We start from the raw sequence: 576,716 nt of genomic DNA on the forward strand, positions 1-576,716 counted from the left end.
AAGGGTTGAGAATCAGGGGCGGGATTCTCCGACCCCCCGCCGGGTCGGAGAATCGCCTGGGGCCGGCGTGAATCCCGCCCCCGCCGTGTCCTGAATTCTCCGCCACACGAGATTCGACGGGGGCGGGAATTGCGCCGCTCCGGTCGGCGGGCCCCCCGCGGCGATTCTCCGGCCCGCGATGGGCCGAAGTCCCGCCGCTAACAAGCCTCTCCCGCCGGCGGGAATCAAAACACCTACCTGACCAGCGGGATTGGTGGCGCAGGCGGGCGCCGGGGTCCTGGGGGGGCGCGGGGAGATCTGACCCCGGGGGGTGCCCCCACGGTGGCCTGGCCCGTGATTGGGGCCCACCGGTTGGCGGGCAGGTCTGTGCCGTGGGGGCACTCTTTTTCTTCCGCCTTTGCCATGGTGAAGAGACCCCCTCCCCTGCGCATGCGGCGGGATGACGTCAGCAGCCGCTGACGCTCCAGCGCATGCGCGGACTTACGCCAGCCGGCGAAGTCCTTTCGGCCCCAGCTGGCGTGGCGCCAAAGGGCGTTCACGCCAGCCGGTGGAGCCCAACCACTCCAGCGTGGGCCTAGCCCCTCAATGTGAGGGCTTGGCCCCTAAAGGTGCGGAGACTTCCGCACCTTTGGAGCGGCCCGAAGCCCGAGTGGTTCACGCCACTCCAACACGCCAGGACCCCCCGCTCCGCCAGATAGGGGAGAATCCCGGCTGAGGTATGCAATCCCCATGCTCAAGTATAAAATATGTCCTTCCATTGACCAGATTTCCACTGCCGGAGTGCTAACTACTAAAATGTACCCTGTCAGACATCCATTAATTCATCCATCTATTATGTATATCTATACATAAATTTGTCTAACTACCCATTCATCAATTTGTCTGTACTGTTATGAAGATGTGTTATTATAGACTATAAATTTAGAACAAAGAACAAAGACAAATTACAGCACAGGAACAGGCCCTTTGGCCCTCCAAGCCTGCGCCGATCCAGATCCTCTATCTAAAACTATAAAGAACAAGTATACTGTCATTGGCTAGACATATATATATATATATTGAACCTTCTGAAAAGAACACATTATAGAACATATAACATTACACCGCAGTACAGGCCCTTCAGCCTTCGATGTTGCGCCGACCTGTGAAACCACTCTAAAGCCCATCTACACTATTCCCTTATCATCCATATGTTTATCCAATGACCATTTAAAAGCCCTTAATGTTGGCAAGTCCACTACTGTTGCAGGCAGGGCATTCCACGCCCTTACTACTCTGAGTAAAGAACCTACCTCTGACATCTGTCCTATATCTCTCTCCCCTCAATTTAAAGCTATGTCCCCTCGTGCTGGACATCACCATCCGAGGAAAAAGGCTCACTGTCCACCCTATCTAATCCTCTGATCATCTTGTATGCCTCAATTAAGTCACCTCTTAACCTTCTTCTCTCCAACGAAAACAGCCTCAAGTCCTTCAGCCTTTCCTCATAAGATCATTCCTCCATACCAGGCAACATCCTGGTAAATCTCCTCTGCACCCTTTCCAATGCTTCCAAATCCTTCCTATAATGCGGCGACCAGAACTGCACGCAATATTCCAAATGCAGCTGCACCAGAGTTTTGTACAGCTGCAACATGACCGCATGGGCGCGATTCTCCGACCCCCACGCCGGATCAGAGAATCGCGGGAGTGCCGGGCGATTACCACCACTTAGCCCTGGCACCCGCACGTGATTCTCCCGCCCCCCCCCCCCCCCCCGCCCCCCAAAACGGCGTGTCGCGTTTTACGACAGGCCGCTCGGGGAATCGCTGTTTCTAATGGTCGAGCGGCGATTCCCCGGCCTGTATGGGCCGAGCGGCCTGCCCAATCCGACCGGTTCACGCCGGCGCCAACCACACCTGGTCGCTGCCGGCATGAACAGCGCGGGAACGCTGCGTGTGCAGCCTGTGGGAGGGAGGATCGAGCACCAGGGGGGTGCTCAGTGTGGGTCTGGCCCGCGATCGGTGCCCATCGATCGGCGGGCATGCATCTCTAAACGACGCACTCTTTTCTCTCCACCGCCCCGCATGATCAATGCTCCATGTCTTGCGGGACGCCCGCGGGGAGGACGACAACCGCGCATGCATGGGTTGGCGCCGGCCAATCTGCGCATGCGCGGGTGACGTCATTTAGGAGCCGCCGGCCACGTCATATAGGCGCCGCCGCTTTGACGCGGGCGCCGAGGCCCGGTGCACAAAATTGACGCGGCGACGCTCCTAGCCCCCTGTGGATGGGAGAATAGGGGGCGAGGAGCGGCCTCCAATGCCGGAGTGAAAGACTCCGGTTTTCACTCCAGAATTGGCACTTATTCTCCCGTTGGGAGAATCGCGCCCCATGGCTCTGAAACTCAATACCTCTACCAATAAAAATTAATACACCGTAGGCCTTCTTCACAACCCTATCAATCTGGGTGGCAACATTCAGGGATCTATGTACATGGACACTGAGATCTCTCTGCTCATCCACACTGCCAAGAATCTTACAATTAGCCCAGTACTCTGTCTTCCTGTTACTCATTCCAAAATGAACCACTTCACACTTTTCTGCATTAAACTCCATTTGCCACCTCTCAGCCCAGCTCTGCAGCTTATCTATGCCCCTCTGTAACTTGTAACATCCTTCCGCACTGTCCACAACTCCACCGACTTTAGTGTCATCTGCAAATTTACTCACCCATCCTTCTACACCCTCCTCCAGGTCATTTATAAAAATGACAATCAGCAGTAGCCCCAAAACAGATCCTTACGGTACACCACTAGTAACTGAACTCTAGGCTGAACATTTCCCATCAACCACCGCCCTCTATCTTCTTACAGCTAGCCAATCACTGATCCAAACTGCTAAATCACCCTGAATCCCATGCCTTCGTATTTTCTGCAATAGCCTACCGTGGGGAACCTTATCAAATGCATTACTGATATCCATATACACCGCATCAACTGCTTTACCCTCGTCCACCTGTTTGGTCACCTTCTCAATGAGTTTTGTACAGCTGCAGCATGACCTCGTGGCTCCGAAACTGTTAAGAAGTCATATGGTGTGCTAGCCTTTCTTAGTAGGGGGATTGAGTTTCGGAGCCACGAGGTCATGCTGCAGCTGTACAAAACTCATTGTGGGTAAAATCAACATTTTACCCACAACCGAAGTAAGGCTCACAGGTGTATAATTGCCAGGGTTGTCTCTACTCCCCTTCTTGAACAAGTGGACAACATTTGCTATAGAACATAGAACATAGAACAGTACAGCACAGAACAGGCCCTTCGGCCCTCGATGTTGTGCCGAGCAATGATCACCCTACTCAAACCCACGTATCCACCCTATACCCGTAACCCAAACAACCCCCCCTTAACCTTTAGGAGACTACGGGCAATTTAGCATGGCCAATCCACCTAACCCGCACATCTTTGGACTGTGGGAGGAAACCGGAGCACCCGGAGGAAACCCGCACACACGGGGAGGACGTGCAGACTCCGCACAGACAGTGACCCAGCTGGGAACCGAACCTGGGACCCTGGAGCTGTGAAGCATTTACGCTAACCACCATGCTACCGTGCTGCTATCCTCCAGTCTTCCGGCACTATTCCTGTCGACAAAGACGACATAAAGATCAAGGACAAAGGCTCTGCAATCTCCTCCCTAGCTTCCCAGAGAATACACTGGTGATTTACTAGTACGATACATTCATCACATTCACCCCCTATTAAAAAATGACGTCCAGCGGGGTTGACGGGCTCATAAGTTCAGCCGGTCCGGCGCACGGATTGTGCGCTGCGATCACCAAAGCTCTGGCGTTGTTGCTGGCCCGGGTGTCGGGCCCATCCCTGCTGGCATCGGAAGTGGGGCCGGTGCAGGCACAGGCATGGCCTCCGGGAGCTTCTCTTCTGGAGCTTCATTCCTGTGGACCGCTGTGGTGGGCGGAAAGGAGCGCAGGAGCCATATAGGGGCGGGGGCGCTGGACATGGTAGGTTGGGCGGGACTGAGGTGGTGGTGGTGGAGCCTGCGGATGCCAGGTCCCGGAGGAAGACGGTATCTTGTCGGCCATCGGGGTGTTCGACATAAGCATACTGGGGGTTGGAGGGCTGGAGCTGGACCCTCTCTACCAGAGGGTCGGTCTTATGGCTCCTGATGTGTTTTCTGAGGAGGACTGGTCCCGGTGTCTTCAGCCAGGACGGAAGCGAGGCCCCTGAGGTAGCTCCCCTAAGGAAAGCAAACAAACGGTCATGAGGAGTCTCGTTCGTGGCCATGCAAAGGAGGGACCTGATAAGAGTAGAGCGCATCGGGGAGGACCTCCTGCCAGTGAGAAACTGGGAGATTCCTGGACCGCAGGGTCAGTAGGATGGTCTTCCAGACCGTTGCGTTCTCCCTCTCCACCTGCCCTTTTCCCCTGGAGTTGAAACTGGTAGTCCTGCTCGAGGCAATGCCCTTACTGAGCAGGTGCTGACGCAGTTCGTCGCTCATGAACGACGAGCCCCGGTCGCTGTGGACATAACTGGGGAAACCAAACAGGGTGAAGATACTATGCAGGGCTCTAATGACAGTGGACGTGGTCATATCGGGGCAGGGGATTGCAAAAGGGAAGCGGGAGAACTCATCTATGATGTTGAGGAAATATGTATTGCTGTTATTGGAGGGGAGGGGCCCTTTGAAATTGATACTGAGGCGTTCAAAGGGCCAGGATGCCTTTACCAGGTGGGCCTTATCCGGTCGATAGAAGTGCGGGTGGTAGAGGTCATCGTGGATAGCCCGTAGTCGGTCATCTTGCGCGCTGATGCATGTGCCGCGGGACAGGGCATCTGGTGGCTCGTTGATCTTCCCAGGACGATATACTATATCGTAGTTCTAGGTATAGAGTTCGATCCTCCACCTCAAGATCTTATCGTTCTTGATTTTTCCCCGCTGCTGATTGTCGAACATGAAGGCTGCCGATCGTTGGTCGGTGACGAGGGTAAACCTCCTACCCGCGAGGTAGTGCCTCCAGTGCCGCACGTCTTCCACGATGGCTTGGGCTTCTTTTTCGACCGAGGAGTGTCGAATTTCAGAGGTGGTGAGGATGCGCGGAAAGAACGCTACCGGTCTGCCTGCTTGGTTGAGGGTGGCGGCAAGAGTGACCTCTGATGCGTCGCTCTCCACCTGGAAGGGGACGGACTCATTTACTGCGCGCATCGCGGCTTTGGCGATGTTCGCCTTGATGCAGCTGAAGGCCTGGCGGGCCTCAGTTGCCAGTGGAAAGATGGTGGCCTTGATTAGTGGGCGGGCTTTGTCCGCATAATTGGGGACCCACTGGGCGTAATATGAAAAGAACCCAAGGCACCTCTTCAGGGCCTTGGGACAGTGAGGGAGAGGGAGTTGCAGGAGGAGGTGCATACGGTCAGGGTCGGGCCCTAGGACCCCGTTCTCCACAACGTAGCCGAGGATGGCTAGTCTGGTTGTGTGGAAAATGCATTTCTCCTTGTTGTAGGTGAGATTGAGGGCTTGGGCGGTTTGGAGAAATCGGTGGAGGTTGGCGTCGCGATCCTGCTGATCATGGCCGCAGATGGTGACATTGTCCAAGTACGGAAATGTTGCCCGCAGCCCGTACTGGTCCACCATTCGGTCCATTGCTCTTTGGAACACCGAAACACCATTGTGGCGCCAAAGGGGACCCGGAGGAAATGGAAAAGGCAGCCATCTGCCTCAAAGCCTCAAAAGCCGTGTAGTGGCGGTCCTCCGGGCGGATTGGGAGCTGGTGATTGGGAGACTTCAGATCCACCCGGGAGAACACCCAGTAGTGTGCGATCTGATTAACTATGTCTGCAAACCGGGGAAGGGGGTACGCATCGAGTTGCGTATACTGGTTAATGGTTTGGCTGTAATCAACCGCCATCCGGAACTTTTCTCCTGTCTTGACGACCACCACCTGAGCTCTCCAGGGGCTATTGCTGGCCTCGATGACTCCCTCCCACAAGAGACGCTGGACCTCGGACCTAATGAACGTCCTGTCCTGCAGACTATACCGCCTGCTTCTGGTGGCGACTGGCTTGCAGTCGGCGGTGAGGTTTGCGAAGAGAGTCGACTTTTAGGGTCGCGAGGCTGCACATGGTGAGTGGGGGCAGGGGCCCACTGAACTTCAGGTTAGGCTCCTGAGCTTACATTGGAAGTCGAGTCACAATAGGAGAGGAGCGCAGAGGTGTGGGAGCACATATAATTTAAAGTTAGCGTACTCAGCGCCCTGTATTGCTCAGGTTGCAGTAGTGCACCCTTGGATTTGCACCGAGTGACCGAGAGGCGAGGGATATGGTTTGTTGCGCCGGGAAAATTGGGAGCGAGCAGCGTCTTACATGTCGGGGTGAATGAAGCTCTCTGTGCTCCCGGAGTCGAAGAAGCAAGGCGTCTCGTGCCCGTTGACCCGGATGGCCATCATGGAGCTCCGGAGATGCTTGGGTCGCGACTGGCCCAGGGTGACCGTGCTGAGCTGTCCATATTGATCATACACGACGAGTGGCGTAGCAGATGTCGGCCAAGATGGCGGCCCCCATTGGTCGAGCATGGCGGGTGGTGAGGGAAATGGCGTCCAAGATGGTGGCCCCCATGGATCGCACGTGACCGGCCGCGTGTGGGAGGATGGCCAAGATGGCGTGGCCGGCCGCGTGGGGGGGAGATGGCCAAGATGGCGGCCCCCATGCGTCGCATCTGCTGCGAGGGCTGGAAGATGGTCGCCCCGACCGATAGCACGAGGCTGATCACGCGTCTGCAGTGGGTGGAGTCGGCGGTCATGCTGCCACACTGCGGGGTCTGTGGGCCTGTGAGTCTGAGGAACGGGCCTATGAGTTTGAGTTCTTAGACCTGGTCAGGCAAACTTTGGTGAAATGTCCTTTTTTTCCGCAGCTGCTGCAGTTGCGGGCCGGGCAGTGCTGTTGGGTGTGTTGAGACTGGCCACAAAAATAGCAGGGTAGCCCCCCCATGATGGGCGGGCGGCCGCGCGGTACTGGCTTGGGGTAGTCTTTGGTCGGGGGCCCACGAGGGGGTCGCGTGGTCAGACGGGAACGCAGTAAGGCTCTGAAATGCAACCTCCAGAGAGGTGGCTAACTTTACCGTGTTGTCCAGGTCCTGGGCCCCCTTTTCGAGCAGGCGCTGTCTCACATAATTCGACCGGACTCCCACCACGTAGATGTCTCGGACGGCGAGTTCCATGTGTTGACTGGCCGTAACGGCCTGGAGGGCTTTGAAGTCATCTAGCGACTCCCCGGGACGCTGGCGGCGAGTGGTGAAGATGTGTCGCGCATAGACCTCATTCACGGGCCGTACGTGGAGGCGTTCGAGCATCGCGAGGGCGTCTGCGTATGAGAAGGCTTCGTCAAGCTGAACAGAAATGCGATGGCTCACCCGTGCGTGGAGGAGGCTCAGCTTCTGTTCATCGGTGACGGAAAGCGTGGAAGCAGCAGCGAGATAGGCCTTGAAGCATCGAAGCCCGTGCAAAAACATTTCTTTTGCCTCTGCAGCCTGCGGATCGAGTTCCAGTCGGTCAGGTTTGAGGGCTGATTCCATAGTTGTGTTTAAGCAGATTAAATTGATGCGACCATCAATTCACTCAAAGACACGAGTAGAAGAAAACCGAGGTTTTAATCAGCTTAGAACAGAGCCTGCCTGCGACTAGTACAGTACTGTGGACCGCCTACAGGTCAACTGCTCTTTATACTCCCTTTCAAGGGGAGGAGCCATGGGCGGAGCACGTACATGCCCCAATATATCCTCCTGTGGGTGAAGCCACACAATGGCCCAAAGGTGGAGCCCACAAGGTCAACAAGGTAACATAGCAGTAACACAATGGCAGAACATGATACTAATACACTGGTGAATTACTAGTACTATACATTCACCACATGAGTATAATATGCAAAGCCTACCTGCCATCGTGCTGTGCTGCCCCGTTACACTCATCACTACCCTGCCAGGGCAGACTGGTTTCTGCTCTCCATCTCCATGCCGAGCTGTGGATCCTTGGACCCTCCTGTGTGACCGTCTCAGTTCAGTACAGAGATTGGGGTTGAGGAGTACAGAGGACTCCTTTCCCCCTAGTGCCACACACAAGTGTCCATCTGGACAGCACTGTGCTGCGGGACTCATGCAGCCACAGCAATAAAGGTTCAAAATTCGACTGGGGGTGGATTGTTAGACGAGGCCAGGATGGAGTGGGCAGACAAAGACTTGGAGGGTTGGGGGGGAGAAGTATAGAACAAGGGCTGTGCAAGGAGTGGGATGGGGGTAGGGCAGGTGCTCATGAAGGCAAGCAGAGGGGCAAGGAGGCGGATGAAGGGGACAAACAATAGAGGTAGAGGGAAGACCGAAGGGAGGAATGCTGGACCCCAACAAGGCTGCAAGACATGCATGAAGAAAGTGGGTCTAAGGGATAACCCATGAATTACTGGGAGGGGATGCAAGCAAATGGCAAATTATGGGGTGCGTATGATAAATAGGGATGATTTGGATGAATATTAAACAGATCCGATTTGCAGTGGTTTGTGAAGGTCACTGTTGTCTGTAGTCCTCTTTGGAAACAGGAACTATGTCAAGGCTCCTATTTAAGTTCAGGAGCTGGCAGACAGAAGTCACAGAGTGCAGACATCGCTGCTGCGAAATGGAAAGGAGTCACAGATGAAAGGCAGACTAGGGGCTATGTGGACCTCACAGTCGAAGTGCAGAGGTGCAGCGGACATGCAGCAGGAGCAATCATTGGAAGCATGGTGTACTTAGCTGCAGGGAGGATTGTGTGCTCCACAAGAACAAAACGCAGCTTGCTGTACAGGGCTGTCTTACAGCCGATGTTCCCGGGCTTGGCGGGCTCTTTATTCGGCTGCAGAGGGAATGGTGAGGGTCACAGGGAGCACCTCAGCCTGTAAAAAGGAACACATAATATATGGGTGGGGGGTTGCATGGGGGGGTGGTCTGTGAATATCTCATGGGGTCGGGGGTGAGCAAACCCTGAAAGTGACAGTTCACACAGCCTCCAAATGGGGTGGGTAACGGTCTACATGAGGCATGGGCTCATGGTGCTGAGCTCGGGGGGAGAGTAGTGTGTCAATGTCCACCATCCCAACGACAGGATCCCGTATTACAGTAGTGGGGAGGCTGGAGAATAACAGGTGGCGTATTTGCCAGCACATCGTGATGCTTTTGTTAATTTGGGGGGATTGTGGGAAGATCAAAATCCATCCTGCAGTAAACGTGCAGGATCACCTTCTTGACGCTCAGGTAAAATGGCTCCTTCCAAAATCAAAAGTAGGATTGGCTTTCTCTGGGAGGGGTATTTTGAAGTATGGGAGGACTGCTGAGCATATCTCTGGTCTCTTTCTTGGTATACAAACTCACTTGTTGGTGCAGCTACACTGGACAGAGTCCAGGTCAATCACACAGAGCAGAGACCCCCATTACCCAGGAAGCAAGAGCAAACTAAATTTCTAATTTTTCACTTTGAAAGGGATTGGCACAACTCAAAAGCCTCACGTCAAAGTTTGAAAAACAACATACAGGAAGACAGTAATGCAGCCTTAGAGAATGAAAGCTATAGTCAAGGGGCCATTCCATCAGTGAACGGGAGTAACAGGTTAACAATTAATGCCATTCACCAGTGGCTCAGCGGATTCCATTCATTCACCATGAGCAACTGAAAGCTCATCGTCATGCCAAATCAAAGAGTGGAGTTCAGATTCACATTGGTTCAATGACGAAATTCACAAGTTCTCAGCCCCCACAGGGCTCCAGGTGTCACATCTGTGGAATGGAAAGCTGTTCACCTCTCTGTGTGTGCTAGTGCCTGGGGTAAGGAAGCATGCAAAACAATGCGACTGCCAAAGCTTAGCTGCCAAACTTCTCCCATAGCTCACTCATTCACACCTTTCTTTCCAGCACACTTTACCCACTCTGGTCTTCAATATATCTTTTCAGAGTGGAGCCAAACGTGAGAATGGATCTCGTGGTCCAGAGAACTTTTCGCCAAATCCCCATTTGATGCAGGAGGCGAATAAGGGAAAGGCATTGGTGTGTGCAGCTCTAGCCAGAGATACTGCATGTGGGACACACAGGGTAAGCACTGGCGCAACCAGTGAGCAGAGTCACTAGGAGCAGAGTCCCAGACAGTGGAGACAACTCACAACACCAAGGGTCTATCCTCCATGAGCCTCCTTTCTACACATGAGTGAGAGGCAGCGAGAACCAAGGCTGTGATTGTCCAAAGATCTAGCCCGTCACAAATGCCACATACTTCAAAAATATCTGATGCCATGTGGGTTTGGAAGCTTCCCCCTGCCTGTGGCCCTCAAGGTGAATCATAGAATCACTATAGTGCAGAAGAAGGCCATTCGGCCCATCAAGTCCGCACTGACCCTCTGAAACAGAATTCCATCAAGCCCACTCCCCCACTCTATCCACGTAACCCCAGCTAACCTGCACATCTTTGGACCCAAAGGTATAATTTTAGCATGGCCAATCCACCTAACCTGCACATCTTTGGATTGTGGGAGAAAACCAGAACACCCGGAGGAAACTCACGCAGACACAGTGAAAAGGGCAAACTCTGCACAATCACCCAAGGCTGGAATTGAACCCGGATCCCTGACGCAGTGAGGCAGAAGTGTTAACCACTGTGCTACCATGCCACCCCTGATGGCATCAACCGATGGCAGCACTCAATTTCTCTGCCTCTGGGTCTTTCCAGGGAGCAGCTGGAGACCTGTGAGGCCTTTCTCAGTTGGCAACAGCACTCTGCATTGAGTAGGTGACCAATGTCCTCTGAAGGAGAGCGCATCATTATGTGAACTTTACTCTGGACGAAGATAGCCAGGCTTAGAGATTCACGGGCTTTGCCACTCTTTCTGGCTTCCCTCAAGTGCAGTGAGCAATAAGAGGATGATGCCCTGATGCCTATGGTGGGGACCTCTGTGTCCATGAGTTTCTTTTCAGCCCAGATCAGGCTGTCCTTTAAAGATGACTCAAGATCTCTGTGGAGCTGGCCTTGTCGACTCTATCAGGCCACGCTCCACCAGGGTGGTGGCACAAACTACAACCCCCGATTCTCTGTGCACAGAGTGCCAGAAAACCTGGAGAAAAAATTTGGCTGTGCATCTGGAGAGATGCACGCTATTTTCAATCTGAAGCTGACCCTCCTGGCAAATTTAGGGACAATTCAACCAGTCATCTGGAAACATCTCTTCTAGCCCTCAAAGCCATTTTGTAGTTAGCTGAACCATCGCTGAGAGGACGGGTCCTGAATTCACACTTGGGCCTTAAGGGCTCAGGGCTCACTAGGGTCAGACCTTAGCTGTGGTCACCGGTATCATAATAATGTGCTCACTCTGTCAAATTAAAGTCAAGCAAGATAGAACAGCAATGTGAGCAAAGGCTGGACATTTCCCATGCCCTGAAAGGATGCAAACATTGTCGCGAAGGGAATGCGGACCAGCGTGGGGCTCTCATCGTAAAGTGCATGTCATGGTTTGGGACACCATCAATTTGGAAACCCAGAGCGTCACATCGCTGATGAGCCTTCCTCTGCCATTGCTATTGCCACTGCCATTGCCCTTGAGGGCTAATGGTTGAGAACTCACCCATCATACACTCCAAATAAAGAATTACACACATCTCTCGGGCAACACAAAGGGTCTAATACCAAGTGGCACTGAGGCTGGCATCACATGAATGTTAATCTTAAATTGGGACGCTCTGAGTGTGAAAAAGATTGAACATCAGATTAAGAGGATGCCAAAGATCCAAACCAAAATTCTTTCTTCTGACCACTACATTCACGTACCCATGGAATAGTTTTGAGAAATAGCAATTTATTCACAGTGGTAAGCACCCGTGACACTGAGGTGACATCAAAACTTTTTAACTCTCTTAACCATACCACTAGGCCTTGGTGCAGACCCGACATCCACAGCAGGAGAGAAGGCAGCTGGCCGACTGGTATGTCCCGATGCCTATTATGGGGAATGTCTTCTGGTGGCCCAAGCCTGGAAGGGCCCAGCATCATAAGGATATCCTGTTTGCACCTCGGCAGCTTGCTCTGCTAGAGTTGGTGTGGGCACAGGCATAGGGAACTGTGAGTGGCTGCACATCCTTGAAGTGTCTGACTGACGCTCATCCCCCTTATGGGTCCAAAGGGCCCTGGCATGACTCATGGGGGGTTGAGTCACCTGGAGGGAAGTCAAGGAGCCTGGACCAATGTGGCCAACATCCTATGGTGCCCATCAGAATGTATGGCCATTGAGTGCAGGACGTGCTGGACCCAGGTCTCTAACATGATCCTCAACCTTCCCAGGGTGGTCCCGCGGTGCTTGCACGTCGGAACCATGACATCAGACAGGACGCGGAAGGACTCCTCCATCACATGCTCTGCTCTGAGAGACTCTCGAAGCTCAGTCCAATGTTCCGCTGCCTGCCTTTGCATCTCCACCAGTGAGCTCACATCCACTTGGATCGGGGCACACCCTCACAGGCATCAGTACCATTCCCCTTCCCCCCACACATACACCCCACAGGCATCGGGGTACCACGCCCTTGCAGGCTCGTCATGTGATTGGGACAGGGCAGGTCCCTAGTCTCCAGCAATACCCTATCATGGACGCTTGGTCAGACCCCAACAGTGGCTAAGATACTGGACCAGAATCGCAATGTTTTTTAAATTTTTTAAGACTGTGCGGAAAGATTGTTCACTCCAGGAGTGATTGCATGAGAAATAGGGCTTGGTTATTTCAGAAACAAAACTCTATTAAAACAAAAGAAAAACAATATTTAAACTTTTAAACTTCAAACCTAACAAGAACACTTACATGCATCTTTTAACCCTAACACAGGATTTCCCATTAAACAGCACGTAAAATGCACATACAGCTCTCAGCTCTACTTGGGAAGGTAGGCAACCATGATACTTGCATTTAAAGAATATATTCTTGTTGCTGGAGTAGCTCCTTTAAACCCCTTTTCGAAAGCTAGTCTCTGTGCCAGCTTTTCCTAACCTCTCCCAATGGCTTTCCAAATCCTACTGCCTCCACCTGTTCAAACAGGATTCTTTTTTCTCTCTGAGGTACGCCCAGCCCTTCAAAAAATGGTTTTATCCTGCGATGTCCAGACTTGAACTCATCATTGCTATCTGAGTTTTTGATTACCCGCTCCGGTTTACACAAAAGAACAGGGCCATGCTATCAATATGCAATTGACCTCCAATTTACGCACAAAAAAGCCCATCAGATTCTGTAATACACTAATAGCTGATCAGAGTGTCCAGGAGGACAGTGGATCTTGAGTGAATCATTCCGGCTGAACAGGGGTATCCTGTTTATTCCCGTTAGCGAGTTTAAGTCTGAATGGGCCAATGTAACTCAGGCCAGGTGTGGGCGTATACCGCTGACTCAATGGGTGCAGTTTTACCCTCAGTCTGTTAACCCCTAAATTCCCCACTACATCTTCGATCACATTTCCAGATCCAATTTCCTCACATCTCCCTATCGTTAACAACCTCGAGTGCTGGAGACCTGGGTTGCCGCTGCCTCTGACTGCTGCGGGGCCAAGTCTGTGAGGTGTTCTCCAGAAAGTGACCCCAAGTCTAACCTTGAAGTATAGCACACTGAGGTGTGTGTCTCTGTGCTGGTGGAGGGTGCGGGTGAGTGCTGTGACGGTTCCCCCTGAGCCCTTTCATCCTCAGAAGTGCTTCGGGTGCTCAGAGGGCTGCTGGGATGGCTAGTTGTCCACCTTCTGCTGGTGCCTGTGAAATATAAAAGGAACGTTTTAGTGGATGAGCTGAAGCTAATTCAGAGTGCATAGCACCCACTTTGAATTGCAGCATTGAGTGAAGAGATGAAGCTGAGATCTACACTAGATTGTTACGGGGAGGTCGGGGCGGGGGGGGGGGGACTCTGTGCTGCCAAGGGTGTGATCTTGGGCTTCAGCAGAGAGCTCTAGAATTCGGTGAGAGTGATGATCTCTGCCGTCCCTCCACTGGGCTGAGATCGCTCACATTTGGTGTGCGCAGGTTTTGCCTGTATTGGGACAAAAGAAAGATACATGATCAGAGGGGATAGAGGGGTTTGGCTGAAATGCATGTCCCCTGTGTGTGGTGTGCCTTCGCCAGAAGAGATAGAGATTGGAATGTGAGCAGCAAAACTGATGGGTGGTAGTGTTCTGAAAGTCTATGTCGAGAGAGTGTTGATATGTGACCTCCACGAACGGATGTGTGAGATTCGTGAAGAGAGTAGGCGTTTGAGTAAATTATGCTCTGCTGAGTGTTTGACTGTGGAGGGAGTTGAGAGAGGACTTTGCCTGGCGGAGCGGATAAGGTCATTCATTTGCTTCCTGCACTGTATGATGCTTTGTGGGTGGGTGACAGCCATACCGACCTCCTGGGCAATGGCCTCCCAGACAGGCCAGAGAGGTGAGGTTGATGTGCCCATCCACGGGGTAGAGAACCTGCCTGTGGGCCCACACTCCCTGAATAATAAATCTGGATCTGAAAGCTGGTTCTGCCTTCTTCTTCAGGCTCTGGCCTTTTGTCTCTGGGTTCCGGACCTGTTGGAGGCCTGGAGAAGATAGGTGGGCTGGAGAGATTGATATGAGTGTGCTCGACTGCCGTTTAAATATGGCGTTGGGACTTTTGAACCAATCAACTGAGGGTGAGTGGATGAATCAATTGCTGAATCTGGCATGGGATCCCGCTATTCTGGTTAGCTGGACAGTCACTGCCCACCACTGTACATAAACTCAGAATGGGAGAATTCTACCCACAGAGCTCTTAGAGACAGTAGTTAAGATAAGCCCATATTGGGACCAGAAAGTTCTTGTGACCCAACATGCAGGTGAAATATACTGGGCGCGATTCTCCACACCCGCGGAAAATCGCGAAGTTGGCCGTCAAAACGGCCGAGTTTTGCGACGGCCCGACACGGCCCATTTCCCGAGGTATTCACATCCGGGAAATGGGCTAGGAACGGGGCCGCATCAATCACGTGCGCGATGACGCCAGAACACGGCGGCGCTACGAGCAAGCCCACGTGACGCCGCCCGACGCCGTAAAAAGGCGCGGGCGAGCACAGAAACTGTAGGCCAAGATGTCGGAGCTGAGGAGAGCAGCCCGCGATTTGTGGAGGCGGATGTGGAGATGCTGCTCGATTCCATCGAGCAGAGGAGGGGCATCATCTGCCCGCGTAGAGGGTATCGCCACCCTGCCAGCGTGGTGCGCCAGGCCTGGCGTGAGGTTGCTGCTGCTGTCAGTGCTGTGGGGCAGACCCCTCGTTCAGCTGACCAGTGTCGGAAGAAGATGCACGACCTCACCAGGGCTGCCAGGGTAAATGCCAAGAGGGTGCCCCCGGGTCACAACCATCCCTCCCCCCTTTACTTAATCACCCACCTCCCCCCTGGCACGGGGGGTGGAGGGGGATTGTGGCAGAGTGAGTTGAGGGTGGTTCACAAAACTGTTACAGACCCAGCGCTCTGGCCCCCGTGGAGAGATGCAATCGTCTTATTACAACTTGACCCCCAAACTGTACCAGTATCTGAACGGACTGCTGATACCTGCCGTATTGTAATAATCTACCTATGCCCCCTCCCCCAACAGGACAAGATCGCTCACAACACCCGTGAGCAGAACAAGACGGGAGGGGGTTCGCCCATCCTGCGGCCCCTCACCACTTTTGAGCAGAGGGCCCTGGACCTTGTTGGGGGATCTGCTACTCGGGAGATCGCGCAATGCGAGGTTGGCGGAGCTGCAACAAGTGAGACAGCACGGTAGCATGGTGGTTAGCATAAATGCTTCACAGCTCCAGGGTCCCAGGTTCGATTCCCGGCTGGGTCACTGTCTGTGTGGAGTCTGCACGTCCTCCCCGTGTGTGCGTGGGTTTCCTCCGGGTGGTCCGGTTTCCTCCCACAGTCTAAAGATTGCCGGTTAGGTGGATTGGCCATGCTAAATTGCCCGTAGTGTCCTAAAAAGTAAGGTTGGGGGGGGGGAGGAGGTTGTTGGGTTACGGGTATAGGGTGGATACGTGGGTTTGAGTAGGGTGATCATTGCTCGGCACAACATCGAGGGCCGAAAGGCCTGTTCTGTGCTGTACTGTTCTATGTTCTATAACACTGCATGACAAACACCCCCCCTCCCCCATCCTCTGTCCCTTCACACACCCTGCCCACTGGGATATCTCCCCCATCCTGTCCCTTCACACACCCTGCCCACTTGGACACCTCCCCCATCCTCTGTCCCTTCACACACCCTGCCCACTTGGACACCTCCCCCATCCTCTGTCCCATCACACACCCTGCCCACTGGGATACCTCCCCCATCCTCTGTCCCTTCACAAACCCTGCCCACTGGAACACCTCCCCCATCCTCTGTCCCATCACACACCCTGCCCACTGGGACACCTCCCCCATCCTCTGTCCCATCACACACCCTGCCCACTGGGATACCTCCCCCATCCTCTGTCCCATCACACACCCTGCCCACTGGGACACCTCCCCCATCCTCTGTCCCTTCACACACCCTGCCCACTGGAACACCTCCCCCATCCTCTGTCCCTTCACACTCTGCCCACTGGGACCGTCCAGCGCCCGGCCGAGCGTCTCTAAATAACCCGTTTCATTCTCTTCCCTAGGACGTGATGCTGAACGACCAGGGCCGTCTGCCTCCAGGCGGACACAGGCATCTGCCCCCACCTCACCCAGGGCCGCACGACAGAGGGTGCCTGATCAGTGGGGAGTCCCACCCTCCCCAACAGAATCTGTGGAGCAGGACGCCCAGAGGGCGGCGACACCGCTAGATAAAGAAATGGCCTGCGAACGCCCTGCGGCCTCTCAGCGGGCCGATGACATCGAGGAGGCGTCCACCCAAGACGACCTCGAGTTTGCGGCACAGCTTTCTCCCACACCATCCACCATCCCAGAGACACTCACCCCGGCTGGCCTATTTAGTGATGAGGCTCCTGGGTCACAGTCTGGGTCGCACATCACAGCTGAGCAGGTACAGCAGGTGGCGGTCGGAGCAGCCGAGGGCCCGGACTGGCGGAGGCCAGGCCAGGCCCAGCATGCAGCTGGCTCCCAGACGTTTTCAGAGTTCCTGGACTTTCTCAACCCACCCGCACAGCCGATGCATCAAGAAACCCAGGGACACAATGACGGGATGAGGGCTGTCTTCCAGTCTCTGCAGACGCTGTTAGAGGAGTCGAACCGCGTCCATGAGCAGGGAGTGGTGCCGCTCATGGCAGAAACACAGGCCGACACCGCACGGGTGGCATCCGCGGTGGAGGCAATGGGTGAAACGGTTTCGTCCATGGGTCAGGTTATGCAAGACATTGGGCTTCATGTGCAGGCATCATCCTCGGCCCTGGACAGGGTTGCCCTCTCACAGGCAGCAATGCGCCAGAGCCAAAACGACATTGCTGGCGCGCTGCAGGCCTTGGCCGAGTCTCAGCAGGTCATGGCCCAGTCGCAGCAGTCAGTCGCGGAGAGCATCAACCGCCTGACACACGTGCTGGATGGCGTCGTGCACTCACAGGTTGAGGTCGCACAGTCCCTGGCGGGAATGTCTAACTCCCTGGACTCCGTCTCTGCAAACCTTCGGATCCTGGTGGATACCATTGCAGGCCTCCAGGACTGGCAGCGCCAGGTGTCGGTGGCACGTCGGGGCACCTCCCCGCTCGCACCTCTGTCCCAAAGTGAGGCACGGGGGCCACTGGGCTCCCCGAGGGAGGAGGAGGTTTCGGGGCCCGTCCCATTAACTCCATCACGGGACGTCCCGGAATTCTCGGCCTCCCCCCGTCCCATCCCTGATGCATCGGGTGGGCAGCAGGCAGAGCAGGGTGGCACAACGTCACCCGAGATGCCCGCAGAGCAGCCTGGCCCATCAAGGCCGGGTCGCCCCAGGAAACGCTTGCCGAAGGAGAAACTAGTCGAAGGGGGCGATTCGCAGCAGTCCTCCTCCACTCCTGCTGTATCACCTGGGGAGTCACTTAGACGTAGTGGTAGGGCCCGTAAGGCAACAAAGATAGACACTAAATAAGTTGGCACGGGTGAAGGGCACAGTTTAGTTGTAGGGGCTAGGGCACCTGTAAAGACACCTGGGGCAGCAGGGTAGCATTGTGGACAGCACAATGTCTTCACAGCTCCAGGGTCCCAGGTTCGATTCTGGCTTGGGTCACTGTCTGTGCGGAGTCTGCACATCCTCCCCGTGTGTGCGTGGGTTTCCTCCGGGTGCTCCGGTTTCTTCCCACAGTCCAAAGATGTGCAGGTTAGGTGGATTGGCCATGATAAATTGCCCTTAGTGTCCAAAATTGCCCTTAGTGTTGAGTGGGGTTACTGGGTTATGGGGATAGGGTGGAGGTGTTGACCTTGAGTAGGGTGCTCTTTCCAAGAGCCAGTACAGATGGGCAGAGAATCCTGCAGCCCAGGTGCCTTGGTGGGCCTGGTCAAGCTCAAAGGTGATATAGTTCGATGCCTGGGCATACATGGCATCTGTGGGCTGTAGCTTGTCAAATGCTGCACAGGTCCCCGCTCGAGACCTGGAATGAGCCAGTTGCACAAAGGTTCAGGGCTGCGGGGACCTTCACGGCCACCTTCCACGGGGTGCCAAGTCCGTGAGGACGCGGCATAGGTGTCGCACTATCTCTTTGTTGAGACAGTCTCCTGCAGCACATGCTGTCCGTCATCTCATCGAAAGACTATTGAAGCCTGTACACCTATGGTCGCGATGGCCTCCCCCTCTGGGTTCCTTTTCAACCTGATGGGTGGCCGGGTCTTCAGGGTGTGCACTGCCCCCTGCACATGGAATGCCGTCTCCAGTGTGGGTCGTCGCTGCTGCCTTCGCCACCGTCCGGCCACCTGTGCTTCCACCACCAGCAACGCAACTCCAGCTACTGTGGGACCAACATCCATTTTGGTATCTGTAAGGAATTGGAGAAGGAGATAGACTGACAATCAGCTAGGGTTTTCCTCCCGGGACCCTCAAATCCTCCAAGCCTCCCCCATCATTACTTGTTCCTCCTTCTCCCAGAGTGCCATCCAGCGAGCCAGTTGCGCTGGCAAACCTTGCTCTGCACACTCACACCCAGCCACATCAGGAGCCCCTTGACCCCAGACTCCTGCCCTGAACATTAGGGAGACCATGCTCAGGTGCCCTTTCCAGATCCTGATAGGCCATCAGAAGATCCCCAGTGCTGAAGCCATGCTCTTTAGTGTTTGATTGTTGACAGCTGCCTCTTTGGTGTTGACACTCCTCGAGTTCAGGCACACTGTTCAAAGTTTGACTAAATGCTATGGACTAATCTTCCTCTGAGACATGGCTCGTGTGCTCTCAAGAAACCACTTGAGAGTTGAGGAGTATGAAGTGCTCTGACAACTAACAAGACCAATTCCTCATTTGCAATAGCCTTCAGCTGTGAAGCTAGAGGCTGCTCACAGTCAAAGGGAGTTACCGAGAAAATAAAACAGTGCAGCACAGTACAGGCCCTTCAGCCCACGATATTGTGCCGACCATTTTTCCTAATCTAAGGTCAACTTAAACTACACCACTTCAATTTACTGCTGTCCATGTGCCTATCAAAGAATCGCTTAAATGTCCCTAATGACCCTGACTCCACCGCCTCTGCTGGAAGTGCATTCCACACACCCACCACTCTCTTGTGTAAAGAACCTACCTCTGACATCTCCCCTATACCTTCCTCCGATCACCTTAAAATTATGTCCCCTTGTGACAGCCGTTTCCACCCTGGGGAAAAGTCTCTGGCTATCCACTCTATCCATGCCTCTCATCACCTTGTACATCTCTATCAAGTTACCTCGTTACCTTCTTCACTCCAGTGAGAAAAGCCCTCGCTCCCTCAACCTTTCTTCATAAGCCATGCCCTCAAGTCCAGACAGCATCCTGGTAAATCTCCTCTGTACCCTCTCCAAAGCATCCACATCCTTCCTATAATGAGGCAACCAGAACTGGACACAATATTCCAAGTGTGGTCTAACTAGAGTTTTATAAAGCTGCAGCAAAACCTCGCAGCTCTTAAACTCAATCGCCCTGTTAATGAAAGCCAACACACCATACACCTTCTGAACAACCCTCTCAACCTTGGTGGCAACTTTAAGGGATCTATGTACATGGACCCCCAGATCCCTCTGTTCCTCCACACTTCCAAGAATCCTGCCTTTAACCCTAGATTCAGCATTCATATTCGACCTTCCAAAATGAATCACTTCACATTTATCAAGGTTGAACTCCATCTGCCACTTCTCAGCCCAGCTCTCCATCCTGTCAATGTCCTGTTGTAACATACAACAACCCTCAATACTATCTATAACTCCCCTGACCTTTGTGTCATCGGCAAACTTACTAACACACCCTTCCACTTTCTCATCCAAGTCATTTCTAAAAACCACAAAGAGCAGAGGTCCCAGAACAGATCCCTACTGGACACCACTGGTCACCGACCTGCAGGCGGAATACTTTCATTCCACTACCACTCGCTGTCTTTTTTCGGCCAGCCAATTCTGTATCCAAACAGCCAGATTTCCCTGTATCCCATGCCCCCTAACTTTCTGAATGAGCCTACCATGGGGAACCTTGTCAAATGCCTTACTGAAATCCATATTCACCACATCCATTGCCCGACCTTCATCAATGAGTCTCGTCACATCCTCAAAGAATTCAATGAGGCTTGTGAGCATGACCTGCCCCTCACAAAGCCATGCTGACTATCTTTAATCAAACTATGTTTTTCTAAATAATCATAAATCCTATCTCTCAAAATTCTTTCCAATATTTTGCTCGCCACAGACGTAAGACTGATGGGTCCGTAATTCCCAGGGATTTTCCCTATTGCCTTTCTTGAACAGGGGAACAACATTCGCCTCCCTCCAATCATCCGGTACTACTCCAGTGGAGAGTGAGGACACAAAGATCATCGCCAACGGCGCAGCAATTTCCTCCCTCGCTTCCTGTAGTAACCTTGGGTATATCCCGTCTGGCCCAGGGGCCTTATCTATCCTGATGCTTTTCAAAATTTCCAGCACATCCTCCTTCTTACTATCAACCTGTTCGAGTCTATTCTCCTGGTTCACACTGTTCTCATGGTCAACAAGGACCCTCTCTCTGGTGAATACTGAAGCAAAGTATTCATTTAGGGCCTCCCCCATCTCCTCAGACTCCAGGCACAAGTCCCCTACACTGTCCCTGATTGGCCTTAGTCTCACTCTGATCATCCTCTTATATCTCACGTAAGTGTAGAACGCCTTGGGGTTTTCCCTAATCCTTCCCGCCAGGGCTTTTTCATGCCCCCTTCTAGCTCCCCTCAGTCCATTTTTGACTACCTTGTCTTACAAGGTAGTGGTAGTTTGTAGTGAAGGATGTGGCCCCGGGGTGGGGGTGGGGCTCCCACAGTGGCCTGGCCCGCGATCAAGGCCCAGCGATCCGCGGGCGGGCCTGTGCTGTGGGGGCGCTCTTTCCTTCTCTTTCCCTCCGCGCCGGCCGGTGTAACAATCCGCCATGGTCGGCGCGGAGAAGAACCCCCCTGTACAGGCGCTGGGAGGATGCCAGCACATGCTGCCGCTGCCGTGCATGTGGCAACTTTCGCCGGCCGGCGGAGGCCCTTCAGCGCCGGTTGGCGTGGCGCCAACTCCACCGTTGCCAGCCTAGCCCCTGAAGGTGCGGAGGATCCCATACCTTCCGGGCGGCCTGATGCCGGAGTGGCTCAGGCCACTCCTCGGCACCGGTACGGCCCGTCCCGCAGGTTAGGGGAGAATCCCGCCCTAACTGTTTGAAAAAAGAAACGAATGGCTGCTGTCTTGAGCAGAACCCTTCTCCCGTCCCTCTAATGATGCACTTGACCTTCTCCAGTTATAAGAACCCCATGAGTTCATTCAATCAGGCCGAGGCACTAGGCGGAGTAGGAGACCTCCACCAAGCAGAACTCGTCTCCGGGCTCTCAATGAGGCAAAGGGGAGGACATCTGCCTTCACCCCCGTCTGCAGCATGGGCAAGCCCAAAATGGCCACCAGTGGACAAGGCTCCAGCATAATATCAAAATCTCTGACATGCTATTAAAGGAGACCCAGAAGCTATCAAGTTTAAAATGTATTGGGTGGAATAAAAGGGACAGTAGCAACATGGATACAAAATTGGTTGAATAATAGGAATAGAGAGTTGGATATTTTTTGGGTGGGAGGAAGGTATGTAGTGGAGTTCCCCAGCGGTTGATAATGGGAGCCTTCCTTTTCCTGATATTTATTAATGATCTAGATCTTGGTGCACAGGGGACAATTTTACAGTTTGCAAATGACACCAAACTTAGAAGTATTCTATACTACGATGAGGACAGAGCAGAATTTCAAAGGGACATGGACAAGTTGGTGGGCTGGGCAACTAGGTGGCAGGTAAAGTTTAATGTGGAGAAGTGTGAGGTGATGCTTGAACAGAAAATACAAAATAAATGGTACAATTCTTCAGGGGTCGCAGGAGCAGAGAGACCTGGGTTTATATGCGCAAAGATCATTGAAGGTAGTAGGACAGGTGGAGTGAGCAGTTAACAAAGCATTAGTATTCTGGGATTTATTAATGGAGGTATGTAGCACATGAGCAAAGACGTTATGCTGAACCTGTACAAGACACTAGTTAGACTTCAGTTGGAACGTTATGTACAGTTCTAGGAATCACACCATAGGAATGATGTGAACATGTTGGAGAGAGTGCAGAGGAGGTTTACAAGAAATGGTTTCAGGGATGAGAAACTTAAGTTATTTAAAATAAAATAAAAATTAGACCACCCAATTCTATTTTTCCCAGTTAAGGGGCAAATAGCAAGCAAATTCACCTACCCTACACATCGTTTTGGGTTGTGGGGGTGAGACCCAGGTAGGCACGGGGAGAACATACAAACTCCACATGGACAGTGACCCGGGATCGGGATTGAACCCTAGTCCTCGGTGCTGTGAAACAGCTGTGCTAACCAATGCGCCACCGTGCTGCCCCAAGAAACTTCAGTTATGAGGAGAGATTGGAGAGGTTGGGACTGTTCTCCTTGGAGAAAAGAAGGCTGAGAGGAGATTTGATAGAGGTGTTCAAAACCATGATGGTGCTGGACAGAGTAGATTTGGAGAAACTGTTATCGTTCGTAAAAGGACCGCGAAGAAGAGGGCACAGATTTAAAAGGATTTGCAAGAGAAGAAAATGTGATATGAAGATTTTTTTTACCATAGGGAGTGATCGGGGTCTGGAATGCACTGTCTGGCAGTGCGGTGGAGGAGGTTCAATTGAGGCATCATAAGAACATAAGAACTAGGAGCAGGAGTAGGCCATCTGGCCCTTGAGCCTGTTCCGCCATTCAATAAGATTATGGCTGATCTTTTTGTGGACTCAGCTCCACTTACTCGAAAACTCATCATAATCCTTAATTCCTTTATTGTTCAAAATTCTTATCTATCTTTGTCTTAAAAACATTCAATGAGGTAGCCTCAACTGCTTCACTGGGCAAGGAATTCCACAGATTCACAACCCTTTGGGTGAAGAAGTTCCTCCTCAACTCAGTTATAAATCTGCTCCCCCGAGTTCTAGTTTCACCCGCCAGTGGAAACAACCTCCCTGCTTCAATCCTATCTATTCCCTTCATAATTCTATCTGTTTCTATGAGATCCCTCCTCATTCTCCAAAATTCCAATGAGTATAGTCCCAGTCTACTCAGTCTGTCCTCAAAAACCAATCCTCTCAACTCCGGAATAATTGAGTGAATCTACTCAGCACCCCTTCCAGCGCCAGTACATCCTTTTTCAAGTAAGGAGGGCATTAGGCGATTATTTGAACAGAAATAATGTGCAAGATTATAGGAAAGGGCAGAAGAATGACAGTTGCCAGGGTATGAGGTTGGCAGTGACAAAGTGGAATTTTGCCCGTACGGTGGATCAGGCTTGGGGGTGCCCTGCCCTTATGAGGTAGGGTGCAGGGACTCAAGGACATCCCAGCAGGTAAGTTGGGGCATTGGGGGGGGTCCAGGGGTAACCTGGCGGATCGAGACATCGAGGCACCAATTGGTAAGTGAAGCCTGAAAAATGAGTCATGTTCAATAGCAGGGTTGTTCCCGGTGCTACAAGAGCAGGGAAACGCACCGTTAAACCCTCTAAAACCAGGGCTCTTTCGTTTTGGTTAAATCGTGCCCTATATGTATTAAATGTTTCAAGTGTTATAGTGTATGTATAAAAGGGGTCAGGTGGAGTTTGTTTGGTTAGTGACTTTCATGAGACAGAATAACCCTGGGGGGAAAGAGGTAGAGGTGAAAATTTCTCAAAACTTTTTTGGGTGTATGACAGAAACTAGAGTTTGAGGATTTAGTTAAATGAGTTGGCAGCTTGATACTGGTTCTGTATTCCTGCGGGCATGATATTTATATTGGGAATATTAAGTAGAAAATTGGGTAGGAAACTATTCAAAATCATATGGTGAACATAAAAGCAATGAATATAAAAGAACATTGGAGGCAGGTCATGCCAAGATGCTTCACCGAATTTATAATCATGTGGGATGGAAAGCGGTCATTCTGGGCGCGATTCTCCCGAGTCACGAAGACTCGGGAAGCTGGCGTCAAAAACGGGCGGGTTTAACGCCAGCCTCCGCCCCCCCCCGCCCGACCGGGAACCGATTCAGCTCCCCGGTCGGGGCTAGCATCACGCCGCCGTGAACCCCGGCATTGCGGGCTTAACGAATTTCGTTAAGCCCGCTAGCCAGAGTTAGCGACGGCTGACGCGTCAGATGACGTCAGCCGCGCATGCGCGGATTGGATGACTCCAACCCGCGTATGCGCGGATGACGTCATCACGCATATGCGTGAAACTCGCGCATGCGCGGGCCAGTATGCCCCTCAGCCGCCCCGCGAATGGATACAGCGGGGCGGCGGAGGGAGAAAGAGTGCGCAGGGTAAGTACCCGCTGCCCGCGATCGGTGCCCACCGATCGCGGGCCCATGGCACCATTGGCACGGCCGTGGTACTGCCATCGCTGTAAAAAACGGCGGGCAGCGATTCGTGTCGGGAGGCGGGCGTGGGGGGGGGGGGAGAATAGCGGGAGGGCGTCGGACCAGCGTGGCCGTAAAAATTTACGCCGCCCGCTATTCTCCACCCCGTCGTGAGTGCGGAGAATTGCGCCCTCTATGTTTCAGGTGTCAGTAACATGACTGCTCCTTTAACAACTACCACAATATTGGAATACAGACAGAATTTTGGGTTCTGCAAAAAAAGAAATGAAAATTGTCTTCCTTGCATTGTCTAAATCCTCCAGTTTAACCAATTGTTAAGGAATAGACCCAATTTTGTCACGGGTTGTCTGAATCACGCACCATGGCCGGGATTCTCGGCGAGCACCCAGTGATGTGGAGGGGGCCTACCTCCTTCTGCACGGGCCAACCGTAGGGCTTCGCCATGTTGCGCAGCACCAGCGCGGAAACGGCCACCATGCGCATGCGCCGGCGTGGAGACAGCCATCACGCGCATGCGTGGACCCGCGGCGGCATTGCAGGGCTGCTTATCAGCGCCGGAGCTGCGTGGAGCACTCGGACGTCGTGTTGGCCCCCTCAGGGTCACAGTCCATATGGAGTTTGCACATTCTCCCATGTCTGCATGGGTCTCACCCCCACAACCCAAAGATGTGCAGGGTCAGTGAATTGGCCCGTTGAAGCCGGCGTGCACCACTCCGGTGTTTACGCTTGGCCGGGATTTCAGAGAATCCCAGCCCATCGGTAAAACCTTATGTCATATGTTAAATTGAAGTGATGAAATGTAAAATCAGCAAGGGTACCGATGTTTAATTTCACATATGTGGACGCAAGCAGGAGAGGCTTACAAGAGAGAAGCTCCACAAATTTCCATTCATTCAACACCTCTACCGTTACAGTACTCCAGGTGTGAAGTCCATACCCACATACAACAAGATGTTAACAACATTCAGGTTTGAACTGGTAAGTATTAAGTACCATTTGTGTCATATAAGTGTCAGGCAATGACCATCTCCAACAAGAGAGTTTAACCACTTCCTGATCAGAAATGTAACAGGACCACCCACATAATACTGTAGCTGCAAGAACATGTCAAACAAAGAACAAAGACAATTACAGCACAGGAACAGGCCCTTCGGCCCTCCCAGCCTGCGCTGATCCAGATCCTTTATCTAAACCTGTCGCCTATTTTCCAAGGATCTACTTCCCTCTGTTCCCCGCCTGCTCATAAATCCGTCTAGATGCATCTTAAATGATGCTATCGTGCCCGCCTCTACCACCTCCGCTGGCAAAGCGTTCCAGGCACCCACTACCCTCTGCGTAAAAAACTTCCCACGCACATTTCCCTTAAACCTTTCCTCTCTCACCTTGAAATCATGACCCCTTGTAATTGTCACCCCCACTCTTGGAAAAATCTTGTTGCTATCCACCCTGTCCATATTTCTCATAATTTTGTAGACCTCAATCAGGTCCCCCTCAACCTCCGTCTTTCCAATAAAAACAATCCTAATCTATTCAACCTTTCTTCATAGCTAGCACCCTTCATACCAGGCAACATCCTCTGCACCCTCTCTAAAGCATCCACATCCTTCTAGTAATGTGGTGACCAGAACTGCACGCAGTATTCCAAATGTGGCCGAACCAAAGTCATATACAACTGTAACATGACCTGCCGACTCTTGTACTCAATACCCCGTCCAATAAAGGCAAGCATGCTGTGTGCCTTCTTGACCATTCTATCGACCTGCGTTGCCACCTTCAGGGTACAATGGACCTGAACTCTCAGATCTCTCAGTACATCAATTTTCCCCAGGACTCTTCCATTGACCGTATAGTCCGCTCTTGAATTAGATCTTCCAAAATGCATCACCTCGCATTTGCCTGGATTGAACTCCGTCTGCCATTTCTCTGCCCAACTCTCCAATCTATCTATATTTTGCTGTATTCTCTGACAGTCCTCCTTGCTATCTGCAACCCCACTAATCTTAGTATCATCTGCAAACTTGCTAATCAGACCACTTATACCTTCGTCCAGATCACTTATGTATATCACAAACAACAGTGGTCCGAGCATGGATCCCTTTGGAACACCACTAGTCACCTTTCTCCATTTTGAGACACTCCCTTCCACCAATACTCTCTGTCTCCTGTTGCCCAGCCAGTTCTTTATCCATCTAGCTAGTACATCCTGAATCCCATACGACTTCACTTTTTCCATCAACCTGTCATGGGAAACTTTATCAAACGCCTCACTGAAGTCCATGTACATGACATCTACGGCCCTTCCTTCATCAATTAACTTTGTCACTTCCTCAAATAATTCTATTAGGTTTGTAAGACATAACCTTCCCAGCACAAAACCATGCTGCCTATCACTGATAAGTCTATTTTCTTCCAAATGTGAATATATCCTATTCCCTAGCTCCTCCGAATTTTGTTATACTTGGCCTTTCTCCAATTCAGCACTCTTTCTGTAGGACCACTTTCGTCTTTGTCCATGAGTATTCTAAAACTTACGAAACTGTGATCGCTATTCCCAAAGTAATCACCGACTGAAACTTCAACCACCTGGCCGGGATCATTCCCCAATGCCAGGTCCAGTATGGCCCCTTCCCGAGTTGGACTATTTACGTACTGCTCTAAAAAACTCTCCTGGATGCTCCTCACAAATTCTGCTCCATCTACACCTCCAACACTACAAGAGTCCCATTCAATGTTGGGGAAGTTAAAATCGCCCATCACGACCACCCTATTGCTCCTACATTTTTCTACAATCTGTCTATATATTTGTACCTCTACTTCACGCTTGCTTTTGGGAAGCCTGTAGTAAAGTCCCAACAATGTTACTGCACCCTTCCTATTTCTTAGCTCTACCCATATTGCCTCAGTGCTCGAATCCTCCATCATGCCCTCCTTAATCACAGCTGTGATATCATCTCTAACCAGTAATGCAACTCCTCCACCCCTTTTACCTCCCTCTCTATCCCTCCTGAAGTATCTATACCCTGGGATATTTAGTTGCCAGTCTTGCCCTTCCCTCAACCAAGTCTCAGTAATACCAATAACATCATATTCCCAGGTACTAATCCAAGCCCTAAATTCATCTGACTTACCTGCTACACTTCTCGCATTAAAACAAATGCACTCAGACCATCTGCCCATTTGCATTCATCATCTTTTCCCTGTCTACTCTTCCCCTTAGTCACATTGAGTTTATTGTCTAGTACCTTACTGGCTTTAGTTGCTGCCTCTTTACTGTCCTCTAACTTTCTAATCTGGTTCCCATCCCCCTGCCACATTAGTTACTGCCACAGTGTTAGCAAAAGCACCCCCTAGGACATTGGTTCCAGTCCTGCCCAGGTGTAGACCATCCGGTTTGTAATGGTCCCACCGCTCCCAGAACTGGTTCCAATGTCCCAAAAATCTGAACCCCTCCTTCCTGCACCATCTCTCAAGCCACGTATTAATTCTGACTATTCTTGAATTTCTACTCTGACTGTCCCGTGGCACTGGTAGCAATCCTGAGATTACTACCTTTGAGGTCCTACTTTTTAACTTAACTCCTAACTCCCTAAATTCTGATTGTAGGACCTCATCCTGTTTTTTACCTATATCGTTGGTGCCTATATGCACCACAACAACTGGCTGTTCACCCTCTCCCTTCAGTATGTCCTGCAGCCGATCTGAGACATCCCTGACCCGGGAGGCAACATACCATTCGGGTGTCTCGTTTTCGACCACAGAAACGCCTGTCTACTCCCCTTACGATTGAATCCCCTATGACTATAGCCCTGCCAGTCTTTTCCCACCCTTCTGTGCAGCAGAGCCAGCCACGGTGCCATGAGCCTGGCTGCTACTGCCTTCCCCTGGTGAGCCATCTCCCCCAACAGTATCCAAAACGATATACCTGTTTTGGAGGGAGATGACCGCAGGGGACACCTGCACTGCCTTCCTGCTCTTTCTCTGCCTTTTGGTCACCCATTCCCTGTCTCCCTCACCAATCCTAATCTGCGGTGTGACCAACACGCTAAACGTGCTATCCACGACATCCTCAGCATCGCGGATGCTCCAAAGTGAGTCCATCCGCAGCTGGGTATTCTGCGGCAAATAACTCACTTCAAGACTCTCCAAAATCGTTCTGCCATCTATAAAACACAAGTCATGATTATGATGGAATATTCACCATTTGAATCATAAAATCCCTACAATGCAGAAGGAGGCCATTCAGCACATCAATCTTCACCAGCCCTTGGAAAGAGCACACCTCCACCCCATCACTGTAACCCAGTAACCCCGCTGTGGTGATATGCATCGCTGTAGACACACAAGGGGTTAATGTAAGTACAGGTAAACTAGCTGGTCTCGAAACAGCTGAAATCTTCCAGACCTTCAAATATTCAAAGGGGCAAAACAAGAGCAATTTCCAGGCAGTCCTGGACAAATTCCAAGAATTCTGCGAGGAGAATACAAGAAAAAAACGGTAAAAGAAGCACCAAAATGCACCACGAGGTAGGCTTGCAGCAGAAATCTGCAGTTTTGAATTGCAGACATCTTGGTAAAGGTGCTGCACATGCGCAGTTGAGATAAAGGCCCCAAGTAAAGGAACAGTGATCTGAGCATGCCCAATCACTTCCTACGACCTATGTCAGGCGCGTCAGGACGTCAGAGGTTTCCAGACCACACCCACTTAAAGGGGAAATGTCCGAAAACACAAAAAAAAAATTTTAAGCCGTAAAACAAGATTCTTTCACTTGGAACGACAGCACAATGCCTGAAATTCAACCAGTAGCTGAAAGTAACCTCCGCAGAAACCTGCAACAAGCAGTTAGCACCGCCCAAAGAGATGATACAGTCCTTGAATACTACGACTCCGACCTTTATTTCTTCTTTGGACATCACAAGCCCAATGCCAGCTCCGACACAAAAAGTGATGATATGGTCCGAGAACACTACGACTCAGACAAAAGTTTCATCATTCGGGATGGGGAGCCCAGTACCAAATTCGAACCTCAACGAGATGTGTTCTACAGTGAAGAATCCGACACAGACGCGGATGTGTTCTTCGGATTGGGGAATCTTCAGCCCAGCATATATGACATCCCGTCTCCTGAGTGCAGGATTATGCTGCGGCCTGACACCGAGAGACAGAGAGTGGTACAAGCCCACAGAGAGCGGCCTGTTGTCACACAGAGAGCGGCCTGCTGCCACACAGAGAGCGGCCTGCTGCCACACAGAGTGGTCCACGCATCGCTAAGGGTTCCCAACCCCACACAGAGAGTGGTCCACGCACCACAAAGGGTCCCAGCCTCTACACAGGAAGCGATGAAAGAATCAACAGCGAGACAACTGCACGTCTCCACACAAGAAGTGACTCGAGTGACACAAGTCTCCACAGCGAGCTCGTGGACAGCCTCCACGGTAGAAGCAACGCAAGACTCCAAAGCGCAGTCCTTGCATGGGCAGCACGGTAGCATTGTGGATAGCATAATTGCGTCACAGCTCCAGGGTCCCAGGTTCAATTCCGGCTTGGGTCACTGTCTGCGCAGAGTCTGCACATCCTCCCCATGTCTGCGTGGGTTTCCTCCGGGTGCTCCGGTTTCCTCCCACAGTCCAAAGATGTGCAGGTTAGGTGGATTGGCCATGATAAATTGCCCTTAGTGTCCAAAATTGCCCTTAGTGTTGGGTGGGGTTACTGGGTTATGGGGATAGGGTGAAGGTATTGACCTCGGGTAGGGTGCTCTTTCCAAGAGCCGGTGCAGATTCAATGGGCCGAGTGGCCTCCTTCTGCACTGTAAATTCAATGATAATCTATGAACAAGACCATGGGGGTCTAGCAACCTCCTCTGAGCAACCAGAAGCAGACAATGCAAGTCCGCCACGCTCAAGTGAACAACAAAGCGACTATGACAGTCCACCCACATTGTTTGAGCCACCAGAAGAAGACTCTGATAGTCTACCCAGCTACAAGAAGCTACTGAGGCTCTATCCACTGAGTGTGAGACAAGTGACGACAGAATCCCACTTCCCATACAAGATGTGGCATGTGACAGACCTCAGCTAGTGTTTACAGAGGCACTCGATGATCACAGTGAGACCACTGGTGACTCCGGTGACACCACGTTACTTCAAACCTCATTCGCTCGAGGCTCTCCTCAAGCAAATGCATTCCTGAATGTTTTGACTCCTGACATGGAGCATCAAGAAACCTCAGCTGACTCAGGTGACACAGACCAGACTCCAGACGGGGAGCAACTACAAGCCAAAGCTGATTCAGGTAAGCCGGACATGACTCCAGACGGGGAGCACTGCCAACTCAGTGACGGCACGCTCAAGAAAACAGCAGATGTTGTAGTGATCCTCGCTTGAGTATGTACAAAAGGGGCTGATGGTAAATGGAAGCACCACCAGGGGAAGCTCCACCAGGGGGCAGCACGGGGACATATAAGAGTGACACCGAAGGCCCTCCCCCTCACTTGGTGGAGAGACAGCGAGGAGGACAGGGACGGAAGTAAAGCTCAGGGCAGTTAGTGTGGTCAGGCCTGGTTGCAGAGCATTGAGAAGCATTATCTTTACAAGTACAGTTCTGTAAGTAAAAAGCTAACGCAGTCATTTATTGTGTAGCACAATAAACCTTCCTTCAACTGCTGAACGACTTCTAGCATTCTTTCAAGAAACATAACAGATGCCACAAAGCACGCTGACACGAGTAACTGTGTGAAGGACTCGTATTATCCACAGAGTGTGGTCCTTGAGAGCAGCAAACACAACAACAGAACCATCCGACACAACAACACAACCTATGAAAACCACATCAACGACAATAATGAGAAGCGTACAAAAGGCAACAACGTCGACAGCAAGTACGACAAAGACTACACCAATGGAACTACGACTGGTACGACATGGTACAACTCTGCCCATGAGGGACACTGTTACTGCTCAGCTCAGTACAATAACATACCATGGCAGGACGATGCATCTTCCCAATTCACGTTTGCTGCTCTGCCAACAGGCAACCCAGCTTTCAGGACAGATACCATCCAACATTGCAATCACAAGCATCGGAAGAAAAAAAGACTCCAAATCAGACAATGCACAGGGACACTGATGGCATTCACAAGGACATGCCACCATCAAAATCACCAACTCACCAACCCAACAGGAAAGACATTCGACAATGATAATTGATGGGTTTTGGACTCACACATATGATTTGGACTTATTGTTTAGTGATCACTGTTCTCATAACTTGAACAGAGCATCACTTATCTACCTTTTTTTTTGTTCAATTTTCTTTAAGTGTACAGAAAATATGTAACACGAAAAAGGGGGGATGTGGTGATATGCATCACTGTAGACACACAAGGGTTAATGTAAGTACACCTAGACTAGTTAGACACTAGAGGGAGCACCAGAGACATGACACACACTCAACCAATAGGTCAGTCAGATAGGACATGACCAATGGGCATTCACGATACACACAGAGATGACAATACCACAGGGAGGCATTACACCAACCCATATATAAAGGACACAGCTCACATGATCTTCCTTTTCCAGTGGAGACACTCAGTGAGTACAGACACAGGGTTGATTCAACATCACACCCACCACCTGGATTGTAGCAGACTGGTTCGTCAGTCTGAGTAGCTATAGAAGAATTAACAGTAGAGGCGAATCCGAGTAGGAGAATTGTAAATAGTTTAATAAACGTGTTGAAGTTATCTCCACGTCTGAACCTTCCTTTGTCAGAGTGAACATCAAGGAAGCAGCTTATGCTACGCCAAGAGCATAACAAGACCTTTGCCTAGATGAGTGCAAGAACACTCCAACAACACTCAGAAGCTAAAAACCATCCACTGCAAAAAAACAGCTTGATTTGCATCCCAATCATCGAGACATTTATTCTATCCACCATCGGTGTGGATGCAGTGTGGACCATCTAGAAGATGCACTGCAGCAACTCTTTCTAAAAATAAATTTGGAGTATTCAATTCATTTTTTTTCCAAATAAGGGGCAATTGAGCATAGCCAATTCACTTGCCCTGCACATCTTTGGGCTGTGGGGGTGAGACCCATGCAGACATGGGAGAATGTGCAAACTCCATATGGACAGTGACCCGAGGCCCGGATTAAACACGGATCCTTAGCGCCATGAGGCAGCAGTGTTAACCACTGCGCCACCGTGCCACCCCCGCGCTGCAGCAACTCACCAAAATTTCTTCATCTTCACTTCCAAACATGTGATCAGAGAAACAAGCTGGGCAACAGGAGCATAGAAACACAAACTGCAAGGGTGCTTCAAGTGACACACCATCCTGATTAGGAAATATATTGCCATTGGTGCCTGGTCAACATCCTGGAACTCACTCTCGAACACCACTGTGTGTATACCTTCACTGCATATCTCAGCAGTTCAAGAAGGTGGCTGACAACCACCTTCTCAAAGGCAAATAGTGTTATGACAATCTATGCTAACCTTGTTAGCAACACCCAAGTTCCATGAGTGAATAAAATAGCATAAAAATTCACCCTTTAACTTGTTTAGTGATGAATGCTGAGATTCATTGGGTGATATCATGTGTGTAATGGGAGCATAGAAGTACAAACATACAAATGAGGAGCAGGAGTAGGCCACTCGGCCCCTCAAACCTGTTCTGCCATTCAATAAGATCATGGTTGATATGATTGTAACCTCAACCCCAGCTACGTACCTCAATAACCTATCACCCCCTTGATTTTCAATAATCTATCTCCCTCTGCCTTAAAAATATTAAGACTTTGCTTTCACTGCCTTTTGATGAAGAGACTTCCAGGGACTCGCAACCCTCTGAAAGAAAAATATTCTCCTCATCTCTGTCTTAAATGAGCGACTCCTTTTTAAACAGTGACTGACCAAAGGAAATATCCTCTCCACGTTCACCCAAGGTGGGGTTTCATAGATTATCATAGAACTTACAGTGCAGAAGGAGGCCATTTGGCCCATCGAGTCTACACCGGCTCTTGGAAAGAGCACCCTACCCAAGGTCAACACCTCCACCCTATCCCCATAACCCAGTAACCCCACCCAACACTACGGGCAATTTTGGACACTAAGGGCAATTTACCATGGCCAATCCACCTAACCTGCACATCTTTGGACTGTGGGAGGAAACCGGAGCACCCGGAGGAAACCCACACACACACGGGAGGAGATACTGAGGGATAGGATCTATTCACATCTGGAAGAAAATAGACTTATCAGTGATAGGCAGCATGGTTTTGTGCAGGGAAGGTCATGTCTTACAAACCTAATAGAATTCTCTGAGGAAGTGACAAAGTTAATTGATGAGGGAAGGGCTGTAGATGTACATAGAACATAGAACAGTACAGCACAGAACAGGCCCTTCGGCCCTCGATGTTGTGCCGAGCAATAATCACCCTACTTAAACCCACGTAACCCGTATACCCATAACCCAACAATCCCCCCATTAACCTTACACTACGGGCAATTTAGCATGGCCAGTCCACCTAACCCGCACATCTTTGGACTGTGGGAGGAAACCGGAGCACCCGGAGGAAACCCACGCACACACGGGGAGGACGTGCAGACTCCACACAGACAGTGACCCAGCCGGAAATCGAACCTGGGACCCTGGAGCTGTGAAGCATTGATGTCATATGCATGGACTTTAGTGAGGCGTTTGATAAGGTTTCCCATGGCAGGTTGATGGAAAAAGTGAAGTCGTATGGGGTTCAGGGTGTACTAGCTAGATGGATAAAGAACTGGCTGGGCAACAGGAGACAGAGAGTAGTGGTGGAAGGGAGTGTCTCAAAATGGAGAAGGGTTACTAGTGGTGTTGCACAGGGATCCGTGATCGGACCACTGATGTTTGTGATCTACATAAACGACCTGGAGGAAGGTATAGGTGGTCTGATTAGCAAGTTTGCAGATGATACTAAGATTGGTGGAGTTGCAGATAGCGAGGAGGACTGTCAGAGAATACAACAAAATATAGATAGATTGTAGAGTTGGGCAGAGAAATGGCAGATGGAGTTCAATCCAAAGATGTGCAGGGCAAGTGAATTGGCTATGCTCAAAAAAATGAATTGAATACTCCACATTTATTTTTAGAAAGAGTTGCTGCAGTGCATCTTCTAGATGGTCCACACTGCATCCACACCGATGGTGGATAGAATAAATGTCTATATAAAGTTGGCCAGGCATGGAACCAACAGAGCAGATCCGGCTGGGATCTGATGTATATTGTAAATATAATTGCTTTGCAATAAAACCTAGTTTTCTTTTTACCAACTCGATTCAGACTCATTTTTGGCCAACAAAACTGACGACAAGGATAAAAATGGATTACTGTCGACGTTGCTACTCAATGAGACAAACAACCGCTCCTTTCCAATGCTGGGCTAAGGTTGGAGTCAATTTTCTTTATTGCAAAAATGCCTTTGTTCCAAAGATTGGACGTATTCGACACGAGCATAGAGGATTGAACACAGTATGCAGAACACACACGTTCCTTTTTCGGGGCAGACGCTATCACAGGTGATGATAGACAGACAGTGATATTGCTGACTGACTGTTGAGCTCATGGCCGGGATTCTCCGAGCCTGCGCCGGGTCGGAGAATCGCAGGGGGGGGGGGGAGAATCAGAACCAATCGTGCCCGCGGAGTTGCCATGGCAACGGTCGGCGGCCACTGAAATAGGCCCCCACAGCGATTCTCCGTGTGCGACGGGCCGAACTCCTGTCGAGTTCCGCTGAGTCCCGCCGGCGTGGTTCAAACCTCTACCCCCCGCGGGAGCTCAGACCCGCGGCCGCTGTGGATGCCCTGGTTTGGGGGGGGGATCTATCTGACTCCAGGGTGGCCTACACGGGATACAGGCCCGCGATCGGGGACTTCCGATCAGCAGGCGACCGCAATTTGATGGGGGCCTACCTCCTGTGCGGGCCCGCTGTTCAGTCCCCCCGAACCAGCAATAGAATCAGCAAGCGGACGCCCCACATAGGAACAATGCCAGGCCTATACACAGTGTTAGCGCCCGCCTGGACAATTCTGCCATAAATAGCACAGATTGACGGTGTTCGGACTCCCCAACCTGTGTCTGCGACACACTCTGGGACAAGTCAGGTAGACCAGTAGTCACAGGCACAGTCCGGGGACACCCCATAGAGTTCCTTTGGGACACAGGAGGGTCCCGCACCACTTTAAACTCCTCCACAATATTTCAGTGAGATAAATGGCCCACTACAGACACTATCACTCTTAGCGGATTTACAGGACATATCCAGCAGGGATATATTACGGCCCCCGTAGATATTCAAATTCGAAACGTTAATACCAAGCACCCCGTTGTTTTAGTAGATTTGCCCCAAACAGCAGAACTCATTTTAGAGATCGACTTCATGAGTTCACACAACCTTTCCTTTGACCTCATGAGTAAGTGTGTTTGGAAAATGGCTAGAACAGTGAGAGCCCTGCCACGCTCACACGAGGAGACTACGCACATAGAATCTGTTCAGTAGGCAACTATTGGTTTGATCCGCAAGCCGTTAGTACAGACAGGACAATTAGGGAGGTCCTAAGAAAACACAAAGTATCCTTCGCCCAGCACAAACACGATTGCGGAAAAATTCCGGGAACAGTCACAATTACAGGTCCCGAACCCAAGCCCCAGAAACAATATGGCTTCCCACAGCAAGCCAAGGGAGAAATTGCAAAAGTAATTCAAAGTTTGCTTGACCAAGGTGTAATTCGGCCTGTAGCCTCAACAATCAATGCCCCAATTTGGCCCGTAAGGAAACCAGACGGTTTATGGAGACTGACCATCGATTACAGACAACTCAATAAAGTAACTCCATTAGCAGCCACCACTGTTGCCACGAGTCCCGAGACAATGCTAAAGCAGGGACTACAGTCAAGTTATTTTACGGTACTGAACATTAGCAATAGCTTCTGGTCCATTCCATTCGATAAGAATTGCCAATATAAATTTGTCTTCACGTTCCAAGGACAGCAATATATGTGGACATGCCTTCTGCAAGGTTTCCACAACTCCCCCTCCATTTTCCACCAACAATTGGCAAATGGATTATCCAAATTTTCCTGACCCGAATGCCTCATTCAGTATGTGGATGACTTGCTCCTACAAACTGATACCAAGGAAGAGCACATTTTGCTTCTTTCCAAATTCTTAGGTCTCCAACACTCAATTAACCCGAAAAAGGCCCAAATCCTAAAGGAAAAGGGGCGGGATTCTCCCAACAGGAGTCTAAGTGCCGACGCCGGAGTAAAAACCGGAGTGTTTTACTCCAGCATCGGCGCCCGTTCCCAGACCCCTATTCTCCGCCCTCCATGGGGCTAGCAGGGGCGTCACGCGATTTACGGGGGTGGGGCCTCGGCTGGGCATCACAGACCCGGTGCAGCATAAAAGACGCGGTGCCTTGGGTCCTGCGCATGCACAGTTGGGCCGACACCAACTAGCGCATGCGCGGTGGTCGTGCTTCCCCAGGCCGACCCGCACAAACATGGCTGATGGATCCAGGCTTGCCAGCGGAAGAAAGGAGGCCCGCCGACAGAGAGGCCGGCCCGCCGATCGGTGGGTCCTGATCGCATACCAGGCCACTCCAAAGGGCCTCCCTAGGGTTGGAACCCGCCCCCCCCCCCCTCTCCCCCCCCCACAGGCCGCTCCCGGCCCTTGAAGCCCCAGGTCCCGCTGGCCTGAGAACAGGTTAGAACGGCGCCGGCGGGACTGTCATTTTTTTCACCGGCTGCTCGGCCCATCCAGGCCGGAGAATCGCCGCTCGCTGTTTGCCACGATTCTCCTCGTGTGTGCGTGGGTTTCCTCCAGGTGCTCCAGTTTCCTCCCACAGTCCAAAGATGTGCAGGTTAGGTGGATTGGCCATGATAAATTGCCCTTATTGTCCAAAATATCCCTTAGTGTTGGGTGGGGTTACTGGGTTATGGGGATAGGGTGGAGGTGTTGACCTCGGGTAGACCTCTTTCCAAGAGCCGGTGCAGCCTCGATGGGCCGAGTGGCCTCCTTCTGCATTATAAATTCTATTTAAAAATTCTATGTATAAAAGTGTGTGCTCTCCTGAGCTGCTCCCATTCTGGTTCCAGCTGCAGGAGGCACAACATCTTGTATAATAATGCCTCGATTGTTTCACCATTCTTTTCTTGTGGTAATTGACGGTACATCACAGTCATCACACACGGAAAAGAGAGATAGAGCAAAAACAGATTGATTCGATTGTTAAATTGTCCTTGCCCCATAATGTCACTGCACTCTGATCATTTTTAGGACTGGTTGGTTACGGTAGCCACCAAGGCAGCCCCACTTTCCGAGCTCCTAAAAAAGGACGCCCCTTGGGAATGGCTTCCACATCATATGGATGCCATTGATGCATGAAAACACGCCCTAGGTACAGCCCCTGCTTTGCAGATACCAGACCCACACTCCCCATATGCCATAGAAGTAGCGAACACCGACTGAACCCTATCGGCCGTATTAGAATAGATGGCATTGAGGTGCGTAGGGAAGAAGTGTTGGCAATTCTGGACAAGGTGAAAATAGATAAGTCCCCGGGGCCTGATGGGATTTATCCTAGGATTCTTTGGGAAGCCAGGGAAGAGATTGCTGAGCCTTTGGCTTTGATTTTTAGGTCATCATTGGCTACAGGAATAGTGCCAGAGGACTGGAGGATAGCAAATGTGGTCCCTTTGTTTAAGAAGCGGAGTGGAGATAACCCCGGTAACTATAGGCCGGTGAGCCTAACGTCTGTGGTGGGTAAAGTCTTGGAGAGGATTATAAAAGATACGATTTATAATCATCTAGATAGGAATAATATGATTAGGGATAGTCAGCATGGTTTTGTGAAGGGTAGGCCATGCCTCACAAACCTTATCGAGTTCAACTTTTGTATAAGGCCACTGTGGCTAGTGCCCACACTAAAGCCGTGAGCTCGGGTATTTTTTGTTGGACAGAGGTGCAAGACAGGGTGTCCACTATCTCCACTTTTGTTTGCCTTAGTGATTGAACCATTGGCCAAAGCATTGAGATCTTCTAATAAGTGGAAGGAAATAAGACAGGAAGGGAGGAAACATAGGGTGTCTTTGTATGCAGACGACCGGCTCTTTATATTTCGGATCTAGTCTCCACTATGGATGAGATGATGAAGCAACAAATAGACAGTTGGGGATTTAGTGTTACCCACTTTGTTATTTTATTATTGGGCGGCCAACACTGAGAGGGTGGTTTAGCAATCTGAGTTCGATATGGACACATATGGAGGCAAGTTCTTGTTGGAATTCTAGTTAAGGGTGCCTTGATAACTGCCTCACTTCTGTTCTCCCCTGCAAAGCTTTCTTTGAACCTGGTGGTGGTGTTCACCCTGAGGATATGGATGTAATTCAGAATTTTTTTTAAGCTTAGCTCCTTGTCGTTGTTGGCCCCTATCTGTGGTGACCACCTTTTTGTAATATCAAATTTAGACTCAATTTAGCATGGCCAATCCACCTAACCCGCACATCTTTGGACTGTGGGAGGAAACCGGAGCACCCGGAGGAAATCCACGCACACACGGGGAGGACGTGCAGACTCCGCACAGACAGTGACCCAGCCGGGAACCGAACCTGGGACCCTGGCGCTGTGAAGCATTTATGCTAACCACCATGCTACCGTGCTGCATCCTTGAAGAATTGTGTATAACGTGATTGAGCAGTCACGTTGGACTGTATAAAATGAGCTTATTAAAACTAAGGAACCAATTCTGTAGTTGTCACAACTGATGTCTTTGTTTAAGTAACAAAAGAAAATAGAACAAGAAAACAACATATTGCAAACTGAGACGTGTTGCTTATATCTCAACAACAGCAAACGTTACGAGCCATGGCCATCTTGACAGCTACAAGCAGTGCCACCTTTATAATAAAAGCACATTACTGCAGATGCTGGAAGCTGGTACAAAAACAGTCAATACTGGAAAATCCCAGCAAGTCTGAAAACATAAATAGAGTTAACGTTTGAGTCTCAAAGCTTTGTCAAAGTGATACTTTATGCTGCTTTGAGGTTGTGGTTCTGGCTGAAGCAGTTGACAGATATTACTTGCAACCTTTTTTGATAAATCAAAAGATTTCAATCCTTGGTCCTAAAGTTGAGGTAAGAGAATGACTCCCTGAAAACCCTTGGTGGGTATGACTTCCTCCTAAAAGGCCTTCTCCCCACATCCTCTTCCAGTTGTTTGTCCTGCTCTCTGCGGCCTCCCTTCATTTTCCCAGTCATGCTCAGTTCCAATGAGAAGGCTCACAAGGCCATGTATGCCTAGAAGCAACTTGTTTTAGCACAAACTTTTAAGTGATAGAAAAATTATTTCAGCACCAGCCAGACTATTCCCTGTATTTAAACTTCAGTCATGTATAATTCCAAAAAAATGTACAATTACACCAGAAGCCAAAAGGTGTAATTCAGCAACTAACCTGTAAGAAGTTCATGACCATTTTAAATAGTGCTGGTAAGGAGGGGGAGAGGCAGAGGGGAGGTCCTTCATTACATTTAAAGGAGGATATGGACTGGAACATTGCATTCAAAAATGGTAACGTTAGCTACCAATTCGTATTGCATATGATTAACATCTTAACCTGCCCATTGAGGGCAGCGCGGTAGCACAGTGGTTAGCACAGTGGCTTCACAGCTCTAGGGTCCCAGGTTCGATTCCCGGCTTGGGTCATTGTCTGTGCGGAGTGTGCACGTTCTCCCCGTGTCTGTGTGGGTTTCCTCTGGGTGCTCCGGTTTCCTCCCACAGTCCAAAGATGTGGTGGGTTAGGTTGATTGGCCATGATAAATTGTCCTTAGTATCCAAAAAATGTTAACTGGGGTTGCTGGGTTACGGGGATAGAGTGGAGGCATGGGCTGAAGTAGTGTGCTCTTTCCAAGAGCTATGATTCTGCATGCTGCCAGTCGCTGTAAGCTTCATGCACACAAACCCCTTTATCAAAATGCCATCTGGAGCATTTCCCAATTTCCACTAATATGAGGCTGCATAGTGTTGAGAAAATGAGCACTACAGATCTCAGACCTTTACAGTTTTGAAAGAATGCGATTAAGAGAGAAGACTCAGAATATATGAAGTACTAAAGTATATTGATAAAATGTGGGAGTTGCACATCAGTACGAAAATAAATGTACTGGAAATTTGAGCTTCAATGGCATTCATGTATTGGAGAGATAGGTTCCAACAGATTGAAAGCTTCATCTCTCATCCAGGAATTGTGCAAGTGTACAACTAAATTGACTTCTACTGCTTCTGTTATTTGAATCTTAATCTAATTTGCCCTGTTTTATAGGTACACTGCCTGAAGCATTGACATATTGCACATTTGGGAATATTTGATGCTAATGTTGCTGCAGAAAGGTTCTATTTTACAGCAATGCAAAATTAAAATTGGTTTGGGGGGTTGGGAGAGGTTGTTGTGTGGGGGAAATGCTTACAATATAATTTTCTGCTGTGAACTGGGTTTGAACCCAGTCCAGATTCATGAGTTCCCATTTGTCTCTTATACATAAAAATTCTTTAAGTATTATGTTTGGCTAGTCTTAAACTGTATTTGGTAACCTTCAGTCCAAAAGTAAAATTCAGTAAATTGAAGATGTACAATTGAAAATTAAATACATTGTACCTGTGAAAGCTTTTACACAGTGGGTGCAGCAACGGTGTGATGCCACTGAGGTCTCCATTGGATGTCTGAAATGAGTCTGTTGCGAAGAGGTTCAGTGCCACAAGGATCAAGTGGCCCCCAACACTGTTGAATGAGATCTCCCCTGTGAGAATGTCAAAGATTGATGTTACTGTGGCTCTTAAAAGCCTGAATCTTTTGCATTGAGTCAATTGCAGGTCGATGAATCTCTGCTTGTAGGGTCTAGGGGCTGCATAAGACCCTCTGCACCTGTGCTGAGGGTCTATGAGTTCCTTCTCGCCCTCGGGGTCTGGTGCGGCTAGGTCTCCTTGATACAACCTCACTGCATCCTGAGCCTCCATGTGTTCTCTTCTTCCTCTCACCCTTCTCCTCTTCTTCCTCATCTTTCTCCCTTCCTCTGTGAGGATTTTGGTCGGGATTTTCCCTTCTGGGGACTAAGTCCCCACGGCAGCGGGAAAACGGCGCCAATGACTCCGGCATCAACGGCCCCACAAGGTGAGGAATTCTCACCTTTCTAGAGGGCTAGGTGGACAGCAGAGTGGTTGGCGCCACTCCAGCGAGTTAACCCATGCGCGGACCAGCCGGCGTTTTTCCACGCCTGCACAGGCGTTCTCTTCTCCGCGCCAGCCTCCAGGCAATATGGCGGAGCACTACAGGGGCCCGGCGCGGAGGAAAGAAGGCCCCCCACGGAACAAGCCCGCCCACAGATTGGTCGGCCCCTATTGCGGGCCAGGCCGCCATGGGGGCCCCCCTGGGGTCAGATCCCCCAGTGCACACCCGAGGACCGCCCTCGCATACTCACCTGCCAGGTCCCGCCGTGCGCGAGGTGAGTAATTCACGCCGGTGGGACTAGCCAAAAATGGACGGCCACTCGGTCCATCGGGGCTCGGAGAATCGCCGGGAGGGCCGCTGTCAACGGTCCCCGACCTGTAGCCACCTGGGGTGGCCACGTCCCGATTACAAAATGGCCACTTTGCAAAGAATGAAGGGAAAAATGGACAATGCTGAGAAAGCAAGCAGGTGCAAGGTTTGTCTGCTGATTGGAGCTATAGCTCCCAGACAAGACCGATACTGCAGGAAATCGATACCAATGATCAGGATACGGTCCAATTAATTGGGACCAAGTTCAAGGACCGCCCAAAAGCGCGCGAAGCCCCCTTTGGGTATAAGAAGAAGCCCCCAAGAGAGAATCGTTCTTCTTGGCCTTGGCTCTCAGCGACGAGAGGCCTGCCTAGCAGCTGCACAAGAACAAATAAGTCCAAAGTCAACGCACACTACGAGATAGATGCTCCTAGCTACTATTCCGTACCAGCTCGACCCCAGCAGCCTCAGAACCGGACAACGGCCATTGTTCCTCTGACTGAGTGGGCGCCCAAAGCTAAGTATAGGCTTTAGTAGTAGTCATAGTTTAGTTGGTAGAGTTTGTGCATGAGTATAATTAACTGTGTGTGTAAATAAATGAGCATTGATTTTGAACTTACTAACTGGTGTATCAAGTCTTTGATCAGTATTCGGTTTTGAACCTTGTGGTGGTATCGAAAGATATCTGGCGACTCTTGAGCAAACGTAATTAGAATTAAGGAAGGAGACCATATTAACCGCCATAAACAGAGCCAATTAAAGAGAGAACACAACGAGCAACAGACCGGTATTACATACAATATTCTGCACTGTAAATTCTATGAAATTCTATGAAATAAATAACTGTACATATTTATACAGTTCCTGATTTTTCCATTTCTAATTAACTATGGTAAGCTTCTTCAATTCCTCAATTCATCTTTCCTCCTGAAACCTTCCTCCTGAAAAGGCTTTCAAATCCCAAGCTTGCTGTCAATTAACCATTCCCTCTGAGTTTATCTGTTTTGTCCTTTCCTAAATTGGTGCCATCCTTTGATTGGTCTTGTCCTTTTGATGTGACTATCAATTCACTCGAGACACGATAGGAAGTAAACTGTGGTTTTAATAGACTTACAACTGAGCCTGCCTGCGACCAGAAGAACTGAGGGCAGGCTCACAAGGCTACAGCACTTTATACTTCCGGTAGTGGGAGGGGCCATGGGCAGAGCCAAGGGTGGAGCCCTGTACAAGCTCCTCATATCCCCCTGTGGGCAGAGCTGCGCAATAGCTCACAGACAGAGCCCACAAGGACACAATACTATACAGTGTGAATTACATGAAGTACATTCACCACATTCACCCCCTGTAAAAAAAATCAAGTCCGGTGGGGGTGACGGGTCTACAGGTTGAGCCGGTCCGATAGCCGAGTCGCCCTTTCGGATTGGCGGAGCACCGGGTTTGCAGCCTCTTCGGGTGGCTGGGTGGTGACGGTCGGTGTGGGTATGAGGGTGGACTCCGGGGGTGTTTCTGTCCGAGCTCCGTTCCCGACCGGTGCAATGGGCGAAGGGGGGCGCAGGAAACCTATAGGCGTGGGGGCGCAGGGCGTGGGGGGTTGGGTGGGGTGTAGTGTGAGTGGTACCTCAGCGGTGGTGGTGGTGGTGGTGGTAGTGGATCCTGCAAGGGCTAGGTCCCGGAGGGAAACGGTGTCCTGACGGCCGTCAGGGTATTCAATAAAGGCGAAGTGTGGGTTCGAGTGTAGCAGTACGGTAGCATTGTGGATAGCACAATCGCTTCACAGCTCCAGGGTCCCAGGTTCAATTCCGGCTTGGGTCACTGTCTGTGCAGAGTCTGAACATCCTCCCCGTGTGTGCGTGGGTTTCCTCCGTGTGCTCCGGTTTCCTCCCATGGTCCAAAGGTGTGCAGGTTAGGTGGATTGGCCATGATAAATTGCCCTTAGCGTCCAAAATTGCCCTTAGTGTTTAGGTGGGGTTACTGGGTTATGGGGGATAGGGTGGAGGTGTTAACCTTGGGTAGGGTGCTCTTTCCAGGAGCCGGTGCAGACACGATGGGCCGAATGGCCTCCTTCTGCACTTTACATTCTATGTTAGTAGTACCCTCTCTACTAGTGGGTCCGTTTTGTGTGTCCGGACGTGCTTCTGGAGGAGAACTGGGCCCGGTGTCCTCATCCAAGATGGGAGCAAAGCCCCTGTGGTAGTGCCCCTAGGGAAAACAAATAATCGTTTGTGTGGGGTCTGGTTGGTGGCAGTGCACAGGAGGGACCTAATTGCATGGAGTGCATCGGGCAGGACCTCCTGCCAGTGGGAGGTCGGGAGATTCCTGGACCGGAGGGTCAGTAGGACGGTCTTCCAGACCGTCGCGTTCTCCCTCTCCACCTGCCCGCTCCCCTGGGGCTATAGCTGATAGTCCTGCTCGAGGCGATGCCCTTGTCGAGCAGGTACTGACGCAGCTCATCGCTCATGAAGGACGAACCCCTGTCACTGTGTACGTAGCTGGGGAAACTGAACAGGGTGAAGATGCTGTGCAGGGCTCTGATGACTGTATGGGAGGTCATATCGGGGCACGGGATGGCAAAGGGGAAGCGGGAGAATTCGTCTATGACATTGAGGAAGTACACATTTTGATTGGTCGAGGGGAGGGGCCCTTTGAAATCGATGCTCAGGCGTTCAAATGGTCGGGATGCCTTTACCAGGTGGGCCTTGTCTGGTCTATAGAAGTGCGGTTTGCACTCCGCGCAGATCGGGCAATCCCTGGTGATGGCCTTTACCTCCTCGGTGGAGAAAGGCAGATTTCGGGCTTTGATGTAGTGGGCGAGCCGGGTGACCCCCGGGTGGCAGAGGTCATTGTGGATAGCCTCTGGTGGTCGTTTTGCGCGCTTGCGCATGTGCCGCGGGACAGGGCATCTGGGGGCTCGTTGAGCTTCCCCGGCCGATATATGATGTCATAATTATAGGTGGAGAGTTCGATCCTCCACCTCAAGATTTTATCGTTTTTTATTTTGCCCCTTTGCGAGTTGTCGAACATGAAGGCAACCGATCTTTGGTCGGTGATGAGGGTAAACCTCCTACCTGCGAGGTATTGCCTCCAGTGCCGTACGGCTTCCACAGTGGCTTGAGCTTCTTTTTCGATTGAGGAGTGTCGAAGTTCCGAAGCGGAGAGAGTTCAGAAGAAGAAGGCCACTGGTCTCCCTGCCTGATTCAGAGAGGCAGCGAGAGCGACATCTGAGGTGTCGCTTTCCACCTGAAAGGGGATGGATTCATCCACCGCCCGCTTGGCGGCTTTGGCGATGTCCTCCTTGATGCAGTTGAAGGCCTGTCGGGCTTCTGCTGACAGTGGGAAGAGTGTGGTCTTAAATAGTGGGCGGGCTTTGTCCGCATACTGGGGGACTCACTGGCCGTAATAAGAGAAGAATCCCAGGCATCTCTTGAGGGCCCTTGGACAATGAGGGAGAGGGGGCGCATGAGATTGAGTTTCTGGGCGGTTTGGAGAAATCGGTGGAGGTTGGCATCGTGGTCCTGCTGATCATGGCCGCAGATGGTAACATTGTCCAAGTACGGAAACATGGCCCGCAGCCCATACTGGTCCACCATTCGGTCCATTGCTCATTGGAACACTGAGACCCCATTCGTGACGCCAAAGGGGACCCGGAGGAAATGGAAGAGGCAGCCATCTGCCTCGAACGCCATGTAGTGGCGGTCCTCCGGGCGGAATTGGGAGCTGGTGGTATGCAGACTTCAGATCCACTGTGGAGAATATGCGGTACTGGACGATCTGGTTGACCATGTCTGCAATTCTGGGGAGGGGGTACGCATCGAGGTGCGTGAACCGGTTAATGGTTTGGCTGTAATCAACCACCATCCGGAACTTTTCGCCGGTCTTGACGACCATCACCTGAACTCTCCAGAGGCTGTTACTGACCTCTATGACTCCCTCATGTAGGAGCCGCTGGACTTCGACTCTGATGAATACTCTGTCCTGCACGCTGTACCGCCTGCTGTGGGTGGCTACTGGTTTACAGTTAGCCGTTAGATTAGCGAATAGCGGAGGGGGGGTCGATTTTTAGAGTCGCTAAGCTGCATATAGTGAGAGGAGGTAGGGGTCCGCCGAAGCTGAGTGTGAGGCTCTTGAGGTTGCACTGAAAGTCAAGCCCGAGTAAGAGTGGGGCTCAGAGGTCGGGGAGTACGTACAGTTGGAAATTAGAGTAGCTGGCGCCCTGAATCGTTCGGGTCGCGACGGTGCCCCCTTGTATTTCGACCGAGTGCGAGCCCGAGGCGAGGGAGATAGTTTGCCGTGCAGGGAAGATAGGGAGCGAACAGTGTCTTACCAGGCCAGGATGTACGAAGCTCTCGGTGTTCCCGGAGTCGAAGAGGCACGGTGTCTTGTATCCGTTGATTTGAACGGACATCATCGAGCTCCTGAGGTGCTTGGACGCGACTGGTCCAACATGACTGCATTGAGTTGCGGGTAGTCGGCGGCTCGATCAGCAATGCTGGAGTGGCCCCATGATGACTGTCCGCGGAGGTCGTAGTCGTCGAGGTGAACATCGGGTGATGGCCTAGATGGCGGCCCCCGTTGATCGCACGTGGCGGGTGGTGAAGAAGATGGCCGCCCCTGTGGATCGCACGTGGCAGGCGACTAGGAAGATGGCGCCCGAGATGGCGGCCCCCATGACTCGCATATGGCCGGCCGCGTGGGGGAGGATTGTCAAGATGGCGGCCCCCATGACGGAGTCGGCAGACACGCTGCAACATTACGGGGTCTGCAGACCTGCGAGTTGGGGGGGGCGATTGTTCTGGACTGCGGGGGAGTTAGAGGGTTTCAATTTCGCTAGGCATACTTTGGCATAATGTCCTTTTCGACCGCAGCTGCTGCAGGTCGCGTTGCGGGCTGGGCAGTGCTGCCGTAGGTGTTGCGGCTGGCCACAAAAATGGCACGCTGGCGCTTCATAGTGGGTGGGTGGCCGCGTGGTGCAGATCTGGGGCAGTCGCTGGTTGGGGGTCCACGATAGCGTCGCTTGGTCTGCGGGGAATGAGTTGAGACTTTGAAATGCGACTTCTATTGTGGTGGCTAGCGCTACCATGTCCTCAAAGTTATGGGCCCTTTTTCGAGTAGTCGCTGGCGCACATATTTATACCGGACCCCCGCAACGTACACATCACGGACAGCGAGTTCCATATGCTGGGAGGCAGTTACAGCCTGAAAGTTGCATTCCCGAGCAAGGGCTTTAAAGTCGCGCAGGAAGTCCTCTAGCGACTCTGCGGGGCACTTGCAGGGGGTAGCGAAAATGTGCCGCGTGTAGACCTCGTTTACCCCAAGGGGCAGCAGGGTAGCATGGTGGTTAGCATAAATGCTTCACAGCTCCAGGGTCCCAGGTTCGATTCCCGGCTGGGTCACTGTCTGTGTGGAGTCTGCACGTCCTCCCCCTGTGTGCGTGGGTTTCCTCCGGGTGCTCCGGTTTCCTCCCACAGTCCAAAGATGTGCGGGTTAGGTGGATTGGCCATGCTAAATTGCCCGTAGTGTCCTAATTAGTAAGGTTAAGGGGGGGGGGGTTGTTGGGTTACGGGTATAGGGCGGATATGTGGGTTTGAGTGGGGTGATCATGGCTCGGCACAACATTGAGGGCCGAAGAGCCTGTTCTGTGCTGTACTGTTCTATGTTCTATGTTACCGGCCGCACGTATAATCAGTCGAGCATAGTGAGGGCCTTGGTATACGAGTCGGTACACTTGAGTTGTGTAGAGATGCGATGGCTCACCCATGCGTGCAGTAGGCTGAGTTTCTGCTCCTCTGTAGTCTCGGAGGTGGTCGATGCAGCCAGGTAGGCCTTGAAACACCGAAGCCAGTGTAGAAAGGTTTCCTTCGCCTCTGCAGCCTGCGGGTCGAGTTCTAGTCGATCAGGTTTGAGGGCTGATTCCATAGTAGTTTTCTTAAGTCTATTAAATTGATGTGAACATCAATTCACTCAAGACACGATAGGAAGTAAACTGTGGTTTTAATATGAATGAAATGAAAATCGCTTATTGTCACGAGTAGGCTTCAATGAAGTTACTGTGAAAAGCCCCTAGTCGCCACATTCCGGCGCCTGTCCGGGGAGGCTGGTACGGGAATCGAACCGTGCTGCTGGCCTGCTTGGTCCGCTTTAAAAGCCAGTGATTTAGCCTGGTGAGCTAAACCAGCCCCTAGGCTGGTCTATTAGTTGTAATAGACTTACAACTGAGCCTGCCTGCGACCAGAAGAACTGAGGGCAGACTCACAAGGCTGCAGCAATATATACTTCTGGTAGTGGGCGGGGCCATGGGCGGAGCCATGGGCAGAGCCGCAGGTGGAGCCCTGTACAAGCTCCTCATCTCCCCCTGTGGGCAGAGCCGCGCAACGGCTCACAGACCGAGCCCACAAGGACACAATACTATACAGTGTGAATTACATGAAGTACATTCACCACACCTTTTATTTTATGTTTCTCTGCTGTCAATAACAATAATTCAAACCAAAGCATAAGTGCAAAATAAATTGTCATTTTTTTTTGGATATTCGAAACTTAATATGAGAAGATTCAGGAAAATCATGTGGCATTTCATGTTTAATATTTGAACATTTTTTAATACTTACATTTACACAGCTCCTTAACGTATTTCTCAGAGAGGGAATTAACATAAAATAAATCAATGAAAGACAATTGCAATTAATGTCTGTGTTAGGAGGCAACAAAAAAGGAGTAATTTGATGCGTAGCAGTTGGAGCAGCTTTAGTATAATGAAAGACGAGAACATCTTTTTTGTGCTGACGTTGATTGAGGTAAGAAAGTTGGTCAGGGCACCATCCTCACAAAGTATCAAATCAGTAGCATCCACTGAAGTCGGCAGATGGGGCTTTGATTACTCCACTCCCACCAGTGGTAGGGACTGTGGCGGGCAGGGGCACTAAATTTGGAATGATGGAAAAAGTCCGTTTTCTGCAAACAGGAAATTAGTTTGGAATTTTGGTCCCCAATTTTGACAGTGGGATAAAGAGTTCCCCACTGATCTATACCTGGAGCCACATTTGTATTCATATGCATCTCGTGATTGGGAGTTTCGTTGCCCCTCCAAGTTAAGAACCCCACCAATGGATAATTAGAACAGTTTGTTTCACAACTATGTATAAGTGGCGTGCACCTGGTGAGATTTAGTTCATATACGACTTGGAGGTCAGTAGACATTGCTCTTGTTTTCCTTTAAGATATTTCTATGAAATATTGAGTGCCTGTAGCACAAGCTACAACTAGGCTGGTCATGGAAGACACGAGCATCGAGAACGGTGACAGGAGAAGTGAGAGTTGGGGGATGTGGTTGTTGTGGAACATGAGCGAGGAGGGGCAATACAGAGGGAGAATTGGCAGGGTGGTGGAACATGAGAGGGGAGAGGGAAAGATGTAGCTAGGTAAGGGGCAAACACAAGAGATAAGAAGGGTGACAGGCAGGACATGGTGGGAGGGACATGAGAGCAATGGCTGAGATGGAAACTAGTGGGTGGTCAAGGAACAGAGTTAAGTAGTGAAAGACTGTCTTGGGGCAAGAGTTATAAAATTATACAATGACGAGTCAGAGACCATTCTGGGGCAGAGGCCTTGCCATTGGGGACATAATGAACAAACTTTCCTGGGACTGAGGCCATGTTGCTGGGGGGATATTGAAGGGATTGTCCTGAGGTTGTGGCCACACTATCGGAGACATATTGAAGCGACTGACCTAGGGCCGAACAGGCCATATTAGAGGGCTCTACATGACCTTGGTCTTGATTGGAGAAAGGCCTCTCTGGGCGGTGACAGTCATGTACAGTCTGGAATGCAAGGTGTGGGCAATCACCTAAGGAATTTGGTCCTTGGCGTTTGAGTCATGGTTTTGTGAGGCAGCGGGCACAGTCGTGTTCAGGGGAGACATCTGGATCCTGTAAGATGGAAGCTGTAAAGTCATAGGGTTATTCAATGGTTTCATGGGAGGGTAGGGGTGGGGATGGGGTCCCGAAAAGTAAGGGTAGATGTGGCCTAGAGAAGGGAGCGTCAGGTCAACAAACCGTATTGGGACATGAACATTAAAGGGTTCGTGGGAAGAACAGAAATATCAACCAGAACAATGATGGGGTGAAGGATAATAGGGGCAGGCTGGATAGTTACAGGAGGAATGGGAATTAGGAAGTGATGAGTATGGAGAAAGATGGATGATTGGGGCAGGTTGGAATTCTCGTCTCATTCATGAATGTCACTCAGCTGCACCATTTTCACATTCACCGTGGTACCATTTGAAAACCGAGCTGGGGTGGGCGGGGGGGGGGGGGAACAATTGCTCAGGGAGGGTTCTCCGGGCATGTGAGAAGAGACCAGCACAGTAATTATATGGCAAGGATAGCACAGTGGCGTAGTGGTTTGCACTGTTGCCTCACGGTGCCACGGACCTGGGTTTGATCCCGGCCCTGCGTCACTGACTGTGTGAGGTTTGCACATTCTCCCCATGTGTGCATGGGTCTCACCCCCACAACCCAAAGATCAGGTTAGGTGGATTGGCCATGCTCAAATCCCCCGTTATTGGAAAACAAATAATTAGCCACTTTAAATTTTTTTTTTTTTAAAGGAATATATGGCAGATTGAAGGGGCACCCGACAGATTTCCTGCTGAAACCATGGAGAGCATGGCTGAACTGAGTACTGGACTCTAGGGCCTATTGCACAATGGACAAGCTTGCCTCCTTTACTAATGTTACACATTTAGGAAAGATTCCATTAAGTTTAGGCGCTGAGATGCATATGGTCTTAGTCTGGATCTGATCCTTACAGTGGTATGTCAGAATGGATGCAGAGTTCAACAATCAAAGGTCACGGCTGCTGTGCAGAGGCAGCATGCACCACACAAGTCTCACGTTCCCAGTGTACTGGTCATTCCAGACACCATGCTTGCAGTCATGACATTAAGTGCAAGAATTGGGTATCCAGATTTATTGTCAAGGCCACTGGAGGACAACCACCAGAAGCCTGATTATGGGTTATAGAAGTAAGGTCTTTTGACTCTAATTAAGACCCTTGCTGTAATCTGCATTCATGTCTGAGACTGGTATACAGTTTACAGCAAGTAATTAGGAAAGCTATTAGAATGTTATCGTTTATTGTGAGGTGAATTGATCAGGGCACCGGTGAGACCATCTCTGAAGTACTGCGTACAGTATTGGTCACTTTATTTAAGGAAAGAAGTAAATGCATTAGAAGCAGTTCAGAGAAAGCTGACTAGATTAATTCCAGGAAAGGGCAGGTTACCTTACGCGGGTAGGCGGAGAGGTTAGTATCCACTAGAGTTTAGAAGAGAAAGAGGTGACTTGAGCAAAACCTTTAAGATCTTTAGGGATACTGACAGGATGGATGTGGAAAGAATGTTTCCTCGTGTGGGAGAACCTAGAACTCATGGTCACTGTTTAAAAATAGGAGGTCACTCAATTAAGACAGATATGAGATTTTTTTTCTCTCAGTGTCATGAGTCTCTGGAACTCTTCCTCAAAAGGCAGTGGAAGCAGAGTCTTTGAATGTATTTAAGGTTGAGCTGGATAGATTCTTGATTAACAACGGGGTGAAAGGTTATCGGGGGTACGCGGGTAGACAGAAATGTGGAGTCAAAGTTACAGTAAGATCAGCCACGATCTTATTGAAGGTTCGAGGGGCCGCATGGCCTACTCTTGCTCCTAATTCATATGTAATGCTCAGACATCTGTTGTCATTCAGGATAATCTCATCCTGCAAGGGATGGCCTTGGGATGCAATTTAGAGGCTGAGAGAAAGTCATGGGGCGGTATTCTCCGCTCCCGATAAAAATCGGGATGGCCGTCGTGAAATGGGCCGAGGTTCACGACGGCCTCGCGGCTCGCTCCCCGCACATAATTCACCCCCACCCGGGGGGCAAGGAGCGGGCCTCTGTCTTTCCTGGCCGCGACCTCGTCGCGCCGGAGATGACGCGCAAAACGGCGCATTTGTGAGGTCATCCACGCATGCGCGGGTTGCCGGTTCCAACCCGCGCATGCGCAGATGACTTCATCGCGCAGACGGCGTGAACCGCGCATGTGCGGTGGCCGTCTTTCTCCTCAGCCGCCCAGCAAGACGTGGCGGCTTAATCTTGCCGGGCGGCGGAGGGGAAAGAGTGCGTCCGTTTTGGACGCTGGCCCGACGATCGGTGGGCACCGAGCACAGTCGTGGTGCTCCCGTGCCAATCGGGCCCCTGGATGCCATTCACCGTGAAAAGCGGCGAGCGGCTATTTTTCCGAGCGGTGGGGGGGGACGTGAAAAATGTCGGGAGGCCCTCCCACGATTCTCCCACTCCACGTGGGGAGCAGAGAATTCCGCCCATGGGCTAGAAAGGGGTTTTTCAAAGTGCGGGTCATGACCGGCTGGTACCAGGGGGTCGTGGAGTTCCCACTGTGGTCCCAATCGTGGGAGAAGTGCCCAACGGGTACTACCGACATTCTTATTGAGAATGGTGGCCATTGCCACCTTTAAATTAGAAGGAAATGAGGCTGTGTCCAATCTTCCAACCATAAGCGACAGTGGTGAGCAGGTCACGTGCCCTGAAGGGCAGCACGGTAGCATTGTTGATAGCACAATTGCTTCACACCTGCAGGGTCCCAGGTTCGATTCTGGCTTGGGTCACTGTCTGTGTGGAGTCTGCACATCCTCCCCGTGTGTGTGTGGGTTTCCTCCAGGTGCTCCGGTTTCCTCCCACAGTCCAAAGATGTGCAGGTTAGGTTGATTGGAAACGATAAATTTCCCTTAATGTCCAAAATTGCCCTTAGTGTTGGGTGGGGTTACTGGGTTATGGGGATAAGCTGGAGGTGTTGACCTTGGGTAGGGTGCTCTTTCCAAGAGCCGGTGCAGACTCGATGGGCCGAATGGCCTCCTTCTGCACTGTAAATTCTAATTCTATAAGTACACTTGTCATCAAGCATCCTGTATGTATGTGCTTTTAGTGCCAAATCACAGAGGAGAGCTTCTTCCATTTTCTAACTGCTGGCACGCAAGTCAAGAGGACTGTGAAAATAAATTGTTTTCTTCCAAGAAAGCGATGGCTAAAGACTCAAATAGGAGAGAGCTGCTCAGGAGGATGCAGGGTGGGATGGAGCAGTGCTAGTGTCCGTGTAGTACAGCATTCTAATTTTGAAAGAGAATTAGTGGGTGAAAAATTCCATTTGTGGTTGAGGCCCCAAAGTCAGTTATTAACTTATAGCTCATTCCAAATGAAAAGACGACGTTGCTGTAGCTGACCTGTGATAGAATACTTTAAAATTGCCAAAAGCCCATGAGGCTGTCACCATTCTAGAATAGCATCTCCCTGGGTGCTGAGTAAAACAAGAATTTTGTTGCTATTGTCCTTCACGACGACCTTCATGTGCAAGGTTGGATTTTCTGTTCTCACAAAGATGAAGACGGCACAAAGGAACTGGCTGAATTCTGCTCCTGATATGAGCATGTCCTCTTTTCCTGTGAACCTGATTGGAGCGAGATCATGAAGACCAAGCAGGCTCCCCTCTCGCATTAAAGATAAGGTAGGTCATGAAGGATGGCTGGTTGGCAAAAGTGGTTCCTGGGAAAAAGAAGTTCAAAAATCGCTGGGCTAGAAGGTTAGATTTCTTCCTGGGAGCTGGAGGAAGACCATTCAAGACTTGCTTTCTAGTTTTTATTATATAGTTACCATTGGAGCTAAACAATAGTTTTCCTTTGAATCCAAACTTATTGGGCGCGATTCTCCCACACAGGGAGAAATCGTAAGGCTGGCGTCAAATCCGGGCGGGTTTAACGCCAGCCCCCCCTCCCCGACTGGGAACCGAGTCTGGTCCCCGGTCGGGGCTAGCATGCCGCCGCCGTAAACTCCGGCATCGCGGGCTTAACGAATTTCGTTAAGCCCGCTTGCCAGAGTTTGCGCCGGCTGATGCGTCATATGACGTCAGCCGTGCATGCGCGGATTGGAAGACTCCAACCCGCGCATGCGCGGATGACATCATCGTGCATTTGCGCGAAACCCGCGCATGCGCGGGCCGGGATGCCCCTCAGCCGCCCCGCGAAGTGATACAGCGGGGCGGCGGAAGGACAAAGAGTGCGCGGGTATCGGACCCGCTGCCCGCGATCGGTGGGCACCGATCGCGGGCCCATGGCACCCTTGGCACGGCCGTGGTACTGCCGTGCCAATCGGTGCCATGGTTTTAAAAATCGGCACTTTACGGCCGTTTTTACGAACGGCCAGACCAGGTGTGTTTGCCGTTCGTAAAAACAGCCATAAAGAGCTTGGAACTCGGCCCATCGGCCAGCTGAGAATCGCTGCTGGCCGTAAAAAAACGGCGGCAGCGATTCGTATCGGGAGTCGGGCGTGGGGGGGGGGGGGGGGGGGGGGGCGGGGGGAGAATAGCGGGAGGGCGTCGGACTAGCGTGGCCGTAAAATTTTACGACCCCCGCTATTCTCCGCACCGTCGTGAGTGCGGAGAATTGTGCCCATTGTGTCAGTGATCACTTCTCCAACATAGAAACAGAGCCACCTGTATCATCATTATATATTGGTGTTGTCTATGGAACAATAAGTGCAATCTATTAAATAATTAAAACCCCAGTTCTAAGTTAAGTACTAGGGTATATTAATTGTTTCCTAACTGATTCCTAACTGATTACCCCTCTTAAAAGAGAAAAAAATCATCTTAAATTTTGATGTAAATTACAATATACCATTGCACAAATGTATATATATATTTATCTTCTGCAAAAAGTGCATCCTATTCCCCCTTTATTATCATTCATACATTGCTTCCTTTTATGAAAAGATGCCCCTCTTTAATAATTTCCAATAACATTAAAACTGGCATCCAGTCTAGGTTGTCTAGCTGACTAACTCAGTTGCTCAATTAAACTTTGAAGTTCCTCTTTTTTATTTTAGAAACCGCTGTAGCCTTCTGAGAGGCCCTGCCATGAGTCATTTCTATGGGCTTAATATTTTCCAAATAAGGTTGTTGATGTGGAGTGACATGTGAAACACTCTGCCTTATTTCTACCCATGTATTCGAATGCATCAGAGGCCTGACTTCCAATCTTGAGTTCAATCCTAAACCTGCTAATCACTGTATTTTCAAATACGCAACTACGACCCCACAAAAAATAATCTACATGCATCATGAAGATGCCTGAACGTTTCCTCCATGGCGCCAATAAAGCATTGTACAGTCTGCCTTTACTGAAGACAGCCCAACTTTAACAAACCCAACCTCTCTGAGAAATACCAAACTCTGGAGGCAGGCTCTATACATATTTAGTTAACTTCCAGAACACCCTTTCTGTGTTTCTCTGTCTTGGACATTGAAGAAAAAATTATCAATTCAAGCTGATGTCCCTGTACGAAAACAGCTTTAATATCTGTCGACTGGCAGTCCCAAGCATTTGTGGTAAACAGAGACAATATGATCTTCAAAATCGCCTTTCCTGCGTCAATGAATCTACCCAATACATCTTGATCACTCAAGTTTTCTTCAAAACCTCGTGTCACTAGCATGGCTTTGTTCCATCAGAAAGGACCTTTTCCGGGCATATCCGTCTATTAGAACTCATTGTCCCCTCTCTGGGACATCCGTGTACACTCCAAACTTCTTCCAACTTTGCAGTTCTTGCTATTTTGCATCATTTCTTAATTTAGCATTTCATTTGTAGGAAGCCACACGACTTCTTTATCATAGGGCTTCTGCTCCTTGTAGCATTCCCAGTCTGTACCATATTTTGTGACCTTGTTAAGCTGCACCCTCTATCCTGCATTATGTCTTGTTCCAGACAGCTACTGCATCGTCTCCCCTTTCCTATTATGAGATGTTCTTTGAACAGTTCTTCCTCTTTTCCTATGGACATGTTCATTGCCAGACCTACTGTCCAAACTGACACTAAATTTCTGTGCTCTCCATTTTTGTACTTCATGTTCCCAATCCATGGGCCTAACCTCTTCCCTTTACATGTGCATTCCTTGCACATTCAACCAGTTTTTATATTTTCTGGGAACCTTTCCTGCTCTACCAACAACAGTTGTGCCCTTCCACTAACCCCTTCTGGCAAGTATGTCACTTTAGTGCCAACGCTTGGACAAATAGCCTCATCCATTTTTTCAGAAATACTATGTCCCTCTTCAGATACCCTGTCAATTTCCACGATCTAGTCCTCTTAATTCTGTAACAAATGTGGATGAGAAGTAATTGGTTCCTCACATGTTCAATAACCCCTTTTGAATCTGCAATCTTGTAATCTGTGCCCACTAATCCTGACGAGTGTACCCGAACAGTCTGGCTTCTATGCTGCAAAATGTTTGTTTTACCATCTGTACTTATAACCTTTCCTGGACCTTTCCACACGTTAAATCCATAGGGGCAGCAGGGTAGCATGGTGGTTAGCATCAATGCTTCACAGCTCCAGGGTCCCAGGTTCGGTTCCCGGCTGGGTCACTGTCTGTGTGGAGTCTGCACGTCCTCCCCGTGTGTGCGTGGGTTTCCTCCGGGTGCTCCGGTTTCCTCCCACAGTCCAAAGATGTGCGGGTTAGGTGGATTGGCCATGCTAAATTGCCCGTAGTGTCCTAAAAAGTAAGATTAAGGGGGAGTTGTTGGGTTACGGGTATAGGGTGGATACGTGAGTTTGAGTAGGGTGATCATTGCTCGGCACAACATCGAGGGCCGAAGGGCCTGTTCTGTGCTGTACTGTTCTAATCTCTTAAGTAGTACACCATGTCTCCCTGTTTGAAGATAGTTTCCAATGGCCATACATTGTGCCTCAAAGCTCTCTGATTTCTTTCTGAGATTTCTGCTTTAAGGAATGCCCTTCTGCCCGCATACAGTGCATTCACATGTTCAGAGAAGGTGGAGCTAATCGTAATTCCTTCCCAAACTAGAAAATGATCAATCATGACTGACGGAATTTTGAAATTTCTCCCAAAAAACAACTCTTATGGATTGTAGCCCCCAACCATCTGTAGTGAATTATTTGCATGGACGGCCCATGCTAAAGCCAAAGTTAATTTACAATTTGGCCTTTCATCTATCACAGCATGATTTCTCTTGCACACCACGTTAGTAAATGAGCTTTCTTCATCGATGGTCGACTAAATAATGAAGGTATTTCACAGGATACGATATATTTGCTAATAAAATAATTCCTTCTGGTTATTTTACAAGGAATCATTCCACTTTTAAGTGATTTAAGGTATTAACTTTGCAAAATTGGAAACTTGTGGAACTTCCAAATTCCTTAACCTTGTTCTGATCTTTGTCACTTAATGAGTCCAGGTAATATTTCAACCAGTCCATTCCACATGCTGTAGATGTACATCCGTTGTCTAATATGCCACAATTGAAGGATACTGTGACCAGCACTTACATCACTGGATGGGGCGGCATGGTGAGACAGTGGTTAGCAGGGACACAGGTTCCATTCCAGCCTTGGGTAACTGTCTGCGTGGAGTTTGTATGTTCCTCCCGTGTCTGCATGAGTTTCTTCTGGGTGCTCTAGTTTCCTTCCACAGTCCAAAGATGTAAAGGTTAGATTATCATAGAATTTACAGTGCAGAAGGAGGCCATTCGGCCCATCGAGTCTGCACCGGCTCTTGGAAAGAGCACCCTACCCACAGTCAACACCTCCAACCTATCCCATAACCCAGTAACCCCACCCAACACTAAGGGCAATTTTGGACACAAAGGGCAATTTACATGACCAATCCACCTAACCTGCACATCTTTGGACTGTGGAAGGAAACCGGAGCACCCGGAAGAAACCCACGCAGACACGGGGAGGATGTGCAGACTCCACACAGACAGTGACCCAAGCCGAAATCGAACCTGGGACCCTGGAGCTGTGAAGCAATTGCACTATCCACAATGCTACCGTGCTTCCCCAGATGGATTGGTCATGCTAAATTGTCCCTTAGTGCCAAAACATTAGGTGGGGTTACTGGGTTACAGGGATGGGGTGGGGTCGTAGGCAAAGATGGCATGCACTTTCAGACGGTTGGTGCAGACTCGATGGGCTGAATGGCCTCCTTCTACACTGTAGTGTTTTATGACTGCTTTCTCTTTGGTTATTATCTTCAGTGTCTTCCATCTTGTGATGGTTTAAACACCCTATGATATCACTTAGGACAGTTTATTGCATAATGGGACTTTGAATCACACCTGAAACACACTCTGGATTTCTGGGGTTAATTTTTCTGTTGAAATTTCCCGATTCTTGCATCCTTCCAAAATTGTTAAATTGTTATCGTTATTTTAAATTATAAATCTTCTTTCGTATTGACTCTGGCAGCATGTTTCGAGACAACGTCAACATTATGTTAACATTGGCCGGTTATCATCGTGACGAGTAGATCCTGCTGCGAGCGAGGAAGGAGAATTTGGCGCTCAGCCAAATCTCCCATTCCTTGGATTTGGATTTGATTTAGTGTCACTTGTACCGAGGTACAGTGAAAAGATTTCTTCTGAGTACAGTCCAGACAGATATATAGAATATACAATATAGAACAAACAGTGCAGAAGGAGGCCATTCGGCCCATTGAGTCTGCACCGACCCACTTAAGCCCTCACTTCCACCCTATCCCTGTAACCCATTAACCCCTCCTAACCTTTTTAGTCACTAAGAGCAATTTATCATGGCCCATCCACCTAACCTGCACGTCTTTGGACTGTGGGAGGAAGCTGGACAACCGGAGGAAACCCACGCAGACACGGGGAGAATGTGCAGACTCCACACAGATAGTGACCCAGCTGGGAATCGAACCTGGGACCCAGGCGCTGTGAAGCCACTGTGCTATCCACTTGAGTTACCATGCTGCCCGAATCGTTCCATACATGAAAAAAAACATAGGTCATATATAAATACACAATGTAAATACATAGATAGACATTGGGTGAAGCATACGGAGTGTAGTGCGACAAAGTAGAGAAGATGTGTGAAGAGATCAGTTCAGTCCATAAGAGGGTCATTCAGGCGTCTGGTACAAGCTGTTTTTGAACCTGTTAGTGGGTATACTCAGACTTTTGTATCTCCTGCCTGATGGAAGAGGTTGGAAGAGAGAATAACCCAGGCGGGTGGAGTCTTTGATTATGCTGCCCGCTTTCCCAAGGCAGCGGGAGTTGTAGACAGAGTATTGGATGGAAGGCGGTTTTGTGTGTTCATGACGCTCTCTAGTTTTTCTAGTCTTAGGATGAGCATTTGCCATACCAGGCTGTGATGCAGCCAGATAAGGTGCTTTCTATGGTGCATCTGTAAAAATTGGTAAGAGTCAGCGGACATGCCGAATTTTCTCCGCTCCCTGACGAAGTATACGCTTTGTGCTTTCTTGGTCGTAGGATCGATGTGGTCCAGTCCACTACGATCGTGTCATCAGCAAACCTGTCGATGGTGTTGGAGCCACATTTTGCCAGTCATGTGTGTCTCGGGAGTATAGTAGGTGGCTAAGTATGCAGTCTTGTGGGGTCCCGTATTGAGGACAATTGTGGAGGAGGTGTTGTTGTTCTTCTCACTGATTGTGGTCTATGGGTCAGGAAGTGGCGGAAGGAGCCAAGTCTTAGGTTTTGGAGTTGATATGAGCTTTGCTGGGATTATAGTGTTGAAGGCAAAGCTGTAGTCAATGGATAGGAGTCTGATGTCGGAGTCTGACGTAGGAGTGTAACCAATCACTGTTTGTCGATGTACTATTTGTCAATGTTCTCTGTTGATTATTCTTTTGTCTACTATGTACGTACTGCAGCTCAGCTGCAGAAACTTTTTTCACTGTACTTCGGTACATGTGACAATAAATCAAATCAAATCGCTGTTGTTGAGATGCTCCAGGGGTGAGTGTAGGGCCAGGAAAATGTTGTCTGCTGTGGACCAGTTACGCTGGTATGCAAATTACAGTGGATCAAGGCATTCTGAGAGAATGGAGTTAATGGGTCCCATGACCAACCTCTCTAATCACTTCATAATGATAGATATCAGGACCACCCGAATGGTATTCATTGAGCCATGGTGGCTGGTTCTTCTTTGGCACCGGTAAGATTGCGCTCTTCTTGAAGCAGGAATTCCGCTGCCATGAACAGAAGGAGAATCCCATCCATCATGTCTTCCGCTGCCTGTCTTATTGCTGGTTGGCCCATTTGCTTCATGAAGGCTGCTGGGAAGGAATATTTGCCCAGGAATGTTTTTAGAGCTCTGACATTTGTTTTTTTTAATGTATTTTTATTACAAACGTATATGTGGTGATCCACCACTGTGTAAATATGTGTGTGCCTGTATTAGGGGTTGTACAGCAGTACCTGCATTACAGGTTCGTCGGTAGCCCCTGCCGGCTAGCTCCACCCACAGGGGGCAGTATAAATATGCATGAGTTCTCCTGAGCTGCCATTGTACCAGCTGCAGTCGAAGGATAAACATCTCACAGAAATAAAGCCTCTCTTGTACCGATTCGAGTCTTTATGTGCAATTGATAGCGCATCAATTTATTACCGTGAGATTTTCCACATCATGGACATCAGAATAAAACTCAATCGCTTGCAGCTGGATCCACAATCGCCAAACACCAGAAAAGGCTTTGATCACTGGCTGGCTTGCTTCGAGACCTATATCACCTCAGCAGACCCCGCAACGTTGGAAGCTCAGAAAATTCAACTCCTCTACTCAAGGTTGAGCTCCAGCATGTTCCCACTGATACAGGATACGCTGAACTACGTACGCACCATGGAATTCCTCAAAGAAAATTACATCCAGTCGACGAACACTCTGTTTGCGAGGCATGTACTCGCCACTCGCGTACAACTACTGGGTGAGTCGATTGAGGACTTCTGGCGGGCCCTTATCCCTCTAGTACGGGACTGCGAGTGCCAGGACGTCACGGCCACGGAACATTCCAATCTCCTCATGCGTGATGCATTTGTGACGGGGATTGAATCGGACTCCATCCGGCAACGACTGCTGGGAGGGGCCGCGCACGATCAAGCGGCGAAAAATACTTTAGCGCTCTCCATGACAGTCACTTCGCGTAAAGTACAGTCCTACCCTGCCCGCCGCGCGGTCCACCCATCCTACCCCTCGTGGACCCCGCAACCGACCCCCCCCCCCGTCTGGGGCCACTTCCGCGCAATATGCCTGCGCTTCTCCCCACACTGCGCGCTCTGGGGGTCCCCGCTGCTACTTCTGCGGCCAACAGAAGCACCCCCGCCAGTGCTGCCCGGCCCGCGCCGCGACCTGTAAATCCTGTGGCAAGATAGGCCACTTTGCAGCGGTGTGTCAGGCCCACGCAGTTGCCGCTATCGCGCCCGACCTCTCCCCCTTTCCTCAGCCGATCGCGCAATGGGCGCCGCCGTCCTCTGCTCCCGGGGCCACGTGCGACCTGTGGGCGCCGCCATCTTCTCCCCCCAGGTCCACGTGCGGCCGGTGGGCGCCGTCATCTTGTGCCACCCCCACCATGTGCGCACCATGGGCGCCGCCATCTTCCCCCCCCAGGTCCACGTGCCACAAGTGGGTGCCGCCATCTTGCCCCGCCCCCTCGGACGATCGCCCGCTACTCGCCTCCATGACGCTCGACCAATCCCGTCCTCACAACCTGGCTACCGCTTCAACGACAGTGCTCATCAATGGCCACGCGACCTACTGCCTACTTGACTCCGGGAGCACCGATAGCTTCATCCATCCGCACACGGTAAGGCGCTGCTCCCTCGGCAGTCCATCCCGCCAACCAACGGATCTCCCTGGCCTCCGGATCCCACTCTGTCCCGATCCGGGGTTTCTGTCTGGTCAACCTCACCGCACAAAGCGTTGAATTCAGCGGTTTCCGCCTTTACGTTCTCCCCAACCTCTGTGCGACACTTTTACTGGGCCTGGATTTCCAATGTAACCGCGAGAGCCTCACCCTCAAATTTGGCGGACCACTACCATGGTCTGGCTGTAGTCCACGACCATCCTGTGTTTCTCCCCAGTTTTAACCACTACCACTTGGGCTCTCCAGGGGCTATTGCTGGCCTCGATAATACCTTCCCGAAACAGCCGCTGGACCTCGGACCTGATGAAGGCTTTGTCCTGAGCGCTGTACCGCCTGCTCCTGGTGGCGACGGGTTTGCAATCCACAGTCAGATTGGCAAAGAGGGAGGGAGGGTCAACCTTGAGGGTCGTGAGGCCGCAAACGGTGAGGGGGGTAGGGTCCCGCCGAATTTGAGGGTGAGAGTCTGGAGGTTACATTGAAAATCCAGGCCCAGTAATAGTGTAGCACAGAGGTTGGGGAGGACGTACAGGCGGAAACCGCTGAATTCAACGCCTTGCACAGTGAGGTTGACCACACAGAAACCTCGGATCGGGACAGAGTGGGATCCGGAGGCCAGGGAGATCCGCTGGTTGGTGGGATGGACCGCGAGGGAGCAGCGCCTTACCCTGTCCGGGTGGATGAAGCTATCGGTGCTCCCGGAGTCTAGTAGGCAGGAGGTCGCGTGGCCATTGATTAGCACTGTCGCCGAAGCGGTAGCCAGGTTGTGAGGACGGGACTGGTCCAGCGTCATGGAGGCAAGCAGCGGGTGGTCGTCCGAGGAGTCCGATGAGGAGCGGCAGCGGCCCGGGTCCACAGTACAGTCCCGAGGGGGAAGCAAAATGGCGGCGATGGCGACATCCGAAGGACCTGTGGGGGAGAAGATGGCGGCGCCCATGCAGCGCACGCTGCGGGTGCGGGGCAAGATGGCAGCACCCATGGTGCACGCGTGGACCTGGGGGGAGAAGATGGCGGCGCCCATGGTGCGCACATTGTGGGGGCGGCGCAAGATGGCGGCAACCATGGGCCGCACATGGACCTGGGGGGAGAATATGGCGGCGCCCACTGGTCACACGTGGCCCTGGGAGCAGAGGATGGCGGCGCCCATTGTGCGATCAGCTGGGGGGAGGGAACGAAATCAGGCGCGATAGCGGCAACGGCGCGAGCCTGGCACACCGCTGCAAAGTGGCCCTTCTTGCCGCAGGATTTGCAGGTGGCGGCGCGGGCTGGGCAGCGCTGGTGGGGGTGCTTCTGTTGGCCACAGAAGTAGCAGCGGGGACCCCCAGAGTGCGCGGTGTGGCGGGCAGCGCAGGCATATTGCGCAGGAGTGGCCCCAGTCGGCGGGGTCGGTTGCGGGGTCCATGAGGGGTAGGATGGGTGGGCCGCGCGGCGAGCGGGGTAGGACTGGACATTACAAGAAGAGACCGTCATGGAGAGCACTAAAGCTTTCGTCTCCGTTAGGTCGAGTGCAGCCCTTTCCAGCAGTCATTGCCGGGTGGGGTTCGATGCAATCCCCGTCACGAATGCATCACGCATGAGGAGATTGGAATGTTCCGTGGACGTGATGGTTTGGCAGCCGCAGTCCCGTACGAGAGGGATAAGGGCCCGCCAGAAGTCTTCAAATGACTCACCAGGTAGTTGTACGCGAGTGGCGAGTACATGCCTTGCAAATAGAGCGTTCGTCTTCTGGACGTAGTTTTCTTTAAGGAGTTCCATGGCGCCTGCGTAATTCGGCGTATCCAGTATCAGTGGGAACACGCTGGAGCTCAACCTTGAGTAGAGAACCTGGATTTTCTGAGCTTCCGTCGGCTCGGGGGCCGCTGAGTTGATATAGGCCTCAAAGAAAGCCAGCCAGTGATTAAAGTCCTTTCTGGCGTTTGGCGAGTGTGGATCCAGCTGCAAGCGATCTGGTTTGATCCTGATGTCCATGATGCGGAAAATCTAACTGTAATAAATTGATGCGCCATCAATCGTACTAAAGACTCAAATGGGTACAATAGAGGCTTTATTACAGTTAGATGTTTATCCTCCGACTGCAGCTGGTAGAATGGCTGCTCAGGAGAACTCATGCATATTTATACGGCTCCTTGTTGGCGGAGCTAGCCGGCAGGGACTACCGGAGGACCTGTAGTATAGGTACTACTGTACATCCTCTAATACAGGCACATCTGACTCGCCTTCTCCCCGTATTCGTACTGCACCCTCTTACGCTACGTAGCAGTCCTACCGCCCTCCTCGTTATCAACCTATCAAATTTCCCCTGTAAATTTTTCCTCCTCGCCAATCCCTCTGTGGTTGGCTCCCTCGAGTACTCCCTATCTACCTCCACCGTACCATCTTTTCCATAAACCCACCCAGCTCCTTTGCCATTCGGATCCTACCCATTGACCTGGGGCTTTTCACCCTGCTACTCTTTGTCAACCCAACAGTAAATAAAAATCAAGAAAAAAACCCCTCCATTTTGGAGGAAAAGAAAAGCCCCCACTCCCTAACCCCACTCTACCCGTATTCCCAATTATCTCAAAGTGCCAGCACCTCCCAGAAATGTTCAATTCAGTTCTCCCCCTGTTTATGCACCTGGATAAAGTCCTCGACCGCTTCTGGGGTCTCAAAATAGTATGCCCTGCTTTCATACGCCACCCATAGTTTCGCCGGGTAGAGCACCCCAGATCTGATCCACTTCCGTTATAGCCGTTTTGTTGAACCCTGCACGCCGTTTCGCCAGCTCGGCTCCAATATCCTGATATATTTGGACCTTGTTCGCTCCCATTCACAGTTGTGCTTCTCCCTGGCCCACTGCAAAATCTTCTCTTTCATGAACTTGTGGAATCTCACGATCACCGCCCGCGGCAGCTCCCCCGCTCTAGGCTTCTGCCTCAGAGACCTGTGTGCTCTGTCTACTTCAGGGGCCTTATCCGGCATGGCACCCCCTCTGCCACCAGCCCCGCCAGCATCCTCGAAACGAGCCTTGTGGCGCTTACACCTTCCACTTTAGGCAGGCCCACTATCCACAGATTCTGCCTTCTCAAACTGTTTCCTGCTCCTCCACCTTTGCTCTCAGCGACTTACAAAGGTCTCCTAAGAGCCCCACCTCCGCCTCCAATGCCACCACCCGATCACTGTGGTCTGACATCACCCTCTCGACATCACCCTCTCTATCTCTCGGATCTGTGACCCCTGCGCCTCCAAGTATTTCTCCACCCTCTCTTTCGAGCCATTCAGGAGTGCCACAGCCCCTCCGATGGCCTTTTGAGTAATCCTCCTGCATCTCCTTCCTCTGCTCAGGAACTCTTCCTTGATGAAGGCCATCTGGGGCTTTCCACCTTGGACAAGCCCGCCCTCCTCCGCCATCCTTCCACAGGCTGTTGCACCACGGGTCCCTTACATCTCCTTGGCTAGGTCTTTCACCTATTTCTGCCGGGATTGGTAAACAGCAGACATACCACTCCTGGGGGAAACTACTCTTCCAAACTCCTTTCTGTCAAAGTTGCACCCAATTTCAGGTAAAAAGAGCTCATTTTTATGCCTTCAAGCTGGAGCTGCTCTGTGTGCATCCACTTACATCATAGAATCTATAAAATCTACAGTGCGGAAGGAGACCATTTAGTCCATTGAATCTGCACCAGCCTTGGAAAGAGTATCCTACTTAAGCCCCACGCCTCCACCCTATCTCCTTTATCCACGTAACCCAGTAATCCTACCTATCCTTTTTGGACACTAAGGGCAATTTAGAATGGCCAATCCACCTAACCTACACAACTTTGGACTGTGGGAGGAAACCGGAGCACCCGGAGGAAACCGACGCAGACGCGGGGAGAACGTGCAGACTCCGCACAGACAGTGACCCAGCAGGGAATTGAATCTGGGACCCTGGCACTGTGAAGCTACAGAGCTATCCACTTGTGCTACTGTGCTGCCCTCAAAGTTCTCTCTATCTTTGCCAGAGAGTCTTCCGGACTCAAAATGGTAGCTGCGGTCTCTCTCCATAGATACTGCCAGACCTGCTGAGAATGTCCAGCATTTTCTGTTACTTTTCCAAATTCCAGCATCCGCAGTAATTTGCGGATAGGGGTGGTGAGGGGGGGGTTGTTGGGGTAGGGGGCAGCGGCGTGCCGAGGGGGGGCGACGGTGCGTTGGCCCCGGCCATCCGTCGCCACCCCCCTCTCTGCACGCCGCTGCCCCCAAACCCCCCCCACCACCCCTACCCCCCACCACCCCTACCCCCCCCACCACCCCTACCCCCCTCTCAACGCCGCAACCCCCCCACCACCCCTACCCCCCCACCACCCCTACCCCCCCCACCACCCCTACCCCCCTCTCAACGCCGCAACCCCCCCGCACTCGCCCTCCCGCACTCGCCCCCCCGCACTCGCCCCCCCCGCACTCGCCCCCCCCCGTACTCGCCCCCCCCGCACTCGCCCCCCCCGCACTCGCCCCCCCGCACTCGCCCCCCCCTGCACTCGCCCCCCCCCCGCACTCGCCCCCCCCCGCACTCGCCCCCCCCCCCCGCACTCGCCCGCCCCGCACTCGCCCCCCCCCCCCCCCACCCCCCCGCACTCGCCCTCGGACACTGAACGGCGTCAACCATCATCAATGGTTGACGCCGTTTTAAAGCTACTCTGTTTTTCGCCGCTGTGACCCATGGCCACGTCGGCGGGACTTCGGCCCATCCGGGCTGGAGATTTGTTGAAAGAAAAATATAATGAAATCCCGCCGGCGCCAGCTGTTTTCAGAGGCTGCCGGCAGGATTTGCACAACGCCGGTTTTTGGCCAGTCGGAGAATAAAAAACCCTGTGGGAGCGGGATTAACACCGCTGCCGGCCGATTCTCCGACCCTGCGTGGGGTCGGAGCATTTCGCCCATGATCTCCTTCCATGTATTGTCCTGGAAACCTGGTGGGCTCTGCCTCTGGCTCCGCCCCCCCCTCCCCCCCCCCCCCGACGGTATATAGACCGGCTGCCTGGGGGCGGTGCTCATTTGTTACAGTAGTCACAGGCAGGCAAGTTCTTGGATAATAAAGCCTATGTTCATTCCCTCTCATCGTCTTGTAGTGAATTGATGGTACATCATTTAGATTTCCAGAAGGCCTTTGACAAGGTGCCACATAGGAGACTGTTAAATAAGTTAAAAGCCCATGGTGTTGGGGGTAGGATCCTGGCATGGATAGAGGATTGGTTGACTGGCAGAAGGCAAAGAGTGGGGATGGGGTGTCTTTTTCAGGGTGGCGGCCGGTGACTGGTGGTGTGCCTCAGGGGTCTGTGCTGGGACCACAACTTTTTACAATATACATTGATGACCTGGAGGAGGGTGCTGAAGGCACTGTTGCTGGGTTTGCGGTTGATACGGGGATCTGTGGAGGGATGGGTGGTATTGGGGAAGTGGGGGTGGGGGGGGGGGGGCTGTGGAGGAACTTGGACAGGCTGGGGGAGTGGGCAATGAAGCAGCAAATGAAATGCAATGTGGAAGGGTGTGGGATTATGCACTTTGGAAGGAGGAGTCTAGGCATGGACTATTTTCTAAATGGGGAAATGCTTGGGAAAGCAGAGGCACGGAGGGACTTGGGAGTCCTTGTTCACAATTCTCTTTAGGTTAATGTGCAGGTTCAATCGGCAGTTAAGAAGGCAAATGCAATGTTAGCATTCATGTCGGGAGGGCTAGAGTGCAGGGCCAGGCTGTATAAGGCTCTGGTCAGACCCCATTTGGAGTTTTGTGAGTAATTCTGGGCCCCGTATCTAAGGAAGGAAGTGCTGGCCTTGGAGGGGGTCCAGAGGAGGTTCACAAGAATGATCCCTGGAATGAAGAACTTGTCGTATGAGGAACGTTTGAGGTTTTTCAGTTACTAGTGGTGTACCGCAAGGATCTGTTTTGGGGCCACTGCTGTTTGTCATTTTTATAAATGACCTGGAAGAGGGTGTAGAAGGATGGGTTAGTAAATTTGCAGATGACACGAAGGTCGGTGGAGTTGTGGATAGTGCTGAAGGATGTTATAGGATACAGAGGGACATAGATAAGCTGCAGAGCTGGGCTGAGAGGTGGCAGATGGAGTTTAATGCGGAAAAGTGTGAGGTGGTTCACTTTGGAAGGAGTAACAGGAATGCAGAGTACTGGGCTAATGGCAAGATTATTGGTAGTGTAGATGAACAGAGAGATCTCGGCATCCAGGTACATAAATCCCTGAAAGTTGCCACCCAGGTTAATAGGGCTGTTAAAAAGGCATATGGTGTGCTAGCCTTTATCAGTAGGGGGATTGAGTTTCGGAGCCACAAAGTCATGCTGCAGCTGCACATAACTCTGGTGCGGCCGCTCCTGGAGTACTGCGTGCAGTTCTGGTCACCACATTATAGGAAGGATGTGGAAGCTTTGGAAAGGGTTCAGAGGAGATTTACTAGGATGTTGCCTGGTATGGAGGGAAGATCTTACGAGGAAAGGCTCAGGGACTTGAGGTTGTTTTTGTTAGAGAGGAGAAGGCTGAGAGGTGACTTAATAGAGACATATAAGATAGTCAGAGGGTTAGAAAGGGTGGACAGTGAGAGTCTTTTTTCTCGGATGGTGATGACCAACACGAGGGGACATAGCTTTAAATTGAGGAGTGGTAGATATAGGACAGATGTCAGAGGCAGTTTCTTTACTCAGAGAGTAGTAGGGGTGTGGAACGCCCTGCCTGCAACAGTAGTAGACTCGCCAACTTTAAGGGCATTTAAGTGGTCACTGGATAGACATATGGATGAAAATGGAATAGTGTAGGTCAGATAGGCTTCAGATGGTTTCACAGGTCGGCGCGACATCGAGGGCCGAAGGGCCCGTACTGCGCTGTAGTGTTCTATGACTCTGGGTCTGTACTCGGAGTTTGGAAGGATGAGAGGGGATCTTATTGAAATGTACAAGATACTGTGAGGCCTGGATAGAGTGGACGTGGAGAGGATGTTTCCACTTGTAGGAAAAACTAGAACCAGAGGACATCATCTCAGATTAAAGGGATGATCCTTTAAAACAGAGATGAGCAGGAATTTCTTCAGCCAGAGGGTGGTGAATCTGTGGAACTCTTTGCCGCAGGAGGCTGTGGAGGCCAATTCACTGAGTGTCTTTAAGACAAAGATAGATAGGTTCTTGATTAATAAGGGGATCAGGGGTTCTGGGGAGAAGGCAGGAGAATGGGTATGAGAAACTATCAGCCATGATTGAATGGTGGAGCAGACTCGATGGGCCAAGTGGCCTAATTTTGCTCCTATGTTTTATGAAATTGGGGAATATTTGTGCTGTAGTGCCCACACCCATTTGAAGGGTTGGCCCCAAATCATGAAATCCATGCTTCTTACAAATGTGAAAATTCCATCCCCATTCGGTTTGGTTCTTATTTTAGACAGTAAATGTAAAATGGCCGAAAATCTCTGGCACTGCTTCTCAAAACAGGAACTGGGGAATTCCCCTTTGAAAGTCGTTGGGTGACATCTTTATCAGTCTGTTGTCATGTTGCTATTATGAAGCTTCCCCAGTAACTGAGTCGGTGAGCATGCAGCCCGGTGGTGTGTGTGGTTCTAATAGGTTTATAATTGTCCCTGACAGTCTGTGTTGTGGTGATGGGGTTAGGATTCCGCTTTTCCCAGGCAGGGAACCGGAGTCAAGGATTTATTTTGCAGTAGTTCCAGAAGCAGCAAATTGCCCGTGCGTGGATTTCGGAGCGCTGCGGAGGTATTGTTATAACTGGAACTGCCCACCTTTTTTAATGTTCAAGACTTCAGGGCATTTATGAACTTTTTTTGACTCAAATTGGAAGATGACGGGTTAATCTGGAAACTTCTGAGATATTTGCAGTGGATGTGCATGGAGAGCTATCTCCCCGACACATCTAGCTGCGCACACTCTAGCCGCCTGTGCCAAACCTTTCACCCCTCCACTTCCCCCTCTTCCCCCTCCCCCTTCCTCTTCCCCCCCTCTTCCCCTCCCCCCTTCCCCCTCCCCCTCTTCCCCCTCCCCCTTCCCTCTCCCCCCTCCCTCCCTCCCACCCAAGTAATTAACATTTATGCCACAAGTGCCAGGCAATGACCATCTCCATCAAGAGAGGATCTAACCATCACCGCTTCATATTCAATGGCATTCCCATCGCTGCATCCCCACTATCCTCATCCTGGGAGTTACCATTGACCAGAACCTAGCTATAAATACTGCGGCTGTCAGGGCAAGTCAGAGGCTGGGAATCCTGTGGTGCGACACTCATCCTCTGACTCTCCAAGGCACAAGTAATAATAATATAATAATCTTTATTGTCACAAGTAGGCTTACATTAACACTGCAATGAAGTTACTGTGAAAAACCCCTAGTCGCCACATTCCGGCGCCTGTTCGGGCACACAGAGGGAGAATTCAGAATGTCCAAATTACCCAACAGCATGTCTTTCGGGACTTGTGGGAAGAAACCGGAGCACCCGGAGAAAAGGCACACAGACACGGGGAGAACGTGCAGACTCCGTACAGTCAGAGACCCAAGCCGGGAATCGAACCTGGGACCCTGGCGCTGTGAAGCGAGTGTTAACCACTGTGCTACCATACCACCCAAGTCAGGAGTGTGATGAAATACTCTCCCTTTGCCTGGATTGACCCTGGTAGTCATAGGCCGTCTAGTCTTACTTCGGTGGTCGGTAAATTAATGGAAAAGGTCCTGAAGGATAGGATTTATAACCACTTGGAAAGTTGCAGCTTAATCCGGGATAGTCAACACGGAATCTTGCCTCACAAATTTTATTGAATTCTTTGAGGAGGTAACTAAGTGTGTAGATGAAGGTAAAGCAGTTGATGTCGTTTACATGGATTTTAGTAAGGCATTTGATAAGGTTCCTCTTGGTCGGCATATGAAGAAAGTAGGTGTGGGATAGAGGGAAATTTGACCAATTGGATAAGTAACTGGCTATCACAGAGAGGACAGAGGGTGGTGGTGGATGGAAAATATTCAGACTGGAACCCAGTTACCAGCGGTGTACCACAGGGATCAGTGCTGGGTCCTCTGCTATTTGTGATTTTTATCAATGACTTGGAGGAGGGGGCTGAAGGGTGGGTCAGGAAATTTGCTGATGACACCAAGATTGGTGGAGTAGTGGATGAGGTGGAGGGCTGTTGTAGGCTGCAAAGAGACATTGATAGGATGCAGAGCTGGGCCGAAAAATGGCAGATGGAGTTTAATCCTGATAAGTGCGAGGTGATTCATTTTGGTAGGAAACATTTGAATGCGGATTACAGGGTCAACGGCAGGGTTCTGAGGAACGTGGAGGAACAGAGAGATCTTGGGGTTCATGTCCACAGATCTCTGAAGGTTGCCACTCAAGTGGATAGAGCTGTGAAGGCCAATAGTGTGTTAGCGTTTATTAACAGGGGCATGAGTTTAAGAGCCGCGGGGTTAAGCTGCAACTGAACATGACCCTGGTGAGACCACATTTGGAGTATTGTGTGCAGTTCTGGTCACCTCACTATAGGAAGGATGTGGAAGCATTGGAAAGGGGGCAAAGGAGATTTACCAGGATGCTGCCTGGTTTGCAGGCTAGGTCTGATGAGGAAAGGTTGAAGGAGCTAGGGCTTTTCTCTCTGGAGCGGAGGAGGATGAGAGGCGACTTAATAGAGGTTTATAAGATGATAAGGGGGATAGGTAGAGTGGACGTTCAGAGACTATTTCCTCAGGTGGATGTAGCTGTTACAACGGGGCATAACTATAAGATTCAGGGTGGGAGATATAGGAGGGATGTCCGCGGTAGGTTCTTTAGAGTGGTGTGGAATGGACTGCCTGCTGTGATAGTGGAGTCGGACACTTGAGGAACTTTCAAGCGGTTATTGGATAGGCACATGGAGCACACCAGAATGACAGGGAGTGGGATAGCTTGATCTTGGTTGCAGACAATGCTTGGCACAATGTTCTGTGCTGTTCTATGTTCTCCCATCTCTCCTCCCCCGCCCGCCCCTCTCCTGGCGGCAAGCGAACGTTTTAAAAAATATAATCCAACGTTGCATTAAATTATATCCTAATAAATGATTCCAGGAATCTGTTTGGAACGTAAGTTTTTTTTTTGATCCAAGTGTTTGGAAAGGGGCAGAGATTTTGTTTGTGTTGAGGGGGTGCGGGGGGGGGGGGGGTTAAGTGTTTGCAGCAGAGTGGACGGGTAGCCGCAGTGTTTCCAGCCAGCAGGATAATTCCAGAGTGACATTCACTCCAGTCTCTCTCTCTCTCCCTCCTCCTCCCGCTGATTGTGTTGAGGAGCTGCGGAAGGTTTCTGCCATCGCCCAGCTTATTGCTTCCGGATCGAAAGACTATTCGGGGTGGGGGAGGGGAGGGGAGTCTCCGAGTTCACAAGGCAGCGGCTTATTCGTCTCGACTATTGGCTGCTGCCCTTGAGAGGATTCCGTTCCGCCTTCCTCTCTGTAATATTTATAGATACATATATAAAATAGCCACCCGTCTGGGGTTTGCAAAGTCACTGAGCTGGAGCCCAGGCTGCGCTGGGAGCGGCGCGCGGTATGAGGAGCCTTTTCACGGTGTATTTTCCGCTGGTGAGTCTGTCTGTGTGATGTCGGTGGGGGAGGGAGGTGCTGGGCGAGGTGGGGAAGCCCAGTGAAGGACACAGCGTGAGCTGACAGCGAGGAACCTCCGGGATATCCGTCACTTCGTCTCCGGGGGGGGGGGGGGGAGGGGCACAGCCGCCGCCTCGGCCAATCAGCCGCCGCCCTTCCGCTGTCGGCGGAACCCCCACGTGACCCCCTCCCCAGCCCCTCCCCCCGGCCCGGCGCGCTCGGGGAGGCGGGGCGGGAGCTCCGCTGACGTCATGGGGCAGCCTGGCAGCCGCTTGCGCCCCGGCTCCGCCAGCGGAGGAGGTGAGGCAGCGGCCGTAGGGCCGACCGGGCCCAGCCAGGGCTGGGCCGGGGGAGGCGCTCAGGGGGGTGGGAGTGGAAGTCTGACTGCTGGGCCATCCGGCAGCTCAGCCGCCCTTTCTGCCCGCTTTCCCCGCGCTCCCCCCCCCCCCCCAATCTGACCCTCTCCACCGCCTTCATGCCCCCCCCTCCCCCCACAACAGTTTGAGCCCTCACCCGGTGTCACCTCCCCACTCCTCCTCCGTCCCTCAATGTGTGATCACTCCTGACCCCCATCTCATCCTTTCACCCACATTTCATTAGCTCTGCCTTCCCCCCCCGTCTGATTTTCCCCAACTGTGATGTGTCCCTCCTCCTCTTACCGTGTTCCACCCCTCCTGTAAAATATACTGTTCCCTCCTTCCTACCTGTGCTCTCATCCTCTGCCCTATGATATCTTTTGTCTTTATTCCTCTTATTTCCATGACTCCTATTCCCATTCTGCTTTGTAGTTTGTTCCCTGTACTCTGTGTTCAGTGTAATCTTCTTATCACCTCTTTAACCCCAGCACCTGACTTTTGCTGCCTCTTTCTGTCTTCTCCTTTACCGTTCCTCATCTCTAAAGACACAACCAGTTCTTACTTCCAGAGAGTTCTTCATTTTTTTAAAGATTTGGAATAATTGGTTCTGCAGTAAGTTTCCTTACCAAAGAGGCAACAGTAATGATGTGGAATTTTTGGTAAAATCTTTCTCCATCCCTTTTATTTGGTATTCATAGGACCTTTGTGCTCTGGAGTCACCGATGTTAACTAACGGTATTCCTTATTTGACATGCAAAGAGGTTAATCTTTGTTCGGGGCAGATATTGAACTTGTGAGATTGAGGACGGATTGACGAAAAATGATATGAGAATATGCGGTAGGCATTTTGACAGTGTGTGCCCTGTTGAGTCCATTTCATTTTTAAAATGAACTCATTCATCAGTGATCCATGGGAGTTTGTTTTTACATCTCTCGGCAAAAGATGTTCTAACTAAAGTTACTTCATCTTGTGGTTAATGTTGATACTCCTCTATATTTGAGCTATAGTCCAATTTGAAATTTGGAAGACAAGTTTTTCTTATTGGTCTGACTTTGAGTTTTTTGCTGAGAGCACTATTCTCTCTGGTAGACGGATTTAATGACTCTTCCAATTTTGTTCTTGATTTCTCGGTTTAGACATCCCTCTGCTTTCAGTAAACTGCCTATTGATTTTTAGTGAAACAAAATGTGTTTTCATTTTCCAAAATGCTTTTTTAAAATTCATTTATGGAATGTGGATGTTGCTGGCTCGACCAGCATTTATTGCCCCATGCCTTGAGAAGGTGATGGTAAGCTGCCTTCTTGAACTGCTGCATTCCCTGCGGTGTAGATACACCCATAGTGCTGTTAGGGAGGAAGTAACAGGATTTTGACCCATTGACCGTGAAGGAATGGCGATAAATTTCCAAGTCAGAATGGTGAGTGACTTGCAGGGGAACCTTCAGATGGTGGTGTTCCCAGGTATCTGCTGCTCTGATGCTTCTGGATGGTAATGGGCGTGAGTTTGGAAGGTGCTGCCTAAGGAACCTTGGTGAGTTCCTGCAGTGCATCTTGTAGGTGGTGCACATGGCTACCACTGTCGTCGGTGATGGAGGGGTTGGATGTTTCTCGAATTTGTAGCAATCAAGCAGGCTGCTTTGTCCTGGGTGGTGCCAAGCTTTTCGAGTGTTGTTGGAGCTGCACTTATCTAGGCAAGTGGAGAGTCTTCCATTACACTCCTGACTTGTGCCTTGTAGATGGTGGACAGGCTTTGTGGAATCAGAAGGTGAGTTATTTGGTCTAGGATTCTTCCCCTTTGACTTGCTTTGGTAACTACAGTATTAATATGGCTAGTCTAGTTCAGTTACTGGTCAATGGTAACCCCCAGGATGTTGATAGTGGGGGATTCAGCAATGGTAATGCCAGTGAATGTCATGGGGTGATGGTTAGATTCTTTCTTGTTGGATGTGGTCATTGCCTGGCACTTGTTTGGGGCATGCTACTTGCCACTTGTCAGCCCAAGTCTGGATATTGTTCAGGTCTTGTTGCATTTCAACATGAATTGCTTCAGTATCTGAGGAATCGCGACTGATACTGAACATTGTGCAGTCATCAGCGAACGTCCCCACTTCTGCCCTTATGATGGAAGGAAAGTAATTGAGGAAGCAGCTGGTTGGGCCTAGGACACTATCCTGAAGAACTACTGCAGTGATGTCCTGGAGCTGAGATGATGGACCTCAAATCACCACAGCCATCTTCCTTTGTGCTAGGTATGACTCCGACCAGCGGAGGGTTTTTCCTGGTTCTCATTGACTCCAGATTTACTGGAGCTCCTTGATGCCAGAGTCAATCGTGCAGTCAATCATGTGCTGCCTTGATGTCAAGGACAGTCACTCTCACCTCACTCCTGGTATTCAGCTCCTTTGTCCATGTTTGAACCAAGGCTATAATGAGGTCAGGAGCTGAGTGAGCCTGGCAGAACCCAAATTGAGCATCTGTGAGCAGATTATTACTGAGTAGTTGCTGCTTGATGGCATGTTTGTTGACTCCATCCCATCTCTTTGCTGATGGTGGAGAGTAGACTGACAGGGTGGTAATTGGCCAGGTTAGATTGCTCCTGTTTCTTGTGTGCATGACATAGCCGGGCAATTTTCCACATTGCCGAGTAGATGCCAGTTTTGTAGTTGTACTGGAACAGTTTGGCTAGGGGCGCAGGAAATTCTGGAGCAGCAGTCTTCAGTAGTATTGCTGGAATATTTTCAGTGTCCATAGCCTTTGCAGTATCCAGTGCCTTCACCCGTTTCTTTATTACATGGAGTTAATCGAATTGGCTGAAGACTTACACCTGTGATGCTGAGGACCTCCGGAGGTGGCCAAGATGGATTATCCACTTGGCACTTCTGGCTGAAGATTATTGTGAATGCTTAAGCCTTATCTTTTGCACTGATGTCTGGGTTACTCCTGATGGGGATATTTGTGGAGCTTCCTCCTCCATTGAGTTGTTCAATTGTCCACCTCCATTCACAGCTGGATATGGCAGGACTGCAAAGCTTAGATCTGATCTGTTGGTTGTGGGATTGTTTAGCTCATTCTATTACTTGCTGCTTATGATGTATGGCATGCAAATAGTTCTATTTTGTAGCTTCACCTAGATTTTTTTCTAAATTTAGAGTGCCCAATTCAGTTCTTCCAATTAAGGGGCAATTTAGTGTGGCCAATACACCTACTCTGCACATCTTTGGCTTGTGGGGGCGAAACCCACACAAACGTGGGGAGAATGTGTGCAAACTCCACACGGACAGTGACCCAGAGCCGGGGTCGAACCTGGGACCTCGGCGCAGTGAGACAGCAGTGCTAACCGCTGCGCCACCGTGGTGCCCAGCTTCACCTAGTTGATGACACATTTTTAGATATGCCTGGAGTTGCTCCTGGCATTCCCTCCTGCACTCTTCATTGAACTAGTGTTGAGCTTCTGGCTTGGTAGTAGTAGAGTGGGGGATATACTGGTCCTTGAGGTTACAGATTATGGTTGAGTATGATTATGCTGATGGTCCACAGAACCTGATGGATGCCCAGTTTTGAGTTGCTAGATCTGTTCAAAGTCTATCCCATTTAACACATTGGTAGTGCCACACAACACAAAGGAGTGTATTCTCAATGTGAAGACGGGACTTTATCTCCACGAGGTCTGTGAGGTGGTTACTCGTATAGATACTCCTACCGATACTAGCATGGGTGGATGCATCTGTGGTAGGCAGATTGGTAAGGATGAGATCAAGTATGTTTTTTCCTTTTGTTGGTGCCCTTACCACCTATCTCAGTCTAGCAACTATGTCCTTTAGGACCCGGCCAGCTTGGCCTGTGGTGGAACTACCGAGCTACTCTTGGTGATGGACATTAAAGAACCCTACCCAGAATGTATTCTGCGTTCTTGCCACCCTCAGTACTTCCTCCAAGTGGTGTTCAACATGGAGGAGTGGTCATCAGCTGAGGAGAGACGGTACGTGGCAATTACTTGCCCATGTTTGACCTTGTGCCATGAGACTTCATTGGGTCCAGAGTCAATGTTCAGGACTCAGGGCAACTGTCTCGTGAGTGTATACTCCTGTTTCGCTACCTCTCCTGGGTCTGTCCTGCTGTTTGGAGAGGACACACCCAGCAATCGTGATAGTAGTATCTGGGACATTGCATACAAGTGCTTTTGAAATGTAACCATTATTATCTGTAGTCTCTGAAGAAAATTTGTCCTTGATAGCACGATACAGCAAATCTGGAAAATGGTTTGGAGCATTGCAAAAACCATAAGCACATTAAATTCTATTCCTTGACATACCTTTATTTTGTAGAAAAGTTCGATTTTCGGTCATCAGATGAGATGTACAATAAAGGAACTGGCAGTGTTGGATATTTATGAATGGGTATGGAGTGGGAGGAAGAAGGAAAACATAACTTTTTATGTGCATTTATTATGTACTATAGTATGTGGAAAGGCTCTGAGATGCCAAAATGTTTCGTATTCTAACACACTACAGAATTTTAGCAGTCTTCTAAGTTGTATGTTAGTCCAAGCTGTACTCTCATAATTATTTTCGCAGTGGTTAGCACATCCGCCTCACGGCGCTGAGGTCCCAGGTTCGATCCCGGCTCTGGGTCACTGTCCGTGTGGAGTTTGCACATTTTCCCCGTGTCTGCGTGGGTTTCGCCCCCACAACCCAAAAATGTGCAGAGTAGGTGGATTGGCCACGCTAAATTGCCCCTTAATTGGAAAAAATAATTGGGTAATCTAAATTTATAAAAAAAAATAATTATTTTCGCGAGTGATCTCTTTTTAAAAAAAAAAAGAATAGCAGTTTCGCACTTTGTGTTCCTGATAAATAGCCGCTTGCGGTTTATATTTTCTTTTAAAATATTGGGAGGTGGTGTGAATGTTCATTTTATGTAATTTTCTTAATTGTTTTTATCTTTCAGTTTTGATGGTGTTTGGTCAGTGCCTGGCGGTCTTTCCGCCATCTCTCTTCCGCTTTTCACTTTGGTGAGGCTAGCTAGAACATGCCACGTCGGAAACAGGTGAATCCTAAACCTCTGAGAGGTGAGAATTGTCAAGAATTTATGAAATCGTAAATGTGTAATTATTGGTCTAATTTCTTATTTTCAACATACTTCGGCATCACTGAATGTTCAACTTGTTCATGGTGGCTTGAATATATTGTATTTTTAGTCCTTCAGCTATAATTAGGGGGCTCATTTAGCATAGTGGGCTAAACATCTGTCTTGTAATACAGAACAAGGCCAGTAGCGCGGGTTCAATTCCCGTACTGGTCTTCCCGAGCAGGCGCCGGAATGTGGCGACTAGGGGCTTTTCTGTTGTCTGTTTTCTCTACCACTGTGTGTCCTGGTAGGCCTTATCATATTGGATTTGGAAGCTGCTATGGTGGGCGAGACAGCATTGATGTGCCCTCTTGACATCCTCCATTACCTTGTCCTTCGCTGCTAACTGCTCCCGGAGCTGTACATTTAATTTTTCGCACTCATTTAAATCTCCCTCTCTACTTTTCTCCTTCTCCTCTAGCTGCTTGCGGAGCGTCTTCACGACCTCCTCTGTGCCTTGCAATTGTGCCGGACAGGACACGATTGCCATTGGCTTACGAACCTCAGTCAAACTCTTTTTATGGATCTCGGTCAGGCTGTCCCACCAAGTCTGTCCTCTGCTGCCAGGACCTGTCTCTTCATTCGCGCAAAAGTCAGACCATAGGGACCATCCTTTCCCCTTTAGATACTTCCTGATCTCTTCTTCCCATACGGGACACTGTTCTGATCTATTGGTCGCTGCGACCTCGGGCTCTTGTGGATGCATAAGGCGTTCCATTGCCTTCATGGCCATCCCTACAATTACTTCTCTCTCTTACCGGAAATTTGGAACAAGGGGGAATAAAGCGGTAGTGCAAACATGGATATGGCTTACGCTATTTTCCGGTTTACGCAACACCTGAAAGTTTCACGCAACAAAATCTATCGAGTTACCTTCTATCCCGTTGTTAGTACGCATGCAACTTACACACCTGAATTCTGGGGTTTTGATCGATACTGGTTTCGCTTGTGGTTTCTTTACTTTGCTAATTTGGATTCTAATTCAAATGCTTTGGTGGGTTCTCTCGGAGTGACACGGTCACTTCTGGGTCGAGTCCCGTCAGATGTCGCCAATAACTGTTGTGCGTTTTTCTCTACTACTAGGTCTTCTATGTGGCTCTGTTCCAATTAGGGCAATCAGTGAATTTGCCTTTTTTCTATATTGTCTATGTCCGAATGCTTAGTGTTGTCAGGTATCGAATGATACCACCACAAGTTTCAACTGGTTATCGATCAAAGAGCCAAACACCAGTTAGTTAGTTCAAGGTCAAGGGTACATTATTTACATACAATCAGTCATGCAACATTACTAAGACAACCTGTACTTAACTTTGGGCACCCGGCTTAGGTCAGGAAACAGTGGCCGCTGTTCAATTCTGGATCCCTTGGGTTTGAAGTGGTAACTGCTGCTCACCTGGGCTTATCCGTCTGGTAGTGGGCATTGAACTCGAACTTGCTGCAGTTGGCGGTGGCCGTGACTGGGGTACCAAAGCCAAAAGAGAGCGAACATATGGCGGACTCTTCCTTTATACTCTGGGGGGGGGGGGGGGGGAGGGGAGGGGAGGGGAGGGGGGTGGTTTCGCGCTATTTTGGGCGGTCCTTCGATTTGGGCCTTACTAATTTGGTGATCCCTGATCACTCTGTTCGATTCTTTAGCCAATAAGTGGGCAGGGATCTGGATGGCTGGGCGTATCCCAGGCGGTCATTGACCCCGTTGTTTGCGTTTCCTTTGGACAGGAGTGGCGGTGAAATGTCTGGGACTGTCCCGATTCCTGGAGTACCAGTCCTTTGTTTTGGAGGAGATGGACCATCACCTGCTAATCAGCTTGATTAACATGCTAATGGAACGGAGTTTCGATGCTGTCTGGACTTTGCTGACAAATATGCATTTCAGGCTCTGAGCCTGTCTGAATCTTGGCTTGTCCATTTTACCCATCAGTCTTTGCGAGTTGCACTGTACCTTGTTGGGAGTGGCCATCCCAGATGGCTACATTTCACAGTAAATTAATTGAAGCCTACTTGTGACAATAAGCTTTTATTATTATTTATTATTACTACAAAAGAAGTCCGGATGATTTGTTGCAGACCATTGCTTTGATTTGATTTATTGTCACATGTTCTGAAGTACAGTGAAAAGTATTTTTCTGTGGCTGAGGGAACGTACATAGTACGTACATAGTAGTCAAAAGAATAATCAACAAAGAACATTGACAAATGGTACATCAACAAACAGTGATTCGTTACAGTGCAGAACAAGGGTCCAAACAAAGCAAATACAAGAGCAGCATAGGGCATCGTGAATAGTGTTCTTACAGGGAACAGATCAGTCCGAGGGGGAGTTGTTGAGGAGTCTTGTAGCTGTGGGGAAGAAGCTGTTCCTATGTCTGGATGTGCGGGTCTTCAGACTTCTGTACCTTCTGCCTGATGAAAGGGTTTGGAAGAAGGCAATGCCTGGGTGGGAGGGGTCTCTGATAATGCTGTCTGCCTTCCTGAGGCAGCGGGAGGTGATACAGAATCAATGGGAGGATGGCAAACTTGTTTCATGCGTTGGGCTGAGTTCACCACACTCTGCAGTTTCTTGCGATCTGAGGTTCTGATGTTGTGCAGTGTTATTTGATTAACAATGATCTTTAATGGTCAATGATCTTTAATGGGCAAACAATGATCTTTAATGGTATGTTGGATTACATCTCTATTTGTAAGAAGGGAATTTAATGAAGGCAATTGTTTCAGTAAGAATCACAGGTTAGCCATAAGACAATGTGCATAAGCATAACAAATTATTTCGTTTTGATATCTTTTTTTAAAATGTTTTTTATTGGATTTTGCACAGAGTATATTTTGCCGTTATTTACACAGAATATGATATATCTATATATACGTAAGTAGGCCTCCGTTCGTGCCGGCGAGGCACCTCCGGAGGACAATCCTCGAGTGTGTCTGGTGCCAGTGTTGGCCCTCGCTTCTACCTCGCTGCCATTGATTTCTCATGCATGCTGCCGCTTCATCCAGCCCTTCCGTCCTCCGCCTGTGTTCTCCTTTTTCTTTGTTCCTGTGGATGTCAGGTTGGTTTTTTGGATCCCCAGGTAGCGGAATTTGAGTTGGGCTTGTTTAAATGGCAGGCCCGTTAGTGCTGCCCCACCGGGAACATCTCGCTTTTGCTCATGTTGAGTTTCTAGCCCGAGAAGGCGCCAAACTCTTTCAGGAGCGCAAGGATTCCATCCATGCTGCTTTGTGGGTCCGAGATGTAGAGGCGCAGGTCATCTGCATAGAGTGAGACTGCTGTCTGCTGCCCCTTCGGATCCCCCTCCAGCTTTTTGCCGCTCTGAGCGCAATTGCTAGAGCAAACAGCAGCGGGGACAGTGGGCATCCTTGTCTCGTGCCCCTGTGCAGCTGGAGGTATCAGGAGTTGGTGCCGTTTGTCCGTACGCTCGCCATGGGAGCGTTGTATAGGAGTTTTACCCAAGAGATGAATCCTGTTCCAACCCTGAACCACTCCAGTACCTCTGAGGTATTTCCATTCAACTCTGTCGAAGGCCTTCTCTGCGTCGAGGGAGACAATCACCTCTGGTGTTCTGTCCCCGGAGGGAGTCATTATCATGTTCAGCAGGTGCCTGACGTTGGAGGTAAGCTGTCTACCTTTGACAAAGCCCGCCTGGTCTTCTGCGACCACCTCTGGCACGCAGTCGTCTAGCCTTTTGGCTAGGATTGTGGCCAGTATTTTGGCATCTGCGTTCAGCAGTGAGATGGGTTGGGTATCTTTCTTAAGTATCAGCGAGATTGAGGCCTGTGCTAGCGTGGGTGGCAGTGTGCCCTTGGCCAGCGAGTCTGTGAACATCTACCGCAGATGCGGGGCCAGTGCTGTCGCAAAATGTTTGCAGATGTCCGCCCGGAATCCGTCTGGTCCCGGCGCCTTCCCCGTCTGCATGGAGCTAATGCTGTCCATGATCTCTCCCAGTGCTAGTGGTGCTTCCACGGCCTGTTTTCTGCCCTCCCCCATGACTGGTATGCAACAGCTCCCCTCCGCCGTCGGAAGTCCTCCTTCATTTTGATATCTTGAGGGACCTGCAATTTGTTGATCATCATTTAGAGATGACTTACTGTATCCTCACTTATAACTGGAAATAAGATTGGGCCATTGCCTTTTAAAAATGTACTTGACATTGGAAATGTCACCGTCATGCTGATACTGCAGTTTTAGTGAAAATAATGCCTGAATTTCCAATCAGACCTGATACCAAAGTGAAGCCTAATGGCATCTAGCACGTTTTGAATGGGGATTATTCAAATTTTTTGCTTCCATTAAAATTTATGTCTCATTAAATCCTGTTTATTTTAAACTGCTTTCTGCAGATCAGCTTCTTGTTTTATTTTAAAAGTAGACAACAAAATGGCTTCCTCCCTATGTGACATTTTGTCAAGCTCTGAGCCCTTTTCCAAATAAGGTTGGTGATTAGGTCAATTACACCTCCTGAATATTGGCTTTCACACCTTGCAACTTTGAGTCAGCTAGTGTCTTTGTGTCTGAATGACCAATTCAATTTGAAATTACCATTTTGAATTAGTGTCAGGAAACAGCATTGAACCAACATAATTTTAGACAGCTCTTATTGTCTCTGGAGACAGGGAAGTGTTTCAAAGAACAATACAGCACAGGAACAGGCCCTTTGGCCCTCCAAGCCCATTCTGGTCATGATACTGTACCACCCTTGGCCAAAACCCTCAGCACTTGCTTGTGCCGTATCCTTCTATACCCATCCTATCCATGTATTTGTTGAGATGCATTTTGAACGCTGTTAATGTATCTGTTTCAATCCACAAATGGCAGTTGATCCTATTTGTGGTTGATTTTCAAATATAAAAGTTAGTCTGAAGTTCAGAATGTACAGCAACATGATACCCATCTGGATCCCTGAGTTTTTTAGTGAGGGAAATCTGCTGAGCTAACCTTGTCTGGCCTACATGTGCCTCCACCAACAACAATGCTCTCTGAAATGACTGAGCAAAAAAATTAAACTGGACGGACTGACTGGAATCAGTCGAGGTACCAGAAATGGCACTGGAACATGCAGCCCTGTTGACCCTTCAAAGTCTTCTGGGGCTTAGTCCCACGGATGAGTCAAGCAACAGTCTGACGTAGTTATACTCACAGAATCATAGATGACAAACAATGTCCCTGACTCCACCACCGCCATTCCTTGGTATATGTTGTCCCACCGACCCACCCAAGGTGGCGGCACAGTGGTAATATTTGGTTAGGAGGTCCCCGGGAGTCCTAAAGATCAACTCTGGACCCGTGACGTCCCGTAGCATTTGGTCAACATTGTTAAGGAAACCTCTACTGATTACCACGTACCACCCTCCCTCAGCTGATGATCAGTGCTCACCCATGTTCAACATCAGTTTGAAGAAGCACTAAAGGTGTCAAGGGCACAGAAAGTACCCTGGGTGGGAGACTTCATTGCCCATCACCAAAAGTGGCTTGGTAGCACCACCACTGACCAAGCTAGCCATGGTCTTAAGAGAATAGTTGCCAGACTGGGTCTGCGACAGGTGGTGAGGCAGCCAATTAGAACGAAAAGCCTACTTGACCTTATCCTCACATATCCCTATCACAGTTGCATCTGTTCATGACAGTGTTTGTAGGAATGCTCACTGCAAAATCCTTCTGGAGATGATGTAACATCTTCACATTGAGGATACCCTTCACTAGCATCATGATAAATGGCAACTAAAAACTGGGCATCAATGGAGACATTGGACCAGCAGCAGAATTGTTTTCAATCACGATCTATAACCTCATGGCCCAGCAGATTCCCACCTCTACCATGACCATGAAGCCAGGGAACCAATTCTTGTACAATTAAGAGTGTGGGAGGCATGACAGGTGCTGCACCAGACACACCTAAAAATGAAGTGTTAATCCGGTGAAACTATATTACAGGACTGATTGTATGCCAAACAGTATCAGTAACAGCGATAGAGCTGAGCAATCCCACAGCGAGTAGATCACATCTAAGCTCTGCAGTTCTGTCACATGGTGGTGGACAGTGAAACAACTGACTGCAAGAGGTGGAGGCTCCACAAATATCCCATTCCTTCATGATAAGGGAGCCTAGCACGTCCATGCAAAAGACGAAGCTGAATCAATTTCAACCATATTTAGGCAGGTGCCGATTGAATTATCCATCTCGGCCTCCTCTGGAGTTGCCCAGTATCACAGATGTCAGTCGATTCACTCCACATATCAAGAAACGGCTGAAGGCATTGGATACTGCAAGACTATGTGTCCTGACAATATTCCAGCAAAGTACTGCGAAGACGTGCTCCAGAGCTTGCCACAGTCCTAGCCAAGCTTTTCCAGTACAGCTACAACACTGGCATCTGCCCTGCAATGTGGAAAATTGCCCAAGGTATAACCTGTGTTCAGGAAACAGGACAAATCCAACCCAGCAAATTAATGTCCCATCAGTCCACTCTCGGCCATCAGCAGTGTTTGAAAGTAGACAGTGCTACCAAATGGCTCTTTGTCAGCAATAACTTGTCCTCTGATGCTCAATTTGGGTTTTGCTAGGGCCACTCTGCTATTGATCTCATTACAGCCTTGGTCCAAGCATGGACAAAAGTGTTGAATTCCAGTGGTGTGGTAGGTGTGACATCAAGGCAACATTTGACTTGTGTGGCGTCAAGGACCCGTAGCAAAACTGGAGTCGATGGGAATCGCGGGAAAACTGTTGGTTGGAGTCATACCTCGCACAAAGGAAGATGGCTGTGGTTGTTGGAGATAGGTCATCTCAGTTCCAGGACATCACTCGCTCCTTCATAAGATCGGATGTTCATTAATGTTTGTGCAATCTTGAATATTATTTATGACTCCTCCCTTACTCCAGCAGTCTGTGCCCATGTGTAACAACATCTGAACCACCTTCAGGCTTGGGCTAAGAAGTGGCCTCAACATTCAATGGCATTTCCATTGCTGAAACCCCACTCAATATTGGCCTGAAGCTGAACTGGATCACCCATTCATGGTGTGCATCTTGTCTCCTGACTCCTCAAAGTCTGTCCACCTTCCACAAGGTACAAGTCGGCACTGTCCACTTGCTTGGATGAGCGCAGCTCCAACAACACAAGAAGCTCAACGCAATCCAGGACAAATCACCCTATTTGATTGGCACTCTATCCGCAACCTTCAACATTCAGCCCTTCCACCCCTGATGCAAAGTGACCACAGTGTGTGTTTCGACTACAAGATAGAACATAGAACATAGAACGATACTGGAAAAGATATAGTTCGAGTACATTAGATGGGTCGTTCTTTGTACAATGTGTGCAGGAGGGTTTCCTGACACAATATGTTGACAGGCCAACAAGAGGCGAGGCCACATTGGATTTGGTTTTGGGTAATGAACCAGGCCAGGTGTTAGATCTGGAGGTAGGTGAGCACTTTGGAAACAGTGACCACAATTCGGTGACCTTTACGTTAGTGATGGAAAGGGATAAGTATACCCCGCAGGGCAAGAGTTATAGCTGGGGGAAGGGCAATTATGATGCCATTAGACATGACTTAGGATGTGTTGGTTGGAGAAGTAGGCTGCAAGGGTTGGGCACACTGGATATGTGGAGCTTGTTCAAGGAACAGCTATTGCATGTTCTTGATAAGTACGTACCAGTCAGGCAGGGAGGAAGGGGTCGAGCGAGGGAACCGTGGTTTACCAAAGAAGTGGAATCTCTTGTTAAGAGGAAGAAGGAGGCCTATGTGAAGATGAGGCGTGAAGTTTCAGTTGGGGCGCTTGATATTTACAAGGAAGCGAGGAAGGATCTAAAGAGAGAACTGAGACGAGCAAGGAGGGGACATGAGAAGTCTTTGGCAGGTAGGATCAAGGAAAACCCAAAAGCTTTCTATAGGTATGTCAGGAATAAAAGAATGACTAGGGTAAGAGTAGGGCCAGTCAAGGACAGTGGTGGGAAGTTGTGTGTGGAGGCTGAGGAGATAAGCGAGATACTAAATGAATACTTTTCGTCAGTATTCACTCAAGAAAAAGATAATATTGTGGAGGAGAATGCTGAGACCCAGGCTATTAGAATAGATGGCATTGAGGTGCGTAGGGAAGAAGTGTTGGCAATTCTGGACAAGGTGAAAATAGATAAGTCCCCGGGGCCGGATGGGATTTATCCTAGGATTCTCTGGGAAGCCAGGGAAGAGATTGCTGAGCCTTTGGCTTTGATTTTTAGGTCATCATTGGCTACAGGAATAGTGCCAGAGGATTGGAGGATAGCAAATGTGGTCCCTTTGTTCAAGAAGGGGAGTAGAGATAACCCCGGTAACTATAGGCCGGTGAGCCTAACGTCTGTGGTGGGTAAAGTCTTGGAGAGGATTATAAAAGATACGATTTATAATCATCTAGATAGGAATAATATGATTAGGGACAGTCAGCATGGTTTTGTGAAGGGTAGGTCATGCCTCACAAACCTTATCGAGTTCTTTGAGAAGGTGACTGAACAGGTAGACGAGGGTAGAGCAGTTGATGTGGTGTATATGGATTTCAGTAAAGCGTTTGATAAGGTTCCCCACGGTCGTCTATTGCAGAAAATACGGAGGCTGGGGATTGAGGGTGATTTAGAGATGTGGATCAGAAATTGGCTAGTTGAAAGAAGACAGAGTGGTAGTTGATGGGAAATGTTCAGAATGGAGTTCAGTTACGAGTGGCGTACCACAAGGATCTGTTCTGGGGCCGTTGCTGTTTGTCATTTTTATAAATGACCTAGAGGAGGGCGCAGAAGGATGGGTGAGTAAATTTGCAGACGACACTAAAGTCGGTGGAGTTGTAGACAGTGCGGAAGGATGTTGCAGGTTACAGAGGGACACAGATAAGCTGCAGAGCTGGGCTGAGAGGTGGCAAATGGAGTTTAATGTGGAGAAGTGTGAGGTGATTCACTTTGGAAAGAATAACAGAAATGCGGAATATTTGGCTAATGGTAAAATTCTTGGTAGTGTGGATGAGCAGAGGGATCTCGGTGTCCATGTACATAGATCCCTGAAAGTTGCCACCCAGGTTGATAGGGTTGTGAAGAAGGCCTATGGTGTATTGGCCTTTATTGGTAGAGGGATTGAGTTCCGGAGCCATGAGGTCATGTTGCAGTTGTACAAAACTCTAGTACGGCCGCATTTGGAGTATTGCGTACAGTTCTGGTCGCCTCATTATAGGAAGGACGTGGAAGCTTTGGAACGGGTGCAGAGGAGATTTACCAGGATGTTGCCTGGTATGGAGGGAAAATCTTATGAGGAAAGGCTGATGGACTTGAGGTTGTTTTCGTTAGAGAGAAGAAGGTTAAGAGGTGACTTAATAGAGGCATACAAAATGATCAGAGGGTTAGATAGGGTGGACAGCGAGAGCCTTCTCCTGCGGATGGAGGTGGCTAGCACGAGGGGACATAGCCTTAAATTGAGGGGTAATAGATATAGGACAGAGGTCAGAGGTGGGTTTTTTACGCAAAGAGTGGTGAGGCCGTGGAATGCCCTACCTGCAACAGTAGTGAACATGCCAACATTGAGGGCATTTAAAAATTTATTGGATAAGCATATGGATGATAAGGGCATAGTGTAGGTTAGATGGCCTTTAGATGTTTTCCATGTCGGTGCAACATCGAGGGCCGAAGGGCCTGTACTGCGCTGTATCGTTCTATGTTCTATGTTCTATGATACAGCGCAGTACAGGCCCTTCGGCCCTCGATGTTGCACCGACATGGAAAAAATCTAAAGGCCATCTAACCTACACTATGCCCTTATCATCCATATGCTTATCCAATAAACTTTTAAATGCCCTCAATGTTGGCGTGTTCACTACTGTTGCAGGTAGGGCATTCCACGGCCTCACCACTCTTTGCGTAAAAAACCCACCTCTGACCTCTGTCCTATATCTATTACCCCTCAATTTAAGGCTATGTCCCCTCGTGCTAGCCACCTCCATCCGCGGGAGAAGGCTCTCGCTGTCCATCCTATCTAACCCTCTGATCATTTTGTATGCCTCTATTAAGTCACCTCTTAACCTTCTTCTCTCTAACGAAAACAACCTCAAGTCCATCAGCCTTTCCTCATAAGATTTTCCCTCCATACCAGGCAACATCCTGGTAAATCTCCTCTGCACCCGTTCCAAAGCTTCCACGTCCTTCCTATAATGAGGCGACCAGAACTGAACGCAATACTCCAAATGCGGCCGTACTAGAGTTTTGTACAACTGCAACATGACCTCATGGCTCCGGAACTCAATCCCTCTACCAATAAAGGCCAACACACCATAGGCCTTCTTCACAACCCTATCAACCTGGGTGGCAACTTTCAGGGATCTATGTACATGGACACCGAGATCCCTCTGCTCATCCACACTACCAAGAATTTTACCATTAGCCAAATATTCCGCATTTCTGTTATTCTTTCCAAAGTGAATCACCTCACAGTTCTCCACATTAAACTCCATTTGCCACCTCTCAGCCCAGCTCTGCAGCTTATCTATGTCCCTCTGTAACCTGCAACATCCTTCCGCACTGTCTACAACTCCACCGACTTTAGTGTCGTCTGCAAATTTACTCACCCATCCTTCTGCGCCCTCCTCTAGGTCATTTATAAAAATGACAAACAGCAACGGCCCCAGAACAGATCCTTGTGGTACGCCACTCGTAACTGAACTCCATTCTGAACATTTCCCATCAACTACCACTCTCTGTCTTCTTTCAACTAGCCAATTTCTGATCCACATCTCTAAATCACCCTCAATCCCCAGCCTCCGTATTTTCTGCAATAGCCGACCGTGGGGAACCTTATCAAACGCTTTACTGAAATCCATATACACCACATCAACTGCTCTACCCTTGTCTACCTGTTCAGTCACCTTCTCAAAGAACTCGATAAGGTTTGTGAGGCATGACCTACCCTTCACAAAACCATGCTGACTGTCCCTAATCTTATTATTCCTATCTAGATGATTATAAATCGTATCTTTTATAATCCTCTCCAAGACTTTACCCACCACAGACGTTAGGCTCACCGGCCTATAGTTACCGGGGTTATCTCTACTCCCCTTCTTGAACAAAGGGACCACATTTGCTATCCTCCAGTCCTCTGGCACTATTCCTGTAGCCAATGATGACCTAAAAATCAAAGCCAAAGGCTCAGCAATCTCTTCCCTGGCTTCCCAGAGAATCCTAGGATAAATCCCATCCGGCCCCGGGGACTTATCTATTTTCACCTTGTCCAGAATTGCCAACACTTCTTCCCTACGCACCTCAATGCCTTCTATTCTAATAGCCTGGATCTCAGCATTCTCCTCCACAATATTATCTTTTTCTTGAGTGAATACTGACGAAAGGTATTCATTTAGTATCTCGCTTATCTCCTCAGCCTCCACACACAACTTCCCACCACTGTCCTTGACTGGCCCTACTCTTACCCTAGTCATTCTTTTATTCCTGACATACCTATAGAAAGCTTTTGGGTTTTCCTTGATCCTACCTGCCAAAGACTTCTCATGTCCCCTCCTTGCTCGTCACAGCTCTCTCTTTAGATCCTTCCTCGCTTCCTTGTAACTATCAAGCGCCCCAACTGAAACTTCACGCCTCATCTTCACATAGGCCTCCTTCTTCCTCTTAACAAGAGATTCCACTTCTTTGGTAAACCACGGTTCCCTCGCTCGACCCCTTCCTCCCTGCCTGACTGGTACGTACGTATCAAGAACATGCAATAGCTGTTCCTTGAACAAGCTCCACATATCCAGTGTGCCCAACCCTTGCAGCCTACTTCTCCAACCAACACATCCTAAGTCATGTCTAATGGCATCATAATTGCCCTTCCCCCAGCTATAACTCTTGCCCTGCGGGGTATACTTATCCCTTTCCATCACTAACTATAAAGGTCACCGAATTGTGGTCACTGTTTCCAAAGTGCTCACCTACCTCCAGATCTAACACCTGGCCTGGTTCATTACCCAAAACCAAATCCAATGTGGCCTCGCCTCTTGTTGGCCTGTCAACATATTGTGTCAGGAAACCCTCCTGCACACATTGTACAAAGAATGACCCATCTAATGTACTCGAACTATATCTTTTCCAGTCAATATTTGGAAAGTTAAAGTCTCCCATAACAACTACCCTGTTACTTTCGCTCTTTTCCAGAATCATCTTCGCCATCCTTTCCTCTACATCCCTAGAACTATTAGGTGGCCTATAGAAAACTCCCAACAGGGTGACCTCTCCTTTCCTGTTTCTAACCTCAGCCCATACTACCTAAGAAGAAGAGTCCCCATCTAGCATCCTTTCCGCCACCGTAATACTGTCCTTGACTAGCAGCGCCACACCTCCCCCTCTTTTGCCCCCTTCTCTGAGCTTACTAAAACACCTAAACCCCGGAACCTGCAACAACCATTCCTGTCCCTGCTCTATCCATGTCTCTGAAATGGCCACAACATCGAAGTCCCAGGTACCAACCCATGCTGCCAGTTCCCCTACCTTATTTCGTATACTCCTGGCATTGAAGTAGACACACTTCAAACCACCTACCTGAACACTGGCACCCTCCTGCGAAGTCAAATCTGTGCTCCTGACCTCTATACTCTCAATCTCCCGTACCCCAAAACTACAATCCAGGTTCCCATGCCCCTGCTGAATTAGTTTAAACCCCCCCAAAGAGCACTAACAAATCTCCCCCCCCCAGGATATTGGTGCCCCTCAGGTTCAGATGTAGACCATCCTGTCTATAGAGGTCCCACCTTCCCCAAAAAGAGCCCCAGTTATCCAGAAATCTGAATCCCTCCCGCCTGCACCATCCCTGTAGCCACGTGTTTAATTGCTCTCTCTCCCTATTCCTCATCTCACTATCACGTGGCACTAAACGATGCACTGCAACAGCTCACCAAACCTCCTTCGACAGCACCTTTCAAACCTGTGCCCTTCATAACCTAGGACAATGGCAGCAGGTGCATGGGTACACTTACACTTGCAAGCCCCATACCATGCTGATTTGGAGCCGAATGTTGTTGGTTCACTATTGCTGGGTCAAATTCTTGATTCTCCCTTCCGAACAGCACTGTGGGTGCATCTACACCACATTGATTGCAGGGGTTCAAGAAGGTAGCTCAAAAGAAAGTAAGAATGGCACTAAATACTTTCTAGCTAATGACACCCACATTTGTGAGCAAATTAAAAAAAAAAAAAATGAGCCTGCATTGAGCTTCTAACAGCAAATTCGCGCCATCACTAAGACTATCTATTTCCACCTGAGTATCCTCACCCGATTCAGCAACTGCCTGAACTTATCTGTTGTTGAAAATCTCATCCATGCATTTGTTATTTCTAGACTTAACTATTCCAACTCCATCCTGACTGGCCTTCCATGCTCTACACTTCGCAAACTTGTTCAAAGATCTGCTGTGTGTGTCTTAACTCGCACCAAGTACTTATCATCTATCACCCCGTGCTCATTGACCTTCTTTGACTCCCGGTTAAGCAATTACTCAATTTTAAAATTCCCACATTTTCAAATCCCTCCATGGGTTTTATCATAGATTATATCGTAGAATTTACAGTGCAGACGGAGGCCATTCGGCCCATCGAGTCTGCACCGGCTCTTGGAAAGAGCACCCGACCCAAGGTCAACACCTCCACCCTATCCCCATAACCCAGTAACCCACCCAACACTAAGGGCAATTTAGCATGGCCAATCCACCTAACCTGCACATCTTTGGACTGTGGGAGGAAACCGGAGCACCCGGAGGAAACCCACGCATACACGGGGAGGATGTGCAGACTACACACAGACAGTGACCCAAGCCGGAATCGAACCTGGGACCCTGGAGCTGTGAAGCAATTGTGCTATCCACAATGCTACCGTCATGCCCGTTTTGTATCTCTACTTCTGACAAGTGGCAAGTAACATTCGTGCCAGGTAATGACAATCTCCAACAAGAGGGGATCAAGCCATCCAGATTCAATAGCAATGCCATTGCACAATTCCCCACGGTCATTATCCTGGGGGCTACCGTTGACTAGAAACTGAATTGGACTAGCCATATGAATATTGCGGCTACACGAGTAGGTTAGAGGCTATTAATCCTGCAGTGAGTAACTCCTCCTGACTCCCGAAAGCCAGCTACAAGGCATAAACCAGGATTTTGATGGAATACTCTCCACTTGCCTGGATAAGTGCAAGCTCCAACAACACTGAAGAAGCTTAACGCAATCCAGGATAAAGCAGCCCTTCTAATTGGTACCTCCTCATCAAAAAATTAAATCCCTCCATCATTGCCAAACGGTGGCAGCATTTAAAGGATGCACTGCAGGAATTGATCCAAGGGTCCTTCAGCAACCTCCAAACCCATATAACCTCTACCATCGAGAAAGTCAAGGGCAGCTGATATCTGGAAACATCACCGCCTGGATGGTCCCCTCCAAATCACTCAACATCCTGACTTGGAAATATATCACCATTCCTTCCCAGTCACTGGGACAATATCCTGCAACTCCCTCCCTAACAGCACTGTGGGTGTGCCTACACCACATGGACTGCAGCGGTTCAAGAAGGTAGGCTCACCACTATATCGAGGGCAATTAGGGATGGGCAATAAATGCTGGCCTAGCCAGTGATGCTCACATTCCCGTGAATGGATTTAAAAAAACAAATCTCCGCTGCAACTCTTTGAAATATCTGTGTCCTCCCATCTTTGGCCTCGACAACATCCCCAATTTTAATCACTCCATCATCGGCGAGCAGTGCCTGCCTTTAGCTCTGAAATTACACCTGATAGACTTTTTCTTCTCAACCGTCCATTCCTCCTTTAAGATTAACTTTAAAACTTCCCTCCTTGAACAAACCTATGATCACTTGCTTTACCATCTTCTCATGTGACTTGGTGTTAAGTTTTCTTTGTTAGTGCTGCTGTGAAGCACCTTAATTTACCACACTTGGAGGTGCTTTATTAGTGTACATTGTTGGTGTTTGTGGCAGTTGTGCAACATGTCGATGCAGTGCTGTGTGCTGAACCTGCCTTCAGTATTTGGTCTTGTGAATATGTGACCAAGTTCTGTGATTCAGAGAACCTGTTTGATTATTAATAAGTACACCGTATAATGACATAAATTGCACTAAGACTGTCATTGTGTCTATTGCACCTTAAATTTTATAATTTTTTTTCCTGTTTTTAAAAAATATTTTTATTCTCCTTTTTCACATTTTCATCATATTTACAACAACAAATAATGACATACAATGGCAATCCCCGAGCCAACAGTCCCCTCATCCCATCCACCCTCAAACAGCTCCCAACATTTTGAATACAAAGCACCAATAAAAAAGAATCATCATTAACTTATACATTCCAACCACCCCCCCCCCCCCCCCCCCCCCATGTTCGAAGTCATCCAATTCATGAAAATGCATGATGAACAAGGCCCATCCATCAGTTGTGAACCCTTCCATCCTCCCCCTCAACTTTACTTTCTCAAGCGTTAAGAACTCCTGCAGGTCCCCCCGCCATGCCGAGGCACAGGTCGGAGAAGCCTTCGGGCAATCAGCGAGGCGAAGGCTAAGACATCTGCTTCCAAACCCGCTTCCAACCCCGGACGATCCAAAACCCCGAATATGGCTTCTAGGGGACCTGATTTGAGGTCTCGCATGCACCAACTTTGAGATTACCCGAAAGATCTCCCTCCAATACCCCTCCAGTTTTGGGCAGGTTTGTTTTATTTCCCTTCCCAAACAAGGGCTTTGACAAATAAATCACAAAAATTGGCTGTGTAGTTGATGTTGAAGAGGATAGTTGTCGACTCCAGAATTGTATTAATGGTTTGGTTAAGTGGGCAGGGAATTGGCAAATGGATTTCAATCAGGAAAAGTGTGAGGTAATGTATTTGAGGAGGGCAAACCAAGCTGTAAATGAAAAGATATTGAGTGTGGTTGAGGAAGTGAAAGACCTTGGGCTGCATGTCCACATGCTCTTGAAGGTGGCAGGAAAGGTGGACAAGGTTGTCAAGGAAGCATATGTAATGCTTTCCTTTATTGGGTGAGATTGAATACAAAAATAGGGATGTTATAATGAAGCTGTATACAATGTTGGTTAGACCACATCTGGACTCTTAGTTCTGGTCAGTTACAGGAAGGATGTTTTCCTTAGAACAGAGGAAGCGAAGGCGTGATCTAATTGAGGGCTACAGAATTCTGAAGGGCCTAGACAGGGTAGACCGCAAAGACTTATTTCCGCTATCTGAAGGGTCAATTACCAGGGGTCACAGATTTCAGGTGATTGGTAGAAGAATTAAAGTGGACTTGAAAAACCTTTTCACCCAGAAGTTGGTGAGCGCCTGGAATTCACTGCTTAACTTAGTGCTTGAGGTTGAAATGCTCAACTAATTTAAAAGGTACCTGCTGGATCTGCATCTGAAGTGCTGTAACCTGCAAGGCTATGGACCAGGTGCATGAATAGCGGATTAAAATGAGCAGCTACTTTTGTTTTTTTTCTCTTTTGGCTAGAGTAGACACAATGGACTGAATAGCCTCTACCATAACCTTTTATGGTTTCCAAATACTGTATTCCTTTATAGTGGTCATACCTTCTATTTGACTCTTTTGCCCATGCATAAAAGAAAACAATTTTAAAATAAATATCTTATCAAGGTAAACTTTTAAGTTAAAGTTACCTCATTTGCGGTTGCTTCAAAACGCCATTTATGGTCACCATGTTTATTATATATTAACAGAATTCTGTGCAATCTCTTTTGAAAAAGGTTTTAAGTATGGCTTTTATGTGGGGCATGTGGCTTGGTTTAAAACTGAAGGATGGAGAATGTTAGGAATGTTCCATTACTCACTTCTGGGGAGTCTCCTGATAAATTGTGGATGAAGTTTGTTTTATACCCTGCAGGAGTCAATACATTTTATGTTTCCCAAAGGAGTTTGGCTATACTTCAGCCTTATGCAATGAGTTGGGTGAGGTGTTCTGAAAGCTTGATCTAAAATACTAAGATACAGTTGAAATGTTTGGAATTTTGAAATGTTTCAAATGATATGACGTTTAGAATTTCTTCTGAAATGACTTTACATGGTTTTGTAATTAACTTCCAACGAGAACCGCCATTGTGTTGTAAAATGAAGAGTATAAACTTTATAGCTTGGCAACCTAGTTAATCTTGCTTTGCTACAGTCATTTTTCCAGTAGTTTGAGGGGATGAGGAAGAAAGTTTAGCTTGTGATCACCACACAAAGTTACTCAGCTTAAATGAAACTTGAAGGCTTAAGCTATGACATGTGTGTTAAATATAATATTGATATGTTTTATGGATTTAAAAATAAACCAGTAAGAAGAATAGAACTCTGACTAAATAAACTTGAATAAACTTGGTTTGTTCTCACTGGAACGACGGAGGTTGAGGGGCGATAGAGGTCTACAAAATTATGAGGGGCATAGACAGAGTGGATAGTCAGAGGCTTTTTCCCAGGGTAGAGGGGTCAATTACTAGTGGGCATAGGTTTAAGGTAAGCAGGGACAGTAGTGACATTTAAGGGGCATCTTGACAAATACATGAATAGGATGGGAATAGACGGATACAGACCCCAGTAGTGCAGAAGATTTTAGTTTAGATTGGCACAGGCTTGAAGGGCCGAAGGGCCTGTTCCTGTGCTGAACTTTTTTTTGTTCTTTGTAAAACTTACTCCCTGGTAAATTGCTCAACCTAATAATCCAAAGTAAATTCCTCATTTTAATGAGTGAAACTCAAGTATTGACTGCAGTTATTTTAATAGACATTTGTGAACGTTTTAAATGTTTTTTTTAGGTTCCCTTCCTTATTGTCACATTGCATCACTAATGTGACAGGCATGCACCTGTAACATTTTGATTGTTTAAAAATGATTTTATTTGCATTTTGATGTTGCCTTGATATACAAAGTTTTAAGAACTCTCGAACTGTCACTTGTATATTGTACATGCAAAATACATTTTGTGTAATTTTTTCCCTGCAGAAAGCCTCCATTCAGCCTTTTCAGCATGGAAAACAGTCTCACTTCTCAATCTATCCTCAGGAGCTACACCTCCATATTTCTGGAATCATTCTCGCGAATCTCCCCTGTATTTTCTCCAATGTCTTCAAACCCTTCCTCTGTATAGCGCACAGAACTGGACGCAGTACTACAGATAAGGCTGAACTGATGTCTTACACAAGTTAAATATGACCTCCTTACTCTTGTATGCCTCTGTTACTAAAACATAGGATACTTTACTGCTCTCTTAACATGCCCTGCCATCTTCAATGGATTACCTACATTTACACTGAGGTCCCTCCAGAGAATTTCTCCCTTTATTTTATGCTATCTCCATATTCTTCTTGCCAAAATGAATCACTTCAAACATCTCTGCATTGAAATTCATCTGCCACTTCTCTGCCCAATCCACCAAAATGTCTGTGTCCTTTTGAAGTTTAAGACTATCCTCATGGCGATGACAACACTTTCGATTTTTGTAACACCTGCAAATTTTGAAATCATGCCCTGAATACCAGAGTCAAGATCATTAATACATATCAAGAAAGCAAGGGTCTCAACACTGACTCCTGGGGAGCTCCACTACTGCATCCTTGGATGCAGCGCATCTAATCCTGGTGCTTTATCTATTTAAGTAAATAAAGTCTTTCTAACACCATCTCCTTCTCAATTGTAAATTCTTCAAGTATACCAGTTACCCTTTCTCTCACCTTGGCCTGTGTGGCATCCTCTTCCTTTGTAAAGACAGATGCAGTATCAGTTTCATACCTCGTTTATTTCTCTTGCCCCCTGTGCAAGTCCCCTTTTTATCTCTAATCAGCCCTACTCTTTTACCATATTGATGCTGATGGAAAGTCATGGGATTCCCTTTTATGTTAGCTACAAGTCTCTTCATGGTCACATCTTGCTTTTCTTATTAGAATTTTCACTTCTATGGTCCTGTGTTCAGCCTAATTCTCTATTGTGTTTTCTACTTGACATCTGTCATATATGCACTTCTTCCTTTCGCCTTCACCTCTATCTCTCTTGTCACCCAGGGCACTCTGGATTTATTTGTCCTATGTTTCTCCTTCAAGAGAATATACCTTGAATACTTTTCTACGCATTTCCCGGATATCAAGGGTGGCACAGTAGCACAGTGGTAAGCCTACTTGTGACTCTAATAAAGATTATTATTATCATCAACGTAACCACACACAACCTTAGCACAAATTGCAATCTGAGTTTCTGTGCTGTTTTAATCTCCAAAAACATTGTGCTGGAATTCAAGCCCCGTCCCAACCACACAACTGGCGAACTGCTCAATTTGGGATTTTTGGCTGATTATATTCTTTTGCAGACCTTCAAGGCTGCTCCAAAAATTAAGCCAGAATTTTTGGGTGCAATATTAGATATGTTAGTAACATTAATAGGTATGCTTTGAAAAGTTCAGAATGGAATTTAAAACAAACTATGAAATTGACTACTGTGCCCCAGTCTAACTAGAAAACAGTTTTGTGTATATGTTTAGAAGTCATATTTGTAATTTAAAATTGGGTTACTCAAAAGTAATGGATTAACACTGACTTTAAAATAGTAATTTTTTTGTAATTTATTTTCAGCTGTATTAATCAAACTTTACTAAGTTGACATTTTTAACTATAGCAAGGATTTTTAAAAAAACATTAAAAAAATAAATTTTAAAATGCTGCCTGTTTGTTCTGCTTCGTGGTACATTTTGCATTTGGCGATAAGAAAACAAGTTTGAGCTGAAACCTGGAATGTTGGGGGCAGTTCAGGGTTGGGTATATTGGGTGTGTTGGCGGTGGGGTGGGGCTGACGGTGGAAGGTGGGGGGAGTGGAGGTTTGGGAGCAAACCACTTTTCAAAATGGGTGCAGTTTGTGCTGGAATCACTGTTTATGCTGAAGTGGAACTATTTTTAGCCTGTTTCCTTTTTGCTTTTCTATTTTATGGCTCCAGCATTGATGCAAAGGTTTTTTTTATTTGTTCATGGTTTTGGGTTTGCATTGGCAGTGAACTTGTTGACTAAGTCAAGTGCCAATTCCCGGGATTACTCGGACAGGGTGAGCCTGTCTTTTCTAGGTATCTTTACTCCATTTTAGTCTGTTGTCAGTTTGGGAGCTGTTACTGGACTTGGACAGTAGTTATATTATTATTGCATTGTTTCTTTGAAACTAAACTATTCTGGAGAAACAATGCACTTATAAATGCATCATTAACATCATTTCTTATATTCTGTTTCTCAGTACTATTTTCAAAAATCTTTTTTCCATACTGTAGGCTGATACTTCCATTTAGTGCTGAGGGAATGCTGCGTTATAGTAGGTATTCTCTTTAACTTGTCTGCCTGTTTAAATATATTTAAAAGATGCCACTATACTATGTTTGTAGGGTATCTAAGGTGGCCTGGTCAATATTTGTTGCAATACTCTTAACTGAGCGTTCGTCTGATTTGTTCTTCATGATTATCAGTTCCTGTATTTTAAATTCGGGGCAAGCCTGAAGTTGGCGTTGGTGGGAGTGGATGTGAAACCCACTCCTACACGGGATTGCGTTGTCAATGTGATGTTGTGCTGGCTGGCCAATTAGCATGAAATACACAGGCTGAGTGGTGCTGGGGAGGGCGGGAAAAGGGTGGGCGCCTAGAAAAGGGGGCCTGCAGGCTGGCACTTCCAATGTGCCTCCCTCAGGGGGACAGCTGCTGTGGACCTGTCTGAAGGAGCTGGTGACCTGTAGAATAAGTAAATATCAGTAGAAAAACTGTGTCACGAGTATCTAGGTAGCACAGTCATACACCAACTTCAGTCCCCAGACACATTTGTTAATTCTATTAACCTGACTTTCATCCTGCCGGATCACGCCGGAGGAATGAGATTATAGCTTAAATTGTAAAGACAGATGAGCAACGTAAAATTCCAGTCAATTTCTGCTTAATTAACTAATTTGAATTGGCTTTTTGATTGTCAGCAGGAGTGCCTGCAACTCTCATGTGCCAGCTCACTGAAAAATGGTGCCAGCACGATGATATCAGGATGCCTGACACCTTCTCGCGCAATTTTATGTGCTTCCGGGTTGGGCACCTGCCCTTGTCTAAAATCCTGGCTCATGTAATTGTGTACCATGCCTGTGTAGCAATTGTTTCTGCACAACAAAAGAAAATTACTGGATATGAAGTACTTTGGAATACCTTGAGGATCTGATAATGAACTGTACGCATGAAGGGCCTTCTATTTTTAACTGACCTTGGCAATTCTTCTGACTGGTTTTCTGTTGCAGAAAGCTATAAAGCTGCAGTTGCCGCCATCTTAATTTCAATGGTAGGTAAAGCCATTATTAGGGTTAGTATTTTTGCTTCAAGCACATGAAAGTTTTATTTATAAACTTTATAAACTCATTATAAACTTGAGAAATAAGTGAATTAAGGTGCCAGCAAGAACTAAATGGAAGACTTTGCCATTGAGCTGTATTACATAAGGAGTTGGGTAGTATAACAACAATTCTGGAACCAATGCTAATGATGGAGAGATGGAGTTAGATATCAGATGGAGTTGGTATTACCAGCATATAGGTACCGAGAGGAGATGTGTTTTGCAATAAGAGAGTCCAAGGACAGACTTGTGAATATTCCACTGGTGACTGTGGGCATTGGAAGAATTTGAGGAAATTTCAAGAGTAATTCAACTAGCCAGTGTGTGGAACTCTGCCATACATAGAATAGTTGAGACAAATAGACTAGGTGCATTAAAGAAGCTAGAAAAGTACGTAAGGGAGAAAATAAGAGAAATACATGTTGACAGAGTGAGATGAGGTAAAGTGAGAGGTTCATGTGGAACAAGAGCACTGGAATAGAGACCTATTGGATAAATGTCCTGTTTCTCTGTTGTAAACTCATGTAATAAGGATGCAGTTCCTTGGTCAGTTTTGGAATCAAATTACATAAAACTTGATGTAATAGGTGAATTTAAATTAATAAGTCTCAAAAAATAGGTTGTACATCCACATCCATGCGTCATCTGCATCCTGAAGCGTAATAACTGATGTTGGAGTGATTTTGGTTTTGGATTGAAGGTGGCTTACGTTGACAGTTTCCCTTGTGGTAAAATATCTCTATTCCCGTGGGTAATTCGCTGGTGGTGAGGTGCAATATTGCAGTGAGGAATCTGGAGAAGAGGGTTTGTCTGATGATACAGCCTTGTTTCAGTCCAGTTTTCACTGAAATGGGCTCTATGGTGGTTCTGTAGGTGAGGATCACTGCTTGCATGCCATCGTGGAGTAGGCGGAGGACTCACTCATAAACTAAATTCCAGGTTGTTGTTGACGCTTTCTCTGAGGCATTCTGTCCATACATAAAGAGCAACAGGGCAGGTGGTAGCCAGGGAAAGTGTTGGCCCACTCAAGGACAAAGGTGGGAATCTAGGCATTGAACCAGAGGAAACGGGTGAGGTACTAAATGAGTACTTTACATCAGTATTCACCAAAGAGATGGACTTAGACTAGCTCGGCATGGTAGCACAGTGGTTCGTACTGGTTAGTACTGTTGCTTCACAACTCCAGGGTCCCAGTTTCGATTCCCGGCTTGGGTTACTGTTTGAGCGGAGTCTGCATGTTCCCAGGGGGCGCATGCTAGTACAGTGGTTAGCACAGTTGCTTCACAGCTCCAGGGTCCCATGTTTGATTTCCGGCTTGGGCCACTGTCTGTGTGGAGTTTGCTGTTTCTCCCGTGTCTGCGTGGGTTTCCTCCGGGATCTCTGGTTTCCTCCCAAGGTCCAAAGATGTGCAGGTTAGGTGGATAGGCCATGCTAAATTGCCCTTAGTGTCCAAAAAGGTTGGATGGGATTACTGGGTTACGGGGATAGGGTGGAGGTAGGGTGGGTGGGGTGTTCTTTCTTGGGTAGGGTGTTCTTTCCAAGGGCCAGTGAAGACTCGATAGGCCAAATGGCCTCCCTCTGCACTGTAAATTCTATGATAAGACCGCAAGATGTGGGAGCAGAATCTGCTCCGCCATTCAGTCATAGCTGATATGTTTCTCATCCTCCTTCTCCCCATAACCCCATGAAATCCTTATTAATCAAGAACCTATCTCTCTCTGGCACTCAGTGACTTGGCCTCCACCGCCTTCTGCAGCAATGAGTTCCACAGATTCACCGCCCTCTGGCTGACAAAATTCTGTTTTAAAGGATCATCCCTTCAGTCTGAGGCTTTCCGCTTGGGTTCTAGCTTCTCCTACTATCCTCTCCACATTCACTCTATTTAGACCTCTCAGTATTCTGTATGTTTCAATAAAATCCCCCTCACCTCATCCTTCTGAACTCCGTTGAGTTCAGATGCAGAATCCTCAACTGCTCCTCATATGACAAATCCTTCATTCCAGGGATCATTCTTGTGAACCTCTTTTGGACCTTAAATAATCCAGGAAATTATAGGCCAATGAGTCTTGCGTCAGTGGTAGGGAAATTATTGGAAAAGTTCTTAGGGACAGGATTTGCTCCTATTTGGAAACAAATGGTCTCATTGGCGAAAGGCATCGTGGTTTTATGACGGGGAGGTCGTGTCCACTAACTTGATTGAGTTTTTTGAGGAAGTGACGAAGATGATTGATGAAGGTCGGGCAGTGGAATTTGTCTTCATGGACTTCAGTAAAGCCTTTGACAAGGTTCCTCATGGCAGACTGGTACAAAATGTGTAGTCACACGAGATCAGAGGTGAGCTGACAAGATGAACATAGAACTGGTTCGGTAATAGAAGGCAGAGAGTAGCGGTGGAAGGGTGCTTTTCTGAATGGAAGGCTGAGACTAGTGGTGTTCTGCAGGAATCGGTGATGGAACCTTTTGCTGTTTTTAATGTAAATATAAATGATTTGGAGGAAAATGTAAATGATTTGGAGGAAAATGTAACTGGTCTGATTAGTAGGTTTGTGGACGACACAAAGGTTGTTGGAATTGCAGATAGTGATGAGGACTGTCCGAGGATACAGCAGGACATAGATCGGTTGGACACTTGGGCGGAGAAAAGGCATGTGGAGGTTAATCCAGACAAATATGAGATAATGCATTTTGGAAGGTCTACTACAGGCGGGAATTTTACAGTAAATGGCAGAATCTTTAGGAGTATTGACAGTCAAAGATAATTGGACCTACCGGTTCACAGAGCACTGAAAGTGGCAACAAAGGTGGAGAAGGTAGTCAAGAAGGCATACGGCAACTTCCGGTGACGGCTATGAAGGAGTAAGTCGCACATTTGGTGGCTCCCGCTCTGGTCGGACTTTTGGACCTTTTCCCCCGATTTTCTACTGGACTTGAATTGTAAAACTGAGGCAATTGTGTACTGAATTCCCAAATTGGTGCATGGAGAGAAGGACTAGAAGTGCTCGTCAAGGTAGAAACAGAAAGACAGAGAAGGCTTGGGCTGAAGCTGCAGCAGGAGACAGCGTGGCAGAGGACTGGACCTCTGGTTTGTCGACCCAGCGGTCAACGGAGCAGCTGATGCAAGTTATTCAGGAAGGCTTTGCTAAGCTGAAATGGGACTGCTTGGACCTGATTAAAAGAGTCAATTGAGCAACTGGAGTTTAGATTGGACGCTCAAGATTGGGCGATCCAGAAAGTAGAGAAGGCGCTGGCTGAGCAGGAGGAACATCAAACTGCGGTGAAGTTGGAAGTGGGGATGCTGAGAGACCAGCAGAAAAGGCTCCTGGAGAAGGTGGAGGACCTAGAGAATAGGTCCCGCCGGCAAAACTTGAGAATTGTTGGGCTCCCGGAGGGGTCGGAAGGAGTGGTTGCTGGGGCATACATAGCAGGTATGTTTGAGAAGCTGCTGAGGGACGGGACATTCTCCTGACACTTGGAGGTGGACAGAGCTCACAGAGCGCTCGCGAGGAAGCCACGAATGAGAGACCCTCCGAGGGCAATGGTGGTGAGATTCCACAGGTACTTGGATAAGGAGCGCATTCTTCAGTGGGCCAAGCAGACACGGAGCTGTCAGTGGGACAACAGTAACCTGTGAGTTTACCAAGACCTGAGTGTGGAGGTGGCCAGGAGAAGAGCAGGCTTCAACCAGATTAGGTCGATCCTTTGTTAAGAAAAAGGTGAAATTCGGGCTGTTGTATTCGGCCCGTCTCTGGGTCACGCACGAGGAACAGCACTTTTATTTCGAGTCGCCTGAGGACGCATTGGACTTTGCGAAAAGGCAAGGACTGGGGGTGGACTGAGAACTTTTGAACTTTGCTGCAACGTTCTTGTTTTGTTTTTTTTTTGTTTTTCTGTTCTTTTAAGAAAAAAGTTTCTCGTTTTTCGTTTTGTGGAAGCTGTTTGTAATGCCTTTTGCATTGATTTGGGACCAGCGGTCGAGCTGCGTGAGTTAAGGTTTTCATTTGCACTGTTGGAGGTGTGCTTGTTTGGATCTTGGTGTTTTTCTGTCGGGCAATTGTGTGGGGATTGTTTGATGCTGGAGTATGTTTGTCTGAGTGAGTGGGGAGGCTGGGGAGGGAACAATAGGTAGGAGACTATCCGGCGCCAGGGATGGGGGCCACCAAGCTAGCTGGGCGGGTTAGCTCACGGAAGCGCAGTGGGGGTATGTGCATATGTTTATGAAAGGGATTGGGTTACAGAGTGTTGTTACGAGGGGGGGTATAAATGTTCTGCTGACGAGGGAGGGACTTCGGCTAAGGGACAAAGAGGAGGCGGACGGGCTGCTTGGGGGCGGACCGGTGGAGGTGTGGAGCATGGGCTGGAGACGGGTCCAAAAAAGGGAATGGCTGATCGGCAAGGGGGGAGGGGGGGGGGGGGGGCAGCAGCAATGAGCTCCCCAAACTAGGCTGATCGCCTGGAATGTTCGAGGGTTAAACGCTCCGGTCAAGAGGGCATGTGTGTTCGCGCATCTTAGCGGACTGAAGGCGTACGTGGTAATGTTGCAGGAGACGCACCTTAGAGTAACTGACCAGATTAGATTGAGGAAAGGCTGGGTTAGTCAGGTCTTTCACTAGGGACTAGACTCAAAGACCAGAGGGGTCGCGATCCTGATCAATAAGCGTGTGGTGTTTGAAGCGAGTAGAATAATCTCGAATGTGGGAGGTCGGTACATTATGGTCAGTGGGAAACTAGAGGGGGTGCAGGTGGTATTAGTAAATGTGTATGCGCCAAATTGGGATGATGTGGAGTTTATAAAGAGGATGCTGGGGAAGACACCGGACCTGGACTCGCCGGTCCAACCTTGGGGTTGGTCATGGGAGGGGACTTCAACACAGTTATTGACCCTGGCTTGGACCGGTCAAGCTCGAAAACGGGCAGAGTGCCAGCAATGGCAAAGGAACTAAAAGGGTTCACGGAGCAGATGGGGGGGATGGATCCATGGAGGAGATTTGGGCAGCCGAGGGTGAAGGAGTTCTCCTTCTACTCACGCGTGCATAAAGTGTACTCCTGGATTAATTTCTTTATTTTGAGCAGGGCCTTACTGGCAGGGATGGTGGACACGGGATACTCGTCGATCACAATCTCAGACTATGCTCCGCACTGGGTTGACCTGCAGATTAGTAAAGACAGTAACCAGTGCCTGCGATGGAGGTTAGATGTGGGACTTTTGGCTGACGAAGGGGTGTGTGGGCGGCTGAGGAAATGTATTCAGTACTACCTGCAGGTCAATGACACGGGGGAAATTTCAGCAGCGGTGGTCTGGGAAGCACTGAAAGCGGTGGTCAGAGGGGAGCTGATCTCGATATGGGCCCATAGGGAGAAGGTGGACAGGGCAGAGACGGACCAACAGGTAAAGGAGATACTCCAGATCAATAGGAGGTATGCGGAGACCCCAGAGGCAGGGCTTTTAAGGGAACGGCGGAAGCTACAGGTGGTGTTTGGCTTGTTAAGGGAGGGCGGTGGAGCAGCTGAGAAAGGCGAGTGGGGTGATCTATTAGCATGGAGAGAAGGCCAGCAGAATGCTTGAACATCAGCTTAGAAAGAGAGAGGCAGCCAGGGAGATAGGGAAAGTAAATTACGGAAATAGGAACCTGGTTGAAGATTCAGCAGGGGTGAATAAGGCGTTTTGGGATTTCTACAGTAGGCTGTACAGGGCGGAACCCCCTACGGGGCTGGAGGGGATGAGGCACTTCTTGGAGGGGCTGAATTTCCCAAAGGTGGACGGGGAGCTGGTAGAAGGGCTGGGGGCCCCGATCGGGTTGGAAGGGATAGCGGAGGTTCTGAAGGCAATGGAGTCAGGTAAAGCCCCGGGACCGGTTGTGTACCCAGTGGAGTTTTATAAAAGGTTCTCTGGGATATTGGGGCCAGTGTTGATGAGGATGTTCAATGAGGCAAGGGAAAGAGCGGTGCTGCCCCTGACTATATCACAGGCCACAATTTCACTGATTCTGAAGTGGGAAAAGAACCTGAAGCTGTGTGGGTCCTACAGGCTAATATCCCTGTTGAATGTGGATGCCAAATTGTTGGCCAAAATCTTGTCCTCCAGCTGTCAGGGCATTATTGGGGAGGACCAGGCGGGGTTTGTTCAGGGTACGTAGTTGGTGGCCACTGTAAGAAGGTTGTTAAACGTGATCATGATGCCCCGGAAGGTAGGGAGGTGGAAGTAGCGATTGCCATGGATGCAGAAAAGGCTTTTGATGGGGTAGAATGGGATTATCTGTGGGAGGTACTGGGATGGTTCGGATTTGGGCAGGGCTTTATTGACTAGGTCAGGTTGCTGTACCATGCTCCTGTGGCAAGCATACGGACGAATTGGACAACACCTTTTATTTTAGACTGCACCGGTGGACGAGACAGGGATGCCTCCTCTCCCCACTGTTGTTCGTGCTAACTATAGAGCCATTGGCAATTGCTCTGAGAGCCTCTAGGGGCTGGAAGGGGCTCTTCTGGAGGGGTGGTGGAGCACAGAGTCTCGCTCTATGCAGACGACCTGCTTCTGTATGTATCTGGCCCGACTAGTAGACCAAATGAAGGACGATTTTCGGATTGGGCTGGGAGGGTGCACACGGTGAAGGTGACGGTCCTCCCAAGATTCTTGTTTGTATTTCAGTGTCCCCCCATCTTTATTCCGCGGTCCTTTTTTAAATGGGTCAACAAAATGATCACTGGCTTCGTTTGGGCGGGCAAGACCCCGCGAGTAAGGAAGGTATTGCTTGAGTGGAGTCGGGGAGAGGGCGGGCTGGCGCTGCCAAATTTTAGTAACTATTACTGGGCGGCGAATATAGCCATGATCAGGAAGTGGGTGGTGGGAGGGAGGGGGAGAGGTCGGCATGGGAGCGTATGGAGGCGGCTTCATACAAGGGCACCAGTCTGGGGGCATTGGTAACTGCATCTTTGCCGTACTCCACCAGTCCAGTGGTGGTGGCGGCCCTGAGAGTCTGGGGGCAATGGAGGAGACATGTAGGAGCAGAGGGAGCATCGGTCTGATCCCCAATCTGTAATATCACCGGTTTGCCCTGGGAAGTATGAATGGGGGGTTCCGGATATGGCGGAGAGCAGGGATTGAGAGGATGGGGATATGTTTATAGAGGGGAGCTTTCCGAGTATGAGAGAGCTGGAGGAGAAGTTTGGGTTGACGAGGGGAAACAAATTCAGGTATCTGCAGGTGCGGGACTTCCTATGTAAACAGGTGTCAACCTTCCCGCTCCTACCGCTAAGGGGGATTCAGGACAGGGTAGTTTCTAGAGGGTAGGTAGGAGACGGGAGCGTCTCAGACATTTACAAGGAACTTATGGGGTCAGAGGAGACTCAGACCGAGGAGCTGAAGCGCAAGTGGGAGGAGGAGCTGGGAGGAGAGATCGAGGATGGTCTATGGGTGGATGCGTTGAGTAGAGTCAACACATCTGCAACATGTGCCAGGCTCAGCCAGATACAATTCAAGGTTGTTCATCGGGCTCACATGAGAGTGGCCCGGATGAGCAGATTCTTTGGGGTGGGTGACAGGTGCGCAAAATGCAGGAGGACCAGCGAACCATGTCCACATGTTCTGGACATGCCCGAAGCTTAGGGGATTTTGGCAGGGGTTTGCAGATGTCATGTCCATGGTGTTTAAAAACAAGGGTGGCACTGAGTCCAAAGGTGGCGGTTTTCGGGGTGTCGGAAGACCCGGGAATCAAAGAGGAGAAAGAGGCAGATGTTCTAGTCTTTGCTTCCCTGGTAGCCCGGAGACGGATATTATTAGCTTGGAGGTACTCAAAGCCCCCAAAGTCAGAGACCTGGCTATTGGACATGGCTAGCTTTTTCTGTTTGGAGAAAATCAAGTTCGCCTTGAGAGGCTCACTGTTAGGGTTCGCCCGGAGGTGGCAACCATTCGTCAACTTCTTCGCGGAAAACTAATCGTCAGCAGAAGGTGGGGGGGAGGTTAGTTTAGCTGACAGTAGGGGGTTAATAAAGGTAGGACCTGTGCGGAAGGGAGACTGCTTTTGCACTATGTTTATAGTTTCATGTACATTGTTTATTTTGTTGTTGTTACAATACCAAAAATACCTCAATAAAATGTTTATTTTAAAAAAAAAAGGCGGCATAAGGCATGCCTACCTTCATCGGTCGGGGCATTGAGTATAAAAATTGTTAAGTCATACTGCAGTTGTACCGAACCTTAGTTAGGCCACATTTGGAATGTTGCGTACAATTCTGGTCGGCACACTACCTAAAGGGGCAGCACGGTAGCACAGTGGTTAGTACTGTTGCTTCACAGCACCAGGGACCTGGGTTCGATTCCCAGCTTGGGTCACTGTCAGTCTGGAGTCTGCACATTATCCCCATGTCTGTGTGGGTTCCCTCTGGGTGCTCCGGTTTCCTCCCACGAGTCCCGAAAGACAGGTGAATTGGACATTCTGAATTCTCCCTCTGTGTACCCGAACCTGCGCCCGAGTGTGGCGACTAGGGGCTTTTCACAGTAACTTCATTGCAGTGTTAATGTAAGCCTACTTATATACACACTTGAAGCCTCCGTAATTTATAACATCTGAAAATTCATGAATAAATTGGCCAAATGGCACTGTCCAGTGGCACTCATCCTCTAGGGCCCACATGACAGACTGGTCAGAAAAGTGAAAGCCCATGGAATTCAAGGAGACATAGCAAGTTGGAGACAAAATTGGATCAGTGGCAGGAAGCTAAGTGTTTTTGTGACCTGTAAACATTTAGTGCTGGGGTTCTGCAGGGCGCCATACAAGGTCTTTTGCTTCTGTGTTATAAGAACATAAGAACATAAGAACTAGGAGCAGGAGTAGGCCATCTGGCCCCTCGAGCCTGCTCCGCCATTCAATTAGATCATGGCTGATCTTTTGTGGACTCAGCTCCACTTTCCGGCCCGAACACCATAACCCTTAATCCCTTTATTCTTCAAAAAACTATCTATCTTTACCTTAAAAACATGTAATGAAGGAGCCTCAACTGCTTCACTGGGCAAGGAATTCCATAGATTCACAACCCTTTGGGTGAAGAAGTTCCTCCTAAACTCAGTTCTAAATCTACTTCCCCTTATTTTGAGGCTATGCCCCCTAGTTCTGCTGTCACCCGCCAGTGGAAACAACCTGCCCGCATCTATCCTATCTATTCCCTTCATAATTTTAAATGTTTCTATAAGATCCCCCCTCATCCTTCTAAATTCCAACGAGTACAGTCCCAGTCTACTCAACCTCTCCTCATAATCCAACCCCTTCAGCTCTGGGATTAACCTAGTGAATCTCCTCTGCACACCCTCCAGCGCCAGTACGTCCTTTCTCAAGTAAGGAGACCAAAACTGAACACAATATTCCAGGTGTGGCCGCACTAACACCTTATACAATTGCAACATAACCTCCCTAGTCTTAAACTCCATCCCTCTAGCAATGAAGGACAAAATTCCATTTGCCTTCTTAATCACCTGTTGCACTTGTAAACCAACCTTCTGTGACTCATGCACTAGCACACCCAAGTCTCTCTGAACAGCGGCATGCTTTAATATTTTATCGTTTAAATAATAATCCCGTTTGCTGTTATGTATTAATACGTTAGACTATGAGCAAGTTTAAGGAGTTTAATGATGCTAAATGTGATAGATTTAAAATGGATCAAGCAGTTCAACACTGGGTATCCATAAGGTGCTATAGGCCAACAGCAGCAGCAGAATTGTACTCCACCACAATCTCGAACTTCATAGCCCGGCATATCCTCCACTCCACTATTACCGGCAAGCCAGGGGATCAACACTGGTTCAATCAAGAGTGCAGGACGGCAAGCCAGGACAGGACCAAGCTTACCTCAAAATGGTGAAACTACAGCGCCGAATCACTTATATGCCAAACAGCATAAGCAGCAAGTGATGGACAGAGCTAAGTGATTCCACAGCCAACGGATCACACCTAAACTCTGCAGTACTGACCCATCCAGTTGTGAATGGTGGTGGAAAATTAAACAATTCACTGGAGGAGGAAGCTTCTTAAATATCCCTATCCTCAATGATGGAGGAGCCCAGCACATCAGCGCAAAAGACGAGGCTGAAGCATTGGCAATAATCTTCAGCCAGAAGTGCCGAGTGGATGATCCATCTCGGCCTTCTCAAGAGGTACCCAGCATCACAGATCTAGTCTTCAGCCAATTCCATTCATTCCATGTGATAGCAAGGAATGGCTGAAAGCACTACAAAGGCTATGGGCCATGCCAATATTTCAACAGTAGTACTGAAGACTTGTACTCCAGAATGTGATGTGCCCCTAGCCAAGCTGTTCCAGTACAGCTACTGCACTGGCATCAACCGGCAATGGGGAAAATTGGCCAGGTATGTTCTTTACCACAAAGCAGGACAAATCCAACCCAGTCAATTAGCTCCCCATCAGTCTGCTCTCGGATATTAGTCAAGCGATGGAAGGAGTCATGAACAGTGTTATCGGCACTTTCATAGCAATAACTTGCTCACTGACGCTCAGTTTGGGTTTCATCAGGGTCACTCAGCTTGTGACCTCATTGCAGCCTTGTTTCAAACATGGGTATAAGAGCTGAATTTCAGGGGAGAGGTGAGAGTGATTGCCCTTGGTATCAAGGAGTCCGAGCAAAACTGGGGTCAATTGGAAACGGGTGAAATCTTTCCATAAGACGAACAGACATAGGAGCAGAAGCAAGCTATTCGGCCCATCGAGTCTTATAATCCTCAACCCCATTTTCCTGCCTTATAAAAGGCGTAAAAGGGTGACTAGCGAGAGGGTAGGACCTCTTAAGGATAAACAAGGACATCTATTTGCAGATCCACAAGGGATGGGAGAGGTTCTAAATGAATATTTCTCGTCAGTATTTACTGTTGAGAAAGGCATGAATTTTAGGGAAATAGTGGTAATAAAAATCGATGTCTTGACGAGTGTACATATTCCAGAGAAGGAGATGCTGGAGGTATTAAAGCGTATCAAGGTAGATAAATCCCCCCCTCCCCACACACACAGCTGAGATATTTGAATGATCGACAGCCACCGGAGAGGTACCTGAAGAGGGTAGCAAATGTTGTGCCCTTGTTTAAGAAAGGATGTAGGGATAAGCCTGGGAACTACAGACTGGTTATTCTTACTTCTGTAGTGGGTAAATGGTTAGAAGGTATTCTGAGGGACAGGATCTACAGGCATTTAGACAGGCAAGGGCTAATTCGAGAAAGTCAGCATGGCTTTGTAAGGGGAAAGTCATGTCTCACGAATTTGATTTGAGTTTTGTTTGAAGGGGTAGCCAAGAACGTAGATTAGGGCAGTGCAGTCGACGTTGCCTACATGGATTTTATCAATGCCTTTGACAAGGTACAGCATTGTAGGTTGTTGCAAAAGGTTAAATTTCACGGAATCCAGGGTGAGGTAGCCAATTGGATACAAAATTGGCTTGGCAATCAAAGCCTGTGACCAGCCGTGTGCCTCAGGGATCGGTGCTAGGTCCAATGTTATTTGTGATGTATATTAATGATTTAGATGAGAATGTAGGAGGCATGGTTAGTAAGTTTGCAGATGACACCAAGATAGTGAAGAAGGTTGTATAAGATTGCAACAGGATCTTGACCAATTGGGCCAGTGGGTCGATGAATGACAGATGGAGTTTAATTTGGATAAATGTGAGGTGATGCATTTTGGTAGATCAAATCAGGGCAGGATCTACTCAGTTAATGGTAGGGAGTTGGGGAGAGTTACAGAACAAAGTGATCTAGGGGTACAGGTTCATAGCTCCTTGAAGGTGGAGTTGCAGGTGGAGAGGGTCTGAAGAAGGTATTCAGCATGCTAGGTTTCATTGGTCAGAATATTGAATACAGGAGTTGGGATGTATTGTTGAAGTTGTACAAGACAGTAAGACCACACATGGAATACTGTGTTCAGTTCTGGTCACCCTATTATAGGATGGATATTTTTAAACTAGAAAGAGTGCAGAAGAGATTTACGAGGTTGCTACCAGGGCTTGATGGTCTGATTTATAAGGAGAGGCTGGGACTTTTTTCCCTGGATGGTAGGAGGCTTAGGGATGATCTTATTGAGATCTATAAAATAATGAGGAGCATAGATAAGGTAGATAGTTAACATATTTTCCCAAAGGTAGAGGAGTCTCGAACTAGAGGGCTTGGATTTAAGGTGAGAGATACAAAAGAGACCAGAGGGGAAATTTCTTCACACCGAGGATGGTGAACATCTGGAATGTGCTGCCAGAGGCAGTGGTAGTGGTGGGTCCAAGTTTTTAGTTTAAAAAACAGTTAGACAGTTACGTGGGCAGGGTGGGTATAGAAGGATACGAGCCAAATGCAGGCAAGTGGGACTAGCATAGTGATAGAACTGGGTGGCATGGACAAGCTGGGCCGAAGGGCCTGTTTCCATGCTGTAAACATCTATGACTCTGTGATCCCCATAACTCTTGATTCACTTCCTGAATAAAAGTCTGTCTATCTCAGCCTTGAGCATAATGACCCTTTCTGCAGCCCTCAGCAGATTCCACAGATCCAGTACCCTCTGATAGAAGAAACTCCTCACCTCTGTCTAAAATGGGCGGCTGCTTACTCTTGAGATTATGCCGTCTGGTCCGAGACACTCTCACAAGGGAAACTACTCTCAGCATCTACTCTATCAAGTCTCCTGAGAGCCTCCTATAGGTCTCAATAAGGTAACCTCTCATTCTTCTGAACTCCAATGAGTAGATGCCAAACCTACTTTACCTCTCCTCATAAGAAAATCCCCTCGTACCTGGGATCAACCTATTGAACCTTCTGTGTACTGCCTCCAACGCCAGTACATCTCTCCTTCGATCTGGGGACCAAAACTATTCAGTATTTCAAGTGTGATTTAACTAATGCCTTGTACAGTTTTAGCAAGTCTTCCCTTTTTTTATACACCATTCTCCTTGAAATAAAGGCCAGGCCAACATATTATTATATGTATGAGGACCCCCAACCTTTCTCCATTTAGATAATAATCAACTCCTTTATTATTCATACCAAAGTGCATAACTACACATTTCCTGCATTATATTCCATCTCCAAGTTTTTGCCCACTCATTTAACCTGTCTGTATCCCGCTGGAGACACTTTGGGCTGGATTCTTCCACCCTGCCCGCCGCAAGATCACTACGGGCAGAACACGGACCATGTAAAGGTCCATTGACATCGGGCGTGAATTTCCAGTCTCCGGGCAGGCGCGGCCGGAGAATCCCGCCCTTTGTGCCATCCTCTCCTTCCCACTTATTTTTGTGTCATCCACAAACACTCACTTCCTTTGTCTAAGCCATTAACTAGTGGATATATCCACTAGTTACAAATTCTATTAGTTAGCTAATCCTCTATCCATGCCAATATACTTCCTCCACCATTGATGAACAGTGGCAGCAGTGTGTAACATCTACAAGATTCACTGCAGGAACTCACAAATGCTCCTTAGACAGCACCTTCAAAATCCATGACTGCTGTCATCTAGAAGGGCAAGTGGTAACAGATAAACAGGAACACCACCACCTGGACGTCGCTCACCATCCTGACTTGGAAATACATCGGCATTCCTTCCCTGTAGATGGGCCAAAATCCGAGAACTGCCTCCCTAAAAGCACTGTGGGTGTACCTATACCATAAGGACTGCAGCTGTCAAGCAGGCAGCTCACCACCACTAGCATCTCACTATCAATTAGGGAAGGGCAATAAATGCTGGCTTATCCAGCGACACCAGTGTCCCCTCGATGAATTTTTAAAAAACCAAGAAATGTGTAGACTGCAAGAAGGTATTAATATAATAGTCAGGTGAGAAGAAAAGTTGCAAATGAAATTCAATCTCTAGAATTGAGGAAATGCATTTGGGGAAGGCAAACAACGCAAGGGATTATTGAATGTATGTCCAAGCTCATGGTCTACAGAGCAGTAGTAATACCAACCCTCTTATGTGACTTAGACATGGATTATGTACAGCAGGCACCTCAAAACCCTGGAGAAGTACCACCAACGCTGCCTCCACAAGATCCTGCAAGTCCATTGGCAGCATAGATGCACCAGAAATAGCATTCTTGCTGAAGCCAACATCCCCAGCATCGAAGCATTGATCACATCTGCATGCCTTACGTGAAGCTCTGAAAACAAACACAAACACACTAGTCAGAGCTTCAACATGGCAAAAGAGCCCCAGGAGGCCAGAGGGCAAGCTTCAAGGACACCCTCAAAACATCCATGAAAAAGTGCAACATCCCCACTGACACCTGCGAGTCCGTGGCTCATGACCGTCCAAAGTAGAGCAAAAGCGTTCTGTAAGGAGCTGAACACCTAGTTTCATCGGCGAGAGGAAGTTGAAGTCCAGCATAGACGACAAAAGGAGCGCGTGGGCACTCCACCCACCCGCCCACTCTGCCATCTACTGTCTGCCCCACCTGTAACAGAGACTGTAGGTCGCCTGAGAACTCAATGTAGCATGGAAGCACGTCATCCTAAACTCCGAGGGGCTGCCCAAGAAGGATATTGAGAATTTTACAGAAGCTAAGGGTTGGGGTGCATGTGCACAGATCCCTGAAGGTGGCTGAACAGATAGCTGCGGCAGTCAAAAAGGCGCATTGGGTACTTGCCTTTATTACTTTAAGCATAGAATATAATAGAGGAGAGGTTGTGCTGGAACTATACAAAATACTATTTATGTCATCTCTAGAATATGACATTTCTGGTCAGAGCATTACAGAAAGGATGTGATCACACTCGAAGTGGGTACAGGGGAGTTTTACACAGCCAAAATTCTCCACTCCTGGTATCTATGAAGAAGGACTGAATAGGTGTGATTGTTTACTTTGGAACAGAAGAGGCTGAGGTATAAAATTATGTTGTGGGACCTAGATAGATGGAATAGGAAGGGCTCAGCAGGTCTGGGAGCATTTGTGGAGAAAGAAGCAGAGTTAACAGATGCTCCCAGACCTGTTAGGTTTTACCAGCATTTTTTGTTTTTGTTTCAAATCTCCAGCATCCACACTATTTTGCTTTTATTGTATTGGATTGGAAGGGGCCGTTTCCCTTAGCAAAGTGGTCAATAACCAAGGAACATTGATTTAAAATAATTGGCAGAAGCTTTAAAAGTGAGTTAAGAATATTTTTTGCTCAAGAGGGTGGTGAGACCTGGAACTCGCTACCTGAAAGCATGGTAGACACAGAAATCCAAACCACATTCAAAGAAATGTGCCGTTGGAGAGCAGACTTACAAGGCCACTTACTAAGAGCTGGAAAGCGGGATCTGGTTTTTCTGCTGGCACAGACAGAATTAACCAAATGGCGGCCTCCTGTGCCATCCATATCTTTTCTATCCAGTTGTTTAAAAGAGAATGTTGAACTTTTTAACTCACTATAAAACATCGCTATTATTCTGACCAACATCGAGCTTGCCTGTGCCATTTTGGTCTGTAACTTTGTCAACTCTGAGACCACTGATCCTTCTGATATTTCTCCCACAATCTTCTGCATCTAACTAGGTGTGGTGTCCTGTCCTTTCAACCTGTCTTACTTTATAATTTATTTGTATACAACAAAACCTTAGCAAAGATGATACTCCATGTCCCACTAGTGATCACTTTATATTGGCCTTACATGAATACTTTCTAAGATTATAAAAGCTACTGCACAGTCTCTGATTATGCATCGCCCTGAAACCTCTGGCCTAGTCCATAATTACTAGTTTAGATTTTGAAATGGCCATTGTACTGGAACACTGGTCTTTAACACTGAGGAATCACCCGTCATTGTCTTGTAAGAAGTCTTACAACACCAGGTTAAAGTCCAACAGGTTTGTTTCAAACATGAGCTTTCGGAGCACTGCTCCTTCCTCAGGTGAATGGAGAGGTATGTTCCAGAAACATTTATAAAGACAAAGTCAGAGATGCCAGACAATGCTTGGAATGCGAGCATTTGCGGGTAATCAAATCATTACAGATCCAGAGATAGGGGGTAATCCCAGGTTAAAGAGGTGTGAATTGTCTCAAGGGAGGACACTTGCTGGGATTTTGCAAGTCCAGGCCAGATGGTGGGGGTAGATGTAATGCGACATGAATCCAAGCTCCCGGTTGAGGCCACCCTCATGCGTGCGGAACTTAGCTATAAGTTTTTGCTCGGCAATTCTGCGTTGTCGCGTGTCCTGAAGACCGTCTTGGAGAACGCTTACCCTGGAGATCAGAGGCTTAATGCCCCTGTCTGCTGAAGTGTTCCCCGACTGGAAGGGAACATTCCTGCCTGGTGATTGTCGCACGATGCCCCTTCATACGTTGTCGCAGTGTCTGCATGGTCTCGCCAATGTACCACGCTTCAGGACATCCTTTCCTGCAGCGTATGAGGTAGACTACATTGGTCGAGTCGCACAAGTATGTGCCGCGTACCTGGTGAGTGGTGTTTCCACGTGTAATAGTGGTATCCATGTCGATGATCTGGCATGTCTTGCAGAGATTGCCCTGGCAGGGTTGTGTGGTGTCGTGGTCACTGTTCTGAAGGCTGGGTAATTTGCTGCAAACAATGGTTTGTTTGATGTTGCGCGGTGTTTGAAGACAAGTAGTGGGGGTGTGGGGATGACCTTGGTAAGATGTTCATCTTCATTGATGATGTGTTGAAGGCTGCGAAGAAGATGTCGTAGTTTCTCCGCCCCAGGAAAGTACTGGACGACGAAGGGTACTCTGTCAGTTGTGTCCCGTGTTTGTCTTCTGAGGAGGTCAGTGCGGTTTTTTGCTGTGGCGTGTTGGAACTGTCGATCGATGAGTCGAGTGCCATATCCCGTTCGTATGAGGGCATTTTCCAGTATCTGTAGGTGTCTGTTACGCTCCTCCTCGTCTGAGCAGATCTTGTGTATACGGAGGGCTTGTCCATAGGGGATGGCTTCTTTAATGTGTTTAGGGTGGAAGCTGGAGAAGTGGAGCATTGTGAGGTTATCTGTGGGCTTGCGGTAAAGCGAAGTGCTGAGGTGACCGTCCTTGATGGAGATGAGTGTGTCCAAGAATGCAACTGATTTTGGAGAGCAGTCCATGGTGAGTCTGATGGTGGGATGGAACTTATTGATGTCATCGTTTCAGTGATTCTTCGCTGTTGGTCCAAAGGAAAAAAATGTAATCGATGTATCTGATGTATAACGTCGGATGAAGGTCCTGTGCGGTCAGGAAGTCTTGTTCAAACTTGTGCAAGAAGATGTTGGCATATTGAGGTGCAAATTTGGTCCCCATGGCTGTTCCGTGCGTCTGGATGAAGAATTTGTTGTCAAAGGTGAAGACGTTGTGATCTAGAATGAAGCAATGAGTTGCAGAATTGCGTCTGGAGATTGGCAGTTGTCGGTGTAGAGGACTGAGGCTGTTGCAGCAATGCCGTTGTCATGGGGGATGCTGGTGTAGAGTGCCGAGACATCCATTGTGACGAGGAATGTTCCTGGTTCAACTGGTCCATGGGTGCTGAGTTTCTGTAGGAAGTCCGTCGTGTCAAGACAGAGGCTGGGTGTACCTTGTACGATGGGTTTCAAGATGCCCACGATGTGGCCAGAGGTTCTCACACAGGGCCTCATTGCCTGAAACGATAGGACAGCCTGGTGTGTTGGCCTTGTGTATTTTCGGTAGGCAGTAGAGATCTCCAATGCAGGGATTATGTGGGATGAGAACACGTAGGGTGCTCTGAAGGTCTGGATCCAAGGTCGTGATCAGTCTGTTGAGTTGGCGGATGTGTTTCTTGGTTGGATCTGCGGGTAACTGTCTGTAATGTTCCTGGTTGTTGAGTTGTCGGTATACTTCTTTGTAGTAGCCTTCCTTTGTCTGCTGGTTTTCAGCAGTCAAGGGCATTCAGCCTCTGATCTCCGGGTAAGCGTTCTCCAAGGCGGTCTTCAGGACACGCGACAACGCAGAATTGCCGAGCAAAAACTTATAGCTAAGTTCCGCACGCATGAGGGCGGCCTCAACGGGAACTTGGATTCATGTCGCATGACATTCACCCCCCACCATCTGGCCTGGACTTGCAAAATCCTACCAACTGTACTGGCTTGAGACAATTCACACCTCTTTAACCTGGGATTTCCCCCTATCTCTGGATCTGTAATGATTTAATTACCTGCAAATGCTCGCATTCCAAGCATTGTCTGGCATCTCTGACTTTGTCTATATAAATGTTTCTGGAACATACCTCTCCATTCACCTGAGGAAGGAGCAGTGCTCCAAAAGCTTGTGTTTGAAACAAACCTGTCGGACTTTAACCTGGACTTCTTACTGTGCTCACCCCAGTCCAACGCCGGCATCTCCACGTCATTGTCTTGGGCATCTCTGTAATTATTTCCAAACAAGTTATCCTCCTATGATTTACAAGATGGAAAGTGTATTGAGGTTACCCTGTACCCTACAACACTCCGTAGTTTACTGGTAGAAACCTGCCTTGAGCTAAAACAATAGGGCAGTATTCAGACAATGTATACTCTCCATACAAAACAGAAGATCGTTTTGACAACTGTAACCACAACAGATCACAAAGGTTAATTTATGCAAATGCTATACTTTGTGCAAAACAGAAAGCTATGACCAATTTGAATGTCGAGTTTCTCTTGCCTGCATGCTCGTGAGTTACCACTGATGATGCTGTAATCATTTTGGTTATTTTCAACATCAGGTGGTAATTGCAAATTGAGAAATGAAACATGATATTTTGAAGGTTAGGGAAGCCTTTTGGCAGCAACTAACACCAACTGAGGTTTAACTGTCTCGTAACTATAATGAAGCAGTTTGGGCAGAAGGAAACCCGTCAATCCAGAAGCGGAGACCACAGACTGAATCTTCCAAGGAGTGGCAGTCACTGCCATTCTGCTCTTATTTTTTACACCGGGCAGGAGCTTTGCCGGATATCTGAACTGAACTCTTCAGAAATGTGGAGCATACCTGCTCTTGGACTTCTCCTTCATTGGGCAGGATCATCGGGGGAAGCTAAGCCAAACCCTTTTTATCATGAGGTGCAGTTCTTTATTAAGACTTCATTCATTAACACAATTGAAGCTTTTTGATACTTAAATAGCTTTTTACTGTGTTAGTGAATGAGAGTGGTTATAATAATCTTTATTATTGTCACAAGTAGGCTTACATTAACACTGCAATTAAGTTACTGTGAAAATTACCTAGTCGCCACATTCTGGCACCTGTTTGGGTACACAGAGGGAGAATTCAGAATGTCCAAATTACCTATCAGCACGTCTTTCAGGACTTGTTGGAGGAAACTGGAGCATCCGGAGGAAAACCATGCAGACGGGGGCGGGGAGAACGTGCAGACAGCACACAGACAGTGACCCACGCCGGGAATCAAACCTAGGACCCTGGCGCTGTGAAACAACAGTGCGATCCACTGTATGGCCCGTAGATTGGAGGGGAGTGGGGGGGGGGGGGGGGGGGGGGGGGCTGATGTTAATGGGGAGTGGCAGGGTCGGTTGTATCATTACCCAGGAAGTTACAGTTTGTTCTTTCAGTTTTATATTTCCTGGGTAGCGATCCAGGTAAATGGATAGTTTACCTATCCAAAGTCTCTGACGAGTTCCGTGTTAGGAGACTCTTTTCAGAGGTTTCTGGATGCAGGGGAAATTGCTCATGGGAAATTGAAACTTCTTGGATAATTCCCACCGAGTCCTAGTGTTGCTACTTCCAAGGGGGTCTCCCCCACCACATCTTTGGGGTATCTATGGGTTTCAACCATCCCAGAGACTGGAATATCTGGACCCATCTTTATTGTAAAGAGATGTGCAGTATTATGTTGTCACTGACCCATACCAGTTTGAGTATGGGTGTTTTTTGGGTATGTTTTCATTTTTGAAAACTCTTTTTTCAACTATCTTCCCGTATGCTCTTCAGAGAATGGGTGCCATACTTTGCTCACATGCTGTCACATGTACCTGTTGGTAGTCACTAGGATCTCTTGGGTGCCCAACCAAGTGAGATAACCCCTTCCACTTTCATTAAAAACTGAAAATGATAATTACTCATCTATGGAGAGAGAAGCAGTTAATACTTTAGGTCAGAAAGATGTAAGAGTTGGGGCAGCACGGTGGCACAGTGGTTAGCATTGCTGCCTACGGCGCTGAGGACCCGGGTTCGAATCCCGGCCCTGGGTCACTGTCCGTGAGGAGTTTGCACATTCTCCCCGTGTCTGCGTGGGTTTCACCCCCACAACCCAAAGATGTGTAGGATAGGTGGATTGGCTACGCTAAATTGCCCCTTAATTGGAAAAAATAATTGGGTACTCTAAATTTAAAAAAAAAAGAAAGATGTAAGAGTTTAAGCAAGAAATGTGAAAACAATGGAAGGGAAGTCTGTGATAAGGTTAGGACAGGAGAAATTAAATTGCAAAACAGATGATGGTGCAAGGCAAAAAGACATAGTAATGGGACAAGCAAGGAACAAAAATGGAATTAGACGAGCTGCAAATCGAAAAAGCAGAATCATCACTTAACTGGTATCCAAAAGGTTGGGGGCATAGGTTATGATGTGGAATTGTTGAACTTGGTGTTAGATTCAAAAAGCTTGATCGAAAGATGAGTTGCTGCTCTTTGAGCTTGTGTTGAGCTTCATTGGGAAAGAATAGTAGAATGAGGGCAGAGAGGTCAATGTGGGAGTGGGTGAAGAATAAAACAATATATTTTGTTTGCTTTTAATCACATGATGTGTTGCTTCAGTAAGCTAGCTCTGTTTCAGAAATTCAGAAAACAAGTGCATTTGCTGTAACAGGATAATAATGAACATCAAACATTTTATTTAGTGTCTCCAGTTACCTTTTTAAAAATTCATCTTGGGCATTGAGAGATGGTAGCAAGGTCAGCATTAATTGCCCCATTCCTAATTGTCCTCGAAGGTGGCAGTGCATTGTCGTCACATAGAATTCCATGACTTTGATCCAGTAACAGCGCAGGAACAATGAAGGGTAATGGGGTATATTTCCTAATTGAGATGGTGTGTGAATTGGAGATGGAAATGTTCTCGTGCACCAAGCTGCAAACAATATATATAAAAATATATATAAATATTTTATATTCCCTGCTGGGTCACTGTCTGTGGGTTTTGTCCGGATTTCCTTCCACAGTCCACAGATGTGCAGGTTAGGTGGATTGGCCATGATAAATGGCCCTTAGTGTCCAAAAAGGTTAGGAGGGGTTATTGAGTTACGGGGATAGGGTGGAAGTGAGGGCTTAAATGGGTCGGTGCAGAATCGATGGGCCAAATGGCCTCCTTCTGCACTGTATGTTCTATATAGTCTACATATAAATATAATGTCAATGGTTCTGAAACTCATGAAAATCGATGTATCTTCAATTTCCCAAAGGAAAAATGTCTGCTCTTTGTTAAAGTCACTGCCACAGGCGGCGCAGTGGTTAGCACTGCTGTCTCATGGTGTAGATGTCCTGGGGTTCGATCCTGGCCCCGGGTTACTGTCCATGTGGAGTTTGCGCAATCTCCCCGAGTCTGCGTGGTGTCACCTCCAAAACCCAACGATGTATAGGGTAGGTGAATTTGCCACACTAAATTGCCCCTTAATTGGAAAATTTCAAAAGAATTTTAAAAAATCACTGCCACAGGTTAATCAAAATTTAATTCAAAAAGGTTAAAGCAATATAAATTTAATTATTTAATTTAATTGATGCTCATGGTGCATCAGCATAAATAATGATATTTATTGTCACAAGTAGGTTTACATTAACACTGCAATGACGTTACTGTGGAAAGCCCCTAGTCGGAACAGTCCAGCACCTGCACCATTTTATAACTATAATCAACAAACTGATAGTGCTGCAGATAGTGTGACATTCATTCTGCATGCTAGATGCACAACTTCGAAAATATTGGAATTGGATGTGATTCTGAAATCATGGCTCATAGATTGATGTCTTCCCTTTTTCTCTTCCTCTCTGCATGACTTAACAGATGCTTAGCAGTATTCTGTAAATCCTTCCAATAAATGTTCATGCGTGAACCTGTATGATGACATTTGACAGGTGATGTGGCCTTGGATACCATTACAACAGAATCTTATTGTTAGCCTCACTTAGTCTCAACTTGGCACATTTCAAGTAAAATAATTAACTATATCATGATTAGCAAAGGAACATATGTGTGTCTTTCATTCTAGTATAGTATTATTGAGACCAGGTGTAATGCCCATTGAAACCTAGATATGATTAACTAACTACAGGTACAGCACAGACTAGTAGCTCCCTAGTCATTGGTCTGGAGTTGGGTGCTTGTGGTTTGCTTATATCATGTTAATTATTCTTCTAACAATTTTTAAAATGCATATACCCTGGCAGTTTTGTACAGAAGCTTTTTATATCCGGAAACGGAAAGTTTAAAACACAAGTTTTAAAATATACTCTTAATTTAAATATTCCACAGAAAGGTTGATTCTGTTCTGTGTTTTGGCAGAAATCTTGATGTAGGTTGGGCTAGTTCTCTGAGGCTGCACCCTTCTAAGCAACGCAGTTGGCTAAATCCTGTAGCATAAGCGGGAAGTGGTCTCCCTGGTTTCAAAACTAGTCACAGGATTACATTTAGGTACTTTCCAGAGTGTATTGCGTAATGTTGTTTGTGGCAGCCAATGTGAGATCTGCAACTTCAGTGACAGCTGTTCTTGCTGTGAAACTGCTGGGTGTAGTAGGAAGAGTATTAGCCTGTTGAATTCTTATGTGCTTACTGGCAACTACTGGCAAACCTTAATTCAGTTCACTTAAAAAAAAACCAATCCATTTTGCTTTCAGTTTTTGGATGAGGACTATTATGTGGTCACAATTAAACTCCGTGCGTTGTTGTAAGTATATAAGATTGTTTAATGTCCTATTTACGCTGTGTTATTCAGAACCGAGAAATGGAATTTGGAAAGTCTAATGGAGATTACTTGCATGTGTTTTTTAAAATAACTTTGCTTGTTACATTGACGTCTAACAGTGGCTGTGTGGAAACTTTCAAGAAAACATGTTGAATTTTGCAGAGTAGTTGAAATGTGACTTTATTATATCGTGTTTAATTTTGACAGTGGGCTTGCTGTTACTGAGGTAGCAGTGATGCTCCATTAGCTGCCTAGAAAATAATATTCTGTTCAGTAGAGTTAGGGGACAATCTGCCAAATAACGTTACTCTGTGCAGGTTGATAGTAAGATGGTAGAAATCCAGTGTGCGTAACACTAGAACAAAAAACCTATTCCAATTTATTGAAATAAAATGCAGATACATGATTTTATAGACCAATTCTGTCTGTCTGTTAGGGATGCCATCAATAAAGTATGACACCGGAAGTGCATGCTACACAAAATGATAACTAGTTGATTTTGAGTGGTGTTGCTTACAGTAACTAGGAGAAACTGATTATTCATCTGTCTACTTTTGAAAATATCTCTGTCTACCCTGTCTTTCGCTCTGTTTCCCCCTCCCCCACACCCCTCACTCTTCCGTTTTTCTTTGCCTCTCTCCCCTCAGCTATTGAACATAAACAAAAGCTGTAGCAGGTAATTTATCGAACAGTTAATCCATGATATCCAGTAGCACAGTGGTTAGCATTGTTGCTTCACAGCGGCAGGGTCCCAGGTTCGATTCCCGGCTTGGGTCACTGTCTGTGCAGAGATTGCATGTTCTCTCAGTGTCTGCGTGGGTTTCCTCCGGATGCTCCGGTTTCCTCTCTGTCCTGAAAAACGTGCTGTTAGGTGAATTGGACATTCTGAACTCTCCCTCTGTGCACCTGAACAGGCGCTGGAGTGTGGCAACTGGGGGATTTTCACAGTAACTTGATTGCAGTGTTAATGTAAGCCTACTTGTGACGATAATAAAGATTATTACATTATTATGGTATGGGATCATGAAAAGCCTCCATTTTGTTTGCAATGCCTGACAGTTGTTTTTGGCCTGTAAGCTTGTGTTGTTCTGGGCTCAGTCTTCATTGTAGGTTAGTTGGCATTTTTAGTTACTAATTCAGTCCTTTTCCTGTCGATGTTTTTTTCCTCCAAAAGAGTTTGCTCATTCCTGAGGCAGCCTACCTTAACTCTGCGATAGACTGACTTCCAAATTACACCATTGACCCATTTTACAGAAGTAACTTCATTGCTCCATAGCTGTGACTTTGTTGTACTTATTGAGTAAGGGAAATTAATAATGGGAAGTGGACAACTTTCCATTTTGAACACAGGCCCAAATATTTTCTACGTTTGGTGGAAGTTACACTGAAGTTACAACAGGAAAAAGATGGAATGCTACTGTCAGCATCAAACAGTCACAGCTCTATAATAAGAATAAAAGGTGGAACAGGTGAAGAACAGAATCTCTGGTAAAGGCCGACTGTCCACATCGAATGTCCATCTATAGCTTTCCACTTGGGCTACTGTGACTACTTGTATCATTGCCATTCTGACTTGACATAGGCTGGGGGATGAACTTGGGGCTTTTAAGGTCCAACTACCCACTGATGGAACTAACTGTGCCAATGCAGAATGCTCAGATATAAGGGATTCCACTCCCTCAACATGCAGTTGGTGTGATCAATGTCTCATGCAAGTCAGTGTCCGGTATTCTGGCATCATCCATGGTGACTTTGTTCTGCTGTAGTTTGTGGTGCCATATGTATTTGGGTCACCATGACAAACCAGAGGGTGACTATTGAGTGAGAGGACTATTTGCTGACCCCATGGCTCATTGAGTCCATGCACACATGAGCAGCATGGATATAATGAAAGATAACTGCCACAGAAAATGTGTAAGAGCAGACATTTGGCGTGCTTAATCAATGCTGTTGCTGCCTGTGCTGCTCTAGCGGGGTCCTGCAGTACTCAGCAGAAAGTGTTTCGAGATTTGTCATGGTTACATAACTTCACCATTATGGGGGCACAATTCTTACTATATAACAGCAAGGAAGGGGAAGGGAGGGTGCAGCGAACACTTTCTGGCGAGGCTGTTTGTGATTGCCTTGTCTGACTGATAGCAGTGAATGTAACTTCTATTTTCATAGGCCAAAATTGCTCTCTCTGGTATTAACTATCACAACATCTTGTCAGCAGAATGTTGAATAAAACCAGTACGAAAAGACTTTCTGAATTAAATGTATGAATCGAACCATTCCGAATTACATTAAAAGTCAATTGTTCATGCTTGTGCAATCCCTTGGTATTTATTTTCCGTGTGCTCTTAGCTCAGTCGCTTAATTAGCGAAAAAGCCTTCAAAAATTCCTGAATTAAAATCTCAGTGCAGTCTTTCTTTAGTTAACAAAATTGAGGCAAATGGAATAGGAAGGTCAGTGACAGTTTAAATAAAAAAAATGTACATAAACTTGGATATTGGAATACAGAGTAAAACTTCAAAATTTGTCGATGATTCCAAACTTGGAGGAGTGGCAAACAGTGAGAATTATTGCAATTGTCTGCAACAGAACAAACAGTCTAATAATAATAATCACTTACTGTCACAAGTAGGCTTCAATGAAGTTACTTTGAAAAGCCCCCCGTCGTCACATTCTGGCGCCTGTTCAGGGAGGCCGGTATGGGAATTGAACCGGCGCTGCTAGCCTTGCTGTGCATCACAAGCCAGCTGTTTAGCCCACTGTGCTAAACCAGCCCCTGTCTTGCTGAATCAGCAAAAAAGCGGCAGATGGAATTTAATGCAGAGAATTGTGAGGTGTTGCATTTAGACAAGGGACAGGAAGTGTCATTATAGACTCAAAGGGCACAAATTCAAAGAGTTTACAGGGACAGAGGGACCTGGGAGTTTGTGCCTGTATCTTTGAGGATCAAAGGACGTATTGAGAGCGCAGTTAGCAAAGCATTTTGGGACCTTGGGCTTCACAAATAGAGGCATTGAGTACAAAAGCAGGGAAGCTATGCTGACTCTGTATAAAGCTCTACGTAGGCCACCACTAGAACATGGTGTCCAATTCTGGTCACTTTATTTTAGGAAGGATGTGAAGGTCCTTGACGTAGTAGAAGAGATTTACCAGAATGGCTTCGGGGATGGGAGATTTTGGCTAAAAGGTTAGGTTGTCGAAACAGAGGTTGTTCTCCTTGTAGCAAAGCAATTTATGGGAGATATGATAGAGGTGTATAAGACAACGACTCGTTTGGATAAGGTCAACAAAGAAAAACTAGCTGATGGTGCAAGAACTAACATCACATATTTAAAGCTTTGGACAAGAGATGCAGTGGTGTGTGGGAAAGAACTTTCTCATGTAGCAATTGGCCAAAACTGAAAGTTGTTGCCTCTGTGAATGGTGGAAGGGACATTTGTGGGAAATAAACTTGGCCACAGGGGTGGACCCGGTGAATGGAACTAAATGGGTTGCTCTACAGGGGTGGACCCGGTGAATGGAACTAAATGGGTTGCTCTACAGAGAGCCGGCATAGAGTTGATGGGCCGAATAGTATTCTTTATGACGTTAAGATTGTATTATGCTTCCTTGCCCTGATGCTCCTGCACAGTGCTATCCCAGTGGTTGTCGTATGGATAGTGAAAAGCTGCTGATTTTCAGTGGGGGGAAACTGAAAATAGCCTTGCAGAAATATTTATGCAGCTTGGCTTTAGATTGCACTGTCTCGGCATGGGCGACAGCAGTTTGGGTTGGCTGGCTGATGGGCAACAGTGGTGTTAAGAATTGGGGAAAATTTAAGATTGAAAGGTAAAACAGGGAGTCGATTAGAGGCGGATGTCGAGAGAAACGATGAGATGTGAATTTGCCCATTAGTGGAAGGTATTTTACATATATGATTAGAGAAAACAATGTGGCTATTGAGGTGGTAACTTCAAAGTGGAGAGATAAGGAAATAGACAGGTACCTACTATAAGCCAATTCCACAGGGTGTATAACTAGAACCGTAACTAAGGAAAGAGGGAGAGAGGCTGCTGATCTCAGAACTGCCTCAAGTTGCAGATATAACCTCCCGAAAGAAGCGGCCATTTTCTGCCTTTGTTGAACCTGAAGCCCATTTCCCAGATGTGGCCACCATAACCTGATTGTGATAATTATTTTCGGTATTTAGCTCATAAATTTACTTAAAATTGTATGTTTTGGGAAAAAGGGGTGTGCTAGAGTTCCGGTAATATAGGTACAAAGAAAGTTACAGCACAGGAACAGGCCCTTCGGCCCTCCCAGCCTGCGCCGATCCAGATTCTTTATCTAAACCTGTCTCCTATTTTCCAAGGTCTAATTCCCTCTGCTCCCCGCTCGTTCATATATCTGTCTAGATGCATCTTAAATGATGCTATCGTGCCCGCCTCGACCACCTCCGCTGGCAAAGCGTTCCAGGCACCAACCACCCTCTGCATAAAAAAACTTTCCACGTACATCTCCCTTAAACTTTCCCCCTCTCACCTTGAAATCGTGACCCCTTGTAATTGACTCCCCCAATCTTGGAAAAAGCTTGTTGCTACCACCTTGTCCATACCTCTCATAATTTTGTAGACCTCAATCAGGTCCCCCCTCAATCTCCGTCTTTCCAACGAAAGCAATCCTAATCTACTCGACCTTTCTTCATAGCTAGCACCCTCCATACCAGGCAACATCCTGCTGAACCTCCTCTGCACCCTCTCTAAAACATCCACATCCTTCTGGTAATGTGGCGACCAGAACTGCACGCAGTATTCCAAATGTGGCCTAACCAAAGTCCTAGTAGTTGGAGACCAAGGGGTGGTTATCATGTAAAACTTATTTGTGTATAGTCCCCAGTATACTTAATTGGCATTGTGTATTTCAGTCCTTTGTGTCGTGTACATTTTGCCTACCCTTTAAGTTAAATATTCTTTATTAATTATCACACAACAGCTGAACTGTTCGTCACTGAGTTATACACCATTCCTCACATTGTACCAAAATAAACACATACACCACTAAGAATTGGTGTTCCAAGTTACCCTTCTGGGTTTTGGGATACCCTCGCATTTAACACCAGCGTGGTTTGTTACAGTGGGAGGAAGGAAATTGTCATCTTGAAAGTGATACATACTCCAATATGACACTGCCACTCCCATAGATTCTGCTGCAGCTACTGTAGTCATGTGTTCGAGGGCAGATTGCTGTGATACACAGCAAGCCCCTTTGAATACTGGCATCCACAACTCTGGTAGCAATCTGAACCTTTGTGGCAACTATTTAAGATTCCTCAGAGCAGACTGGACTGGCATGCCAACAAGTTGGCCTTGCACAACTTCTGAACTTCTACTGCAGTGAAACAGACTGATAAGCTCGAGGAGATGCTTGTCAGGAAGGAAGATGTGTTGCGCGTTTTGAAAAACTTGAGGATAGACAAGTCCCCCGGGCCTGACGGGATATATCCAAGGATTCTATGGGAAGCAAGAAATGAAATTGCAGAGCCGTTGGCAATGATCTTTTCGTCCTCGCTGTCAACAGGGGTGGTACCAGAGGATTGGAGAGTGGCGAATGTCGTGCCCCTGTTCAAAAAAGGGAATAGGGATAACCCTGGGAATTACAGGCCAGTTAGTCTTACTTCGGTGGTAGGCAAAGTAATAGAAAGGGTACTGAGGGATAGGATTCCTGAGCATCTGGAAAGACACTGCTTGATTAGGGATAGTCAGCACGGATTTGTGAGGGGTAGGTCTTGCCTTACAAGTCTTATTGACTTCTTTGAGGAGGTGACCAAGCATGTGGATGAAGGTAAAGCAGTGGATGTAGTGTACATGGATTTTAGTCAGGCATTTGATAAGGTTCCCCATTGTAGGCTTGTGCAGAAAGTAAGGAGGCATGGGATGGTGGGAAATTTGGCCAGTTGGATAACAAACTGGCTAACCGATAGATGACAGAGAGTTGTGGTGGATGGTAAATATTCAGCCTGGAGCCCAGTTATCAGTGGCGTACCGCAGGGATCAGTTCTGGGTCCTCTGCTGTTTGTGATTTTCATTAACGACTTGGATGAGGGAGTTGAAGGGTGGGTCAGTAAATTTGCAGATGATACGAAGATTGGTGGAGTTGTGGATAGTGAGGAGGGCTGTTGTCGGCTTCAAAGAGAGATAGATAGATTAGGGGCAGCAGGGTAGCATAGTGGTTAGCAGAAATGCTTCACAGCTCCAGGGTCCCAGGTTCGATTCCCGGCTGGGTCACTGTCTGTGTGGAGTCTGCACGTCCTCCCCCTGTGTGCGTGGGTTTCCTCCGGGTGCTCCGGTTTCCTCCCACAGTCCAAAGATGTGCGGGTTAGGTGGATTGGCCATGCTAAATTTCCCGTAGTGTCCTAATAAAAGTAAGGTTAAGGGGGGGGTTGTTGGGTTACGGGTATAGGGTGGATACGTGGGTTTGAGTAGGGTGATCATGGCTCGGCACAACATTGAGGGCCGAAGGGCCTGTTCTGTGCTGTACTGTTCTATGTTCTGGATAGGATGCAGAGCTGGGCTGAGAAGTGGCAGATGGAGTTTAACCCTGACAAGTGTGAGGTTGTCCATTTTGGAAGGACAAATATGAATGCGGAATACAGGGTTAACGGTAGGGTTCTTGGCAATGTGGAGGAGCAGAGAGATCTTGGTGTCTATGTTCATAGATCTTTGAAAGTTGCCACTCAAGTGGATAGAGCTGTGAAGAAGGCCTATGGTGTGCTAGCGTTCATTAGCAGAGGGATTGAATTTAAGAGCCGTGAGGTGATGATGCAGCTGTACAAAACCTTGGTCAGGCCACATTTGGAGTACTGTGTGCAGTTCTGGTCACCTCATTTTAGGAAGGATGTGGAAGCTTTGGAAAAAGTGCAAAGGAGATTTACCAGGATGTTGCCTGGAATGGAGAGTAGGTCATACGAGGAAAGGTTGAGGGTGCTGGGCCTTTTCTCATTAGAACGGAGAAGGATGAGGGGCGACTTGATAGAAGTTTATAAGATGACCAGGGGGATAGATAGAGTAGACAGTCAGAGACTTTTTCCCCGGGTGGAAGACACCATTACAAGGGGACATAAATTTAAGATAAATGGTGGAAGATATAGAGGGGATGTCAGAGGTAGGTTCTTTACCCAGAGAGTAGTGGGGGCATACTCAAGTAGTTGAGTCGGAAACGTTGGGGACCTTCAAGCGGCTATTCGATAGGTACATGGATTAGGGTAGAATAAAGGAGTGTAGATTAACTTCTTCTTAAGGGCAGCACGGTAGCATTGTGGATAGCACAATTGCTTCACAGCTCCAGGACCCCAAGTTCGATTTCGACTTGGGTCACTGTCTGTGTGGAGTCTGCACATCATCCCCGTGTGTGCGTGGGTTTTCTCCGGGTACTCCGGTTTCCTCCCACAGTCCAAAGATGTGCAGGTTGGGTGGATTGGCCATGAAAAATTGCCCTTAGTGTCCAAAATTCTATGATTAACCTCGGACAAAAGTTCAGCACAACATCGTGAGCACCTTGGAGCTGCGCTCCGAAAGCTCGTGTTTGAAACAAACCTGTTGGATTTTAACCTGGTGTTGTAAGACTTCTTACTGTGCTCACCCCAGTCCAACACCGGCATCTCCACATCATGGCTTCCATCATTCAAGTCATTGATAAAAGTCACAAATAGCAGAGGACCCAGCATTGTTCCCTGTGGTGCACCGCTGGTGACGGCTCCAGGATGAAAATTTATCATCTACCACCACCCTCTGTCTTCTATGTGATAGCCAGTTACTGATCCAATCAGCCAAATTTCCCTCTCGGCCATACCTCCTTACTTTCTGCATGAGCCGACCATGCGGCACCTTGTCAAAAGCCTTACTAAAATCCATGTATACGATATCAACTGCTCAACCTTCACCTATGTGCTTAGTTACATTATTGTACATATCTCGCAGTCAACATGGCTGCCCCATCAGTGTTTTCATGTTACTCCTCTATAGAAATTAAATGTCCCACCTCACTTTGCAGTGGGCTGACACCTGTGTTACCCTACTGCCTGCCCTAGCCACGCTGCGCTGCTTGACACCATGTGCAAATCAGATCTTTTAAGATGCCCTCTTGGGTATGCAACATATCTGAGCTGCTGACTGCAGCTGTAAGTAATGTTGTTTCTTCTTTATGACAGTCTTCCTACTCCCACCTTTCTTTTCACCATTGCCTTGCCTGGCCGCTATTCTTGTGTATCAGAAACGTGAAAGGTACAAGGGTAGAATTGCAATGAGGGGATGGGAGAGAAAGTAAGAAGTACTTGCTCAGACCATCTACAGCTTATGAATCAGAAGAGATTGTGGGATGTGGGGGAAGTTGGACGCAAGAGGGGATTGGAGTATAAATCAGCTTCAGAAGTCCAGTTCTGCCATTGGCTGAATAGGGGCATAGGGGCCTCACGGTAGCATGGTGGTTAGCATCAATGCTTCACAGCTCCAGGGTCCCAGGTTCGATTCCCGGCTGGGTCACTGTCTGTGTGGAGTCTGCACGTCCTCCCCGTGTGTGCGTGGGTTTCCTCCGGGTGCTCCGGTTTCCTCCCACAGTCCAAAGATGTGCGGGTTAGGTGGATTGGCCATGCTAAAATTGCCCGTAGTGTAAGGTTAATGGGGGGATTGTTGGTATACGGGTTACGTGGGTTTAAGTAGGGTGATCATTGCTCGGCACAACATCGAGGGCCGAAGGGCCTGTTCTGTGCTGTACTGTTCTATTCTATTCTGTCGTCAGTCTTGGCCACTTCAATGTTAACAAGTACCACCTCTTCCATAATAGTAAAGGCAAGGAGCCATATCTGTTCCCTGCTGGCCTGGTGCTGCTGCCTCTGGCTTTGTGTTAACTTGTCCTACATGGGAAAGGAAAGTCTGTCGGTAAGTGTGGTATTCTGTTTTTGGATGACGTGACTCATAGTTAAATAGCTGACAATGTGTGCAAGTTGTGAGTTGTAGGTGTGAGAGGCTTGTCGCAATGCTCAGTGTGTGTGAGTGAGATGAAACTGAACATTAGCAATGACGTTAAAAACAAAATGCTCAGCAGGTCTGATAGAACCTGTGGAGGGAGAAACTGAATTAACGTTCAGGGTCTCTGGGGCTGCACGGTGGGATAGTGGTTAGCACTGCTGTCTCATGGCGGCCAGGACTCTGGTTCGATCCTGGTCCAATGTCGCTGTCAGTGTGGAGTTTGCGCATTCTCCCCAAATCTGCGTGGGTCTCGCCCCACAACCAAAAATTGTAGGTGAATTGGCCATGCCAAACTGCACCTTAATCGGGGGACAAAAACAAATTGAGTACTCTAAATTTTAACAAATTGAGTCAAATATGATCTCTTCAGATCTCATATTGGACTTGAAACTTTAACCCTGTTTGTGCCTCCCTCCACAGATACAATGTCAGTAGGAAACATGTTAGAGTCTATAATGAAATACATGGAGGATCCATTGGCGGGATCCTCCGCTTTGCCGGCAGCGCACTCACGCCCGCGGATTTCGCGACAGCGCGGGTCTGCCCACAAAGGAAACCCCATTTGCCTGCTGCTGAGACAGAAAATCGCAGCTGGCGGGGGTGCGCTGCACCAGTAAAGGGGTCCGCGGGACGGATAATCCTGCCCGTGATAACAGGACCCTTAAAAGTAACATCAACGAGATTCGACAAAGTGAAAGAGAAATCGTGTTTGATGACCTAACTGAAGTTTTTAAGGGTGTAACTCGTAAAATAGATGAGGGAGAACCTGTGATTATGGTGTATTTGGATTTTCAGAAAGCCTATCTGCCATACAATACGAACAAGGCTGATCTGTGACTGAACTCCATATACCCGTCTTCGTCTTATACCCTTTAATATCTTTGGATAGCAAAAATCTCTCTCTTTCAGATTTTAAAATCAACAAGTGATCTGGCATCAATTGTCATTTGCAGAAGAGTTTCAGACCTCTCCCATCCTTTCTATGTGGAAGTATTTTCTAATTTCACTCCTGAAAGGCTTGGCACTAATTTTTAATCTGTCCCTCCCGGTCCTAGGCTCCCCAACAATGACATCATTTATTTCTATTTTCTTTATCTGTTAATTTTTCTTAATAACTTGAAACATTTGATCAAATCACCTATTAACTCTACTAAATTCCTGGGAACACGACCCCTATTAGGGCAACAGGGTAGCATTGTGGATAGCGCAATTGCTTCACAGCTCCAGGGTCCCAAGTTCGATTCCGGCTTGGGTCACTGTCTGTGTGGAGTCTGCACATCCTCCCCGTGTGTGCGTGGGTTTCCTCCGGGTGCGCCGGTTTCCTCCCACAGTCCAAAGAAGTGCAGGTTAGGTGGATTGGCCATGATAAATTGCCCTTAGTGTCCAAAATTGGCCTTAGTGTTGGGTGGGGTTACTGGGTTATGGGGATAGGGTGGAGGTGTTGACCTTGGGTAGGGTGCTCTTTCCAAGAGCCGGTGCAGACTTGATGGGCCAAATGGCCTCCTCCTGCACTGTACACTTGTATGATGATCTATGATCTATTGTGCTTGTAATTTAATTCTCGGCGATTTAATTTTAATTATCGGAGTCCAAGTATCATTTGGTATACCTCTGCTGAATTCCCTCCGAGGCCCATATATCCTTCCTCTGGTGCAGTGCCTACTTCTGCTCTCAGTACTCCAGGTACAATATAGTCAGCCTTTTGCAGAGCTGAAGCCTGACTTCTACCCCTTGTATCCTAATACTTTAGAAATAAAGGCCAGCATTCCACTAGATTTTTCAACCATTTTCCATAAATCAGAAATTATATCCAATGTGACTGTGGCAAGGTAAATCACCCCCCCTCCTCTTTGATCTGTCTGCTGCCTTTGACATGGTTGACCACACCATCCTGCTTCAACGCCTTTCCAACATCATCCACTTGACTGGGTCTGCATTTACTTGATTCCATTCTCATCCATATAAGCCTAGTCAGAGTATCACTTGCAATCTCTTCCAGCTCCTGCACTGCTACCTCTGGTGTCCCCCAAGGATCTGTTGGTGACACTGTCCTATTTTTCATCTACATATTGTTCCTCAGCAATGTTACCTGAAAACACAGCCTCAGTTTTCAGGTGTACGCTGATGGCACCAAGCTCTCTGGCACCATTGCCGCTCTTGACTCCTCAACTGTTGCTAATTTATTAGGTTGCTTGTCAGCATCCATTTCTGTTCTGAATTGGAGAAATTTTCTCCAATTAAATATTGGGAAAACAAAAGCCATTGGCTTTGGCCTTGACTATAAACTTCATTCTCTAGCTACGAATCCAGCCCTCTCCCTGGCAATTGTCTGAGGTTGAACCAAACTGATTGTAAACTTGCTGTCATATTTGACCCTGACAACAAACTTTTAACCACACGTCCATGCCATCATCGAGAACGCCTACTTCCTCCTCTGTCACATTGCCCAACCCTGTTTCTGCTTAATCTCATCTGCTTTGAAACCCTCATTCATGCCTTTGTCACCTCTTGACTTGATTATTTCAACACTCTGATGGCTGGTCCCTCCCATTCTACCATCCATAATCTTGAGGTAATCCAAAACCTGGCTGCATGATCCTTAGGCTCACTTCTGCGATTTACCATTCCACCCGCGTGTTCACTGACCTACATTGGCTCTCTCCTAGTAAATCAGCACCGCAATTTTAAAATCTGTATCATCTTTTCAAAACCTTACATACCCTTCTTATCACTAAAACTCCTCCAGCCCACCAATTCTGAGACATCTGCACTCATCTAATTCTGCCCTCCTGCTCCACTGTTGGTGGCCATGTACTCGGTTGCCTAGGCCCCAAGTTCTGTTATTCCCTCCCTAAACCTGACTGAAGTTTTACCTCTTTCCTCTTTTAAGATTCTCCACAAAACCCACCCATTGACCATGCTTTTGACCATCTGCTCTTATATTGGCTTATGTGGCTCGATGCCAGACTAGCTTTGTAATGCTCCTATGAACATCATTACACCTAAAGACACTTTGTACCTGTTATGACATTTTAATGATGTATGTATGTCAACCTTTTTTGGTCACTTTGTACTTCCAATACTAGATTTTCACCATTTAAAAAGTAGCCTGTTGCACTAGTCCAAAGTCACATTCACTTAAGTGAAACCCACTTGTTATAGTTTTGCCACAATATTTTATCAATATTGTTTTCTAATCGCTGCAAGCTTACAATACTGCCTATTTTTCTGTCACCAGCAAATTTGACTATGCTGCTTACTATCTCATCATCAAGTTGTCAAGAAATATGGTGAATTGTTGAGGCCCAACATAAATGCAGAATGGAGGACATGATTAGTCACGTTCTTCTTATCCTTTTCGCTGTCCCCTGCCACTTAATAAATTTTGTAACTGGGTCAACGATCTGCCTTCAATTCCATGAGCTTCAACTTTCGTTAAGTCTCTTATGAGGGATTTTATTAAATGCCTCCTGGAAATCCATATAAATGACATCCATAGACATTCCCCGACCCACTACTTCAGTCACCTCCTCAAAACATTTGATTAGACCCATAAGGCCTGATCTACAAACCATTTTCCCTGTCTCTGATCAGCTATAAACATCCTAAGTGTCCAGTTTCACACTCTATTTGATTATAGACAATTTCCCAACATTATACGTTAATCTAAAATCTAACTGCTCTTTTATTCCCGAATTAAAAGGTAAAATACCTTTTAGTATTGCTGAAAAAAGACATGTCAAAGCTTTTCATCTTGCACTTGTCAGGACACTTTACAAGAATGCCAGTATAAGCGGAAAGCAACAATTTATACTAAATGAGAAGAGAATGCTGATTGGTGGATTCTGGTTGCCATGGAGAATGCACCAGTTGATGTTGACTGACAGATAACTGCTAAGCATGGTTTCAAATTTAAATCAAGCAGCTTGACTCTGATTGGTCAAGGAAGAATGAATCATCGAATGGCTGCTTATTTTGTTGAGCTGAAACAGGTGCACTGTGTGACTGCCTATCACCGTTCATAAATAGTGTGCATAACTTCCACATTTAAAGGAACTTTTCCAATAGGAAGATTATTGTTGGTGCATCTGCAATACTTCCTTTAAAATCCTAGAAAATGTGGGTATTTTGTTCATTTCTTGATTGGTACCAACTGGTTTTTATGGACTTTTATATCTTCACTTGAATGTTGTGAAAATGGGGCTCCAGCAAATATCTACAGGCTGTGAAAATGTTTTGTATAGTGTCTATCTGCTGTCAATCTTGAGGTCTATTGGAAAGGTGCTTGTTGTACACAACTTTGCTATTTACTCTTGATTTCTGTGAAAAATGGGCATTGTGCCTTTCTACAATTGTTTTTGTACTGAGACACCTATGCTGGCACCGCCCTTTCCTCATACCCTGAGTCCTTGCAGCCAGCTTCAGCCTTAAGAAGGGATTCTCAATGCTCTTGTTAAAAAGAGATCTTCTTAGCTGTTGGCCTTGTAGTGTACAAGAACAACCTATTTGACAACAATTATATTCATATAGTGCCCACAACATAATAAAGCATCCTCGGCAAGTCACCGGAACATTATATTAAAAAACTGAGATTGATCTACATATGGCCAGGTGACTAAAAGTTTGGTCAACGAGATAGGCTTTAAGGAGGAAAGAAGAGTAGTGATGCAGAGGGAAGGATTTCAGAACATTTGGCTTAGACCAGAATCATTGGCAATCTAGATGTGCGAGACCCCTTGAGGATGAGTGACCATAATATAATAGAATTTTTCATCAAGTTGGAGAGTTAAGTATTTGATTCTGAGACGTGTGTCCTGAATCTTAATAAATAAAGGAAACTACGATGATATGAGGCATGAATTGGCCATGATCATTGGGAAACGCTACTTCAAAGGATGACTATGGATAAGCAATCGCAAACATTCAAGGAGTGCATGGGGAAACTGCAACAATGGTTTATTCCTGTCTGGCACAACAGTAAAACTGGAAAGGTGGCCAATCCATGGCTTTCAAGGAAAATTTGAGATGTTATTTGATCAAAGGAAGAATCATATAAATTGGCCAGGGAAAAACAACAGGTCTGAGCAATTTTGAATTCAGCAAAAAAGGACCAAGGGAATGATATAAGAAGGGGAAAATAAAGTACAGGAATAAGGTTGCAGAGCACGCACAAAAACTGACTGTAAAAATTTGTACAGGCACGTGAAGGGAAAAGAATTGCGAAGACAAATGTAGGTCCCTTACAGTCAGAAATGTGGGAATTTATGATGGGGTGGGGAGAGAAAAGAAATGGCTGAGCAACTAAATGCATACTTCGGTTCTGTCTTCACAAACAACACAAATAATATACCAGAAATGTTGGGGAACGCAGGGTAAAGTGAGAGGGAGGAACTGAAAGAGATCAGTATTAGTAGCGAAATGGTGTTGGAGAAATTAATGGGATCGAAGGCCAATAAATCTGCAGGGCCTGAGAATCTCCATCCAAGAGTACTTAAGGAAGTGGTCTAGAAATATTGGACGCATTGGTATTCATCTTCCAGCATTCTATAGACTCAGTCAGAAGTCCACTATTTAAAAAAGAAGGTAGAGAGATAACGGGGAATTATAGACCAGTAAGCCTGACGTTGGTAGTGGGGAAAATTCTAGATTCCATTATCAAAGATTTTATAGTAGAACGCTTCAAAGACAGTAGGAGTTGATGAGAAGAGCCAGTGCCTATAGTTTATTTGGACTTTCTTGAAGTCTTTGGACAAAATTCCGCATAAAACATTAGCATGTAAAATTCAAGTACATGGGATTGGGGTGGTGTATTGAGATAGATAGAAAACTGTTGGCAGACAGGAAACAGTAGGATGGACTGATTCCTAGGGTGGTGGGATCAACTTATGTGGAGAGATTGAGTCGGTTAGGATTGTATTTGCTGGAGTTCAGAAGAATGGCGGGGGTGATCTTATAGAAACATATAAAATGTTATCAGGACTACACAGAGTAGATGTAAGAAGGATGTTCTCCATGGTGGGGGAGTTCAGAACCAGGGGTCACAATCTGAGGATACGGGGTAGACTATTTAGGACAGAGATGAGGAGAAATTTCTTAATCTAGAGAGTGATGAACCTGTGAAATTTGTTGCCACTGGAAGTAGTTGAGGTTGAAACATTGTATGTTTTCAAAAAGCAGTTAAATATAGCACTTAATAATAGTAATAATAATAATCATCATCTTTTATTGTCATACGTAGGCTTACATTAACACTGCCATGAAGTTACTGTGAAAAGCCCCTAGTCGCCACATTCCAATGCCTGTTCAGGTAATGAGCCGGTACGGCCGGTAATGGCCTCGCTCTCCATTACAAACCAGCTATCCAGCCCACTGAGCTAAACCAGCTGAATTTGGGATGAAGGGGATCAAAGGATATGGGGGGAGGCCGGTTAGGTTATTGAATTAGATGATCTGAATGAGTGGCAGAGCAGGCCCATAGGGCCAAATGGCCTCCTGTTGCACCTATTTTCTATGTCTACGGCAGCTGAAGGTATGATTAATAGTGATAGAGTGACTAAAACAGGGAATGTTTAAGAACCCAGAATTAGAGGAGTACTGAAACTAATATCTCTAAAGATTGTAGGGTTGGAGGAGATGACAGAGATATGGAGGGATCTTGAAAACAGGATTTAAAAAATTAAAATTAAGCTGTTGCTTGACCAGGAGCCAGTGTAGGTAAGCAAACACGGGACATGTTGCAAGGTAGGGCACAGGCAACAGATCTTAAGGTGATCTTAAATATATGGCAGGTAGAATGTGGGAGACTAGCCAGGCACGAGTTTAGATAGCCACATCTGGAGGTAACGAGGAATGAGGTTCCAGCAATAGGGACAATGTTGTGGACGTCGAAATAGGTGGTCTTTCCCCTCCTATCGGCAGCAGCACACTATCGGTGCAAGCATGCCTTTTGTAGGTCAGGAAACTCCAGTCATTTTAACTATTTCAAAATAAAGTTGCCCAGATAGTCATGAGTAAACGCACACTTTTGCGTAGAGAAGGTGTGATTTCTCTTTGGCTTGACCTTTTTTAGAATCATAGAATCATACAATGGAGTTGGAGTTATAAATTGAAAATATATCTCATTCCAGTATTTGACAACACAATTAAATTTTACAATATTTTTTTTTCTATTTCTAAATTAGCATTTTGGAGGGCTACCTTGATTTCAGCAAATCCATGGATGATTGATTTTGAAATGAGGTAGACAAAGTAATCGGGGTGGGATTCCGCAGTTTGGAAAGGTCTTTACAGCAAGGGAGAACGAGGAATCTGTTTGGCTACTGACGTTTGTAACCTGCTGCTGATGGGCTATGTTCTGCGTATTTACTGTAGCTGTGTTGCCATGGAAAAGTGTTGGGGGTGGATTCCTAGGATCCCTAAACCTTTGAGAGATTCCGCCTGAGAATCACAGAATGAATATAATCTGATATGGCAGGGTAATTCAGGTGTGAAGTGGCATAGAGGCGATGGGTTCACCTGACAGCTGACTGGTAATGTGGCCAATAGAAAGATTGAAGAAAACATATGTAACTGAAATAAGCATGCTTTATAGTTGTGTGGAATTTATCTTGGAGCCAATCTGCCTATTTTTGGAGAGTCCGTTTACGTTAGTGAAAAACATTTGGATGTTTGGTCTTCACAGTATCACTGAAATTTACAGGCGATGCTGATGGCTGGGCCACAGCTATTTAATTTTGAACAGCCCGATCAAATACGTTTGGGGACATAAATGTGTTGGGTTCTCTGTTTACAGCTGTGTCCACATATTGTTTGACGTGAGCTATTTGCATGCCAATTAGAAACAGCGGTGTGTATGTTTTTTGTACTTCCTTGTTTGTGTGTGTCTCTTGTCTCTTTCTGCATCTGACTGTTTTTGTGTGTGTCAGATTAATCCTCTGTCTCTCTTTGTGTCCATCTGTTTTGCTGTGTGCGAGTGGGTGTCTGCCTGTGCCTGTTTTACTGTGCGTCTGTCTATTTCTGTGCCTTCCTTTGTGTGTGTGTGTGTGTGTGTGTGTGCGCGTGTGTGTGTGCGCGTGCCTGCATTTGAAATTTTTCTAGCCCTATTTTTCTCAATTTGTATGTCAGTGTTTTTATCTTCCTGTCCTGTGTTTTTGTATACATCTATTTCTCAGCATTTGTGTATACCTGTTGGGTATTCTGCAACAACTGATGGACCATTACTGAGTTTATTCAGATGGACACCAATCCTTTTAACATTATAATAGTTTGTCTTCCAAATGGCTGTGAACACAGGTAAATCTTAAAAGCATTTTAATTGAACATCAGGAATGCAGATCGCTAATTCTGCTATTGCAGTACTAGCAGAAGTCTTCATAGCACCTAGTGTTTGAATGAGGTAAGCATAAATTTTTTATTACTGCATTTCTCCCAAGATGTTGTGCAAGATGAGAAAAACCCCATCATCTTAACCCTAAGTTGTTCTAGAAGTTCGCCTTGTGTTTCACAAATAATCTTGATATGTATAAAATCTTTTTCCAAGTGAAATTCCATAGATATTTGTTTTTTGTCTGCCACTAAACAAATTTGGCATTTCGGTCATTGTTTTTCCCTTTATTCATCTTTTTAACGACCATTATAAATCAGAATGATGTCTGCAACTTCTGTGAGTATAATTGTGAATTGCATATCTGTACGTATGTTATTTCCGAAAATTTCACCTGGACTCAACTCCCAAAACCCATGAGGATCAGATAATGTATAAAACAAATGTGTATAATTAACAATTCCACCAACATTTAGAAGGGAATTCCAGTACTTAATACATGTTCTGCAGGACATGAAGAAAAACGGTGTGATCTTGATGTGTTATTTACCTCATCGGGAAGATGCAATCGATCCACCTCGATGAACAATTTGTTTTCAAATGAATGTCGCCAAACCCATTGTTTTTAGTGCTCTTGCTGCCTGTGTTCTATTCATTCCTGACCTGTATCAGACATGATCTCTAGCAATGTAAAGGATAGACAAAATACTTCCATGATTTTTATAAGAATGATTTTTTTTACCAGCGTCCCCTGTATTAATGCCACCCGAGCAGTTGAGAATTGCAGAGGCAGGTCTTTTGCACAGTAGAAATACTTGCAGGTTGTCTTGTCATGAAACTGGTTCACAGAAAGGTGTAATTGGGATTCTTGTTGGCATTATATAACAGATGATGGTTGTATATTTCGAAAACTAAGGCAATCGTCCATATTGGAGGTATCAATTGCACGATCATTACCTTTTTTAGAATCATAGAATAGAGTTGGAGTTACAATAAATTAAAAATTGCACAAATTGAATTTCTAAGTAGGAAACCAGGGCCTGAAAAAATGAAGGTCTGGGAAATAAGTGTCAAAGCAGTTAAAACATTTGACTTAAATTCTGTTCCTTTGTGATTTTAGCAGAGTTAACAATCCCCCATTTATTTTAAATTGGTCACTGTCTCCACTAAAATAACAAGTTTCAGATGAAGGCATAAAGTATACAAAGATGGCGTAGTTTTGGAGATTCTCTTTTAAAGGCTTCTCTTTAGAATTGCTAGTTTCTATTAAAGACAGGAGGCGGGGGGTGGTGTGAGCAGAGAAGGGACATTTTGGAACTAGTTATACTCTTTTAAATTATCTTTGGTAGCATCCTCCCAAACTAGGAGTGCCACAGTTTTAATATAAATCCTGCCAGCTTTTACAGAAATGTACAGTCTTGAGTTTCCAGATGCTCACACAGACTAGTGTTGCAATTTTCTCGATCATTGACCTTTCATGCCCTATAGGGGTATGAGTTTCACATTATGACTTCTGAATAAATGAAATTGGGCAGATTTTACAGTATAGCTTCAAAGTCATTTCTTAAAGTATTTTTTAATAAAGTTTTTGTTAAATTTCTCTATCAACACAAATTCAGGATGCAAGACCAGGAACACTAAATTATTTCTGCACTTACATTTAAATGTGAAAATGTGCGCCATGTTTCTGGAAGAGTTTTATTTTGAATACATTCATATCCTGTAAGGCCATAGTCAATGGATAAGTGGAGCGTTGGATAGATGCAAAAAGGGGAATAAGTGCTGCTCCTGTGGAGTCAAAAGGTGCTTACAGTTGTGTCTCAATTCTGAAAATGGGCAATTTTTAAGCTGCAATGCTTGAATTTTAATTATTAATAAATGCAGTAAATAACTTTGGATTGTTGGGTAAGCACTGTATTCGCGTGGTAGTGCATGATTCGGTCTTTGCTTCATATACCTATCTTTTCCTATGCTCCAAGAGACCCTGAGCCCTTCAGAAGCCCCAATCCCAAAACTGGCAAGATCCAAAATCTGACACTGACCCGTTGCTGATGTTTCAGGTTTTGAGATACTGTGCATGTCCTGCAGATAGGCAGAGCTATAGTCAGACTTCATTGGAATATTTGGGAGTATACCCCTCCACCATTTGAACTAATCTAACTAGTCTGAAGTTAGTCAGGGAAGGCTGCCAAATTCATTGAAGCAGAAACCTAATTTTGATGTGTTTCGATCCCTGTGGTAACGATGCCTTTTAAAAAGAAATTTGAACTTCTAGTGCATGACTGAAATTATTACTCCATTTAACTAACAAAAACTAAATGAAACATTGACTAAACCTTATTTCAGTCGTCAACTTGTATGCTAAATGACAGAAAAAAATTCCCCATTTAAATTTTACACTGACCGAAAATCTCTCTGCTGTGGTTATACTTGATTCTTCATTTTCCAGGAACTAGTCGAGAGCATATTCATACAAATATAAAAATTAGGAGCAGGAGTAGTCTATATGTCCCCTCGAGCTTGCTCCGCTTTTTGATAAGGTCAGAGCTGATTTATTGCGGCCAGAATTCCTGTCTATCCCCCTTTGACTCCCTTGTTAAGGAAGAATCCATCTAACCTTGCCTTAAAAGTGGCTCGGCCTCCAATGTCCTGAGGAATGGAATTCCACACACTAACGACTCTTGGAGGAAAAAATGTCCTTCCCTCTGTCTTAAATGGAAGACTTATTATTCTTAGACTGTGCCCCCCCAGTTCTAGTCTCTCCCGTAGGGAGAAACATTCTACCAAAAATAATTTAAAAGAGTATAACTAGTTCCAAAATGTCCCTTCTCTGCTCACACCACCCAGGCTTCCACCCTGCCAAATTCCCTCATGATCTTGTGTTTCAATAAAATCATCTCCTATTCTTCCAAACTCCAATGGATACGGGCCCAACCAGTCTAACCTTTTCTAATAAGTGTATACGGAGTATATATGGGAAGGTTTTCTAGACTGTTGCCGTTTTTGATGAGTGGAATACTATCCCACTAGCGTCACTAATAACTGTTGCCAATTCTGCGCTGGAGACGGCAATAATGTTTCCTTTTTTAATACTGAGTGATATTGCTTTTCAGAGTAGCCAGGTATCCGATGATACCACCACAAGGTTCAACCGGATATTGATCAAAGACCCAACAACCAGTCAGTTAGTTCAAATTCAGTAATGGTTTATTTACACACAAGATTAACTCACATGTGCAACATAAAAACACGACAAGCTAAACTACACCTAACACTACAACGATCTGTACTTAAATTTCAGGCACCCGGCTTTGGCAAAGGAACAAGGCCTTTCTCCGGATCTGGAGTGGCTAGGTCTCGAGAAGTAACTTGGGTTCTGCTGGGCTCATCCGTCTGGTAGCAATCGTTGATCTTGAACTTGCTTCTGGTCGTGGTGCTGCAGTTGGCTTCAGGTATAGGCCGGGTCGAAGAATGCCGGTGTGCCAGGGCCAAAAGAGACCGAACACATGGTAGTGTCTCTCTTTATCCTTTGGGGGTTTCGCCCTCTTTTGGGCGGTGCTTCGGTTTGGACCCAATAATTCGTCAGGCTTCAATCACTGCCTTCGATTTGAGCCAATAAAGGGGCGGGTGCCTTGATGGCTGGCATGTCCTGAGTGGTCATTGACCTTGGCTGTTTTGGCTTCCTGGGTGAAGGGAGTGGCGCCGATGTGTCTGGATCTGTATCTGATACCTGAGTACAAGTCCTTTGTCCTGGGGAAATGAGTCATTAGAATGCAAAAAGGCTATGGGTTTCGATACTGTCTGGTCCTCTGTTAGCAAATATACATTTAGGCTCTGAGTTTGCCTGAATCCTGTATTCCTTGAATCATATTTTCCTTGAGTCTTTGCAAGCATCCATGTTTACTTTGTAAGTGGCCATCCCAGATGGCTACAAGACCAGTATGTTGAGGAATCAACCAGGGAACAGGCCATCTTGGACTAGGTGTTGTGCAGTGAGAAAGGATTAGTTGGCAAACTAGTTGAGAGAACTCATCCTTGGGGATGATTCATTCAGGAATAACTGGAGGCAGGAAGTGTCTCAGGGGACTGGAAAGTGGCTGATGTAACACCACTGTTTCAGAAGTGAGGGAGGTAGAAGACGAGAAATTATAGGTATGATTTTAGAGTCCATTATTAGAGATGAGATCACGGAGTACTTGGAAGTGCATGATAAAATAGGACTGAGTCAGCACGATTTCGTCAAGGGGAGGTCACGTCTGACAAATCTGTTCGAGTTCTTTGAGGAAGTAACAAGGAAGTTAGACAAAGGAGAACTAGTGGATGTGATTTATTTAGATTTCCAGAAGGCCTTTGACAAGGTGCCGCATAGAGACTGTTAAATAAATTAAGAAACCATGGTGTTCAGGGTAAGATCCAGGCATAGAAAGAGGATTGGCTGACTGGCAGAAGGCAGAGAGTGGGGATAAAGGGGTCTTTTTCAGGATGGCAGCTGGTGACTAGCGGTGTACCTCAGAGGTAGGTGCTGGGACCACAACTTTTCATAATATACATTAATAATCTGGAGGAAGGAATTGAAGACACTTTTGCGAAGTTTGCAGATGATACGAAGATCTGTAGGGGGATAGCTAGCATGGAGGAAGCAGGGGGGCTTCAGATGGACTTGGACAGGCTAGGAGAGTGGGGAAAGAAGTGGCAAATGTAATACAATGTGAAAAGTGTAAGGTTATGCACTTTGGAAGGAGAAATGGAGGCATAGATTATTTTCTAAATGGGAAGATGCTTAGGAAATTAGCACAAAGGGACTTGGGAGTCCTTGTTCACGATTCTCTTAAGGTTAATGTGCAGGTTCAGTCGGCAGTTAGGAAGGCAAATGTAATGTTAGCATTCATGTCCAGCGGGCTAGAATACAAGACCAGGGATGTAATTCTGAGGCTACATAATGCTCTGGTCAGACACCATTTAGCATTTTGAGTATTGTGGAATGATGTGCTGGCCTTGGAAAGGGTCCAGAGGAGATTCACAAGAATAATCCCTGGAATGAAGAGCTTCTCTTCATTCAAACTCGTCGGGAGTTCAGAACTATGAGGGGGGGGATCTTACTGAAACTTAAAGGTACTGCGTGGCCTGGATAGAGTGGACGTGGAGAGAATGTTTCCACTTGTTGGAAAAACTAGAAGCTGAAGACACAATCTCAGACTAAAGGGATGATCCTTTAAAACAGAGATGAGGAGGAATTTCTTCAGCCAGAGGGTGGTGAATCTGTGGAACTCTTTGCCGCCGAAGGTTGTGGAGGCCAATTCACTGAGTGTCTTTAAAACAGAGATAGATAGGTTCTTGATTAATAAGGGGATCAGGAGTTATGGGGAGAAGGCAGGAGAATGGGGATGAGAAAAATAGCAGCCATGATTGAATGGCGGAGCAGACTTCATGGGCCGAGTGGCCTAATTCTGCTCCTATGTCTTATTGTCTTATGGTGACTATAATATTGTAGAATTCTTTATAAAGGTGAATAGTGAGGTCGTTGATTCTGAGACCAAGATTCTGAATCTCAATAAAGGTAACTATGATGGTAGGAGGCATGAGCTGGTTATGACGGAGATGGAAACACTATTGAAAGGAAGGACAGTGGACAGGCAATGGCAGGCAACCAAGGAACGAATAGGTGAACTCCGAAAGTTGTTTATTCCTGTTTGGCGCAAGAGTCGAAAGACAACTTTGGCCAAACGATGGCTTACAGGGGAAATTAGAGCTAGTATTCGATTCAAAGAAGAGGTATACAAATGAGCAAGAAAAAGCAATAGATCTGAGGATTAGGAACAATTTAAAATTCAAAGTGATTGATTGAGGAAAGAAAAATGTAATTTGAAAGTAAAATAGCGGGGAACATAAACACTGACAGTAAAAGTTTCTATAGGTATGTAAAGAGAAAAAGATTAATAAAAACTAATGTAGGCCCCTTACAGTCAGAAACGAGGGAATTCATAATCGGGAACAAAGAAATTGCCGAGGAGCTAAATTAGTACTTTGCTTCTGTCTTCACAAAGGAAGACATGAATAATGTACTGGAAATTCTGAGAAGCAGAAGTTTCAGTGAGGAGCTGAAGGAAATAAGTATGAGTGAAGAAATGGTTTTGGGGAAATGAATGGGATTGAAGTCTGACAAATCTCCAGGGCCTGATGACCTTAATCTCGAGTATTTAAGGAAGTGGCTCGAGAAATAGTAGATCGATTGATGGTCATTTTCCAAAATCCTTTGGAGCTTTCGACTCTGGAATGGTTCCTACGATTGGAGGGTAGCGAATGTAACCCGGCTATTCAAAAACGGAGGTAGAGAGAAAGCAGGGAACTACAGAGAAGTGAGCCTAACGCCGATAATAGGGAAGTTATTATAGAACAGTACAGCACAGAACAGGCCCTTCGGCCCTCGATGTTGTGCCGAGCAATGATCACCCTACTTAAACCCACATAACCCGTATACCCGTAACCCAACAATCCCCGCATTAACCTTACACTACGGGCAATTTAGCATGGCCAATCCACCTAACCCGCACATCTTTGGACTGTGGGAGGAAACCGGAGCACCCGGAGGAAACCCACGCACACACGGGGAGGATGTGCAGACTCCACACAGACAGTGACCCAGCCGGGAATCGAACCTAGGACCCTGGAGCTGTGAAGCATTGATGCTAACCACCATGCTACCGTGAGGCCCCTTAAAGGATTGCCGTTTTCTTCTAGGAGAGGTACAAACTCCCCGTCGGGGAATTGAACCCCGGTCTCCCGCGTGACAGGCGAGGATACTAACCACTACACTAACGAGGAGTTAATTATCAAGGGTTTTATAGCACAGCATTTGGAAGGCAGTGGTGCAATCAGACAAAGTCAGCATGGATTTATGAAACTAAAATCATGCTTAACAAACCACTAGAGTTCTTTGAAGATGTAACTAGTAGAGTTAATGAGGGAGAACCGGTGGATGTGGTTTGTTTAGACTTTCAGAATGCTTTCGACAAGGTCTCACATAGCAGATTAATATGTAAAGCGCAAGGGATTACGGGTAATTTCTTGAGATGGATAGAAAGCTGGTTAGCAGGAAGCAAAATGTTGGAATAAATCGGTCTTTTCTGATGGGCAAGCAGTGATTAATGAGGTCCCGCAGGGATCTGTGATAGGATCCCCAACTGTTCACATTATATTAATGATTTGGACAAGGGAACTAAATGTATTATCTCCAAATTTGCAGATGATACAAAGTTGGGTGGAAGAGTGAGCTGTGAGGAGGATGCAGAGATGCTTCAGCAGGGTGTGGACAGGCTGAGTGAGTGGATATATAAGAACATAAGAACTAGAAGCAGGAGTAGGCCATCTAGCCCCTCGAGCCTGCTCCACCATTCAATGAGATCATGGCTGATCTTTTGTGGACTCAGGTCCACTTTCGGGCCCGAACACCATAACCCTTAATCCCTTTATTCTTCAAAAAACTATCTATCTCTATCTTAAAAACATTTAATGAAGGAGTCTCTACTGCTTCACTAGGCAAGGAATTCTATAGATTCACAACCCTTTGGGCGAAGAAGTTCCCCCTAAACTCAGTCCAAAATCTACTTCCCCTTATTTTGAGGCTATGCCCCCTAGTTCTGCTTTCACCCGCCAGTGGAAACAACCTGCCCGCATCTATCCTATCTATTCCCTTCGTAATTTTATATGTTTCTATAAGATTCCCCCACATCCTTCTAAATTCCAACGAGTACAGTCCCAGTCTACTCAACGTCTCCTCGTAATCCAACCCCTTCAGCTCTGGGATTAACCTAGTGAATCTCCTGTGCACACCCTCCAGTGCCAGTACGTCCTTTCTCAAGTAAGGAGACCAAAACTGAACACAATACTCCAGGTGTGGCCTCACTAACACCTTATACAATTGCAGCATAACCTCCCTAGTCTTAAACTCCATCCCTCTAGCAATGAAGGACAAAATTCCATTCGCCTTCTTAATCACCTGTTGGAGGTGAAGATCAATCATAGAATCCCTACAGTGCAGAAGAACGGCATTTGGTCCATTGTGTCTGCACTGACCCTCCGAAAGAGCACTCTACCTAAGTCTATTCCCACACCCACCCTGCCCTATCCCCATAACCTAACCTGTTGTGGACATCCCTTTACCCATCAGTTTAAAAGATCGTTTTGTTGGAAATAACCAGTGAACAGCAACTCTGTTCTGCTTCTGTACTTCACTTTGTTCTGCTGAATTTCAGTGTGTTCTATTCTTTCTGGGGTAATCTTGCATTTACTCTAACTGAAGCAAACTTCACCTGTATGAACTAGATATTTTAGGTGAGGCACCAATATTTTAAAAAGGTAGTTATAATTGTTAAATTGTTTTATCATTTTGATTCTCTTTTTAAGAAAGAAATACAAATATATCTCTGTCTAAATCTTGGGTTCTCATTTCCTGAGATTCTCATTTTCTGATTTGCGTAAGGCTGTGGAGGTAACTGAAAAATCTGCTTTGAGAAATGCAAGTGATTCTGAAGGGAGCAGTGTCATTGGGGAATCCAGCGCTCCTGAAGTATGAACAATGATGCATGCTAACTGTATCAATTGCATACATTAGTGAGTCAGCCAATTTTTCCCCAGGAATGTCGTTTTTGAAGAGGCTTTCTTTTTGGGTAAGGGATAGTGAGCAGATTAGTGTAATAGCAGATTTGTGATCTTTCATTTGAATATTTTTGTAGTTGCAATACAGGAAGAAATCACTTGGGTTCATCATACTTGTGTCAACTCTTGAATAGCGACCAATTTTACCCTTCCTTTCCCCAATGTCCTTCTCCACTTCTCTTTTTAAAAAGCTTTGACTATGGATTCTGATTCCACTTGGGTTTCTGGTTGGGGTGTTTCATATTATTACAGCCTTTTGTATAAAATATTTCTCCTAATCTTCTCCCACTGTGTTTGTGGTGACAAAGTTTGTGGCGGCAGCTCGGTAGCACAAGTGATTAGCACTGTGGCTTCACAGCGCCAGAGTCCCAGGTTCGATTCCCTGCTGGGTCACTGTCTGTGCGGAGTCTGCACGTTCTCCCGTGTCTGGGTGGGTTCACTCCTGGTGCTCCGGTTTCCTCCCACAGTCCAAAGACGTGCAGGTTAGGTGGATTGGCCATGATAAATTGCCCTTAGTGACCAAAAAAAGTTAGATGGGGTTATTGGGATAGGGTGGAAGTGAGGGCTTAAGTGGGTCGGTGCAGACTCGATGGGCCGAATGGCCTCATTCTGCACTGTATGTTCTATGTTCTAAAGTTACGTCACCATACATGCTGATCAGTGGAAATATATTTCCTGATTGACTTTGTCACATCTCCTCCTCAAAATCATTCAGTTTTGCCTTTTCTCAGTTGGCTGACATTTTTGGATGACACCCAGATAAACCAGTTAGCGCTTGATATTTAACACATTTCTTCTTACTTTCCGATAACCATTTAATTAACTTAAGTTACTAAGGTTAAATGTGTGGTCTAATTAATAGTTTTCAATGTGACAAATATTTTTAAAGGGGAGAAAAATACAAGATGTTGAGATATTTGTGTGCAGTGCAAATTGGAAATTTTCTCAGACTGGAAACAATTAAAGTGTTGTGATTTTCCAGACAATGCATGCATAAAACTGAATTTCTAAAAAACTGAATGTTCAGACACTATATATAAAAAAAAGCTATAGAACAGTTGTTGCAATTTATTAAGGCAAATACTTGAACTGCTCAATATAACAAAATATAGACTTGGGGTGGACACTTCCATTTCATACTGGTGGGATTATAAATGTCCTCTACGTGCTGTGAGGACTCCACTGCAACATGAAATTAATTTGTACAGTGCCAACCCAATCCTTGGGGTCACTTGCACATTACTGGCTGTAATCTAACATTAAATTTGCAGTCTCATTGAGAGACGACAGAATAGCTAGTAGGTATTATGCCTCAATGAAAATCTTTTAAAAAAAAAATATTGCAAAATTTGGCCCTTTTTCCTGAGTATGTTAATTGAAAGCCAGATTAAATCCTTGAGAATGTATGTGGCCCATTTTAAATGCCCATTATCCATCTCTTTCACACCGTTTAAAAGTTTTTGCATTTGTGGCCGGATTGATTCATGGTTGCGAGTTGTGTAGAACTACTCCCAAAGAATTGTAATCCGATAATTGATTGGTGCTACTATTTAACCATCCTTGTGCTCCAATTTTGCACACACTGAGAGTTTGTTCATTGTGTCAACTAGCAAAACTTATTGGACTTACCTCTTATTGGCATAAATGCGATGTACTGATTGTTTGAAGGTTTTGCACTAGAGTCTGGAATTAAACTCTTAGTTGATTAAATCAGCAAAGAACCAGGAAGATTGGAAGATGTGCGGAATAACATTATAAGAGACATAGAAACATCATGCAGAAAGAATGGTAAAAATGTCAGAATGAGTGAAGGAGGCCAGAGGTTCAAAAACAAATGAGGAAAAACAGGAGCAAAATATACTTAAATATATGAGCAATTTCACAGATGGTCAACTGATTCTCAAAGTAATTATTTACAAAACGGATGATTGTGCTGCTTGTGTGATTTCCAGTGGTGGAATTGATTAACTTTGCACATTTTCAGCGTGGGACTATACATAAAAAAAATACGAAAACCTGTATAAACTGTGAAAGAACAAAATGTGGGACATTTTGATGGTGGGAATAGCTTCAAAACCAGAGAAGCTTGGCAAACAGTAGCAAGTGTCTGATTTAAAAAAAAAGAAAATTGTTACAGTTGGGGGTGATGGTGAGATAACTTTCTCTTTTCCCTCTCCTTTCAGTGAGGAAACGGCAACATGATAGATACTTTGAGGAGTATTTTAAACCTTTTGTAGTGTTGTGACGTTTAGACACACAATTGGCTTTCTGGCAGGTAGAAGAAAAGTTAAATGTTTGTTTGCACAACACCCAAAATATAAACTTGACAAAACACCTGTAGACATACAGGCACACAAGTGAAGATGAGTTGAGAGTTCAATCATGCAATTATCACTAACAGAACAACAAAAACTGAGTATTGTGTTCTTAGCCAGTTCTTCAAGATGAAGCAGCTTTGCAGCCGCATTGTAGATTCTCTCTCTCACCTCCTTGAAAACATTGGAAGTTGGACATATGAAATTGTGACTGAGCCTCTAGAGAAAAAACTATAAACTTGCAGGTGAAAACCTATTAGTCCCTCTTTTCACTGATAGAGATGACTTTTGTTTTAGGCAGGGTTCCTTTCTTGCTGATGATCCCTCTGTCCTGTTGCTCACAGACTGACTTGCTGGGTTGTCTTGTGGAGTAATAAGGTCCTTCCAGTTAGTGTCAATAACATGATGGAAAGTTTTGGTGCTTCTCATTATCCACATGATGGGCTGGAGCCGAGGTGACTGATACACAATGGGGGGAGAAAATCGTACCACTTTAATTCACTTTATTTAATATGCCATCCTCATGGCCCCAACAGCTCTGGCAGCCATTGTCTTTAATTGAGGTGTTGAGGGTGGTCAATTTGCACCTTATCAATCCATTTTCATTTTTAAATGACTTGCCAAACATTTTAGATTCTCTGGTTCCCCGGCCGCTGTCTGCTGGTGGCGGAATCCTATACTCCCGTCACTTGACAATAGGATTTCCCGTTGGAGCCACCCCACACCGCACATGGGGGTACGCTGATGGCAGGAATAATGAATCGCAACGTCCGGAACATTCCTGCTGCTGTCTCAGTCTTCCAGAAACCACAAACATAAGTCACCTGTCTTTCTGGAAGCCATTTTGAGAGGGCACAGTATTCATTAGCCCATATTTCTTTAATCTTCAAAAGAAAGAGTCCACTGTCCAATTATCTTTGAACATGACATGACCATTACAGATGTTCTTTCCATTTACTGCTTAATCAGTTGTTATAAACAAAGACTTTCATTTGTATAGAGCCTTCCTTGAACTCAGAATATTTTGAAATATTTACAGTCAATGAAGTACTTTTGAAGTGTAATTACTGTTGCAATGTAGGAAGTACATACATCAAGACCCCACAAAATAGCAATATGTTAATTACCACAGAGCTTCTATTTTTGGTCCTAATTGAGGGATAAATTTGTCCAGAACACCAGAGACACCAGAATCCTATATCCATAAGACCATAAGATATGGAGCAGAGTTAGGCCACTCGGCCCATCGAGTCTGCTCCGCTGTTCAATCATGGCTGATATTGTTCTCACCCCCATTTTCCTGCCTTCTCCCCATAACTCCTGATTCCCATATTAATCAAGAACCCATCTATCTCTGTCTTAAAGACACTCAGTGATTTGGCCTCCACCGCCTTCTGCGGCAAAGAGTTCCACAGATTCATCACCCTTTGGCTGAAGAAATTCCTCCTCATCACTGTTTTGAAGAATCGTCCCTTTAGGCTGAGATTGTGTCCTCTGGTTCTAGTTTTTCCTGCTAGTGGACTCTAATACAATGTGGAAAAGTGTGAGGTCATTAACTTTGGAAGGAGGAATGGAGAAATAGCCTATTTTCTAAATAGGGAAACGTCCACTCTATCTAGACCTCGCAGTATCCTGTAAGTTTCAATAAGATCCCCCTTTGTTCTTCCACCCAGAGTTCTCAACTGTTCCTCATGCGACAAGCTCTTCATTCCAGGGATCATTCTTGTGAACCTCCTTTGGACCCTTTCCAATCCCAGCACATCCTTCCTTAGATACGGGGCCCAAAACTGCCCACAATACGCCAAATGGGGTCTGACCAGCGCCTTATACAGCCTCAGAAGTACATGGTCTTGTATTCTAGCCCTCTCAACATGAATACTAACATTGCATTTGCCTTCCTAACTGCTGACTGAACTTGCACATTAACCGTAAGAGAATCTTGAACAAGGACTCCCCAGTCCCTTTGTGCTTCTGATTTCCTAAGCGTTTCCCTATTTAGAAAATAGGCTATTCCTCCATTCCTCCTTCCAAAGTTAATGACCTCACACTTTTCCACATTGTATTACATCTGCCACTTCTTTGCCCACTCTACTAGTCTGTCCAAATCCTTCTGCAGCCCCCCTGCTTCCTCCATACTAGCTATCCCCCTACAGATCTTTGTATCATCTGCAAGCTTAGCAACAGTGTCTTCAGTTCCTTCTTCCAGATCACTAATGTATATTGTGGAAAGTTATGGTCCCAGCACAGATCCTTGAGACACATCACTGATCACCGGCTGCCATCCTGAAAAAGACCCCTTTATCCCCATTCTCTGCTTTCTGCCAGTCAGCCAGATCTCTATCTATGCCTGGATCTTACCCTGAACGCCATAGTTTTTTAAACTTATTTAACAGTCTCCTATGCGGCACCTTGTCAAAGGCCTTCTGGAAATCTAAATAAATCACGTCCACTGGTTCTCCTTTGTCTAACTTCTTTGTTACTTCCTCAAAGAACTCTAACAGATTTGTTAGACATGACGTCTCTTTGACGAAGCCGTGCTGACTCAGTCCTATTTGATCAAGTCTATACTTGCTGCTCTCAGGATAGATGGTGTCATCCATGAAATTAAAACTTGTGACTTCCAAGAAATCTGTCACTGAGGGTGTGTCCAATGATTACTTCTTTAAATAATTTCCATTTGATTGAGCACAATTAGATAGATGGCTCTTGTAAAGTGTGACAGTAATTTCTGCCACTTACTTCAAATTGTGTTTCTAATATAAAGGGACTATAATTTTAACTGTTTTAAAATAATTCTCCACTGGTGCAGAATTTTGGATTTCAACTTTGTAAGTATTCATACCAATATTGTTAGAAAACTATTTTAATTTTAGTTCACAACTTTGATGGAAAAAACTCCTATCATGCAGACCAATGCAGTGTAAATTTTATCTCATTTGTAATTGGATACTGTTTGCCAGATGTCTTGCTTTTCAAGCTGAGATAAACAGCAGGTGTATATTACATTCAATTCCTGAGCCTAATATTGTTAGTTGCAGCTCGTCCCTGGTGAATCAACTATGTTCATAGGACATCCCTCCTTGGTACAGTGCAAGTCATTTTAATTGCTCAAGAAATGTTTTACTCGAGGGCCAATGTTACTGATCATTGCTGTGGGCATATTGCGTTTTCATCAAGACCAATGTAAATTGTCGCTGATGGCCCTATAGAAAATGACTGGCAAGTTGCTGTGCTATAGTGTCCTCTAAGGGATAAAAAGCAGGTACTGCAGCAATTCAGTACCTTGTGGACCCCTATGTTCTGCTTCAACAATTACAGCAAAACATGCACATTGAATAGCTATTCAGTATTTCTTCATTTCCACTTAGGCAGTTCCTCGGAGTCGAGGATGACTTGTATCTACACTAAAAGGGAGTTCTCAGGTGACTGGGGAATCCAATATACGATCTACAGACTCTTGTCACTGGTGGGGTAGACATTGATTGAGGAGTGGGTTGCCATTTGCTTTTTTTGCTGTCGGCGCTTGGCTTCAGCTTGTTCTTGGCGATGAAACTGTGTTCTGCTCGTTGCCAGATGTTTTTCCTCCACTTTGGACAGTTTTGGCCCAGGGATTCCTGGGTGTCGGTGGGAATATTTCACTTTTTGAAGATGGCTTTGAGGGTGTGCTTGAAGCTTCGTCAGGTGACCAGCAGGTGGCTGGACCAGCAGTTTTCAGGCGACGGTGGATTTCTTTGTCAATGTCAGCCGACTGTGAAAGGTACTGGAAGTGTACCACATTTTCCAGGCACTCATCATGAATCCTCATCAATCAGGTCAGGGGCCAATTTGGGGGTACTACTGTTTGAGGCGGGAAGAGAGTGGTTTAGGTATTTGGGGCATTCAGGTGACGCATGAATGGACCGTGATGCATAAGTGGAATTCGACAGTGACAGTGAAGGACGTTAAGGGCATCTCAAGAGGTGGGATGCTTTGCACTTGATGATGTCAGGGAGGGTGCAGGGGTAAATGTGCTGCCACGGTTCTTGTTTGCCTTTCAGACCGTCCCGATCTTTCTCCCTGAGGCCGCCTTCTGGAGGTTGGAGGCACTGATCTTGGCATTTATATGGGTGGGTAAGGTACCAAGGGTAAGGGTGAAGAGACAGAAAGGAGGGTTGGTGGTCCTGAACCTGGTGTATTATTACTGGGCTGAAGGTGAGGCATTTGTTTTTTTTGGGGGGGGGGGGGGCGGAGAGGAGAAGAGAAGGAGAAGGGCAGGGGCCCCCAGGAAGCATAAAGGGAGTCCAGTGGTGCGATCAAATGTCAGGATATGGAACCAGTTGAGGCGTATTAAGTTGGATAAAACGTTAGTGCTGACACCACTGTGTGGGACCCAAAGGTTTTGGCTCGTGCGGGGGGGGGGGGGGGGGGAAGAGAAAGGGGGTTTATATATGGGAGGTGGAGAGAGGTGGGGCTTGAGTGGGTTAGGGACATGTTCTTGGGAGGAAAGTTTGTGGGGCTGGACGAGCTGCGGGAAAGATTTGAGCTGCCAAAGTGCAGCAAGAGAGTCTAGGAGTGGCAGGCGTTCCTCCAGTTACTGAACTACCACGCCGTTGGAGCAACTGTTGCTTCCTGACTATTTGCGAGAAGGTAGGATTGGGGATATATACGGGTAGTTGGGGGTGCTGGGCAAGGCACAGGTGAATAAACGGTAAGTGGGAGGGAAAGGAAGATGGCGACTCTGGTGTGAGGTGATGCGGCGAGTGAACTCATCCTCCTGCGTGAGAATAAGGGTGATGCATTTCGACGTGGTGCACAGGGCACACGATTCAGGTGAGGATGTGTGGGTTCTCCCGGGGTGTGACTGGTGGGTGGGGGTTGGCAAATCATGCTCACTGTTTTGTGGTTGCGAGAAGCTGGAGAGCTTTTGGGAGGCGGTGTTTGGGATGTTATAGTACAGTGGGAGTTTAGATCAGGCCCTATGATGCTGATCTTTTAGGTTTGGGAGGAGCAAATCTGCTGGAGGCGAGGGGGCCTGATGTAGTGGCCTTCGCCTCTCTGATTGCCCAGAGAAGGATCCTGTTGACTTTGAGGTCAGATAAGGCATGGGGTGGGGTGGGGGGGGGGGGGGGGGGGTGGGTAATCCTAATCAATGAGGCAGGGACCTGTGCATTTGGAGTTTACTTCTGAATGCCCCATCTTGTTTGCCTCAGTCAATACGTTGACGATTCTCTAATGATCCGTTTCCATCATAGCGCTTAATGCAGCATCATCAGCGTATTGGAATTCAATGTCTTAGGTTTTGATTGGAGTTGTCTTAGATTATTTGGTTTACTGTCTATTCAATAGACGGTCGCTTCTTTGGGTTGGTCATATAATTCTGATGTTCGATACCAGGCTCCCAAAGCAGGTCATTGTCACCTAGCTCAGTCAGGGAAGATGCGCCAGAGGAGGACAGAAGAAGCACTTCAACGACGTGTTGAAAGCCAACATGAAGAAATGCAACATGGACATAACTTTGGATCAAATCGACATCCTTCTGTGAATGGAGACTCAATGACAATTAAATGAAGAGGAAAAGCAAGAGCGGTGAAAAGAGCATGCCATGACCCAAACTCATAAGACATGGCCAGACGTCCAATGTGACAGCAGATGTCCTACTTACTAAAAAAAATCAACCGATCTTGAATCTGTCGCATCAGCCAACTCTGGACTCCTGGAATACAATGCACCCTAATGCGGGTTAGCCAATAATAAACTAGTAGTTTACTTAGAACCTAGGCTTTTTGGTGAGGAGTTCAGTACCGTGTTAGTGAAGCATCTTGTTTCTGTTGAGAACTGGTTCAGTATTTCTAACTCCCGCCTTCTCACCCCTGCGCTTCAGCAAATGTAGTGGGAATTAACAGCAGATATTTGCAAAGAACAATTGTGGATACAATATTGCCATACAAGTGATTTGGCTGCCAGTCATGGAGTTGGGGTTAATTGATTCTCCATGTGAAACTCTGAGACTGAAATTGGCTGGTCAGAGACAAATGAGACATTATTAATTTTAATGCTGCATTGTGTACCCATCTGTTAACTTGGCAACTTAGGGGCGGCACGTGGCACTGCTGCCTAAGCATTGCTGCCTAAGGAGCTGAGGACCCAGGTTCGAATCCCAGCCCTGGGTCACTATCCATGTGGAGTTTGCACATTCTGCCTGTGTCTGTGTGGGTTTCACCCCTCCAACCCAAAGATATGCAGGTTAGGTGGATTGGCCATGCTAAATTGCCCCTTAATTGGAAAATATAAATAAATAAATAATTGGATACTCTAAATTTTTTAAAAACTGGCTTTCAGAGCGCAGCTCCTTCCTCAGGTAAATTTCGGAGCAGTGCTCTGAAAGTTTGTGTTTGAAACAAACCTGTTGGACTTTAACCTGGTGTTGTAAGACTTCTTACTGTGCTCACCCTAGTACAACGCAGGCATCTCCACATCTTTGAAAGTGAGCATCAACTTTTCTTAATTGTACTGTTAAATGGGCACTGCTGGGAGCTATTAGGACACTGCTTGGCGGCAGTGGGGGGGGGGGGGGGGGGGGGGGGGGTGGGGGGCGGGGCCTTCATGAGGAAAAAATTGTCTCCTGCTGAAAGAAATTTTGTTGAAAAATGTATTTCAATCAAAATCTGTGCATTGTAAGACTGGAGAAACTCCATGAGATTAACGCAAGCAACAGTACTCTGAAGTTTAAATTTGTGACAAATACATGTTTGCTTGTAGCAAAACTCCCAGTGACATCAGCTTTTTTATGTTGAACAGGAATTACCCTGATGACATCGCAAACAACGATTGCCTTTTAAGATCAGTTCCTCAATCAAAATGATGTGGGACAATGTGAGCGAGGGAGTTACTTGGGGCCTTGCATCATAATTGCACCAACAATTTGAGATGAGCTGGTCCTTGTTTTGCAAGAACATAGAACATAGAACACTACAGCGCAGTACGGGCCCTTCGGCCCTCGATGTTGCGCCGACCTGTGAAACCATCTGAAGCCTATCTGACCTACACTATTCCATTTTCATCCATATGTCTATCCAGTGACCACTTAAATGCCCTTAAAGTTGGCGAGTCTACTACTGTTGCAGGCAGGGCGTTCCACAGCCCTACTACTTTCTGAGTAAAGAAACTGCCTCTGACATCTGTCCTATATCTACCACCCCTCAATTTAAAGCTATGTCCCCTCGTGTTGGTCATCACCATCCGAGGAAAAAGACTCTCACTGTCCACCCTATCTAACCCTCTGACTATCTTATATGTCTCTATTAAGTCACCTCTCAGCCTTCTCCTCTCTAATGAAAACAACCTCAAGTCCCTGAGCCTTTCCTCGTAAGACCTTCCCTCCATACCAGGCAACATCCTAGTAAATCTCCTCTGAACCCTTTCCAAAGCTTCCACATCCTTCCTATAATGTGGTGACCAGAACTGCACGCAGTACTCCAGGTGCGGCCGCACCAGACTTATGTACAGCTGCAGCATGACCTTGTGGCTCCGAAACTCAATCCCCCTACTGATAAAGGCTAGCACACCACATGCCTTCTTAACAGCCTATTAACCTGGGTGGCAACTTTCAGGGATTTATGTACCTGGATGCCGAGATCTCTCTGTTCATCTACACTACCAAGAATTTTGCCATTAGCCCAGTACTCTGCATTCCTGTTACTCCTTCCAAAGTGAACCACCTCACACTTTTCCGCATTAAACTCCATCTGCCACCTCTCAGCCCAGCTCTGCAGCTTATCTATGTCCCTCTGTATCCTATAACATCCTTCAGCACTATCCACAACTCCACCGACCTTCGTGTCATCTGCAAATTTACTAACCCATCCTTCTACACCCTCTTCCAGGTCATTTATAAAAATGACAAACAGCAGTGGCCCCAAAACAGATCCTTGCGGTACACCACTAGTAACTGAACTCCAGGATGAACATTTGCCATCAACCACCACCCTCTGTCTTCTTTCAGCTAGCCAATTACTGATCCAAACCGCTAAATCACCTTCAATCCCATACTACTTTATTTTCTGCAATAGCCTACCATGGGGAGCCTTATCAAACGCCTTACTGAAATCCATATACACCACATCAACAGCTTTACCCTGATCCACCTGTTTGGTCAACTTCTCAAAAAGCTCAATAAGGTTTGTGAGGCATGACCTACCCTTCACAAAACCGTGTTGACTATCGCTAATCAACTTGTTCTTTTCAAGATGATTATAAACCCTATCTCTTATAACCTTTTCCAACATTTTACCCACAACTGAAGTAAGGCTCACAGGTCTATAATTACCAGGGTTGTCTCTACTCCCCTTCTTGAACAAGGGGACAACATTTGCTATCCTCCAGTCTTCCGGCACTATTCCTGTCGACAAAGACGACATAAAGATCAAGGCCAAAGGCTCTGCAATCTCCTCCCTGGCTTCCCAGAGAATCCTAGGATAAATCCCATCTGGCCCAGGGGACTTATCTATTTTGACATTTTCCAAAATTGCTAACACCTCCTCCTTTTGAACCTCAATTCCATCTAGCCTGGTCAACTGAACCTGAGTGTTCTCCTCGACAACATTGTCTTTCTCCAGTGTAAACACTGATGAAAAATATCCATATATTTGCAGAATATTTGCAGAAATTGGAATAATAATAAAAATCGCTTATTGTCACAAGTAGTCTTCAAATGAAGTTACTGTGAAAAGCCCCAAGTCGCCATTTGGCTAAAATTGGGTTCCAGCATATTTGACATTTTAATGTACTTCTCATCCGTGAGCCAAGAATTCCACCTTTGGAGGACTTGATTCAACTGGGGTTTCTGATTAGACTTCACTGTTGTTGGTCATAAATTTAAAGGTGTTATACTCAATCTGGTTTCTTTATCAGCACATAGTAAAAGATTTCTAGCAGTGGTTGTAATTTTGCTTGAGCTTCTATCATTACTCAGGGTGACTCATGATTGCTGAGCCTGGTTTTGTCTTTTTCTAATGCACATTGGCAACAAAAGTGCCGGATGGTGATCAGGAGCAGGAATCTTGCTTTTCCCCTCATTTCTTTGGCTCAATTCTCAACTGAAGCACTAGCTGTGATCTGCAATATTAACAATATACTCATCAAGTTTTCTATTCGTCCTGTCTTGGGAACTCAAATGCTACATATAAAAAAAGATGGAAGGGTTCAACAATTTATATTAAGGCACAGGATGAATGTGTTTTTATTCAATAAGATTTGGGCAGCAGGGTAGCATGGTGGTTAGCATAAATGCTTCACAGCTCCAGGGTCCCAGGTTCGATTCCCGGCTGGGTCACTGTCTGTGTGGAGTCTGCACGTCCTCCCCCTGTGTGCTTGGGTTTCCTCCGGGTGCTCCGGTTTCCTCCCACAGTCCAAAGATGTGCGGGTTAGGTGGATTGGCCATGATAAATTGCCCGTAGTGTCCTAATAAAAGTAAGGTTAAGGGGGGGGGGGTTGTTGGGTTACGGGTATAGGGTGGATACGTGGGTTTGAGTAGGGTGATCATGGCTCGGCACAACATTGAGGGCCGAAGGGCCTGTTCTGTGCTGTACTGTTCTATGTTCTATGTAAGATAATCTATTCAATTCTTTCAGTTAAATTCAAATGTTTTTGACATATGGCTCTTTGTCCAGCACTGCACCATTGTGATGTAGTAGCTTTCCATACTGTTCTTGCATTGGAAGTAGCAATATAATTTGTTGAAGTGTTCACAAAAATATTTTTCATTCATTGACATTCGGAGAGGAGTGTCGGAGTAGGATGGAGATTATTAGTTACTCCTGCTGCAAAGGTTACTGAGTTTTAAGTAAAGTATTGAGCGTTCAGAATGGAGGTGATTAGGTAATGCTCTGTCAATCACTCCTGGTTTACTGCACTGTTAAATATGACTGGAATTATTTGTATCGTGCAACTATACGCCACTCACTACATTTTGTTGGAGAGTTAATCAACTGTTGTTTAGGTCAAAGCCCGTCTTTGGTGTAGTTAGTGGAATCTGTTTGCTTAATAACAGGACTGTTGTAAGTCCCACCCCACCTTGAACGCATTGGCTGGCACAGTTGTGACAAAACTCAGAATTTAGCTCTGGTTGATCTTGTGTCCAGCAGACCACTTTAAATCCAGTAGGGTAGTAACTATGCACTGGACTAAGAGGTTTAGAGTCAATCCCACTATGGAAAGTGATGCAACTGCGTTTAGTAAATTGATACGTCAGAAATAGAAGCACGTGGAGGCCATTCGGTCCCTTAGACTTTCTTTGCCATTCATTAAGATCAGGTGTCCTTAACTCCACTTTCCTGCCTGACTCCCTGGTCAGTCAAAGTTAATCTGGCCATTTGGGGTTTGACAGCAGAAAGAATTATAATAGAATCCCTACAATGCAAAAGGAGGCCATTTGGCTCATCGAGTCTGCCAACCCTCTGAAAGAGTACTTCACCCAAACTCACTCCCCCCCGCCCTATCCCATTCACCCCTTTAATCAAACCCGCACATCTTTTTGTACACTAAGGGGCAATTTAGCACAGCCAATCACCATAACTTGCACAGGAAACCGGAGCACTTGGAGGAAACCCACGCAGATACGGGGAGAAAATGCAAACTGCACAGGGACAGTGACCAAGGGCCAGAATTGAACCCGCGTCCCTGGTGCTGAGGCAACAGTGCTAATCACTGTGCCACCCCACGAGTAGAAAGAAAGACTAAATGTTGCTGAATTGTCATTAAAAAGCCAATTGGTATACTGTAATATCCTGGATGGACTGGAACTTGCACACTGGTCCACACCGTGTGATTGATTCCCAATTGCTACTCCGAGATCACTGTCTTGGCGCAGCCAGAGTTGGCAAATAAGGTGTACTCATGGGTGTTGCCCACAACTTGAAAACTTTTTTTTAACAGTAACTTGAAATAAACCTGGTTCAAAGTGAACTGAAGTGTCCAGAAAAAAATCTATGCAGAATAATTCACGTGTAGTGTGAGAGTAAACTGCAAGGATTTATTTTCATACGAGGTGCTACAAATAAAATGTGACTTCGTATTTTCACAGACAGAAGTAGCTACATATTTAAACTTAGTTATTATTTTTGAAAAACCATTTAACCTTTTATTTGCTTACGGACCTAATACATTCTGAAAAATCAATGTGTTATCTATTTATGCATTTGGCAAACCTATACTAATCATTAACGCCATTTCAGATTTAACAGGCATGTTACAACAAGTAGCAAACCCTTCTAGCACTGCAGGCTGAGAGCATGATCTAAGTCTGATGACTATGTAAAATAAGGATTGACTGCACTGAGTTGTAATGTATTATGGGAGCTAAGCACAGAGCATACACATCTGGAGTATTCATGTTTCAGTTCTCCATCGCTTTTGAACGTTTGGGCAAGTAATGTGGTGCAAAGTAAAGTAGATACTAGAAGTGTGTTCACTTTGTGCTGCAGTCTTTTAACCACCATTTTGATTTAGTTCCGAAATAAAAAATGGCTATGGAGGAAGCTAAATTATTAACTTCTAACATGATCTATGGTTGTAATTGTGTTTCGAAAGAATGGCAGAAAATTGTTCTTAAACATTGAGTCAATTTAAAAATAGAGTATTACTGAGGGGTGGCTTAATGAAGGTGTACAAAATGAGGGGAAGAGATAGAGTGGACAGGTTAAAATAGTTTCCCTTGGTGGAGAATTCTAGAACATGGGGACATAGATTCAAGATAAATGGCAGAAGGTGTAGAGGGGACATGAGGAAAAACTTTTTCATGTAGAAGGTAGTGGGGGTCTGGAATTCGCTGCCCGAGTTGGTGGCAGAGGCCAATCGTGGACAAGATTGGCCGAATGGCCTCCTTCTGTGCTGTAACTTTTGAATGGTTCTATTACATCATTTAAAAAAGATGGATGCTGTGAATAAGTTGGAATATCCTTTGTTTTTCAGTTACATTGTTTAGTATTTTTGAGAAACTGCTTGACCTGCCTTCCTCGTGTAGGCAGTTACTGGTTACCTTGGCAGGATGGTCACCTGAGATAGAGGTTGATCTCAAATCCAAATGACTGATAAATTCTGTTTTGTGAATTATCGGGTTAAGGCAAGAGGAAATTTGATGACCTTGGAATCTAGAACTGTGCTGTACTGTATGATAGCCAATATAGCTATCAAAAATACCTAATTTTAGCTATCATATTTTAACTACTTGCTTTGTTCAGTAGTGTTCCTGCTTAATGGATGAATGAGTTGTTTCAGATGCAGTGTTCGAAGATGACCAATCAGTCCAATTTGAGATGAAAAAAATTTGTTGCATGTTGGGCACACACATATTGTTGGTGTGGAAGAGCTGCAGGTGGCTTTGAACTTTGGAGGCTCACGGTTCCTGTGGCCAGTGTGGCACTGTTCTGCTCATAAGCCTTTGCTGATGAGACAATGCCATGTAGAATGACCCTGTCCGCCATACTCCATTGTCTCGAGGGTGACATTTGAACTTTACACCGAGACTTCCTTGAAGGGCTCTTGAAGTGCTTTTCCTGGCCTCAATGTGAACATTTCCCTTCAATTATTTCGCTATAGAAGAGCTTTTTTGCGAGCACTTATCAGACATTCTGGTAACATTTTCTGCCCACCTTATCTGAATTCCTCTTCAACAGAGTGTGGTTGCAAGGCATGTTGGTCAGAGATACAGAATTATTGACCACCTAATCTGCCGCTGTGAGAGTTATATTGACTTCAATCAAGAATTAAATATATTAGAGGGATGTGTTTTCACGAGATGATGGCGTTTATTCATTATTGACCTTTTTATATTCTTAATAGCCAGATCAGGATGATTGTTCTGCTTCCAAGATTTCTTTGTCCATGTTTTTATAAGCTGGTGTGAGTTGGCACACTGAGCTCAAGAAAATGTTAATGATTTATTTAAAACATAAGGGTTTCAAATTATGTACAAGGACTGTTGTTGGTATTGTATGGGAAATTCTGTACCGCCTCACATTTTAAGTAAGTGATATAAATGAAGTGACCAAATAACACAGTTCACAGCCTGTAATTTCACTTGTATTGTGATGTGTGTCTGTGTTTGTTCCTTATGTTCACACTATCACGATTTAGTTTTTCAACTGTTCACATCTCATAGTTATTTAAACGGTTATTGTAATTTTAGTAACTCAACAAGAGAGAACCCAGCCTTCTCCCCATGTCGTTCAATAGCTATCTCCATTGCTGAATCCCCCAATATCAACATTCTGGGGGTTACTGTTGACCAGAAACTTAACTGAACCAGCTATACATATACTGTAGCAACAAAACAGGTCAGAGGCTGGGAATTCTGCATCTAATAACTTGCCTCCTGACTTTTCAAATCCTGTCCACCATCTACAAGGCACAAGTCAGGATTGTGATGGAATATTCTCCATTTTCCTGGATGAGTGCAGATCCATCAACACGAGCTTTAGACCATCCAGGAAGAAGCAACCCATTTGATTGGCACCCCATCCATTACCTTCAACGTTCACTCCCTCTGTTACCGATGCACAATAGCAACAGTGTGTACCATTTACAAGATGCATTACAGCAATTCACAAATGCCTCTTTGACAACACCTTCCAAACACAAGGCCACTAGCACCTAGAAGGGCAAGGGTAGTAAATGCATGGGAATACCAGCACTTGAAAGTTCCCCTCCAAGCGACACGTATATTGTTGTTGCTTTACTGTCGTTGGGTTAAAATACTAGAACTCCCTCCTTAACTGCACTGTGGATGTACCTACACCACGTGGAATGTAGTGGTTCGAGAAGGTGGCTCACACCACCTTATCGGGGGCAGTTAAGGACAGACAAAAATGCTGGTCAAGCCAGTGACACCTATTCCTGTGAAAGAAAAAGTATTTTAGAAGTAATCCTGTTGTAACTTTAATAAACCCACTTAGGTTTTGTCAATAATTCCTGCATTAGAACCTGAACACAATTCTGCATTTAGATAATGTTTGTCACTTCATCAAAGTCATAGAAAACATTTGTTGTCACTAAAGTACTACCTACTGTTTCTCACCAGATTCTAATTTGTGTCACAGTCTGGCTAGACTATAATAGACCATGATTACTATTTGAGAGCTGTATGGGGAAGGTTGAGTGACCAGTTTTCTGCATTTTAATAGAAATTAGCTTTAGCTGAACAAAGCATTCAGTGTATAGCTGAGATGTTGTTTGATTCTGTTTGAAATCAGTTGGTGCCTATTGAATTTGTGAGCAGCCAGATTCACTTGAATGTAAATTGACTCCCATCATGTCTCCCAACATTTATTTGTGCTCACAGAAGTGTTTACGGATTAACTTCGTTGTTCCAATAGCGGCCCGTGTGCTGTTAGGTTGTATGATTGATTATGCAGCGAGTGACCTTTTCTGCTTTCTAGTCATCAAAATTATACAACATAGACTAAGGATTATGTTGATGCAATCATATGAATATTTAACCCATCTTGTGGAAAATTTCATGATTTGTATCTGACTCAGTGTTAATTTAGCAGGGCAGGTGTTAGTGGCCAGTTGGTGGCATCTTTTCATTCTTTTCCCTTTTCAAATTTCATAAATTGTGTTAAACCCTGTTTGGTGCGCAGCAGCGTTGCACATCTACGTAACATAAAAGACATTGAAACACAGTGATTTCCATAAAGAAGGATGCCATTCGGTTAATTGTGCCTGTGATAGCCGAAGTAGAGCAATACAGTCAAATCCCACGCTTTAGCTCATGGTCTGTGGCCTTTAGGTAATGGTAATTCAAGTATGTTTTAACGTTTTAGCTCTTCCACCCCTTTAGGTAGTGAGTTCCAGATTCTTACCGCCCTCTAATCTTCCTCTTATCTATTACTTTAAAATCTATGCTTCCTGGTTATTCACCTCTCTGTTAAATGCACTTTATATATAGGCCCCTTGTAATTTTGTACATCTCAATTAAACCTTTGTTCCAAAAAAAAACAACTTATCCAATCTATCTTCTTCTTACCTTGGATGCCTTGGAGAGGGTGCAGAGGAGGTTCACCAGGATGTTGCCTGGTATGGAATGTGCTAGCTATGAAGAAAGGTTGAGTAGATTAGGATTGTTTTCGTTGGAAAGACGGAGGTTGAGGGGGGACCTGATTGAGGTCTACAAAATTATGAGAGGTATGGACAGGGTGGATAGCAACAAGCTTTTCCCAAGAGTGGGGGTGTCAGTTACAAGGGGTCACGATTTCAAAGTGAGAGGGGGAAAGTTTAAGGGAGATGTGCGTGGAAAGTTTTTTATGCTGAGGGTGGTGGGTGCCTAGAACGGTTTACCAGCGGACGTGGTAGAGGCGGGCACGATAGCATCATTTAAGAAACATCTAGACAGGTATATGAATGGGCGGGAACAGAGGGAAGTAGACCTTGGAAAATAGGAGACGGGTTTAGGTAAAGGATCTGGATCGGCGCAGGCTGGGAGGGCCGAAGGGCCTGTTTCTGTGCTGTAATTTTCTTTGTTCTTTGTTCTACCTAAATTTCTCCTTTCTTGGTAATGTCCTCCTAAATCTATTGCTAAGGTCGGGGGAGAGAGGCAAACTGCATGGCAGATGCAGTATAATGTGGATCATTGTGTGATTTCCACTTTGGTAGCAAAACAGAAAGGCAGATTATTATCTGGCTATAGATTGAGAAGGGAATGTGCACCAGTCGCTGAAAGTAAGCATACAGGTGCAGCAAGCGGTAAAGCAAATGGTTAGCAGTTTCAAATTCCTAGGGGTGCACATCACCAAAAATCTGTCCTGGTCCACTCACGTCGATGCTGTCACCAAGGAAGCACAACAGCGCCTATACTTCCTCAGGAAACTAAGAAAGTTCGGCATGTCCACATTAACCCTTACCAACTTGTACAGATGCACTATAGAAAGCATCCTATCAGGCTGCATCACAGCCTGGTATGGCAACTGCTCGGCCCAGGACTGCAAGGAACTTCAGAGAGTCGTGAACACCGCCCAGTCCATCACACGAACCTGCCTCCCATCCATGGACTCAATCTACACCTCCCGCTGCCGGGGGAAAGTGGGCAGCATAATCAAGGATCCCTCCCACCTGGCTTACTCACTTTGCCAACTTCTTCCATCGGGCAGGAGATACAACTTCTTCCATCGGGCAGGAGATTCAGAAGTCTGAGAACACGCACGACAGACTCAAAAACAGCTTCTTCCCCACTGTCACCAGACTCCTAAATGACCCTCTTATTGACTGACCTCATTAACACTACACCCTGTATGCTTCATCCGATGCCAATGCTTATGTAGTTACATTGTATATCTTGTGTTGGCCTATTATGTATTCTCATGTATTTTCTTGTATTTCCTTGAATTTTGTTTAATTTCCTTTTCTTCCATGTACTGAATGATCTGTTGAGCTGCTTGCAGAAAAATACTTTTCACTGTACCTCGGTACACGTGACAATAAACAAATCCGATCCAATCCAAAGAAAGCAAATGAGGAGGATGTTCTTGCTATGGAGGGAGGGAGTGCAGCGAAGGTTCAACTGGTTGATTTGTGGGAAGGCAGGACTGACTTACGAGGAGAGATTCTGTTCAGATTATGTTCGCTGGAGTTGAGAAGAATATAGGGGGATCTTGTAGAAACCCATAAAATTCTAAAGGCTAGACAGGATAGATGCAGGAAGGATGTACCCAATGGTGGAGGAGTCTAGAGCCAGGAATCTCAGTCTGAGGATACAGGGTAAGCCTTTTAGGACAGAGATGAGGAGAAATTTCTTCACCCAGAGAGTGAGTCTGTGGCATTCTCTACCACAGAAAGTAATTGAGGTCAAAACAATATTGTTTTCAATAAGCAGTTAGATATAGCACTTGGCGAAATGATCAAAGGACGGCAGAACAGGCAATTGGGTTGGATTATCAGTCATAGAACATAGAACAGTACAGCACAGAACAGGCCCTTCGGCCCTCAATGTTGTGCCGAGCCATGATCACCCTACTCAAACCCACGTATCCACCCTATACCCGTAACCCAACAACCCCCCCTTAACCTTACGTCATTCGTCATGATGAATGACGAATCAGGCTCTAAGGGCTGAAAGGCCTACTCCTCCTATTTTCTATGTTTCCTTTATTTTTCTCCCCATCTATCCATGAGCAGCAGTGTTTTAATTTTGAAATAGCCTGTCGTGTGTTTCCCCAAACTCTCTGAAGTCAAATTTAAAGTGATTCGCATACTCCTGTTCAGGTTAAGTCACTCGTATTGTTTATTCAAACCTGGGGGATGGCCGTCACAACTACATTTTCACACAAGAAGGAAATAAAAGTGTTTTACAATTATGAATCGCTTTGGCAAAAAAAAAGAAATAGGAGCATGAGCAGGCCATTCAGCCCTTCGAGCCTGATCCACTGTTCATTGAAATCATGGCTGATCTTCTACTTCAACTGCATTTTCCTGTGCTAATCCTGTCCACCTTGTTGCTCGTTTTGTTAAGTGTGCTTTACACTTAATTGCTCTGTTTTATAACCTTGCTCTAGAGTCGCCATCCATCTTTATGATACCACCACGAGGTTCAAATTCAAGTGCTGATCAGTAAATCAATACACCAGTTAGTAAGGTTCAAATCAAAACACATTTATTATATACACAGTCAATCGCTACTCGTGCATAAAATACTACAGAACTAGACTATTTCTACCACTAACAGGCCAATACTTAGCTTTGGAAAAGGAACCCACTGGGTCAGGGAACGATGGCCTCTCGTTTGATCCTGAGACTGCAGGCTGGTATGGACTAAGGGTTAGGAGCACCTATCTTGTAGCGTGCGTTGACTGGACACTTACTTGTTGGTGCAGCTGCTAGGCAGGTCTCTGTCAAGGCTTGTTTCAAGCTGCTGGGAGCCCCTGCCAAGAAGACCGAATTGAACTTGGGGACTCTAATTTGTAGTCCCCAGGGGCTTCGCGCCCTTTTGGACGGACCCTGTACCCGGTTCCAATTGATTGGACCATGTTCCAATCGATTAGTTTGATTTCCCCAATACTGGGGCTGTTCCCTGATCGCTGTGTCCGTTGGCTTCTTTTGTGTTGGCTCCTGCTGGCGCCGAGGAGTCTGGCTTTGCCTCGACTATCTTAACTGTTGCTATTGTTCCCAGGGATCGCTCATCAATATGCAGATGGTCGTCAGTTTCAGTGCTGTCTTCTTTTCTGCGAGTCTAACAGGAAGCATGGCATTCTGCTTGCTTCCCTGTACCTGTCCATTTTTTCCTGCGTTCTTAGCGAATCTCCATTTTAAAGTCGAGAAGTGGCCAACCCAGGTGGCTACAACCTTGATGTTTTTAAATATGTATAAACCTGTTGATTTTGAAAATACTTAACAACTAAACCTCCACATCCATCTGGGCAGAGAATTCGGAAGATTCACCACCCGATGAGCGAAGAAATTCCTCATCATAGTCCTCAATGACCTGTCCCTTATTCTGAGGCTGGTTCTCGATACCACAGCCAGGGGAAACATCCTTCCTGCATCCACCCTTTAAAGACCTGTAAGAATTTTGTATGTTTAAATGAGATCACCTTTCATTCTTCTAAACTCCTGAGAACCCCAGTCCATTTCATCTTTTTTCCTCCATGTCAGGAATTAATTTAGTGAACCTTCATGGCACTCACTGACAAAGGAGTACTTGCAGGCAAGGAGAGGGGTTGAAGTGTGTATACTTTAATGCAAGAAGCATCAGGAATAAGGTGGGTGAACTTAAGGCTGTACTTGGGACTACGATGTGGTGGCCATCACAGAAACTTGGATAGAAGAGGGGCAGAAATGGTTGTTGGAGGTCCCTGGTTATAGATGTTTCAACAAGATTAGGGAGGATGGTAAAAGAGGTGGGGGGGTGGCATTGTTAATTAGAGATAGTATAACAGCTGCAGAAAGGCAGTTCGAGGGGGATCTGCCTACTGAGGTAATATGGGTTGAAGTTAGAAATAGGAAAGGAGCAGTCACCTTGTTGGGAGTTTTCTATAGGCCCCCCAATAGCAGCAGAGATGTGGAGGAACAGATTGGGAAACAGATTTTGGAAAGGTGCAGAAGTCACAGGGTAGTAGCCATGGGCGACTTCAACTTCCCAAACATTGAGTGGAAACTCTTTAGATCAAATAGTTTGGATGGGGTAGTGTTTGTGCAGTGTGTCCAGGAAGTGCAGAAGTTGGGAACATAGGCTGTCAGGGAAGGACACAAGTGAAATGTGGAACTTGTTCAAGGAACAGGTACTGCGTGTCTTTGATATGTATGTCCCTGTCAGGCAGGGAAGAGATGGTCGAGTGAGGGAACCATGGTTGACAAGAGAGGTTGAATGTCTTGTTAAGAGGAAGAAGGAGACTTATGTAAGGCTGAAGAAACAAGGTTCAGACAGGGCGCTGGAGGGATACAAGATAGCCAGGAGGGAACTGAAGAAAGGGATTAGGAGAGCTAAGAGAGGGCATGAAAAATCTTTGGCGGGTAGGATCAAGGAAAACCCCAAGGCCTTTTACACATATGTGAGAAATATGAGAATGACTAGAGCGAGGATAGGTCCGATTAAGGACAGTAGCGGGAGATTGTGTATTGAGTCTGAAGAGATAGGAGAGGTCTTGAACAAGTATTTTTCTTCAGTATTTACAAATGAGAGGGGCCATATTGTTGGAGAGGACAGCGTGAAGCAGACTGATAAGCTTGAGGAGATACTTGTCAGGAAGGAAGATGTGTTGCGCGTTTTGAAAAACTTGAGGGTAGACAAGTCCCCCGGGCCTGACGGGATATATCCAAGGATTCTATGGGAAGCAAGAAATGAAATTGCAGAGCCGTTGGCAATGATCTTTTCGTCCTCGCTGTCAACAGGGGTGGTACCAGAGGATTGGAGAGTGTCGAATGTCGTGCCCCTGTTCAAAAAAGGGAATAGGGATAACCCTGGGAATTATAGGCCAGTTAGTCTTACTTCGGTGGTAGGCAAAGTAATGGAAAGGGTACTGAGGGATAGGATTTCTGAGCATCTGGAAAGGCATTGCTTGATTAGGGATAGTCAGCACGGATTTGTGAGGGGTAGGTCTTGCCTTACAAATCTTATTGAATTCTTTGAGGAGGTGACCAAGCATGTGGATGAAGGTAAAGCAGTGGATGTAGTGTACATGGATTTTAGTAAGGCATTTGATAAGGTTCCCCATGGTAGGCTTATGCAGAAAGTAAGGAGGCATGGGATAGTGGGAAATTTGGCCAGTTGGATAACAAACTGGCTAACCGATAGATGACAGAGAGTTGTGGTGGATGGCAAATATTCAGCCTGGAGCCCAGTTATCAGTGGCGTACCGCAGGGATCAGTTCTGGGTCCTCTGCTGTTTGTGATTTTCATTAACGACTTGGATGAGGGAGTTGAAGGGTGGGTCAGTAAATTTGCAGATGATACGAAGATTGGTGGAGTTGTGGATAGTGAGGAGGGCTGTTGTCGGCTTCAAAGAGACATAGATAGAATGCAGAGCTGGGCTGAGAAGTGGCAGATGGAGTTTAACCCTGACAAGTGTGAGGTTGTCCATTTTGGAAGGACAAATATGAATGCGGAATACAGGGTTAATGGTAGGGTTCTTGGCAATGTGGAGGAGCAGAGAGATCTTGGGGTCTATGTTCATAGTTCTTTGAAAGTTGCCACTCAAGTGGATAGAGCTGTGAAGAAGGCCTATGGTGTGCTAGCGTTCATTAGCAGAGGGATTGAATTTAAGAGCCGTGAGGTGATGATGCAGCTGTACAAAACCTTGGTCAGGCCACATTTGGAGTACTGTGTGCAGTTCTGGTCACCTCATTTTAGGAAGGATGTGGAAGCTTTGGAAAAGGTGCAAAGGAGATTTACCAGGATGTTGCCTGGAATGGAGAGTAGGTCATACGAGGAAAGGTTGAGGGTGCTAGGCCTTTTCTCATTAGAACGGAGAAGGATGAGGGGCGACTTGATAGAGGTTTATAAGATGATCAGGGGAATAGATAGAGTAGACAGTCAGAGACTTTTTCCCCGGGTGGAACACACCATTACAAGGGGACATAAATTTAAGATAAATGGTGGAAGATATAGAGGGGATGTCAGAGGTAGGTTCTTTACCCAGAGAGTAGTGGGGGCATGGAATGCACTGCCTGTGGTAGTAGTTGAGTCGGAAAATTTATGGACCTTCAAGCGGCTATTGGATAGGTACTTGGATTAGGGTAGAATAAGGGAGTGTAGGTTAACTTCTTAAGGGCAGCACGGTAGCATTGTGGATAGCACAATTGCTTCACATCTCCAGGTTCCCAAGTTCGATTTCGACTTGGGTCACTGTCTGTGTGGAGTCTGCACATCCTCCCCGTGACTGCGTGGGTTTCCTCCGGGTACTCCGGTTTCCTCCCACAGTCCAAAGATGTGCAGGTTGGGTGGATTGGCCATGAAAAATTGTCCAAAATTCTATGATTAACCTAGGACAAAAGTTCGGCGCAACATCGTGGGCCGAAGGGCCTGTTCTGTGCTGTATTTCTCTATATCTCTATATCCCTATTTGGCAAGTATATCTTTCCTTGGGTAAGGCGACCAAAACGGTACACATTACTCCAGGGCGGTCTCAATGAGTCTTCATATAATTGCAGTAAGGCATCTTTACTCCTATACTCAAATTCTCTTGCTGTAAAGGCAAATACACCATTTGCTGTTTTAATTGCTTTCAGTATCTGCCTTCACTGACTTGTGGATAAGGCTACCCTTGAAGTTCAATACTTCCCAGCCTCTCCCCATTTAGGAAATACTCTGCCATTCTGTTCTTTTCACCAAAGTTGATAACATTGCATTTTCCACATTCTACTCCATCTCCCAAATCTTTGCTCACTCACTTTGCCTTTCCAAATTCCATTGAGGGATCTTTGTTTCCTCCTCGCAATTCGCGTAACCTCCAGGTCAGTTGCAAAGTTGGAAATATTATCTTTTAATCCTCGCATCCGAATCACTGATAGAGATTGTGAATAGATTGGGGCCTAGCACTGATCCTTGCGATACCCCACTGCTCACAGCCTGCCAACCTGAAAATGACCCATTTATTCCTATTGTCTGTTTTCTGTCCGTTAACCAGTTCTCAATCCATACCAGTACATTTTCCCAATTCCGAGTGCTCTGATTTAATTTACCAATCTCTTGTATGGGACCTTATCAAAAGCTTTCTTAATATCTAAAATGTACCCTATCCACTAGTTTCCCTTTATGTATTCTGCTAGTTACTTTCTCAAAGACCTCCAATAGGTTTGTTAAATGTAATTCCCCTTTTTTAAATCCATGATGACTCAGTGCAATCCTACCATTATTTTCTAAGTGTCCTATAAATCAGGAGATGGAAGGTAGGGAAGAACTCTTAAGAAAATTCCAATCGTCAGGGAAGTGGTACTGAGCAAGTTGTTGGAACTATGGGCGACATGTCTGCACATCCTGATAGACCGCATCTTGGGGTCTTAAAATTGGTAGCTAGGGAGATAGTTGATGCGTTTTTTTATAATTTCCTAGATTTGGGGAAGGTTCCATAAAACTGGAAATTAGTGAATGTAACTCCTTTATTCAGAAAGGGAGGGAGACAGAAAGGAGGGAACTGCGGGTCAATTAGCTGAACATCATCTGTCATAGGGAAAATGTTAGAAGCTATTATTAAAGATATTGTGAAAGGAAAATCGTGTTCAATCAATTTATTGATGTTGGGGTGGCACTGTAGGACCGTGGTTACTTCACAGCTCCATGATCCAAGGTTTGATTTCCAGCTTGGGTCATTGTCTGTGCGGAGTTTGCACGTTCTCCCCGTGTCTGCGTAGGTTTCTTTCGGGTGCTCCAAGTTTCCTCCCACAGTCCAAAGATGTGCAGGTTAGGTGGAATGGCCATATTAAATTGCCCTTAGTGTTCAAAAAGGTTGGGTGGGGTTAATGGGTTACGGGGATAGGGTGAAGGTGTCGGCTTCGTTGGGGTACTCTTTCCAGGGGCTGGTACAGACTCGATGGGCTGAATGGCCTCCTGCACTGTAAATTTTATGATTCTATGATTCTTTGAAGAAGTAGCATATGCTGTGGATAAAGGGGAACCAATGAATGTACTGAACTTGGATTTACAGAAGTCATTTCAGAAGGTGCCACATCAAAGGTTATTGCAGAATAAATAAAAGCTCATTGTGTCGGGGATAACATACATGGGTAGAAAATTGGCCAGCTAATGGGAAACAGTAGGCATAAATGGTCTTTTTCTTTTGCAAGATGTAACGAGTGGTGTGCCACAGGTTTCAATTCTAGGGTCTCAACATTTTAGTTATATATAGGGAATTGGTGAGATCACATCTGGAGTACCGTGTTCAGCATTGGTTTTCCTTTTTTATGGAAGGATGTAAATGTATTGGAAACAGTTCAGAGAAGGTTTACGAGACTAGTAGCTGAAATGGGCTGGTTGGCTTGTGAGGAAAGGTTAGAAAGGGTTGTACCGGCTGAAGTTCAGAAAAGTAAAACTTAACTTTATTGAAACATCTAAGATACTGAGGGGCTACTGAAGACACTGGATGTGAATGGAATGTTTCCTCTAGTGGGATAATCTAGAACTAAGGATCACTGTTTAAAAATAATAGTCGTCAATTTAAGACAGGTGCGGAGAAATCATTTCTCTGATGATGAGTCTTTGAAACTCTCTTCCTCAAAAGGTGGTGAAAACAGAGTCTTTGATGGTTTTCAAGGCAGAGATAAGCAAGGGGAATAAAGATTATGGGGGTTAGATGGGAATGTGAGGTTGTGGTTACAATCAGATCGGCCAGAGTAGGCTTGAGGGCTGAGTGGCCTTCTACTTCTAATTCATATGTTCACTCACTATATCCTTTATAGATTCTGGCATTTTCCCTACTAATGATGCCAGGCTAACAGACCTCAATTTCGCTGTTTTCTCTCCCTTCCTAAAGTTGGCTTACAACTGCCACTTGGCAATCTACAGGAACCATTTCAAATAGAATTTGAATTTGGAAAGATGACCACCAATGCATCCACAATCTCAACAAGCCACCTCTTTTAACATTGGGATGTAGATCATCAGGTCCAGAGAATCTATCTACTTTTAAGTCCCATTGATTTCTCCAGTGCTATTTTTATTAATGTTAATATATTTTTGTTGTAAATTATGTATTAGTTCTATAACTAGTTCTATTAGCCATTGCCAGTCTACCATTATACCTTTTTAATGTAGTTTCCAAATCAACCATAGGAAGTTTGCCTCTCACCCTCATTTTTATTTGTTTAGATTTAAGATCCTAATCTTGGATTGAACTACATCGTTTTTACCCTTATTACACGCACCTCTGATTTCCTGATTTATACTGTGATTTACATCATCACTCCTGTTTGTGGATTACAAGTAACCCCCACCAATATTTTTTGGCCTTTGCTGCTTCTTAGTTACACGCAAACAAATTCAATGTCTTGATCTTTCGAACGAAGGTAATTTCTCACAACTGTACTAATACCCTCTTTAATTAACAGAGCCACCCCACCACCTTGTTCCAGCTTCCTGTCCTAACTGGAATGCCTCATACCCTTGGATTTTCAGGTCCCAGCTTTAGAACATAGAACAGTACAGCACAGAACAGGCCCTTCGGCCCTCAATGTTGTGCCGAGCCATGATCACCCTACTCAAACCCACGTATCCACCCTATAACAGTAACCCAACAACCCCCCTTAACCTTACTTTTATTAGGACACTACGGGCAATTTAGCATGGCCAATCCACCTAACCCGCACATCTTTGGACTGTGGGAGGAAACCGGAGCACCCGGAGGAAACCCACGCACACAGGGGGAGGACGTGCAGACTCCACACAGACAGTGACCCAGCCGGGAATCGAACCTCGGACCCTGGAGCTATGAAGCATTTATGCTAACCACCGTGCTACCCTGCTGCCCCAAATCTTTAGTTCCCTTGTAGCCACATCTCTGTAATGCCTATCAGCTCGTGCATTTGGATTTTTAAATCTGTTTTATTGTGAATGTTGTGAGCATTCAGATAGTCCTTAATCAACCCTTTTCTGTTTTTGTAAACTCTGGCCCATCTGCTGGCATACTCTTAAATTTGCAATCACTTCTTTCTTGCCATACTTTGATTATCATTGTTCATCTACATCTATTGCCTTGTCATTTCCCTTTCATTTACTCAATCTTCCCCCAGATAATCATCTCCCTTTATTTAGTTTAAGGCCCTCTACCTCACTAGTTAATATGACTTGCTAGAACACCGGTACCAGCAAGGTTCAGGTGGAGCCCGACCCAGCAGTACAGCCCCACTTTCCCCAGAAATGGTGCCAGTGCCCCACAACCCAGAACCCACTTCACCACACTAGTCTGAACCATGCATGAATTTCTCTAATTTTATTCATCATTTTTTATTAGCATTTGGATCAGATAATAATCCAGAGATTATTATCTTTTGAAGTTATCTTCCTTCGGGTGCTGTGGTTTCCACCCACAGTCCAAAGATGTGCAGGTTAAGTGGATTGGCCATGCTAAATTACCCCTTAGTGTCCAATATGCAGGTCTGGTGAGTTGTTGAGGGTGAGCCTAGGTGGGCTGCTCTTTCAGAGGGTTGGTGCAGACTCGATGGGCTGCACTGTAGGGATTCTAAGTTCTGTCCTGTACTCCCACTGCCTTCATTTTTAACTTCCCTCATTTGACTGGCTGCTCCGTGTGCCATGGTGTTATGGTCCACACTGCAGTCTTTATTCTTGTGCACACAAGCTGCAAGAACTTCAAACTTGTTGGTCAGCTTACTAGGGCTGAGGCTTTTCTAGTTGATTAGAGTGCAGGACAGACATGTTCCTGTGAAAATGAGAGATAGAAATGGCAAGATTAGTGAACCATAGATGACGGGTGGAATTGTGAGACTAGCTAGAGGCATTCCAGTTAGGACAGGAAGCTGGAACAAGGTGGTGTGGTGGCTCTGTTAATTAAAGAGGGTATAGAAAAAGGAAGCATACATAAGATCGAGGTGACTCAAAACTGATGAAGCTTTGGAGGAATATCGGGAAAGTAGGACAAATCTCAAACGCGCAATAAAGAGGGCTAAAAGGGGTCATGAAATATCTTTGGCTAACAGGGTTAAGGAAAATCCCAAAGCCTTTTATTTGTATATAAGGAGCAAGAGGGTAACTAGAGAAAGGATTGGCCCACTCAAAGACAAAAGAGGGAATTTATGCGTGGAGTCAGAGGAAATGAGTTTGCTTCTTAATGAGTACTTTGCATTGGTATTCACCAAGGAGCGGGACATGATGGATGTTGAGGCTAGGGATGGATGTTTAAATACTCTAGGTCATGTTGGCATAAGGAAGGGGGAGGTTTTGGGTATTCTAAAAGGCATTAAGGTGGACAAGTCCCCAGGACCAGATGGGATCTATCCCAGGTTACTGAGGGAAGCGAGGGACGAAATAGCTGGGGCCTTAACAGATATCTTTGCAGCATCCTTGAGCACGGGTGAGGTCCCAGAGGACTAGAGAATTGCTAATGTTGTCCCTTTGTTTAAGAAGGGTAGCAGGGATAATCCAGGGAATTATAGACCTGTGAGCTTGACGTCAGTGGTAGGCAAACTGTTGGAGAAGATACTGAGGGATAGGATCTATTCACATTTGGAAGAAAATAGACTTATCAGTGATAGGCAGCATGGTTTTGTGCAGGGAGGTCATGTCTTACAAACCTAATAGAATTCTTTGAGGAAGTGACAAAGTTAATTGATGAGGGAAGGGCTGTAGATGTCATATACATGGACTTCAGTAAAGCATTTGATAAAGTTTCCCATGGCAGATTGATGGAAAAAGTGAAGTCATATGGGGTTCAGGGTGTACTAGTTAGATGGATAAAGAACTGGCTGGGCAACAGGAGATAGAGAGTAGTGGTGGAAGGGAGTGTCTCAAAATGGAGAAAGGTGACTAGTGGTGTTCCACATGGATCCGTGCTCGGACCACTGTTGTTTGTGATATACATAAATGATCTGGACGAAGGTATAAGTGGTCTGATGAGCAAGTTTGCAGATGATACTAAGATTGGTGGAGTTGCAGATAGCGAGGAGGACTGTCAGAGAATACAGCAAAATATAGATAGATTGGAGAGTTGGGCAGAGAAATGGCAGATGGAGTTCAACCCAGGCAAATGTGAGGTGATGCATTTTGGAAGATCCAATTCAAGAGCGGACTATATGGTCAATGGAAGGGTCTTGGGGAAAATTGATGTGCAGAGAGACCTGGGAGTTCAGGTCCATTGTACCCTGAAGGTGGCAACGCAGATTGATAGAGTGGTCAAGAAGGAATACAGCATGCTTGCCTTCATTGGGCGGGGTATTGAGTACAAGGGTCGGCAGGTCATATTACAGTTGTATCGGACTTCGGTTAGGCCACATTTGGAATACTGCGTACAGTTCTGGTCACCACATTACCAGAAGGATGTGGATGCTTTGGAGAGGGTGCAGAGGAGGTTCACCAGGATGTTGCCTGGTATGGAGGGGTGCTAGCTATGAAGAAAGGTTGAGGAGATTAGGATTGTTTTCATTGGAAAGACCTGAGGTTGAGGGGAGACCTGATTGAGGTCTACAAAATTGAGAGGTATGGACAGGGTGGATAGCAACAAGCTTTTTCCAAGAGTGGGGGTGTGAATTACAAGGGGCCACGATTTCAAGGTGAGAGGGGAAAAGTTTATGGGAGATGTGCGTGGAAAGTTTTTTCGCAGAGGGTGGTGAGTGCCTGGAATGCTTTGCCAGCGGAGGTGGTAGAGGCAGGCACGATAGCATCATTTAAGATGCATCTGGACAGATATATGAACGGGCGGGGAACAGAGAGAAGTAGATCCTTTGAAAATAGGAGACAGGTTTAGATAAAGGATCTGGATCGGCGCAGGCTGGGAGGGCCGAAGGGCCTGTTCCTGTGCTGTAATTTTCTTTGTTCTTTGTTCTACTCCTACCTCTTGATCAGCCTGCCTCACAGTCACACTTTCCTGTCTCTGACCACTGACCAAATCAGATGACACAAGCCTAAGGGGCGTGACTAAGGGCCTTTAGGAACTAAGTGTCTCGGCAACTTTGCCCCTCCCTGATGCATCACGATGTCTGCAGCTCAGATTCCAGTTCAGCAATTCTGAGCTGAAATGCCATGGATCGCAGTGGTATCCAGGAGCTCCCATACTGCAGCTGTGACACATCATGGTAGCATGGTGGTTAGCATAAATGCTTCACAGCTCCAGGGTCCCAGGTTCGATTCCCAGCTGGGTCACTGTCTGTGTGGAGTCTGCACGTCCTCCCCCTGTGTGCGTGGGTTTCCTCCGGGTGCTCCGGTTTCCTCCCACAGTCCAAAGATGTGCGGGTTAGGTGGATTGGCCATGCTAAATTGCCCGTAGTGTCCTAATAAAAGTAAGGTTGAGGGGGGTGGGGGTTGTTGGGTTATGGGTATAGGGTGGATACGTGGGTTTGAGTAGGGTGATCATGGCTCGGCACAACATTGAGGGCCGAAGGGCCTGTTCTGTGCTGTACTGTTCTATGTTCTATCATCGATCCTGCCATCTTTATTGTGATGATTACATTTATTTTTCCTTAATTCCTTGTTCCCCTCTTCACCAAATTACATGATGACTCACCAAATTCCCAGCTTGTACTCAAAACAGCACATAATGATGTCTGCAGCAGCACTCGGTGCAGACTCAATCAAAATAAACCTTTGAGTAAAAACTTTTTTAGCATGGCCATCAACCAACTACCTAGTGATAGGAGCTATACTATAATCAAGGATATAGATATAAAGTCACATAAATGTTGAAGCTAATGAGGGTTCCTTCAAGTAGGAGTTAAAGTTCTGGTTCAGCTAGCTGAAAGCGGGAGTTGGAGAATTCCTTCAAAGTTGATGTTACAGCAAGATGTTGGTAAACAGACACCTGGTCTGCTCTACAGACAGTGCAAAAATCTTCCAGAGAACCAGGATTTAGACATGAGGCAGGCTTGCTGCCAGCCCGGAGTCGTGCTTTGCTGTTGACCAGCTGGATTGTAACAGCAGACTGCCCTGGGAGTCTATGACTGCAACATTAAAACTTTTCAAATGTTTTCAGGTTAGCAATCAATTTCTATGTCTCTGGTCAAAATCCATTGTTCACTTCAGGAGATAATGGTGGCTAATAGCGCCACCGCTGGTATAATGAGTTTTGATGGCTTTTTGATGCAAGTCCAGGCTATGGAAACAGGCATCTGCTGCTCCGTTGTTTCATTATTATATTGGGTCCACACAACGGTAGTTATGAGATTCCATAAGGATGAGGGTTGGGCTTTGTCCTGTAATTATTGTTGGAAGTTTCCAGGACTGTAGCCAACTTGCAAATCATGGCACCTGCAGCAGCCATGTTTTTGGTCCAACAAAGCCCATTTATAAATAAGCAGAAAGCAAGGTTTGGCTTAAGCAGTTTATTATATCTTGCATGTCTTCCGAACATGACACCCTTCTGTATGCTGTGTAATGTGATCATGTCCCTCCTGTTGAGGGGGGACCAGAACTATAGACAGTACTCTAGCTCCTATCTATCTAGTATTTTATACAGTTCTAGTGTAACCCCCTACTCTTATTCCTCCTTTGACCAATAAAGAAAAGTATCCAGAAAACACTGGACAATCTCAGCAGGTCTTACAGCATCTGTGGAGTGAATAGGGAGCTAACGTTTCGATGAGGGCAAGAGAAAATTGCAGCATAGAAGGATTTAGGGTCATCGTGCATAAATCACAAAAAGCTAGCATGTATATTCAGCAGGTAATAGGGAAGGCAAATTGAATGTTGGCCTTTATTTCAAAGGGAACGTGGTATAAAAATAGGAAAATCTTGCTAAAACTGTACAAGGCACTACTTTGACCACACCTGATACACTGTGAACAGTTTGGTCCCCTTATCTCAGGAAAGATATACTGACATTGAAGGCAGTCCAGAGAAGGTTCACTAGGTGGAACCTGTGTATGAAGAGATTTTCTTAGGGGGGGGGGGGGGACTGCACTGATTGGAATTTAGAAAAATCAGAGGTCACCTTATTGAGAGACACAGGATTCTCAGGGGGTGAGAGGCTCTTTCCCCTTGTAGGAGGGTCGAAATCTAGAGAGCAAGAGGAAGGGGTTGTCCATTTAAGACACCAGTGAGGAAGAATTTCTTCCCTCAGGATAGACTCTTAAGCTGTCCAGTAAGCCAGTTGGAGGTGAAGTACTATGAAAGCAACCCACCATTTCCCCCTCAACAATTAGGGCTCATGCCCCAAGATCACTTATTTTAAATGTTTTGTGTGTAATTTAATCATTGTTTGTTCAGTGGCACTCTGTACGATGAAATAAACTGGATGTCACTGGCTTAAGATCTGAGTGGGGATGCCTGTTGGCATAAACAATAGGACAGTATTCAAATTCAGCCTGTTGATTATTTTGTGAAATACAAGACAAATTGCTCATTTTAAAAAAATGAATTAAAGTGGCTAATGCTGTAAATTCATAATTAATCATGTAACCATGAACTTGCTGGGAGATGGTTACCCTTAAAGCCCGAGTGTTTGCATTCTTGGCCTTCCATGTTACTAATCTCCATCTTTTATGCAGTAAAATAGATGATTTCAGCTCTTCAGTTAGTCAATGCTTGCATCATGCATTTTTAACTCATTAAATGTCATACTTTTAAAAGTACTTACTTTAAAAGTCCGTTACTTGGCTACTGAAGATATGTCCACTGATGCCAGACACTTTCCAGTATAGTGTCTGAATGAACAATTTTCTTGGGGGGTAGGGGGGAGGAGGGGAGAATGAGTATCAAAACTGGCAGGTTCTACCTTCGTAGAGCGAAGAATTTTGGACAATTATGAGGAGTGGAACACCTTGGTTAGATATTGTTTTATGCTTCCCTTCCTATCTCCTGCCCCAAGTATCTGTAAGAAACTATTGCATAGTGTCTTTACTGAACGAATACTGAAGGCAACCTTTTATTTCCTCCCACCTTCATCAAACTATCGTTGTGCTTCAGTAAATTGTGCAGTGACTATGGAATTTCCGGTCCCTATTTAAGTGAATAAGTACTGATGTGATTCAAATGGTAGTTCATACAAAACATGAGATTGTCAGAAGATGCAGATTTTATATCTTCCCATACCTACTATTGAAAAGCTTTGCTGAATTCATGGCATTTGGATGTGGGACAAATCCCATCTGACGCATTATACAAAATGTAGTGCTACTGTAAAGGAATGAATGGGCTTTTTAAAAAATGAGTGGTGTTTGGGGGCTTTTTTCGATCTCAATGTCACAGTAATATAACTATTGTATAGCTTTCTGCATACTGATGTTGATTTTCAGGACAGATCTGAAAGGTTTCTGTTTATGCATTAAATACTATATTCTCGAAGATTATGTTTTCTTTTTCCTAAATCGTAACAGTAAAGGAAAGACTCCCTTTGGTGTTAATGATTCTATATTCCCTTAAATCTCATGATGCACTTCGGCATATCATTGACAGCAAATTCCCTGCAGGTTTAGTGTTAATTTCCAAACATATTAAAGAGAAGGCGTGAGACAGCTTGCAGCATTTTCTCCCACGCAGTGCTCGCCCTTCATCTATATTCAGCTAGAGGAGAATTTCAAATAGGGAATGAAGAAGCATATGCTCAGTATGTTTGTCATGCAGTGCATATAATGTTTTTTTTCTTTGTCCTTCCTATCTGAATTAGTATTAAAAAAGGACATTTAATTTAAGTCAGTGTTTTTCAATTTTCTTTCCTGGGGCCCACTTTTACCAACCGACTGACCTTCGGGATCCATGCCGGCTGACTTTCGTGACCCCCTGGCCATCCTAATAGCATAAGAGCAGAATTAGGCCATTTGGCTCATTGACTCTGCTTTGCCATTCAATCATTGCTCTGCCATTCAATCATGGCACTATGTTTCTTATCCTCATTCTCCTGCCTTCTCCTCATAACCCCTGATCCCTCTATTAATCAAGAACCTATCTATTTCTGTTGTAAAGACACTCTGTGATTTGGCCTTCACTGCCTTCTGCATGACGCATCATTTTTGCTTACCTTTAATGTGACAGGTGAGCCTGCTTGGTCCTCACGATCTCACTTATTTTCTCATTTCAATGTTACTATTCTGCTAAGGACTTCAGCTGATGATTTGAGTCTTCGCTGCATTCTTTGAAAATAAAATCAAGATGTTTGTCCTCGAACTCGCCATGCATAATCTTCAAAGTTTTGAGGGTTTCAAATTTAATTTGCCAGTACTTTTCTACACATAACACATATGGGTTTTGCATCCTGATTTGCATTGACACCATGAATAAAACCGTACCTCAAGAAATTGTCTTTCTCCTGCTTTGTTCTCGATTTCAACTTCTTTTTTGTTAATAAATCTTTTTATTGGCATTACCCATATTTATAAGCGGTTGTATATATGCACATTTTTCTCACCTGCGCTAATTTCCTTTATAATACAGAGAGAGTTTGTCCTTCGTTTAACTGCCCCTTTGTGCATTTCATTGCCCTTTGGATCGGTCTATGCCCCCCCCCGGCTTCGGCTGTGCTTTTCTTTTATTTTCCAGAAAGAATGTAAAGAAAAAAGGGGGGGGAGTAGCTCCCCTCCCATCTCTCGTGGTTTCCCCACCTTCCTTCTGCCCCCCCCCACCTTCCTTCTGCTCCCCCCCGAGTTGCGCAGTCTTTTGGTACCTCATCTATCTTGGTGTTTGAAAAAAAAAATCCTATTAGATTACTCCTCGTTGCTGGCCTCGAACAGGTTTTGGAGTAGACCGACAAACTGCCCCCAAGTATCCAGGAAGCCTTCCTCTGACCCTCGGGTGGCGTACTTAATCTTCTCTAGGTGGAGAAATTCCGAAAGGTCAGCGAGCCAGTCTGCAGCTGTGGGTGGTGCTGTCGATCAGCAGCCGAGCAGGATTTTCCGGCGTGCGATTAGGGAAGCGAAAGTGAGGGCGTTGGCGCCCTTTCCCATGTGTAACGCTGGCTGCTCCGATACCCTGAAGATTGCCACTATTGGGCATGGCTTCACCCTCACCCCCACAACCTTGGACATTGCCTCGGAGAAGGCTGCCCAGAACACAGCAACCTTGGGACAAGCCCAAAACATGTGGGTGTGGTTGGCCGGGCGCCTCTGGCACCGCTCACATTTGTCCTCCACCTCCGGGAAGCACCTGCTCATTCAGGTTCTGGTCAGGTGCGCTCTGTGCACCACTTCGAGCTGCATTAGGCTTAGCCTTGCGCAGGAGGAGGTGGAGTTCACCCTGCTCAGTGCTTCGCTCCAGAGTCCCATCCTACCTCTGGCCCCAGTTCGTCCTCCCATTGTTTGTCCGGTCTCGTTCAGTCCAGTAAGCTCTGTCCAGTAGCTTACTGTATATTTTCCCACGTAGGCCCCTCCTTCTCGTTGCTTGTGCCTACCAGGGCCTCTAGTAGTGTGGTTTCTGGGGCCCCAGGGTACCCGACCGTCTCTTTGCGGAGGAAGTGCTTTATTTGGATGTGTCTTATTTTCTGCCCTTTGCTAGCCTCCACTTCCTCGTCAGTTTGTCTAGTGTCCCAGTCTGTGCCCTACGTAGAAGTCACCGACCGTCAATATGCCCCCGTCCCGCCTCCATCTTTTGAAGGTGGTATCCAGCATGGCTGGGGGGGGAATCTGTGTTTACCGCATATGGGAACTATGGGGGACATTTTGGCTATACTGAAGTGTTGTCTCAGCTGGGTCCACATTCTCAGCGTGGCCGCTACCACTGGGCTCGTTGTGTATCTTGTCGTGAAGAATGAGAGTGCTGCTGTGGCCAGGGCCTGGAGGGTCGTTCCTTTACAGGATGCCTCCTCCATTTGTACCCAATCTGTGTCGGGTTCTTATACCCATCTCCTCACTATTTCTGCTGTTGCTGCCCAGTGGTAGTATTGTAGGTTTGGTGAGGCCAGGCCTCCTTTGATTTTCCTTCTTTGCAGTGTCTGTTTGGGAATTCTCGGGTTCTTACCCTCCACACAAACGCCATGATTAGACTGTCTATGTTTTGGAAAAAGACCTTGGGGATGAAGATCGGAATGGATCTAAACAGGAAGAGGAACCTTGGCAGTACGTTCATCTTGATCGTCTGCACTCCCCCCACCAGGGAGAGTGGGAGTGAGCCCCACCTTTGAAGGTCTCTTCTTACTCCCTCCACCAGGTTGGTCAGGTTCCATTTGTGGATATGTGTCCAGTCTCTGGCTGTCTGGATCCCCAGCTAACTGAATCTGTTCTGGGCTGTTTTGAATGGGAGCCCCTCCAGCTCTCTCCCTCCCCATTTGGGCTCACTGAGAATGCCTCGCTTTTGCCCAGGTTAAGTTTGTAGCCCGAGAAGTTTCCAAACTCTTTCAGTATTTGTAGTATTGCCTTCAGTCCCTCTTTTGGCTCCCGTCCCTCTTTTGGCTTCCAGACATAGAGGAGCAGGTGATCTACATAGAGTGAGACTCTGTGCTCTCTCTCCTCTCCGGATTCCCTTCCAGCTTTTTGCGTCCTGCAGGGCTATCGCCAGGGGTTGATCGCTTGCGCGAACAAGAGTGGGGACAGGGGGCAGCCCTGTCTTGTTCCTCTCTGCAGCTGGAAGTATTCAGAGCTGGTGGTGTTAGTTTGGACGCTCGCTTTGGGAGCGTTGTACAGGAGCCTCACCCAGGCGGTGAATCCCAAACCATTCAAGTACCTCGAGGAGGTATTTCCATTCGATTCTGTCGAAGGCCTTTTCTGTGTCCAGGGAGACGATCACCTCTGGTGTTCCCTCCCTGGAGGGAGTGATTATTACATTCAGCAGCCGCCAGATGTTCGCTGTGAGCTGTCTACCTTTGACAAAGCCTGTTTGGTCCTCTGCGACCACCTCTGGTACACAGCCCACCAGCCTTTCGGCCAGGACCTTTGCGAGTATTTTCGCATCCACGTTCAGCAGTGAAATGGGTCTGTATGATCCACATCCTGTCAGGTCTTTATCTTTTTTGGGTATCAGTGAAATTGTAGCCTGCGCTGGCGTGGGGGGCAGGGTGCCCCTTGCCAGTGAGTCCACGAACATGTCCCTTAAGTGTGGGGCCAGGGCTGGTGCAAATCCTTTTGTAGAAGTCCGCCGGGAACCCATCTGGTCCTGGTGCCTTCCCTGCCTACATGGAGCTGATGCTCTTCATGATTTCTCCCAGGTCTATTGGTGCTTCCAGCTCCCCCCGTCTGTCTTCCCCCACAACTGGTAGTTACAGACCGTCCAGGAACTGTTTCATCCCCACGTCCCTGTTGGGGGACTCGGGGGCGTGCAGTCCCTGGTCGAAGGTCTCAAATGCCCGATTGACCTCCATTAGTTCTGTTACCAGTCTGCCTCTGCTGTCCTTTACCTGCGCTATTTACCTTGTGGCTGCCTGCTTTCTCTGCTGGTGAGCCAATAGGCGGCCAGCCTTGTCTCCGTGTTCGTAGACAGTCCCCCGTGTCTGGCGGAGTTGGTACACTGCTTTCCTATTGGATAGCAGATTAAAGTCCATTTGCAGCTTTTTTTCTCTTCGCCACCAGCTCTACAGTCAGGGCCTTGGAGTATTTTCTGTCTACTTCCGCCCTCTCTTCCCTATCACTGCTTGCCTTGTAGGCCATGATCTCTCTTCTAATCACAGCCGTCAGTGCCTCCCAGAGTGTGGAGGGTGAGACCTCCCCGTTTTAGTTGTTACGATCTGAATAGGAAGAGGTACCTGGGCAGGACAAAGAACAAAGTAAATTACAGCACAGGAACAGGCCCTTCGGCCCTCCCAGCCTGCGCCGATCCAGATCCTTTATCTAAACCTGTCTCCTATTTTCAAAGGATCTACTTCTCTCTGTTCCCCGCCCGTTCATATATCTGTCCAGATGCATCTTAAATGATGCTATCGTGCCTGCCTCTACCACCTCCGCTGGCAAAGCATTCCAGGCACTCACCACCCTCTGCGAAAAAACTTTCCACGCACATCTCCCATAAACTTTTCCCCTCTCACCTTGAAATCGTGGCCCCTTGTAATTCACACCCCCACTCTTGGAAAAAGCTTGTTGCTATCCACCCTGTCCATACCTCTCAATTTTGTAGACCTCAATCAGGTCTCCCCTCAACCTCAGGTCTTTCCAATGAAAACAATCCTAATCTCCTCAACCTTTCTTCATAGCTAGCACCCCTCCATACCAGGCAACATCCTGGTGAACCTCCTCTGCACCCTCTCCAAAGCATCCACATCCTTCTGGTAATGTGGTGACCAGAACTGTACGCAGTATTCCAAATGTGGCCTAACCGAAGTCCGATACAACTGTAATATGACCTGCCGACCCTTGTACTCAATACCCCGCCCAATGAAGGCAAGCATGCTGTATTCCTTCTTGACCACTCTATCAATCTGCGTTGCCACCTTCAGGGTACAATGGACCTGAACTCCCAGGTCTCTCTGCACATCAATTTTCCCCAAGACCCTTCCATTGACCATATAGTCCGCTCTTGAATTGGATCTTCCAAAATGCATCACCTCACATTTGCCTGGGTTGAACTCCATCTGCCATTTCTCTGCCCAACTCTCCAATCTATCTATATTTTGCTGTATTCTCTGACAGTCCTCCTCGCTATCTGCAACTCCACCAATCTTAGTATCATCTGCAAACTTGCTCATCAGACCACTTATACCTTCGTCCAGATCATTTATGTATATCACAAACAACAGTGGTCCGAGCACGGATCCATGTGGAACACCACTAGTCACCTTTCTCCATTTTGAGACACTCCCTTCCACCACTACTCTCTATCTCCTGTTGCCCAGCCAGTTCTTTATCCATCTAACTAGTACACCCTGAACCCCATATGACTTCACTTTTTCCATCAATCTGCCATGGGAAACTTTATCAAATGCTTTACTGAAGTCCATGTATATGACATCTACAGCCCTTCCCTCATCAATTAACTTTGTCACTTCCTCAAAGAATTCTATTAGGTTTGTAAGACATGACCTCCCTGCACAAAACCATGCTGCCTATCACTGATAAGTCTATTTTCTTCCAAATGTGAATAGATCCTATCCCTCAGTATCTTCTCCAACAGTTTGCCTACCACTGACGTCAAGCTCACAGGTCTATAATTCCCTGGATTATCCCTGCTACCCTTCTTAAACAAAGGGACAACATTAGCAATTCTCTAGTCCTCTGGGACCTCACCCGTGCTCAAGGATGCTGCAAAGATATCTGTTAAGGCCCCAGCTATTTCGTCCCTCGCTTCCCTCAGTAACCTGGGATAGATCCCATCTGGTCCTGGGGACTTGTCCACCTTAATGCCTTTTAGAATACCCAAAACCTCCCCCTTCCTTATGCCAACATGACCTAGAGTATTTAAACATCCATCCCTAGCCTCAACATCCATCATGTCCCGCTCCTTGGTGAATACCAATGCAAAGTACTCATTAAGAAGCAAACTCATTTCCTCTGACTCCACGCATAAATTCCCTCTTTTGTCTTTGAGTGGGCCAATCCTTTCTCTAGTTACCCTCTTGCTCCTTATATACAAATAAAAGGCTTTGGGATTTTCCTTAACCCTGTTAGCCAAAGATATTTCATGACCCCTTTTAGCCCTCTTTATTGCGCGTTTGAGATTTGTCCTACTTTCCCGATATTCCTCCAAAGCTTCATCAGTTTTGAGTCACCTCGATCTTATGTATGCTTCCTTTTTCTATACCCTCTTTAATTAACAGAGCCACCACACCACCTTGTTCCAGCTTCCTGTCCTAACTGGAATGCCTCTAGCTAGTCTCACAATTCCACCCGTCATCTATGGTTCACTAATCTTGCCATTTCTATCTCTCATTTTCACAGGAACATGTCTGTCCTGCACTCTAATCAACTAGAAAAGCCTCAGCCCTAGTAAGCTGACCAACAAGTTTGAAGTTCTTGCAGCTTGTGTGCACAAGAATAAAGACTGCAGTGTGGACCATAACACCATGGCACACGGAGCAGCCAGTCAAATGAGGGAAGTTAAAAATGAAGGCAGTGGGAGTACAGGACAGAACTTAGAATCCCTACAGTGCAGCCCATCGAGTCTGCACCAACCCTCTGAAAGAGCAGCCCACCTAGGCTCACCCTCAACAACTCACCAGACCTGCATATTGGACACTAAGGGGTAATTTAGCATGGCCAATCCACTTAACCTGCACATCTTTGGACTGTGGGTGGAAACCACAGCACCCGAAGGAAGATAACTTCAAAAGATAATAATCTCTGGATTATTATCTGATCCAAATGCTAATAAAAAATGATGAATAAAATTAGAGAAATTCATGCATGGTTCAGACTAGTGTGGTGAAGTGGGTTCTGGGTTGTGGGGCACTGGCACCATTTCTGGGGAAAGTGGGGCTGTACTGCTGGGTCGGGCTCCACCTGAACCTTGCTGGTACCGGTGTTCTAGCAAGTCATATTAACTAGTGAGGTAGAGGGCCTTAAACTAAATAAAGGGAGATGATTATCTGGGGGAAGATTGAGTAAATGAAAGGGAAATGACAAGGCAATAGATGTAGATGAACAATGATAATCAAAGTATGGCAAGAAAGAAGTGATTGCAAATTTAAGAGTATGCCAGCAGATGGGCCAGAGTTTACAAAAACAGAAAAGGGTTGATTAAGGACTATCTGAATGCTCACAACATTCACAATAAAACAGATTTAAAAATCCAAATGCACGAGCTGATAGGCATTACAGAGATGTGGCTACAAGGGAACTAAAGATTTGGGGCAGCAGGGTAGCACGGTGGTTAGCATAAATGCTTCATAGCTCCAGGGTCCGAGGTTCGATTCCCGGCTGGGTCACTGTCTGTGTGGAGTCTGCACGTCCTCCCCCTGTGTGCGTGGGTTTCCTCCGGGTGCTCCGGTTTCCTCCCACAGTCCAAAGATGTGCGGGTTAGGTGGATTGGCCATGCTAAATTGCCCGTAGTGTCCTAATAAAAGTAAGGTTAAGGGGGGTTGTTGGGTTACTGTTATAGGGTGGATACGTGGGTTTGAGTAGGGTGATCATGGCTCGGCACAACATTGAGGGCCGAAGGGCCTGTTCTGTGCTGTACTGTTCTATGTTCTAAAGCTGGGACCTGAAAATCCAAGGGTATGAGGCATTCCAGTTAGGACAGGAAGCTGGAACAAGGTGGTGGGGTGGCTCTGTTAATTAAAGAGGGTATTAGTACAGTTGTGAGAAATTACCTTCGTTCGAAAGATCAAGACATTGAATTTGTTTGCGTGTAACTAAGAAGCAGCAAAGGCCAAAAAATATTGGTGGGGGTTACTTGTAATCCACAAACAGGAGTGATGATGTAAATCACAGTATAAATCAGGAAATCAGAGGTGCGTGTAATAAGGGTAAAAACGATGTAGTTCAATCCAAGATTAGGATCTTAAATCTAAACAAATAAAAATGAGGGTGAGAGGCAAACTTCCTATGGTTGATTTGGAAACTACATTAAAAAGGTATAATGGTAGACTGGCAATGGCTAATAGAACTAGTTATAGAACTAATACATAATTTACAACAAAAATATATTAACATTAATAAAAATAGCACTGGAGAAATCAATGGGACTTAAAAGTAGATAGATTCTCTGGACCTGATGATCTACATCCCAATGTTAAAAGAGGTGGCTTGTTGAGATTGTGGATGCATTGGTGGTCATCTTTCCAAATTCAAATTCTATTTGAAATGGATTCTATTAAGAATCTCACCCATTTCCTTTGAGTCCACGCATAAATTCCCTCTTTTGTCTTTAAGTGGGCCAATCCTTTCTCTAGTTACCCTCTTGCTCCTTAAATACCAATAAAATGCTTTGGGATTTTCCTTAACCCTGTTAGCCAAAGATATTTCATGACCCCTTTTAGCCCTCTTTATTGCGCGTTTGAGATTTGTCCTACTTTCCCGATATTCCTCCAAAGCTTCATCAGTTTTGAGTCACCTCGATCCTATGTATGCTTCCTTTTTCATCTTAGCTAGTCTCACAATTTCACCCGTCATCCATGGTTCCCTAATCTTGCCATTTCTATCTTTCATTTTCACAGGAACATGTCTGTCCTGCACTCTAATCAACCTTTCCTTAAAAGACTTCCACATTTCAAATGTGGATTTACCCTTAAACAGCTGCTTCCAATCCACATTCCCTAGCTCCTGCCGAATTTTGTTATACTCTGCCTTTCCCCAATTTAGTACTCTTCCTTTCGGACCCCTCTTGTCCTTGTCCATGAGTATTCTAAAACTTACTGAATTATGATCGCTATTCCCAAAGTAATCACCGACTGAAACATCAACCACCTGGCCGGGATCATTCCCCAATACCAGGTCCAGTATGGCCCCTTCCTGAGTTGGACTATTTACATACTGCTCTAAAAATACTCTCCTGGATGCTCCTTACAAACTCTGCTCCATCTAAGCCTCCAACACTACATGAATCCCATTCAATGTTGGGGAAGTTAAAATCTCCCATCACAACCACCCTATTGCTCCTACATTTTTCTATAATCTGTCTGCATATTTGTACCTCTACTTCATGCTCGCTTTTGGGAGGCCTGTAGTAAAGTACCAACGTTCACTTTGATCGTCTGGACTCCCCGCGAGGGTGAGTGGTAGTGTGTTCCATCTTTGCAGGTCCTTTTTTACTTCCTCTGTCAGACTGGTGAGGTTCCATTTGTGGATTCCTTTCCAGTCATGGGCTATTTGGATTCCCAAGTAGCGGAATTTGTGTCGGGCTTCTTTAAACGGCAGTCCCGTTAATGCTGCCTCCTCTACTTGTGGGTGGACAGAAGGCCTTGTTGGCCAGAATGTCCGTGCCCAGCCTCCATGTGAGGCGCTGGGCCCAGCCTGTCTCCAACCTCACATCCGTATAGTGTGGAGCGTGGTCAGAGATAACGATCCTGGAGTACTCAGTTCCCGTGATCCCTGGAAGCACAGATTTCCCCACTGCAAAGAAGTCGATACGGGTGTATACCTTGTGTACTTTTGAGAAGCATGAAAATTCCTTCTCTCCCGGGTGCAGGAACCTCCATGGGTCCATTGCCCTCATCTGCTCCATAAATGCTCCTAGTTCCCTAGCCATGCCAGTCTTTTTCCCTGCTCTGGGGTTTGATCAGTCGGTCAGTGGGTCCTGCACACAGTTGAAGTCGCCCCCCATGATCAGTCGGTGTGTGTCAAGGTCGGGGATTTCTGTCATGGTCTTCTTTATGAATTCTGTGTCGTCCTAGTTGGGAGCGTCCACATTTACCAGTACCACCGGTTCCCCTTCCAGGACACCGCTGACCATGATGTGTCGTCCCCCTGGGTCCGTGACTGTCCTGGTTTCCGTATACCTCGTCCTCTTGCTAATTAATATTGCCACCCCCTAGCCCTCGTCCCGTAGCATGAGTGGTATGTATGTCCCACTCAGCCCTTTCTTACCAGCAGTCGGTCCTTCTCCTTCAGATGCGTCTCTTGCAGGTAGATTATGTCTGCTTTTAGGCTTCTTAGGTGGGTGAAGAATCTAGATCTTTTCATTGGACCATTGAGTCCCCTAACATTCCAGGTAACAATCCTGGTGGGGTTTTTTAGACCCCCCCCCCCCCCCCACCCCCGGTCCTGCGGGATCACCCATACTTACCTGGTGGATGCACCCCTGCACTCAGGGGTTTCCCTTCGTTAGGGGACCGTCCCAAATGGCCACGGGCCCCGATCTCGCCATGAGGTCAGGCCCCAGGGCTCTGGGGTTTCCTTTTGTCCAGGGGGCACCCAACATTGCCACCAGCTGTGTGTATGCCACGTGGCTGCGCCCCTGCACTGCAGCCCTCCCGAGTGGCTTTTTGCGGCGCCATCTTGGTACCTCGCCCTGCTCCTTGCCCACCGAGGCCTGTGTTCGTGCCGCTTATCTACCTCACCCTTTTCTTTGCTTCTCTTCTGTTCTGCGCTCTCCTCCCCCCCCCCCCCCCCCCATAGTCCCTGTCCTTCTGTTTCCCCCCCCATGTGTTCTTCCCCCACCCCTTCTGCCCTGTCTCTCTTCTCCACCCCCCCTTGTGCCAGGTGCTCCCTCTCCCCTGAGAGGTGTGCCGTGGCCCTCCTTTCTTCCTGCCCTCTCATGTTGGCTGTCCTCACTAGCATGGTGGCCCCCCTCCCAGTACTTGCCCTGCTCTGGTCCTGTTTTACCTTCCTTTTGCTAAGGCCTTTGCTAGCCCTTGTCTCTCCCTCCTGCCTTTCTCGCCCTCGTTCACCTTGCTTCGTTCCCCACCCCCCATTGCATTGAGAGATGGAACGAGCCTGGGAACGAGTCAGCACAGTCTCGCGCAGTACATCAATCACGCGTGTACAATTCATGATCTTATTGTCTCTGTTTGCGGTCTGCCCTCCGCTCTTTGTTCTGATTCTTCCTTTTTTCGCTCTAACGGTTTGTTCGCTCTAACGAACTCCTCCGCTGCCGCTGGGGTGTTTTTAAAAAAAAAAAAACTGCTCCATCCCCTCGAATGTTACCCAGAGTTTGGCCGGGAATAACATCCCAAATTTCACATTACTTTTGTAGAGTGCTGATTTGGCCGTGTTGAATTCAGCCCTTCTTTTGGCCAGGTCCGCCCCAATGTCCTGGTATACCCTTATGATCATCCCCTCCCACATGCTTGATTTCACCTGCTGGGCCCACTTTAGGATTTTATCCCTGTCTTGGAACCTGTGCAGCTTCACGATAATTGCTCTGGGCTGCTCCCCGGCTTTGGGCCTGGGTCAGAGTCACCTGTGAGCCCTGTCGATTTCTGGGGGGTTTGGAAATTTCTCCCTTCCCATGAGCTTGCCCAACATTTGGGTGACGTAGCCTATTGGGTCTCTGCCCTCCATCCCCTCTGGCAGACTCACCATTTTAACATTCTGCCGTCTGGACCTATTTTCCTGGTCCTCCACTTTCCCTCTTCGGCTCCCCTGGGTCGTTGCCAGCCTTTTCACCTCAGTTTCCTGAGTTACCATCCTGTCGCTTTGGTCTGAGGCAGCCCTCTCCAACTCCTGAATTGTTTTCTCCTGCGCCTCCACCTTCCTTTCCAGGCCATCGATGGTTTGCTGCATTTTGTCCGTTGTCTCCGCCAGCATCTGGTAATCAGCAGGAGGTCTCCTTGCCCATGTTGACCTGATGCCCTGAGTCTTTATGGAATCTGGCTCAATGTTGAGGACGCCCAAGGCAGCTTCCTCCCAACTGTCTAGAATTGTGCTGCTACCTCCAGTGAGTGTGTCCTGTTGACTGGCGGGACAGACCCAGCGCCAGTAATTGTACTTTTTCTGTATAGTATGACATGAATACAGGGTATGTTGACTGTAGATCACGGCATGTACAACAACCCTATTTTTGGGGAGGCGGTGACATAGTGGTATTGTCACTAGCTAGTAATCCAAAAACCCAGGATAATGACCTGGGGATCCGGGTTCGAATCTCACCATGGCAGGTGATGGAATTTAAACTCAATAAAATATCTGGAATTCAAAATCTAATGATGATCATGAAACCATTGTCAATTGTTGTAGAAACCCATCTGGTTCACTTATGTCCTTTTAGGGAAGGAAATCTGCCACTCCTACTTGATCTGGCCTACATGTGACTCCAGACCCCCACAATGTGGTTAACTTTTAAATGCCCTCTGAAATGGCCAAGCAAGCCACTCGGTTGTTCAACCGCTACAAAAACACAAAAAAGGAATTAAACTGGACGGACCACACCTCAAGGACTGCAGAAGGCAACTCACCACCGCCTTCTGAAGCGCAAGTAGGGATGGGTAATAAATACTGGCCTAACCAGTGATGCCCACATCCCGTAAATAAAAAATAAAAAATTATTGGCCCCAAAAATCAAGTATTTGCATATACTCTGGATGTAAGTCAATCCCCTTTTTTAATCACAGCATGCTATACCTGCTAGCATACTTGCTTGTAGTGAACTTCAATTATCCTGCAATACACTGCAATTCGCATACTGCAACAACCGGTCCACAGCGGACGCCATTTCCCTGGCCCTACACTCATCCCTAGAGCATCTCAACATCAAGGACTCCTGCATCGGACTCCTGCATCAGACTCCTATTTATTCACTACAGCTCCATCTTCAATACCATAATCTCAGCCAAGCTCATATCAAAGCTCCAAAACCTAGGACTTGGCTCCTCACTCTGCAACTGGATCCTCGACTTTCTGACCCACAGACTGCAATTAGTAAGAATAAACAGCAACACCTCCTCCACAATAGTCCTCAATACCGGGGCCCCGCAAGGCTGCGTACTTAGCACCTTACTTTACTCCCTATACACACACTACTGCGTGGCAAAATTTGGTTCCAAGTCCATCTACAAGTTTGCTGACGATACGACCATAGTGGGCTGGATCTCGAATAACGACAAGTCAGAATACAGGGGGGAGATAGAGAACCTAGTGGACTGTTGCAGTGACAACAATCTCTCCCTCAATGCCAGCAAAATTAAAGAGCTGGTCATTGACTTCAGGAAGCAAAGTACTGTACACACCACTGTCAGCATCTATGGGGCCGAAGTGGAGATGGTTAGAAGTTTCAAATCCCTTGGGGTGCACATCTGCAAATATGTGTCCTGGTCCACCCACGTCGACGCTACCACTAAGGAAGTACAACAGCGCCTATACTTCCTCAGGAAGCTAAGGAAATTCAGCATATCCACATTAACTCTTACCAACTTTTCCATGGAAAGCATCTTATCTGGCTGCACAACAGCCTGGTATGGCAACTGCTTGGCCCAGGACCTCAAGAAACTTCAGAGAGTCGTGAGCACAGCCCAGTCCATCACACAAACCTTCCTCCCATCCATTGACTCCATCTACATCTCCCGCTGCCTGGAGAAAGTGCCACAAGAACGGGGACAGTGACTGTCACTGGCCTGATCTTGAGAAGCATGTATCGGAATGGATCGTCATCACCGGAAGTGCAATGTGTGAACAGGCATCTCAATGGGTGAAATCAAACCCGAGTCCAGCAAAGACTTCAGAGCAACAGCAAGTTGATGTAACCACTTTATGGAATGGAGCAGTAGTTACAGCAGAAGGCTAAGATTGCTCAGAGACAACGAAACGACCTTGATACCGAAACTACCAGTTTCCAGTGATTCATCTTCAGATATCGTCAAATACATGAGTGCCAATTATGTCACATCGACAGTCTGGATGAAATGTCATGAATTTCAATATGCCCATCAACCAGACTGCGGAATACTTCGATACATAGATACATAGAAGGTAGGAGCAGAAGGAGGCCTTTTGGCCCTTTGAGCCTGCTCCGCTATTCATCACGATCATGGCTGATCATCCAACTCAATAGCCTAATCTTACTTTCTCCCCAGAGCCTTTAATCCCATTCTCCCCAAGTGCTATATCCAGCCGTCTCTTGAATATATTCAAAGTTTTAGCATCAATTTTGGGAAAGTTGCTCCACATCCCCCCCCCCCCCCCCCTCTATTACAGTATAAATCTGATCCCATTTCCAGTTCTCTCTAGCTTTGACAAAGAGTCATCGAGACTCGCAACTTTAGCTCCCTTCTCTCTCCACAAATGCTGTCAGACCTGCTGAAATTGTCCAGTATTTCCATTTTTGTGTCTCAACAGAATCTTCTGTGGAGAATCCAGGACAGGACAGAGCAGTGCTAATACTAGCTCTGTACAGGGCTCCAGGGCCTTTGGTTAGCATCCGACAAAGAAGAAACTTAACTCAGGAACAAAGCAGTATTAAGATGATTTCTTGAGGTATTGTTTTGTCATTTATGACAATGCAAATAAGGATGCAAAATCCATGTGTGTTATATGCAGGGAAATACTGGTGTGTAAGAGGAAGTTTCAGATTTTGAAGAGAAGTGATTTAAATGTCCAATTCTTAATTTAAAGTGTCTGAATTTATCGGGCCTAAAATACAAGACGCTGTCCATTTTATCACACCACATTATAAACACGCCTAAAGCCCATGAGGATGGCAGCATTCTGGAGCAGCATCTCACAGGATGTATCCAGTGTTAAGAAAAACTAGCATTTTGTTGCTATTACCCTTCATGATGACCTCCATGTATGAGGTTAGATTTTCCATTTTCATCATGGTGAAGGCGGCATAAAGGCTGACGTCTGCACCTGATATGCCCATTGCCCTCACCTCCATTCAAACTGATTCAAATGAGATTGAGGACCAAGCAGGGTCTGCATCTGCATTAAAGTGACGTCGTCGGCCTGAAGGTCAGTTGGTTGGAAAAAGTGGGTTCCGGGAAAAAAGTATGAAAAGCAGTTGTTTGCAAATCTTGTGTGTATTATGTGATCTTTTCAGCTCCTGCTTTTGAAGTGAAGGGCTCATGCTCAGATACTCCTTCTTTGTCCTTTTTATTTCCCTTGTCACTTTCCCTCTGAACATTCTATTTTCAATCTGGTCTTTTATCGTCAACCTGACATCTTTCATATGCCTTCGTTTTCTGTTTCCTCTTACTATATCTGTTTGGTCAGCCAGAAAGCTCTGGATTTGGTTGTCTCTCATCCTCTGAAAGAATTTATAGATAGAAAATGTGTGCCCCTCCGGTTGATCTGTTTGTCTCGGATGTAAAAAGCATCTTGGTGTTTCCACATGGCACAGGATATGCATTTGACAGGATTGAGATGTCTTGTCATGCCTCAATTTGTTAGGCACTAATTAAACTTATCAGAAATTAAGCTTAAAAAAAAAGCAACTTAAAATCTCATCCATAATAAATCCGGTTTATTTATTCTGGTTCCTTATCTTAGTTGTGTTAGGGTCCTTCCTGTTGATTCCCTTATTTCTCCTTCATTTTTTGCAGTTATCATTTTTGATCCATGGATGTTTAATGGACATGTATCTTTAAGTTAAGCAGCAGAGGTAATGAGGAATTCAAGAAGTTGCAACACAGTATTTGGTGCTAGTGTTCAACAGGAGAACTCAGATTTTGTGGCACCCAAGAGATGGGGTGGGACACTATTCAATTGGTTGGCTTGTGGCCAATGAATTGGCTAAAAGGTTGTGTTCTGCCTGGTAACAGGTGGTGATAAGGTCCTGCCTGAGTGGGATGATTTTCAGAGGGTAGTTCAGTTTTGAATCCTGGATAGAGGGGAAAGGACCTCCTCTCCCTGTCTTGCTCCCTCTTCGTGTATGTGTGTGTGTGTGTGTGTGTGTGTAATTCCTAGTGCTGGAGGTCATTTTCATAATACACTGACCTCTCTCAAATACTGAGTGCTCCACGAATTATTGTCCCCGTTGTTTTAAACCATCCTGAATGTAGAAAGTGCTGCTATTCCCCATAGAAAAATTGTAAGGAGATGTTCACCCTCTTTTAGGAAGGGTTACCCGCATATAGGAGGGGTTATTTTGTTACAGGGATAGGGTGGAAGTGAGGGCTTAAGTTGGTCGGTGCCGACTCGATGGGCCGAATGGCCTCCTTCTGCACTGTATCTTCTATGTTCTATATTACATTATAGTTCTTGTTATAAATAGTAACTGTGTTTAAATTTACAAACCTGGTTACTATAATTACTGGGCTGCCAAGGGTCAAAGATTTTGGGTATTTTTCTAAGAATTATTGGTTAATTCAATTGTGTTGCAACTTCCGAGTCAAGGGGGCTAGAATTAACCCACCCTAGCCCAGGGTGTAGTAACAGTTGCTTAACACAATACTTCTCCTCAATCATAATCTTGGCTCCCTGGGACTGAGCTTCCCCCATCTTAGTTGTGATGTCACTTTTTCAGTCTGTGTTGTTTCACGATGCTTTGTACTGCCTCCCTCCGCCCCTGCATTGTATATATGCTTCTCAGTCCTCCCATGGTGTTCTGTCTAATTCAAAACTTTAAAAAAAGTTGTCCAGTGTCGCATGTCACACTAAAATTCAAAAATAATTAAGAAAAATAGTTTTGAGCAGATTGCAGGAAGAGGGTTGGTGTTTGTTCATGCAATATATATACATACAAACCAGAAAATATACTGTGCTTATGTCATATCCATAGATTATGGAAAACCCCTGAGTCAAACTAAATTAATTGCCATAGAATGTAGAAATGTTGTGAATTTCAAATGTTGGCATTTAAACACATATTAGACATTTAATTTTCCTTAATCACTAGAACACATCCTCAGATTGCAGTGTAATCATTAATATAATTAAGTCATTTATTGTCAGCCATTGATTTGTAAACTGAAAATCACTGAATGTGCATGACCAGATGTTACACTTGCTGCAACAAAGACTTCCTAATCTGGTGGTGGCATTGTAACTAAAAGCTTCAAAATAAACTATTCCAGGAATTTGAACATTTCAACAATCCCAAGATATTTGGGAATTCCTGTATTTCAAAAACCTGCTTTTCAAGAGGAAATTATGATGTATGCGGTTTTGCAAGGCTAGTTCCTGACCAGAGTTTTATGCATTCTAAACGGTTACAAAGAGTTTCTGTAATACAGAAATAAATCAGACATTATTAATGGAGTTCCCCTTTCAAGTCACCTTGTCTTCACACCCCCACATTTCCAATAGATTATATTGAAAAGAATTAGAAGAAACTATGAAAAAGTCAAAATTAGTTAAAATAATGTTGAAATAAAATGGCAAATAACATTGAGAACACAAGTTAAGGTAATGCAAAGAACATTTTTGTGTAATTTAGTTTTTTCACCATTCTCCACACACACAAACAAATGGGTTTACCTGTATATATCCTTGATCAAAATGTCTAAAGAGTCTCTCCTGTAAAATTGCTCTTTGCTGTAGATTTTCTTCCATACAAATATGACATGATTTGGATGTGACTAGATTGACATGTAAGCAGAGTTTGTCCCATTACTGAACTGTCACAATGCCATGTGTATTGATCCAGAACTCCTTTGCAGGGAAATACTATTTTCATTTGATTTGATAACTAATTATACTGCTGGAATACTGAATTCCAACTTTATTTGTAGAATTATACATTTACAGTAAGATTAAGAGTCAGACTGCTGACTCCAGACATTGTAGCTTAAATGTTCTGCCTAGCAGGTGCTCACTCAATTGCCATTCATTTATTTTGCTACTGATTTGCAGCACGAAGGCAATAATTCCACACAATGACTCCGATCTTCTGAGGAGCGGCAATCATCGTCGAATTGCTGTTCCGCTCAAACTTTTCCCGACATGACGCTGCACTCATTTCTTGCCAGATCTTCCAAGCTCACTATTATCAGAAATGCAGAGGGAAAGTCCATTAAAATGCCTTTTGAAGTGCAGCAAAATTAGGGGAGGTTAAGTTTAAACATTCAGTGTGAATGTTAGTGAATGGGTGAGTAGATGAATGAGTGAATGGGTAGGGTGGGAAGGGTGGCTGGGTGGGGTGATAGTGGGGGCTACTGGAGGGGGGAGACTAGTTAGGGTAAGGAGGTTAGTCGGGGGTGGGGGGGGGGGCAGGAATTTAGTTGGTGGGTCAGTTCTGGAATTATTTGGGAATTACACTAGCTTTTTGTTTTCTAACATTTCCTGGGTAACATTTTTCAAACATTTATTCATGGGATGTGGGCATCATTGGCTGAGCCAGTGTTTGTTGGCCATCCCGAATTGTCCTTGAACTGAGTAAGTCAATCATGTTGCTGTGGGTCTGGAGTCACATGTAGGGCAGAACAGGTAAGTATGGCAGATTTCCTTCCCTAAAGGATGTTAGTGAACCAGATGTTTTATTTACTTCAATCAACAATGGCTTCATGGTCATCATTGGGCTTTTCATTCTTGATTTTTATTTTAAATTGAATTCAAATTCACCGTCCACCATGGTGGGATTCAAACCCTGGTGCCCAGAGCTTTGACCTGGGTCTCTGTATTACTAGTCAAGTTTAAAGACCACTGTGCCACTACCTTCCCCTAACTCAGAATTAGAGACTTTTATGGAGGGTTCCGAGGATCAGGGGAATTGCAGTTCGGAAGTTGGAACTTTCCGGGCAATTCTCACGATGGTCAGCGCATCAGGCAACAGCATGGCCCCGATGGGCAGCACGGTAGCACAGTGGTTAGCATAGTTGCTTCACCACTCCAGGGTCCCAGGTTCGATTCCCGGCTTGGGTCACTGTCCGTGCGGAGTCTGCATGTTCTCCCCGTGTCTCCGTGGATTTCTTCCGGGCGCTCCGGTTTCCTCCCACAGTCCAAAGACCTGCAGGTTAGGTGGATTGGCCATGCTAAATTGCCCTTTGTGTCCAAAAAGGATAGGTAGGATTACTGAGTTATGTGGATAAAGGGGATAAGGTGGAGGCTTGGGGCTTAAGTAGGGTGCTCTTTCCAAGGGCCAGTGCAGACTCGATGGACTGAATGGTCTCCTGCACTGTAGATTTTGTAGATTCTATGATGTGCACCTCTGGTCATATGTCAGGTCTGCAATGAAGATTTGGGACAATCTTTTAGCACCAACATGGCAGTCCCAAAATGAAACCTTTTAAGTTTTTGAATGCATCCCTGGAAGAAAGAAATGTTGGAGATGTCGAGCTAAAGAATGGATTTCTATATAGATAAAATATTAACATATTTCTATTCCAGAAGCGGAATTGAGCACATTTCTGTCCTTCATGGACCTTTAATTCATAGTTTCTCCTCCTGATACTCTTTGCTCAGTTTATTTTTTTTAAATAGTTTTATGTTAAGGCTGGGAGAGAGGTGATGCATTAGAAATAGGACTTTGGACAACTGCTCCAATAAAGGATGGAAAAATCTGAAATAATGGAAAAGAGCTGAATGGGCAAAAAATATTGCATGATGTGATGCTGAGATGCACAGATCAGAAAGATTCTGATTTGAAATTCTAGTCTGTAGTGGATGTTGATCAGATTCTGCTCTGCTTGTCATGTCCCGATGGAATTTCAGTAAGTGAAGCAGATCATTTTAACAATTGATGATGAGCCGGAAGGAGTAGAGTTCTCTCCCACATTCCAGAGTAATGGTGTTCCCCAACTAGCACCTACTTGCTTCTCCACCATCAATCCTGGAACTAACCTAGTGACAAAGGCAAGTTGGCCCATTTACCACCCTAAACATTCACTCATTCTATCACGGGGTGCTCTTTGCAGCAGTTGTGTATGTTAGGCAAGAAGCACTGCACCAATTTCCCAAGGCTTCTGTGACCGGACCTTCGAAATCAATGACATCTATATTCCAGAAGAACAAGGGCAGCAAACTCATGGAAACACTGCCACCTACAAGTACCCCTCCAAGTCACACACCATCCTGACTTGGAAATATATCGCCATTCCTTGCGAGCAACACTGTTGGATGTACTTCCACCATGTGGATTATAGCAATTCAAGAATGGAGATCACCACTACCTTGGGGCACTTGGGGATGGGCAACAATGAATCTCGTATCCCATGAATGAAAATTAAAGTCACCCCCTAAAATGGGTGAGCTACGTGTGAAGGCTAGTTGGGCTGGCTTTGAGCCTTCCACTTCAATCACGTATTGAGGATGACCCACACAGCAGACCCTCCTTTCAGACCAAAGGAGGTTGTAACCAATTTCTACCCCATGTCCTCTCGTGGTCCCAGAGTAAGTGCTATAATGCCATTTTGAGTATCCTCCATGAAACCAGCACACTGATTTCAATACAGTGTGTTTGACCTGTCAGCATTTTTAAAATACCAGAATGTACTGTGAGCTCTGTATAAATCATACACTCCCACCTAATACTATGAACATCAAATGAATGGAAATATTCATTTGTAATTCATATTGAGGCTGAAAGTCATTGAAATTCACAATGGTTTAACATTGAAGCTGCTATGTAATTACTTTTTTTCCCTCAAAAATGAATTTAAAACTACTCCCATGAGCTTGTTTTGCGAAACTGGGAGGATAATAAACTTTATTGTCACAAGTAGGCTAACATTGCAATGAAGTTACTGTGAAAAGCCCCTAGTTGCCACATTCTGGCGCCTGTTCGGGTACACAAAGAGAGAATTCAGATTGTCCAAATTACCTAACAGCGCGTCTTTCGGGACTAGTGGGAGGAAACCGGAGCACCTGGAGGAAACCCACGCAGACACGGGGAGAACATGCTAACTCCGCACAGACAGTGACCCAGCCGGGATTTGAACCTGGGACCCTGGCGCTGTGAAGCCACAGTGATAACCACGGTGCTACCGTGCTGGTCTCCTGTATACTGGAAACTTGTAGACTTCCTTCACGAAGTGTTAAATGAAAATTGAAGATTCAAAAATAATGCCTTGAATGTAATTCTTTGAATTTGAAATTTTTCATCTGGTTTTTTTATACTTCATTTACGGGATGTGGGTGTTGCTGGTTACCCCAGCAGTTATTGCCCTTCAGCATGGCAACTTGAACTGCTGTAGTTCCCTGAAGTGTAAGTGCACCCACATGCTGTTAGGGAGTGATTTCCAGCATTTTGACCCAGCGACAGTGAAGGAACGGTGATAGATTTCCAATCGGGGTGGTGAGTGACTTGGAGGGGAACCGCCAGGTGGTGGGGTTCCCAGATATCTGCTGCTCTTGTCCTTCTGGAGATAGTGGAAGTGGGTTTGGAAGGTGCTGCCTAAGGAACCTTGGTGAGTTCCTGCAGTGCATCTTGTAGATGGTACACAAAGTTGCTACTGTTCGTATGTGGCGGAGGATTGAATGTTTATGGAAGGGGGAGTGATCAAGCGGTCTGTTTTGTCCTGGACGGTGTCATGCTTCTTTGAGTTGTTGGAGCTGCACTCATCTAAACAAGTGGAGAGTATTCCATTACACTCCTGACTTGTGCCTTGCAGATGGTGGACAGGCTTTGGCGGGGATGGGTCAGAAAGTGAATTACTCACGAAAGGTTCCTCGTCTTTGACCTGCTCTGATAGACTCAGTTTTAATATGGCTAGTCCAATTCAATTTCTGCTCATGGTAACCCCTAGGATATTGATTGTGGGGGATTCAGCGATGATAAAACCATTGAATGTCATGGGGCAATGGTTAGATGCTCTCCTGCAGGAGATGGTCATTGCCTGGCACTTGTAATTTGCCACTTGTCAGCCAAAGCCTGGATATTGTTCCGGTCTTGCTGCATTTGGACATGGACTGTTTCATTATCTCAGGAGTTGTGAATGGTGCTGAACATTCTTCAGTCATCTGCAATAATCCCCACTTCTTAACTTACGATGGAAGGGAGGTCATTGATGAAGCAGCTGAAGATGGTTTAGCCTAGGATATTACCCTAAGGAACTCCTGCAGTGATGTCCTTGAGCTGAGATGATGGACCTCCAATCTCAACAACATCTTCATTTGTGTCAGGTATGACTCCAACCGGCAGACAGTTTTCCCCCTGATTCCCATTTATTCCATTTTAGCCAGGGTTCTTTGATGCCATACTCAGTCAAATGCTGCCTTGATGTCAAGGCCAGTCACTCTTACCTTACCTCCAGCATTCATCTCTTTTGTCCATGTTTGAGCCAAGGCTGTAATGAGGTCAGGAGCTGAGTGACCCTGGCAGAACCCACACTGCGCATCCTTGAGCAGATTATTGCTGAGTAAGTGTCTCTTGATAGTACTGTTGATGACTCCTTCCATCACTTTGCTGATGATGGAGAATAACCTGATAGGGCGGTAATTGGCGGGTTGGTTTTGTCCTGTCACTTGTGTAAAGGACACACTTGGGCAATTTTCTATATTGCCATATAGATGCAAGTGTTGTAGCTGTACTGGAACAGCTTGACTAGGGTGCGGCAAGTTCTGGAGTGCAAGTCTTCAGTACTATTGCCGGAATATTTTCAGGGCCCATACCCTTTGCAGTATGCGGTGTCTTCAGCTATTTCTTGATATCATGCTTGAGTGAATCGAATTGGTTGAAGACTGACATCCGTGATGCCGGGGATCTCTGGAGGAGGACGAAATGGATCATTAGTTCTGACTGAAGATTGGTGTGAATTCTTCAGCCTTTTCATTTGCACAGATGTCTTGGGCTCCTCCATCATTGTGGATGGGAATATTTGTGGAGTCGCCACCTCCAGTGTATTTAATTGTCTACTACCATTCATGGCTGGATGTGGCAGGCCTGCAGAGTGTAGATCTGATGTGTTTGTTGATGAATCGCTTAGGAATCTCCATTATTTGCCACTTGTGCTGTTTGGCACACAAGTAGTCCTGTGTTGTAGCTTCACCAGGTTGACACCTCAATTTTCAGTATGCCTGGTGCTGCTCCTGGCATTATTGAACCAGAGTTGATCCCCTGGCTTGGTGGTAATGGTAGACTGTGGGATATACTGGGCCATGAGGGTGTTGATTAAGGTTGAGGACAATTCTGCTGCTGCGATGGCCCCATGAATGTGCAGTCTTGAATTGCTATATCTGTTCGAAATTCATCCCATTTAGCACTGTGGTAGTGCCAGACAACATGATGGAAGGTATCCTCAAATGTGAAGACAAGACTTTGTCTCCACAAGGACTGTGCAGTGGTCACTTCTACCAATACTGTCATGGACAGATGCATTTGCAACAGGCAGGTTGGTGAGGATGAGGTCAAGTATATTTTTCCCTCTTGGTTCCCTCGCCACCTGCTGCAGTTCCAGTCCAGTAGCTATGTACTTTAAGACCCAGCGAGCTTGGCCTGTGATGGTACTAGCGAGCCACTCTTGGTGATGGACATAGAACATAGTGTAGAAGGAGGCCGTTCGGCCCATCGAGTCTGCACCGACCCACTTAAGCCCTCACTTCCACCCTATCCCTGCCACCCAATAATCCCTTTTTGGTCACGAAGGGCAATTTATCATGCCCAATCCACCTAACCTTCGCGTCTTTGTACTGTGGGAGGAAACCAAAGCACCCGGAGGAAACCCACACACACAGGGAGAACGTGCAGACTCCACACAGACAGTGACCCAGTGGGGAATCGAACCTGGGACCCTGGTGTTGTGAAGCCATTGAAGTCCCCCACCCAGAGTCTCTTTTGCACCCTTTCCACCTTCAGTGCTTCCTCCAAGTGGTGTTCAACGTGGAGAAGTACTGATTCATCAGCTGATGGTGGATGGTAAGTGATAATCAGCAAGAGGTTTCCATGCCCACGTTTAACCTGAAGCCATGAGACTTCATGGGGTCCAGACTTGATGTTGAGGGCTCTCGGGGCTTTTCTGTGTTTGTCTTTCACTCGATAATTCAGAGAGGTTAATTTTACATGACAAAAGCAATAAATCAATGGGCTAGCATTTGCTGAAGAAAATAATGGCTGAAGAATGTATGACTTTATTAATGTTCAAATTGGCCAGGAATTTGTGGTGATAGATACCCCATGATTGGTTCACAAATTGCTGGATTATTTGTGCCACTGTTGTTAACTTCATAAAAACAGCACCTGGCCTTTTACACCATTGTGTTTCATGAAATTGTTGCATTTGTAGATTACACTTTCATTAAACTCGCCACGGAGCGTTAAGTCTAATAATTAATAGTGTATATGCTTAACAACATGGTCAATGTTAATGTCTGTCATTCAATCTCCCTTTGCCAGAAAATGAAGAGCTAATCTTGTAGAGTTTAATTTCTTCAGGTAGTGAATTGTTATTAGAAATGTTACATTTTTTTCCAGTTACTTTATTTTCTTTCTCTCTCCTTCTCTTCCTGTACCTGATCTGAAGGGATTAGAATTGTAGAACTATTTGGAAAAGAAAGGGGATTTTGGATGAGCTAAGGCACTGGAGTTGGCACAGATACATAGATAAATAGAAGATTGGAGCAGGAGGCAGTCTTTTGGCCCCTCGAGCCAGCTCCGCCATTCATCACGATCATGGCTGATCATCCAACCCAATAGCCGAATCCAGCTTTCTCACCATAGCCTTTGATCCCATTCTCCCCAAGTGCTATATCCAGCCACCTCTTGAATATATTCAAGTTTTAGCATCAACTACTTCCTGTCGTAATGAATTCCACAGGCTCACCACTCTTTGTGTGAAGAAATGTCTCCTTATCTCTGTCCGAAATGGTTTACCCTGAATCCTCAGGCTGAGGCACGACTTCCGGTTGGCGAGCGGAGCAGTTGCACAGAAAGGGGCTCCCGCAGGGCAACGAGGTTGGGGCCTTTTTCTCCGCAGCGGGAAGAGCAGGGAAGGGGAAGATTACACCCCCCCCCCCCCCCCCCCCCCCCCCCCCCCCCAACGGGAGCGACCAGCGACCTAACCACCCACACCGGGAGAGCGCGGGGTGTGACGAGCGGTGGCCCGGACAGAGCAGCGGGGACCGACCCAACCCCCCCCCCGCCCCCAACCGGCAGTGACCACCACAAGGCAGGAACAAAGAGACTCCAGACCAGAAGCCTCTCTCTCTCTCTCTCTCTCTCTCTCTACCCTGGGTGAGTGAGGGGAAAGGAAGAAAAAATAACTTTTACAAAAACAAAACTCAAAAGAAAACTGTTAAAAAGAGCCATGATGTGGAGATGCCGGCGTTGGACTGGGGTGAGCACAGTAAGAAGTCTTACTGTGCTCTCTCTCTGCATCTTTGATGATTTGATTGCCTGCAGGTGCTCGCATTCCGGGCATCTCTGACTGTGTCTATATAAACATTTCTGGAACAAGCCTTTCCATTCACCTGAAGAAGGAGCCGTGCTCCGAAAGCTCGTGTTTGAAACAAACCTGTTGGACTTTAACCTGGTGTTGTAAGACTTCTTACTGTGTTAAAAAGAGGGGAGGGGGGGAATATATTATTTTCTCTCTTTTTGCACCCTTTTCTCACCCAAAACAAGCCCACCTGAGAGGAGTTTTATAAAAGAGAAAAAATAAAGTGGTAAAGGAAAGAAGGGAGGAGAGAAGAAAAAGGGAAGAAACAAAAAAAAAAATAGGGTGTGGAAAATGGGGGGAAAGAAAAAAAAGGGAGAAGAAAAGAAGAAAGAGAAGGGGGAGAAAAAATGCCAGAAGGGAGCCAAAGCAGAGGGAGAAGGGGCACCAGAGGCTGACTGGTCAATGGGCGAGCCAGCTCAGGCGAGCGAATCAGCACATGAGGCGACAGAATGGAAGTATCGCCGCATCAAAAAGAGCTGGACAGACAGGTGCCCTCTCCCCGGGGCCAGGGGGGAAGCTGGAACTGGAAGACAGCCTTTGCCGAGGCGCTGAGGGAGCATCAGCAGGTAAACAAGGCAGAGGCAAAGGCAGACATAGAGGCCGCAGTGCAGGCAGCAGTAGCCAGGGCCATGTCAGGTCCTGACCAGATTAGAGGAGAAATTGGAGACCCCAGAGTGCAGGGGGCTACCCACGTGGCGGACACACAGTGGACGTCCATGGCGGGTGCCCCTGGGACAGGGGAAACCCCGGAGCGCAGAGACCTGACCGCATGGAGAGAGCAGCGACGACGGCCCCCTAACAAAGGGAAACCCCGGAGGGCAGGGGCCGTCCATCAGATAAGTATGGTTAATCCCACAGGAGCGAGGGGGGCAGAAGCCCCCCACCAGGATAGTCACCTGGAACGTAAGAGGACTCAACGGCCCAGTGAAGAGATCCAGAGTCCTCGCCCACCTAAGAAATATGAGGGCCGACAGAGTCTTCCTCCATGAGACACACCTGAGAGAGCAGGACCAACTGCGGGAAAGAAAGAGCTGGGTGGGACAGACCTACCATTCCTGCTGTGGGACAAGGGCCAGTGGGGTGGCGATATTGATCGGCAAGAGGACGATGTTTAGGGCGACAAAGACGGTTGCGGACCCGGGGGGACGGTACGTCATGGTCAGCGGGGCCCTGGATGGGGCACCGGTGGTACTAGTCAACGTGTACGCGCCCAACTGGGACGACAAGAGCTTCATCAAAAAGACCATGGTAGAAATCCCAGACATAGCGACGCATTGACTAATCACGGGGGGGGGGGGGACTTCAACTGTGTAGAGGATCCAAAGATGGACAGATCAAACCCCAAAAAGGGGAAAACCTCAAGCATGGCAAGGGAATCTTCTCCCCAGTGCAAAACGTATACACCAGAATTGACCACTTTGTGGTGGGGAAAGCGGTGCTTCCAGGGATAGACAAAGTGGAATACTCCGCAATTGTGATATCAGACCACGCTCCACATTACATGGACGTGCGGCTAGAGACGGGCAAGGCCCAGCGCCGCACATGGAGGTTGGACGGTGCCTTACTAGCTGGCGAGGCCTTCAGCGAAAGGATAGCGCGGGCCATAGCAGAGTACACGGAGAACAACCAGAACGGGGAGTTCTCGCCCTCCGCGTTCTGGGAAGCGCTAAAGGCTGTAGTAAGAGGGGAAATCATCGCTTTCAAAGCGCAAAGAAATAGGGAGGAACGGGTGGCTAGGTAGCAGCTGGTCGACTCCATACTGGAGGTAGACCGTAAATATTCCGACACCCCGACCATGGAGCTCCTGGCGGAGAGGAAAGAGCTACAAAGGAACTTTGACCTGCTCTCCACCAGGAAATCAGTGCACCAACTCCGCCAGGCATGCATCCCCTCTACGAACACGGAGACAAAGCCAGCCGCCTGTTGGCACACCAGCTGAGAAAGCAGGCAGCCACCAGAGAAATTGTACAAATCAGGGGTATCGGAGGCACGTTGGAAACAGAACCGGAAAAGGTTAACAAAACCTTCAAGGCCCTCTACCAAGAGCTATACACCTCAGCCCCCAAGGTGGGGGGGGGGGGGGGGGGGGTGGGGGGGGGGGGGGGGGAGGAGGGGGGGGGGGGGGGGAGGAGGGGGGGGGGAGGGGGGGGGGAGGAGGGGGGGGGGAAAGAGAGAGAGAAAGAGAGAGAGGAGTCTGGGATGAAACGGTTCCTTGATGGACTGGACACCCCAGTCGTGGTGGAGGGCAGAAAACGGGGCCTGGAAGCACCACTAGCACTGGGAGAGATCATGGACAGCATTAGCTCCATGCAGACGGGGAAGGCGCCGGGACCGGACGGATTCCCGGCGGACTTCTACAAAAAATTTGCGACAGCGCTGGCCCCGCACCTGCGGCAGATGTTCACAGACTCGCTAGCTAGGGGCACACTGCCACCCACGCTAGCACAGGCCTCAATCTCGCTGATACCTAAGAAAGACAAAGACCCAACGGAATGCGGGTCATACAGACCTATCTCACTGCTGAACGCAGACGCCAAAATACTGGCCATAATCCTAGCCAAAAGGCTAGAAGACTTAGTACCTGAGGTGGTTACAGAGGACCAGAACGGGCTCTGTCAAAGGTAGACAGCTTACCTCAAACATCAGGTGCCTGCTGAACGTGATAATGACCCCCTCCGGGGAAAGAACACAAGAGGTGATCGTCTCCCTGGACGCAGAAAAGGCCTTCAACAGAGTCGAATGGAAATACCTCAGAGGTACTGGAGCGGTTCGGGCTTGGAACAGGGTTCACCTCCTGTGCAAAGCTCCTATACAACGCTCCCATGGCGAGCGTACGGACCAACAATACCAACTCCCAATACTTCCAACTGCACAGGGGCACCAGACAAGGATGCCCACTGTCCCCACTGCTGTTCACCCTAGCGATCGAACCACTAGCAATCGCGCTCAGGGCAGCAAAAAGCTGGTGGGTGATCCGAAGGGGAGGCAGAGAGCACAGAGTCTCACTCTATGTAGATGACCTGCTTCTCTACATTTCGGACCCACAGAGCAGCACGGGCAAAATCATTGCGCTCCTGAAAGAGTTTGGAGCCTTCTCGGGCTAGAAACTCAACATGAGCAAAAGCGAGATCTTCCCAGTACACCCGCAAAGAGGGAGGGGGGGGGGGTGCGCAGCACTAAAGGGGCTGCCGTTTAAACAAGCCCGACACAAATTCCGCTACCTGGGGATCCAAATAGCCCATGACTGGAAAGGGATCCACAAATGGAACCTCACCAGTGTGACGGAGGAAGTAAAAAAGGACTTGCAAAGATGGAACACACACCCACTCTCCCTCGCGGGGAGAGTCCAGTTGATCAAAATGAACGTACTGCCCAGGTTCCTCTTCCTGTTTAGATCCATACCGATCTTTAGATCCATCCCGATCTACATCCCCAAGGCCTTTTTCAAAGCGCTGGACAAACTAATCATGGCATTTGTATGGGGGGGGGGTAATCCCAAAGAAGGTCCTACAAAAAACAAAATCCAGGGGGGGGCTTGCCCTCCCAAACCTACAATTCTACCACTGGGCGGCAACAGCCGAGCGAATAAGGGGATGGATCAAGGAGGCCGAGTGGGTGCGTGCGGAGGAGGCCTCATGCGTGGGGACCTCCCTCCGGGCCCTCGCCACGGCAGCACTCCCATCCCCACCCAAAAAACACTCCAACAGCCCGGTGGTGATAGCCACCCTCCAATCCTGGAACCAACTGCGGCAGCAATTTGGCCTGATCAAAATGTCGGACAAAGCTCCCATCTGCAACAACCATAGGTTCACACCAGCACTGACTGACGCCACCTTCAAAAGGTAGAGGCAGGACGAAGGGACACTGTCAGTCACGACCTATACACGGACGGCAGGGTCGCAACACTGGACGAGCTGACAGAGACATTCCAGCTAGCCAGGGGGAACGAGCTAAGGTACCTGCAATTTAAAAACTTCCTGCAAAAGGAGACAAGGACGTACCCACAACCGCCACGACAGAGACTACTGGAAGAACTACTGGACGCAGGCATACTAGACAAGGGAAACTGTAGCAACATGTATGACCGACTGACCGAAAGGGCCGACACTGTACTGGACGCAACAAGAAAGAAATGGGAGGAGGACCTGGGGATTGAGATAGGGTGGGGACTCTGGAGCGAAGCACGGCATAGGGTCAACTCCACCGCCACGTGCGCAAGGCTCAGCCTGACGCAGCTAGAAGTGTACATAGAGCCCACTCAACAAGAACCTGCATGAGTAGGTTCTTCCCGGAGGTGGAGGACAGATGTGAACGGTGCCAAGGAGGCCCGGCCAACCACGCCCACACGTTCTGGTCTTGCCCCAGACTTGTGGAGTACTGGACAGCCTTCTTTGAGGCAATGTCCAAAGTGGTGGGGATGAGGGTGGAGCCATGCCCGAAAGTGGCGGTCTTCGGGGTCTCGGACCAGCCAGATCTATTCCTGGGGAGGAGGGTGGACGCCCTTGCCTTTGCCTCCCTGATCACCCAGAGCTGCAGACTGGCTATCCGACCTCTCAGAATCTCTCCAAATGGAGAAAATCAAATTCGTCATCCGAGGGTCAGATGACGGCTTCCACAGAACATGGGAGCCATTCCCGCGAATGTTCCGGGACCTGTTTGTGGCCAACGAACAAGAGGAAGAATAGACAGGTAGCCAGGAATCCGGGGAAAGTAGTTAAGGCATGAAAGGGAGAGATAGACTGGGAGGGAGGGAGGGAGTGGGTCGACGGCTAAACCTAAGGAAAGAAAGGCGAACCGTGGTGGGGGGGGACGACAAGAGAGGAGAACCAGTGGGGTGGGGTGGGGAAATGGGAGCCGGAAGGAAGGCACGGGATGCCAAAACGTGCATGACATTTCCAGGAGCGGGGAATGAGGAAAATAAAGGTGGAGGACTGGAGGAGCAGCAGAAGCGGAGGCGAGCGCAGGACGGCACGAGACCCGTCCGGGAGAAGCAGGCGACAACAACACAAATCGCAGCCAAGTATCGCACACTGTAATTATCTCCCCGGCACCCAAATGTATATTTGCCTCCCCAATCCCCGCGCCCCTTCCCCCCGCAAACTGTTGCCTACTTACGTGGTGTAAATAATTTTGCCAGGTGTACAGAGCTGCCGCTGTCGAGCTGGTGCACAATACCCTACCAGTTATTCTATTTCATTTTTTATTGTATTCTAGGTTGGGGTGTGCCCTTCTCTTCTAAATATGTGTATATATATACATATATATATGTTTCTTATTCTGTGTACATAATGGTAGTTATACCTTGTTCAAAAACTTTATAAAAAAAGAAATACTCAGGCTGTGACCCCTGGTTCTGGACACACCCACCATTGGTAACATCTTCCCTGCATCTACCCTGTCGAGTCCTGTTAGAATTTTATAAGTCTCTGAGATCCCCCCTCATTTTTCTGAACTCCAGCGAGAACAATCCCAACCTAGTCAATCTCTCCACTTATGACAATCCCGCCATCCCTGAAATCAGTCTGGTAAACCTTCGCTGCACTCCCTGAAGAGCAAGAACATCCTTCCTCAGAGAAAGAGACCAAAACTGCACACAATACTCCAGGTGTGGCCTCACCAAGGCCCTGTACAATTTCAGCAACATATCCCTGCTTCTATACTTGAAACCTCTCGCAATGAAGGCCAACATACCATTAGCCGCCTTCACCGCCTGCTGCACCTGCATGCTTACTTTCAGCAAATGGTGCACTCAGGTCCCGCTGCACACTCCCCTCCCAATTTACAACCATTCAGATAGTAATCTGCCTTCCTGTTTTTGGTCTCTTGTTGTAACCATTCTATAATTCTTTCTTTGATTACTGTTGAATTCACCGTCCTTCTTGGATCTCTGTTTATTTTTTAATCCTTGGTCAAGGAAATGCGTTATTCAATTTGCCGTACTGTTGTCAGCAAATTATGTGGCAAACAATTCTCATACTGAATGGTGTATAAAAGAAGTCTCCAGCTTTGTTCCAGCAAACTCTGGACCAACTTGGGCAAGGTGAAATATGTTAACCCTTTTCCTGCCAAAAAGTGTCCATGTATTTAAAGTACCAAGAAAGGCATGAATAATGGGTAATTGCACTGCTAATATTAACATAGCTTGCCTGTAAAATTCAGCACCATTTTCTATGTTTAATCACTCTTGAATTCCTTTCTTTCGGGGCAATAGTTGCAGATTGTTGGACAAAAACTGATTTAAAAATGTCTGCATCAATAAAATCATGAGAATTAGGAATAGGTTGTTGGGCTCATCAAGCTTGCACTGTCAGTCAATAAGATCATAGCTGATCTGATTGTGGTTTTAACTCCACTTTTCTGCTTGCCCGTCATAACTCTCCACCCACGAATAGATTAAAAATCTATTTAACTCAGCAATGAATATACATTCAATGACCCAATTGCTCTCTGTGACAGTGATTCCAGAGACTACAGCGGCTCTGAGAGAAGAAATTCCAACTCCTCTCCATCTTAAATGGGAGACTCCTTATTTTTAAGGAGTGCACCCTCGCTCAACGTTCCCCAAAAGGATAAACATCCTCTCATCTACACTGCCATGCCCCCTCAGAACCTTGTTTTAATAAGGTCATTTCTCATTCTTCGTAATCTTTATTATTGTCACAAGTAGGCTTACATTAACACTTCAATGAAGTTACTGTGAAAATCCCCTAGTCGCCACACTCCAGCGCCTGTTCGGTACACAGGGAGAATTTAGAATGTCCAATTCACCTAGCAGCACGTCTTTCGGGACGTGTGGGAGGGAACTGGAGCACTCGGAGGAAACTCATTCTGACATGCGGAGAACATGCAGACTCCGCGCAGACATTGACCCAAGTCGGAATTGAACCCAGGACCCTGGCGCTGTGAACCAACAGTGCTAACCACTGTGCTATCATGCCGCTGGCATTCTGAATCCCATTGAGTAAAGGCCCCACCTTTCCTCATAAGAGAATGCCTTCATCCCAAGAATTGCCTTAGGAACCTTCTCTGAACTGCTTCCTATGCCTCCATCAATTTTAATAAAGTTGGTGAGAAACTAAACCTTGAACGAGAAAGATTTGAGCAGAACCCTTTTAATTCTTTCGTGGGATGTGGATATCACTGGCAAGACTAACATTTGTTGCCCATCTTTAATGGCCGTTGAACTGAGTGGCTTGCTCGGCCATCCGAGAGGGTAGTTAAGAGTCTGCCATATTGCTGTGTGTCTGCAGTCACATGAAGGCCTGCACAGGACAGCAGATATCCTTCCGTGAAGGACATTAATGAATCAGATTGGTTTTTACAATTCTTTTGTGTCCTGGTGCATAACAAGTGGTTGAGACCTTTGGACTCCAGCATCACTGAATACCCGTTATACTTGTACATGGAGAACTTTATTGGTTGAATGTAAACATTACACAGGGAACTCCAATAGTGCTCACATCTTGTTTAGAAAATGTGCGCATAAAGGGGAAGCATTTTTAAAAGCCGTTTCTGTTATGTAGCTCGGGCAGAGGTACACAATGTGCTAAATTGATTTGTTTAGCAGGATGGTAAAGCCGTTGCCTGGTTGGAAACCAAAGGATTTTTGCTAAGATGTATGATTGTTCTTCGGTTCCTATTATCTATACTTGGATGTTGTTAGCTTGGTTGTTGTTCAACTGAACAGTAGAATAGCTGCTGCTGTATTTTCTTTTGACAGCAGAGCTCCTTCAGCTGTAGTAAACATCTGGGAATAAATCGCGAAGCTTGTATGGGTATATTTTGAAGGAACTTCTCCATTCATAACTGTGGAATCATAGGGAATGCAGTTGCTCTTGACAACAATACCAAATTTTGTCAGGTCCCCTTCTTTGTAGTGTAACATAATATATAATAATGCTGTATATGTTTCTATTGAGGGAAGAGAATGTCTTTCATCGTACTTTTCCATCTTACTGGCAATTAATTGTTCAAACTCCTAGCATTTTGTCTTGGCGTTGTTTTGGTGTTTCAAGGTCTGGTATCTCATATTCTAGTTTGTTGCACAGAGAGTTTTGTATGGGTGGAATATTATGCTCAAATTATGCAATTAAATGTATTGTACATTAGTAAATATGATTGCATATAATATAAACATTTAATGGACTTGGTGCTTAATTACATATAAGACCATAATAGCTCAGTGGGCAAGGTAGCTGGTTTGTGATGCAGAACAAGACCAGCAGCGCGGTGTCAATTCCCGTACCAGCCGGAATGTGGCGACTAGAAGCTTTTCACAGTAACTTAATTGCAGTGTTAATGTAAGCCTACTTGTGACAATAAAGATTATTTATTTAAGAAATGGGAACAGGAGCAGGTCGTTTGACCCCTCGAGCCTGCTCCACCATTCAACAGGATCATGGCTAATCCGACATTCTTCCTGATCAAGAATCATTCTCGGCCTTAAGGACGCTGCCCCCACACTCTCTGTGGCAGTGAGTTCCAAAGATACTCAACCCTCTGAGAGAAAAGATTTCTCCCCCTCTCCATCTTAAATTGGCACCCCTTTATTCTGAGACTTTGCCCTCTGGTCCTAGACTTTCCCATGAGGGAAAATCCTCTCCTTATTTACCTTGTCAGGCCCCTTAAAACTTCTATGTTTCAATGAGATCACCTCTCATTCTTCTAAATTCCAATGAGTAAAGTCCCAATCTGTTTAACTCTTGCTCATATGACAATCCCTCCATACTGGAGATCATCCTAGTGAACATTCTCTGAACTATCTCCAATGAAATAATATCTTTCCTTAAATAAGGGGTCTAAAACTGTGTACAGATCTCCAAACATGATCTCACCAATACCTTGTACAGTTGCAGCAAGACTTCCCTACTCTAATCGTCCAAACCCCTTGAAATAAGGGCCAACATTCCATTTATTTTCCTGATAACTTGCTGCACCTTTGTGTTAGCCTTCTGTGTTGTGTGCACAAGCACCCCCAAGTCATCTATGTGTTGCAGCTTTCTGCAGCTTTCCACCATTTAAATAATACTGTTCTTTTGTTCCCCCTTCCAAAATGGACGACTTCACATTTTCCCACATTTTACTCCATGTGCCAACTTTTTGCCCACTTACTGAACCTATCAATATCTCTGGAAGCTGTATCCCTCTTGCAACTTGCCTTTCTACCTATTTTCGTGTCGTCTGCAATTTCACTGCAGCGCACCCGCTTCCTTCCTCCAGGTCAATAATATATATATTGCAGACAGTTGTGATTCCAGCACTGATCTCTGTGGAACCCCATTGGTTACAGGTCACACGCCCGGTTTCCTGTCCATTAGCCAATTCTCAATCCATGCGAATATACTACCTCCAACACCATAGCTCTTATACGTAGAAACATACGTAGAAAAATAGAAGAAGGAGGAGGTCCTTTGGCCATTCGAGCCTGCATTCATTATGGACATGGCTGATCACCAAGTCCAATATCCTGATCCTGCCTTCTCTCACCCCCCACCCCCTCCCCCATATATCCCTTGGTTCCGTTAGCCCCAAGAGCTATATCTAATTCCTTCTTGAAATTACACACACTTTCAGCCTCGACTACTTCCTGTGGTAGTGAATTCCACAGATACACCACTCTCCGGATGAAGAAATTCCTTCTCACCTCAGTCCTAAAAGGTTTACCCTTTATTCAGAAACTATGACCCTTAGCTCTGGACTCTTCCCCCCCCCCCCCCCCCCCCCCCCCACCATCGCGAACATTTTTCCTGAACCCACCCTGTCTAATCCTGTTAGAATTTTATAAGTTTCTATAAGATCCCCGCTCTTTTTTAACTCAAATGAATATAATCCTAACCAATTTAGTCTCTCCTCGTATGACAATCATGCCATCCCAGGAATCAACTTGTTTTTCATGCCAAATGGTATGTACCATCTGGAGTCACAAAAGCTGAAATCTCCTTTGCCCTGTTGGATAAAGGTACCTGCCAGTAACCTTCGAGTAAATCCAATTTGGAAATACAAGCTGATTGTCCCACATTCTCAATGCAATCCTCCAAACGTGGAATAGGATAAGATTCCGTTCTTGTAACTGCATTAACCTTTCTGTAGTCGACACACAACCATTGGATACCATCCGGTTTTGGTACCATCACTATGGGTGAGCTCCTTTGGCTAAAACGCCCTTCAATTATGCCATTTTTAAGCATACTTTCAATCTCTTTGTTAACCTGTGCCAATTTTAAAGGGTTAAGTCTATATGGATGTTGTTTGATTGGAACAGCATTTCCCACACCTACATCATGTATAGCCATTTTAGTGCTTCCCAACTTATCTCCACAAACTTGCCCATGTGATATCAATAACTCTTTCAGATCAGTCCGTTTTTCCTCTGGAAGTTAACTCAACAATTTATCCCAATTTTTAAGAACATCCTCACTTTCCAATTTAATTTGAGGTATGTCAGATTCACAGCCATCTGGATTTGGTTCGTCACTTTGAGATAGAATCATTAAAACCTCCTCCATTTCCTCTCTCCTTTCAAAATACATGACACACTCAGTAAGTTTTACTTCTATCTGGCGTTCTTACCACACAATTCGCCTCACTTAATTTCCTTTCAATCTGATAAGGTCCACAAAACCTTGCTTTTAAAGGTTCACCTACCACTGGTAACAATACTAAAACTTTATCTCCACAGGCAAAACTACGAACTTTGGATTTCTTGTCCGCTACCCATTTCATCACATGTTGTACAACTTTTAAATGCTGTCCAGCCAATTCCCCTGCCCTATTTAATTGTTCCCTAAAATTTGACACTTAATCCAATAATATAAGTTCCGATTTCTCACTCACCAATTTTTCCTTAATCAATTTAAGTGGTCCTCTTACCTCATGACCAAAAATTAGTTCTAAAGGACTGAATTCGGTTGACTCATTAGGTGCATCCCTAATTGAAACTAGTACGAATGGAATTCCTTTATCCCAATCCTCTGGATAATTTTGACAATAAGCCCTCAACATTGTCTTTAATGTCTGATGCCACCTTTCTAATGCTTCTGCGATTCTGGATGGTACGCAGTTGATTTAAATTGTTTTATTCCTAAGATATCCATAAACTTTTTTGAATAACCTTGAGGTAAAATTTGATCCTTGATTTGATTGTATTTCTGTGGGTAATCCATATATAGTAAAGAATTTAAGTAACTCCGCCACAATCTTTTTAGCTTTAATATTGCGTACTGGAATGGACTCTGGAAACCTAGTGGACACATCCATTATCGTCAAAAGACATTGATTCCCACTTTTCATTTTAGGAAGTGGTCCTACGCAATCAATTAAGACCCTTGTAAAAGGTGCCTCAAATGCTGGAATGGGTATTAAGGGCGCTGCTTTTATCACTGCTTGAGGTTTCCCTATCACTTGACATGTGTGAAATGATCGACAAAATTTAACTACATCTTTTTGTAGTCCAGGTCAATAAAAATGTCAGTGAGGGCTCCACCCACACTCTGACATCACTGCAGCCACTTGAGCAGACAAACATTTCTTAAAATGTCATCCCCATGACAGCTGCCTTTACTGCCTGCTGGAACTGTGCACCATCAGTGGCTGATGCATGAGGACATCAAGTTTTCGCTGAGTATCCATCTCTCTGAATGTACACCCATTCAAATAAAAATCTGCCGTCTTATTTTTGCTACAGTTGTAGATAACCTCACATTTATCCACATTACACTGCACCTCAGCCTGTCCAAATCCCACTGAAGCATCTCTGCATCCTCCTCCCAACTCACCCTCCAAATTACCATAGAATCATAGAATTTACAGTGCAGAAGGAGGCCATTCGGCCCATTGAGTCTGCACCGGCCCTTACAAATAGCACCCTACTCAAGCCCACATATCTACCCTATCCCAGTAAGCCAATAACCCCCACTTCACCTTTTTGGACACTAAGGGCAACTTAGCATGGCCAATCCACCTAACCTGCACGTCTTTGGACTGTGGGAGGAAACCGGAGCACCCGGAGGAAACCCACGCAGACACAGGAGAACGTGCAGACTCCGCACAGACAGTGACCCAGCGGGGAATCGAACCAGCTGGGAATTGAACCTGGGACCCTGAAGCTGTGAAGCAACTGTGATAACCACTATGCTACCGTTCTGCCCACTTAACCTATTGTAAGGTACCGTGTCGAACACTTTCACGGAGTCCAAATACAAAACACCTCCAAGTTCACCTCTAACCTTTCTGGTTGAGCCTTCCTCGAAAATCTCTCATAAATTAGTCAGACATGGTATCCCTTTCATGAAGCCATGTTGACTCTGCTTAATTTAGATATTATAAACTCCATTTCATAGAATTTACAGCGCAGAAGGAGGCCATTTGGCCCATCGAGTCTGAACTGGGTCTTGGAAAGAGCACCCCACCCAAGGTCAACACCTCCACCCTATCCCCATAACCCAGTAACCCCACCCAACACTAAGGGCAATTTTGGACAGTTAAGGGCAATTTATCATGGCCAATCCACCTAACCTGCACATCTTTGGACTGTGGGAGGAAACCGGAGCACCCGGAGGAAACCCACGCACACACTGGGAGGATGTGCAGACTCCACACAGACAGTGACCCAAGCCGGAATCGAACCTGGGGCCCTGGAGCTGTGAAGCAATTGTGCTATCCACAATGCTACCGTGCTGCCCTCCATATGATATAGCCTTGAAGCATCCTTATGTGGGATTGCTGTTTGGTATTAGCTAAAATAAAAATACAAAACATAGAACATAGAAAATACAGCACAGAACAGGCCCTTCGGCCCTCGATGCTGTGCCGAAATTTTGTCCTAGATTCAGAACAAATTAATCTACACCCCATCATTCTACCATAATCCATGTACCTATCCAATAGCCGCTTGAAGGTCCCTAATGTTTCCGACTCAACTACTTACACAGGCAGTGCATTCCATGCCCCCGCTACTCTCTGGTTAAAGAACCTACCTCTGACATCCCCCCCATATCTTCCACCATTCACCTTAAATTTATGTCCCCTTATGATGGTTTGTTCTAACCGGGGGAAAAATCTCTGACTGTCTACTCTATCTATTCCCCTGATCATCTTATAGACCTCGATCAAGGCTCCCCTCATCCTTCTCAGTTCTAATGTGAAAAGGCCTAGCACCCTCAATCTGTCCTCGTAAGACCTACTCTCCAGGCAATATCCTGGTAAATCTCCTTTGCACCTTTTCCAAAGCTTCCACATCGTTCCTAAAATGAGTTGACCAGAACTGCACACAGTACTCCAAATCTCTCTGCTAATGAACTCTAGCACACCATATTCCTTCTTCACAGCTCTATCCACTTAGAACATAGAACATAGAACACTACAGCGCAGTACGGGCCCTTCGGCCCTCGATGTTGCGCCGACCTGTGAAACCATCTGAAGCCTATCTGACCTACACTATTCCATTTTCATCCATATGTCTATCCAGTGACCACTTAAATGCCCTTAAAGTTGGCGAGTCTACTACTGTTGCAGGCAGGGCGTTCCACACCCCTACTACTCTGAGTAAAGAAACTGCCTCTGACATCTGTCCTATATCTCTCACCCCTCAATTTAAAGCTATGTCCCCTCGTGTTGGTCATCACCATCCGAGGAAAAAGACTCTCACTGTCCACCCTATCTAACCCTCTGACTATCTTATATGTCTCTATTAAGTCACCTCTCAGCCTTCTCCTCTCTAACGAAAACAACCTCAATTCCCTGAGCCTTTCCTCGTAAGACCTTCCCTCCATACCAGGCAACATCCTAGTAAATCTCCTCTGAACCCTTTCCAAAGCTTCCACATCCTTCCTATAATGTGGTGACCAGAACTGCACGCAGTACTCCAGGTGTGGCCGCACCAGAGTTATGTACAGCTGCAGCATGACCCTGTGGTTCCGAAACTCAATCCCCCTGCTTATAAAGGCTAGCACACCATATGCCTTCTTAACAGCCCTATTAACCTGGGTGGCAACTTTCAAGGATTTATGTACCTGGATGCCGAGATCTCTCTGTTCATCTACACTACCAAGAATCTTGCCATTAGCCCAGTACTCTGCATTCCTGTTACTCCTTCCAAAGTGAACCACCTCACACTTTTCCGCATTAAACTCCATCTGCCACCTCTCAACCCAGCTCTGCAGCTTATCTATGTCCCTCTGTATCCTATAACATCCTTCAGCACTATCCACAACTCCACCGACCTTCGTGTCATCTGCAAATTTACTAACCCATCCTTCTACACCCTCTTCCAGGTCATTTATAAAAATGACAAACAGCAGTGGCCCCAAAACAGATCCTTGCGGTACACCACTAGTAACTGAACTCCAGGATGAACATTTGCCATCAACCACCACCCTCTGTCTTCTTTCAGCTAGCCAATTACTGATCCAAACCGCTAAATCACCTTCAATTCCATACTTCCTTATTTTCTGCAATAGCCTACCGTGGGGAACCTTATCAAACGCCTTACTGAAATCCATATACACCACATCAACAGCTTTACCCTGATCCACCTGTTTGGTCACCTTCTCAAAAAACTCAATAAGGTTTGTGAGACATGACCTACCCTTCACAAAACCGTGTTGAGTATCGCTAATCAACTTGTTCTTTTCAAGATGATTATAACCCTATCTCTTATAACCTTTTCCAACATTTTACCCACAACCGAAGTAAGGCTCACAGGTCTATAATTACCAGGGTTGTCTCTACTCCCCTTCTTGAACAAGGGGACAACATTTGCTATCCTCCAGTCTTCCGGCACTATTCCTGTCGACAAAGACGACATAAATATCAAGGACAAAGGATCTGCAATCTCCTCCCTGGCTTCCCAGAGAATCCTAGGATAAATCCCATCTGGCCCAGGGGACTTATCTATTTTGACATTTTCTAAAATTGCTAACACCTCCTCCTTTTGAACCTCAATTCCATCTAGCCTGGTCGACTGAACCTGAGTGTTCTCCTCGACAACATTGTCTTTCTCCAGTGTAAACACTGACGAAAAATATCCATTTAATGCTTCCCCTATCTCCTCTGATTCCACACACAACTTTCCACTACTATCCTTGATTGGCCCTAATCTTACTCGAGTCATTCTCTTGTTCCTGATATACCTATAGAAAGCCTTAGGGTTTTCCTTGATCCTATCCGCCAACGACTTTTCGTGTCCTCTCCTCGCTCTTCTTAACTCTCCCTTTAGGTCCTTCCTGGCTAACCTGTAACTCTCAAGTGCCCTAACTGAGCCTTCATGTCTCATCCTAACATAAGCCTTCTTCTTCCTCTTGACAAGTGCTTCAACTTCCTTAGTAAACCACGGCTCCCTTGCTCGACAACTTCCTCCCTGCCTGACAGGTACATACTTATCAAGGACACGCAGTAGCTGTTCCTTGAAAAAGCTCCACATTTCGATTGTACCCATCCCCTGCAGTTTCCTTCCCCATCCTATACCTCCTAAATCTTGCCGAATAGCATCATAATTGCCTTTCCCCCAGCTATAATTCTTGCCTTGCGGTATATACCTATCCCTGCCCATTGCTAAAGTAAACATAACCGAGTTGTGATCACTATCACCAAAGTGCTCACCTACATCTAAATCTAACACCTGGCCGGGTTCATTACCCAGTACCAAATCCAATGTGGCCTCGCCCCTTGTTGGTCTGTCTACATACTGTGTCAGAAAACCCTCCTGCACACACTGCACAAAAACTGACCCATCTATAGTACTCGAACTATAGTATTTCCAGTCAATATTTGGAAAGTTAAAGTCCCCCATAACAACTACCCTGTTACTCTCGCTCCTGTCAAGAATCATCTTTGCAATCCTTTCCTCGACATCTCTGGGACTATTCGGAGGTCTATAGACAACTCCCAACAGGGTGACCTCTCCTCTACTGTTCCTAACCTCGGCCCATACTGCCTCAGTAGACGAGTCCTCAAGCGTCCTTTCTACCGCCGTAATACTTTCCTTGATTAACAATGCCACACCCCCCCCTCTTTTACCATCTTCTCTGTTCTTACAGAAACATCTAAATCCTGGAACCTGCAACAACCATTCCTGTCCCTGCTCTACCCATGTCTCCGAAATCGCCACAACATCGAGATCCCAGGTACCAACCCATGCTGCAAGCTCACCCACCTTATTCCGGATGCTCCTGGCGTTGAAGTAGACACACTTCAAACCAGCGTCCTGCTTGCCGGTGCCCTCTTTCGAACTTTTAACCCTATCCCTGACCTCACTACTCTCAACATCCTGTACACTGGGACTACAATTTAGGTTCCCATCCCCCTGCTGAATTAGTTTAAACCCCCCCGAAGAGCACTAGCAAATCTCCCCCCCAGGATATTGGTACCCCTCTGGTTCAGGTGAAGACCATCCTGTTTGTAGAGGTCCCACCTACCCCAGAATGAGCCCCAATTATCCAGGAAACCAAAACCCTCCCTCCTGCACCATCCCTGTAGCCACGTGTTCAACTCCTCTCTCTCCTTATTTCTCACTTCGCTAGCACGTGGCACGGGTAACAACCCAGAGATAACAACTCTGTTTGTTCTAGCTCTCAGCTTCCACCCTAGCTCCCTGAATTTCTGTCTCAAATCCCCATCTCTCTTCCTACCTATGTCGTTGGTACCTATGTGGACCACGACTTGGGGCTGCTCCCCCTCCCCCTTAAGGATCCCAAAAACACGATCAGAGACATCACGAACCCTGGCACCTGGGAGGCAACATACCAACCGTGAGTCTCTTTCGTTCCCACAGAACCTCCTGTCTGTTCCTCTAACTATGGAGTCCCCAATGACAAGTGCTCTGTTCCTCTTCTCCCTTCCCGTCTGAGCAACAGGGACAGACTCTGTGCCAGAGACCTGCGCCCTATTGCTTACCCCTGGTAAGTCGTCCCCCGCAACAGTATCCAAAACGGTATACTTGTTATAGAGGGGAACGACCACAGGGGATCCCTGCACTGCCTGCCGGTTCCCTCTCCCTCCCCTGACGGTAACCCATCTACTTTCTTCTTTTACCTGAGGTGTGACTACCTCCCTATAACTCCTCTCAATAACCTCCTCCGCCTCCCGAATGATCCGAAGTTCATCCAGCTCCAGCTCCAGGTCCCTAATGCGGCTCTCGAGGAGCTGGAGTTGGGTGCACTTCCCGCAGATGTAGTCAGAAGGGATACTAGAGGTGACCCTTTCCTCCCACATTCTGCAGGAGGAACATTCAACTGCCCTAGCCTCCATTCCCACTGGACTAACTTCCCAACAAGTGAAAAATAAAAAAATAAAAAGCTTGTTAGTTTAGCAATCCAACGGACAGAGCTTTTTTTTTTTGGTTAGAGGAGGAGGATGGGTGGGAGACACTACGTAAGTAGTGTTTCGGGTAAAGCTGTCACTCGAGAACAGCCCCTTCACAAACCACCTTCAACTTACGCTGACCGCACTGCACGTATGCAAATCTCCCCGGAACAGCCAATCAGAAGCTCTGCTCTGCTGCCCTCTGCTGGATGCTCACCTTCCGTCGAACTCCTCGGGTCACTGATGCAGGTGCACCTTCAACTTACGCTGACCGCACTGCACGTATGCAAATCTCCCCGGAACAGCCAATCAGAAGCTCTGCTCTGCTGCCCTCTGCTGGATCTTGATTGCAACTTTCAAAGATCTATGAACATAGACCCCAAGATCTCTGCTCCTCCATATTGGCAACAACCCTACCATTAACACTGTATTCCGCATTCATATTTGTCCTTCCAAAATGGACAACCTCACACTTTTCAGGGTTAAACTTCATCTGCCACTTCTCAGCCCAGCTCTTTGCAGCCGACAACAACCCTCCTCACTATCCACAACTGCACCAATCTTGATATCGTCTGCAAATTTACTGACCCACCCTTCAACTCCCTCACCCAAGTCATTAATGAAAGTCACAAACAGCAGAGGACCCAGAACTGATCCCTGCGGTACGCCACTGGTAACTGGGCTCCAGGTTGAATAATTGCCATCCACCACCACTCTCTGACTTCTATCAGTTAGCCAGTTTGTTATCCAACTGCCAAATTTCCCACTATCCCATGCCTCCTTACTTTCTGCAGAAGCCTACCATGGGCAACCTTGTCAAATGCCTTGTCAAAATCCATGTACACCACATCCACTGCTTTACCTTCATCCACGTGCTTTGTCACCTCCTCAAAGAATTCAATAAGACTTGTGAGGCAAGACCTACCCCTCACACATCCGTGCTGACTATCCCTAATCAAGCAGTGTCTTTCCAGATGCTCAGAAATCCTATCCCTCGGTACCCTTTCCATTACTTTACCGACCATCGAAGTAAGACTAACTGGCCTGTAATTCCCAGGGTTATCCCTATTCCCTTTTTTTGAGCAGTGGCACGACATTCGCCACTCTCCAATCCCCTGGTACCATCCCTGTTGACTGTGAGGACGAAAAGATCATTGCCAACAGCTCTGCAATTTCATCTCTTGCTTCCCATAGAGTCCTTGGATATATCCCGTCAGGCCCGGGGGACTTGTGTATCCTCAAGTTTTTCAAAATGCCCAACACATCTTCCTTCCTAACAAGTATCTCCTTGAGCTTACCAGCCTGTTTCACACTGTCCTCTCCAACAATATGGCCCCTCTCATTCGTAAATACTGAAGAAAAGTACTTGTTCCAAGACTTCTCCTATCTCTTCAGACTCGATACACAATCTTACGCTACTGTCCTTGATCGGATCCACCCTCGCTCTAGTCATTCTCATATTTCTCACATATGTGTAAAAGGCCTTGGGGTTTTCCTTGATCCGACCCGCCAAAGTTTTTTCATGCCCCATCTTAGCTCTCCTAATCCCTTTCTTCAGTTCCCTCCTGGCTATCTTGTATCATCCGACACCCTGTCTGAACCTTGTTTCCTCAGCCTTACATAAGTCTCCTTCTTCCTCTTAACAAGACATTCAACCTCTCTTGTCAACCATGGTTCCCTCACTCGACCATCTCTTCCGTGCCTGACAGGGACATAGGGGCTGGTTTAGCTCACTCAGCTAAATCGCTGGCTTTTAAAGCAGACCAAGCAGGCCAGCAGCACGGTTCGATTCCCGTACCAGCCTCCCCGGAAAGGCGCCGGAATGTGGCGACTAGGGGCTTTTCACAGTAACTTCATTGAAGCCTACTCGTGACAATAAGCGATTTTCATTTCATTTCACATACATGTCAAGGACACGTAATATCTGTTCCTTGAGCAAGCTCCACATTTCAATTGTGTCCTTCCCTGACAGCCTATGTTCCCAATTTATGCACTTCAGTTCTTGTCTGACAGCATCGTATTTACCCTTCCCCCAATTGTAAACCTTGCCCTGTTGCACGCACCTATCCCTCTCCAATACTAAAGTGAAAGTCACAGAATTGTGGTCACTGTCTCCACCTTATTCCTGATGCTTCTTGCGTTGAAGTATACACACTTCAACCCATCTTTGTGCCTGCAAATACTCTCCTTTGTCAGTGTTACCTTCTCCACTGCCTCACTACACGCTTTGACGTCCTGAACATCGGCTACCTTAGTTGCTGGACTACAAATCCGGTTCCCATTCCCTTACCAAATTAGTTTAAACCCTCCCGAAAGCGACGCCTGCGCCAATGTAGCCAGTGACTCTCCCTTTTCCACCACTTCACTAAACATGCCAAAAAGTGTGTTGGGGGGGGGGGGGGGACAACTCCATCGCGAACTGCTTATAAAAACTCTGCCGGGAAGCCATTCAGCCCTGGCACCTTATCTGACTGATTCATGCCAATACACTTCTTTAGCCCTAACGGCTCCTCCAGCCTATACTTGCTAGTGTGGTGGCTCCCACCCAACCTGCACGTCCCCCTACTCCTTCTCTCCAAACCTTATCACTGAGCCTCGCCCATGCCCCACACCCAACCCACCACGTGAAGCATCATGCCAACATGGCCCACCCTCCAGAGCATTCTCGGACTGCCCCACCCCAACCCACATCAACCCACATACCCTGCACTGAGCATAGCAACAGAGTGTATTAAAACTAAACACTATACTCCCAACACTGAAGAGCAGCCCCTCACCCCTCCAAAACTAGCAGCAATTAAACCTCAGTGCAAAACAATGCAAAAATTGCAAAAGATATAAAAAAACACAAAAATGGCTTGGGGCGGGGGCGGGGGGGGGGGGGGGGGGGGCGGTGCAACCACCCTCCTTTCAACTTCAGTCAGCAAATAAAAACAGATAACAAACTTTCGAAGATCTCTTCTTGAAGTTGGAAAGTTACCCAAAGTCTGGCAGGGTACAGAATCCCAAACCACCAGCCTCTTGGCCAGCTCCACTCCAATGTCCTGATAGAACCGGGTTCGGCTTCTTTCTCACTCACAGTCCTGCTGTGCTCCCTGGCCCACCTCAGAATATTTTCTTTATACTGGAACTTCACCGCACATGGCGGCTTCCCGCTCTTGGCCTCTGCCTCCAGCACCTATGGGGCCCGTTCTACCGCCTGGACCTTGTCCAACATCTTCTCTTCCACCAACTTGGCCAGCATCCTCGCAACATAGCCCATTGCACTCATTCCCTCGAACTTCCTCCGAAGGCCCACAATCTGCAGATTTTGTCACCTAAACCTATTTTCCTGGTTTACATAGAATTTACAGTGGAGAAGGAGGCCATTCGGCCCATCGAGTCCGCACTGGCTCCCGGAAAGAGCACCCTACCCAAGGTTAACACCTCCACCCTATCCCCATAACCCAGCAACTCCACCCAACACTAAGGGCAATTTTGGACACTATGGGGTATTTTATCATGGCCAATCCACCTAACCTGCACTTCTTTGGACTGTGGGAGGAAACCGGAGCACCTGGAGGAAACCCACGCACACACGGGGAGGATGTGCAGACTCTGCACAGACAATGACCCAAGCCGGAATCGTACCTGGGACCCTGGAGCTGTGAAGCGATTGTGCTATCCACAATGCTACCGTGCTGGCTGTTCTCCACCTTTGCTCACAGCATCTTACACATGTCCCCCAGGATCGCCACAGCTGACTTCAACGACACAATCCGATCGCTCTGGTCAGACACCACCTTCTCCACCTCCACTATCTGCAGAACCTTTCCGCCGAAATTCCCTGAAGACCAGGTAAAAGGGGCAAAACCAACATCTCCAAGCAGGAACCACCCTGTATGCGACCTTTCAGTCCATGGCCGCCACCTTAAGTCCTCTGCTCCTATATCTTATGATCTTATTTAGATTCAGGACCCAAGTTTCAGAACATATCTTGGTGAAGATAGCCCTTGCAGAAAGTTTGATGACTTTGGGTGGCATTCTGTCTCCAAGTAGCTTCTTGCTAAATTTTTAAAGTACCCAATAAAATATGTTCTCATCATGTGACTTGCACAAATTCAGAGTCCTTTTTCAAAAAAATAGTGTTTTGATTTCACATCCTATTGTTGTTTGGCATCCTGGGAGTTTGCAACAGCTGGTATCTTTGCGTTTGCTGACCCATTCAGTCTGAAACTATTTATTTGAAATAGTTTCAGGAAAGCCATTGGTGCACCATCAGTCAGGAAGATTTATTTTGTTTCTTCTTGAGACAGTGGTGTGATTTCAATCTATAAAAGATTTTTTAGTGATCCTTGAGTGACCATCTTTGCAGCCATTTGTTCAATTTTTAATATAATGTATAGACTGAAAGCTCATAATAAACTGAGACCATATATCCATTGCCCTCTCCTTCTGTCTTACACCACCATTCCATTTGCAAACTCATCTCTTTGGTCCTTCATCATATGACTGACCCACCCTTTTGTTCTTCCCTCTTCCATCTTTCCCTCTGGCTGTACTTGCTTGAAACCTTTAACATCTCTAACTTTTTCCAGGTGTGACAAATTCGTTAACATGTAAGAGTTAACTTTTACCCTTTCAATTTCAGATTTCTACTCTTTGCAGCATTTTGCCTTATACATCCAATTCATTTAGTTTGCCAAGTATTGCATATTTAGTTTTAAATTACACTAAATTTGCTAATTCTAAAATATAAATAAAACCTGAAGTAGCATAATTGTATATTAAATTAATTTATTAAATCCAGAAAGTTCTTCCCATAGATGCTGGTATTAGGATGTTTATGTCATGAAATAATAAAATGTAATAAATAGGAGCAGGAGCAGTCTATACGGCACATCTCGCTGCTCAGCATTTATTTATTATCTTCGGCTTCAACTCCACTTTCTCACCCGCTTCTTGTTTCCCTTGATTCCATCTGCCTATTTCACGCATTAATGTATTCGATGATGGAGCATCCACACCCCTCTTGAAAGTGAATTCCAAATGTTGACCACTTTGAGTGAAGTGATTTTTCATCTCAGTTGTAAACAATCATTTCCTCAAATTGAGACTGTGTACATGTTCTAGATTTGCCAGCCTGGGGAAACAATGTCAGTATATACCCTCAGCAAGCCCCATCAGAATCTTGTGTGTTCCAATCTCGTTCTTCTAACTGCCAAAGAATATACAGATTAAATATTTTGTTCTATTTCTTCAGTAAGAGACCTTGAATAGCAAACAGTCTTTATTTAAAAAGCTAGGGTAGCATCATAGCACAGTGGTTAGCACAGTTGCTTCACGGCTCCAGGGTCCCAGGTTGATTCACGGGTCATTGCCTGTGCGGAGGCTGCACGTTCTCCCCGTCTGTGTGGGTTTCCCCCGGGTGCTCCGGTTTTTTCCCACAGTTCAAAGATGTGCAGGTTAGGTGGATTGCCATGGTAAATTGCCCTTCGTGCCCAAAAAGATTAGGTGGGGTTACTGGGTTATGGGGATTGGGTGGAGGCGTGACCTTAAGTGAGGTGCTCTTTCCATTGGCCAGTGCAGATTGGATGGGCCAAATGGCCTCCTTCTGCTCGTAAATTCTATGATACCAGTCTTTTTTAAGTGCATTCTTATTCTACTGAATTCAGTTGTTAATGAAAACTAGTCTTCCTTATTGTAACAGCTCTTTGAACATCACTGTCAACCTTTTGGAAAAGAAAAGTTGTAAGCTGTCGAAATTGGAAAAATAATTGGCCATCATCAAGCTGAATTTAATTGATTATTAGAACATCATATCCTCAGGGAATTTTTAATGGATTTTGTTGATTGCTTTAGTTCCTGAATAACAGGATGCACTGAAAAATCTGTGCTTTGCATTCGGAATACAGAGAGGGCACCCAATTGTTTCCCAAAAGAACAAATCTTGTCAATAGTACTTTTCCTGTTTGACTTCAGCATATCTTTTCAGTTTCCCAAGAGCAGAATTTTCCCACATGGCTTGCCACAGGTTTTAGAATCATAGAATTTACAGTGCAGAAGGAGGCCATTTGGCCCATTGAGTCTGCACCGGCTCTTTTTTGAAAGAGCACCCTACCCAAGCCCACACCTCCACCCTATAACCCAGTAACCCCACCCAACACAAGGGCAATTTTTTGGACACTAAGGGCAATTTAGCATGGCCAATCCACCTAACCTGCACATCTTTGGACTGTGGGAGGAAACGGGAGCACCCGGAGGAAACCCACGCACACACGGGGAGGATGTGCAGACTCCGCACAGACAGTGACCCAAGCTGGAATCGAACCTGGGACCCTGGAGCTGTGAAGCAATTGTGCTAACCACCATACTACCGCGCTGCCCTAGCGGGCAGGAGCAGAGAATTGAGCGGCAGGCAAAAAGTCGGAAACCCACTGGTGTACAAATGTTTGTGATTCTGTTAATGAGGGGTCAATATCATGAAATCCATTTGCATTCATTACCATTTCATGACTGCTCATTAAAAGAGCTGCTTGCCGGAATCGCATGATGCCTTCAATCTTGCGTCACGCCAGCGGGAAATTACGCCAACCTGAAACCCACTTGAAAGGGAGTGGTGTGCACAATGGACCTCATGATATCAAAGTGAGCGCAGCATACACGGCCTTCTTGTCACAGCACTGTGGTGGTCCTATTGCAGTGAATGTCACAATGATGGGGCTGTGGGTTTGGTCACTGTCCATTCTTTCCTACTTTGTCCAGAACGACGACATTGCACTGCAGTACTCATACAGCCTCCACTTTCAGACCCTGACTAGCATTGCGCCTGGGGTTGGAGAGTGCGGGGTGTTCTACTTCCGATGGCTGTTACCAAGCACATAATGCACATTTGTGCCATGAGGTCTGTACAAACCCTCCGAAAGAGCACCCCATCTAGGCAAGGCCCCCCCTCCATTCTTTCTCCATAACCACGTAATCCATTTAGCATGGTAAGTCCTCCTAACATGGTAATTTAGCATGGTAAGTCCTCTTAACCTGCACAACTTTAGACTGTGGGAGGAAAGTGGAACACCCGGAGAAAACCTACACAGACACACGGAGAATCTGCAAACTCCACACAGTCATCAGCACGGTCCGGTAGCACAGCGGTTAGCACTATTGCTTCGCAGCACCAGGGACCCGGTTCGATTCCAGGTTTGGGTCACCGAATTTATGGAGTCTGCACATTCTCCCCTGGTGCTCCAGTTTCCTCCCACAAGTCCCGAAAGACTTGCTGTTAGTTGAACTGGACATTCTGAATTCTCCCTCGGTGTACCTGAACAGGTGCCGGATGTGGCAACTAGGGGAGTTTCACAGTAGCTTCATTGCAATGTTAATGTAAGCCTATTTGTGACGTCAATAAAGATTATTAATAATATTATTATCCAAGGCCGGAATCGAACCTGGGTCCCTTGCGCTGTGAGACTCTATTGTTGCTTTCCTCTATTTCTCTATTTCAGAGAGGGTATTAGATTGATCATTGTAACCTGATACTCCAGCTCAGTTGACTACTGCAGAAAAATTCAGAGGGCTGCATCTTGTATTATAGGCCTATTGTACATCAGAGTGTCACAGGGCAGCACGGTAGCATTGTGGTTAGCACAATCGCTTCACAGCTCCAGGGTCCCAGGTTCGATTCCGGCTTGGGTCACTGTCTGTGCGGAGTCTGCACATCCTCCCCGTGTGTATGTGGGTTTCCTCCGGGTGCTCCGGTTTCCTCCCACAGTCCAAAGATGTGCAGGGTAGGTGGATTGGCCATGGTAAATTGCCCTTAGTGTTGGGTGGGGTTACTGGGTTATGGGGATAGGGTGGAGGTGTTGACCTTGGGTAGGGTGCTCTTTCCAAGAGCCGGTGCAGACTCGATGGGCTGAATGGCCTCCTTCTGCACTGTAAATTCTATGAAATACATTGTGTTGGCTGGATGGAAGGACTGGATGGAAGGAATCTACCACGTTTTCTGGTCAGGTTCTTATATTCTGAAATATAGTCTGGTGTTTGGTTTGTGCATTCAAGCAGGTGGCTAGATATGGGAGTTTAATTATGTAAAAAGTCATGGCCATTGTTTCCCCTGAATATTTTAAAAAGCCATCTTGCTTTCCTAAATGGCTTGTTTCTATGTTTGGTGCTGATGCCACATATGTAATAGATCTGCAGATACTGAGCAATGACTTTATCACTTGTATTTTTTTTAAACGACCCCTTAAAAAAAATATATCGTACCTTCAAATTAGACTTTGCAGCTTTAATAAATTATTGTGATATTGATGTGATATGATGAGGTATATTTGGACTTTCAGAAGGCGTTTGACAAAGTCCCGCATAAAAGATTATTGTGCAAAATTAAAGCGCATGGGATTTGGGGAAATGTATTGAGGTGGATGGAAAACTGGTTGGCAGAGAGGAAACAAAAAGTAGGGATTAATGGGTCCTTTTCAAATTGGCAGGCAGTAACCAGTGGGGTACCACAGGGATCGGGGCTTGGACCCCAGCTATTCACAATATATATTAATGATTTGGACAAGGGAACAAAATGTAACATCTCAAAGTTTGCAGATGATACCAAATTAGGTGGGAGGGTGAATTGTGACAAGGATGCAGGGATCCTACAGCAAGATCTGGACAGGTTGGGCGAGTGGGCAAACCAATGGCAGATGCAGTATAATTTGGATAAGTGTGAGGTTATTAATTTTGGAAGCTAAAATAGAAAGGCAGATTACTACCTGAATGGTTGTAAATTGGGAGAGGGGAGTGTGCAGCGGGAACTGGGTGTCCTTGTGCACCATTCGCTGAAGGTAAGCAAGCAGGTGCAACAGGCGGTGAAGAAGGTGAATGGTATGTTGGCCTTCATTGCAAGAGGTTTCGAGTATAGAAGCAGAGATGTGTTGCGGCAATTGTACAAGGCCTTGGTGAGGCCACACCTGGAGTATTGTGTGCAGTTTTCGTCTCCTTCTCTGAGGAAGGATGTTCTTGGTCTCGAGGGAGTGTAGCGAAGGTTTACCAGACTGATTCCAGGGATGGCGGGACTGTCATATGAGGAGAGATTGCAGACCAATACTACAGCCACTGGTCTCTGAGCAGAGGGTTAAGTGTTGCCCTCTGCTGGCTAGAGAAGGGCTCTTTTGGTCATCTTGGTCTCCATATTCTAAATATCGAAAAAAAACAAGATCAGTGGGAACTGCTACACCAGTTACATGCAGTCCATATCAATGCTTCATTGTGCATTGTAACATAAATTCAGTCACCTTTTAAACATTGCATCCTTACAAATGGGTACTGTGTGATCTACTTGCATCGGTTTAAACTAATTGTATCCTCTCTTTGTTTTCCTGTTACCTGTGATAGACAACCAAAGGACAAAACAAATGCTGCTTAACATTTTTACCTTTTTACAGGTGACAAATGATCATTGACATGGAGTGTCAGCCTGTACTCTGGTGCTCAGTTTTAATCGTGGCTTTGCTCAAAAGGTCAAGATTTCCAACACCATTCCACAAATTTGAGCGCATATTCTCGGTCAGGATTTCCCAAACTGGGTTCTGTGGAACCCTGGGGTTCTGTGGGATATATTCAGTGTATCATGCTGATGTATAGAATTTGAAAACTGCTATGAAGCTGCTTGTCCAATCAGATTATGGTTTTAACATAGAACATAGAACAGTACAGCACAGAACAGGCCCCTTCGGCCCTCGATGTTGTGCCGAGCATGATCACCCTACTCAACCCCCGTATCCACCCTATACCCGTAACCCAACAACCCCCCCCCCTCCCCCCCCTCCCCCCCCTCCCCCCTCCCCCCCCCTCCCCCCTCCCCCCTCCCCCCCCCCCCCCCCCCCTCCCCCTCCCCCCCCCCCTCCCCCCCCCCCCCCCCCCCCCCCCCTCCCCCCCCCCTCCCCCCCCCCTCCCCCCCCCCCCCTCCCCCCCCCCCCCTCCCCCCCCCCCCCCCCCCCCCCCCCCCCCCCCCCCCCCCCCCCCCCCCCCCCCCCCCCCCCCCCCCCCTCCCCCCCCCCCCCCCCCCTCCCCCCCCCCCCCCTCCCCCCCCCTCCCCTGGGACCCTGGAGCTGTGAAGCATTTATGCTAACCACCATGCTACCGTGCTGCCTCTACATTGGCTGCTGGTTGGGTCACTAATAAGCTGTTGAGCAGCAAATGCAGTGAGAAGCCAGATTTGATTGGACAAGCAAGAAAGTAAGTCCTGAAAGATCCAAGTTATGGTGAGAGCAGATGAAGGAGCAAGGTAGGGAGTGGGAGAAATGGGAAGGGAAGGGGGGCAGCTATGGGGTGTATGATGTGGGCAGCCATGGGTTGGGAGGGGAAGTATGAGTGTGTCCAATATTAAACAAATTTGTGAGCAAAAGAACCAGCATCACTCCTCCCAAACACTTAAAAACATTGTCCACCAAGAGAACGTTTTAATTATAATAAATGTATACATATAAGAAATAGAAAATACTTTTATAAATTTGTATGTTTGTAACTATTGTGCAAAACAATGAATTTTCTTGTGGTTAATACTTCTGCATAATAAGAATGTGTTTCTCAGGGGTCATGTGTTGAGAGGTCAAAAGGGTTCTGCGGCTGTCAAGTTTGGGGAATCTTGATCTAGGTTAACACATCAATACATTGAGGAAATCTTGTACTACTGGAATTCTTTTAAATCGTGTTCCCAACTGTCAATTCGAGGAGATCGAATAGTGAAGAGCAGGTTTCCCAGCCAGTATTCCTTCCATAACCAACATCAGTAAAACACGGGTCATATGGTTATTTAGCTAATTGCTGTTTGTGGAACCTTGCTGTGTCCAAACTGACTGTCGTGTATTAGGGTTTCCAACCCTGTTGGGTTGGCCGGACAACCGCCGGAATCTGCATCCATCCCCTGGTGACCATTGAAAACAACCCAAGAGATTTAGGACATACAAAATATTAATGGATATGGATAGAGTAAATTAGTAGGTGGGGGTTGTTGGGTTATGGGTATAGGGTGGGTTTGAGTAGGGTGATCATGGCTCGGCACAACATTGAGGGCCGAAGGGCCTGTTCTGTGCTGTGCTGTTCTATGTTCTATGGGTGACAGGCAACCGGAACTTTGGTCCAGGGGACCTGATGGCCTCTGGGAGTTCGCAGAGCACCGGTTTTATTTCCGGTTAAGACAGCAATTATCAGAGCCAGGTTGAGGCCACCTCTTGAAATTATTCTTTGCTAACAGTTTCAAAGATGTGTTAAACATTCTGTTTATTATTTAGTTTGGTAGTCTTATTGTTTTAAGACACCTTCTTCCAGAAGCTTTGTGAGTTGTGAACAAGTTTCATGTCCATAACCAGCATATTGCAGTTTTTGTATGCTGAGGTTTTGTAATTATTGACAACTGAAATGCATCTCAATTTTTTGTTTTGTTTGATTTTTTAATATTATTTGCAACATTCATAGCTTGACATCAGTTGCTATCAGAATGGATTCAGAGGCAACTGGGTATAAAGTAGAACAATTTCTCCTCTGCTGCTGTGTACAGCTGACACTTGCTATTCATGTTCATGCCCACTGCTCAAATAACCAGAGGGATTTAGAAGAGTGATTTTTGGCTGCTGTTGAAAACCCATTAATCTGTCTTAAAATGTGTGAACTGATTCTATTGGGAGTACATTTCATTTTAATGGCAATGGTCGTCTAGTAAAACAACAGTTAATGCAGATCCAGAAGAGGAAAATTTTCCATGGTCAACATTCTTAAGTTTTTGAAAAGAGTGCACCGTGGAAAGTCCTATGACATAGAGAACCTCAACTTTCAAAAATCACTTTGCAAAATTGAACACACAAAAGCTAATTATTAAATTCAAAGCTGTGTGATTGCAGACTAATTTTTGGGAATGAAGAAGAAATTTGTTGAAGGGCAATGAGGACTGAGTGGAAATTGGTCAAACTAGGAGAAACAGTTGATTCAAAAAATAAAGTGGATGAAATAAATGGGCAGATAAAATTGAATGTAGCATGTGTAAAGTAAAAATGGGATACCTCGCCCAGTCTATTACTGATGTTAATTTGAAAGAGAACTAATAATAACTTTATTATAATAACTTTCCAATGTGGCAGCAAAATCCACCGAACTAATGCAGGGAGACAGCCAGACACAATGCATGGAATTGTGACAAAGGGAAATAGACTAGAATAGTATTTTGACAGACATAGTGGACTTACAGAATAAAGAGCTGCCTTTTGAATCAATTGTCAAAACACAATTCATTGTTCTCCCACTCTGCACTCACTCCCCGTCCCTCCCTCTCCCCTGCCAACCAGCATTTTAAGTCAAGAATTTAAGAAATATATTTGCTTCCAACTTAAGAAAAACCACCATCAGTATGGAATATTATCCATGTTGGTATTTGCCCTGCGCTTTATGAAGTAGTTGCAGAACTTAGTATAATTTATTGGAAATATTTATTAATGTTCATTGGTTTTATTTTCAGACAAAATCCAAGAAGCGCAAAAAGAACTGCAAGTTCCAGAAGGTGCACAAAACAATTTTCAACTTCTCGAAGACACAAAAAAAGGTTGGTTTGAAGTTAAAAATGTACTGTGCACTTTTTAATAATCTTTATTAGTGTCACAAGTAGGCTTACATTAACACTGCAATGAAGTTACTGTGAAAAGTCCCTAGTCGCCACACTCCAGGGCCTGTTCAGGTGTACCGAGGGAGAATTCAGGATGTCCAATTCACCTAACAAGCACATCTTTCGGGATTTGTTGGAGGGAACCGGAGCACCCGGAGGAAATCCGCGCAGACTCTGCACGAGTGAATCGAACACGGGTCCCTGGCATTGTGCAGCAACAGTGCAAACCACTGTGCTACCTTGCCGCATTTAATGAGAACTTGGTGTGATTTCTTTTTTTTTTTTTTAATTTAGAGTACCCAATTATTTTTTCCAATTAAGGGGCAATTTAGCGTGGCCAATTCACCTAACCTGCACATCTTTGGGTTGTGGGGGCGAAACCCACGCAGACACGGGGAGAATGTGCAAACTCCACACGGACAGTGACCCAGGGCCGGGATTCGAACCCGGGTCCTCAGCGCCGTAGGCAGCAATGCTAACCACTGTGCCACCGTGCTGCCCTGTGTGATTTCTTTTAATTGGTCATCTCCACGGTCTAAAAATTGAACACTTAATTTTTAAAATTATTTTCAGTTAAAGGAAATGAAAGGAAAAACATTTTTGTGATCCTCAGTCAGGGGAAGGAGAAAAGATAATTGGTGTGATTTATCACCCTTAATTTTGAGGTCATCTTGGCTCATAAGTGATATTCCATGTAAGTCTTCGGTCAGTTCCCTTTCTTCATCAGCATCCATTGCTCCTATAACCTTGTATCTAATAGAAATTGTGTTAATTAGCTATGCTGGTTTAACTGTTCGAGTGCAGCATCCTTTGCTCTTCAAATTAACATGTGTTCACAGCATATTGGTTTCAAGGAGGGGCTGTAGAGCTATAATCAAATCTTCTGAGTCTTCAGTAGATTGAATAAGCCAAATTTAGTTGACAGTCTCCGTGAGCAGAGATTGCTGAATGGTCAGGAAGTAGACTGTGATTTCCTGAAGAATGCACCTGTTAACTAATAACTGACCGTTAGCTTTCAAGCTTTGTTTAAATTTAAACTGGGCAGGTTGACTCTAGTCAAGGCATTGCCTCGGGAATGTACCAGAGAATATCTGTCACCTATTTTGTTCAGTTGAAACAGATGCAATGTGTATACAAGTTCTTTCTGTCTGCAAAGAACAGGACTCTTGTGTTAATATTTGTAGCTTATAGCATGTGTAAGTGTGCCACGCTGCAAACCTGACTGATGAAATTTAATTGATTGCCAGGGTAATTCTTAGTACACGCAAGACTATTCAACAAATGTTGTCCACCACGGAATCGCATCTGATATTGGACATTGTGTTTTGGGTTTTACAAGCACAGGGATGGTACAGTTAGTACTATGCTTGTTGCAAACAGTCGAACTGGACTGGAATAAGGTTCCTTGCAGAAAGCATAAATAGGACTGTCAGAAGAACTTTAGTAGTGACATATGATGAGGTATAGATAGGGCGGATAGCAAGAAGCTTTTTCCCAGAACAAGGATGGGGGATTTAGGGGGTGGCAAAGGGTGGGCATCAGTAAATTGAGGGACCTGTTTATTGGCGGGAGGTTTGCGGGCCTGGGGGAACTGGAAGATAAATTTGGGCTTCCCCAAGGGAACATGTTCAGATACTTGCAGGTAAAGGCGTTTGCTAGGCGACCGGTAGAGGGATTCCCTTTGCTGCCCTCGTGGAGGACGATGGACAGAGTGCTTTTGGGGGTGTGGGTCGGAGAGGGGAAGGTGTCTGACATCTATAAGGTAATGCAGGAGGTGGAGGAGTCGTCAGTGGAGGAGCTGAAGGCTAAATGGGAGGGGGAACTTGGGGAGCAGATAGAGGACGGGACTTGGGCGGATAACTTGGAGAGAGTCAACTCTTCCTCTTCATGTGCGAGGCTTAGTCTCATCCAATTTAAGGTGCTGCACCGGGCCCACATGTCCGAGACTAGGATGACTAGGTTCTTTGGGGGTGAGGACAGGTGCACCAGATGTTCGGGGAGTCCAGCGAATCATGCCCATATGTTCTGGGCATGCCCGGCACTGGAAGAATTCTGGAAGGGGGTAACGGGGACGGTGTCGAGGGTGGTTGGATCCAGGGTGGGGACTCGCGATTTTCGGAGTTGCGGTGGAGCCGGGAGTGCAGGAGGCGAAAGATGCCAGTGTCCTGGCCTTTGCGTCCCTAGTAGCCCGGCGGAGGATCTTGCTGCAGTGGAAGGATGCGAGGCCCCCAAGTGTGGAGACCTGGGTCAATGACATGGCGGGATTTATAAAACTGGAAAGAGTCAAATTTGCCCTGAGAGGATCAGTACAAGGGTTCTATAAACGGTGGCAGCCTTTTCTGGACTTCCTGGCTCAAAGATAGGTATCTTGGTCAATAGCAGCAGCAACCCGGGGGGTGGGGGGGGCAAGGGAGGGTGTTCCTCATTATAGTTTCTATTTTTTTTTCCCGCTACGGTTATGTAACTTAACATTGTGTTAATTTAAGTTGTTAATATGTTGGGTTGTTCATTGAGGAGGGGTGAAGGTTCATGATTGTTGTCATTATTGTTATTGTTGGTATTTTAGCATGGTTTGATGTTGCTGTATAAATTCAAAAATTTTTCAATAAAAATTATTTTTAAAAAAAGAAACTTTTTCCCAGAGTGGGGGACTCAATTCCTAGGGGTCACGAATTCAAGGTGAGAGGGGAAAAGTTTAAGGGAGATATGCGTGGAAAGTTCTTTTCGCAGAGGGTGGTGGGTGCCTGGAATGCATTGCCGGCGGAGGCGGTAGAGGCGGGCACGATAGCGTCATTTAAGATGTATCTAGACAGACACATAAATGGGCAGGGAGCAGAGGGATACAGATCCTTAGAAAATAGGCGACAGTTTTAGATAGAGGATCTGGATCGGCGCAGGCTTGGAGGGCCGAAGGGCCTGTTCCTGTGCTGTAATTTTTGGCTTTGTTCTTTGATATTAATATTAGCGAACACTTTTAATTAAGAGACTTTGTGTAATATGTTCAGTGGGCAGTTCGGCTGCAAGTGCAGCAATTTAACCAAACTCATGGGGCGGATTAAGGAAACAACACACATTGTCCAGCAATTTGTGGTAATTCACATGTTGGGTATGCCTTCCTTGCCACAAATTACTAGCTCTTTTATGCAATAATGTATATTCAGATGCCAATGTGGGGCAGCACGGTAGCATTGTGGATAGCACAATCGCTTCACAGCTCCAGGGTCCCAGGTTCGATTCCGGCTTGGGTCACTGTCTGTGCGGAGTCTGCACATCCTCCCCGTGTGTGCGTGGGTTTCCTCCGGGTGCTCTGGTTTCCTCCCACAGTCCAAAGATGTGCAGGTTAGGTGGATTGGCCATGATAAATTGCCCTTAGTGTCCAAAATTGCCCTTGGTGTTGGGTGGGGTTTCTGGGTTATGGGGATAGGGTGGATTGTTGACCTTGGATAGGGTGCTCTTTCCAAGAGCCGGTGCAGACTCAATGGGCTGAATGGCCTCCTTCTGCACTGTAAATTCTATAATTCTATTAATATGTTTCACCAAATTCTCGAACAGCTGAAGGGAAGTAATTGAATGCAAAACTGTCACAAATGCTAAAATTATCTTATAATTAGGGGGATGGATAGCATCCTTTGTAAACAGGATTGAGAGCCCCACTTGCTATGTTGCCTACCTGGTGCCAGGGTGAAGGATATCTCAAACTGTCCTGCAAGAATATACAAGGGGAAGGGAAACAATCTAGTCACTGTGCCCATGTTGGTATCAACAGCTTAGGAAAAGATAGGCAAGTGGTTTTGTTTGAGTACCAGCTATTACAGATCACTTGGGGTTATTGTGAAAATTATTGTGGCAGCATGCACCTTTACATATTGTATTGTGGAGCTAAAGATAGTGATGGTGAAGCTCCATCTTTTAATCTATCATATGGCTAACCATGCGGCTCTCCCACTCTTCCTGTCATTGCCATGTGTTGGAAGGATTTTTAGTTTGATAATTAACCTGTTTAGTCACGCTATGAACATATCTTCCTTGGCCATCAAGCCTTCAGATTGGTCTCAAACCCAGAGTTTCTGGCTTAGAGTCAGGGTGACTGCTTACTGCGCCATGAGACTTCCAGAGTACCATGAGCTAGGGGCTAAATTAGAAAAGCAGGATTTAATGAATTATAATCTTTGAATTATTACCTGAGCTACATGCAAATTGATGTAGGTGTAAGTGAATTAAGGAGATGAACAAGTTGCTGAGGGGCTGGTATGGGCTTGAAGGATGCTTTTGAACTATTACTGGGCAGGAAGGAACTGGGACAGACTACCTGATCTGGACTGAAACTAGGCATCAAGCAGAAAGGGTAAAAGGGGTTCCCCGAGGACTTTAAACACGTAAAAGGTGGGTGAGAACTCAAGTGAAAATGGTAGTATAAATAACTCTAAAACAAATGAAAAGCAAGAGAGTCATCATCAGAAAATGTCCATGTGGCATTACCAGTAAAGGACAAATTAAAAGCTATAAAGTAATTAAATCAAGAGGGAATGCTTTTAATGCATTCATGGGATGCGGGAATCGCTAGCTAGGCCAGAATGTATTGCCTATCCCTAATTGCCTTTGAAGTGGTGTTAGTGGCGATACATCCACAATGCTGTTAGGGAGGGCATTCCAGGACTTTGACCCAGCAAAAGTGAAAAAAAAAGCGATATTTTTCCAAGTCAGGATGGTGAGTGATTTGGAGGAGAACTTCCAAATGGTGGTCTTCTCCTGCATCTGCTGCCTTTGCCCTTCTAGTTGATGTCCTTCTAGTTTGTGGATTTGGAGGGTGCTGTCTAAGGAGCCTTGGTGAGTTCCTGTAATGCATCTTATCGATGGTACACACTGCTGCCACTGTGTGTCGGTGGTGGAGGGAGAGAGTGTTTGTGGAAGGGATGGCAATCAAGCAGGCTGCTTTGTCCCGATAGTCATCGAGGTCCACAGCACAGAAAATCCCTTTCGCTCATCACGACTGCACCACCTAAGTATTCTGATTCCATTTTCCAGCACTTGGCCCATAGCCTTGAATGCCTTGGCATCGCAAGTGTACATCTTAATACTTCTTAAATGTTATGAGGGTCTCTGCCTCCAGCACCCTTTCAGACTCCCACCTCTCTGAATGAAGAGGTTTTTTGTTGCATCCTCACTAAAATTCATGCTCTTTCCCTTAAATCTATTCTTCCTGGTCATTGATCTCTCCACCAAGGGCAAAAGTTTCTTCCGGTCTATCTATGCACCTCATTTTATACATCTCAATCATGTTCCCCCTCAGTCTCATCTGCTCTGAGGAAAACAGCCCCTGTCTATCCAGTTTCTCTTCATAGCTAAAACTCTCCAGCCCAGGCAACATCCTGGTAAATGTCCACTATACACCCTTTCCACTGCTATCACATCTTTCCTATAATGTGGATTCCAGAATTGCACGCGATACTTTATCTGTGGCCTAACCAATGTTTTGTACAGTTCCAGCATAACCTCTCTGCTCTTAAACTCAATGCCTCAGCTAATAAAGTATCCCATATGCCTTCTTAACCACTATCTACCTGCCCTGCTACCTTAAGGGACTGGTGTACATACACTCCAAGATCCCACTGATCCTCACAGCTTCCCAGCGTCCTGCCATTTATCATTTATTCCCCTGCATTGTTTGTCCTGCCCAAGTGCATCACCTCACACTTATCCAGTTTGAATTTTCTTTGCCTCTGACCAACCCTCCTGTAATCTAAACCTCACTATTTACCACCCCGCCAATTTTCGTATCATACGCAAACTTCCTGATCAACCCTCCTACATTCATGTCTAAATCATTTTATATAAACCGCAAACAGCAATGGCCCCAAGACTGATTCCTGCGGGACCCCACTGAATACAGACGATCAGTCAGAAAAACACCTCCAAGAATCACCCTGCACTTCCTGTCACTCAGCCAATTCTGGATTCAATTTGTCAACTTTCATTGGATCTCTTGGGCTTTCAGCTTTGTCTCAGTCTCCCATGTGGGACCTTATCAAAAGCTCTTTCTGTCCAAATAGATTACGTCAAATACAATTCCCTCATCTAAACACCAGGTCCCACCTCTTCAAAAATTCAGTCCAGTTGGTCATACATAACCTCCCCTGTCCATCTCCAAATGCAAATTAATTTTGTGTCTCAGAATTGCTTCCAATAGTTTCCTCGCCACTGAGGTTGGACTCCACTCACTAGTGACCACCAACACAACACCAGCATTGCACCTACATCCTCTAGCTCCCCACACACATTATCATTGTGATCCTTCCCTAGTTATCCTTTTACCAGTAATGTACTTTTTTTAAAAATAGAATTTACAGTGCAGAAGGAGGCATTCGGCCCATCGAGTCTGCACCGGCTCTTGGAAAGAGCACCCTACCCAAGGTTAACACCTCCACCCTATCCCCATAACCCAGTAACCCCACCCAACACTAAGGGCAATTTTGGACACTAAGGGCAATTTAGCATGGCCAATCCACCTAACCTGCACATCTTTGGACTGTGGGAGGAAACCGGAGCACCCGGAGGAAACCCACGCACACACGGGGAGGATGTGCAGACTCCGCACAGACAGTGACCCAAGCCGGAATCGAACCTGGGACCCTGGAGCTGTGAAGCGATTGTGCTATCCACAATGCTACCGTGCTGCCCCTTGTAAAACAACTTAGGATTTTCTTTGATTTTACCTGCCAGTATCCTTTCATGTCCCCTTTTTGCTCTCCTAATTTCATTTTTAAGTTCCCTCTTCCACATTCTATACGCCTCTCGGGCTTTTGCTATTTTAAGCCCTCGATATCTGCCTTAAGCCTCCCCTTTTCTCCTTATCCGATGCTGTATATCCCTTGATATCCAGGGTTTACTGAATTTGTTCGTCCCACCCTTTTTCTTGATTGGAACATGTTGGTCCTGTATTCTCTCTCTTTCCTTCTTGAATGAATTCCATTGTTCAGTCACAGATTTGCCTAAAAGTGTCAGTTCCCAGTCCACTCTTGCCAAATCATGTCTAATCTTATTAAATTCGGCCTTCCTCCTAGAACTTTGATTTCAGGCCCATCCTTGTCCTTCTCCATAACAGTCTTGAATCTAATGGAGTTATGATCGCTGTCTGCAAAATCTCCCCCTAATACTTCATAATTCAAACATTTACCTGGCTTCGTTACCTATAGTTAAGTCCAGGACTACCCCCTCTCTTGTAGGACCTTCTATGTACTGGCTTAAAAAAGTGTTCATGAATGCATTTTATGAATTTTGCTCCCTCTAAACCTTTCACAATATGACTACCTCAGTTAATGTTGAGCAAGTTGAAATCTCCCACTTTTACTACCCTATTACTTTTACACCTTTCTGATGTTTGCCTACATATCTGCTCTTCTACTTCTCTTGGACTGTTTGGGGGGGAGGCGCTACAGAACACTCAGCAATGTGATTGCTCATTTTTGTTTTTTATGTTCAACCCATAACAGCTTCATTTGAAGAATTCTAAGATGTCGTCCCTCCTTACTGCTGTAATTGATTCCCTAATCAAAATTGCGACACCCCCTCCTCTTTTACCTCCTTCCCTGTCTCACCTGAAGATCCTAAATCCGGGAGTACTGAGCTGTCAACCTGGCCCCTCTCTCAACTATGTCTCAGTGTCAGCACTTACATCATATCCCCGTGTTTTAATTTGTGTCCTCAACTCATCTGCCTTGTTCGCCAGACTCTTGCATTAAAATTAATACTTTCCAATCTTGCCAACTCCCTTGTGATTTAACTGGTCTAGAAATGCTATGTCTTTCTGACTCACTTGCTGTCTCTTCTAATTTTGGCTATGCATCTCTGCCGGCTGAATCATCTTCTCTCAGGGAGTTAGTTTAAACCCTTTACAACAGCACTAGCAAACCTCCTGTCTGCCCTGTCCAGGTCCCAACGTCCCCAAAATGGTCCCAATGCCCCAGAAATCTAAGGCCCTCCTTCCCTGCACCATTTCTCCAGCCATGCATCACCTGATCTAACCTCCTATTTCTATACTGACTAGCCTGTAGCACCAGAAGTAATCTAGATATTACTACCTTCTGAGTCGTGTTTTTTAACTTATTTCCTAGCTCCCTAAATTCTGCTTGCAGGACCTCATCCATTTATGTCTATTTTGTGGTACCACGATATCTGTCTGTATACCCTCCCTCTTCACTGTGCCCTGTAGCTGTTGAGTGCCTTCCCTGACCCTGTCCCAGCTAGCTATGAACAAAGGCAGTTATTTGCAACTCTTAATCTCCAATCTGGTGCTAATGGCGTAAAGGTTAAATGGCCTAGTTTTGTCAACCTAAAACTGGCATCACCAAGAACAAAAGGAAACCTGCTTCCCATTAAACAACTCCAGATTCTAGCCCTTGAAAATACATAATTTTTTCCAACATCAAGGAGATATGGTAGGTATGTCACATGACCTTGCCCAAACTATCCACAGAAGGTAATCCATAGAATTCTCACCGAGTGGAAGTCTCATGTAGAAAACCTCAGAAGGGTATTATTTAAAATTCTGGATGACCAAGGGTGTAAGCCCGGCCTATTGGGAAAACCCCCTTGAGGCGGGGGGAGGCATCATAGCAGCCATGGATGCTTCCTTTCCTACCTACGACTCCTTAGGCCCTGGCTGTGGCATGAAGTGGTATTTCTCCCTGTGTGGTGCAGGGACCACTCGGCCTCCTCTATAGGGGACTTAATTATTCAATTAAGTCAATCTATACCTAGCTCACCTTGTGCTTGAAAACGTCCCCAGCAGGACTACGTCTGGGACCCTCTAATGCGACTCCATTATTTTACATACTCCTGCCGCCTACCAAAACCAGGTATAATTCATGCCAGAGGGTCATTGCAACACTGAAAGAGGTAATTTGACTTGAGTCCATGTCCATAGAATCTCTAGTGCAGAAGGAGGTTGTTCGGCCCATCAAGCCTGCAACAGTCCTCCGAAAGAGCACTCTACCCTAGGCTACTCCCCCGCCCTATCTCCATCCTGTGCATTGGACTGTGGGAGGAACCGGAATGCCCGGAGGAAACCAAAGCAGACACTGGGGGAATGTGCAAACTCCACACAGACTGTCACCCAAGACTGGAATCGAACTGGGTCTCTGGTGCTGTGAGGCAGCAGTACTAGCCACTGTGCTACCATGCCACTCAGTGCATGCTAACTTTGTGTTCTTTGTGCGAATACGTCCCGAGTCCCTGAATATCAAGGACTAAGGGCAAGGACTAAGCAACATAACGGGCTACAAAGCGAAGCCGAGCAGTATCTCTGGCAGCAGTGCACCCCTCCCCGATGAACTTAATGCATTCTATGCTCGGTTTGAGCAGGTAACCAACAATCCGCTATCGAGTGCCCCAGCAACCCATAATTCACCCATACCCACCATCACAGTTTCCGAAGTCAGATCGGCCTTCCTGAAAGTGAACCCACGGAAGGCGATGGGCCCGGACGGGATCCCCGGTCGTGCACTCAGAGCCTGCGCGGACCAGCTGGCAGAGGTTTTCACAGACATCTTTAACCTATCCCTACTCCACTCCGAGGTCCCCACCTGCTTCAAGAAGACCACCATCATACTGGTACCAAAGAAGAACCAGGCAACGTGCCTCAATGACTACCGCCCGGTGGCCCTGACATCAGTTGTAATGAAGTGCTTCGAGAGGCTGATCATGAAGCGCATCACCTCCATACTCCCGGAACGCCTTGACCCACTTCAATTCGCATACCGTCGCAACCGGTCCACGTCAGACGCCATTTCCCTGGCCCTACACTCATCCCTAGAGCATCTCGAAAACAAGGACTCCTACATCAGACTCCTATTTATTGACTACAGCTCCGCCTTCAACACCATAATCCCAGCCAAGCTCATATCAAAGCTCCAAAACCTAGGACTTGGCTCTCCACTCTGCAACTGGATCCTTGACTTTCTGACCAACAGACCACAGTCAGTAAGAATGAACACCAACACCTCCTCCACAATAGTCCTCAATACCGGTGCCCCACAAGGCTGTGTACTTAGCCCCCTACTCTACTCCCTGTACACACACGACTGCATGGCAAAACTGGGTTCCAACTCCATCTACAAGTTTGCTGACGATACGACCATAGTGGGCCGGATCTCGAATAACGACGAGTCCGAATACAGGAGGGAGATAGAGAACCTAGTGGAGTGGTGCAGCGACAACAATCTCTCCCTTAATGCCAGCAAAACTAAAGAGCTGGTCATCGACTTCAGGAAGCAAAGTACTGTGCACACCCCTGTCAGCATCAACGGAGCCGAGGTAGAGATGGTGAGCAGTTTCAAATTCCTAGGGGTGCACATCACCAAAAATCTATCCTGGTCCACTCATGTCGACACTATCACCAAGAAAGCACAACAGCGCCTTTACTTCCTCAGGAAACTAAGGAAATTCGGCATGTCCACATTAACCCGTACCAACTTTTACAGATGCACTACAGAGAGCATCCTATCGGGCTGCATCACAGCCTGGTATGGCAACTGCTCGGCCCAGGACCGCAAGGAACTTCAGAGAGTCGTGAATACCGCCCAGTCCATCACACACACCTGCCTCCCATCCATTGATTCCATCTACACCTCCCGCTGCCGGGGGAAAGCAGGCAGCATAATCAAGGATCCCTCCCACCCGGCTTACTCACTTTTCCAACTTCTTCCATCGGGCAGGAGATTCAGAACACAGACGAACAGACTCAAAAACAGCTTCTTCCCCACTGTCACCAGACTCCTAAATGACCCTCTTATGGACTGACCTCATTAACACTACACCCGTGTCTGCTTCATCCGATGCCAATGCTTATGTAGTACATTGTATATATTGTGTTGCCCTATTATGTATTCTCATGTATTTTCTTGAATTCTGTTTAATTCCCTTTTCTTCCCATGTACTGAATGATCTGTTGAGCTGTTTGCAGAAAAATACTTTTCACTGTACCTCGGTACACGTGACAATAAACAAACCCAATCCAATCCAATCCAATATCTGTATTTAGATGTTCCAAACCTTTGAAGCAATACTTTTCCATTCTTACTGCCAAAGTGAATAACCTCACTTTCCTACATTATATTCTATCTGCCAACTTGTTACCTACTCACTTAACCTTTCTCCTTGTCGGCTTATACTGTCCCCCTGACAGCTTACATTCCCACATAGCTTTTTCTTGTCAACAAGCTTAAGATATTTTCTTCAGCAAAGTCATATTGATCAGTAAATAACTGAATTTCCAGAACTATCCTTCTGGCATTCCACCAGTCACAGCCTGCCGACGTGAAAATGCTTCTCTTGTCCTGATGCCTTGCTTCCTGTTTGTTACCAATTCTTTCATCCATACTAATATGTTACCTCAAACTGCATGAGACCAGGCTTGATTTTCCTGGAAATTAGCAAAGACCAGAAGAAATATTATCAGGAGTAGGCCATTCATCGTTTCAAGCCCACTTCGCCATTTAATAAGATAACTTTCATGTCTTAACTCCATAACCCTTAATTCCCCTACTGATTAAAAAGCTATCGATCTCAGCCTTTTAAATGTTCACGGATTTGGCCTCCACAGCTTCCTGGGGTAAAGAATTCCAAAGATTCAGCACTCCTTGAGAGAAGAAATTCTACCTCGAATCCATCTTAAATGATCACCCTCTTACTCTGAGACTATGCTCTCTGGTCCTATGAGTGGAAACATCTTCTCAACGTGTACCCTGTCTAAACCCCTAATAATCAAATTATATCACCTCTCATTCTTTTGAAATCCAGGGAATGCAGACCCAACCTGTCCAATCTTTCCTCATATAGCAGCCCCTCCATACCCAGGATCATCCTAGTAAACTTCCTCTATACTGCCTCCAATGATAATATGGTGGAGAAGGTAGTCAAGAAGGCATATGACATGCTTGTCTTTATCAGCTGAGGCATTGAGTTTAAAAACTGACAAGTCACGTTGCAGCTTTATAGAACCTTAGTTAGCCCGCACTTGGAATACAGTGTTCAATTCTGGTCGCCACACTACCAGAAGGAGTGGAGGCTTTGCAGAGGGTACAGAAAAGATTTACCAGGATGTTGCCTGGTATGGAGGGCATTATCTATGAGGAAAGGTTGGAGAAACTTGGTTTGTTCTCACTGGAACGACGGAGGCTGAGGAGCGACCTGATAGAAGTTTACAAGTTTGATGGACAGAGTGGATAGTCAGAAGCTTTTTCCCAGGGTGGAAGAGTCAATTACTAGGGGGCAAAAGTTTAAGGTGCGAGGGCAAAGTTTAAAAGAGATGTACGAGGCAAGATCTTTTACACAGAGTGGTGGGAGCCTGGAGCCAGCTGCTGGAGGAGGTGGTGGAAGCAGATACGAAAGTAATTTTTAAGGGGCGCCTTGACAAGTAGATGAATAGAATGGGAATAGAGGCATATCGTCCCCGGAAGGGTAGGAGTTTTTAGTTCAGACGGGTAGCATGCTCCGTGCAGGCTTGAAGGGCCGAAGAGCCTGTTCCTGTGCTGTAATTTTCTTTGTTCTTTGTTGTAATATATCTTTCCTTAAATAAAGGGACCAAAATTGTACACCGTGCTCTAAATGTGGCCTCACTTGTACCCGATGGTGGGCAGGAAAAGCCGCGCGATGCCCACCGACAGCAATGGCGGCTTTTCCGTCCATATAGTGTGGCACTCAGTGCCAAATCTTTTCATTCACTGGTTCCACGGCGTATCACTGGTGGGGTGGCCTCTGAATTGTCCACCCCATCACCACCTCAGTGCTGCAGTCATTGGAGTACTACATTTAGAGGCCACCCCAGTGCACATCAGCCACACTTGGGTCATTAGGAAGTGATGGCTGCTACGAAATTCCCCCCCAGGGTTTTGGACGGTCAACAACCCAGCATAAGAGGTGGATGCATCAGTGGTCAATGCTAATACCCTGCGGAAGAGGACAGCTATTCGATGAAAGAAGAAGATGAATGATCTCTGTTCTGCCAGGGTAAGTTCCACTTCTTATCATTCTCAACTCTCACACAAACACCCATCACAAATGGAATCTTACTCACAGCCAGCTCAAAGGACACCACCGCTTGCTCTCCCTTGCGCATCTTCATCTCACCTGTGGGTTGTATCCTCATCACCTTATTGGTGCCACTCACCATCCACATCTGCCAGGCATCCTTGTAATCTGTACTGGCATACATCCTGGGCTTACAGTCTCTCCATCTGTACTCATGCATGAAAAGTTGGCTCGCAACAAGAGTGAGACATCCCAAACAGACGGAGGTATGCCAGAGATGAAGGTCCTCACCAACTTTGAGGACATAGCCATCCAGCTGGCCAGAGAGGATGTTGACCGCCCTTGTGCTGATGGTGAAGCCGGTGGCAATAAACCAAGTGAGGATCCAGCAGTGCATCATCCATCAGGCAAAAATGTGAGTCATGTCTCTGGATTTGAAAGATCCCTGATGCACCCGTGACCTCTCTGGCATAGGCACACCTGGGAAGAACAGGGAGTCCACCAGCACAGTTCTTGACTCCAGCCCTAAGAACACTGCAGAAGAGGAAGTCACAGACCTCAACATTGAAGACCCGTCACGGCGTTCGCCCACACCCTTCACCAGTGCAGAGAGGCACACTTAATAATAATAATCTTTTATTGCCACAAGTATGAAGTTACTGTGAAAAGCCCCGAGTCGCCACATTCCGCACTTCTGTGGAACCTCGTTTTAGAGCAGCCCCGGGGTCACAATCTGATGAACGCATCCTGCTTCCAGATCCTAAGCAGGAGGAGGCAGGGCCTTCTCACGATGGCGGCATTCTGGAGGATTGCTGGAGGCCAGGAATCTGCTGTGTCCCAATCAAAGCCTTTATACTTGGTCATACCTCATTTGCTGACGCTCTAAAGGCAAATTCTGGAAAATCAGGAAATGATGTCTGGTACACTGCTCGAGTTCTGAAAGCTGCATGGAGGATTCAGTCCACCTTGCGTCTAAGGTGATTGTGCCGACACTCCTTTGGAACAAGGTCAACACAGCTAGGGTGACAGCTGCTGGGGAGAACTTGGTGCAAGGCCATTTTCCTGCACTGCGTCAAGGCATGCACTCCATGGTGTAGGCACTTGCTGGTATCCATGAGTGCCAATGCAAGAGGATTGTGGGGCTTCTTGAGTTCACACCAGTTGCCCTTCATCTCAAATAAGAAGCCGGGGGCCCTCGGGCACCCATAGGGAGGAGAATCAGCTGGTGCACACCTTTGAGCCAACCACGCAGGTGATTCCGGAAGTGTTCCGCCCATTGGAATCCACATTTCCTTTGACTGTTTCAGCTCCAGCTTCACAGGCCTCCCTCATGGTTCTACCTGAGATAGCAGCCATTCAGTTACAAGGCGTTAGTCACCGTCAGTTGTTAAGAGATTTTTAGTTTATTGTTGGTTTGCATGTGTTCTTATCTGTTGATTGTGTTCTTTTTATAACCTGAAGCATCTGTTTTATATTGTCATACTATTTTGTTTAAATGTTAAGTGAAAACATTTTTAATAAAAGCATATATTTTTTAAAAGAGTAAGCTCCAGTTGCACATCATGGATGTTAAGCACTTGTACATAGTGTTTACCTCTGTAAATAACCCATCACTAATTGCACCCTTTTTATAACTCCTTGTTCTGATGTTCCTATAGCCCAATCTGAAAACTGGATTCTTGTACCAGAAAAAAAAAGGGTGCTCAGTCCAAGGTTTCTTTCATGTGTTTTGTGCAAGGTTTCCAGCCCATTGGTGGTGTGCCTTCACAATGACTGAACACATAAGCCATATCTGTCTCCCACAATGTAAAGGGCTAGCATCACCCATTCCAGTCATTGTCAATGTGAGCCCTTTACAGCTTTTGCTCTGCGGCTGGCCTCCTCTATCCCATATACCTCGGCCTCCAATGGCACTGAACTTCAGGGTACAGATCTTGAAAGGTGACATAGAATCAGGAGAGGTGAAATGTTCCCTGCTGCATCTTCATTATATGACCCAAGTCATTGAGAGTAAGCGAACTGCAATCAGCCAGACAGGGGTCACATTCACAGAAGCTCTCTAAGGATCTACGCATTGTCCCCACTGCAAGTTGTCATCTTCCTCCTGCAAAATAGGGACTATAGGCAACCGCTGCATCCCCATGACAGGAGTTGTCAGAGGGTGTGCGCAACCATCAATCAGACAGTGAGCAATGCTCACAGAAGCCATGTGAAGATAATGGGAGGTCCTTACTGGATGTCCTCAACCTTCCAGGAATATGGTGACAGTAAGCACGCCTGGACCTCAACATTGCCCCACCACTGACATCCTCGCCCTTGAGGACCTCCTCAGTCTCATCCCCTTCAATGTCCTCATCAGAAGAAACATGCCACTCCACTATCTTCTCCTCAGGCAGTTATAGAATCATAGAACTGAACAGTGCAGAAGGAAGCCATTTGGCCCATCGAGTCTGCGCTAGCTCTGGGAAAGAGCACCCTACTTAAGTCACCTAATCCCTATAACTCTGTTGCTCCGTCTGTTGTTGTGACCTCACAACCTGGTGCTACAAGCGACCACGGCATGGGACACCCTTTGTGGATTTGTGGCAGGGCCCCACCAGGCACTGCAACCTCATCTTCATCCCAAAGTGTGAGTTGCCATGCGAGACTCATCGCACCTGGTCTCAGCTGCAGTCTGGGGCCTCCTCACTGGTGTTATCAACCACTTCCTCAGTGGGTTGCCCTCATTCCTGAGGAGCCATCCCTGCAGCTGCTGTGGACTGAAACATGTCCGGGATCTGAGAGCAGCTTAGAATGTAGGAGTCGTGCACACTCCCTGGGAATAGAGCAATGCCTGGAGGATGCTTTTGGAGTGATCGCAAACCAGCTGAACATTCAACGCGTGGAAGCCCTGATGGTTCACAGCATGATGCTGCAGAGCTCTTGAGTGCCACTTGAGAGCAGTCGATGGCACCCTGAACCTTCGGAAAGCAAGAGATTTGCACAAAGCCCATCGTTCTTACATCCTGGCTTACCTGATCGCAGTCGAAATGGACGAAGTTGTGTATTCTCGTGTAAATTACATCCATCACCTGGGTGCACTTGTGTGCAAAGGCTTGCAAAATCCCAAAGCGGTTACCTGTGGGTTCCTGAAAAGAGCCACTGACCTAAAAATTACACCATAATACATAGGAGCAAAATTAGGCCACTCGGCCCATCGAGTCTGCTCTGCCATTCAATCATGGCTGATATTTTTCTCATCCCCGTTCCTCTGCTTTTTCCCCATAACCTTGATCCTCTTATTAATTAAGAATCTGTCTTAAAGACACTCAGTGATTTGGCCTCCATAGCCTTCTGCGGCAAAGAGTTCCACCGATTCACCACCCTCTGGCTGAAGAAATTCCGCTCATCTCTGTTTTAAAGGATCGTCCATTTAGTTTGAGATTGTGCACTCTGGTTCTAGTTTTTCCGACTAGTGGAAACATCCTCTCCACGTCCACTCTATCCAGGCCTCGCAGTATCCTGTAAGTTACAATAAGCTACCCCTCATCTTTCTAAACTCCCAACGAGTACAGACCCAGAGTCCTCAACCATTCCTCATACGACATAATTGAGTGCCGCTGTAACTTTCAGCAACATTGGCAGTGGATGACCTCCAAGTCCCCATGGTGCCGAAACCTGCAAAAGATGGCAGATATGACCAACTAGTTTCCTGGGCGTAGTCTTCAGGTTCTCAAACATCTGCGGGTATGTTTGGTGTATGTTTGTACACCTTTGATCTAATAAGATACCTCTGAGTGATGGCCCTCTGAGATTCACTCTGTGTGGAGGACAGAACTTGCCACCCCTCCTTGGGTCTGTTGCTGCCTTTGGTGAGCCAGCCACTTCTGTTGACATCATCTTTTCTTTTGTCTATGAGCGAGAAGAATGACTGCAAGTTTACCAGGCTCCATATTTTATACGTTCTTCTCACTGCAGTATCGGAGAAATCTTTTGGTTAACTTCCAAGGACCACTCTTTTGCTCATTTGCAGTCTGAAGCTGTATCTCAAGCCCGCTGACTCATATCCTGGCCAACCGATTAATGCCCAGTCCCTCATTCACATGCTGATTGGGAAAGATCCCCCCCCCCCCCCCCCCCCCCCCCCCCACACATCACATGACTGAGTGGCCACAGCTTTGACGAGACTACTGCATCCTGTGCTCTGATCTCAGGTTCAGGCATTGTCCCAAGCGTCACTAAGGGTTTTTCCTCAACCTGGCCCATAGGGGCACTGGTTAATCAGCACCACAGCACACAGCTAGTGATTAGGAGCGCTCTCCTTGTGCAGTATGCTATTGCCAACGGACCGAGGGAACGCATTTTCTTTCCTAGTCATCCAATGGTGAAGTGCACCATGGCAGTCAGTGTGCAAAGAGTTAACTATTGAGCCGACATCAGTGGCACTCACAAAGGGGCTGGTTTAGCACAGTGGGCTAAACAATTGGCTTGTAATGCAGAACAAGATCAGTAGTGCGGGTTAAATTCCCGTACCGGCCTCCCCGAACCGGCGCAAGAATGTGGCGACTACGGGCTTTTCACAGTAACTTCATTGAAGCCGACTTGTCACAATAAGTGATTATTATTATTATACATGTGGTGCTTGAGTGGGCATAATTGTGTGAGTACAGGGTGGCATGTGGTGCAGGGGCTAGCACTGGGACTGCGGTGCTGAGGACCCGGGTTTGATTCCCGGCCCTGGGTTACTGTCCATGTGGCGTTTGCACATTCTCCCCATGTCTGCATGGGTTTCACCCCCACAACCCAAAGATGTGCTGGTTAGGTGGATTGGCCATGCTAAATTGCCCCTTAATTGGAAAAGAAAAATAATTGGTTACTCTAAATTCAAAAAAAAAAATTGTGAGAGTACTTAGACTCCAGGCATGTCAGTAGTGCAGCTGAATGGTCTTGGGTAATGATCACTGACATATCTTTCCATTAGCCTTACCCTTATCAATATCCTGCCTCTTGAAGCATTCCCCCCCCCTCAAAGGATTGAGTAGAACGGTCAGCGTGTGATTACTGCCCACCCATCCACCGCACTGCCCCAAGCTTCCCTTCCAAGAAGCCCGTGGCCTGACAGTCTCCCTCAACCCTGGTCTCCACTATGCACACCCGTGCCCCTCAGTACTGTAAGTTTGTAAAATAGCTTATAAATGCCACCTGCACACACCGATTCTGTTACACCGTTAGTCTAGTAAGATTTTTCAGTCAGCCATTTTTACTTTATAGCTGTCAGACAAGAATTTATACTGATACCATGAAGTGTAACAATAAAAATAATTTGCATTTATATTGTGCCTTCGATATGAAAACTCCCAAGGCACCTTACAAATACGAAAACTGACCTTAAGCCATCAAGGGAGTAGGTCGTGGGGTAATTGAAAATTTGGTCAGAAGTGGCATTTGAGAAGGTTTTAACAGTGCAGCACCCCCTCAGTAGTGCAGTATCAGGCTACATTGTACGATCAAGATACTGACAAGTGCTTGCATTAAACCACAATTGACATCTAGAAACAGCTAATAAATATTGTATTTTTGTTTCAAATAAATATATTCTTCATCCTACATAGAAATATAGATTGATGAAACCCCATTCAGTATTTATTGCTTGTAAAATTACCTAAACGTCATGTGCTGATTCAAAAAGGAAGAATATTCTCTTGAACAAATGTTTAGACAGCAGTATATTTTCAGACATTAACATTACGGTTGTGCATAGCAGGTCTGTGAGGACTTCACATGCAAATCACAATTCATAATCATTAGTGGCCAAATACTGCTATAAGTTGCACATGACGTTTTAGAGGGCTATAATTGCTCCTATTTTAGTTCTGCTACCTAACACATTCTGTATTTTCATATTAAAATGCCAATCATTTGTTATTCCTCAAATTTAGGAATGTTATGCTCATTTTGCCCTCCAAATAGCTATGATCCTTCCTATGTCAACTAAATAATTAGCGATGTAACTGTTTTTGAATCTCTTCTGTTTAGAAAATATCATGGACAAGGCTTTGCATTTTAGGGACTCCCAGCCTGTATTATTAAACTCTCAAATATGCACTGATTATTACCTGCAGCCTAAAGCATTAAAAAAAATGAGTTGAACCCGAGAGCTGTACTTTATAATCAGAATAGTGATAAAATTATAAGCTGTTTTAGATACTTTCTACAACAAAGTTTATGGGGATATCAGCAGTAACCTGGGAGAGAGCCTGCAGCGTTGTTCACTGCGCATTTCTGGCTGTCAGCTTCATCTGGGTTGGAGCTCATATTCCATGATTGCTGCTATAGTAGAGGCAGTACATTAGCTGACACTAACATTCCTTTCAGAAACTTCTCTCCTTGGGTAAAATCTGCTGCATTTATGAAAACAATAAATGGTGCAACCATTGAAAAATGTTACAGGTGATGTCGTCAGCAAATAAAAATGTAGGTTTTCTTCTCCTGGGTAATAGTATCACAAATTTCACAGTATGTTGTTAGACAGTCATTGATGTCGGGACTCGCCAAAAGCTTTATTAAAAAGGGAGAGAAGGTTTGTGTTGTAATGTGTGGGTGTGGGCTTGGGTACACCTGGAAAGACTGATTGGCGGATTATGCCAAACCAAATCAAATACTTGGAGAAACTGATATCTAGATGTTCTGTGGATTAGGGACAGTAAGAAGGTATAGTCTTAATGAAACCAAATAATTTATCAAATATAATGTATTTAATAACTATGTTAAATAAATGTAATATATTTATCACATGCTGGTGTACCTGCTGATGGGGAGAAGGAAACAATTTATCTTTGCTATATTGTATTTCAGAACATTTCATTCAAAAAAATTGTGCAGTATTTTTAAGATGTACATTTTTAATGTGATTATGTAAACAGATTCCTCTGGTTCCCGTGAATAACAGTTTTTTGAAAAACATCAAAGTGACGATATTTTCTTAATGGCATTTAAAATGTGCATCTTTGAAAAGGACCCGCTGAGTATTTGCCTTGTGTTATTTTGGTAAAATCATAGCTTCAAATTCTGCATTGTCTGGGTAGCCTAGCTGTATTGCATTCATAAAATTCAATGCAGGAAGAAGGTTATTTACACAAAATTAAATCCAGTCTTAAAATACAATATGGCAATGAACAGATCCCAGATCGTTGTTATGGATATTGATCACTTAGTAAAAATAAATAATCATTATGACGAAAGTAATTTTTATTATAAACAAAATACTTTGTAAGATTGATTTTAAATATATCTGAAATATAAGAACCAGAAGACTGTGGAGGCTCAGTCATTAAGTATGTTTAAGACCAAGGTGAACAGATTTCTAATTAAAGATATCAAGAGGTATGAGGATAGTGGAAGAAAATGGTGTTGAGATAGATGATCAGCCATGATCTGGTTGAATAATGGAGTAGGAAAGAGGGGCTGAACGGCTTACTCCTCCTCACCCCTACGTTTCTGGAAGGAAGGGGAGATCAGCAATGTTGTCACCTAAAATAAAAGCTGTGATAAACTGTCAGGTCTTACTTTGTTTCATGCATCACCCATTATTAAGATTGTTTTTCTGTACGTGGCTCTAATATAGGTGCTTTATAAAAGACAGTAGGTCCTGAATACTTATTGCATGGCAACAATTTGACTAATATGTACAGCACTTTAACATGAACATAGACACACCCAGAAACATGAGCACACTCCCTATGACTGTCTCTGCAATTTTCAAAAATGCACTCCAATGGGCGAGGCTAGTCATCAGAGGTAAACGTTTCGTGCAGTTGGCAGTCCTTGTGTCTCTTGATATTTATGATAAATACAACCCATTTCTTTCATTATTTCCCAACAATAACACAAATATTTGCCTCTTTCTGGCAATGTATGCAGGAATAAGAACAACAACGTTTTTCAGTTTTATACTGATCAACTGGTTCATTTTTGAGTAAGGTACACAGTGAGGTTACTGTCTATGGAATGGATAGGTCCATGTAAAGACATTTGTGGACTTAAAAAAATTATTTCTGTAGAACGGATACCTTCTCTTTTGTTGCTGGCCTGAAGGATGGATAGATGCTGTATATCAGTATATTTATCAGAGCTGTTATTTTTAAAGTATAGACATTGAGAGGAATGAAGTGTTGCTTTAAATTGCAGAAAGGAACTTGCATTAATCCACAATAATTGGCACTCTAAAATGCAATATTTGACAGAAACTGTGGGTGTAGGTGTTTTTTTACATGATGAATCTAGTTACCAACATATCCACGAATGGGGGCGTCATTCTATCTCTTCTGGAAAATGCCATGCAGTGCAGAATACAGACTCTGCAGTAAACAGGCTCAAGTGTTGCCCTGGTTGGAAGTTCATCAGTAATTGTTAGACTAACCTGCCTCCTTAAGCCATAATATTGGATTGATGCAGAACTGCTCCATCTGTTGGTAGCAGTAGAACATTTCATTTTCATCAACCTTGCACAGTGGTTCTCAAACTTTTACATCCGCGCATCACTTTGATGGGGCAAAATACCCCACAGGCCACCTACCGATCTGACCTCACCTACTTCAGTTTGCCATCGCAAAGAAAAAAATGAGAATTAATAAGAACTAATGAGCTTTTTCTTTGCTACTAAAAATGTAATAAATGTGGGCAATTTTTAAATTGAGTATCATAATTCATTATTAATTCATTCCAGAAACAAAAGTACAGACGGTTTCATGATGTAAGGCAAGAGATTACATTTTGAAACATTCTACTTTGTGTTGTAAATCAATACAATAATCTCAAGATAAACCAATACTTAACCGTACATCAATATTAATCAAACAAAATTAAAAGGAATATAAATCTCACGTATAGAACTGCATTTTTGTTGCTCACAATTGATTCATGCAACACAAATTAGCCAGTCTAGCTGTGTCACACAAGTGGTTGGTTTCAGGGCTCCAGCCCAGTCTCTCATCTGGCCACAGCCATGACTCTGCATTTCAGGACTTGCATTTTGGATCAGCCCATAGACCACCTGGAAGACGAGACTTTGAGAACCACTGGTTTTGAACCACCATGCCATTGGACCACATTCATTGCAAACCACGCAGTCTCTTCTCTTTCATGACATCCTCATCGTAAAAATAAATCACTTGAACCTTTTGTTGGTTTTGCATCTTTGGAATCTTAAATGGTTTAATTATAAATTCCAACTGTTGAGAAAATACTCTTCAAATTGCTTATTTTGCTTAAAGTTAATTACTCTAAGTTGATAGCTGTTCCAGAATTTGTGGGAATGACCTGTGGTAACAACATGCGCAAAGCCACCATTTTGATAAAAGCAAATTATAAGACCATAAGACATAGGAGCGGAAGTAAGGCCATTCGGCCCATCGAGTCCACTCCACCATTCAATCATGGTGATTTCAACTCCATTTACCCGCTCTCTCCCCACAGCCCTTAATTCCTCGAGAAATCAAGAATTTATCAATTTCTGTCTTAAAGACACTCAACGTCCCGGCCTCCACCGCCCTCTGTGGCAATGAATTCCACAGACCTACCACTCTCTGGCTGAAGAAAGTTCTCCTCATCTCTGTTCTAAAGTGACTCCCTTTTATTCTAAGGCTGTGCCCCCGCGTCCTAGTCTCCCCTGCTAATGGAAACAACTTCCTTACGTCCATCATATCCAAGCCATTCATTATCTTGTAAGTTTCTATTAGATCTCCCCTCAACCTCCTAAACTCCAATGAATATAATCCCACGATCCTCAGACGTTCATCGTATGTTAGGCCTACCATTCCTGGGATCATCTGTGTGAATCTCCGCTGGACCCGCTCCAGTGCCAGTATGTCCTTCCTGAGGTGTGGGGCCCAAAATTGCTCACAGTATTCTAAATGGGGCCTAACTAGTGCTTTATAAAGCCTCAGAAGTACATCCCTGCTTTTATATTCCAAGCCTCTTGAGATAAATGACAACATTACATTTGCTTTCTTAATTACGGACTCAACCTGCAAGTTTACCTTTAGAGAATCCTGGACTAGGACTTCCAAGTCCCTTTGCACTTTAGCATTATGAATTTTGTCACCATTTAGAAAATAGTCCATGCTTCTATTCTTTTTTCCAAAGTGCAAGACCTCGCACTTGCCCACGTTGAATTTCATCAGCCACTTCTTGGACCATTCTCCTAAACTGTCTAAATCTTTCTGCAGCCTCCCCACCTCCTCAATACTACCTGCCCCTCCACCTATCTTTGTATCATCGGCAAACTTGGCCAGAATGCCCCCAGTCCCGTCATCTAGATCGTTAATATATAAAGAGAACAGCTGTGGCCCCAACACTGAACCCTGCGGGACACCACTTGTCACCGGTTGCCATTCCGAAAAAGAACCTTTTATCCCAACTCTCTGCCTTCTGTCTGACAGCCAATCGTCAATCCATGTTAGTACCTTGCCTCGAATACCATGGGCCCTTATTTTACTCAGCAGTCTCCCGTGAGGCACCTTGTCAAAGGCCTTTTGGAAGTCAAGATAGATAACTCTATCCACAAGATTATTGTGGATACTGGAATCTGAAACAAAAACAGAAAATACTGGATAATCGTAGCAGGTCTGACAGCATCTGTGGAGAGAGAAAGAAGGGAGCTTTGACAAAGAGTTAACCAGACTCTAAACATTGGCTCCCTTCTTCATAGACGCTGTCAGACCTGTTGCGATTTTTGCAGTCAGCGGCATAGTACAGGCTGCTTACCTGAAGGAAGCTACCCACAAAGATCTAATGGTCTCTGTGGTGTGAACTTTTCCCTTCCTGAAGGTGATTTAAATTTGACACCAAGTCAAGGGAATCTCCAGAGATCCAACAATAGTGATATCGTCAAGCATGGTAAGCAACCAATCACATTGAAGTATTCTAACAGACTGCACTGAATTATTTTTAATTAAGTTTTACAGATTGCAAAGTAAATGATTGAGACATGCACCCTAAAGGATTTAGGTAGAAGCAAATTACATACATTTAAAAATGTGGAATCTTTTTACCATAATGGAGAAATTTTTGATTCTTCAGATATGAAATTAGCCTTTCAGGACCAGTTGTTTAGTGATATTTAAGAACTTAGTATATCACTAAAAACCCACTTGCACCTCATTCAAGATGGTACTTTTTCCAAAAGTGAAAATTATCATACATTCAAAGATTGCTACTTGTTTGTAGTCTGCTGCGATTTCGCTAGTGCACCTCTGCATAAATGTATATTCACTGACAATAACTTCAATTTCTACATTAACTGCACACATGCAGACTCCCAAAACAGGAAACAGAGGTTAGGATTGCTTCCCGGTTCTGAACCAGGGCAGACAAGGAGATGATCCAACCAAATTGTGGGGTTGATTTTAAACTCCTCACAGCAGCCAGCACTGTGACTGCTATTTGATGAATGAAAGAGGAAAGAAGATTCTCATGGAGTTTTGGGTTGGATTGCTGTTTTCCATCTTGTATCAGGAGAGCTGAACGCCTGGAACCCAGGGCAGGGAAAATCCTCAGCCCACTTAAAAGTGTTAGTCAAAAGAATGACACCAGACAGGAACAGAGTGACCCTGGCAAGTAAATTTGCCCAGTTCTGAACCCTCCCATGAGTCTTCAATATTAAAAGTCAAATGGTGTTCAGAAGCAGGAAAATACCTCACTTGTACTTTTCTGGTAATGGTGGTTTATTTTGCTTTCTTATCATTCTTTATAATGTAATTGCCTGGATTTTGCAATGGGAAACCCTCAGCATTTTTCATTATTCCTTTGGAACTGCCAGCAACATCTGGGGCTAAATTTCATTTTTGGGGTGGGTGTAGAACAGAAGTGAACAGCATCCAAAAACATAGGCACGGTCCTTTGGATTACTAGCCCAATAATATGACCACTATGTTACTATTCCCTTAACTAATGTTGACCTTTAGTTTGATCAACTAACTACATCTACACAAATTCCAATTATGAAGTCAGGGAAAGTAATATTAGGGCTAGGTATCAAAATTGTATTCCATTCGGTCCCATGGGATTCCCATACTGATGCTACCTGTTGGTGTCTCAAAACACCCAAGGATGACTTGAAACATTGGTTTCTTAGTGGTGTATTTTTGTTTGGAATAATGTGAGGAGCCATTTGCAACCCCGTAAGGAGCCAGTCCAGTTGTTGTGGAAACAATTAATAAAGAATATTTATTAAAGTAAAAGGAAAAAAAACACATGACGATAATAATAATCTTTATTAGTGTTACGAGTCGGCTTGCACTAACACTGCAATGAAAATCCCCTCATTGCCACCTCCGACACTATTCAGGTACATTGAAGGAAAATTCAAAATGTCCAATTCACCTACCAAGCACGTCTTTCAAAAGACTTATATACACTGTAAGAATTCTCATGTTTAAACTTTGCTTTCCTTGTGTTATTCCTTTATTCTCTGTCCTGCTGGCTTCTATAGTATCCCAGCCTTTATTTTTAAAGACAAACAAAACCCAGTATAAGGTGCTATTTGGACTGGTCCAGGAACCTCTCTCCTCCCCCCCCCCCCCCCCCCCCCCCACACACACACACACTATAAACAATGGGTTATTTGGCCTAGTCCAGTGATGACATTTTTATAGAATTGGCCAGTATCTAATTAGCTCCATTGAAACCTGAGACACTGCAGATTCTCAATGCGATTGGTCTGGATTGTTCTGGAAGGCTCCTTGCTGTGTGACTGTCTCTGTGGGTTTCAGTTGATCTGACCTCAGGAGCTGTGCAGATTTCTGTTAAATATCTCTCCCAGAATGGGGATTAAAATGGGAACGATATCTCTGCTGGGGCTCACTCTAGATAAACAGAGTAGCAGAGTTTCCCCTCTATCCAGTTAGTGAGTATTTAAATCCTGCAGACAGAACTGGACGGAGTTTTCTGGATTCCTCTCCCTGGAAGGTTGCCAGATCATTCTAAGGCCTCATGAAAGCTGATGCTCTGTTTAACTGAGACAAGCTGTTGGTCAGCCTGCTGAAGCTGACAACAGATAAGCAACTGAACAGCCCTGAAGTACATCTTCTGTGCGAAGGCTTAGGTCAACACAAGCTAAAGATCACCCTAGCGGAGATCCCACAGTCTGAGAATCTGGCCTGAAGATCACAGACAGAAGATCCAAAGCAGCTAGTGGTTTCACCACTCTGCGTCCTGAGAAGATAACCGTCTACAGAGACTACAACGTCAGCAGCGACGATACTAATCTCTCATTCCCATTTTAATCCCCATTATTTTGATCCTTCCCTTCCCCAGTGTGTGGGTGCGGGTGAAGGGGGAATAATTAGATTAGCAGCCTGTTGTTCTATTATCACCATTACATATTCATCTCTTTTCTTGTCATAAATAAAGTTTTTTTGTGCGTTACTTACAAATCTGGCATTTGTAAGTCATTGGAGCGGTCGAGTGCCAAAGATCTCAAAATTACCAGTTATTGGTTAATTTGTTTATGTTGGAACTCTGGGGCCTGTGGGGCTGACTTGACCGTGCACTCGCCTAGGGTGTCATAACAACACTATTACAATTAACTATGAATGACTAAACACAGCCTTTTCTCTGGTTACCTCTTTTTCCCAAAATATATCCACGTTCTCTGAGACACCCCTTTTCCCAAGCAGCATCCAGTGTTGGAAACTGTTGGTTAAATCCAATTAATAGTTACTACACAATACCACTTAGGCGACCAAAGCTGGGAAAATGTTTCGAGAACTTACTTCACTCCCAAATGAAGATGCTAGCAGTTGTACTATTTGGCTCTTTGATGTTTTCCTCTGTGGATTTGGTTGTCTATCTCTCTCAAATTCTTTGCCTTTAGAAGTTTTTTGTACAGTCCCACTGATCTCTGATAAACAATATTTCTTATATGGCCATCGCACCTCAATGTCTCTAGACTCCTGCTAGTCTTGTTACTTGACAAATCTCATCTCTTTATACCTCTATGTCTGCTAGTCCTGTTACTTGTCTGTTATTTTAGTTTCATGTCACCTTCACTGTTAATCTCGTTAACTTCCCACATTCCTGACGGTTACCCACAAAGAAATAAATGTCTACATTTTTGATTGATACATAGAGTTGTCGCTAATATTCTTCATTCCCCAAAAGAACCTAAATATCAGCACAACTTTGGTTTAAAATCTAGATCTTGAAAATACATTTTTAGTTACAAAGAATTAAATTCTGAAGCACTGATGAGATGTTATGCACCTAAATATCGTAAACAATCCTTTTCCCTTTCAAAGGTTCAGGCTGACCTACTGCACCTCTAGCATTTTAATTCTAAGTTGTTTTCAACATTTATAGTTTTTGCTTTTTAAACTTATAATTTAATCATTTTAATTTTAGATTCTGCAAAGCACAATCTTCATTATTTGAACTTTTAACTCTATGTACAAGAATGATTTTTACAAAATCCTATCCACCAGGACTATGAATTGGAAAATCACAGGCATACTTCCATGATTTTCATATATTAACATTAAAAGAAAGATTATACGATGTGCACACATAACGTCCTGATATGCACTCCCAGCAGGTGAAGGGTTGTACAAAGAGTGAAATTTCCAAATAATCTTAATTTCCTATCATTTTGACACATTGAATTAGTGAGTGAAGTTTTATTTTGAAGCACTCAAAGATAATGGGAGAGAAAGTTGTAAAAATAATGGGGGTGAAGTGGTCTGACAGATTTATGTTAATTCCCAGGCAGCACCATGTTCGCTACCTGGACAGCTTGGTGTTCTTCATCAATATCATTGTGGGAAGCTGTGCAGGCTGAATAGTAGTACTTCAACGACACTGCCTGTCCTGGGGAACTGATGCAAATCTGTGAAGTGCCACTTTACAAACCAATTTCTTCCCAGTGTCTTGAAAGGAATTTATTTTGTATTTACTTTGCGGGGCAGCACGGTAGCATTGTGGATAGCACAATTGCTTCACAGCTCCAGGGTCCCAGGTTCAATTCCGGCTTGGATCACTGTCTGTGCGGAGTCTGCATATCCTCCCCGTGTGTGCGTGGGTTTCCTCCGGGTGCTCCGGTTTCCTCCCACAGTCCAAATTTGTGCAGATTAGGTGGATTGACCATGATAAATTGCCCTTAGTGTCCAAAATTGCCCTTAGTGTTGGGTGGGGTTATTGGGTTATAGGGACTGGGTGGAGGTGTTGACCTTGGGTAGGGTGCTCTTTCCAAGAGCCGGTGCAGACTCGATGGGCCGAATGGCCTCCTTCTGCACTGTAAATTCTATGATAATTTATCATGTAATATGATTGACTGTATGTACCTGTAACTTTTAAAACCTTGTTCAAATGCTGTAAAAACAAAACATTGATTTCTTAATTTTCTTTTAGTAGAATCCCATGACACTCGACGAAAAGGAAAACCGAATGCAGTTAAAGGTGTAAAACGGAAGAAAGTTGTGACTGAAAACGTGACAAAAAAAATTTCCAAATCACCAGTGAAAACTCCATTAAAGTTTTATAATGACCAACAAAATGTGGAGGCAACCTTTTCTGTTGATGGTGTTCCAACTACTTCTATACTGTTAGAAAATGAACACTTGCATATACAAAATGGAAGGCTTGAGAGAGAAAGAGAAATAGAGCAAGAATGTTCACGAGACCTAAACCTTGTGCATGAGGCAGCGGAAGCTAGAACTGTTAGGTCAACGCAAAGAACGCTTGTGACAACTCCGCACTCAGTTGAGCCATCTAACCGAAACACAAATTGGGGAACCCACCAATTAGAAACTGATGCAACATTAAAATTGCTAGTGTCAGAAAAACCTCCTTCACTATCCTACAAGCATCCGCAGCATCAGATTCAACATCTTTCTTTACTACGTGAACATTGGATCATTGAAGCCGAGGGTAATAGTTGCAGTCCAAATGGGAGCTCTCCTTATACAAATACTGCTTTTGATGTTTTATTGAAAGCCATGGAACCTGAGCTGAAAACTCTTTCAAAGGTAAAATTTCCTGTAGCTGAGCCAGAGTCAAGAAAATTAGACAGCACTGTTGGTGGAATCCAGGGACAAGAATCCAGTGGAATATCAACAGTTACTGAACAGACCCTAATTCAAACTTCAGTATGTAAATCTGAATTTACTGCAGCCCCACAATACTATTCAAATGTTAATCAGATTGTGCCCAAATCAGGGAAGAGAGAGCAATCCGAGGATCAGGCTACATCTCACTTACACTACCAGCCAACTCAACTTGTTTCGCAAACTGCACAACAAAATAAACACCGTGCCTTATCTCAGAGGTTTAACGGATCACCAACACACCAACAGAACAAAGAAAAACACAATTTTCAGCCAACGTACAACTTAACCATGACCTCTTTAGGTCGTTCTCCGAACCCCGCCATGTCACATGGGCTGCATCAAAGTCAGCTTGTAGTCCATGCAAATCAGTCAATGGCTGCTAATCTGTCTAATTGTGTTCAAGTTGGATCTGGTTATCAACAACTACATGTGACATCAGTTGTCAACTCTGCAACAGACCAAATGTCTGATATTCTACTTAAGGACCAGAAACCTAAAAAGCAAGGAAAGTATATTTGCGAATATTGTAATCGAGCTTGTGCAAAACCTAGTGTTCTGCAAAAACACATTCGATCACATACTGGTGAACGACCCTACCCTTGTGTTACATGTGGGTTTTCATTTAAAACTAAAAGTAATTTATATAAGCACAAAAAGTCCCATGCGCATGCTATCAAACTGGGTCTTGTTTTGAGGTCAGAGAGCAGCAGTACCTCTGTGTCACAGGAATCTGACCGAGCACTTAGTAATCATTCAGATGTAGAGGGAAGTGGTGAAAGTGGGGCTGAATCCACATCTGAGGAAAAATCTATTGATCAAAAGCACTTTGAACTGGAAGCTGCTCAAATAACTGTCAATGTGTCCTATTCAGAAACACCAACGTTTCCTAGGAGTCTCAAGTCACCTGACAAACTAGGAAATAAAACTCTTGGTTATGACACTTATGAACATGCTAAGCTGCATAAATCCTCTGAACCAAAAGTTACAGCTGCTTTACCCAAAGTCATGGTCTACCCTGTGAATATTTCCCCCTTAAGGGCTGATAGTCCAAAGCTGACGGGCACAGTTCCAGAACTAGACATTGTAGAGCGGCAAACAAATTCACAGGCTACCAAAATGGAGTTGACGTCTGCTTGGATGTCTTCATTGAAAAAACAAAATACTGAGCACAAACAGCAAGTAGAAATGAACCCACCAGAGGAAGAAAAGCTTCAGTCGATCACTGCACATGCACAGCTTCAAAGGCAGCAGGCCACTGATTTTTGTCAGCAGCAAGGAAAGTATCATTTGAGCCCACGAAGTTTAGGGAGCACTGACTCTGGGTATTTTTCTCGTTCAGAGAGTGCAGATCAGCAGATGAGTCCACTAAGCCCTTACATTAAATCAGTGTCCACTACTGAAGTCGATCCCACCAAGTGCAGTTTACCTTGCCCACCTCATAGCAACCATGTTATGGCCACTGTTTTAGAGGTAAGCTCAATAGAAAAGCCATCAAAATTAACAGCTGCTGTTCGTACTCAGATAGCAACGAAAACACTTGAAGAACGTATTTCCAAGTTAATATCGGATAATGAAGCAGTAGTGGATGATAAACAGCTGGATAGTGTAAAACCTAGAAGAACTTCTCTTTCAAGGAGAGGGAGTATAGACTCACCAAAACCATATACATTCAAAGATTCGTTCCAGTTTGATCTAAGGCCACTACATTCTGGAAGGAGAACAAGCTCCAGTTCGGATATACCCAAGTCCCCCTTTACACCTACTGACAAGTCAAAGCAAGTGTTTCTTTTATCAGTCCCCCCTCCTTTTCCTTCCCTTGATTGTTTACCGATTACTCGGAGTAATTCGATGCCGGCTACTCCAGCATACTCTGCTATACCTCCAAATACAGTGTCTGCAGCACATCCCCTCCGAGAGAGCCATTCATTTGATGATAAAATTGGTGGTTCATTTAGTGACGATGTCTTTGTTCCTGGTCCACTTACACCGTTACAACTTGCTCATCCCCGAACTCTTGTTCGGCAAACTGCAGTAGAGGATCAATCTGCTAATGAAGGGCAGAGCTTTACTTCCACCCGCTCTATGGATGAGAGTTGTTATAGCAGTAACATAGCTGGGGTTTTGATGCCAAGAAGTAAGTCATTTGAGCATGGGTTGCGCATGCAGGAAAAAATAAAAAAATCACCAGGTCGGGGGTCAATGTATGAATGTGAAACTTGTAGAAACAGATATAGAAAGCTGGAGAACTTTGAAAATCACAAGAAATTCTACTGTTCAGAGCTCCATGGGCCAAAACCTAAACCAGCAATCACAAAAGATTCAGAACACGAAGCAGTATCACGCAGCATGCCACCACAGTTGCTACATGACAGAGTGATAGGAACAACAGGTGTCCTCCAGCAACCACCTAAGATGAGGAAAAGGAGGAAAATTAAGAGTATTGGTGATGATGATGAAGCATTAACTAGTGAAGATACTGGAGAAAAATCAGTGAATAAGCAATGCTTATCAGATCAGAAAATAAGTGCTCCTAAATCTGGTATGCCCAACAGGAGCAATGCTAGTGGTGATACCAAACAGGCAGGTACCAGTATAAAGTGTTTACAAGGACAGCACTTACGGGCTGGCAGCCTGGACTGTTCCCTGGGGCCACCGGTGTCTTTTGGTAATGAAATTCAAACAAAGCCTTTTCATTATCCATTGCAAGACAAAGGAGAGTTGAGTAGGACCAGCAGTGGAGTGTCTGTAATTCAACATACAAATTCTTTGAGTAGGCCCAGTTCATTTGAGCAATCTGAATCTGTTGACAGAATTTCTCCTGTGCAAGAAAATGAAACTCACAACGAAACAGTGCAACTTTCTGTGTTTGCGAGTGGTAAAGAAGATACTTGTTGCCAATCCACAGGTTGCCAGCAGCAATCTAAAACTTCTGGGGCAGTGAAAGTACCAACATTTGAAACTTCGAGATCATCACATGTTGATTGCACTCCTTTACAGCAGTTAAGGCTGGTGCGTCAACATAGCATCCAGGTTCCTGAGATTTTGGTAACAGAAGAACCAGACCCGGAACAGGACACACAAGGAAATGAGCATGAAAAAGTGACAGAAACATTTCATTGGCCTCAACGCAGTGAGACACTTTCAAAGCTGCCAGCAGAGAAGCTCCCACCAAAAAAGAAAAGAATTCGCTTGGCTGAGATGGAACATTCATCTGGTGAGTCTAGCTTTGATTCAACAATGTCGAGGACTTTTAGTCGGGACAGCAATTTATCTTATTCCAGTTTCTCAGCTTCTTTTGATAAGGAGGATGTTTCAAGGACTGAGAGTCCTTCTAAGGTGGAAGCAATCTGTAAATCATCTGAGCTGACTCTGGTTAATTGCTCAAATACACTTGGTGTTCCCAATCTACATTCCAGAGAAATGAGACGTGCTGAATCTGAACACAGTGGTCGGGTGTCACCATCTGTGGAGGCTATTGCTGGGATTCATAGCAAATCATTTGATTGTAGTATCATATCCACATCAAGATCTACATCGCCTGAAGTTTCTATGGAAATGATTTCAACCATGGCTTCTGGCTCTGTCTCACTTATTGAAAGAAGAAGAGGTCCTCTTTTACGCCAAATGTCTTTGAGTATTGGCCCAGATATTTCTCAACCTCCAGTCTTGCCTTCCAATTTATTTCCACAAAATCTGACTCTGCAGGTAGCTGCCCTGCCACAACTCAAAACATCGTTGTCCCATAGATCATCTCCTGTATCGCTTTTAACTTCACCGCATCAGTTGTCTTGCGTGGCACAGATTCGACATGCAGTGCAGCATGACCCACAGTCTCCAATCCAAGATGCAAATGTGAACAATCAAATTCATGTTAAACCACCTTTAGTCCAGATACCATCTAGTCAGAAACTCATGCCCTATCCAGTTACACAAGGAAACCTAAAAACACCATCAACAAAAATAGCAACGACACACATAGTCCAACAGAAACTTTATCCAGTTATATCTCTTCCTTCTGGAATTCAAGGTCACATATTTGCTCCTAAATATCAGCTTCAACTTGTTCAAAAACCATCTTGTCAGCCATGTTTGCTTCCTGATACATCCCAAATGCCAGTTATTCCTATATCTATTCCTGTTACTCTCAGATCAAGTGTAGCAACTTCAAATATTTCATCACAGTCATTGGAGATCATCTCAAGTTTGTACTTGGTCCCTCCGTTCCAACATGTCCATTCTGACAAATCACCCGCTCTAGCTTCTCTGGTCATGCCTGTTGGAATCCAAAGTAAAAAACTTGTTTCTAACACCTCTTCCCTTACAACATTACCCCAAATTTTAGTCACACAAGACCAAACAAGCCAGTCAGCGCTAGTGATTTGTAAACTTGATGACTCAGTAAATTCAACCACTGATGAGGAAATGCCTACAGGATCAAAGGATTATCTGGAAGTCCAACAAAGTAGAATAAACTCTAAAATGAAGATGTCTACTATTTCTGAATATTGTAATTCCCATGATGAAAGCAGAGGTTCACTTGTGCTGAGTGGTTTGAAAATGCAACCAGATGGTTTACTTGCACAAGAAACTACAGGAACTAGTAAACGAATGCTGTCTCCTGCAAACAGTTTGGATATTGCAATGGAAAAACACCAAAAACGAGTTAAAGATGAAACTGGGTCTGCAAGTGCTACTAATGTAACACCAGTGCGCTTACACAGCACAAAATCTGTTGAAAATAATAAACTTAAAAAGCCCATGTTAATGAGACAGTTTTGCACAACAGATGAAATTGAAGGTTTATTACCTGCTGAGCAACCAGGTACACTGAGAAACAGTCCCCAAACCTTGGAACTCAACAGCTCACCAAAAAAAACCCTTCATGAGTTGCCAGTATCTTGCCACAGTCAACATCCGGTTGTTGCAAGAGATGTTTTAGAGTCTGAAAGTTCAAAATATTCTCAATCCACTTCCAGCACCATTATTCAAAATTCATCTATAACTTTATGCTCTAGGTCTCCTCAAGCACATACCACTCTATCGAAGTCACTCACTAATACACAGGATAATAAGTCACCATTGAGTAATGACCAAATGCAGCCAGCAAGCAACCACGGCCGAATACAAGCAGGGGCTTACTTTCCGGCTACAAGTACACGAAATGTACAACGTGCATCACTCCCAACTTTGAAAACTTCAACAAATTTTAGTTGGTGTTACCTAACAAAGCGCAAGCCTTTACATGTACAACAAATGGACAAGAAAGTCTCTGCATATGCTACGTGGTCTGTCAACCCTAACAATCCCAATCCACTCGGCCTATCAACAAAAGCTGTACTTGGTCTTCACAATTCAATGCAAAAGTACAAAAAGATGATGTATACCGAAGCCAAAACCACCCTGCTTCATTCTGTCACATTGGTACCTTCAAGCAAGTGGAAAGCTGCTAAAGCCAAGGTATTACTAATTATTTTAATAGACCATTGAAGATCCTGTGGTTTTGCTAACAAAAACTATGATTTTGTTTTTAAAAGGCCAAAATTGGGCACACCTAGGTTATTAATGCCACCAATTCAAAGATAATTTGATGGAGGCTTTAAAGGGTTAGAAGCAAATGTTATTGCATTTTATGCATTTCAACTAAGTATTACAATAACAACCAGGCACAACAAACAGGAAATCTTTTGCCAATTTATTGCTCGTGGCACAGTTCATAGTCAAATAATTTGTTGTTTATTAACCAAAGAAGTGATCAAACCATGCAGGGTTACATTTGGACACAAATTTAGTGATTGAAACCAATTTTGATTTTTTGTTTCAAAAATATATTCTTGAATTTTTACCAGTGCTTCAAAAATAGAATTTTACTGGAATTGTTCATTATTCTATAAGAAGTATAAATGAGTGGCTTTTTGGATATTTATCGTTTATCCCTTTATTATTTTAAAACTCTGCATTTATATTGTGCCTTTTATGACCTTGACAGGAAACCCAACCTTCCTAAAAATCCTGGCCCTGGTTTAAGTTAATAGCCATGATGTGGAGATGCTGGCGTTGGACTGGAGTGGGCACAGTAAGAAATCTTACAATACCAGGTTAAAGTTCAACAGGTTTATTTTGAATCACTAGCTTTCGGAGCGCAGCTCCTTCCTCAGGTGAGGATTCACCTGAGGAAGGAGCTGCGTTCCGAAAGCTAGTGATTCGAAACTAACCTGTTGGACTTTAACCTGGTATTGCAAGACTTCTTACTAAGTTAATAGCGGCACAGTAATTTGCACTGCTGTCACCCCACACCAGGGTTCTGAGTTTGATTCTGGCCTTGGGTGACTGAGTGAAGTTGGCACGTTCTCCCCGTGTTTGCATGGTTTCCTCCGGGTGCTCCGGTTTCCTCCCACAGTCCAAAGATGTGCCAGCTAGGTGGATTGGCCATGCTAAAAACCTGCCCCTCAGTGTCCAGGAATGTGCAGGTAAGGTGGTGTAACGGGGTTAGGGCAGGAGAATAGGCCTAGATAGGGTGCTCTTGCTGCAGACTCAACTCGCCAAATGGTCTCCACCTGTTGGGATTCTATTATTAATAATGTAAGAAGACAAGAAGCATTCTAGAGTACAGATACAAAATTGGAGAAAGGCCAATTTCAATAGAGTGAGAACAGATCTATCCCAGGTAAATTGGAATCAAAGATTGGCAGCGAAACTGTAATGGAATAATGTGTTGTCTTCACAGAGGACATGGTTTGAGTCGATCAAAGTACATTCCCATGTGGGTGAAAGGACAAGCATCAGATCTACAGCTGTTAATTCAAAGATCAAAAGGGATGAGGAAAAAGAAGTATGGAAAGTGTCTAATAGCTAACATAAAGGCAAATCCAGAAGTTATCTTTTGGCATGCAAGTAGTAAAAAGGTTAGAAAGAGGAGGGGTGAGGCCAATTAGAGACCTAAAGCTGGATCTACAAATTTAAGATAGAGGTATTGAATGATTATTTTGCATCTCTCCTTGGTAAGGAAGAAGACACTGCCAAAGTCATTGTGAAAGAGGAGATAATTAAGACAGTGGAGGGCTAAAAATTGATGAGTTATTATAAAAGTTGGCTGTACTTAAAAAGCTAATACGTCACCAGGAGCCAATGGGATGTGCCTGAGGATGCTGAAGGCAGTAAGAGTGGAAATTGAAGAGGTACTGGCCATAACCTTCCAGTCCTCCTTCACTATGGGGGTGGAGCCAGGTGACTGGGCCACTAATAACTTGTCATAAAAGTTGAAGCTGATAGAATAAAAAGGACATCGACAGCATGGAGTTAAGAATGGCAGAGTGATGGGAAAGAGAGTAGTGCTAAACAGAGCTTGGGATGGAATATGGTGGGGTTCCCCAGGGGATGGTACTGGGATTGGTACTTTTCTATATCTATCTTAACCTAGACTTGGATGTAGAGGACACAATTTCAGAATTTGGAGATGACTCAAAACTTGCAAGCCTTGAGCTTTGAGGAAGATAGTCATAGTCATAGAGGTTTACAGCATGGACACAGGCCCTTCGGCCCAACTTGTCCATGCCGCCCAGTTTTTACCACTAAGCTAGTCCCACTTGCCCGCATTTGACCTCTGACTCTATCTTATCCATACAACTGTCCAAATATTTTTTAAAAGACAAAATTGTACCCGCCTCTACTACTGCCTCTGGCAGCTCGTTCCAGACACTCAACACCTGGTCAACTTCATAACGGCATAGACAGTCTGGTGGAATGGGTGGACACATGACAGGTAACATTTAATCAAAGAAGTGTGATAATATATATTTTGGAGAGGAAGAATAATGAAACGGTACAATGTAAGACACTTGTGGGGGGGAGGGGGGAGGTGGGGGGGGGGGAGGGGGTAGGTGGGGGGGGGGGGGGGGGTATACATGCACAAATCAGTGAAGGTGACAGGGCAGGCTGAGAAAGTGTTTGAAAGCTGCAAGGGATCCTGGACTTTATAAGTAGAGGTATGGTGTGCAAAAACAAAGAAATTATGATAACCTTAGGAAACATTGATTTGGCCACAAAGCAATGGGCCAACAGCTCATTTGCCAACGTAACAAGAAGGGGAACAATGGGCACCCTTGGCTCGTTTCCCTATAACTGAAAATATCCCAAGCTCAACTTGTGCGAACACTAGCCTTAGGTGCCTTCTATAATAACTAAACCAACAACACAAATTTAGGCCCTATCCCAAACCGGTCCAGCACTGTGAGAAAATATCCCCTATCAAAGGCCTTCTCAGCATCCAATGCCATAATGAGTTCCTGTTCCCTCCCGCCGCCAGGGACATACCCCATTCAAAGGTCGCTTCACATTGAACGACAAGCACCTACCCTTCACAAACCCAGTCTAGTCTTCCCCAGTAACCTGCAGAAGACACCGTCCAACCTCAGCGCTAACACTGTAACCAAAATCTTAGCATCGACATTTAATAATAGTATAGCTCACATTCCACCGGGTCCTTATCCTTTAGCCAAAGCGAGATGGGCTCTTGCATCATCGTCTCCAGGAAATACCCCGAGCCACCAAGTCCTCAATCATCACCACCAGCAGCGAAACCAATCAATCAGCAACTTTTTTATAAACTCTATCAGAAACCCATCGGCCCTGGCGCTTTAGCCATCTGCATTCATAGAACATAGAACGATACAGCGCAGTACAGGCCCTTCGGCCCTCGATGTTGCACCGATATGGAAAAAAAAACTAAAGGCCATCTAACCTACATTATGCCCTTATCATCCATATGCTTATCCAATAAACTTTTAAATGCCCTCAATGTTGGCGAGTTCACTACTGTTGCAGGTAGGGCATTCCAAGGCCTCACCATTCTTTGCGTAAAAAACCCACCTCTGACCTCTGTCCTATATCTATTACCCCTCAATTTAAGGCTATGTCCCCTCGTGCTAGCCACCTCCTTCTGTGGGAGAAGGCTCTCGCTGTCCACCCTATCTAACCCTCTGATCATTTTGTATGCCTCTATTAGGTCACCTCTTAACCTTCTCTCTAACGAAAACAACCTCAAGTCCATCAGCCTTTCCTCATAAGATTTTCCCTCCATACCAGGCAACATCCTGGTAAATCTCCTCTGCCCCTCATTCCAAAGCTTCCACGTCCTTCCTATAATGAGGCGACCAGAACTGTACGCAATACTCCAAATACGGCCGTACTAGAGTTTTGTACAACTGCAACATGACCTCATGGCTCCGGAACTCAATCCCTCTACCAATAAAGGCCATCACACCATAGGCCTTCTTCACAATAGAACATAGAACACTACAGCGCAGTACGGGCCCTTCGGCCCTCGATGTTGCGCTGACCTGTGAAACCATCTGAAGCCTATCTGACCTACACTATTCCATTTTCATCCATATGTCTATCCAGTGACCACTTAAATGCCCTTAAAGTTGGCGAGTCTACTACTGTTGCAGGCAGGGCGTTCCACACCCCTACTACTCTCTGAGTAAAGAAACTGCCTCTGATATCTGTCCTATATCTATCACCCCTCAATTTAAAGCTATGTCCCCTCGTGTTGGTCATCACCATCCGAGGAAAAAGACTCTCACTGTCCACCCTATCTAACCCTCTGACTATCTTATATGTCTCTATTAAGTCACCTCTCAGCCTTCTCCTCTTTAACGAAAACAACCTGGATGGCAACTTTCAGAGATCTATGTATATGGACACCGAGATCCCTCTGCTCATCCACACTACCAAGAATTTTACCATTAGCCAAATATTCCTCATTCCTGTTATTCTTTCCAAAGTGAATCACCTCACACTTCTCCACATTAAACTCCATTTGCCACCTCTCAGCCCAGCTCTGCAGCTTATCTATGTCCCTCTGTAACCTGCAACATCCTTCCGCACTGTCTACAACTCCACCGACTTTAGTGTCGTCTGCAAATTTACTCACCCATCCTTCTGCGCCCTCCTCTAGGTCATTTATAAAAATGACAAACAGCAACGGCCCCAGAACAGATCCTTGTGGTACGCCACTCGTAACTGAACTCCATTCTGAACATTTCCCATCAACCACCACTCTCTGTCTTCTTTCAATTAGCCAATTTCTGATCCATTCGCCCAAAGTGGTGAGGATTAGTGGGAAGCCAGAGGATTGGGAAGCCTTTAAAAGCGAGCAGAGGACAACTAAAAAAGCAATAAGGGGGGAGAAGATGAAGTGTGAGTGCAAGCTAGCTAGTAATATAAAGGAAGATGGGAAGAGTTTTTTTCAATATATAAAAGGTAAGAGAGGCAAAAATAGACATTGGACCACTGGAAAATGTGGCTGGAGAAGTGATAATAGGAAACAAAGAAATGGCAGACAAACTGAATAGGTACTTTGCATCAGTCTTCATGGTGGAAGACACCAGTGGGATACCAGAACTCCAGGAGAACCAGGGGGCAGAAGTGAGTGCAGTGACCATTACAAAGGAGAAGGTTCTGGGGCAACTGAAAGGTCTGAAGGTGGATAGGTCACCTGGACCGGATGGACTACATCCCAGAGTCCTAAAAGGGAGAGCTGAGGAAATTGTGGAGGCATTGGTGATGATCTTTCAGGAATCACTGAAGACAGGTAGGGTCCCAGAGGACTGGAAAGTGGCTAATGTAACACCACTGTTTAAGAAGGGAGGGAGGCAGAAGACGGGAAATTATAGGCCGTGTAGCCTGACTTCGGTCATTGGTAAGATTTTAGAGTCCATTATTAAAGATGAGATCGCGAGTGCTTGGAAGTGCGTGATAAAATAGGACCGAGTCAGCACAGCTTTGTCAAAGGGAGGTCGTGTCTGACAAATCTGTTAGAGTTCTTTGAGGAGGTAAGAAAGAAGATAGACAAAGGAGAACCAGTGGACGTGATTTATTTAGATTTCCAGAACTCCTTTGACAAGGTGTCGCATAGGAGACTTAAATAAGCTAAAAGCCAATGGTGTTAAGGAAAATATCCTGGCATGGATAGAGGATTGTCTGACTGGCAGAGAGTGGGGATAAAGGGTTCTTTTTCAGGATGGAAGCCAGTGACTAGTGGTGTGCCTCAGTGGTCTGTGCTGGGACCACAACTTTCCACAATATACATTAATGATCTGGAGGAAGGAACTGAAGACACAGTTGCTAAATTTGCAGATGATACAAAGATCTGTAGAGGGACAGCTAGTATTGAGGAAGCAAAGGGGCTGCAGAAGGATTTGGACAAGCTGGGAGAGTGGGCAATGAAATGGCAAATGAAATACAATGTGGAAAAGTGTGAGATTATGCACTTTGGAAGGAGGAATTTAGTCATAGACTCTTTTCTAAATGGGGAAATGCTTAGGAAATCAGAAGCACAAAGGGATTTGGGAGTCCTTGTTCACGATTCTCCTAAGGTTAAGGAGCAGGTTCAGTCAGCAGTTAGGAAGGCAAATGCAATGTAAGCATTCATGTCAAGAGGGCTAGAATACAAGACCAGGGATGTACTTCTGAGGCTGTATAAGGTTCTGGTCAGACCCCATTTGGAGTTTTGTGAGCAATTCTGGGACCCGTATCTAAGGAAGGATGTGCTGGCCTTGGAAAGGGTCCAGAGGAGGTTCACAAGAATGATCCCTGGAATGAACAGCTTGTAGTATGAGAAACGGTTAAGGACTCTGGGTCTGTACCCGTTGGAGTTTAGAAGGATGAAGGGGATCTTATTGAAACTTGCAGGGTACTGCGAGGCCTGGATAGAGTGGACGTGGAGAGGCTGTTTCCACTTGTAGGAAAACTAGAACCAGAGGACACCATCTCAGACTAAAGGCACAATCCTTGAAAACAGAGATGAGGAGGAATTTCTTCAGCCATAGGGTGGTGAATCTGTGGAACTCTTTGCCGCAGAAGGCTGTGGAGGCCAAATCACTGAGTGTCTTTAAGACAAAGACAGATAGGTTCTTGATTAAGGGAATCAGGTGTTATGGGGAGAAGGCAGGAGAGGTTCCTCTCCCAAACCTTGCACCTTCCACATAACCAATCAAATCAGGGGTGTCTCCCCTTCAAGTCAGCCATTTCCACCGCGAGGGCTCACTCCCTCCATCCACCATTCTCCTGCAACCAGAGCCCACCTAAGATGACCACGTGCCCCACTGCACAAATGGGACATCCCACTGCCAGTCACCGTCAGCCTTCCCAACAATCTCAGAAACTTTGACATACAGCTTTGTCAAAGAGTCATCGGACTCGAAAAGTTAGCTCTTTTCTCTCCCTACAGATGCTGCCAGACTTGCTGAGATTTTCCAGCATTTCCCCTAATCTCAAACTTCCTCTCAAACCAATATCCCTCTCCTCCATCCCCATCCCCCCACCATTCACGCCTTCTCGGCTCAACGAAACCTGTACAAACAGGTCCCACAAGCCGCAGCCCCTCCCCCACCTCGCTCCTGTTCACTAGCCAATCTCACTCAGCGAGAAAGGTCGCCCCCCCCGCCAGAGCCCCCCATACCCAAATAAACTATCCAAAACAAGCAATACCCTTTCAAAACCAAACCCCCCCCCGCCTTCCACCACCCAAAATAGTACAGCATCCCTCCACACTCCCCCCATCCAAACACTCCCTCCAAATCTCATCCCTTAATATAACAAAAAACAAAGGGAATTAACCCTCCAAGCAAACCTGCCACTATTTCAAGTATCACCAACTTTGTACAAAAAAAACAGAGGGGGAGAGCGGGAACAAGAACAAGGGAAACAAAAATAAAAGTATATACACAGTTGCTACTGCAACATCTCCATACAGACCCGGCCCAACCATCAACCAAGTTACATTCAAGCCCCTTCAATCTAGTCCAAGTCTTCAGCTTTGATAAATGCCTGCTCTTCCACTGCCATCTCAAAACAATGATCTTTAGCCTGGTCTGTAAAACCACACCAAACCGCGCACCACTCTTGTAGAGCGTTGCCATCACCCTGTTAAAGGCCGTCTGCCTCCTTGCCAAATCAACTGAACGTCTTGATGAATGCAGATACTGCTGTCTTCCCATCACATCTCTCGATTCTCCTTGGCTCACTTTAGAACCTGCTCCTTCGACAGATTGCTGTGGAAATATGCTATCACCACTCACGGTGGTTCATTCTCCCGTGGCTTTGCCCAAAGCTATTGGTGAGCCCGATCAAGCTCAATGGGGGGGAAACCCTGATCCTCCTTCCTCATCAACTTCCTAAACATCAATTCAAAATATTCAGTCAGCTTCGGACCCTCAACTCCCTCAGGCAGTCCCCCCCAATCCTATGGTTCTGCCGCCTCAACCTATTTTCCAGGTCAACGACCTTCAATCTCAGGCCCTTATTTCATTCTTCCACCCTCAGCAGCTCAGCATCTAACGAGGCCAACTAATCGCTGCGCTGTGACAGCATTTCCTCCACTCCCTTTGATACCTCACCATGCTGCTGCACTTATTTTCCACCACCTCCTTTATCACTACCACGGCCTCATCCATTAACCTCCTGAGGGTCTCCATCATTCCTCTCAAAATGCTTGCCGAAATGTTTATCAAATTCGACAGCCATTACCTCCACCAGCTTGTCCACCTTGATAGGTATGGCTCCACCCAAGGGCAGTACGGTAGCACAATGGTCAGCACAGTTGCTTTGCAGCTCCAGGGTCCCAGGTTCGATTCCTGGTTGGGCCACTGTCTGTGCGAAGTCTGCACGTTCTCCCCGTGTTTGCGTGGGTTTCCTCCCACAGTCCAAAGATGTGCAGGTTAGGTGGGTTGACTATGCTAAATTCCCCTTAGTGTCCAAAAAGGTAAATTGGGGTTAGGGGGATAGGGTGGAGGTGTGAGCTTGGGTAGGGTGCTCTTTCCAAGGGCCAGTGCAGACTCCATGGGCTGAATGGCTTCCTTCTGCACTGTAAATGCTATGATTCTATGAAACCTGCCTGCGCTATCTTAGACCTTAGACCTTCTCTGGTGCATTCTCCATAACGACACACGTACCAATCAGAGTCCACTTGCCGACCAATCAGCAACCTCATGCGGTATAAGTTATTGTTCTCTTTGAGATTTATTTTGCGAATCTGTCCAAATGAGTGCAATATGAAAAGCTTCAACAATGTGTCTCATTTTCAGCAATATTCCAGTTCTGTAGTATCAAGCAACTATTAAAATAAAAGTTATAGATGGTTTAGGATATATTTGAGAATTGGGCTGACAGATCACAGATTAAATTAAAGGTAATGAAAAGCAAAGTCCTTCACATGGGAACAATAAATCCAACAAGAGGTTATTAATTGATGACCTGAAATAATATGCATGGAAAATGGAAGAGATCTAGGGATTCTATTTAACAATAAGTTGAACTATTGGAAAAACACTCGCGAGGGATTGAGTAAAACAGTTCAGATGTTGAGATCTATTAAAAGACCAGAGTAGTGAGGAATCTTTACAAATGACTTTACAAATTATTGTTGGGAGCACATGTAATATGTTTTTTTAAGTAATCTTTATTGTCACAAGTAGGCTCACATTAACACCGCAATGAAGTTACTGTGAAAAACACCTAGTCGCCACATTTCGATGCCTGTTCGGGTACACGGACGGAGAATTAAAAATGTCCAAATTACCTAGCAGCATGTCTAGGAGGAAACCCACTCAGACTCGGGGAGAATGTGCAGACTCCGCACAGACAGTGACCCAAGCCAGGAATTGAACCTGGAACCCTGGCGCTGTGAAGCAACAGTGCTAACTACTGTGCAACCGTGCCACCCATAATGTTCTGGTTGCCAAGGTACACAAAAGATATTGCAGTTATTGAAAGAAGACAGCAACCAGCTTGATTGGGAGCTGGAGGTAATGAATTATGATGAGAAATTATGTAAATTGGGCATGTTCTCATTGAAAGAAATAGTGGATGTTTTTATGAATTTAAAGGAACTATATAATTGGACTGTAATGAATTATTTCAACGTGTCCAGAACAGCAGTGCCAGAGTACATGGTTCACACTTGGTGGGGAGTGGAAGGGGGAGGTTCAAAACTGATTTGCAGGAATATTGGGAGGAACCTTCCTAGGCAAAGGGAGGTGGATGTGTGTGCACATGGGAAGTTAAACCCCAAGTTACATGGGGTTGGGCTCCCACATGCTTCTGGTTCTACAGGGGTAGGATCGAAGGCTACCCAGGCAGTTGTTGGGTAGGTAATGAAGGTACTTAAGTAAATTAAGTACTGTTTTAACAAATTAAGTTCTGTTTTAATCCTCAATTCTGGATTTACCAGCCAGTGTGGATCATTCCCGATCTATCAACAATCTGTCAATGTCACCAAGATGATTGCACAGTGGAAAGAGCTTCTTCAGTGAAACTGGCCAGCTGGGAAGACTTTGATCAGTGAAACTGAGAGCTCCAACTATAGTTAGGTGAGCGACTGCTGTTTAAACCACTTCTTTCCTGAGAGAGTTCTATCACTGCTTGACGGGTGATTGCCAATTTCCTGCAAGGCTCTTCACCTGTCTCCCACTTCATTCACTAGCTGTGTTTCCCTGCTGCCTGCCTACAGCATGACATGGGAGCAGCTTCCGCAGCTACAACTTCCACCTCCGATGAAGGGAAAATGGAGAAGCAACATCAGCACCAACTGCATTCTCCTCAGCGATGTCTAGCTGGAAAGAGGCTAAACACACAACAGAGGAATTACACGTAGACCATCAGCTCTCACAGGGGTGCTGACCCCTGTGAGATTGCTGCTGACATGTGCAACCTCCTGGAAGAAGATCACTTTTCCAGTGGAGCAGGTAGACATGTGATTCCAATGGCCAGTAAGGTTCTTATAATGGGTAGGTCACCTCCCATCTTTCCCACCCAAGTCTCTCCCTCTCACCAAGTTATGTGCTCTCCTAATAGGGGAGAAAGCAGAACGGTCTGTGTGTGTGTTCATAATTCCTCGTTTGGAGAGGGGGAAAGAACAACATTTGTAGAGAGTGATTGAGGCATAAGTGCAAGGAGCAATAAGATGTGGTTGTGTGTGTGTTTGGTACTCAGGTGGTAATGTAAGGAATCAATAGTTGACGAAACCTCTCATCGAAAGTCAATGTCATCTAGCTTCTGATGTGATCTAGGAGAAATGTGTGTGAAATTAAATGGAAAATTAGATGCATAAGGAGTGCTGACTTGGACACAAAGTATAAATTCATTTTTCAGTTGAGATATTTAATTGAAGATACCCTGTATGTGGAGAGCTATTTTACAAAAGGAAGTTGTAACAATATAGAATATATCACAGCATGTGAAACAAAAGTCTCCCACTTCTTGAATTCTTTCAGCTGCATAATAAGGGCACAGCCATTTTTTGCTTCATGGAATCTCCTAAATTCCATCATTTTGTAATTGTTAATGAAAATAGGAGTGGCTGCTGTGGCAATGGAATTGCAACCATTTACTCAGTCACCCAACCAATTACACACCCATGTCACAAGGTTACCTCAATTCTCGAGCTCTAATTTTTGTTCATAATCTTTAGTGTAGAACTTTTATCAAACAATTTCTGGAAGTCTATATAGACACTACTCTGCATTTTATGAGTGACCTCCTCAGAAATTTAACCAGATGAGCTAAGTGCAAGTGACTTCACAAATCTATGTTGATAATCTTATCTTATACTTGTTTAAATGCTCAGTCACTACACTCCTAATAGATTGCAATAACTTCCCACAGCTGTTGTTAACCCAACAGGTCTGTAGTTCTCTGATTTGTCCCTTCCTCCTGTGTTAAACAATGCAGTGACAATTTTCCTAAAAACATAGAACAAAATTTAAAGAACTTTGGAAAATTATGACTAAAGTATCTGCAATTTCACACTTTTTTTATATGTAGGTGTAAATGTTGCCGCAGTCCTAGAGGACTACAGGCAGCTCTCCCCTTTGAGAGATGACTGGTGGTGATTTTAACCTGAAGGTCACCACACCTCAGGCAATGGACAAGGTTGAAAAGGCAGGGTCTTCATGAATAAACACAGCCAGTACGGGAATTGAACCTGTGCTGTTGGCGAAGCTCTGCGTCACGAACTAGCTGTCCACGAGTACACAACCATCGTCACAGACTTCGTCAGTAAGTGTGTCGAGGACTGTGTACAAAAGAAGACAATACTGGTGTTCCCCAATCGGACACCCTGGCTCAGCCAAAGAGTTCACTTCCTGCTGAAGTTCTGGACAAAGGCGTTCAAGTCTGAGGATCCTGACCTATATACGAAATCTAGCTTTGACGTATGGAAAGCGATCAGGGACGCCAAAAGACAATACCGCATCAAACTAGAGTCCCAGGCCAACGTCACAAACCCACAACGTCTATGGCAGCGCTTACACGAGATCACAGGCTACAACGCAACGCCAGGCAGAATAGCTAAGGCTCGAGCAACCGTCCCCGATGAACCGAACAAGTTTTATGTCTGCTTTGAACAGTCAGCCAATACATCAGTGCCACCCGCCCCAACAGTCCTGGACACACCCATACCCACTATGAGACACACCGCCTCAGGTAAGAGCTACCTTTTGAAAATGAACCCGCGGAAAGTGACAGGCCCCAACGGAGTCCCTGGGCGAGCACTCAGAGCCTGCGCAGACAAGCTGGCGAGTGGATTCGCAGACATCTTCAACACCTCACTCCTCTGCTCCAAGATCCGCACCTCCCAAGGACGTATCCACAACCGCCGCGACAGATGCTACTGGAAGAACTACTGGACGCAAGCATACTAGACAACGGAAACTGTAGTGACATGTATGACCGACTGATAGAAAGGGCCGACTCCGTACTGGACGCGACAAGAAAGAAATGGGAGGATGACCTGGGGATTGAGATAGGGTGTGGACTCTGGAGCGAAGCACTGCATAGGGTCAACTCCACCTCCACGTGCGCAAGGCTCAGCCTGACGCAGCTAAAAGTGGTACATAGAGCCCACTTAACAAGAACCCGTATGAGTAGGTTCTTCCCGGAGATGGAGGATAGATGTGAACGGTGCCAAGTAGGCCCGGCCAACCACGCCCACATGTTCTGGTCTTGCCACAGACTTCTGGAGTACTGGACAGCCGCCTTCGAGGCTATGTCCAAAGTGGTGGGGGTGAGGTTGGAGCCATGCCCGAAAGTGGCGGTCTTCGGGGTCTCGGACCAGCCAGATCTATTCCTGGGGAGGAGGGCGGACGCCCTTGCCTTTGCCTCCCTGATCGCCCGCCGTAGAATTCTGTTTGGCTGGCGGTCAGCAGCACCAACCAGAGCTGCAGACTGGCTGTCCGACCTCTCGGAATCTCTCCAAATGGAGAAAATCAAATTTGCCATCCGAGGGTCAGACGACGGCTTCCACAGAACGTGGGAGGAGCCATTCACGTGATTGTTCCGGGACCTGTTTGTGGCCAACGAGCAAGAGGAAGAATAGCCAGGTAGCCAAAAATCAGGGCAAAGTAGTCAAGAATCAGGGGAAAGTAGCCAAGGCATGAAAGGGAGAGATGGTGGGGGGCGGGGGGGGGGGGGGGCAGCTAAACCTGAGGAAAGAAAGGTGAACCACAGGGGGAGGGGGGGACAAGAGAGGAGAACCAGCTAGGTGGGGGGGGGGGGGGGGGGCAGGGAAATGGGAGCCGGAAGGAAGGCACAGGATACCAAAACGTGCATGACATCTCCAGGAGCAGGGAACGAGGAAAATAAAGACAGGGGATGGGAGGAGCAGCAGAAGCGGAGGCAAGCGCGAGACACCAGCGAGATCCGTCCGAGAGAAGCAGGCGATAACAACATGAAACACAGCCAAGTATCGCACACTGTAATTATCTCCCCGGCACCAAATGTATATTTGCCTCCCCAATCTCCCCCCCCCCCCCCCCCTGCAAACTGTCGCCTACTTACGTGGTGTAAATAATATTTGCCAGGTGTACAGAGCTGCCTCTGTCGGGCTGGTGCACAATACCCTACCAGTTATTCTATTTCATGTTTTATTGTATTTTTTTTTACTATGTATTATTTTCTTCTGTTTGGTATGTTGGGGTGTGCCCTTCTCTTCTATATATATATATATATATATATATATATACATATATATATATATATATATATATATATATATATATATATATATATATATATATATGTATGTGTGTGTGTGTGTGTTATATATATATATATATATATATATATATATGTTTCATATCTTATGTACATAATGGTAATTATACCTTGTTCAAAAACCCAATAAAAAAACATTTATAAAAAAAAAGATCCCCCACCTCCTTCAAGAAGACCACCATAATACCAGTACCCAAGAAGAACAAGGTAGCCTGCCTCAACAACTACCGACCGGTGGCCCTGACGTCTGTTATCATGAAATGCTTCGAGCGGCTAGTCATGAGACGGATCACTGCCAGCCTCCCAGATCCCAGTGTTGATATATTGCAGTTCGCCTATCCCCACAACCGGTCCACAGCAGATGATATCTTCCTGGCTCTACAATCAACACTCGAACACCTTGACAACAAGGACACCTACGTGAGACTGCTGGTCATAGACTGCAGCTCCACCTTCAACACCATTATCCCGACAAAACTTTGAACCAAACTTTATAATCTTGGACTTGACTCCTCCCTCTATAGTTGGAACCTTGACTTCCTCACCAACAGACTGCAATCTGTCAGGATAGGCGACAGCACCTCCTCAACACCGGGGCCCCGTAAGTATGTGTGCTCAGTCCTCTAATGTACTCCCTATACACACACGACTGTGTGGCAAGATTTAACTCCAACTCAATCTATAAGTTTGCAGGTGATACGACTGTGGTGGGTCGTATCTCAAACAACGACAAATCAGACGACAGAGAGGAGATAAATAACTTGGTTGCATGGTGTACCGAAAACAACCTCTCTTGAAATGCCAGAAAGACCAAGGAACTGATCATCGACTTCAGGAAGCATAACACGACACACACTCCCGTCTGCATCAATGGCCCCGAAGTGGAGATGGTCGATAGCTTTAAGTTCCTGGGGGTCACCATCACCAACAGACTGTCCTGGTCCACTTACGTTGATGCAACAGTCAAGAAAGCCCAACAACAACAGCACCAACACCAGATCTTGTATTGTCCTCTGTATTGGACATAACTAATGTAATTGTTTCTCCGGCATTCAAATGTATATGTACCTCCCCACACGCACACACAAACAGTTGCCTACTTATGTATTAAAAATAATATTGCTAACTGTACAGAGTTGCTGTTGTTGAGCTATTGAACAATATCCTACCAGTTTTTCTGGGGTTTTTTTCTTTTCTACATACATATATATTATATATATTTTTCTTTATTCTGTGTACATAACTGTAAATAGACTTTGTTCAAAAACCCAATAAAAAAACATTAAAAAAAAGAAAGCCCAACATTGTCTCTACTTCCTACAGAAGCTAAAGAAATTCAGCATGTCAGCATCTACTTTCTCAAACTTCTGCAGATATGCGATAGAGAGCATCCTGTCCGGCTGCATCACAGCCTGGTATGGCAAATGCGCGGCCCAAGATCGCAAGAAACTCAGCCCAACGCATCACACAAGCTTGTCACCCTCGCATTGATTCTGTCTACACCTCCAGCTGCCTCAGGAAGGCAGACAGCATTATCAGAGACCCTTCCCACCCAGGCTTTTCCCTCTCCCAGACCCTTCCATCAGGCAGAAGTCTGAAGCCCTGCATATCCAGATATAGGAACAGCTTCTTCACCACAGCTACCAGTCTCCTCACCGACTCTCCCTCGGACAGATCTGTTCCCTGTAAGAACATTATTCACGACGCCCTATGCTGCTCTTGCTCATGTATGTGCTTGTTTGGCCCCTTGTTCCGTACTGTACTGTAATCGTTTACCGTTTGTCAATGTACTCTGTCGATTATATTTTTTGTCTACTCTGTACCTACTGTGTACGTTCCCTTGGCCGCAGAAAAATACTTTTCACTGTACTTCGGTGTCAATAAATCAAATCAATTAATCATCCAACCAACTGAGCAAACCCACTGACCTCTAGGTTTTTTAATAAGGTAGAAACCATAATGGCCTTGAGATTTGTCAACCCATTATTTTCTCTCTTGCCATTTAAAAAAATCTTAAATTCCTCCCCTCAACTTACCCCTTGTACCATTTGACAACACAACCTGGAAATGTCTCCTCAACAGCTGGCATTACCCGAGCCTGCTAGAAGCCACATGTGATGAAAGTTTGCTCTTTGATTTCAAGTATTTTTCCTCTCTTCATCCACTATGAAAATTGAAACAAAGTGATAGTTTAACAAGTCTGCCATTTGCTTCCTGTCCAATATACTTTCTTCTGCCATCTGTTTTTAAGGAGCCCATATTTTTCCATACCACTCCCTCAATATAGTAACAAAAACTATCACTTACATACTCACTTTGCGCCTCTTATTTTTCCTTGTGTAACTTGTTATAGCTCTCCAAGTTTGCTTGATCACTTTTCCTTACGTTTGTGTCACGCTTTTGATTTAGCTTAATACTGTACTTGCCTTATTATTCAAGGACAAGTGCAGCTTTTTCATCTCTGGGGTATGTACTGTTGTATATTGTATCAAATACTTGAATACTTCCTTCCGTTCGTCCCATAGTTTGTGCCGTGACAGCTCATTAACAGTTTATTGTGATTAATTGTTTTTCATCTCTCAAGGTTTGCCGTATTTAACTAAAAGCTTTGTTTCCACCTCTTGTTTTTTCCTCTCAAACCTATATCAAATTCGTATTTAAGATCCTGAGAGGCCTTGACAGGGTGGATGTGGAGAGGATGTTTCCCCTTGTGGGAGAATCGAGAACAAGGGATTACTAAGAGGTCACCCATTTAAGACCGAGATGAGGAAATTATTTTCTCTGAGGGTAGCAAGCCTTTGGAACTCCCTTCCTCAAAAGGCAGTGGAAGCAGAGTCTTTGAATGTTTTGAAGGCAGATGTAAACAACTCTCGATAAAACAAGGGGGTGAAAGGTCATTGGAGTAAGTGGGAATGTGGAGTTGAGATTGCAATCAGATCAGCCATGATCTCATTGAATGGTGAAGCAGGCTCGTGTGGCCTACTCCTGCCCCTAATACATATGTTTGTAAAATGCAATCACATTTTGGTCGTCATTCAATATCAAGTTCCGCAATATTATTGTTCCTATATGTAAAATGTATTTCTCCTGTGATTGTTGCTAAATAAGTTAATTGTTTGTTTTGGACAGGTACTGAGCAGTCAAATACCTGCAATCAGTGATCAGAACAGTAAGGATAAGAATGCAAATCAAGAAGCTAGTGATCCTGACAAAGAGCATGCTGCAATTGAACCAAGGCGAATCAGGATCTTCGATGGGGGGCAAGTTTATTTTTAATTTAAAAAATATTACTACAGCAGAGTGATAACGTCATTCCTGCAAATTGTGTTTGTTTCGATCTTATTGATTGTGACATTTCCAGCGAGTAACACATACTCTGGTCAGAGCACTGATCCTCAATTCTTTGGGCTCCCTGGTGAAATGGCCCTGAACCACCAGAAGCTGAACCCACCGCAGAAAACTGCCACTGAAATATTAGTCCATTTACAGGGAGCATGAGAATGATTGGTGAGAAAAATGGAAAAATTTGCCCTTGTATCGTTTGAGATTGGATTCCAACCCAGTGTAAACAGAGCATTATCTGTCAACACGAGTCGAGTATATTTAAATTATGCCTTAACTGGTGTTTAATTGCAGTAATTAATGTCATTGTGCACTGATGTTCTAACTGGGTGTGGTTTATATAAACTTGTTGCTTGTATAGCCTGGTTGCACAATGTGTTGCATTTATGCGACATGGGATTTACGGGTGTTGTGTTTTAGAGCAGAAATGGGGTTGCCAACTCTTTGTACTCCTGAAGGTTTAATCATGGAACATTTGATTGCGTGACATTTAATCATATGGAGTAAGGAGAGTGACTGAGTTCGAAAGGGAAAGGCAACAAACATTGAAAGTAAGACTGGAAGCTAATGTTTTCAAGCAGTTCAGGACAAAAGTACTAATGTTGGTAATAAATACCAGCAACCGACCCCCACCCTCGAGCAAATCGCCAAAACTAAAACTTAGATAAGGCCAAAGTTCCATGGGTATGTTAAGTTGTGCTTCCAACAGAGTAGAGTAGAATCATTCATTTATTTCATTCATATGTGTGCTGCCTGAAGTCAGGTCCTTGGCTCGTTGTCAGTTGATGCTTGGTCTGGAGCTGTTTTCTTGACTATTTTGTCAGTGGTAGTTTGCCATCGTTTTCCACTCTCCGGGGACCTGCCTCCTTGCCTGACCTATGTTTACCTCTGCCTGAGCTCTTCCTGTTGGTATTATTCTGAACTTCATGCTATCCATCTAACTAACCGGCCGCCAAGATAGCATAAGAATAACTGCAAATATCCCTTTAGAAACATAGAAACGCAAAAAGTAGGAGCAGGAGTCGGCCATTCGGCCCTTCAAGCCTGCTCCGGCATTCTTTATGAATATCACGGTCATCAAACTCAGTAACCTGTTCGTACTTTCCACCCATATGCTTTGTTCCATTTAGCCCCAAGAGCCAAATCTAACACCTTCTTGAAAACAGTGTTTTGACCTCGTGTTTTTTGTGGTAGCAAATTTCACAGGTTCTGGATGAAGACATTTCCCCTCATCTCAGTCCCAAATGGTTTACTCCATATCCTTAGACTGTGATCCTTGGCTCTGGACTTTCCTACCAATAGGAATATCCTTCCTGCATTTGCTCTGTCTAGTCCTGTTAGAAGTTTATAGGTTTTGGTGAATCAGCCCCTAATTCTTCTGAACTCCAGCGTATATTATCCTAACCGACTTAATCTCTCCTGATACGTCAGTCCCACCATTCCAGGAATCAGTCTGGTAAACCTTCACTGCACTCTCTCTATAGCAAGATGAGGAGGCCAAAGCTGCACAAAATATTCCAGGTGTGGTCTCTCTAAGGCCTTGTATAACTGCAGCAAGACATCCATGCTCCTGTACTCTAATCCGCTTGCTATGAAGGCCAATGTACCATTTGCCTTCTTTGCCTCCTGCTGCACCTGCTGGCTTACTTGCAGCGACTGATATACAAGGACATCCAGATGCACATTCCCCTCTCTCAATCTATAGCCATTCAGATAATCTGTCTTCCTGTATTTGCTACCAAAATGGATAACCCTACATTTATCCACAATATATTGCAACAGCCATACATTTGCCCACTCACTCAACTTGTCCAAATCACACTGAAGCATCTCTACATCCTTCTCATAGCTCACCCTCCCATTCAGCTTTGTGTTATCTGCAAATTTGGAGATATTACATTTAGTCTCCTCATCAAAATCATTTATTTATATATTAGATTATACATTTATATATATATTTATATGTTGTGAATAGCTGGGGTCCTAGCACGGATCCTTGTGGTACCCCACTAGTCACTGCCTACCACTTGGAAAAGACCTGTTTATTCCTACACTTTGTTCCCTGTCTGCCAACCAGTTTTCGATCCATCTCAATACACTATCCCCAATCCCAGGCACTTTCATTCCACATGTGAATCTCTCATGTAGGACTTTGTCCAAAGCTTTCTGAAAGTGCAAATAAGCCCCATCCACTGACTCTCCCTCGCCGGATTAACAAGTTACATCCTCGAAGAATTCCAGCAGATTTGTCCAGCGTGATTTCCCTGTCATAAATCCATGCTCACTCTGTCTGATCCTGCCACTGTTTTCCAAGTGCTGTGCTATTAAATCTTTTATAATGGACTCTAGAATTTTCCTCCTTACCGGCATCAGGCTGACTGGTCTATAATTCCCTGGTTTTTCTCTCCCACTCTTTTTAAGTAGTGTGGTTACATTAGCTACCCTCCGATCTGTAGGAACTGTTGCAGTCTATAGAATCTTGGAAGATAACCCTCAATGCATCTAGGGCCACTTCCTTACATACTCTGGGATGTAGATTATCAGCCCTGGGGATTTATTGGCCTTCAATCCCAAGTTCCCCAATAGTATTTCCCTACTAATACTGATTTTCCCTCTCACTAAACCGTGTTCCCCCAACAATTCTGGTACATTATTTGTGTCCTCCTTTGTGGAGACAGAATCAAAGCATGTATTTAGTTGGTCAGCGACTTGCTGTTTTCTATTATAAATTCCCCTGTTTCTAAATGTAAGGGACCTACTTTTGTCTTCACCAATTGTTTTTACTTTGCATATCTGTAGAAGCTTTTACGGTCAGTTTTTATGTTCTCCGCAAGCTTGCTCTCGCACTCTTATCACTCTCTTTGTCCTCCTTTGCTGAATTCTAAACTGCTCCCAATCTTCTGGTCTGTCGTTTTTTTCTGGACAATTTGTATTCCTCTTCCTGAATCTAATACTATCTCTAATTTTCCTTGTAAGCCATGGTTTGGCCACCTTTCCCCTTTTTACTTTTGAGCCAGACAGGAATGTTACAGTTCACCCATGCACTCTCTGAACGTTTACCATTGCCAATCGACCATCATCCCTTTAAGTAACGTTCCCAATGCATCATAGCTAACTGGCTTCTCACACTATCATAGTTCCCTTTGTTTAAATTCAGGAACCTAGTCTCACCTTGATGAAGAACTCTATCAAATTATGGTCGCATATCCCCAAGGGGTAGCACACAACTTAATTGTCATAAGTTCATAAGATATTGGAGCAGAATATCTGCTCCATTCGATCATGGCTGATCCCTTCCTGGTCTTAACTCTACCGTCCTGCCGTTCTCCATACCCTTCAATCCGTTACCAGTTAAAAATCTGTCTAACCCTTCCTTAAGTTTACTCGCTGTCCCAGCATCCACCCCACTCTGGGGTAACGGATTCCACAGATTCACAAGCCTTTGGGAAAGTAGTTTCTCCTCAACTCTGTTTTAAATTTGCTACCTCTTGTCCTCAGGCTATAATCTCTCATTCCAGAAAGCCCCACAAGAGGACGCATCTGTTCGATGTCTACTTTATCTACACCGTTTACTATCTTGTATACCTCAATTTGATCCCCCCTTATTCTTCGAAACTCTAGAGAGTATAACCCTAAACAATTCAACCTCTCTTCAGATGACAAACCCCTCATCTCTAGAATCAACCTAGTGAACCTCCTCTGAACAGCCTCCAATGCCACAACATCTTTTCTCATGTAAAGGGATCAAAACTGTGCACAATACTCCACATGTGGTCTCACCAATGCCTTGTATAGTTGCAACAACAATACCTTACCTTAATACTCTATTCCTTTCGCTATAAATGCCGACATTCCATTCACTTTCTTTATTATCTGTTGCACCTCCATGCTAATTTTCTGTGACTCATGAATGAGGACCTCCAGATCCCTCTGCACCGGAGCACCCCAAAGTCTCTCCCAATTTAGATAATTTGCCTTCCCATTTTTCCAACTAAAATAAATGACCTCACACTTATCCACATTAAACTCTATCTGCCACATTTTGGCCCACTATCCTAACCTATCAGAGCAGAGCTACTGATCAGCTGTTCTGGGGAAATTTGCATACGTGCAGTGCGGTCAGCCTAAGTTGAAGGTGAATCTGCGAAGGAGACCCAAGGAGTTTGAGTGAAGGAAAGCATCCAGCAGAGGGCAGCAGAGCAGAGCTACTGATCAGATGTTCTGGGGAAATTTGCATACGTGCAGTGCGGTCAGCCTAAGTTGAAGGTGAACCTCCCAAGGAGACCCAAGGAGTTTGAGTGAAGGAAAGCATCCAGCAGAGGGCAGCAGAGCAGAGCTACTGATCAGCTGTTCTGGGGAAATTTGCATATGTGCAGTGCGGTCAGCCTAAGTTGAAGGTGAACCTCCCAAGGAGACCCAAGGAGTTTGAGTGAAGGAAAGCATCCAGCAGAGGGCAGCAGAGCAGAGCTACTGATCAGCTGTTCTGGGGAAATTTGCATATGTGCAGTGCGGTCAGCCTAAGTTGAAGGTGGTTTGTGGAGGGGCTGTTGTCAAGTGACAGTTAAACCCGAAACACTTCGTGAGTGTTTCCCACCCTACCTCCTCCTCTAACCAACCCACCCACCCCACGGTGGTTGGGAAGCGGGAGCAGGGGCCTGTCGTGTAGGTGAGTGAGTGCCTTTAAATTTGCTTACCTTTCAGCGGGAGCAGGGTTTGAGGTAATATCAGGTAAGCCCTTCCTTTCTTTTTCTTTTTCTTGTTTTTTTTTTAAATCTAGAGGTGATGTCAGGGAAGGCAGTGCAATGCTCCTCCTGCAGAATGTTTGAGGTGAGGGACGCCGTCAGTGTCCCTGCTGATTTCATCTGTGGGAAGTGCACCCAACTCCAGCTCCTCAAAAACCGTGTTACGGATCTGGAGCTTGAGCTGGATGAACTTCGGATCATTCGGGAGGCAGAGGGGGTCATAGATAGGAGCTTCAGGGAAGTAGTTACACCAAAGACTGGAGATAGATGGGTAACTGTAAGAGGGACTGGGAAGAAGCAGTCAGTGCAGGGACCCCCTGCGGTCGTTCCCCTGAGTAACAAGTATACTGTTTTGGATACTTGTGGGGGGGGGGGGGGGGACTTACCAGGGGTAAGCCATGGGGTACGGGCCTCTGGCACGGAGTCTGTCCTTGTTGCTCAGAAGGGAAGGGGGAAAAGGAGTAGAACGTTAGTAATTGGGGACTCAATAGTCAGGGGCACAGATAGGAGATTTTGTGGGAGCGAGAGAGACTCACGTTTGGTATGTTGCCTCCCAGGTGCAAGGGTACGTGATGTCTCGGATCGTGTTTTCCGGGTCCTTAAGGGGGAGGGGGAGCAGCCCCAAGTCGTAGTCCACATTGGCACTAACGACATAGGTAGGAAAGGGGACAAGGATGTCAGGCAGGCCTTTAGGGAGCTAGGATGGAAGCTCAGAGCGAGAACAAACAGAGTTGTTATCTCTGGGTTGTTGCCCGTGCCACGTGATAGTGAGATGAGGAATAGGGAGAGAGAGCAATTAAACATGTGGCTACAGGGTTGGTGCAGGAGGGAGGGATTCAGATTTCTGGATAACTGGGGCTCTTTCTGGGGAAGTTGGGACCTCTATAGACAGGATGGTCTACATCTGAACCTGAGGGGCACCAATATCCTGGGGGGGAGATTTGTTAGTGCTCTTTGCCCCCCAAAGAGCACTAACAATTAGTTTAAACTAATTCAGCAGGGGCATGGGAACCTGGATTGTAGTTTTGGGGTACGGGAGATTGAGAGTATAGAGGTCAGGAGCACAGATTTGACTTCGCAGGAGGGTGCCAGTGTTCAGGTAGGTGGTTTGAAGTGTGTCTACTTCAATGCCAGGAGTATACGAAATAAGGTAGGGGAACTGGCAGCATGGGTTGGTACCTGGGACTTCGATGTTGTGGCCATTTCAGAGACATGGATAGAGCAGGGACAGGAATGGTTGTTGCAGGTTCCGGGGTTTAGGTGTTTTAGTAAGCTCAGAGAAGGGGGCAAAAGAGGAGGTGTGGCGCTGCTAGTCAAGGACAGTATTACGGTGGCGGAAAGGATGCTAGATGGGGACTCTTCTTCCGAGGTAGTGTGGGCTGAGGTTAGAAACAGGAAAGGAGAGGTCACCCTGTTGGGAGTTTTCTATAGGCCACCTAATAGTTCTAGGGATGTAGAGGAAAGGATGGCGAAGATGATTCTGGAAAAGAGCGAAAGTAACAGGGTAGTTGTTATGGGAGACTTTAACTTTCCAAATATTGACTGGAAAAGATATAGTTCGAGTACATTAGATGGGTCGTTCTTTGTACAATGTGTGCAGGAGGGTTTCCTGACACAATATGTTGACAGGCCAACATGAGGCGAGGCCACATTGGATTTGGTTTTGGGTAATGAACCAGGCCAGGTGTTAGATCTGGAGGTAGGTGAGCACTTTGGAAACAGTGACCACAATTCGGTGACCTTTACGTTAGTGATGGAAAGGGATAAGTATACCCCGCAGGGCAAGAGTTATAGCTGGGGAAAGGGCAATTATGATGCCATTAGACATGACTTAGGATGTGTAGGTTGGAGAAGTAGGCTGCAAGGGTTGGGCACACTGGATATGTGGAGCTTGTTCAAGGAACAGCTATTGCATGTTCTTGATAAGTACGTACCAGTCAGGCAGGGAGGAAGGGGTCGAGCAAGGGAACCGTGGTTTACCAAAGAAGTGGAATCTCTTGTTAAGAGGAAGAAGGAGGCCTATGTGAAGATGAGGCATGAAGTTTCAGTTGGGGCGCTTGATAGTTACAAGGAAGCGAGGAAGGATCTAAAGAGAGAGCTGAGACGAGCAAGGAGGGGACATGAGAAGTCTTTGGCAGGTAGGATCAAGTAAAACCCAAAAGCTTTCTATTGGTATGTCAGGAATAAAAGAATGACTAGGGTAAGAGTAGGGCCAGTCAAGAACAGTGGTGGGAAGTTGTGTGTGGAGGCTGAGGAGATAAGCGAGATACTAAATGAATACTTTTTGTCAGTATTCACTCAAGAAAAAGATAATATTGTGGAGGAGAATGCTGAGACCCAGGCTATTAGAATAGATGGCATTGAGGTGCGTAGGGAAGAAGTGTTGGCAATTCTGGACAAGGTGAAAATAGATAAGTCCCCGGGGCCTGATGGGATTTATCCTAGGATTCTCTGGGAAGCCAGGGAAGAGATTGCTGAGCCTTTGGCTTTGATTTTTAGGTCATCATTGGCTACAGGAATAGTGCCAGAGGACTGGAGGATAGCAAATGTGGTCCCTTTGTTTAAGAAGGGGAGTAGAGATAACCCCGGTAACTATAGGCCAGTGAGCCTAACTTCTGTGGTGGGTAAGGTCTTGGAGAGGATTATAAAAGATACGATTTATAATCATCTAGATAGGAATAATATGATTAGGGATAGTCAGCATGGTTTTGTGAAGGGTAGGTCATGCCTCACAAACCTTATCGAGTTCCTTGAGAAGGTGACTGAACAGGTAGACGAGGGTAGAGCAGTTGATGTGGTGTATATGGATTTCAGTAAAGCGTTTGATAAGGTTCCCCACGGTCGGCTATTGCAGAAAATACGGAGGCTGGGGATTGAGGGTGATTTAGAGATGTGGATCAGAAATTGGCTAGTTGAAAGAAGACAGAGAGTGGTAGTTGATGGGAAATGTTCAGAATGGAGTCCAGTTACGAGTGGCGTACCACAAGGATTTGTTCTGGGGCCGTTGCTGTTTGTCATTTTTATAAATGACCTAGAGGAGGGCGCAGAAGGTTGGGTGAGTAAATTTGCAGACGACACTAAAGTCGGTGGAGTTGTAGACAGTGCGGAAGGATGTTGCAGGTTACAGAGGGACATAGATAAGCTGCAGAGCTGGGCTGAGAGGTGGCAAATGGAGTTTAATGTGGAGAAGTGTGAGGTGATTCACTTTGGAAAGAATAACAGGAATGTGGAATATTTGGCTAATGGTAAAATTCTTGGTAGTGTGGATGAGCAGAGGGATCTCGGTGTCCATGTACATAGATCCCTGAAAGTTGCCACCCAGGTTGATAGGATTGTGAAGAAGGCCTATGGTGTGTTGGCCTTTATTGGTAGAGGGATTGAGTTCCGGAGCCATGAGGTCATGTTGCAGTTGTACAAAACTCTAGTACGGCCGCATTTGGAGTATTGCGTACAGTTCTGGTCGCCTCATTATAGGAAGGACGTGGAAGCTTTGAAACGGGTGCAGAGGAGATTTACCAGGATGTTGCCTGGTATGGAGGGAAAATCTTATGAGGAAAGGCTGATGGACTTGAGGTTGTTTTCGTTAGAGAGAAGAAGGTTAAGAGATGACCTAATAGAGGCATACAAAATGATCAGAGGGTTAGATAGGGTGGACAGTGAGAGCCTTCTCCCGCGGATGGAGGTGGCTAGCACGAGGGGACATAGCCTTAAATTTAGGGGTAATAGATATAGGACAGAGGTCAGAGGTGGGTTTTTTACGCAAAGAGTGGTGAGGCCGTGGAATGCCCTACCTGCAACAGTAGTGAACTCGCCAACATTGAGGGCATTTAAAAGTTTATTGGATAAGCATATGGATGATCAGGGCATAGTGTAGGTTAGATGGCCTTTAGTTTTTTTCCATGTCGGTGCAACATCAAGGGCCGAAGGGCCTGTACTGCGCTGTATCGTTCTATGTTCTATATCCATTTGTAAGGTTCTTTTATCCTCATTGTCAATTGTTCCTTTCTCATTACACAATTCCTAGTCTAGGATGGTCTGTTCTCTAGTTGATTCCTCAAAGTATTGGTCCAGAAAACCATCCCGTGTGCACTCCAGGTATCTTCTATGATATTTTTATTAATTTGATTTGCCCAACCTGTAGCAGATTAATGTCACCCATAATTATAGATTATCACGTGTCTCTAACTTACTATTTAATGCCATTCCCATCATCACCACTAGAAGTTGGGGGCTATATACAACCCCCACTAATGTTTTTTGCCAGTTGGTGTTACTCAGCTCTACCCATACAGATTCCACATCGTCGGAGCTAATATCCTTCCTTACTATTGCGTTCATTTCCTCTTTAACCAGCAATGCAACTCCACTGCCTTTTCCTATTTGTTTGTCCTTCCTAAGTACTGAATACCAGTGGATGTTCAATTCCCAACACTGGTCACCCTGCACCCATGTCTCGGAAATCCTGACTATCATACCCGTTTAAGTCTATTTGCATGATTACTTCATCCACTTTATTGTGAATGCTCCACACATTAAGGCACAAAGTCTTGAGGCTTGTATTTTTAACATTCCTTGTCCCAGTCCCATTATTTATCACGTGGCCCTGTTTGATTCTGGCCCTTGCTTTCTCTGCCTATCATTTCTTATTCCACTTTGTCTTCTGTTCTGATCTGTGTTTTTCCCCTCCTGCGACTCCTTGCATAGGTTCCCACCCCCCTGCCATTTTAGTTTAAACCCTTCCCCTAAGACATCAGTCCCAGTCCTGCCCAGGTGTAACCTGTCCAGTGTGTACTGGTTCCACCTCCCCCAGAACCAGTCCCAATATGACAGGAATCTGAAACACTCTCCTTTCACACCATCTCTTCAGCCACGTGTCCATCTGATATATCCTGCTATTTCTGCTCTGACTAGCACGTGCCACTGGTAGTAATACTGAGGTCACTAAGTTGGAGGTTCTACTTTTCAACTTACTTCCTAGCTCCCTAAATTCTGCTTTTAGGACCTTATTCCTTTCTTTACCAATGTTGTCTGTGCCAATGTTTACCACCACCATTGGCTGTTCACCCTCCCCTTCCAGAACATCCTGTTCTCTTGAGACATCCATTGACCCTAGCACCAGGGAGGCAACATACCATTCTAGAGTCTTGTTTTCAGCTACAGAAACGCCTATCTATTCCCCTTACAATTGAGTTCTCTGTAACTATTGAATTCTGACACTCTGCTCCTCTCCTGTGTAGCAGAGTCAACCTTGGTGCAACAAATTTTACTGTTGCTCCTTTCCCCTGTGAGGCTATTCCTCCAACAGCATCCAAAGCGGTATGTCTGTTTGCAAGGAAATTGCCATAGGAGATTCCTGCACTGCCTGCCTAGTCCTCTTGTTCTGCCTGGAGGTCACCCATTTCCTTCTTCCTGTGGAGTCTTGGCCTGCAGTGTGACCACTTCTACCACCTCTATACGTGCTATCCACGATACTCTCCACCTTGTGGATGCTCCACAATGTCTCCAGTCACTGCTCCATCTCCGAAACCCAGGCTTCCAGGAGCTGTAGCCGGAGACACGTCCTGCACACATGCTGACCCCGGGCACTGGAAATGTTCCTGGTTTCCCACAGAGCAGGAGGAGCACATCATATCATGGTTTTGAGTTCTCCTGCCATAACTTACCCCTTTAAATTAAATCTGTTAGAAGATACTTAAAATCAAATAAGATCAAATACTCTAGGGCCCTTCTTACCTCTTTAGTACATGCCCTTAGACCACAGAATGAAAACCTTACAAACTATGAGTGATAAAAGTAGTAAATACTTACCCGGCTGCATTCCACTCACCCAATTGGCTGCTTCCACTTGCCCGCTGTCACTTTCGAATCCTGACGTCACCTCAGGAGCTCCAAACTCCAAGCTAGCACTCTGCTCTCACTTTATCCTGTGGCTCTGCTCTCAGTCTCACACTATTTTATTCTCCCAGCTCCGTTCAGTCTCTCTCTTTCTCAATTTCCTTTACTCTCCCAACTCCACTCTCAGCCTTGGGCTCTTTATCCTCCAGCCTCAGTCTAGCTCTTTCCTGCTCTCTTTTATCTCCGACTCCACTGGTTTTCCTGTGATTTTGTTATTTTCAACAAAACCTGACTGCAGGACACTGTTCCCAGACTGTTTCGCTGTGATGCTGACTGCCCCTCTTCCCCCAAGATAAGACACCATTAATAATAAAGCACAGTTATCTTCTGCGGGTGAAGCGGCAGCACGGTGGTTAGCACTGCTGCCTAATAGCATAAGGAACCCGGGTTCAATTCCGGCTTGGGTCACTGTGTGGAGTTTGTATAGCTCTACCTCTGTATGCATGGGTTTCCTCTGGGTTCTCCGGATTCCTCCCACAGTCCAAAGATGTGCAGGTTAGGTTGATTGGCCATGATAAATTGACCCTTAGTGTGCAGGGATGGGCAGCTTAGGTTATGGGGTTACGGGAATAGCGGTGAAGTGGGTATAGGTGGAGTGCTCATTTGAAGGGTCGGTGCAGACTAGATGGGCCAAATGGCCGCCTTCTGCACTGGAGGGATTCTATTCTATTGAAATAAAACTTTATGCATACATGTCAAGGCCTGGCAGACCTTGCTCAGAAGAGACCTACTAGGACCGTGTTCATCAAACTTTTTTTCCGGGGACCCATTTTTACCAACCGGCCGACTTTGCGACCTACGCCGGCCGACCTACGCGACCCACCATTTTCTCTCACCTTGTTTGCTGCTGACAAAAATGGAGAAAATGGTTTTGGGTCCCTTTGGCCCTCGTATACTCTCCTCCAATGGAACCTGTTGGATGAAGGTGAAGCCTTTCAGTGTCGGAAAGTATGGAGTCTCCATCTGCCCAAAATTCTGCATTTTTTTCTGGTAAAATTTTATCAAATTAACCCCCACCCCCCACCACCGAATTTGTAAAAAAAAAGTGAATAAAATAAATGAATAAACCCCCCCCGAACTTGTAAAACAAAAAGCTGCACATAGTTTTGCGCATGCGCGCCGATATCTGGCACGCATGTGCAGTGCAGCCGCATTTTTTTCCCCAGGTCGTGGCCATTTTGAAGGCCACTTACAGCCGCTGTTTTTAACAGATTTGAGCGATCGGAGCACCGCGACGGACGGCTCTGCGACCCTCCCGACACCCGCCTGCGACCCACCCGCAGGTCGTGCACCCGGGTTTGACAATGCCTGTACTAGGCGACCAGAACCTCCTGATTAAAGTGGCACAATTCTTCAAGGACACCTGATGGCCTGGAAAAGGAGCCTGAGAAAGGAATACCAGCGATCTAGAGTCCAAGCCCAATCTCACCTTCCAGAAACACCTGCCAGGTGTGTGGTCGAAGATGCTGCTCTAGGATCGGGCTCCTCAGCCATGCAAGGACGCACAGAATCCATGACCAGTTATACGGGGTTTCTTAGGTGGACAATCACACACGTTAGCGAGCGATCACCGAAGAAAAATACACAACAGTAACTAAAGTAGTAATTAATAATTTGTGTAACAAAACTTAAATTGTGTTGAACTCATCGGTTTAGTTCCATTACTCTTTCTATACTGCCCTACTGCCCATTTATCTCTTAGTATTGGTCTTTGAGCAGGACCTGTGATTGGTTGCTGGAGCTATTCAAGCCACTGCTCAGCTGCTCCTGGAGGGCTTGCATTAAGAACCTCATTGTAACAAAACAAGCTGAAAAAGAGAATCCACTTTACCAATAGAACGACGCAGGATTTGTGGGGTGTACATTGGGGTGTATTGGGGAAATTAAAAAGCCATTGTAGACCAGTTTATCCTTAGTCAGTCACAGCTATTCTGTACACAAGAAAGCAAATACAAAAGCATGTTATGAAGTAACTGCATCAACAAGCTAATATTTGATTGCCTAAATCAGCACATAGTGTAGAATTTGGAATGACATTTGTGTGATAATTGCAAAATTATATTTTGAACACTAACATTTTGAAATGTTTTCTGAAGTGGATACGCACTGAATGCATAAGGGTAGAACATAGAACAGTACAGCACAGAACAGGCCCTTCGGCCCTCGATGTTGTGCCGAGCCATGATCACCCTATTCAAACCCACGTATCCACCCTATACCCGTAACCCAATAACCCCCCCCCCAACCTTACTTTATTAGGACACTACGGGCAATTTAGCATGGCCAATCCACCTAACCCGCACATCTTTGGACTGTGGGAGGAAACCGGAGCACCCGGAGGAAACCCATGCGCACACGGGGAGGACGTGCAGACTCCACACAGACAGTGACTCAGCCGGGAATCGAACCTGGGACCCTGGAGCTGTGAAGCATTTATGCTAACCACCATGCTACCGTGCTGCCCCTAGTAATTGCGAGGAGAAAGGGGCATTCCTGTTTACGCTACCTAAGCCCTTCATAATCTTGTACATCTCAATCAGGTGACACCTCAGCCCCCTCAGTTTCAAGGAAAGCAACTCCAGCCTCTCCAATCTTTCCTCATAGTTGCAATTTTCAAGCCCTGGCAACATTTTTGTAAATCTCCTCTGTACTCTCTCCAGAGCGATTATGTCCTACCTGTAATGTGATGACCAGAACTGTGCACAAAATTCCAGGTGTGACCTAACCAACATTTTGTATAATTCCATCATTATATTCCTGTTTTTGTATTCAATACCACATCCAATAAAGGAAAGTATTCTATATGTTTTCTTTACTACCTTATCAACCGCTGCTGACTCTTTCAGGGACCTGTGGACATAGACTCCAAGATATTTCACTTACTCTACCCCTCCCAATATCCTCCCATTTAATTTGTATTCTACAGATTTGTTTGCCCTCGCCACATTCATCTGGATTGAATTCCATCTGCCACTTTTCCATTCACTCAACCAAACCATTGATACTATTCTGAAAACAACAGCTATCGTTTTTATTTTGGATACAATAGCTATACTCTTCACTATCAACTACATGGCCAATTTATGTGTCATCTGAAAACTTCCCAATTGTGCCTCCCACATTTAAGTCCAACAAATAGCTAGGAACCCAACACTGATCCCTGTGGAACGCCACTGGGAACAGTTTTCCATTCCTGAAAATATCCATCAATCATTACTCTTTTGTGTCCTGCCGCTGAAACAATTTTGGATCCAACTCGCCACATTTCCCTATATCCCATGGGCTCTTACTTTTCTAATTAGCCTGCCATGAGGGACCTTGTTAAAAGCCTTACTGAAATCCATGTAGACAGCACCTACTGCACTACGCTCATCAATTCTCCTTGTTACTTCCTCAAAAAAATGTGATTAAATTCGTAAAACACTCCTCTTAAACTAGAATGTCTATCATCCCGCTCCTTAGTGAAGGCAGAGCCAAAGCTCTTGTTGGGAACCCTGCAGACATCTTCAGTACCAGTGCACAAATTACCATGTACATCTTGGGCCCTGTTCTTTCCTTAGTTATTCTCTTAGTCTTAATATACTTCCTTGTGTGGTTCTAATTTATTTGTGGTTTAAAACCGAGATGAGGAGGAATTTCTTCAGCCAGAGGGTGTTGAATCTGTGGAACTCCTTGCCGCAGAAGGCTGTGGAGGCCAAATCACTGTGTCTTTAAGATAGAGATAGCTAGGTTTTTGATCAATATGGGGACCAGGGGTTATGGGAAGAAGGCAGGAGAATGGGGATGAGAAAAATATCAGCCATGATTGCATGGCATGGCAGACACGATGGGCCGAGTGGCCTAATTCTTCTCCTATGTCGTATGGCTTTATAGCACTCTCCTGCCATATCTTTGCTGGAAGTGTAGTGACATGGTGTTAAGAACATAGAACAGTACAGCACAGAACAGGCCCTTCGGCCCTCAATGTTGTGCCGAGCAATGATCACCCTACTTAAACCCACGTAACCCGTATACCCGTAACCCAACAATCCCCCCATTAACCTTACACTACGGGCAATTTATCATGGCCAATCCACCTATGTAATTGTAATTGTAAAATAAATGTTAGTAATGAGATTCAGGATCAGAAAGAATAGGGGACAATTAAATACAATAATTGCATTGAGGAGGTTTGATAAAGTTCGGAGTTTTGCTTAAAAGAGAAGTACATTGCTAAAGCTGTTTATCTTGCACTCTTGGACAAATTCAAGAATGCCACATTTCAAATGATTTGTGCTGCAGGAGAAATGGGTGCTGATTGGTTTTTTTCTCTTTATTCAGTTCATGGGATGTGGACATCGCTGGCTGGGTCAGCATTTATTGGTCATCCCTGAGGGCAATTAGGTCCAGAGTCACATATAGGCCAGACCAAGTACGGTTGACTGATTTCCTTATCTAAAGGGCATTAGTGAACCAGACGGGTTTTTACAACAATTGACAATGGTTTCATGGTCATCATTAGAATTTTAATTCTAGAATTGTATTGAATTCAGGTTCCACCATCTGACTCGGCGGGATTGGAACCCAGGTCCCCAGAGCATTACTCTGGGTCTCTGGATTACTCGTCCAGTGACAATACCATTACCCCCCCCGATTGGTCAAAGCGATGTCATGGCAAAGGCAACGGGGCATTTATAGGCTCCACAAGCTCCCGGGTAATTTTAAAAAGAGGCAGGACATATTTCTTTTGTTTGCCAAGAACGGTCTCTGTGTCTGAATATATGTCACTTCTAACAAGTGTAAATGAGCCATGTTATGAGCTGGACCAGTTGTGTTAAATTACTTGTTAGTGTAGATATTAGCTTACTCAGGATTGTTTGGCAAGTGTATCCTATTGCAGAATCGCATCCAATGGCTCAGCCCACCACCGGAAGGGAGACATTGCTGTTAAGTTCAAATTGCTTTCACAATTTGCAGGACGGAACCTCATCAAAATGTTGTATTACTGATTTGCTTGCTCAGAGCAAGTTACTCAGATCCCCTACTGCTGGTCTGGTGTAGTTAAACTGAAAGTAGGCATATTTGCAGTGGATTGTGCTTAAATGTTCCTGCTGTGGGAGGAGGTGGGAAGTAAAATCACCCTCAATGTCTTGTGAAAATGTGCAGCTGAGTTTTAGTCTGAGTGCAATGTGTTGATTTGATTACAGTCTTCACTTGTACTTTTATACATTTCTGTGTTTTGAGAACCAGAAAGAGTAAAGTAATAAATTGTAACATAACTGTTTTTTTCCTTTTAAAGATACAAATCAAATGAAGAATATGTCTATGTTCGGGGCCGAGGGAGGGGCAAGTACATTTGTGAGGAATGTGGAATACGTTGCAAGAAGCCGAGTATGTTAAGAAAACACATTCGCACCCATACTGACCTTCGACCTTATCACTGCACCTATTGCAACTTCTCCTTCAAAACCAAAGGTAAGTTGATGATGTTGCATACAGTGGCACAAGCTAAATACACCCCAATTCACCAGTATACAGCGGTTCTATTTGAATGCTTTGTGCAATGCCTATTACGCAGATTGTGGAAACTTGTATGATCCCTTCTCTTTACATTATTATGTCACAGCCCCAAAGATGGAGAATGCAAAATGCCCAATACAGGTAAATGTTCTGGCCTTTAATTCTCTTTATTACTTTCTCATTTCTCAACCATAACTTCCTTACTTTAAAAAAACACAAAACATTTAAGGATTTGTGACTTGGCTCCTGTGTAATCTAGATCCTATCAGCTGGATAAATTGGTGGGTGATGCTAGCAAGGCTGCATTTATTGGACATCACTTGTTATCTTGAGGAGGGTACGGAACACCTACAAGAAAAGATTTTTACAACTCAGTGAGAGTTAAGAATGACCCACATCGTGTAACATTGGAGGTACGTTGTAGATATGAGTGGAGCCAGAGGGGATTTACAGTGAAACACACACTGCCTAGGCACAGGGCCCCGACCAATGCGGGGGTCCCACGGCAGCCGGTGCACTGGGCATCCAATTAGAGCCTGATTACTCTGCATTTGCTGATAGAATGAGCCTATCAGCAAGAAATGCAGAGCAAAATCAGACTGATTGGTGAGCCTGAAAGAGCGGGAAAACACTGGTCCAAACTGTACGCAAGGTTAACTTGAGGAACGAAGAGAGGCGAAGAGGGAGAGGCAGGGACTGTTGAGGTTTTACCATTTTTGCAAAAGGCAAGCAGGTTTGTGACTTGGACCAGGGCACACAAGCGACAGCGAGGCGCCGAAAGTTACCACTAGATGAGGTCAGCTGCCGAGGGGAGCAGCAGGCACGGCGAGCAGGTTACTCGACCCAGGGCTGACGGCAAGCTAACAACAGTGAGGTGACGAAAACCACCACGAGGTGAGGTCAGCCACCGAGCAGGCGAGGCGAGCAGGCTTGCGACTCGACCAGGCAGGCCAGCAACAGCAATTTGCTGAAAGTCACCAAGGGTCAGCCACCATGGGGAGCAGCAAGCGCGGTGGCAAGCAGGTTACATGACCCAGGGCCGATGGCAAGCTAGCAACAGTGAGGCGACGAAAGCCACCACGCGGTGAGGTCAACCACCAAGAGGAGCAGGTTTGCGACTTGGCCAGGACAGGCCAGCAACAGCAAAGCTCCGAAAGCCACCACAAGGTGAGATCAGGCGCGAGCAGGTTTGTGACTCGACCCAGGGCAGGTCAGCAACAGTAAGGCACGTGGCCCGATGCCCCGAATCAAGCCTTAGCCACGCGGAGATGATGAGTGAGGAAGTTGCCTTCAAGATCCCAGGCAAGCAAGGTGAGTGAAATTGTGAGACTTGGAGGGTGTGAGGGGTGGGGGTGACTGTATGAGGATGGTGGGTGGAGGGGGGGGGGGGGGGGGGGAGGAGGAGGAGTGTGTGAGGGGGTTGGCCAGGATAGCAGACTTGCGGGAAGAGTGTTTCTACAAGTTAAAAGTGATCAATTTGTGTATTTTCGTGACTTCTGGCTTTGCGTTCTGTGGGGCGAGGGCGGGTGCGATCAGCAGGGGTGGGAGGTGGGATCAGAAATGAAGGTGAACTGTAAATCCGTCTCTTGAGTGGACCCCTATATATCAGCAGTTAATATAATTCAAAGTTTTTGGTTCACTATAGTTGTCATCAGTTAAAAATGGGCAGAGTGTGCACTCCATGCTGCTCTCAAATCCCCCAAAATGGCAGTTGGTCGAATGTACTTTGTGAGATCCCAGTTTGCACATTAAAGAGTCTGCCACTTGAAACAGATGTGTGATTCAGCTGTTCAGCAGTAGGCCTCTTTCAGGGTAGTGTTTTCCTGATAGGGAGTGCGAATGAAGTTGTAAGATTTATACCTGCCACCTTTGAGTCACTACCACCTGGTTTACATCCAGCGCAGCAAAAGAAAACTCCCACACCTTTTCCTGCTGTTCTTCTCCAAATAGTGTCACGGGGTGTTTAATGGCTCATTGATAGGATAGGCAGGGCTTCAGTTTCATGTCTCATTGAAAGGACTGCATCTTTGATAATGCAGCACATGCTCAATATTTCACTAAAGAATAAGGACCAAAGTCCTGGATTGAATTTGAACTTGCAGCTTTCTGCTTGGGTGAGAATGGTGCCACTGGGCTAAGGATGGTTCATTTTCTAAGGCCAGCATTTATTGCCCATCACTAGTTGCCTTTCAGAAGGTGGTAGTGAGTTGCCTTCTTGAACTGCTGCAGTCCTTGAGGTGTAAGTACACCCCCTGTGCTGTTGGGGAGGGAGTTCCAGGATTTTGCCCCAGCGACAATGAAGGAATACCGATATATTTCCAAGTCCGAGTGGTGAGATGGCAGGTGGTGGGGTTCCTGGTTATCTGCTGCTCTTGTCTTTCCAGATGGTAGTGGTCGTCCATAGAAGGTTCTGTCTAAGGAACCTTGATGAGTTACTGCAGTGCATCTTTTAGATGGTACAGATAGCTGCCATTGTTCATCCGTGGCGGAGGGTTTGAATGTTTGTGGAAGGAGGAGCAATCAAGCGGACTTCTTTGTCTTAGATGGTGTTGAGCTTCTTGAGTGTTGTTGGAGCTGCACTCTTCACTCAGGCAAGTGGAGAGTATTCAATTACACTCTGACTTGTGCCTTGTAGATGGTGGGCAGGCTTTGGGGGGGTCAGGAAGAAAGTTTTCTTAGCCTGAGTAGAATTCTTAGCCTTTTGACATGCCTTGGTAGCCACAGCATTAATATAGCTAGTCCAGTTCAGTTTCTCATAAATGGTAACCCCCAGGATGTTGATTGTGGGGATACAGTGATGGTAATGCCGTTGCATGTCAAGCAGCGATGGTTAGATCTTCTCTTGTCGGAGATGGTGATTGCCTGGCACTTGTGTGGCACGAATGTAACTTGCCACTTGTCAGCCCAAGCCAGGATATTGTCTAGGTTTTGCTGCATTTGGATATGGACTGCTTCGTTATCTGAGGAGTCGCAAATTGTGCTGAACATTGTGCAGTCGTCCGCAAACATCCCCTCTTTTGACTTTATGATGGCAGCGAGGTAATTTACACAGCAGCTGAAGATGACTGGGCCTCGGACACTATCTTGAGGAACTCCTGCAGTGATGTCCTGGAGCTGAGATGATTGACATTCAACCATCGGTACCATTTTCCTTTGTGTCAGGTTTGACTCCAACCAGTGGAGTATTTACCCCTTGATTCCCATTAACTCCAGTTTAGCTAGGGCTCCTTGATGCCATACTCAGTCAAATGCTGCCTTGATATCTCGTCTCACTTCTGGCATCAGCTCTTTGTCCATGTTTGAACCAAGGCTGTAATGAGTTCAGGAGCTGACTGACCCTCACGGAACCCAAACTGAGTATCCGTGAGCAGGTTATTGCTGAGTAAGTGCCTCTTGATAGCACTGCTGATGTTTCCTTCCATCACTTTGTTCATGATGGAGAGTAGACTGATGGGGCGGTAATTGGCTGGGTTGCATTTGTCCTGTTTCTTGTGTACAGGGCACGCCTGGGCAATTTTCCACATTGCTGGGTAGATGCCAGTGTTGTAGCTGTTCTGGAACAGCTTGGCTAGGGGTGCGACAAGTTCTGGAGCACAAGTCTTCAGTACTATTGCCAGAATATCGTCCATAGTCTTTGCAGTATCCAGTGCCTTCAGCCATTTCTTGATATCACTTGGAGTGAATCGTATTGTCTGAAGACTGACATCTGTGATGCTGCGGACCTCCGGAGGAGACCGAGATGGATCATCCACTTGGCATTTCTGGCTGAAGATTGTTGTGAATGCTTCAGCCTTACCTTTTGCACATACATTAGAACATAGAACATACAGTGCAGATGGAGGCCATTCGGCCCATCGAGTCTGCACCAACCCACTTAAGCCCTCACTTCCACCCAATCCCCATAACCCAATAACCCCTCCTAACCTTTTTTGGACACTATGGGCAATTTATCATGGCCAATCCACCTAACCTGCACATCTTTGGGTTGTGGGAGGAAACCGGAGCACCCGGAAGAAACCCACGCGCACACTGGGAGAACATGCAAACTCCGCACATACAGTGACTCAGCAGGGAATCGAACCTGGGACCCTGGCGCTGTGAAGCCACAGTGCAGTGCTGCCTTGTGCTGGGTTCCTCCAACATTGAGGGTGGGGATGTTTGTGGAGCCACCTCAGTGAGTTGTTTAATAGTCCACCACCATTCACAGTTGGATGTGGCAGGATTGCAGAGCCTTGATCTGATGCATTGTTTGCTTTCCTCCCTCTTAAACATAATGTTTCTCTTGTACGTGTGGTTTTATAAAGAAAATGTAGCACCAAAAAGATACATAGCAACGTGGAGCTGTGTTCCAAACGGGATGAGAGGCAGCCTGGTAAATGTCACTTGTAGAAATCAAGGTTTTTTGCAGTTTTCTGCTCTTAACTCATTTTCAAATAGGATCTGAAATCTATGCCATTCCTTACCTCCCTCGGTCTTTTCTTCCTTCCACATCTTCAAACTTATAAAACCAAAACTTGGTGGCACCTAACCACTTTCCCGACTTGCCTTTGTCTTTTAACCTTGGTATCCTGCACTTTGGGTGTGACCCCTCACCCTGACCTTGGTTTTGCTACAAAAGCAGAAGTAATGATTTACTTAAGAAGGATGTTCCTTTCTGATTTCTGTAGTATTTATATAAAGCTTTTTAATATTGGTTTCATACTGCAGTTATCTGTTGAATCATTGATACAATGAATATTGAAGAGCAGGAGCTCAATTTTGAAAATTTGCTGGGATGTATAGCCAAGTATCTGACTTGAATTGCTCCAAATGATGTTAAACATGGATTCTATCACTCCCCCATAAAAGCTGCTCTAGCTGGTATTTTACTTCTTTTCAAAGGAAACCTGACCAAGCACGTGAAGTCCAAAGCTCATAGCAAGAAGTGCATGGAAATGGGAGTGGCAACTGCTCTATTTGAGGATCAAGACACCGATGAGTCAGGTATGGACACACTGTACAAGGGCCAATTTTAATGTTGCCTGCCCAATGGGATCCAGGCACAAGAGCAATTAAAATTACTTCAGTGACTTAAACACACTCCAAATCCACTGTCTTCTCATCATTGCAATTTTATTCTGCTCTTTTGAGCAGGTGAGTGCGGCACCTGCCAGAAGATTGGAGCCCTTCCTTAAATGTGCAAATCCATCTCTGATTAGGATCCAACTGCAATCTTAACTTACGGCCTGCTCAGGGAAGCCAAAATGGTTTCCTGGTCAGGGCAGGCAAATCTGGGACCAGAAGTGATTCAGAAAAGTCACTTAGTTTGTTTCCTTCTGGGCCACAAAGAGCAGATATCCTCAAGCCCTCCTCAAGAAACTAATGGGCCCCACCCTGCTGGGGCTTGCAATCCTGACACCTCTCTAACTAGTCAATTGACTGAAAGTCAGCCAACTCTTCCTGGATGTTAAATTATCTTGGGCTGCATTTTGCAGAGAGCCAAATGTACCCTTTATCCATTTAACCTTCAGTTGTATAGCACCTGCTGGCAGTCAAAATCGATGCTACTTCTTCCGAATAATGAATATATGTTCATAGGTAGAGATGAGACAGCCAACTGTGTAGTATAATTATCAAGTGATCACTGGAAGCAGAGAATATTGCTGAAATTTTATTGCAGCCTCTCTTGATTTGCCATAATAACAACAGAAACGTCCTTTATGTGGTATATCCAGAGTTTCCATCGTTCGTCTGCCATTTTTCAGATTTACAGCTGTTTTTGCACTGTTGTTCCCTTGGCCAGTTTTGGGTTCCTTACCCTTTTCAATTTTTATAAGCAACTTAGACTCTCGTTTTGGAGCAGCATTATAAAGTTTGCAGATGACATGAAACTTCACAGAGTAATAAAACCCTACGACTCTGTGACTACCCTGACCCACACGCCCCAGCGGGTCCTCGCCCCCACCAAGAGCCCCAGCTCCTCATTTCCTCACATTGAACTCTGACTGCTGCTGTTTATCCCACTCACTTGATGGACAGATGGAATTTGAACCTGATTTTAAAAAAAGAGTGGGTGTGTTAAAAGTCAACTTCCATTTTTATCTACAACATATTTGACTGCATGTCAGTCATCTCCTTTGCAATCTCAGAGGTAGGTGCATCTAAGCTGGTGGGCTTTCTGCACAAGTCTTGTGTCAGTGCATTCTCAGAATGAGTGGCCTCTGTGACCTCCTGCATCACCTGCAGACAGACACTTGACAGGCCTGTGAAAATGAAGGATATGGTTTACAGGTGTCAGCTTATGAAGGTTTGATGTTGATTTTTTGAATATTGTAATTTTTAACTGGCAGTATTGTATGCTAAGTGACTAAAAATGTAATTCTGTCGCCATGTATCTGGAAAGCCCCCCATCTCTGACTGGCAACATGTCGAGGCTCCCCTTATCTCCGATGCCGGCTCCTCTGCAGCTATCAATAAGGGCATGGTTCGGGGGGGCCACAAACAGCTCTCTGCCTCTCTGCGGTGTTCTGTGCTCTCTCCTCCAGCAGAAGAGAGAAGAGACTTATGAGTGAGAGTAATGGAATGCATTGAGTGGATGGGAAACATCTGCTGAGTGTCACTTGAGGGATAGGTGTTTTGTTGTATTAAGATGAGGGTGAGAGGCAGTGATGAATGGTTTGGTGTGGATTTGAAAAAGTGCATAGATAGGTGCACCTACAAGACAAGATGGTATAAGGAGTAATTATAAAATAGGCTTGGGGAGGCAGAGAGCAGGGATAGGGATTTGGTGTTGCACGTACATCAGGATGTACTTGAATGCACCGTTCCACTCACTGTTCCAACCTGATTAGATAATTGAACCTCTTCTGCCACCCCCGCTCCTGCTGCTAATCGCCTGTGCAATCTCATATCAGGTTTCTTTGTTCTCAAAATCAGGCATCTTCCTGTAGTTTGCAGAGAAGAGAACCTCCCTGCGGGTCCTTGCGGATCGCAGCATCAGCTTTATAGAACATTACAGCGCAGTACAGGCCCTTCGGCCCTCGATGTTACGCCAACCTGTGAAACCAATCTAAAGCCCATCTACGCTATTCCCTCATCATTCATATGTTTATCCAATGACCATTTAAATGTCCTTAATGTTGGCGAGTCCACTACTGTTGCAGGCAGGGCATTCCATGCCCTTACTACTCTCTGAGTAAAGAACCTACCTCTGACATCTGTCCTATATCTATCTCCCCTCAATTTAAAGCTATGTCCCCTCGTGCTAACCATCACCATCTGAGGAAAAAGGCTCTCACTGTCCACCCTATCTAATCCTCTGATCATCTTGTATGCCTCAATTAAGTCACCTCTTAACCTTCTTCTCTCTAACGAAAACAGCCTTAAGTCCCTCAGCCTTTTCTCATAAGATCTTCCCTCCATACCAGGCAACATCCTGGTAAATCTCCTCTGCACCCTTTCCAATGCTTCCACATCCTTCCTATAATGCGGCGACCAGAACTGCACACAATACTCCAAATGCGGCCGCACCAGAGTTTTGTACAGCTGCAACATGACCTCATGGCTCCGAAACTCAATCCCTCTACCAATAAAAGCTAACACACCGTACGCGTTCTTAACAACCCTCTCAACCTGGGTGGCAACTTTCAGGGATCTATGTACATGGACACCGAGATCTCTGTGCTCATCCACACTACAAAGAATCTTACCATTAGCCCAGTACTCTGTATTCCTGTTACTCCTTCCAAAGTGAATCACCTCACTTTTCTGCATTAAACTCCATTTGCCACCTCTCAGCCCAGCTCTGCAGCTTATCTATGCCCCTCTGTAACCTGCAACATCCTTCCGCACTGTCCACAACTCCACTGACTTTAGTGTCATCTGCAAATTTACTCACCCATCCTTCTATGCCCTCTTCCAGGTCATTTATAAAAATGTAACACAGCAGTGGCCCCAAAACAGATCCATGTGGTACACCACTAGTAACTGAACTCCAGGCTGAACATTTCCCATCAACTACCACCCTCTGTCTTCTTACAGCTAGCCAATTTCTGATCCAAACTGCTAAATCACCCTGAATCCCATGCCTCCATATTTTCTGCAATAGCCTACCGTGGGGAACCTTATCAAATGCTTTACTGAAATCCATATACACGACATCAACTGCTTTACCCTCGTCCACTGTTTGGTCACCTTCTCAAAGAACTCAACAAGGTTTGTGAGGCATGACCTACCCTTCACAAAACCGTCTTGACTAACTCTAATCAAATTATTCCTTTCTAGATGATTATAAATCCTATCTCTTATAAAACTTTCCAAGACTTTGCCCACAGCAGAAGTAAGGCTCACTGGTCTATAGTTACCAGGGTTGTCTCTACTCCCCTTCTTGAACAAGGGGACAACATTTGCTATCTTCCAGTCTTCTGGCACTATTCCTGTAGACAATGACGACATAAAGATCAAAGCCAAAGGCTCAGCAATCTCCTCCCTAGCTTCCCAGAGAATCCTCGGATAAATCCCATCCGGCCCAGGGGATTTATCTATTTTCACACTTTCCAGAATTGCTAACACCTCCTCCTTATGAACCTCAAGCCCTTCTAGTCTAGTAGCCTGTATCTCAGTATTCTCCTCGACAACTTTGTCTTTTTCCTTTGTGAATACTGACGAAAAATATTAATTTAGCACCTCTCCTATCTCCTCGGACTCCACACACAACTTCCCAGTACTGTCCTTGACTGGCCCTACTCTTACCCTAGTCATTCTTTTATTCCTGACATACCAATAACAAGCTTTAGGGTCATCCTTGATCCTACCTGCCAAAAATCTCATGTCCCCTCCTGGCTCTTCATAGCTCTCTCCTTGGGTCCTTCCTAGCTAACTTGTAACTCTCGAGCGTCCTAACTGTACCTTCACGTCTCATCTTCACATAAGCCTCCTTCTTCCTCTTGACAAGTAATTCAACTAATTTAGTAAAGCACGGTTCCCTCGCTCGACCACTTCCTCCCTGCCTGACAGGTACATACTTATCAAGGACACGCAGTAGCTGTTCCTTGAACAAGCTCCACATTTCAATTGTGCCCATCCCCTGCAGTTTCCTTCCCCATCCTATGCATCCTAAGTTTTGCCTCATTGCATCATAATTTCCTTTCCCCCAGCTACAACTCTTGCCCTGCGGTATATACCTATCCCTTTCCATCGCTAAAGTAAACATAACCGAATTGTGATCACTGTCACCAAAGTGCTCACCTACCTCCAAATCTAGCACCTGTCCTGGTTCATTACCCAGTACCAAATCCAATGTGGCCTCGCCTCTTGTTGGCCTATCTACATACTGTGTCAGGAAACCCTCCTGCACACATTGGACAAAAACGGACCCATCTAAAGTACTCGATCTATAGCGTTTCCATTCAATATTTGGAAAGCTAATGTCCCCCATAACAACTACCCTGTTACTTTCGCTCCGATCCAGAATCATCTTTGCAATCCTTTCCTCTACAGCACGGTAGCATTGTGGATAGTAATTGTTTCACAGCTCCAGGGTCCCAGGTTCGATTCCGGCTTGGGTCACTGTCTGTGTGGAGTCTGCACATCCTCCCCGTGTCTGTGTGGGTTTCCTCCGGGTGCTCCGGTTTCCTCCCACAGTCCAAAGATGTGCAGGTTAGGTGGATTGGCCATGATAAATTGCCCTTAGTGTCCAAAATTGCCCTTAGTGTTGGGTGGGGTTACTGGGTTATGGGGATAGGGTGGAGGTGTTGACCTCGGGTAGGGTGCTCTCTCCAAGAGCCTGTGCAGACTCGATGGGCCGAGTGGCCTCCTCCTGCACTGTAAATTCTATGATAATCTCTGGAACTTTTCAGAGGACTATAGAAAGCTCCCAACAGGGTGACCTCTCCTTTCCTGTTTCTAACCTCAGCCCATACTACCTCAGTAGACGAGTCCTCATCAAACATCCTTTCTGCCACCGTAATACTGTCCTTGACCAACAATGCCACCCCACCCCTCTTTTACCACCTTCCCTGAGCTTACTGAAATATCTAAACCCCGGAACCTGCAACAATAATTCCTGTCCCTGTTCTATCCATGTCTCCGAAATGGCCAGAACATCAAAGTCCCAGGTACCAACCCATGCTGCAAGTTCACCCACCTTATTCCGGAGGCTCCTGGCGTTGAAGTAGACACACTTTAAACCACCTTCCTGCCTGCCGGTACACTCCTGCAACGTTGAAACCGTACTCATGACCTCGCTACTCTCAACATCCTGTATACTGGAGCTACAATTCAGGTTCCCAACCCCCTGCTGAATTAGTTTAAACCCTCCTGAAGAGCATTAGAAAATTTACCCCCAGGATATTAGTACCCCTCTTGTCCAGGTGTCGACCATCCCGTTTGTAGAGGTCCCACCTATCCCAGAATGAGCCCCAATTATCCAGGTGTCTGAAACCCTCCCTCCTGCACCATCCCTTTAGCCACGTGTTCAACTGTTCTCTCTCCCTATTCCTCGTCTCTCTAGCACGTGGCATGGGTAACAACCCAGAGATAATAACTCTGTTTGTTCTAGCTGTAAGATTCCACCTAGCTCCCTGAATTCCTGCCTTACATCCCTATCCATTTTCCTACCTATGTCGCTGGTGCCTATGTGGACCACGACTTGGGGCTGCCCCCCTCCCCATGAAGGATCCAGAAAACACGATCCAATACATCGCGGACCCTGGCACCTGGGAGGCAACACACCAACCGTGAGTCTCTCTCGTTCTCACAGAATCTCCTATCTATCCCCCTAACTCGGGAGTCTCCAATGACTAATGCTCTACTCCTCTCCCCCCTTCTCTTCTGAGCAACAGGGGCAGACTCTGTGCCAGAGACCTGGACCCCATGGCTTACCCCTGGTAAGTCGTTCCCCCCACCAGTATCCAAAGCGGTATACCTGTTACTAAGGGGAACGACCACAGGGGATCCCTGTACTGACTGCTTTCTCCCAGCCCCTCTCACCATCACCCATCTCTCTTTATTCTTCGGAGTAACTACATCCCTGAAGCTTCTATCTATGACCACCTCTGCCTCCCAAATGATCCGAAGTTCTTCTAGCTCCAGTTCCCTAACACAGTTTCTGAGGAGCTGGAGATGGGTGCACTTCCCACAGGTGAAATCAGCAGGGACACTGACGGCGTCCCTCACCTCAAACATTCTGCAGCAGGAACATTGCACTGCCTTCCCTGCCATCCCCCCTAGATAACTTGAGGATAAAACAAGAAAAAGAAAGGAAGAGCTTACCTGATATTCACTCAACCCCTTGGGTTAGAGGAGGTGGAAGGGTGGGGGACACTACAAGTGTAGTGTCTCGGGTTGCCTCCCAGGTGCCAGGGTCCATGATGTCTCGGATCGTGTTTTCGGGATCCTTCAGGGGGAGGGGGAGCAGTCCCAAGTCGTGGTCCACATAGGCACCAACGACATAGGTAGGAAAAGGGATAGGGATGTAAGGCAGGAATTCAGGGAGCTAGGGTGGAATCTTTAGGGAAGTATCAGTGAAGTGAGGTGCTGCCATGAAACATTGCGACTCCGTTGGTGCAGTTTCCTCCTCTGTTCAAACACCTGGACAATCCTTCAGCTTCTATTTTCAACTGAAGTAGACTTTTGTAAATCATCATCATGACCACGCGTGCTATTTGGTACAAGATCCTGGAAGTTGGATGCTAATACAATGGATGGGTTAAAAAAAGACGCCAATGTCTATACGCATGTGCTACTTACAGCTTCCCTGGTAGTCTTCCAGTCTCCCCGTCCCTTTCTTTCTTCTACTTTACTCTCTCTCTCTCTTTCTCTCTCTCTCTTCCCCCCCCCAATTCGATCCAATTATGCCCTTAACTCACTAATCTAGCTTGATTTCTGTGTGCAACACCGTAAGTGATGTGGTAATCTTGGCTGTTGCTAACATAAGAGTAAGTTCTGGTTGGTTGCTTTTTCATTTATTGACTCAGATGCAAATATCTTATGACTTTCTGAGCTTCCCACCCCCAGTTCCCCACACTTGTACATGCAGATGTAATGCCCTAAAATAGGTGCTGCAAATGTCAAGCTTTTTTTGTAAAATCTAGCTTCGGAAATAGACTTGAACTATTTTTAATCAAATAATTTGTTGATCTGCTCTCATTCTATATTTTCAGCTATAGAAAATGTTACTCTGTGTCCGCATCCATTTGATCTTGGACGAATAGACAAATCAGAATATACAAATGTAAACGAACCCTTCACATAAGACCATAAGATCATTAATTTAATGGAGAAAATTGGATGGGTTCTTTTACAGGCAAATGTTCTGACTCACTCAATTTTCCAAGATTTTTCATTCTTGGGTACGTTTGAATCAAATGCATTCACATCTCGGTAAATCTTTCCCATATATGTTTTCAGTTGCAAATATAATTATGTTTCTACTTTCTATTAGTGTGTCGCATAAGAACATAAGCGAAATGAGCAGAGTAGATCATGCGGTCCGTGGCGCAGTATAATATATAATAGAGCTGCATGCAACCTCTTTAAACTAAGATGCAGCTTACTGCATTTCATAGAACCATAAAATTTACAGTGCAGAAGGAGGCCATTCGGCCCATCGAGTCTGCACCTGCCCCTAAAAGAGCGAGCACTCTACTTAAGCCCACACCTCCACCCTGTCTCCATAACCCAGCAATCCCACGTAACTTTGTGCACACAAAATAAATCTGCTATGTAAACATCACTCTACTGGAAATAACACTCCAACACTAATCTGCAAGCTGCTGTTTTTAAAGCGTGCCAAAAGTAGATTTGTCTATGTTGATCATTAACTTGTGCATTTCATTGTTGCAAATCACATCTGCTAAGTTAAACCAAAGGTCCTATATGCAGTAGCTGGTAGACAGAAAAATAATCCTGTTGCAACCTCTGGGTTCTTATCACCTCTCCAGATATTTGGGGAGGTTAGGATACACTACAGATTTCAGGGGAGGCAAAATCTGCTTATCATAGAATCCGTACGGTGCAGAAGGAGACCGTTCAGCCCATCAACTCTGCACTGACCCTCTTAAAGAGCACCCATTCCTAGGTCCAGTCCCCCGCCCTGCATATTTTTTGGTCTGTGGGAGGAAACGGGAGTGTCCAGAGAAAACCCGCGCAGACAGAGGGAGAATGTGCAAACCCCACACAGATAGTTACCCAAGGTCAAAATTGAACCTGGGTCCCTGCCGCTGAGGCAGCATGCTAACCACTGCACCACCATCCTGCCCGCACGGTGGATGATCTAATGACACTGAACCTAAGAAACAACACCCCTTGCCGCCACTACACCCCACCCAAAAAATGCATGGTAACCTGCTTAAATGTTTTATCAATTGTGTAGGGAAGGGAGGGAATGGAAACCTGAGAACTGATTCATAAGGTAAATATGTCTCAGCAAATTAGCTTATCCTTCTTTTGAAGAAAACACCGTAAAATGTTTGCCAAGTTAAGAACTGATGCCAATAAGCAGTTATTTATATGAAAAATGATAATTACCTGAAATGATTCTTCAAGGAAACAAAGTTCATGGGATGTTGGTGTCGCTTGCTGCATTTAATGCACCCAGCCACCAGACCAGGTAAGGATGACCGATTTCCTTCCCTGGACGACAATAGTGAACCAGATTAATTTTTACAATGGTTTCATGGTCATCATGAGACTTACGATTCCAGATTTTTATTGAATTGAAATTTTACCTCCTGCCATGATGGATTTGAACCTGTGTACAGAGCACCCTCGATCTCTGGATTACTAGTCCAACGGCAATACTACTACGCCACAGCCTCCCCTGTGATTTTGTCTACGAGCTATATTTATAGGTTTCTAATGAAGGTTGGGCTGCAATTCTATATTTCTTTCCCCACATCTGAATTGATCATTATTGCATGGAATGTGAGCATCATTGGCAAAGCTAGCATTTTTTTGTTCATCCCTAATCACCCATAATAAGGTGATGGTGAGCTACTTTCTGGACCATTCAGTCCATGTGGTGTAGGTTTACCTGTAGTGCTGTTAGGAAGGGAGTTCCAGCCTTAAATATATTCAACGTGAACCATCCACAACCAAAATACTACCTGCTCACATAACTGGCTGGAGAACCTCTTTGCCTCCTGAGGGGAGAGGACCACACTTCCTATCCACCTCCTACACCCAAGGTATCCAATTCTACAGTAAAGGATTTGGGGCCACATTGTCTTCCCTGTTAAATAATTTTTACTCCACCGTCTGTCCCTTCAGGCAGCTGCTGCAGCCAAAATGCACCCCCCCTTAATTATTTTCATTCCATCCTTAAAGTTACAAAGCCAATGCGCACAGTGGATAGGGCAAACCCTTAACCCATCTCATTGCTTGCTCCAAAAACCAATTCAAATTCAATTTAAAGTCAACTCCTGGTCTTCGCAATACAAGATCCCAGCTGACAAGAAAAGGCATTGCACCTCATTCTGAGCTTGAACTGACCCTTGATCTTAGCCGAAAAGTGGAGGGTGACTTTAAGTGGAGCTAGCCTTGCACATGCATGGGTCTCCTGCTCTGGCATACAGCCATTCATCGCATACTTAGTGCTGAGCTACAAATGACAGTCATTTAAGTTAGCAGACAGCATAATGTGGTGCCTACATTGTTATGAATAAGCACAAGCTAATCATACATTACGATCCCTGCACCCCATTACTGCTGGCCTAATTCAAATTATTCCCTTGCTCTTCACCAGAATAAAAACCCTCTTCTGCAGTTGGTTAACCTTTCTTTTAAGTGCTGGTAAAGAGTTAATTATTGGTTTACCATAAAGATATGTTGAATTAGTACAAGTTCAGTGACTGGAACTCCTATTTTAGAATTTCAAATTAGTGAAGCATAAACAACTTTTTTTCATTTCCCAATTGTTGTTAAAACATTCTTTATGGTTTCTCTTTGATTGCTGGAATGCAACTTTTGCACATTATTAGACTTCAATGCAAGGAATCTGAATATTGGTCCTTGGGATATGTGAACATCAGGAGAGGCAGGTGCAGAGTGTAATGTGACACACTAGTACAGTTACACAAATTTGTATTTTGTGCATATTGTTTGCCATTGATGTAGAATTTGTGATTGATAGCCTAAGGTCTGTGTGTGCAAATACGGTTGAACACTTACTACCATTGTCATTGTTTTATAGTATTATCAACTTTTTGTAATAAATGTTATAATCTAAAGGGAGTACAACTGTGATGGTCAATGCTTTCACCTAGTAGACAAAGAGAATTCTGCTATTCCCATGCATCAAATCTACATTTTAAATTTATTTTTAAACCACCACTAAATGGTCCTGTTTATCGGCCTTGAATATTGCCATTAACTGAAATGAAAATCACTTATTGTCACGAGTAGGCTTCAATGAAGTTACTGTGAAAAGCCCCTAGTCGCCACATTCCGGCGCCTGTTTGGGGAGGCTGGTGCGGGAATTGAACTGTGCTGCTGGCCTGCCTTGGTCTGCTTTAAAAGCCAACAATTTAGCCCAGTATGTTAAACCAGCCCTAATCACTAGCTCAAGATTGCAGGTGTTCAAAAAGCTCAGAATTAATTTACTTTTGCAGTGTGAAACATTGACAGGTAAATTAAACATTGCATTTTCTCATGGGCCATTGTACAAATGTTTGATTGCGATTATAACTATAATAGTCCTCATTTCACCTTTTGAATTCAGTGTTCACATATGAGAATTTTTTTCATGATACATTTGCGATACCACTTACCTTCAATATTTTTTGACCAAATAAAACATTTATTTAAAAACAAAATGGAACAGGGATATTGATGCTTTAATTACAGAAATCTTTGTAATTCAGTACAGTTGTATTATGCAATTTGGCAAACTTCATAAACAGGGATTATTTGGCTAACAAAGTTCACAATGATTGCCCTTCCAAATTTAATTGCAATTTAAGATTTAGCACAAGCTAACGTGAACATCCTGAATTTGTAGTGTCACGTTCATTGCTCTGCACGGTAGCATGGTGGTTAGCATCAATGCTTCACAGCTCCAGGGTCCCAGGTTCGATTCCCGGCTGGGTCACTGTCTGTGTGGAGTCTGCACGTCCTCCCCGTCTGTGCGTGGGTTTCCTCCGGGTGCTCCGGTTTCCTCCCACAGTCCAAAAGATGTGCGGGTTAGGTGGATTGGCCATGCTAAATTGCCCGTAGTGTATGGTTAATGGGGGATTGTTGGGTTACGTGGGTTTAAGTGGGGTGATCATTGCTCGGCACAACATCGAGGGCCGAAGGGTCTGTTCTGTGCTGTACTGTTCTATGCTATGATAGGTTGCATTAAGGACCCCTCCCCCACCCACACTAGAACGAGCCATCGGCAAAATCAGTTAATCTGGCAAGAACTTCTCTCACTCTCATGTTTTTCAGTTATTTGAATAGATTAGAGAAGCTGGGGCTGTTCTCCTTGGAAGGAGAAAAGGTTAAGAGATGATTTGATTGACATTCAAAATCACAAGGATCTAGACTGAGCAGAGAGAGAAATTATTTCCATTGGCAGAGGCTGGTTTAGCACAGAGCTGACTTTTAAAGGAGACCAAGGCAGGCCAGCAGTGCGGGTTCAATTCCCGTACCAGCCTCCCCGAACAGGCGACTAGGGGCTTTTCACAGTAACTTCATTTGAAGCCTACTTGTGACAATAAGCGATTTTCATATCATTTTCAAGAAGAAGACACCAATTTAAGATGATTAGCAAAAGAAGCAATGGTGACCTAAGGTAAAACCTTTTTACGCAGCAAGTGGTTGGGATCAAGAATGCATTGTCTGACAATGTGGTGGAGGTAGATTTAATCAAGACCTTCAAAAGAGAGTTGTATAATTATGTGAAGAGAAAATAAATTACAGGGGCAAAGGCGGGTGGCACTTGCAGACAGCTGACACGACAAGTCAAATGGCCGCTTCTGTTCTTTAATCATTTTATACTTCTATATTATAGAAAATAAGACCTGGAAAAGGCTATTCAAAAGCCGCTCCACCATTCATTAAGGTCATGGCTGATCATTCAACTCCGTACCCTGATCCCTTTAGCTCCAAGAGCTGTATCTAACTCCTGCTTGAAAACATACTGGTCTGGATTTTCCATTTGGGAGACTTGTGTTCCCGTCAGAACTCAATCAAGTGCAATTCATGTTCCCACTGGGGGGCGCTGTTTAATCTGAAATTCAGGAGATGCAAATGGGCCAGCACTCTGCCGACATGAAACGGAAGCAATTCCCAGCTCCGCTGGCGTAGGATTCTCTGGAGCCGGAATTTACGTTAAAGAGCCTGACAAACTGGAGCTGCTTATAAGCGCTCCACTCACCATTCTTTCCAGTCAAGAAGATGGCTCGGAGAAGACCCAACTGCTCGCTGCCATTAAGGAGAGGACAGACAACTTCTTCCCCAGCACACTTGAGCCCATCCTCCTGAACAGCATCAGGGAGGAGGTGGCAAAGGCTGTCGTTGCTGCCAGCATCACCAGGAGGACCGGCACAAAGTGCCGGAAAAAGATGAATAACCACCTGAGGCCGGGTATTCTGGTGCGACTGGTCCAGATTGTAGGTAATGTAATCCAATGCCTGGGTGCCTAGGGCATCCGGCACAACTCTGATGCACCTGTATGCGACGTTTGTGAGATCCCTCACAGCTCTCCGCTCGAGCCCTGGAATGAGCCAGAGGCATGAAAGTTCAGGGCAACCATCACCTTGGTGGCCATCAGGAGCGGGTGTCCCCCTCCATACATCCACAGTGCCAGGTCGTAGAAGGCATAGAATCCCTACAATGCAGAAGGCGGCCATTCAGCCCATCGCGTCTGCACTGACCCCCTGAAAGAGCACCTCACGTAGGCCCACTGCCATGTCCTATACCCGTAACCCCACCTAACCTGCACACCCCTGGACACTAAGGGGCAATTTTAGCATGACTAATTGACCTAACCTGCACATCTTTGGACTGTGGAAGGAAACCGGAGCACCCGGAGGAAACCCATGTAGACACTAGGAGAATGTGCAAACTCCACACAGGTGGTCATTGGAGGGTCTCTGGTGCTGTGAGGCAGCAGTCCTTGCCACTGTGCCACCCAGGTGAGCGGCAAGTGCGCGGTGGGGATGGTCAACATGTGCTACCAGTCACTCCATGCGTAGAGGCTTGTGTGCGGGCTGGTCCCACATCTGGGGATGAGGAGGTGTGCATTTGCTGGGAACTTAGCTGCGGTGTGATGTGAAACCAGGTATTACATACTTGTTGTGACAGAGCTGGTCAGGTTTCTGCACCGGGGGTAGGATGGATGGGAGCAGGGGTGCGGTAGGCAGGCATGGCTTGGAGACAGCTAATGATTCTGAGGGTGGGCTAGTTAATAGTGTCACTCCTGAGGACTCTAGTCTGAGAGGGGCAGTGTGCCAGGGTGGGTTCCAAAGGCTAGGGTGCAGCTTTCCTTTGGTTGGGTTAAGCTCTGCTAATCTCCTCCTTCCTCTGCAGTGTGCCTGCACTTCTGAGGAGTGCCAACACCTCAACGGCCAGCAACTGAGCAAGGCCATGCCAATCCTGTTGATGATACTGCTGAGGTATGAGGGTTTCTGCGGGGGTGGGCTGGGTGGGTTCCCACATGACCAGACGCTGCAGCATTTACTGGACACAGTGAGCAGAAGGTGTGAACATCCAGGAGCCTGAGCCGCTCTGCTTTCCACAATCTGGACGAGATCTAGAACTGTATGTTCAAATGTGCCTAATGGTTCATACGCGGATGCAGGATTCAGCCAACGGTCGCACCTGTGAAACCTCGCCAGGGCACTGTTTAGTACTGGTCCACACAAACGTAGACCAGACGTTACAGCAATACTGTGGTTCTTGCAGGCCATAGAAGATCCCTGGGTGGTTGGGGAAAGGGCAGGTTGGCACTCCCCTGGGCACTTTGGCACTGCCAGGCTCGCAGTGTCAAGGTGCTGGTGGGCCAGGTTGGCACTGCCAGGGGTCAGGCCTGGAAGAACTTTGCCAATTAGAGGGGCAGTTCCCAGGGGCCTCGACAAGAGTGGGAGGGTAGGAGATCCGGACTGCCGATCAGAATGGCGGCCCAATCTGCGATCAGTCATTCAACTAAAGTGTGGCCTCGGCGGGGAGAAATAAAATTTGGAATAAAATGGCAAAGAGCCATTGAATAGCGGGATGTTTCTCTGCGTTTCAGCCGCCAAGAAACAACTCGTTAAACGCGTCCATAAGCGAACATTAACATTTGACAGCTGTGTGGAATTTGCACGTTGTACCTGTGCTTCAGATTCTTCCCACAGTCCAAAGATGTGCAGGTTAGATGGATTGGCCATACAAATTGTCACTAGTGTCCAAAAGGTTAGGTTGGGTCATGGGGATAGGGTGGGGGCATGGAGGGTCGGTGAAAACTCAATGGGCTGAATTACTGCAATGATTCTGTGAATCATGCCCAATATTCCAGATGTGGTTTCACCAAGGTCCTGTATAATTGTAGCAAGACATCCCTGATCCTGTACTAAAATCCTCTCAATATGAAAGCCAACATAATTTGCCTTCTTGACCGCCTGCTGCACCTGCATGCTCACTTTCAGCGACTGGTATACAACGGTACTCGGGTCTTGTTCCATATTCCCAGCTCTCAATCTACAGCAATTCAGATAATTTGCCTTCCTGTTTTATTACCAAAGTGGATAACTGCACATTTATCTACATTATACTGCATCTGCCATGCATTTGTCCACTGGCTGAACTCGTCCAAATCCCACGAAAGCATCTCTGCATCCTCCTCACAGCTCGCCCTCCCGCCCAGCTTTGCATCATCTGCAAATTTGGAGATCTTGCATTTGTTCCCGCATTTTAAATCATCAATATCTATTGTGAATTTTTTTTTTATTCGTTCGTGGGACATGGACATTGCAGGCTGTGCCAGCATTTATTACCTATCCCTAATTGCCCTTGAGGGGCAGTTAAAAGTCAACTGCATTGCTGTGGGTCTGGAGTCACATATACACCTGACCAGGTAAGGATGGCAGATTTCCTTCTCGAAATGACATTAGTGAACCATATGGGTTTTTCTGACAATGGTTTCATGGTCATCCCTGGACTTTTAATTCCAATTTTTTTTTAATGAATTCGGATTTCACCATCTGCATTGGTGGGATTTGAACCTGGGTCCCCATAGTACTCTAGGTCTCTGGATTACTAGTCCAGGGACAATACCACTACGCCACTGCCTCCCCAATAGCTGGGTCCTAGCACTGATCCCTACAGTACCCCACTTGTCACTGCCTGCCATTTGGAAAAAGACCATTTATTCCTACTCTTTGTTTCCTGTCTGCCAACCAGTTTTCTATCCATCTCAATACACTACCCTAATCCCATGCGCTTTGTTTTTACACACAAAACTCTTATGTGGGACTTTATCAAAAACCTAAAGTGAATTACATCCATGACCCTCATCAACTCGACTGGTTACATTCTCGAAGAACTGCAGTAGATTTGTCATGCATGATTTCCCTTTCCTAAATCCATGCTGACTCTGTCCGATTCTGCCACTGTTTTCCAAATACTTTGCTGTTAAATCTTCTATAATGGATAGAATTTTCCCCACTACTGATGTCAGGCTGACTGGTCTATAATTCTATTTTCTCTCTGCCTCCCTTTTTAAATCCGTAAGAAGTCTTACAGCACCAGGTTAAAGTCCAAATTCACCTGAGGAAGGAGCTGCGTTCCGCAAGCTAGTGATTCATTCACCTGAGGAAGGAGCTGCGCTCCGAAAGCTAGTGATTATAAACAAACATGTTGGACTTTAACCTGGTGTTGTAAGACTTCTTACTGTGCCCACCCCAGTCCAACGCCGGTATCTCCACATCATAAATAGTGGAGGTACATACCCTCCAATCTGTAGGAACGGTTGCAGAGTTTAGAGAATCTTGGAAGATGACCACCAATGCATCCAATATTTCTTGGGCCACTTCCTTTCAGTACTCTGGGATGTAGATGATCAGGCCTTGGAGTTTTATAGGCCTTCAGTCCATCAATTTCTCCAACACCATTTGAAATAAAATGAAAATCGCTTATTGTCACGAGTAGGCTTCAATGAAGTTACTGTGAAAAGTCCCTAGTCGCCACATTCCGGCGCCTGTCCGGGGAGGCTGGTACGGGAATCAAACCGTGCTGCTGGCCTGCTTTAAAAGCCAGCGATTTAGCCCAGTGAGCTAAACCAGCCCCGTACTAATACGGATTCCTTTCAGTTCCTCCCGCTCACTAACCCTGTGTTCCCGAACAATTCTGGTACATTATTTGTGTCCTCCTTTGTGAAGAAAGAACAAGAAGAAAGAATGTATTTAGTGGATAAGCCATTTCTTTGTTCCCCATTATATATCCACCTAATTCTACTGTAAGGTAACAGTAAGAAGTCTTACAACACCAGGTTAAAATCCAACAGGTTTGTTTGGAATCACTAGCTTTCGTAGCGCAGCTCCTTCATCAGGTGAGTGCCTGAGAGAATAAAAGATATGAAAGGTCAAACGGAAAGGAACTAAAATCAGTGAGTAAACTGTGACAGATATAGATGTGGGAGGAGGAGGATCATGGATGGGAGAGAGGTGAAATGTGAAAAAGGGGAAGAGGAAGCAAAGGGGAGAAAAGGTAATGAAAGGGGGGATAAGATAGGGGGAAAGAGTGGGAGGAAGAATATATATAAAGAAAGACGAGAAATAAATAAATAAAAGGTAAAAGACAGTTAAAATGAAATGGAAAATAAACAAAGGGGTTGAGGTGGGATAGAGCTAATCATCTGAAGTTGTTGAATTTGATGTTGAGACTGGAAGGAACAGCATCTCATCTTCCGGTTAGGCACGCTACAGCCTTCCGTCTCAACATCGAATTCAACAACTTCAGATGGGGCTGAAAATGACTGCTTATTCCTGCATTGCTTTCGAAGAAATAAATTACAACTTGAGCTCTTTCAATAATTTGTAGCTTGTATGAAGCTATTTTTTTAAAACATCCATTCATAATTCAAGTCTCTACGCAAAGAGTGCCTTTTGATGCTCATGGTTTTTCATTCCTCTTTTGATAAACTAGATGAGTCATACAATTACAAGGCTAAAACCTTTGAACATAAATTATTCTTGGCATTTTCATTTTTCTTTCAGGAGAGACTAATTAATATTTTATAGGCAGGGTTTTATATTACAATCCTGGATCGCGCTTCAGTTTAGAATTGTGTCTTAATTAATCTTTGGGCTATTTTGGTGAAGAATCCAATAGAAATCCTTGTTGTTATTTTCTGGTTTGAAACATAATCCACTAAAAGGTGACAGTAAATCATCTCATGGGAATCCTAATCAATATAGTTTCTTGAATGGACCTTTGATAAGTAACATGAATGCTGTCAGAATGGGTCAAATGATAATTTTAGAACTGCAAGAATATCCAATTCGTGTGGTACAATAGATGATTATCTGGAGCAGATTTTTAAAAAAAAGTAATCAGGCATTCACATTATGGTTTTGGTCAATAGTGTCTTTGTAAAATTCAGCTTGGTTTTTAACCTTTAACACAGTGTGGAGTTACTGAATTACATAGTGTTTTGAAATTAGCCACGACTCAAAGCTTGTGAGTTCAGGTCTGAGTGAGAAGGCTGTGAGTTCAATCTCATTTCAAAAATCGAATTGGAATTTCTGGCCCCTTCGTGTGTTTCCCAGCGGTGGAGATGGATCACCATTGGCCACCAGTGAGATTTTACGGTCCCGCCAGCGTCTACGGCATTTTGCGTGACTCGTCTGTCCTGCCAGTGGGAAGGGCCAGAAAAATCCCATCCTCAATCTCAAAATGGAGGCAAGAACTGATAGAGTATTGTACTGTTGGAGACATTAGACTACAACCACATCTGCTTTCTCAAATCGCTGTAAAAGATCCCGTGACATTATTTTGAACAAGAGCAGGTATCCTGGCCAATATTTATCCCTGAACCAAATCAAATTATCTTCTCATTACCTCAATCCTGTTTGACACTTGCTGTCAACAGATTAGCTACTGCATTTCCTATTTTACAAAGTGGCTACATTTCAAAACTGTTTCATTGACTGTTATATACTTTGGAACATACTGAGGTTGTGAAAGACATTCTATAAATGCAATATTTTTCTTCATTTGGAATGTTATAAAATTAAATAGGAGGTGATCCTTGCTCTCATGAACATATAACATTACAGCGCAGTACAGGCCCTTCGGCCCACGATGTTGCGCCGTCCTGTGAAACCCCTCTAAAGTCCCTCTACACTATTCCCTTATCGTCCATATGCCTATCCAGTGACCATTTGAATGCGTTTAGTGTTGGCGAGTCCACTACTGTTGCAGGCAGGACATTCCACGCCCTCATGAAGAGATATCCTGGAATATAAGTACTTCCATTATCTTTATTATTTTATTTGAGATGAAGCTTCAATCTAAATCTTTCATTGGAATTTTGTAGTAATTAAGTGGGGAATTTAACAAATGTTTTTGCTATTTCACATGAAATGTTATATCAAGGCCCTTGCCTGTTTCGAGTCTGGATGATTCTTTAAATCCAAAAAATGGCTATGCAGAAATTACTGTTGGATTTGACTGTTTTACGACACTGACTGCATTTCAAAAGTAATGCATTGGTTGTTAATCACTTTGACGCAACTTAATAATAAAGGAGACCTATTAGTCCATGGTTTTCTGTATCTTAACAACTGAAAAAGACTTCTATAGTTCTATTTTAACTCTGATATTTGGAGCAATTTCTTAAATATCAATAAACAATATATGCTGCCGAAAAAACGATTAGCTTGCCACTGAGGTCATTGTGGCAGAATACAATTTGAAGTAATGCAGGTATTTATTGCAATTACTATGAATCTGGGATTAATCATTTAACTTTGAAATGAAGTCAACCAACAAAAAAGCCCTGTTACATCTTTGAAGTTAAATTATCAGAAGTAGATCGTAAGTACGCCTGCACACACCTGTTCTCATTAGGTCTTTCAGAGGCCAGGGGGCCAACAATTAGCAGTGACCTGTGGCCATACTCAGAGATTGAACCATCTTGTGTCAAAGAGAAGAAAAAAGGTTAAACAAGCAGTGCCTACCAAAAAGCCTTGGGAAAGTTCTTTTGTTTGTCCAATGACAAAGGTGATGTGTTAAGGGCAAAGGGCTGCAATGCCTTGAAAATAAGAAAAGAAAGGGGTCAGAGAAAGAATATAACATAAAATTTTATCTGGAAAGGATATTTGACTGATTGTAAAGGATTGAGAAGAATACCATTCATTGTTGACAATGAAGATTATCTGGATTTAGTAAAATCCTCTGTTTTCACCATTGGCCTTTCTAAAACAAAGTAGATACACCTCATCGTATGAGGCACAATTTATAGTGTGTTAACTATTGGAGAGTCATGACCCATACTAATGTTTATTGTTTTTTGCATAGCTTTTGCCATATTTTATGTACCCTGTTTACACATGACGGTAATTATTTCATGAAGCATAGCTAAAAACATACGCCCCGGCCTCTAATCCAGATGAGTATGACACTATAGCACTATTTTTCAACCAGGGTTCTGAGAGCATATGCAAAAGGTTCTCTACATATTCGTGTCGTTTGAAAATTGTACCAAATACCAAATTGTTTTTGAAATGTGAAAAATACTAAAATAATATAGTTGTGATCTGTTAGCATTATACAATCCATATTAGTATATTGTAACTATGCAATATTTAACAGTATGGTTTAATTTTGCATTGCTTTAATAGTATTTTACTGGGGGGGGGGGGGGGGGGGGGAAGAGTTGCACAGACTCTCTCAATGTATTAGAATTCCTTAACCACAAAAGGTTTGAAAACCACTGCACCATAAAGTCAGTTTTTAGAGTTTGAGCTGCCAGAGTGTAACTCGCACTAACGAGACGATCTAAAATTTATTTTGTTATCAGTTTTTTAAATGGTTAAGTAGAATGATAACTGGCGAGGACTACCTGCTGGAAGCACTTAAAATCGTTGGCTGGAATTTTCCGGCCGTTCCCACCGGCAGGACCTTCTGGTCCCGCCAACGGCGAACGCCTGGCTCGGGTTTCCTCGTGGCAGGGGTGCATAAATCTGGAGACACGGTTGACAGTGGCGGGACCAAAAGATCCTGCCGACGGCCAATGGCGGGCCGCCTCAACCACCATGCAATACATTGAGTATTCATCTCATATAAAGAATAGAAAGTGACTGCCATTTTGATAACTATTTTTCTAAAGAGTAAAACAACAGACTGTCACAGAAGAAGTATGTATGATGATAGAAAATTTCTAAACAACTGTAGAAATTTGTAGATATTAAGTAAGGTAATTTAATTGATGCATGCACCAACAAAGAATTATAATGGGTAAATTTCCTCCAGTCTTCTCCAACTTCGGTGCATTAAATTTGATGGTATCGCCTAATCTTAGGTTTAAACCCTGCCTAGGTGCAGATTTAATTGATTTTAGCTAAGATTAGGGATGCAACAAGTAACGTTGGTTCAGAAGTAGCAAATGAGCAAGAGCACGTGCTGATCACTATCCAATGAACGCAACTCAAAGTGAATTTATGTGATGGAAAATTAGATTGGCTTTGCTCTGATGCATATATTAAGTTCAAATTGGCTGGCATTACTTTCCAGGCTGACAAATAATGAATAGCCATATCAGTGAGGTAGCAATCAAAGAATGAACATCCATAACCCTGGACCTGCAATTGACCTTGTAGCGAAGGAAAAGAGATGCAAATCCATAAAACAAATTGAATTTGCTATTTCGTAAAAGCTTTACACAGCCAATTGTTTCTAGACATGTTCTTGTTTTTAGAGATGTTCTCAAGCTGTACTGTTCTTTAAAAATTCGCACTTGTAGAGAAAGTGAATGCCACCTGCAAATACAAACATGAACTGAATTTGAAGTACACAGGCATGGCCTTGAAATTTGTCACCCAGAAACCAAGTATATCTACAGTTTCAGTCAACACACAGGATCAAAGAGAGTCAGAGTGTGAGGTAATCCTGTCAGCAGATTTCAGGCAGCTGCTGTAGTGCTCGAGGGGAAGAGGAGGAAAATACAAATAGATGAGGACAAAGGATTAAAGAAAATTAGTAAATGAACAATTCCTATACAGTAAATATAAATGGGCATTATTTTTCCAGTCTACATAACACTGCATTTCCGATTTCTATTCTTCAGACAGGGAAAACCATTAAATTAAAATGAATTATACTTTTTTTAAAAATTTAGAGTACCCAATTCATTTTTTCCAATTAAGGCGCAATTTAGCATGGCCAATGCACCTACCCTGCACATCTTTGGGTTGTGGGGGCGAAACCCACGCAGACACGGGAAGAATGTGCAAACTCCACACGGACAGTGACCCAGGGCCAGGACCGAACCTGGGACCTCGGCGCCGTGAGGCAGCAGGGCTAACCCACTGCGCCACCATGCTGCCCTAATGAATTATACTTAAAGGATTTGCAGGATCATAACTATATATGGTCAAACAACTGCGCAACCTCAAACAAACCATTGTTTGCAGCAAACTACCCAGCCTTCAGAACAGTGACCACGACACCACACAACCCTGCCATGGCAATCTCTGCAAGACGTGCCAGATCATCAACATGGATACCACCATTACACGTGAGAACACCACCCACCAGGTACGCGGCACATACTCGTGTGACTCGGCCAGCGTTGTCTACCTCATACGCTGTAGGAAAGGATGTCCCGAAGGGTGGTACATTGGCGAGACCATGCAGATGCTGCGACAACGAATGAATGGACACCATGCGACAGTCACCAGGCAGGAATGTTCCCTTCCAGTCGGGGAACACTTCAGCAATCAAGGGCTTTCAGCCTCTGATCTCCAGGTAAGCATTCTCCAAGGCGGCCTTCAGGATGCGCAACAACGCAGAATCGCCAAGCAGAAACCTATAGCCAAGTTCCGCACACATGAGTACGGCCTCAACCGGGACCTGGGATTCATGTCGCATTACATTCATCCCTCACCATCTGGCCTGGGCTTGTGAAATCCTACCAACTGTCCTGGCTTGAGACAATTCACACCTCTTTAACCTGGGGTTACCCCTATCTCTGGATCTGTAAAGACTAAATTACCTGCAAATGCTCGCATTCTAAGCATTGTCTGGCATCTTTGAATTTGTCTCTATCTATGTTTCTGGAACATACCTCTTCATTCACCTGAGGAAGGAGCAGTGCTCTGAAAGCTAGTGTTTGAAACAAACATGCTGGACTTTAACCTGGTGTTGTAAGACTTCTTACTATATATGGTTATATCTGGCTACATCAAGTTTACACCAAGATAACTGGATTCAGTATGCATTTTTTATTTGCGCTGTGTTTCCCAGCAGTGCAAATTGCCTGCACAGATGACCACTGGCATGTCTGCGCAGGAGTACTGCTTCGTACATGCACAGGGAACCAATTATGTAAGCCTAGTTAAAACACATTTGGAAAATATAACCCCACGTTTCAGTGGTAAGAGATGTTTGCAAGTTAGAATCACTGGGCAGGGAATTTATTATACATTGTAAGGGAACTATCATAGGAATAGAATAGACTTTAATTCATTAAAGTGGGCAGCACGGTGGCAGTGGTTAGCACTACTGCTGACCACTGTTCGACTCCGGCCTCTGGTGACTGTGTGGGTTTCTTCCGTGTGCCCCGGTTTCCTCCCACAGTCCAAAGATGTGCATGTTAGATGGATTGACCATGCCAAATTCCCCCCTGCCCCCAAGTATCCCAAAGGTTAACTTGGGTTACAGGGATAGGGTAGGGATTGATCTGTGAAGGTGGTCTTTCAAATGGTGGAGATTTGATGGGCCGAATGGCTTCCTTCTGCACTGTAGGCATGCTATGAAAACGTTTTAGTGCTGTAAGCAGTTTTTATTTATTTTTTTAAATTTTCGAATTAAGGGGCAATTTAACGTAACCAATCCATCTACCCTGCACATTTTTGGGTTTTGGGGGTGAGTCCCGCGCACACGGAGAATGTGTAAACTCCACACGGACAGTGGGCCGAGATTGAACCCGGATCCTTGGTGCTGTGAGGCAGCAGTGCTAACCACTGTGCCGCCCTGCTGTATGCACTTTTGAGGGTGTAAGAGTAGAAATGCTTGCGGGTGGCATGGTGGAACAGTGGTTAGCACTACCTCACAGCTCCAGAGACCCGGGTTCAATTCCGATCTGGGGTGGCTGTCGAGTTTGCACTTTTTCCTTTTGTCTGCGTGGGTTTCCTCCGGGTGCTCCGGTTTCCTCCCACAGTCCAAAGATGTGCAGGTTAGCTGGATTGGCCGTGATAAATTGCCCTTAGTGTCCAAAAACGTTAGATGGTGTTGCTGGGTCACGGGAATAGGGTGGAGGCATGGGCAGCACGGTAGTGCAGAGGGTTAGCCCTGCTGCCTCTCAGCGCCGAGGTCAAAGGTTCGATCCTGGCTCTGGGCCACTGTCTGTGTAGAGTTTGCACATTCTCCCTGTGTTTGCGTGGATTTCGCCCCCACAACCCAAAGATGTGCAGGCTAGGTGGATTGGTCACACTAAATTGACCCTTAATTGGGAAAAAATGAATTGGGTAATGTAAATTTATTTTAAAAAAGGAAAAATATCTGGTAGGAAACTGATAAAGGGATCACCGACCATTTATGTCTGTCTATTTAACAGCATAAATGGGCCAGATGTGTGGCCAGGTTTGTCTCCAGATGAGTATCACGCTGAGATTTTCTGAGTTGTAATGTCCGTTGCTGGTAATAGCATCATTGACTGAAGAGGCACTGCACATGCACTGTATTGGCAGCAAACACAGTTTTTTATTTAATATAAATGTGAATTATTCTATCCTTTCCAACATCAGTGTAGCAACAGAATAAAGGGCTCAAACTGACCATAGCATGTGAAAGTAAATAGGGGAAGGTTGCTTTCATTGGTTGGTAGATTGGCAATAAGATGACAGACTTTAATTTAAAACTCGCTGGAAGAGAAAGGAAACAATGAGGTGTGTGTGGGGGGAAGTTGTGGAAGTTATTTTCACACCAGGAGATAAATAATATGGAATGCTTTTACCACAAATTGGGACCAATTTTGGCATGTGACATAAATTATGTTGGTGAGAACTTCCAGTGGTGGCCATGGAGTGAATGGTCGCACACAGGGTGGCTACTGCTTGAAGGCATTGGTTTTGGCCCTTTTTACCTAAACTTTGGGGAATTTCAGCAAAAAGGTTGTGTGGAGAGTGGAAAGGGATTATATTCTCCCCGGATGGGCATTTCTGCAGGTTACCAAACTTGACAGAAGATGGTGAGAGCCCTGCCTTAGGAGTTTGAGGAGATCATGGCATCAATTGCAAAAATTGGAAGGGTCGTCGTCAACTGTAAAGCAGCAAATGGAACAGTTGATGAGCTTCATCAAGGATGAATTTGGACATGACTGTGTCCAGAAGCTCCCATGGAAAACTCTCAAACCGTGGAACTCTTCCCTAACAAAATTGCTAAAGGATATGAAGAACCAACAGGGTCAAGAATTAGGACCTGATCATAGATCACGATGATCAATCACCTAGCTTCACAATGTCGTGTGAAATATGGCTCAGGTAGCATAAGAACGTCATATGTGTTGCAAGCACCTATTAGATAAATGAAAAGTAAAAAGATGGTTCAATATGAAAATGTGGAGAGAGGCTAACTATCTAAACAACAGAACATCTTCGTAACCAATGCTTGCTAAGACTATTCACTGGGGAAAGAGTTTGTATTCATTCTGTATTATCAGAGACCATAGTGGGCCTTTGGAGATCAACATTTTATGTTGTTTTAAAACTCATATTATTACAAGTTTATATTTTGGGAATGTAGCTTTAAATTTAGAGTATATGAAGTGTGTCATGTAAGTAAGTTGGGGTGATTTATTGTTAGAGACAGAAGTAAAACTTTGTATTACTGAGAAGGACATGCAAGATATTTGTGCTTGGAGACAGTCTGAGTTTGTGATAGAACAAAGAAAATTACAGCACAGGAACAGGCCCTTCGGCCCTCCCAGCCTGCGCCGATCCAGATCCTTTATCTAAACCTGTTGCCTATTTTCCAAGGTCTAGACTTTGAAACTCCCAAAGTCCCAGAAAGGTGTTTTAGGCATCTGTTGTGAACGGTTGTACTGTAAGCAGTCCATTTACTTTTAAGATGAAAGGGAGTTGGGGGGTCAAGATTTACTACTTTGGTGCAAGGTTAATGTGTTTCACATTGCCATGAAGAAGAGGGCAGAGGAAGCCATTTTTAAAATAGGGTTACAAGCTTCCTTGCAAATCAACGAATGTTACACACATACAGCAGAGATTCTGTCTGGTCAGCAGAGAGAAAGGTATGCTTGACTTTGAAAATTACCAGAGTCAGAGTCAGAGGAAGACGGTCTCAAATCAAAGAGACAAATCCTGCAGCCTCCAAAAGATTCTGGGAGATTCATCCTGACATAGCTGGGGGAGGAAAGATCTTCGGAACAGCCTTTACTGCTGGTGGTGGATTCGAGGAACTCTGGAGAACTGAAGAAAACACCTAGAGCCTGCCACTTGAAGTTATTACCAGGTGAATCAGGGAATATGGGAACCCATTGGAAGCCTGCAAATAGAGAATAGTGTTCTGTCAGAAGTGCTTTTAGTAATTTGTTACAGTAAAAGTTTTAAAATGTGGAATCCTGCCATGTTGTTCTTACAGCTATTGAGCGGAAGTTTGAATTTCTTTTTAAATGTTATTGGTCTTGATAGAAATTGTAACAGTATGAAAGAACGCTACAATAGAGTTGACAATCTGCCAATGCTAAATGATTGCTGATAGATAGCTTGCCAATTTAGGAGTTGGGGTGAATGCTGGAATCCCTACAGTGCAGAAGGAGGCCGTTTGCAGAGCTGCCAACTAGCACAGACATATTTTGTACGGAAAATCTGTTTGACTACGGTACTATGCTTTCTGTCATTGCAATACGGAAAAGGAGACAGCTAATTTGAAAGCAGCCTTCTGAAACGCATTATTTGGTTTCCTTGGCGACAGGGTCCCGCCCGCTCTCTCCGCTCCGCACGCTAACAGCGCATGCGTGCCTGACACGCATGCGCTGTTAGTGTGTGGGACAGAGAGGAGAGGGGGCAGGACCCTGTCGTCAAGGAAACAAATACGTACCTCGATGCCTCATGTGCGAGACCGCATGACGGTCAGGATCACCTATCACTGTCAGGTGATACTGACCATCGCGCGGACTCAGAGACATCGAGGTGCCTTGAATTTTATTGGGATAATAAAATCACGTCAAGGTAGGGTGGAAGATAGTAAGTAGACTCAACACTAGCACTATCATTAATCTTTGTAGAGCACTGCTATGTATTTAAAGAAAAGAAAGAGCGGGAAATACTCAGGCAGCATCAATGGGGAGAGAAGCAGAGTTAACATTTCAGAATTGTTGAAAGGTCATTGATCTGAAATTTTAACTCTATTTCCCTCTTTCTATACTGATGGAGTGCAGCTGATAATACATTGCACGTTATTACATTTCAGCAGGATTCAATTCATAAATCTTTGTTTTACTTGTGGAAACTGCGCTTTTTGCTGTGAGCATGAAACAAAAATGCTGAAAAAGTAAACCAGAATCATCATGCATCTATTTTACCATGCCTTCTGCTTTCTACTTTTTTGTGGCCATTCTTTTCTTTATGCTCTTCTACCTTTACTATCATAAACCCTAATTTGAACAACAAATCTGTTGGTGCTACTTCATGAAAATATTTTTTGAAAGAAAGAAATGCACTGGATTCCTTCTGTCTATATACAGTTTCTTGTAAGAATTCAAGCGTTCAGGCCAATTTTGAACTTCATATAAAAAGGCAAATGTTTTGTTCACATTTTTCATTCTTAGATTTACTGAATGTTTGAAACTTAATTTGAAAACACCCACTCATGATGATGTACATGTATGAAGCATTGGAGTTGCAGTTTCCATTTTTTGGGGCATTTTTCCTTTGAAATGAAAATCCATTTTTTACTGCCAAAATACTGATTTTTGGTATCTGGAATACTGATTTCTGTTGGGAAAGGTTGACAGCTCTGCTTTTGGCCCATCGAGTCTGCACTGACCTCCCTCAAGAGCATTCTGCCAAGGTTCACTTCTCCCCCCAATCCCCTTAACCTAACCATCCATTTTTTATAATGTTTATATTGGGTTTTCACATTTTACAATTGACAGTTTGTTTTCTATTTACATATTTCTAGCTCGAACATTAAGTTTCAGGTGTCGTACCCACTTGTAGTGTTTTATAGAAAGCAATCAGGATGCAGTTATAGTTTATACAGAAAAAGAGCCAAAGGAGATGCATGTTATAGAAAAACAAGGAAATTTAACAGTAGTATTACAGTGAAAGAGGAATGAAGTTAAACAAGTTTAACGAGTGCTGACAGACTAGATCTGTTGTACATATTTGCAATTGCCTGCTTCGTCTCTCTGGCTGTGTATTTTATTTGGCAAGTCAGCACCTTCTCCCTTGCCTGATGTTGGTCCTGGCTCTTGCTTGATTGCTTGGTGGTATGCCCTCTAGTCCTCTTTTTGACCTTGGGTTTATAGAACATAGAACGATACAGCGCAGTACAGACCCTTCGGCCTACAATGTTGCACCGACATGGGAAGTCAAAAACTAAAGGCCATCTAACCTACACTATGCCCTTATCATCCATGTGCTTATCCAATAAACTTTTAAATGCCCTCAATGTTGGCGAGTTCACTACTGTTGCAGGTAGGGCATTCCACGGCCTCACCATTCTTTTCGTAAAAAACCTACCTCTGACCTCTGTCCTATATCTATTACCTCTCAATTTAAGGCTATGTCCCCTCGTGCTAGCCACCTCCATCCGCGGGAGAAGGCTCTCACTGTCCACCCTATCTAACCCTCTGATCATTTTGTATGCCTCTATTAAGTCTCCTCTTAACCTTCTTCTCTCTAACGAAAACAACCTCAAGTCCATCAGTCTTTCCTCATAAGATTTTCCCTCCATACCAGGCAACATCCTGGTAAATCTCCTCTGCACCCGTTCCAAAGCTTCCACGTCCTTCCTATAATGAGGCGACCAGAACTGTACGCAATACTCCAAATGCGGCCGTACCAGAGTTTTGTACAGCTGCAACATGACCTCATGGCTCCGGAACTCAATCCCTCTACCAATAAAGGCCAACACACCATAGGCCTTCTTCACAACCCTATCAACCTGGATGGCAACTTTCAGAGATCTATGTACATGGACACCGAGATCCCTCTGCTCATCCACACTACCAGGAATTTTACCATTAGCCAAATATTCCGCATTTCTGTTATTCTTTCCAAAGTGAATCACCTCACACTTCTCTACATTAAACTCCATTTGCCACCTCTCAGCCCAGCTCTGCAGCTTATCTATGTCCCTCTGTAACCTGCAACATCCTTCCGCACTGTCTACAACTCCACCGACTTTAGTGTCGTCTGCAAATTTACTCACCCAACCTTCTGTGCCCTCCTCTAGGTCATTTATAAAATGATAAACAGCAACGGCCCCAGAACAGATCCTTGTGGTACGCCACTCGTAACTGAACTCCATTCTGAACATTTCCCATCAACCACCACCCTCTGTCTTCTTTCAACTAGCCAATTTCTGATCCACATCTCTAAATCACCCTCAATCCCCAGCCTCCTTATTTTCTGCAATAGCCAACCGTGGGGAACCTTATCAAACGCTTTACTGAAATCCATATACACCACATCAACTGCTCTACCCTCGTCTACCTGTTCAGTCACCTTCTCAAAGAACTCGATAAGGTTTGTGAGGCATGACCTACCCTTAACAAAACCATGCTGACTATCCCTAATCATATTATTCCTATCTAGATGATTATAAATCGTATCTCTTATAATCCTCTCCAAGACTTTACCCACAACAGATCTTATCTCCTTGCCTCTGTGTCCCTTGTATCCTGCGGTCATTTTGTGGGGTATTTTACCCCCTTCTTGGACATAGGTGGTTTGAAGTGTGTCTACTTCAATGCCAGGAGTATACGAAATAAGGTAGGGGAACTGGCAGCATGGGTTGGTACCTGGGACTTCGATGTTGTGGCCATTTCAGAGACATGGATAGAGCAGGGACAGGAATGGTTGTTGCAGGTTCCGGGGTTTAGGTGTTTTAGTAAGCTCAGAGAAGGGGGCAAAAGAGGGGGAGGTGTGGCGCTGCTAGTCAAGGGCAGTATTACGGTGGCGGAAAGGAAGCTAGATGGGGACTCTTCTTCCGAGGTAGTATGGGCTGAGGTTAGAAACAGGAAAGGAGAGGTCACCCTGTTGGGAGTTTTCTATAGGCCACCTAATAGTTCTAGGGATGTAGAGGAAAGGATGGCGAAGATGATTCTGGAAAAGAGCGAAAGTAACAGGGTAGTTGTTATGGGAGACTTTAACTTTCCAAATATTGACTGGAAAAGTTATAGTTCGAGTACATTAGATGGGTCGTTCTTTGTACAATGTGTGCAGGAGGGTTTCCTGACACAATATGTTGACAGGCCAACAAGAGGCGAGGCCACATTGGATTTGGTTTTGGGTAATGAACCAGGCCAGGTGTTAGATCTGGAGGTAGGTGAGCACTTTGGAAACAGTGACCACAATTCGGTGATCTTTACGTTAGTGATGGAAAGGGATCAGTATACCCCGCAGGGCAAGAGTTATAGCTGGGGGAAGGGCAATTATGATGCCATTAGACATGACTTAGGATGTGTAGGTTGGAGAAGTAGGCTGCAAGGGTTGAGCACACTGGATATGTGGAGCTTGTTCAAGGAACAGCTATTGCATTTTCTTGATAAGTACGTACCAGTCAGGCAGGGAGGAAGGGGTCGAGCGAGGGAACCGTGGTTTACCAAAGAAGTGGAATCTCTTGTTAAGAGGAAGAAGGAGGCCTATGTGAAGATGAGGCGTGAAGTTTCAGTTGGGGCACTTGGTAGTTACAAGGAAGCGAGGAAGGATCTAAAGAGAGAGCTAAGACGAGCAAGGAGGGTACATGAGAAGTCTTTGGCAGGTAGGATCAAGGAAAACCCAAAAGCTTTCTATAGGTATGTCAGGAATAAAAGAATGACTAGGGTAAGAGTAGGGCCAGTCAAGGACAGTGGTGGGAAGTTGTGTGCGGAGGCTGAGGAGATAAGCGAGATACTAAATGAATACTTTTTGTCAGTATTCACTCAGGAAAAAGATAATGTTGTGGAGGAGAATGCTGAGACCCAGGCTATTAGAATAGATGGCATTGAGGTGCGTAGGGAAGAAGTGTTGGCAATTCTGGACAAGGTGAAAATAGATAAGTCCCCGGGGCCTGATGGGATTTATCCTAGAATTCTCTGGGAAGCCAGGGAAGAGATTGCTGAGCCTTTGGCTTTGATTTTCATGTCATCATTGGCAACAGGAATAGTGCCAGAGGACTGGAGGATAGCAAATGTGGTCCCTTTGTTCAAGAAGAGGAGTAGAAATAACCCCGGTAACTATAGGCCGGTGAGCCTCACGTCTGTTGTGGGTAAAGTCTTGGAGAGGATTATAAGAGATACGATCTATAATCATCTAGATAGGAATAATATGATTAGGGATAGTCAGCATGGTTTTGTGAAGGGTAGGTCATGCCTCACAAACTTTATCGAGTTCTTTGAGAATGTGACTGAACAGGTAGATGAGGGTAGAGCAGTTGATGTGGTGTATATGGATTTCAGTAAAGCGTTTGATAAGGTTCCCCACGGTCGGCTATTGCAGAAAATACGGAGGCTGGGGATTGAGGGTGATTTAGAGATGTGGATCAGAAATTGGCTAGTTGAAAGAAGACAGAGAGTGGTGGTTGATGGGAAATGTTCAGAATGGAGTTCAGTTATGAGTGGCGTACCACAAGGATCTGTTCTGGGGCCGTTGCTGTTTGTCATTTTTATAAATGACCTAGAGGAGGGCACAGAAGGTTGGGTGAGTAAATTTGCAGACAACACTAAAGTCGGTGGAGTTGTAGACAGTGTGGAAGGATGTTGCAGGTTACAGAGGGACATAGATAAGCTGCAGAGCTGGGCTGAGAGATGGCAAATGGAGTTTAATGTAGAGAAGTGTGAGGTGATTCACTTTGGAAAGAATAACAGGAATGCGGAATATTTGGCTAATGGTAAAATTCTTAGCAGTGTGGATGAGCAGAGGGATCTCGGTGTCCATGTACATAGATCCCTGAAAGTTGCCACCCAGATTGATAGGGTTGTGAAGAAGGCCTATGGTGTGTTGGCCTTTATTGGTAGAGGGATTGAGTTCCGGAGCCATGAGGTCATGTTGCAGCTGTACAAAACGCTGGTACGGCCGCATTTGGAGTATTGCGTACAGTTCTGGTCGCCTCATTATAGGAAGGACGTGGAAGCTTTGGAACGGGTGCAGAGGAGATTTACCAGGATGTTGCCTGGTATGGAGGGAAAATCTTATGAAGAAAGGCTGATGGATTTGAGGTTGTTTTCGTTAGAGAGAAGAAGGTTAAGAGGTGACTTAATAGAGGCATACAAAATGATCAGAGGGTTAGATAGGGTGGACAGTGAGAGCCTTCTCCCGCGGATGGAGGTGGCTAGCACGAGGGGACATAGCCTTAAATTGAGGGGTAATAGATATCGGACAGACGTCAGAGGTAGGTTTTTTACACGAAGAGTGGTGAGGCCGTGGAATGCCCTACCTGCAACAGTAGTGAACTCGCCAACATTGAGGGCATTTAAAAGTTTATTGGATAAGCATATGGATGATAATGGCATAGTGTAGGTTAGATGGCCTTTAGTTTTTGACTTCCCATGTCGGTGCAACATCGTGGGCCGAAGGGCCTGTACTGCGCTGTATCGTTCTATGTTCTCTTCGTTTTGCTAATCATGGCTTGTCTGCTTCTCTACCGCCCCCCCTCTCCCCCCCCAACTCTATTGTCTGTTGGCTCCAAACAGGAATAAATTGGTGAATGACCTCCACATCTTGTGGAAGTCCTCTTCCGACCCCCGGAGCCAAATTTGATTTTCTCCAGCTGTAGGAATTCTGACAGGTCGAACAGCCAATCTGCAGCTTTGGGTGGTGCTGCTGATTGCCAGCCGAGCAGCATTCTTCAGGTGATTAGGGAGGCAAGGATGCAACCCTTCTGGATGGTCTGATACCCTGACGACTGCCACTTTTAGGCTTGGCTCGAGCTTCACTCCCACAACCTTGGGCATTGCCTCGAAGAAGGCTACCTAAAACCTGATAAGTCTGGGGCATGTCCAGAACATGAGGATGAGGTTGGCTGGGTCTGCCTGACACTGTTCACATTTTTCCTCCACCTCTGAGAAGAATCTGGTGGGGATGGGAGTGTTGTTGTGACAAGAGCCCAGAGGGACATTCCTCTGCAGGAACACTCCTCCATCCTTACCCATTCTGCTTCCAGCCCCCTTTCCCAGCCCCTCACTCTTTCCACTGTGACCGCCCAGTGGTAGTATAACAGGTTTGGGAGGGCCAGGCCTCCCAGGCTTCTCTTTTGTTGCTGAACCTTTTTGGGGATTCTTGGGTCCCATCCCACCCCCCACAGCCACACACATACACAAATATTTGTCTATTGTGGTGAAAAGGCCTCGAAGATGTACATTGGTATGGATCTGAACTGGAAGAGGAATCTGGGCAGTACCATGATTTTGATCATCTGCACTTCCCCCGTCATAATTCTATGATTATGGACGCAGTTTTCCAATTGTTTGGCAAGGATCTTGGCCAATATTTGCGAGTCTACGTTTAGCAGTGAAATGGGTCTGTAGGACATGCATTCAGTTGGGCCTTCTTTCTTGGGTATCAGCGAGATTGAGGCTAGTGTTGGTGGAAACTTGCCCCTTGCTAGCGAGTCTATGAACATCTCCCACGAGTGCGGAGCCAGTGCTGGTGAAAATGTTTTGCAGAATTCTGCCGGGAATCCGTCAGTCCCAGGGCCTTCCCCACCTGCATGAAGTTGATGCTCTCCATGATTTGCCCCAGTTCTATTAGTGCTTCCAGCCCCCGTTGTCTATTCTCCCCCACGGCTGGAATGTGCAGTCCATCTAGAAACTGCTTCATCCTCGAGCCACTGTCAGAGAGGTATACAGTCCCCGGTCGAAGGACTTGAATGCCTCATTGACCTTTTTAGGTTTGGTTACTAATCTGCTATTGTTGTCCCTGAACTGAGCTATTTCTCTCGTGGCTGCCTGCTATTTCAGCTGGTGAGCCAGCAGGCGAGTGGCTTTGTCTCCGTGTTCGTAAAAGGTCCCCTGTGTCTGCTGGAGCTGGTATACTCCCTTCCTAGTGGAGAGCAAGTCAAAGTCCATTTTGTAGCTTTTCCCTCTTCATAGCTACATATCACAGAAGCTCCACAGTCGGGGCCCTGGAATATTGCCAGTCCCTCTCCAATATGGAAGTGACCAGTTGTTGCCTAGCCGCCAACTCCTACCTGTCTGTGTGCTTTATAAGCGTTATCTCACCCCGAATAATGGCCTTCAGCGCCTCCCAGAACATGAAGGGAGACTTCCCCATAACAGTTAGTGATGTACCCCCCCCATAATAGTTGGTGATGTACCCATCTGGCCTGTGATATTTTCTCGCAAAATGCCTTATCGGCAAGGAGGGCCATGTCCAACCTCCATGGGGACTCTGGGCACGTCCCGTCTCCAACCACACATCCATGTAGTGTGAGCGTGGTAAGAGATTACGATCGCGGAGTAATCCCTTCTTGCTATCCCTGGAAGCACTGATTTCCCCACTGCCAAGTAGATGTGCAAGAATACCTGGTGTACATAGAACATATAGAACATAGAACAGTACAGCACAGAACAGGCCCTTCGGCCCTCGATGTTGTGCCGAGCAATGATCACCCTACTCAAACCCACGTATCCACCCTATACCCGTAACCCAAACAACCCCCCCTTAACCTTATTTTTTAGGACACTACGGGCAATTTAGCATGGCCAATCCACCTAACCCGCACATCTTTGGACTGTGGGAGGAAACCGGAGCACCCGGAGGAAACCCACGCACACACGGGGAGGACGTGCAGACTCCGCACAGACAGTGACCCAGCCGGGAACCGAACCTGGGACCCTGGAGCTGTGAAGCATTTATGCTAACCACCATGCTACCGTGCTGTACTTGGCAGAAGAAGGAAAACTCCTCCCCTGGGTGTGTGGGCCTCCATGGGTCCACTGCCCCAATCTACTCCATAAATGAGCTTCGTTCTTTTGCCATGTTCATCAACGTTGCTGTTAACACCATCCTCTTATTAAGTAGTTTTGCTACCCCCAACTCTCGAACCATAGCATGAATGGTACGTCTGTCCCACCCACACCTTTCTTACTTTCTGTCGGTCCTTCTCTCAGGTGTGTCTCTTGGAGGAAGAGATTATGTCGGCTTTCATACTTTTCAGGTCTTTTCACTGAGCCGTAAAGTCTAGACATTCCAGGTGACTATTCTGATGGGGGGTTTCTGTCTCTCTCTCAACCCCCCCCCCCCAACCTGTGGGATCCACCATACTTACCTTGTAAATGTGCCCCTGTATTGTCCCCCCCCCCCCCCCCCCACCGCTCCCCGTTTACTCCCTAGCTATGCTCATGCTGGTGATATGTATTCCCCCCCCCCACATTGCCAGGCACGCCCTACTCTGCGGGAGGTGCACCACAGCCCACCCCTTGCTCGTACCTCCTGGCGCTAGTATTCCCACTAGTGTGATGGTGTGATGGTCCCCCCCAACCTGGGGTCGGTTGTAAGCCTACCCTTTGCTCACTATAAGCTTTCCCCTCTTTACATCCTTATCACCCTTTCCTGCGCTCAACTGTCTTCGCCCCTTCCTACATTTGGCATAAGATACATAAGAACTGGGAGCAGGAGTAGGCCATCTGGCCCCCTCGAGCCTGCTCCACCATTCAATAAGATCATGACTGATCTTTTTGTGGACTCAGCTCCACATACCACCCGCTCAATGTAATCTTTTATTCCTTTACTGTTCAAAATCTATCTACCTTTGCCTTAAAAACATTTAATGAAGGAGCCTCAACTGCCTCACTGGGCAGGAAATGCCACAGATACACGACCCTTTGGGTGAAGAAGGTCCTCCTCAACTCACTCCTTAATCTGCTCCACCTTATTTTGAGGCTATGGCCCCTCATTCTAGTTTCACCCACCAGTGGAAACAAACTCCCTGCTTCTATCCTATCTATTCCCTTCATAATTTTATATCTTTCTATAAGATCCTCCCTCATTCTTCTAAATTTCAATGAATATAGTCCCAGTCTACTCCGTCTCTCTTCATAAGCTAATCCTCTCCGCCTTAAGAGGGTCAATGGTCGGGTTCACCTGAAGGTGGCGCAGCCATTCGTCGACTTTCTCGGGGAAAATTAAAATGTCAGCAGATGCAGTATTCCGGGTTTTGGGGGGGGGGGGATTGTTGTATGTTTGGGGTTTGTGAAGATTGAGATGGGAGGGAAATGTTCATTATACCATGTTGATGTCATTGTCTATGTTATTTTTCTAAAAATTTTCAAATACCTTAATCAAAATATTAAAAAAAAGCTAATCCTCTCAACTCCAGAATCAACCTAGTGAATCTCCTCTGCGCACTCTCCAGTGCCAGTATATCCTTCCTCAAGTAAGGAGACCAAAACTGTGCACAGTACTCCAAGTGTGGCTTCACCAGCACCCTGTACAGCTGCAGCATAACATCCCTGCTTTTAAACTTCATCCCTCTAGCAATGAAGGATAAAATTCCATTTGCCTTAATTACTTGCTGTACCTGCAAACCAACTTTTTGTGATTCATGCGCAAGGACACCCAGGTAACTCTGCACAGCAGCATGCTGCAATTTTTAAAATAATAGTCAATTTTGCTGTTATTCCTACCATAATGGATGACCTCACATTTATCAGCATTGAACTCCATCTGCCAGACCTTTGCCCATTCACTTAAATGATCTATATCCCACTGTTACTTTCCGCCGGGGGGTGAGAATCGCGGGAGGGCCGGGCAAATCACGCCACGCCACCCTGGCACCCCCCGCGATTCTCCCACCCCCCCAAAAAATTTTCCCGGCGACCGTCGATTCTCCGGCCCGAATGGGCCGAGCGGCCTGACGACCCCGACCGGTTCACGCCGGCGGCAACCACACCTGGTCGCTGCCGGCGTGAACATCGCGCGACATGTAAGTGTGGGGCCTGTGGGGGGCGGAGAAAGGATCGAGCACCACGGGCGTGCTCGTCAGATGTCTGGCCCGCGATCGGTTCCGACCGATCGTCGGGCCGGCGTCTCTAAGAGACGCACTCTTTCCCCTCCGCCGCCCCACAAGATTAAGCCGCCTTGTCTTGCGGGGAAGCGGAAGGGAAGACAGCAACCGCGTGGCTGATGTCACTTAGGCGCTGCCGGCCGCGTCATTCTCGGCATCAAGGCCCGGCGCCCGAGATTCGCGCAACGCCGCTCCTAGCCCCGGGGGGGGGGGGAGAATAGGAGGCGAGGAGCGGCCTCCGACGCCGGAGTGAAACACTCTGGGTTTCACTCCGGCGTCGGCACTTAGTCTCCCTTTGGGAGAATCGCGCCCTTTGTGTCCTCTGCACACTTGGCTCTACCACTCATCTTAGTGCCATCTGCGAACTTTGACGCATTGCACTTAGTCCCCAACTCCAGATCATCTGTGTAAATTGTATATAATTGTGGACCCAATACTGACCCCTGAGGCACACCACTAGCCACTGAGTGCCAACCAGAAAAACACCCATTTATCCCCACTCTTTGTTTTCTGTTAAACAATCATCTATCCATGCTAATACATTACCTGTAATGCCATGCGCCTTTATCTTATGCAGCAGCCTTTTGTCTGGCATCTCGTTGAATGCCTTTTGGAAATCCAGATACACCACATCTACCAGTTCCTTGTTGTCCACCACGCTTGTAATGTCCTCAAAAGAATTCCATTAAATTAGTCAAACATGACCTGCGTTTCACGAACCCATCCTGCATCTGCCCAATGGGACAATTTCGATCCAGATGTCTCACTATTTCTTCCTTAATGATAGATTCAAGCATTTTCCCCACAACAGAAGTTAAACTAACCGGCCAATAGTTACCCGCTTTTTGTCTGTCTATTTTTTTTTAAACAATGGCATCACATTTGCTGTTTTCCAATCTGCCGGAACTGCCCCACCCAGAGTCCAGGGAATTTTGGTAAATTACCACGAGCGCATTTGCTATCTCCTCTACCACCTCTTTTAGTTCCTGGGATGCATTTCATCAGGGCTAAGGGACTTGTTTACCTTGAGCAACATTGTTTACCTTGAGCAACACTACCTCCTTAGTGATGATAGCCTCCTTGCCAACAATTATTGGCATGTTATTTGTGTCTTCCATTGTGAAGACCGACACAAAATACCTGTTCAATGCTTCAGCAATTTCCTCATTTCCCATTATTAAATGTCCCTTCTCATCCTCTAAAGGACCAATGATTACCTTAGCTACTGTTTTTCGTTTTATATATTTGTAGAAAACTTTGCTATTTTTTAATAGTCTATGAGTTAGTTTACCCTCATAATTAATCTTACTTTTCGTGGCTTTCTGTTGACCTTTAAAGATTTTCCAATCCTCTAGTTTCCCACTGATCTTTGCCACTTTGTATGGTTCTGTTGATCCTCTATTTTCCCTGCATCATCACCAACCTCACTATCTCCGTCCCTAGGGCAGTGATCCGATGGTGTTCCCTTGGGCCTTCACTTGTCTCTCTGCCTTGTCCAGGGCCACCTGCATGGTGGCCAGGGTCTCCCTGACCGCCAGGTTAATGTCGGTCTTGATTTCTTCCTTGAGCTCCTTTAGTTCTCCAGGGAGGAACTTCCTCCACCACCCTCCGGTGAGGGAGAGCCCCATGTGCAGTTTGCTGGTCCCTCTCGTTCTGGTTGATCACGTTCTGATTGATACGATTATCACGTCAAAGAAAAAAGCGTGAACATCTAGATTTTCTCTTCTCATTAGAACAAAGTATCCCCCACCCTACCAAACATGCTGCTGAAGCAGAAATTAGAAGAACATGTGAAATTGGAAGTATTTGAAAAGGAAGATCACTCTAGTTAAAAAGCTTGTATAGACACAGACAAAGGCCAATTGCTGTAATTTATACTGCAGATTTTTAAAACACAATTATTTATGTGGAGATGACACATAAGAAAGGAAAATACCACTTGTGAAGTCCTTGTCTGTCTAGATTAATTGTCTGACGGATTTAAAATAATAACTCATTGTAATCTAAGCAGCCTCGGTGTCTGCAGCAATTTATAATTCTACTTCCTGGAATAACATTTAACAAAGAGGTTATTTAAAAAAAAGTTATTTGGTGGAAGTAATAACATTTAGTAGTTAATATTACTGTCTCAGTATTTTAGACCTATCTGAAAGACGCCTAATCTTCTGGGAATTAATTTGTGATCTATTTTAAATTTTTGCAGATATCAGGATATAAGAGTGACTGACTAGGTTCCCGTTTTTGTGGCAGGGGTGTTGCAGTTAACTACAGCATTATCCTAAACAATTGCAATTATTTAAATATTATTAACCCAATAGATGTGAGGAATGGACTTGCAAAACTGTCAGCCCAGTTAGTGCAGTCTCTTATTTTGAATAATTTTATCTTGTATAAACTCAGCTCTCTTCTGTGTTGGGCACACACTGAGCCAATATCCTCTAATTATTGTGATCTACCATGTCACATTTTCCACAGTACTTCTACACATAAATTGCCATTGTGTTTTCCAGTCAAGTTGTTGACTGTTGATGACAATGTAGGGAGGAAAGGCATGAAATCCAGTTGTGTAACACTGCTTGAAGACCTACCTGAGCTTTCATGCATGTGAGGCATTGCCGACTGCTGCCTCTACAGCATTTAGTGAAGTGTAGTCCAGAAAGTGCCTCCCCATATGCACCCGAAGACACTGAAAGAGCGATATCATGATCTCATTGACCCAAATGGGTTGATTCAACTAATACCAAATTTGGTCAATACGTGTGCAGGTAGCTTCTTCATTATTTAACCCTTAAACAGCAAGCATTGTGAAATAAGATGGGGTTTGTTCTGGAGCTATTTAAGCGGCTACACAACACATTGCAGCTGAGATGCTTTTGACTATTGTGCTGAGGCAAAGTTTATGGCAGAACAATGCTGAATTGCTGGAGTACTTTTGAGGTTTTTGCTGCCCACAGGAAGGGAGGCAATAACATTGCCTTTCATAGATATAGGGACGGTAGTTGCAGTGTCACTAGCTCTGCAACATGATCGGGAAATGCAGAGGCGACGGAGGGAAGCTCTTCAAAGAGTGAGGCAAAGGAGGACTCGTTATACAAGACCCTATACACAAAATAATAAGAAGCATCATTCCCACATAACAATGAGCCAGAAGCGGTAGAATCATAGAATCCCTACAGTGGCGAAGGAAGCCATTCGGCCCATCGATTCTACACCAACTCTCTTTGAAAGAGTACTTCATCCAAACTCACTCCCCCGCCCTATCCCATTAACCCCTTAATCTAACCTACACATCTTATTGGACACTAAGAGGCAATTTAGCATGGCCAATCCACCTAACCTGCACATCTTTGGACTGTGGGAGGAAACCAGAACACTCGAAGGAAACCCACGCAGACAGGGAGAATGTGCAAATTCCACACGGTCAGTGAACCAAGGATGGAGTTGAACCCGGGTCCCTGGCGCTGTGAAGCAGCAGTGCTAACCACTGTGCCACCTTGCCTGAGGAAGCTACAGTTCACAAAGGAGCTAGTTGTGCCACTCCTTCACACCTGCCTGGGGTGTCAAACCAGGGCAAAGGTAGCTATCCGAATGGCGGTGAAGATCACCTTCTTGCACTCTGTGCCACAGAATATTGCCTGGAGGGAGTGGCAACATCCACAAAGTATTTCAGTTCCCCATGCATAGAAGCATCATGGTGGTGACAGAAGGAGGGGACATCATTCTCTTCTTCCTGAAGAGAGAACACCAAGTTGAAAGAGCACATGGATTCACTAGGATAGTCAGCTTCCCAATGGTGCTAGGCACTGTCAACTGTGCACACATGGCTCTGTGGACCCCTCCATGTCAACAGGAGTGATATCCCAACTGCAAGAGTTTAAACATGCAGTTGATGTGCAACCACTGCAAGAAATTGAATGGCCACTATCCTGAAAGCACCGCAACACTTTTATCCTGTGATAGTCCACAATGCCAACCATCTTGAGGTCTCCAAGATTAACTACAGGATCGCTGCTTCATTAAAAGGAATAGCCCCTCCCACACATGGGTGATGACCCCTTTCCATCATCCCACCATACACGGTCAGGTGGTGTCAATGAAAGGGCAGCAGGGTAGCATGGTGGTTAGCATAAATGCTTCACAGCTCCAGGGTCCCCGGTTCGATTCCCGGCTGGGTCACTGTCTGTGTGGAGTCTGCACGTCCTCCCTGTGTGTGCGTGGGTTTCCTCCGGGTGCTCCGGTTTCCTCCCACAGTCCAAAGATGTGCGGGTTAGGTGGATTGGCCATGCTAAATTGCCCGTAGTGTCCTAATAAAAGTAAGGTTAAGGGGGGTTTGTTGGGTTACGGGTATAGGGTGGATACGTGGTTTGAGTAGGGTGATCATGGCTCGGCACAACATTGAGGGCCGGAGGGCCTGTTCTGTGCTGTACTGTTCTATGAAATGAAAGCCATGGAGCCACCCACAACACCCTGGAGCAAACATTCGTCTTCCTAAGCAAAGATCACTGTGGGAATCAATGCCCGGGAGGGTTTCTATGTTCGTGATGGTATGCTGTATCCTCCAAAACTTTGCAATTATGCGCACCCAACCATTGCATCCTGGGATCTAGAGGCCACTCTGGGAGGAAGAGATGGCAGCAAGGAGGAGACCACATGCAACTGGACAGAGGGGCTGTATTGTGAAGTTTCACTTCAGTTGAAATTAATTTCCCTACCCCAGCATTGACCCACCATTCCCTGACAGTGGGTCCATCTCATAATCCCCATCACCAAGATTCTTGTCCATCTTCATTGAAGTCAATGGCAAATTCCATTACTCAACAGCTTTTTCCAGCAATATGTCAATAATACAAAAAGTAATCTGAACTTTTGTCACTGCCTGGGCTGCTGCTGTCGCCTGGGCTGCTGCTGTCGCCTGTCCTGCTGCACTTGGGAGTTGAAGGTGCTACTGGCTGTGGGGTTCATTCTAATGATTCTATTAATCATCTCAAAGATGCTGAGGGATTGCAGACAGACTGCTCTCAGCTGGTCCTATGGGTTTTTCACATGTTGTATGCAGCCACCTCCTTCATTAGAAGGGCAAAATGTCTGTCTGCCAGCGTGGTACCTGCCATAGTTGAATAGCTGTAGGTTTGCAAAGCTGTGTAGTGAAACGTGTGGGCGGTTGACATGATCCAAAAGTGTGTTTGGGTGAAGTGTAATACAAGGATGTTAGGGATGAGTCCTGAGTGTCGGTGTACTGCTGGGTAAGAGATAGGTTTGTTGCATTGAATAGTGGCCGAGATTAGTGACACATGTGGGTGTGAGATGTTATGTACACGTGCATTCACTCACTTTGATCACCCCTGTGAGGTCAATAAACTTCTTTTGGCAATTGCTGACATGTCCTGGGCAGATGAAACCACCCTTGCCACCTGCTACCATCCTTTGAGGCTCAATCATGAAGGTTTCCTCCCCTCCGGCAGAAACATGGCCTCTTCCTGGCCTCCACCTATCTGACCAGCACATCCAGGGCAGTGTCACTGAAGCAGATAATCCTTACCAAGCAGTTATGTTTTGACATCTCCTTGCCCCTCAATGCTCCAATCCTGCAGCGCATTATTGCATCTTCCCTTTTACAGGGACTGTGCCATTAAAAGGGGAAGACTACCTGGAGCACATCATTTGTGTTATGAGCAGAGGTTGCTCGCAGCATTACAAGTACGAGTTCAACATTTGACCTACTCTGCCATGCTGCAATCATTGAAATGAGGTGGGTCCAAATTTTTCACGCTGCTCCACTCATTCCGAATCGATGACACGAGGTTGTGAACTGTGACCCCTGCAAAAACCAGAGCAAACTAATTTTAGCACAGACTCACTTCAAATGTTCATTCTGCAGCACCACCTAGTGACCAATCCTACAGCTACATTGGTATCATAGGTACATGGGTTTCTATCCTAAATGTTTTGCTATACTGTGAAATACTCTTAGAAAAGTGGGATCAAAAATTATTACAGAAAATAGTCAGGAAGTGTGACTGCTATGTGTACCGTCTACATGATGCACTGCAACAAATTCCCACGGTTTCTTTGAAGCTACCTCCCAAACCCATGATCTCGATCACCTAGACAGGGGTTTTCAAACTCCGAGTCGTGACCCGTGGGCAGGTTTCGGAAGGGTAGTGGCGCTCACTCGCAGCGTTCCTGATCGCGGGAGGAACACCAGCCTGCCGCGACCGGCCTTTAAAATGCCGACAATGACGGACTTTTGAGATTGCCGGCCAACCCGTACATGCGTGCAGGATCAAGCAGTATGCAGGCCCGGAGACCAGCAGGGTGGACAGCCTCTTCCTGACGTCAGTGTGCTGCCTAGGGTCAGTTTTCTTTTTCCGAGAATGACCGAGTCTTCCCACCAAGAGCAGCAGTAGAGAAGCAGGTCACGCACCCCGTGCGCTGATGTCACGTATTCTGTGCACGAGAGAGATTCCTCCATTTTGCAGCTGTCAGCAGTGCGTGTGATCTCCTGAGCCTCTAGTGAACAACTCATGAAGAAGATGTTGAAAATGGGAGCAAAGCAGCTTAAAGATAATTACTTGAGATAAGGGTTATTAATTGTTCCACTGCAAATCAGGATTCAATGGTCATGTGTGTTATATGCAGGGAAGTACTGGCAAATGAAAGTTTAAAAACCTCAAAACTTCAAAGCTAAGAACAAAGAAAAGTACAGCACAGGAACAGGCCCATTGGCCCTCCAAGCCTGCGCCAATCATTCTGCCCGTCAAAATTAAAATCTTCTACACTTCCGGGGTCCGTATTCCTCTATTCCCAACCTATTCATGTATTTGTCAAGATGCCTCTTAAACGTCACTATCGTTTCTGCTTCCATGGCGGGTTTGAGGACAACCCTCTTTATTTTGTTTTCAATGGATGCAGTGTGATCTTAAATAATCAGCGGAAGTCATTATCAGAAAAGCAGCATTAAATAATAAAGCAAGTGACTACATGAGTACCAAGCAGATTCATCTGTCACATTAAAGGTAAGTGAAAATGATGGGTCGCAAAGGTCAGCCAATGTGGGCCCTGAAGGATGGCCGGTTGGCAAAATGGGTCCCAGGCAAAAAGGTTTGAAACTGACTGAGAAGAACAAGGCCAACAGGTGCAAGGGAATTCACCTCCAGGTTATATGTCCTGACTCATAATTATATTGTCATTTCTTAGCGACATTAGATCAGAACTGGAATTCTCTATATAAGAGCACTTAATGTGAACTTCAGTGATTTGTGAAGCTGGCTCAGCGCTGAATAGGCCGGGGTTGTTTTCCCGGGAACAGAGAAGGCTGAGGGGGGAACCTGATTGAAATGCATAACATTCTGATGGACATAGATAGGGTGGTTCTGAAAGTACTTTTCCCCTTATTGGAGTGGTCAATGACCATTGGGCATAGATTTAAGGTAATGGGCAGGAGTTTTAGAGGAGATGTGAGGAAAAACATTTTCACCCAGATGACGGTTGGAATCTGGAACTCTCTGCCTAAAGGGTGGTAGAAGCGGGAACTCTCAACTTTTGCGAAGTATTTAGATGAGCACTTGAAATGCCATTGCATACAAGGCTATGGACCAAGTGCTAGAAAATATGCTTAAAATAGTTAGGTGCTTGATGCTTGGCACGGACGGGATGGGCAAAAGCGCTTCTTTCTATGCAGTAAAACTGTATGACACTGCCTCAGGACCAATTGGGGATGGCCACTCAATGCTAGCAATGCTCATGTTCCAAGATATAATTCATTTTTTGAATAGCATATGGTTTTTTAAAAATATAGCTTATTGGAATATATTTATTGTATTAATCAATATGATTAGAAATTATATTTCTACAGAAGATAGATTGTAAAATTATATTCTTAAAGAAGATAGATTGTAAAAAGGTTTTGATAAAACTTGCTCCAATGAGTGTATGTTTCTTTAGAAGTGTGCAGTATCACGTTACAGGCAACAAAATCCCTATGCAAAACCATAACGTTCCTTATCTTTTTAAGTGTTTGATGGAAGAAATCATGAAGTTGTGAATTCAGTGAATTTGGCATTCCTGGTCATCTGAGGGATTTGTTGTTTCATCTCTGAAACAGTTCGCAATTAACTTACAATAAATGGTTTTTCACTTAATGCACCAAAACTAATTTCAGGATTATTTGTTATTTATCTCCCTAGTTGACAGTTTTATTTGTTTAATAGGTGACAAATCGAAGGGTGGACGTGAGTACCTGTACTCTGATGCTGAAGACTCCGATGGTCAGGATGAGGAAGACTATGAAATTGAGGATGATGATGAAGACAGTCAAGGAGAAACAGGATTATCAGCTGCTCCTTCAGTAACAGCAAGCCCTCAACATAGCCTACAGAGAAATGACCAGCTTGGTATACTGACTGCTGCCTCTGCCTCTCTGGCTGCCAATGTGGTGAGGACAGCAAAGGATTCTATTTTACAGACCAACAGTCTTGAGGTGCTGCCTGCTGTTTGGTTTACACAGAATGCCGGTGATGATGAAGTTAAATCTAACTTCTCACCAGTCCATCGCCATGCGATTGAAGAAGAGAAAGGCTTGTCTCCTGAAGCTAGAGGTACATTAACTAAGGCTGGCCAAAAGTCTTCCGGTTTTCAGGTGGCATCTGGTAATCAAAATGTGCAAGAAAATCTTGGAAAGAAAACCATAGATCATTCAAAGGTACATGTGTTTTATCATATAATGTTTTATCTTGTATTTTGACCAAAAATTTGGGTGACAAATTAAGGGGCATAAGCATAGATTTTGTAGCTGGAACATTTATTTTGTAAGCACATTTCTAATTTTTTGTAGATTTGTATTGAAAACCAGATATCAATTTTATGTATGATACTTTCTGTAAAATTGAAATAGAATCTTTATCCAATCAACTTCACCCCTAAGCTTTAAGAGGACAGCTTCTTAATTTAAAAGCACTAAGACAACTGAGGCTGTACATTTTTGGGGCTAAACATTGAGCTTATACCTGAAGAACACAACAACACGATGGCTGGATTTTTAGCCCCATCATGGTGCGTGCGGGGCTGGATAATGCAGTGAGCTGTTCAAAATCCATTGACTTTGGGACTGGAAGATCCCACCAGCAGAAGGACCTTAAATTTCCACACAAGGAACAGGAGCAGTATTAGATCATATGTCCCGTCAAGTCTGCTCTGTCATTCAATGCAATCATAGCTGTTCCTGGATTTCAACCCCATTTTCCGGCCCACTCATATCTCTTTCTTGCGATACCAAAAATCTGCCTAACCCAGTCTTAAATGTATTCCAATGCTGTAGCATCCACAACCCTCTGAGGTAAAGAACCCCAAAGATTCAAAACTCTTCAGTGTGAAATAATTTCTCCTCCTTTCAGTTCTCAATAATTGGCCGCTTATCCTGAGACTGTGCCCCCATGTTTCAGATTCCCTGACCGACGTCAACAATCTCTCAGCACCTGGCCTATAAAACCCCCTCTGATATCAGAAAATTGTTGTCACATTGCCCACAGCCTTCCACTTAAAGTTTACCCCTTGATGTCAGTACAGATCTGAAGATTTGTACTGGTATTGCAATGGAATTGGCCACCAGCCGTTCTGAAGCTGTAAACTCTGGCACTGCTTTTCATATAGCTTACAATCTAGTTGTTCCACATGAAGTCAGGATCTTAATATACCCTCCTTCAGGGAAATCAAAATTAACATGGTGAATAATTGCCTGACGCGAAATCATTACCGTTCAGCAGTGTGCTTGGAGGGAGGGATTTCAGTCTTTTGTTTTGGAATAATAATTGGAAGTAAAGAGATGTATTAAACATATCTATGCTTTTATTAATTTTGCTTTGAATTATAAAACCTTGTACATCCTGTAATATCACAGTGCATGTGTTTGGGCGGATAGACAAAGGCAGTTTCTGTTTTAATTATTACTTGACCATTGTTACTTGAGCATTTAGATTAATATCTAAAGAATGTCAGGACATTAAATCCCTTCCCTTGGCACATAATTTTCATAGTATTCAAGTGAACTGAATCTGTGCTCCTAAATGAATTATGAGGTAAAGTACTCAAGGGAATACAGAAATGAATGTAGCCTAATTTTAGGAATCAACTAGATGCCAAACACTAGACAATACCTCAAACATTTTGTGTCTGTGTATAAAGTGTAAACACGGCCACTTGTTCTCATTTTCCTGCTCTACTATAATTGTTGACAAATGACTCTGATGGATCCAGGGTCTTTGCTCTTCACAATGCATATGCCAGGACCTGATAGACTGGTGCAATAGTGCTGCATTTATCTAAATGGGGAACATAGAACATATTGTATAAGCGGAAGAATCTGTCCCAAGATGGACATTATGTCATGTCAATTATTGTGGATTGATATGGTTAATATTTCTGACGGAAATATGCAGTTGCTCCTTAAAGTGCTTGTTAAGCTATAATCCAGACATAATATAACTTCATAAGATATAGGAGCAGAATTAGGCCATTCGGCCCATCGAGTCTGCTCTGCCATTCTATCATGGCTGATATGTTCCTCATCTGCCACCTGCAATGCTACAGACCAAGAGCTGGATTGCAAAATCAGCCAGAGCATCTCCTCTCTGGAACACGTGATCTCGGAGCAGGAGTAGGCGATTTAGACTCCCGAGCCTAATCACCTTCAATGTGATCATGGCTGATCCCGTCCTGGCCTCAACTCCACCGTCCTGTATGGACCCCATAACCTTTCAAACCATTACCAATTAAAAATCTGTCTGACTCCTCAAATTTACTCATTGTCCCTGCATCCACCATATTCTGGGTAGCGAATTCCACAGATTCACAACCCTTTGGAGAAGGGTTTTTCCTCAAATCTGTTTTAAATTTGATACCTCTCATTCTAATATTATGACTTCTCATTTTAGAATGCCCCAGAAGTGGAAGCATCAGCTCCACGTGTACTTTATCTATACCTTTTTAGCATCTTGTATACCTCAATTAGATCTCCCCTCATTCTTCTAAACTCTCACGAGTATAGACCTAAACTGTTCAATCTCTCCTCATATGATAAACCCCTTCGTCTCTGGAATCAATCTAGTGGACCTCCTCTGAACAGCCTCCAATGCCACTACATCTTTCCTCAATTAAGGGGACCAGAACTGTGCACAATACTCCAGGTGGGGTCTTACCAATGCCTTGTATAAACACTTCCTTACCTTTACATTCAATTCCTTTTTCTGTAAATGCAACATTCCATTTGTTTTCCTTATTATCTACTGCACCTGCATGCTCGTTTTCTGTGACTTATGCACCCAGAATCCTCTGCATCGGAGCACCCCGAGTCTCTCCCCATTTAGATAATACGTTGCCTCCATTTTTCGAGCAAAATGCATGACTTCACACTTATCCACGTTAAACTCCATCTGCCACGATTTTGGCCCACTCTCCTAACCTTTCTATATCCATTTGTAAGGTTCTTATTTCCTCATTGCAACTTAATGTCCCACGTATTTTTATGTCAACTGCGCATTTGGCTGTAGAACATTCTATCCCTGTATCCAAGTCGTTAATATTTTGTGGGCCTCACGGTAGCATGGTGGTTAGCATCAATGCTTCACAGCTCCAGGGTCCCAGGTTCGATTCCCGGCTGGGTCACTGTCTGTGCGGAGTCTGCACGTCCTCCCCGTGTGTGCGTGGGTTTCCTCCGGGTGCTCCGGTTTCCTCCCACAGTCCAAAGATGTGCGGTTTAGGTGGATTGGCCATGCTAAATTGCCCGTAGTGTAAGGTTAATGGGGGGATTGTTGGGTTACGGGTATGCGGGTTACGTGGGTTTAAGTGGGGTGATCATGGCTCGGCACAACATTGAGGGCCGAAGGGCCTGTTCTGTGCTGTACTGTTCTATGTTCTATGTTCTATATAGAATGTAAATAGTTGGGGCCCCGAGGACCAGAACCCTGTGGCACCCCACTAGTTACATCTTGCCATCCAGAAAAAGACCCATTTATCCCGACACTCTGTCTCCTCTCCGTTAGCCAGTCTTCTATCCAAACTAATAGATTACCGCTAATCCCTTGTGAATTAATCTTCTGTGCAGCACCTTATCAAACGCCTTCCGGAAGTCCAGATATACTTTAGGGCAGCACGGTAGCACAAGTGGATAGCACTGTGGCTTCACAGCACCAGGGTCCCAGGTTCGATTACCTGCTGGGTCACTGCCTGTGCGGAGTCTGCACGTTCTCCCCGTGTCTGCATGGGTTTCCTCCCACAGTCCAAAGAAGTGCAGGTTAGGTGGATTGGTCGTGCTAAATTTCCCTTAGTGTCCAAAAAGGTTAGGCGGTGTTATTGGGTTACGGGGATAGGGTGGAAGTGAGGGCATAATGTGGGTTGGTGCAGACTCGATGGGCCGAACGGCCTTCTTCTGCACTGTATGTATGTTCTATGTTCTTAAATGTACAAGATCTCCATTATCCACTTTGTTTGTTATATCTTCAAAGAACTCAAGCAAATTAGTCAAACATAATTTTCCCTTCATAAAACCATGCTGACTGATGGATATCACTTTGGTTTTCCAAATGTCCTGATATCACGTCCTTGATGATTGATTCTAACAATTTTCCATCAACAGATTTTAAACTATGTAATTTCCCACATTCTGTCTCCCTCAGTTTCTGAATAAGGGCGTTACGTTACCATTTTTCCAATCAACTGGAACCTTTCCCATGTCCATGGAATTTTGGAATATCATAACCGATGGATCCACTATCTCTGCTGCCACTCCTTTTAACACCCTAAGATGTAGGCCATCAGGGCCTGGGAACTTGTCTGTCCTCAATCCCAAGAGTTTGCTGAGTATCGTTTTCCTATTGATGCTGATTCCTCCAACTTCCACCCTTTTGATTACCTCTGAATTGCCCGTTCCTATAGGAATGGTACTCTTGTCCTCCACCGTGAAAACTGAGGCAAAGTATTGATTTAGCATCTTTGTCATTTCTGTGTTCCCCACTATTAACTCACTGGTTTCATCTTCCAAGGAACTAACAATCATCTTCCCTTTTATGTACCTGTAGAAGCTTTTGCTATCCTTTTTGAAAACTGTGCTTGTTTTTTTTTCGTAATTTGCCGTGGCTCTTTTTATTTTTATAGAATCCCTTTGTTTATGTTTAAAAGTTTCACAATCTTCCAGCCTTTGCAATATATAGCTTAATTTTTGTCTTTATGAAGGCCTTGACCTCCTTGTTTAGCTAGGGTTGTTTTTTACCCCTCTTCCCATCTTTCTTCCTCACTGGGATATATTTTAGTTGTGAGGAATTAAGTATCTTCTTAAACAACTGCCACTGCTCATCAGCTGTCCTACTTTTTAGCATTCCTTGGCCTATGGGCCAAACCATAGAATTTACAGTGCAGAAGGAGACAACTCGGCCCATCGAGTCTGCACTGGCCCTTCGAAAGAGCACCCTGCTAAGCCCACATCTCCACCTTATCCCTGTAACCAAGTAACCCCACCTAACCTTTTTGGACACTAAGGGCAATTTAGCATGGCCAATCCACCTATCCTGCACATCTTTAGACTGTGGGAGGAAACCGGAGCACCCGGAGGAAACCCACGCAGACACGGGGAGAACGTGCAAACTCTGCACAGTGACCCAAGTTGGGAATCGAACCTGGGGCCCTAGAGCTGTGAAGTAACGGTGCTAATCATTGTACTACAGTGCCGCCCCTCAAGCCTATGTAATTTCCTTTATTTAATTCCAGAACACTAGTGTGGGACTCCACTTTCTTGCCTCTAAAATGGATCTTGAATTCTACCATACTATGGTCACTATCCCCAGTTTATCCTTAACTATGAGGTAATTAATTAATTAATCCCTCCACATTACAGAATACCAAATCGAGAGTAGTCTCCTCCTTGGTTGGTTCCCCAACATACTGTTCCAGGAAACAATCTCTCATGCATTGTATGAACTCTGCCTCGAGGCTACCTTTGCCAGTTTGATTCCTCCAGTCTATGTGCATATTAAAATCACCCATTATTATTGCCGTACCTTTCTTGCAAGCATCCAGTATTTCCTGGTTTATACTGTGCTCCACCGTAGAACTACTGTTTGGGGACCTATAGATTATTCCTATCAAGGACTTCTTCCCTTTTTTATTTCTGCTCACACTAATTCGACATCTTGATCTCCAGTACTTAATGTAATTTCTCATTATAGCTCTGATCCCTTTCCTCACCAGCAGGGCTACACCACCTCCTTTTCCTTTCAGCCTATCTTTCGAAGATACTGTGTACCCTTGAATATTCAATTCCCTGCCATGGTCTCCCTGTAACCACGTTTCAGTAACTGCCACCAAATCGTAACTTTTGTTTCTATTTGCGCCGTTGGCTCATTAAGTTTGTTATGAAAGCTTCTTGCCTTTAGATACAAAGCTTTTAAATTTGTTTTCATGTTAGGTTTCCCTACTCGTCTATAATTCCTTGGTGCATAAAGACATTCACCTGTTCAATCCCTCACTTTTATTTTCTGGTAACCATCTGCCACATTGCTAACCTGCACTCTTACCCCCTCCTTTAAATTGGGATTTTTAGTTTCTAGGTGCATAAGGGCAGGGGAAGGAAGAACTGGAGGGTTGATGATGGAAGAAATGGGGGGCTGAAGTGGGTTGAATGAAGGGGAGAGGGGGAATGAAGAAGGGAACTGGGAGGAATGAAGGGGGAGGCCCTGTGAGGGGGGACCTTGCCGGTGATCCGGGGGGGGTCTTCAGCTTTTTGAGATTAGGTCCCACCCCCCTCAGTTCCAACAAAGACCCTGTGTGCCATTGAATGGCACTGAAAACCCACTTACATAGAACGATACAGCGCAGTACAGGCCCTTCGGCCCTCGATGTTGCACCGACATGGAAAAAATCTAAAGGCCATCTAACCTACACTATGCCCTTATCATCCATATGCTTATCCAATAAATTTTTTAATGTCCTCAATGTTGGCGTGTTCACTACTGTTGCAGGTAGGGCATTCCACGGCCTCACCACTCTTTGCGTAAAAAACCCACCTCTGACCTCTGTCCTTTATCTATTACCCCTCAATTTAAGGCTATGTCCCCTCGTGCTAGCCACCTCCATCCGCGGGAGAAGGCTCTCGCTGTCCACCCTATCTAACCCTCTGATCATTTTGTATGCAAAAAAAAAATTCAAAGTGCCATTTAATGGCATGTCGGAGTCGTTCCTAGCACCAGCGGGAATCATTCGGGTTTTCCTGCTGATGGGAATACTTAGTTGCAGATCAGGAGAATAGCGACCATAACATATCTCAGTACACTTAGATGTACCTCAGTCAACCCTGGTGACTTTATCAAACATGAGCACATTCAGCCTATCTAATTCCTCCTCACTCAATTTTTAGCCCATCCAAAGTCTCAACTGCATCCCATATCATTATGACTTGGGCAGCATCTTCCTGGGTAAAGACAGATGAAAAGTACTTATTTAGTATCTTACACATTTCCTTTGTCTCTACAAGTCACTTCCTTTATGGTTCCTAATCAGTCCAATTCTTCCTTCCAGCTTTGACAAACAGTGATCCTGACTTGAAACATTAGCTCCCTTCTCTCTCCACAGATGCTGTCAGATCTGCTGAGATTGTCCAGTATTTTTTGTTTCTTTTACCACCCTTCTACTATTTATGTGCCTATCAAAGACTTATGGACTCTCTTCCAGGTTGTTGTCAATCTTGTTTCATACACTAGTTTTGCTTCTCTTATTTTTTGTACATCTCCTCGAAAGTTTCTTTATTCAGCCTGTATTCTCCACCTAACATCTACACACCTTTCCCTGCTATATAATACTCTCCATCACTGTCATCATCCAGGGAGCTCTGGGTTTGTTTGTCCTATCTTTCTCCCTTCTGGGAATGTACTGCAATTGTGCCCAAAATCTCTCCCAAGTTAGTTCATTGCTCTATTACAGCTTTGCTGGTCAGCCTTTGATTCCAATCTACCTGGACCAGATCCATTCTCATCTCAGTTGACTCTCCCCCAGTTAATTGTTTTTACTCCAGATTGTTCCTTACCCTTTTCCATTGCCAACCCAAACCTTATGATAAGGTTCTCCTACTGACACTTGATTCATTTGACTCTTATCATTCCTTCGAACCATATCCAACCTTCTTCAGTGCTCCAGAAATATACTGATCTAGAAACTTATATTGAATGCACTCAGAAATGCATCCCCCTCTCTACACTATTACTATTTCAATCTATTTAGGATAATTGACGTCTGACGTCTCCCATTATAAACTACTCAATAGATCTTGAACCTTTCTTTGATTTCCTTGCAAATTTGTTCAACAATATCTTTCCTATTGGATAGTGGCCTACTGAATACACCAGTAGTGTAATGATACCTCTCTTGTTTCTTAGCTCTAAGTAGATTCTGTCCTTATCCCCTCGAGGACATTGTCTCTCTCCAGCACTGTAACGTCCTCCTGTATCAGTATTGCTACCTCACCACCACCTTTCTTTTCTTCCATATTTTTCCTGAATACTTTGTATCCAGGAATATTTAAAGATATGCCCTTTTTTTTTGAGCCTGGTGTCTGTTATCCAAACGTCATGGGCTGGATTCTCCGTCAGAGGGATCCTCCATTTGCCGGCAGCGCACTCATGCCCGCAGATTTCCTGATGGCGTGGGGGTGCCCACAATGGGAACCCCCATTGACCGGCTGCCAGGACAGAGAATCCCGCTACCGGTGGGGGCGCGCTGCACCAGAAAATGGGGTGCGACGGGACGGAGAATCCTGCCCCATATTTCCACGTGGCAATAGGTGACTACTGTTTCATCAACCTTAATTACCACATTGCACATTCATATATGTGCCCAGTAAATTTAATTTAGAACATGTTTCTTTCCCTCTCCCTCTTACTTTACCTAATACCAAACTATTTTCTATCCTAATACTATCTTTGGTTTTCCTTGCTGGTATTTTCTCTTCCCACATCACTGCCAATTCATCTAAACCCTACCCAATATCATCCACGTTTGTGGAAACCAGTGGTACGAGGAAAGGCTCAGGGAATTGAGGTTGTTTTCGTTAGAGAGGAGAAGGCTGAGAGGTGACTTAATAGAGACATATAAGATAGTCAGAGGGTTAGATAGGGTGGACAGTGAGAGTCTTTTTCCTCGGATGGTGATGACCAACACAAGGGGACATAGCTTTAAATTGAGGGGTGATAGATATAGGACAGATATCAGAGGCAGTTTCTTTACTCAGAGAGTAGTCGGGGTGTGGAACGCCCTGCCTGCAACAGTAGTAGACTCGCCAACTTTAAGGGCATTTAAGTGGTCACTGGATAGACATATGGATGAAAATGGAATAGTGTAGGTCAGATAGGCTTCAGATGGTTTCACAGGTCGGCGCAACATCGAGGGCCGAAGGGCCCGTACTGCGCTGTAGTGTTCTATGTTCTATACTGTGCCAGCTCGGGGTCTCCAAAGCGAGGCTCTAAATCCCATGCCTTGGATAACTCCGGTGCAGACATATTCAAATGTGACTAACTACTCACTTGAATATGCAAATCTTGTTAGATCGCACGAGGTGTAATGAGTGTCGTAAATCTCATGAGAGGCCTCTTGCGAGATTTACCGGCCTCATCATGTCCCGATTCGGGAGCGGCAAGGTCATTTGATCGCACCCTGTATAATTTATTAACTCAAAAACATGACATTTGCTTTTGCATTTTAAATAACCTTAATATGAGAATTCTGTTGGTTTTTTAAAAAAGGTTTGTAACAAGAGCTTCCTTTCCAGAGTATGGTTGGTGTTCTTTCGTTTGAGTTGGTAAAATCATGGAACTGAAAATTAATTAGAAATATTGTATTTCAGTTTTGAGCGTGTTATTCTCCTGCCATTTTTACATCCTATAAATGGCAGCAAACTTTTAGCTTGAGCCCATCTCCAATAGCACATATAAGTTCGGTATTTTGTCTCTGAACCTGCAATAGCCTAAGTATTTGATAAACAAACTTTTATTTATTTACCCTTTTAAATGATGGAAGTTAATTTTATTTTGATACTCCACCCTTTAGTTTTCTTCCTTCTCCAAATGGGTAAAACTCCATGGGTTCCAATTGGCCTGCAGTACTTCTCTCAACTAGTTACTTTTCAAACTTTTGAGTGTTTGTTGACCACATGAGACTCCACAACAGAACACATTGGACTAAATTTTCCCACTTTCATTTCTACATGAGGGATAGCTTTATTTCCTGTTCAATCTTCCAGAGGATGTCCAATTAACAACCATCATCCAGGATTGCTATCCAATGATGGATGTTTGGTGGATTGAGTTGAATCAGAATGCGCAATTTAAAATGCAGCCAGCTGCCCTCACTCTGGCTGCAGTGAGAATACTACTTGGATGAATGGCAAAAGGAGGATAAATGGAACTGGGTGAAGCTGAATAAACCAGCAGGCATTTGTTCGCCCCCCAGACACCATCAATGACAGTAGTCTCAATGGTATTCTGTTCCAAAGGCAGGCATTTGCCTAAAAATACCACAAGCTTGCCATTTTCCCCATTTACCCTAACCCTGTCACAAGAAGGCTTGCACTGCAATGACATTACTGTGACAATCCCCTAATCGCCACACTCCAGCGCCTGTTTGGGTACACTGAGGGAGAATTTAGAATGTCCAATTCACCTAACAAGCACGGAGAAAACCCACACAGACACAGGGAGAATGTGCATACTCCGCACAGGCAGTGACCCATGCTGGGTATCAAACCCGGGTCCCTGGCGCTGTGAAGCAATATTGCTAACCACTGAGCTACCTTGTGAGGATCCAGAACATGTGGGAGGAGATGGGAGTGAATTGGAGGACCAGCACCCTGCCATTTTCCTAACCACCCTCCCGTCCTCCAAATGTACCTCGTTAGAAACTTCCCCCTATGTTCATGTGAAATCCACATGTATACACTTTTCAGTTTGGTTGCTGAACTGGAATCAGGCATCATAAACCTGTCACACACTCTTTACTCCCTCCCCTTTCTATAGAGCAAGGAGTATTAACAGTGACCTATTCCAACATGGCAAAGATAAATGCAAACTTGAGTTCCAAATATTGAACTTTCTTGTTCATCTCATTTTATCCCTTTGCAAACCTTTCATATGAAATAGCATAAGACCTTTTCAAATTTTATCTGTTCACTCGTGCCTGGATTTTCTGCTGTCATTTCTTAGAATACCTTTTCACACCTGAGTGATCATTGATTCCTCTGAAAATAAATTCAGAATTCAGAGATTATTGCAAAATTGTGGTTTAGGGTTTGTTAATTGTATATCAGTTATGGGTGGAAGGCATTCTTTGGAGTTTCACTTGAGCACATATAAAGAAACATTTACTAAAATTGTGGTGTGTTTGAATTCAGAGGTCTATGCTTGTAATATTTCACTCTGTAAATAATGTAAGATTGAGTGAAGATTGGCTCCAGTATCATCCACAAACGCCCGGAACAGAATAAGATTAGGAATTACTCTTTGGTTTCTGTAACTAATTTTGTCAATTTTTCTAAAATTTTAACAAGTTTTTTAAATATTTAACCAGCAGATCCCTTTGTCCATCAGCCAACCTCTACACGTGAATAAAGCAGGAATAGTTGTATCCGCTTCTCCTGTGTCTAGCCCATGCAAGTTGGACAGCCAGCAACAAAAGCATCAAGGATTGTTGGGAATGGAGCCTCCTTTACATCTCTTCAGCCACTTGCCTCTTCACTCCCAACAGCAGGCCAAGGCACCATACAGCATGGTCCCTGTGGGTGGTATCCAGTTAGTTCCTGCAGATTTAACTGCACACTCCACTCTTGTACCAATCCAGGCAAGAACAATGCAACTTACCCTCCCAGATGTTGATGTTATTCGTCAGACAGCTAACCTTCTTAGTGAAGATACTGTGGAAACAGCTGGCACCATAAAGCCTGTAGGTATTTCAGAGGCAAACAAGCTTTTGCCTTGTATTCCTTTGGGGCAAGTAAACCTGTCTGGTTTGCCGAGTACAAGCAGCTCGAATTTTCAAACTGTTAACGCTTTAGGTGTGGAGTCATTAAACCTTTTGGGTTTGACAAGTTCAAATGTAGGCCCTAAAATGTGCCCTTCAAGTCTTTCAGTTAACGCTGTTGGAATTCAAGTGTTGACCTCAAACCCAGAAACTCAAAGTACACCATGCCCACAAACCCATGCTCCAGGAGTGCAAATCATGAAAGTCAAAATGCCTACTCTTGTACCATCCATCTGCACAGGGGCAGAAGGTCAAATAAGTATCAAAATGCATAGTACAAGCAAACCTTGTGCAACTAGGACCGAACAGACACCAGTTAGCCTTCCTGTTGGAGTTGATATTGATCAAGTGGCCTGCACACTATTCTCTCAGGTTTCTCCTCAAAATCAGGCATGTGGCCTGAAGGACTTGTCAGATGCTATGGACTGGAAACATGGACAGTCAAATAAAACTGACAGAGTGGAGGCATGTTCCAGTAAACCCAGCTATCTAGAGGCACGCAATAACGGAACAACTGCTAGGGCTGTGACAAACTCTCACTTGGGGCACTTAAAGACAAATTCTGAGGCAGTGAATAAATCTACTGTTCAGACTATTTCTCCAAAAACATACAGAGGGAAGCCTGCAGCTACTGTGCATTACAGCGACGTTAGCAGTGATGATGAAGACAGGCTAGTGATAGCAACGTAAAACATTTTGCAGGACCTTTTTGTGCAGCTATCGCTTGACCTTTTTTAAAAAAAAATGAACTTCATGATTTCTTACCAAACAAGCTCTCTTCCCCTGAAAGCACACTTTTTTGATGTAGATATTATGTTTGTGCAATTGTAAACTAAGACCAACTTAGATAAAATATGTCTTATTGTTCTTTGTCCGCTCCAGCCATTTTTGTACATGTTGTATAAACAATTGTGCCTTTCAAATTTCTTGCTTAGGAACTGTACAGATGAAATAAAAAAGTAGTTGCTTGTGCTTACCAATTTTTTTAAATTTACAATGTGTAGTGTCATAGTATGGAAAATAACTACATGTTGCACTGATATTGTAAATTTCTATGGCTCTGGGGCAGTCTTTTATGTACAGGCATAAATTGTATACCAGTTCATATTTATTGTATCCATTTTTTGATCCATGATCGTTTTTTTCTTCCAGGAGTAGGTTTACATTCAGACAAACTATCTCCTGAATAAACAAGGTCACGCAAAATATTTGTTTACAGATATTGCACATTTTTCACTGATATTTCAGGAAATCCAGTGTTTCACTGTGAAGCTATTCAGCAAAAGAAAGGGAAGACGAGACTTATGGGGGGGGGGGGGATATTTCCCTCTTTGTCAATTCTCCAGCTTCCCTCTGCATTCTCTACAGAGCCAGTTGAGGCATTTGCTCCTAATGAGCAGCAACTCCAACTGTGGCTGAGTTCTTCCGTAGCCAATATACCCTGGAGTAGGGCTTGAACCCAGGGCCTTCCAGTTCAGAGGCGAGAAAGCTCTCCACTGAGCCATTCAAGCTCCCTCAAAATATTAATAAGTTAGGAGAACAAAATTGGCAAATTAATTTTAGCAGATAAATATTTTGATCAGAACAATGGGCTACATGAGCAAAAGAATCTTGGAACACAGTAGCCAAATCATTAGAAGTAGCGATACAGTAATCAGTTCATTAAAAAAATTATAAGCCAAGCACTGAGATTTATTTCTAGAAGGATAGAATTGAAAACTATAGAAGTTATGCCAAACTTGAAGGGGCAAAAAAAGAAGTATGAATTCCAGGTTAACAGACTCTGTCCCTTTTCTCTTGAAAAGAGAAAGCCGAGGGGGGTCACTCATTCAAGTTCTTTAAAATTATGAAAGTATTTAATACTGTAGACACAGCATTTCTATTTTTTGGCAAAGAGAAAAACTAAAGGCCATCAGTATAAAAAAAGTCACCAAGAAATCAAATCATGGAATTCAGAAGAAGCCTCTTTACCCAGGGAATAGTGAGAATGTGAAACTTGCTCCCAGGAAGTATGTTACAGTCATAGGAGTTTTACAGCCCAAAGAGAGGCCCATCGGCTCTGCGCTGGCCATCAAGTGCTTATCTATTCTAATCCCATTTTCCAGCACTGTAGCTGGTCTGTAGCCTTGTGTGCTATAGCATTTCGAGTGCTTATCTGAATGTTTCTTAAATGTTTTGAGGGTTCCCACCTTTACCGTCCTTTCAGGCAGTGAGTTCCAGATCCCCACCACCCCCTGGGTGAAAAGGTTTTCCTCAAATCCCTTCCGAAACTCCTGCCCCTTAACTTAAATCTATGCCTCAAGGGGTAAGGTTCCTTCCTATCTACCCTACCTGTGCCCCTCATAATTTTGTACACCTCGACCAGGTCTCCCCTCCGCCTTTCTGCTCCAAGGAGAACAATCCCAGCCTATCCAAACTCTCTTGTTAGCTGAAATGCTCCAGTCCTGGCAACATCCTGGTGTATCTCCTCTGCATCCTCTCGAGTGCAATCACATCCTTCGTATAGTGTGGTAATCAGGACTCTAGCTGTGGCCTAACAAGAGTTTTATGCAATTCCATTGTAACCTCCCTGCTTATATTCTATGCCTTGGTTAATGCAAGCAAATATCCCATATGCCGCCTTATCTACTTGTCCTGCTGCTTTCAGGCATCTATGGGCATGCACCTTACGGCTCCTCTGTACTTCCTATCGTTCATTGTATATTTTCTTGCCTTGTTAATCCTATCAAAATGCATCACCTCACACTTTGCAGTGTTAAATTTCATCTGACCAGCCTGTCTATAGTATCCAGTCATCTAAGGCTTTCCTCCTTGCTATTTACCACACCACCAATCTTCGTGTCACCTGCAAACTTACAGATTGTTGAGGCAAACAGTATAGATGCCTTTAAGAGGAGGCTAGACAAGCAAGTTTTGGAGCTAGGAATGCTGTATTTTACTGATAGAATTAGATGAAGAAGAATGGGAGGAGGCTCAAGGTGGAGTATAAATGCCATAAATAGACCGTTTCTCTGTTGTCATTTCTACGTAGACTGATCTGAAAATCACTAACTTGTGCAGATGCCACTGTATTTACAGAAATGTAGCTGTTGTACTTTTTTTTACTCATGTAAGTTGAATTTGAGAGAACAAATTTGAGAGAAAAAATACAGGAACATCGATAGTAATAATGAACACAATAGCAGCGATGACATACGAGTTCCAAGCTGTCACATGTCTGTGACCAAGGTCAAAGTTCTATCCTACATTATTTGCATTGCCATTTGTGTGTATTATACCATTTTTGAAGGGTTCTTACTTGCAAGAGTTACACCCAGCTTTACCCACAAATCAACAGTCTTTTCAGCAGATTGTCTTAATTTGCTGGTTTGGGGGGGGGGGGGGGGGGGGGGGGAGTTGTTGGTGGAGTCCTGTTCCCCCCATCCCCCTTAAGTTCTCAAGGGAGGTCAGGCCAGACCATCTTCTCGGTTTGGCTCAGGTGGGAGGAGCTTGTGTCCCCCTCCTCCCTGTTCCTACTCTGCTGTTTGCAAGCTCCCTTTCATCCAAGCAGCATACTCTGCTCCCTCCCCTTCCTTTCCACTCCCCCCCCCCAACCCCCACCCTCGTTAGCTGCAGGTCAGTGAAGGGGCTTGTAAACTTTTTCCACGTGTTGTGGGATCTCTCCTCGGACCCTCTGATTCTGAATTTTATTTTCTCCAGTCTCAGGAACTTGGTCAGTTCAGAGAGCCATTCCGAGGTGGCGCTGACGACTTCCAACCTTGCAGAAGTCTCTTTCTGGTGATCAGTGAGGCAAAGTCCATTGCCTCCGACCTTTCCTGTCCAGAACTCTGAATGCTCTGACACCCCAAAGACCGCCACAGAAGGGCACGGCTCCATCTTGCCCACCACCACCTTGGACATGGCCTCGAAGTGTCGTTGGCTGGAACCTCGTGACACCACTCGCACTTATCCTCCACCTCCAGGAAGAACCCGCTCATGTTTGTCTTGATAAGGTGCACTCTGTGCAACGTCTTGAGCTGCATCAGGCTCAGCCCATCACAGGAGGAGGTGGAGTTGATCCTGTGTAGGATTCCCCCCCCCCCCCCCCCCCCCCCCATTTCCGTCTGGTCTCGTACAGTGGGGTCCTGACCTTTTCCAGGAGTTGTCCGTAGATGTCGCCACACGTGTCGTCACCTAACCAGTCCAGCCCTACCATTGTCTCCAGAAATGTGTGTCCAGGTCTCTGGAGGAACATTTTTATCTACTTACGGAGAAGCTCATGAAACTGCAGGTACCTACTTGTTCCCTTTCAGGAATTGGAGCCACTCTTGAGAGTTCCCCCCAGGTCATCAGTCTATCGTCCACGTACATGTCCCCTACTCTGTGTCCCTCTGTCCTCCATCCATGTTTCAGTGCTTTCACATCCTTCCTAAAGTATAGTACTCCGAATCAGGTGCAATACTTCAATTGAGAACAAACCAGTTTTATACAGGTTTATCATAATTTCTTTGATTTTGTACTCCATGCTCCAATTTATTAAGTCTAGGATCATGTATGCTTTTTTAACTGTTCTCTCAACCCACCATACCACATTGTTTTGTGCACATATACCTGAAGGCCCTGTGGTCCTTCATCCTCTTTAGAATTCTACTCTTTATTTTCTATTGCCTCTTTCTACCAAAATGAATCACCACATCTCCGCAATAAATTTCTTATGTCTCTTGTCTGCCATTCCACCAATGTGCCTTTGTCCCTTTGAATGCTATCTTCCTCATAGTTCACAATACTTTCAAATTTCATGTCATTCACAGATTTTGAAATTGTACCTTGTACATCAAAGACTGGTTAGTAATATATATCAAGAACAGGGCTCCTAACATTCATCTCTGGAATACCACTGTAAACCTTCCTCCAGTCTGAAAAACAACTCTTAGTTACTAATCATTGTTTCTTCTCCAGCTAATTTGATATCCATGTTACTGATATCCATGTTTTATTCCACAAGCCACCTTTGCTCAAGTCTGTGGTGCAGCACTTCATCAAATTCCACTTGAATGATCCAGTTCCTGTATTCAATTATTATGACGTCCAAGGAATTCAAAAATGAATTTGATATCAATGAAATTGAATTAATATTGCCAAATTGTCTTAAATGACATATCTAACAGACCAAAACTGCTCTATTGCAGTTGTGGCACAATGGCATTGAAATTATAACTAATAGTTATTCTATAAAAATAAAAGGCATTGAGGGTGCACTTTCCATTGTGCATAAAATAATACTTTTTCTAAATTACTGTTTATTTATTTATGGGATGTGGGTGGGTCTGGCTAGGCCACCATGAAGTGCCCATGAGAATGTGGTGATAAGCTGTCTTCTTGTACCGTTGCAGATCCTGTAGTGTAGGTACACTCACAGTGCTGTTGGAATGGAATAATAGGATCTTGTGACAGTGAAGGAATAGCGATATATTTCCAAGTCAGGATAGTGGGCGGCACGATAGCACAGTGGTTAGCACTTTTGCTTCACAGCAGCAGCGACCCGGCTTGGGTCACTGTCTGTGTGGAGTCTGCATGTTCTCCCCTTGTCTGCGTGGGTTTCATGCGAGAGCTCCAGTTTCCTCCCACAAATCCTGAAAGACATGCTTGTTAGGTGAATTGAACATTCTGAATTTTCCCTCCGTGTACCCAACAGGCGTAGTGTGGCGACAAAGGGATTTTCACAGTAACTTCATTGTAGTGTTAATGTAAGCTTACTTGTGACACTAATAAAGATGATTATTATTATAGCTTGATGGGGAACTTCCAGTTGATGGTGTTACTGCTAAAATAGAACCTTGACAAAGGAGGTACAAATTGACCTTGTTTCATCCGTTTTTATAAGTACAAAACCGCTATAAAAATATCAATTTGTAGTGTAGACCGATGTGACCAAAAGGTTTACAGTGGGAGGACTTTATGGAGCCCACAAGAACGGTGAGTTTGTATGAGGTGACTGAATTAAATGGGACGCAAAATTTTGATTTTCCGACAGCTGGTTGAGATGCAGAGATAAAGTTTTAGACATGTTGGGCCTTGCATGGCCTATGGTGGGTTCATACTTGTAATACATTACATGCCATGGATACTCATTTTTTAAAAAGTTTTATGCTGAAGCACAAGAATTTGTCGCACCCGGTTGAAATTTGTAAAGGTGTGCACCTGTCGGTTTTGTGAAGTTTGTGTCAGATGTCCGTGGTTTTCCTTGTTGAGCTCCAAGGCACAAGTGAGGGGTACAGAAAAATAGCAATTTGTATAAAGGCTCCGGTCTGGCAAGGGTGAATCAATGATGATGGGGTGTTTGAAATGGGGTTGAGGGCATATAGGCATAAGAGGGATCCAAGGGAGGCCGAAGGGTGGGTTTGAGGGCATGGAAGGACCTGATGCCCAGAGTGTGGTGGGGTCGTCAGTCAATGTAACAAAAGCAATGGTTCACAGAACAGTGTCAGTGCTGTCTACCTGTGGATCCAACTAAGTTCGCTGACAGAGTCCTTACAGGGCTTTGAATTCGCCTACAAAATTTTGATAAACCCTAATGAAAGTGATCTCAGACAATATCCTTTACAATGCAGCTGAGCCTGCAAGTTCAGTCATGGCCCGATGCTGGACACTAACATGAACATTCAATAAATAGTGAACAGAAAAGCACAATATGTTTCTGACACAATAAAGGAAATGTTCCCAACTCTCCATCAATAGGTGGCAACCATGACTATGCCAGTGGTTTCAATAAATAATGATGCAGACAGAAATTAACAGACAGAAAATAATGTGAATTATTTCTAAGAATTCAAAAAACATCAGTGCCACTTTTGTGCTCTCAATAAGTTCTATGTGAATGGGATTCGGCAGGACAGTTTTGGCTATGATTTAGAAGCTCCCTGTTTGACCAGGCGGTACTTTTATTGCCCCTGTGGATGCCGCATTGTCTGAGGACCGGTTTTACCACTGAAAAGCTTCCCTCTGTGCATGCCATTGGCACTTAATATATATTTTTTAAACATATTTTATCGAGGCATTTATATGTATTTACACATCAAGCACAATCATAAAACAAAACAAGCCAACAGGGCTGCAAATAATCAAACCATCTAAATATCTGACACCCCGCCTCCCACTCCCCAACCAACCCCTTTCAACTGTTAAACCAACCGTGCGCGATTCAACTTGTGCAGCTGCTCCCACCCCCACGCCACCCGAATACCCAAATACCGAAAACTCGCCCCCACTATTCTAAATGGCAACTCCCCCAGCCTCTTCTCCTGCCCCCTTGCTTGAATCGGAAAAACCTCGCTCTTCCCCATATTCAGTTTATATCCCGAAAACTGACCAAATTCCTCCAATATACCCAGAATCCCCAATAACTTCCAAAGGGTTTGAAATGTACAGCAGCAGATCGTCCACGTATAGCGAGACCCTATGCTTCACCAACCCACAACCCCCCCCCCCCCCCACACTATCCCCCGCCAGTCCCTTGACACCCTCAGCGCCATTGCCAATGGCTCTATAGCCAAGGTAAAGATCAGGGGGGAGAGTGGACAACCCTTCCTCGGTGCCGCCTGAAATATTCCAAACTCACCTGGTTCATTCGTACACTCGCGACCGGTGCCCGGTACAACAACGGGACCCAATCCACAAATCCCTGCCCAAACACAAACGTCCCACAGATAGTTCCGTTCCACCCAGTGGCAGGCCTTCTCCGCATCCATGGCGACCACCACCTCCACATTTTGTGCCTCCGGGGCGATCATTATAACATTCAACAGCTGCCTGATGTTGGTCGACAAATACCATCCCTTCACAAACCCTGTCTGGTTCTCCCCATCACCCCGGCACACAGTCCTCAATCCTTGAGGCCAAGATCTTGGCATCCCCATTTAACAGCAAAATTGGCCTGTAGATGTCCCACACTGCTCCAGATTCTTATCCCTCTTTAAAATTGAGGAGATCGAGGCCTGCGATAATGTCGGCGGGGGGTCTCCTGCTCCCTTGCCTCATTGATCGCCCTTACCAGCAGGGGCCCCAAGTCCCCTGAAAACCTTCTGTTAAATTCCACCAGGAACTCATCTGGGTCTGGGGACTGGGGTTTGCCCGCCTGCATCTCCCCCATGCCCTCCAACACCTCCATCAGCCCAAAGGGGGCTCCCAAACCCTCCACCAGCTCCTCCTCCGCCCTAGGAAACTCAAACCCCTACAAAAAACACCTCATTGCCTCCACCCCAGCTGGGGGCTCCGACTCGTACAATCACTTATAAAATTCCCTGAACTCGTTATTTACCCCCACCGGATCCACGACCGTGTACTACCCCCCCCCCCCCCCCCCCCCCGTTCCCGCAACCCCCATCCTTCACCTTTCCGATCTCTCTCACTGCCTCCTCCTTCCTCAATTGATGTGCTAACTCCTACACGCCTTTTCCCCGTACTCACAGACCGCCCCTTTAGCTCTCCTCAACTGCCCGACCGCCTTACCCATGGATGTCAGCCCAAACTCCATCTGAGGTTTCTGTCACTCCCTCAACAACCCGGCCTCCAGGGCTGCCGAGTATCTCCTATTCTCCTGCAAAATCTCCTCCACTAACCTCGCCATCTCCGCCTGCTCTTCCTTATCTCTGTGTGCGCGTATCGAAATAAACGTCCCCCTTACTACTGCCTTCAATGCCTCTCATAATGTAGCGACCAAAACCTCATCCATGTTATTCAGCTCCAGATATCCCCGAATAGTAGCCCTCACCAGCTCACAAACCTCCTTATCTGCCAACTGCTCCACATCTAACCTCTACTGCGGGTGCTGTTCCCACCATCCCCTCTCCCCCTGATTCACCTGGAAGTCCACCCAATGCGATGCATGATCCGAAACCACAATTGCCAAGTTCTCTGAACCGACTACCTCCGCCAACAACGTCCTGTCCAACACAAAATAGTCGATTCGGGAGTATACCCTATGCGTATGGGAGAAAAACAAGAATTCCTTCACCCTCAGCCTACCAAACCTTCCCGGGCCTGCCTCCCCACCCACCCCCATGCACTTCATAAATCCCCTCAGTTCCCTCGCCACCACCGACCTTGTCCCTGACCTCTGGCTTGACTGGTCTTATTTTGGCTCCAGAACAGTGTTAAAATCCCTCCCCATTATCAACTGGTGTGAGTTCAGGTCAGGGATCTTCCCCTCACAACTCTACATCATCCCAGTTCAGTGCATAAACATTCATCGCCACCACCAGCATGCCCCACAATTTCTCAATTACCATAACAAGCCTCCCCCCAGAATCCACCACTATGCTCCCCACTTCAAAAGCTACCTGTTTATTTATCAAGACCGCCACCACCCTTGCCTTTAGATCTAGTCCTGAATGAAAGACTTGCCCTACCCACCCCTTCCTGAGCCTAGTCTGATCCCCGATCTTCAGGTGCGTTTCCTGTAAAAATGCCACATCTGCCTTTAAAGTGTGATCGACCTGGTTGGGGGACACCCCATCTCCCTCCCCCCACCCCACCCCATCTCCCCCTACCCCACATCAACCATAATTCAATGTCCTCCTCCTCCTGCTAGTCCATTGTTTTTTACAAACTCCATCGCTTCCTCCCACATCCCAAAATAGTATTCTCGACCATTGTAAGTCACCCAGAGGTGAGCTGAATACAGCATCCCAAATTTCACCCCCTTCTTAAAGCAGGCAGCCTTCACTTTGTTAAAGCCCACTCATCCGGAGTTCACTGCCCTCCCAGGTGCACCGCCTCGTCTGCCTGGCCCACCTCAGGGAACGTTCCGCTCCTTGTCCAGAAACAGGTTCAACCGCACCACCATAACCCTCCGCACCACCTGTGGCTTCCTCATCAGTGCCCTGTGCGCCCGGTCAACCTCCAGGTGCCATTCGAAGACCCCCTATCCCATCAACTTCTCAAACTTCTTGGCCACATATGGGTCAGCGTTCACTCCCTGAATGCCCTCTGGCAACTCCACGATCCTCAGGTTCTGTCTCCGGGTGTTGTTCTCCAGATCCTCCATATGCTCCTGAAGCCGTTTCTAGTTATCACGCATCACCCCCAGATTGGCCGCCAACGAAGCAAGCTGTTCCTCCTGCTCCCCCACCCTCTCCTCCACCTTCTGGATCTCTTGGCTTTGAGACTCCAACCTCATCTCCACGTGGTCAATCCCCACCTTCAGCGGATCCATCATCCTCGCCAGACCTTCCAGAGACTCTTTCCTCTGCTGGGTGAACCTCTCGTTCAAGAAGTCCACCAGCTCTTTCAGAGACCACTGAGATGGTAGGACGGGTCCCTTACCCTCTGCCATCTTCCCCTGTGTCGCTGGAAAAGTTTCTTGCTCCAACAGCAGCTTTTGCCTAAAACCACACCTGGTCCACGAATCCATCTAGGAGTGATGGTGGAACAAACTCTTCCTCCACTACTCCTACACCTTTTTCCACTAAAACATTCGCCCGTTAATCAGGGAAAAGTGGGAGCTACAAAATGTGCGACCAGTCACACCATGGCCGCCACTGGAAGTCGGCACTTAAAGTTTTAATTGCAATTGTGTCGGAGATGAGAACAATCAAGCGAGGGGTTCCCGTTCCACTGTTGGGAAAGGCACGCCACTGACAAAATTCCACCCAGTCCTTCAGTCTCCATGTTTCTGTGGCTATCCTTTGACAATCTCAGGTTCCTGGCTAAATTATTTTTTTTAATAAATGTTTTTATTAAGGCATTTATTACAAACACATCAAACAGCCAAAATCAAAAAGAGAACAAACAGGAAATCACATAACAAATAAATTACCAACACCCCCGCGCCCCCACCCTCCCCCCACTCTGACTCCGTTTTTAACCCCAAATTCATTCCCCCCCCACTTCTTAACTATCCTTGAAGAAGTCGATAAACAGTTTCCATCTCTGGGCAAACCCTTCCACAGTCCCTCTCAAGGGAACTTAATTTTTTCTGACCAATTCCACAAGATCACTCACCCACACCCACAGTTCTGCTGACCCTGAGTCCCTCCATCCCAACAGGATCCATCTCCAGGCTACCAGAGAGGCAAAGGCCAGAATGTCGGCCTCTACCGCTCCTGGACTCCCTGGTCTTCAAACAATCGGCACTTCTGGACTCGGGACCACCTTCACCTCCAGGACCTCAGATCCCTGCAAAGATCCCTCCAGCTTCGGTCAGACCCAAAACGTGTGAACATGGTTCGTGGGCCCCCTGCGTACTGCCCACACCTATCATCCACCCCCTCAAAAGTCCTGCTCATTCTCCCCACCATCATAGGCGCCCTGTGAACTACTCTAAATTGAATGAGTCGAAGCATAGTGCATGAGGAGGATGCATTCACCCTCCTCAGATCCTCCTCCCATAACCCAGCCTCCAACATCCTCTTCCTCCCACTTTCGTTTAACTCGTCCTATCGGGGCATCCTCCCAGTCCATTAATTCTTTGTTAATCTCCAACATCCTGCCCTCACAGCCCCTGTTTTTGACACCACCTTATCCTCCAACCGCAGGGGCGGCAGGTCAGGAAAGGTCGGCACCTAGACATAGAACAGTACAGCACAGAACAGGCCCTTCGGCCCTCGATGTTGTGCCGAGCAATGATCACCCTACTCAAACCCACGTATCCACCCTATACCCGTAACCCAACACCCCCCCCCCCCCCTTAACCTTACTTTTTAGGACACTACGGGCAATTTAGCATGGCCAATCCACCTAACCCGCACATCTTTGGACTGTGGGAGGAAACCGGAGCACCCGGAGGAAACACACGGGGAGGACGTGCAGACTCCACATAGACAGTGACCCAGCCGGGAATCGAACCTGGGACCCTGGAGCTGTGAAGCATTTATGCTAACCACCATGCTACCGTGCTGCCCCCATAGTTTCCTCACATAGTTTCGCACCTGTAAGTACTCCTCTACCAGTCCCTCCGAGCTTGGGAAGCTGCCCCCCATGAATAGGTCTCCAAACCGCTCAATCCCCGCCCAGCCTGGAATCCGGGTCCAGCCCCCCGGGAGCAAACCTGCGATTCCCGCAAATCGGTGCCCAGACCGAGGCACCTTCCAGCCTCAGGTGCTGCTTCCATTATCCCCACACCCTCAGGGCTGCCTCCACCATCGGACTTGTGGAGTACCTGCCTCCATCTGCTCCCAGACCGACCCTTCCCCCACTACCCACTTCCTAACCATGACAAAATAATAATCCTTATTATTGTTACAAGTAGGCTTACATTAACATTGCAATGAAGAGGGGAGGCACGGTGGTACGGTTAGCATTGCTGCCTACGGCGCTGAGGACCCGGGTTCGAATCCCAGCCCTGGGTCACTGTCCGTGTGGAGTTTGCACATTCTCCCCGTGTCTGCGTGGGTTTCACCCCCACAACCCAAAAGATGTGCAGGGTAGGCTAAATTGCCCCTTAATTGGAAAAAATAATTGGCTACTCTAAATTTAAAAAAAACATTGCAATGAAGTTGCTGTGAAAATCCCATAGTCACCACATTCCGGCGCCTGTTCGGGTACACAGAGGGAAAATCAGAATGTCCAATCCACCTAACAAGCATGTCTTTCGGGACTTGTGGGAGGAAACATGAGCACCCAGAAGAAACCCACGCAGACACGGGGAGAACGTGCAGGCTCCACACAGGCAGTGACCCAAGCGGGAATTGAACCTGGGACCCTGGCGCTGTGAAGCAACAGTGCTAACCATTGTACTACCATGTCACCCATTTGCTGCCCAGTAGTAGTTAATCAAATTTGGCAAGACCAGCCCCGTCCCAACTCCAATAGCGCCTTCTTCACCCGTGGGGCTTGCCCTGCCCACCCAAACCCCGAGATCAACGCATTAATCTTCCTAAAGAAGTCATTTTTAATAAAAATTGTAAGGTTCAGGAACACGAATAGAAACCTCGGGAATACCGTGATCATCACGGACTGCACTCACCCCACCAACGACAATGGGAGCACATCCCTGCTGTTAAAATCCCCCTCCATCTGCTCCAGATTCAATTGGATTGGATTGGATTTGTTTATTGTCACGTGTACAGAGGTACAGAGAAAAGTATTTTTCTGCGAGCAGCTCAACAGATCATTAAGTACATGGGAAGAAAAGGGAATAAAAGAAAATACATAATACAGCAACACAAGATACACAATGTAACTACATCAGCACTGGGATCGGATGAAGCATACAGGGTGTAGTGTTAATGAGGTCAGTCCATAAGAGGGTCATTTCGGAGTCTGGCGACAGTGGGGAAGAAGCTGTTTATGAGTCTGTTCGTGCGTGTTCTCAGACTTCTGAATCTCCTGCCCGATGGAAGAAGTTGGAAGAGTGAGTAAGCCGGGTGGGAGGGATCCTTGATTATGCTGCCCGCTTTCCCCAGGCAGAGGTTGGTGTAGATGGAGTCAATGGATGGGAGGCAGGTTCGTGTGATGGACTGGGCTGTGTTCACGACTCTCTGAAGTTTCTCGCGGTCTTGGGCTGAGCAGTTGCCATACCAGGCTGTGATGCAGCCAGATAGGATGCTTTCTATGGTGCATATGTAAAAGTTGGTAAGGGTTAATGTGGACATGCCAAATTTCCTTAGTTTCCTGAGGAAGTATAGGCACTGTTGTGCTTTCTTGGTGGTAGCATCGACGTGGGTGGACCAGGACACATGTTTGGAGATGTGCACCCCTAGGAATTTGAAACTGCTAACCATCTCCACCTCGGCCCCGTTGATGCTGACAGGGGTGTGTACAGTACTTTGCTTCCTGAAGTCAATGACCAGCTCTTTAGTTTTGCTGGCATTGAGGGAGAGATTGTTGTCGCTACACCACTCCACTAGGTTCTCTATCTCCCTCCTGTATTCTGACTCGTCGTTATTCGAGACCGGCCCACTATGGTCGTATCGTCAGCAAACCTGTAGCTGGAGTTGGAACCAAGTTTTGCCACGCAGTCGTGTGTGTATAGGGAGTAGAGTAGGGGGCTAAGTGCGCAGACTTGCGGGGGCCCAGTATTGAGGACTATTGTGGAGGAGGTGTTTCATAGAATTTACAGTGCAGAAGGAGGCCATTCAGCCCATCGAGTCTGCACCGGCTCTTGGAAAGAGCACCCTACCCAAGGTCAACACCTCCACCCTATCCCCATAACCCAGTAACCCCACCCAACACTAAGGGCAATTGTGGACACTAAGGGCAATTTATCATGGCCAATCCACCTAACCTGCATATCTTTGGACTGTGGGAGGAAACTGGAGCACCCGGAGGAAACCCACACACACACGGGGAGGATGTGCAGACTCCGCACAGACAGTGACCCAAGCTGGAATTGAACCTGGGATCCTGGAGCTGTGAAGCGATTGTGCTATCCACAATGCTACCGTGCTGCCATGTTGTTGTTCATTCTTACTGATTGTGGTCTGTTGGTCAGAAAATCGAGGATCCAGTTGCAGAGTGGAGAGCCAAGTCCTAGGTTTTGGAGCTTTGATATGAGCTTGGCTGGGATTATGGTGTTGAAGGCAAAGCTGTAGTCAATAAATAGGAGTCTGATGTAGGAGTCCTTGTTTTCGAGATGCTCTAGGGATGAGTGTTGGGCGTTCAAGGCGTTCTGGGAGTATGGAGGTGATGCGCTTCATGATCAACCTCTCGAAGCACTTCATTACGACTGAAGTCAGGGCCACCGGACAGTAGTCATTGAGGCACGTTGCCTGGTTCTTCTTTGGTACCGGTATGATGGTGGTACAGACAGGTTAAAGATGTCTGTGAATACCTCTGCAAGCTGGTCCACGCAGGTTCTGAGCGCATGACCAGAGATCCCGTCCGGGCCCGTTGCCTTCTGAGGTTTCACTTTCAGGAAGGTCGATCCGACTTCAGAAGCTGTGATGGTGGGTATGGGTGAATTATGGGCTGCTGGGGCACTCGACAGCGGATTGTTGGTTACCTGCTCGAACCGAGCATAGAATGCATTGAGTTCATCGGGGAGGGGTGCGCTGCTGCCAGAGATACTGCTCGGCTTCGCTTTGTAGCCCGTTATGTTGTTTAGTCCTTGCCACAACCACCGAGAGTCTGTGACTCTAGCTTGGTTTGATATTCTCTCTTGGCATCTCGGATGGCTTTGCGGAGGTTGTACCTGGATTTCTTGTATAGGTCAGGGTCATCTGCCTTGAACGCCTCCGCTCTGTCCTTCAGTAGGGAGTCAATCTCGCGATTGAGCCATGGTTTCCGGTTGGGGGATGTACGTACTGCTTTCTTTATGTAGCTGCTCCCACACCTGGATGCCCAGATACCTGAAACTCTCTCCCCCTAACTTAAACAGCAGCTCGCCCAACCTCCTCTCCTGCCACCTCACCTGGATCGAAAAGGCCTCACTCTTCCCCATGTTTAACTTATACCCGGAAAACCGGCCGAATTCCACCAAAATGGCCATGGTACCTCCAATACTTTCCAATGGATCCGATATGTAGAGCAGCAGGTCGTCCACATATAGTGAGACCCTATGCTCCACTGCTCCACCGCACACCACCCCACCGCACACCGCCCCCCCCCCCCTCCCCACCCCCGCACTATGCCTTTCCAACCTGTCATGTGAGAGTACCTTTAAGAAATTGGTGTTTATAAATGGGCTGGAGTGAGAGTACCTTTAAGAAATGCGTGTTTACTACTGCAGTGATATCAGAGTGTGGGTGGAGTTGGGCTGTCTCAGCTTTTTACTTTTGTTTTAGGCTGTTTGCTACAGGGTGTGTTTTAGTTTCGTTTTCAGCGCTGGATAGCTGCAGTCACAGCCAGAACGTGTATGAATCTCTCTCTCTGTTATCTAAAGACTGTAAATCGATCCTTTGGTGATTTGAAACTGTTCTCAGTAGTGACTGTAACATGATGTGCTTCTGTTTAAAGGTTTTATTTAAGTCTTATGGATATTAAAAGGACAACTTAAGGATTACTTAGTGTTGTATTCTTTGGGGGTTGTATTTGAATTAATGGTTGCTAAGATGTTCACTGTATGTTTTAAAATGTTAACTTGAGTTCATAGAACAAACATTGGCTTTAAAAAATACTTTCAATTTCTGCTTATCACACCTGCAGAGTGGGCCGTGTGCTCCCTATAGCACAATCTATTAAAAGTTGTGGGTCAGGTGAACTCCATGATACACTTTCGGGTTCTCTAAACCCTGGCCCATAACAAACCCTTTGATGCTCTGAGCACCATTGCCAGTGACCCTATCGCCAAAGCAAAGAGCAACGTGGAGAGTGGGCATCCCTGTCTCGTCCCATGGAGCAGCCTACAATATCCCAAACTCTCCTGGTTCGTCCTTACACTCGCTGGTGGCACCCTATTCAACAACTGGGCCTAATCCACAAACCCCTGCCCGAATCCAAAGCGCCCCAGTACCTCCCACAAATATTCCCATTCTACCTGGTCCCAGGCCTTCTCCCCGTCCAGAGCGACCACCTCCACATTCCGTCCCTCCGAGGGCATCATTATAACGTTCAACAGATGCTTACCTTTGCCAACAGAGGCCTCCCCTTTCCTAACCCTGTCTGGTCTTCCCTGTGGTGTTCTTTGTGATTCTTGTTATCAGGATGGATATTGTAATGTTCACAAAGACCACAGAAGCTAAGTTCCTTATCAAAGCTAACATTTATTTACACTGCACAATTAAGCTCGACCAGGGGCAGCACGGTGGCGCAGTGGTTAGCACCGCTGCCTCACGACGCCGAGTACCAGGTTTGATCCTGGCTCTGGGTCACTGTCTGTGTGGAGTTTGCACTTTTTCCCCGTGTTTGCGTGGGTTTCGCCCCCACAACCCAAAGATGTGCAGGGTAGGATTGGCCACACTAAACTGCCCCTTAATTGGAAAAAATGAATTGGGTACTCTAAATTTAAAAAACAAAATTAAGCTCGACCACTTACTCCTATAGTAAACAATAGTCTAGTAATCTACAATCTACACTCAACTAACATGAGACTCTACATTCTAATCTATAACTGTACTGTCCTAGCTATCACTGCTCTCTCCAGCTCACTTCAGTCTTCTCCCAGCTCTGTGAGTCAGTGCTTTATATAGTTCTGCATCTAGCTCCATCTAATTATGATAAGACATTAACCCTTTCTATTCGGAACATTTCCCATAAAATCACATTCCCTCAATTCCATGAGGCCAGCATAAGCAAAATACAAAAAGTAGCTGTGCTTACATTTTAGAATCATTCACCTGAGGAAGGAGCAGAGCTCTGAAAGCTGATGTTTGAAACAAACCTGTTGGACTTTAACCTGGTGTTGTAAGATTTCTTACTGTGCTCACCCCAGTCTAACGCTGGTATCTCCATATCATGGCTACCATCGACACCACAAACTGCCGTCTCAAAGTGAAGAGGATCTCCAGGAAGATCGCGCATATAGTCACTGACATTAAGTTTCTACAAAGATGCCAGAAAGCAGACAAGATCCCGAAAGGGCTACAGATCACAAACCTACTCAAGTCGACCTACAACACAGACTACGCTGAGAGACTCTGCCGTCGCACCTCTTTCACACTCGTCAACCACCTCGTACACCAGCTCTACAGCAGACGCCGCAACCTGGAAACCAAGATAGAGGCCATATTCTCAACTTGCGCTCAAGATGCAGCAGACCAGCTGCGGAACACTGCCACACAGATGAGACAAGGATACCATGCCACCTATATGCACACCAAGAACAGGAAGCTTGAGAAACTCGGCATCACCATCAGCAGCAACCAAGCCTCCCCCGGTACCACAGTAGAAAACAATACAGGGAAATCTATTGTCAACTTGTCCGACTACACCCTTCAACCAGAAGAAATCGAAGTCCTCAGCTAAGGGCTCAATTTCTGCTCCACCACCAAAATGGACCCCATCAGTCTCGCGGCAGACACGGAGGAATTCATCAGGCGAATGAGGCTCCAGGAGTTCTTCCACAGATGACAAGAGGCCGACAGCGAACCCAATGAGTCAACCAATGAACCGGAACAGCAGACTGAGATCTGCGGTCCGGCAACCGAAGGTACCACTCCGGAAGGCCGTTCCCTAGACTTGACATGTATGCTCAAGCTGTCAGGAGTCACGTCAATGCCAGATTCATCAGTCGCATTCACAAGACAGCCCCGAACGTCATCCAAGCACAATGCAATGCATTTGTGCTCTCAAGACCAAGCGCAACATCATCGTCATCAAACCAGCAGACAAAGGAGGGGCCACCGTCATACTGAACAGAACGGACGACTGCAAAGAAGTGTACCGACAACTCAATAACCAGGAACACGACCCACAAATCCGACCAAGGATCACACCTGGCAACTCAGACTGATCAAGACCTTGGATCCAGACCTTCACAGCATCCTACATGCTCTCATCCCACATTGGAGATCTCTACTGCCTCCCGAAAATACACAAGGCCAACACACCAGGCCGTCCTATCGTATCAGGCAATGGGACCCTGTGTGAGACCCTCTCTGGCTACATCGAGGGCATCTTGAAACCTATTGTACAAGGAACGCCAAGGTTCTGTCGCGACACGACGGACTTCCTACAGAAACTCGGCACCCATGGACTAGTTGAACCAGGAACATTCCTCGTCACAATGGACGTCTCGGCACTCTACACTAGCATCCCCCATGACAACGGCATTGCTGCAACAACCTCAGTCCTCTACATCAACAACTGCCAATCGCCAGACACAATTCTGCAACTCATCCGCTTCATTCTGGATCACAGCGTCTTCACCATCGACAACAAGTTCTTCATCCAGCCATAGGTTACCAGATTCACACCTCAATACGCCAACATCTTCATGCACAAGTTTAAACAAGACCTCCACACCGTACAGGACCTTAAACCGATGTTATACACCAGATACATCGATAACATTTTTAAACTTTGGACCCACGGCGAAGAATCACTGAAATGACGACACAATGACATCAATAAGTTCCATCCCACCATCCGAATCCCCATGGACTGCTCTCCAAAATCAGTTGCATTCTTGGACACAATCATCTCCATCAAGGACGGTCACCTCAGCGCTTCGCTTTACCGCAAGCCCACGGATAACATCACGATGCTCCACTTCTCCAGCTTCCGGCCTAAATAGATGAAAGAAGCCATCCCCTATGGACAAGCCCTCCGTATACACAGGATCTGCTCAGGCAAGGAGGAGCATAACAGACATCTACAGACGCTGAAAGATGCCCTCGTACAAACAGGATATGGCGCTCGACTCATCGATCAACAGTTCCAACGCACCACAGCAAAAATCTGCACCGACCTCCTCAGAAGACAAACGCGGGACACAACCGACAGAGCACCCTTCGTCATCCAGTACTTCCCCAGAGCGGAGAAACTACGACATCTTCTTCATCAGCCTTCAACACGTCAGCGATGAAGATGAACATCTTGCCAAGTGTGCTAGTCGGTATTAGGGGTATTACGGTACCCAGGTTGATGCTGTAAGACCACTGGTGTGGGAGGTACCTGAGACAGCAATATTATTGGTGATGTCTGCCTGCTGGTTCCGCCCAGTAAGGTGGAGTATAAGAGCCTGTGTCTCCCTAGCAGCTGCATTCTGTACCTGCGTTGCTGGGGGAAACATCTAGTCCAATAAAGCCTTCAATTGTCATCCAATCTCACTTCTGGAGTCATTGATCGAGCATCACCAAGGTCAACCCCACAGCCCCACTACTTGCCTTCAAACAACTGCGCAACCTCAAACAAACCATTGTTTGCAGCAAACTACTCAGCCTTCAGAACAGTGACCACGATTGCACACAACCCTGCCATGGCAATCTCTGCAAGTTGTGCCAGATCATCGACATGGGTACCAACATTACACGTGTTGAACACCACCCACCAGGTACACACGCAATATGTTCCACAGTACATACTCATGCGACTCGGCCAACATTGTCTACCTCATACGCTGCGGGAAAGGATGTCCTGAAGCGTGGTACATTGGCGAGACCATGCAGACACTGCGACAATGGATGAACGGGCATCGCGCGACAATCACCAGGCAGGAATGTTCCCTTCCAGTCGGGGAACACTTCAGCAGTCAAGGGCATTCAGCATCTGATCTCTGGGTAAGCGTTCTCCAAGGCGGCCCTCAGGACGCACGGCAACGCAAAATCGCCAAGTAGAAACTTATAGCCAAGTTCCACGCACATGAGTACATCCTCAACTGGGACCTTGGATTCATGTCGCATTACATTCACCCCCCCACCATCTGGCCTGGGCTTGCAAAATCCTACCAACTGTCCTGGTTTGAGACAATTCACACCTCTTTAACCTGGGGTTACCCCTATCTCTGGATCTGTAAAGACTTAATTACCTAAAAATGCTCGCAGTCAAAGCATTGTCTTTGCATCTTTAACTTTGTCTATATAAATATTTCTGGAACATAGCTCTTCATTCACCTGAGAAAGGAGCAGTGCTCTGAAAGCTAGTGTTTGAAACAAACCTGTTGCACTTTAACCTGGTGTTAGAAGACTTCTTACTGTGTTAGAATAGGTGGCAGTCCCAAGGGGCTCAGTACATCGAAGAAGCTGAAAAACAGGATGAAAAACCTGTAAAACAAAGGGCAGGTCGGAAAGAACAAAATTGGTCAGCAGAGTGAAAAGTTTAAAAAAGAAACTTACAGAGTTTAAAAAAACAGTGGAGCTAACAGCAAGAACAGCAAGGCTTAAAAAAAAGAACTTAAATAGAAAAACAAATTGCTGCAAAGTTCAAAAAGCAGACTTTAAATTTGAAACAGAGGGCAAAGAAAGAGAACAAACCTGCGGAGATGAAGCCTTGTTTCTTTCAAAATAATGGCGCCCATCAGGTCTCCCGGAACGTGGGAAGGTCAAAGACATGAAGAAACCAATAGTTCGCAATTTCAAAAAGAAACGTGCCTGCCGAAGTTCCCACATCACGGCACATAAAAAACTACATTGGGTCTAAACGATAAGAAGTATTTTTTAAAAAAGTTTTAAAGAAGCAACCATGATTGCATGACTCCTGAAAAAGCGCAAGAAAAACACAGAGGCTCAACTGACAGCTGAGTGAAAAAAAACGGTTACAGTCTTAAAGCGGCTATTCCCTCAAAGAGGTAATACATAGATGGGGCAGCAGGGTAGCATGGTGGTTAGCATCAATGCTTCACAGCTCCAGGGTCCCAGGTTCGATTCCCGGCTGGGTCACTGTCTGTGTGGAGTCTGCACGTCCTCCCCCTGTGTGCGTGGGTTTCCTCCGGGTGCTCCGGTTTCCTCCCACAGTCCAAAGATGTGCGGGTTAGGTGGATTGGCCATGCTAAATTGCCCGTAGTGTCCTAAAAAGTAAGGTTAAGGGGGGGTTGTTGGGTTACGGGTATAGGGTGGATATGGGGGTTTGAGTAGGGTGATCATGGCTCGGCACAACATCGAGGGCCGAAGGGCCTGTACTGTTCTATGTTCTACATTTAAAGTGACAAGAGACAATCACAAGAAGAAACAAACGGCTACGGACAGGGAAATTAGAGAAGACCCCAAATACAGGGTAACTTTTTTTAAAGTCCATAGGCAAGAAAGGTTTTAAAAAATAAGGCAGTAAAGACCTCAAAGAAGAGTCAATAAAAACCTCTATGTGGAGATGCCGGCGTTGGACTGGGGTGAGCACAGTAAGGAGTCTTACAACACCAGGTTAAAGTCCAACAGGTTTGTTTCAAATCGCTAGCTTTCGGAGCACTGCTCCTTCCTCAGGTGAATGAAGATGTATGTTCCAGAAACATTTATATAGACAAAGTCAGAGATGCCAGACAATGTTTGGAATGCGAGCATTTGCGGGTAATCAAATCATTACAGATCCAGTGATAGGGGGTGATCCCAGGTTAAAGAGGTGTGAATTGTCTCAAGGGAGGACACTTGCTGGGATTTTGCAAGCCCAGGCCAGATGGTGGGGGATGAATGTAATGCAACATGAATCCCAGGTCCCAGTTGAGGCCGCACTCATGTGTGCGGAACTTGGCTGTAAGTTTCTGCTCGGCAATTCTGCGTTGTCGGGCATCCTGAAAGCCGCCTTGGAGAACACTTACCTGGAGATCAGGCTGAATGCCCTTGACTGTTGAAGTGTTCCCCGACTGGAAGGGAACATTCCTGCCTGGTGATTGTGGCGTGATGTCCATTCATTCGTTGTCGCAGCGTCTGCATGGTCTCGCCAATGTACCACGCTTCGCGACATACTTTCCTGCAGTGTATGAGGTAGACAACGTTGGCCGAGTTGCATGAGTATGTGCCGTGTACCTGGTGGGTGGTGTTCTCACGTGTAATGGTGGTGTTACCACATTCATCCCTCACCATCTGGCCTGGGCTTGCAAAATCCTACCAACTGTCCTGGCTTGAGATAATTCAGACCTCTTTAACCTGGGGTTACCCCATCTCTGGATCTGTAAAGACTTAATTATCTGCAAATGCTCGCATTCTAAGCATTGTCTGGCATCTTTGAATTTGTCTACATTTATGTTTCTGGAACATATCTCTTCATTCACCTGAGGAAGGAGCAGTGCTCCGAAAGCTAGTGTTTGAAACAAACATGTTGGACTGTAACCTGGTGTTGTAAGGCTTCTTACGATAAAAACCTCAGAAGAGGTAGGGGGACATCTCAAAGAAAAGGCAATGAAAGAGCGAGAAGGAAGGCGATGAAAGATCCCAAAAGGTGGGCAATGACATGCCCCTGAAGGAGGGCTCCAAAGGAAACTAGAAATTATTGAACATAAAGGGGAGCAAAAAGAATTAAAGCTATTGAGAAGACATTAAAATAACAGTATGAAATGGCTGACAGAAAACGTGAAAAAAAAGAAATTTACAAAAATTTGCAAAACAAAGTTAATAAGAAGGAGAAACTAATGAAAACAATGGAGAATCAACTGAACTTTGTGAAAAAGCAATTAGGACATAAGAACACGTCCAGTAAATGCTTAAATTAGGAGAATAAGAGCTTGAAGAAGAAGTTCATAGAAGGAACTAAGCAGAGCAATTCTTATAAAGCCGAGGTAGAAAAGTTGAATTTGGAACTTTCGTGTCTCAATGGGTAATTTGAAGAGACTATTCAGAGCCTTCAGGAGGAAGTTGAAGAACAGAACCTTGACAATGAAAAATTAACTGAGGGGTAAAAACTAAAATTGGCAGCAGAACTAAAGTCTGACACAGAAAGAAACTGAGATTATGTACCAGAACAAGATTGCTGAAATATTCACATGAATGGAAAAAAAAACACAAGCACGAATATGATAAAATGGTCAATGAAAAAGATGCTGACTTGAAATGCTGAAAGGAAAAAACCCAAAAAAGCCTTTGGAAATTGAATTATTTTCTGTCTGGGATGACCTCTCAGTCATAAAACAAGGGCTCAAGAAAGTAACTGTGGAAAAGAATGCAAACTAAAGCAATGAAGGATAGAGTCAAATCTTAGAAAGAGGAGTTAAAGAATAGAAATTCATGAAAAGCTATCTTCAGATTACAATATCTCATTAGCAGAGAAGAAACTTTATCACTCAATTTAAGTACCAGAAACACTGAGTATTACTATCTTTCCTTCACATGTGACAGACTAAGATCTGAAACAGAAGGGAGGAAAGTTCTTGAAAAACATGTGACAATATGTGCCTGCATGTATTATAATATAAAGGTGCTCTACAGAGCAAGGGTTAATGCAGAACTGGAGAGTTGTACCGCCCACAGTGTGATTTATGTAGTCACATGGTCAGAGAACAATCTAGATGTACAATCTGTAAGCATGGTGGGAACAACACCATGCAAGACCATACTTGGAACTCTAAATAGTTAAAGCCTATCAATAAAAGTGTTTACGTTTAAACACACAAGCCTCAAGATCTATTAACGAGTCACCACCACTGCAACATAATAGAACATCCTTCTTTAGCAATTCTGTCAGCTCTCTTTGTCAGAAAGGTTGGGTATGTATGATGCTAAGAAGTTGAAAAATCAAAGGTATCTCTACAAGTCCTCTTTGTCCGAGGGAGTAAGTGTATCTCGTACATAGAACATATAATGCAGAAGGAGGCCATTCGGCCCATCGAGTCTGCACTGGATCGGGGCAAATCCTGGAACCAACACAGTTAATCTGAGTTACATTCACCTGGCATTGCTGTTCAAGATGTGCCCTTCAAGATCAGCTGCTGCAATCAATGAGTGCTGGTCCTTGAGTACTTGGGCCAGAAATGGTCTTTTTGGAGTTCATGTCAGCGAGATGTTCAATTTCCTTTGCCTTTCCTGCCCACGACATCTTCTTCATGTCACAGGTGCACATTTGTTCCTTGGCCTATAATTGTCAGTAAGCCAGTTTCTTTTCCTTTGAGTATGGGTCATTCCACCAACACAGAACGTCTTGCACTTGTGATCAATCAGTTTGTAGATCCCTTATCATTGTAATCAAACAAATCCTGGTGGTTCCTGGCAGGAAATCCAAGTGTCTCTTTGCAGGACTTAAGGACATCCGAAACATTATGAACACTCTTTTGTTCTTACTTGAAGTTTAAAAGATTTTCCTTCTGGCATTGTTGGGATTGGTCTCTTTTGATTCGAACCTTCAGAGCTTTGATGTTAATCTTTTGTGGACACCTCTGCTGTTGTATCCATTGTTTCGAACAAAGTTTGGACATAATTGAATAAATAAGTCAGTTATCAGCCCAGCAGTCATCCATCCTTGTCATTGTTCTGGTTGTGCGGACATCTTTGTGGTCTCAGGCATGGATGTAATCGATCAAGTCCCAGTTCCTGCAACATGAGTGTTGCTATGACATTTTGTACCTATTATTCTGGTGTACAGGATATTGATGATGATAAGCTCATGTTCTGTGCATTTGGTAAGGAGAAGAATGCTTTTGGAGTTGACAATACCTTCCCTGACAAGAGTCTCATTCCAGAGATTGGAATCTCTTTTGACTCTGGTGTTAAAGTCTCTGAGAAGAATAAGCCTGTTCTCATTTAGAAGCCCACAGTGAGTTGGTGAAGTTTGGTACAGCAATCTTCCTTGGTTTCTTTGTTAATGTCCAGAGCTGGGGTATATGCACTGAGCATGGTGATGAATTAGCTCCTTGCCAGTTTGAGATGAAGAGTCATGAGGTGCTTATTTCTTCCAAGAGGGAATTCATGAAGACATTTCACTGGTGCATTCTTGATGGAAATCTAAGTCCGTGTTCTATGCTTTCCTCTTTTGATTTCCTTTTCCAGAAGAAAATATAACCACCTCAAAATTCCTTGAGCTCCCCTTTCTAGATTGCCTCACTCAGAGAGGTGATGGTGGTGTTATATCAATGATCAAATAACTTTAAAAAGTACAGTACAAGAACAGATCCTTCTGCCCTCCAAGCCTGCGGCAATCACGTTTCCCGTCTAACCTAAAACCTGCTACACGTCTGGGGTCCTTTTCCTTCTACTCCCATTCTATTCATGTATTTGACAAGACACCCCTTAAATGTCACTATCGTCCCTGCTTTAACCACCTCCTCTAATTGGGAGGCCAACTATGTTTAGGACAACCTTTCTTGCCCCCTCTACAAGAAGGGGTAAACAGATTGATCTTAAAGAGCATGCCTATAGTGGCCGAAAGGCACTCTTACCTCATCCAAGTGCTAGATGACCATCTCGTAACTACTCCCTCTGTCCCAGATCATGACGATACGTTTCCAGGCAACGCAGTCTTGCTCCCGTGGCTGGGGAAAGATATCTTTAATATGAAGAAACCATTGCACACCAGCTTCGATACGTGTTTTGACAGAACAAAACCTTGTTCCATTGACAAGGTAACTAAGATCTTTCAAAGTTTCATTCTGCTGCAGACTTTGTCCTCCACAACAGCTGTTGAGATATTCCAGATGGTGGAGCTTCCTCTGTCTGTTCTGCAGTTGAGGACTTTTCTGTCGGAGCCCCATCTGCGGAATGTTTCTCGGATACCTTAGAGCCCTTCACAGTAACTGAAGCAGCCCAGGACATAAGGAGTCCCACTTCACCCCATTTTAATCAACCCTTCCTTACTCACAGCCCCGGTTCCACACAAGGATCAGGATGACTTTAGAACCCAGAGAAAGAAATAGAGAGAAGTGGAATGAAGTGGCTGCAAGACAGTAGGTATTTGAGGGGGGTGTCATGATATGCAAACATGCAGCTAATGAACACATAGAATAGGACATGACCAATGAGCAGTCAGGACACTCAGGGGTGGTATCTCACTATAAAAGGGATGAGGCACTCACACCCCGCTTCTTTCCACAGACCAACATCTACAGAGTGAGACAGGGTGTATCATCGGCATCACACCCCAGCACGTGGCTCAGAGCAAGGCTGGTTCAGTTAGACTGAGTTACTACATTTAGATTAGCAGAGAGTCGAACTCATTGAGAACTGTGCTAATAGTTCAATAAAACACATTGAACTCACTTCAAAGTCTGGAGCATTTTTTACTCAAAACTGCACCAAGTGGCAGCCTGTGTTATTCCAAATTACACAACACAACAGGGGAGGGGGAGGAGTGTGGTGGGGGGGGGGGGGGGGGGAAGTATTGTGAATGGGACTACAGGTGGTGGTTGTGATATAAAGAGTAATATGATATGTTACTGGACTTCATAACCTCGGTGAGGTCATGAAAAAGAAAATGAAAATCGCTTATTGTCACGAGTAGGCTTCAATGAAGTTACTGTGAAAAGCCCCTAGTCGCCACATTCCGGCACCTGTATGGGGAGGCTGGTACGGGAATCGAACTGTGCTGCTGGTCTGCTTGGTCTGCTTTAAAAGCCAGCGATTTAGTCCAGTGAGCTAAACCCCTTGTAACATTGCAGCCATCTTTTGAATGCAACCTCTGGCATTGACCTCCTCTGGTCACTCGTGCCTGGACATATGCTTGGAAATTCTTCACTCTGCCCACATCTATCCCCACAGCTGTAAATAGCATCTCCTACCTATGATGGACCATCTCCAACAGGGCAACAATTTTAAAACCTGGGCTCTGTTTAGCAGCTGCTTCAAGCGTGTCTGAAATGTACATGCCAATGATCAGCAAAGTACATTTCCCTTGAAAGAGCTGAAAGATGCCTTTAAATATTATCATGGACTCTTAGTTTTCATGGTTTCAAATGGGCAAGCTGCCAATGAACAATCTGTTGACTGCTGACTAGTGCTCCTTTCAATTTTAATGAGGAAAGGGAACCAAGTTCTCAATTTAACAATGTTAGGGCCCTTATTTCTAATCTCCATATATTCAGAGACTGAATGTAACCCCCCCCCCCACCTCCCACAAGTGGTTAGCACTGCAGCCTCACAACGCAAAGGACCCAGGTTCAATTCCGGCCTTGGATGACTGTCTGGGAGGAGTTTGCACATTCTTCCAATATCTGTGTAGAATTCCTCCATGTGCTCCGGAGTTTCCTCCCAAATACCAAAGTGGATTGCCTCTTAGTGTCCAAAGATGTTCAGGTTAGGTGGATTGGTCATGATCAATGTGCAGGGTTATGAGGATAGGTTGGGGGAATGGGTCTAGTCGAGTGGTCTTTCAGGGTTCGGTGCAGACTCAATGTGCCCAATGACCTGTAGGGATTCTTTGGTGTGGAAGATATTTCACAGAACCCCACAGGCGTCCCAAAAGCAATGAATATGTGGCAATTGCTCAGGAAGTTTGAATTTCTGATGGAGAGTTCCCCTGCTACCTAATACCCTCAAAGGATGTCTTCAACTCTAAATTTGCATTGGAGACCTCATGCAGAGCCCACTGACTTAACAGTAAACATTAGACAGAATAAAACCTAATCTGATACCTGGGAAATACAGAACTGATCTCCTACCCACTCACAATAGCCTGCCTGACTTTCGCCACCCCCCCCCCCTCCCCCCCAAATCCGGTCCTCCCACTCCCCCTAACCTGACCTGACTAATCCCCATCACCTGACCCCCTTACATCCCCCGATACAATCTGAAGTCATCACCCTACCAACCTGCCACCTTACCCTGCTGCCACCCTACCCCATATCCACTTACCTTAACCCCCCTACCCCCCTATCTTCCCCACCCTACCTCTTCACCTTACCCACTCCAAGACCTTACCCATCCTCTTACCCACTTATTTTCTCTTTGGAGCTTTTCAAAGAAGCTTTGGGGCAGTTAAACTCTTTACTTACTGGAATACGACAGTGACATAAAACTGGAGTGTGGCTTCTTTGCGGATTCTCTCTACTGCTCCTTTTGATGTTTCCTGCGCTGACTTAGTTCTGCGGGATCATCCATAGAACATACTGCTCAGAAGGAGGCCATTCGGCCCATCGAGTCTGGACCAACCCACTTAAGCCCTCACTTCCACCCTATCCCCGTAACCCAATAACCCCTCCTAACCTTTATTGGTCACTAAGGGCAATTTAGCATGGCCAATCCACCTAACCTGCACGTCTTTGGACTGTGGGAGGAAACCGGAGCACCCGGAGGAAACCCACGCACACACGGGGAGAACGTGCAGACTCCGCACAGACAGTGACCCAGCGGGGAATCGAACCTGGGACCCTGGCGCTGTGAAGCCACTTGTGCTACCGTGCTGCCCATCAGAGGAGGAGGATGGAGGAAATTAAGTGTGAATGTTGTTGTCTGATCAAGGTCCAAAATAGTTGCTCTGACCCAGATCCAATTTGGGCTCACATGTTGAGGTGCGTTCTGTATGTGCGTGCCACACATTTACCGTTCAAAAGCAGCATTGATCAATTACTTCAGTTTAAACGTAGGGTATCTGGACCAGGTGAAGTTACATTAATGTTTCTTTTCATATGTTTGGCTATTTGAACAGTGCTTTTATTTTTCCATTTTAAAGTATATTTTGAAATAAGACTGTTGAATGACAATTCAGATAACTCACTGCTGAGTGTTTTGGTTTTCTTGCAACCCCATAAATGTACAGATCAATTGCAAAGTTCTAATTTGTTGAAAAAATTGCAGGATGTGCAGAGATAATTTCAACAGAATTGGCATAGCTGTACCAGACAGTTTCTGAGGGAAAGGGTCAGTAAATCAAACACTGGGAGGGTTTCACCCTCTCATTGTTTGTAGCTTGACCTGTTGCTCTTTCTTAGCCTTCAAAGGACTTTCCTTCGAGGAGAGATGTCCATTCTGCAAATTCCTGCAGTTCAGCCAAGGATATAATGCCTGTTGTGAGATCAGTCCATTAGACAGATCTGCTTTAGTAATGAGCAGTTTATTTTCCCAAACTGCTCAGATGTTGACCTGGCCATTCAGTATTTCAGCCGAAATGAATTCAAAATGTGTCCAGTCACTGATAATTTTAGCTGCGAGTGCTTGTCACTGTGGATTTACAAACAAAAATGAACCTCTTTACATTCATTATTAGACAAATGTGTTGATTAATGGTTGGATGCTGAAAGCCATTAGGACCTTTTTTGTACAGGTAATTAAGGGGAAAGAATAATAAACTAGTGAATTAAGCAAGCGATGTTTCATAATGGGAAACTTCTTAACTTGAATGAAGTGAGTCTTGCTAAAAAGACTCAAAATCTTTGAAACCATGGTGAAGATAGAAGATGTTTAACAGTAGAGAAACAGAATTATTCAAACCATTGGAGCTATTCCAGTCACATAATCAAAGCGGGTTCAAACATTATCAATCAATAATATTGCCTAATTATTGGGTGAAGAATACATTGTAATATGTCACTGGATTATTGCCGTCAATGGAAGAAATTTTTTGAAATCAATACACTTTTTCGTAATATATATCTTTTCTGGACTATTAATAGTAGGTGGTCAACAATGTTAATCCATGACTTCCAAAATGACATAGTTTGTAATCCAAATGGTATCCTTAAGACATGTCACAAGGATTTGCTTAAATCTTCCTGAAATCAGAATGGATTTTGTGTCAATTGATGCTGTGTCTGACCTTAGCTTTGCCCCTGATGGGGCATTTTGGCATTCCTTAGGAACTTAGCCTCTAATCTGTCCACTAATTAATTCCAAGAACTGGACAGCAGCTTCCCAGTTCATTTGGGAATTTCTCAAAATTGTTTCAGCAACTTGTGGAATTCTCGCTTGGTGATATTTTTTACAGAATTTTACAACAAAATTTATGTTTGAGTTACTCGCTGTTCATTCTAAGACTAGATTCATGAGTGATATTATAGTGGTCAGATATATGGAGGATATGTGGAGCCTTTAACTGGCCTGGGGATGCACACAATCTGTTTGGTGTACGGACTGGAACCATCTGTAATTTAACCCGATTATGTTTGCATTTGTTAATCTTGTGATTAAAAAGAGACATTGAAAATACAAAAATCTTTAAATAAAACTGGGAATGTACTTCAGCTTGATCAAGATTTGATACTGAAAGCTGTGTTAAACCTCAGGTTTGATCTCTTCAATAGATGTGGGCCAAATGGCCTCCTGATCAGTATGATTCTAAAGCTGATGACGTGAACTTCTGCCATGACTCCATTCAAAGGATCCGTTTCATTAGTAAAGCCATCGTTTATTACCTAGGTTTAGTTACCTTTGAGACGGCTTCCTGTTGAACCTCTGCAGATCATGTGGTGAAGGTACCCCATGGCAGGAATTTTGACCACATGACAATGATGCAATGGTAATATATGTCCTAGCCAGGATGGTGTGTGACTTGGAAAAGTTTGGAGGTGGTGCTATTCCCCTGTACTTGCTGCTTTTGTTCTACACAGTGGAAAACATGGTTCTTATAGGTGTGGCAAAAAAGCATCAGCAAATTGTTGCTGTGCATCTTTAGATAGTACACACGGCAGCAATGCACGTGAATACAATGCATAATTAAAACGAGAAGAATGGAGAGTAATATGGGGTTACAGGATAAGAGCTGGCCTTGCTTGAGTATGGATGAGTGAATATAATGTCATAATGTAAGGCTGGCTCGCTTCAAATATTTTTATCGCGTATAGAGTGATAAATTGACCACAACTTTGAAAAGAGTTATGAGATATATTGTGATGTGAATGTATATGCTCACAGCTGCACTACAATCTTTGGACCCAACTACCAGTCTATCATTGCGCAGTACATGGTGAGATCTAAGAAATATATTCAATGTCAGCTCCTATACCTGTGTAAAATAGTTTAATTATTTCAAACTCTGGGAACCACAAAACATTGGATTGAAGTTGCCTGTGAAGTGTTCCAGATTTGGTGGAGTCTTTGGACTTGCAAGCCTTGCATTTATTTAGTGTCTTCCAAGCTACTGGTGGCGACATGTAAGGAAGCAGTGGTACATGAGTTGGTTCCTGCCAGAGAACTTTATTTAAGCCTTTTCACCTGATTTTTGTAGCAAGTTTGGGCGGCACGGTGGCACAGTGGTCAGCACTACTGCCTCACAGCTCCAAGGATCCGGATTCAGTTCTGGTCTTGGGTAACTGACTGTGTGGAGTTGCACATTCCCCTTGTGTCTGCATGGATTTCTACCGGGTGCTACGGTTTTCTCCCACAGTCCAAAAATGTGCAGGTTAGGTGGAATGGCCATGCTAAATTGCCCCTAAGTGTCAAAAAGGTTTGGTGGGTTTACTGGGTTACGGGATACAGTGGAGGTGTGGGCTTAAGTAGGGTTCTCTTTCCAAGGCCCGGTGCAGACTCGATGGGCCATACGGCCTCCTTCTGCACTGCAAACATTATGATTATAAGTTTGTTCGTATTGATTGGTTAAGTATCCCACATCAAGACTTCCGGTGGCGGCCATGAAGGAGTAGGTCGCACATTTGATAGCTCCCGCCTGTGACGGACTTTTGGACCTTTTTCTCCCGTTTTTTCTGGATTTTATTGGATGAATCGGTGGAGAGTGAGACAGTGAGGAGAAATCCCCCTCCAGGTGTATGGAGAATTGGACCAGAAGTGGCCGTGTAAGAAGACAAAGTTCTCCAAGAAAGACACGAGCAGAGATGGCAACGCGGGGAAGCATGGTAAAGAAGCAGGGCTGTGGGAAGATGGCACAGTGGTCGACGGAGCAACTGGTGAAGTTTTTTGAAGATTGTTTCACCAAGCTTAAGAAGAACACGCTGGATCCGATTAAGGCTTCGATTGATCAGGTTGTGCAGAATCAAGAAATCCAGGAGATGGAGAAAAAGGTGTCCGAGCCTGAGGAATACCTAACCGTGCTGGAGACCAAGGTGGAGATGATGAATGACCGGCAGAAAAGAATGCAGGAGAAGCTGGAGGACTTGGAGAACAGGTCCAGGAGGCAGAACCTGAGAATCGGCGGTCTCCCTGAGGGCAGTGAGGGATCGGATGCGAGGGCTTATGTGACGAACATGCTGGAGAAATTGATGGGGGCTGAGGCGTTCCCTCTGCTCCTGGAAGTGGATAGAGCGCCAAGAAGCCCCGAGCGAATGAGCCGCCGAAGGCGATGGTGGCAAATATGCTCCGATTCGACAAGGAAAACGTTTTGCGGTGAGAGAACGGAGCAGCAGGTGGGAAAATTGTGAGCTGCGCATTTATCAAGACCTGGGCGCGGATTTGACTGAGGCGAGCCACGTTTAATCGGGCAAAATCGGCCCTCTTTAAGAAGGGGGTGAAGTTCATGGTGTCTGTGGGACACATATGAGGAACGGGAGTTTTACTTCGAAACACCAGACAATGCATTGACTTTCATCAGGAAAAAAAGATTGGATATGAACTAAACACACTGGGCGGAATTCTCCGCAGAGGGCCGGATTCGTGAAGGCCGTCGTGAATCTTGGCCGAGATTCACGACGGCCTTGGAGCCCGCTCACCGCACCTAATTCACCCCCACCCTCAGGGCTAGGAGCGGGCCTCTGTCTTTCTCGGCAGCGACTCGTCACGCCGAGAATGTGAAGTCATCCGCGCATGCGTGGGTTGCCGGCTCCAACACGTACATGCGCGGATGACTTCATCGCGCAGACGGCACGAACCCGCGCACACCTGGCAAGACGTGGCGGCTTGATCTTTCCGGGCGGTGGAGGGGAAAGAGTGCGTCCGTTTTGGAAGCTGGCCCAATGATCGGTGGGCACCGATCGCGGGCCTGTCCCCTCCCGAGCACAGTCGTGGTGCTCCCGTGCCAATTGGGCCCTTAGATGCCCCAAACGGGCATCTGGCGCCCTTTCACGAATGCAGCGACCAGGTGTGGTTGCTGCCGTGGTGAAATGGGCGTGAAGGACCGGACGCTTGGCCCATTGGCCTCGGAGAATCGCCGTTCGCCATGGAAAATGGCGACCGGCAATTATTCCGGGGGGGGGGGGGGGGGGGGGGGGGGGGAGAATCGCTGAGGGCGCCAGGGGGGCGTAAAAAATGTCGGGAGGCCCTCCAACGATTCTCCCACGCCACGTGGGGAGCGGAGAATTCCACCCACTGTCCCCAGCGATTCTCCCCCCCCCCCCCTCCCCGGCTCGAAAAAATGGGCCGAGCGGCCGGCCCTTCACGCCTGTTTCACCACGTCAGCAACCACACCTGGTCCATTTGGGGCATCTAGGGGCCCGATTGGCACGGGAGCACCGCGACTGTGCTCGGGAGGGGACAGGCCCGCGATCGGTGCCCACCGATCGTCGGGCCAGCGTCCAAAACGAACGCACTCTTTCCCCTCCGCCGCCCAGAAAGATCAAGCTGCCACGTCTTGCCGTGCGGTTGAGGAGAAAGACGGCCACCGCGCATGCGCGGATTCGTGCCATCTGCGCGATGAAGTCATCCGCGCATGCGCGGGTTGGAACCAGCAACCCGCGCGTGCGCGGATGACTTCACATTCTCGGCGTGACGAGGTCGCTACCGAGAAAGACGGAGGCCCGCGCCTAGCCCCCCGGGTGGGGGTGAATTAGGTGCGGGGAGCGGGCTCCGAGGCCATCGTGAACCTCGTCCGAGTTCACGACGGCCTTCACGAATTCGGTCCCCTGCGGAGAATTCCGCCCACTGAATCCTTGGGGAGAGTATTGCAATGGCGATTTGTGAACAATCACTTTTGTGCTGGTTTGAATAAGTAGTGCTTTGTGCAATAAGGGGCTGTTTCGATGGCTAAAGTTAACTTTGTCTTACTGGGAGCTGTGTGGAGCGGGGGTTTGTGGCTGTTAGTTCTGTGGTTGGTTTTCCACTGTTGTTTCTGCTGTTTGTTTACTTACTGGGGAATACGATGCTTTGAATATGTATGATCAAGTGGGGGGAGAGGTGAGAGAACAATGGGGAGACAGTCTGATTGGTGCCATGGATGGGAGCTATCAGGTCAGCTTGGTCAGCTGACTCACGGAAGCACAGTGGGGGGGGGGCGAACAGGTGATAAGCTTGAGCTGGAATTGGGGTTTGGGTTTCTAGTGTTGGTGCTAGGGGGAGGGAGAGGGGGGAGAGCTGCTTTGCTGACAGGGGGGGAACTGTTACTCGGGGGAAAATGGGAGGTCGGGGACAGAGGGTGCCGTGAGCTGGAGGCGGAGGGCTCAACCAAGAGGCTGGCCTAAAAAGTGTGATGGCTCGTCGATGGGGCGGGGCGGGGGTGGGGCGGGTGTGGTCCCCTGACTACGCTGGTAACATGGAATGTTAGAGGGCTGAATGGGCGGTCAGGTGGACTCGCGTGTTCGTGAATTTGAGGGGGCTGAAGGCGGATGTAGCAATGTTACAAGCGACACACCTAAAGGTTACAGACCAGACTAGATTGAGAAAGGGGTGGGTTGGCCTAGTATTCCGCTCAGGGCTGGACTCAAAGACCATGGGGTAGCAATTTTGATTAATAAACTGGTGGCATTCGAGGCATGGAGAATCATGGCAGACATGGGGGAAGGTACATAATGGTCAGTGGGCAGCTGGAGCACCGGGTGGTACTCGTGAACGTATATGCTCCGAATTGGGACAATGTGGAATTTATGAGGCGGGTGTTAGGTAAGATCCCAGACTTAGAGTAACAACTTGATCATGGGGGGAGATTTTAACACAGTCATTGATCCGGAATTGGATCGGTCAAAATCCAGGACAGGGAGGGTGCCAGCCACGGCAAAGGAATTGAAGGGGTTTATGGAGCAGATGGGGGCAGTAGACCCATGGAGGTTTGCACGGCCGAGGGCAAAGGTGTTTTCTTTTTTCTCACATGTCCACAAGGTATACTCTCGGATCAACTTTTTTATTCTGAGCAGGACTCTAATAATGGAGGTGGTGGATTCTGAGTACTCGGCAATTGCAGTGCTGGATTACGCCCCACATTGGGTGGATCTACGGGTTAGTGTGGAGAGAGGGCAATGCCCGTTATGGAGGCTGGATGTGGGGTTGCTAGCAGACGAAGCGGTCTGTGGGTGGGTGAATAAGTCCATCCAGAACTACCTAAAACAAATGATACGGGGGATGTCTCTGCAGCAACGGTCTGGGAAGTTTTGAAGGCAGTGGTCAGAGGGGAATTAACCTCGATACGGGCCCACCGAGAAAAGGTGGAATGGGCCGAGAGGGATAGGTTAGTTGAGATACTCCAGGTGGACAGAAGATACTCGGAGACCCTGAATGCGGGGCTACTGAGCGAGCGACGGAGGTTACAGGTGGTGTTTGGGCTGCTGACCACAGGGAAGGTGGAACAGCTGAGGAAGACAAAGGGGGCAATCTATGAGTATGGGGAAAAGACAAGCAGAATGTTAACGCACCAGCTCAGAAAAAGGGAGGTGCCCAGGGAGATAAGGAGAGTAAACAGTAGAGGTGGGATCACGGTCCTGGAACCAGTGGGGGTGAACGAGTGTTTAAGGACTTTTACAGCAAATTATATGAGTCGGAACCCCCGGCTGGGGTGGAGGGGATGAGGCAGTTTTTGAGTCAGTTGAGGTTCCTGAGGGTGGATGAGGATCTGGTGGAATAGCTGGGAGCCCCAATTGAAATTGAGGAAATAATGGAGGGGCTGGATGGCATGCAGTCGGGCAAGGCTCCGGGGTCGGACGGCTACCCGGTGGAATTCTATAAGATGTTTTCGGAGATATTGAGCCCACTGCTGGTGAGGACATTTAATGAAGCAAGAGAGAAGGGAGTCCTCCCCCCCAACAATGTCTCAGGCCTCTATTTCATTGATCCTGAAAGGGAAGAAAGATCCAGAGCAATGCGGGTCACACAGGCCAATTTATCTACTGTATGTGGACGCCAAACTGCTGACTAAGATACTGGCCACAAGGATAGAGGACTGTATCCCGGGGGTGATAGGGAAGACCAGACGGGATTTGTAAACGGCAGGCAACTCACGGCCAATGTTCGAACGCTTTTAAATGTTATTATGATACCCTCAGAAGGGAAGGAGATGGAAGTGGTAGTCGCGATGGATGCAGAGAAGGCTTTTGATCGGGTGGAGTGGGATTACCTGTGGGAGGTGCTGGGAAGGTTTGGGTTTGGTGAGAGCTTCATTGACTGGGGGTGGTTGCTCTATCAGGCACCAGTAGTGAGTGTGCGTACCAACCGGTTGAGGTTGGGATATTTTGAACTACACTGAGGGACAAGACAGAGGTGTCCCCTCTGCCCGTTACTGTTTGCTCTGGCCATAGAGCCACTGACCATGGCGTTAAGTGCCCTCGAGAAACTGGAAAGGGCTGGTTTGGGGGGGTGTGGAGCACCGGGTCTCGCTTTACACAATTGACCTGCTCTTGCATATTTCAGAGCCGTTAGAGGGGATGGGAGAAGTTTTGTGGATCTTAGGGGTAATTTTTGGAGTATAAATGGGGAAAAGCGAGATATTCGCAATACAGGAGAGAGGGCAGGAGAAGAGACTGGGAGAGCTGCCGTTTAGAATGGTAGGAAGCAGCTTTAGATATCTGGGATTCCAGGTGGCTCGGGAATTGGAGGCACTGCACAAGTTAAACCTATCTTGGCTCGTAGAACAAAGGAAAGGGGACTTTAAGAGATGGCAGGGAAGGGTACAGACTATGAAAATGACGGTCCTCCACAGATTCCTGTTTGTCTTTCAGTCCCTCCCCATCTTCACCACAAAGGCCTTTTTTAAATGGGTAAATAAGGTTAATTCGGGCTTTATGTGGGCGGATAAAACCCGCGAGAGAAGAAAGTGTTGCTGGAGCGCAGTTCGGGGGGAGGGTGGGTTGGCGCTGCCGAACATTTGTAATTACTACAGGGCGGCTAATATAGCCATGATTAGGAAGTGGGTAGTTGGGGAGGAGGGGGCGGGAGGAGGAGGAATGTGGAAGCGAATAGAGGCGGCGTCATATAAAGACACCAGTTTGGGAGCACTGATGACGGCACCTCATCCGTTCTCGCCGGCCCGATACTCCACAAGTCCAGTGGTGGTGGCGGCTCTGAGAATCTGGGGGCAGTGGAGGAGACACAAGAGGGCGGAGGGAGCATCGGTTTGGACGCCAATGTATAATAACCATCAGTTTATACCGGGTAGGCTGGATGATGGGTTCCGGAGATGGCAAAGGGCAGAAATTAGGTGGATGGGGATCTATTCATAGACGGGAGCTTCCCCAGCTTGAAAGCCTCGGAGGATAAATTTGAATTGCCAGCAGGGAATGGGTTTAGGTATCTGCAGGTATGAGACTTCTTGAGAAAACAGGTGCCGGCCTTTCCGCTGCTGCCACCGCGGGGGATACAGGGCAGAGTGGTCTCCAGTACCTGGGTGGGAGAGGGGAAGGTATCAGATATCTACCAGGAACTTTTGGAATCAGAGGAAACTCCGGTGGAGGAGCTTAAGGGAAGGGGGGAAGTCGAGCTAGGGGGAGAGAGAGATGCGGGTCTGTGGGCGGATGCCCTAAGCAGAGTAATACATCCTCATCATGTGCCAGGCTTAGTCTGATACAGTTCAAGGTAGTCCACCAGGCACACATGACGGTGGCCCGGGTGAGCACGTTTTTCGGGGTAGAGGACAGGTGTGCAAGGTAGCCCAGGAAGCCCAGCAAATCATGTCCACATGTTTTGGGCATGCCCGAAGCTTCGAGGGTTTTGGCAGGGTTTTGCTAAGGCGATGTCCACGGTACTAAAAACACGGGTGGTGCCGAGTCCAGAGATGGCGATCTTTGGACTGTCGGAAGACCCGGGAGTTCAGGGGGCGAAAGAGGCCGACGTCTTGGCCTTTGCCTCCCTGGTAGCCGGAGACGGATCTTGTTAATGTGGAGGGACTCGAAGCCCCCGAGTGTAGAGATCTGGGTTAGTGACATGGCTGGGTTTCTCAGTCTCGAGAAAATAAAGTTTGCCTTAAGAGGGTCAATGTTCGGGTTCACCCGGAGGTGGCAGCCGTTCGTCGACTTTCTTGGGGAAAATTAAAATGTCAGCAGAAGCAAAATGCCAAAGGGGGAGATGGGAGTGCCAGACTGTTGTTTTATGGGGTGTGTGAAAATTGTGATGGGTTGGGAATGTTTATTGTACCATGTTTATGTCGCTGTTATTGTAATTATTATAAAAATTGTAAATACCCTAATAAAAATATATTTTAAAAAAATATCCCACATCAAGGAGATAACCAATAGATACATGACCAGACAGCAGAAAAAGAAGAAATCACCATCTAACTTGGAAGCTTCGAGAGCCTTGTCTGGAAAAAAGATGTCGGAGGCTACTGCGGGTCCACTCCACTAACTGCTGAGAGGTTTCCTGGCATCTTAGCGGTAGAGCTTCAGAAATTGCTCCGGGATGTCTTGGAGGACCATGAGAAAGGGATTGAGGTAGCACTATCCTCAATTTGAACAACCTTGGCTAAGGTGCGCGAGGTAGTGAAGCTGGAGGGTGTGGAGTTGAAAGAGGTGGGGGTTAGCTCTGCCTAGGCAGAGGGATCAGATCACTGCCCTGGGAGGGGAGATGATATGGATGGCAGCCAATAATAAAATATTAAGGGCCATGATGGGCGATTTGTAAAATTGGTCTCGTAGACAAAACTTAGGGGTGGTTGAGTTGCTGGAGGGTCTGCAGTTGTTTTGGAAGACAGTGAGGGAGAGGAGAAATGGCAACGCCTCCCGAGCTGGATCGTGTCCACAGGTCATTGAGGCAGAAGCCCCGTGCAGGTGAACCCCGGTGTGCAATCATCATGCACTTCCACAGCTTTCAGAATAAAGAAAGAGTGTTACGGTGGGCAAAGGATCATCGTGATTGCAGATGGGAGGGCCATAGGGTGAGAATTGATCAAGTTATTAAAGCGGACCTGGTCAAGACGCGTGCTGCATTTAATAAGGCCAAGGCTGCATTTTATCGCAGTAAGGTCCAGCTTGGTGTGGTTTACCCCGCGCGCCTCTCTGTTACTTACAGAAATAGAGACCGACCCGCTGGGTCGGAGAATCGCCGGGGGTTGGCGTGAATCCTGCCCCCACCGTCCTCCGAATTCTCCGGCCCCCCATAAGTCGGCGAGGCGTGAATCGGCTGCCCGCCTCGGAGAATGGCAGGGACCGGCGTGACTCAATGGGCCCCGGGGCTGCCCGAATTCTCCAGCCCGCGATGGGCTGAAGTCCGCTGGTTTTTTGCCAGTCCCGCCAGCGTGGATCAGACTAGGTCCCTTACCGGCGGGACCCGGTGGCGTGGGCGGGCTCCGGGGTCCTGGGGGTGCGATCTGGCCCCGGGGGGTGCCCCACGGTGTCCTGGCCCGCGATCGGGGCCCACCGATCCTCGGGCGGGCCTGTGCCGTGGGGACACTCTTTTCCTACGCATCGGCCGTGTCAGCCTCCGCGATGGCCGACGCCATGGTGAACCCCCCGTCAGCAGCCGCTGGCGCTCCCGCGCATGTATGGACTCTCGCCGGCCGGCGGAGTCCCTTTGGCCCCAACTGGCCTGGTCCCAAAGGCTTTCCACGCCAGCTGGCGGGGCGCAAACCACTCCAGCGCCGGCCTAGCCCCTGATGGTGTGGAGGATTCTGCACCTTTGGGGCGGGCCAAAGTCGGAGTGGCGTCCCGCCGGGACCCCCCGCCCCGCCGGGTACGGGAGAATCCAGACCTATTACTTTGAGACTCCAGAGAAGGCTGAAGCTTTCATTCAGAGAATTGGATGGGTTGAGATAAATATGTTTTGTGTTGGTTGGGTGCGGTTTGTATGGAGGTGGGTGGGTGATTTCTGGTATTTGATGAGGGGGTTATCGGACGGTTTTGGAACTTTTTATGTGAAATTTTCTTGTGGGGCTTGGAGGGAGGGTTGTTTATTATTCATGCTTCCGTTTTTCGCTCTCTTAATAATAATAATCTTTATTAGTGTCACAAGTAGGCTTACATTAACACTGCAATGAAGTTATTTGTAACTCATAAAGTTGGACTTGGGTTGGTGTTTTGGAATTTTGGTGTTATGTATGGTGCTCTGTGTGGGGGCCACCCTGCTACCTAAAATAATTAGTTAACGGGAGCGAAGAGACGGGGCTATGTGCAGCTCATATGGTGTGGGGAGGGGTGGTTTAAATATGAGCTCAGGGGTTTTGCTTTTGTGTTGGGTGAGGTTTGGGGAGGGGAGGCAGTCTTTGGTTGCCTGGTTGTTGGTGCAGGGCTGGTTGGGGGTAGTGTCGGTGGGAGGTGGGAGGTGGGGAGGGAGGGGGTTTAGTTTTCTGACGGTAGATAGATAGAGAAATACAGCACAGAACAGGCCCTTCGGCCCACGATGTTGCGCCGAACTTTTGTCCTAGGTTAATCAACTTTTGTCCTAGGTTAATCTAATGGTGGCTGGAAACTTTTTTTTGTTCGGTCGTGTTGGGGGATTTGACGACCGTCTTGGTTGGGCCTGGTGTTGGCTTTCCGTGAGAGGTTGCCAGACTACCCCACAGGGTGGGAATGACTGACTCTGGTAATGGAGTGGGGTGGCAGAGGTCCGCGTGGAGGGAGCGGAGGCGGTCTGTCTGTGCGCTGGCGCAGGTACCGTGGGACAGGGCATCAGGAGGCTCATTGAGCTTCCCAGGACGATACAAGATCTCATAGTTGTACGTGGACAACTCGATCCGCCACCGTAAGATCTTGTCATTCTTAATCTTGCCCCTTTGTGCATTATCAAACATGAAGGCCACTGACCGTTGGTCTGTGAGGAGGGTAAACGTCCTGCCGGCCAAATAGTGCCTCCAATGTCGCACAGCTTCGACTATGGCCTGGGCTTCCTTTTCCACTGAGGGGCAGCAGGGTAGCATGGTGGTTAGCATAAATGCTTCACAGCTCCAGGGTCCCAGGTTCGATTCCCGGCTGGGTCACTGTCTGTGTGGAGTCTGCACATCCTCCCACTGTGTGCGTGGGTTTCCTCCGGGTGCTCCGGTTTCCTCCCACAGTCCAAAGATGTGCGGGTTAGGTGGATTGGCCATGCTAAATTGCCCGTAGTGTCCTAATAAAAGTAAGGTTGGGGGGGGGGGGAGGTTGTTGGGTTACAGGTATAGGGTGGATACGTGTGTTTGAGTAGGGTGATCATGGCTCGGCACAACATTGAGGGCCGAAGGGCCAGTTCTGTGCTGTACTGTTCTATGTTCCATGTTCTATGAGTGGCGGAGTTCGGAAGCCTGGAGGGTTCTGGAGAAGAAGGCCACGGGTCTGCCCGCTTGGTTCAGGGTGGCCGCCAGAGCAATTCTGATGCGTCGCTCTCAACCTGGAAGGGGAGGGATTCGTCGATGGCGCGCATCTTGGCCTTTGCGATGTCCGCTTTGATGCGGCTAAAGGCCTGGCAGGCCTCCGTCGACGGCGGGAAGGTCGTGGTTTGAATGAGGGGACGGGCCTTGTCGGCGTAATTGGGAACCCATTGGGCGTAGTAAGCGAAGAAACCCAGGCAGCGTTTGAGGGATTTGAGGGTATTGGGGAGAGGGAGTTCCATCAGGGGGCGCATGCGTTCAGGGTCTGGGCCTATCACTCCGTTACGCACTATGTAGCCGAGGATGGCTAGACGGTCGGTGCTAAACACGCATTTATCCTTATTGTAAGTGAGGTTAAGGAGTTTTGCGGTTTGGAGAAATTTCCGGAGGTTGGTGTCATGGTCCTGCTAGTCGTGGCCGCAGATGGTGACATTATCGAGGTACGGGAAGGTAGCCCGTAATCCGTACTTGTCGACCATTCGGTCCATCTCCCGTTGGAAGACCGAGACCCCATTTGTGACACCGAATGGAACCCGAAGGAAGTGGTAGAGGAGCCCATCAGCCTCAGACGCGGTGTACTTGCGGTCACTCGCTCGGATGGGGAGTTGGTAATAGGTGGACTCGAGGTTCACAGTGGAGAAGACTTTGTATTTCGCGATATCGTTTACCATGGCGGAAATACGGGGGAGAGGATACGCGTCCAGTTGCGTAAACCGGTTGAAGGTCTGGCTATAGTTGATGACCATCCGGTTTTTCTCCCCAGTCGGACCACCAGCACTTGGGCTCGCCAGGGACTGTTGCTGGCCTCGATGACCCCTTCCTTCAGCAACCTCTGGACCTCGGACCTGATGAAGGTCCAGTCCTGGGCGCTGTACCGTCTGCTCCGTGTCGCGACGGGTTTGCAATCGGGGGTGAGATTAGCAAACAGGGAGGGGGGGTCCACTTTGAGGGACGCGAGGCTGCAGACAGTGAGGGAGGGTATGGGGCCGCCAAATTGGAAGGTCAAGCTCTGGAGGTTGCACTGGAAGTCCAGTCCTAGGAGTGCCGGTGCGCAAAGGTCAGGGAGGATAAGGAGTTTGTAATTTTAAAAAACCTTCCCTTGGACCATGTGGTCCGCGATGCAGCAGCCGGTAATGCGGACGGAGTGCGAACCTGAGGCTAACCCTATTTTGTGTTTTACAGGATGGACAGGGAGTGCACAGCGTCTTACCGTGGCAGGGTGAACGAAGCTTTCCGTGCTCCCAGAGTCCAGCAGGCAGCCCGTCTCGTGGCCGTTGAGGTGGATCAGCGTCGTTGTTTTGGCGAGCGTGTGTGGTCGTAACTGGTCGAGTTGAATGGCCGCGAGCCGTGGAGAAGAACCATCGTCGTAGTCGTCGTCGGCCGAGTAGGTGCTGGCAGAACCTTGCGTGCCAGTCCAGGATGGTGGTGCCCAGGATCCGCACGTGGAGTCGGGGCCCCAAGATGACGGCACCCAAGACCCGCACGTGGAGTCGGGGCCCCAAGATGGTGGCGCCCAGGACCCGCACGTGGCGTCCGGGGCCCAAGATGGCGGCGCCCGCGGGGCCCTCGTGGTTGCTGGGGTTGGGGTAACTGTGCCGGCGGGCCGATCAGAGCGGCTGAGAGCGGGGGCAGAGAGGTGCGCAGGCCGGGCGCAGGGGCCCGGGGGCGGGGGGGGGGGGCGAGATTTACGCTGTGCGCTGGATGGGCCCGGAAGAGAGGGGGAGGCGCGCAGGCTGGGCGCAGGGGCCCGGGGGCGGGGGGGGTGGAGAGATTTGCGCGGCGTGCTGGAAGGGCCCGCAAGGGCCCGGAGGGGGGGATGCCCGGTCGCCGCGACAGCAGCGACAGATTTGGCCTGGCAGACCGTCGGAAAGTGGCCCTTCTTCCCGCAGCTCTTACAGAGGGCGGAGCGGGCCGGGCAGCGCGGGCGAGGGTGTTTAGCGAACCCACAGAAATAGCAGCGGGGCCCCGCGGACTTGTCGGGGCGTCGCACGGCGCAGGCCTGAGGGTGTCGGGAGCGGCGGATGGCAGTGGGGAAGCGTGCCAGGAGGCCCAGGGTGCTGCAGCGCGGCTGGGGACATAGGCGCGGGCGTTTAAATCGGCGACCTCCAGGGAGGTGGAGAGAGTCCGTGCCTCAGTTAGGCTGAGGTCGTCTTTCTCCAGCATCCGCTGGCGGAAAGCGGCAGACTGCATCCCAGCCACGTAAGCATCTCTAATCAGAAGTTCCATGTGCTCCGTGGCTGAAACTTGGAGGCAGGAGTAATTCCTCCCCAGGACAGCAAGGGCCTGGTAAAATTTGTCTAATGACTCACCGGGGAGCTGTTGTCTGGTAGCCAGCAGATGTTGGGAGAATACTCTGTTTACCGGTTTAAGAAACTGTCCTTTCAGCTTATCCATGGCCGCGTCATAATCTTGGCCGCCATGCCCACGCTGGAGTTGAGGATATGAAGCTTCTGTGCCATGGTGGGGGGCTGTTTGCAGATGCCAGGTAACCATCGAAACATGCCAGCCAATGTTTAAAGATTTCTGAAGCGTTCTGAGTTTGCGGGCTGATGCGGAGGCATTCGGGCTTGATCCGGAGCTCCATCTTCAAAATTCTAGCTTATTAAATTGATGAACCATCAATTGAATGCGAGACGAGTTGCTATACAAAAGTTAGGCTTTAATAAGCTAGATGTTAGCCCTGCGGTCGACTACAGTAAATGGACGACCGCCGGGCGTACTGGGTATTTATACCCCGCCCTGGAGGCAGGGTTAACTCAGCCTCTCGACCAATCGGGGAGCCGTCACATGACTGGTTTCAACCAATCGGTCGAGAGGCACATGACCGACCAGGGCCAATGGTAGGCCGGTGTTCTGCACCAATGGCAGGCAGCTATGTTAATCATACCACCACAATCATTAGCTGCCATATATACTTGGAACTTTTGTATAAACATTTTCCAGTTATTACTTAAGTTACCGTTAGTTTTCAGCTGCCATGATCCTTGAACATGGTCCATCGAATCGTTTAGTCGTCGAGGATCCACTGCTGCGAAGTATTCCATAGTCGAGCAGTTGGTACTTTGTGGTGCCATCTTCTTTGGTTTCGGATTTGTCATTGTGATCTTCACTTTGGGTGGTGAAAACTGCTTGTTCCAGGGTGTTGCAAAAATTGTTTTCAACTGTTTGTTGAAGTTGAGGCATTGCTGTGCCTTTCGAGGTAAAAGGTTTGGGTTTTGTAGCTTTAAAACTCTTATTTTTAATTTTCGGGCAGTGTTGCTTTAAGTGGGCGTGGTCTGAGTCTTCTGACATCATGACGCTCGTGACGTAAAGCGTGGGAATCGATTGCGCATGCAATCACCACAGCCAGTGCAGATGAGATAATGAAGCTGACGGGAGGTTTGGTTCCTTCTTGGGGTATAAATTGAACTTTGAGAAAAGCAAATGCTTTCCAGTGAATCTCCCAGGGAGGGAAGTCAATCTGGGGAGGTTGCTCTTTCGCCTGGCCAGATCCAGCTTCCGTTATCTGGGAATCCAGGTGGCCCATAATTGGGACTCACTCCATGAACTAAATCTTGGAGATCTGGGGCTGGATTCTCTGTTTTTGGGACTATGTCCCCACGCCGTCATAAAAACTGTGGACTTTCACTCCAGAAAAACTGGCATGAAAGGGCCACATATTCCTAGCCCTGCAGGAGGCGAGCAGGGAACCAGCGTAAATTAACAGCTTTCGCTGCAGATATGGGTCCCTGCAATTCCGGGTCAGAGGCCGCGCATGCACATGGCGGGAGCCTACAGCAGCTGCGCCGGGCTCCTTGGCGGACTCAGACCGCGGAACTGGACGCTGAACATAGTGCTTCCGATCGGCCGGGCGACTGACCCTGACCGCCCGGCCAAACATTGCCCAGTCGTGTATGAGGCCTCCCCGGCCTCTGATAGGCCAGCCCCCGACCTGAGTCCATAGCGCCACGCTAATATCCTGACCGGCAGGACCATGTTAGATCCATGCCGTCAGGACTTTGGACGGTCGGGGGCGGAGAATGGCGGAGCGGGCATCCAGCAATGGCCGCAGGTAGGTGATATGCGGGGCCCAGAGAACTGGCGCAGGTCCTGATTGCGGGGATTCTCTGCCCCGGCACCGGCCGCGATTTCAGTGTCGGGTTGCGGAGAATCCAGCCCCTAATCTGAAGAAGTGGGCGAACCTCCTCCTTGGTGGGTAGAGTTCAGTCAGTAAAGATGAATATCCTTCCAAGATTTCTATTTTTTTCCCAGTGTTGTAGGAGTCCGCGAGGGCTGGGGGGACTGGTGGGGGGGGGGGGGGGGGGGGGGGGGGGGGGGGTGGCCGGGGTGCACCCCGGTGGTGGGTCTTATTCTGAGCTTTTGGTGCACCTCCTTCAAACCCGTCAGGAATTCCCAGGGCTGAGTTGGAGCCTTGCCGTTTGATGGCTCTCTTTGGGGTTTCAGATTTACCACAGCTGCAGTCAGAGGTGAAGGCAGATGTCTTTGCATTCGCCTCACAAAAATCATAGATTCATATTATCCCTAAAATACAGAAGGAGGACATTTGGCTCATTGAGCCGGCACTGAGCTTCTGAAAAGCACCTTACCCAGGTCCAATCCCCCACCCTGTTCCCGTAATCCCACCTCGGGGTAATTTAGCATAGTCCAATCCACCTAACCTGCGAATCTTTGGACTGTGGGAGGAAACCGGAGCACCCGAAGGTAATCCACACAGACACAGGAAGAATGTGCAAACTACACACACAGTCACCTGAGGTCGGAGTCGAACACGGGTCTCTGGCGCTGTGAAGCGGCAGTGCTAACCACTGTGCCACGCTGGGCTAATAGCCTTAAGGCGAGGTCTGTTTGAATGGAAGTCTTTGGTCCCGCCCAGTGCCGCCACGTGGTTAAGTGACCCGAAGGAGTTCTTACATTTAGAAAAATTCAAGTATATCTTAAGAAGGTCAACGGAAAGTGGCAGCAGTTCATTTTCGACTTCAGGGATCTGGTCACCATCAGGTGTTCGGGTTTTTATTGTTCCTTTTGGGTCGGGTGGGGAGTAGGGGGATTGAGATATTGTAACTGTTGAATGAACATGCTTGTGAATATGTTATATTGGAAAAGGTTTTCTTAATAAAAATATTTATAAAATATATATACGTAGTGGGTGGGATTCTCCACCGGCGGGATGCTCCATTTTGCCAGGCCAGGGTGTTTCCCAACGACATGGGCCTGCCCCACAATGGGAAACCCCATTGACCGGCCGGCGTACCGGAGAATCCCGCTGGCGTGATGAGGCAGAAATGTGGCGCAGTGGGGCGGAGCATCCTGCCCAGTGCCTTTCATGACTTGTACATGCCCCAAAGAGCTTTGACAGACTATTAAAATCTTTTGAAGTGAAATCGTGGTTATAGTATAGGAGAGGCCTAGATAGAGGAGGACGTGGAGAGGATGTTTCCACTAGTAGGAAAAACTAGAAGCAGAGGGCACAGCCTCAGACTGAAGGGACAATCCTTTGTAACAGAGTTAAGGAGGAATTTCTTCAGCCAGAGGGTGGTGAATCTGTGGAACTCATTGCCGCAGAAGGCTGTGGAGACCAAGTCACTGAGTGATTTTAAAACAGAGAGAGATCAGCTCTTGATTAATAAGGGGGTTAGGGCTAAGGGGAGAAGGCAGGAGAATGGGGATGAGAAACATAACAGCCATGATTGAATCGCCAAATTCTGTTCCTGTGTCTGCTGTGGCAATCAATTTACACAGCAAACTCTTACAAACAGCAATATGATGGTGACCTGGTTCCTTCTATGGTGGCCTCTACAGGACCTTGCAAACTGAAGCCTGCAACCACATCAACTGCGATTTTGTGTGAGGAAGTTGGAATTAAATGAAAAGGAAATAATTAGATTTAAAAAAAGAAACTGAAAGGATTTTAGCTTCACTGAGGATTTGTGAGATGCCGATTAGCTTCGTAGGAGGGTGAAACAGATACTTTATTAAACAAAGTGGAGACTAGCAGTTCAGTGACCAAGAACATAGCTTTGCCCAGTTGCAATGGAGAACTCTCTAATTGTTGTGCAGAAAAGAAAGCAGCAGTAGTATTCCTCTGTGAGACCTAGATGAAAACTTCCCAATATAAAGCTACAGGTCCTGTATGGTAATTATTTACTGGAATTGGCTCACAGTGTTAAAATGTATGGGATGTTGTTTTGGGGAAGGTGTATTCTTTGGAAATAGGTCGGTTTAGATTGGGGGATAATTTAAGCATACTGACTGGGTAACTATTTTTGTAGTTAATTGTAGACGTTCTTTACTGTTGCATTTCTTGTTGTGTGTTGTGTGTTTTAAGGATTAACAAATGTTTTGCATTTAAACAATTTATGACTGACCACTTTCATCATCGGGTTTCATCTCTTTTCTCACAATTTTTTCCAAATCACAAAAATAAATAGTTAGAAAACTAAGTTCCAAGTTCCTCTTCCGAGATTTGGGATTCCATTGCATTGAACATCCACAAGGTTCGTAACACATTGTTAGAGAAAGCCTCCGGGTGCAATTCAGCGAACCAAGGTTAGTCCAGTTTTGGGCGCGTTTGGCGGGGAGAATGGTGATGACCACATTGGTGAGTTTGTGGCCATAATTGCCACAAATGAGCCCCTACGAGATTCTCGACATAATGTCTCCCTCCCCATCTGATCTGCCACCAAGGAGACTATGGGAGTTTACGTTCTTCCTTATCCCTCCACCCCATCCCCAGCCTGACACCGGCACATCTGAACGGCAGTGGGAAAAACAGGGTGACATGGTAATACCATGGTCCTCAAAGATACTGGGGATCTCCAAGTGCCCCAGGATGTATCTGTCATGCACACTCCCTGGGTAGCTTGGTGATAGTTTGGTAATAATAAAGATTATTATTATTACTAAACAACTATTGGTAAACATACAATAATTTTTTTTATTAGTGTCACAAGCATGCTTACAGTAATACTGCAATGATGTTACTGTGAAAATTCCCTGGTCTTCACACTATGGCGCCTGTTCGGGTACACTGAGGGAGAATTCAGAATGTCCAATTCACCGAACAGCACGTATTCCAGGACTTGTGGGAGGAAACCGGAGCACCCGGAGGAAACCCACGCAGACACGACAAGAACGTGAAGACTTTGCACAGACCGAAACCAGGAATCAAATGCAGGTCCCTGGTGCTGTGAAGCAACAGTGCTAACCACTGGCCAATCTGAGAAAGGGTGATCATGATTAAAGTCAAAAGTTAGTGCTTGCTGGTCTTTTTGCCAAAAATGTTTTATAGGTGTGGAGAGGCTGATTTTGTTGTTTGTGTGGGCAGGTAAAGTAGCAAGGATTAGGAGGACGATGCTCCAGAGACAGCAACAGTTGGGAGGCTTGTCGTTCCAAACTTGTTATACTATTACTGGGGGCTGAACGCTGAGAAGGTACGGGCATGGAGCAGTGAAATGGAGGCTTTGTAGGTGGAGATGGAGGATGGTTTTTATAAGGGGTCGGAGTTCCTGTCGTTGGCAACAGCGCCGCTTCCGTTCACCCCAGGGAGATATTCGGGGAGTCCGGTGGTAGTGGCCATGCTGAAAAAATGGAGGCAGCTTCAGCAGCACTTTAAGTTGGGGTTGGGGGCGAATTTGATACCGATTCATGGGAACTATGGTTTTGAGCCTGCGAGGATGGATTCAAGTCTGGATCAGGGATGGTTGGAGCAAGGCGTGGTGGAAATAAAGGGTCTGTTCCTTGAAGGACGGTTTGCGAGTCTGGAGGAGTTGGGGAGCGAAGCTTTGGGTGCTGAGAGGGGAAGGTTTCATGGACATGCAGGTGCGGGATTTTGCTAAAAAGGCCCGTCCAACTGTCCAATAGCACCGCCCTCCTCATTACTGGAGAGGGTGTTGTCGGGGATGGGGTTGGAGGAGGTGTCATCTCAGTAGTTTACAGGAGGATTTTGAAGGAGGATGGGGTGTCTCTGGAGGGGGTTAAGGCAAGTGGGAAGTGGAGCTGGGATGGCCTTAGAGGAGGGACTGTGGTGTGAGGTGCTGTGGAGGGTGAATGCCTGAACCAGGCTGGGGTTGATACAGCACAGAGCACACCTGACGAAGTCGAGGATGAGTCAGTTATTTGAGGGGTGGTGGAGATTTGTGGACGGTTTGGGGAGGGTCCGGCCAATCATGTACACATGCTCTGGTTTTGCCCGAAGTTGGAGAGGTTTTGGGGGTTGTTCTTCAGCACCATGTCGGCAATTATACATCTGGACTCAGAGCCCAGTCCCCTGGGGGACTTGTTATACTATTGTGGACTTGCCGGAGTTGCAGATGTTTTAGACTTTGTCTTGTTGATCGCTCATAGGCTTTGGGGTGGAGGTCGCTTCTCCACCCTGTGCCTCGGTGTAGCTGGGGAATATAATGGAAGTCTTGAATTTGGAAAAGGTGAAATCTGCTCTGAGTGGGGAGTGTGAGGGGGTTCCACAAGAGATGGGGTTTGTTTGTATTGCATTTTGGGGAACTGGTTCCCGTAAACTGCTGGGGGGGGAGGGGAGGGGGGAGGAAGTGGTGACGGTGTTGGGAGCGGAGAGGGGCCTGGGGTTTTGGTTTATATTGGGTTGGTTTTATTTTGTAAATGCAATGTATGTTACATGTTTCATTGTTAAAATGTTAAAATTTGAAAATTTGAATAAAAGTATTTTCCCAACAAAACAAATCAAAGGAAAGTCTATCGGGTTGTCATCCAAATTTATGCCCAAATACAAGATCACAGTGAACAGGAAATAGGGGCAATTTTATGGTAACATCCTAACGTGTTATGATCAAGTTAAATCAATTGATGTGGTCATTGTAACAAGTGATTTCAACACTAAATTTGATGAAGGAACAACTGGGATAGATGACCATTTTGTGAACATAATATGGCCTTGGACCAAGAAATGAAAGAGGAGAGGGTTTGATACAATTTTGTCAAGAAAATGGTTTGATGGTGGCAAACACCTTTAAGCAACCAGCTTAGAGAAGTGCAGGTGATGTGTATAGAAATCAAAATCAGACCATTGTCTCCTTGTGGCAAAAAATAAGTTGAAACTGAAAATACTTTAAAAATAAGATGAGCAACCATTTAGAACTTGACATGTTGAAGGATGAGGACATCAGAGAGGTATTTGTTTTTTAAGTAAAAAATAAACAAGCATGAATGTCTCAGGATTGAGGAATCAGAACAAACAGATCCCTGTCAAGAAACAGGAAACAAATAGAAGAACATGAAGGTGTGTGTACAACATTCTGCAAAGGAAATATTACCAAATTGGAAAAGAAAACAAGACAAGGAGTGGATGACAGATGAGACAGCAACAATGATGATAGAATGAGGAAAAAATAGAAAAGACACCTGAGTGTGTTGAAATTGAAAAGGAAGTAAAGATGGCATGTAGACAACTACAGAGAGATGGTATAATGAGATGTGTGATAGAGTATTGGAGCTGGAAAGGAATGGCAAAATGAGACTATGCCCCAGAAGGTGAAATCTTTGACAGATAGAACCCAAGGGATTACAACAGCATGAAAGACAAAGATGTGAAGTATTGTTTGAAAGGGATGGAAATGGATGGACAGAATATATGTGAGTTGTAAGATTTAAAAAAAACTTAAAGTGCCCAATTCTTTTCTTTTCCAATTAACAGGCAATATAGTATGGTCAATCCACCTACCCTGCACATCATTGGGTTGTGGTGGTGAGACCCACGCAGGCACGGGGAGAATGTGCAAACTCCACATGGGCAGTGACCCGGTCCCTCGGCACCAAGAGGCAGCAGTGCTAACCACTGCATCACCATGCTGCGCATGAGAGTTGTAAAATGATTCAAATAATAATCTTATAATAATGATCCTTATTAGTGTCACAAGTAGGTTTACATTAACACTGCAATGAAGTTACTGTGAAAATACCCTAGTCGCCACACTACTACGCCTGTTCGGATACACTAAGGAAGTCAGAATGTCCATTCACCGAACAAGCACGTCTTTTGGAACTTGTGGGAGCAAACCGGAGCAGCTGGAGGAAACCCACACAGACAGGGAGAACATGCAGACTCGTGAATTAATCCCAGGGCCCTGATGCTGTGAAGCAACAGTGCTAACCACTGTGCTATCGCACCGCCCAAATCAAGTGAGTTCTCTAAATATGGAAGTAAATGAATGACCAAACATTGTGACATCAGCGGTAAAGAATGCTTTGAAATGGTAACTACAGGAAAAGCTCTAGGCATAGGGAATAACTAACAACAGAACAACTAAACATCCTTGGAGAAACAGAATTAGACGTGATAACAGAAAGTTGTGATCAAATAAGGTTACATTCCAAGTGCCTTGAGACATTTGTTATTCATTAAGTTTTCTCAGAAACCTAAAGCAATGGAGTAACATCATTTTATAACTAAAGGCTGAATGAATCAACTCATTAAATTGATCTTGAAAATCATAATAGAAAAAAATAAAGACACATTTGAAGCATAAATTGGTGAAACACAGGTTGGATTTAGACATGGAGTAGAAACAAGAGAGGGAATATTTAACCTTAGGATAATCTTCAACAAATATCTAGAAGTAAACAAAAACATTTAAATATTCTTTGAAGTGCTGAGGGTTTTGGCCAAGGGTGACATCATGACTGGTGCAGGCTTGGAGCACTGAAGAGCCAGTTCCTGTGCTTTATTTCTTTGTTCTTTATTGTTTGTATGCTTCATAGACTCTGACAAAGGGTTCAATTGTGTTTATCACCGAAAGTTAATAGATATATTGCTAAAGATGACATTGACAGTGAAAATGTGAGATTTACCTGGAGTTCATATTGGCACCAAATAGTGAGCATTAGGCTGGAAGAGGGGCAATAAGATATGTTTCAAGTGTAGGGATGAGTACGACAAGGCTGTGTACTGTTGCCAAAATGATTCAATCTACATACAGAACAAATATTCATAGAATCAGATGTACTTCCGGGGTATAAGTTGTAGGCAAGAACATGACAAATTTGCAAAGGTTTCTGACTTTATTTCAAATTTCCAATATTTGCACTATTTTCTCTTGTTTTCCCTTCAGAATCTTGCATGTTTCAATGTAATCACCTCCGATTCAGTTAAACTCCAGAGAATATAGGCTCATTTCAATCAGCCTTTCATCATGGACAACGTTCTCATCTCAGGAATCAATCTTTGCGTATTGTCTCCATCAAAAGTATTCCCTTCCTTAGGTATGTATAGCAACCGTCCGCACAATCAATGTGTGGTCTTATCATTGCCCTATATAGAACATAGAACATAGAACATTACAGCGCAGTACGGGCCCTTTGGCCCTCGATGTTGCGCTGACCTGTGAAACCATCTGAAGCCTACCTGACCTACACTATTCCATTTTCATCCATATGTCTATCCAGTGACCACTTAAATGCCCTTAAAGTTGGCGAGTCTACTACTGTTGCAGGCAGGGCGTTCCACACCCCTACTACTCTCTGAGTAAAGAAACTGCCTCTGACATCTGTCCTATATCTACCATCCCTCAATTTAAAGCTATGTCCCCTCGTGTTGGTCATCACCATCCGAGGAAAGAGACTCTCACTGTTCACCCTATCTAACCCTCTGACTATCTTATATGTCTCTATTAAGTCACCTCTCAGCCTTCTCCTCTCTAACAAAAACAACCTCAAGTCCCTGAGCCTTTTCTCGTAAGACCTTCCCTCCATACCAGGCAACATCCGAGTAAATCTCCTCTGAACCCTTTCCAAAGCTTCCACATCCTTCCTATAATGTGGTGACCAGAACTGCACACAGTACTCCAGGAGCGGCCGCACCAGAGTTATGTACAGCTGCAGCATGACCTTGTGGCTCCGAAACTCAATCCCCCTGCTTATAAAGGCTAGCACACCATATGCCTTCTTAACAGCCCTATTAACCTGGGTGGCAACTTTCAGGGATTTATATAATTGTAGTAAGACTTCCTTATTCTTGGACTCTTTGGTTCTCTCTATTTTTGGTTTGCGAAGACTAACATAAAATATTTGTTCAACAAATCTGCCATTCCCTCATTCCCCATGATCATTTCACCTGTCACTATTCCTAAGAAACCAATGTTTACTTTCACTACACTCCTCTTTTTATATCCTTATAAAAGCTCTTACTTTTTTTATATTCCTGATGAGTTTATAATGATAATAATAATCTTTATTGTCACAAGTAGGTTTACATTAACACTGCAATGAAGTTACTGTGAAAATCTCCTAGTCACCACATTCCGGCGCCTGTTCAGGTACACAGAGGGAGAATTCAGAATGTCCAAATTACCTAACAGCTCGTCTTCCGGGACTTGTGGGATGAAATCGGAGCACCCGGAGGAAACCCCCGCAGACAACAGGGAGAACATGCAGACCTCACACAAACAGTGACCCAAGCCGGGAATCAAACCTGGGTCCCTGGTACTGTGAATCAACAGTGCTAACCAATGTGCTACCGTGTTTACATTCATATTCTACTTTTTCCATTTTATAAGCTTTTTGGTTACCCCCATTTCATGTTACTAAAACACTGCCAATCCTCAAGCTTACAATTACTTTGCAACATTATAAGCTTCTTTTGATTCAATACTTGCCTTGACTTGCTTAGTAACTACCAGTCCTTCTTGCTGAGTTTATGTTTTGTAACGCAACACATCTTTAGCGACCATTTTCAATTATTCCTTTAAACCTTCCCACTGTTTATTTCTTGCCTTGTTTTTCTGATTATTTACCCATTCAACCTTATCCAGCTATCTCTCCCATCCCCCTCCCCCCCACCCCCATTCCTGAACACACACACACACAACTATTTTACTGTAAGAAGTCTTACAACACCAGGTTAAAGTCCAACAGGTTTGTTTCAAACACGAGCTTTCGGAGCACGGCTCCTTCTTCACCTGAAGAAGGAGCCGTGCTCCGAAAGCTCGTGTTTGAAACAAACCTGTTGGACTTTAACCTGGTGTTGTAAGACTTCTTACTGTGCTCACCCCAGTCCAACGCCGGCATCTCCACATCATAACTATTTTACTGGCTTTCTGTAAGTTTAGAATTATTTTAAAACTTCATAAGGGATTCAATTGCATGATCAATTTTTCCCAGATAATCCTTTATGGTAAGATGACTAATTAAACCTGTCTCAAAACTGATTCTGAAATAACTTCATCCCCAGTTGGTTCCAAACATATTAGTTCTAGAAACCCGTTTTGAAAGCATACCACAAATTCATCTTCCAGGCTTTCTTCACCAATTTGACTTGTCTAAATGAAGATTAAAGTGTCACAGGACGAGCCTTTTTACAAGCTCCATTTATTTGTTGCTTAATGCAGTGTCCTATTATATAATTACTGTAAGAGGGCCGATAAATTGCTTCCATCAGCATTTTCTCATCCTGTTATTCCTTATCTCCACCCACAGTTATTCTACTTCCTGATCTTCTGACCCAAGATCCTTTCTCACTGCTGAGTTTATGACATCCTTCACTACCAGGGTTACCCCTCCTCCTTTTGCATTCTGTTTGTATCCTGGAATGTTTCTTTCCCATCTTTGGTCATCTTGTGACCATGGCTCTATAATGACAATTAGATCTAGACCATTTATCCCACTTGTGCCTCTGGTTCTTATTTTTAATCTTTCACACATTCAAAGAGCCTGTAATATTTTTACTACAATTCTTTGGATGGACTTTATTCACTGATGGACTATTACTGTTTAACTCTCAACTGACTGTTCCACTCTGCTTGTCTTTACCCAAATCGTTACACTGCCCCAATACCTCAAGGTTTCTCTTCAGATTTCTCAATCATCCTTCATCTGAGTCCTTTGCCACTTTTAATGTGAAGCTCGATCACAGCCTTAGTTATACAATTCAGCAGGACACTGATTGCAGCCTGTTTAAAGTGGGGCCATCCCAATGGAACAGTTCCTTCTTACCCTAATTGAGCTGCCAGTGCCCCATGAATTGCAGCTCCTTCCCATACTATTCTTGTAGCCATGCACTTAGTTCTCTAATTGGCTTGACCATGTACCAATTGGTGCATAACTCGGGTAACAGTCCAGAGATTATTACCTTTAAGGCTCTGTATTTAAACTGGACCCTAATTCCCCAAATTCTCTCAGAAGAACACTATTCTTAGTTCAACCTAGGTTGCTGATTCCTACATGGACCCACAACAACTGGGATACATCTTGCTTCCCACTCCGAGTACGTCTGCAGGGTTTAATCCTGGCATTAGGCACAGAATTCTTGATCACTAGTGCAAGAACAGTACCCATACTGTCCCATCACTTCTGCATTCCTTTCACTTCCATCCCCAACACTTGATTGGCTGCCTGGGCCATGTTGCAATGGTATGGTTACCCATAGAACCATAGAATTCCTACAGTGCAGAAGAAGGTGGCTGTTTAGCACACTGGGCTAAATCGCTGGCTTTGAAAGCAGACCAAGGCAGGCCAGCAGCACGGTTTGATTCCCGTAACAGCCTCCCCGCACAGGTGCCAGAATGTGGTGACTAGGGGCTTTTCACAGTAACTTCATTGAAGCCTACTTGTGACATTAAGCGATTTTCATTTTCATTTTTCAAGGTCATTCAGCCCATCGAACCCCACTGTTCGGCTGAAAGAGCACCTAATCCAGGTCCCATAACCCCACCTAACATGCACATTTTTGGACTGTGGGAGGATACCCACGCAGACACAGGGAGAAAGTGCAAACTCCACATGTCACCCAAGGCTGGAATTGAACAAGGGTCCCTGGCACTTTAAAAAAAATAATCTTTATTGTCACAAGTAGTCTGACAATGCAATGACGTTACTGTGAAAAGCCCCTAGTCGCCACATTCTGGCCCCTGTTCGGGTTCACGGAGGGAGAATTCAGAATGTCCAATTCACCTAACAGCATGTCTTTCAGGACTTGTGGGAGGAAACCGGAGCACCCGGAGTAAATCCACGCAGTCACAGCGTGAAAGTGCAGACTCTGCACAGACAGCGACCCAAGCTGGGAATCAAACCCGGGTCCCTGGTGCTGTAAAGCAACAGTGCTAACCACTATGCTACCGTGATGCGCATATCTCATTCCTGGCCAGCAGCGTTAGAATATCTGTTCTCATGTTCTTGTTCATTCCCATGTTTGTGTGCAGCCTTGACCTATAGCACATTGGTGAACATGTTAGTTTGTGAATATGAAATGGTAAAAGCTCCTGGGCCAGACGTTCCTCAATAATTTGCGTATTATTTTTCCTGGATGGCTTGTGGAAGTTCTGTGCCAGAATATTATTTACCCTTGTAAATAAGGAGGCTGGCTGGGAGGGCCGAAGGGCCTGTTCCTGTGCTGTAATTTTCTTTGTTCTTTGTTCTTGTCTGTGTACCATGCCTGCTTCTGAAACACCAAGTTGTTTAATAATCTCTACTTTACAGAGGATTGTTAGCGAATGGATGTCAGTTGTACTGGGCCATTACTTGGAAGTGAAGGATAAGTCAGCATGTATACCTCAGTGCACAAACTTTACCTTGTCATCAACTTCTTACTCGTTTTCTTCCAAATTCATCTGACCTGGAACAAACAAAACCCTTTCATTCACGACGCTCCTTCACCAGTACTTCCAAAGGATCAGGACTGAAGGGTGCTAGGTTTCCCATGGCCAACCTCGTAACAACTCCAGACACATGCTGCAAAAATCTGTCTAGTAAAGTTACAGACCTTTGTAATCACTCCAGCATAAGACCTTACCATTTGGATCTGTTCTGCTTGTGCAGGGAGCCTATTTAAAGAGAAGTCAGGGCTGACCAGGGCAGAACCTTTGGCGAGGCCTTCACAGTTCAAGCCAGTCTGTATACCCTTTGGAACTAGAATATCAAATTTAATCTGTCAACGCAAAATGGAAATAGTATTTATTCCAAAAGTACAATTTAAAGCACAGTGATTACTTTTTCATTTTTTTGTGTAATTTGGAACTTCATTAGTTTAGCTTTGGGCCAGGATTGTAGAGTAGTTTCCTGGTCTGCACTTAATGAATGAAATATCTAGATTTCTCTTTTTATTGCATTTATAAATCTGTCAAGAATCAATTGACATGCTATGGAAACAATGCTCACAGTAGGAGATGGAATTATCTGCAGTTGCAGTCTAATTTATCATCCAAAGAATGTTTTAGCCCTAATATCACTGCCAAATATTTATCAATGCAGGTCTTTACAGCCCAATGGATATAGGATGAAGTTTTACTGCAGTCAAGGTCGTTGAAGCTTTTGGCCAGTTGTACAACAATCACTTTGCTGAACCTGCATTTTTCAGTTCACCCATATTCATGCAAAGGTTCCATGATTCTCAGAGCAATGGTTTCCCTGTTTACTTCAAGAGTGAGAGAGGTATGCTGGAATTCTAAAGCAGTTAGAGCTACAGAATCAAAGCAGCAAAAAGTTGTGCTGCCAAATCTACAACTATCCTTTCATAATGACATGAATCTAAAAAATGAATCTAATTCACTACTTAGTTCCTTTTAATTTTGTTTACTTAGACATACGTAACTCTTAAAGCAAGCAGGAAAGTCACAGATATGGGTGAACTCAAAAGTGCAGGTTCAGTGAAGCGATTGCTGTACAACAGGCCCAAAGCTTATGGCCACTCTACCATAAAATTTCCCTACCACTGAAGTCAAACTGACTGGTCTGTAGTTACCAAGATTATCCTTGTACCCCTTTTTGGGCTGGTTGCTCTGTTTCCTCAGCCGCCTATTTCTCGGCGGTGTGCCATTGGCTGGTGGCAGGATTCTCTACTCCTAGAATTGAAGCAAATCAACGCCAACGGAAAACCCTTGCCGGCGGGAACAGAGAATCCCAATCACCGGAAAATTCTGGCCAAGGAATAGGAGCAGGAGAAGACCATAAGACCTGTTGAGCCTGCTCCACATTCATATGATCATCGCTTCAACTTCAATTTTGGTTTGAATTCATTTAGAATTATTGATGTTGACCGACTGCTAAACTGGGAAAACCATATTTTCATTGTGGCCACAGTGAAATTCTATAAATTATGTAATAGATGTCATAATATCCACTCGTGTATATAATGAAGTGTAGACAGGCAGTAATTGACACACAGGATGACCAGTAAGCACATAACACAGTGCAGCCAATCACCAGACAGGACACTATCACTATAAAGCCTATAAACTCTCTCTGGGCCCAGCCACTGAGACAGTCAGAGTCCACGAGTTAGCCAGTGCAAACACCACGCGGTAGCTAGTAAGTCTGGTCAGGCTAATACAAGGTCTCCAGTCAGTTCAGTATAGTATCAACCCACAGCTGAGCATGTATATCAGTTCTATCATAGAATAAAACAGTGTTGGATTTTCTCCAGTGTTAGACGTCTACTTCTAGCTTCCCTGCATCAAGTGCAGTCCACATTGAACGAGCCTGCCTAACACATCAATAGAATGTGGAAGTCTTTAGGTTCTGACATAAGGCTTCCACAGATCAAACTTGTCAGTTCCTAATTTCTTAAATTTCTCCTGATGTGAACTCGAAAGTCGATGATTTCAGGTGACTCTGGTTGTTTAATCATTGTGGTTTCAACAGAAAATCTTGGGCAGAGAAACCTTTAAGAAATTCTAAGAGATTTGACAGTAAGTGGTGATTTAATCTAAAATGTTGTTTTCCCTGATGAAAATGCTTTCCTTTGACTTTGATAATATTACTCATGGGGCTGGATTCTCCATCAGCGGGATCCTCCATTTCACTGGCAGCGCACTCACACCTGCGGATTTCCCGACGGCATGGGGGTGCCCACAATGGGAAATCCCATTGGCCGGCTGGTGGGAGGAGGATTCTTCATTCTAAGCTGCAATATACTCCGCTACAGACTCTTCTGTTCTCCTATGTTGAACGTAAGACTGATTGCAGTCTCATCTGTGACCTCATTTATTCCTGTGATTTCACACTGTGGAACTTTTCACCTCCCCTGTCTTTCCTCGAATCTATAAGCATTCAAAAATCAAATTCTGTGTCCCACACTGACCACTTGATGGATTATATGGTCTGTTACTCTTTTGAGATTTGGTGGTGGCCCTACACCTTGATGTTTCAATTTAATATAAGGAATTTAATGTGTCTCAGTACAGGTACATGTGGGCTGGATATATATCCTATCCCCAATGGTATTTTTATGGATCGAAGATCTGTGACACCTGGGGGCAGCATGGTGGTGCAGCGGTTAGCACCGCTGCCTCATGGCGCCGAGGACCCAGGTTCAATCCGTGTGGAGTTTGACCATTCTCTCCGTGTCTGCATGGGTCTCATCCCCATAACCCAAAACTATGTGCAAGGTAGGTGAAATGGCCATATTGTTTTATTAAAACAGTAAAAAATATATACAAGGCCAAACGGTACAAACATTAATTTTGTGTTGGAGAAACAGGGAACCCTCCCCTCAGTAACAATGTATAGGGAGGGGTGGGGGGGGGGGGGGGGGGGGGAGAGGATACTCTGATTATTAAAACAGTTCACAACATATTTCTGCATAAAACAGATGGTACAAGCAGTAAATTTTGCGCTGGAGAGACCAGATATCCTCGCCTCTGTGTCAACAGAAGTGAAGGGGGGTGGTGGGGAGAAAGGGAGTTGGGGTGTTGGTGGAGAAAGGGCCAATAGGGCAATGCCTGAACTATCTATGGAGGCAGAAAAACAAAAGAACCTTCAGGTTCCGGGAGTCCCCCAGAGGGGGTTGGGGGCGATAAATGTCAGGCATGACTGAGTCCTGCACCCCACTGCAGAGAGCCTCATGTCCACCCTCTGCTCCCGACACTGGGCGGCTGATAGCCTTCGGACAGTCGCCCTCCGGGTCCGAATCCTCCACCACATTAAGTGCGGTGGGCAACACAGGCCCACCAACACAGGGCCTGCCTTCATCCCGCCACCGGGATCATTGACAGACGGGATCTCCTCAGGCTCCTCCCGGGGCCCTGTGCCAGTGGGAGGCGGTGGTGCAGATGCCTGCTCCACGTCTGCCACCTGGTCACCAGAAGGCCCCGAAAATAACTCAGGAAACAGGTCCGGGATGGTGGCAGAGGTGCCTGAAGACAACGGTTGGGAGGGTCATCTATGCTAAAATGCCCCTTAATTGGAATAAAGAATTGGGTACTCTAATTTTTTTTTAAATCTGTGACACCTGGCTGAATCCCTTTCTGGTCAAAACAAACAACTCCTGATCAAAAGCCATCTTTGGCTCCAAAATTAATTTAATAACCAGGGTATAGTTAATCACATTTATGGTCAGCTCCAAAACATTTTCATGTAAGCCCTTTCATTGCATTGTTTGGAGATAAGAATTTGTTTGGTATCTCAGTGATACGCATGACTGGTTATTTATGTCATCAGTTCCAATGCTAATCTTTGTTTGTTCGAGGGAAGATCAGTACAAACCTATTATTTAGTGATCGAGTGTCGAAGGGAACTTGGCTCTAGTGACTCTGTTTCACTGGCCAATTTAACAAGCCTGTTTGCCCATGGCTGAATGATGTGAGTGGTGGTATAAACTGGTAAATCTGCTCAGAGTGACCTTATTTTGTATTTGTGTTGATTGTTCCTTTCAGGTCTTATTTTCCCTCTTCTCTGAATGCTGACTAAAGCAAAAATGTACATTTATCAACACAACTGACATCAGAAAATATGCCACGGCACTTCAGAGAGTGGGCATTCATCCTTTGTGAGAGGATTAACATGTACGGCCGCAACTGATTTGAAAAGGTTTATTAAGATAATGAGGGAGAAAAAGTGATTAAGAGGTTTGGATAGTGAGTTTGAGAGATGGTTTCAGAGATAAGGTGTGATATGTATATGCATGCATCCATAAATGCTCAAAATGTGCATTTGGCTATACATATTTAGGGCATTTAGGGCAGCACGGTAGCATGGTGGTTAGCATAAATGCTTCACAGCTCCAGGGTCCCAGGTTCGGTTCCCGGCTGGGTCACTGTCTGTGCGGAGTCTGCACGTCCTCCCCGTGTGTGCGTGGGTTTCCTCCGGGTGCTCTGGTTTCCTCCCACAGTCCAAAGATGTGCGGGTTAGGTGGATTGGCCATGCTAAATTGCCCGTAGTGTCCTAAAAAAAAGTAAGGTTAAGGGGGGGGGGGGTTGTTGGGTTACGGGTATAGGGTGGATATGTGGGTTTGAGTAGGGTGATCATTGCTCGGCACAACATCGAGGGCCGAAGGGCCTGTTCTGTGCTGTACTGTTCTATGTTCTATGTTCTATATCATCCATGTGTGTAAGTTTATGTGTATATAGGTCATTGTGTTTTATTGTAGATGGATGATCATGGTGAACAATAGAATTGAAACCTTGGCAATAAATTTACAAAACTTAAAAATGGCAAAGAGGGCAGCAAGGTGGTGCACTGGTTAGCACTGCTGCCTCATGGTGCTGAGAACCCGGGTTCGATCCCAGCCCCGGGTCATTGTCCGTGTGCAGTTTGCACATTCTCCCCATGTCTGTGTGGGCCTCACCCCACAACCCAAAGATGTGCAGAGTGGATTGGCCACACTAAATTGGAAAAGAAGAATTATGCATTTTAAATTTTAAACATAAAAAATGGCAAAGAAATGAATACAATATGAATTAGGTGGGGAATACATGTTCTTACTCTTGAAAATGTTAGACTGATTTAAAAGAAAAAATGTAAGATTAACTCAATTAATTTCTTACTCTCACATAAGCAACCATTTGATTAGTGCTAAGAACTGTGGGATGGACAACTAGGTTCATAAAGAAGTGTTGTCTGAGACTGAAAAGAGAATATATGTCTGATGACACCCTCAGGTCATGTCCATTCACTAAGTCAGCTCTTTTAACAGAAATGGAGACAGCATTAAGATCCAAACGTGTCCAATGAAAGATAATCTCTTGTAATTCTGAAGAATTACCTGCTGCCTAATTGATCTTCTAAATGAACTCACATGAGAATTCTTCAGGTCTGGGCTCTGTTTAAGCTATAAATTGTGATTCAGCTTACAATTAGCATTAACTGTGCTAATAGGTCACCTTTGAAGTTAACTCAATCAAATACAGGTGATTTGCAGGCTTTTCCCAGCTCAGCTGAAGTGAGCTTCCGTCAGTACTTCCCAACTTTCTTTCTTGCCGTTATAACTTCTCTAACCCAAGTTTCATTCTTACCTATTTGTTCACACTAAGCACATTTTGTGCTTTACTGTACCTTTGCTATGTTTTGGATAATATACAGTATAATCTGGTTGGCCAGCAGCTTTAACACCCTGACTGAGTATTGTGCACTGCTGGGTCTGTGAGTGCCGAAGATGAAGAATGGCAGCCAAATCTGGGGTTTTGGATGGAGAGGGATTGGGGACATTATGCAGGGGTGTGGGTGGGGGTTTTGAAGGCAGGTATGCCCAAAATAATGTAACCACTTTCCTTCCTGCCCTGTTACTAAAACTGCCGAAAAACAGTCTGCCTTCTACCGACAGTGACAGATTGAAGGCCTTATGTGGGCACAACTTGTTTGAATAATTAGATTTCGCAGTTTGACAGTTTAACTATTGTGATCTTAGATGAGCCAGCCCTCCTATACCAATTTATTCTTATTGTGGGCAACAAGGGGGTGACGGCACGTACAAAAGCATCCAACACGCACAGCACATATCATGAAAGCCTGCATTCTCAAACTTGCCCCTCGCCTGAGGTGTGGTGATCCTGAGGTTAAATCACCACCCATCAGCTCTCACCCTCAAAGGGAAACGCAGCCTATGGTCATCTTGGACTACAGTGACTTTACCTTTACTTCAAAGAGTAGAGAAAACCTGAGCCTTTGGGAACCATCAGCAAAGATCTTAGACCAAAGGCCTCAGTACACAACCAAAATTTCTAAAGTCTATGAAATAGGAATGACTCTACTTGGCCCTGTGATTTTCCTAAGCCTTTCTTGTGATTCACTCTTCTGAGGCCTGAGCTTGGGCGTTGGCTAGAACAAGAACAAGAACAAGGAAAATTACAGCACAGGAACAGGCCCTTCGGCCCTCCCAGCCTGCGCCGATCCAGATCCTTTATCTAAACCTGTCGCCTATTTTCCAAGGTCTACTTCTCTCTGTTCCCCACCCGTTCATAGATCTGTCCAGATGCATCTTAAATGATGCTATCGTACCCGCCTCTACTACCTCCGCTGGCAAAGCATTCCAGGCACCCACCACCCTCTGCGTAAAAAACTTTCCACGCACATCTCCCTTAAACTTTTCCCCTCTCACCTTGAAATCGTGACCCCTTGTAATTGTCACCCCCACTCTTGGAAAAAGCTTGTTGCTATCCACCCTGTCCATACCTCTCATAATTTTGTAGACCTCAATCAGGTCTCCCCTCAACCTCCATCTTTCCAATGAAAACAATCCTAATCTACTCAACCTTTCTTCATAGCTAATACCAGCCAACATCCTGGTGAACCTCCTCTGCACCCTCTCTTAAGCATCCACATCCTTCTGGTAATGTGGCGACCAGAACTGCACGCAGTATTCCAAATGTGGCCTAACCAAAGTCCGATACAACTGTAACATGACCTGCCGACTCTTGTACTCAATACCCCGTCCGATGAAGACAAGCATGCTGTATGCCTTCTTGACCAATCTATCGACCTGCGTTGCCACCTTCAGGGTACAATGGACCTAGTACTCCCTTTTGCCCAGCCAACGCAAACTCCATTAAGATTGGTTGGAGACTTCGGCAGAGAGCTGGTTGATGGAGTTTAATTCAGACAAATGTGAGGTAATGCATTTTGGAAGGTCTAATGCAGGTGGAAAATATATAGTAAATGACAGAACCCTGAAGAGTATTAATTGGCAGAGGGATCTGGGTGTATATATCCACAGTTGACTGAAAGTGGCAATGCAGAAGGAGAAGGTAGTCAAGGAGGCAAATGGCATGCTTGCCTCCATCAGCCGGGGCATTGAGTTTAAAAATTGGCAAGTCATGCTGCAACTGTATCGAACCTTAGTTGGACCACATTTGGAATATAGGACGGGATTCTCCGACCCCTCCCCGCCGCTCCGACGCCGGCTGCCGTATTCTCCAGTGCCGGTTTGTGGGCGGGGGCAGGGTTTACACCGCGCCAGTCGGAGGTCTTTGGCAGCAACCCCCCCCCAGCAATTCTCCGAGCCCCTGTGGGCCATGTAGCCGTTGTTTCCTGCCAGTCCCGCCGGCGTGAAATGGACATGGTCCATCACGGTGGGATCTGGCTTGTCAGCCATTTAGCGGGGTCCTCGGGGGGCGCGGGGGGGATCTGGCTCGAGTGGGGTGGTCCCACGGTGGCCTGGCCTGTGATCGGGGCCCACCGATCTGCGGGTGGGCCTGTGCTGTGGGGGCACTCCTTCCTTCTGCTCTGGTCTCTGTAGGGCTCTGCCATGGCCGGCGCGGAGAAGAACTCCCCTGCGCATGTGCAGGAACACGACGGCCAGTCTGCGCATGTGCCAACTCGTGCCGGCCCTTCGCCGCTGGTTGGCGCGGCGCCACCCCCTCCGGCGCCAGCCTAGCCCCTAGAAGTGTGGAGGATTCCGCAACTTCCGGGTGGCCCGACGCCATAGTGGTTCGCGGCGCTCAGTGCCGGCATCGGGCCATCCGGCCAGTTGCAGGAGAATCCCACCCACTGTGTTCAATTCTGGTCGCCATACTATCACAAAGATGTGGAGGCTTTGGAGAGGGTACAGAAGAGATTCACCAGGATGTTGCCTGGTATGGAGGGCATTATCCATGAGGGGAGATTGAGTAAACTCAGTTTTTGTCACTGGAACAACTGAGGTTGAGAGATGACCTGATAGAAGCTACAAAGTTATGAGGGGCATGGAGAGAGTGAATAGTCAGAGGCTTTTACCCTGAGTGGAAGAGTCAATTATTGGGGGACATAAGTTTAAGGTGCGAGGGGCAAAGTTAGAGGAGATGTGTGAGGGAAGTTTTTTACGCAGATGGTAGTTGGTGCCTGGAACTGGCTGCAGAGGAGGTAGTGGAAACAGGGACGATAGTGACGTTTAAGGGGCGTTTTGACAAATACATGAATAGGATGGGAATAGAGGGATACGAGGGATACGGACCCCGGAAGTGTAGAAGGTTTTAGGTTAACGGGCAGTATGATCGGCACAGGCTTGGAGGGCCGACCGACCTGTTCCTGCGCTGTACTTTTATTTTTTCTTTGAGAGTCATGTCTGTGGTGGTTTGGAAGTATTAAATCAGTTAGTACCAGGGTAGCCTGATTTCTCTGATAGAGATTAGAGGGTCTATCGGCACTGGATCACTGCAGTGCATTAAAAATAAGAAGGTAAGGCATATTTCTTGACAAGGTTTACAATCCCACACACGCCTATTTTTGAAATCTGATCCTGTGCACCTGAGGAAAAAATCCTCTTGTGTCCTCAACAGGAGGGAAGAGGTGGAAGATATGAGGGAGCGTAAAACTGCCCTAAATTTTAGACTCAGTTTTTGCGCCTAAATTGAAAAGCTCTCCCTGCCTCGACTGGAATTCGTAAAATTTAATTTAAAATATTTTAAAGAATTTTAAATTCTTAAGAATTTTAAAGATATTTTATTCCAAACACAATCAATAACATCAATTCGACAACCAATCAGAACAAAGTGTAAATTTTCCCCCTTTTAGTCTCCCCAGCCCCATTGCGATGAACAGCTCTTCAAATTTTGCCATGAACGGCCTCCACTGTACCTCGAAGTCCTCTTCTGACCCCCTTTTTAAGAAATAATTTTATTTGCCGTATTTTCATCATTTGCCATACAAAAAAGCGACAGAAACAAAAGAAAAACACCCCCAACAACATAAAATGAAAAAGAAAGCAGTTCCCCCCCACCCCGCCCAGCTCCCCTTCCTCTCCCCCCTCAACATTTAACGGTAACCAGCTCCCGAAAGTGCACAATAAACAAACCCCAAGAATTATAGTTCCACCTCCACCCCCCTCAGCTCCAACTTCACCTTCTCTGGGTTAAAAACACCAGCAGGTCACCCCACCACACCGAGGCACTGGGTGGAGAAGCTGACCTCTACCCAAACAGGACCCGTCAACAAGCAATTAGTGAGGCGAAGGCTAAAATGTCTGCCCCCGCACCCGCCTGCAACTCGAGCCGGTCCGACGCCCCGAAAATGGCTTCCAGGAGACCAGGCTCTACGTGCGGGATTCTCTGAGAATTGGCAGGGCGGGCAGAAACGGCGCAGTGGAGTGGGAACCACTCCGGCGTTGGGCCATCCCAAAGTTGTGGAATCCTCCGCACCTCCAGGTGCTAGGCTGGCGCCGGCGTGCTTTGCGCCCCGCCGGCCAGCATGGAAGGCCTTTGGCGCCGCGCTAGCCGCGGCCGAAGGGACTCTGCCATCCGGCGCGGGTCCGCGCATGCGCGGGAGCATCAGCGGCTTCTGACATCATCCCCACGCATGCGTGGGGGGGGGGTTCACCTTCGCGCCGGCCATCACGGAGGCTGACCCGGCCAGTGCATAGGAATAGAGTGCCCCCACGGCACAGGCCCACCCGCGGATCGGTGGGCCCCGATCGCGGGCCAGGCCACCGTGGAGGCACCCCCCCGGGGCCAGACCCACCCCCCCCCCGAGGACCCCAGAGCCCGCCCGTGCCGCCAGGTCCCGCCAGTTCCCAATTTCCCAGGACCCATAAAACGGGTGGGACTTCGGCCCATCGCAGGCTGGAGAATCGCCGGGACAGAGCCCGCCGACCGGCGCGGCACGATTCCCGCCCCCGCCAAATCTCCGGCGCTGGAGAATTCGGCAGCCGGCGGGGGCGGGAGTCACGCGCCCCCAGGAGATTCTCCGACCCGGTGGGGAGTCGGAGAATTCAGCCCCAAATCCATATGTGAAACCCCGAGATTGGACTAATACCTCCAACCAAAACCTTTCCAGCTTCAGACAGGACCAAAGCATGTGTATGTGGTTTGCTGGGCTGCTCCCATATTGCTCACAGACATCCTCCACCCCCTTAAACAGTTGGCTCATCTTTGATTTTGTGAGGTGCGCCCTATACACGACTTTCAACTGTATCAGCCCCAGCCTCGCGTACGAAGTTGAGGCATTCGCCCTCCGAAGCACCTCACATCACAACCCCTCTTCCAACGCCCCCTGCCAGCTCCACATCCCGCATCGCCTTAATCCCCTCAATAGACACCCTGTCCTCCTCCAGGATCCTCCCATAGATCACCGATACCACCTCCTCTCCACTCCCCGCTGACAGCACCGCCTCCAGCAATGAGGAGGCCTGCGCACTATCGGGAAGGTCGGCAAAACCTCCTTTGCAAAATCTCAAACCCGCAGGTACCTAAACCCTTCCCCCTGCGCCAACCCATACTTCTGTCCCAGCTCCTCCAAGCATGGTATGGACAGCATGGTAGCACAGTGGTTAGCACTGTTGCTTCACAGCACCAGGGGTCCAAGTTCGATTCCCAGCTTGGGTCACTGGCTGTGCGGTGTCTGCATGTTCTCCCTGTGTCTGCATTGGTTTCTGCCAGGCACTCCAGTTTCTTCCCACATGTTTCGAAAGACGTGCTGTTAGGTAATTAGGGCATTCTGAATTCTCCCTCTGTGTACCTGAACAGGCGCCGAAGTGTGGCGACTAGTGGCTTTTCATAGTAACTTTGTTGTAGTGTTAATGTAAACCTACTTGTGACAATAAAGATTATTATTATAAGCTCGCAAATCGTTCCCCTTAATTCCCCTCTCGTCCCATCTCCGAAACCTCGCATCCATCCTCACCGGCTTGCACCCATGATTCCACGATCCAATGGCCACGCTGCGCCTGAAAAGCAGCTCCCCGCAGTGCAGCATGATCGATAAAAGCTGGGAGACATCGCTCCCGGAATCTACCCGCTCGTTACACCTCTCAAGATCCACTTTTTGGAAAATTTGCATATTAGACTGCGATAACTTGACACACTCTCATGTGCAGATTCCCGAGGTACCTGGGGCTTTGGGATATATCCCCTTTCACCTTGGAGAACTTGGACAACGCTGTTTGGCAATGATCTCCACAAATGGGAATCAAACTTGCGGGGGTCTCCCAGGGGATCGTCAGCCCCCATAGGCGTGCACTTTGGCTAGGATGGTGCCCTGGGACTGCTGGTGCCACCTGTGCACCCTGGCAGTGCCAGCCTGGCACCTTGGCAATGCCAACTGGGTGCCAGCAGTGTCAGCTGGAATGGGACTTCCAGGTTGGCACTGTCAGGCTGGCATTTTTGTTTGTCTGTGATCGGGCTTGGGTTCCCTATGTGGGGGGTGGCTGATGACACTTCCATAGTGCGCTCGGGCTGTTGGAGGGGCCAGGGGTAGCTTTGGGGGCCACGGATATCCGGATGCCATTTAAAAATGGCGCCGCGCCCCGTACAAAATGGGGCTATGTGCGGCCTTGGCTGTGTCTTCCCCACTGAGGCCCCTTATACAATGCAAGTCATGTTGTATAGCCACGTGTTTCTCGGCACTGTGAGTGCCAGGAAACACATGGCTAAATGCGCTTGCAATGGGACTTTTTCTCATTTAGTTGAATCGCAGCCATATTCATAGAATCACAGAATCCTTACCGTGCAGAAGGATGCCATTTGGCCCATCAAGTCTATATCGACCCTCTGAAAGAGCACTCTACCTAGGCCCAATCGCACTACTTGGGACCAATCCCCCACCCTATCCCCGTAATCCCACCCACGGGCAATTTAATATAGTCAATCCACTTAACCTGCACATCTTTCGATTATGGGAGGAAACCATAGCACCCAGAGGAAACTCACACAGACACGGGAAGAATGTGTAAACTCCACACAGTCACCCAAGGCCGGAATCGAACCCGAGCACCTGCATCTTTGATGTAAAACAATTTGGAAATGTTCCAAGAATTTGAAAGGAATGATGCAAATACAAGGGAGCTGGTTAGCATGTGGTTCAGAATAACGCCGACTGCACAGGTTCAATTTGTGTTCACACCAAGGGAGATGTGGGCCCTGCCTCCTGACCCTGTCCTTAATTGACAACCTCCACTGAAAAAGGCAGCTACTCCAGATGAAGCATCAGCAAAACAATGAACCAAGAACCTCCCTTTGGTCAGAGCACACATGAGTGAATGAATTTAAATGTAAGCTGCTATTTTCTTTTTTTTGTTGAATATTTTTAATGGTATTTTCAATTATACACAGAACACTTTACATTCAATATTTACAGCACGTGCGGTTCTTATATACATACAATCATTCTTGTGTCCCATGTTTCCTCCCTCCCCCCCCCCCCCTTTCCCTCCTCTCCCCTCGCTGGCCCCTCCTTGTCATCCCCCTCTTTTGTTCAGGGTGTTCTGTCCCCTATTCTCCCCTTTTCCCCCCTTCCCTTTATGCTTTATGTTGCCGGCATTGTGGGTTCGGGGGGGGGGGGGGGGGGCTTCCGACCCTGCCCCCCTCCCCACGCTTCCCCTGAGTTTCCTCCTCTCTTCCTCCCCCCCTCCCGTTTGAGTTGTGTGTCCCTGTCTATTTTCTCCCGTCTCTTGCTTATTCCCGACTCGCTGTTGGTTTCGAACAGGTCTTGGAACAGGCCGACGAACTTCCCCCATGCTCTGAAGGAGCCTTTTTATGACCCTGAGATGGTGGTCGCTCCGATCGTGAGCCGAGCAGGATTCTCCGCTGTGCGATTAGGGAAGCGAAAGCTGGGCCTTCTTCCCCATATGTAGCTCTTGCTGTTCTGATTCGCCGAGGATTGCCACCCTGGGCATGACTCCACTCTCACTCCATAACCTTGGACATTGCCTCGAAAAAAGAAAGAGAGCGTGAGGGGATGGATCTGTGAATCCATCACGCAATGAGTGCGGATGGAGGAGTCTTCCTGCATGGGAATGATCCTCCGGGCCGTCGCCAGGGTAGCGCTCCCACCCCTCGACGAAACACATTCTGCCCAGTGGTGGTAGCTACACTAACGACATGGAACCAGATGAGGCAACATTTCAGTCTGACTGAGATGTACCCCACAAGTTGCCACCAGCCATGCTGTACAACACTTTCAAAAAATGGAGACAGGACGGGGGGACGCAGGGACTTTAACATAGGAGACAGACAAGCGACACTGAGCAAACAGACGGAGGGCCTGGAACTACCAACAGGACAGGAACTCAGACACCTGCAAGCAAAGCGCTTTCTCTGCAAGGAGACAGTAGGATACTCCAGGGCCTGGGAACCACATTACGAGAGGACCTGATAACACGGACAGTAAGAAAGGGGGTAACTGCTAGAAAATCTATGGACAGCTACTGGACAGGGCGAGACTGCTACTGGACGAAGCCAGATGAAAATGGGGAGACAAACTGGGGATAGAGGTCGGGTGGCGGACTCTGGAGCGAAGCACTGAGCAGTGCCAAGCTGCATAAGGCTCAGTCTCATGCAGTTCAAAGTGGTGCACAGAGCTCACCTAACCAGAACCCGAATAGACAGATTGTTCCCGGAGGTGGAGGATAAATGTTAGCGGGGCAAGAGGGGCCCGGCCAACTACAGCCACATGTTCTGGGCTTGATATTTTCTTTTTGAGCCACCATGACACTTTCTGTCACCTGCGGCACAACTGTCAGCACTCAGAGGCAATGTTGGACACTTTCCGTACCCCTTCTCTCTCCCTCAACAGCCACGGCGCCTGATACACAATTTTTAAAAGCACAAGTGAAACCCTCCATCAGGAATTTGCACCAGTGGAGGCAGAGCTTCGTGGAGGCCCCAGAGAATACCGGGTCAGGCCCACTAATTATATGCCAACAGCGTTTACTGTATGTGCAGAGTGGAACGCATTGACGCCGCTGTCTAGGCACCGGAGAATTGCAATTTGGTGTAAAACTAGCGTCCGCCATGACTTCAGTGTCAAAACCAATTCTCCGCCCAATTGTGTTTCCTAATTCCGCCATCAGCCGACGGAGAATCCCGCACAGGTTGTTTATCCATTTGGAAAATCGACCAAGCAAGTTAGAATCTATCAGGTGTATCAATGGAAGCCAAAACCAATTACAGCCTTAAGGAACAGCTCCATAAATATGGATTGGCAGATGTTTTTAGGTATAGAAGGACCTTAAGAGGCAGTCATATCTTGGAAGCTGTGGAGATATCAGGTTAGATTTTGAATTTGTGACCGAGTATAACGGGTAATTGCAAACCAACAGTTCAATTTACATATCCTTCAACTTGAAATCAATGGAAATAAAAATCAGAAGAAATGTAAAGTGTGTTTTGGGTGGCAGTACTGTACTATCAATGTATGTGCAAGAAATTGAGGTGAAATTGATTGTTTAGAGGGAAAGGGAGGTACTGAGGAAAACAGAGGGATAAGCGGAGAAGGGATTAAGTGAGAATCAACAAGCATTCTGGTTATTAGGTTAACTTTTCCAACTAGGCTACTGACACAGACTTGCTTGACAGGAGCAACTGATCATAGAACCCAGCAAGGTGGTTAGCTCACCCAATCTGTGACTTTCTAGGTTGACTAAAAATCAGAAACGCTTTAAGCCAAATCTGTGACTTCACTGCCTGATTCACAACCAGCATTCCCATCAAGCGAAGCCACACCAGTCGTAAACAGTCTTTGCAGATTTACTATCTTATCAAAAAAGAAACGAGCAGTGTGATATTATTGAAACTATTAGGAACAGGTGTAGCTTATTAGGAGATGGGGGATGGGAACCCAAATTGTAGTCCCAGTGTATAGGATGTTGAGAGTAGTGAGGTCAGGGATAGGGTTAAAAGTTCGAAAGAGGGCACCGGCAAGCAGGACGCTGGTTTGAAGTGTGTCTACTTCAACGCCAGGAGCATCCGGAATAAGGTGGGTGAGCTTGCAGCATGGGTTGGTACCTGGGATCTCGATGTTGTGGCGATTTCGGAGACATGGGTAGAGCAGGGACAGGAATGGTTGTTGCAGGTTCCAGGATTTAGATGTTTCTGTAAGAACAGAGAAGATGGTAAAAGAGGGGGGGGGGGGGGGGGGGTGGCATTGTTAATCAAGGAAAGTATTACGGCGGTAGAAAGGACGCTTGAGGACCCGTCTACTGAGGCAGTATGGGCCGAGGTTAGGAACAGTAGAGGAGAGGTCACCCTGTTGGGAGTTGTCTATAGACCTCCGAATAGTTCCAGAGATGTAGAGGAAAGGATTGCAAAGATGATTCTTGACATGAGCGAGAGTAACAGGGTAGTTGTTATGGGGGACTTTAACTTTCCAAATATTGACTGGAAATACTATGTTCGAGTACTATAGATGGGTCAGTTTTTGTGCAGTGTGTGCAGGAGGGTTTTCTGACACAGTATGTAGACAGGCCAACAAGTGGCGAGGCCACATTGGATTTGGTACTAGGTAATGAACCCGGCCAGGTGTTAGATTTAGATGTAGGTGAGCACTTTGGTGATAGTGATCACAACTCGGTTATGTTTACTTTAGCAATGGGCAGGGATAGGTATATACCGCAAGGCAAGAATGATAGCTGGGGGAAAGGCAATTATGATGCTATTCGGCAAGATTTAGGATGTATCGGATGGGGAAGGAAACTGCAGGGGATGGGTACAATCGAAATGTGGAGCTTTTTCAAGGAACAGCTACTGCGTGTCCTTGATAAGTATGTACCTGTCAGGCAGGGAGGAAGTTGTCGAGCAAGGGAACCGTGGTTTACTAAGGAAGTTGAAGCACTTGTCAAGAGGAAGAAGAAGGCTTACGTTAGGATGAGACATGAAGGCTCAGTTAGGGCACTTGAGAGTTACAAGTTAGCCAGGAAGGACCTAAAGGGAGAGTTAAGAAGAGCGAGGAGAGGACACGAAAAGTCGTTGACGGATAGGATCAAGGAAAACCCTAAGACTTTCTATAGGTATATCAGGAACAAAAGAATGACTAGAGTAAGATTAGGGCCAATCAAGGATAGTAGTGGAAAGTTGTGTGTGGAATCAGAGGAGATAGGGGAAGCGTTAAATGGATATTTTTCGTCAGTGTTTACACTGGAGAAAGACAATGTTGTCGAGGAGAACACTCAGGTTCAGTCGACCAGGCTAGATGGAATTGAGGTTCAAAAGGAGGAGGTGTTAGCAATTTTAGAAAATGTCAAAATAGATAAGTCCCCTGGGCCAGATGGGATTTATCCTAGGATTCTCTGGGAAGCCAGGGAGGAGATTGCAGAGCCTTTGTCCTTGATCTTTATGTTGACTTTGTCGACAGGAATAGTGCCGGAAGACTGGAGGATAGCAAATGTTGTCCCCTTGTTCAAGAAGGGGAGTAGAGACTACCCTGGTAATTATAGACCTGTGATCCTTACTTCGGTTGTGGGTAAAATGTTGGAAAAGGTTATAAGAGATAGGGTTTATAATCATCTTGAAAAGAACAAGTTGATTAGCGATACTCAACAGGGTTTTGTGAAGGGTAGGTCATGTCTCACAAACCTTATTGAGTTTTTTGAGAAGGTGACCAAACAGGTGGATCAGGGTAAAGCTGTTGATGTGGTGTATATGGATTTCAGTAAGGCGTTTGATAAGGTTCCCCGCGTTAGGCTATTGCAGAAAATAAGGAAGTATGGAATTGAAGGTGATTTAGCGGTTTGGATCAGTAATTGGCTAGCTGAAAGAAGACAGAGGGTTGTGGTTGATGGCAAATGTTCATGCTGGAGTTCAGTTACTAGTGGTGTACCGCAAGGATCTGTTTTGGGGCCACTGCTGTTTGTCATTTTTATAAATGACCTGGAAGAGGGTGTAGAAGGATGGGTTAGTAAATTTGCAGATGACACGAAGGTCGGTGGAGTTGTGGATAGTGCTGAAGGATGTTATAGGATACAGAGGGACATAGATAAGCTGCAGAGCTGGGCTGAGAGGTGGCAGATGGAGTTTAATGCGGAAAAGTGTGAGGTGGTTCACTTGGGAAGGAGTAACAGGAATGCAGAGTACTGGGCTAATGGCAAGATTCTTGGTAGTGTAGATGAACAGAGAGATCTCGGCATCCAGGTACATAAATCCCTGAAAGTTGCCACCCAGGTTAATAGGGCTGTTAAGAAGGCATATGGTGTGCTAGCCTTTATAAGCAGGGGGATTGAGTTTCGGAACCACAAGGTCATGCTGCAGCTGTACATAACTCTGGTGCGGCCGCTCCTGGAGTACTGCGTGCAGTTCTGGTCACCACATTATAGGAAGGATGTGGAAGCTTTGGAAAGGGTTCAGAGGAGATTTACTAGGATGTTGCCTGGTATGGAGGGAAGGTCTTACGAGGAAAGGCTCAGGGAATTGAGGTTGTTTTCGTTAGAGAGGAGAAGGCTGAGAGGTGACTTAATAGAGACATAGAGACATCAGAGGGTTAGATAGGGTGGACAGTGAGAGTCTTTTTCCTCGGATGGTGATGACCAACACGAGGGGACATAGCTTTAAATTTTTTATAAATGTTTTTTTATTGAGTTTTCATATTTTATATATGACAAATTACAAGTTATTAGAGAGAGAGAAAAAAAAAAGGAAAACACAAAAATTTAACATGAATATTTACAGGTAAGCATCTTCATAACAATAATTGTGGCCGCCCCCTTTAGCCAGCATACATATTTTACATTCCCCAATATGGCCGAGGCACATGTTTATAGGCATTTATTTATAGTTTGGTTTTGGGCCTTGGCTTGCCATCAAACCCCCATTCCGAGCCCGTATCCCCCCCCCCCCTCCCCCCGGCTACCTTCCCCCGATTTCCGTCCATTTTCCCCTGGTTCTTGGCCACCCGACTATTCTTCCTCATGTACGTTGGCCACAAACAGGTCCCGGAACAGTTGCATGAATGGCTCCCACGTTCTGTGGAAGCCGTCGTCCGACCCTCGGATGGCGAATTTGATTTTCTCCATTTGGAGAGATTCCGAGAGGTCGGACAGCCAGTCTGCAGCTCTGGGTGGTGCTGCTGACCGCCAGCCAAACAGGATTCTACGGCGGGCAATCAGGGAGGCAAAGGCAAGGGCGTCCGCCCTCCTCCCCAGGAATAGATCTGGCTGGTCTGAAACCCCGAAGACCGCCACTATCGGGCATGGCTCCACCCTCACCCCCACCACTTTGGACATAGCCTCGAAGAAGGCTGTCCAGTACTCCACAAGTCTGGGGCAAGACCAGAACATGTGGGCGTGGTTGGCCGGGCCTCTCTGGCACCGCTCACATTTGTCCTCCACCTCCGGGAAGAACCTACTCATACGGTTTCTCGTTAAGTGGGCTCTATGTACCACTTTTAGTTGCGTCAGGCTGAGCCTTGCGCACGTGGAGGTGGAGTTGACCCTATGCAGTGCTTCGCTCCAGAGTCCCCCCCCATCTCCATCCCCAGGTCGTCCTCCCATTTCCTTCTTTTTGCGTCCAGTACGGTGTCGTCCCTATCTACCAGTCGGTCATACATGTCACTACAGTTCCCTTTCTCTAGGATACTTGCGTCCAGTAGGTCTTCCAATAGTGTCTGTCGTGGCGGTTGTGGGTACGTCCTTGTCTCCTTTCGTAGGAAGTTTTTGAGCTGCAGGTACCGTAGCTCGTTCCCCCCAGCTAGCTGAAATTTCTCTGTCAGTTCGTCCAGTGTTGCGATCCTGTCGTCCGTGTATAGGTCCCTGACTGTCAGTGTCCCCCCGTCCTGCCTCCACCTTTTGAAGGTGGCGTCGGTCAGTGCTGGTTTGAACCTATGGTTGTTGCAGATGGGAGCCTTGTCCGACATTTTGTACAGGCCAAATTGCTGCCGCAGTTGGTTCCAGGATTGGAGGGTGGCTGTCACCACTGGGCTGGTGGAGTGTTTTTTGGGTGGGGATGGGAGTGCTGCCGTGGCGAGGGCCCGGAGGGAGGTTCCCATGCAGGAGGCCTCCTCCGCACGCACCCACTCGGCTTCTGGCTCCTGGATCCATCCCCTTACTCGCTCGGCTGTTGCCGCCCAGTGGTAGAATTGTAGATTTGGGAGGGCTAGCCCCCCCCTGGATTTTGTTTTTTGTATGACCTTCTTTGGGATCCTAGCATTTTTACCCCTCCATACGAACGCCATGATATGTTTGTCCAGCGCTTTGAAAAAGGCCTTGGGGATGTAGATCGGAATGGATCTAAACAGGAAAAGGAACCTGGGCAGTACGTTCATTTTGATCGTCTGGACTCTCCCCGCGAGGGAGAGCGGGAGTGTGTTCCATCTTTGCAGGTCCTTTTTAACTTCCTCCGTCAGGCTGGTGAGGTTCCATTTGTGGATCCCTTTCCAGTCATGGGCTATTTGGATCCCCAGGTAGCGGAATTTATTTCGGGCTTGTTTGAACGGCAGCCCCTTTAGTGCTGCCCCCCCCCCCCCCCCCCCCCCCCCTTGCGGGTGTACTGGGAAGATCTCACTTTTGCTCATGTTGAGTTTGTAGCCCGAGAAGGCTCCAAACTCTTTCAGGAGCGCTATGATTCCGTCCATGCTGCTTTGTGGGTCCGAGATATAGAGGAGCAGATCATCCGCATAGAGTGAGACTCTGTGCTCTCTACCTCCCCTTCGGATCCCCCTCCAATTTTTTGCTGCCCTGAGCGCGATTGCTAGCGGTTCGATTGCTAGTGCGAACAGCAGCGGGGACAGTGGGCATCCTTGTCTGGTGCCCCTGTGCAGCTGGAAGTATTGGGAGTTGGTATTGTTGGTCCGTACACTCGCCATGGGAGCGTTGTATAGGAGCTTTACCCAAGCGGTGAACCCTGTTCCAAGCCCGAACCGCTCCAGTACCTCTATGAGGTATTTCCATTCGACTCTGTCGAAGGCCTTTTCTGCGTCCAGGGAGACGATCACCTCTTGTGTTCTCTCCCCGGAGGGGGTCATTATCACGTTCAGCAGGCGCCTGATGTTCGCGGTAAGCTGTCTACCTTTGACGAAGCCCGTTTGGTCCTCTGTGACCACCTCAGGTACACAGTCTTCTAGCCTTTTGGCTAGGATTTTGGCCAGTATTTTGGCGTCTGCGTTCAGCAGAGATATGGGTCTGTATGACCCACATTCCGTTGGGTCTTTGTCTTTCTTAGTTATCAGCGAGATTGAGGCCTGTGCTAACGTGGGTGGCAGTGTGCCCCTATCTAGCGTGTCTGTGAACATCTCCCGCAGGTGCGGGGCCAGCGCTGTCGCGAATTTTTTGTAGAAGTCCGCCGGGAATCCGTCCGGTCCCGGCGCCTTCCCCGTCTGCATGGAGCTAATGCTCTCCATGATCTCTCCGAGTGCTAGTGGTGCTTCCAGATCCCGTTTTCTGCCCTCTCCCACGACTGGTATGTCCAGTCCATCAAGAAACCGGTTCATCCCAGCCTTCCCCGTTGGAGGCTCCGAGGTGTATAGCTCTTGGTAGAAGGCCTTGAAGGTTTCGTTAATCCTCTCTGGTTCTGTTTCCCACGTGCCTCTGGTGCCTCTGATTTGCGCAATTTCCCTGCTGGCTGCCTGCTTTCTCAGCTGGTGTGCCAACAGGCGGCTGGCTTTGTCTCCGTGTTCGTACAGGGCCCCGCGTGCCTGGCGGAGTTGGTGTACTGCTTTCCTGGTGGAGAGCAGGTCAAAGTTCCTTTGTAATTCTTTTCTCTCCGCCAGGAGCTCTACGGTCGGGGCCTCGGAGTATTTACGGTCTACCTCCAGTATGGAGTCGACCAGCTTCTGCCTAGCCACCCTTTCCTCCCTATCTCTTTGCGCTTTGTAGGCAATGATTTCCCCTCTTAGTACGGCCTTAAGCGCTTCCCAGAACGTGGAGGATGAGACCTCCCCGTTTTGGTTGTTCTCCGTGTATTCCGCTATGGCCCGCGCTATCCTTTCGCTGAAGGCCTTGTCAGCTAGTAAGGCACCGTCCAGCCTCAATGTGGGGCGCTGGGCCCTTCCCGTCTCCAGCCGCACGTCCATGTAGTGTGGGGCGTGGTCTGATATCACAATTGCGGAGTATTCCACCTTGTCTATCCCTGGAAGCACCGTTTTCCCCACCACAAAGAAGTCAATTCTGGTGTACACATTGTGTACTGGGGAGAAGAAAGAGAATTCTTTCTCCCCCGGGTGGGCGAATCTCCAGGGGTCCACTGCTCCCATCTGCTCCATATAGTGACTGAGTTCCCTTGCCATGTTTGAGGTTTTCCCCGTTCTGGGGTTTGATCTGTCCGTCTTTGGGTCCTGTACACAGTTGAAGTCCCCCCCCATGATTAGTCGGTGCGTCGCTATGTCCGGGATTTCTGCCATGGTCTTTTGGATGAAGCGCGTGTCGTCCCAGTTGGGCGCGTACACGTTAACTAGAACTACCGGCGCCCCATCCAGGGCCCCGCTGACCATGACATACCGTCCCCCTGGGTCCGTAACCGTCTTTGTCGCCCTAAACATTGTCCTCGTGCCAATCAGGATCGCCACCCCCCTGGCCCTTGCCCCATAACAGGAATGATAGGTTTGTCCCACCCAGCCCTTTCTTACCCGCAGTTGGTCCTGCTCCCTCAGGTGCGTCTCTTGGAGGAAGACTATGTCGGCCCTCATGTTTCTAAGGTGGGTGAGGACTCTAGATCTCTTCACTGGGCCGTTAAGTCCCCTTACGTTCCAGGTGACTATTCTGGTGGGGGGCTTCTGCCCCCTTGCTCCTGTGGGGTTAACCATATTTGTCCGGTGGACGCGCCCCTGCCCTCTGGGGTTTCCCTTTGTTAGGGGGCCGTCCAGGATGTCCACTATCACTGCTCTCCCCATGTGGTCGGGTCCCTGCGCTCCGGGGTTCCCACATAGCTTTAAATTGAGGGGTGATAGATATAGGACAGATGTCAAAAGCAGTTTCTTTACTCAGAGAGTAGTAGGGATGTGGAACGCCCTGCCTGCAACAGTAGTAGACTCGCCAACTTTAAGGGCATTTAAGTGGTCACTGGATAGACATATGGATGAAAATGGAATAGTGTAGGTCAGATAGGCTTCAGATGGTTTCACAGGTCGGCGCAACATCGAGGGCCGAAGGGCCCGTACTGCGCTGTAGTGTTCTATGTTCTATGTGAAACAAAATGGAAAGTGACCATGTGTGTTGAGTCATCAGGGAACAAAAGTAGGAAGTGAGATATTGGTTGAAAGGCCACGTCAGGATCCATTTGTACAATCTATGTTTGATGGAATGTGGAAGGAACAAGTGAAGCAGAAAGGGCTGGGCTTGTCAAATCCAACAAGTGCTTTGCTGAAAAGAAATCTGTGAATTATAAATGCAGAAAGGTAGTAATTACAAAGCATGCAGAGATTAATGATCTAAGAAGATTATCTAAGAGTTCATAAACATAAGATTATGAATATTTAGTTTGAAATACAATATCTGCACTTGCAAAATATTTAAATTAACATTGGATTACTTTTAACAGTGCGTGGTGTTCCCCAGAATTATTTGAACAGGTCTGACAATGCAGGAGAATTATGGGGTCAGTTTTAAGACTGAGCTCTCCTTACTGCACCCTGCATTTTGGGAATTTAGGTGCAAAGGTCGATTTGCTTGCTTCACAGTCCATTAGTTTTAAACTCAGAAGGTAAGAAGTTTAGGCAACTGAGCGGCGATCTTATTGCGACATATAGGATTCTCAGGAGCTTGACAGGGTAGATGATGAGAGGTTGTTTCCCCTTATGGGAGAGCCTAGCACCAGACAGCATAATCTCAGAGTAAGGGGTCACCCATTTATGACAGAGATGAGGAGGAATTTCTTCTCTCAGAGGGTAGAGAATCTGTAGAATTCTTTACCACAGAGAGCTGTAGAGATTGGGTCACAGAATCACACAGTGCAGAAGAGGCCCTTCAGCCCATTGAGTCTGTACCATCATGTAAACAATGCATGATTTACCTACGTAATCCCAGTTGCCAGCACTGACCCATAGCCTTGAATGTTATTTCTCATAGAATTTACAGTGCAGAAGGAGGCTATTCGGCCCATTGAGCCTCCACCGGCTCTTGGAAAGAGCACCCTACCCAAAGTCAACACTGCCAACCTATCCCCATAACCCAGTAACCCCACCCAACACTAAGGGCAATTTTGGACACTAAGGGCAATTTATCCAGGGCCAATCCACCTAACCTGCACACCTTTGTACTGTGGGAGGAAACCGGAGCACCCGGAGGAAACCCACGCACACACGGGGATGATGTGCAGCCTCTGCACAGACAGTGACCCAAGCCGGAATCGAACCTGGGACCCTGGAGCTGTGAAGCGGTTGTGCTATCCACAATGCTACCGTGCTGCAAAGTGCTCATCCAGGCTATGTTTCCCAAAGGTTCAAGAGGAGCTGGCTGGTAGAGGGGGTGGGGGCGCCGATAGAGTTGGAGGAGCTAGTCAGGGGGATTGGACAAATGCAGTCAGGTAAGGCGCCGGGGCCGGATGGGTTCCCGGTGGAATTTTATAAAATGTATACGGATCTGGTGGTGCGAGCCTTCAATTAGGCATGGGAGGGGGGGGCTTTGCCCCCGACGATGTCGCGGGCACTGATCTCTCTAATCCTCTCTCAACGATAGGGTACGGGGACAGCAGCAGCAGCAACCCGGGGAGAAAGGGGGGGGGGGGAGAAAGGGGGGGGGGGGGAGGAGGGGGGGACGATGACTATGTTTGTTTATTTAATTTTACTTTATTTTTAAGTTTTGTTTTGTTCATTGGGGTTGGGGGGGGGGGGTGGGGGGGATGTGATACATGCGTTGATATGGTTTGGGGGGTGTTACAGTTATTATGGGGTTATTTTGTTGCATTTCATTGTTTTCTGTAAAAAATTCCAATAAAAATTATTTATTTAAAAAAAAAAGGAATTGGCCCAAAGAAAAATATTGGACTTGCAGAGCCAGGCAGGGGAACATAAGTCAGCTTTGTCAAAGGCTGTCACTAGACTGGAACAAAGGATGGAGGAATTTATCTTTGTTTTGTCTGATGTTATGGCTCTGGTACGTGAACACAACAAAGTCGCCATGAGAAGGGTTGAGGCCACCATGTATACGCAGGCCCAACAGTTTCTGCTCGGACCTGCACACTATTGCTTTGGCCATGGCTACGTTCCACATGTGGCTTGGCGAGAGGGCGATGGGGCACCTCTACCTTCCTCCAGGTGCTCCTTTCCTCAAAGAATCAGGTCGGGGTTCTCAGGCATCCAAAGGGGGTTGGAACACCAGCCAGACACACAGGGGTCATCTACCCAGGGCACCCCAAGGCTGCACTGCAACTTCATATCCCTTCTGGCAGTGACCCCACAACTCCAACAGCTCAGGCAAAGAAGAATGTATCTTCCTCAGAGCAGGAGACCCTCAGCCTCAGGTCACCAGAGGGTGCATACCAAAGTAATCTCAGACAACAAGGGTTGGCTGTCAGCAAGCAGCCTCCACTTGAACTGCGACACGGTAGCACAGTGGTTAGCACTGTTGCTTCACAGCACCAGAGCCCAGGTTCCATTCCCGGCTTGGGTCACTGTCTGTGTCGAGTCTGCACGTTCTCCTCATATCTGCGTGGGTTTCTTCCAGGACCTCTGGTTTCCTCCCACACGTCCCGAAAGACGTGTTTGTTCGGTGAATTAGACATTCTGAGCTCACCCTCTGTGTTGCCAAACGGAGCGTGGCGACTAGGGGCTTTTAACAGTAACTTCATTGCAGTGTTAATTTAAGCCCACTTGTGACAACAATAAAAATTATTATTAGTACGTCAGGGCTGCTATTAGACGTAGAGGTTGAGTTAGAAAAATTAAGTTTTGAATGCAAAATGGTAGCAAGGGCGTTCATTCACTGTGTATCTACTCTTCACCATTGTAAGTATATTTTAAATTTATCCCTCACAGGACCAATAGCTAATCAATGTGATACAAGGTACTGGGTCAAAAATGGACCCAGCCAATGAGCTCCCATCTCGATCCTGAATTCCATTAACTCTCATTTATCACATCACAGTGATTGGATTGGATTGGATTTGTTTATTGTCACGTGTACCGAGGTACAGTGAAAAGTATTTTTCTGCGAGCAGCTCAACAGATCATTAAGTACATGGGATGAAAAGGGAATAAAAGAAAATACATAATAGGGCAACACAAGGTATGCAATGTAACTACATAAGCACCGGCATTGGATGAAGCATACAGGGGTGTAGTGTTAATGATGTCAGTCGATAAGAGGGTGATTTAGGAGTCTGGTAACAGCGGGGAAGAAGCTGTTTTTGAGTCTGTTCATGGGTGTTCTCAGACTTCTGTATCTCCTGCCCGATGGAAGAAGTTGGAAGAGTGAGTAAGCCGGGTGGGAGGGGTCTTTGATTATGCTGCCCGCTTTCCCCCTGCAGCGGGAGGTGTAGATGGAGTCAATGGATGGGAGGCAGGTTTGTGTGATGGACTGGGCAGTGTTCACGATTCTCTGAAGTGTCTTGCGGTCCTGGGCCGAACAGTTGCCATACCAGGCTGTGATGCAGCCAGATAGGATGCTTTTTATGGTGCATCTGTAAAAGTTGGTAAGAGTTAAGGTGGACATGCTGAATTTCCTTAGTTTCCTGAGGTAGTATAGGCGCTGTTGTGCTTTCTTGGTGGTAGCGTCGACGTGGACAAATTTTTGGAGATGTGCACCCCTAGGAATTTGAAACTGCTAACCATCTCCATCTCTCGGCCCTGTTGATGCTGGCAGGTGTATGCACAGGGCAAAATTCTCCGCCCCCCACGACGGGTGGGAGAATAGCGGGAGGGCCTTCCCGACATTTTTGCCACCCTCCCGCTATTCTCCCGCCCCCCCGCCGAAGTCCTGACCCGAATCGCTGCCGCCGTTTTTTTACGGCCGGCAGCGATTCTCAGCTGTTAGATGGGCCGAAGTCCCAGCCCTTTCCGCCGTTTTTACGAACGGCAAACACACCTGGTCTTGCCGTTCGTAAAAACGGCGTCACAAACTCGCTATTAATAACCATGGCACCGATTGGCACGGCCGTACCACGGCCGTGCCAAGGGTGCCATGGGCCCGCGATCGGTGGGCACCGATCGCGGGCAGCGGGCCCGATGCCCGCGCACTACTTGTCCTTCCGCCACCCCGCAGTATCCATTCGCGGGGCGGCTGAGGGGCAACCCGGCCCGCGCATGCGCGGGTTTCGCGCAAAAACGCGATGACGTCACCCGCGCATGCGCGGGTTTGAGTCTTCCAAACTGCGCATGCGCGGCTGACGTCATATGACGCGTCAGCCGGCGCTAACTCCGGCAAGCGGGCTTAATGATTTTCGTTAAGCCCGTCTTGCCGGAGCCTACGGCGTCGGGCTGCTAGCCCCGACCGGGGACCAGAATCGGTCCCCCGTCGGGAAGGGGCGCGCTGCCGTAAAACCCGCCCGGGTTTTACGGCAGCTTTACGATTTCTCCCGTTTTGGGAGAATCGCGCCCACAGTATTTTGCTTCCTGAAGTCAATGACCAGCTCTTAAGTTTTGCTGGCATTGAGGGAGAGATTGTTGTCGCTGCACCACTCCACTAGGTTCTCTATCTCCCTCCTGTATTCTAACACTTCGTTATTCGAGATCCGGCCCACTATGGTCGTATTGTCAGCAAACTTGTAGATGGAGTTGGAACCAAATTTTGCAACGCAGTCGCATGTGTACAGGGAGTAGAGTTGGGGGCGAAGCACGCAGTCTTGCAGGACTCTGGTATTGAGGACAATTGTGGAGGAGGTGTTGTTGTTCATTCTTACTGATTGTGGTCTGTTGGTCAGAAAATCGAGGATCCAGTTGCAGAGTGGAGAGCCAAGTCCTAGGTTTTGGAGCTTCAATATGAGCTTGGCTGGGATTATGGTGTTGAAGGCGGAGCTGTAGTCAATAAATAGGTGTCTGATGTAGGAGTCCTTGTTCTCGAGTTGCTCGAGGGATGAATGTCGGGCAAGGGAAATGGCGTGTGCTGTGGATCGGTTGTGATGGTATGCGAATTTCAGTGGATCAAGGCGTTCTGGAAGTATGGAGGTGATGCGCTTCATAACCAACCTCTCAAAGCACTTCATTCCGACTGACGTCAGGGCCAGCAGATGGTAGTCATTGAGGCACGTTGCCTGGTTCTTCTTTGGCACTGGTATGATGGTGGTCTTCTTGAAGCAGGTGGGGAACTCGGAGTGTAGTAGGGAGAGATTAAAGATGTCCGCGAACACCTCGCCAGCTGGTCCGTGCAGGCTCTGAGTGCACGACGAGGGATCCCGTTCGGGCCCATTGCCTTCCGAGCGTTCACTTCCAGGAAGGCCGATCTGACTTCGGAAACTGTGATGGTGGGTATGGGTGAGTTATGGGCTGCTGGGGCACTCAACAGCGGATTGTTGATTACCTGCTCGAACCGAGCATAGAATGCATAACCTTTAGTTCCACATCTGCAACATTAACAAAGGCACTTCATACATAACAATATTGCTGGGACAATACGCATGTATAGAATCATAAAATCCCTACAGTGCAGAAGGAGGCTTTTCGGCCCATTGGGTCTGCAGCAACCATTCAAAAGACCACCCAGCACAGACACATTTCCCTCCCCATCCCTGTAATCTCACCTAACCTTTGGACGTTTAGGGGCAATTTAGCATGGCCAATCCACCTAATCTGCAAATCTTTGGATAATGGCAGGAAACCGGAGCACCCGGAAGAAACTCATGCAGACACGAAGAGACTATTCAAGCTCCACATAAACAGTCACCCTTGTGACCCTTGTGTCTCAGACATTATCTGGCCTCAGGAGAATTTCTCCTCCAGGTTACAGGTTATCCTAATCCTGCTGCACTAATGTCTGTAGGTTGTGGATGTAACAAATATTTGTTACGATGAACATTAGATTCTTCTCTCCCAAGTGTACTTTTCATTGGTGTTTATTTTATGACGGTGATTTTTGGGAAAAATATAACCATCATTAAATACCATTGCCTTTCATATCTCCTCACAGTGTGTTTCCAAATCAGTGTTTAAGACTGAAAATTATTCACTCTCTCCAGGCATGACTCACTCTTTCTCTCACCTTTTTTATCTTCCAGCTCCTCCCTCATTCTCACTCTTTCTCTCGCCTCCTCTCTGCCTCACTCTTTTACTCTCACTCACGCTGAACTATGGAAGTAAGTTTCACTCTGTGACATTTGAAATGTCTGCTGGAGGAGAAGGAGTGTGTGATGACAGAACTGTGTACTGATCCTGATTGAGCCCCTACTTATCTGTGAGGATCATACTTTGCTCCTGAACAGGTGCTGAGTGGTGCTTTACAGGATCCTTCTGTTAACTCACAGTACGCAACTCAATAGTTCATTGCAGGACTGTGCGCTCATTGACTCGGGGTAGAAAGAAAGGATTGTATTTTTGTGAGATGGACAATGTTAAGGACTGTAACACTATAAATGGAATACCTGGGCACATATCCTGAGTGCTCAGCAGGACAATGAAGGGAAGAAATTGTCATTGACTGCTGTATCAATACTGACTGTGCCACGTCTCTCCCAAAAGCCAAGACAAAGCAAAACATAGACTTGGCTGGTTTTCAGCAAATGCAGGGTCATAAGTATTTGGCAATAATCAAACAATGGTCCTGCTGAGCCTCTTTCTGTAAGGACAATGCAAACATAACTCAGAGCTTTGGGTGCATGATGTAGAGTAACAGGTCACTGTGTCCTGATGTCTAAAGGCATATTGGGGCTCAGTAGCAAGATGAGGCCTTTGCATTATTCATCTATGAGAGCAGATGATTGGCAGTTTCTCCATCTTGAGACAGTCAAGTGCTAACCACTGACAAATATTTTTCCTATTAGCACCTTCTTGCTAAGCTGCTGTCATACTGGTATGAGTGCATCTTTGTGTACAATGGTGTTTCAGCCACTTGGAGGCTGCCATGCCCACCGACTTGTTGATGCCATTATTGGAATGACTGAACTTTGTGTAGTTGTTTAATGAGGTGTGCTAGTGGACTGCTAATCACATTCCACAGTGACCACATGTTCCCTTCACTACTTCACCTTCCAAGGATGACCCCATTGTTAGGGATGAAGGTTTATACTGCTTATGAGATCATTGTGAGAATGATGATCTTTCGGATGCAGAGAATTAAGGTTTTGTTGTGTCTCCTGAATTGACGCCAAAGAGAATTTCAATCATGAGTACTTGCCTTCAGCTTATTCCTCTTTAAAACTTATAGATATGAGGTTACCACAGGCACATCTGCCATGGTGTGCCTGTGCAATGGAATCCTCGTGGCTCATCTGAATCCTCACCTTGCTCAGAGTCACCCCCTTTCCAAGTAATAATAATAATGATCACTTATTGTCACAAGTAGGCTTCAATTAAGTTACTGTGAAAAGCCCCTAGTTGCCACATTCCGGCGCCTGTTCGGGGAGGCTGGTACAGAAATTGAACCCGCACCGCTGGTCTTGTTCTGCATTACAAGCCAGCTGTTTAGCCCACTGTGCTAAACCAGCCCCTAGTCCTCATAAAAGGAGATGTCTAGCTCTTCTATGTCTCCCCCTGACAACACCCCCCCCCCCCCTTTTCTCTGCCCTGCACAGCCTAGCTGCAAACTAGCTGATGTATGGCACATCTGCTGTGAGTATTGGAGAGTCCTGCTCGGCCTGTCAAAACATTAGAAACACATCTTTAAGAGGAAAATAGTCTGCTCTATTAAGTACCTTGTGGCAGAATGTGCAGCATTGTATTTCTCCTCAGATACACTGTGGCCGACAAATGGGTGTCGTTAGCCATGACTTCTGGGGGTATCTCTTATCACCGAAGGACCAACCCTCTCAACACTGAGACCCCTTAAATATCTCTTGAACCTGGGAATAACTCAAATGTAAGAGATGTGTGAGCTCCCTGGATACATAGAATCATAGAATTTACAGTGCAGAAGGAGGCCATTCGGCCCATCGAGTCTGCACCAGCTCTTGGAAAGAGCACCCTTCCCAAGTCCACACCTCCACCTTATCCTCCTAACCCAGCAATCCCACCCAACACTAAGGGCAATTTATTATGGACAACCCACCTAACCTGCAGGTCTTTGGACTGTGGGAGGAAACCGGAGCACCCTGAGGAAACCCACACACACACGGGGAGAACGTGCAGAGTCCGCACAGACAGTGACCCAAGCCGGGAATTGAACCTGGGATCCTGGAGCTGTGAAGCAATTGTGCTAACCACTATATTACCTTGCACAACCATGTTGGATCTGCTTTCTGTAATAACAAATGAGTTAAACTTTCAGAGGGTGAAATCTGTTCAGTTGATGGTGCCTGAGACCACAGCGAATCCCACAACTCTAACTGCCTGGCTGGCTTCATCATGCTGATTTGAATGTAATAGTGAAAAGGGCATCAGTCACTTCCCTGTTCCATTTGTTTTTCACTGACTGTGAGATTCCGCAAAGGTCCCAGGTAGGGCCCTGGAAGAATGCTGGCAAAATGCTCAGTGCGACAGTTACTTCAGAGCAACTGGCATTGGATGCCCTACAGATGTCCTACTGGGCGGCACGGTAGCACAGTGGTTAGCATTGTTGCTTCACAGTACCAGGGTCCCAGGTTCGATTCCCGATTGGGTCACTGTCTGTGCAGTGTTTGCACGTTCTCTCCGTGTCTGCTTCAGTTTCCTCTGGGTGGTCCTGTTTCCTCCCACAAGTTCCGAAAGACGTGCTGTTAGGTGAATTGGACATTCTGAATCCTCCCTCTGTGTACCCGAACAAGTGCTGGAATGTGGCGGCTAGTGGATTTTCACAGTAAATTCATTGCAATGTTAATGTCAGCTTACTTGTGACAATAATTAAGATTCACGTGGCGAGTTCCTCGAGGAGAATGTGGTAAATGTCAGCTGTCACATCCCGAGACAAGCATAGGCATCTGCAGCACTGTGTTGACTCACCTCTTCTGTAAACCCTTCTTCGCACCAAACATCTATGTGGGTTTGGCCCTTCCTTGGCAACATTTGGGACTTCCTTTGGCCCCGCTGACTTTTGATCCTCGGGGCAATAGTCTCCCCTGAGCTGTGCCAATTGATGATGAGCCCTTCTTCTTGTCATTCGAATCCTAGCTATGAATAAGGCACTTTTGCCTACAGCATGCAATTCTTCATTCTTACTTGGATCTGTCAATGAATACAATTGAGAAATCAATGGTAATTCCCCTTGCCTAGGATCAAGGCACAAACCCAGTCTTCTAGCCCTTGACTTGGCATCTGAATGTGAGCATCCTGAAGATTGACAGATGACTAAAAATTTCCCTCAGCCTTCGTCAAGGGGATGTCATGTCTGACAAATCTGTTAGAGTTCTTTTAGGAGGTAACAAGGAAGTTAGACAAAGGAGAACCAGTGGACGTAATTTATGTGGATTTCTAGAAGGCCTTTGATAAGGTGTCGCATAGGAGACTGTTAAATAAGTTAAGAGCCCATGGTGTTAAGGGTAAGATCCTAGTATGGATAGAGGATTAGCTGACTGCAGAAGGCGATGAGTGGGGATAAAGGGGTCTTTTTCAGGATTGCAGCCGGTGACGAGTGTTAGTGTACAGCGGAGGGTGCAGGTGAATGCAGCGGTGTATCTTCATCAGATGGTTGTTCTGCATCCTCAGCTGAGCTGGAGTGGAGTCTTTGGTTGAGGTGCATGTTGGAGGACAAACTTCACCTTTTTGTGTTGGTAGCTGGAATAGAGGAAAGAAACAATCAGTTATTGACTCGGCAAGCTCCTGCATTATAGATCACGCTTCAACCAATCCAATTCACCCCACGTGATATCATGAAACGGCTGATATCTGCATACTGCAAAAGCTATGGGCCATGATATTATTCTGACAATAGTACTGAAGACTTGTGCTCCTGAACTTGGCGCATCGCGATCCAAACTGCTCTAGTACAGCTACAACACTGGCATCTACCTGGCAATTTGTAAAATTGCTCAGGTATATCCTGTACACAAAGAACAGGACAAATCCGACCCAACCAATTACCACTCTATCAGTCTACACTGGATCATCAGTAAAGTGATAGAAGGAGTCATCAACAATGCTATCAAGCAGCACTTATTTAGCCATAACCTGCTCACTGGCGCTCAGTTTGGGTTCTGCTGGGGTCACACAGCTCCTGACCACATTACAGTCTTGTTTCAAACTGCCTGTGTGGAGTTTGTACGTTTCCTCCGTGTCTGCATCTGTGTCGTCCAGGTGCTCGGTTTCCTCACACAGTCCAAAGATGTGCACATTTGGTGGATTGGTCATGCTAAATTGCCCTTTAATGTCCAGGAGAGTAAGTGCAAGTTCAGTTATGGGGATAGGGCGACATGGACGGGGGAGTGGGCATGGGTAGTGCTCATTCAAAGGATCGGCGCAGACTCAATGGGTCAAATGACCTCATTCTGCACTGTAGGGATTCTTTGGACAAAAGAGCTGAACTCCAGCGGTGTGTTGCGAGTGATTGCCATTGACATAAATGTAGCATTTGATCAAGAATGGAGCCCTCGCAAAACTGGAGTCAGTGAGAATCAGGGGAAAACTCTCCACTGGTTGGAGTCATACCTGGCACAGAGGAAGATGGTTGTGGTGGTTGGAGGTCAGTCATCTCAGTCCAGGGATATGACTACAGGAGTTCTTCAGGGTATTGTCCTAGGCCCAACCGTCTTCAGCTGCTTCATCAATGACCTTCCTTCCAACATAAGTGTTATAACCTGCCTGCTTACCACTGTCTGGGGACTATTGGCCATCCCACAATCCTTAGGGAGTAGGAGCTTCAACAATGAGGGGGGCGGAGAAATAGAACATAGAACAGTACAGCACAGAACAGGCCCTTCGGCCCTCAATGTTGTGCCGAGCCATGATCACCCTACTCAACCCACGTATCCACCCCACACCCGTAACCCAACAACCCCCCCTTAACCTTACTTTTATTAGGACACTACGGGCAATTTAGCATGGCCAATCCACCTAACCCGCACATCTTTGGACTGTGGGAGGAAACCGGAGCACCCGGAGGAAACCCACGCACACACGGGGAGGACATGCAGACTCCACACAGACAGTGACCCAGCCGGGAATCGAACCTGGGACCCTGGAGCTGTGAAGCATTTATGCTAACCACCATGCTACCCTGCTGCCCCTGTTGGACACTTATGTTGGAAGGAAGGTCATTGATGAAGCAGCTGAAGACGGTTGGGTCTAGGACAAATCATTAGACTCCCTGCATAAATAGAGCTGGCCAATTTGGAATCAGCTAGAGGGAAGTGAGCAGGAAGGGAGTTACTGGTGCTGTTGTATGAATATATGTTGTTGTAAATAAATGTTATTTCTTTCTATCCTACAACTCGTGCTGGATTCTTCGTGGCCGTCAAAAATTGGCGACAAGGGTTAAAGTGAATAGCTGTCTACGCTGCTGAAGCCACCTCCTTGGATTTTTGTTGGATACAGGTTGGAAGTTGTTTTCTATTACACCATGCCTCTGTATGGATGGTTGGATGTTTTTGATGCTGCACTGGAAAGCTGGAACCAGTGCGCACAACGGATGCGTTACTATTTCCGGGCAAACAACATCACCGAAAATAAGCGCCAGGTGGTCATTTTGCTCACCACCTGCGGCCCACATACGTTTGAGGTGATTAGGAGCCTTACGTACCCAGCTGTGCCAGACACCAAGATGTTTGATGAACTTGTAACCTTAGTGGGGCAACATTTTAACCCAATCCCACCCACGATAGTCCAGCATTCCTGGTTTAATACCGCTGAGAGGACCCCAGGGGAATCCCTTGCAGAGTTTCTATCCAGGTTACGCACTAATGTGGAGTACTGTGACTATGGTGAGACCTTGTCAGAAATGTTACGCGACCGTTTGGTTTGCAGTATTAACAATGCGGCCCCCACCTAAAAAAAGCTGTGAGCTGAGCCAACATTGACTTTTCAACAGTCCATCCAAATAGTATTGTCCCGAGAGAGCGCAGAATGGGGAATGCAGGAGTTACAGGGAATGGAGGTGTATGCCTTGGGGCGCAGCCGCTTCTGTCCAAAAGCGTCTCCCCGCACCCCTGCAGTACCTTGGGCGGGGCAATGTCCGGATTGACGCCAGTGGCCGCCGGACGTTCCTCCCCGAAGGGAGCCTTCTCCAGAACCAATGGATGAGGAGCCATGTCCGTGTCAGACTTGTGGGCGCCGACCCCGTCGCAGACGCCGTTCCTGGGGGTGCCAGAGGCGCAGTGGTTCCAACAGAAACTGGGACCAGCCCAGGGGCCGTACCTTCCATTTGGATGAACCTGCGGCGACTACTCCCTAGGACGTGGAGATGGAGGACGACTGTCTGCAGCTGCATTGTGTGGCTGCTCCCTGTGTGGCCCCCATTAAGATGACAGTACGGGTCAATGGTCACCCGCTTGAGATGGAGTTGGACACTGGCGCAGTGGTCTATGTGAACGCCCAGAGGATTTTCGACCGCATCAAGCATGGTATACAGACCCTTACATTAACTGACACATAGGCCAGGTTGGCCACCTACACGGGGGAATCATTGGACATTGCAGGAACTACGATGACTCCTGTTATTTGTGGACGCCAGGAGGGGCATTTCCCACTTACCATGGTGCACAGCCACGGGCCCAGCCTGTTCGGTAGTGGACTGGTTGCGCCATTTGCGACTGCAGTGGCAGCACATCCTCCAAACAGGTTCTGGAGGGTTGATGTAGGTACTAGGATGGTACCCAGATGTATTCCAGCCTGGTTTGGGGAAAATAAAAGGGGCCGTAGCCCATATCCAAGTCGAACAAGGAGCCATGCCGTGCTATTTCCGGGTGCGCCCACCTTACGCCTTGCTCGAGAAGGTAGAAGGGTAGCTCACTCGTTTGGAGACTTTGGGTATCATCAGGCCCGTCTGTTTCACTGACTGGGCAGCACCAATTGTACCTGTAATGAAGCCAGATGCCACAGTTCGCTTGTGCGGCGACTATAAACTTAGTGAATACGGCTTCCCAGCTCGATCGATATCCAATGCCTCGCATAGAAGATCTCTACGCGAAGCTTGCAGATGGACTGTTGTTCACGAAATTAGATATGAGTCATGCCTACCTACAGTTGGAGCTGGACCCTGCCTCCCGGCCATATGTAACTATTAATACACGCCGGGGCCTGCATGAATATGCACGGTTGCCCTTTGGGGTATCTTCTGCCTGCGCTATTTTTCAACGCGTCATGGAGGGCATCTTGAGAGGTTTATAGCGTGTCGCTGTCTACTTAGACAACATTTTGATCACATGGAGTCGGAGCAGGAACATTTGGAAAATTTGGAGGCTGTTCTGAGACGCTTTTCAGAGGCTGGTGTCCGTTTATGTTGTACAAAGTACATCTTTCAGGCGAAAAAAATAGTCTACCTGCGTTATCGGGTGGACCGCGAAGATTTGTACCCTGTCGCAGAGAAGGTGCGCGCAATTCAACAGGCCCCTGTCTCGACTGACACTTCACATCTTCGTTCTTTTCGCGACCTCGTAAACTATTGCGGGAAGTTCCTCCCAATCTGGCAACTACCCTGGCCCCGTTGCACCTTCTGCTAAAGAAGAATCACACCTGGGTTTGGGGTCAGCTGCAAGAAACCGCTTTCCGGCGGGTAAAACAATAATTGTCGTCGTCTGGGTTACTAACCCACTATGATCCTGGAAAGCCTTTGCTCGTCACATGTGATGCATCCCCGTATGGTATTGGGGCCGTCCTGTCCCACAAGATGGAGAGCGGGGCCGAGCGGCTGATAGCTTTTGCCTCCTGCACATTGACTGCAGCGGAAAAGAAGTACGCGCAGATTGAGAAGGAGGGCATGGCGGTGGTCTTTGCGGTGAAACACTTCCAGCAGTATGTGTATGGCCGCCACTTCCCGATCATGACTCTGCTGGGACTTTTCCGAGAGCCAATACAGCCCATTGCTTATGCGCGGATCCAGCACTGGGCTTTGTTGCTCGCTGCCTACGAGTATTCTCTGGAGCACAAACCAGGAACCCAGATAGCAAATGCTGACGCACTGAGCCGATTGCCTTTATCGACCGGCCCTATGTCGACTCCCACGATCGGTGAGGTGGTTGCAACCCTAAATTTTATGGACACCTTGTCTGTCACGGCAACACAGATCCGTGAGTGGACTCAGACGGAGCCAGTCCTGTCAAAGGTTCGGCACATAGTCCTGTATGGTGGGCAGCATAGACAGCTCCCAGGCGAGTTGCGGGCATTTTCCTCCAAGCTGTCAGAATTTAGCGTGGAAGACAGTATCCTCTTGTGGGGGGATGCAGGTGATTGTCCCGGAAAAAGGACAGGAGCTGATACTAAGGGACGTGCACAATGGGCATCCGGGTGTGACCAAAATGAAAATATTGGCCCAGAGTTATGTCTGGTGACCAGGCCTCGACACCGACATTGAGAAGGTGGCCCAAAACTGCTCCATTTGCCAGGAGCATCAGAAGCTTCCACCGGCCGCGCCCCAACATCACTGGGAATGGCCAGGGTGGTCTTGGGCGTGCTTGCATGCGGATTTCGCCGGCCCTTTTCGATGATCCATGTCCTTTCTATTAATCGATGCCCAGTATAAATGGTTAGAGGTGGATAAGATGGCAGGCACAACGTCCTGCACAACAATCGAGAAGATGCGTTTGTCTTTCAGTACGCATGGCCTCCCCGAGGTGCTGGTCATGGGCAACGGCACTCCGTTCACAAGTGAGGAGTTTGCGAGGTTCATGAAGATGAACGGCATACGCCATATCTGCACCGCTCCATACCACCCAGCTTCAAATGGGTTGGTGGAGTGCGCAATGCAGGGATTCAAACGGGCCTAAAGAAGCAGCCTTCCGGGTCGATGGAAACGAGATTGGCTCGTTTTTTGTTTTTATACAGGACCACTCCACATGCGGTGACTGGGGTAGCTCCCATGGAACTCCTAATGGGTCGGAGACTTCACACCCACCTTAGCATGATTTTCCCGGACATTGGCGCAAAATTGCACCGCACTCAAGAACGGCAGGGACATAGCCTATCTCGGCATCGGTCGATTCGGCAGTTTGCGCCCCGTGGCCCATGTTCGTTCGAAATTTTGCTGGGGGTGCACAGTGGGTCCCTGGCGTTATCTTTAGCCGAACGGGCCTATCTCTTACCAGGTGCAAGCCCAGGGTTGTCTCCAGCGCAAGCATGTAGACCACGTTCGGTCCAGAAGACCATTTCTTCCAAAGAGTCCCTGCCCCCGGAGTTCATTTCTACAGTCACAGAGACCAGACACAATGGAGAGTATTCCTCACAATCTGGTGCCGCAGTCAACGTCTGCGCAGTTCGTTGCAGAACCGCGTAGATATAGAGACGGCGAGATGACGAAGGCAGCGGTCTCCGACACCGAGATGGAGACACAGGATGTACAACTGTTATGCCGTTCATCACGGAAGCACCGCTCTCCGTCTCGTTACACGCCACCCGATCCAGCGCCTCGTGCAAATGGTGTCCAGCCTGCGGCAAAACGAGTCTGTCGCCCTCTTTTGCCAGGGTCTTCGGTGGATTCCTTGGACTTTTGCGAGGAGGGCTGTTATAACCTGCCTGCTTACCAGTAGCTGGAGAGTAATGGCAATCCCATAATCCTTAGGGAGTATGAGCTACTCCAATGAGGGGGGGGGGGCGGAGAAATCATTAGCAGACTGTGGTAGTCTGTGTAGAGGTATTTGGGTACCTAGTAATGCTGGAACACCATTGGTAGATAATGTATGCTTTCCATTGGTCGAGCCTGTATGGTAGCTCCGCCCTGCAAGGCGGGGTATAAGAGCCCGTGCCGCCCCAGCAGCTTCCTTTCTGTACCTGAGCTGCTGGGGAGAAACATCTACCTCGGAACGGCAGAAAACACACCCACAAGAGAACAGAAACTGCAGATCCTGCACTCGAGGGTGAGCCCAGAAGTCTACACCCTCATCGAGGACGCGGACGACTTCGGTACCGCGATGGAGTTGCTGAAAGGACATTACATTCGCCCTGTAAATCAGGTCTATGCCCGGCATCTACTAGTGACGAGGCGACAAATTCCTGGTGAGTCACTGGAAGAATTCTACCGTGCGCTCCTAGTGTTGGGGAGAAACTACAGCTGCTCGCAAGTTTCAGCAAACGACCACACTGAACTGTTGATTCGGGACGCTTTTGTTGCGGGTATGCTGTCCTCTCAAAGGGGTTTGCTGGAGAAAGAAACTCTAGGCCTCAAGGAGGCACGGGCCCTTGCCGGCTCCCTGGATGTGGCCCTCCCGAAATGCCCGAGCCTACGCCCCCGATTGCGTGGCAGCCCCCGGACAGCGTGGAATCCCTCTGCAGCCGACTCCGAGGCATCCCACATCCCCCCACATGCTTGCGCTGCAAGATGGCCCCGCAACCCCGGGGGGCCCCACTGCTATTTTTGCGGGCAAGCCAAACACCCCCGACAGCGCTGACCAGCCCGTTCGTCCACCTGCAAAGGATGCGGCAAAAAGGGCCACTTCGTGGCGGTATACAAAGAACAAAGAAGAACAAAGAAAATTACAGCACAGGAACAGGCCCTTCGGCCCTCCCAGCCTGCGCCGATCCAGATCCTTTATCTAAACCTGTTGCCTATTTTCCAAGGTCTACATCTCTCTGTTCCCCACCTGTTCATATATCTGTCCAGATGCATAGAACATAGAACATAGAACAGTACAGCACAGAACAGGCCCTTCGGCCCTCAATGTTGTGCCTAGCCATGATCACCATACTCAAACCCACATATCCACCCTATACCCGTAACCCAACAACCCCCCCTTAACCTTACTTTTTATTAGGATACTACGGGCAATTTAGCATGGCCAATCCACCTAACCCGCACATCTTTGGACTGTGGGAGGAAACCGGAGCACCCGGAGGAAACCCACGCACACAGGGGGAGGACGTGCAGACTCCACACAGACAGTGACCCAGCCGGGAATCGAACCTGGGACCCTGGAGCTGTGAAGCATTTATGCTAACCACCATGCTACCCTGCTGCATCTTAAATGATGCTATCGTGCCTGCCTCTACCACCTCCGCTGGCAAAGCGTTCCAGGCACCCACCACCCTCTGCGTAAAAAACTTTCCACACACATCTCCATTAAACTTTTCCCCTCTCACCTTGAAATCGTGACCCCTTGTAACTGACACCGCCACTCTTGGAAAAAGCTTGTTGCTATCCACCCTGTCCATACCTCTCATAATTTTGTAGACCTCTATCAGGTCTCCCCTCAACCTCCGTCTTTCCAATGAAAACAACCCTAATCTACTCAACCTTTCTTCATAGCTAGCACCCTCCATACCAGGCAACATCCTGGTGAACCTCCTCTGTACCCTCTCTAAAGCATCCACATCCTTCTGGTAATGTGGCGACCAGAACTGCACGCAGTATTCCAAATGTGGCCGAACCAAAGTCCGATACAACTGTAACATGACCTGCCAACTCTTGTACTCAATACCCTTCCGGTGAAGGCAAGCATGCTGTATGCCTTCTTGACCACTCTATCAACCTGCGTTGCCACCTTCAGGGTACAATGGACCTGAACTCCCAGATCTCTCGGTACATCAATTTTCTCCAGGACTCTTCCATTGACCATATAGTCTGCTCTTGAGTTAGATCTTCCAAAATGCATCACCTCGCATTTTCCTGGATTGAACTCCATCTGCCATTTCTCTGCCCAACTCTCCAATCTATCTATATTTTGCTGTATTCTCTGACAGTCCTCCTCGCTATCTGCAACTCCACCAATCTTAGTATAATCTGCAAACTTGCTCATCAGACCACTTATACCTTCGTCCAGATCATTTATGTATATCACAAACAACAGTGGTCCGAGCACGGATCCCTGTGGAACACCACTAATCACCTTTCTCCATTTTGAGATACTCCCTTCCATCACTACTCTCTGTCTCCTGTTGCCCAGCCAGTTCTTTATCCATCTAGCTCGTACACCCTGAACCCCATATGACTTCAGTTTTTCCATCAACCTGCCATGGGAAACTTTATCAAATGCTTTACTGAAGTCCATGTATATGACATCTACAGCCCTTCCCTCACCAACTAACTTCGTCACTTCCTCAAAGAATTCTATTAGGTTTGTAAGACATGACCTTCCCTGCACAAAACCATGCTGCCTATCACTGATAAGTCTATTTTCTTCCAAATGTGAATAGATCCTATCCCTCAGTACCTTCTCCAACAGTTTGCCTACCACTGACGTCAAGCTCACAGGTCTATAATTCCCTGGATTATCCCTGCTACCCTTCTTAAACAAAGAGACAACATTAGCAATTCTCCAGTCCTCTGGTACCTCACACATGCTCAAGGATGCTGCAAAGATATCTGTTAAGGCCCCAGTTATTTCGTCCCTCGCTTCCCTCAGAAACCTGGGATAGATCCCATCCGGTCCTGGGGACTTGTCCACCTTAATGCCTTATAGAATACCCAAAACCTCCCCCTTCCTTCTGCCGACATGACCTAGAGTATTTAAACATCCATCCCTAGCCTCAACATCCATCATGTCCCTCTCCTTGGTGAATACCAATGCAAAGTACTCATTAAGAAGCTCACTCATTTCCTCTGACTCCACGCATAAATTCCCTCTTTTGTCTTTGAGTGGGCCAATCCTTTCTCTAGTTACCCTCTTGCTCCTTATATACAAATAAAAGGCTTTGGGATTTTCCTTAACCCTGTTAGCCAAAGATATTTCATGACCCCTTTTAGCCCTCTTTATTGCGCGTTTGAGATTTGTCCTACTTTCCCGCTATTCCTCCAAAGCTTCATCAGTTTTGAGTCGCCTCGATCTTATGTATGCTTCATTTTTCATCTTAGCTAGTCTCACAATTCCACCCGTCATCCATGGTTCCCTTATCTTGCCATTTCTATCCCTCATTTTCACAGGGATATGTCTGTCCTGCACTCTAATCAACCTTTCGTTAAAAGACTCCCACATTTCAAATGTGGATTTACCCTTAAACACCTGCTCCCAATCCACATTCCCTAGCTCTTGCTGAATTTTGTTACACTCTGCATTTCCCCAATTTAGCGCTCTTCCTTTAGGACCACTCTCGTCTTTGTCCATGAGTATTCTAAAACTTATGGAATTGTGATCGCTATTCCCAAAGTAATCGCCGACTGAAACGTCAACCAACTGGCCGGGATCATTCCCCAATACCAGGTCCAGTATGGCCCCTTCCCGAGTTGGACTATTTACATACTGCTCTAAAAAACTCCCCTGGATGCTCGTTACAAATTCTGCTCCATCTACGCCTCCAACACTACATGGGTCCCATTCAATGTTGGGGAAGTTAAAATCTCCCATCACTACCACCCTATTGCTCCTACATTGTTCTCTAATCTGTCTACATATTTGTACCTCTAGTTCACGCTCGCTTTTGGGAGGCCTATAGTAAAGTCCCAACAATGTTACTGCACCCTTCCTATTTCTTAGCTCTATCCATTTTGCCTCAGTGCTCGAATCCTCCATCGTGCCCTCCTTAATCACAGCTATGATATCATCTCTGACCAGTAATGCAACTCCTCCACCCCTTTTACCTCCCTCTCTAACGCTCCTGAAGTATCTATACCCTGGGATATTTAGTTACCAGTCTTGCCCATCCCTCAACCAAGTCTCAGTAATACCAATAACATCATATTCCCAGGTACTAATCCAAGCCATAAATTCATCTGCCTTAACTGCTACACTTCTCGCATTAAAACAAATGCACCTCAGACCACCTGTCCCTTTGCGATCATCATCTCTTCCGTGTCTACTCTTCCCCTTAGTCACATTGGGTTTATTATCCAGTACCTTACTGGCTTTAGTTGCTGCTTCTTTACTGACCTCTAACTTCCTAATCTGGTTCCCATTCCTCTGCCACATTAGTTTAAACCTCCCCAACAGTGTTAGCAAAAGCATCCCCGAGGACATTGGTTCCAGTCCTGCCCAGGTGTAGACCATCTGATTTGTAATAGTCCCACCACCCCCAGAACCGGTTCCATAGAACATAGAACAGTACAGCACAGAACAGGCCCTTCGGCCCTCGATGTTGTGCCGAGCAATGATCACCCTACTTAAACCCACGTAACCCGTATACCCGTAACCCAACAATCCCCCCATTAACCTTACACTACGGTCAATTTAGCATGGCCAATCCACCTAACCCGCACATCTTTGGACTGTGGGAGGAAACCGGAGCACCCGGAGGAAACCCACGCACACACGGGGAGGACGTGCAGGCTCCACACAGACAGTGACCCAGCCGGGAATCGAACCTGGGACCCTGGAGCTGTGAAGCATTGATGCTAACCACCATGCTACCGTGAGGCCCCAATGTCCCAAAAATCTGAACCCCTCCCTCCTGCACCATCTCTCAAGCCACGTATTCATTCTGACTTTTCTTAAGTTTCTACTCTGACTGTTTCGTGGCACTGGTAGCAATCCTGAGATTACTACCTTTGAGGTCCTACTTTTTAACTTATCTCCTAACTCCCTAAATTCTGATTGTAGGACCTCATCCCGTTTTTTATCTATATCGTTGTTGCCTATATGCACCATGACAACTGGCTGTTCACCCTTCAGTATGTCCTGCAGCCGATCTGAGACATCCCTGACCCGTGCACCCGGGAGGCAACATACCATTCGGGAGTCTCGTTTTCGACCACAGAAATGCCTGGCTACTCCCCTTACGATTGAATCCCCTATGACTATTGCCCTGCCAGTCTTTTTCCCGCCCTTCTGTGGAGCAGAGCCAGCATCGGTGCCATGAGACTGGCTACTACTGCCTTCACCTGGTGAGTTATCTCCCCAACAGTATCCAAAACGGTATACCTGTTTTGGAGGGAGATGACCGCAGGGGACACCTGCACTGCCTTCCTGCTCTTTCTCTGCCTTTTGGTCACCCATTCCCTGTCTCCCTCATCAATCCTAATCTGCGGTGCGACCAACTCACTGAACGTGCTATCCACGACCTCCTCAGCATCGCGGATGATCCAAAGTGAGTCCATCCGCAGCTCCAGAGCCGTCATGCGGTCTAACAGGAGCTGCAGGTGGACACACTTCCTGCACATGAAGGAGTCAGGGGCATCGGCCGCGTCCCTGAACTCCCACATTGAGCACGATGAGCATAACACGGGTCTGGGATCTCCTGCCATTTTTACCCTTTACCTTAACTGTCTACAAATACAATATCAAATAATTAATAAGTGAAAGGAATACAGATTTTACTTACCAATCACAATACTCACCAACACACAAAGAGTCAAATTTCTCCCATCTACTGCTAATTGGAGCACTTTCCTTACCACCCAATCAGATCACTGCTTTGCTGTGATGTCACCCTTCAAGGTTAGTTTTTAAAGAGATAAACTTAACTTCCCGACAACCACGGTTGTTTTTTTTTGGTTAGAGGAGGGGTAGGAGGGGAAACACTGAGGAAGTGTTTCGGGTTTAACTGTCACTTGACAACAGCCCCTTCACAAACCACCCCAGGTCCGGGCAGTCGCTGCGGTCTCCGGAAGCGAATGTGGACTGCCACTACAACCCTCTCCACGGGCCCCGTGCGGCCAGCGAGCACCGCCATCGTCCTCCTCCAGGGCTACGTGTGGCCTCCGGGCGCCACCATCTTGTGCACCCACAGCCCTGTGCAACCAGTGGGCGCTGCCATCTTGGATGGACTCCCAGGACCTCGGTGCAGATGACCACACACCGCCCGACGAGAACACCCAGCTGCTGCCACGATTAGCCTCGGTGACTCTGGACCAGTCTCGGCCTCGAAAACTCTCAACTGCTACAACAACGGTGCTAATCAACGGACACGAGACATCCTGCTTAATCAACTCTGGGAGCACGGAGAGCTTCATACACCCCGACACGGTGAGGCGCTGTTCTCTCCCCGTCTATCCTGTTAATCAAAAAATCTCCCTGGCCTCCGGTTCCCACTCAGTAGAGATAAAGGGGTTCTGTGTAGCAAACCTCACAGTCCAGGGAAGGGTGTTCAAAAATTACCGGCTCTACGTCCTTCCCCACCTCTGCGCGGCCACACTCCGAGGGTTAGACTTCCAGTTCAACCTGCAAAGTCTAACTTTCAAATTCGGCGGCTCTATACCCCCTCTCACTGTCTGCAGCCTCGCGACCCTCAAGGTCGATCCGCCTTCCCTGTTTGCGAACCTCACCCTGGATTGCAAACCCATCGCCACCAGGAGCAGATGGTACAGTGTCCAGGACCGGATCTTTATTAGGTCAGAGGTCCAACGGTTACTGAGGGAAGGTATCATTGAGGCTAGCAACAGCCCCTGGAGAGCTCAAGTAGAGGTGGTAAAGACCGGGGAGAAGCATAGGATAGTCATCGACTACAGTCAGACCATCAACAGGTTTACGCAGCTGGACGCGTACCCTCTCCCCCGACTATCCGACCTGGTAAACAGGATCGCGCAATAGGTCTTCTCCACGGTGGACCTTAAGTCCGCCTACCAGTAGCTCCCCATCCGCATTAGTGTCTGCAAGTACACTGCCTTTGAGGCAGATGGGCAGCTCTACCACTTTTTAAGGGTTCCCTTCGGTGTCACTAACGGGATCTCGGTCTTCCAGCGAGAGATGGACCGAATGGTTGACCGATACGGTTTACGGGCAACATTCCCGGATCTCAATAATGTCACCATCTGCGGCAATGACCAGCAGGACCACGACACTAACCTCCGAAAATTCCTCCCAGACCGCAAAAATCCTTAACCTTACGTATAACAAGGATAAATGTGTGTTTAGTACCGACAGCCTAGCCATCCTCGGCTACGTAGTGCGAAATGGAGTTATAGGCACCGACCCTGAACGCATGCGCCCCCTTATGGAGTTTCCCCTCCCTCACTGCTCCAAGGCCCTGAAGCGCTGCCTTGGTTTTTTTTCTTACTACGCCCAGTGGGTCCCCAACTATGCAGACAAGGCCCATCCTCTGATCCAATCCACAGGTTTTCCCGTCGATAGAGGCCCACCAGGCCTTCAGCCGCATCAAAGCAGACATTGCAAAGGCCACGATGAACGCCATCGACGAGTCCCTCCCCTTCCAGGTCCACAGCCACGCGTCTGACGTAGCTCTGGAGGCCACCCTTAACCAACGGGCAGACCCATGGCCCCCTTCTCCCGTACCCTCCATGCTTCCGAAATCCGCCACTCCTCAGTCGAAAAGGAGGCCCAGGCCATAGTAGAAGCTGTGCGATATTGGAGGCATTACCTGGCCGGCACGAGATTCACTCTGCTCACTGACCAACGGTCGGTCGCCTTCATGTTCGATAATGCACAGCGGGGCAAGATAAAAAACGATAAGATCTTGCGGTGGAGGATCGAACTCTCCACCTATAACTACGAGATCTTGTATCGTCCCGGGAAGCTAAATGAGCCTCCTGATGCCCTGTCCCGCGGCACATGTGCCAATGCACAAGTGGACCGCCTCCGAGCCCTCCACGAGAACCTCTGCCACCCAGGGGTCACTCGCTTCTTCCATTTTTTCAAGACCCGCAACCTGCCCTACTCCATCGAGGAGGTCAGGACAGCCACCAGGAATTGCCAAATCTGCGCGGAGTGCAAGCCGCACCTCTACCGGCCAGAGAAAGTGCACCTGATAAAGGTTTCCCGTCCCTTTGAACGCCTCAACATGGACTTCAAAGGTCCCCTCCCCTCCACCGGCCACAACACGTACTTCCTGAACGTGATTGACGAGTACTCCCGATTCCCATTCGCCATCCCCTGCCCCGACATGACCGCAACCACTGTCACAAAGCCCTCCATAGCATCTTTACACTGTTCGGGTTCCCCGCTTACATACATAGTGATAGGGGGTCCTCCTTTATGAGCGACGAACTGCTCCAATTCTCGCTCAGCAAGGGCATTGCCTCGAGCAGGACGACCAGTTACAACCCCTGGGGTAACGGACAGATAGATAGGGAGAACGGAACGGTCTTGAAGACTGTCCTACTGGCCCTACGGTCCAGAAATCTCCCAGTCTCCTGCTGGCAGCAAGTCCTCCCGGATGCCCTCCACTCAATCCAGTCACTGCTCTGCACCACTACCTACTGAACATCTCACGAACGTCTTCTTGTCTTCCCCAGATGGTCCTCCTCTGGGACATCGCTCCCAACCTGGCTGGCAGCTCCCGGACCCATCCTGCTCCGAAAACACGTGCGGGCGCACAAGTCGGACCTGTTGGTCGAGAGCGTCCATTTTCTCCACGCTAACCCCCAGTACGCCAGGGCGTACCCCGACGGCCGACAAGACACGGTCTCCCTACGAGACCTGGCGCCGCCGGATCACCGCGCACACCCCCACCACCAGTCCCACCCTCCATCCCACCGGTGCACCTTACAGCCGCCCCCTTCCCAGGAGGATCGGTTCTTCCGCCGGCCCCGTCTAGGCCCCCCCGTCCACCGACGCACCCCGCAGACGCTCCCTTCCTAGGTCAATCAGCTTCCCCACCAGCGCCGTCTAGGGATGTTGAAGCTGCCACAGAGATCGAAACCACGCTTTCGGAGTCACAGACGCCCGAACCTTCACCGGCATCACAACTGAAGCTTCGACGATCACAGAGTGCCCCCGATCGAATGATTGCTTCATTTTAACGTGTATATAGTTAATTGTAAAATTGTAAATAGTTACGATAATAAGGCATATTCGCTGTACGTCGCTGTGTGATGGAAAATATTATGGTACCTCTATAATCATAACTTCTACCACGTTACCACAGTCCATCGCTGTGTGATGGAAAATATTATGGTACCTCCATAATCATAACTTCTACCACGTTACCATGTTGTAATACCAAGCCACCACCCCAACAGGGGGTGAATGTGGTAGTCTGTGTAGAGGTATTAAGGTACCTAGTAATGCTGGAACACCATTGGTAGATAATGTATGCTTTCCATTGGTCGAGCCTGTATGGTAGCTCCGCTCTGCAAGGCGGGGTATAAGAGCGTGTGCTGCCCTAGCAGCTTCCTTTCTGTACCCGAGCTGCTGGTGGGGAAACATCTAGCTTATTAAAGCCTTCAGTTGGACTACAACCTCGCTTTAGTAGTCATTGATCGTGCATCACAGACTCCCTGCATAAATAGAGCCAGCCCGTTTGGAACCAGCTAGAGAGTAGTGAGCAAGGGATTTACTGCTGCTGATATATATATATATCCTGCAACTCGTGCTGGATTCTTCGTGGCCCTCACAAATAAGGTAAGAAGTGGGGATATTTGCTGAAAGACTGATTGCCCATCCACTCTATCCACGCCCCTCATAATCCTGTGGACCTCTATCAAGTCACCCCTCAACCTTTGTCTTTCCAATGAAAATAGTCTGTGTCTATTCAGCATCTCCGCATAGCTAACACCCTGCAGACCAGACAAAATCTACTACAAAAGAGAATCAAACCATTGCCCCTTGTCACTCAGTGGCATTACCATCACTGACTCCCCCACCATCAACATCCTGGAGGTTACCATTGACCAGAAACTCAACTGGTCTAGCTATATAAATACTGTGGCTACAAGAGCAGGTCGGAGGCGAGGAATTCTGTGGTGAATAACTCACCTCCTGACCCCCCCATAGCCTGTCCACCATCTAGAAGGCACAAGTCAGGAGTGTGATGGAATACTCTCCCCTTGCCTGGATGAGTGCAGAGCCAACAATACTCAAGAAGCTCGACACCATCCAGTACAAAGCAACCCATATGATTGGCACCCTTTCCCTGCCCCACCAATGCACAGCGGCAGCCATGTGTACCATCTATGAGATGCACTGCAGGAACTCACCAAGGTTCCATTAACAACACCTTCCAAATCCATGACTGCAACCATCTAGAAGGACCATCTAGCAGCAGATACATGGGAACCCTACCACCTAGAAGTTCCCCTCCAAGTCATTCACCGCCCGTACTTGGAAATATATCTCCGTTCCTTCACCCTCGCTCTCTCAAAATTCTGAAACTACATCCCTAACAGCACAGTGGGCGTACCTACACGACGTGACTGCAGTGGTTCAAGAAGGCAGCTCACCACCACCACCTTCTGAAGGGAACTAGGGATCTGCTGGCCCAGTCAGCGAAACCTACATCCTGTAAAAATGAATTTAATAAACTCACTGCCAGTGACTGGGACATGGGGATGAAAGGCTGCAGCCCCGTTCGGAGTTGTTTTTGATTCAATTTTTCAGGAAAAAAAACCTTAATTGAGGCCCTACTTGCCTGTTCAGTGGACGTAAAGGACTCTTGACACTGTTTTAAGAAGAGCTAGAGTGCCTTGATTTCTAATTTTCAGAACTCATTCCTCTGATCAGTTTTTCCACAACGTCTTACTGGTCGTAATTTTCTCATGATAAATAGTTGCTTGGCAACACAGAACCCAAGCTGAAAAAAGAAAAATGCTATCGGAGCATTTTGTCTTGCACTCATTGTGCAGAATCACAAGAATATCAAATTTCAGAGTGAACAACAAACTTACACTTCATGGGGAAAAAGTGCTCATTGGTTTGCAAGCGTACTCGATTGGATGATGGATGATGTATCAGGAAATAGTTATCTCCCAAGATTTTGTTTAAATTCAACACAAGTATTGCCCACTAACAGGATGCTGCTGTCAAGCTAAAACATTTCTCTTCCTCCCGTACAAATGAGTAATATGGTATATGAATTTGCCAGTGTGATGCCAGATGTGTAGGCTGTACGTCCCAATGACTGGTAGATCGTGTCAAACATCATGTCCCCTTGGCGGTAGGCCACCTGTACTCAACCAGCAGGTGCTTGCAAGATAGGAACATGTGTCTAAAATGAGCTGTGTTTCCACAATTGGGACAACACTTGCTGAATAACTTCAAATGTGCTAATAATTACACGAACCTGGGAGTCCTTGTTCAAGATTGTCTTAAGGTTAATGTGCAGGTTCAGTCGGCAGTTAGGAAGGCAAATGCAATGTTAGCATTCGTGTCGAGAGGGCTAGAATACAAGACCAGGGATGTACTTCTGAGGTTATATTGTGACCCCAAGGCTGCATTAGAACTAGGTCCCACCGAGGTGTGTGTCTTTGCACTGGTGAAGGCTGAATGAGCACAATGGTGTGTCTTCTGTTGTGGTGTCCTCTGGCTCCTCATCTGAGGTGCTGTTGGGACTCCAACTGATGACTTGGATTGTGGATGCCTTCGGGAGCTTTCCAGAGGTGCCTATAATAGAAAGGAGAGTTCATTAGTATGGTTGACTCTAAAACAAGATAAAGCACTCACAGTGTGGTGGTCTAATGGTGCAGAATCCTCATTGCTGGCTCAAGCGCCATTGATGTGCTCTCTGGCCAGCTCTATGGCGTAGTTTTAAAACTCTGTGAGCAGCCTGATGTTGAGCACTGCCATTGGTCTGGGACCTCTCCTTTTTATTGTGTGCTTGGCCTGCCAGAAGACAGAGGGAGAGAGTGTGAGCAAGATGCATGGCATGTGTGGGTGGTGAGTGGAGCCATGGACGGAATGAGCGTGTAATCTCCAGAGATGATGAGGCCAGATTGAGATGTGAGGGTGTGTATGAGAGTGAGTGGTGATGTCCCTTGTGAGAGCAATGCTAGTGAAAGTATGATGGTTTTGAGAGAGTGTGAGTTGAGAGTGAAGAGATGATTGGCTTACTCTGATGGAACTGATGATATCATTCATCCTCTTCCTGCACTGTGTGGCTGACCACCTTTGCCTAGTGCTGGCACTGACCACCACTGTCACCACCTCTTAAGGTGGAATGGTGACCTTGCTGGACCTCCTGCAGCCAGAATTGGGGTGGAGTAAATCGTGGCTGGTCTCAACTGCATATAACAGGCACTGCCATGAGGCATCACTGAATTCTGGAGCAATAGGTTTCTTTCTTTTGAGAACTATGTCTTTCGTGGAGCAGTCCTGGGCTGCAGACATGAATAAAGCTCTGCAGAGATGCCATTTGAATATGGCACCCAGATGAGGAAGCACTGAGCTGATGGCAGGGCGGGCGAATCAGAGACTGCCTGCCAGTCATCTGGTGTGACACCTGCACTCATGATTAATGAGGGGAGGAGCAGACGTTACAGTGCGAAAACCCGGCATTGTGATCAATGAGGAAAAGGCTGTGTTTCACACCCTCTCACAGTGCAATGGGAGGAAATCCCACCCTGGAGAGGGTAGAAAGTTATATTCCACAAGGATCAATGCTAGGGTTATATTTATTCATTATTTATATTAATGATTTGGATTTAGGATCAAACTTTACATGAACAGGCAATGCTATTTGTTTGCTGCTGATTTGAATATCAGCTCAAGGACAATCGATTACTTGGAATGTTTGTTTAGCTGGGTGCAGTTGCCAGCTCTCGTGAATTATGGAGATAGCCCATAAAACTTACTGTCTGGAACCAAAGTGGCAATTGGAATAAAATTCTAACAACTGGGGTCACAAGTGGTTCTTGGAATCATTCTCACTGAAATAAGCATGCCAGACTAATTGAAATTGCCTCCATCTTGGAGAAATAGTTATTCATGACAGATGTTATCTGGTGTGACCTGTTTTAATCTCCTAACATGTTGATTCCAAAGTTCCTCAAACCATAATGCTGGTGTACTCTCTGCTATTGACGTCCACCAGGATCATTTGCATGGAGCAGATGGTCATGGTTCCAATGCCTCCCTGTCCATGACTGCTAGGATTTCTAGCCTTGAGGGTTTCCCAATCTCACCCACCACCCTATCCCAGCCTTAAACCTTCTTTGTCCCGGAAACAATAGGTTCAAAAGTTAGTTTTAAAAATTCTTCTTGGTTTGTCTGGGCCTTACCATAAGGCTTCTTTTAGTGTCCAAACACCTCAGTTGGCTGGTTGCCCTGGTCTCCAGTAATATTCTGGGTCAAAGCTGATTCTGTAAAGTGGAAATAATTGTCACAGTGAGTCCCCACCCTAGCTACACCCTCTTCTGTCATTTACCATTTAACGGTCAGACAGAAACAACCAGGAAAGAAGCAAGACTCTGGCATTCCCTCCCGAAGCCCGTCTCTCTATCTCTTAACTTTTAAGTCTCACCTTAAAAGCTGCATCTTTGATTGAGCTTTTTGTCCCCTGAGGAATATCTCATTACCGTGCCTTGGTTTCCCATTTTGTTTGATCACCTTCCTGTGAAGTGCATGGGGATTTATTACTGCATTAATAGCTCGATACAAACTGTAAGCAGTTACTGTTGTTGTTAGTTTTTTGGTCAGATTTCAAGTGGAAGTTAGTAGAACCTGAAGAATTTTAAGTCCCCTGTTTCCACAAAGAAGTATAGGTTAAGATTCAATAAACAGAAAGATTGAATTATTCCATGCAGCTGAAAAATTATTGAACACACCTGAAGATAACAGAGGTAGTGCCAGGTTGAATGCAAGTTCACATTGGTGATAATGTTAATTCTATAAAGTTTATGGCTAATTTTATGACAAAAGTACAAAATAAATTGATGATTTTCAGACTGCTTAATACAAACAAAACATTAATTTTAACCATGAACAGACTTAATGGTGCCTTCTGTGAAACCAGTTGCTAAGTTCTTCCCTTTATTGTACTGCTCCCTTATTTCTTGCACTGAACGCAGAGTGAAAACACTAAAGGAGCTCCTGGAGGGCTTGGTACAAGCATGTCTTTTGTTTATTTGTTTTCGGATATTTTTTTATCATCACTCTTTTGCCTCCTTGTGTACATAATATCCTAAGACTGCACACAAGCCCCAGGGCAGGATGAAATGCACTTCAAGTGGTTCACAGTGAATTTACAATGTGAACTATTTTAAAGCATGGAGATCGAAGAAACTTTCTTCTCAAAGGGTTGGAAGCTGCAATGCCATTTGAAAATTTCACTAACAGAAGAAAGATTGGCACAGTGAGTCCCTACCCTTAGATACACCCTCTTCTGTCATTTACCATTTACAGGTCAGACAGAAACAATCAGGAAAGAAGCAAGGCTCTGGCATTCCCTCCCTAAACCCGTTTTTATATCCGAACTCTCAAATGGCCATTCATTTCTTATTTTAAAAGATATTGCGCAGGATTGCTGACGCCGTACTCAGGAACGCGATTGGTTGGAGAATCAGTTTTGGCACTGAAATTGTGGTGGGCTCTGGTTCTAGGGTTGGTTTAGCACAGTGGGCTAAACAACTGACTTGTAATGCAGAACAAGACCAGCAGCGCGGGTTCAATTCCCGTACCAGCCTCCCCGAACAGGCGCCGGAATGTGGCAACTAGCGACTTTACACAGTGACTTCATTGAAGCCTACTTGTGACAATAAGCAATTATTATTATTATATTATTTCACGGCAAATCACAATTCTCCGTCGCCTCGACAGTGGCTTCAATGCGTTCCAGGACACGCGTACAGTAAAAGCCATTGGCATATCATTAGCAGGCCTGACCCGGTATTCTCTGGGGCCTCCACAATGCTCCACTTCCACTGGGGGGAATTTCCAATGGCGAGGTTCACTTGTGCATTTAAAAATCGTGAAACAGGCACTATGGCTGCTCAGGGAGAGAGAGAGGGGGTGCGGAAAGTCTCCAAGCATAGTTTGCTGGCTGGGGGGCTTCTGCCAGCATCGGGGGAAGCAGTGGAGGGTAGCGGGGGGTGGCCAGGAGATGGGCTGTGGGGTCGGGATGGACTGGCATGGAGCACCATTGCCGCGGCTTGCAAGGCAGCCATGGAGCTGTGCACGCAGCTGACTTCCCACTGTGAACTTTGGACCACAGGTTGTATGGGTGTCCCCTCAAGCCCTTTGGCCCCAGCCGATCCATCAATGGGATGGGCATGTTCCAGCGCAACCAGTGCCATCTTGTTGGCTGGGATGAATGTGTGTAGGAAGTGTAATATGCATATGCGACTGCAGCTTCTCAGCCTCCTGAGTGTCAATTAGGGACCCGGCAAATCCTGCAATGTTTCTCTTTGGAATTGATTGTGTTCCGCGTAGTGCTGGTGCTAGCCCCTCCTCGGTCCAGTTTTGCTGTCGTGAAAGTCCACGAAACCTGCCCATTAACTTCCAAACTTTTGAATGTATTTAATTATTTTCTGGCTAATTGTGCTTTTTACTCTGCTGTTGTTTAATTTGACCTCTCTTCTTTTTATGATTTACATCATCTCATACATAGGAACAGTGAATATTCAACTTTGAAGGAATCAACTGCAATTTTTAGTTGATAACTTGTGTAGTAATTCCTTTAGTAGGAATGCCATCCTGCTCCAATCACACTGAACATATCAAAATCAGTATACCGCCATTAAATAATCCCACATGCTACTGAATACAATAGCATTTTGTGTTTCTTCGTCTCGATTTCTATTTCTACCTCTTAAGGATGAAACCGATTCTACGGCACTATTTGAAGAAGAGAATGTCTTCGCCAGTATATGTATCCCTGTACCAAGAGCAGTAAAACAGATTGTCTGGCTATGTATCACATTGTTGTTTGTGGGATCTTGCTGTGTAAACAGACTCCTGCACTAAATTGATTGTTAGGCATAATTGAAGTTAGGAAACACGCTGTAAAAAAGCACATTCTTCCACTTTTCCTTTACGGTTTTTGATGTCATTGAAGCCTTTCAACAAATGTCATCTTTGAAATCACTGTTATGTTCCGTTATTCCAGGTGCAAGAACACTGACATGGTTAAAGGTAAGTAAAAGTGATAGCGATTCCAAGGATGTAACACAATCCTCAAACAGACTGCTGATGTAAATTAATCTGGATAGGTGTGAAGTGATGCACATTGGGTGGAACAACATAAAAGAATATTATAATCTAAATGGATCTATTTTGAGAGGATCAAGAGCTGAGAGACACATGGAAGCCAAAGAAGTCATGCTAAACCTTCCGAAATGAGCCAGAGTACAATTACAGTTTAAGAAGGATATCTAGGTCTGGGAGATAGTACAGAAGAGATTCATCAGGATGATCCCAGGGATGAGAGAGTTAATTTATGCAGTGAGGCTGAAGAATCTGAAATTGTTCTCCTTAGAACACACACTTCAGACACTGAATCACTCCATGCCCACAAGAATGGGACCCTCTGTGGAAAAAACTTGCCTTGCACATCTCCTCTAAACTTTACCCCATGGACATCAAACCTATGCCCCCTCCAGCCTGGGAAAGAGTGCCTGCCAATCCACTCTATCCATGACCCTCATAATCTTGTAGACCTCAAATCTAATCTAATCTAATTAAATCTAATGGAACCTTCTGAATCTAGTGAAGTTTGGAAAATTAAAACAAGTGCATCAACTAGCTCACAGGCCACTCCTTTTAAATACTGTTTCTCTGGTGATTGTAATTTTCTTGAGTTCCTCCTTCCATTCCAAACTTGCCATAAACAGATCCAGGCAGCGGTGACTGAGGGGGTCATCCGACTCGACTGTCCCTTTTCTTTTTTTATGAAAATGTTTTTATTAAAGTTTTTCATTTTATACAATACGAAATAAACAAATCTATGGAGATCAGATACAATTTACAAAAACCCAACATTGGAAATAGCCTCCAAAAAGCCCAATTCCACAATCCACCTACATCCCCCCTTTTTTGTTCATAGAATCATAGAATTTACAGTGCAGAAGAAGGACCCTGAAGCTGTGAAGCAATTGTGCTAACCACTATGCTACCGTGCTATCCTGACTCTGCTACCGTGCTACCCTGTTTGTTATTTTGAAATATTTTTATTGCAGTACATAGTTAACAAAAGGTGATTGTCATGTATTTACATATGTTTAGTTCTCCCTCCCCCTTCCTACCCCCCCTGTCGATTGGTACTGCCCTTCCTCTCCTTCCTTGTTTTAGGTGTTCCTTTGGGGCCTTGTTCTATTTTGCTTTCTTTGCTTGTGCCCGCCCTGGCCAGCCCATAGGCCCCGTAGCCGGCTCTGTTGGTCTGGTCTGCCTTTTTTCCGTGGCTTCATTTGGGGTCGGTGTCCCTGGAGAGGGAGCATGCAGTGTCCACAGTACCAGCGAGGCCTTCCCTCCTCGCTTGACCCCTCAGGGTCTGGGGTGCTTTATTTACTCTTCTAATTACATTTTGGTTTGATGTTTTAAGCTTCATTTGCTCATTGTTTTTGTTCAGGGCAGTATCTGTTTAAGAGGCTGCTCAGGTTTTTAAATTTTGTTCAATTATTTCAATCAAAATAGTTGGAGTCCCAAGCACACCTGGTGAGGAGAGGGGAGGAGGACCGCTTCGTGAACCTGCTCCTGGGCCTGGCAAAACTTGTCATAAACAGGTCAATGCAGCGAGTGACCGAGGTGGTCATCCAACAAGACTGTCTGCCCTGTTTCGTGGCTTCATTCACCTCCGGGTGTCCCTGGAGAGGGAGCATGCAATGTCCACGGGCACCATTGAACCCCAGTGCTTTGTTTGTTTGTTTTTAAATGGCAACGATAACCTGCATCACTACTGATAATGATTTGTGTAAATGAACATTTGGATTCCTCTGCTTGTCCAACCCATATTTCATTCATTTTTCAAGGATCACCTTATGTTTTCTACCAAAAGGTACCAACATTATATGTCATTTACATAGCCATTCTGCAAATGTATTTTTGGTTAGCATGGACCAGTTTGGACCGAAGAGCCTGTTTCTGTGCCATAAATTCTATGATTCTATTAATTGCTATGTTTTGTCACAGTTCTGCTCCATATTTATGCCAATTCATGAACAAAACCATTTTTTGGAAATACAGGACAAAAGTTGCCCCAGATGAATCCTTGTAGAAAACCATGTATGTTCAACCATTCAATCTGGTTTCTGTCTTGTAGCCTGTTTTCTACCTATCCCCTGACCTACTGAGCGATATCTCATCAAAGGTTTTTTACAAACATATTATGGCTCCCACATTAGCCTTATCTTCCTTTCTGTTATTTCTTTACAGAATTCAATAAGGTTGGTCAAGCATGACCTTTTCCTTTTGGAATTAATGCTGATTACTTTTTATTATATCATGTTATCCATAGCAATGTAATCTATATGAACTTGGAGAAAGCATTTGATAAGGTTTCACATAAAACATTAATGGCGCATGTAATTGCAGGTAACATTTAGTCTTGAGTTGGAAATGGGCTGGAAGGTAAAGGTCAGAGAGAGCGGTGTAAAGAGTATGTACTCAGATTGACAGTAGCAAGTGGTGTTCCCCAGGGCTTTATTCCATAGTCTCAAATTTTTGGTTTATTTATCAATGAGTTGGATGGAAGAATAGAGAGAGGTAAATCCAAATGTGCTGATGCCACTAATTTAAGACGGATAGTGAGTAGTTCAAATGGGAGCAGGAAATTGCAAAGGGATTTAGACAGATTAAGTGAATGGACACAAGTATGCTAGATGGGGTTTAATATGGACAAGTGTCAGGACATCTATTTTGAGTTTATGAACTATAAATTGAGGTATTTGCTAAATGGTGAGAAGGTATGAACTGTAACGGAGCAAAACAATTTTGTCCCCATGTACACAAATCATTTAGGGAAGGTGGTGACATAGTATTATTGTCACTGGACTAGTAATCCAGTGACCCAGCATAAAGCTCTGGGGTCTCGGGTTCGAATCCCATCATGGCAGATGGTGAAATTTGAATTCAATAAAAATCTGGAATTAAAAGTCTAATGATAACTGGGAAACCATTGCCGACAGTCGGAAAAACCCAGCCGGTTCACTAATATCCTTTAGGGAATGAAATCTGCCATCCTTACCCAGTCTGGCCTACATGTGACTCCAGACCCACACAGCAATGCAGTTGACTCTTAACTGCCCCCCCTCCTCTTAAATGGCCTAGCCTAGCAAACCACTTAGTTCAAGGGCAATTAGGGATGGGCTACAAATCTGGCCCAGCCCAGTGACGTGCACTTCCCAAGAATGAATTTAATAAAAAAATAAAGCTAGTGGATGTGCAAAAGGTGATCACAAGTGTCAAGAAAATATTGGCCTCTACTTCAAGGGGGGTGGATTACAAAAGAGAAGAAGTTATTCTTCAGGTGCATAAAACCTTTTTCATAATCCAGCTGAGTAATGCTTTCAGTGTTGACCACTGGTTACATTTCACTGAGCTACCTACAGTCACAAATCAGGACAAGGACCCACTGCTTGTGGCCCTGCAAGCTCTGCAGGATGCTTTCCCTGCAATAGGTTTGGTCACATTGGAAAGATGTGCAGAACTAAAACTTCTGAACACATGGGATAATGTTGTCACATACAAGCCTGTAAATGAAATTGAGGAATCTCAAAAGAAGGGGACCAAAAATGTTTTCTGGGTGAGGTCAAAATTCCCGGGTACACATTTTGGAATGGAGATATTTGACTGGACATATCATTAATTTCAAACTGGATACAGGAGCAAATGTAACAGTCTTATCAGACAAAGAATCATAACCAATAACACAATGCCTGAAACTAACTCAATCCCAATTATATGAATCAAAAGGGATCAACCTACATGTCAGGCTACATTTCAGGCAACGCTCCTGTCAAAGGACTTTTGGGTGGCACACTGCATCCTTCATGGTGCGACTAGAGAATCCCAATCATTATATATCCTTCGCAATCAGAGATTATCTCTTCTCAGTTGAAAGGCCTGTGTAGATCTCAATTTCATGATGACAGTGGAGGATGTCAAACATAAGAACATAAGAACATAATAACTAGGAGCAGGAGTAGGCCATCTGGCCCCTCGAGCCTGCTCCGCCATTCAATTAGATCATGGCTGATCTTTTGTGGACTCAGCTCCACTTTCCGGCCCAAACACCATAACCCTTAATCCCTTTATTCTTCAAAAAACTATCTATCTTTACCTTAAAAACATGTAATGAAGGAGCCTCAACTGCTTCACTGGGCAAGGAATTCCATAGATTCACAACCCTTGTTGTGTATAAGCAGACATTCAAGAATGACAACAAATCTGAGCCCCTCAAACTGTCCAACTGCACTGAAGATCTGGATTGGGACTTCAGCACTGATCTTTTTTGTCATTCATCATCGAGGCTGATAATCCAGATCTTTTCCAGGAAGATATCTTCTTTGTGGCTATCTTTAATTTGGGCAGCTCGGTAGCACAAGTGATTAGCACTGTGGCTTCACAGCGCCAGGGTCCCAGGTTCGATTCCCTGCTGGGTCACTGTCTGTGTGGAGTCTGCACGTACTCCCTGTGTCTGCGTAGGTTTCCTCCGGTTTCCTCCCACAGTCCAAAGACGTGCAGGTTAGGTGAATTGGCCATGATAAATTGCCCTCAGTGACCAAAATTTTTTTTTTTTAAATTTAGATTACCCAATTATTTTTTCCAATTAAGGGGCAATTTAACGTGGCGAATACACCTACACTGCACATTTTTGGGTTGTGGGGGCGAAACCCACGCAGACACGGGGAGAATGTGCAAACTCCACACGGACAGTGACCCAGAGCCGGGATCGAACCTGGGACCTCAGCGCCGTGAAGCGGTTGTGCTAACCACTAGGCCACCGTGCTGCCCTTCAGTGACCAAAATAAAAGGTTATGAGGGGTTATTGGGTTGCAGGGATAGGGTGGAAATGAGGGCTTAAGAGGGTCGGTGCAGACTCGATGGGCCGAATGGCCTCCTTCTGCACTGTATGTTCTTATTTTGAAATGTCCAGTAGGGAGAGAGTAGATTTGTTCTCACTGAATGTGTAGTGAAGTAATCAGATTAACAAGTATGTGATTATGGCTTTGATCTTTCATCATTTTGTGGTTCTGTTGAGAATGTGGAAAACAAAATTCAAGCAATAGAATATATTGTTACAATACTGCATTCATCCAACAGTGGTGAAACCTTTGTAATTGCATCCCCACCTAGCCATCTATCAAAAGGTACAGTTAAGAATGTTACAAACATGTCCAGAACTAGAGATAGAACCAAACTATGCAATGCCCATCTACCACATCTACCAAGGGGCAGCACGGTAGCATTGTGGATAGCACAATCGCTTCACAGCTCCAGGGTCCCAGGTTCGATTCCCCGCTGGGTCACTGTCTGTGTGGAGTCTGCACGTTCTCCCCGTGTGTACGTGGGTTTCCTCCGGGTGCTCCGGTTTCCTCCCACAGTCCAAAGATGTGCAGGTTAGGTGGATTGGCCATGCTAAATTGCCCTTAGTGTCCAAAATTGCCCTTAGTGTTGGGGGGGTTACTGGGTTATGGGGATAGGGTGGAGGTGTTGACCTTGGGTAGGATGCTCTTTCCAAGAGCCGGTGCAGACTCGATGGGCCGAATGGCCTCCTTCTGCACTGTAAAATTCTATGTCTAAGACACTGACCTTACAGTTACACCAGGGCTACTGAAATTTGAGAGGAACCAAAATGATCAAGTGGCTTCCTCACAGCTTCCTAACCAACTGAAACAATTATTTCAAGAGCAGCAATTCAGGAAGAGTTTTCGACTGAGGCACAAGAATTTATTATTCCAGAACTAAAGAAAGATGGACAGAGCCGTCAAAAGGAACCAGCGTGAACTCAACATAGGATAGAGAACATAGGGAGCACGATGAGAGGGAGCACGATGAGAGAGATAGCCCAAAACAATCTAATCAAGACAGAGAGGCAAGTGATTGAGAGAAGTTACGGACTTTTCCATTTCTGTATATGCTTTCTGGTGTAACTGCTTTGTCTCTGAATCTTTTTGTTGTAATTAAACCAACTTGTTTGAATGACAGACGTCCGCTTCATCCACTACCTGCACTGGTGCTGTACTACCCATCTGATCATACATGGTTCCTGACAATTCAATCTTATCCTCCATATCGACACTCCTCAAGTTCTCTTCCTCCTATTTCAGCCTGTGGCTTTGTGATCGAGTTACCACACAATCAAGAAACACTCCGTGATATACTTCTTGCAATATCTTTATTGTTTGATTTTCCACTGGCTTTTCAACTACAACAGGCTGCACTCCCACCTGTGATCCAGCTATATCATTTCCCAGGATATATTGTAACTCTGGCAATGGTATTTCTTCTGTTATTCCTACTGCATTTTCACCACTTTTCACTGGACTCTCTAACTTCACCTTACATAGTGGCACACTACTGCTATCACCACCAATTTCACATATTCCCACCATTTCCGACAAACCATGGGTGGGATTCTCTGATCCTGAGCATATGTGTTGACGCCGTCATAAACGCCGTTGCGTTTCTCGACAGCGTCAACATGGCCTCAGGAGCAGCGATTCTGACGCCTACATGGGGCCAGCACGGCACTGGAGCGACTCACGCTGCTCCAGCTGCTGATCCCCGGCGCCTATCTGACAGGTGCCGGTGGTCTGCGTATGCGTAGTGGGACTGCCGCCAATGCGCGCATGCACAGTTGCTCCCTTCTCCGCGTCAGCCCCGACACAACATGGCTTAGGGCTACAGGGGCTGGCGTGGAACAAAAGAGGCCCACAGCCTGAGATGCCGGCCTGTCGATCGGTGGGTCGTGATCGCGGGCCAGGCCACAGCGGGATCAGACTCTCATACCCACCAAGCCGTCCGCGGATGCATGCACACCAAGGTCCCGCCGGGTAAGAGTAGGTGTGAACGGCGCCGGCAGGACTCGCTTTTCTTTCCGTGGCTGCTCGGCCCATCCCGGGCCGATTCACGTACGTCCCAGCGATTCTCCGGCCTGGCCCCGGGGTGACAGAATCTTGCCCCATATATTTCCTTATCTCTCACCATTAAAGACTGATTTGCGCCTGTATCCTGTAAGATCTTAATCTCCTTACCTATTCACACCTTGTACACACTTTACCCTCACAAATTAATTTTAGAGGTTCTGCTGGTCTGCTCATCCATCAGCCTCTAAACAGTTTGTACACTCTGTGTAGCTATGAGGAGAGATTGGATAATTTGGGATTATTTTTCTTGGAACAAAGAAGGCTGGCGGGTGACTTAATTGAGGTGTACAAAATTATGAGGGGAAGAGATAGAGTGGACGGGATGAAATTGTTTCCCTTGGTGGAGAATTCTAGAACCAGGAATCATAGATTCAAGATAAGTGTTAGAAGGTGCATATGAGGAATAACATTTTTACACAGAGGGTAGTGGGAGTCTAGAATTTGCTGCCTGAGTTGGTGGTGGAGGCAGAGACCATAAACTCCTTAAAAATAAACCTGGATCTGCAAGTTAAGTGCTCCAATTATAATAATCTTTATGAGTGTCACAAGTCGGCTTAAATTAACACTACAATGAAGTTACTGTGAAAATCCCTTCATCACCACACTCAGGCACCTGTTCGGGTACACTGAGAGAGAATTCAAAATGTCCAATTCACCTAAGAAGCACATCTTTCGGGACTTGTGGAAGGAAACTGGAGCACCTGGAGGAAACCCACGCAAATACGGGGAGAACTTGCAAATTCCCGCAGACAAAGACCCAAGTCGGTAATCAAACCCAGGTCCCTGGTGCTGTGAAGCGACAGTGCTACCATGTGCTACCATGCCGCCTTATAACTTCAACTAGTACGGGAATTACACCTACGATGTAGGCCTTGCTCTGCATCACAAACAAGCTGTCCGGCCAGCTGAGCTAAACCAGTTACAGGGCTATGGACCGGTTGCAAGAAGTTGATCTGGAAAGGGCGCCTGAGTGTCCTTGGGCTGGCATGGACAAGATGGGCCAAATGGACCTCCTTATATACTATAACTTTTCTCTGGTTCCATGACCTGACCTGGTTCTTTTCTCAGATTTATTTTTTTAATACTTTTAAAAATAAATTTAAAGTACTCAATTAGTTTTTTCCAATTAAGGGGCAATTTAGTGTGGCCAATCCACCTACCATGCACACATCTTTGGGTTGTGGGGGTGAAACCCATGCAGATATGGGGAGAATGTGTAAACTCCACACAGACAGTGACCCTGGGCCGGGATCAAACCCGGATCCTCAGCACCATACGCAGCAATGCTAACCACTCTGCCACCGTGCCACCCTTTATATTTCTAAACTTCTGTATGGAGGCTTCTGGCACTAGTTTATTGGCTCTTACTATGACTTTTTCACTACATCATAATCGCCAGGTACCTCCTCTGATAGTGAGGCAAACACATCACTAGTTCTACCTTCCAATTTTGTTTGAAGTAATACCACCTAGATGGTTTTGGCCAATTCAATTGTTTAGCTACTTTCTCAAAGGATATAAAGTATGCTTCAGCATCGTTCTCATCACATCTTGGCAAGACTTGAATATATTTAAGCATGTCCCGACTAAATCTTTGACTAGGGGGTATTTCTTCTTCCCCAAAAACTTCCTCAGCTCCTGCTTTTGCATCCAACACTTTAAGTTGTTGCTCTCCTTGCAGTGCCAGTTTCCAAAGTTCAAATTCTTTCTTTCCTTTTCTTCTGCCATGGCCAATCTCCCTCAGTCTTTGGCTTATCTTTCCCTTCCCATTTCCCTTTGAACCACCTCTCTTTTTCTTTGGCTTCATTTGCCATCTATATTTCTCTCAGTTTTAGCTGTATTTCCAATTCTTTCATTTTTAATTGGATTTGAGCTAATTCTAATGGGTTACTGGTAAGTTTAAATATTGAGCTATGGTTTGTATTATCTCTGCTTTCTTTGTCTCTTTTGACAGGGCTTATTGCATTTTCTCTGCCAAACTCAACAGCGCTGCTTTCTATTCCCCTTTTAAATCCACCCGAGTGATTTCCTCCACCCTCAGGACATCTTTTGCAACTGTAAAGGCCATTTCCAGTTGCCCCCCACTCAATATTTCAAACTTGAAAAGAATGCAATCATTCCACACGCACTCACTGTCTTTAAGTTCAATGACTCCAAGCTAAACAAGGAATTATACATAAAAATAATGGCCACAAGCCCCCAATTTGTTGCAGATGCCTGGTCAGCTCTCAACAGTAGCTAAAAGACTGGACCAGATGCCATAACTTTTTCTATGTTTCACTGTGGTGTGGAAAGATTGATTCGCTCCAGAAGTGATAATATTAGAAATAAAACTTGGGTATTTTATAAATAAACTTTATTAAAACAAAAGAAAATAAAACAATATTTAAACTTTTACTTCAGTACCAGTATTAACAGATTACATGTGATTTCTTAACCGTAACACACTAGTTCCCATTATACATCACTCATAATGACCATGCCACTCTCATTCCACTTACACAGACAGGCCAAGGCAAGATTTACTTTTAATGAAGCACTTTTCTTTTGTTAGGGATATTTGTTCAGAACCTTTTTCCAAAGCATGCCTGGCTGGAAACTTTCATGGCTTCTCTTGGTCAATTTCCACAGTCTATGCCCCATAACTGTTCAGAATGGCATTCTTTCTCTTTCTCTCTCTAAGCTCCACCCAGCTTCTCAAACAAAGGTCCTCTCGGGTTTCCAGACTTGAACCTATTACCATTAACTTGGCTGATTGCTCACTCCCATTTATACGAAAGAACAGAGTTATACCATTTATATTCAACTAACCCTCCATTGATGGACAAATAGGTCATCAGACTCTGTGATGGGCTGGTGGCTCTTCAAACTAGGTTCTCCCAAATGATAATGGATCTTGAGTGGATCATCCTGGCTGAACCAGGGAATCCTGTGTATTCCCACTAACAAGGTTAAGTCTGAATGGGACAAGGTAACTCAGGCTCTACTTCTAGCAGTCTTTTTTCTCCATCTGTTTAACCCCTAAATTGCCTGCTACATCTTGGGCCCATTTCAGCACCCAAGTTCTGAATATCTCCCCATCATGAAGGGTGGGGTTGCTGGGTTGTGGGGATGGGGTGGAGGTGTTGGCCTTGGGTGGGGTGCTCTTTCCGGGAGCCAGTGCGGACTCGATGGGCCGAGTGGCCTCCTTCTGCACTGTAAATTCTATGTAAATGACACAGCAAAGAGAAAGAAAAGAATCGAACTAAGTCCAGATAATTGCCCAAAGGGATGACAACCATCGGAGACCCTATTTAGTACATACTTAAGAAGCTACGATATGAAGGAACAGGGGAAAGCTTATCTCCATTCCTCAAAGACAATCATCCATCATACATTTTGAAGAACCACATGTTGAGTCACAAACTGATGAAGAACCAGGTATTGCGACTCTTACCAAAGAATGGCCAAGCCAAAGAAAAGAAGTTCAAAGAGATACTACCGATCTTCCAAGTCTTACAAGAAAATGATCAGTCATGAAACCTCCCAGGAGACTGAATCTATGAAGTCAGAGACCTGGGAAACATTCAAGGATGATATAGATATAGATATAGAGAAATACAGCACAGAACAGGCCCTTCGGCCCACGATGTTGCGCCGAACTTTTGTCCTAGGTTAATCATAGAATTTTGGACAATTTTTCATGGCCAATCCACCCAACCTGCACATCTTTGGACTGTGGGAGGAAACCGGAGTACCCGGAGGAAACCCACGCAGTCACGGGGAGGATGTGCAGACTCCACACAGACAGTGACCCAAGTCGAAATCGAACTTGGGACCCTGGAGCTGTGAAGCAATTGTGCTATCCACAATGCTACCGTGCTGCCCTTAAGAAGTTAACCTACACTCCCTTATTCTACCCTAATCTAAGTACCTATCCATTAGCCGCTTGAAGGTCCATAAATTTTCCGACTCAACTACTACCACAGGCAGTGCATTCCATGCCCCCACTACTCTCTGGGTAAAGAACCTACCTCTGACATCCCCTCTATATCTTCCGCCATTTATCTTAAATTTATGTCCCCTTGTAATGGTGTGTTCCACCCGGGGAAAAAGTCTCTGACTGTCTACTCTATCTATTCACCTGATCATCTTATAAACCTCTATCAAGTCGCCCCTCATCCTTCTCCGTTCTAATGAGAAAAGGCCTAGCACCCTCAACCTTTCCTCGTATGACCTACTCTCCATTCCAGGCAACATCCTGGTAAATCTCCTTTGCACCTTTTCCAAAGCTTCCACATCCTTCCTAAAATGAGGTGACCAGAACTGCACACAGTACTCCAAATGTGGCCTGACCAAGGTTTTGTACAGCTGCATCATCACCTCACGGCTCTTAAATTCAATCCCTCTGCTAATGAACGCTAGCACACCATAGGCCTTCTTCACAGCTCTATCCACTTGAGTGGCAACTTTCAAAGAACTATGAACATAGACCCCAAGATCTCTCTGCTCCTCCACATTGCCAAGAACCCTACCGTTAACCCTGTATTCCGCATTCAGATTTGTCCTTCCAAAATGGACAACCTCACACTTGTCAGGGTTAAACTCCATCTGCCACTTCTCAGCCCAGCTCTGCATTCTATCTATATCTCTTTGAAGCCGACAACTGCCCTCCTCACTATCCACAACTCCACCAATCTTCGTATCATCTGCAAATTTACTGACCCACCCTTCAACTCCCTCATCCAAGTCGTTAATGAAAATCACAAACAGCAGAGGACCCAGAACTGATCCCTGCGGTACGCCACTGATAACTGGGCTCCAGGCTGAATATTTGCCATCCACCACAATTCTCTGTCTTCGGTTGATGTAAATTTTAATGTAAAATATATACAAACAAAGACTTGGAGGGAGATGTAGTATGACAGTGTTTAGAATTGAAAGGATCAAGTTGTGGAACTGAACAAATAGTATCACCATCTGATGATGTAAGAGACCACATGACCGAGAGTTGAGAGGCTCATGGCTTTGACTGAGTAACACCTAGTCATATATATTTCTGTATATAGTTATGTTTATCCAATATACTAATTGTACTTCAGACATACCTACGCTTGAGCAATTGCTCCTTAGCCAGTCACACCCACCATATAACACCTTCAATACTCAACAAGGCATGTCACCAGATCCTGGTGGCTTGCTGCATCCTCCACAACTTGTTTCTCATGAGAGTGCAGCCCTTTGCCGCCAAGCCTTAACATGTATCTCAAGAGAAAGAAGAGGAAATGGAGGATGAGCTTAGGAGGAGGAAAGGATCTTTGTAAGGATATCTGTGACTGGTAAATCAGATGCCTGTTACCACATCACCACTGCTCCAAGATTCCCTCCTTTCCAATGTTCCTTCTGTAGACCTTCCCAGTGTTCTCTTTGGCAAAATCCTGAAATAAAAGACTCTGCAAAAAAAAAACTTTGCTGAAGAATTTAATTCAACAACACCTCTGAGAACAATATTGAACTTATTCATCCTTGTGCATTCCCTCAGTGTTGGTCTGGTGGATGGCCCAATCCTGAGTTCCAAATGCCAGGGATTTATCTGTTTCCATCACATATTCGAGCTAAATTGATTTTGTATTTAAATTATATAGAGAGAGAGAAAATACAGCACAGAACAGGCCCTTCGGCCCACGATGTTGCGCCGAACTTTTGTCCTAGGTTAATCATAGAATTTTGGACAATTTTTCATGGCCAATCTACCCAACCTGCACATCTTTGGACTGTGGGAGGAAACCGGAGTACCCGGAGGAAACCCACGCAGTCACGGGGAGGATGTGCAGACTCCACACAGACAGTGACCCAAGTCGAAATCGAACTTGGGACCCTGGAGCTGTGAAGCAATTGTGCTATCCACAATGCTACCGTGCTGCCCTTAAGAAGTTAACCTACACTCCCTTATTCTACCCTAATCTAAGTACCTATCCATTAGCCGCTTGAAGGTCCATAAATTTTCCGACTCAACTACTACCACAGGCAGTGCATTCCATGCCCCCACTACTCTCTGGGTAAAGAACCTACCTCTGACATCCCCTCTATATCTTCCGCCATTTATCTTAAATTTATGTCCCCTTGTAATGGTGTGTTCCACCCGGGGAAAAAGTCTCTGACTGTCTACTCTATCTATTCACCTGATCATCTTATAAACCTCTATCAAGTCGCCCCTCATCCTTCTCCGTTCTAATGAGAAAAGGCCTAGCACCCTCAACCTTTCCTCGTATGACCTACTCTCCATTCCAGGCAACATCCTGGTAAATCTCCTTTGCACCTTTTCCAAAGCTTCTACATCCTTCCTAAAATGAGGTGACCAGAACTGCACACAGTACTCCAAATGTGGCCTGACCAAGGTTTTGTACAGCTGCATCATCACCTCACGGCTCTTAAATTCAATCCCTCTGCTAATGAACGCTAGCACACCATAGGCCTTCTTCACAGCTCTATCCACTTGAGTGGCAACTTTCAAAGAACTATGAACATAGACCCCAAGATCTCTCTGCTCCTCCACATTGCCAAGGACCCTACCATTAACCCTGTATTCCGCATTCAGATTTGTCCTTCCAAAATGGACAACCTCACACTTGTCAGGGTTAAACTCCATCTGCCACTTCTCAGCCCAGCTCTGCATTCTATCTATGTCTCTTTGAAGCCGACAACAGCCCTCCTCACTATCCACAACTCCACCAATCTTCGTATCATCTGCAAATTTACTGACCCACCCTTCAACTCCCTCATCCAAGTCGTTAATGAAAATCACAAACAGCAGAGGACCCTGAACTGATCCCTGCGGTACGCCACTGATAACTGGGCTCCAGGCTGAATATTTGCCATCCACCACAACTCTCTGTCTTCTATCGGTTAGCCAGTTTGTTATCCAACTGGCCAAATTTCCCACTATCCCATGCCTCCTTACTTCCTGCATAAGCCTAACATGGGGAACCTTATCAAATGCCTTACTAAAATCCATGTACACTACATCCACTGCTTTACCTTCATCCACATGCTTGGTCACCTCCTCAAAGAATTCAATAAGACTTGTAAGGCAAGACCTACCCCTCACAAATCCGTGCTGACTATCCCTAATCAAGCAATGCCTTTCCAGATGCTCAGAAATCCTATCCCTCAGTACCCTTTCCATTACTTTGCCTACCACCGAAGTAAGACTAACTGGCCTGTAATTCCCAGGGTTATCCCTATTCCCTTTTTTGAACAGGGGCACGACATTCGCCACTCTCCAATCCTCTGGTACCACCCCTGTTGACAGCGAGGATGAAAAGATCATTGCCAACGGCTCTGCAATTTCATTTCTTGCTTCCCATAGAATCCTTGGATATATCCCGTCAGGCCCGGGGGACTTGTCTATCCTCAAGTTTTTCAAAACGCGCAACACATCTTCCTTCCTGACAAGTATCTCCTCAAGCTTATCAGTCTGCTTCACGCTGTCCTCTCCAACAATATGGCCCCTCTCGTTTGTAAATACTGAAGAAAAATACTTGTTCAAGACCTCTCCTATCTCTTCAGACTCAATACACAATCTCCCGCTACTGTCCTTAATCGGACCTACCCTCGCTCTAGTCATTCTCATATTTCTCACATATGTGTAAAAGGCCTTGGGGTTTTCCTTGATCCTACCCGCCAAAGATTTTTCATGCCCTCTCTTAGCTCTCCTAATCCCTTTCTTCAGTTCCCTCCTGGCTATCTTGTATCCCTCCAGCGCCCCGTCTGAACCTTGTTTCTTCAGCCTTACATAAGTCTCCTTCTTCCTCTTAACAAGACATTCAACCTCTCTTGTCAACCATGGTTCCCTCACTCGACCATCTCTTCCCTGCCTGACAGGGACATACATATCAAAGACACGCAGTACCTGTTCCTTGAACAAGTTCCACATTTCACTTGTGTCCTTCCCTGACAGCCTATGTTCCCAACTTCTGCACTTCAATTCTTGTCTGACAGCATTGTATTCACCCTTCCCCCAATTATAAACCTTGCCCTGTTGCTCGCACCTATCCCTCTCCATTACTAAAATGAAAGTCACAGAATTGTGGTCACTACCTCCAAAATGCTCCCCCACTAACAAATCTATCACCTGCCCTGGTTCATTACCAAGTACTAAATCCAATATGGCCTCCCCTCTGGTCGGACAATCTACATACTGTGTTAGAAAAGCTTCCTGGACACACTGCACAAACACTACCCCATCCAAACTATTTGATCTAAAGAGTATCCACTCAATATTTGGGAAGTTGAAGTCACCCATGACTACTACCCTGTGACTTCTGCACCTTTCCAAAATCTATTTCCAAATCTGTTCCTCCACATCTCTGCTGCTATTGGGGGGCCTATAGAAAACTCCCAACAAGGTGACGGCTCCTTTCCTATTTCTAACTTCAACCCATATTACCTCAGTAGGCACATCCCCCTCGAACTGCCTTTCTGCAGCTGTTATACTATCTCTAATTAACAATGCCACCCCCCCCACCTCTTTTACCATCCTCCCTAATCTTGTTGAAACATCTATAACCAGGGACCTCCAACAACCATTTCTGCCCCTCTTCTATCCAAGTTTCTGTGATGGCCACCACATCGTAGTCCCAAGTACAGATCCATGCCTTAAGTTCACCCACCTTATTCCTGATGCTTCTTGCATTAAAGTATACACACTTCAACCCATCTCCTTGCCTGCAAGTACTCTCCTTTGTCATTGTTACCTTCCCCACTGCATCACTATGTGCTTTGGCGTCCTGACTATCGTTTACCTTAGTTGCTGGACTACAGATCCGGTTCCCATTCCCCTGCCAAATTAGTTTAAACCCTCCCGAAGAGTACTAGGAAACCTCCCCCCCAGGATATTGGTGCCCCTCTGGTTCAGATGCAACCCGTCCTGCTTGTACAGGTCCCACCTTCCCCAGAATGCGCTCCAATTATCCAAATACCTGAAGCCCTCCCTCCTACACCATTCCTGCAGCCACGTGTTCAACTGCACTCTCTCCCTATTCCTAGCCTCGCTATCACGTGGCACCGGCAACAAACCAGAGATGACAACTCTGTCTGTCCTGGCCTTTAACTTCCAGCCTAACTCCCTAAACTTGTTTATTACCTCCACACCCTTTTTCCTACCTACATCGTTGGTACCAATGTGCACCACGACTTCTGGCTGCTCACCCTCCCCCTTCAGGATCCTGAAGACACGATCAGAGACATCCCTGGCCCTGGCACCCGGGAGGCAACATACCTTTCGGGAGTCTCGCTCGCGACCACAGAATCTCCTATCTATTCCCCTAACCATTGAATCTCCTATTACTATTGCTTTTCTATGCTCCCCCCTTCCCTTCTGAGCCCCAGAGCCAGACTCAGTGCCAGAGACCTGGCCGCTGGGGCCTTCCCCCGGTAGGTCATCCCCCCCAACAGCATCCAAAATGGTATACTTGTTTTGAAGGGGAACGGACACGAGGGATCCCTGCACTGTCTGCCTGTTAGTTTTCTTTCCCCTGACTGTAACCCAGCTACTCTTGTCCAGTACCTTTGGTGTGGCTACCTCCCTGTAACTCTTCTCTATAACCCCCTCTGCCTCCCGGATGATCCGAAGTTCATCCAGCTCCAGCTCCAGTACCTTAACACGGTCTCTGAGGAGCTGGAGTTGGGTGCACTTCCCGCAGGTATAGTCAGCGGGGACACCAGTGGTATCCCTCACCACCCACATCCTACAGGAGGAGCATGCAACTGCCCTAGCCTCCATCCCCTCTTACTTTAAAGAATTAGCTGCCCCGTGGACCAACTGGACCTCCGCCCTCCGACTCTGCTTCCAGTCAGCTGTACTCTAAACTCCTGGCTCCCTTCACGCTCTTTGATAAATATAGGAAATGAAATGTAAGGAACACCTTACTCCCTCCTCACCTAACTCCCTCAGTCACCAAACTCTCACTGTAGCACTCAAATGCCACAATCTCAGCACTCAGTGCAAAACCAGTGCAAATTCTGTCAGATTCAGGCAGTATGAAATATTCTTTGTGCTAACATTTCCTGATTTTTAGTATTGTGTTGTGCAACGATATTACAGCATGTCAAAGTCAATCAGGTTTAATAGTCTTAAGTTCAAAATTCTCCATTGACATTTTTAGCTCTTTTTTAAGATCGGGGTCGTCTGAACTTGCAGAAGCATTGATGAACAGATTATTTTTTCTTTTCCCCATTCACCCCATTCTGGAGAGCTCCATTGCATTCAGTGATTCCTCGGCGCTATTAAAATATATTTTTTTACTGATTTCTACTGATAAATTCATGCATATCTTTTTGTATTGGAGAAGGAAAAGCAATTCCTCCTTGATTTCTTAGCATAACTCAAGTTGCATTTTTAGCACCAACATATTGCATTTTTCAGCAGATATGGAGTGTCATGATGTGAAGGCTGTGTCATCTGCATTTCTAGAAAGAGGCCAATCTTACTTTGGAGATTGCTGTGCACTATTTAATATGCAGTAAACATCAATTTCCCATTTCTACTTGGACATGGGAGAAGGTACAGTGATGCAGTTACCATACTTGTATGGTACTAACACTATATAACACTAAGATGGAGATTATCAAAGGTTGACTCAGATTTTTGAGATATTTAAGTGTTGCTCAGTTTATCGACTTTTAGTGAAGCTCAAAATGAGAACCAGTTCCTTTTACTGATTTTCTCTCAATTAATTCTTTTTTACCCATTGATTTTACTTTTTTTTTTAAACTGAAAACAAATACGGAAGAGTCAAGAGTCTTTTTGTAGTATGATTTGGTGGTAAAAGTTTGTTTTAATTATATTTATTGTGACTTTAGTAGCACAACTTTAGAAACTACTTTAGAAATTGGATGAAAATAAATCAACTCTGGTTGGCTGCTGGTCAGAAACAGAAATTAAAAAATGCTAAAGAGAAATTTGACAAGACCTCCACATTCCTGGGATTGGTAGGTTTACTGGGATCCCACCACCAGCCGCACCCTCCCCCCCGCACACCCAGCAATAACCCCACTCACCATTATGGCACTTCACCACTCCCCCTCATAAATATTGTTGCCACTTTATTATCAAACCACAAACCGTGAGTATGTTTCTTGTATTGACCAAATGACCACAAAACCAGTATGTTAGTTCAAAAGACAGTTTATTATTAAACACAAGACTTTTCTCTCTGTGCAACGATACACGTGGCTATGCACTGAACTGCACCTATCAACTAAGATTACCTTTACTTAACTTCTGGATGACTGGCGCTGTGCAGGTAGATAAGGCCTTTATCTGAGTCCCCACGTGTGTTGGCTGGAAATCGTCAGGTTTGTCTCAGCTGCGGCGCGTCTCTCTCAGGTAGCACTCATGGTCTTGAACTTGGCTGGTCATTATGCTGCAATTGGAGTGGGCACAGGCTGGACCCAAAAGAGGCCGATCCCTAATGCCTCTTATCCTTGTTCTCTTTCATGCCCTTTTGGGCGGGGTTAACTCAGGATCCAATGGATCGATAGGGTCTCAATCACTCTGATCGATACCGGCCAATTAGTGGCGGGTATCTTGATGGCTGGTGGGTCCTAGTCATTATTATTCCAAGTACGTATGCCTTTCCAAATAAGGGGAGGTGGTGCCGAGGAGTCTGCTACTTTTGCTATTCCTTAATCTGAGTCTATTGTCCTGGGGAAATCAGTGATTGACCTTTAACAGGTGCAAGTTTCGGCTTGGTCTGGTTTTCCTTTGCACAATACACAGGGGCTGTGCACTGTCTGTGTCCCGACTCGACCACAATTCCCATTATCCTTTGCGGGCGGCCATTTTAGGTGGCCACATATCCATCCTATTGATCCTGAATGCGAAGTGTGGTGGATCACAGACTCAAACCCATGTCTATTTTATGGTGCCAGCCACCTGTCAGTCAGTTCAGGTCCTACTCTACTCTGTCCTAAAATTCATTGCACAGTCTTACCTAATTCATTACTATTACATATAGTTTCTCAAAATTAAAAAGATTGCTAATTATTATTTCATTTTTAAATTAAATTCATACAAACAGTTCATTTCTAACTAACTTTCTAAATTAATCTACTCTCATGCTGCTTGCGCACACATTAAAGAACTTTATTTGCAATATAGGATTTAAAGCAGCAGCACCTCATTCATTCTACTTATTCTTATAACTAAACAAACACAAATGGCTCAGTTCTGCAGCAGTTGTTACATTCAGTTATAAATTGACATTCCTAGGATACCTTATTTTTATTGAATTCCGAAAAGGGAGGCTTCAACCGTGTATATCTGAGGGTGGGAGGCTTTTGCCTTCCATTTACGGATTAAGGATGACAATATATATTATCGCAATCAGGAGGAGGGTCTCGACGACGTAGGAGAGTGGGTTCCTTTGCAAAGTTTTCCCACCAGGTTGGGGTTTTGGTCTCGATCTCTAACAGTTGCTGGGTGGTGTACTGATTAGAGGTTGTCTGTGGGGTGGCGGTGTTTGGGGCTGGCTTACGTCCTAATCTAATTCTGTGCAATACCAAGTTACCTTTAGTGGGTGTTCCGTGTCAATTTTGTCTGATTCCTAATGTGTTCCCTGAGCTTCTCTTTAAACATCCAATTTCGTGGCACCCTTCATTCATACGTTCCCGCCAATCCCCTTTTCCAGTTGTGCTAATGTGGCATGCAGATGTGTTCCCGTGGGGCCTTTTGTGCATTGCCTTTTGGTTATTGCACCCAAATCGGATGCTTCTGTTGGGTATTACCCATAAAATACTGTCCTCACATTTTCCTGCACTAGGTGGAGCGTAGCACAGTTGTGCAGCATGGCCTAAATTCATGTTGTTCTGCGCCTGGAGTTCAGTAAGTCCAGTGATAATCAATGTGAAGAGTAGGGGGCCTGGATTCATTCCGTATGTTGTCTGTCTTCCGTGTCTTTTCCGTGTAGTCCTAGGGAATCAAGCATAATATAATGTTATTATTTGTGGTTAACATCTGTATTTATTGATCTTTCTCTCTTAATTCCAATTACCCTTTATGATTGTCACCATGTGTGACTCCACCATTTTGTTTTCAATATTAAAGTTTGGAGAGTGACCAGAAATGCAAATTTAATGTGCAGAATTAAGTGTTCAGGTATCTCACAACTTGTGTGGTCTATGTTTGGAGTGGGCGGATACTTTCATCGACCAGTCTCCATCTTAAATCACAACCATGGGAGGTTGAGGCTTTGCTTAACTGGCCGAATTTTAGGGCGGCCAGCTTTATAAAGTTTCATCCCAGGGGCACAATGGGGTTCCATGAATAGCAGCAGCACTCAGCAATCATTGTGTCTAACGTGTAAATGGCAGGTGGGAGTGACTGAAGGGGTCTAGAGAAAGGTGGAAGAGAAGAGGGTTTAGATTGTGGAGCGTTGTGGAACACATGCTTGATCCCACAACCAAACAGAGGGATAGTCAGGTTGGACGTGAAGATTAAGACCTGCCGAAGGCAATGAAGCGTGTAGAAAACCATTCCAGCGAATCCGAGGGTGACATGGGGTGCGTATGGGCCGCTGCAAGTCACGAATGGGTGGGTTCCCCGGGTAGGGCGGAGGAAATGCCATTACTCCACTACCCGAGCTTTACTTGACCAGTTTTGTGGAGTCCTCAGTTAGGGCGGGGATTAGTGCCATGTCCCCCTACCTGGATGACGGTAACGAACGGGAAGAGTTTGCATTCGTGTGAATCCTTTCTCCATGGGGATAGCAAGGCTGTGCCCACAGATTGTGTCTTTGACTGCCATTGGTCAGTATACTGCAGCTTTGACTGCATAAACAAAGTTTTGGGCGATGTGGTATTGGGTCGACATGTGTTAAAAAGAGAGGGGAGGAAGAAGAAGAAGAGGCAGAGTGCGGGCAGGCTCCATCAGAAGTTGGACACCTTAATTCTTAGTAGGCGTCCGCTTGTCATCATCTGGACACCTCAGATATTTGTGTACATCAATTGCGTACATCATTTCCCAGAAGAGGCTCATTGTCTGAATCATCATTACCTCCTGGCTGCCAGACTCACGTCTGCAGGTTCATACCGTTACTCTGAGTGTTTGCTGCGTGGGCCTGTGAATTATCTGATCCGTCATGTTGTACCAATTGGCGAGAAGGGTCACGGTGCCATAGTGGGGGATTGGGGTTGTTGCATGTCGGAGGGTAGTCATGATCTGGGGTCCTGGAAGTGGAAGAAATGCTGTGAGGGGAGAGTAGATACATCGGCATGGGGCTGAATCGAAACAAGTCGTTGCTCAGTGGGCTGGGATAGATGAAGTCAGAGAGATCAAGTAAGTCAGCAGGGTTACTAGTCAAATCCAGGAGGTCATCATCTGAATCCAGTTCAAGTGCAAAGTCTGCATGTATGGGTGGGGTTAAGGGAAGGGTATTGTCATGAGGGTGCAGTGGTTGGATCGAGGAAGGGGCGTCATCTTCAGTGGGCGGGGTGTCGTCATCTCCCATTGCCAGGGTAACGTGGGGGCATGATTACGTTGGGCTCCGTAGACTCTGAGTTGGTTGATGTGGAACCAATCAGTCTTACCGTTACGGTACTCTTTTGTAAACTGCGGGGCTTACTTTGTCAGAAATGGAGTAGGGGCCTGCGTATTTAGGGGCTAGGAAGGAGCTTGGGTTGTAGAACGAGATCATAACTTGCTGGCCGACTGTATATTCTACAGGATGGACTTTTTTGTCGAAGCTGCTTCACTCTACCTTTTTCTAGCACTTAGTCGGAGACAGCAGCCAGTCGTGCCGCTTTAAAGTTTTCTGTGACCTGTTGAACTGCTTTCTCGTGTGTGAGAACGGTTACTGCTGGATTTGCCAAATAGAGGCCTAATAAATATTCAATGCCTTTCATGGGTCTGCCTGTCATGAGCGTGTGGGGGGTGAAACCTGTGGAACTGGAAACCGTGTTTCTAATGAACATGAGGGCGAAGGGAAGTACTGGGTCCCAAGTGGTGTTTGCACTTTTGTTTGCACTGAGTGCTGAATTTGGGTGCATTTGACTGCTATTGTGAGAGTTTGGTGACTGAGGGATATTAAGGGTTTATTTTTTATTTGTACCTAAAGTCTAGCCTTTCTTTTATTTAGTTAATGAACTTAAAAGTTTCTGTTTGGTTGAGAAGAAGGTGAATTTTCAATCAACTTTAAACAAAGGTTCTACTTGTAACTACTTGCAGCTGGAGCTTGTTAATTAGTTAATTGGATTGGGCCAGTTTTCAGAGGCTAGAGTCACAGTATAAATCTGAGCTAGTTACAGTGCAGACTTTGTTTGCACTGAGTGCTGAATTTGGGTGCATTTGAGTGCGAAAGTGAGAGTTTGGTGACTGAGGGAGTGCTGAATTTGGGTGCATTTGAGTGCAATGGTGAGAGTTTGGTGACTGAGGGAGTTCGGTTAGGAGGGAGTAAGGAGCTCCTTTCATTTCATTTCCTACATTTCCTCAAAGAGCGAGAAGGGAGCCAGGAGATTACAGAGAGTACAGCTGACTGGGAGCAGAGTCGGAGGGCGGAGTTCCAGTTGGTCCACAGTGCAGTTGTATTCTGTAAGGTAAGAGGGGATGGAGGATAGTACAGTTGCATGCTCCTCCTGAAGGATGTGGGTGGTGAGGGATACCACCGGTGTCCCCGCTGACTATACCTGCAGGAAGTGCACCCAACTCCAGCTCCTCAGAGACTGTGTTAAGGAACTGGAGCTGGAGCTGGATGAACTTTGGATCATTCGGGAGGCAGAGGGGGTAATAGAGAAGAGTTACAGGGAGGTAGCCACACCCAAGGTACAGGACAAGAGTAGCTGGGTTACAGTAAGGGGAAATAAAACGAATGGGCAGACAGTGCAGGGATCCCTCGTGGCCGTTCCCCTTCAAAACAAGTTTACCGTTTTGGAAGCTGTTGGGGGGAATGACCTACCGGGGGTTGGCCCTAGTGGCCAGGTCTCTGGCACTGAGTCTGGCTCTGGGGCTCAGAAGGGAAGGGGGAGAATAGAAAAGCAATAGTGATAGGAGACTCAATGGTTAGGTGAATAGATAGGAGATTCTGTGGTCGCGACTGAGACTACCGGAAGGTATGTTGCCTCCCGGGTGCCAAGGCCAGGGATGTCTCAGATCGTGTCTTCAGGATACTTAAGGAGGAGGGTGAGCAGCCAGAAGTCGTGGTGCACAACGTAGGTAGGAAAAAGGGTGTGGATGTAATAAACGGGTTTAGGGAGTTAGGCTGGAAGTTAAAAGCCAGGACAGACAGAGTTGTCATCTCTGGTTTGCTGCCGGTGCCACGTGATAGCGAGGCTAGGAATAGGGAGAGAGTGCAGTTGAATACGTGGCTGCAGGAATGGTGTAGGAGGGAGGGCTTCAGATATTTGGATTATTGGAGCGCATTCTGGGGAAGGTGGGACCTGTACAAGCTGGACGGGTTGCATCTGAACCAGAGGGGCACCAATATCCTGCGAGGTAGGTTTTCTAGTAGTCTTCGGGAGGGTTTAAACTAATTTGGCAGGGGAATGGGAACAAGAATTGTAGTCCAGCAACTAAGGGAGCCAATGTTCAGGACGTCAAAGCGTGTAGTGAGGCAGTGGGGAAGGTAATACTGACAAAGGAGAGTACTTGCAGGCAAGGAGATGGGTTGAAGTGTGTGTACTTCAATGCAAGAAGCATCAGGAATAAGGTGGGTGAACTGAAGGCATTTATCGGTACTTGTGACTACGATGTGGTGGCCATCACGGAAACTTCAATAGAAGAGGGGCAGAAATGGTTGTTGGAGGTTCCTGGTTATAGGTGTTTCAATAAGATTAGGGAGGGTGGTAAAAGAGGTGGGGGATGGGGGGGTGGGGGGTTGCATTATTAATTAGAGATAGTATAGCAGCTGCAGAAAGGCAGTTCGAGGAGGATCTGCCGACTGAGGTAGTATGGGTTGAAGTCAGAAATAGCAAAGGAGCAGTCACCTTGTTGGGAGTTTTCTATAGGCCCCCCCAATAGCAGCAGAGATGTGGAGGAACAGATTGTGAAATAGATTTTGGAAAGGTGCAGAAGTCACAGGGTAGTAGTCATGGGTGACTTCAACTTCCCAAATATTGAGTGGATACTCTTTAGATCAAATAGTTTGGATGAGGTGGTGTTTGTGCAGTGTGCCCAGGAAGCTTTTATAACACTGTATGTAGATTGTCTGACCAGAGGGGAGGCCATATTGGATTTGGTACTTGGTAATGAACCAGGGCAAGTGATAGATTTGTTACTGGAGGAGAATTTTGGAGATAGTGACCACAATTCTGTGACTTTCACTTAGAGGATAGGTGCGTGCAACAGGGCAAGGTTTACAATTGGGGGAAGGGTAAATACGATACTGTCAGACAAGAACTGAAGCGCATAAGTTGGGAACATAGGCTGTCAGGGAAGGACACAATTGAAATGTGCAACTTGTTCAAGGAACAGATACTACGTGTCCTTGATATGTATGTCCCTATCAGGCAGGGAAGAGATGGCAGGGTGAGGGAACCATGGTTGACAAAAGAGGTTGAATGTCTTGTTTAGAGGAAGAAGGAGAATTATGTAAGGCTGAGGATACAAAGTTCAGAAAGGGCGCTTGAGGGATACAAGATAGCCAGGTGGGAACTGAAGAAAGGGATTAGGAGAGCTAAGAGAGGGCATGAAAACCTTTGGCGGGGAGAATCAAGGAAAACGCCAAGGCCTTTTACACATATGTTAAAAATTAGGGGCGCAATTCTCCCCCCCCCCCCCCACGGCGGGTGGGAGAATCGCTGGCGCGCCGGGCGAGTCCCGCCCCACCGCCCCAGCACCCGCACGTGATTCTCCCACCCCCCCAAATCTGCGCGGCGAGATTTACGGCTGGCCACTTGGAGAATCACCGCTCGCCGTTTGTAACGGGTGAGCAGCGATTCTCCAGCCCGGATGGGCCAAGCGGCCTGCCCAAAACGACGTGTTCCTGCCGGCGCCATCCACACCTGGTCGCTGCCGGCAGGAACAGCGTGGGAATGCTGGGGGGGCGGCCTGTGGGGTGGGGGGGAGGGTGGATCCAGCGCCGGTGGGGGGGGGGGGGGGGGGCTCAAAAGGGGTCTGGCCTGCGATCGGTGCCCAGCGATTGGCGGGCTGGCCTCTCTGAATGAGGACCCCCTTTCCTCCGCCGCCCCGCAAGGTCAATCCGACATTTCTTGTGGGGCACCCGCGGGGAGGACGGCAACCCCGCATGCGCATGTTGGCGCCGGCGTAAATGACGCGGCGCCGCTCCTAGCCCCCCGGGGGTGGAAGAATAGGGGGCGAGGAGCGGACTCCGACGCCCCCTATTTTCACTCAGGTTTTCACTCCGGCGTCGGGACTTAGTCTCGCGATGGGAGAATCTCGCCAATGAGAATGACTAGAGCAAGGGTGGGTCCGATCAAGGACAGTAGCGGGAGATTGTGTATTGAGTCAGAAGAGATAGGAGAGGTCTTGAACGAATACTTTTCTTCAGTATTTACAAATGAGAAGGGCCATATTGTTGGAGAGGACAGTGTGAACCAGACTGGTAAAGCTCGAGGAGATACTTGCTGGGAAGGAAGATGTGTTTTGCATTTTGATAAACTTGAGTATAGACACGTCCCCCGGGACTGACGGGATATATCTAAGGATTCTATGGGAAGCAAGAGATGAAATTGCAGGGCCGTTGGCAATGATCTTCTTGTCCTCACTGTCAGCAGGGGTGGTAGCAGGGGATTGGACAGTGGTGAATGTCGTGCCCCTGTTTAAAAAAGGGAATAGGGATAACCCTGAGAATTACAGGCCAGTTAGTCTTACTTCGGTGATAGGCAAAGTAATGGAAAGGGTACTGAGGGATAGGATTTCTGAGCATCTGGAAAGACACTGCTTGACTAGGGATAGTCAGCACGGATTTGTGAGGGGTAGGTCTTGCCTCACAAGTCTTCTTGAATTCTTTGAGGAGGTGACCAAGCACGTGGATGAAGGTAAGGCAGTGGATGTGGTGTACATGGATTTTTGTAAGGCATTTGATAAGGTTCCCCATGGTAGGCTTATGCAGAAAGTAAGGAGGCATGGGATAGTGGGAAATTTGGCCAGTTGGATAACGAACTGGCTAACCGTTAGAAGTCAGAGAGTGGTGGTGGATGGCAAATATTCAGCCTGGAGCCCAGTTACCAGTGGCGTATCACAGGGATCAGTTCTGGGTTCTCTGCTGTTTGTGATTTTCATTAATGACTTGGATGAGGGAGTTGAAGTGTGGCAGACAAAATGAAGATTGGTGGAGTTGTGGATAGTGAGGAGGGCTGTTGTTGGCTGGAAAGAGACATAGATAGGATGCAGAGCTGGGCTGAGACGTGGCAGATGGAGTTTAACCCTGAAAAGTGTGAGGTTCTCCATTTTGGAAGGACAAATATGAATGCGGAATACAGGGTTAACGGTAGGGTTCTTGGCAATGTGGAGGAGCAGAGAGATCTTGGGGTCTATGTTCATAGATCTTTGAAAATTGCCACTCAAGTGGAGAGAGCTGTGAAGAAGGACTATGGTGTGCGAGCGTTCATTAGCAAGGGATTGAATTTAAGAGCCGTGAGGTGATGATGCAGCTGTACAAAACCTTGGTAAGGCCACATTTGGAGTACTGTGTGCAGTTCTGGTCGCCTCATTTTAGGAAGGATGTGGAAGCTTTGGAAAAGGTACAAAAGAGATTTACCAGGATGTTGCCTTGAATGGAGAGTAGGTCTTACGAGGAAAGGTTGAGGGTGCTAGGCCTTTTCTCATTAGAACGGAGAAGGTTGAGGGGCGACTTGATAGAGGTTTATAAGATGATCAGGTGAATAGATAGAGTAGACAGTCAGAGACTTTTTCCCCGGGTGGAACAAACCATTACAAGGGGACATAAATTTAAGGTGAATGGTGGAAGATATAGGGGGGATATCAGAGGTAGGTTCTTTACCCAGAGAGTAGTGGGGACATGGAATGCACTGCCTGTGGAAGTAGTTGAGTCGGAAACATTAGGGAACTTCAAGCGGCTGTTGGATAGGTACATGGATTACGGTAGAATGATGGGGTGCAGATTAATTTGTTCTTAATCTAGGACAAAAGTTCAGCACAACATTGTGGGCCGAAGTGCCTGTTCTGTGCTGTATTTTTCTATGTTCTATATTCTATGGTGTTGTTTTGCTGTACTGTTTTCTGAATAGTCATTTTAAAAGTGCGGTTCATGCACTCTACTATACCGCTGGACTGGGGGTGGTATGCTCTGTGGAATTTCTGTTTAATGCCAAATATTGTCATGATGTTCTGCATCACCCTGCTAGTGAAGTGGGAACCTTGGTCTGACTCAATGCTGCGTGGAAGACTCCACCGCGTAAATATCTGATGGGTCAAGATTTTAGCGGTGGCCTTTGCTGTGTTGGAACAAATGGGAAATGCCTTGACCCATTTAGTGAATGTATCAATAACGACCAGAACATATTTGAAACCATTTCTGCAGGAGGGAGGGGACCAATGTAATCGATTTGAAGATTTGTCCAGGGGCCCTCTACAGGTTGGGTGTGTCTTAATTGTCCTTTCTTTGCATAACGATCGTGTTGGTTTTGAGCACAAATCAGACAATTCTCCACATAATGGGTGACAGCGCTTTTCATTTCGGGCCACCAACACAGAGGTTTTAAATAGGCAATGGCAGTGTTATGGGCCAGGATTTTGAGAACTCCAAAGTATATCATGGAGATCACCTGACCCACGACTTTTACTAGATTGTGGTATGGGGAGCACACAGCCCACTCTACAGGTGTGGTGCAGCAGAAATCTAAAAGTATTTTTTTTAAAGCAAAGCAATGTTTATTCTATGAACTTAGTTAACTTTTTTAAAACATATAGTGAACATCTTCGCAACCATCAATTCAAATGCAATCCTCAAAGAATGCAACATTCTAAGTAATCCTTAAACTTTCCTTTTAACATCCATAAGACAATACCCCTTTTTACAGAAGCACAGCAGGTTTAAATTCTCTACAGAGAGCAGTTATTACTTTGAATTCACCCAAATGATCTAGAGATAGAATTTAGATAGCAAAGAGATCAAAATTACACCTGCTTTGGCTGGCTGCAGCTGCAACACTAAACAAAACTAAAAAACACAGACACACCCAAGCTTTTCCTCAAAGCGAAACTAAAAAGCAGAGCCAGAGCTCAGCTCCACCCACACTCTGACATCACTGCAGCCACTTGAGCAGACAAATATTTCTTTAAGTGACATTCCCATGACACCTCCCCCAAGAAAAAGAAATCAACCATCAACTTCAAGATGGTTTCATTTTTCACCTTTTCACTATCCTTCAAGAAACACCAACAGTAAATATACTTTTTTCATTTCAAAAACAACACACGCAAACAGGTATAATAACATAGTCCATTTTAGTTCTTCTTCCTCCATTGAACCGGCTTCTCGTAATCACATTCGAGACAAAGCATCGGCAATCATGTTTTCTCGTCCTGCCACATGTATTATTTTTTAATTAAGTGGCTGTAACAATAAAATCCATCGAAACAATTTGGCATTGTCGCTCCGGAATCGCTCCAAAAACGTCAATTTGAAGCCTACTTCTGACAATAAGCGACTTTCATTTTCATCAGTATAGATAATTGTGTCAATCGGATAGCTGGTCACATAAATTTGAAAATGTTGCAAAGCCAGCAACAAGCTCAAAGTCTCTTTCTCAATCGTAGAATATTTCTTTTGGTGAGAATTCAATTTCTTCGAAAAATAACCAGTAGGCCGCTGTAGCCCTTCGGCATCGTCTTGTGGAAGCACCGCATCTATGCCCACATCACTCGCATCAACAGCCACTTTGAATGGTTTGGTATAATTTGGGATGGCTAACACAGGAACAGTGGCTAACACAGACTTCAGGCTGTCAAATGCCTGTTGACACTTTGCTGTCCACTGGAATTTGTTACGCTTCTTGAGCAAGTCCGGCAGTGAACCGACCACACTGCTAAAATTCGGTACAAATTTCCGGAAAAATCCATTCACACCAAGAAATCCCATTATTTCCCGTCGTGTTGAGGGTATCGGAAACTCTCCAGTAACTTTTGTTTTGACATCCCGTGGGACCATTCGGCCCTGTGAAATTGTATGGCCAAGGAAAGTGACTTCGGCTTTTCCAAATTCACTTTTGGCTAGGTTTAACACCAAACCCGCCTCCTGAGGTCGATTGAATAACTCCATCAAATGATGCTTCAAACGTCCTGCCTATGTCTGGCGAAAAATTACCAGATCATCGATGTATACAGCACAATTGGGTAATCCTGAAACAATCATAGAACATACGTAGAACATACAGTGCAGAAGGAGGCCATTCGGCTCATCGAGTCTGCACCGACCCATTTAAGACCTCTCTTCCTCCCTAACCCTACAACTTTGTTGATTAACTATTGAAATGTGGGCATTTTTCATGCAAAATGGCATAACTTTAAATTGGTATATCCCAGCTGGTGTCACAAAAGCTGAAATCTAAATCCCCTCTTTGGATAAGTAACCTTTAAGTAAATCCAATTTGGAAATAAAAGCGGATTGTCCCACCTTCTCAATGCAATCCTACAAGCGTGGGATAGGATAAGAGTCAGTTCTTGTAACTGCATTAACCTTTCTATAGTCCACACACAACATTGGGTAATGTCCGATTTTGGTACCATCACGATGGGTGAGCTCCACTGGCTACACCCCACTTCAATTATGCCATTTTTAAGCATACTTTCAATCTGTTTGTGAACCTGTGCTAATTTTAAAGGGTTAAGTCTATATGGATGTTGTTTAATTGGAACAGCATTTCCCACATCGACATAGTGTATGCCCATTTTGGTACTTCCCAATTTATCTCCACAAACTTGCCCATGTGATATCAATAACTCTTTCAGGTCAGTCCGTTTTTCCTCTGAAGAACATTCTCGTTTTCCAATTTAATTTGAGGTATATCAAATTCAAAATCATCTGGCTTGAGTATTCGTTACTCCCAAATGGTACCTCATGTGCTACTCGCAGCACCTCCTTTCTATACCCCACCAGCAATATGTGAGTTAATTAGCACAGTGGGCAAAACAGCTGGCTTGTATTGCGAAACAAGGCCAGCAGCACAGGTTCGCTTCCTGTACTGGCCTCCCCGAACAGGTGGCAAAATGTGGCAACTAGGGGCTTTTCACAGTAACTTCATTGAAGCCTACTTGTGACAAAAAGCGATTATTATTCAGAGTAGAAATTCAAGTTCAAGAATAGTCGGAATGAATACGTGGCTTGAGAGATGGAGCAGGATGGAGGGGTTCAGGTTTTTGGGACATTGGAACCGGTTCTGGGGGCGGTGGGACCATTGCAAACCAGATGGTCTACACCTGGGCAGGACTGGAACCAATGTCCTAATGTTGGCGAGGTTTTAAACTAATGTGGCAGTGGGATGGGAACCATATTAGGAAGTTAGAGGTCAGTAAAGAAGCAGCAACTAAAGCCAGTAAAGTGCTAGATAATAAACTCATTGTGACTCAGAGGAAGAGTAGACAGGGAAGAGATGATGAACGCAAAGGGACAGGTGGTCTGAGGTGCATTTGTTTTAATGTGAGAAGTGTAGCAGGTAAGGCAGATGAACTTAGGACTTGGATTAGTACCTGGGAATATGATGTTATTGGTATTACTGAGACTTGGTTGAGGGAAGGCCACGATTGGCAACTAAATATCCCAGGGTATAGATGCTTCAGGAGGGATAGAGAGGGAGGTAAAAGGTGTGAAGGACTTGCATTACTGGTCAGAGATGATATCATAGCTGTGATTAAGGAGGGCACTATGGAGGATTTGAGCACTGAGGCAATATGGGTAGAACTAAGAAATAGGAAGGGTGCAGTAACATTGTTGGGACTTTACTACAGGCCTCCCAAAAGCAAGCGTGAAGTAGAGGTACAAATATGTCGCCAGATTATAGAAAAATGTAGAAGCAATAGGGTGGTCGTGATGGGAGATTTTAACTTTCCCAACATTGAATGGGACTCATGTAGTGTTGGAGGTGTAGATGGAGCAGAATTTGTAAAGAGCATCCAGGAGAGTTTTTTTAGAGCAGTATGTATATAGTCCAACTCGGGAAGGGGCCATACTGGACCTGGTATTGGGGAATGATCCCAGCCAGGTGGTTGAAGTTTCAGTTGGTGATTACTTTGGGAATAGCGATCACAATTCCGTAAGTTTTAGAATACTCAAGGACAAAGGCGTGAGTGGTCCTAAAGGAAGAGTGCTAAATTGGGGAAAGGCCAAGTATAACAAAATTCGGCAGGAGCTAGGGAATGTGGGTTGGGAGCAGCTGTTTAAGGGTAAATCCACATTTGAAATGTGGGAGTCTTTCAAGGAAAGGTTGATTAGAGTGCAGGACAGACATGTCCCTGTGAAAATGAGGGATAGAAATGGCAAGATTAAGGAACCATGGATGACGGGTGGAATTGTGAGACAAACCAAGATCAAAAAAGGAAGCATAGATAAGATCTAGGCGACTTAAAACTGATGAAGCTTCAGAGGAATATCGGGAAAATGGGACAAATCTCAAACGCGCAATAAAGAGGGCTAAAAGGGGTCATGAAATATCTTTGGCTAACAGGGTTAAGGAAAATCCCAAAGCCTTTTATTTGTATATAAGGAGCAAGAGGGTAACTAGAGAAAGGATTGGCCCACTCAAAGACAAAAGAGGGAATTTATGCGTGGAGTCAGAGGAAATGAGTAAGATTCTTAATGAGTGCTTTGCATCGGTATTCACCAAGGAGAGGGATGTTGAGGTTAGGTTAGGGATGGATGTTTAAATACTCTAGGTCAAGTCGGCATAAGGAAGGCGGAAGTTTTGGGTATTCTAAAAGGCATTAAGGTGGACAAGTCCCCAGGTCCGGATGGAATCCATCCCAGGTTACTGAGGGAAGCGAGGGACAAAATACCTGGGGCCTTAACAGCATCCTTGAGCACAGGTGAGGTGAGAGGACTGGAGAATTGCTAATGTTGTCCCTTTGTTTAAGAAGGGTAGCAGGGATAATCCAGGGAATTATAGACCTGTGAGCTTGACGTCAGTGGTAGGCAAACTGTTGGAGAAGATACTGAGGGATAGGATCTATTCACATTTGGAAGAAAATAGACTTATCAGTGATAGGCAGCAAGGTTTTGTGCAGGGAAGGTCATGTCTTACAAACCTAATAGAATTCTTTGAGGAAGTGACAAAGTTAATTGATGAGGGAAGGGTTATAGATGTCATACATGGACTTCAGTAAGGCATTTGATAAAGTTTCCCATGGCACGTTGATGGAAAAAGTGAAATCGCATGAGGTTCAGGGTGTACTAGCTAGATGGATAAAGAACTGGCTGGGCAACAGGAGACAGAGAATAGTGGTGGAAGGAAGTGTCTCAAAATGGAGAAAGGTGACGAGTGGTGTTCCACAGGGATCCGTGCTCGGACCACTGTTGTTTGTGATATACATAAATTATCTGGATGAAGGTATAGGTGGTCTGATTAGCAAGTTTGCACATGATACTAAGATTGGTGGAGTTGCAGGTAGTGAGGGGGACTGTCAGAGAATACAGCAAAATATAGATAGATTGGAGAGTTGGGCAGAGAAATGGCAGATGGAGTTCAATCCAGGCAAATGCGAGGGGATGCATTTTGAAAGATCCAATTCAAGAGCGGACTATACAGTCAATGGAAGAGTCCTGGGGTAAATTGATGTACAGAGAGATCTGGGAGTTCAGGTCCATTGTACCCTGAAGGTGGCAACGAAGGTCAATAGAGTGGTCAAAAAGGCATGCAGCATGCTTGCATTGTATTGAGTAGAAGAGTCGGCAGGTCATGTTGCAGTTGTATAGGACTTTGGTTAGGCCACATTTGGAATACTGCATTCAGTTCTGGTCGCCACATTACCAGAAGGATGTGAATGCTTTAGAAAGGGTGCAGAGGAGGTTCACCAGGATGTTGCCTGGTATGGAGGGTGCTAGCTATGAAGAAAGGTTGAGTAGATTAGGGTTGTTTTCGTTGGAAAGACGGAGGTTGAGGGGGGACCTGATTGAGGTCTACAAAATTATGAGAGGTATGGACAGGGTGGATAGCAACAAGCTTTTTCCAAGAGTGGGGGTGTCAATTACAAGGGGTCACGATTTCAAGGTGAGAGGGGGAAAGTTTAAGGGAGATGTGCGTGGAATGTTTTTTACGCAGAGGGTGGTGGGTGTCTGGAACGCCTTGCCAGCGGAGGTGGTAGAGTCGGGCACGATAACATTATTTAAGATGCATCTAGACAGATATATGAATGGGCGGGGAACACCGGGAAGTAGACCTTTGGAAAATAGGCGACAGGTTTAGATAAAGGATCTGGATCGGCGCAGGCTGGGAGGGCCGAAGGGCCTGTTCCTGTGGTGTAATTTTCTTTGTTCTTTGTTCTTTGTAATACCACTTGATGAACTTCTGCCCACTTTTCATCTGCCTGCATCTGTAAAATGTCTCCATTTTCTCATCAAGACATCACTTCAATGGTAATAACACTCAGATTCCTCTTCCGTGTATGCTTTCTAATACATCCGGTTTATTACTACATCTTTCTGTTGTAACTCTGCCAATTTCCCAGCACTAAACATATCCACCTCACCCTCCACCTGTTCTTTTCCAACCATTTGATTAAAAATAGTTTCTGATAATGGCACTTCATCTTTATCTTCACTCTCTGATTTCTCCTCTTGTCTTAACCTGTGACTTTGCAATCTTGTAACTACACAATCCGGAAAAATCCCAGGATATTCGTCCTTCATTACTTCAGTTGTCTGATTTTCCACTGGCTTATCAACCACAGTAGGCTTCGCTCCCACCTGCGATCCAGCTATATCATTACCCAAGATAAACCGTATTCCTGGACAAGATAGTTTCTCTATTACTCCTACTACCACTTCACCACTCTTCACTGAACTTTCCAATCTTACCTTATATAATGGAACATGATTCTTCTCACTCTGAATTCCACCTTTTCTGCAATATTCCTCCCAAACTACATAACTCCTCATCTCTTACCATCGAAGATTGACTAGCTCCCGTATCTCTTAAAATTGTGACTGCTTTACCTGCTCCTGCTGATACACATGAGTAAACTTTACCCACACAAGTAAATTCTTTAAAGAGATCTGGCACCTTCTTATGAATGACCTCTTGATCAGGCTGCACATCTTTTGTACCTCCTTCGCTTCACTTGTGCTTTCCTTTCCCACTTTAACAAACCCCACTGTCTTATCCTGTTTTCCGACATCAGTCTTCCCAGTGCTTTTTTTCAACCACCAACACCTTGACTTTACATGGCCTAGTTTATTACAGTGAAAAGATTTGAAACTTTTCATGTCTCTTCCACCCTCCTGGATTTCCTTTTTAATCTGAGACTCTCCTTATTATCTCCCATCAGATCACCTTTACCTTTACCACTTGAGTATTTCTCATGTCCCCAGTGTCTATCCCTCACAGGCTGAAACTGATGTCGAAACCAAACTTTGATTTATGAACTTATTCATAATCATCTGCCATTTCTGCTGCTAATCTCGCAGTTTTAACCCTCTGCTCTTCCACATGAGTTCTCATTACATCAGGAATTGAATTTTTAAACTCCTCCAAAAGTATAATTTCTCTGAGAGCTTCATACATTTGGTCTATTTTCAAAGCCGTTATCCATCTATCAAAATTACTTTGTTGATCCTTTTCAAACTACATTTATGTTTGACCAGGTTCTTTCCTTAAATTTCAATAAACCTTTGTCTGTAGGCTTCAGGCACTAGTTCATATGCACCTAAGATGTATTTTTTCTCCTCCTCATACGTCTCATACCTCCTCAGATAGTGATGCAAACACTTCACTAGCTCTACCTACCAGCTTTGTTTGAATCAGTAATTTCTCCTGTGGCCGTTTCATATGTTTAACTACCTTCTCAAATGAAATGAAAAAGGCTTCTACCGCTTTCTCATCAAACCTTGGCAATGCGTGGACATACTTAAATAGATCTCCACCAAGCCTTCGACTATGAAGCTCTTTCGCTTCATCCTCATCACTATCCTCCAATTGTACATTTTTCTTTTCGTCCGCCAATCATAACTGATGTCATGTTTCATGGCCATTTTCCGAAGTTCAAACTCTCGCTCTCTTTCCCTGTCCTCTCTCTCTCTTTCTTTTTCCTCTCTCTCCCTCTCTCCTTTTCTTTTTCCTTTCTATCTCTTTCTCTCTCTTTTTCCCCTCTCTATCTCTTTCTCTCTCTTTTTGTTCTCAAGCTGCTTTAATTCTTTTTCATGTTCAAGTTGCCTGATTTGTAACTGAAGTTTTGCCATTTCTAATGCGTCAGACTGTATCTAAGGCAATTTTAAATGCTCATCTACTGCCGTAAGTGCCTAATCTTTTCATACTTTGGCAGGTAATATTAAATGCAATGTATTTGCCAAATCTAACAGTCTGTTTTTAGTCTCTGTCCGTAAGGTACTGCGTGTGACCATCTTCACCCCCAAAACTTCTGAGCCTCTGAAAGAGCCATTGTCCACAACACATTCCCTACTTAAACTACAATACCACACCTGAAAAGCAACCATAATATGCTCACCCCTCACCATCTTTAAGTTCACAAAGCCAACCCAATAGATAGACTTTTATCCCTCTTGAGCCCCCAATTTGTTATGGGCCAGGGTTTAGAGAACTCCAAAGTATATCACGGAGATCACCTGGCCCACAACTTTTACTAGATTATGGTATGGAGAGCACACGGCCCACTCTACAGGTGTGTTGCAGCAGAAATCTAAAAGTATTTTTTAAAGCAAATCAATGTTTATTCTATAGACTCAGTTAACCTTTTAATAACATACAGTGAACATCTTAGCAACCATCAATTCAAATACAACCCCCAAAGAATACAACACTAAGTAATCCTTAAACTTTCCTTTTAACATCCATGAGACAAAAACCCTTTTTACAGAAGCACATCAGGTTCAAATTCTGTACTGAGAGCAGTTATCGTTTTGAATTCACCCAAATGATCTAGAGATAGTCTTTAGATGGCAGAGAGATCAAAATTACACCTTCTTTGGCTGGCTTCAGCTCCAACACTAAAACAAAACTGAAAATCACAGACACATCCAAGCTTTTCCTCAAAGCGAAACTAAAAAGCAGAGCCAGAGCTCAGCTCCACCCACACTCTGACATCACTGCAATCCCTTGAGCAGACAAACATTTCTTAAAGTGACATTCCCATGCCAGTAGTGTCTATTCCCTGATGTCCATGTCCGTCATGGAACTGGGATATTAACTGGTTTCTGTTAGGAATTAGGAATTCTGTAAAACTGTTGCAGACATACAGGCTTTCTGAGTGTATGTCCGTAAGCATTAGAAAAGAGTCTTGGCGATCGATTACATAGGTTACGGTTGCGAGCTCTGCTGCCTGGGCTCCTAAATGTCCTGGCAATTTTAAAGATGTTTCCTTTCGTGAGCGTCCCTTGGAATCCTCCATTTAAATCCTGCATCCAGTGATCCTAACACCATCCTCTACAATGGACGAGCCATCCACATAGATTTCAAGTGTGTCCCCTAAGTTTTGGGAACCTGGGGCTGGATTCTCCCCTACCCGGCGGGGGTACCGGTGGGACCATCTCCACCCATGAATCCTCCGCACCTTCAGGGACTAGGTCAGCACCAGAGTGGTTTGCGCCCCGGCGGCCGGCGTGAAAGGCCTTTGGCGCCACTCCATCCGGATCCAAAGGGACTCCGCGGCTGCTGACGTCATCCCGCGCATGCGCGGGGGGGTTCACCTTCGCGCCGGCCATCACGGAGGACCACACGGCCATCGTGTAGGAAAACAGTGCTGCCACGGTACAGGCCCGCCCGCGGATCGGTGGGCCCCGGCACCCCCAAGGGCCAGATCGCCCCGCGCCCCCCCCAGGACCATGGAGCCCGCCCATGCTGCCATGTCCCGCCGGTAAGGGGCCTAGTCCAATTTTCGCCGGCAGGACTTGCATAGAACGAGCGGGATTCAGCCCATCGCGGGTCGGATAATCGCCAGGGGGGCCGATGCGAGCGGCCTCCGACCAGCGCGGCGTGATTTCCACCCCCATCGAACCTTTGGCGCCCGGGAATTCGGCAGCTGGCGGGGGCGGGATTCACGCCGCGTCTCCGGCGATTCTCCGACCCGCCGGGGGTTGGAGAATCCCGCCCCTGGTTTCTTGCTGCCTGCGCGTGTCTGTAGTGACTGAGGAATAAAGCATCCTGCGTGGTGTTTAGCTGTAATGATCTGACATTCATGTGGGTTCCCTGTATATTGCAAATTGTCCGCTAAAAATGTATGTGTCTTGGTCTGTTTAACGGAGAGGTCCCTTCCTTGCAGTAATAGTGTCCAGCGAGCTGCTCTGACCTGGCTAACTGAAATGTCCTTTAATCTGCCGTCTAACAAATGTTGAGTGCGGGTATGCTCGGTGCGAATAGTGACTAGGTTGAGGCCTGTAATGTATGTGAAATACTAAACGTCCAAAAGACTGGAAGTAGGTGTGTTCACAGCCAGAAAATTCACGTTCTACGGGGTCTAAAACTCTGGAAGGATAGGCCACTGGTCCGAATCGGTCATGACGTTCCTGTAGGAGTACGGCGGATAGTGTTTGGTTCGGTGGTTGCTACTTCTATGGCATATGGCGAGTCAGGTTCAGGAACTTGTAAAGCGGGGGCTGTTCCTAAGGAGCGCTTTAAATCATTAATGGTGTCTGTGTGCTGTGGGAGCCAATTCCAGGGTGTGTTCTTTTTCAAGAGCTCTGAGAGTGGGACGGCTTTGATGGCAAACCCATCTATGTGATTCCTACAGTATCCCACTAAACCGAGGAATGAACGGAGTGCACTTACATTACAGGGCAGGGACAATTTAACTATGTAGTCTATTCGCTTCTGTTCAATCTCTCTTTTGCCATGGGTGATAATTGTCCCTAAATAGAGTACCTTCTCCCTCAGTATCTGGGCCTTTTTTGGGTTTACTTTACATCTGATGGACTGGAGCAGGGCTAGCAATTCGACTCGCAGAGCCACGTGTTCTTCCTTGGTGCCAGTTTGCAGGAACAGGTCGTCTACATATTGAACTATGCATTCGGGGAGGGAGAATTTAGAGAGACCAGCGGCTAGCTGTCTTTGGAAAATTGGGGGTGGGGGGGCGAATTATGGAATCCTTGTGGGAGACACGTCCATGTGTACTGCTGACCCTGAAACGTGAATGCAAATTTATATTGGCAAGCTTGGTCTAGAGGAATGGACCAAAAACCATTGCTAATCTCCAGCACGGTGAAATATCTTGCTTGCACTCCCTATTTAAGCATGGTCGCGGGACTCATGGCAATGGTGGGGGCTGTTAAAGGGGTAACTTTATTTAATTCACGATAGTCGATAGTGAGTCGCCATGAGCTGTCTGGTTTCTTTACTGGCCAAATTGGGGCATTGTTAGTGGAAGCTTTGGGTCGAATTACTCCTTGTTTCAGTAGGCTGCTGATGACCTTTTAAATCTTGCTCTCAGCCTGCTAGGGAAAGCCGTATTGCCTCTGGGGTTTGGGATTGGGACCTGAAATCATAACTGTGCCTGTAATCGTCCCACAATCGTGTTTGTGCTGGGCAAAAACACATTAGTGTTTGGTTAGCACCTTTCTAGTGGTCGCGTCAGTGCTAATTGCTGAGGGATTAAACCAATAGTCCCCTATTGAGGAGATCTTGTGTGCATAATCTCCTACGGATAGCGTTGTCGGGCCCTCATTGCTTTAGACATCTGTCATACACACCTATTTATGGGGTCAAAGGAAAGGTTATTGGAGTTCATGAAGTCCACACTGAGAATGTGCTCTGCGGTTTGTGGTGGCTTGACTAAAACGACTGGATGCTTAGTGGCGATGATGCCAACATGGACAGTTATAGGGGCTGTAATGTATCCTTCCTGCACATGCCCAATGAATCCACTCAATGTAATGGTGTCTATAATTTGCCAGGAGGTTTCTAGGAACAGGGTTGAGGAATTTAACGTGGTCCGGGACCCTCCTGTGTCCCAGAAAAAATCGACGGAATGTCCCGGACTTTGCCTGTGACTACTGGCCTTCCGACATTATCCCAATGCGTGTCACAGACCCAAGTTGGAGACTTCGGACACCGTCAATCGAGGGAGTTGTATGCGAGGTTACCTGAGTGGGCGTTTACAGCATGCATGGGGCGAGTTGCCTTCTAACCCGCATGGCTGGTGATTGTTTCTGGGTGGGGGGTTGGGTTGATCCTGTGGTCTCTGGTATCGGTGATTGGGTAGGGGATTTTGTCTACAATCGCAGGCGAAGTGACCCGTTTGTCCACAAGTATAACATGACCCTCGCAGCGCATGGGGTGAAGCTTGTGCTCTGGGATACTGTTCTCTGGGGTATTGTTCCTCGCTCCTGCCCTCATTTATCCACGCGGGTTCATAACGAGGTCTAACTGGGTGCATGGTGCCTTCTAATCCATCCTGTTTTATCTGCTCCTGTAGTGACTGTTCCCATGCCCTAGAGAGGCATCTGAGTACCCATGCCTCATTGTGTGTGTGATCTGCCGGGTCATAGTTTGCACAAGCCTTTTACTTGCTTCTGTTGTATGCGAAACTAAGGTTCATGACCATTTAGTGGTTTCTTCATCATCCCCCGGGCCTGACGGGATATATCCAAGGATTCTATGGGAAGCAAGAAATGAAATTGCAGAGCCGTTGGCAATGATCTTTTCGTCCTCGCTGTCAACAGGGGTGGTACCAGAGGATTGGAGAGTGGCGAATGTCGTGCCCCTGTTCAAAAAAGGGAATAGGGATAACCCTGGGAATTACAGACCAGTTAGTCTTACTTCGGTGGTAGGCAAAGTAATGGAAAGGGTACTGAGGGATAGGATTTCTGAGCATCTGGAAAGGCATTGCTTGATTAGGGATAGTCAGCACGGATTTGTGAGGGGTAGGTCTTGCCTTACAAGTCTTATTGAATTCTTTGAGGAGGTGACCTAGCATGTGGATGAAGGTAAAGCAGTGGATGTAGTGTACATGGATTTTAGTAAGGCATTTGATAAGGTTCCCCATGGTAGGCTTATGCAGAAAGTAAGGAGGCATGGGATAGTGGGAAATTTGGCCAGTTGGATAACAAACTGGCTAACCGATAGAAAACAGAGAGTGGTGGTGGATGGCAAATATTCAGCCTGGAGCCCAGTTATCAGTGGCGTACCGCAGGGATCAGTTCTGGGTCCTCTGCTGTTTGTGATTTTCATTAACGACTTGGATGAGGGAGTTGAAGGGTGGGTCAGTAAATTTGCAGATGATACGAAGATTGGTGGAGTTGTGGATAGTGAGGAGGGCTGTTGTCGGCTTCAAAGAGACATAGATAGAATGCAGAGCTGGGCTGAGAAGTGGCAGATGGAGTTTAACCCTGACAGTCCAAAGATGTGCGGGTTAGGTGGATTGGCCATGCTAAATTGCCCATAGTGTAAGGTTAATAGGGGGATTGTTGGGTTACGGGTATACGGGTTACGTGGGTTTAAGTAGGGTGATCATTGCTCGGCACAACATCGAGGGCCGAAGGGCCTGTTCTGTGCTGTACTGTTCTATGTTCTAAGTGTGAGGTTGTCCATTTTGGAAGGACAAATATGAATGCGGAATACAGGGTTAATGGTAGGGTTCTTGGCAATGTGGAGGAGCAGAGAGATCTTGGGGTCTATGTTCATAGTTCTTTGAAAGTTGCCACTCAAGTGGATAGAGCTGTGAAGAAGGCCTATGGTGTGCTAGCGTTCATTAGCAGAGGGATTGAATTTAAGAGCCGTGAGGTGATGATGCAGCTGTACAAAACCTTGGTCAGGCCACATTTGGAGTACTGTGTGCAGTTCTGGTCACCTCATTTTAGGAAGGATGTGGAAGCTTTGGAAAAGGTGCAAAGGAGATTTACCAGGATGTTGCCTGGAATGGAGAGTAGGTCATATGAGGAAAGGTTGAGGGTGCTAGGCCTTTTCTCATTAGAACGGAGAAGGGTGAGGGGCGACTTGATAGAGGTTTATAAGATGATCAGGGGAATAGATAGAGTAGACAGTCAGAGACTTTTTCCCCGGGTGGAACACACCATTACAAGGGGACATGAATTTAAGATAAATGGTGGAAGATATAGAGGGGATGTCAGAGGTAGGTTCTTTACCCAGAGAGTAGTGGGGGCATGGAATGCACTGCCTGTGGTAGTAGTTGAGTCGGAAAAGTTAGGGACCTTCAAGCGGCTATTGGATAGGTACTTGGATTAGGGTAGAATAATGGAGTGTAGGTTAACTTCTTAAGGGCAGCACGGTAGCATTGTGGATAGCACAATTGCTTCACAGCTCCAGGGTCCCAAGTTCGATTTCGACTTGGGTCACTGTCTGTGCGGAGTCTGCACATCACCCCCGTGTGTGCGTGGGTTTTCTCCGGGTACTCCGGTTTCCTCCCACAGTCCAAAGATGTGCAGGTTGGGTGGATTGGCCATGTAAAATTGTCCAAAATTCTATGATTAACCTAGGACAAAAGTTCGGCGCAACATCGTGGGCCGAAGGGCCTGTTCTGTGCTGTATTTCTCTATTACTCTATCTAGGTTAGTGCGGTTTAATTCCCCAAAAACTGCTTTGAAATGGATCCAGAGGCGGCCGGCAAAGACCGTTGGGTGCTCTCCTTTCTTTTGCCTATACTTATTCAAACCCTCTACTGGGTCCCCTTTATTATACCCGATAGCAGCTAATATGGAGTCCTTCATTTTGTCTCGGGTTCCTTCTCCTACAGTTCAGGTAATGCTGATTTTACGGACTGGCTAAGGCTCATTACTATTAATTTAACTTCCTCCCTCTCATCCAATCCATACATAACCTTCTGTTGGCGCACTTCCTCATAGAAGCAATGCCGGTCTGCAGTGGGTTCAAATGGTGTTATCTTAGTGCAGGCATCCCTTAACTGCGTTATTGAGAGTGGGGTGGTGTAGGTGGACCTATATGATTCCCTATCCTTCTTTCTGTAGTGACCGGATTCATGGGTGCCGGGGCAGTTTCACTACTCATGGGAGTGGGTGCTATCTGTTCAGTCGGGGCTGCTGGTGCTTTTCTTTATGGGATGGGTGGTGGCTGCTTTTGACCTTCAGTTCTGTCTACATATATGTGTGCGCTTTCTTTTAACTCTGCCCAATCGGCCATCTCTTCCTCCTCTTTCCCTACTGTCCCGAAGGTACTCATCAATCCATTCTGAACTGAGAGTAACGATTGGAGTCTATCTATCTCTCACTGGCATTTGGTGTGATCGGCGATACTTTGCTTTCGCTCTTTAGTGGCCTGGTGCAGCGCTCTCAAAGCTGCCTGTAAATAAGCACACTTTTGTGTTAACTGAGTGACCTTTTGTTCAGTCTCCTCTCTTACCAAGACCGCACGTTGTGTGTCTTGATAGGCCTTGTCATACTGGGTTTGGAAGCTGCTAAGGTGTACTATACAGGACTAACATCGGCAATTTCCCTTTCCTTAGCGGCTAACATCTCCCAGAGTTCCTCATCGTTTCTCCTGTTTTCTTCTTCCTGCTCTCCTAATTGACCGAGGAGTCTCTCCACGACCTCTTCAGTGCCTCACAGCTGTGCCAAGCAGTACACTATTTCAATTGGCTTTCTAAACTTTACTGTATTCTTTTTGTAATCCTCATATAGATTCTCCCATCAACTCTGTCCTATCTTCCCTTGAACCGTCTCAGTGTTTACACAAACATTCCACCAAAATGGCCAACATTTCTCTTTAAATACTTCCTCAACACATCCTCCCATACGGCTCTGACTTACCAACTACTGTAACCTCGAGTTGCGGATTCATCATCGTCTCTACTAATTGCGCTGCCATCTCTTCTCCACTTTTAATTTGGAACGGGGGGAATAAGGAGTCGATCGAACAGCAGGCACGGCTTATGGCTATATTCCCGGTTCACAATCCCTTTGGATTTGCATGCGAGTCTGACGAGTTTACCTTACCCTTCCCTGTTACTTACATAGAACATAGAACATAGAACAGTACAGCACAGAACAGGCCCTTCGGCCCTCGATGTTGTGCCGAACAATGATCACCCTACTTTAAACCCACGTAACCCGTATACCCGTAACCCAACAATCCCCCCATTAACCTTACACTACGGGCAATTTAGCATGGCCAATCCACCTAACCCGCACATCTTTGGACTGTGGGGGGAAACCGGAGCACCCGGAGGAAACCCACGCACACACAGGGAGGATGTGCAGACTCCACACAGACAGTGACCCAGCCGGGAATCGAACCTGGGACCCTGGAGCTGTGAAGCATTGATGCTAACCACCATGCTACCGTGAGGCCCCTTAATGCATGCATTAATGCACGCATGCGGTGAGTGCACACTTCCTTAATTTGGTTATTTGATCGATACAAAACTTGCTCTTGTGGTTCGTTTTCCTTTTTCCAATTTAATTCAAAGTTGTGGCATCTCTCGGTGTAACAAAGTCACTACTAATCGAGTCCCACCATGGTCGCCAATGAATGTTGCCACTTTATTATCAAACAGCGAGTATGTTACTTGTATTGACCAAATGACCACATAACCAGTATGTTAGTTCAAAAGGCAGTTTATTATTAAACACAAGACTTCTCTCTCTGTGCAATGATACACGCGGCTACGCACTAAACTACACCTATGAACTAAGATGACCTTTACTTAGCTTCTGATGACCGGCCCTGTGCGGGTAGATAAGGCCTTTATCTAAGTCCCCATGTGTGTCGGCTGGAAATCGTCAGGTTTGTCCCAGCTGCGGCTCTTCTCTCTCAGGTAGCAATCATGGTCTTGAACTTGGCTGGTCGTTATGCTGCAATTGGGGTGGGCACAGGCTGGTCCCAAAAAAGGCCGATCCCTAGTGCGCGGGGCTTCTTATCCTTCTTCTCTTTCGCCCTTTTGGGCGGGGTTAACTCAGGATCCAATGGATCGATAGGGTCTCGATCACTTTGATCGATACCGCCCAATTAGGGGCGGGTACATTGATGGCTGGTGGGTCCTCGCCGTTATTATTCCAAGTGCGTATGCCTTTCCAAATAAGGGGAGGTGGCGCCGCGGAGTCTGCTACTGTTGCTATTCCTTAATCTGAGTCTATTGTCCTGGGGAAATCGGTGATTGAACTTTAACAGGTGCAAGTTTCGGTTCGGTCTGGTTTTCCTTTGCACAATACACGGGGGCTGTGCACTGTTTGTGTCCTGACTTGACCACAATTCCCATTATCCTTTGCGGGCGGCCATTTTAGGTGGTCACAATATCAGAGAAAACTTAATTTTTTTTAAATTCCGCTAAAAGGTGAATACACAGGGTGCCCCAGTTCAGCGTCTGACTATCCACTCTGTCAATGGTCCTCATAATTTGTAGGCTTCTATCAGGTCGCCGCTCAACTTCCATCGTTCCAGTGAGAACAAACCGAGTTTATCCAACCTTTCCTCATCGCTAATGCCCTCTATATCTGTACCCTCTCCAAAGACGGTCTCCTAATTGGCTACCTGTGGGTCCACTGTGCAGTCACAGGGCTGGTAGCTCTGAAACCTCACCAGTGCCACCGGGAAAAGTGATCACAGTTGAGGCAGGTGTACCTAAAACAATGAATATTTCAGGGTGCCCAGGGTCCTTCTATGAGTGTGGTTTGGTCTGCTCCGATGGGCCCTCTAGGCTGCTGCATCAAGACCAACTCCATTAAGCGAGCAGTTTCACCACACAGCAGGGGTTTGCCCTGCTGTTGGCAAAATGCCCGTGGTTCCATAAAATGGTATTTAAAAGGATCTTCAGGTGTGAATATTGGTGGTTTACATTCTTGGACAATTTTATTTGTCTGGTCCTGTCAGAACTATCCTAACCCAGGTCACCTTGGAAGGGGGATACCAAACATCACAGAGAAGTAAAGGTTTCACACACCAATCTTCATAGTCAGAAGGTTATGGCAGAAATGGTTAACGCACAGGCCATTTCATCTTTTAAAAGTAAAGTGGATTAACATTTGAAAGTAATAATAATAATAATTGCCTATTGTCACAAGTGAGCTTCAATGAAGTTACTGTGAAAAGCCCCTCGTCGCCATATTCCGGCGGCTGTTCAGGGAGGCTGGTGTGGGAATTGAACCTGCACTGCTGCCTTGTTCTGCATTACAAGCCCAGTGTGCAAAACCAGCCCCATAAGTAGTGGATCACACAGAATACTGATGAGAAAAGGAAGAAGTGAAATTGATCTGGAGTGCTGTACCAAAGATCTAAAGAAATGGTGGGAAAAATCCAACCGTGCTGCCACTTGATCCTAATAAGCCAGTGGGAAAAGAGCAATGGTGTAAATATAAGCTTAATTTACAAAAATAAGTCAAGTCTCTCAATAGCAGCACTATGTCTTTGAACTATAATGACACAGAGCAAATAACGGGCATGATTCTCCTTTCCACCAGCCCCATTTTCCGGTGTGGCATGCCCCCGCCAGCAGCAGGATCCTCTGTTCCAGCAGCTGGCCACTGGGGTTTCCTATTGTGGCCATTGTATGCCATTGGGAAACCCGCAGGGGTGGGTGGGCTTCCGTCGAAGCAAAGGTTCCAGCTGATGGAGAATCCCGCAGAACATTGGGCAGCACGGTAGCATTGTGGACAGCACAATTGCTTCACAGCTCCAGGGTCGCAGGTTCGATTCCGGCTTGGGTCACTGTCTGTGTGGAGTCTGCACATCCTCCCCGTGTGTGCGTGGGTTTCCTCCGGGTGCTCCGGTTTCCTCCCACAGTCCAAAGATGTGCAGGTTAGGTGGATTGGCCATGATAAATTGCCCTTAGTGTCCAAAATTGCCCTTAGTGTTGGGTGGGGTTACTAGGTTATGGGGATAGGGTGGAGGTGTTGACCTTGGGTAGGGTGCTCTTTCCAAGAGCCGGTGCAGACTTGATGGGCCGAATGGCCTCCTTCTGCACTGTAAATTCTATGGTAAAAGAACATCTCCCACATCAGGTGACATCTGCAGTGGAGAGGTTTTGTTGAATAAGGTTTGGAGCCAGCTGTACATTACAGTCAGGGGCAGGATACAAGCATTTGAATTCCAATCTCTGTTACTTTAGTTCAATACGAAATAACAGTTGATTTATCTGACTCATCAGTGCATGTGTTTTAATAAACAATAATTTTTTCAGGACAAGGTACTTAAGTCTGTTGAACTTCTTCCAATGTGATCTTCATGTTAACTACCAGTGAAATCAAAGTCCTCGGTAATTGTTTTGGGCTTGGCATGGATCCTTTGTACTGGAATCAACTCTGTAGACAATTATTTGGCTGACAATAGGTTTGTGCAAACAATTACTTTGTGGACATTCCACTCAGTCTTACAATGCAGTAGACAGAATGTCTTTAACAAGACAATAAATCATTATGAATTGAGTAAAGAACCGTCTGCAAATTTGCTGTATTTATTGATGTGATTCTACATTTATTTTTACTTTCACTGATATCTTGCCGTTTTCTTTTTAAACAAAAAGCAACATCTGCCTCAAAAGAAATTGGCACAAACTACTTGGACATTCGAGCAGCTTTACTCTAATATTACAAATCCTCAGTTCTGTTCGTACAATTCTGATCTTTTTCTAATAACTAGAAAGGTTGTCATAATTTAATTATAATATAAATCTCGGAAATGTCCTCACCTCTGCTCCTCAATTGATTTGTGTACTGTAATCTGGTCAGTGTCAATTTAGTAACACTCTACATTTTTCTTAATATGTATTTTATTACAAACATGTATCAAAGCAGGTTACAACAAATAAACACCCCGGGAAACATACTTCCTAACAATCAACGACACAGTCTGTACAGGTTTTCCCCCTTTTTCACCCTCCTCCCCTCCCCCCTCCCCCCTCCCCCCATCACCCCACCCCCTGCGATGAACAGCTCCTCAAACATGTCACAAACATCCCCCACCTTTTCTTAAACTCCCCTGCTGAGCCCCTTAACTCATACTTTACCTTCTCTAACCACAGGAAGTCATACAGGTCACCCAACCAAGCCGCTACCCCCGGTGACAATGCCGACCGCCACTCCAGCAAAATTTGCCGCCGTGCAATCAGAGTGGCGATGGCCATGACATCGACCTTCCTCCTCTCCATGAGCTCCGGCTTCTCTGAAACCTCAAATATCGCCACCAAAGGGTCGGGGTCCACCTCCTCCTCCACAACCCTGGCTAAGACTGCAAACACTCCCGCCCAGAATCTTCCCAATTTTTCGCAACCCCAAAACAAGTGCATGTGATTTGCTGACCTCGGCCGACACCTCTCACACTCATCTGCTACCTCCATGAAAGAACCCACTCATTCTCGCCCGAGTCAGATGCACCCTATGCAACACCTCAAACTGTACCAGGCTCATCCTTGTGCATGAGGAGGTCCTGTTTACCCTACGCAGTGCCTCACTCCATACTCCCCAATTGATGTCCCCTCCCTACTCCGCTTCCCATTTCTCCTTGATCTTCACCACCTGCTCGCCTCCCTACTCCCGCAGTCACTTGTATGTATCCCCAATTTTTCCCTCCCCTTCCACATCCGGAAGCAGCATTCGCTCCAGCAGGGTGTATCCCGGCAGCCGAGGGAACCCCCTCCAGACCTTTCGTGCAAAATCCCTATCCTGCAGATATCTGAACTCACTCCCCCTCGACAGCTCTACCCTCTCCCTTAGATCTTCCAGACTGGTGAACCCTTCCTCCAAATAAAAATACATTACCATGATCAGCCCCAGATCCCTCCACCTCCTGTCTACACTATCCAAACCCCCCCCCCCCCCCTCCCCCCGGCTCAAACCTATGATTCTTACACAGCGGCGTTAGCATCAACATCCTTACCATCCTAAAATGCCTCCACTGCTGATTCTATGGGTGGGATTCTCTGATCCTGAGGCTAAGTGTTGATGCCGTTTTAAACGTCTTCGCGTTTCTCGACGGCATCAACATGGCCTTAGGAGCAGCGATTCTGACCCCTAACAGGGGGCCAGCATGGCACTGCAGCGCCCACGCCATTCCAGCTGCCGATTCCCGGCTTCAGATGGGTGCCGCAGTGCGCAGTGGGACCGGTGTGATTGCCGCGCATGCGCGGTGGCTCCCTTCTCCACGCTGGACCCGACGCAACATGGCATAGGGCTACAGGGGCCGGCGCAGAACAAAAGAGGCCCCCCGGGGTTGGACCACCTTCCCCCCACACCAGGCTGTCCCCGGATCCATTCACGCCGAGGTCCTGCCGGGTAAGACCAGGTTAGAATGGCGCCGGCGGGACTCGAGTTTTCTGATCGCAGCTCAGCCCATCCTGGCTGAGAATCGCCGGGGGCGCGGAAGGCGCTTAGAGCAGCCCCTGATCAGCTCCGCACCGGCGCTGATGGCGCTGATTCTCCGGACCGGCATCGGGACAGCGTCGCGCTATCCGCGCTGGTCCAGGTGATTCTCCATCCCGGCCTGGGCTGAGAGAATCCTGCCCCATATCTTTACCATGGATTGCACCAGGGCTTCCTGAATACCAACTGGGGACCATTGGCAATGCTGCCAACACCATAGCCCTCAAACTAGACCCCTTACAAGATTCCTCCTCCATCCTAACCCACTCTACCCCTTCTCCTTTCCACCACCGTTGCACCTTGTCCACATTCGCCGCCCAATAATAATGAAGCAAGTTCGGCAACGCCAACTCCCCCTGCTGCCTCTGCCTCTATTGCAGGATCCTCCCCAACCTTGGCGCCTTCCCCGCCCATACAAAGTTCGAGATGATCCTGTCCACTTTTCAAACAAAGGCCTTTGGTATAAAGATCGGGAGAGCCTGAAACATAAACAAGAACCTCGGCAACTCCCCCTTCTCCAGTGCTTCATTAAACACCCCCAACAGATGTGGTGCCAGATCCGCCGCAAATTCCTTATAAAATTCCGCCGGGTACCCATCCGGTCCAGGGACCTTCCCCAACTTCATACCTCTGACACTATCCAGCACCTCCCTCAGCCCCAGGGGCTCCTCCAACGCCTGCCTCTTTGCTTCCTCCACCTGGGGGAATTGCAGCTCGTCCAGAAACCACCCCATGTCCCCCTCCTCTCCCCCCCGGGTCCGCTTTGTAAAGTCCCTCGTAGTACTCTCTAAATGTCTCATTTATCTTTCCTGGCTCCGACACCACATCCCCAGCCCCAGTCTGTATCTTCAATATTTCCCTGGACGTAGCCTGCTTCCGTAGCTGGTGCACCAGCATGCGGCTCGCCTTCTCCCCATACTCGTATTGCACCTCTCTTGCCCTACGCAGTTGCCCTACTGCCCTCCGCATTGTTAGCCTGTCAAATTGCCCCTGTAACCTTTTCCTCCTCGCCAATCCCTCCACGGTGGGCATCCTAACCCCGCATAATCTGTCCCCTCCACCCCAACCGAAATCTCCCGACTCATACAAAGTAGTCAATCCTCAAATACACCTTATGGATGTGTGAAAAGAAGGAATACTCCCTTCCCCCTGGGTTCTGAAAACGCCATGAGTTCACCATACCCATCCTCTCCATAAACCCCCCCAACTCCCCCCAACTACCAATCAACCTGGGTTAAAAATTTCCTCCCATAATCAACTGGTGAGTGGCCAAATCCGGGATCGCTGCCAGCAAATCCCTCATAAAACCCACGTCATCCCAATTTGGGGCATACACATTTACCAACACTACCGGTGCCCCTTCCAATACCCCACTCACAATCACATACCTCCCACCCAGATCCCTCGCCTCCTTCGTGCTCACAAATCCCATTTTCTTGCTCATTAAAAGCGCCACTCCCCTCAATTTCAAATCAAACCCCGAGTGAAAAACCTGCCCGACCCACCCCTTCCTTAACCTAACCTGGTCCTTCACACGGAAGTACGTCTCCTGCCGAAAGCCAACCCCCGCTTTCAAGCTCCTGAGGTGTGCGAACACCCGTGACCTTTCAACTGGCCCATTCAGCCCCTGGATGATCCATGCTACCAACCTTACCAGAGGCTTATGCCTCCAATCCCCTCTATCATCTGTCATCTTCCCCACTTAACCCCTGCCTCTTTAATTCCACCCAATACCTAGCCCATCCCAGATGGCCCCTTTCTCCGCCCTTGACCATGTCATCTCTCACCCCCTGCCAAGTCACAGTAACCTACCCCCTTCACTCCCCACTTCCCCCCTCACCCCGGCCACCCCTCTCGGCCTTCATCCCCACCACCTCACTTCTGTTCACCAGCATAACCTGCTAGCGCGGCTGCCCCTGTCCAAAGACACCTCCCAATGACCTCCCCTCACTCCTCAGCTCCAAGACGAAGGCCTCCTGCTGGCCTTACCCTCCCCCACCCAAACAAGGACTTCTCCTGAACTCCAGGTAGCCTTTTCCAAAAGCAAACAAACAAATGTTAAACACAAACAGTCCCATAAAACAGGAGGGGGGATGGGAACATCCATCACCACATAAACTTTTCACCCTACAACTCCTTACAATCTCAACATTGAACAGAACCCCCCCCGCCCCCCCAAAAGAAAGACGGAAATCTCTACAATCTCTACACCCACTTCAAACATGCTCCCAACCATTATAAAGTGCCAGCACCCTGGTTCCCAAGCATTGTCCGCTCAGTTCTCAACATTTTACCAGTTAGAGCACTCCAAACCTGATTTGCTGCGGGTACAGCACCGCCTTGGCCTTGTTGAAACCTGCCTGCCGTTTTGCCAACTCTGCTCCGATGTCCTGATCAATTCGGATGCTATTTCCCTCCCAGTCTCAGGTACGCTTCTCCCTAGCCCATTGCAGAATCATCTCTTTCTCCACAAATTTGTGGAGTCTCACGATCACCACACGTGGCAACTTTCCAGCCTCAGTGACCTATGTGCTCGGTCCACTTCAGGCACCTTATCCAGCACCCCTTCTGCCACCAGCCCCGCCAGCATCTTCGAGACATACCTTGTCGGACTCACACCTTCCATTCCTTCAGGCAAGCCCACTGTTCGCAGGTTCTGCCTTCTCGAGGTATTCTCCTGCTCCTCTACCTTTGCCCTCAACATTTTACACAGGTCCCCTAGGAGCCATACCTCCGCCTCCAGAGTCACCACATGATTGCTGTGGTTCAAGATCACTCCTTCGATCTCCCAAATCTGTGACCCCTGCACCTCCAAACACCTCTCTACCCATTCCAGAGAACTCTTCAGGGGTGCCACAGCTTCCTTGATGCGCAATCCTCACGCATTTCTTTCCTCTGTTGATGGAATTCCTCTTGATAAAAAGCATCAGCTCCTGTATCTGGGGCCTTCCAGCTTGCCCTTCCCCCGCCTGCATGCTGAAAGAGGCTGTTGCTGACGCACAAGATTGTTCCAACTTTTCAGCCAAATCTCTCACTGTTTTCTGCCAGGTCTGGTAACCAGCAGACATATCACTCCCGGGGGAAACTACTCCTCCAATATTCACCTATGCCTTTTCATCAAAATTACACCCAGTATTGGGTAAAAAGAGCTATTTTCTATGACTTTAAGCAGCAGCTGGCTGTAGGTGACCATTCACTCCATAGTCACAAACAGAAGTCCTAGTTATACTATACATAAGCCAACACATCAGAGCTCATGGGCACGATTCAATGGAAACACTTCAAAGTGTCATTTTTGGCGCATTTGGAGGGTATTTTGCGATGGGTGCTTTGGGAGATCGCAACCAGTATTCAATGGCACACCAAAATTCAGCCCCCACCAGATTCTCAAAATTACTGGCTCCCTCGCCATCTGATTCGCTGGACTCGTACCTCAGCAGCTCACTGCTAAAATACTCCCTCACTCTCACTTCCAGTCAACACACAAGCAAGGCAGCGCGCAGAACTGCTTTGGGGATCCCGACCTCACAGGCCTTCTCCCGCTGTGGGTGAGAGGCGGGGCATCCTGTTCCCCGAGAGGATTGGAGGACCAGCAGCAGGGTGAGAAATGTCGCCTGGGAGGCAATGGTAGCGGCTGTTAGTGTGGGCATCATGACCAGGACGACCACCATCCAATGCAGGAAGAAATTAAACGACGTCCAACGAGCTGCATGTTACCACGTCTCTCTTGGCATCAGTTCCACCTGCCACCCCTCAAATCCCCAACCCTTCGCACCCCCCAATTCACTGGCTGAAAACTTGCACCCTCCCCACATCTGATCTTTGTGCTTGTTCCTCAGAACCCCCTGGCACCAACCAGCATAACCCCTTCATGTGCAGGTGCGATGCCCACAATGCCATCTGCTCTAGACCCGCCGTGACTCAACAAGCATGTGGCCCTCAAAGCCCTCTCTTTGTCCCCGCAGGAGAAGATAGCCCATAATAAATGGGAAAGGGCCAAGATGAGGGAACGGGATGTCAGAGATCCAAGTCCTCACCTCATGTGGAATGGGCCCTGGAGATTGTGGGGTTGCTTGAGGAGAGAGCAAGGTTGTCCTGCACCACAGAGGTGAGGATCTACTACTCCTTTACCCAGATAACGTGTCTCAAGCGAGTTGTTCATTTCAGATAAAATGATCCTTCCCTCTCACTGACCACATGACCATTGTCTCGCAGGATCTCCAACTGATGAGGGGCCGAGTCATTTCTCCTACCGCTGTCACCCAAGAGACCAGGATAGTAGACTCTTGGTTCAAACACAGAACATAGAAACAGAGGCCCTGAGAGCTCACTCTGGCCGGAGTTCTTCACCAACCATCCATTTGGAAGCCCTGTGCAGTGATACAAAACATCATCTATACAGGCTTCATCATACTTATGGAGAGAATAGTTTATAGTGTGAATCTCTCTCAAACATAGGTAATATCCATCAGGGAGCATTGGTTGCATGAAAAAGGTAACCCTTTTATAGATTCTGTAGAATTGCCTCATCATATGATACAATCATGCATGTCTCTACTCACCTCAATTATCTTTTATAGCTCTTAACACCACCATTCAAACTGTGCATTGCATTTAGCTAACAATTTCTTGATAAACCGTAGAATGATAAATCATTCAGTCCTTTATGCCTGTACCAGCTCTTTGCAAGAGCAACTCAGCTGGTCCCACAACCCTGAAGCCGTGAAAATTTTTTCTCTTAACAATAATAATAATCTTCATTGTCACAAGTAGGCTTACATTAACACTGCAATGAAGTTACTGTGATAGGCCCCTAGTTGCCACATTCTGGCACCTGTTCGGGTACATGGAGGGAGGATTCAAAATGTCCAAATTACCTAACAGCACATCTTTGTATATTTGTGGGAGGAAACTGGAGCACCCGGAGGAAACCCACACAGACACGGGAGAATGTGCAGACTCTGCACAGACAGTGACCAGCGAGGAATCGAGCCTGCCACCTGGGGTTGTGAAGCAATAGTGCTAACTACGGTGCTATCGTGCCGACCTTCAAGTCCTTTTCCAATATCTGTTTGAAAGCCCTAATCGAATCTCCCTCTACCACACTCTCAATTGGTGTATTCCGGATTCTAACCATGAAAGAAAATTTTCTTCATGTCCTTGGGCTTATTTACTATACAAGGCACAAAGCATAAAATGTTCATAAGGGATTGGGTAAACATATTGTGGGTGTATTTATGAAGACAAGGTACATGAGAACAGTTATAAATTGGTATCAGGCTTTTAGACATCAGAGATGTTTACGTCTACTCTGCTCAAAGCAAAAGTGAAACTAAAACTGGATCACGTGACACATTTTCCCTTCTAGTGATGTCATGCTTATATCCCTTAAAAGCATATTGCAACATCCCTCTTTCTTTTTACCTCCCCTCCCTTCCAAAAGAGTATAACTGTTTACAATACATGTTCAAGTTTAGTTACCATTACATAAGTGCATAGAAGTGGTGAATCTATGAGTCTCCAAAGCGTAAAATAATCTGCTGGTATGACCAGATCTGGTAATGGTAACCTGGTCTAGAGCTTTCTCTAATTCTTCACAGTAATCTGTGGGATTGTCATTCTTGGATGTTGTTCCTGGTTGTATTTGGGACCTTGTCCTAGATGTAATAGGACTGTATGGTGGTGAAGAGCTAAAATAGATCTGATTTGTCCTCGGTCATAGAATCATAGAATCATAAAATTTACAGTGCTGAAGGAGGCCATTCGGCCTATCCAGTCTGCACCGGCCCATGGAAAGAAGACCCTACTTAACCCCACACTTCCACCCCATCCCCGCAACCCAAGTGACCCTAACCTTTTTGGACACTTAGGATAATTTAGCATAGCCAATCACCTAACCTGCACATCTTTGGGAGGAAACCGGAGCACCCAGAAGAAACCCACGAAGACACGGGGAGAACATGTAGACTCTGCACAGACAGTGACCAAAGCCAGGTATCGAACCTGGGACCCGAGAGCTATGAAGCAACAGTGCTATCCATTATGCTACTGTGTCGCTCCAGTCACGCCTCACGATGGCACCTTTGTTTGGAATGACTGTAGAGGATCTTGGTTCTGAGCAAATCCTGATTATCTCAGATGGTTGCCATGAATTTTCCATGGAATCCTGGATACAAACTTTCTGTCTCAAATCTAAACTGGACAATTCTTTACAACATGTTGATTGTGCACATTAGTAATCTTCTTATAGAGTTTAGAACATAGAACATAGAACAGTACAGCACAGAACAGGCCCTTTGGCCCTCGATGTTGTGCCGAGCAATGATCACCCTACTCAACCCCACGTATCCACCCTATACCCGTAACCCAACAACCCCTCTTTAACCTTACTTTTTAGGACACTACGGGCAATTTAGCACGGCCAATCCACCTAACCCGCACATCTTTGGATTGTGGGAGGAAACCGGAGCACCCGGAGGAAACCCACGCACACACGGGGAGGATGTGCAGACTCCACACAGACAGTGACCCAGCCGGGAATCAAACCTGGGACCCTGGAGCTGTGAAGCATTTATGATAACCACCATGCTACCGTGCTGCCCTTGTTTAGAAGTTTAGAAGTTGCTTTCTAGTTTCTGAGAGAGTAGAATGAGTAAGACTAGGTGAATTAGAGTACAATGGTCTGCCAAAAGTAAACTCTGCTGCAATGGGATATTTGGTGTCAGATGTAACTTTGCAACATGCATTGTCTGTCTACATTTGAGAACTGGGAATTGCACTGTATGAATCATTTGTTCAGCTGGTCCAGCAGATTTAGGATAATGAGGAGAGGAAGTAGTGTGATCAATGTTTCACATCTCACACACATGTCCTGAAAAAGCTTCCCGATAAATTGTGGCATTATCCATAATGGTCTCTCTAGGCACACTAAATAAACTGAAAATAGCACTCAGTGTGTGTGAGACAGTTGTGCTTGATTTACTGTCCAATTGTCAAATAATTGGGTACTTGGTAAAGTAGTTGACAATGTATGTATGTACAATGTGCAGAAAGAAGCTATTTGGCCTATTGAGTCTGCACCGACTATCTGAAGGTGCACCCTACTTATTTCCACTTCCCCGCCCCATTCCCGTAACCCCACCTAACCTTTGAACACAAAGGGCATATTTAGCATGGCCAATCTACCTAACCTTTTTTTAAGGCATATAGAATTTTTAACACCAATTTTCAGTAGGAAAATGACAACAGAACAAATAACACCCACCCAAACTCAGCCAACATGGCTTACACACCCTGTCCACCCGTCCCCCTGACGGGTGGCGATATCAATGCCATGCTCCGGTCCCTCGCTGTTGGCGATATCAATGCCATGCTCCGGTCCCTCGCTGGTGGCGATATCAACGCCATGCTACGCTCGCAGGTGGCGATATCAACGCTATGCTCCGGTCCCTCGCTGGTGGCGATATCAATGCCATGCTCCGGTCCCTCGCTGGTGACGATATCAATGCCATGCTCCGCTCGCTGGTGACGATATCAATGCCATGCTCCGGTCCCTCGCTGGTGGCGATATCAATGCCATGCTCCTGTCCCGCGCTGGTGGTGATATCAATGCAATGCTCCGCTCGCTTGTGGCAATACCCACGCCATGCTCCGGTTCCTCGCTTGTGGCAATATCAATGCCATGCTCCGGTCCCTCGCTGGTGGCGATATCAATGCCATACTCGGCTCGCTGGTGGCAATATCAATGCCATGCTCTGCTCGCTGGTGGCGATTTCAATGCCATGTTCCGCTCGCTGGTGGCGATATCAATGCCATGCTCCACTCGCTGGTAGCGATATCAATGCCATGTTCCGCTTGCTGGTGGCGATATCAATGCCATGATCCGCTCGCTGGTGGCGATATCAACGCCACGCTCCGCTCGCTGGTGGCGATATCAATGCCATGATCCGCTCGCTGGTGGCAATATCAATGCCATGCTCCACTCGCTGGTGGCGATATCAATGCCATGCTCCGGTCCCTCGCTGGTGGCGATATCAACGCCATGCTCCGCTCGCTGGTGGCGATATCAATGCCATGCTCCGCTCGCTGGTGGCAATATCAATGCCATGCTCCACTCGCTGGTGGCGATATCAATGCCATGCTCCGGTCCCTCGCTGGTGGCAATATCAATGCCATGCTCCGCTCGCTGGTGGCGATATCAATGCCATGCTCCGGTCTCTCACTGGTGGCGATATCAATGCCATGTTCCGCTCGCTGGTGGCGATATCAATGCCATGTTCCGCTCGCTGGTGGCGATATCAATGCCATGATCCGCTCGCTGGTGGCGATATCAACGCCATGCTCCGGTCCCTCGCTGGTGGCGATATCAATGCCATGCTCCGCTCACTGGTGGCGATATCAATGCCATGCTCCGCTCGCTGGTGGCGATATCATTGCCATGCTCTGCTCGCTGGTGGCAATACCAACGCCATGCTCCGCTCGCTGGTGGCAATATCAATGCCATGCTCCGCTCGCTGGTAGCGATATCAATGCCATGCTCCGCTCGCTGGTGGCGATATCAATGCCATGCTCCGCTCGCTGGTGGCAATATCAATGCCATGCTCCGCTCGCTGGTGGCAATATCAATGCCATGCTCCGCTCGCTGGTGGCAATATCAATGCCATGCTCCGCTCGCTGGTGGCGATATCAATGCCATGCTCCGCTCGCTGGTGGCAATATCAATGCCATGCTCCGCTTGCTGGTGGCAATATCAATGCCATGCTCCGCTCGCTGGTGGTGATATCAATGCCATGCGTGGTGGCGACATCAATGCCATGTTCCGGTCCCTCGCTGGTGGCGATATCAATGCCATGCTCCGCTCGCTGGTGGCGATACCAACGCCATGCTCCGCTCGCTGGTGGCGATATCAATGCCATGCTCCGGTTCCTCACTGCTGGCGATATCAATGCCATGCTCCGGTCCATCACTGGTGGCAATATCAATGCCATGCTCCGGTCCCTCGCTGGTGGCGATATCAATGCCATGCTCCGCTCGCTGGTGGCGATATCAATGCCATTCTCCGCTCGCTGGTGGCGATATCAATGCCATGCTCCGCTCGCTGGTGGCGATATCAATGCCATTCTCCGCTCGCTGGTGGCGATATCAATGGTATGCTCCGCTCGCTGGTGACAATATCAATGCCATGCTCCGCTCGCTGGTGGCAATACCAATGCCATGCTCCGGTCCCTCGCTGGTGGCGATATCAATGCCATGCTCCGGTCCCTCGCTTGTGGCGATATCAATGCCATGCTCCGGTCCCTCGCTGGTGGCGATATCAATGCCATGCTCCGGTCCATCGCTTGTGGCGATATCAATGCCATGCTCCGGTCCCTCGCTGGTGGCAATACCAACGTCATCCTCTGCTCGCTGGTGGCGATATCAATGCAATGCTCCGCTCGCTTGTGGCAATACCCACGCCTTGCTCCGGTTCCTCGCTTGTGGCAATATCAATGCCATGCTCCGCTGGCTGGTGGCAATATCAATGCCATGCTCCGCTCGCTGGTGGCGATATCAATGCCATGTTCCGCTCGCTGGTGGCGATATCAATGCCATGCTCCGGTCCCTTGCTGGTGGCAATATCAATGCCATGCTCCGCTCGCTGGTGGCGATATCAATGCCATGCTCCGGTCCCTCGCTGGTGGCGATACCAATGCCATGCTCCGCTCGCTGGTGGCAATATCAATGCCACGCTCCGCTCGCTGGTGGCGATATCAACGCCATGCTCCGCTCGCTGGTGGCGATATCAATGCCATGCTCCGGTTCCTCACTGCTGGTGATATCAATGCCATGCTCCGGTCCATCACTGGTGGCGATATCAATGCCATGCTCCGCTCGCTGGTGGCGATATCAATGCCATGCTCCGCTCGCTGGTGGCGATATCAATGCCATGCTCCGCTCGCTGGTGGCAATATCAACGCCACGCTCCGCTCGCTGGTGGCGATATCAATGCCATGCTCCGCTCGCTGGTGGCGATATCAATGCCATGCTCCGCTCGCTGGTGGCGATATCAATGCCATGCTCCGCTCGCTGGTGGCAATATCAATGCCATGCTCCGCTCGCTGGTGGCGATATCAATGCCATGCTCCGGTTCCTCACTGCTGGTGATATCAATGCCATGCTCCGGTCCATCACTGGTGGCGATATCAATGCCATGCTCCGCTCGCTGGTGGCGATATCAATGCCATGCTCCGCTCGCTGGTGGCGATATCAATGCCATGCTCCGCTCGCTGGTGGCGATATCAATGCCATGCTCCGCTCGCTGGTGGCGATATCAATGCCATGCTCCGCTCGCTGGTGGCGATATCAATGCCATGCTCCGCTCGCTGGTGGCGATATCAATGCCATGCTCCGCTCGCTGGTGGCGATACCAACGCCACGCTCCGCTCGCTGGTGACGATATCAATGCCATGATCCGCTCGCTGGTGGTGATATCAACGCCACGCTCCGCTCGCTGGTGACGATATCAATGCCATGATCCGCTCGCTGGTGGCGATATCAACGCCATACTCCGGTCCCTAGCTGGTGGCGATATCAACGCCATGCTCCGGTCCCTCGCTGGTGGCGATACCAACGCCATGCTCCGGTCGCTGGTGGCAATATCAACGCCACGCTCCGCTCGCTGGTGGCGATATCAATGCCATGCTCCGGTCTCTCACTGGTGGCGATATCAATACCATGCTCCGCTCGCTAGTGGCGATATCAATGCCATGCTCCGCTCGCTGGTGGCAATATCAATGCCATTCTCCGCTCGCTGGTGGCAATATCATTGCCATGCTCCGCTCGCTGGTGACGATATCAACGCCATGCTCCGCTCGCTGGTGGCGATATCAATGCCATGCTCCGCTCGCTGGTGGCAATATCAACGCCATGTTCCGGTCCCTCGCTGTTGGCGATATCAATGTTTGTACCCCCTGCCAGCAGACCCATGCAAAACCGTTGTTTGAATGGATTTAAATCTCATTGGTTGCTTGGACACATTCTGCTCAACTCTTCCACGATGCTCCACTCCCCTCAGATGGAAGATGCCGGTGCGAATTATTGCCGCTTTTGGCAAGCGGGGCCTGGGCACTATGGCTGCTGAGGGGGAGTGGGAGGTTAAACAATCTCTGAAAACCCCGAGAACATTGTTGGGCTTGTTGGGGGATTGCTGCCTGGCTAGGGGTGGGGAGTGACTTAGTGCCAAGCCCATGGACTCAGGGTGTTTCCCTTAGTATTGGGGCGGCCTGGCAGGGATCGCCATTGCTGCAGCCTGTGTTTTAAATGCACCCCTTTGGTGCTCCTCCTGGTGAGGCTGGCAGCTCTGGCAGTGTTCCCAGGCAGTCTTCAGGAGGACAGACCTGAGCCTGCAGCCCACTCTGGGAAGTGGATGAGCCTCACTGGCATGGAGCTGTGGGTCTATCTTATACTCCTGACCTCACAGGGCAGGTCTTCTGTGAGCCATTTTCATGGCTGTTTGAGTGTGTGGGTAAGTGGAGCGCTTAAAATCAGCTCCAGCTGCCAGGCTCTTCAAGCACTAACTCTGGCCCCAACTGTTAGAACGCACAGTGGGTCGGGAATTGCTTGAAATTTGTGCTGGCAGAGTGCTGGCCTGTTTGTGTGTCCTGACTCGCTCCCTGAATAACACCCCCAACGGGAACGGGAATCGCACACAATTCTGTCCCTGCGGCAACAATTAGGGCGGGATTCTCCAATTGCCGACGCTGAAATCATATTCAGTAATTGGCCGGAGAATCCCTTTTGACGGCGAAATCAGTGGCGGTGCCTATTTTGGATGCTCTGCCCCTTCCAAAACAGCATCATCGCTGAGTACGCCGTGTGCCATTGGGACGGCCACAGGACGTCACTTGAAGGCCCTCCCCCAATGCACCGCCCTCAATGGGTCGACTTCCCAACAGCATGGATCACTTGTGGTCTGAGGTTTTGGCAACCTTCGCGTGGCAGTTACGGACTGTGTCCAGCATCGCCACAGTCGGGGTGGAGCCGCTCCGCTGGCCAGGGGAGCTTCGGTGGGGGTTGGGGGGACTGGTGGGGGGTAGTCAGGGCCGGCTCAAGGCACCGGCAACTCGGGCAGTCGCCCGGGGCGCCATGTGCTGGGGGGCGCCAGAGGCTCGGGTCCCGCGCATGCGCAGTTGGGCCGGTGCCAACCAGCGCATGCGCGGTGGCCGCCCTCCCCCGAGGCGCCCCCCCCCCGGTCCGCCCCCTCGCTCCGCCCCCCCCGCTCGGTCCGCTCCCCCCGCCCCCCCCCCTCGGTCCTCCCCGCCCGCCCCCCCCCTCGGGTCCGCCCCCCCCGCCCCCCCTGGCCCCCCCCTCGGGTCCGCCCCCCACGGGTCCCCTCGGTCCCCCTCCGCTCCCCGCCCCCCCCCCCCGGTCCCCGCCCCCCCCCCGCTCCCCGCCCCCCCCTCGGGTCCGCCCCCCCCTCGGGTCCGCCCTCGGCCCCACCCCCCCGCCTCGGGTCCGCCCCCCCCCCCCCCCCCTCGGGTCCGCCCCCCCCGCCCCCCCCTCGGGTCCACCCCCCCCTCGGGTCCGCCGCCCCGCCGCCCACCCCCCCCCCCAAGGGCGCCGAAGTTCAGCTTGACCGGGGCGCCAGCAACCCTAGGGCCGGCGCTGGGGGTAGTCCGGGGTTGGCGCCGGCCATACGGGGGGGCACTATCTGGCAGGCCAGGTCTGCACGCGGCCGGTGCCATGTTGTACTGCGCGACCGCTGCAGGTCACCGATGTGTGCATGTGCAGCCACGGACCCGGCAATTCTCTGTTCCTATCTGCAGGGAAAGCCAGGGGTTTAACGTGGCGGTGCTGCTCGCCCCCACACTGGGCGGAGCATTGGTGGCCTCCATTGATGAAGAAGACCATGAAAGAGACTTACATGTCCTTTTAGACCACCTTAGCTACAATGGACACAAAGCCAGCCTCACCAAAGCACAAATTTCCCAAGATGAAATTGTCTACTTAGGTCAGAAAATATCTAAAGGCAAAACAGAACTTACCCAGGACAGAACAGCTACAATCAAAGCTGACAAAGACCATGAAGAGTGAAGTCCCTTCAATGACTATCACACTTGGGGAGCCAAACATGCAAGTGGAGTAACTGTACACTCCAAGTTATGGAAAGGTATTGATTCTCACAATTTTCCAAATATATGAAAGTCTTTGTTGGTTTGCAAAAAATGATGACGGATAGGTGGTGATTGGAACATGAAAACTACCCACATTGCATTCAGTGAATGGGAACCCATGCTTTCATCTGTATTAACAAGAGTCTGTGTCATTTACAGTCGTATAGAATCTGTGGCCCACAGCTTCCTCAGAGTGGCTGTTACCAGCGGATTCCCCTCTGGACGGACCTACCCAGGTTGATCTTCCAGAGCCCACTGTCTTGCCCAACCATCCTCACAGACTGGGTCGGACTGGAGCAGCAAAAGGCGTCCTGCCCGTATCAGTGTGGGGAAACTGGGGCACAGAGAGTAAGAGTCGCCCACTTTTTACGGCACTCATCATAAATCGAATGGAATCAAACCCGTGTCCCTGGTGCCATGATGGAGCTGTGCAAATTGCTTGTCAGACAGGGAGGTTCTGTCTGGGTTAAGGAAGGGTGGGACCAAAGAGGGGAGGGGGGAGTCTTTCAGGGGCGGGGTAGAACTGGGAGGTATGTGATCGAACTGGGGGGCGGGTTAGACTGGGGGGTGGTTAGTCTGGGAAGGGCGGGGGGTCAGGTCAGTTTGGGGATGGAAGTGTGGTGGCCAGGGTGAGTCCTGGAGGGCGGGGGGGGGGGGGGGGGTCATTGGATTGAAGTGGAGGGGGAGGTCAGTCCGGGAGGGGTCCAGTCCGGGTGTGAGGGTCGGGCTGGGCCACACCGGGCGGGGTGGTCGGATTGTATTGACCGGAGCACCTGAAGGGAGGGGTCTGTTCAGATCAGTGGTAGGGGTAGGGCAGGTGTCAGGTCGGGGGGGGGGATGGGGTGGGGGTCACCATCTGGGGTAGTGGGTCCTCTGGGGAGCTGTGTGCATGGGGGGGGGGGGGGTGTCTGTGTGAGGCTGGGTCTGGGTTTTTTTAAATACATACTCTGGAGTTAGAAGCAATGTTTTCCTCTAACTCTTTCACAGTAACTATCAGGATAAAACAAGCAGAAGCATCTGAAGTTAGAGATTTAATCTCTTCTGCCGGATGGTTCCAAGCCAACCATAATTGCCCAGAGGAAGTTAGCACTTCTGACCAATTGCCAGGTAAACCCTTAAGTGGCAACTTCCTAGAGGGATTCCCCAATGCATCATTAGGGTACCCATAAATCCTACGTTGGGTGCTGCGATATGTAATTTGGAATAACACAAGCTGCCACTTGATGTAGTTTTGAATAAAAGATGCTCCAGACTTTGAAGTGAGTTCAATGTGTTTTATTGAACTATTAGCACAGTTCTCAATGAGTTCGACTCTCTGCTAATCTAAATGTAGTAACTCAGTCTCACTGAACCAGCCTTGCTCTGAGCCATGTGCTGGGGTGTGATGCTGAGGATACACCCTGTCTCACTCTGTAGATGTTGGTCTGTGAAAAGAGGCGGGGTGTGAGTGCCTCATCCCTTTGATCGTGAGATACCACCCCTGAGTGTCCTGACTGCTCATTGGTCGTGTCCTATTCTATGTGTTCAGCAACTGCATGTTTGCATATCATGACATCTCCCTTTTTAAAAATGTTTTGTTGGCGTATGCGAATGTATTTACAAGTGAATGAGTCTGTCTAACGTGACTGACGGAGGACAACAGAACAGAGCAAACAAAACAAACATTCACAAGTCCAGTCTCTGAGGCTTGAGTCTGATCCTGGTCGACCGCCGGAGAGGTGGCGGAGGGGACGACGGCGCCTTGACAGGTGGGATGGAAGCCCACGTGGTGCGAGGTATCAGGAGGTGGCAATTCAACATATGGAAATGGAGGAGAAAGTGGTTGCGGGCAGTCAACGCATTGCCCGTCGATTCCTTCGCACGATGGAGCCATCAGCCAAACGTACAACATAAGAGCGGGGCACGGCCTGTCGAACAACGACAGCCAGAGCAGACCACCCACCACCCGGTTTCTTGATCCTGACAGTGTCTGCTGGGGATAACACGGCCAGATCGGTGGCATGGGCATCATAGCCCTGCTTTTAACGGTCTCTGAGCTGCTGCATCTTCTGCAGCACCGGGAGGTGATCAAGGTTGGGCAGGTGTATGGCTGGAAGCATCGTCCACAGATCCCTGTTCATCAGGAGTTGAGCCGGTGACATGCCAGTGGATAATGGAGTCGCCATGTACGCGAGCAGTGCAAGGTGTATGTCGGAAGCAGAGTCCACGGCCTTACAGATCAGCTGCTTCACAATGTGCATCCCTTTCTCGACGTTTCCATTGGACTGCGGATAGTGCGGACTGAAGGTGACATGCTAGAAATTGTATGACCTGGCAAACGTGGACCATTCTCGACTGTGAAAGCACGGGCCATTGTCGTTCATGACGGTGATTGGGATGCCATACCTTGAGAATGTCTCCTTACAGGCTTTGATGACGGTCCAAGAGGTGAGGTCCGGGAGCTTCAACACCTCAGGGTAATTCGAGAAAAAAATAGTCGATGATCAATCCGTAGTCGCGACCATTCGCATTAAAGTGGTCGATGCCAACCTTGGACCACGGAGCGGTCACTATGTCATGCTGTTGGAGCAGCTCCTTGCTCTGCACTGGCTGGCATCACTGACAGGTAGCACAGTTCAGGACCATGTTTGTGATGTTCTGGCTGATGCCGGGCCAGTAGAGAGCTTGCCGGGCTCTGTGTCTGCACCTCTCGACACCCAGGTGTCCCTCATGAATCTGGCGCAGCACCAAGCTCTGGAGACTGAGGGGAATGATAGTCCTGTCCAGCTTGAGGAGAGTACCATCAATCATCGTCAGGTCATCCTTCACATTGTAAAATTGTGGGCATTGCCCTTTCTGCCAGCCATTGGTGAGGTTGTGGATGACGTGCTGCAAGAGGGGGTCTTTGGCTGTCTCATCATGGATGAGAACTACCTTCTCATCTGTCGCCTGGTGAGTGCTAGTACACAGCTGCATCTGCGATTCGATGTGCTGGATGATCTCCAGCGGCTCATTGGGCGAGGTGACGGAGCGGGACAATGCATCAGCGATGGTGAGTTCCTTGCCAGGTGTGTACACTAAGTTGAAGTCATACCACCTAAGTTTGAGCAGGATTCTCTGCAATCGAGGCGTCATGTTGTTCAGGTCCTTGTGGATGATGTGGACCAGAGGCCTATGATCCGTATTGACAGTGAATGTCGGCAGGCCGTAGACATAATCATGAAATTTGAGGATGCTGGTGAGAAGACCCATTCACACCTTCTCAATCTGAGCATATCTGGTTTCAGTGGGCATCATCGCCCTTGATGCGTAGGCTACTGATGTCCAGGATGATGTGTCATCTCATTGAAGCAACACCGCACCGATGCCATCCTGACTCGCATCTGTGGATATCTTTGTTTCCCGGTCCGAGTCGAAGAATTCCAGGACTGGTGAGCTTGGCTTTCAGCTCCAGCCACTCTGTCTGATGTGCCTGATGTGCTGCCTTCCACTCAAAGGCAATTGACTTTTTTACCAGGTTGCGTAGGGCCATGGTGTGTGTGGCCATGTTTGGAATGAAGTTGCCCAGAAAATTGAGCATACCCAAGAAGCGCAGCACCACCTTTTTGTCCTCAGGGACCTTCATCGCCTCGATGGCATTGATTTTGTCTGTGCAGGGGCACAACCATGCTGTGAGATCTGGTCGCCTAGGAACTTGAGCGTTGATGGGCCAAAACACCATTTGGACCTGTTTAACTTTAGGCCATTGCCATATACACAGCGGAATACCTTCTGGAGACGGGACACATGTTCCTCAGGGGTCGTGTACCAGATGATGATCATCTGCTCCATGATGCGATGGAATATCTCCGATGCCCAGATGATACCAATTGCCATGCGATTGTAGCAGTATCTGCCAAAAGGCATGTTGAAGGTGCAGAGCCTTCTGCTGGACTCTTCCAGCTGGATTTGCCAAAATCCCTGTGATGCATCCAATTTAGTGAAGAAGCGCACGTGTGCCATCTCACTCATGAGTTCCTCCCGCTTCGGGGTGGGGTAGTGTTCCGGCATGATATTCTTATTGAGATCCTTGGGATCTTTACGCACACCATTGAGCTGACCCAGTCAGTCGGTTCGGTGACCTTGGCTATGATGCCTTTTTGCTGAAGATCCTTGAGCTGTGCCTTCAGGCGCTCTCTCAGTTGAGCAGGGACACATCGTGGTGCGTGGACCACAAGCTTGGTATCAGGTCGTAGCAGAATCTTGTATCGATATGGCAGCGTCCCCATCCCGTTGAACATATCTGGATACTGGGCGAGGATGTTGTCGACGCCGGCCTGAAGATCCACATGGGAGTATGTTGTGGTGTAAACCCGTTGAATTAGGTTCAGCTGCTTGCAGGCGTGCGCACCTAGTAGGGATGCCCTGTCCAGCTTAACAATTTCAAAGCGTAACCGTGCTTGTGTGTGTCGGTTGGATATGTGAAGGTAGCAGGATCCCAGTGCCGTGATGGCATTCCCGTTGTAATCCAGGAGCTTGCAGGCAGCTGGAAGGACCGTGGGGGGCTACTTAATGCATCTGAAGCCTGCCTGTGAAAGGAGGTTGGCAGAGGCACCTGTGTCCAGTTTGAACTGGATGGGGCAGTGGTTGACCTTCAGCACTGCTTGCCATTCGTCCTCGGAATCCACAGCTAGGATTGACTGGACTTGCAATGAGTCTGGTGTGGCATATTGACATGTTGTAATAATGCCCACACAGCAGGTGTTGTCCAGGCATTCATCATTTGGATCCGTTGCACTGCTGGGATCAGAATCCTGTAGGCGTTGGTGCACACTCCGGATGCGCTGTCGTCGGAATTGGGAGCGCTGGCTCCTGACTGGTGGTGCAGATTTAAACAGCGTCTGCCTCTTGCAGGGCATTGTTTCTTTAAATGGGCGGTGCCACAGTTTGAACACGTCATGACGTCGGCTTTGTGACACTCCGTGCATCGTTGCACAGGTGCAGTGCGGTTCTCAGACGTCTGCACCTGCGCAGTGCATGTTTGGACGCTTCGTTATCTCGTTCCCATCAGGCATGCGTCGGGCCCCGGGAGGAGCGCGCGAAGTGGCCGCTTTCGTCAATGTTGAGGCGCTGCATCCGGGAGATGGCCTGCACACTCTCCGTCTCGTGGGAGGCTAGTTTCTCATTTTCTGTCGTTTTGTACTGGGAATAGCGATTTTTAGCATGCTGATGCAGTGTGCGTGTTTCAATCACGACTGGCAGGGTCATATACTTGATCTTCAGTAACTGCTCTCTCAGAGGATCAGAATGAACTCCAAAAACTATTTGATCTCTGATCATGGAGTCAGTGATATCACCGAAGTTGCAGGATTGCGCTAGCAGTCTAAGGTAAGTTAAATATGAGTTGAAGGATTGGTCTTTACCTTGCAATCGCTGCTTGAATATGTAGCGCTCGAAGATTTCATCGGATTCCATCTCACATGGCTACAGGGATGGTGCAGGAGGGAGGGTTTTGGTTTCCTGGATAATTGGGGCTCATTCTGGGGTAGGTGGGACCTCTACAAACGGGATGGTCTTCACCTGAACCAGAGGGGTACCAATATCCTGGGGGGGAGATTTGCTAGTGCTCTTCGGGAGGGTTTAAACTAATTCAGCAGGGGGATGGGAACTTAAATTGTAGTCCCAGTGTACAGGATGTTGAGAGTAGTGAGGTCAGGGATAGGGTTAAAAGTTCGAAAGAGGGCGCCGGCAAGCAGGACGCTGGTTTGAAGTGTGTCTACTTCAACGCCAGGAGCATCCGGAATAAGGTGGGTGAGTTTGCAGCATGGGTTGGTACCTGGGATCTCAATGTTGTGGCGATTTCGGAGACATGGGTAGAGCAGGGACAGGAATGGTTGTTGCAGGTTCCAGGATTTAGATGTTTCTGTAAGAACAGAGAAGATGGTAAAAGAGGGGGGGGGGTGTGTCATTGTTAATTAAGGAAAGTATTACGGCGGTAGAAAGGACGCTTGAGGACTCGTCTACTGAGGTAGTATGGGCCGAGGTTAGGAACAGTAGTGGAGAGGTCACCCTGTTGGGAGTTGTCTATAGACCTCCGAATAGTTCCAGAGATGTAGAGGAAAGGATTGCAAAGATGATTCTCGACAGGAGCGAGAGTAACAGGGTAGTTGTTATGGGGGACTTTAACTTTCCAAATATTGACTGGAAATACTATAGTTCGAGTACTATAGATGGGTCAGTTTTTGTGCAGTGTGTGCAGGAGGGTTTTCTGACACAGTATGTAGACAGGCCAACAAGGGGCGAGGCCACATTGGATTTGGTACTGGGTAATGAACCCGGCCAGGTGTTAGATTTAGATGTAGGTGAGCACTTTGGTGATAGTGATCACAATTCGGTTATGTTTACTTTAGCAATGGGCAGGGATAGGTATATACCGCAAGGCAAGAATTATAGATGGGGGAAAGGCAATTATGATGCTATTCGGCAAGATTTAGGATGTATAGGATGGGGAAGGAAACTGCAGGGGATGGGTACAATCGAAATGTGGAGCTTTTTCAAGGAACAGCTACTGCGTGTCCTTGATAAGTATGTACCTGTCAGGCAGGGAGGAAGTTGTCGAGCAAGGGAACCGTGGTTTACTAAGGAAGTTGAAGCACTTGTCAAGAGGAAGAAGAAGGCTTATGTTAGGATGAGACATGAAGGCTCAGTTAGGGCACTTGAGAGTTACAAGTTAGCCAGGAAGGACCTAAAGGGAGAGTTAAGAAGAGCGAGGAGAGGACACGAAAAGTCGTTGGCGGATAGGATCAAGGAAAACCCTAAGGCTTTCTATAGGTATATCAGGAACAAAAGAATGACTAGAGTAAGATTAGGGCCAATCAAGGATAGTAGTGGAAAGTTGTGTGTGGAATCAGAGGAGATAGGGGAAGCGTTAAATGGATATTTTTCGTCAGTGTTTACACTGGAGAAAGACAATATTGTCGAGGAGAACACTCAGGTTCAGTCGACCAGGCTAGATGGAATTGAGGTTCAAAAGGAGGAGGTGTTAGCAATTTTGGAAAATGTCAAAATAGATAAGTCCCCCGGGCCAGATGGGATTTATCCTAGGATTCTCTGGGAAGCCAGGGAGGAGATTGCAGAGCCTTTGTCCTTGATCTTTATGTCGTCTTTGTCGACAGGAATAGTGCCGGAAGACTGGAGGATAGCAAATGTTGTCCCCTTGTTCAAGAAGGGGAGTAGAGACAACCCTGGTAATTATAGACCTGTGAGCCTTACTTCGGTTGTGGGTAAAATGTTGGAAAAGGTTATAAGAGATAGGGTTTATAATCATCTTGAAAAGAACAAGTTGATTAGCGATAGTCAACACGGTTTTGTGAAGGGTAGGTCATGCCTCACAAACCTTATTGAGTTTTTTGAGAAGGTGACCAAACAAGTGGATCAGGGTAAAGCTGTTGATGTGGTGTATATGGATTTCAGTAAGGCGTTTGATAAGGTTCCCCACGGTAGGTTATTGCAGAAAATAAGGAAGTATGGAATTGAAGGTGATTTAGCGGTTTGGATCAGTAATTGGCTAGCTGAAAGAAGACAGAGGGTGGTGGTTGATGGCAAATGTTCATCCTGGAGTTCAGTTACTAGTGGTGTACCGCAAGGATCTGTTTTGGGGCCACTGCTGTTTGTCATTTTTATAAATGACCTGGAAGAGGGTGTTGAAGGATGGGTTAGTAAATTTGCAGATGACACGAAGGTCGGTGGAGTTGTGGATAGTGCTGAAGGATGTTATAGGATACAGAGGGACATAGATAAGCTGCAGAGCTGGGCTGAGAGGTGGCAGATGGAGTTTAATGCGGAAAAGTGTGAGGTGGTTCACTTTGGAAGGAGTAGCAGAAATGCAGAGTACTGGGCTAATGGCAAGATTCTTGGTAGTGTAGATGAACAGAGACATCTCGGCATCCAGGTACATAAATCCCTGAAAGTTGCCACCCAGGTTAATAGGGCTGTTAAGAAGGCATATGGTGTGCTAGCCTTTATAAGCAGGGGGATTGAGTTTCGGAACCACAAGGTCATGCTGCAGCTGTACATAACTCTGGTGCGGCCGCTCCTGGAGTACTGCGTGCAGTTCTGGTCACCACATTATAGGAAGGATGTGGAAGCTTTGGAAAGGGTTCAGAGGAGATTTACTAGGATGTTGCCTGGTATGGAGGGAAGGTCTTACGAGGAAAGGCTCAGGGAATTGAGGTTGTTTTCGTTAGAGAGGAGAAGGCTGAGAGGTGACTTAATAGAGACATATAAGATAGTCAGAGGGTTATATAGGGTGGACAGTGAGAGTCTTTTTCCTCGGATGGTGATGACCAACACGAGGGGACATAGCTTTAAATTGAGGGGTGATAGATATAGGACAGATATCAGAGGCAGTTTCTTTACTCAGAGAGTAGTAGGGGTGTGGAACGCCCTGCCTGCAACAGTAGTAGACTCGCCAACTTTAAGGGCATTTAAGTGGTCACTGGATAGACATATGGATGAAAATGGAATAGTGTAGGTCAGATAGGCTTCAGATGGTTTCACAGGTCGGCGCAACATCGAGGGCCGAAGGGCCCGTACTGCGCTGTAGTGTTCTATGTTCTATGTTCTATATATTCACAGTGGCTGTCAAACTTGTTCAGGATGGTCTGAAACTTTGTCTTGTTCTGGTCTTCGGCAAAGTGAAAGGGGGTGAATATTTCCAAGGCGTGATCACCCGCTGTGGTGAGGAAAAGAGTGATCTTCCGTGCATCAGACGCACCATTGAGGTCTGATGCTTCGACGTAAAGCTGAAATTTCTGCTTGAATGTCCGCCAGTTGGCACTGAGATTGCCGGAGGTGCTGAGTTGGTGAGGAGCCGGAATCTTTTCCATTGTGCCGGTATGCAGTCACTGGTCATCATGGATCTTGCTGAGTTGAACTAACTAGATTGAACAAACTCCTGGTATCATGTTGTGTTATGTAATTTGGAATAACACAAGTTGCCACTTAATGCAGTTTTGAGTAAAAAATGCTCCAGACTTTGAAGTGAGTTCAATGTGTTTTATTGAACTATTAGCACAGTTCTCAATGTTTGACTCTCTGCTAATCTAAATGTAGTAACTCAGTCTCACTGAACCAGCCTTGCTCTGAGCCATGTGCTGGGCTGTGATGCTGAGGATACACCCTGTCTCACTCTGTAGATGTTGGCCTGTGGAAAGAGGCGGGGTGTGAGTGCCTCATCCCTTTTATAGTGAGATACCACCCCTGAGTGTCCTGACTGCTCATTGGTCGTGTCCTATTCTACGTGTTCATTAGCTGCATGTTTGCATATCATGACACTGGGGATCCAGGTAGTTATGGGTTATTTTACACACAGGATACTGATAGGCCCCTGATTCTCCATGCAGATACTATTGTTGGGGAAATTGAGATCCCTGAGTACCAATGGAGCTCCATTAGCTACCAGTCTCTGGCTGTTGCCATCTCGGCCCACTGTGCTCAGGAACAGCTCCATCTGTACGACAGTGTGACCAAGGCTCTTAAAGGTTGATGGTACACCCAGGTCACCCCCCCCCCCCAACTCTTACACTGAGGAAGCTGAGTGCTATTAAAGGTAACAACTTATAAGCACTTTTTATTTTAAATTGTATTCACATTTGTAGGTTTTCCATGTTGTTGATCTAGTTCTTTACATCTCTCTCATTCTACCTGTCATGGATGTCCCTTTGCTACTCTGAATTCAAAAGTTTCTAGTATGTGCCAGGCGTGTCTCAGTTGGTAGTCCACTCACCTCCCAATTACAAGTTCCAGTTTCAAGTCCCACCCCAGGGTTTGAGCATAAAAGTCTAGGCTGACACTGCAGTGCAATCCTGTGGTATGTGCCACACTGTTGGGGGTGCCTTGCTTTCAATCTTTTTTTTATAGGGCAGCACGGTGGCACACTGGTTAGCACTGCTGTCTCACAGCATCAGGCACCCGGTTTCAATTCTGACCTTGAATAACTCTGTGTCCAGCTTACACGTTCTCCCCGTGCCTGCGTGGGTTTACTCTCACAATCCAAAGAGGTGCAGGTTAGGTGGATTGGCCATGTTCAACGTGTGAGGTTACGGGGATAGGTCAGGGGAGTGGGCAATCAGGGGAGGGGAGATAGAGTGTTCTTTCGGAGAATCGGTCAGACTCGAGAGGCCAAATGGCCTTGCTCTGCACTGTAGAGACTCTATCAATTGTATGGAAGTCTTTTCTTAGTTTCCCTCTTCTCTCTACATCAACATTTGTAGCATGTTTCAATCATCTGCTCCAGGAAGGGCTGCGACAAAAGGCTGTCTTGAAAACGATTGTGAAACTCAACAATTAAATAACGAGAAGATCCAGGATTTAAATAAAAAACCCAAAACCGAATGATGTGAATAATAAATATAAATGTATTGTGGTGTCTATTTTCAATTGCGTTTTTCTGCATTTCTGTTTACCACTACATTTGGATAGCTATTATGCCCAGAGTGTTTTGTCTGAACAAATTATAAAACCTCAAATTCTGTTTCAAAATTACATTCACACGCGCGCACACATTGTTCTGTTCCAGAACAGGGTTGAGATTTGTTTTCACGATCATACTGATGCCAATGATTGATGCTGTAACTGAGGGGACATAAAGGATTGGGTGAATTAAATTTCCCGTTGTCCCGCAAATTAATCACAGATCAAAAACTACCATTTGATTGTCATCCAGCTGGAACTTCTCATTTGAGCCTTTCTCAACTGAAGCCCCCACAGAGTCTGTTAAACTGGCCTCAACTGGAACAAGAACGGGTCTGGAACCAAATCAGTTCACCTGGTTCACCAGTTCGATTGGAACCCCATCCAATGGGATGTGCCAGCTGAGCTGGACTCCATAGCAGTGGGCTAAACAGCTGGCTTGTAAAGCAGAACAAGGCTAGCAGAGAGGATTTAATTCCCGTACCAGACTCCCCGAACAGGCGCTGGAATGTGGCGACTGGGGGCTTTTCACAGTAACTTAATTTGAAGCCTACTTGTGACAATATGCGATTTTCATTTCATTTCATTTCATTTCAACAACTTGTACCAGTCCCACTTTGAATTACCTTAAGGGTTTGTGTTGATATGTTTGATGAAGTAGGGTGAGCGAAGGCTCACATAAAGCTCAAACACTGGTGTAGACCGATTGGGCTGAATGGCCTGATTCTGTACTGTCAATTCATAGAATGATAGAATTTACAGTGCAGAAGGAGACCATTCGACCCATCGAGTCTGCACCGGCCCTTACAAAGAGCACCCTACTCAAGGCCATATCTCTACCCTATCCCCATAACTCAGTAACCCCCACTTAACCTTTTTTTTTGGACACTAAGGGCAATTTAGCATGGCCAATCCACCTAGCCTGCACATCTTTGGACTGTGGTAGGAAACCGGAGCACCCGGAGGAAATCCACACAGACACGGGGAGAGCGTGCTGACTCCGCACAGACAGTGACCCAAGCTGGGAATTGAACCTGGGACCCTGGAGCTGTGAAGCAACTGTGCTAACCACTATTCTACTGTGCTGCCCCTTTGGCAGGGATGGTGCTGCTTTAAGGTGTAGACGTTGCCTTGCTATATTGTGCCCTCTAGTGTTTCAAGGACGATCTCTCACTGTTATATGCTTCATGGATTATTGCATTGATCCCAATGGCTGAGCATCTAGTGCATTGTGTGAGAAGAGCTGGCAAGTGCCTGAGCAATTGTCGATTTTTACCCCACATGCAAAGCAATGGGACACGGTAGACAATTTGCCATCAAGAGAATGCGATTTGGGAGAAATGTAAAATAGATGAAGAAAGGCTTGAGCCTGAAATAAATTAAACTATATTAAACGAGTTTAGTTTCAGTGTGAACCCTAATTCAGACTGAATATGTATGTACATATTTTTCTTCGTGATTTTCAAAGAAACTGTTTTCTTGTTTTACAAATGGGTAAACCTAACGGAAAGGGAAACATGTTCTGTACCCTCATGTAAAACGTTTTTGAAGATAATGCCAAAGCAATTTTTAAAAATAATTTTTACATTAAATTACAGAACAGATAACCCGGTGGTAATTTTTTCACCTCATCTATCTGGTATAAATCCAACCTAACAGTGAAAGTAACTTGTGAAGACAGTCTTCCCTGTTTCTTTGCTCCAAGATCTGGTTGGCACTGAAGGAAAGGACAGAGAGATTAAACAAACATTTACAAGGGAGAAGGAGGCGGCGAATTCATAACTGGAGAGGCAACTGAAAGAACCAACAATAGACAGCCTAACAGTATTTCTTTTAAGAATATTGTGGCTTCATTGCCACAGTTTTCCCCATGTTCCTGTTGCTCCCCCCCCCTCCCCCCCTCCCGCCGTGGCTGACTGGGCGGCAAATGAGTCAAAGATTAATTGAATCACATTGCAGCACAGCAACTGCCATTCGGCCCATTGTGTCTGCTCTTGCCAAAACAACCACCTAACTATTCTCATCCCATTTTCCAGCACTTGGTCGGTAGCCTTGCTGTGCAAATTCTGTTGACAAAATAGATGCAAGCAAACACCTGCCCGTTCTCCAGAGTGACATTAATCTTTATAGCAGATAGATTTGCAGCCTTCAACAACTACAATGAATCAAATTCTAAGGCAGTACCGGTTTCGTTTAAAATTATTAGTTTGATTCACCCTGGTGAGATTATTTGAATCACTTCGTAATCATCCTAAACATTTCTGCCTCTCTCGCCACTATCCAAATGCCGCCACCTTTGTTTTGCTCAATGTCAAGTTTTTGCGGAACGCCATTTGCTCCATTTCACCCTGTTAAAGGCGCTATGTGAATGCAAGTTGTTAGCGGCATTTGTTTGTCAGTGACCCGGAGGCACCTTTACTGGTCTCATCTAAAAAGTCACTAATCAACCCCCTTGCAGTGTTGAATAATTCCTGGAGTTTAATCACCTTGGTCAAGAGGTCCCAACGTCCCAACACACTGCCCACTGTGCTGGATGGCTGCTCGGTTACTGCTGGCATTGTTGGGAACGAGAGACGCCGGGGAATCTGTGAGGATGATTAATGCTATCAGATTAATACTCAGGAAATATCGCTGCTGGAATTCACTGGCCACCTCTAAGTAACTGATGCCACAAGAGAGGTCTATCCGCTGAGCCCAGAAACAGAGACAGGTCTTACCCCCCCCACTCGCCCTCCGGACTTCCCCTTCATTCCTTTTAAAAAAGCTTTTCAAACAAGGCGTTTTGTCTCAAATCCAAGTTTCTGTTTCTCGGTTAGGCATCTGGAAATAACCCTTGTGTATTTGACATGATTTAATCTCAGACCCGTTGGGGTCGAGGTGTAACAGGTTGTTGAAATCACTTCTCAGAAACGAGTAGGAATTGACGGTGGAAGGTTTATGATTGGCTCCTTACCCCTTTGCCGGAGTGTGTACGCGCCACCTCACTCGCTGGGAGCAGTGTGTTCCTGCTGCCAGGAGGAGTTTTTTTTTGGCAAAGTCTGAGAAAAGGAGGGTTTTTAAAAAAAATTGTATGCTGGCCTCGCCCAGTCTGTGGAGGAGGTTATTTTGTAAGCAGCGTGTCGCTTATCTAAGTCTGCAGCTCCTCTGGGTGACTAATAACATTGTCTTGGGATAAAAGCACATTGAGCTGTTTACAGTGAGACGCGGACTGTATAAAAGGAGACTTGCTGCCCAGTGGTAACGACACAGCAAAGCCAGGCTGGAGTAAAGCACACTGCTGCTTTCAACTGGACCTGAGACTGACAACTCACTTGACTCTGCAGTTTACCCACGGCATATATACTTCTCCAGAAACGTGTCTGCATCCCAGCCGCACAGGAGAACGAGGAAACGTACCTGACAGAAGCATCCTGGTTTAATTTCGAAAATGGAGTTTAACGTGTTATGTTCCTTGCTCCCTCTGATTTGGGAACTGCACTTTTCCACAGGTAAGTCTAAACTCTCATAGCAACTTTAAAATGATAACTATCTAATCTACCGATAATTCAAAGTCGATCTTTGCGTTTAAACACGCCACCCAAATAACAAATTCATCACTAAGAGGACTTTAAATTACACTGAATGGTCCGATAATTTGAATAAAGCTACTTCGAGAGTAACAGACTGTGCATGTCTCCCCTTGTATATCTTTACAACCTTTATTTATTTAATATATGCAAAGATTAAAGTTTAAGAATTAAATTCAGTACTATATCTCATCTCAAGGTTTTTTTCTCCATATTCGACCTCTTAATTCAAACTGTTTAAAATTCTAAATCTATAAAATAAGTGTTTTATACAGAATGCAGCCAGGTGCAAACCAGTGTGTGTACAGTCTTGAGTCTTTCCCCCAAAATATATCAGACTCGTCCAATAGTGGTGTGGGTCATGTGGATGACAGACTCCATAAAGCTGGAAGGAACTTACCTTTGTGTCTGAAATGTGGTACTAGTTGACATAGCAGACAGGTTAAGATTGGAAATGTGGACGAAAAGAAGCTGCCTGTGGTGTACTGTGTGTGTGGGGAGATGGGGTCTCCGAGAATTCAGCAGGAGCACCTGTCTCCAGTCACACAGCTTTGCCAGGAGCTCCATGTGAGCCAGTGAGGAGGAAACGCAGCTTTTACTGGGACTCTTCCATCAAGGGCTCTTCTCCAGCCTTTTCGGAATCTGCAGTCTGATCAGGAGTGCTTTTTACAAATTGCTCACAGAGAATTGCTACACAGGTGGAAACTACTCGCTTTCCTGCATTGTTACTGAGGTCAGATGTGGTCGGCCTCATGTTCCAGAATTAACTGAGCCACCCGGCTGACATTTACTGTTCATTCTGATCGGCGGATTCGAGATGTACACCGACTCCCAGGGGGCCACATTGTCCCCCTGAGGGCCACGCTGTCCCCCTGAGGGCCACACTGCCCCCCTGAGCGCCACACTGTCCCCCTGAGAACCACACTGCCCCCCTGAGGGCCACACTGCCCCCCTGAGGGCCGCACTGTCCCCCTGAGGGCCACACTGTCCCCCTGAGGGCCGCACTGTCCCCCTGAGGGCCTCACTGTCCCCCTGAGGGCCACACTGTCACCCTGAGGGCCGTACTGTCCCCCTGAGAACCACACTGCCCCCCTGAGGGCCGCACTGTCCCCCTGAGGGCCACACTGTCCCCCTGAGGGCCGTACTGTCCCCCTGAGGGCGACACTGTCCCCCTGAGAACCACACTGTCCCCCTGAGGGCCGTACTGTCCCCCTGAGGGCCGTACTGTCCCCCTGAGGGCCGTACTGTCCCCCTGAGGGCCGTACTGTCCCCCTGAGGGCCACACTGTCCCCCTGAGAACCACACTGTCCCCCTGAGGGCCACACTGTCCCCCTGAGAACCACACTGTCTCCCTGAGGGCCACACTGTCCCCCTGAGGGTCACACTGTCCCCCTGAGGGCCACACTGTCCCCCTGAGGGCCACACTGTCCCCCTGAGGGCCACACTGTCCCCCTGAGGGCCACACTGTCCCCCTGAGGGCCGCACTGTCCCCCTGAGGGCCGCACTGTCCCCCTGAGGGCCTCACTGTCCCCCTGAGGGCCGCACTGTCCCCCTGAGGGCCGCACTGTCCCCCTGAGGGCCCCACTGTCCCCCTGAGGGCCACACTGTCCCCCTGAGGGCCGCACTGTCCCCCTGAGGGCCGCACTGTCCCCCTGAGGGCCGCACTGTCCCCCTGAGGGCCACACTGTCCCCCTGAGGGCCACACTGTCCCCCTGAGGACGGACTGTCCCCCTGAGGGCCACACTGTCCCCCTGAGGGCCGCACTGTCCCCCTGAGGGCCACACTGTCCCCCTGAGGGCCACACTGTCCCCCTGAGGGCCACACTGTCCCCCTGAGGGCCACACTGTCCCCCTGAGGCCCACACTGTCCCCCTGAGGGCCACACTGTCCCCCTGAGGGCCGCACTGTCCCCCTGAGGGCCACACTGTCCCCCTGAGGGCCGACACTGTCCCCCTGAGGGCCACACTGTCCCCCTGAGGGCCACACTGTCCCCCTGAGGGCCACACTGTCCCCCTGAGGGCCGCACTGTCCCCCTGAGGGCCACACTGTCCCCCTGAGGGCCGCACTGTCCCCCTGAGGGCCACACTGTCCCCCTGAGGGCCACACTGTCCCCCTGAGGGCCGCACTGTCCCCCTGAGGGCCGCACTGTCCCCCCTGAGGGCCGCACTGTCCCCCTGAGGGCCGCACTGTCCCCCTGAGGGCCGCACTGTCCCCCTGAGGGCCGCACTGTCCCCTGAGGGCCACACTGTCCCCCTGAGGGCCACACTGTCCCCCTGAGGGCCACAATGTCCCCCTGAGGGCCACACTGTCCCCCTGAGGGCCGCACTGTCCCCCTGAGGGCCACACTGTCCCCCTGAGGGCCACAATGTCCCCCTGAGGGCCACACTGTCCCCCTGAGGGCCGCACTGTCCCCCTGAGGGCCACACTGTCCCCCTGAGGGCCGTACTGTCCCCCTGAGGGCCACACTGTCCCCCTGAGGCCCACACTGTCCCCCTGAGGGTCACACTGTCCCCCTGAGGGCCGCACTGTCCCCCTGAGGGCCACACTGTCCCCCTGAGGGCCACACTGTCCCCTGAGAACCACACTGTCCCCCTGAGGGCCACACTGTCCCCCTGAGGGCCACACTGTCCCCCTGAGGGCCACACTGTCCCCTGAGGGCCGCACTGTCCCCCTGAGGGTCACACTGTCCCCCTGAGGGCCACACTGTCCCCCTGAGGGCCGCACTGTCCCCCTGAGGGCCGCACTGTCCCCCTGAGGGCCGCACTGTCCCCCTGAGGGCCACACTGTCCCCCTGAGGGCCACACTGTCCCCCTGAGGGCCGTACTGTCCCCCTGAGGGCCGTACTGTCCCCCCTGAGGGCCACTGTCCCCCTGAGGGCCACACTGTCCCCCTGAGGGCCACACTGTCCCCCGAGGGCGGCACTGTCCCCCTGAGGGCCCTACTGTCCCCCTGAGGGCCGCACTGTCCCCCTGAGGGCCCACTGTCCCCCTGAGGGCCACACTGTCCCCCCTGAGGGCCACACTGTCCCCCTGAGGGCCGCACTGTCCCCCTGAGGGCCACTGTCCCCCTGAGGGCCACACTGTCCCCCTGAGGCCACACTGTCCCCCTGAGGGCCCACACTGTCCCCCTGAGGGCCACACTGTCCCCCTGAGGGCCAGCACGGTCCCCCTGAGGGCCCACTGTCCCCCTGAGGGTCACACTGTCCCCCTGAGGGGCCACACTGTCCCCCTGAGGCCCGCACTGGCCCCCTGAGGGCCGCACTGCCCCCTGAGGCCGGTTTCTCCCACAGTCCAAAGCTGTGCAGGGTAGGTGGATTGGCCATGATAAATTGCCCTTAGTATCCAAAATTGTCCTTAGTGTTGGGTGGGGTTACTGGGTTATGGAGATAGGGTGGGGTTACTGGGTTATGGTGATAGGGTGAAGTTGTTGACCTTGGGTAGGGTGCTCTTTCCAAGAGCCGACTTGATGGGCTGAATGGCCTCCTTCTGCACTGTAAATTCTATGATTCTATGATACTGTCCCTCCCAGTGACCCCACTGTCCCTCGCAGTGACCCCACTGTCCCTCCCAGTGACCACACTGTCCACCCAGTGACCACACTGTCCAACCAGTGACCACACTCTCCACCCAGTGACCACACTGTCCCTCCCAGTGACCACACTGTCCCTCCCAGTGACCACTGTCCCTCCCAGTGACCACACTGTCCCTCCCAGTGACCATACTGTCCCTCTCAGTGACCACACTGTCCCTCCCAGTGACCACACTGTCCACCCAGTGACCACACTGTCCCTCCCAGTGACCACACTGTCCCTCCTAGTGACCACACTGTCCCTCCCAGTGACCACACTGTCCCTCCCAGTGACCACACTGTCCCTCCCAGTGACCACACTGTCCACCCAGTGACCACACTGTCCAACCAGTGACCACACTGTTCACCCAGTGACCACGCTGTCCCTCCCAGTGACCACACTGTCCCTCCCAGTGACCACACTGTCCCTCCCAGTGACCACACTGTCCCTCCCAGTGACCACACTGTCCAACCAGTGACCACACTGTCACCCAGTGACCACACTCTCCACCCAGTGACCACACTGTCCCTCTCAGTGACCACACTGTCCCTCTCAGTGACCACACTGTCCCTCCAAGTGACCATATTGTCCCTCTCAGTGACCACACTGTCCACCCAGTGACCACACTGTCCCTCCCAGTGACCACACTGTCCCTCCCAGTGACCATACTGTCCCTCCCAGTGACCACACTGTCCATCCAGTGACCACACTCTCCCTCCCAGTGACCACACTGTCCCTCCCAGTGACCACACTGTCCACCCAGTGACCACACTGTCCCTCCCAGTGACCACACTGTCCACCCAGTGACCACACTGTCCCTCCCAGTGACCACACTGTCCCTCCCAGTGACCACACTGTCCACCCAGTGACCACACTGTCCCTCCCAGTGACCCACACTGTCCCTCCCAGTGACCACACTGTCCCTCTCAGTGACCACACTGTCCCTCCCAGTGACCACACTGTCCCTCCCAGTGACCACACTGTCCCTCTCAGTGACCACACTCTCCACCCAGTGACCACACTGTCCCTCCCAGTGACCACACTGTCCCTCCCAGTGACCACACTGTCCACCCAGTGACCACACTGTCCAACCAGTGACCACACTGTCCCTCTCAGTGACCACACTGTCCCTCCCAGTGACTACACTGTCCCCCCAGTGACTGCACTGTCCCTCCCAGTGACCACACTGTCCCTCTCAGTGACCACACTGTCCCTCCCAGTGACCACACTGTCCCTCTCAGTGACCACACTGTCCCTCCCAGTGACTACACTGTCCCCCCAGTGACTGCACTGTCCCTCTCAGTGACCACACTGTCCCTACCAGTGACCACACTGTCCCTCCCAGTGACTGCACTGTCCCTCCCAGTGACTGCACTGTCCCACCCAGTGACTGCACTGTCCCTACCAGTGACCACACTGTCCCTCCCAGTGACTGCACTGTCCCTACCAGTGACCACACTGTCCCTCCCAGTGACTGCACTGTCCCTACCAGTGACCACACTGTCCCCCCAGTGACCACACTGTCCCTCTCAGTGACTGCACTGTCCCTCTCAGTGATCACACTCTCCACCCAGTGACCACACTGTACTTCCCAGTGACCACACTGTACTTCCCAGTGACCACACTGTCCCTCCCAGTGACCACACTGTCCCTCCCAGTGACCACACTGTCCCTCCCAGTGACCACACTGTCCCTCCCAGTGACCACACTGTCCCTCCCAGTGACCACACTGTCCCTCCCAGTGACCACACTGTCCACCCAGTGACCACACTGTCCAACCAGTGACCACACTGTCCCTCCCAGTGACCACACTGTCCCTCCCAGTGACCACACTGTCCCTCCCAGTGACCACACTGTCCCTCCCAGTGACCTCACTGTCCCTCCCAGTGACCACACTGTCCCTCCCAGTGACCACACTGTCCAACCAGTGACCACACTGTCCCTCCCAGTGACCACACTGTCCACCCAGTGACCACACTGTCCCTCCCAGTGACCACACTGTCCCTCCCAGTGACCACACTGTCCCTCCCAGTGACCACACTGTACTTCCCAGTGACCATACTGTCCCTCCCAGTGACCACACTGTCCTTCCCAGTGACCACACTGTCCCTCCCAGTGACCACACTGTCCCTCTCAGTGACCACACTGTCCTTCCCAGTGACCATATTGTCCCTCCCAGTGACCACACTGTCCCTCCCAGTGACCACACTGTCCAACCAGTGACCACACTGTCCCTCCCAGTGACCACACTGTCCCTCCAAGTGACCATATTGTCCCTCCCAGTGACCACACTGTCCCTCCCTAGTGACCACACTGTCCCTCCAAGTGACCATACTGTCCCTCCTAGTGACTACACTGTCCCTCCCAGTGACCACACTGTGCCCCCGGAAGGCTTCCCTAAACTGAACTAGAAAAGCGTTACCAGTGACAGTACCACACGACAGAGAATGTTTTTTGTTCCCAGTTTATGACAGGAATATGGATTGGATTGGATGGGTTCTGAGCAATATATCCTCAGTCTGATATCGCTCTCTCTCTCTCTCTCTCTCACACAGGCTCCCCCCTATCGGCTGCAGCAGTGACCGTCTCTCCCATCTTCTCTGCCGGTCAAACTTCCAGCCCGGTTCCCCGGCGGCTCAGCCGCTCCAAGCGCTGTTCCTGTTCCTCATTCCTGGACAAGGAATGCATCTACTTCTGCCACTTGGACATCATCTGGATCAACACACCCGAGTAAGTGGCTCCCAGTGCCTGAGATTTGGTGCGAGACAAGTGCCTGGTGTTAATCCCAGACATTGGAATAAAGGAAGTCTAAGGGTTGAACAGCGAGAGACCAGTACTGAGAACAAGATATAAAATATATATTTTTCAGGGGATTTCTTAATGCTGTAGTAGCTAACAATACAGAGGGACAGACGCCTGGCGAGACAAGTTTATAATGACAGCTTCTCCACGGGAGGGAGACTCCCACTTCAATAGATTGTCAGCAGTACCATTCTCATGGCCAGTCCAGTGAGGGGAGAGGTCTGGGAAGCGGCGTTGCTGAGTTTACTGCAGTAAATATGGTCTAAATTAGTGTGGGGGGAGATTAACCTCTGTGAAACTTGTTGCACCATTTTGTTATGGCTTGTCTGGCCCTAGTAATCTGTTTATTTTTATGTTAGTGTGAAGGAATGCTCTCCTGACACTTTACAACCTTCACACACGCCAAGTGACCATCGCCCTGAGTAATTTCGGATTGATTCTTTGTTGTTCTTCAGGAGGATTGTCCCGTACGGACTGGGCAATTCCCCCCGGGTCAGACGGTCTGTGAAGAAAAACCTGGCGACGCCCGAGGAATTGAAGCCACGATGTCAGTGCCGCAGCCAAGAGGACACTGTGTGCTGGCAATTCTGTGGTGATGGACAACAAACATCGAGGTAAAAACACATGACCGATCACTTAGCTTTTCCAAAAGGAACCTTAAATCATAATAGCTCGGCCCTATCAACCTGTTTTGTGAGAAAATAAAAATGAAGCCTTAGGTCATAACGAAAATAACAGTTAATCATTGATTAATGCTAATTATATTCATTATTTTGAGTTTAAAGCAATCTGAACTGTGCCTATTCCCAAGCAATGAGTAAGTAAAAGTAGGGGATTCATTTTCCAGTGAATGATTTCCTGAAGTATATGGTTAATTCATGAAGCTCCATCATCCCTCGCATCTATTTGTAAAATTTACCTTTACGTAAATATATAATCACTTTCACAAAAATAATTATGGTTAAAAGTTATACTGCAACTTTATCACGAGCTTCAGGACATATAAATCACAAGAGCAACACATCTAACATAGTCTTGCATAGATCTATCTCCTGTTCAACATTTATTTTCATTATAAATCCCCATGACTATGGTTATAATAGAAATTGCGTCTGTAATCTTGCCCCACTGTAATTATATCTTTCTAATAGGGGTGGCATGTCGTGCTCCAATTTTGAATTTCTCAGCCTATCAGCCTCTATCACAGGAAAACCCCAAGCAGATATTTTCAGTTTCCCAAATTGTTGTACGTTTTGCTATTTATTCTGTCAAGATGAGGACAAAGTACAATTCACAGCAACAACAAATAATAATACAGCACAGAAATAGGCCCTTCAGCCCTCCAAGCCTGCGCTGATCATGATCCCTGTCTAAACTAAAACCTTCTATACATTTACATAGAATTACATAGAATTTACAGTGCAGAAGGAGGCCATTCGGCCCATCGAGTCTGCACCGGCTCTTGGAAAGAGCACCCTACCCGAGGTCAACTCCTCCACCCTATCCCCATAGCCCAGGTACCCCACCCAACACTGACGGCAATTTTGGACACTAAGGGCAATTTATCATGGCCAATCCACCTAACCTGCACATCTTTGGACTGTGGGAGGAAACCGGAGCACCCAGAAGAAACCCACGCACACACGGGGAGGATGTGCAGACTCCGCACAGACAGTGACCCAAGCCGGAATCGAACTTGGGACCCTGGAGCTGTGAAGCGATTGTGCTACCCACAATGCTACCCTGCTGCCCATGGGGTCCGTATCCATCTATACCCATCCTATTCATGTATTCGGCAAGATGCCTCTTAAACATCGCTATCCTATTTGCTCTCACCACCTCCCCCGGCAGTGTGATCCAGGCACTGATCATCCTCTGTGTAAAAAACCTGCCTTGCACATCTCCTCTAAACTTTGCCCCTCGCACTTAAGCCAATGTCCCCTAGTAATTGACGTTTCCACCCTGGGAAAAAGCGTTTGACTATCCACTCTCTCCATGCCACTCATAATTTTGTAAACCCCTATCAGATCGCCCCTCAACCTCCGTCGTTCCAGTGAAAACAATCCGAGTTTATCCAACCTCTCCTCACAGCTAATACCCCCCAGACCAGGCAACATCCTGGTAAACCTCTTCTGTACCCTCTCCAAAGCAGCCACATCCTTCTGGTAGTGTGGTGACCAGGATTGTACCCAATATTCCAAATGTGGCTTAGCTAATGTTCTGTAGAGCTGCAAGTTTGACTTGCCAGTTTTATACTCTATGCCCTGACCGATGAAGGCTAGTGGAGGCATGGTGGCATAGTATTTAGCACTGCTGCCTCACAGCGCCAGGGGCCCGGGTTCAATTCCGGTCTTGGCTGATTGCCTTTGTGGAGTTTACACTTTCTCCCCGTGCCTGCATGGGTTTCCTCCGGGTTTCCTCCGAAAGTCCAAAGATATACAGGGTAGGTGGATTGACCATAATATAAATTGCCCCTTCATGTCCAGGGATGTACACATTAAGTGAGGTTATGGGGATAGGGAGGGGGAATTGATCTAGATAGAGTGCTCTTTCAGAGGGTTGGTGCAGACCTGATGGGCCGAATGGCCTTCACCTGCACTCGAGCTAATGAGGATACAAAGATTTCTGACAAGACCCCAGCAATTTCCGCCCTTGCTTCAGTATTCTAGGGTAGATCCCATCAGGCCCCAGGGACTTATCTACCTTATGCTTTTTAAGATGCCCAACACCTCCTTCGTTTTGATATTGACATAGAACATAGAACAGTACAGCACAGAACAGGCCCTTCGGCCCTCGATGTTGTGCCGAACAATGATCACCCCACTTAAACCCACGTAACCCGTATACCCGTAACCCAACAATCCCCCCATTAACCTTACACTACGGGCAATTTAGCATGGCCAATCCACATGACCCAAATTACCCACATAACCTTCCCCAGACCCATCATCCACCAAATCATTCTCTTTAGTGAACATTGATGCAAAGTACTCCTTCACTGGTTTAGGAATGCCAGTCAAACTTCAAGTTTATGTTCTGCCCAGCAATACACTTCACTTCCAGTCACTTATACCAATCACTGTAGCCGTTCATTTCCTTTTCTGATTGCTGATATTTGTCATTTGTCTGATCATCAAAATTCACACCTTTTTATATCTTTGCCATTAAGTCTAACAGGCACCCACATTGAAAAGGAAGTTTTTTTTAAAAACAAGATTGAGTAGTTTAAATCCACCTAGTAACAACATCACATTTATGTTTCATTGTCGAATAATGCATTTTATTTAAAGCTATTAATAAGACTGTCACTGTAGTATATTTGAGGGTAATCCTATACAGTTCTACTCCGCTTCATCTTCTTGCACAACAGGTGTGCAGATTAGAACTGGGTACGGTTGACTCTTCAGATTTTCCAAAGATTAATTTTAATGACCAGAAAATTAGAAGCAATGTAAATAATGGCTGCTGACCTCTGCAACCTCACCAAGAGTAATTCTGCATTAGGATTGGTATATTTCAAAATAAGCCCTATTACATTTAGTACATGCAAGTCGTAATGTTCTCTAGTTACATTTTAATAGAGCAGCAACAGCCACTTTCTCATTTTTGAACATGTGATAAAATTCTTACAGTTGTAAGCATTCCAATACAAATCTCTGAAAACATTCCTTTACGGGGCTCTTCTCTTATTTTGATTGTTTTTCTAATCTGTAAAGATTATTGGCTGAAATAAACTTTGCTGATAATGTGGATAGCCATTGGGCTGAACTGATATCTTCACACGTCTTCTCTACTGAGCAGTATTACAGTCTGTATGCTTCACCCGATGCCTGCGTCTATGTATTTACATTGTGCATTGATGCATGTCCTATACTGCTTGGACTGTATGCAGAACAATATTTTTCACTGTCCCTCGGTACAGGTGACAATAAAATCAAATCAAATTCTAAAATCTTTTAAAATTTACATAGCTACAATATATAATAAAAAAAACAACTATTTATTTTCTTCACAGATTTTCAACCAAGACCAAAGTACAAAAGAACTACCTGGCAGAAGCATCAGACAGGATGAGTCGAAACAAACAGGACTGCAAGGGATTGGAATGTGTTTATCAACACCTCCTTAACATTGCAAAAAAGTGAGTTTCATTCAATTTCACGTAACATCTGAAAGATCGCCCTCATCATATTTCCATGTGAAAACTGGTTGTATAACAACACAATGTGGGAAGATTTTCTCTGGTTGCTATGTTAGTGATAGTGTAAACATCGAGGGATGATATCCGATGAACAGAATTGTAAATCTGAAAGAGCAGCTTTACATTATCACTATAAATGGTGACCAGAGGAAATCCTACCATTTACACTCAAAATATTTTTCAATGTTCGGAATCCAGATTGATTATTTACAAAGATAAGAGGGTAAATCGGCTAGATTCTCCATTGGGGTGGTGTGATTTATCTAATACTCCCACATGGATGAATTCTTACTTCTGAAATGAAGTTAATGCCAGCACTTGTATTTATATAATTTATTTCTGACTATTTCATAATATTTGTATGTAACACTTCTGTAGAACAATCACTTATAGATCTGTCGCCGTGATTTTAATACCAAACAGACGGTGTTCACATAATTTATGCTTTGATTTGAAGGTTGGAGCCTGCAGACAGTAACCATTTACCTACATCAGTGAAATGGATATATACAATAAGGAAAGTGAGACAAGACAACTACAATAAACTGAAAAGATTACCAGTTTCCATGACAGGCCCTGTGGCAGAATGCAGGGACTGCAAGCGCTGACAAGCTGCCAGTTAACAGGAGCAAAGAAAACAGCACGCGTTGGCTGCTTCCACAGAATGGATTGCCATTCTGCTCTGGCAAGGGACCAGGGTTTGACACTTCAGTGAGGAGCTTGCCAAAGCTGATGGAGTTCAAGCTATAGCCTTGCCTTATGAGAGAAACACTGACCAGCAGAATGGATATTAAATCAAGACATCTTCAAAATTAAAAAAAAATGACTTCAAGGAAACAATTATATGAAGTTCTGCAATTAGTATGGGTGTGTGTTTGCCAAAATGGGCCAGGATGCATTTAACGCACTAACTGAGGAGTTCTCACTGAATTGTGGCTTAAGAAGATTGGACAGGATGACCAGAGTAAACTTCAGTCATATCGCCATAAGTTTACTTTAAAGGGTAGAAAGTGGAATTTAATGCATCAAATGAAGCAATGATATAAAGACACATTCAAAATGTTTATGTATATAAATTAAAGTGCAAATGCTCAGTTTAATATATTTCACAGACTTATTAAATGGAGTGCTGAAACTGCAGAATAGCCTTCTTAAATCTACCTCACTTTTTGTAAGTGTTGTTGGCTATAGATATACCCTAGAAATAACATTACCCTCTTCATGAATACATGGTTTGAATACAATATTGTTTGAATTACACTGTACTGTTTGAATCATATGTCACAGTGTTGCTAGTGTTTGTGTATAATAGTTTGGATATGGAAGTGTGGGTATGTATTTAATGGCAACTTGTTTGGTTACTTTGGAAAATAACAAGGGTCTGGGTATATGTAATTGCCTACATTATCTGCATGACTAAGTGTCTGAATGTACATAATGACACAATGCATGACTTTGTGTGGCTATAGTTGAGTCTTGGTGAATTTGTTGGTGGTTTTTGTTTGTACAACCAGATAAATGCTATATAATCTTTATATTTGGTAAAGGAGATGATGCAATGCTTCAATGTTTCTCCTAAAAAAATGGTAAGCGGAGGGCAGTGCGGTGGAGCAGTGGTTAGCACTGCAGCCTCACAGCGCTGAGGATCCGGATTCGATCCCGGCCCCGGGTCACTGCCTGTGTGGAGTTTGCACATTCTCCCTATGTCTGTGTGGGTCTCACCTCCGCAACCCAAAGATGTGTGGGGTAGGTGGATTCCACGCTAAATTGCCCCTTAATTGAAAATAAAATAATTGGGTACTCTAAATTTATTAAAATGAAACACAAAAAAAAGATGGTAAACTTTGACAGCCAACACTGACATGACAAGAACAACTCCATGATTGAAATATTGAAGAAGTTGGTAACAAACAATATTAATAACTCTTGAAAATGAGGCATTAACTTACTTAAATATTAAAATAATGCTCATATTATTTTGACATTCCTAACTTTGTCACTGTTTAAAATACAGTCAGTAACCATGATGTATCATATGGGCCATATTGGTCTTATGTGATTATTAGTTGGTATGTATTTTTATACAGAAATGTGTTTGTTCTACTTCATGTTTTTGAAAGTAATTTACTTGGAAATAAAACATTTCTATTTAATACAAAAATATATACTGCTTCTTATTGGAGGGGGCAATGACTAGCTAGTTTTGAAGATGCTCTTGAAACAAGGTCCCAATTTGTAGCTGTGGATTTGCACAGTTTGGGTGATACAGTCTGTTAGTTCATTATCTGTCACTATCGAAACTTGAATTTGGTGTGTTGAGAATCTTATCAGCTCGCTACCTGTAAGAGTGAGGTAGCATTCCAGTGCCAAGTTACTGGGAAGTTAGGAATCTCACTCAAGAATCAACAAGGAAGAGAAGTATAGCTGGTAAGGAGGGATGTGCGGTTGGGGGTTAAAACAGTTTATTGAGCGGACGAGAGGGAACTTTGCCATTTACCTGGTGAGACATCATCTAACCTGGAAGTTCTCAATGCTGGTATAGGATGCCAAAAATAGAGAGGTATTTCATTCTCTAACATACATTTCCGATTTTTGCTAAATTCAACAAACACTCTGAAAATATATTTCAAAGTAATGCGATTTTATGAGAATTGTTAATCTGCATGTTGCAATAATTTTCCAAAAGCTGGGATAGCACAGTTGAGAATATGTCCTCACGTGTAATGCACTGTAGCTAGGGCATCAGTATGAAATTGTTTTGCACCATATCAGAGCCATATTTATAGTTTTGAACCTGGAGTCAGCCTCACCTGACCAAGGAGTGAAGATACTCTCTGGAAGAGTCTAATTTGCTTCACTTGAGTGTCAGTTCAGTTCTTAACATCTGATGTAAATCTCCTTTGAATTAAAAAAAAAATTTAGTGTATCCAATTCTTTTTTTCCCTTTTAACGGGCAATTTTAGCATGGCCAATTCAGCTTACCTGCATATCTTTTTGGGTTGTGGGAGTGAGACCCTTGCAGACACGGGGAGAATGTGCAAACTCCACACGGACAGTGACCCGGGGCTGAGATCGAACCCGGGTCCTCAGAGCCGTGAGGCAGAAGTGCTAACCACTGTGCCACCGTGCTGCCCTAATCGCCTTTTGATATTGATAGAAAATTAAATCACTTCTATATTTCTGTCCAGTGACTGGGTGTTTTATTCTGCTGTGTATTTCAGTGTGGTGAATGAACACCCAGTTTGAAACGCACCCAGTTTGAAATGGTTTCAACTTAAACCATTACAAATATGTGTGGTTTACAGGTAAACAATGGAAGTCTTGATACATACACATTTACATGACAAATACAGCACAAAATATACCACTAAGATTCTAACAAGCCCTTTTGGGATTTCCAACAATTAATACAAAGTAATCTTTTAGTTGTTTTTTCAGGTTGTTTCATAGCACTTCTGCACTAACTGCGATAACTTCATGGCCATATTTGAAATGGATTTAAATAAGATAGAACACTACCCCGCACAAATCTTCAATTTTCTCCTAAGGCTCAGATTGCCCATATAAAACGGTGATCCAGCATGTCCTGGTCTGAAAGCAAGTGACGTCTGGACCATTTCTGACTGTTGATGTTTTGCAGCGTTTTTTGTTTGCTTTGTTGGATGGAGTTAGCAAAACGTTCGATTGTTGCAACTAAAATTTTGAATATGAGATTCCATTGGGTTATTTCCTGCTATTTATGTTTTTGAATGAGGAAGGAGTGGATGAAAGGAGGGATGTGAGGCAGGATTACTTGCTACAAAGGTTGATGACTCAGTAACCTTGTCTATGCAGCTGTGTGTGCAGACTTAAGAATGTATACTTGGGAATAGCTGAAGAAATACATCTACAAAGGATTCTGATTCACCAGAGAAGCAGTAAGGGTCTGCTGGAATCTGGCAGCAGACAACCTTGACCAAAGAGGTAGCACTGTCACTGGCAATTAAAGTCACTGGAGCCCTGAACTTTCATTTCTCAGGGTCATTCCAAGTTACTGTAGAGACACCAACAATATCAGCCAATTTGCAATGCATAGGTTCATCACTAGGGCAGATACCTTCTTTATTTTCACCACAATAAAAATGATAGTGCGAGGTTTTATCAGTGTTGGCCAACAGGACTCCACACGCAATATTATGGTCTTTATGAAATGCAAGGCGTTCCATTCCATCAATCTGCAATTGGTCAATTTCTCTGGCAGGACGCACAGCATATTCATTTTAAGTCATTGTTATATTCTCTGAGTACGGCAAAGAGAAAAGTTATGGAGGTGCCACACGGTTGGATTTCTTACAAACATGATGCATTCCCGTACCATTCCCGTACCAGCCTCCCCGGACAGGCGCCGGAATGTGGCGACTAGGGCTTTTCACAGTAACTTCATTGAAGCCTACTCGTGACAATAAGCAATTTTCAATTTTTCATTTCAAGGTTTATTAGGTCTGTTGCTCATACAACCTAAAATGGAGAACTGAAGCCCGTGAAAACACTCTGCTGACACCACTACAGATCACGTGACGCTCCACTAGAACATAGAACAGTACAGCACAGAACAGGCCCTTCGGCCCTCGATGTTGTGCCGAGCAATGATCACCCTACCCAAACCCACGTATCCACCCTATACCCGTAACCCAACAACCCGCCCCTTAACCTTACTTTTTAGGACACTATGGGCAATTTAGCATGGCCAATCCACCTAATCCGCACATCTTTGGACTGTGGGAGGAAACCGGAGCACCCGGAGGAAACCCACGCACACACGGGGAGGACGTGCAGAATCCGCACAGACAGTGACCCAGCCGGGAATCGAACCTGGGACCCTGGAGCTGTGAAGCATTTATGCTAACCACCATGCTACCGTGCTGCCCACTAGCAGTGATGTATTCTCTAATACATAACTCTCCTTCCCTTTTACTTTAGTACAACAGCTTTCTTAACATTTATACAATAGACCCACTGATGCGTTACCTCGATACATATTTACAACCCAATATGGCAGTCACTGGGGTGATGTTCTGGAACTTTGAAATTGTCCTCTGTTCCTTCAGTAGGTGGTACTCCTGGAAAATTACTCCAGTGTTTGTCACTATAGGCATTGGAAAGTCCTCAGAAACAGAATCTGAACTTGTCTCTGTGTCTGATCTCTGTTCCGAAGTATCGCTGTTTTTAGATTTTCCAATGGAAATACCTCTTGAGAAGTTTCAGCGATTTAACTTTGTGAAGCTAGTTGTTGGTCAGTATGATGTCATGGTCAGAAACTCATAGTCATACATCACATAAAAGGCCCTTCAGTCTATCACGCCAGCATTTGTTAAAAACAACCATCTAACTATTGTAATCACATTCTCCAGCACTTGTCTGCCTTGGCATAGCACATCTAAATACTTCTTAAATGTTATGAGGGTCTCTGCCTTCACTACCCTTTCAGGCAGTGAGTTCCAGTCTCCCACCACCCTCTGGATGAAAAGGTTTTCCCTCACATCCCCTCTAAACATCGTGCCCCAACCTTAAATTTATGACCCCTGGTCATTGATCCCTCCACCAAGGTGAAAGGTTTGTTCCCGTCTACTCTGTCTATGCCCCTCATAATTTTATACATCTCAATCATGTCCCCCCCCCCCCCAACGCCCCCAGACTCCTCTGCTCCAAGGAAAATAACCTTAGTTTATCCAATCTTTATTCATAGCTAAATCTCTGCAGCCCAGGCAACATCTGGGTAAATCTCCTCTACACCCTTTCCAGTGCTATCATATCCCTCCATAAATGTGGATTCCAGGACTGCACACAATGCTCTAGCTGCGGCCTAACCAACGTTTTATACAGTTCCAGCATAACCTCCCTGCTCACATATCTTTTTTTCTTAAGTGTATTTTATTCCAAACATATTCAAAAGTACAAAGACATAAATCAAAAACATTATCAACACCCCGCAGTTCACAGCTTGTGCAAGTTTTTCCCCTTTTCACCACTTTCACACCTCTCCCACCTCTCCACCACCAACGCCGCCCCCCCCCCCACCCCCCCCCCCCCCCCACGACAAAAAATTCCTCAAACATTGTCATGAACAGTCCCATGATGTCTCAAAGCCCTGCGCTGATCTTTTCCAGCTGGAGGAAATTGTACAGCTACCCCAGCCAAGCTGGCACCTACGGTGGCTTTGCCAATCGCTTTTCCAACAGAATCCTTCACCGGACGATAAGAGAGGCAAATCAGCCCTCCTCCCCTCGATCAGCACCAGATTTTCCTGTACCCCAAAAATCGCCACCATTGGGTCCAGCCCAGCCTCTACCCCACAATCTTCAATAGTGTCCCGAACACACCCTCCCAGTATCTCTCCAACTTCTCGCAGCTCCAGAACATATCCGCGTGATTTGTTTGTCCTCGCCCACCCTTTTCACACTCATCTGCCACCCCCTGGAAGAACCCCTCGCCCGGGTCATATGTACTCTATGCAGCACCTTAATCTGAATCAAGCTCATCCTCGCACATGAAAAGGTCGAATTCACCCTGTGCATCGCCTCACTCCACATTCCCACATCCTATCTTCCCCCCCAGCTCACCCTCCCATTTATTCTTAACCTCACCATATGCACTCCCCCCTGCTCCCCAGCCACCCATATATATCCCCAATCCTAACCTGCCTTTCTACATCCGGGAGCAGCAACCACTCCGCCAGCTTGGGAAACCTTCTCCGTTCCTTCCACGCAAAGTCCCTCCTTGCATATACCTGAATTCACTTCCGTTCAACAGCTCCACCCTCTCCCGCAGCTCTGTTGGACCTGCAAACCTCTCCTCCAGGTATATATTACTCACCCTCATCAGCCCCACCTCCCTCCACTTCCCATACATACCATCCATCTCTCCCGACTTAAACAAGTGGTTTCCACACAATAGTGTCAGCATCGACATCTCCTCAACCCTAAAGTGTCTCCTCAACTGATTCCACACCCTAATCGGGGACTGCACCATTGGACTCACTGTGTTCCTCCACTGTGCCAGCAGAAGCAACGCTGTCACCGTGGCCCTCAGGTTGGACCCTTCACAGGACCCCTCCTCTTTTCTAACCCACTCTAACCCCTCTCCTTGCCACACCACCTCACCTTCTTCGCAGTCATGCCCAGCAGTAATGTGGCAGGTTTGGTAGTGTCAGCCCCCATTTCTGCCTTTGCCTATGTAACAGGGCCCTCTTCCCTATCCATATAAACCCTGAAATCGCTGCATCCAGTTTCTGGAAAAAAGCCTCCGGGATGAAGATCGGGAGGGTCTGGAATATGAACAGGAACTTTGGCAGAGCGTTCAATTTAACCACCTGTACCCTCCCCGCCAATGTCAGGTGTAGCATATCCCATCTCCCAAAACCCCCCCTAACCTCCTCCACCAATGTTGTCAGATTCCACTTGTGCAACGTCGGAACACTCCCCCGTCACCTGGACCCCCAGATACCCGAACCTGTCCCGGGCTATCCTGAATGGCAACGCCCCCAGATTGGCTCTCTGACCCGCCACATTCACCGAAACATCTCACTCTTCCCGACATTCAGCTTATAGCCCGAGAGGGCCGCAAATATCTCCAGTATGCCAAAATTCTCCCCATACTCGAATAATAATTATCGCTTTATTGTCACAAGTAGGCTTCAATGAAGTTACTGTGAAAAGTCCTTAGTCGCCACATTCCGGCGCCTGTTCGGGGAGGCTGGTACGGTCCAGTGGGTCTGACATGAACAGCGGCAGGTCATCAGTGTACAGCGACACCTGGTGTTCCCTGCTCCCCTTCACAATCCCCGGCCACGCTACTGACCCCCTAAGGGCCATCGCCAAGGTCTCTATCGCCAGCGGGAACAACAGCGGCGACAGCGGATACCTCTGCCTCGTTCCTCTTTGCAACCCGAAACTCCATGAACTCATCTCATTTGTCCATACACTCACCACCGGGGCCACATACATCAGACACACCCACATCACAAACTTTGGATCAAACCCGAACCTTCCCAGAATCTCAAACAGGTCACTCCACCCGGTCAAAAGCTCGATCCAGAGACCACCACCTCCAGTACCCGCCCCTTGGACAGGGTCACGTTTATCAGCCTCCTGATGTTACTGGCGCGCTGCCTGCTCCATTTGGTCCTCTGTGACAACCGCCCGGAACGCATCCTTCCTTCCTCCTACCACTAACTTAGCCAACACTTTCACAACCATGTTTAGCACTGAAATGAGCCTATGTGACCCACACCCCAAAAGGTCCTTCACCTTCTTCGGGATTAGTGTGATTGACACTTGGGTCAGTGTCTCCAGCAGCTCCCCCTTCTCCAATGCCTCTCTAAATATCTGCAAATGTGGTGCCAACTCCGTCGCAAACTCTTCATAGAACTCCACTGGGTAGCTGTCCGGCCCTGGGGCCTTCTCTGACTTCATCCCCTTTATGCCACCCATCACCTCTCTCAGCCCTAGTGGTTCCTCCAGTGCCTGGGGAAGTCCAGCTCATCCAAACACTGCCCCATATCCCCTTCCTCGTCACCCAGTTCAGTCCCATATAACTTCTCGCAATACTTCCTAAACACCTCGTTAATCTTCCCTGGCTCCGACACAACCTCCTCTCCCTGTCCGCACCCTCAGAAGTTCCGTGGACGCGGCCTGCCTCCGTAACTGGTGGGCTAGCACACGGCTCGCCTTCTCACCATATTCATTCTGCAAACCCCCCCCCCCCCCCTCCCCCACACCCTCCGTAGCTGCTCCACTGCCTTTCCCATTGTCAATCTGTCAAACTGCCCCTGTAACATGTTTCTCTCCGCCAACCACTCAAATATTTCCTGTCCACCTCGACTATCTCGTCCAACAAACGTCCATACTCCTCCTTCCTCCTCCTGTCCCTTTGCGCTTTGAATGAGATAACATCTGGTGTGCCCTACTCCCCCTCACAATCCCCGGTCACTCTACTGACCCCCTAAGGTACATTGCCAAGGGCTCTATCATCAGCTGGAACAACAGCGACGACAACGGACACCTCTGCCTCGTTTCCCTTTGCAATATCCAGGTGGCTTCGGCACATGGGTGCTTGTGAGAGGGTAGTCCTGTCCTGGGCCTTGGCCAGTGCCTGCATAGAATGCCCCAGGCCTTTGACATGCTGATTCATGGCTGAAGCCCTCACCCCAAGGCCTCCACCATGGTAGCCACTCATGCGGTGTTTGCCAGGGTGACACGCACGGCTCCTGCACATGGTTGGATTCCTCCAACTGCACCTGCGGTTACTGGATAATCAGCGACAATCCCACATATAGGGCGCGATTCTCTGCTCCCCACGCCGGGTGGGAGAATCGCGGGAGGGCCGGGCTAATCACGACACGTTGCCCTGGCACCCCCCGCGATTCTCTCACGACCCCAAACCGCGACACGCCGCTTGGAGTATCACTGCTCGCCGTTTCTCACGGCGACCGGCGATTCTCCGGCCCGGATGGGCCGAGCGGCCTGACGAACCTGACCGGTTCACGCCGGCGTCAACCACACCTGGTCGCTGCCGGCGTGAACATCGCGCGACCGGTAAGTGTGGGGCCTGTGACGCACTCTTTTCCCTCCACCGCCCCGCAGGATCAAGCTGTCATGTCTTGCGGGGCAGCGGAGGGGATAACGGCAACCGCGTATGCGCGGGATGGTGCCGGTCAACCTGTGCATGCGCGGCTGACGTCACTTAGGCGCCGCCGGCCACGTCATGCTCGGCGCGCCGCTTTGACGCAAGCGCCAAGGCCCGGCGCCCGAGATTCGCGCACCGTCGCTCCTAGCCCCCTCCGGGGGGTGGGGGTGGGGGGGTGGGGGGGTGGGGGGGGGGAGAATAGGGGGCGAGGAGCGGCCTCTGATGCCGGAGTGAAACACTCCGGGTTTCACTCCGGCGTCGGCTGTTTCTCTCCGTTTCGGAGAATCGCGCCCATAGTCCCTAGCTCTGCGGCTGTATGTCCACAACCATAAAACATGGAACATAGAACATACAGTGCAGAAGGAGGCCATTCGGCCATTGAGTCTGCACCGACTCACTTAAGCCCTCACTTTCACCCTATCCCCGTAACCCAATAACCCCTCCTAACCTTTTTTGACACTAAGGGAAATTTAGCATGGCCAATCCACCTAACTTGCACATCTTTGAACTGTGGGAGGAAACCGGAGCACCCAGAGGAAATCCACACAGACATGGGGGCAACGTGCAGAATCCGCACAGGCAGTGACCCAGCGGGGAATCGAACCTGGGACACTAGGCATGATGACCCCAGGGACTAGCTGTCTTCAAGATGGGTTTTGGGCTTCTGGAATGAACAGTGACACCTCTGATCCTGCGAAGGTACCAGTTTTACTCAGCATTCCGGGACACTGGGGGGTCAGTTACAAACTTTTTTACAAGATTAATGCAATTAGCAGAGGCTTGCGAATTTAGCCTGATGCTAAATGAGATACTCCGAGACCATTTGGTATGTGGAATAAATAATTTAGCAACACACAAACGTCTGTTAGCAGAGGCTGAACTGGTTTGCAAACAAGCATGGCAGCTGGCTTTGTCCTTAGAAAAAGCGGCAAGCGGAACGCATGAGTTACAAGGTACTCTGATGGAGGTAGACGCCCATTCCAGTGAAACGAAGTAAGGGACTACCGCTGGGGGATAGGCAACCGCATAGCCACCCTCAGGAATGACCCGGATACTGCTGGGGGATAGGCAACTGCATAGCCACCCTCAGGAATGACCCGGATACTGCTGGGGGATAGGCAACTGCATAGCCACCCTCAGGAATGACTCGGATACTAAGTTAACCAGGCCCACTCACAGAAGCCCTCACAAGCAAGGGAAAATTATGTCCAGACAGACGGAAGCCCCTGCAGCATTTCGCCCGGCAAAATATTGTAGTTGTTGCCAGAGATCGGAGCCTGAAAGGATAAATAGAAACCCAAAACCATCATCTTGGAGAAGGTCACGTAGGCTGGGGTATAGGAGAATGCATACCCTAGAAGCCCCACCTACCTCTGACGAGGAACAACTAAATTGTGTAACGATGGTGAAATCAAAACCCATTAAATTATCCATAAGGTTGAGTGGACGTCCCACACTGATGGAAGTCGACACTGGAGCAGCCGTATCAGTAAGAGGGGAAAATGTATTCAATAAAATTCGCACTGGACTCCAACATAGTCCAACACAGACTCTTCAGCTCAGGCTCTCTGCCCCTGCCGCGCATGCATGGAAGCAAATCTATTTTCTGGAACCTTAACAAACATTCATTCCTGACCTAAACCAGCAAAACAAATTCATTGCTAATTTGTCTCATTATTTGTGGGACCTTGTGTGCAAATTGGATGATAGGTTTGGCAGAATGACAACAGTTTAAAAAGCAAATAATTGCTTATGAAAACTTTTTGAAAGATCTAAAGACACAAAAGATGCTGTAAGTCTTTCTAGTCACTACTTTGTAATACTTGAAGTTGTGCTCGAAACAGCGAGGTTAAAGAGGGGGAGAGGTTCCTCACCAAAGTGACGTGACATACCTACAGCAATTCGCTGAGAACAGACAGCACCGGCCTAACACCTGCATAACTACATAGCGTTCTTCATTGGTATGATATCTTGGAAGGAACTCACGGGCCGCTAATGTCATGCACCTCTTTCTACCTTCGTTCAACTTTCAGGGAATCAACAGTCTGGGTAGCACCGCTTGAAATGAATGGGCTTCTCCTCCATAGTGCTTAATGGAACATGCAAGGGGGCAGAGGTTAACAGCAGCGTGCGTACTAAGAGTTCAGAGCTTTCTGCTACAATGTACACTGCATGTACCTTGACCAGTTAGGCATTTCCTCGCTCACTCAAGCAGTCAATTTTAGTTATAGCAATGTATATTTCAACCAGAACGTTCTCATCCTTATTTGTTGACGTTTTAAATGCATGAGAAGGTTACATGACAGCACTGGTATCTTAAAGCAGCTTATTATTGTATGAGTTGGTTCCTGAAACATACATTGAATTACAAAATCAAAATATCAATTTAAAAAATATTATTTGCTTCCAACTCACATCACAAAGCAGATTACCCTGTTTCACAAACTAAATTTGGTTCTGACATTGAATGTTCTGGTTGCATTCTATGTACTAGTGTGCTAGCCTCAATGTTACCGGGAACTTGATCAGTGATGTTTAAAAGCAATGATTGAAATATATTGTAAAGCTACTTCAGAGGATGCAGGCTTACCAACTTTAAATTCTATTCCGTGGCACAAAGAAAGGAAATGTTACTGAGTTGAAACATCCGTTTTATTTGCTTTTGTGCTATCAGTAATCACAATCAAGTAGGAATCACACAGAGACCTCTTGAAAGCATGAACTCCAAATGAACTGCTTGATAGACTTGGTAGGAAGTGTCGGAGAAGTCACAGGACTTCAAGAAGAGCACAAAGGCAAGGCATGAATATTATAATCAATGAATAGAACACTACGTATATCAGCATGAAAGGAGGCAATAACACTAAAACCTATGTGGCAGAAAGTTAGATGCTGACATATCTGTGTACTGACAGTTATAGCGAGCACAACCTGGTTGCAAATAAAGTAATGCAAGTGCAAACAACTAGAAATTGCTAATTATTTTGCATTCATCTGATCAGTATCCACTGATTTGACGTTTAAATGAAAAGCTGGCTTATCAGATTATACACGATAAAGCAATAATTGCTTGTTCTGCTTATTGCAGAATATTTTGGATGGATCTAAGCATATCGGTTAGAGCTACTGGTACATACCATTTTATTCATCCAATTTGCACAATGTGTGAAATCAACTTGTTAATATATGCCAATTGTTTATAAGTGCATCTCACTGTATATAATAATGCAGATTCAGGGTAATTTCAGAAAATCTGTACTCGTGAAAACATTTTAAACCCATGTGATCTGAATTTAAATGGATAGAGAGAGCAGGCGGTTCTCTCTCGCACCTGAAACATTTCAATTTCGAATTTTCAATAATCTTCTGCTGAGGTTACCATGGCTGACTACCCTTGTGGGAATTTCCAACAATGATTTTTGTTCCTTAACTCTGCTATGCACACCTGCCACCCCCCACCCCCCAAGAATTTTAATAAATTTGTAAGATATGACATGGACCAAACCTTGCTGGAAATAAAAGTGTGCTAACAATACAGTTAATACTGCACAAATTGATCAGCGAACTTGGGGGATTAATACTGGGTACTGAGAATCTCCGGGACTTGTGGGTTGATTTAGTTCTGTTTACATTGTGCAAGTTCCCTTAGCTTTGCCATTATTTATGTCACAAGTAGGCTGTAACACTGCAATGAAGTTACTGTGAAAAGCCCC

At 46.6% G+C, this 576,716-nt stretch overlaps 2 protein-coding genes and 1 non-coding gene across 12 annotated transcripts; 2 read left to right on the top strand and 1 right to left on the bottom strand.

Moving 5' to 3' along the window:
* Nucleotides 1–72,689: 72,689 nt before the first annotated feature.
* On the top strand, nucleotides 72,690–367,543 carry hivep1 (HIVEP zinc finger 1). 10 transcript variants are annotated; one of them, XM_038797106.1, is made up of 9 exons: nucleotides 72,690–72,875; nucleotides 78,200–78,320; nucleotides 237,187–237,270; nucleotides 265,738–271,892; nucleotides 288,615–288,745; nucleotides 304,743–304,918; nucleotides 309,845–309,946; nucleotides 354,502–354,992; nucleotides 365,888–367,543. In XM_038797106.1, exons 2-9 carry the CDS (start codon nucleotides 78,281–78,283, stop codon nucleotides 367,025–367,027), a joined length of 8,319 nt encoding a protein of 2,772 aa, XP_038653034.1. In that variant the 5' UTR covers nucleotides 72,690–72,875; nucleotides 78,200–78,280; the 3' UTR covers nucleotides 367,028–367,543. The 10 variants fall into 10 exon arrangements, with proteins under 10 accessions (XP_038653034.1, XP_038653033.1, XP_038653039.1 ...); XM_038797105.1 differs by lacking the exon at nucleotides 72,690–72,875 and adding an exon at nucleotides 73,091–73,196; XM_038797111.1 differs by lacking the exon at nucleotides 72,690–72,875 and adding an exon at nucleotides 73,091–73,196 and having other exon boundaries at nucleotides 265,741–271,892.
* On the bottom strand, nucleotides 146,660–146,731 carry trnad-guc. Its single transcript has one exon. It is a non-coding gene; the product is annotated as a tRNA-Asp (tRNA).
* Nucleotides 367,544–552,148: 184,605 nt separating the features above from the next.
* edn1 (endothelin 1) lies at nucleotides 552,149–565,501 on the top strand. The gene is made up of 5 exons (XM_038797114.1): nucleotides 552,149–552,692; nucleotides 558,893–559,067; nucleotides 559,595–559,753; nucleotides 563,155–563,280; nucleotides 563,798–565,501. The coding sequence occupies exons 1-5, from the start codon at nucleotides 552,632–552,634 to the stop codon at nucleotides 563,946–563,948; spliced, it is 672 nt and encodes a 223-aa protein (XP_038653042.1). The 5' UTR covers nucleotides 552,149–552,631; the 3' UTR covers nucleotides 563,949–565,501.
* The last annotated feature ends 11,215 nt before the right edge of the window (nucleotides 565,502–576,716 follow it).

Source organism: Scyliorhinus canicula, chromosome 5 (genome assembly GCF_902713615.1).
Source record: "Scyliorhinus canicula chromosome 5, sScyCan1.1, whole genome shotgun sequence".
NCBI lineage: Eukaryota > Metazoa > Chordata > Chondrichthyes > Carcharhiniformes > Scyliorhinidae > Scyliorhinus > Scyliorhinus canicula.

Bases quoted from the DNA above. Each gene is read 5' to 3' on its own strand.
- hivep1 (XM_038797104.1), top strand. From the start codon at position 122,529: ATGAGGACTATTATGTGGTCACAATTAAACTCCGTGCGTTGTT. The intron at 122,572-237,186 runs GTAAGTATATAA...TTTTATTTTCAG, and splicing joins ATTAAACTCCGTGCGTTGTT to ACAAAATCCAAGAAGCGCAA. The intron at 237,271-265,737 runs GTTGGTTTGAAG...ATTTTCTTTTAG, and splicing joins TCTCGAAGACACAAAAAAAG to TAGAATCCCATGACACTCGA.
- edn1 (XM_038797114.1), top strand. From the start codon at position 552,632: ATGGAGTTTAACGTGTTATGTTCCTTGCTCCCTCTGATTTGGGAACTG. The intron at 559,754-563,154 runs GTAAAAACACAT...TTTTCTTCACAG, and splicing joins GATGGACAACAAACATCGAG to ATTTTCAACCAAGACCAAAG. The intron at 563,281-563,797 runs GTGAGTTTCATT...TTTGATTTGAAG, and splicing joins CTCCTTAACATTGCAAAAAA to GTTGGAGCCTGCAGACAGTA.